This window comes from Thamnophis sirtalis, unplaced genomic scaffold (assembly GCF_051295495.1).
Source record: "Thamnophis sirtalis isolate CommonGarterSnake01/CBP01778 unplaced genomic scaffold, rThaSir2_p1.2 scaffold_5, whole genome shotgun sequence".
NCBI classification, from domain to species: domain Eukaryota; kingdom Metazoa; phylum Chordata; class Lepidosauria; order Squamata; family Natricidae; genus Thamnophis; species Thamnophis sirtalis.
This window is the reverse complement of record NW_028261385.1, coordinates 114,018,251-114,594,966: the sequence shown is the minus strand read 5'-3', so window position 1 is coordinate 114,594,966 and position 576,716 is coordinate 114,018,251. Positions and strand designations below refer to the sequence as shown.

At 40.2% G+C, this 576,716-nt stretch overlaps 18 protein-coding genes, 2 long non-coding RNA genes and 1 pseudogene across 31 annotated transcripts in view; 13 read left to right on the top strand and 8 right to left on the bottom strand.

The window, feature by feature from the left end:
- The window catches only part of LOC106543705 (RCC1 and BTB domain-containing protein 2), a 62,593-nt gene extending 5,776 nt beyond the window's left edge, over positions 1 to 56,817 (top strand). Inside the window, exons 4-13 of one of the 4 annotated variants that reach the window (XM_087716643.1) lie at positions 9,324 to 9,490; positions 11,743 to 11,901; positions 15,276 to 15,383; positions 19,414 to 19,653; positions 24,159 to 24,301; positions 28,720 to 28,910; positions 32,138 to 32,264; positions 33,138 to 33,277; positions 43,601 to 43,731; positions 56,035 to 56,817. In XM_087716643.1, the coding sequence (XP_087572769.1) occupies positions 9,324 to 9,490; positions 11,743 to 11,901; positions 15,276 to 15,383; positions 19,414 to 19,653; positions 24,159 to 24,301; positions 28,720 to 28,910; positions 32,138 to 32,264; positions 33,138 to 33,277; positions 43,601 to 43,731; positions 56,035 to 56,091 (1,463 nt within the window). In that variant the 3' untranslated portion in view covers positions 56,092 to 56,817. Of the gene's footprint in view, positions 1 to 9,323; positions 9,491 to 11,742; positions 11,902 to 15,275; positions 15,384 to 19,413; positions 19,654 to 24,158; positions 24,302 to 28,719; positions 28,911 to 32,137; positions 32,265 to 33,137; positions 33,278 to 37,844; positions 38,109 to 43,600; positions 43,732 to 45,050; positions 45,290 to 56,034 lie in introns of those variants that run through there. The other 3 variants (XM_087716641.1, XM_087716644.1, XM_014059768.2) reach the window with 3 other exon arrangements.
- On the bottom strand, positions 47,236 to 110,191 carry LOC148045581 (retinoblastoma-associated protein-like). Of its 3 annotated transcripts, XM_087716647.1 has the most exons (27): positions 109,951 to 110,191; positions 104,631 to 104,733; positions 102,791 to 102,900; positions 97,382 to 97,516; positions 94,112 to 94,150; positions 90,243 to 90,310; positions 88,864 to 88,974; positions 84,562 to 84,692; positions 82,993 to 83,070; positions 82,414 to 82,523; positions 81,686 to 81,760; positions 81,106 to 81,193; positions 77,698 to 77,814; positions 74,721 to 74,777; positions 74,591 to 74,622; positions 74,412 to 74,488; positions 74,014 to 74,216; positions 63,812 to 63,930; positions 62,832 to 62,971; positions 61,607 to 61,752; positions 60,613 to 60,717; positions 59,867 to 59,980; positions 59,610 to 59,776; positions 57,008 to 57,038; positions 54,952 to 55,094; positions 48,980 to 49,029; positions 47,244 to 48,244 (listed from the first exon to the last, which is right to left on the bottom strand). In XM_087716647.1, the coding sequence occupies exons 1-27, from the start codon at positions 110,088 to 110,090 to the stop codon at positions 48,171 to 48,173; spliced, it is 2,763 nt and encodes a 920-aa protein (XP_087572773.1). In that variant the 5' UTR covers positions 110,091 to 110,191; the 3' UTR covers positions 47,244 to 48,170. The 3 variants fall into 3 exon arrangements, with proteins under 3 accessions (XP_087572771.1, XP_087572772.1, XP_087572773.1); XM_087716645.1 differs by lacking the exons at positions 94,112 to 94,150; positions 97,382 to 97,516; positions 102,791 to 102,900; positions 104,631 to 104,733; positions 109,951 to 110,191 and having other exon boundaries at positions 47,236 to 48,244; positions 59,610 to 59,740; positions 90,243 to 90,328; XM_087716646.1 differs by lacking the exons at positions 74,412 to 74,488; positions 74,591 to 74,622; positions 74,721 to 74,777; ... (11 more) ...; positions 104,631 to 104,733; positions 109,951 to 110,191 and adding an exon at positions 66,609 to 66,736 and having other exon boundaries at positions 47,236 to 48,244; positions 74,014 to 74,152.
- On the top strand, positions 67,183 to 68,539 carry LOC106543704 (lysophosphatidic acid receptor 6). Its single transcript, XM_087716648.1, has one exon. The coding sequence runs from the start codon at positions 67,233 to 67,235 to the stop codon at positions 68,256 to 68,258; it is 1,026 nt and encodes a 341-aa protein (XP_087572774.1). The 5' UTR covers positions 67,183 to 67,232; the 3' UTR covers positions 68,259 to 68,539.
- A 6,968-nt stretch (positions 110,192 to 117,159) lies between the features above and the next one.
- LOC148045580 (integral membrane protein 2B-like) lies at positions 117,160 to 135,430 on the bottom strand. Its single transcript, XM_087716640.1, has 6 exons — positions 135,084 to 135,430; positions 129,141 to 129,269; positions 126,522 to 126,725; positions 121,780 to 121,890; positions 119,982 to 120,132; positions 117,160 to 117,798 (listed from the first exon to the last, which is right to left on the bottom strand). The coding sequence occupies exons 1-6, from the start codon at positions 135,213 to 135,215 to the stop codon at positions 117,710 to 117,712; spliced, it is 816 nt and encodes a 271-aa protein (XP_087572766.1). The 5' UTR covers positions 135,216 to 135,430; the 3' UTR covers positions 117,160 to 117,709.
- Positions 135,431 to 136,677: 1,247 nt separating this feature from the next.
- LOC106543709 (nucleotide triphosphate diphosphatase NUDT15) lies at positions 136,678 to 141,554 on the top strand. Its single transcript, XM_014059774.2, has 3 exons — positions 136,678 to 136,958; positions 139,667 to 139,863; positions 140,879 to 141,554. Exons 1-3 carry the CDS (start codon positions 136,816 to 136,818, stop codon positions 141,013 to 141,015), a joined length of 477 nt encoding a protein of 158 aa, XP_013915249.1. The 5' UTR covers positions 136,678 to 136,815; the 3' UTR covers positions 141,016 to 141,554.
- A 1,336-nt stretch (positions 141,555 to 142,890) lies between these two features.
- LOC106543707 (mediator of RNA polymerase II transcription subunit 4) lies at positions 142,891 to 151,117 on the bottom strand. 2 transcript variants are annotated; one of them, XM_014059771.2, is made up of 8 exons: positions 151,002 to 151,117; positions 150,214 to 150,411; positions 148,997 to 149,063; positions 148,553 to 148,723; positions 147,785 to 147,842; positions 146,754 to 146,840; positions 146,006 to 146,137; positions 142,891 to 143,331 (listed from the first exon to the last, which is right to left on the bottom strand). In XM_014059771.2, the coding sequence occupies exons 2-8, from the start codon at positions 150,294 to 150,296 to the stop codon at positions 143,159 to 143,161; spliced, it is 771 nt and encodes a 256-aa protein (XP_013915246.1). In that variant the 5' UTR covers positions 150,297 to 150,411; positions 151,002 to 151,117; the 3' UTR covers positions 142,891 to 143,158. The 2 variants fall into 2 exon arrangements, with proteins under 2 accessions (XP_013915246.1, XP_013915247.1); XM_014059772.2 differs by lacking the exon at positions 151,002 to 151,117 and having other exon boundaries at positions 150,214 to 150,452.
- Positions 151,118 to 151,131: 14 nt separating this feature from the next.
- LOC148045579 (succinate--CoA ligase [ADP-forming] subunit beta, mitochondrial) lies at positions 151,132 to 178,961 on the top strand. 2 transcript variants are annotated; one of them, XM_087716638.1, is made up of 11 exons: positions 151,132 to 151,291; positions 160,443 to 160,620; positions 161,784 to 161,883; positions 162,818 to 162,980; positions 169,574 to 169,702; positions 170,575 to 170,713; positions 172,491 to 172,652; positions 172,768 to 172,910; positions 174,527 to 174,647; positions 177,248 to 177,336; positions 178,166 to 178,961. In XM_087716638.1, exons 1-11 carry the CDS (start codon positions 151,187 to 151,189, stop codon positions 178,238 to 178,240), a joined length of 1,404 nt encoding a protein of 467 aa, XP_087572764.1. In that variant the 5' UTR covers positions 151,132 to 151,186; the 3' UTR covers positions 178,241 to 178,961. The 2 variants fall into 2 exon arrangements, with proteins under 2 accessions (XP_087572764.1, XP_087572765.1); XM_087716639.1 differs by having other exon boundaries at positions 151,199 to 151,307.
- Positions 178,962 to 188,134: 9,173 nt separating this feature from the next.
- On the top strand, positions 188,135 to 193,737 carry LOC148045578 (5-hydroxytryptamine receptor 2A-like). The gene is made up of 4 exons (XM_087715147.1): positions 188,135 to 188,537; positions 191,230 to 191,430; positions 192,269 to 193,029; positions 193,611 to 193,737. Exons 1-4 carry the CDS (start codon positions 188,135 to 188,137, stop codon positions 193,686 to 193,688), a joined length of 1,443 nt encoding a protein of 480 aa, XP_087571273.1. The 3' UTR covers positions 193,689 to 193,737.
- A 6,888-nt stretch (positions 193,738 to 200,625) lies between these two features.
- LOC148045577 (DNA ligase 4-like) lies at positions 200,626 to 207,087 on the bottom strand. The gene is made up of 2 exons (XM_087716635.1): positions 206,892 to 207,087; positions 200,626 to 203,629 (listed from the first exon to the last, which is right to left on the bottom strand). The coding sequence occupies exon 2, from the start codon at positions 203,610 to 203,612 to the stop codon at positions 200,889 to 200,891; it is 2,724 nt and encodes a 907-aa protein (XP_087572761.1). The 5' UTR covers positions 203,613 to 203,629; positions 206,892 to 207,087; the 3' UTR covers positions 200,626 to 200,888.
- Positions 207,088 to 207,175: 88 nt separating this feature from the next.
- Positions 207,176 to 214,305, top strand: LOC106543711 (protein ABHD13). Of its 3 annotated transcripts, XM_087716636.1 has the most exons (4): positions 207,176 to 207,268; positions 208,089 to 208,198; positions 210,311 to 210,400; positions 213,049 to 214,305. In XM_087716636.1, exon 4 carries the CDS (start codon positions 213,054 to 213,056, stop codon positions 214,095 to 214,097), a length of 1,044 nt encoding a protein of 347 aa, XP_087572762.1. In that variant the 5' UTR covers positions 207,176 to 207,268; positions 208,089 to 208,198; positions 210,311 to 210,400; positions 213,049 to 213,053; the 3' UTR covers positions 214,098 to 214,305. The 3 variants fall into 3 exon arrangements, with proteins under 3 accessions (XP_087572762.1, XP_013915251.1, XP_013915253.1); XM_014059776.2 differs by lacking the exon at positions 210,311 to 210,400; XM_014059778.2 differs by lacking the exons at positions 208,089 to 208,198; positions 210,311 to 210,400 and having other exon boundaries at positions 207,184 to 207,268.
- A 13,978-nt stretch (positions 214,306 to 228,283) lies between these two features.
- LOC148045576 (tumor necrosis factor ligand superfamily member 13B-like) lies at positions 228,284 to 234,673 on the top strand. Its single transcript, XM_087716634.1, has 6 exons — positions 228,284 to 228,942; positions 229,014 to 229,110; positions 229,743 to 229,799; positions 230,670 to 230,782; positions 230,861 to 231,011; positions 234,425 to 234,673. Exons 1-6 carry the CDS (start codon positions 228,610 to 228,612, stop codon positions 234,535 to 234,537), a joined length of 864 nt encoding a protein of 287 aa, XP_087572760.1. The 5' UTR covers positions 228,284 to 228,609; the 3' UTR covers positions 234,538 to 234,673.
- Positions 234,674 to 256,386: 21,713 nt separating this feature from the next.
- LOC148045575 (insulin receptor substrate 2-like) lies at positions 256,387 to 267,689 on the bottom strand. Its single transcript, XM_087716633.1, has 2 exons — positions 262,780 to 267,689; positions 256,387 to 258,407 (listed from the first exon to the last, which is right to left on the bottom strand). Exons 1-2 carry the CDS (start codon positions 266,090 to 266,092, stop codon positions 258,403 to 258,405), a joined length of 3,318 nt encoding a protein of 1,105 aa, XP_087572759.1. The 5' UTR covers positions 266,093 to 267,689; the 3' UTR covers positions 256,387 to 258,402.
- A 10,096-nt stretch (positions 267,690 to 277,785) lies between these two features.
- Positions 277,786 to 294,934, bottom strand: LOC106552208 (GDP-fucose protein O-fucosyltransferase 2). Its single transcript, XM_014070427.2, has 9 exons — positions 294,783 to 294,934; positions 292,251 to 292,501; positions 291,572 to 291,716; positions 289,962 to 290,069; positions 289,497 to 289,563; positions 288,175 to 288,300; positions 284,668 to 284,848; positions 280,964 to 281,087; positions 277,786 to 278,633 (listed from the first exon to the last, which is right to left on the bottom strand). The coding sequence occupies exons 1-9, from the start codon at positions 294,932 to 294,934 to the stop codon at positions 278,480 to 278,482; spliced, it is 1,308 nt and encodes a 435-aa protein (XP_013925902.2). The 3' UTR covers positions 277,786 to 278,479.
- A 1,439-nt stretch (positions 294,935 to 296,373) lies between these two features.
- Positions 296,374 to 300,565, bottom strand: LOC106552210 (ybeY metalloendoribonuclease). 2 transcript variants are annotated; one of them, XM_087716632.1, is made up of 5 exons: positions 300,485 to 300,565; positions 299,237 to 299,476; positions 298,091 to 298,219; positions 296,699 to 296,767; positions 296,374 to 296,513 (listed from the first exon to the last, which is right to left on the bottom strand). In XM_087716632.1, exons 2-5 carry the CDS (start codon positions 299,444 to 299,446, stop codon positions 296,427 to 296,429), a joined length of 495 nt encoding a protein of 164 aa, XP_087572758.1. In that variant the 5' UTR covers positions 299,447 to 299,476; positions 300,485 to 300,565; the 3' UTR covers positions 296,374 to 296,426. The 2 variants fall into 2 exon arrangements, with proteins under 2 accessions (XP_087572758.1, XP_013925904.2); XM_014070429.2 differs by having other exon boundaries at positions 300,292 to 300,549.
- Positions 300,566 to 300,601: 36 nt separating this feature from the next.
- Positions 300,602 to 386,893, top strand: LOC106552207 (germinal-center associated nuclear protein). Its single transcript, XM_087716631.1, has 29 exons — positions 300,602 to 300,737; positions 304,950 to 306,187; positions 306,355 to 306,575; positions 314,509 to 314,587; positions 315,638 to 315,785; positions 319,746 to 319,942; positions 327,173 to 327,312; positions 329,041 to 329,238; positions 329,881 to 330,149; positions 340,265 to 340,427; positions 341,404 to 341,564; positions 342,357 to 342,598; positions 345,161 to 345,333; positions 346,360 to 346,460; positions 353,769 to 353,900; positions 354,558 to 354,671; positions 355,548 to 355,700; positions 361,068 to 361,265; positions 362,895 to 362,963; positions 363,637 to 363,771; positions 370,542 to 370,695; positions 371,498 to 371,756; positions 373,047 to 373,144; positions 374,649 to 375,039; positions 375,276 to 375,533; positions 376,740 to 376,869; positions 382,489 to 382,683; positions 384,246 to 384,396; positions 386,163 to 386,893. The coding sequence occupies exons 2-29, from the start codon at positions 305,014 to 305,016 to the stop codon at positions 386,301 to 386,303; spliced, it is 5,844 nt and encodes a 1,947-aa protein (XP_087572757.1). The 5' UTR covers positions 300,602 to 300,737; positions 304,950 to 305,013; the 3' UTR covers positions 386,304 to 386,893.
- Positions 386,894 to 393,081: 6,188 nt separating this feature from the next.
- Positions 393,082 to 442,421, top strand: LOC148045574 (lanosterol synthase-like). The gene is made up of 22 exons (XM_087716630.1): positions 393,082 to 393,206; positions 395,146 to 395,314; positions 396,611 to 396,749; positions 398,480 to 398,588; positions 400,820 to 400,941; positions 403,820 to 403,916; positions 404,836 to 404,971; positions 409,903 to 410,011; positions 410,964 to 411,082; positions 411,974 to 412,071; positions 413,721 to 413,748; positions 415,569 to 415,625; positions 416,052 to 416,123; positions 416,724 to 416,774; positions 418,011 to 418,160; positions 427,869 to 427,965; positions 428,927 to 429,032; positions 429,284 to 429,349; positions 432,751 to 432,831; positions 433,000 to 433,170; positions 434,297 to 434,375; positions 441,605 to 442,421. The coding sequence occupies exons 1-22, from the start codon at positions 393,196 to 393,198 to the stop codon at positions 441,818 to 441,820; spliced, it is 2,283 nt and encodes a 760-aa protein (XP_087572756.1). The 5' UTR covers positions 393,082 to 393,195; the 3' UTR covers positions 441,821 to 442,421.
- A 3,814-nt stretch (positions 442,422 to 446,235) lies between these two features.
- Positions 446,236 to 448,485, bottom strand: LOC148045573 (cyclin-dependent kinase 11B pseudogene; annotated as a pseudogene).
- A 4,435-nt stretch (positions 448,486 to 452,920) lies between these two features.
- LOC148045572 (uncharacterized) lies at positions 452,921 to 458,471 on the top strand. Its single transcript, XR_015696604.1, has 3 exons — positions 452,921 to 453,026; positions 455,269 to 455,390; positions 458,448 to 458,471. It is a non-coding gene; the product is annotated as an uncharacterized LOC148045572 (long non-coding RNA).
- Positions 458,472 to 465,000: 6,529 nt separating this feature from the next.
- Positions 465,001 to 508,474, top strand: LOC148045571 (lanosterol synthase-like). Its single transcript, XM_087716629.1, has 22 exons — positions 465,001 to 465,122; positions 468,363 to 468,531; positions 469,834 to 469,972; positions 471,681 to 471,789; positions 474,022 to 474,143; positions 476,922 to 477,018; positions 477,935 to 478,070; positions 481,952 to 482,060; positions 483,010 to 483,128; positions 484,020 to 484,117; positions 485,773 to 485,800; positions 487,622 to 487,678; positions 488,105 to 488,176; positions 488,782 to 488,832; positions 490,074 to 490,223; positions 500,538 to 500,634; positions 501,649 to 501,754; positions 502,001 to 502,066; positions 502,437 to 502,517; positions 502,687 to 502,857; positions 506,533 to 506,611; positions 507,803 to 508,474. Exons 1-22 carry the CDS (start codon positions 465,112 to 465,114, stop codon positions 508,016 to 508,018), a joined length of 2,283 nt encoding a protein of 760 aa, XP_087572755.1. The 5' UTR covers positions 465,001 to 465,111; the 3' UTR covers positions 508,019 to 508,474.
- Positions 508,475 to 513,727: 5,253 nt separating this feature from the next.
- On the top strand, positions 513,728 to 520,547 carry LOC148045570 (uncharacterized). Its single transcript, XR_015696603.1, has 4 exons — positions 513,728 to 513,833; positions 516,075 to 516,196; positions 519,270 to 519,366; positions 520,286 to 520,547. It is a non-coding gene; the product is annotated as an uncharacterized LOC148045570 (long non-coding RNA).
- Positions 520,548 to 525,787: 5,240 nt separating this feature from the next.
- LOC148045569 (lanosterol synthase-like) lies at positions 525,788 to 568,610 on the top strand. 2 transcript variants are annotated; one of them, XM_087716626.1, is made up of 22 exons: positions 525,788 to 525,861; positions 527,821 to 527,989; positions 529,278 to 529,416; positions 530,857 to 530,965; positions 533,198 to 533,319; positions 536,180 to 536,276; positions 537,193 to 537,328; positions 540,158 to 540,266; positions 541,221 to 541,339; positions 542,723 to 542,820; positions 544,430 to 544,457; positions 550,625 to 550,681; positions 551,109 to 551,180; positions 551,782 to 551,832; positions 553,057 to 553,206; positions 563,579 to 563,675; positions 564,709 to 564,814; positions 565,061 to 565,126; positions 565,495 to 565,575; positions 565,745 to 565,915; positions 566,961 to 567,039; positions 568,226 to 568,610. In XM_087716626.1, exons 1-22 carry the CDS (start codon positions 525,851 to 525,853, stop codon positions 568,439 to 568,441), a joined length of 2,283 nt encoding a protein of 760 aa, XP_087572752.1. In that variant the 5' UTR covers positions 525,788 to 525,850; the 3' UTR covers positions 568,442 to 568,610. The 2 variants fall into 2 exon arrangements, with proteins under 2 accessions (XP_087572752.1, XP_087572753.1); XM_087716627.1 differs by lacking the exons at positions 525,788 to 525,861; positions 527,821 to 527,989; positions 529,278 to 529,416 and having other exon boundaries at positions 530,857 to 530,918.
- The last annotated feature ends 8,106 nt before the right edge of the window (positions 568,611 to 576,716 follow it).

Genomic DNA, 576,716 nt, shown 5'->3' with positions numbered 1-576,716 from the left:
ATGACCTATATTTGGTGGGCTCTGAAAGGTTCCCTCTCAAGATTTACAAGGAACAATGAACAGACTCTGTTTATAAGATCATTGCAGTTGCTGAGCTGTGCTTCATTGTTTTGATACTGTTCAATTTTAGGTTATAATAATAGCACTGTACTGTATTTTTCGGAGTATAAGATGCACTTTTTTCCCTCCTAAAATAGGCTGAGAATTTTGGGTGCGTCTTATACTCTGAATGTAGCCCCTCCCACCTGCCGGTCCCTACACTTTGGCCTCCGCGTGTACTCTTCCTGGCTGCAGAAATTGCCACCAACAATGGGTTGTGATTTTGGGCTCCACGCGTTGCACTTTCAGCCTCCAAATGCTCAATGCATGGTGTCCAAAATGGCTACCCGGAAAAGTTGCCTTCTCTTACCCCTTCCCCGCTTTGCTTGCTTTAGTCACTGGAGTTCCCTCCAACAATCAGCTGTGCTTTAGAAGCACAGCCCCCACCATCCCCAACCTCAAAACCAGTGAATAAACTAATGTGCTGAAGTTGGCCAGGCTAAGGACTAGCCAGATGAATACCTGGTAGGGAGAATTCCCCCCCCCCTATTTTCCTCCCCCAAAACTAAGGTGCGTTTTATACTCCGAAAAATACGGTATATACTTCATAGTGCTTTACAGCCCTCTCTGAGCAGTTTACAGACAGAATATTTCCCTCAACAATCTGGGTCCTCATTTTACCCACATTGGAAGGATGACAGGCTGAGTCAAGCTTAAGCTGGTCAGAATCGAATTCCTAGCTGTGGGCAGAGTTAGCCTGCAGTTCTGCATTCAGGCCACTGTGTTATACTTAAAAAAAAATGTTAAAATGAAATTTCTGTTGGGTTATTTAAATTTATTTAGAGACATCTCTGAATAAAGAAGAGATCATGAAATAGCCACTTGTTCTCCAGCCTAGATGATTAATGTAGTTAATAACAAGCTAGCCTTCTAAGCTGAATAGTAAATTGCATCTGTTCTAGTTTCATACTGTTGTTATGAGTGCATGTAGGATTCATAACATGCTGCCATTTCCGTTTGCATTCTTTCTCTCATTGCAAAATCTACAGAGATTGGTTTACATTGATTTACATTGATTTGATGAATGCTGCTTTCCATGAGAGCAGATGACAGAAATTTCTTCATTTTGCAATAAAGGGATTGCACGTGGGGTAAAGCGCGGCACGAGGGGCTGCAGCATGCTGCCCTGATCAACTGGCTTATAGTTGGCGGCAGGCAGTCCTTGCTAGGGTTTCCCCCTTCCTCCGCCTGGCTCTCAGCCTCCTCCTTTGCTTACACTCCCTTCCCGCTTGGCACAGAAAAGGGGCCCAACTTTACAATAGGCCACCTTGGCCCTGGGCCACCGCGGGCACTGCTAGCTGCATCTCGCTTTGGGTAAAGGAGGAGCAGAGGAGGTCATAAGGCAGAAGAAAAACTTCTTCCCCTTGCCCTCCGGATTGCCAGCATGAGCATGGCTGTTCAGGAGCTCAGCAACAGCATGAGTAGCAACAACAGCTGTCCACACACCCGCTTTAGGTTGAGGGCAGACTTGTTTTGCAAAAGCACAGCGCAGCCGAGGGTTAAAGAAACCACCCGATGCAAAGGCGGGGATGCTTTTTGCAGGGAGGGCAGATGCCATATCCACAACTTTTATCCCTTGCCCACCAACCTACCCTCCCCCCCCCGCATGTCCAGGCACTATGTTGGGGGAACTTGGGTGTGACTGGTCTTGAACGCACGTCCCCCACTGCCCACCTCCACGCTTTTGCAGATTGGCTGGCTGTGGAGCATGGGCCCTTTTTGAAGCCAGGTTGAGTCCTTCCTTGGGATGGATGCCCATACACGCGGGGCACAGGCTAGGACCAGGTGCCCTCATCTGTTTCTCCCAAAGGTGCTTTTTTTCTCCAATAGGCAACTGGACTTTCTGCTTTTTCTTTGAAGACCTTTCACTTCTCCAGGAAGCTTCTTCAGCTCTGAGGAAGCTTCTGGAGGAGCTGAAGAAGCTTCTTGGAGGAGAAGTGAAAAGTCTTCAAAGAAAAAGCAGAAAAAGTCTAGCTGCCTCTAGGGGACAAAAAGCATTTTTGGGTCATCCTGGATGATCAAGAATCCCCATAGACATTCCTCATCCTAGCTTTCTGATGCCTCCTAGCCTTGCTTGCCTTCCATCCTTTGTGGTGGCCACTCTCCCAAAGCCCATGATAGTTGAGCATCAATAAGTCTTGTAGTATCAAGGATGGCTGAGGGTTCAGAGGTGGCACACACCCACGGTTTCCTAATTGCCAGGGCTATTTGGGAAAGCTAAGCTGGAGAGACCTGGTCTGTCCTGAACTTTTGAAGCTGGTGGGCTCTGGATAAAAATCAAAACCTGAGCTTGATGCTGACCTAGAGGATTTTGTTGAAATCTTGGTTCAAGTTTTGGAGAAAGACTTATTTCAACCTGAACTTGAGACTGCTTTCATCAAACCTTAGAGTGATTTAGAAAGAGAGAAAGAAAGAGAAAGAGGGAAAGAAAGAAAGAAAGAAAGAAAGAGAAAGAAAGAAAGAAAGAAAGAAAGAAAGAAGGAGGGAGGGAGGGAAACAGAAAGAGACAAAGAAAGAAGGAGGGAGGGAAGAGAGAAAGAAAGTGGGAGAGATACACGGAAGGAAGGAATGGGGGAGAGTGAGAAAAAAAGAGAAAGAAAGAGAAGGAAAGGAAGAAAAAAAGAGAAAGAAAGAGAACTTATGACCACAATTGAGCCCAAAATTTTGGTTGCTAAGCAAGAGCGTCATTTAGCAAGTTTCACCACATTTTCCAAGTTGGCCATGCCCACATGGTCACATGACCGCCAAGCAACTCCCACAAAATAAACCACACCTACAGAAGAGGTTCTAAAAAAATTTGAAACCCACCACTGGGTCTGATCCTGGAATTTCTCTCCAACCCTCCAATGCATTTTGTTCCTTGTCCAGTGTCTCGCAACATACAAAAGAGGCAGCTGGTGGAACAGGCCATTTGACATCTTCTACAGATCAGGGTCATTCAAGCTGTGCCCAAGGGCCAAGAACACCAGGGGTTCTACTCCTGGCTGTTCGTGGTGCCAAAAGCCTCGGGGGGATGGAGACCCATTCTGGATCTCAAAGTCTTGAACCGATTCGTCATTTATCGACGGTTCAAGGTACACTCCTTGCAGTCCATCTTGGAGAGCATCTGCAAGGGAGACCTCTCCTTGGTGGACCTCATGGAGGCGTATCTGCATATTCCCATCCTTCGTGAACACAGACAGTTCCTTCGGTTCAAGTATGGGGGACATCATTTCCAGTACCGAGCCCTCCCCTTCGGGCTGTCATCAGCAGGTCCTGGCGGTGATAGTGGCCCACCTCCGCTTCAGATCGGTCCGGATCCAAGTCTGTCTGGATGACATTCTCTTGCTTTCCCCCTCCATCGGGCAAGCTCACAGAGACATTCACACCACCATTCAAGTCCTACAGGAGCTAGGCTTCTCAATAAATCTTGCAAAGAGCTGTCTGAACCCAGACACTTGTATCCTACATCTGGGCGCCTTAATAGATACTGTGCAGGGGAAAGTGTTCCTCTCAGCAGATCGACGGAACAGTCTGCAGGATCTGGCCAGAACAATCCACACCCGTCGCAGAGCCCAACTTCTCCAATTGTCTCATCTGTTGGGGAAGATGGTGTCCTGCTTCTACATTGTGCCATGGGCACGCCTCCACAGCCGTTGCCTGCAATGGTACCTGCTACCGTACCAGAAGAGCAACCTCAGCTGCTCCCTGCAACAGGTTTGCATTCCCACACATGTGACAAAGTCCTTGGGGTGGTGGCTATCGCCAGCATTGACTCACGAAACTCTTTTGAGAGCCAGTTCATCTCACACTCACCACAGATGCCAGTCTGATGGAGTGCGAGACCCACTTCCAAACAGGGATGGCACAGGGACTATGGTCACAAGCCGATTGTGCCAACACCATCAATTGGCTGGAACTGCGGACAATCCAGCTAGCCCTTTGGCGATTTCAGAACACTGTGTGCAACACCCATGTTCTCGTCCTCATGGACAACACCACCGCAAAGGCTCACGTAAATCGGCAAGGGGGGGGGATGAGGTCCGAACCACTGATGAGGGAGGTGTGGTTGTTGGGGCTTTGGGTGGAAGCCCATCTTCTCCCTCAGGGCAGAACACATCTCAGGTATCAACAACACTCAAGCCGATTGGCTCAGATAGACCACAGCGAGTGGAGCATCTCACACAACCTCTTCCAGGACCTGTCCCACTGATACGGGAGACCAGTACTCAACCTCGGGCCTTCTATACGTGTTTCCTCCTCTGCCTCTAATACAGAGAATGATGCGGAAAATGCCAGACGAGGCAGAAATTCTCCTTTTGGCACCACATTGGCCCCGATGTCCCTTGTTCGGGGACCTATCAGTAACACCTCCATGGCGTATTCTGTTGCACAAGCTCTTCCTCTCACAAGGCTCGATCCATCATCCAGACCCGCATTGGTTGCAACTAACAGTGTGGAGGTTGAGCAGGAGGCGCTGAGAGCAGATGGGCTGTCGGACATTGTCATTCAAACCATACAAGCTTCACAACACCCATCTATAACTCGAATATGCAATGCTACCTGGAGAGCTTTTAGCAAGTGGTGTTCCTCTTCTAACATTGTTCCTCTGGCTAATGTTTTAGACTTTCTCCAACAGGGCCTCATCAAAGGTCTTTCGCCAAACATGTTGAGATGTCAAGTGGCGGCCCTCTCTACAGTCCTAACTCTACCGACAAGTGAGCCCATCTCTCACCTGACACACATTCGACAGTTCCTCCAAGGAGCGACCAATATTCGTCCTCCCAGCATGCATAGGTACCCAACTTGGGATCTAACCGAGGTTTTAGACTTTCTCACTAAGGCTCCATTCGAACCATTACGGACTGTCTCTCTACAGTATCTCACTCTCAAGGTCACCTTCTTAATCGCAGTGACTTCAGCTAGACAAATTTCTGAAATTGCGGCTCTGTCAATTAGAAGCAACCTCTGCATCTTTCATGCAGATAGGGTCATTCTCCGTCTCGATCCAAAGGGAACTAATCCTTTCATAAAAATCGAAGAACTTGTACTACCAAATTTTTGTCCACATCCTACTCATAGGTTAAAACAGAAGTGGCATAACCTAGACGTTCGCAGGGCTTTATGTATTTACATCAAACATACTGCTTCATTTAGGCATTCTGAGGCCTTACTAATTTCTTTTCAACCAGCTTCCCTTGGCTCCAAGATCTCTTCTTCCACTGTAGGGCACTGGCTTAGAGCCTGTATTTCTAAGGCATACAGGGCGAACGATCTGCATCCTCCTCAAGGCATAATGGCTCACTCCACCCGGAATGTGACCACGATTGCAGCCTGGGCTACTCAGGCTTCAGTGGAGGAAATTTGTAGGGTGGTCACGTGGACATCCCCAGCCCCCTTTATTCGCCATTATAAGATAGACCTCTTTGTTTCTGCTGAAGCTGCCTTTAGAAGGAGGGTTTTATAACAAGTCCATTCCTTGGAGTCTTTTTCCATGGGGACCGGATTCCTCCCTTAACCCAAGCTTGGGTATGTCCCTATCTGACTGCTGTCTCCACCAATCGTAGAGAATGGGTGTTGGTACTTACTTGATATTCTCACTGCAGGTGAAGACAGCAGTCAACCCCACCCTGTTCCAGTCAGGGCCCAGCCTTTGATAGGACTAGGGTAGGCCTCTCTCTTCCCTTTCTTTTTCCTTTCTTCTCTATCATCATATCAACTCCCCCTCAGTCCACCTTCATCAAAAGCTGGGGAGGAGCTTCACGGAGGATGGTTTTATAAACTGTAGACTCAGCCCTATTGGTTACTGGACGGAGTTAACCCTATTTGACTGCTGTCTCCACCTGCAGTGAGAATGAGTGTATCAAGTCATAACCAATACCCATTCTTCATGTAAGGTCCATTTGGATTCTTAATTCCTGTATCTGGACAAGCCTTGGACCAGACCATTTAGGGAATGAGTTCCCATAATGTTTTACTTTTTGGACAAATGCTACAGGCCATCTGCCCAGTTCCACAGTAATAAAATGGTTGTGAAAATTTGTCACTATTGATTAATTATCATAGTTTTTATTTTGAATAGAGTGAGTTATTTAAGATGGTCATATTTGCATGTCACAAACGTATGTGCATACAGTAGATGTTCTGTCCCCCCTTCACGGCTCGTTAACAAACGGCAAGCAGACAAACTTAAAAGGACTTTTCTTTATCAGTTCTCGGCTTTGACTGGCTTCGAGCCCAGAAATAACATAAATACAGTCTTTGACCAGATAACGGAATGAAAACAAATCTTTCTTACGGCAACACAATTTGAACAAAACGAAAGCAAAACACTTCTTCCAAAGTCTCTATGAATCAGGGTTACAGAAATACAGAGCACTTCTTCCAAAGTCTCTATAAATCAGGGTTACAAAAATACAAAGCACTTATCCAAGTGAATCTTACATAAACCATGACTGATGATCAAACAATGTTGAACGAACCAAGGAATGTTGACTCCTGCGACTAGGGCGTGGCACCATTTGTCCTTTTATCCCCAGAATATGCCCCTAACGAGCCACAGCTGCATAATTAATCTTGTATCCCGAAAAGACTCACAGGAGACATCTGCTGAGTCACAACCAGTAGATATAGTAATCATTCACTTAGCTAAATATTTTCCACCATTATCTGTGGACCTGAACAATATCAATGTCACTTGCAAGTTCATAAAATATTCAGTTTTCTGACATGTCAGAACTATTAAATCAGATGTCAGACTTCATGTGACACTATTGCCTAGATAGGGTGTAGTTAAGGCCTAGTTGTCAGATAACTGCAGCTTACTAGGTATCTATATAAGTGATGTATAGAGAAGTGAAGAACAAGCAGTATATGTGAAATTCTAGTTCTTCAAAGTATAAACTTTCTACATTTCCAACTCAAGCAATATGTCTAAATTAGAGTTATGATGGTAGCCTTAAGAAACTGAGGTAACTCAGAGTAAATCTCTGAGATATATGCCCCAAAGAAGGAATCTTAGGTCTGTCAAATGTAGTTTAGCTCCAGAACATTCTGATTATATCTGCAGCTGTAAACAAGCCCTTTGAAGTCAATGTGGGGAAAAGCTTTGATATTTTGATCTTTTTCATAAGAATGGGATAATAAAAGAGAAAACAGATGGTCATATTATTTTGTATATCATGTAAAAGAAGTTCCACTTCAAGAATAACAATATTTGATTTTTTTAAAAATATTTTTAATTTAAAACAAACACAATCCTTCTTTACATGCTGTAGAAAGTGTATCAGTTGGTTACAAAAAGACTTTCGTGCATCTCTTCCACAGTCAACAAACATAATTCATATTAACTTAAGTATTTTAACTCAGATATTTATACATATTATCATCATCATAACTCCATTTTCATTTGACTATAATTATTTAAACATCATCATAAAATATACCAAAGTTTAATTCATAACCACATACTGGCCTTTCAATTACTATTTCTAAAATCATCCACTAACACTAAACCCTTATGTCCTATTCTAGCTAAACATCCATAATATTTAATAACAAAGTTTTCTAATCGTCCTTTGCAAATCACTGTTTAAAATTTACATCCAGTTTCTATATTATACCCATTTCTATATATACATTGTTATTCTTATCCCTCCTTTATTTGACTATATCCTGTATCATAACATTTCCCCCCTAATAATCAAAACTTTAACTGTAACTAAGTTACCTCTTTTATTAATCTTTATGTATAATCCAAAGGGATTTCTAATCTTCCTTACATGGGTACATTCCATATTCATATCCAATTATACTCATCATAACACTACACATTGTATACATTAGTAACATTATCAATTATTTATTTAAACTATATTGTCAATAAATTTAACTAAGTTTAACTAGTTTTAAATTATATTCTTCCATCTATCAACCTGTGTCTTTCCAATAGCAAAACAGTCTCATATCTTCTGCCATTTGTGGTGCCAGTCCTCTAATCATCTCCTTGATCAACTTTGTATGGACTCCTCTTAGCAACTCCTTGCTTATAAGATCTCTCATGTAATGTAGATGCCCTTCTTCTGTTTCCTTAATCAGCTTATCTTTGATTGTCAGTAGTGTTATCCCTGCTATTGCTAATGAGATTTCTCTCTTTAAATCCATAGATTGTTTTTTCCTTCTTCTGTATCTTGCCCTCTGGGATAAATTTCCCCTCCCTTTAATTCCTCTCTCAGTATTCCACTCTTTCCATTTTCAGAGACCAGCCAATCACCATAAATATCAGCAAATTTAATCTCTTTATATTCATTTTCCATATTTATATTTCATTTTTGATTTTTTGAATTTTAAATTCAAAATGCTGTTATGTGTTATGTGCTCTAAGTCTTCCAACTTCTTGTTTATCCTCCCATATGTATTTGGTAATTTCTGTATTTCTGAAAATATATTTTGCAGGCTCAAGATTTCTGTTTGCTTTTGAAATTATGCCATTCTTTCCAGCTAACAAACACAGATGCTCTAGTTTGGAAGGTTAAAAAAAATAAACATAGAATCACAAAAACATTTGTTTTCACTTTTCTCTGGTTAGAGATATAGTTCAAAGGGACATCTCTGTGCTTCCCTTCTTATCACTCTCTATAACCAAGCAGTAAGACCTTGCAGTGCCAAGCCAAAACAATCAGCAAAGAAAACAAAGGTGTTCCATTTCCAGTACACAAACTCCAATAAACAAACCCTCCAGCCTCCGAGCAGCAGTTTTACTATTGGAAATCTTATTTCTTTTATATATTTTTTGTATTTCAAGTTAGAAAAAAGAGTCCAATCTTTAAATGAGTTAGAAAAACAGTCCCTGAAGTCAGCAAGATGTATTCTTCCTGTTCACCATCACTGCGGGACAGTTTAGGTGTAAATTGGACCACCAAGCAGCAAAAGTATTGGCTGCGGTCTCTGAGCATCGAGACCGCATGTCCATATCATAGCGACGTTGGCGCCTTCTTCACAATATTTGAATATTGATTGGTTGACAGACACCATTCCCTTCTCAGCCTGCCATCTACTCTGTTTATTTGTTTCAACCTTTATTATATTGATTAATGTTAGGAAAAGTTTCTTTTTTCATTTATTTGTGATTTATGTAATTATTTCACAATGAAGGAAAATCATCTTGTTATTCATTGTAAAAAAGATAGCTTGTAATGTAGCCAGTTTTTATATCAGCCTTTCAAAACTATTTTCTTTTCTTATAGAAGGAGAAGTATATGCTTGGGGTCATAATGCTTACAGTCAACTGGGAAATGGAACAACCAGTCATAGCTACATTCCTTGCCAAATCTCCACCAACTTGATAAACAAAAAAGTAATTGAAGTTGCCTGTGGCTCACATCATTCAATGGTATTGACTGCTGATGGTGCGGTGAGAAGAATTATTGTAATTCTGTGCAAGTTGCTTTTGAATTTTGTATCAATTTTATTTTTTTATATAATTTTTATTAAAGAACAAAGAAAATATGTGAAAAATGAAGAAAAATCAAATAAAAAGAAGAAAAATGTGTTGAAAACAATAGAAAGTGAAGATGCTTAAAGAAGCTACTTTCAATCTACACCAATTAGATTTGCTTGATATCATTTCCCCTATCAAAATAACATAGTGTAATTTCCTTCTCACATATATAGTCCTTTTTAAATGGGCAAATCCAGAAATCACCAGTTCATGTTTTTCAGATTTTCAGGAAAAAAACCAAAGGGGGGAGTTTTATATAAAATTTTTAAAGCAGCCAGAATTTGGTGTTAAATCATGTACTACTCAAGGGGAAAATACTCATCTCTGTTTCTTAGCTGAGAGAGCCAGCATTTTCAAAAGATGCTTCTGTGGTCATGTGGTCAGCATAACTATATGCCAAAGCGCATGGAACACCTTTACCTTCCCATTGAAGTGGTGCCTATTTATCTATTTGCATTTGTATGCTTTCGAACTGCTAGGTGGGCAGGATCTCAAGCAAATAATAAGAGCTTGGTGCTTGGGTATCAAATCCAGACTGTCAGCTTTCTTAGCTCCCCCTCTGCATGCTCGATCGCCGGCCTGAGGGGGAGCAAGCAATGGCGGCACGGAGCGGCAGCAATTACTACTTCTGGGTTTGCTGTGGGTCACGCTGCTCAGTGGGCAGCACCCTGACTCCACTGCCACCTCAGCAGCAGCACCTCCCGCCCGCAGAACCTACAATGAGAACTTTTCCTCTGTTTTATTTCCTAGTAGAACCAGTGTCCCTCTTGTCAGTTAGAGCTTCTTCTGTTATTTTCCGTTGTGGGAGCCAGGCAGGGCAGCAAGCACTTGCACAACCTTGCCCAGTGCCTTTGGTGCCTGAAGCCCACGGGGGCAAGACCAAAGGTTCAGCACCCAGAGTTCGGGCGTGGGGGGAGCCAGGTCCTGCCGATCTTGGCTGGCCCGAGCATCAGCCGCTCCTTCACCCGCAGCTCCAGGGCAAACGATGGCCACCTCCCCGGCGCAGCCCCCGCCCACCCGTCAGAAAGGCAAAGTCCCAGGAAAGGCGGGGTGGTGGGTTGTGCCGGATGCGCAGAACCTAGGCGGGGAAGAAGATCGAGAGAGGTGGAGCCACAGACTCCCTCCTTTCCTCCACCCCACAGCTCGCCTCCTTGGGTGGGACCAGGGCACGCGCAGGGTGAGTGGAGTTTGTGACCAAAGTGAATGGGGCTGTTTGTGACTAAATGGGACAGAGAACATAAAGGGATGCAAGGGAACATGGAGGTAATCTAGTCCAACCCCTTCCCAAGGCACAAGTCTTTACACTTCCTTCTCTTTGAGAGCTGTCAGTGGCAGACAGGAGGAAAATGGTGGTTGTGTGTGTGTGTTTGTGTGTCTGTGTGAGAGAGAGAGAAATAGAGAGAGAGAAAGTAAGTAGGAGAGAGAGACACAAGAAAGAAGGAAGGAGGGAAGAAAGAAGAAAGAAAGAGAACTTATGGTAACAATTGAGCCCAAAATTTTGGTTGCTAAGCATGAGCGTTGTTAAGTGAGTTTCACCACATTTTCCAACTTGGCCATACCCACCCAGTCACACGACTGCCAAGCCACTCCCACCCAGTCACATGACTTCCGAGCCACTCCCACAAAACAGGCCATACCTACAGAAAGGTTCTAAAATTTGAAACCCACCACTGGTTAAGTATGTGAACTGGAATATAAATGCATCTGTATGCAGTTTGGGGAAGAGACATCTTTGATTTAAAGAGTTGCAAGACTGCTGCAGACTCTGAAGCATCTTGTTGATTTCAAATGTGAAACATGAATAATTAAGCAGCATTAATTTTGTGTAATTGATTTTTATAGTAGGTAAAATATTTGAATTGGTGTGACTGAAGCATTGGTTGCAAATACTTTTGTATTATTTTTATTTCAATATTATTTTTGTACTTTAAGACATGATAATTCAATAACATAGTTTGCTAGGGAAAAGGTGCTAGAAGTATTGACAGAAATCTGTCCACAAAAAAAGATGTTTTATTCCATGCACAAAACACAATAGATCTGCATGCAGTTGAATCCATATCAGTTAGCTAATTTTGCTTTCCATTCTTTCTATGTGCTATTTTTATGAAAACAAATATATTTCTAGAATGGCGTATCAGTCTGTTACTAGTTTATTTTTGCAGGTGTATTCATGGGGTAATAATAATTCAGGACAAATTGGATCTGGTTCAACAGCCAATCAGCCTATTCCTCAAAGAGTTACTGGCTGCTTACAAAATAAGATAGCAATTAACATTGCTTGTGGACAGATGTGCTCAATGGCTGTGATAGAAAATGGCGAGGTAAGTTATTGTTCTGTATTACAGACCTTATTCTTTTAACATACAAAGCCTTATGTGCTAAATTGTTCATGGTGTCTGTCTCTTCAATTATTAGCCAATTAAGAATTATATGTCAAACCTATATGCTGAATTTTAAGATAGTAGAATTTAAATATTAGTTAACTTTCTAAAAATTTTCATAAACAGAAATAGTAATGCTTTTTTTATATGAGATATAAATGGACACCCAGTACTATTGCATAAGAAGTGTCACCATCAGTAAATATGGTTTCTCGTTCTCTTGTTGAGACTTGTGAATTAAATCAAAAGAAATGTGGTTAGTTTTGTTCTCAGGAAAAATTCTAATGTAGGATAAGAGTGGTTATACTTGCATTTCCTTCTGGATGCTTTTGGTTGTATTTTCTCGATCTCTGTTTTTGCTGTCTTTTTTACAGTTCAGATGATGGAGCCCAAGCTGGCTTCTGAACTGAAACATCCAGCAGCCCTTCTGCCTTTCAAGGGCTGTTTGCTAATATTCCTCCTTTTTTCTATCTCTCAATAAATAACTACTCAAATGTTTGCCTCCCTTCTGTCACAGCCTCAGAATAGTTTTCCCTTTTTATATGAATATAGTCTGTTTCTGCTTAGATTTGACTCTTCCTCTTTTTAACCATTCCATTTCTTTTCTAATTCCCCTCTTCTTTGCTATACTTGGAATTCATTAGACAGAGGTTTTGATAAAAAGTGTTTTAGATACAGTTATAACATCATTTAATCTACATTTGTTCAGCAACTATTCAAAGTTATGAAGGCTGAACAAAGAGACTCAAAAGTCCTGGCCATTTTAGCAGCTACATGGTTATGTAAACAAAATTTAGGCAATTGGCAATTAACTCTCAGGACTGATTACAGCACCCCATGATCATGTGGTTGTCATTTGCATGCTGCTTTCCCACAATCAAAGTCAATGGGGAAGGTATTGGGGAAGGTCACAAGTCATTGGAGCAAGACTGTTCTTCTCCTCCTGGCGTTTCTGCACTCTCACACATGCACTGTGCCCTCCTTCACCTCATTACTTTCCACACATGCATTCAATGCACCCACTTTCCCTCACTGCAACCTCCTTCCTGTGCTGATGCCAGACCTTAGCATTCTCTTCACTAACTCACACACAAACTGTGCCATGCATCCCAGAGCCTTCTCCATCCTGCCTATGGTACCCCCATATTCCCTCTGCTTTCCCTTTAATCACTTAATACAATAGCAGAGTTGGAAGGCATCTTAGAGGTCTTCTAGTCCAACCCGCTGCCTAGGCAGGAAACCCTATACCATTCCAGACATATGGCTATCCAACATCTTCTTAAAGACTTCTAGTGTTGGGACATTCACAATTTTTAGAGGCAAGCTGTTCCACTGATTAATTGCTCTGTCAGGAAATTTCTCCTCAGTTCTAAGTTGCTTCTCTCCTTGATTAGTTTCCACTCATTGCTTCTTGTTCTACCCACAGGTGCCTTGGAGAATAGTTTGACTCCCTCTTCTTTGTGGCAACCTGTGAGATATTGGAACACTGCTATCATGTCTCCCCTAGTCTTTCTTTTCATTAAACTATACATCTCCAGTTCCTGCAATCGTTCCTCATATGTTTTAGTCTCCAGTCCCCTAATTATCTTTGATGCTCTTCTCTGCACTCTTTCTAGAGTCTCCACATCTTTTCTACATCGTGGTGACCAAAACTGAATGCAGTATTTCAAGTGTGGCCTTACCATTTATTGGGTTTGTATGCCGCCCACTCTCAAGAGACTCAGGCCAAGGCATTCAAAAGTGGTATTAACACTTCACGTGATCTTGATTCTATCCCTCTGTTTATGTAGCCTAGAACTTGTCTTGGGTTGCAGTAGCAACAGGGATTGCTTGGTTTGCTGTCACGCTTAAAACCATATCGCAACAGCAATCCTAATTGCCATTGTTATTCAAGGACTCCCAGAATGCAGAATAAATCAGATGCCTTTATCTAACTCATTTGGACAATACCTCTCCTCCCCCCTCCCTTATTTTTCTCCTTGTTGTGTAATGTAGGCTAGTGACCTTTAGGTTGCGACACATACCTGAACTTTCATGAGTCTCTTTGGATTTCAGCTAGGAAGTTTTAACCTTATCATTGCAGTTTCCAAGAATTAGTATAAAGAGAATGTACTTTGTGCTGCTAAATCTGTATATTAAATTGGAAAGATGGTTTTAATTGAGATAGTGTTAGCATTTATTTTGTTATAATTCAATAGAAATAATGAAGGTTACGTTCTGAATAATTAGCTAAAAGTTGTTGTGGACTGGAAATTAAATAGATATATTACAGGTTTTATTTACCATATTGAGTATATGGGACAAATAGTTTTGAATAGTCTTGGTTCATCCTTCCACTGTGCTTCTTGAAAACTAATGCTTGCTTACATGTCTGTCTGACTTCCTGTCTCAGTTGTTGAATGTATGGCAGGGAGCCTTTGCTTGATGACAACCAGTGTAAAATACAGTAAATTGTTTATTAAATGCACTTATACAGATGTTAGAGATGTTGAATTAGTTTCAAGTTAGATCCCACTAATTCATCATTCAGTTTAATACTTTCTTAAACTTAAAAGAGGTCTTGCAGTCATGCAGCAATTTTATTCTTCTGACTCAAACTTCTCATTGAGATTTTCATGAGCTCCTGTCCTCTGAACATCATGAAGACCAAAGTAGTTTGTAGACATGGGCTGCCTCCTTTAAAGATAGACTGTTCTTAGGGAAGCTAGCAAAGATAATTTGCTATCTGGAGCTTTTAAACAGCTATTGACTTATATATTTATGTATTTTATTATGCTATGATTGCCTTTATGTTCTTCCTTGTGGGTTTGTTTGTTTTTTAAAAGAGTAATTGACAAATGACACCGCTTTTCCTAAGATTCTCATGGCCCATCACTCTTATCTGAAGGACACAAGAGATAATGGGAAGGGAAATCAAGAAAAACTATCAAGCTGCCATTTTCACTGATGCAGTGTTGGAGTTGAAAGGGAGTATTTAAAGATAAAATTATTCAAGCTGTTTGCCACCTTGGAATCAGTTGAGATTTCCCTGAGCATGAGACAATTTATCATCCCCTGGTTAAGAAAGGACAGGTGTTTTAATGCTAACTTGATCTCAGGTATTTTAACATCTCCATAGAAGACAATATTGTTACTGTTTTACATAAATGAAGAGTAAAATATGTAGGGTAAAATCGTACATAAAATTACTCTAATTTACAGATCAATTCTATTGAATTATCTGTGTGTGTGTTTGTGTGTGTGTGTGTATGCACATATATATTGCTTATGTGGCATATATGCCCACATACTAACTAGATTTATCTCCCTTTTAGGTTTATGTTTGGGGTTATAATGGTAATGGTCAGCTTGGATTAGGCCATGATGACAATCTGTCGATACCATGCAGAATAGCAGCTTTACAAGGCATCCACGTGCAAAGGGTATGTTTTCTGCATCTTCAGATCCTAACTGCTAATTACTGGGATTTCTGGTACATCCAAAACACTAGTTACAAACTAATAGCAAATTGTAAATAATTTAAATATTATTTTCATCACTACTATTTTTATATTTTGCATCTTTATTTCATATTTTAACTGATACTAGCCATTTTAAATATTGAGATAAATAGAAAGTATAAGTAAAATTCAGTTAGACTTCTTATGAACTGAAAACAGCTGCCATGAACAAAGTGATATTGTCAATAATGAGTTGTCTAGTGCTTGCGAAAATAAGAATCTTAAAGAGTTGGAAGGCAAGATTAGCTCAAGGTCACTCTTTCATATTTGTTTGTTTGTTTTGTCTCACTTTTATTATTTTTATAAATACCGTATTTTTTAGAGTATAAGACGCTCCAAAGTATAAGACGCACCTAGTTTTTGGGTAGGAAAACAGGGGGAGAAATCTGCCTCTGCCTCACAGTAATTTGCCTTCTTGCAGCAAATAGCAAACAGTACAGAAGATATACACTGTTTGTGGTGTTACATTTCAGACTATACTTTTACAGATACTGTTAAAATTGATGTGGCTTTTTGGAAATACACATTATTCTCTGCTATTTAAAAGAAGATACAATAGCATTGGGCCTCTTCAGATCAAGTATTTATTTTAAAAAGCATATTCATTTTGTTAAGTTGTCTAGAACAATAATAAAGCAGTCTTTAAAAAATGAGTCTAACAATTTGAACAGTCTATTGGCATTTATAGTTATTGACTTACCTCCTTGCAGCAAACAGCAAACAGCCTGTTACAGTTTAGCCTGATTAGAAGATAAAAAATCTGCCTCTGCCTCCCAGCAATTTGCCTTGCAGCAAACAGCAAGTTTCACTTTCAATTTCAGTTTAAGCACGGGCCTCCCGATAATCAGCTGTTTCAGGCTGCAGGAATTGCCATAGCCCTGTGATGTTGAACCTATGGCACGCGTGCCACAGGTGTCATTTGTTAAGGCATGAAGGCATTTTGTGGCCGTTTTTCGGCCTCCAGAGCATGAAAAACCAGCCCTACAGGCAAACCAGAAGTTCAGGAACAGACTTCTGGTTTGCTTGTAGGGCTTTTTTTCACGGTCTGGAGGGCAAAAAATGGTCCTACGAGCAAACCAGAAGTGCTACCTCTCCTGGGCTATGCAGCTCCCCTCACGCCACAGCCACTCCAGCTGCTGCCAAAAGCCGCCAACAACTGCCAGCAGCCCAGAGAAGCCGCCAGGAAGCGCCGCTGCATGCCACCGCCACTCCTCAGCGCTCCCACCCCATCAGAACGCCGCCACTGGTCCTCTCAGCCTCCGCAGACTCCTCGCAGGGCCTTCGTCGCCCTCACCTTGCGGTCTTGGCTACCTCATGGCGCCTGGCCCATAGGCTCTGTAGCCTCGGTGGCCATTTTATTTTGGCATGAAAATCTCCAGCGGCCAATTTGAAGTTCAACGAGTCGTGAGTATGGGCTATGGCCTCTTCTCCTGCCCCGAGCCACAAATGCCTTTATCCACCAACGAGACGCCTTCTGCTGGGACCTGCAAGCCCAAGCCGGCCCCAGAAGCATCCACCACGGAGCCCTCTCCCAAGGCCCCCAGTGAGTCACAGAGGGGTAATACCAAGCCACAGGCCAAGGATAGTAGCACCCAATGTTCCCTCTAATTTTTTTTCAGTGTGAGCGGAAAAGTATAGTGTTTGAGCGGTACATTTTCATGCCTGAGCACCTGAATTTTTTTAACAGATGTCACCTAAGACAATAACGAAATCAGTATTATTTGAAACTCAAAGTTATGTTTATTCAAGGTACCCGCTTAATTAAAAGTGTTATATAATATCAGTATCACTTAACAACGGTCCTGCTTAGCAACCAAAATGTTGGCTCAGAAAGTCTAGCTTTTGAAGCACGCAAATCTTAAAGCTATTGTTACAACACCCTCGCACCCCTAACCCTTTAGAAAAAAAACCTCTGGGGTCTTCAAACCTGACAGCTTTAAGACTTGTGGATTTCAACTCCCAGAATTCCTCCTCCAATCATGTTGGCTCAGAAACTCTGGCAGTGAAGCATGCAAGTCTTAAAGCTGTCAAGTTACAAGATCCTTGCACCCATAAGTTACCCTTTAGGGAAAAAAAACACAGGGATCTTCAAACCTGACAGCTTAAGACTGTGGACTTCAACTCCCAGAATTCCTCCTCCAGTCATGTTGCGGCGACGTCATCTGCGTGGATCTGCTCCATCTTCGGGTTTTTTCACAGGGGGCAGGGCTGCCGCTGAAGATGCCGACGAGCCTCCCCCCCACCAGAATAACTCCTGCCGCCTCCCCCTCCTCTTCCAAGAGGACCACCACATTTGCTGCCCAGCGCTGCAGCCGAGGTGAAGCCGCCAAAGCTCCTGCAGGCGCCCCCGCCCATGGCAGCGGCGGCAGTGCCTCCCCCTCCGCTCGGAACACCTCACCTAAGCAGGGGTGCTGGCGGGAGCTTTGGCGGCTTCACCTCAGCCGCAGCGTTGGGCAGCAAATCCGGCAGTGCTGTTGGGGGAGGAGGAGGCAGCAGCAGATATTCCGTTCGAGCAGAAAGCAGGGCAAGGGATGGGAGGAAAGAAAAGAGCCTGAAGCGCCCAAAGCGATGGGCTTCCGGAAGGCGGAAAGCGGGGGGGGGGAGATACCGGCAGGTCGGGCGTCCAGGAGAGCCATCTTGGTGCCGCCGAGGCGGGGGGGGACGCCAGGTGCTGGGCTGCCTCTGACTCGCCCTCTCCATGGCTCCCCAGGGCTGCAGCAAACCAAGCAACAAAGCGAGCTAGAAGGACCGCCGTTTTTTTTAATATCTCTCCCAGTCTGGGGAAGTCCTTTGCGGGCGGCCAGTTCTAGCCGCCTGCAAAGGACTTCCCCACGTTTGCTTTGATAGAAATCTCTGCGCGGCAGTTAGAAACTGCTGCGCGGGGGTTTCTTGCCACGTGCGCGGCCACGCAGCCGCGCACCTTAGAGGGAACAGTGGTAGCACCCACGCTCCTCTCTGCAAGACCAAGGCCAAGGCTAACCACACTGAATCCCATCTATTTCAGGCCCAAAATGTTAGCGTTCCAAGTATCATGCAGAATTAAATCAGGGTCCAAGGCAAAACTATCCTTAAAGTTCCAATTTAATAAGTCAGACATCTTGGTACATCTGTGGAATCCCAAATCTAAAAAACTTCCTGGAATTCCACCCAGTTAAAAGTTCATGATCTTATCCCCACACCCATAAATCCATCACATGGTCCAATCTTCTTCGGCCACGCTGGCATCTCCACCCAGCTGGTTCCAGTCAGGTGCAGAGGTGCGGAGACAAAAGATGACCTTGGCTTCTAGAAAGAATGACAACAACACATTCCATAATTCTACTCCTTTCTATTCCCCCCTCCCAACTACTACACTAATGAAACAGCATAATGAAATAAGAGAGATTGTGGCAGGCCAAAGATTCTAAAAGGGATATAACTGCAGGCCTGACACAAAGGTCTTCTCAGACCAGTCCTCTGCCTGACTTGTCCTCTGAGTCGGAGGATGATCTCACTCCTGCAGCGTCCATCATTCAGCCGGAGGAGGCCAGGGGCCCAGATGACTTCGCCTGCAGTGGGGATGAATCTGAGGGTGGCAGGAGCATCACTCCGGATGAGGAACCCCTCTATCGGGGAGGTTTCATCTCCCCCCCCCTGCTGCCGCTCTTACTCGCCAGGTATGGCAGACATAATTTCTGTGGCCATTGAATGCGGTGTAGCAGCAGCTCTTAAACATAACCACTCTACCCCACGCAAGTCTGCTTCTTCCTCTGGTTCCAGACGCAGGGATGGGGATCTCTCGGCTTCGTCATCACATGAGCTCCCTGGCACTTCCAACCAGCCTTCGGTTTTTGGCGAAGAAGAACACCCGTCAAGAAAGTCAGATCTCTCAAAAGAAAAGGGGCTTCCACCTGACCCACCTGCATTTGTCTGTTTGTTCAAACCTACTGTATTTCGTTCTCTCCTTTTTAAGGTCAAAAGAATCGCTGGCATCCCTTCTCCTAAAGCACCTCAAGGAACAGAAGCAGACAAGACAGACACTACTGATCCCCTCTTCATCCAGCCTAAGGTCGAAAAGGAAGTGATTCTGTCCCCCAGACTCTTCATAGACGTGATCCAGAACCAGTGGGCATCACCACGTACAGGTCCTCTCCCCAATAGCTTGGATAAGCGCCTGTACAATGTGGGACCAGAACTCACCAAGGCCTTGGCGGTACCTTCTGTCAACTTACCTATAATTGGCCTTTCTTCCCCCAACGTAGCCTCAGCAGGTCCTGAGGAGGCTCTTCGCCCCGAGGACAAGAGAATAGAGCAAACGCTAGTCAAGAGTCACCAGGCCTCGGCTTGGGCCATTAGGGCGGGTACCTCTGCCTCCTTTAGTCGCTCTGCCCTCTTATGGCTGAGGCAACTCCAGGCTAGGCTTCAGGCTAGGGATTCCAGGGCTTTCAGGGACATTAATAAAATAAAAGTGGCCCTAGAATACATAGCAGATGCTTCCTTGGACGCAGCCAGGTTTGCATCCAAGGCCACAGCATCCTCCATTTCTACCCGTCGTCTGCTTTGGCTAAAGCAGTGGCAGGCGGAAGCCCGGGCCAAGTGGAGGCTTGCCTCATCTCCCTATTCTTAATCCATTCTCTTTGGAGCCCCATTGGACCCCCTATTGGTGGAGTCCAATGATAAGTGGAAAGTCTTGCAGCCAGCCACTAAGAAACAGGAGGGCCGCAGTCAATCCTTCTATTGCAGACAGCCCTTTCGGGGTCAGGACAGGGGTTCCTCCAACTCCCGTCCACAGCGTCAGGCTCCTCCCTGACAGGGCCCCTCCTTTACCAACAGATCAGGCAGAAACAGCCAGAGATTCCAGCCCAGAAAGTCATTCATGGACAATACCAACCGATCCTACAAGAGGCAGAAGTGACTGCCTGGAGGATCTCCCCATAGGGGGTCGGCTGTCGACCTTCGCAGATCGTTAGGATTACATCACCAATGACGCGTGGGTCAAGTCCACGATCAGATTCGGCCTTCTCTTGGATTTGCGCTCCAGCCCTCCGAACCACATTGCCCGGGGCCCATTTCCAGGGATCCTCAAAAGAGATTCCTAGTGGAGCAGGCCATCCATCACTTGCTCCTCATACAGGCCATTCAACCTGTGCCTCCAGGCCAGGTGGGACAGGGGTTCTACTTTCGTCTCTTTATCATGCCGAAGTCTTCGGGGGCCTGGAGAGTGATCCTCGATCTCAAATTCTTGAATCGGTTCATCAGGTACAGGAAGTTCAAAATGCACTCTCTCTTGTCAATTCTAGAGAGTGTGCGCAGACACAATCTCCTAACTTCAGTGGACCTCATGGAGGCTTACCTCCATGTACCCATTTATAAGCAACAAAGACGGTTTCTCCGATTCGTCTATGTGGGCTGTCACTTCCAGTATCGAGCCCTTCCCTTCAGGCTTTATCAGCCCCAAGGGTCTTCACCAAGATCCTGTTAGTTGTAGCAGCTCTCCTCTGTGCCAGACCCATTCGGATCTTTTGTTATCTGGACGACATCCTCCTATTGTCCAGGTCACGCACCCAGGCCCTGCGGGATCTGTAAGACACCTTGCAGGTACTTCAGGAGGTGGGGTTCTCCATCAATCAGGAGAAAAGCCACCTGAACCCCACCTCTTGTCTAGTTCACTTGGGGGCTCTCATCGACTCCGCCCAGGGGACAGTCTTTCTGTCTCAGGAGGTACAAAGGAAGTGGCAGGCAGCTCTTCTCCAGCTGTCTCAACTGCTGGGGAAGATGGTCTCTTGCTTCTCCATCGTTCCTTGGGCGCAGCTTCACAGCCGTTACCTTCAATGGTTTCTTCTGCCATTCCAAAAGACCAACAGCAGCTGTTCCCCCGCAACAGTCAAGTTGACTCCAGAGATCCTTCTCTCTCTGGATTGGTGGATCTCCCCGGCCACCTCTCAGGGGTCCCTTTTCAGGGAACCTCCTCGCCTTGTAGTCACGACGGATGCGAGCTTGACAGGTTGGGGCGCTCATCTGGAGGATCAGATAACTCAGAGTCTCTGGTCCCACTGTGACCTTTCCCACAGTATGAATTGGCTAGTTGCCATCCATCTAGCTCTCCTTCAGTTCCATTCTTTGGTTCGTAAAACACATGTGCTCATTCGGACAGACAACACAACAGCCAAGGCTCATGTCAACCGCCAGTGGGGGACGAGAGCTGTTTCCCTCATGGAGTCCGTCTTTCACTTAGGGATCTGGGTTGAAGTCAACCTTCTCTCTCTCCATGCCGAACACATCTCAGGCTCCAACAACTCCAGGGCGGACTAGTTGAGCCCTACAACAATCGACCCTCCAGAGTTGACCCTCAACCGTCGTATCTTCCGACAGCTGTCGACCAGGTACGGGACCCCGGTCCTACATCTCTTCGCAACGGCATCCAACAAGCAGCTGCCCAGGTACCTGTCTCGCTACACGATACCAGGCGCAGAAGGATGCCTTGAGGTGCAGGGGGACCTGCGGTCTCCTGTAGGCCTTCCCTCCCTTCCCCCTGATACAGAGGTTCATTCAGAAAATGATAGAGGAGGAGGCTGAGCTCATTCTGCTCGCCCCCCATTGGCCACCCCGTCCATGGTTCGCAGACCGCATCAACCTCTCAGTGGGGCCAGAGTGGCGTCTTCCCCTGATACCGTCCCTTCTTCATCAGGGTTCCATCCACCACCCCGACCTATCTTGGCTCCACCTAACCGCTTGGAGGCTGAGCGGGAGGTCTTGAGGGCAGCTAACCTTTCTGAGACTGTAATCCAAACCATTCAGGCTTCCCGACGCTCAGCCACTAATAGAAACTACGAATCAACATGGTAAACTTTCAGCACGTGCTGCCTCTCTAAAGTTGTCTCTCCCTTGGAGGCTTCGGTCCCCCAGGTTTTGGAGTTCCTACAACAGGGACTCAACAAAGGACTTATGCCTAACACCTTGCGGAGGCAGGTTTCGGCTCTGTCCTCGGTTCTCTCTCTTCACCGAAATGAGCCTCTCTCCTTGCACCCTCATGCATGGTGCTTCATTAAGGGTGCGTGTAACTTCTGCCATCCTGTCATCCACCGCTTCCCCTCATGGGATCTCACCAGGGTCTCTCACTGGACCACCCTTCGAGCCTCTCAGGTCAGCCTCCCTGCATCACCTCACATTGAAGACAACCTTCCTCGTGGCTATCACGTTGGCACGATGCATCTCAGAATTGGCAGCTCTTTCCATTCGTTCCAACCTGTGTACCTTTCACTCAGACAGTGTGGTCCTTTGGCTTGATCCCACCTTTGTCCCAAAGGTCAATTTGGCTTTTCATCGGTCCCTCACCTACCGAACTTTTGCCCTAATCCCTCTCACAGTCTCGAGCGCAAATGGCACAAGTTAGACGTCAGAAGGGCTCTTAAGATCTATATTGCCAAGACGGCCGTCTTCTGACGCACTGAGGCGCTCTTCGTCTCTTTCCATCCCACAAATAAGAGTCTGAAGGCTTCGCCATCTATGGTTGGGCGTTGGATCCAGTCTACTATAACTAGGGCTTACGTGGCAGACCACCTCTCTCCTCCATCCAACATCACGATGCATTCCACACGCAGCGCGGCAACATCAGCAGCGTGGACAAGGCAGGCCTCCGTGGAAGAGATCTGCAAGGCAGCCACCTGGGCGACCCCCAATTCCTTTATCCACCATTATAAGATGGACAGATACGCATCAGCGGATGCGGCATTCGGACGGCGAGTCCTCCAACAAGTTCTCCCTTCTTCAAGCTCCTAGCCCAGTCTCATTCCCATCCAGGGACACACCCAGCTCTGGTACATCCCATGCATCACCGCTGTCTTCACCAATGTTGGAGAATGGGACGTTGGTTCTTACCTGATATGCCCCTTCTCGAGGCAAGTAGAGACAGCAGTCATCCCCACCCTTGGTTCCTGGCCTAGTGACGGTGGGCATTATGGAGCTAGGTTGATTTTTGGGAGGATTGAAAGCAGTCAACTAATGCACAACAGCCTACTTATCTCCTTTGTCACAAAAGCGGGAAGACACTCCCCTGAGGCGATGATATCACTTTGGTACACTCAGTTCTATTAGTTACTGACTGAGTTAACCCATGCATGACTGCTGGCTCCACCTGCCTCGAGAAGGGGCATATCAGGTAAGAACCAACACCCCATTTTGCTTAACAATGGAAGTCCCGAGTCCCAATTGTGGTTGTAAGTCAAGGACTGATGTCTATAGGTCGTCTAGAAAGAACAAAGCTGACACAAATATTTGGTAGATTAATTGCCTCCTAATTCCCGCTCTTCCTCATAATTCTTGATTTCATTCTTTGCCTAGATATTGACCGTTTGGCACCTCTTTATTGCATCTTCCCCAGCATTATGGGAACATCACACTCTGAAATTCATCAAGAAGATGTCCAAAGTTTGAGAGTTAGGGAGGATGGTTAATCTCGCTTAAGTAAGGTTAATGAATCAGCCTACATGTTTTATTATCTGCCCATCTGCTTTTGAGACATGGAGTTCAGTGTACCTCACACTTAGGCACAGCTCTTTTGAGCAACTTTTTTGAAAACGATTCAACTATATTTTTAATTTTGTTTTTCAAAAAATGCTTACGTTAAAAGAAATGCGGAGGTTTTCCCCCATCTTTTCAGGGAATCAGGAAAACAACATAATTTCTGAATAAAAATACGTAATTCTTCTTCTTTTCTAGATTGCCTGTGGCTATGCACATACACTAGTGTTAACAGATGAAGGCCATATCTATGCCTGGGGAGCCAATTCTTATGGCCAGTTGGGAACTGGTAATAGGAGTAACCAGTCGTACCCTGTGCTAGTGACAGTACATCAAGACAGGTACAGTTCTGTTCATCTTGACTCTATCGGGCGAGTTTTAGGCTGTAACAATGTTTTTAGCTTTAAACATTATTAGATAAGGATCTAAGAAAAAACTCTTGTTACTGAATTCTTTGTCTTTCTGATTCTAAGACAGCTACAATCACATAAAAGAACTTCTAGAAGACAAAAATGGCCATTAGGTGTTAAGTTATATTTTCTGATAATTTTCTATGCTTCCCAACTGCTTTGCAGAACCAATTACTAATTCTTGTGAATTAGTAATTATTTATATACAAGGTTATATTCTCTGCTTTTATCCCACAGATATGATTCCAAAACAAAGCTATCTCAATTTGTTAATAAAAAAGATTAAGATAAAAATAGGCAATACAAATTGTAGTAAATAAAATACAAATAGTCCTTGATTTACAACCACAATTGAGAATATAATTTATGTTGCTAAGTGAGAAATTTGTTAAGTGAGTTTTGTCCCATTTTATGACTCTTCTTGCCACATTTGTTAAGTGAATCACTGCAGTTGTTAAATTACTAAGATGGTTGTTAAGTGAATCTGATTTCCCCATTGTTTTTACTTGGCATGTTTATTTTGTCATGTTTATTTACTGTATATTGGAAATGACCCTTTGAGAGCTACATGCAACAAAATGTCATTTTAATATATGCCAATTCGTGTACATTTAAAGTGACAATGAAGTTGTTCTAAGTTCTCTATAAGTTCTAAAATAAGAGTTAGTTGGTTAGGCATAAAGCAAAGGCATTTTCTGAAGTTGAAAAAAAAATCTCTAAGCATATTGACCAAAAACATTTTTTCTTTGTTTTAATATCTTATAATATTGACAGTTAACAAATTTTATTTCAGCTTGGTATTTTGCCTTGAATGAGATCATATAGGTAGTCCCTGACCTATGACCACAATTGGGATTGAAACTTCTATTGCTAAGTAATATGGTCATTATGTGAGTTGTACCCCAATTTTACAACCTTTCTTGCTATGGTCATCAAGTAAATCCAGCTTGCTCATTTATTTTACTTGTCAAAAGCACCCTAGGAAGGTCAGTTGGTGATCACAGGATACTGAGATGTTGCAACCATTATAACTACATGCCAGTTGCCATGTACACAACTGGCCTACGAGGGACACTATCATGGTCATAAGTACAACAACTGGTTGTTGGTCATGTTTTTCAGCTCTGTCTTTACTTTGAACAATCATGAACTGTTGTAAGTCCTGGACTGCCTGTAATGTCTTCCAATAAAAGTCATTCTTGCTTATCAGTGGTAATTGGAAGTGGAATTTCTGTCACTAAAGCAAGGCAGTTGTAAAGAATGACCTCACATGGCTATTCTGCTTAGTGATGATTACCATTATAAAGGAAATCATTATGGATTTCCGTAAGCAAGGACCTCACATGACCATTACTTCTGACTTCCTGCAGGTTTCACCATTGGCTTTGCTTGTGGGAAGCCAGTAGGGAAGGTTGTTAATTGGAGGGAGCTGTGATGGCCAGAACTTTGAGGACCGCTCATAACAGATAGTACTCAAATTATGTTCATAATAAGGTCTTGAATTTTGGTTGCTAAGTGATAACAATTGCCAAATGAGTCACAAGGTCATTAAATGAATTTAGTTTCCCCAATTAACTTACTCTGTCAGAAGATGGCTAGCAAGGTTGCAGATTGCAACCATGTGAAAAACACTGGAGCCATCATAAATGTAAGCTGTTTGCAAGTGCCTGAATTGCAACCATTTGACCATGGGGATGGTACTACTTTGGTCGTAACTTTGAGGATGGGTGAGAAGTCCCCTTTTTCAAGGCTGTAATAACTTTAAACTTCCATTAAATGAATAAATCAAGGACTACCTGTTCTACTAATTCAGCACCATTGTAAGTTCAAATGTTTGCTGACCAAGTGATCATTAATCTACAAAAAATTGTACATGTAGAATGCTTATTGCATTGGAGAGATACGTTTAAACATATGCAGTATCTTATATTTATTTATTTATTTATTTATTTATTTATTTATTTATTTATTTATTTTTTCGATTTCTAAACTGAGAATTTCTAGATGATGTTCTCTCTCTTTATCTATCTATCTATCTATCTATCTATCTATCTATCTATCTCTATCTATATCTATCATCTATCTATCTATCTATCTATCTATCTATCTATCTATCTATCTATTTTCACAGATGTAGGTATGCTGGTTTTGTATTTGGGTCTTTTCCCGTGTAAGATTGAGATTGTCTTGGCAACGTTTCGGCGAGGTCCCACTCGCCATCTTCAGGCTGCCATTTTCGGCTTCGTGCTTGTGCGAGTAAGGCGTGGTTGGAACTGTCATCTTTCTATAAAGTCTTGGTGGGGGGGTGTAGAGTGTTGGCTTTGTTGCTGTAAGTGGGTTGATTGGCTGTGTAGTTGCATCCTGATTGGTAGATGGAGTTGATGTTTGTAGATTGGTCGGCTGTTTCATATCAGGGCAGATTTTGCATGGCCGTGCCACATACATTGGACAAACTAATAAGAGAATAAATGCACACATCGCGGAACACAAGAACGCAGTCAGAAAAAAAGAAAAAACTTCCTCCCTTTTCCAGCACCTTAAAGCAACAGGACATGAAATTGATTTTGAAGGAACCAAATTAATCTCCAAAACAGAACACTTCAACAAGAAAATAATTATGGAAGCCATTGAAATAGAGAAACACCCCCACAACATGAATAAACGTGACGATACATTCCGCCTACCAGATATCTGGAAACCAGCCCTAGTCAACCAACAAACCCCACCCACCACCCAGGTCGTTACAACACAAAAGAACAATGGACACACAGCCAGCACCTCAGCCACACAGGATTATACGAAACAGCCGACCAATCTACAAACATCAACTCCATCTACCAATCAGGATGCAACTACACAGCCAATCAACCCACTTACAGCGACAAAGCCAGCACTCCACACACCCCCACCAAGATTTATAGAAAGACGACAGCTCCGACCATGCCTTACTCGCACAAACACAAAGCCGAAAACCCTAGCCTAAAAATGGCCAGTGGGACCTCACCGAAACATTGCCAAGACAATCTCAATCTTACATGGGGAAAGACCCAAATACAACAAGACCATCATACACGCGCACACACACACACACACATACACACATATCAGTGGTGGGTTCCGAACTCTGTTGCAGCCGTTACACTGCGCATGAGGCCGGGCATCCTATTCGGGCATGCACGCTATGCATGCATGCGCATGCCACCGCCCTGTGACACCCAGCTTCTCAGCTGTACGTGCGCAATTGGCCGGTCACATTATAAACAGCAATGGGATGGGATGGAACAGCAATGGAACGTGGGTGGGCCAAATGTGCCACCGTACCGGTACAGTGGTCGTTGCTGCCGCCTAGTACCGGTACGGCCCTACCAGGTCTTACTTCCCGGAGCCCACCACTGACACATATAATATATACATACGGTACACAACATTAAGATTTTAAAAGTTTTTCAATTAATGTTAAAATTGTTTAGAATAAGTAGGCACATATTGTTTTTATTTCCAAAGTTATCTATATTGATCTATTGCAACAAACATCACCAACTGGCGTCTAAAAATAATAAATTTATTATGGCAAAAAAGTTTTTGGATTACAACCCTTGTCCACAGATAAATATAGAATCTTTACTGTTATAATTTCAAAAATTAAAAACAAAACATGAAAGAAATAACTTTCCTTAAGAATTTCAGAGCTACTCAACCAGCATTGCAAATTGATTACCATCAGAGAGACATTGAACTGAATTTTAGATCATTCTTGAGAATGTTATGCAGTGTTTTTGCCAAATTCAGATGCCCTATCAGAATCTGCCATGAGAATTATTTGAAATAGTCAGAAGCCGCATTATAGCAGAAAAAGACTATTTTGGTGAATTGTTAGGTATCCCTCTGTATTTGAATCAGGGAAGGAAGCTCTCATGATACCTACATAATACAGGTGATAGGTTTTAAATAAACTTCAGCTAGGCTTAAGTGCCTAATAGGTAAATTTATATGTTTCTCACTGATGATTAATAACAGATATAAAGATTGAGGTCTTTTCTAATGCAGGTGTGCCAGAAAGCGGAATGATGTGATATAGTGATTTTGAGAGAAGATACAATTAGAAACCAGTTTGCAGTTTGCATTAACAGTTTGGATTTTATATTAAGGATGAATTTACACGTATCATAGTTGGCACCTTAAAAAGTTGCTTTCTCTTGCCAAGCTGTATCTCTGGCAGATAGAGAACAAAACTGAATTGCTCAGAATCATGTTGAACTTTGTGAAGTACAATAGGTAGCCTATAGTGCAAGTTCTTATTAAGAAGTATAACACTTCTGAAAAATTATTTTTTTGCTTTTCAAATTTAGAATTGTAGAGATTGCAGCATGTCACTCTTCTCACACCTCTGCTGCTAAAACCCAGGGTGGCGATGTATATATGTGGGGTCAGTGCCGGGGACAGTTCGTCCTTCTTCCATTCCTCACCCACTTCTGCTGCACTGATGACGTGTTTGCTTGTTTTGCTACTCCTGCAGTGACTTGGCGTCTCCTTTCAGTAGGTGAGCTTCAAATTAACTTTTTTAAAGGCTTTCATTCCTGAATCTGAATTAGATCTTGAAGATGTATAAGTTACCGTATTTTAAGTGCAGTCCTTAAAAGAGTTTGAATCATGATTTGGAGGAAAAAGTCACATTCTTTTTGGCTATCAGTAGTGCATCCGAGACTAAAGATAGAACTCTTTTGTGTGTTTCCCATTTTTCTTTTTCGTTGCATGTGTGCTATAATGACAGTAAGGAACAACCACCTATTCTGGACTTTTGACATTTCTTTCAGTCTGGTATTTTGTAGCAGTGGTCCCCAACCTTTCTGGCTCCATGGATAGGCAACAGCAGTAGTAGTGGGGGAGGGGGGTGGTTTGGCACACACTTGTGCAAATGAAACTTTGCACATTCGCCTGCTGCTTGTGTGGCCCAGTTACCAGGGTCCACAGACGAGTACTGGTCCACTGCCCTGCAGTAGGGGACCCCTGCTGCAGAAGACATAACAGTAAACATCAAATGCATTGGGAGTCAAAAAGTTGGTTATCAAGAGTCAAATGGGGTGACCCCAGAAGAATGAATTTATAAAACACCACTCATTTTGTTGTTTCACTAGAATCTTTAAATGGAATTTAAAAGAAAGATTATCTGAAATTTCCAATTGAAAAGTATTATGGCTTTACGTGGATTAGGGTTAGAATTTGAAGTTTTTGGTTCGTATTACTTTAGGAAATTTCATGCCAGCATGCAGAGAATAGGAATTGCCATGAAAAACCCTCAAGGACGCTTTTACCTGTATTGCTTAGATCCACATTGGTTTAATTTTGTAGTAGAAACTTCTGAACCAAGTTGATGTGAAGAAGCCGGCAAAACATTGTTAGAAAGCACATTTTTAAAGTTCACCAAATGGGTGGGTGAGTGAGTACATGAGAGAGAGTGAGAGAAATAGATACATTTACCTGAGAGGCAAAGCCTTTGACATTTAAAGTCCATAGAGGAGGAGTCTTTTAACAAATAATTTTAAGAAAATAGACTTTTATCAGTTACATGCAACAATGTGTATTACTAGAAGATTATGCAGATATTTTACCACTTTTTAAATATCTTCTTTGTCCTTCCATATATAACTAATGATTTGGGCTGAATTGACATGGACTCAAACACAGAGTACTCATCTAACAGCTTTTTGCTCTGGAATATAAGCAATTGTACTGTTTGGTCTGCTAAAGTATCCTTGTCCTTTGACATGGGGCTGGATCCAGGCGGTTGTTGCGGTTGTCGGGAGGGGGTCTTTCCCCCCGCATTAAAGGCGGCGGTGGTGAGACCCCTCCTGAAGAAACCATCTTTGGATCCAGCCGTCCTAAACAACTATCATCCAGTCTCCAACCTCCCCTTTGTGGGGAAGGTTGTTGAGAAGGTGGTGGCCTTTCAGCTCCAGCGGTCCTTGGAGGAAACCAGTTATCTAGATCCCTTCCAGTCTGGCTTCAGGCCTGGCTACAGGAAACCGCTTTGGTCGTGTTGATCGATGATCTCTGGAGAGCCAGGGATGGAGGTCATGCCTCCATCCTAGTACTCCTTGACCTCTCTGCGGCTTTCGATACCATCGACCATGGTATCCTTCTGCGACGACTGCGGGAGGTGGGGGTGGGAGGCACTGTCTTACGGTGGTTCTCCTCTTACCTCTCGGACAGGTCGCAGTTGGTGTTAGTCGGAGGAAAGAGATCGACCCCTAGGCCCCTAACATATGGGGTGCCGCAGGGTTCGGTCCTGTGCCCCCTCCTCTTTAATATCTACATGAAACCGCTGGGTGAGATCATTCGACGGCACGGGATAAAATACCACCAGTATGCGGACGATACACAGCTGTATCTGTCCGCCCCGTGCCAACTCAATGAAGCGATGGACGTGATGAGCCAGGGCCTGGAGGCTGTTAGGGTCTGGATGGGGGTTAACAAGCTTGTTCTCAATCCAGATAAGACCGAGTGGCTGCTGTGCTTCCCTCCTACTAATTGGCCAAGTGTTCCATCTCTCAGGCTGGGGGGTCAAATCGTACGCCCCTCAGATAGGGTCCGCAACTTGGGAGTCCTCCTGGATCCACAGCTGACTTTTGAACACCATTTATCAGCTGTGACCAGGGGGGCATTTGCCCAGGTTCGCCTGGTGCACCACTTGCGTCCCTACCTGAACCGGGAGGCTCTCACAACAGTCACTCGTGCCCTTGTGACCTCTAGGCTGGAGTACTGCAACGTGCTCTACATGGGGCTGCCCTTGCAGAGTATTTCGGCGACTTCAGCTTGTCCAGAATGCAGCCGCGCAAGCGATCGTGGGTGCGCCTCGTTTCACCCACGTAACACCTATCCTCCGCGAGCTGCACTGGCTGCCTGTTGGTCTCTGGATTTGCTTCAAGGTGCTAGTTGTCACCTACAAAGCCCTTCATGGTATTGGATCTGGTTACTTGAGAGACCGCCTGCTGCCAATTACCTCCACTAGACCAATAAGATCCCACAGACTAGGCCTCCTCCGAATTCCATCAGCCGCCCAGTGTCGACTGGCGACTACCCGGAGGAGGGCCTTCTCTGTGGCTGCTCCGACCCTGTGGAACGAACTCCTCGTGGAGATTCGTACCCTCACCACCCTCCAGGCCTTCTGCATAGCCCTTAAAACCTGGCTGTTCCGACAGGCCTGGGGCTAAAGACTTACAGCCCCACTCCGAATGGTATGATTGTTGTGTTTTTAGCTGTGTATGGTCTCTATGTCCTGTAACTCGTTTGTTTCCCCCCCCCCTTTGAATTGTGAGCCGCCCTGAGTCCCCTCAGGGAAAAGGGCGGCATACAAATAAAGTAAATTCAAATTCAAATTTCATTTTGTTACGGCTCAGTGTTCAAGTCTGTCGAGATCCATCTGGATCGAGTCTATCTTCTTTGGTGTTAGCTATTTCTGCCAGTTTAGTGTCTTTAAATCTGATGAATTTTGCTGGTCCACTAATTTAGTCACTTTGTCAAAAAATGAATCACTCGCTCATTATTCCTGAATGATTCTGATACCATACATTCAAATATATTCTGTAGAGAAAAATATATAAAAAATATGCTCTTCTCTTGTTGCTTTGTTTATATCCAGGTTTTGTAGTGATTTTATTTGTGTAATGAAAAATGTTTGATTTCCATTATTTTCTTGTTTTTAGGTACTATGAAAGAGATTTAAATAGAAAGTATTACTGAAAAATATTTGTAATATTTTCGTTTCAGAACCTGATGATCACTTAACAATAGCTCAATCAATAAAGAAGGAATTTGACAACCCAGATAATGCTGATTTGAGGTTTCAAGTAGATGGAAAATACATTTATGTTCATAAAGTACTCCTCAAAATTAGGTATGAAATTATCAGTCCTCTCCAATATTTTCATTATCTTCCCTGGGTTTTTTGCCCATATACATAAACATTTTCCAGTACTATTAAAATGTGTATCTGATACTAAACTTCATTACTAATATGAGCTTTCATAGCTTTCTATAACAGTTGGCATCTTTGCACAGACTTATGAAAGCCATTGAAATGATGTATAATTGCAGTAAACATATCACTTTTTAAAAGAATGGCGCAGTTACAATTTGGAAAGACTTGTAAGTTCAGTATATTATAAAGGGCCATGAGGCAGCCACATATGTGGAGATGTGGCTGCATTAATAATGCACTGCTGAGAAAATGCAAAGTATAGATGTGCAGACAACAACTCTTCTACAAGCAGCTTAAAATAAATAACTTAGTAAGATTCCATGGAGAAGAGGCAATTTAAAAAAATTAAAAATTGCCTTCATGCTTATTGTCTTTATCTTCAACTTATATACAGCATGTGTATCTTCAAGTGAAAGATCTTCTCTTTCTAGCTCCCCACTATGTATCTTATTCCTATTCAGCCAGAGTTTGATATGTTTTTCATTAAATGATCATGATCAGCAAAATACAGTGCTGACTACTACATTGTCAAAAATGGAAATAAGTCTCTACAAGGTATATAATTCATTTCAAAACCAGATTAGCATAGCAGTAAGGCACAAAAGACTGTCAATTCTAAAAATACAAGTAATATGAAAAGAAATTGCTCAGTCCCTCTTAATACATGTTACATTTGCATGGGTTCATCTTTCCCACATCATTTTCATGTTAACCTTTCAGGTTTTCTGTTACATGGCAGGAATCAAGTTGTTAGTGCTGATGTTATAATTGTTTCCCTTTTGTGCCCAGGTGTGAACATTTTCATTCAGTTCTGAACAATGGTACTGAGGAAATCATAGAAATAAATGAATTCTCATATCCTGTTTATCGAGCATTTTTGGAGTATCTTTATACAGATAGCATCAGTCTCCCTCCTGAACATGCCATAGGTAATTAGAACAAAAGAGCTTAAATTAATGTTACCAGCTAAGTGTGTCTGCATATATTTTCACATCTTGTAGTATTAGAGAAAGTATTTTGTTAATGATGAAGGAAAATAAACAGACTGGTATAACAAGTTGTGCAATAAATTATAAGAAAAAGCATTATATTGCTGAATTCTAATACTATATATCATAAATATGTAGAATATATATACCGTATTTTTCGGAGTATAAGACACACCGGAGTATAAGACGCACCAAGATTTTGAAGAGATTTTTTTTAAAAAAGTTTTTGCCCTCCCCGGCTCCCAGGAGCACTCTGCAGGCCTCCCAAACTCTCTGCATGCCTCAGTTTTCAGAGGGCCTGCAAAGTGCTTCTGGGGGCTGGGGAGGGCAAAAGCACAATATGTAGGGGCTCAATCATCCTAAAGGGTAAGGCTTTTATCGATCTCAAATCTGCTTTTCTCTACCCCTCCCCGTGGCAAGGCAGGACTAAACATATCTCTCTGCACTTTATTTTTTTTTCTCCTTCCCTCTGACCAGCGACCACACAGAGCTGCTTGGCCCAAGGAGTGGCAGTCAGCTCACTTTTTCTCTTCAGTGAGGAAAGAAAGACACATGGGGGCTACTGAACGGCCGCTACTACACTCGACCGAGAACAGCCCATTGGGCGAGGAGGGGTGGGGATCTCTTCCACTTGGATTAACAGTTCCTTGTGGTGGTGCCTGAGCGGCAAAAGGGAAGTCCAAAGAATATGACCTGGCAAGGCCAGGCTTGAATAACCGGGCTTGTTCACAGCCCTCTTCGCAACCCTGCTTCCTTAGTCTCAGTGCAAAAGCAGGTGCCAGGCTCCTAGCTACCATATCTCTTTGTTGAATGATAGATCCAGGCAGATTGGAGATGGGAGTGGAGGAAGAGTAAAGGAACAGTCTCCTTTTCACAAAGGCTTTTCTAAGGGCGCTAGATTGGGAAGTTAAAAACCTGGAATTGGATACAATCAAGCTCCTGAGATTGGTTCGTTGCCACCCCAAAACGCTGTTACTGCGATCTCTGCCACCTGGAACTGGCCATGCAGGTGTCAGAGAGACGGCAAGCACTTGGGGGCTCCTGAGGGGGCCTTCAAAAGGCTTTCAATGCAATTCCCTGGGCCACTTTGGGAATCAGACTCCATGTGGAAGTGAGGATCCCTGCTGTGTGGAACCACCCAAAAATCCGACACGTGGACCAGGTGGGCGTGGCTACATTCAGAGTATAAGGCGCAGCCAGATTTTCACCCTCTTTTGGGGGGGTAAAAAGGTGTCTCTTATGCTCTGAAAAATACAGTATATAGATTTAAATAGCTTAGTTGTCCTTTGTTGCAACTTTTGTTTTAATTAATAGTAACAGCATAGTTAGGAATTCAGTAATCTCTGTTGGCTGTCAAGCTATTTGACTGTGTATTGTTTGGGGAGTACGTGTGAGAATTGAAAGTATTCATTACAGCCTTTTCTCTCTTCTGTCTCACCTTGAAAAAAGCAATTGCTTTAACAGCAAAAAATTCAGGCATGGGCACTAAATTAAAATTAAGCCTTGCTACTGTTAACCTTCATTGAAGGTAAGCTGTTATTGTCCAAGATAATATCATCTTACCTTTGTATACGGAAAATTCCTTATTTCCCACCGGAACGACAAAAAAAATCACCTGACAATTGTCCGCAAAAGAAACAGTAGAAGAGCAAATTAAATGCAGACTACTTAGCAATTCTATATGTATGTAATTTAGTGAAATCTTATTTTACCAGACGTTGATATAGTAGATTTTAATTGGAGTAGAACCAATTACGGCAGAAATGATACAAATGAATTCAGAAATGAATTTATATCATTATGCAAATGATGTAAATCCTCACTCTTGGACTCATCAAATTTTTCTCAATAACAGACGTTCCTCAATTAGTCTGTTAAATTGAGATTTTACCATAATATAATTGGTAGGCAGACAAGGTACTGAATAAGAAAAGTTAAAACAGAAGCAGCTCATTCACATGAAGCTGTCATAGGTGTCAAAAAGGGCAGTTTAACTAATATATTAGTTTTCCTTAAAACCATTTTAACATTTTTGCTGAGTTGAAACTATTTCTGTTGAAATCTGTCTTGGGAGTTTTTTGTTGCTGTAAGAATTGTAGCTTAGAAAATTTTATTTTTTAAAAATAAATAAATTCCAGAGCACAGAACTCCACAAGAACAGCTCCAATGTTGAACTGTCTTTCCATTTAATTAGGAAATCACTGTTAAGTTGGCAGTCAGAAAAGGGAGAATGAGGAAGAATTTTCTTTCCAATTTCTATTATTTGCAAAAGAGGGAAAAGAGACCAGATACGCCATTTGCTAAAAACGTGAAGCAAATTTCAACTTTTCCCAATATTTAATACAAAAAAAGACAGAATCTCTCTGATTGTGATGGTCTCTTTAACTCAAAAGCAAAGAAGCCACTCTATGGTGGAAAAGACAGACTGGGGGGGGGGGGGGGGCTAAAACTATACGGTCTTGTCAGGTTTGAGCCAAACCTGAAGCTGATTCCTCCCTCTCCACATGTATAATGACCTCCAGGCATCAGTAAAGTGTTTTGGATGGCCCAAGGCAGAAATGTACTGATGAAAAGTGGTTCCAAGCTTAACCCTGAGCTGACAAATCACTCAGTAGTTCCTATAGATGTTAAATAGGAGTGGAAAGAGTCAGGTCCTGTGGCATACCACATCACAAAGGATGGGGGTTTCTCACCTACTAGCACTTGTAACCAACCATGAAAGAAGCAAAAGATCCACTGAAGATCGATGCCTTCTGTTCCCAGCCCCTTCAGACAACCCAAAGGGATACCATGATTGCTGGTATCAAAAACCTCTGAGAAATCAAGAATCAGGACTCATGCTCAGAATCTTGTGGATAGTCATTTGGATCTTTTTGGAGTTGAGCTCCAGCAGTGCTGATTTTGAAATGAGTGATGCACAGACTTCTCCAGATTTCTAGGCGCGTGCTCATCTGGCCTGCAATCCAGAAGAGGAGCTGCCCAGGGGGCACGCGCACAAATAAAATGAAGTTCCAGTTTTTGGAATGCACATCTGTGCTGGCCAGCTAGTCTTCCGGATACTGGTGCACATGCGTATGCAACAATCAGCTGGCCAGCATGCATGCTCCTGCGAGAAAGCAAGACCAGCTCTTCCAATTTCTGGCACTGATGCATGCACAAAGGCCAGCTGGTCGTTGCATGTGCATGCATGCCAGAAACCTGGAAGAGGAACGGGTGAAACCATGAGTGTCACACAACATGGCTCTGTCTGCCACTTCGGACACATGTGCCATAGGTTCGCCATCACAACCCTAGTCAGTTGCTCATAGCGTTGTTGTTGACTTTTGTTAAAAATAAAATCAGGTACAAAATGTGTCTCCCCCCCCCCCCAGTCCTATTAATTACTGCACTTGTAATTACTGCACATGTATTAAATTTCAAAAATTTGTCTGAAGAAAACCATTTTGCATTTTAGAGCTGTTCCTGAGAACTCCTTGAACAAAGTTACCTAGCTAATATTCTATCAAGGCTCCAACTGAAATCTTCTCTACTCCTTCCACAACCCCCTTTTGTTTGCTCACACACTTCAGTCTTCTTTGCTTCTGCTCTCTCTCTCTGCCTTTCTTTGCATAGATAATGGATTTGTTTTAGCTTTGTTATAAACCCAGAAGTAAATTGTAATATGAAGGATTAAGGATTCATATTTTGTGTTATATTTAACAGAGAAGCCATTAATTATAAGCTTTTCCAACTCTTGACTCATTCTGTCCCTTTTTGAGCTGATACTTAGAGATCCCTGCGACAGAAACTTAATTGGTGCCCCATCTACTCTGTTGTACACAATCTGTCTGAGCTTGTAAATGTACAATGATCAATTTAGGCAATAAGATGATTGAATACATAATAATGTAATGTTCTCTTGTTTTGCTGCTTCGCTAATTTTTTTCCACATTTGTGGATTGTCGTCATTCTCCGGAGTAGTTTGTGGGAGGAGTCACTGATGGTTATTCTCACATCCAATCTGCCCAGAGACTGAGGTTAAAGTTGAAGCCATTCCCCTCTACTTCCTCTGCCTGGTTCCAGTTTAACCTCAGTCTTGGCCCATTAGAGTACTGTTTTTGCTTGCTCTTCTGATTGGACTTGTGTGAACTTTTTCCCATCCTTGATTTCTCAATGCTGCTTCTTCAGCGAATAGTAGGCCTAAGGGCCTTTCCACAAGCCGCAGATGGAGAAGGAAATTCCAACTCCATTGATGTTTCTTGAGGTGCTCAAGAATTAATGGGTCAAACCTAGGGTTTTCCCACTGGGGGGGGGGGGGGGATTAATGTCATTTTTATAACCTTGAGGCCAGTTTTTCCCAAGCTTTGCAGATGCCTATGGTGGATGCTCCTGTGGCCACACTGGCATCTTCTTCACCCTCGTGGCGGGTGACATTGCCAACAACCTCAAGGTGCAATTGACCCTACGCAACCTTCCAGGCTGCAACCTGGGCAATCAATGCAGCGGCCGCTGCTTCCTTCTTTAACAGGACTACTCTTCTTTGGCTGACTCATGAAAGAGAGGGCGTCGTCGGAGTTGCGGCTCCTGCAAGATATCAAGCTCACGATGGCTACCCAGTTTTTGGCGGATGCCACGCTCAACGCGGTCAAATATGCCTCAAGGGCTCTCTCCTCGTCAGTGGCCTCTAGGCGACTTCTATGGCTGTGTGGATGGCAGGCGGATGTCCGATCCAAGTGGAACCTGGCGGGGACTGAATATTCCGGCAAGAAGCTGTTTGCCGCTTTACTGGATCCTATTTTAGTAGAGGATAAAAATAATCACAAGGTCCTCCCTACGCATTCTGAGCAACGATCGGTTCCCTACCAGAGGAGGCCTTCCTATCAACCTCCCGATCAGGACTTCCAAAAGCAGAGGTATTCCTCTTCCAGATACCCTAGTTAGGGGGACAGGCAGTGCTATAGGACAGGACTAGGTACCAGCAGCCTAATAAGTGGCCCTTTTGTGGGGAGGCAGCCGTCCCTACCGCAGAAGTAAGTGACTCCAGCTTGGATCACCCCATAGGTAGCAGCCTTGCCATATTTGCAGATCGCTGGGACTTCATCATTACTGATGAGTGGGTCCTTCAGACTATCAAGTTTGGGTTACGTTTAGAGTTCCTCTCTCATCCCCTGACTTGTTTTCGGCTCTTCTCCTCTTCTAGGAACCAGGTCAAATGGAAGCTCATGAGTAAGGCAATTCAGCGCTTGCTGGATATCTAGGCTGTTGAGCTGGTTTCAGAAGATCAAAAAGGTTCTGGATAATAACAAAAGGAACCTGGACACAAATTGTAAACAGTGACTTGGAAAAAAAGGGGGGTTTAGAAACTTTGTCAACTAATCTTTGTTTAGAATATGTTATAAAGGTTTAAGGCTATTGGATGATTTTGTAATAATTAATGAAATGCCATCAGGTGGTTGTGTTTTTATGGATTATTTTAGGCAAAAGGGGCACTAAAACAATTTCAGTCAAATGAGAACTATGCTATGTTGATAGTAAGACTCATTAAGAATCTTTGACATTTGATATGAATATAAGAAATGACTGGGAGATGCACGAAAGCTAATTGTAACTAATTGACACACTTTCTACAAGATGTAATGTAAGATTATGATTTTTTTGTTTGTGTATCTTGTTTGTTTAATAAAAATAAAAATTTATTGCAAAAAAAAAAAAGGTTCTGAATTCTACTCTATTTTGTTTGTAGTCCCGAAAAGCTCAGGGGGGTGGAGAGCGATCCTTGATTTGAAGTTGTTAAATTCTAGGTTGGTTTACCGGAAGTTTAAGATGGCTTCCTTAAGGTCTATCCTCTAGGGTATTAGACAAGGTGATTTCCTAGCCTCCATAGACCTTACAGAGCTTACCTACATATCATGATTTCACCTGACCAACAGAAATTCCTTAAATTTTCACATGGGGGAGTCTATTATCAATACAGGGCTCTCCCCTTTTGACTGTTATCGGCACCTTGGACCTTTACCAAGGTGCTGTCTGCAGTTGTAGATCATCTCCGGTCTGGTCCGGTCCACCTCCAGTGCTACCTGGATGATATACAGTATTGTACAAAAGTTTTAGGCAGGTGTGAAAAAATGCTGTAAACAAAGATTGCTTTCAAAAATGGAAGTGCTAAACTTTTATGCTCATAAATGAACAAAATGCAAAGTGAGCGAACAAAAGAGAAATTTAAATCAAATCAATATTTGGTGTGACCACCCTTTGCCTTCACAACAGCAGCAATTCTTCTAAGTACACTTGCGCACAGTTTTTGAAGGAACTCGGCTGGTAGGTTGTTCCAAACATCTTGGAGAACTAACCACAGATCTTCTGTGGATGTAGGCTTTTTCACATCCTCCTGTTTCTTCATGTAATCCCAGACACACTCAATGATGTTGAGATCAGGGCTCTGTGGGGGCCATGCCATCACTTCCAGTACTTCTTGTTCTTCTTTACGCTGAAGATAGTTCTTAATGACTTTGGCTGTATGTTTGGGGTCGTTGTCCTACTGCAGAATAAATTTGGGGCCAATCCTACGCCTCCTTGATGGTATTGCATGATGGATAAGTATCTGCCTGTATTTCTCGGCATTGAGACCATTAATCCTGACCAAATCTCCAACTCCATTTGCAGAAATGCAGCCCCAAACATTCAAGGAACCTCCACCATGCTTCACTGTTGCCTGCAGACACTCATTATTGTACTGGTCTCCAGCCTTTTGAGGAACACACTGCCTTCTGCCTCAGCCAAATATTTCAAATTTTGACTCATCAGTCCAGAGCACCTGCTGCCATTTTTCTGCACCCCAGTTCCTATGTTTTTGTGCATACTTTAGTTGCTTGGCCTTGTTCCCACGTCGGAGGTATGGCTTTTTGGCTGCAACTCATCCATGAAGACCACTTCTGGCCAGACCTCTCCGGACAGTAGATGGGTGTACCTGGGTCCCACTGGTTTCTGCCAGTTCTGAGCTGATGGTACTGCTGGACATCTTCCAATTTCGAAGGGTAATAAGCTTGATGGGTCTTTCATCTGCTGCGCTAAGTTTCCTTGGCTGACCACTGCATCTACGATCCTCAGTGTTGCCCGTTTCTTTGTGCGTCTTCAAAAGAAGAAGCACATCTTCAAACCCCAGTCTCTTTGAAATCTTTGTCTGCGAGAGACCTTGTTGATGCAGTATAACTACCTTGTGTCTTGTTGCTGTGCTCAATCTTGCCATGATATGAAACTGTCTTTTCTGAACTGCTACAAACCTCACCTTGGTAGCAGAATTTGGCTGTTCCTCACCCAGTTTTAAGCCTCTTACACAGTTGTTTCTGTTTCAGTTCATGACTGGGTTTCAACCTACATGTGACATTGAGGATCATTAGCACCTTTTTGGTATATTTGGTTGATCATACACCTGACTATAATCCTACAAAATCCCTGACTTTGTGCAAGTGTACCTATGAGAATGGATGCTGGTTTGAAGGCAAAAGGTAGTAACACCAAAGATTGATTTGATTTAGATTTTTCTTTTGTTTGCTCACTGCATTTTGAAAATTGACAAAAATAAACAATCATTATTTATATTTCTGAAAGCATTCTTCATTTACAGCATTTTTTCACACTGCCTACAACTTTTTCACAGTACTGTACTTGTTCAGTTAGTGACACCGAACATGGCCAAGAGAGATCTTGGGCTCACAATTAGGATGTTATAGACTCTTGAATTCTCGATCAACTTCGAGAAGAGTCATCTGGAACCCACTACTAGGCTTCAGCATTTAGGGGCAGTTATTGACACCGTGGAGAACGAGGTGTTCCTCTCACAGGATTGTAGGGACAGCATAATAAAGCAGATTCTCGGGACATGTTCTGTTCCTGTAGTTCTCCTCTCTAAACTCCTAGGCAAGTGTATTTCGTGCATCGCGATCGTTCCATGGGCCCGCCTCCATGCCAGGGAGCCGCAGTGGCTGCTACTGCCTCATCAGAGGGACAGAACCAGCAAAGCGACCTTTAAAATCTATGTGCCACCCCAGGTCCTCCTGTCCTTTCGTTGGTGGATGTCTGCAGCCCTGGCCAAGGGCTCCCTGTCCAGGGAACCGGACAGGTTGGTGCTAACGACCGATACGAGTCTCTTCGGATGGGGGAGCACACCTCGATTCTCAGCGGGCCCATGGGTGATGCATGTCATCAGACTTAACACAAAACATTAATTGGCTGGAACTCAGGGCGATCCACCTGGCTCTTCGCCACTTCAAGGAGCGGATCTCCAGACAGCACGTTCTCGTCCTAATGGACAATGTCACCACCAAGGCCCAGGTCAACAAGCAGGGGGGCACTCTCTCTGGCCCTTCAGAATGAGGCAGAGAAGTTGGGGAACTGGGAGTAACGGCATCTCCTGTTGCTGAGGGAAGAACATATATTGGGAGTGGAAAACCAGCAAGCTGACTTGCTCATCAGGGTGACCATGGACCACAGGGAGCGGCAGCTGCATCTCAGAGTCTTCACCGAGATTTGCCAGAAGTTCGGCATGCTGGTCGTGGACCTGTTCACCATACCATTGAACGCACAGATCCAGAGTTTCCTCTCCCAGTTCCAAGCTCAGGGAGCAGAGGACATTGACATCCTGCGATGCAGATGACCAGAGGGACTCCTCTATGCCTTCCCCCCCCTTCCCCTCATTCCCGGGGTCCTGAGGAAGTTGTGTATGGAGGTGATCACAGTGGCTCCCTCCTGGCCCCGACGACCTTGGTTCGCGGATCTGATAGACCTGTCCATATCCCCCCATTGGAAGATTCCACGGAGGGAGGTGTCAGGGGGCCCTGAGTCATCCGATGCCCCAGTGGCTTCAATTGATTGCCTGGTACTTGAGCGAGAACAGTTGAGGGCAGTCAATTTTTTCAGCCAGAGTAATCAGGACCATTGTGGTCTTGGAGAAATCCACCACCTACATTTACAATGCTACAGGGTCCTCCTTTGTGTCCTGGTGCCGGTCCACGCATGTAGCACCTGCGTCGGCTTCGGCACCACAGATGCTGGAGTTCCTTCAGGATGAACTTGAGAAGGGTCTTTCCTACAGCACCCTTCGGAGGCAAGTTGCAACCTTGGCAACTGTCCTCAAGGGGGTGGGCTCTCGTTCCCTAGCACAACACCCAGTTAATATGAGGTTTCTTCAGGGAGCAGCAAATCTTAACACCACCACCCCCCCATGATTCACCGGTTTCCCACATTCTTCAGGCGCTTACCGAGGCTCCCTTCGAGCCTTTGAGAATGGTGAGCCTTCAATTCCTAACACTTAAGGTTGTTTTCCTGGTGGTGATTACTTCAGCCAGACGCATCTCTGAGCTCAGCACAGTCATCTAGGACTGACCTGTGCACATTTCATGACAACAAGGTCGTTCTCAGACTGGATCCTGCGTTCTTGCCTAAGATTAACTTCCCCTTTCATAGGGCTCAGGAGGTGATTCTCCCGGACTTCTATCCGGCGCCTTCTGGGGAGAGGGAATGTTTCTGGCATCAACTGGATGTCAGGAGGGTGCTGCGTATCTATCTGAAATGCACCTCCTTCTGGAGGTCTGAGGCGATCTTCGGTTTCTTCCAGCCCTCTACCCTAGGGGCGAGGGTGTCACCTTCTACCACTGGCAGGTGGATCAGGTTAGCGATCACCGGGGCATATGAGGCATGCAGGCTTCTGGTGCCGGCAGGCATCATGGCACACTCCACTAGGAGTGCGGCCACGTCTGCGACCTGGTCGACTCAGGCACCTGTAGAAGATATTTGTAGGGCGGCCACCTGGGCTTTGCCATCGCCCTTCATTAGGCACTACCGGCTGGATGCTTATGCTTCAGCTGAGGCCTCTTTTGGTAAGAGGATACTGCAGGAACTTCCCCTTCCTTCCCAGGTTCTTCCTTGGAGCATTGACCTTTTGATTAAACAGGAACCAGGCAGAAGAAGAGAGTGGCTTCAACTTTAACCTCAGTCTCTGGACATATTGGACATGAGAATAACCATCAGTGACACATCCCACAAGACTCCAAGAAATGCAGTTCAGATAAGACTAACTGTCATTTTCTGAGCCGAGAACTGCTATCAACAGTCATCATTTAGAATGCATATTAAATTTGCAGATAACTATTTTTAAAACACCATCTTTTCATGTGACATTACTAGCAACATTTTTACTCCAGAGGTATTTTATAGTTGTGTGTTACTAAAGGTTCCTTCTAGCCTGTGTATAGATTTTATTTCCCCCCTCCCTCCCTCTTTTCGCAGGCCTGTTAGATTTGGCAAGCTTCTATAGAGACAACCGACTAAAGAAGCTTTGCCAACAAACAATTAAGCAGGGCATTTCTGAAGAGAATGCAATTGCTCTTCTATCAACTGCAGTCAAGTATGAAGCAAAGGTATGGGAAATGTTCTTTACTGAGTTGCTACTGACGGGGGGGTTCTTATTCTACATTGAACTATGAGCTTGAATTTGCTTGTGCAATTAACATATTGAGTAGTGTTAGTCAAGGAATCCACACTGTTGGAATACTACACTTGGCCTATTGTCTGGGATCTGGTGAAAATTAGAAGCAGTTCTTGTATGTAAAGTACTTTGAAGACGTGAAATCATTGGGCAAATGCTAAAAATTTGCTGTTAAAAATAACAATTTTTGTAGTTTTCAAGATAATCAGACCAATTTCATAACTTCTTGGGAAGGATATATTTGGCTGCATGAAACATCTAGAGTACTCCATAAAAGAGGTGAATAAAGGAAGTATTCTGAACTCTGTGAAATTAGTTTCTTAAACTCTCAATCACCTAGGTCATAGTTGTCTCAAAGGTGTTAAACCAAAAGGCAACTGGACTTTCTTGGTTTTTTCCCTTGAAAATGTTTTGCTTCCCATCCAAGAATTTTTTTCAGTCCTGACAGTCAATTGCTATATTTGTTTTAGATCTCCGGATTTAGTTAGGGTTGATCCAACTATATTTAAGCAATATGGAAAACTGTAGAGTGGGGGAGGACCCAAGACAGAGGTGTAAATTAGAGTTTAGTAAAGCAGTATAATTAAAAGCCTATTTGGTCATTTCATTGTGATGGAGAAATAGCAATAGCAGTTAGACTTATATATCGCTTCATAGGGCTTTTAGTCCTCTCTAAGTGGTTTACAGAGTCAGCATATTGCCCCCAACAACAATCCGGGTCCTCAATTTACCCACCTCGGAAGGATGGAAGGCTGAGTCAACCCTGAGCCGGTAAGATTTGAACAGCCGAACTGCAGAACTGCAGTCAGCTGAAGTAGCGTGCAGTGCTGCATTTAACCACTGCACCACGGGACTCTGCTCTTCACTTATTGGGAAGGCAGGGACACAGGAGGAGAGTATAATTTGATACTTTATCATGGTTTTTTTACTTATTTCATATTTTATGGGATTGTTGAAATAGTTTTCTGAGGATTTTTTTATATGAACATTACTCTCATTCCATTTAATTTTCTTCCCCCTCAGAGGAAAATTTTCATGAGTGGGAAATTGGTACTTCAGTTAGCTATGAGATGCAACAAGATGACTTTTAATGAGTATAATGGATTGATATGGCTGTTTTTCTGTTCCCAGATTTCATTTCCCATTTTAGGGTTATCTTTTTTTCAGCACTGACCTGCCACCTATAGTGATTATGTGGAACAATATCCCATATTAGTAGTGTGTATTAATATGTAAACACTCCATTTCTAGGAGTTAGAGGAATTTTGCTTCCGGTTTTGCATCAACCACCTGACTGTCGTTACTCAGTCTCCAGGTTTTGCAGAAATGGACCATGGCCTCATGAAGATCTTTATAAGCAAAGCCAGTCGAGCTGGAGCATTTAAAAACTGAAGTAAAACCCTTGCCTAATAATGAAGATAGTTTCATTATCGTTAGTTGTATTTCTGATCTGATGATAATTTTCTCATAAACCTAATTTTAAAAAAGCATTATGCATTCTGGCTCCCTACTGTGACAACTAATCTTAGAAATTAAGGAAACACCAAAACAAGAGTTTTCACTAAAAGCTAAGTAATCAAATTTTGATACAGCTAAACTATTTAAATATTTTGGAATAATCTTCCACGCTTCAGGAAAAGCCTGCCCACAGATATCATATCTGTAGACAGTTGCTACAGTATCTTGCAGGTTTCCCAATATGAAAGCAACATTTTTTTCTTACCAATAGCTGAAGTTGCTAACCTATGAATATGAATATGAGCTTTGAAAAATTAGAAGGGAAGGGGAAGCCCACAAAAGATTAAACCTCTGGAACCCCACAGCAATTATGAAAGTATTAAGAGATTTTAATAAAATTTAAACTATGCTAGGTAACGTTGTGTCATGCCTTCCCTAAAGCCAACTTCTACAGCTAGAAATTTCTCTCGGGCCAGCCAAACCAATCTTGCAAAAGATAAAGTGTCTACGTAGCTTACTGGTATGCTACTGGGTGATAAGTAGGCTAGTTCATACAGTTGGCTTTCTTGAAAAGTAGGATGGTGAAAGAACAGTTTCACCTTCAGGTATTTGGGATGCATTATTGATATGTGAATAAAGAAAGATGGAGAACTCACCAATCAATATTTTTTTTATAACAATTTGGCCGGCACTGTTGGAGGCTTTCCTAGTTTTTCATTGATTGATTAATTTAACAATTTCCAAACTGGGACTGCTGGCCAGGAGGAAGACTTATTTTTAGAATACAGGTTGGGGCAACAGGCTGATAGAGGAAAAGTCATATATCTTGCTGGAAAATTGTTCACCCTCTCTTAGGCAGAATCTTTTTTCCAGCCAGACTATCTCCCACAGTGCTAATGTTAGTTATCTTTTAAAAGACAATGACATTGCTATCCTTTGCAAAGTAAAGATATGATGATTGATACAAATATTTACTTCATTCCATTGAGGTGTTTACAGTTTAAGAGCAAGTAACTAATTCTAATAGTGGAACAATTGCTGGATATGTAACATTGGAAACTAGAGCTAAATCTGCCTTGACTTATACATAGTACTGGTCAAACCTTCAGGGTTCTGCTTGAGGTGGGAAGTTTTGCTCATGAGATACTGAAGAGTCGATGGTGAAGACTGTATACAGAGTGGCTAGAGCTTCTAAGAATGTAAGTTCTCAAACAGGAGCTCGGGAAGCTCAAGGGGCATGCCTGAGGCAAGAAATAAATGTCTTGCTCTTGTATTTCCAAACAATCTAATCCTGGAACAGCTAAACCTACATCATTGTCCCTAGTCAATTAAAGTTGTGTATGAAATAAAGTAATAGTGGATCACTATTTGGCTTTTTGGCCACAGCCCAAACTTTCAATGAAATAACCTGATTTAAAAAATCATATTAAGACTATAAGAATGAGAATGATTCCACACATTAATGTTCTTTTATGATCTTTCTGAAATTTTAAATGAAAATGTATATATACAGTATATATACTGTATATATACAGTATATGTGGGTGTTTCTTCATGACATTTATTGCAAATAAATTCAGATAAGGAGAGAAATAATTGTTTGTGCAAGAATTTGTTTACACTAATAAATAGATTCACAAAACAACGAACAACCTAGATGCTAAACTAAAATCTGAAATATCAAATGTTTTGAATTTGAGTTTAAATAGTATATTTCGTAAGGTACCACATTTAAACATGAAGGTGCTTATTTTCTTATAATTTCTTATACTTACTGGGAAAACACAGATTCATAGAATATAGAGAATGTGGATTGCGTTCCATCAGCCAGTTTTCCAGGTTTTAGCTCAACTGTATGAAATATTTCTGAAAGTTTAATTGCTTTCTATTTCATGTTTACTAAATTATAGCTAGCAAGCCAATAAACTAAATTGTTTTGGCGACTCAACGTCAGGATAAAAATATTAAATATTTTCACTGTATATTATTAATGATTCTCATTCTTATTTTTAAAATTATTTTATTAATCTTTTAATTTTTATTAGAATACAGAATATTCCTATGCTTAATTTGTCAAAATACATCGTTATGATAGTTTAGGTTAGCCAACTCTTAATAGGTACTGTTAATAAAATTTCAGAACTTTATTTTCATAGTCTATATTGAGTTTGCAATCTGACTACTGATCATTACAAAACTAACAGAAAAGTGACAGCTACAGAATTACACTTCTCTGCTGAGAAGACAGATAAGCATGCACGGTGTAGGTGTTTTGTTGCAGTCATTGTGGTTTGCTGAAATAAAATAACAAAATTCAACCAGGCTGCCAAATTTTCTAATTTGTATCTGAGTTTTAAGATGGAAAAAAAGATAAAAATGTTAGCAAGGTATATGATTTAACAGAGATGTCTAATGTATTGGATCTAGACACCATACTTAAACGCACTGTCCAGGAGAGTTGGGAAGGGGGGGGGAGGCATCCAGAACTAATGACTATAAATCCAATTGTATAAATTATTGTAGAACTCTGTCCTGAAGGCGGTTCTTTGATACAGTGTTGGGTGTTCCTTCGAGGGGGACCTCAAACATATAAATAGTGCATCAAGTCTAACATTAAAATGACAATTCTTAATAAAATACTAGTGCATTTTGTATATTGAACCCGAATATTGAACAGTAGTTGAATAAAAACTGAAAAGGTAATATAATTCAACAACAATGCACTGGGAAATCAATTTTACTTAAAACTAATATGTATAAATTAACACTTAAATGGATAATACATATGCTATGTTATAGCATGAAACGCTAAAAAACATGAAATTCAACTAAATTAAATTAGCTAAGCAATATATGCAAAACAACGTAGCAGAAATCAAAGCTACAGTGCAGATCCTGGGTCTCGACAGCAGTTCACTTTTGTACAGTATCTGAAACTTCAGCACCATCATTCAGTTTCTGGTTTTGTATTCTAGTCCTAGTAGATGCTAGAGAAACAAAAACAGTACTGCCTTTTAAAATGTGTTAGTATAAACTGTGTTAAATAAGACGTTTGCAAAGTAAAACAGAAGACATGCAAGCAGCTAATCTCGGATCTGTAAATTAAAAACAATCCTCATGAAATGCAAGTAACCTAGATTTTCATTACATCTTGGGGATTTTGATATTCTTTCAACAGATTACAATAATGTAAAATTAAAGACAAGGCACAATAACATTTGAAACTATTTCAAACATATGGAATCTCATAAGTATTACTGGTTGACCTTTGATTTAAATGTAACAGTTATGGATTCATAAAATTGTTTATGCATGAACTGAAAAGTGGCCAAAATATGTAGTGAAATGGGGTTCTTCTCTTTTAGACACAGACCAAAATGGAGATGACTTTGGGTGGGAAAATCCAAGGTTGAGGGATTTCCTGGGGAAGAGGAAAAGTAAAGGTGCTGGAAAGCTAAAGAACAGGCTGATGATATTGAAGGTAGATTAGAATCCAAACGGTACTTTAGATGCATGGAGATTCCTTTTACATAAGCTATTTAAATAGTGATTAGCTGAGCTTGTTGTATTATAGTATGTCGCTTTATGTGCTTGGGAACCACTAGCCCCAAAGCCCAGTAAATACATGGTACTAGTGAGGAACTTGCCCATTGTTGTATAAGACCATCTCAATTGTCCCCAGTAGTAATTTATAATTATTCTCATGCAGTATAAAAACTTACTCATTTCTGCAAGCTTTTGTTGGAATTTTGACTCTCCAGAAAGATGTTCCCTGTAGATAAGGGAAGATAAATTCCACATTTTATACAGTTCTGATTTCAAAGTGTATTGAACATAAATTGTGACCAGACCAGGGGCAGGCAATTAATTTTATCAAGGGGCTACATGAGAAAGTAGAATTGTTGTGAAGAGCTGCTGCCCCACCTCCTGCCACCCTGTCCTTACAGCATCACCACTGTCCCATCACCACCATGGACCAGACTGGGACCATCTGCAAACCGGATGTCTCTGGGCCATAAAATGCCCAGGTCTGCTCTGGTCAGCAAATGGCAATTCACACCGGAATACTTATAATGACCAAACGGAGTAATTCTTCTTCAGATGCATATTTGCTACATGTAGAATCTTTGAATAAATCAAGGTTATCTTGTTCTGCTTGGGGAACGTGCCTTCCCTATGCAGATGCCCTTTGAAAAGTAAGACTATATTCTCAATAGAGGTGGAAATAGCATCAATGCATGGGTTGACACTGTCCGCTCTCTGATTGGACTGAGTCTGATTAATAATTAATATCCTTTATAACCTGCCCTTGTAAGTAGCTCAACCCAGCTTTCGAGTCAGTCTATTCTGAGGACAGACGTGTTATCCTATTGCTCTACTATAGATTGGTTTTTCTACTTTAAATTAGGCTTTGCATCTAAATTACTCTGTGAGTACTGTTGTTATAGTAGATAAACGGACTGATACCTGTTGCTGGGATTATGGCAGCATTGGGCCACATGGCCTAGACCTGACAGACCCACGCCTCGCTGAGGCACTAACTTCGGGTCTCTCGGTGGAGGAAAGCAGAGCATCCAGCAGGCTGTGGCATTCACTCTCACTGAACTGTCAGCAAATTTGCCTAATTGACCCTCCACCACTGAGGTGTTTGGCAGCCACTTCAGTAGCCATAGCTACAAGGTTTCTACCCCACGCTGTCTCCTGTCAGGATCTTCAGAGCCGCAGGAGCAAGTGAGAGTGCAAGTGGGGGCGTGATTGGCCCAATTTCATTGCTGACAGCTGATAGCCCGCTGCGGCAGCAGGACTTGGCAGATTGCTTCGGAGCCGCAGGCACCAACAAGGGTGCAAGTGGGATCGCGATTGGCTCAATTTCATTGCCACCAGAGCGCTGACAGCCGTGCCACGGTGGCAGAACTTGACGGCTCACCTTTGCCGCCGGGAGAGCACCGCAGCCCGCGGACAGAGCGCCTCTGCCCTAGCAGTTGTTCCTGCCGCTTTTGAGGCATTTGGGCATGGCAGGAGAGAGTGAAAAGGGCACGAAGTGTCATCTTTGACAGCAGGACAGCAGCGTGCCTGGGCCCTTCCCCAACACAGAGACTGTCAGGCACTGGGGCCAGGCTTGTTGGCAGTAGCACAGGCTCCCCTCTCTCCAGCTGGGCCTTCTACCTCTCAAGGGGGAGAGGGAGCCAGGTGCCAAAATAAGGCCTCCAAAGCCAGTAAGAGCTCCAAGCCTAAGAAGAGTTCAAAGTCGGCTGCAATGGTCAAGCATCTCAACACTGACCAGCAGCGCCACCCCTCTTCCCAGCTGGACTGTGCCCAATCAGTAAGCTCCCACCCAGGTCACCAGTCACCGCTGCGGCTAAATTCGAATTTGGGACCATTCCGCCCGACGTTGCTAATTAACACAGCTAGCCTTTGGGGCAGTTGCCCAGGAGCTCCCAGTCCAGCTACATCTAGAGCACAGGGCAGATGTTCAGAGGCCTCTACTCCCACCGCGGCCTCCATCTTGACTGGCAAGTGCCTGCCATGACTTCCATTCCTTCCATGCTTTCTGGGGGGCCCCAATTTACAGGGCATCATTGCGGAGGCATCAAGCAGGGCATTGCGGCTGGACTGCAGGAACGCTCTCAGACATCTTTGGGGCTCCCTCGGGTTCTTCTACAAACAGAGGCAATTTCAGCAGGGGTCGAGGACCGGTCATCAGTTTGGTATCCCCACAGTCCATTCCCCCTTTCTGAAGAAGGGGAAATCAGGGAGGCAGACCTATCTGAGGAGGAAGGTATGGCCCCCAACAAGCCTACCTGTATGGGACTTTTTCCACCTGCCCTGTTCAAATCATTGTTGGGCAAGGCTAAGGCCGCATCGGATCTGGGGGGCCAACTGGATGCTCCTGAAACCCCTGCACCAACCACTTCTGCCAGCGCTTGGTTCACAGAGCATAAGTTGGAGGCCAACACCATACCAGCTCCGCAGCTGTTCGTGGGCATGGCCCAGAGGCAATGGTCTTTACCTACATCTGGCCCAGTGTCTTCCACTACCGACATGTGCTTCTATAATGTAGCGGAGGGGCTTGATAAGTTTCTCCAATGGCCCACCGTGGACGCCCCAATAGCAGCTCTCTATTCCAACACCACGCTACCTGGTTCGCAAGAGGAGGTCCTCAAGCCTGAGGACAAAAGAGCTGACCAGACCCTCCACCGGGGACACCAGGCGGCGGCCTGAGCTGCCCGTGCCTCAACAGCCGCATCTTTTTTCTTTAGGTCCAGCCACTTCTGGCTATAGCAGCTCCAGGAGAGGATTCTGGCCGGTGATTCCAGACCTCACCAAGATCTCAATAAGATCATAGCTGCTGTTCAATTCTCTTCAGACGCCACTCTTAGTGCCATGAGGTTCGCCTTCCGGGCCATGACCTCCTCAGTGGCCTCCCGCAGACTTCTATGGTTGCGACAATAGCAGACTGACATGAGGCATAAGCGGCGAATGACAGCTTAGCCCTAGAAAGGGGGGGCTTTATTCGGGGATGTCCTCACGCCATTATTAATTGAGAGAAAGGACAAACGTAAGATTTTGCCCTCAAACAGTAAGAAAGGGTTATCCTGCCTGGGCCCCTACCCCAGAAGGCAGCAGTTTAGGCAACACGAGTATCGGGGTTCATTTCAAAGCTTGGATTACAATCCCACAGGGTTTCGATCACAGGGCGGCTTTGGCCAACGCCAACACCAACGCCAGCAGGCTTATAGACAGCAGAGGGCCAATCAGGCCAAACAGCCCTTTCGGAGCAGGGGAAACCGATACTACTGTAAACTATAAGCTGTCCCAGGATCGGTTCCCCATTGGTTGGCGTTTGCTACATTTTGCAGATCAGTGGGATTCCACCACTTCTGACAGTTGGGTTAGATCCACAGTTAGGGCAGGTTTATCCCTTGAGTTCATCCCCCCCCCTCCCCGGCCAGGTTTTTTATTTGTTCCCCCGTTTCCTGCAATCCGCAAAGACAACTCCTGATGCGCTTGGTTATCCAGCACCTTTTGGACATTGATGCCATCCAGATGGTGCTAGTGGCCCAGCAACATCGGTTTTACTCCGTTCTGTTCGTTATCCTCAAGTCCTCTGGAGGATGGGGGACTATTTTGGATTTAAAGCGGCTTAATAGGTACCTACAATATGAGGTTTAAAATGCATTCTTTGCAAACAATATTAGAAGGGTTAAGGCAGAGGGATTTTCTTACCTCTATTGACATAACGGAGGCGTACTTGCATGTACCCATCCTCCAGGGGCACTAACGTCACCATCAATTTTTGCGCTTCTGTTATGGAAATTGTCAATACCAATACAGAGCCTTGCCCTTTGGACTTTCTTCGGCTCCTTGAGCCTTCACTAAGATTTTGGCCACACTGGCTGCACATCTGAGGACCGTACCCATTCGGCTACAATGCTATCTAGATGACATTTTGTGCAATCAGGCTCACTAGACCAGGCCAGGTTCAATCTATCTATCACGATACAGGTTCTCCAGTCCCATGGGTTCTCCATTAATGGAGATGAGTCATTTTACTCCCACCACCATGATTCTACACCTGGCGACTTGGACTGACACGTTGCTGGAGCAGATATTCCTCTCTAAGGAGAGACTGGACAACCTCCGGCAACTGGTAACCCAGGTCGAGAGGGAGAATAGGGTCTCTTTGGCCTCTCTCTCAAAACTGCTGGGGAAGATGGTATCTACCATTACAATTGTACCCTGGGCTAGGCTACACACCAGGGATCTGCAATGGTTCCTTTTGCCCTTTCAAAAGAAATGAACCAGCACATCTCTGACTAAAGTCACCATACTGAGGGAGGCCTGTCGGCCCCTACGATGGTGGAGGTCCCCGGTCATTAATAAGGGGTGCCACTTTAAGGTGGAGAATAGAGTCACGATTACTACAGACGCGAGTCTCCATGGCTGGGGGGCACACGTTGAGCAACATATAGCGCAAGCCCAGTGGAGCACGGAGGAGGCAGCCCAGAGCATTAATCTGCTGGAGCTCAGAGCCATTCGCCTGTCCCTACAGAGCTTCACCCACTTCATCCGAGGTCAGCATGTCTTAATCCTGACTGATAACATGACTACTAAAGCACATCTGAACAGCCAGGGGAGCACTAGATCGAAGCAGCTAATGAGGGACGTCAGTGAACTAGATTGCTGGGTAACCTCCTTTCCATTACAGCTGAGCACATTTCTGGGGTAGACAATGTTCGAGCCGATTGGCTCAGTAGGTCCTCAATTGACCAGGCCGAATGCAGACTGCACTCTTATCTCTTCCAGAAGATCATGCATCGCTTTGGGGTTCCGGACATGGACCAGTTTGCCTCCCCGACCAATTCACAACTGCCTAGGTACCTTACGAGGTTCCATATGCCGAGTGCAGAGGGGATGGACGCCCTTCGTTATCCCTGGCCCCGGGGACTCCTGTATGCCTTTCCACCGATTCCAATGATGGCCAGGGTCATCTGCAAACTCATCTCCATCAGGGCAGACATCATCCTACTTGCCCCTCATTGGCCGTGGTGGCCTTGTTTCTACGACCTACAAGCCTTGTCCGTGGAGCGACTGTGGAGGATCCCGCTGGACAGAGCATCCCTCAGTCAGAGATCGCTGGAGCATCTGGACTCTCAGTGGCTCCAGCTGACCACCTGGCGATTGAGCGGGGAGCTCTAAGACAAGACAGTTTCTTCTCCAGGGTCATTGACACTATCCAGGCCTCTAGGAGGCCCTCGATGGACCATATTTATAATGCAACATGGAGGATCACACCTTCCATTGCATCTGTTCCTCAGGTCCTGGAGTTTCTCCAAGACGGACTGGTAAAGGGGTTATCTCCTAATACTATTAGGCTGCTGGGAAGAACTCGATAGGTAAATAAAATGCCAAATCCAGTATCAACATTTGGCCAACTATACAATGAACCATTTTATATTTTATAGGCCCAGGACAATTCCCCTTCACTCAATACAGCCCAGGCAAGCCAAATGTTGGGCATACCTGGTCTATAGCAATATTATGCTAATAGTATTTGTACCATCTGATATCAATATGTAAATAGAATAAATGATGCAAATAATAGAGAAATTTGTCCACTGCATCCAACTGGACTGAGATTTTTTCTTACAAATATATAACAAATATCCTATCCAATTCCATTTTCTACAATATGTCAACCGAAAGGTATAAACCCAGTTAAAATCAATCCTGGGGATGTCCCATTGCTTAGTACAAAGATGCATGGGAATATCTGACTGTTTGGGTATGGCAAAAGACAGACTTCAGGCAAGCCAGGACTAATAGCATTAACTAATAAAATAATCCATTTTATAAAAATCAACTGACACCCCCCCCCAATCTACATATCCCAAACATTCTCTTATGCACAAATCATTGCAATACAATGAAATGCAGAGACATGAATCAAAAGCTAAAGTTTATTATATTGAGTTCACATATAAATTTAATGAAAATTAAACTATTCTGATGACTTTGTTATCATGTCTCTTTTTTCACCATAATCTCATAAAAATTACAACATTTCTGCCATAGACTAGATGGCAGAGATGGGTTTCCACATAGTAAGCCAAAACTTTATATGAATGAACCTAGATACTGAGATTTGGCCACTAATACAGACCTGTATTATTTTATTCAGAAATCAGCTCACCTTCCATCAGCTTCATCTTGACCTTCTATATCAAAACGCAATCTCTTCAAAGGCTTAGGAGTGGTGCTTAGTTCAGCGTTCCGTTTGAGATGACGATCACTGTTACATACCATCTTGTTTATCTTTTCAAACTTTTCAGAACTCTAGAATACCAAGAAGATAATTTAAAATTTAAATTAAAAAATAATTTATTTTTACATATGGGTGGATAAGTATTAATTGGAATTCCTTTAAGAGAAAATATAAATGGGGCCCTTAAAACAAATTGGTTGCATATTCCAAGCCTCTACGCATGCTCTTGTTCAGAATGCCGAGCAACCAAGAGTAACAGCTTTATAATTTTTTGAGTGTCCCTGGCAGAAAGAAGGAATTAATTTTGATTAATCAGTGGAATGACTTGCCTCCAACACTCAAGGTTTTTAAGAAGAGATTGGACAACTGTTTGAAATGGTATAGGGTTTCCTGCTTGAGCAAGGGGTTGGACTAGAAGATCTCCAAGGTCCCTTCCACTTCTGTTATTCTGACCTTCTGTTAAGGTAGGAGAAGCCATCTTTCTTCCGACCCAAACAGATCTTGCTCTGCTCTATTGCGTAGCACTAAAAAGCTGAAGCTTAGCACTGTTTCCTCCCAACGACGGCTATTTCTGGCTGCATCTTAAAAGCGGGTTGGGAGCCACTAGGCTTAAAGAAATGGCAATATTTTTTTATTTCGTTCCAGAATATCCCTGAAGACCACATAAAGTATATATATAGTTCTGGAGCCTGGGGAAGGCTCTGATGGATGCTCAGTGTCGGGCACAGAGATAGAGCCAGGGCCGTCCAGCATTTTCCAGGCACAGAGGCAGCTGCCTTTGGAGTCAGAGATGAGTAAGAAGGAGAGACAGCTGGGGCCTGTTCCAGATGCGCATATGCGCAGAGCAGATAGGAGAGGTGAACAACGGAGGACAATGAGCCGGCTCAGGAAGCAAAACAAATGTGGATGCTGAATGGCCCCTCCCTGACTCTACAATCTTTTGCACAACCATTACCTATGGCCCTATTTGAACCCTTTTCCTACTAATGAATGTCTGTTCTTTACTAATAGGTGGAAATAAAACATCTGGTAATTTTGGACCAGAAAAACAGGCAAGAGGAAACCTAGTGTCATGGCCGCTTTGGAGCCTGGTTCAAAGGAGTTGTAATTGTGACCATGCAATGGGGATAGCACGTTTAGAAAGGCCAGGAGCTGAGGACAATGCTGTCCCAGGTCCCGAAGGCATTGAGGGGGAGGGGGTGTCAACCAGATGAAGAGCTACCTGCACTCATAGACACACGGGAGGATCGGCTACTGACAAGCAGCAGTACTGATAAGCAGCAGATCCCCTCTGATGAGGAACAGCTGCCTCCCCCCCCCTCGATCCAAGGGCACGAGGGCCTATGCAGAGCATAGGCAAGCTCGGAGAAGGGCTGTGAGGCTACTCAGGAGAAGGCTGCCCCAACCCTCCATCACAAGGAACACCTGGAATGGATTGACTTAAGGAGAAGCTATAGGGATTTAGTCTTTGCCAGGAACAATTGTTTGTTTTGGCTTACACTCCCCCGGCCTTGACTCATGCCTTTTGCCTTGCCCTGACGACTGTCTTTTGTCTCGTGCCTTGACTTTGCCTTGTGGAGTACAGTGTGTCTTGTGAACTCGCTTAGCTGGATGGACTCTTGGGACCCTGGAACTCAGATTGTGAGCGTGCTCCTACTCTGTGGACTTTTTTTGTTATATATGGGTTGTTTGGGGGAAGAGAGGTGGCTGTCTTCAGGGTAGCATGGGGTGGAGCCTTACCGGTCGTTAGAGGGTTGTTTGTTGGAACTTATAGCAATAAAGGTGTCTCTAGAGGCCTGCTTTGCCTTGATCATCTACGTCATAAAGCCTTGTGCCTTGTTTTTTCTTCCAGTGTCAACTATGACTTTAGATTATGTTTCATCAAAAAATATAAGGAGAAACAAAACCTCAGCTAAATTTATATATTTAATTTAAATAATTAAATATATTTAATTTAAATAATTACTCAAAACAGGAAACTTACCCCAAAGGATTCACCAATTGAAACCAATATTCTGTGGGACAAGATAAAAAATATATTTAATATTTTTTCTAGAAATGACGTTTGAGACTAAACACTATATAGATATAAAAGCTATATTAATATAAAGCAATTTATATAACATTGTCCAGTTGTAGTATTACCCATGCTTTCCTGAAAGCAAGATCAGGTCTTATTTTCTTTGAGGCCCTAAAATAAGCACCAGGGCTTATTTTCGGGGGTCTTTCTCCCCACTTCTGCTTGCTCGTGGTGGGGCCGGAGGCCTTGCAGTATGCCAGTGCCTTGGTCGCGATGGGGGGGGGGCTGGAGCTGCTCCACGCATCCCACATCGGTTTATCTCAGGTCCTCCGGAACCAGCCCATCTACACCCCGATACCTGCCTCAACTCTCAGCTGAGGCATTGGCACACCCCTCAGTCTCCTCCATTGCAGCCATGAGCAAGCAGAAGAAGTGGGTGGACTCCTGTACATTGATGTTGGTGCTGCCGCCACAAGGCAAGTATCGGGGCAAGCAGCGCCAGCCCCCCCCACATCACGGCCAAGGCACTACAAACAACCAGACAGAATGGGCAGCCGGGAAGCTGCGCAGGCTCTTAAGTAGGGGTTATTTTGGGGATAGGGCTTATATATAGGCGCAAGCATAAAAAACCATACTAGGGCGTATTTGGGGGGCAGGGCTTATTTTTAGGAAAAACATTGTATATAGATAATATTAATATCTATCTTACTAATTCCCAATGCTTCAACAGGACCCACTTTCTGAAGTCAGAAAAGCCAAAAAGAAATATTCTAAAAAGGAGATGCACTCATTAAATTTTGATTATGCCAAAGTCAAAAGCGCATCCAGAAATTATTCAAACATGTAGATAAATTAATCTGGATTTGATTTTTGCTTCAATTTTTGGAGATTCATAAAGATAAATTTTGAGTTTTATTAATCCAAATTTTTTTAAGAGTTAATCATGATTTTCAGCTTGAGATGGAATAGATACCTTCTCTGACAATAAATCTAAAATGGTCATTCTAAAGGTTGTACCACAAAACTGCGGAGGACAAAATCGCGGTCGACGAAAGCGCGTATGTGACGTCATCACAGCGCGACAAAAAAGATCGAAAAAGATCGAAAAATGTAAAAATAAAGCTAAAACCTTCCCCTAACCCCCCCAAACCTAACCCTAAACCTAACCCTAAACCTAACCCTAAACCTAACCCTTAACGTAACGAAAAACCTAACGCTAACCCTTAACCTAACGCTAAACGTAACGCTAACGCTCTAACCCTAACCCTTAACCTAACCCTAACCCTTAACCTAACCCTTACCTTTATGTGAATCGGCTTGCTGTAATTTAATTTTTATTTCAATTTTTCGATCTTTTTCGTCGCGTTGTGATGACGTCACATACGCAATTTCGTCGACCGCGCTTTTGTGGAACGCGCTTTTGACGGGTCACGCATTCTAAATACTCAAATCATATTCATGAGGCTTAACCTTTAAACATAATTGTACCTGAAATGTTTTTTCTTCCCAATAATAATCAGAAAAATACATGAAAGTTCTGTGAAACAGTCTTCTCATTCATGTTTTGTCACATATGTAGTTACTAGGAAAATATTCAAGCCTCAACAGGTTTTACTTTAAAATAAGCTTCCCTGGTCAGTCAGTGAGTTTATCTGCCAGAATGCCCTAAAACCTGCCCAGAAGCAGTCAGCTTAAACTGGGTGGGAAGCGCTTGCTTATTTACACAACTTTTGCGGAGAAGGGAAGGGCAGATTCCCTTTCAAAGAACAGCTCCATCTTCTTTGCTCCATCTGGTGCCCTACAGTTTCTCTAGCCCTTGTGTTGAGTAATGTCATATTAGCATTAGGACAAAGTAGCTCTGTTTTTATTTCTTTGGGGCAAGCTCTCTTTCAGCCCAGTGTTAATGTGTTCTGTGAGCACTATTTTTCACTACTCTCGGGTTTTGATATTTTTTTTTTAGCATCTTTTCAGAAAAACTGTATTTTACAATAAAATATGAGTAAAAACTGCAGCAAAATAAGGGGTTATTAGTTGATGGAAACTGGATCCGTCTCTAATCAAGAATGGGCGCTGCTGTTCACATCAGCAATTGAAGCCAGCTACGTGAGTGTCAGAGCGGCAAAATAGCAATTACTAGTAAGCAGCAGGGATGGCAGTAAGCAAGCCAAGAGAAAGGGAGATAGAACTGATCACTCTTTCCTATTAGCTATTTGAATCTATGGTTCCCTTGGCCTCATTAGAAGTCCCCCGTAGACAGCTCAAGATTAAAGTCCACATGAGGCTCTATTAGCCCACTAACAAATACATTAAAGTCTAGGAAACTATGAATGACATTCACATTACATCCAGAATATCTATATAGAATATATATATAATCTTTGGGATCAAGATTTCTTTTGAGGGTGAGGGTGTGCAGATTGTACAAACAACTTTTTATGTCTAATCAAATAGATATTTCCTACAATGGAAGACAAACAGAATGTGATCACTTCTATTAAAACTGAAAAATATCTATCTAGCTTAGGTTGGTGTTTGATTTAGTTGCTTAAAGGAATAATTTACTAACCTTGTTCTGGGTGTCATTTTTGTGGGTGACAATAGCCCTTCAGAAAATTTGCTGGGATTCTTCAAAGGTGAGACATAGATGTTATTTCCAGCAGAAACACGTAAAGGAGAATTAGAAAACTTATAAGGGCTCTGTAGAATGTGAGGAATGGGTGTTAATGTTGGAGGCTGGAAGATGAAATTTTAAATTAGCGCTATGGGGATTTGTCAATTTTTATTGAGAAATATTCATTAGAGGATAGATGCATAATTACTTACCCTATTGGAAGCATATTGCAAAATATTAGTTTTCAGTCTTTGCATAAATACCATGTTGTAGAAGACTATAATGGAATCGTATTGTCCTTCCCTGATCAACACACACTTGAATGTCTAGGTGAAATTGATTAGAAATTTAAGCATCAGCCCTCTATAACAACTTCTTCCAGTAGTTGTATGTTTGTGATATCTCTGTTATACTTAATTTGTACAGGATTTTCCTTCTTTGAAAAATTCTCATGCTCACACTCCCTCCCCCAACAATGTTAGCTTCCTTAACCTGATGATTTATTCAGAAAATGTTTGGTCCTGAATGAATTAAAAATATAATGAATAAATTACTGTTCAGTGAATTTCACTTTTTTTAATCATCCTTTTCAAATGCTTTAGACAGGTGGTATGCTGAATAAAATGTGAGGGACGTATTTTTAACTGGCATCTCATGCTTGGATATAGTGATATACTGATTAATGTTGACATTATACTTAGTTTTTGACCACATATTCATTTGGAATTTTGAGAACATGTGGCATTCTTGCAAAATGAATAATCTGGCGAATATTTCTAACTGCTAGCAGAAAGGCAAGTTAATAAAATTGTTTCCTGCCACAACTGATAGAAGATGTCAGAGATAACATCCATAAATCAGTGATGTCTAAAAGCTTCTGGTTGTTTACTATTGTTGCAAAGGTACTCAAGACAAAATAAGAGTTTTAATACAAATAATCCTAAAAAGTGTCCCATACCTCTTGATTTGCATTGTTGAGTTCCTTGTATGCTGTCACAATAGTTTTAAACCTGAGATCAATATTCTTCACCTTACATATGCCATACATGGAGCACATCATAATCTGTTTAAATACAGAGAGGAGCCATCAAAATTCGTCATTAAAAAAAGTTCAGTCCCGGCTTTTCAGGAATGGAAAAAGCTTTGAGACCTTAGCTATTGGAGCTACTTTAATTTAATTTTAGTTTAATTTTAAAAATATGTAAAGTTTATTTAAACAGTTGAAATAACAAACATAACAAGGTAATAAAATTATAAGAATAATAAAACTATGTAATATTGAATACCATTTTAACAAAAAAAAAAAACCAAAATCTTTTAAACATTGTACTCCAAAATAATTGGGGCAGCAACCTGAGAAAGGTTCGTGTAGATATTTAACAAGAGAAATAGATATGGCGCACCAATTATATGCCAAACTTGGGAATGATATTGAATCCCTTAGTTCCTAAATTTACCACTCTAAATAGGGATACTAGCTTTCAACGATAAATAATCCTGAAGGAACATAATGGATTCATACTCCCTCTAATCTTGTCTCACCATTTGTGTGTTACTGCTTGTTTCTCACATACTTTGGCCATGTCATGCGGGGAAATTCACTGAAGAAAGCAACTATGTTTGGAAGAGTTAGCAAAAAAGGAAACCTGGCTATCAAAAGGAAACGGTTGCTGGACACCATCAAAGCTGTCAGCAGCCAGAGCACAGAAAAGCTCAAAGCAGTCCAAGATTGAAAGATGTGGAGAGATCTGGCTCACAGAACTGCCAAGAGACGAACATGACTGAAGGGATAACAACATCATTTCTTTTTGCTTGCCTATCATCAAGTTTCTGATAGGCCTAAGGCAATGTAATGTAACAATGTTATGTAAAATTGCCATTGTTTAAGCATGGAAAAATCTAAATGAAAAAAAGTAAAATAGTAAAAGAGCCCATCCAGTCAAATATATTACCTGGTCTAAGTGTCTGTCTTTCATCAGTTCATATTCATTTTGCAGTGTGTGATGAAAAAGGGTCCATATCAAATGTTCAAGTTCAGGATGGTCAGGCAGAAGACGCAAACACAAGTTATTTAATCGTCTATAAGCCAAGCAATACACTGGAAGAGAGAATTGTTTATAAATTATAAACAAGGTCAAATCAATATTTATATTTATACAGACACAGGGAGATAATGTAATATAATGTACAGAATAATTTAAGAGTTTACTCCAGGAATGTAACAAGGTGTATGTATTATTTTAATCACACCAAAAATTATATTAGCTTGTACAAAGATAGTATATTTATTGAGAAACAATCACTTTTGAGAATGGTATAGAAGCTCTTCTTTTCTAATAACTCTGCTGTGATTTCAGCAGAAGTGTTTTTAGTAATCTGAGATCATTGCTTGAATTTGCAGGAACATATTAGGAATTAGTCATATATAATAATGAAATAATGTTTTAATTCGGTAAAACTATATGTAACCTGTTTCCCTGAAAATAAGACCTTCCCAGATAATAAGCCCAATCAGGTCTTTGAGTGCATGCGCTAAAATAAGCCCTCCCCTGAAAATAAGGCCTCTTCGAAAATATTGTAATACAGCAGCAGCCATGAGGTGACTACGCTCTCCGCCTCCTGCACCTCAAAAATAACAAGACCCCCCTGAAAATAAGGCCAAGTGCTTATTTCAGGGGTCAAAAAAAATAAGACTCTGTCTTGTTTTCAGGAAAACACGGTAAGAAAATTTTGTGACTCATATGTCATGGGCAGGTAATTACAGAAGATATCAAGAAATGCATTAAAATGTTTAAGAAATATTGATAACTTACATAATGATATACTTCAGGACTATTTTTAAATTGCAAAAAAGTTAGTGGTAAAGGGAGGCAATGCATTAACTTAGAACCAAAACATGCCTTAAATATCTGTTCCGTCTCCAGTCCTTCCCTCCAGCCAGAAGTAGCTTTTGTCAGGCAAAAAAGACTGGCACGGGAGACTTCCTTGTGCAGTTGGCTCACCTGCTACCTTCATGATTTACTCTAGATCAGGGATGTCCAACCTGGCAACTTTGGATCTCAACTCCTAGAAGTCTGAGAGTTAAGGTCCACTAGTCTTAAAGTTGCCAGGCTTGGACATCCCAATCTAGATTCAACAAGAGATAATGTTGAAAAATAGTTTTTAAAATCCACCTACCTTTTTTATAGAAATATGACAAAGAAATAGATTTATGAGGTTTCTGAGATTGATTTAGCCCCACAGCCTGCGACTCCGGAGAAGAATATACAAAAGTGGAAGAAACTTTTTTCTTAGGGGACTTCATGGGAGAGAGATACCTTTAAAAAAAGGATACAGAGATACAGAATAAAAAGGGTAATATGGGTAATAATATTCTAGATCACAAGCCTAATTTTCAAAATGACTGGGTATAAGGTGAGCTACCGCCTCCTCCATTAATTTCTTTCCAATCCATCTCTCAATGACTGTTACTAATAAGACACAGCTCATACAACTAGAAAAATTGCAGACAAAACATCATATAGTATCTCTTTCCTGCTGCACTTCTTTGTTTACTGTCTTACCCTACTTACATTTTAATTCAAGTTAAACTTGCATTTGCTGTAAACCTCCTTAGATGCCATAATGTCTCAAAGATAGTAATATACAGAATAAAAATATCAGAAAGTAGCACTGTTCAAACAGATAAAAGGATGGTAAAGGATGCTGCAAAGTGCAAGATATGGAATCATGGATTTAAACTGCAGACTATCTGCATCTATAGGGGGAAGCAGATCAACAAAAACAACCTTGCATTAAGAAAAAACCTGCACACTCTTTTCTGCATTATAACGATATCTGCCTGCCCCCCAAAAAGCAAAGCTTGCAACACAACAGCAGAACACTACTTTCATGATTTTGACAAAATCAGCAAGTACTGAAGCTTATGATTACAGGAAAGCAAATTCTGAGTGAATATTAGAGAAATTCTTAAGAGAAAGTACCACTTGACAATGGTAACAGTTACCCAAATAGGTGGCAAGCTTCCGTTTCCTGCTGCATTATGTTCAAGCAGATGCTACACAACCATCTATCAGCAATATTTTAATCTGGATTCCCATAGAGGGTATCTCTGTATGAAAGTGGAAAATATTTCCTTTGAGGACCATCTTACTTACAAATCTGCAGCACTGTGGTTATGTTGATGAGGCTGAGTAAAATAGTTGGCAGGTTCGGGCTCATCAGCCTGCCCCTCTCGGTCTTTGGACTGCTTTATCAGTTCAAATAATGGTGAATTCTATAAAAGACACCAAACAATAATTACGTTTCTTATTTAAATTCTTCTTACTCATAACACAATAGTCTATCTTAGAAATGCTATTTATCAGTACTCAGAATGGAAGCTAACTTTCATATATGTTTCAAACATTTGTCAATACAGCTTTTAACCGCAAGGAATTTAGCAACTATAATACTTATATATGAAGTATATATGCATACAGAAAGCTGCATGTTAAGTTATTTAAATAATTATATTAGTAAATCACAAATTATGAAATATATAAAGAAATCAATGAGATATAAGCATACACAAATTTGTAAGACTTTGTAAGACTATCCTGATTTATTTTAATTTGTGTCACAAATAAGCTTGATTTCCACATTAATAATACCATGTCAAAATGTGCTATACTGAGTCCCAATAAGGTTCAATTCTATAAGCTTATAATATTAGATGGACAGGCCTTCTAAATCTTGCACTGCCAATTCTGGTTGCCAATGAAAAAAGGGCAGTGCTGCAGAGTACCATAATAGCATCCAAGTCCTGAAACTTCCTACATGTCTCTTATTCAAGTACTATGTAGGTATGACTCAAAGGAATACTTCTTATTTAACCCTGGAACGAAGATAAGGCCATATAAAGGAAAATGGCCAAGAAATGAATAGTAAAACAATTCCCAAATATTATACATCAGAATAACAATATTGCACAATGTTATCAAAAAGGCAATCTGTGATATAAACTTTTTCAAAATATTGGTAAGAACGAAGCATGCTCGGGGGTGATGAAATATTCTCTAAAAGTTGGGAAGGAACCAAAATCATAGCTGAAATTGAATGAAATAACCTCGAGGCTCATAGAATGCTGCACTTGTACACCTCAATTATCAACATCTGATTTAAAAACAATCAAAATAGCTTTTATTACTTCTAGCTTAAGTCATTGTACTATGGAGGCTCCCAAAATTAAACTATTTATTCTGTTGATAATTTTGCAAATAATGTATTCTATTGTTAAGAATCAAATATGAGAAATTATGTAGAGTGAAATGAGTATATTAAAGTACTTAAAAAGTGCAACCAATTTACACTATTCTTTCCAACTCTGTACACAGAAATTCATTTATATTAAGTAATAGTTCAAGTTTCTTTATTCTCTATAGGTCAACTTTTGTGATAAGCGACAACTAGTTAAATAATCAAAACTACCAAAATAGTGACAGAGCATGACACATACAGAACCTCTTCAGAAATGCTGTAGTACTAGTTCTCAAAGTAGGCAAACTGCTTTGTCTTTTGTCTAGAATTTTATGAATATAATAAAGAAATAATAAAAAGCGGCACCCAAGTAAAACAGTATCTATACAAAGATGTTACTTTTCTGGTGGAAAACCCCCATCTACTAATTACCTAAAGATAAGTGTGCATTATTTTTTTTAGGAATTCATTTACACATTTCCTCAGAAGTTTTTTAAAAATAGCATGTTTACAGAAAATGCCATATCAATTCTTCTAAGTGAGATATAGCACAATGCCACCACTAAGTGGTGCTTGGCTGTACGTTTCATAAATGGATTTTAAAGTAGTACATACATACATATCTATAGTACTTATGATCAAAGACAAATTTATAAAACACTTAAAATCTAACAAGAGTCTTTTCCATCCAATATATGATCAATAAACTGTTGTCATATTTTCTGAATGGTCCCACAAGAAATAAGATGCATTAAAATTCATATGAATTCACTTCATCTGCCCAGACTATAGAGCATTATAGAGCTGAATTTTAAAGGAACATTACTGAGCAGAGCCACACCCTACATCGCGAACTTTGTACCTTCTTTCACTTTTATCTAGGGAAAATATTTAGATAATCACATTTGTACATAAAGTTACAATATATTAAATTCTGTCCCACAGCATTAAGCATCCTATGTTTAGTTACATATAGGTGTATAGGAAATCAAGGTGAAACATTAATTAAGGCTTTCATAAAATAAAGACTGGTTTCAAAGTAGCTCAACTCTAAAGCTCATTTGAATCAACAAGGAAATGCTAGCTCAGAAAATGCAGCCGTTTAATGCAAAAAAATTAAAATGTTTTGAAAAATCTATAAGAACATTATCACAGCAAAAATATTCTTATTTATAGAGTTTGCCTGCGCACTGCTCCTGGGGGTGCAGCAGGCAAACACTGTCTGCGTGGAGCTCCTGGCAGTGTGGGGTATCAAAAGGTGGTGCACAGTGGGGGTGGGGGGCAGCCAAACTCCCCATTCGGCATCATGCAAGCAGAGGCAGGGGAGAGGCAGCAGCCAAACTGCCAGTTAGGTGTCAGACCAAAGTCCAGGTGCGGAGACAATGGTGGGGGTGAAAATGGGAACGGGGTGAAAGTAGAAAGCCAGAGGCCCATTGGCCAGGAAGAATCGCTGGGGGAGGGCCAGCAGAGGAGGAAAGCTGGCTGTAAATGGGCTGAGGCAGGTGGCTGGAGGTGAAGGAGGCACGGCCAAGGAAACACTTATGTTTAAGACTAATAAAGTTTAAGTCTCTAAAATAAATTCAGTCTAGCAAAGATTTCAAGAGAGTTTAAAAAAAGTGATTATCATACTGAGTTATATGCACACTTTCCAATACAAATATTTGTGACTAAAATCTTTTCAACTAAACACCTTAAAGCAGAATTGAAAACTGAAACCTTTTGTAGCTCAGCCCCTTCTTCCTGTGATGTTATCATGTAAGTTGAGTAAGCATGGGTAGGACTTTTTGTTTAATCTTCTCTGAAGACGGAAACGCATAATAGCAGAGTAGCATCTGAGGAAGGAGCTGAAATTCAGCAAGAAAGGACATGCTTCGGAATTTTATTCCATCGTACAGTTCAACGACAAGAAGATTGAAAACTGCAACACAGTGATGAAACCTGGACGTCTATTTTCCTAGGAGTTTCAAAGTTACTTGATTTAAGTTTACAAAGGATTTATTTGTAATATTTTTTTATTTCCAATATTTTTTCCAGTGAATGAGAAGGAGCAATCTCAACATTTGAAGAAATTACATTTTGGATTTTAATTAATTTGAAGGATAATGTTCCTTATTTCTGAAATTTACTACTGTCTAGATTTGTGAACAGGAACAACTAACATTTTTGGAAGAAAGGAATGACATATTGATCAATAGAACTGGCTTATTGAACATGAAAATTTCAAATAATGTGGACCCAAGTGAAGGGAAAGACTAGATTTACAAACCATCTGAGGATTTACTACAGCTGTAACAAAGGTACAGACTTACTGAGGAATTTTGTAAATAAATAATTGTCATTATGGTGGCAAATTCCAACTGTACTGTTCAAGACTCCTTTAAATATACTTTATATGGCTATGTGTTTAGTATGGTATTTGTCCTTGGTTTAATATCAAACTGTGTTGCTATTTACATCTTTACGTGCACACTAAAAATCAGAAATGAAACTACAACGTACATGCTTAATTTAGCAATATCAGATCTCCTTTTTGTGTTTACATTACCATTCAGAATTTACTCTTTTGCATCGAAAGACTGGCCATTTGGAGATGTACTATGCAAGATTTCTGTCACACTGTTTTATACAAACATGTATGGGAGCATTTTGTTTTTAACCAGTATCAGTATTGACCGTTTTTTAGCAATTGTATATCCATTTTGGTCAAAGACAATCAGAACAAAAAGAAATGCAAAGATCATCTGCATTATAATTTGGATAATTGTGACAACAGGAAGCATACCAGCAAGTTTCTTTCAATCCACCAATGCTCGTGTTAGTACTGAAGGATGGAAACACAATACATGTTTTGAACACTTCTCTGAAAAAACTTGGAAAACCTACCTTTCAAGAATTATTATTTTCATTGAAACAGTAGGCTTTTTTATTCCTCTCATACTGAATGTGACATGCTCTGCAATAGTTATAAGGACATTAAATAAGCCAATTACACTGACCAGGAATAAATTAAGTAGAAAAAAAGTTCTACGAATGATACTTGTTCACTTACTGATCTTCTGTTTCTGTTTTGTTCCTTATAACATCACCCTAATATTTTATGCCCTGATGAGAACTCAAGCATGGGTTAATTGTTCAATTGTTACTGCTGTTAGAGTTATGTATCCAATCACTCTGTGTATTGCTATTTCAAACTGTTGTTTTGACCCTATAGTATATTATTTTATTTCAGCCAGTATTCAAAATTCAATAAAAATAAAAACTTCATCAACTAGAAGACAGAGATTTTCTGAAACTCAAGTTTCTGATACTCAAGTTCGATCCCAAGCATTAAAAGCAAGAGTACTGGACATTGAATCTACTATATAAATGGTGTTGACAGAGTTAGAAAATAGAATGTTCAAGAATGTTCTTATTTTTTCTTCAAATATAGTTAAATTGAATTTAAAAGTTGTGAATTTTAAACACTATTTTTAATCTGTAAGCTGTTGTTTCATGAAATTTATATTATCAAATTAGAAAAATATTTCGTCTATGTGGATTTAAAAGAAAATATTTTTATTATTCAATATCTTAGGAAAAGGAGGTGTTATAATAAAGTGCTAATAGCTTTCCTTATTATCCAATAAATTGTTTTCTTTCTTATGTTACCAGTTTCAATATTAACATCATTGACAATTTAACATTTTATTCAAAGGTAATTTACTACTGAAAAGACTGTGGAACTGTATAATAAATTCTATCATGTAAAAGTGAAGAGAAATAGTTTATGGTGATTGTTTATGAACCTTGGTAAAATCTTGTTTATTTGAATTATGAAGTATTAAACATAACCTTCAACTATCACATGGAATTAACAAGTTCTAAGTGATATATTATTGTCTGAAAAGTTTTGGTGACAGTTGAAAAAATTCCTACTGTGAATGAGAAAATATTTGCATAGCCTTTGGACAGAATATTATGAGATTTTCAGATACATTTTTGGGATGTTAGTTAATTGCAGCAAAAAACTGGAATTATATTGTACCTTAGGAGTGGGATCCTCAACCTCTGGGCCATGGCTCACTACTGTGCCGTGGCTTATTCATAATTTGGCCGTGTGAGTGGCTGGCCAGAGCATGCAAGCACGCAAATCAATTTGTGTGAGCAATGGGCTGGCCAGAAATGCCTGCTGCCCTGCCACTCACACAACCGGAGCTGCGCATGCATATGCTACCCTGCCACTCATGCTATCCAGTTCCCCTCTCCCCCCCCCCAACCAGGCCGCCAAACCACAAAGGTTGGGGACTACCGCATAAGAAAGACACATAAGCATCTTTCACATAAGCATCTTTCTAAGTAGATAAGTTATTATATTTTTTAATTGTTTTAGCTAGTAATAATAGAGAACAATTAATGCACTAAGTTCACAATATAAGATACTGTTCATTTACTTTTAGCTTAAAATATGAACCTAGCTATACAGGTAGTTCTCAATTTATGACCACAATTGACTCCAAAAATTTTATTGCTAAGTTAAATGAGTTTTGTTAAGTGAGTTTTGCCCCATTTTATGACCTTTCTTGCCACAGTTATTAAGTGAATCACTGCAATTGTTAAGTCAGTAACACAGTTGAAAAATGAATCTGGCTTCCCTATCAACTTTGCTTGCCAGAGTGTTGCAAAACACTGCAACCATCAAATACATTCCAGTTGCCACGTGTCTGAATTTTGATTATGTGATGAATGAGAATGCCGCAAAGGTCTTAAGTGTAAAAAAACAGTCATAAGTAACTTTTTCCAGTGCTGTTGCAACTTCAAATTGTCACTAAATGAATGGTTATAAGTTGAGGACTACCTGTAGTGATATAGCTATACAATTTATTTTGATTTATAAACTTCACAACTTAGGGTTTTTTGAGTACCTGGCTAATTGTGGCTTATTGAGCAATCCATAGTTTTAAAAAATGAAATAAGTGAGTAAACTATCATGAGATTCCAATATTTTTTTCTTCTGGTCTATACTTTACACATTTATTCCCTTTAATTTTACTGTTTAGTTTGATTAGTTATTAAAAGATAGCTGAGAGCTCAGATAGATTTTTATATATTGTGCTGGAGGTAACACATCCTGTAAATTGCACAATTTCATTTGGAAACTACTATCGAGCAGCCATTAATTGCTCGGCAACTTTTACCAGAAAAATAAACTACTTCACCTTAAATTACTGTAAAGACCAATAATCAGTTGGTTTTATATTCTAAGCGATTTTAAAGGCTCAGTGTCTTAAAGAAAATTTTACAATAATCAAATCATAATCAAATTAATATTTGTATAGTAATGGTATGAAAAAAAACTGCATCAGTAATACTGGCAAGTAAAATTGGCCAATAATTCTCAACTGGAGAAAGGCACTTCTGGTTACAATCAATATCAAAACATAGTAAATTACAAATATATTAATAATCTTTATTCAAAAGCAAAATGTGCAAGAAATCATCTTCACTATAAAGCTATGACTAAGGCTGAGTAAAGCATTCAAAAGAGATGTTTCCAACATGTAGAAACACATGACTCTTTAATTAAATAAAGCAACAATTTTATTTACAAGGTCCACACAATTCTTCTGGAAGCTACACCCAGTTGTCTCTGCATGTATGTGCATGCAAAGTCACTTCTCATTTAGGAGCAACCAGAGCATTCAACCTTAAGAGCTGGCCTCCAGCAATCTGCCATTTTAATTCCACATAACCCTCTGGGGCTCACAGGAACCAACATATTTCTTAGAAAATAAATATAACATGTGGCAATGAGCCAGACTTTTCTCTGAAATATTTGTAATTGCGTGGTTATGGAACGGGTTAGAGTAATTATAACAAACTACCAAAGGAAAACTTTGGGTTGGACAATGCTACAACTATGTTGTAGAAGTCACAATGTGTGTTTGTTTATATAAACATTAAGGTAGCTTCTGTAAGCAACTTTAATCATTCCTTGTTCTTTGTATTTTACTAATTATTTCTTTGGAGACTTTAGGATTCTGAATATGATTTCTTTCCTGCGCATGTCATTTTTTTCCCTATGATTCAATTCACCAGAAACTCGGAACTTCTCCAGTTCATCATGCTGGTTGGGAAATTCTGGGAATTGGAAGTCCACATATTTTAAAATTGCCAACTTTGAGAAACACTGACTTAAAGCAAGTATTAATTTGTCTCTGCTAATAAGTATTATTGCAAATTCTGAAGAGTATCTTGTAAATAATGTTCCAAAATATGCAATTTAAATTCATTCATTCATGGGGTTTTTAATCTGTTATTCTAAAAAACTATTTTTTTCCTCTGTATGCAATAGCAGACATTGAAATATTTAACATACCTAAAGATAATTTCTATCTAACTTTCTGTATGTCCATGTCCATTTAATATAGAAAATTATTTCATGCATATACACACACAAGCACACAGATTTATCAGAAACTAATTTCCTACGTTCTATTTTTTTAAGTCAGTTTTCTAGTAACTTCGCATCCTATTATCTGTATTCAGAGGTTTTTTAAAAATATTTTTTTTTATTTTTAATTTAAAACAAACATAACATCCTTCTTTACATGCTGTTGAAAGTGTATCAGTTGGTTATAAAAAGAATTTCGTGCATCTCTTCCACAGTCAACAAACATAATTCATATTAACTCAAGCATTTTAACTCAAATATTTATACATGTCACCATCATATCTCCATTTTCATTTGACTATAATTGTTTAAGCGTCCTTCATCATAAAATATACCAAAATATAATACATAACCACATACTTGGCCTTTCAATTACTATTTCTAAAATCCACTAACACTAAATCCTTATATCCTATTCTAGCTAAACATCCATAATATTTAATAACAAAATTTTCTAATCCTCCTTTCCAAATCACTGTTTAAAATTTACATCCAGTTTCCTTATGTTATACCCATATATATATACGTTGTTATTCTTATCCCTCCTTTATTTGAGGAGCGATAAGAATATTTTTTTTATTTTTTTATTAACCTTTATATATAATCCAAAGGGATTTCTAATCTTCCTTACATGGGTACCATTCAATATTCATATCCAATTATACCATAACACTACACATTGTATACATTAGTAACATTATCAATTATTTATTTAAACTATATCTATTGTCAATAAATTTCACTAAGTTTAACTAGTTTTAAATTATATTCTTCCATCTATCAACTTGTATCTTTCCAATAGCAAAACAGTCTCATAGCTTCTGCCATTTGTGGTGCCAGTCCGCTAATCATCTCCTTGATCAACTTTGTATGGATTCCTCTTAGCAACTCCTTGCTTATAAGATCTTAGAGTCCATTTTTTGTTATGGCAGCTTTGATTAGAGTTAAAATAATGTTTGATCATCAGGACTATCTGAATGCATTTGGATCAAACACTTTCAGAAGTAATTCAACACAGTATAAAACTTGTAAACTGAAAAATTATAATACTGTTTTTAGCATAAAATAAGTCTTTGAAACAGTAGACCAACAGTCTCCAACATTTCTGGTTTTGTGTACCAGTGTAGGTGGAGGAAAGAGGATGGTTCTGTGCAAGTGGCGGGCGAACACAGGCAGCTCCATTTGTGCAAGCAGCAGGCATGTATGCCCACAGCTCACACAAATGGAGCTGCATGTGCATGCTCATCCACCATGGTCACACACCACTTTCACAGCCTGGCTCTGAACAGGATGCGGCCCAGGGGTTGGGGACCCCTGCAGTAGACCACTATGGAAAGAGTAAGGTTTTATTTAATATTTGTTTGTTTGTTGATTTAATCTTATTTACTTCTTAGGATCCAAGACTTCCAAAGCTAATGCAAAATGCTGAATTTACCTTCTTAATCATTTTGGTCCCCTTCCAGATAAAACAGTTAACTTTTGACTGCTTTAGTGCTTAACTAGAAAGTGAAAAACTCATGTTTTGTCCTTCATTTAATGATGATGGTCTATGACAAAAATGAAGATTTATTGATTTATTTCTTCCTTTAGTTTACAGGTAGTCCTCACCTTACAACAGTTCATTTAATGACAGTTCGGTTACAATGGTGCTGAAAAAAGTGACATGATCATTTATCACAGTTATAATCCTTGAGCATCCCTCTGATCATGTGATCAAAATTCAGATGCCTGGCAACTGGTTCATACTTATAACTATTGCAGTGTGGCAGGGTCATGTGATCACCTTTTCCAACCTTCTGACAAGCAAAGTCAATGCGGAAGCCAGATTCACTTAACAACCGAGTTACTAACTAAACAACTGCAACGATTCACTTAATAACTGTGGCAGGAAAGGTCATAAAATGGGGCAAAATTCACTTAACAAATGTTTCACTTAACAAACATTTTGGGTTCAATCATGGTTGCAAGTTGAGGACTACCTGTACTACTGAAAAAATAGAAAAACCAATGTTCGTTGCCCTTTTATTATTAGATAAGCAGAGATATTCTATGTATAAAGGTAGCTGGAGTTGACCACAATTTTCATTTTTCAATATTATTTAAATGACCGAATACCGATTTCTACAATTTTCAAAACAATATATTAAAATTAAAGAACAAAGCTTACATTTGATTTCTTTAGTCATGGTCTTTGAAATCTAATGAAGGTATTTTCCCCCCCTTTACATTCTTTTTTAATTCAAATTATGTGTAACTGTCTGATAGAGAGTGGAGGAAGTATGTTGCCATAGGTAAGATGTCCCAAAGAAGACCAATACTGAACTGACAAGAAACCCCTGAGACAAATACTTTTGTCCTGCTTAAGTTGCTATCTTTTTTTAGTAATTCATTCCCAATTCACTCTTAACCCAAGAACTAATCTGTTTCCAAACACTGTAGAGAAGCAAAACTATTATAAAGAAATAGAAAATGCCTTGGAATGTAGGTCTTCAAACTAGTCTTCACAATTTAAAAAAGTATGTGTGTTCTACTGAGGAAATAGATATCACTTTAACTCCTACTTCACTTGGATTATATGTTTATAAAATTGTCCTAATGTAAATTCAGAGTTTACCCAATAAACTATACAATCAAAATAATTTTATGGAACATAGACATACATTGTTATTATATGTTTAGGAAACAACTTACTGATTGCCATGCAAGCGATTCCATAATTTTGTGTTCACAGCATTCTAGGTGTTTTATCATCTCTCTGGTCAAGCTTGGTTCTGCTTTAATGAAGCTTTCAACAATCATGTATAATTCAAAGGCTTTCAAATCCAGGATGTTGATGATCCATGGAAAAGACAAGTCTGTTTCTATGTTCATGCTCTGTGAAGCATTTCTTGAAGCTTAGGAGAACACAACTGATTAATGTAGAGCAACAAAGTCATGTACAAAATTAGTTACGCTGAATTATTACAAGACTTTATATTTAAAATAACATTTTAAAGATGGTAGATCCCCTATCACCGAAAATGCTTTGGGAAAAGAAGTTTGTCCCAGAAATGACTGATTGATAATGCTTCTAGTTAATTTGAACTTACTGCCATATGTAGCCATGACTAGCTCAAGAGCACAAGCCAACAGAGAGATATGGAAGACGTCATTATTCAAAAGTTTGCTGTAAAAGAAAATAACATACCTCATTAACTTTTTATCATATAAACATTCTAAAACAGTTTTACAAAGTAGAGGTAGCTAAATAATATTTTAGCAAACATACCTGAAATTATGAACTGACAGACGTTTTTCTTCCTGTAACAGATAGAGATATATATATAACTAAAAAATTAGCATAGCATTTTATAAAGCTAACACATAGAGTATTATAAAAAAATATACTGAAAACATACCGACTTTAATAAGGATTCCATCACACGATAGTATAACCTTACTCCAATTTTGTACCTCTGAAATAGCAAATAAAGTATTATTTTACAAGTGAAACATAATAGCAATAGCACTCAGACTTATATACCGCTTTACAGTGCTTTATTACAGCTCTCTCTAAGCAGTTTGTAAGCATATTGCCCCCAACAATCTAGGTCCGTGATGGCGAACCTATGGCACAGGTGGCACGTGGAGCCATTTCTGAGGGCATGCGAGGCGTTGCTCTATCAGCTCCAGCACGCATGCACATGCTGTCCAGCTGATTTTTGGCTTTGATTTTTGGCTTTGATTTTTGGCTGTTTTTCACCCTCCAGAGGCTTCCCTGTAGCCTCCGGAGGGAAAAAACGGCCCAACATGCAACCCTGAAGTTTGGGAATAGACTTCCAGTTTGCGCATTGGGCTGTTTTTTGCCCTACAGAGACTTCAGGGAAGCCTCCGGACGCAGAAAAATGGCCCAACGGGCAACCTAGAAGTCCGTTCCCAAACTTCTAGTTTGTATGTTGGACCATTTTTTGCTCTCCCAGGCTCCTAGAAAGCCTCTGGAGCTTGGGGAGGGCAAAATGTACCCGGCCCACCGGGAGTCGGAAAACAGGTTGTTTTCACCCTCCCCAGGCTTCTAGAAAGCTGTGCACACATGCAAGGGGCAGCGGGGAATGTCACGTGCACATGCACAGGGGGCACGGTGCGGTGGGCATTAAATTATGGGGACATGCGAGCATGAGCAATAGCACGCGCACATGTGCTTTTGGCACCTGACGCAAAAAAGGTTCGCCATCACTGATATAGGTCCTCATTTTACTCACCTTGGAAAGATGGAAGGCTGAGTCAACCTTGAGCCTGGTGAGATTTGAACTGCCAAATTGCAGGCAGCCTGCAGGCAGCAGAAGTAGCCTGCAGTACTGCACTCTAACCACTGCACCACCGTAGTTCATAGTTATGAATACAAATTATTTAATCTTTTGCCAATTTTTGTGGGCCATTTAATTATACAGTACTACTTAAGAATCTACTACAAAAATTTAAAAAACAGAATTCAATGCCTATACAAAAAAAGCATACACAATATCATGACATTTATAACATATTTTATCTTATGAGCCAAAAAATATTTCGGTGTATAACATACTTTTGGAAATACATCACATGGAATTTTAACCTTTTGTTTAAGTAAAGTGCTAAATTTACTCTTATCCCTTTCTTTTTTATACTGCGCCAAATAATAAAAAATACATGCCTCATAGTTGCATGATATCCCTTCATGGGAATGTACCCAAAGCCATTGAAGAAATTATGTATTTAAAACATTAATCTTAGTGATATTTTGCAAAGTCTATGTTAATTAATTTGAGAATTAGTTAGAGACTCTTAAATAAATAAAATTTGACAACCAGCACCTTAAATTCCACCTGAAAACATACCAATGCAGCCCACATAGTAATGTTTCATGTGCTGTATATCTAGCACAATTTACTACTTGCTCAGCTGCATTCTGCACCAATTGTAGTTTCTGATTGCTCGTTAGGGGCAGCTCCACATACAGCACATTGCAGTTATCTAAATAAGAGGTTACAAGGGCATGGGGAACAGTAAGCAGGGCCTCCCAGTTCAGGAATTGAATTGAATTTTATTGAATTTATTATATTTCTATGCCATCCTTTTCCCCGAGGGGACTCAGGGCACTGCTAGTACACCACCCAAAGATATACAAAAGCTCTTCTAGGCATGGTCACCACCAGCAGGAGGTGTGAGTCTAGGATGACCTTACGCATATTATGCACTGGGTCTATCTGGAGCTACCCATCCAGAATTAAAAATGGAATAATCTTGTCTACAGAGGACACAAATCCCACAGCTACCTAATCTTGCTAGAAGTGAGTTGGAGCCCATCTAATCCCCATCTGCCTCCAGACACTGGAATGGGACATCCATAGCATCGGTCAAGGGGCCTTGGTAGATATATAAAACTGGGTGTCAATTCATATTGTTATCTCGCAAATACTACTTTGTCTGTTATGATCTTCAGTTTATGTCAGAAACATTCAACATCCATGGGTTTCTCAGGTTTTTTTCATGCTAGAAATATTTTAGTACTTAAAATCATAGGCCTGACTATCTATCTGAGCAATTTCTGTGATTTGATAAGTCTTTAGACAGTTTATTAATTATTTCAGACATACTAAACATTATTTTACAGAACAATTTCTCTTGTTTAAAATCTTTAATTAAATGCTTGATGTTACATTACTCTTAATAGTGCTAAAACAGCCAAAGCTGTAGGCCTCATCTCGGACTCATTTTCTTTTCCACTTGAATAATGGCAATAGTTGGGTTTTTTTGTCTCTTTCAAGTTTGTTTCAATCTCCTTGTTCTGAAACACCTCTTCTAGACATTTTGCATTTTTTAATTGCTTTAGAAGAGAATTTAGTGAAGATGATCAACCAATAATAACTGATAGCCACCCAGTCACTTTATTGGTGAGATGGATGGCATATAAATGTAATAAATAAAAATAAATAAATATCAGGCTGAGGGCAAGTAAGGCATTCAGCAGGCCCTCTTCAGCAGTGCTCCAATTCTAATTATTGTAGCACCTCAAATGCCATTCATTCCAATACATTTATAGGCAACATTGGTTTTTATTTCATTTTTATATTGTATTAACAAATATGTTTTCTTTGAGTTCTAGATTACACAATGTTTTGATAATAGAACTGATATTAAACACTAAGCTGTTAAAATCAGCTTGCTTTACAGCATCTTACTTGCAGCATCATATTTTTGTTCCACAAATATATAAAGGGTATGAATTAATAAGAATTATGATAACACTTATATGATTAGGAATAGTTTAAACTCAATGATTTCCCCAACTCAATGCATTCCCCAGTTCAGAATTTATTTAATACTTAAGAAAAAAATAGATTTTGTTTTGAACTCTACCTGAGATCCAATTTCAGCACAGCCTTGTCCAACTGCTTCAGCAAATTTGTTCTTGAAGATAATACCCATATTTTCTATTCTTTTCACTATTGATTCATGAGGATTAACTGTGCAGTTCTGTAATATTTGGAAGGAAATCTTTAGATACCACCATCAAAGCTGACGCCAGCCAGAGCACAGTACAACTCAAAATAGTAGTGCAAGATTGGAAAACATGGTGAGACCTGGCCCATAGAATCGTGAAGAGTCAGACACAACTGAATAGGTAACATCATCAACATCTTTAGATACACAATATTATAGAATAATATAGAAAAACAAAATATCTTCAACTATAGGACGAGCTTTAGAAATAGTACATTATTTAATCACTGCTTCATTTTTTTAGCAACAGGATAGGATTGTTTTAATCAGAACAAACATGTAATTACAATACAATAGCAGAGTTGGAAGGGACCTTAGAGGTCTTCTAGTCCAACCCCCTGCCTGGGCAAGAAACCCTATACTGTTCCAGACAAATGGCTATCCAACATCTTCTTAAAGACTTCCAGTGTTGGGGCATTCACAACTTCTGGAGGCAAGCTGTTCCACCGATTAATTGTTCTAACTGTCAGGAAATTTCTCCTCAGTTCTAAGTTGCTTCTCTCCTTGATTAGTTTCCACCCATTGCTTCTTGTTCTATCCTCAGGTGCCTTGGAAAATAGTTGGACTCCCTCTTCTTTGTGGCAACCCCTGAGATATTGGAACACTGCTATCATGTCTCCCCAAGTCCTTCTTTTCATTAAAGTATACATACCCAGTTCCTGCAACCGTTCTTCATATGTTTTAGTCTCTAGTCCCCTAATCATCTTTGTTGCTCTTCCCTGCACTCTTTCTAGAGTCTCCACATCTTTTCTACATAATGGCAACCAAAACTGAATGCAGTATTCCAAGTGTGGCCTTACCAAGGCATTATAAAGTGGTATTAACACTTCACGTGATCTTGATTCTATCCCTCTGATTATGTAGCCTAGAACTGTGTTGGCTTTTTTGGCAGCTGCTGCACACTGCTGGGTCATATTTAAATGGTTGTCCACTAGGACTCCAAGATCCCTCTCACAGTTACTACTATTGAGCAAGGTACTACCTATACTGTACCTGTGCATTTCGTTTTTCTTGCCTAAATGTAGAACCTTAGTCTTTTTACCATTGAATTTCATTTTATTAGATAGTGCCCAATGTTCAAGTTTGTCAAGATCCTTCTGTATCTTGAGCCTATCTTCTGGAGTGTTGGCTATTCCTGCCAGCTTGGTGTCATCTGCAAATTTGATGAGTTCCCCATTTATTAAATAAATAATTAAATTATTATGTTTAAGAAATCAGTTCAGGAGACTAACATAAGAAAGAGCCTTTGAATTAATTTAAAATTTAAACTCACAGATGTATTATTGCAATACAAGAACCAACTTTGCAACGTGAGTACTTTTTACCAAAGTAGTATGATTACTATGAACATTATAGTCAGTAGATAGCAATGATTCCCACTCTTATAACCTCTTATTTATATATTATATTAACCTGCCTTTGAACATAGTTCAAAATATGGAAGTAATCTTACTATTTAGGATCTGCTATTATGAACATGTTACAAGAAACTTTCAGAGTTGTTTTTGTTACAGGGATGAATATTATAGACCTATTTAGGATACAATATGACAAGGATGCTTGCTATATAAAACAATGCATCTCATATTAATACCTGCTTTTCCACTGGTTGGCAAAATATTTATTAATTTTGTTAATAAAGGTGTGCAGGCTCACCTGCCCCTTGTGAGGAACCATCCCCTCTTCCCCTCCCCATGCTGGTCTGCAAAGCTGGAAAGGTTGAGATTTTAGGATTTTGTGCAATGATTGAAAAAGAGGGGAAAAAACAAAGTTTAGCCCATAAGCCAAAAAGTCTGCTTATATTTACTTTTAAGTTCAAGAAAGGTCTTTGAATGTGCTCCAATTTGAAGGACAGGCAATGACCATTTTCTGTGGTCATTGCAAAAGGCATTTTCTGTGTCAGCACATTCCCATGTATGAGATGTTGCCCAGACTAGGACCAAACTGTTGTCATATCCACACTACTTTCAAAATCCTGGGTTAGTACGATGTATAAAACTCAGCCATTGCCCCATGGCTAATAACAGAGCAGGGAGATTGAGGTTGCTTGAGATAGTAATTATTCTCTGCTTAGAAAATTTATTCAGAGCAACAAGTAAAATAAATAAATTCATGCTGTAGAGGAGTAATCATAATTACATAAATATCAATTTACAGAAACTGACTTGTCCTTTCCTCCTGTGTCACTGAGCTCTAAAAAGGTCCTTTGGAACATCCATATGTTTTAGAGAAGTTGTTGGTGAGAGTTGTATATGAGGAAATCCTTTCTGCCAATGTTAACCATAGTGAATAGATACCGTTGAATTTCACCCAATGATTCAAAAAATAATATCAATTTTCTTCTTAATTAGCACTTTTGTTATAACATTGTGTTTTATTCCTGACAGAAGTAATGCCCATCCTGCAAAAATCTTCCTTTTACCAAAATTTATGGCTTATCAGAGAATAAAGAATTAAATCCTGACAAAATAATATACTCTAAAACACCGCTACCCACCCTTTCCAGCTTGGCAGCATGGGGTAGGTGAGTGGCAGGCGCACACGCAGCTCCACATGTGAGAGCGGATGGAGCTCATGCACACACTTGCAGATAGATAGATAGATAGATAGATAGATAGATAGATAGATAGATAGATAGATAGATAGATAGATAGATAGATAGATAGATAGATCGATCCTAACAACTTAAGATATAGCCTGGTTTTCCTGTAATGTTAAGCCATAATTTGGAATGTACTTATAATTAGAATGCTTGTTTTAATAGTTGTCTTACTATGTCTTAACCTGAATCCAGCTATTTATGATGTGTTTTATATTTCATAAAAGCAATTACAAGACAAAACAATTCCCATTATATTCCACTCCATTTAGTTAAACAACAGTATTTTTGCATGCCCAAACCATACCTGAGCAAAAGCAAACATGGGGATTTATTAAATGTTGTTACTATCCTAACAAAAAATAATTGCAGAAATTAAACAACCAACTTTAGAATTGAAGAAAAAGAACTTACATATTCTTCATAAAAACACACAATGGCGTAAAAAAATTTCTAACTTATTGCACAAATTGGTAAGCCAACAAACCTGACCAACAGCAGTATACACTGCCAACCTCTTCACGTGTCTACTTTTAACCAAACTGAATCTTATTGAAACTAACCATATCATACCTGAAGCAATTATTATTTCCAGCCAGAAACAAAACAAAATCTGATACAAACTATGAAGAAGTCATAAGTATAGTGAAATTGTTGCTACTTACATTAAAATAGAAGAGAAGGTTGTCTGAAGGGGTATCACTTGCAGAGTTCAATATTATCATTAACTGCTGAATAGTATTCATTGCAGCTCTAAAGTGAATGAAGAACACTTAGTATTTTCTGAAACACAACAGCATTTAAATAAAGATATTCCTCAGAAATATATATTTTTAATATAACATTATAATTGTTTTTTATAATTGTAGTATTAACATCCTCTGAAGCATTTTAAATTACCCATATTATGAAGAAATTATTTGTAGAGGCAGTGAAGTTGTACGACAATTTCAATCATAGATTTGCTAAATTGATGTAAGTCATACAATGTTTGAAAGCATTCTGCTATATACTGAGAAAACTGCTAATATTAAAATATTGGACCTCTAAAACAGGCTATGCTTACTGTCGCATTTTTCTTTTGAAACTACAAATGTAAATGTATGCAATATTTTAATAAGACCAAAATATATATGAAACTTGACACTTATTTTTTTCAGCTTAAATATGTGACTTACAATTCAGAAATAATTAAATTGAATCATTAAAATAATTCAATATTAATACAATTTAAATGATTCTTACCGAACAGGGGTTTGTGGAAGTACAATAGGAGAATCTTCAATTTGGTTTTTTGTAGGAGTTCTCTCTAACTGCAAACTTAATATAAGAAAAACGTCTCTACACATACGTGTCATGTAGACATATAAAAGCTTCTTATGTTAAACCAAGCTAAAATCTCTGGTCACATTTGTTCCCCCCATCACTTGTGACAGAGTTCTTGTTAATGATAACATTCAAAGAAAGATAGTTACATACTCCTAGCTGAGTTCTGATAATAGTAGTCCCCAAGTGTCCTTGTTCTGTGAGGTTTCTTATTTCATTCTTTTCACTCAATTTTTTTCAAGATGTATTCGATATTCATCTAGTATTTATTCATTCTCATTTCCTTTAGCAAATGTCCCAGACTTTGGCTTGACTGACTCTTGTAATTCAAAATCATATCTACTTATTGATATTATAACTTGGAAGGATCAAATATCCATTTTAGCCCAAGCTTCTACAAAAGCAGCAGCAGCATTGCCAAAGCTGAATATGAATTAATAAAAGAGAGCATACTATCTATAACCAAATTGGACTCTATTCTATTGTCAATAAGATTATACATCTGGATATTCATTCTAATCTTTCATTCTTACATTATGTGCCTGTGAGACACTGCCTGTGAGGCAGCTGAAGCTAATCCTCAGATTATCTAATGAATGAATAGATATTACTGGAACATGGACTATGCAAAAAAGAAAATATATTACCATTCTTCATTTTCATATTTCAAAGTCTCATCTTTCTCTAGAAATAATCTAGCATCAATATCCTTGTTTTTCAAATACATTTCTTCATATTTGGTTGACAAATCTTCAACCTTAAGTTGAAAGAAAAATAGATTCATACTGAAAATGTACTATTCATCTATGATACATTTATATGTAATTTATACATTTTTTAGAAAATGTTGTTTATACTCTATTTATTTACTCCATTTTTTAATAAAAGTTATCATCTAATGCAGTGGTTTTTACACTGTGGGAAATTATTACTAAAGGAATAATATGGGTATATTCTGGGGGTAATTGAGTGATTTATATTTTTTTGTTTTTGAGTCCAGGATCCTATTTTGGAAACCTATCAGAAAAGGGGTAATTGGGTAAAACAGTTTAAGAACCACATGACATGTGACATTCAAATACCTCTACATTAAGAAAAAAGTATTAATAAACTGGTAAGTAGCATTTCACTATTAGAAAAGTCTATCAAGGGACAAATTTCTAATGATCAAAATCAAATCAAGAATTCATAATGGCAAACTGATTTTCAAATTCATTTAGGTTTACCTCCTGAAGTCTTCTGAAAGTTGTAATGCCCATTGAATTCAGAAATGGAATAAAGCTAGTAAAGTAAACATTTTTCACCTAAAATTATAAAAGAGCATCAGTGTCATTTTTCATGCTTAAAATGGTATTAAAATATATGTGGTTTATTACTATAATTTAGTAGCATGAAGACATTGCTACATCTGAGACTTATTATCTAGAATTACATTTAGTTTAGCATGAATTCCTATAAAAACATATGGTTTAGGACATACCATTTGCATGAACTGTTCTAAGCAGATTGATCAGCATCCTAAGTTTTGACCATAAAAAGAGACTAATCATCATCTTTTTCTGCAATACCTTCTGTTATTTTACCACCTGAAAACTAAATTCACTGCATGTCTCAGGATTAGCTTTACTGATTCTATTACAAAGAAATGACAGCAAAGAACAAAGAGGAGAAGGAAGATGTGTTTGACATGTTTGCTGACTTGAGTTATTTGTAAAAAAAAAAAAAATAGAAGTGGGATGTAAATAAATATATAACTAAACTTAAAAATCATGGAATTTGAAAAAAAATGTATAATTAAGATATAGGCTGCAGAAATTTCCCCAAAAAGTTGAATATTCACGACCTTCATGAAGTTAACTATTCATTAAAATATAAACAACAGGGCGGAAACATGTCAGCTTAAAAATCCAGAAATGAACACACTTTTTATTATGTGGACCCTAGCAATTTCCAGGATCTTAATGGGATATGAGAAGAAACTTTCCAAGACAGCCTTCAGCATACTCTGCTTAATTTCCATTCATATTCCATAGCTGATAAAATATAAAGTCAATTATAATTATCGTAAAATAATTTCAATTTAGCTAGTGAAATCCTAAGAGATTTATTTTTATTTAGGATTAGCATTTGGGTGCTTGTTAATACATAAATTAATCATGGAACACTATTACTTTAGATGACATTACATAAAAGACAAAACATTCTACAAGTACTCTTTGACTTATAACAAATGAGACCAGAATTTTGAATGCGAAACAATGTAATTGTAAAACTATTCATCAAGTCATTGGATCCAACTTTAAGACCATTTTTACCATAATAAAAAATATGAGGGAGGATTGGAGAGGGTGCACAAGGATGTGGGAAGATATGTGAGAAGCATAGGTTAGGAAAAGTACACAAGAGGTGGGCCAGGGTGTATGCAGAAGACACCATGTAAACTGGGAAGTGTACATGGATGTGTGGTGTAGGTGAAGGAGGGTGCACAAGTGGCTGATTAGCATGAGCCCAGAAAAACTAGGGAAAGCTGTGTGGGCGGGTGAGTGGGAGGGAAAGAACCACCAATTGAAGAACAACCAGATTGTGAGTGTTCTGGGACAGCTGGACCAGGCATAGCACCCATTCATTCAGTGCTGCTCTCACTTGGAATGGTCACCAACCAAATGGTTGTAGGACTATTTGTTTGTTTCTTTTTTCATTTTTTTGTATTTCTTTCAATAAAACTTGGTAAGATAAATTAAAAATTAAAAATATTTTGCATTAAAAATACAAAATTATAAAAATTCTACTCTCACCTCATCCAAATTACAATCATACTCTTTACAGAGCTCTTCAATAACCTTGATGTCTGTATCAATTTTTGATGTTCTTGCACTTTTATTCTGACCTTGTCTACTTGTTCCAGACGATACTGCAATTATAGATTCTATGGGGGAAAAAGCCAATCATTTGCTTATTGTAAAGGATTACTTCAAAGCAATAAACAAAATTTAAAAAGTGTTTTTAAGTATACAAAAAGGATTTGTTTACTAGATCAGAAATTGTCAGGCACGAACAGATAGATCCACACATGTTTAAGCCCTCCTCCTTGCCAGGCCCAGTGCTTCCCAAAAGAACTATTACATGTGAGACAGTGGGGTATATAGATTATATTATATAGAGTTTTGGCCACACACCAAGAAAATCTAGTACATTTTCAACCACAGGAGCCTAATGAATGGGCTGGTTGCTCTTAGCTTAGCCTTCTTTATAGGATTGTTGCTGTGGGAAAAATGCGAAAAGGGAGTATACCATCTTAAGCTCTTGAAGGAAAGTATAAAACCAGTAGTGGTAGCTGGCCTAAGTTGTAGAACCAATAGTGACCGCTGGCTGGCCACGCCCCCGAACAGGTCCACCTGCCTGGATGCTCGCCCTGCCTCGCCTTTGCCATGTGCATCCATTGCCTCCTCCTGCCTACACACAGGTAAGCACTACAACAGGGATGGTGGCAGGGTGGCGGCAGAAGAAGAGGGCGGCAGCAGGAGAGGGCAGTGGTGGTGGTGGCAGCGGCAGGCAGTGCCCCTGTCCTCATCCCAGCCACGGCGGCAACAGCGGTGGCAGGGCGCCCCGAAATTCCCAGGGAGTTTTCCCACGCAACTTTGGCCAGAATACGGTGAGCCCCAACCCCAAAAGCCGGCAAGGTCCCCAGCGTCGCAGGGCAATCGGCACCGCCTCTACCAAAGGTTGCCTGCCCTTCAGGTGTAGTGCTCACACCGGCTGCCTGTAATCTGCAGTTTACTCATGAGCACCATGCTCACGAATAAATGTGCTCATGAGTAAACTGAAGATTAGAGGCAGCCGGCAGATCCTGGCTTGCTCGCTCGGCTCTCGCCTCCCAGAGCTTGCAGGCAGCGAATGAAACCACCACCACCTGGCTCCGTGCATCAAGCAGGCCAAGCAGCAACAGGAAGAGCACGGACTTCAGAAGGAAGTGGCTGCCAGCGATGCCCTCAGGTAAAGATGTGATCAGGGAGGCTCGATCCCATTTAGGAGACTCAGTTTATTCGTGAGCACCATTAGCCTTTCTCCCTGCCTCTCTTGGCAATGTTGCTCACGAATAAACTGCAACTAGATCTCCCATGTGTTGCACCCCTCCCTCCCAGCCTCTGCCCACGCCTCTGTACCCCAGCTGGGACAGGGTCAGCCTGGAAATCTGAGCACCTGAAATGGCATAGAGGCGCAGGCGAAGGCTGGGAGGGGGGTGCAACATGTGGGACAAGATCCGGCCATCCCTGCGGCCCCGCTCAGCACACCAGCAGGAGCAGGGTGCTGTGGCTGCAACTGCGGGAAAGGCCTGTCAGGGGTGACAAGGGGTGCTCCTCCTGCGGCTGTCAAAGCAGCTGTCCGAGCGAGCTGCTCCCTGCCTCCCCAGGCCAGGCACGCAGCTCACGCCAGACCAAAGCTGAAGCCGCCATCTACTCCATTTGTCCGCCCGGCGTCAGTCACGGCTGAAAGCTTTTTTGCCAGCTGGACGCCGAAAAGTTCTCCTTTTAAAAGCCTCCAGTGATGGAGCATTAGGATTCAACCTGCACTTTAACCAACCAACCCAGCAGGCTCTGAGGTTCCAAGGCTGCAGACGCCTGGGGAATGGGGGAAAATGCTGACCAACTGCCTCCTCCCAAAGCAACCTCAGAAATGTTTAAGCTTGTCTGGAGAGGCTTTTTTAAAAAAAAAAAAAAACCCTGAAAAAGGCCGCAAGATCCAGACATGCCAGTCCCTGGTAAGATTCACATCTTGTGGCCCGCCCCGCCCCATCTTCTGCCCCACCTGCCACCCCCAAATTACACCCCACTGCGAGTGTCTCTCCGCCGTTGTGAGCAGGGAAAAACCTTGCACAGTAAAGAACAACTTCTCGTGAGTGTGAGGCAAACTTCACACAACTGCTGAGAGATGCTTGCAGTGGGGGGCAAATTTGCGGTAGCAGGTGGGGCAGGGGATGGGGCGGGGGACGCCGCAAAATGCATGACTGGAAACTCCGGATCGTGCGGTTTTGGGTTTTCCCCAAAAATCCCACCTCTCCAGACCTTGCACAGTAAAGAAAAACTTCTCAGAGTGCCTTGCACTCACGAGAAGTTGTTCTTTACTGTGCAACAGCCGGGAGTTGTTCCTAGGCTGCAGGTGCCTGAGGAGGGGGAGAACCCTGCCTGACTCCCCTCCCAAAGCAAATTTTCAAGCTTGTCTGGAGAGGCGATTTTTTTTTAACAAAACCCAAAAAAGCCACAAGGTCAAGGCTGCCAGTCTCTGGTAGGATGTGCATTTCGCGGCCTGCCCCGCCCCAACTGCTACCCCCAAGTTGCACTCCACTGCGAGCATCTCTCAGCCATTGTGTGCAGGGAAAAACCTTGCACAGTAAAGAAAAACTTCCAAGAGTGCGAGAAGTTAATTGCCTCACACTCACAAGTTTTTATTTACTGTGCAAGGTTTTTTTCTTCCACACAATGGCTGAGAGACGCGACAGAGTTGCCAGACTCTGGTAAGATGTGCATCTCGCAGTGGGGTGCAATTTGGGGGTAGCAGGTGGGGCTGGGCGGGGCCACTAAAGAAGGGGAAACAGGGGCAGGAGTAAATAGGTAAAAATTTCAAAAAAATTCCTACCTTTTCCTGTGGCCATAACTTGGTGGGGGGAGGTTGTGTGACTGAGTGGGCATGGACGTGAGTGATGTCAAGTTGGTCATATCCACTCAGTCATATGCACGCCCAACTAGCCATGCCCACTGAACCGGTAGTGAAAATTTTTGAAACCCACCACTGAGTTAAATGTATTGTTAAATATAAAGATTTAAAAGCTGTCCAGAGTAGCTTCAAAACAAGATGGGCGGCAAATAAATTTAATAAATAATCAAATAATTTAATGTTAATCAGGTACTACTTGATTAACAACCACAACTGAGCCCAAAATTTCTGTTGCTAAGTGAGACAGTTGTTAAGTTTTGCGCCATTTTACAACCTTTCTTTGTTGTAAATACGAATAAATATGAACCGTTGCCAAGCATCCCAATTTTGTTCACATGACAATGGGGATGCTGCAATGGTCTTAAGTGTGAAAAGCGTTCACAAGTCACTTTTTTCAGTGCCGTTGTAACTTCAAACGGTCACTAAGCGAATGATTGTTAATCGAGGATTATCTGTAAATAAAAATAAATGTTTTCAGAGATATATTAACAAGTGAGGTATTTGTGGCCTTCTGAATATTGACTTTTGAATTACCATCAGCTGTATCTCCAATACTTTAATATTATGATGCAGTAGCAACTTCAGACCAATCTTTGATTGGCCGTCCCTATATAAATCAAAACATGATATTCCAGCATTTTTAAGACTAGTTTACAAAATACAAGTATATCTTCCATTCTGTAATGTGAATATAAAACATTTGTTTCAGTTTTAGTTCTGGAAAAATAAATATAGGAATGTGTATTCGCTTTACATTTGGTAATGTCTTTCCAGTTGTTTTTCCAGTTTTTATAATCACCATTAGAATTATAAAGAGCTGTAAAAGAAATGAACAAATAACTTTTTGTCCAGCATGAGAAAAATATTATTCTAAGCCAGTTGCATAGACTAAAATAAAATAATTCACATACAATAATTCATTAATTTTCAGAATTTTCCCAAGCATGATTCAAATTTAAACATTTCTATTTGTGCCTGCTCATTTAGATCATTATATGAAAAAGTGTTATATTGCAATTAGATAGGCAAAGAATGTCAGAACCTGGGAATAGAATTAAAAGACTCAGCCTAAAATTTTTATGTAGCCACAAGCAGACTAAGTCAGCACCCTTAAATTCAGATGATCTTATCTTACTCCCAGAAGATGCTGTTAGATGAGAATATTCCTGTGCATCAACATGAGTAGCAACAAATCAGTTTAATTAGACTATGTATGGATCTGATCTTTTGTACCTGTCACAAATGAGTTAGAAGTAGAAGAAAGTGATTGTTGAAATGAAAACACAGCTATGAAATGTATAAGGCAAGATACCATCTTTTGAATTGTTATAATTATTTTAATATAGACATTATTATATTGTTAATGAAACATATTAAATCCTTACTATAAGGTTCTTTAAGTAGTGCAGGGGGTAATTGTCTGGTACAATAATCAAAAACACACAGCAGAAGCTGGAAAGAGATAACCAAATCATCTTCCATCTGCAGTATTTTTCCTGAAATATTAAATAAAAATATTTGTGCTGAGTATAAATCTTTAGAAATCAAGACTTTTTCTTTTAAAATGTTCATCAAAGCCATTATAAAATAATTATTTGCTCCTTTTCTCCTGTACCCCTAGTTCAGAGGAAGCTGTAAAATTCATAAAATGTTAGTAATAGTTTGGTCTAATGCAGTGGTTCCCAAACTTGGCAACTTTAAGACTTTAAGCTCTGCTGGCTGGAGAATTCTGGGAATTGAAGTCCATAAGTCTTAAAGTTGCCAAGTTTGGGAACCACTGGTCTAATGCAAGGGTCTGCAAAATTAAACATTCAGAGAGCCATTTGGACCCATTTCCCACAGAAAACACCAGGAGCCATAAAACCTGGGTAGGCATGGCCAATTTGACATCACTCACTCCCACCTATGTAAAATGAAGGTCGGTCTCAGTCTCTTTCTCTTCCTCTCTTTTCCTCTCTCTTTCCCACCCTCTCTCACTGTCTCTCTCTCTCTCTCTCTCTTCCTTTTTCTTTCTCTCTCTCTCTTTCTTTCTCTTTCCCTCTCTCCCCTCCCACACGTGGCTCCAGAGCCAAAGGCTGCTGACACCCAGCCTAGGGGTTAATGCTAGAAAATGGTAGACCCTAAGTTCTAATTCCATCTTAGCTATGAAAGCCAACTGGGTGACCTTGGGCCAGTCACTCTTTCTCAGCCCAACTCACTTCACAGGGTTATTGTGGGGAAAACAGGAGGATGGTGTGCTGGATATGTTTGCGGCTTTATTTGTAAAAATAATATATGGGATAGAAATAAATAAAAAATAAGTAGAGGAATATGGAATTTCAGCTGGTACAGATATTAAATATATTCCTCTTTCTTTTGCTCAGATAAATTGATAAGATAAACTTTACTCAGTCATACCAGAATAACTATGCCATTATAATGCATTTTTAAAATGTTGGATTGGAATAGAGAAACTGAAGTTCAAGTTCCACTATGAATGACACATGGTAAGTCATTTTCTTGTTGCCACACATTTTTATTATAGAAATTATATGAGGAGAGACTATCACAATCCTTTGAGATATCAGAATAAAAATAAGTTTTAAATATTCTATAATATACCACTCAATAATATTAACGTTTACTTGTTTTTATTGCCTTGAAACAATATAAAACCAAAAAGTCCCCCAAATACTTCATAAATCAAACCATTATTTCAATTATAAACACAATTTGAAATGAAGTAAATTGCATGTAATAATAAATATGATTTAAACATACTTACCTTTTGCCAAAAGAAACATGATCCAGCAGTTTTTTATAAATAAGCAAGAACTTATTTCAGCACAAGTTCTACAAATAAAACAGTAAGTTTACACATTTGACCTTTTAAAACTGTTAGGAATATAATCTAATGGTTGGGTTGGCAATATATAAATCATGTAACAATCCTATACCTGTTTCTTTAAATCGTACTGTAAATGTGATTGATTGCTCTTTTCCTCAATCAGCCATAAGAGGGAGCCAGAATAACTGTTTGTTAGATGCTGGCTGATCTGATCTGAGTGTTTTGGAAGCTGGCTGTTAGAAAGTGCTGTGAGCTATTGTAAGTTTTGCAACTGCTAGCAAACTTTGAGTACCGGACTGTTTGTAGGACTATGTTATTTGGATTATCCCTTAACTGAAAGACATTGATGACTGACTGTCTTATCCGTGTATGACTTGGACTGTTTGATGTACTCTGATACCTCTATTTCCACGAAAGTAAAAGCTTATTTAAACTGCAGTGTCTCTGTATGCTGGTTTGTGTGTTCTCCAACACAACTCTCACAACGCTTCTCTGAACATACTCGTTTTCCCAACAGGGAGCTTACATAACAAAAACAATTGCAAATATAGTTGCATAGACCTTTTCAGTCAAATAAAATAGTTAAATAGGAACATTTTGTTTACATTTTTAGGAAAAATGTTAACATAACACTACATCAATGAAAGTAAAACAACATGATTGCATAAGGAAAGATGGAATGTTTATTTTTGCAATTGAAAAATAATAACTTTATATATATATTTAATTTGCATTATTATCATTACTATCAGTATATGTGTTATTCTTCTGTGTGTTGCTTGGGGAATCCAAGCATGGGTTAACTTTGTCCATTAGCCTTGAGACTGAGTTATGCAAATTGCTGGCCACGCCTCCTCTGACTGGACTGGTTCAGTTTTTTAACTCTGTCCAGCCTAAAGAGACGCAAAATTATTCTCTCTGGGTTACTAGACAAATTCATCATTATTATTATTATTCAGTTTGGATTCCCTTCACCAGCTTGAGCTCGGCAGCCCTTTCGTGGCGCCAACAACCGGTCTTTTCCTAGGTACCGGTGACTCACTAGAGGGTGGCCCTATTGGCGGACGCTTAACCACCTTCGTCCGCCAATGGGAAACCATAACCTCAGACACCTGGGCTCTTCAGACCGTGAGGCTGGGCCTCACTCTGGAGTTCCTGGCCATTCCCCCGAGACATTTCATCAAATGCCCAGTGCCCAGGTGCCAGGTAAAGTGGTGCCTGATGGACACAGAAATCCAGCATCTCATTTCCATCAGAGCAATAGAACAAGTGCCAAGGGGGCAGGAGGGTCTAGGTTTCTATTACATACCCTTCCTAGTCCCCAAAACATCGGGAGGATGGCGGGCCATCCTAAATTTGAAACAGCTGAATTTCTACCTAAAGTACCAAAAATTCAAAATGCAATCACTCAAGAGTATTCTGGCGAGCATTCGCCAAGGTGATCTTCTCACCTCCATCGACATCAAGGAGGCATACTTACACATGCCAATACATCCAGCCCATCGAAGGTTTCTGCGCTTCCACTTCGCGGGGCGTCATTTCCAGTACTGCGCCTTACCATTTGGCCTATCATCGGCCCCACAGACCTTCACCAAACTGCTAGCAGTGATCGCAGCCTCACTGAGGTCAGTTCCCGTAAGAGTCAATTATCTAGACGACATCTTAGTCTTATCATCTTCCCAGGCCCAGGCTTGTCACAACCTACAGCTGACGATCGACACCCTGCAGGATCATGGATTTGTACTGAACTTTCCAAAGAGCCACCTGCACCCGTCCATGTCTCTTCTGCATCTCAGAACAGTCATCAATTCAGAGACTTGAGACAGTAGAGTCTGCGGTCCCTTGTGAGTCAAGTGTTCAATCAGAGGTTACCTTCCCTCGCAGTATTGTCCCAACTTCTAGGGAAGATGATATCTTGCGTAGATGTTGTTCCTTGGGCAAGGTTCCACGCACAACCACTGCAGTGGTATCTCCTCCCATTCCAAAGGGCTCACACCAGTCACTCTCAGGCCAGGGTTCGCTTACCGACCAAAGTGTCACTGTCGCGCTGTTGGTGGATGTCATCCCGCATCTTCAAGGGATGCCTCTTCAAGGAACCGGAGCGGATTGTAGTTACAACGGATGCGAGCCAATTCGGGTGGTGGGCCCATGCCCTGGACCGAATGGCACAGGGTCATTGGGCTGTCCAGGAGCTAAGCAACAGCATCAATCGGCTGGAGCTACGGGCTATCCGCTTAGCCCTCCAAGAGTTTCGAGACCTGGTTACATCCAACAATGTGTTGATCACTGTTCCTTCTAAGGTGCATGGCAGTTTCTAACTGCCGCGCAGTGATTTCTGTCACAGGCTCCGGAAGCTGAGGGGCCTCAGAAAATCTAGGGTTAGCATAGGCGCGGGGACGGTGACAGGAGCCTACACAGCACAGCCGGTTTCCTAGGACCTCCTAGGCGCCGGCTGCGCTGCTCATTACCGTCAGTCGCCCCGTGTTCAGCAAAGCAAACGCAGGGAAGTCCTTTGCAGGCGGCTAGAACTGGCTACTCACAAAGGATCTCCCCAGACTTGTTTTGATGAGCATGGAGCGACTGATGGTAGTTTGCGTCGGCTGCGGCCGCTCAAACTAGCATTAGTCGTCCCGTGTTCAGCAAAGCAAGCCCGGGGAGGTCCTTTGTGGGCGGCCAATCCTAGCCGCTTGCGCCTGGCTCTGCGGCTGAAATGAACCCCCAAAGCCCCTGCCGCCACTCCTCCAACAGCACTGCCGGATTTGCCGCCCGACACTGCGGCTGAGGTGAAGCCGCCAAAGCTCCCACCAGCACCCCTGCCCATGGCAGTGGTGCCTCCACCTCCACGCGGAGCACCTGAGCTGAGCCCCGCGTTATCCCTCCCCCTTCCTCCTCCGTCATGCTTTTGAGGAGCCATGAGGCCGCGGGAGCCAGGCTGAGGCATTCTTTGGACGTGCTGCAAAGGGTAGCTTCTTCGGCTACAGCACCAGACCAGCCTCGCTCCCGCCCCTGAAGTCTAATGCTTTGGCGTGTCCTGTGCTTGGATTCCCCAAACAGCGCACAGAATGACCGTTGACTTACCTGAACGGTCCTTCTATGTGCGCTGTGAGGGGAATCCAACCCCACCTTCGGCTTCGGCTGTTCTGGGCCTGGACTTCCATTTTTCCTATGACATTCTGACTTACCTTGACTTCTAGACTTATTTTGTTTCTCTCAAGCCGGCTGATTCTTCGTGCAAAACTGAACCAGTCCAGTCAGAGGAGGCGTGGCCAGTAATTTGCATAATTCAGTCTCAAGGCTAATGGACAAAGTTAACCCATGCTTGGATTCCCCTCGCGGCGCACATAGAAGGACCGTTAAGGTAAGTCAACGGTCGTTTTTTCTTTCTTGTCTTTCGTAAAATGTGCCCAGACAATACACTGTATTTAAAATATTGATATATAAATAAATAAAAACTTGACACATACTGTACAAAAAAAAAAAGAACTCATAAAAATTCAAGATAGGAGCAATAGTTTTCATTTTCTTGTACCATCAACTTGGATGAATAGCTATACTTCTTAGTTTATCTTCTGAATTTATTTCAAGATATCTAATTATGGTAATAGTATTTCTTAAAGTTATTCTTACTTCTCCATCACTAATTGCAAAGGTAACATTTAAAATCAGATTCTTTGTCATTTAAAGAAAACATCAGCTAACAACCCTATACTTATCTGCTCATTCATTTGTCCTTACCCTGAATATTTGAAATAATAAGTTTTATAATAATAACATTAACCATTTTTATTCTATGAAAACAAACTTACTGATCACTGGGCTTGTCAATGCAAATAATTTCGCAAGTCCTAAAAACAACAGAAATGAACACATCTGGTTATAAAATTTGAAATTACACCTTAATATACCATAATTTTCAGAGTATAAGGCGCACCTTAATTTGGGGAGAGTAAAACAAGAAAAAAAGTTTCTGCCTCTGCCTACCAGCATCCATCAATATAAATCTGGCTAGCATCCTTGCAGCAAACAGCGGGTGGAATACTGCCAATCAGCTGTTCCAGGCTGCAGGGATTGCGACACACCACCACCGCCTCTGTGCTTCGCATTTTCAAGTGGTTCCAGGCAGTGGAGATCCTCACTTCCACTTGTTTTGATAACGATCTTTTTATCCATTTAAAACAAACCCTATCAAACTATTCTATTTAACTGGAGAGGGTGGGGTGGAGTATGATTTTCATGGGGGCAGAAGGACTTGGCACCAAAGGCTCCACTCCCGAGATGTCCCATTTTCCTACTTATAACCGTAGGCATTGAAAGCCTGGCTTTCTTGCAGCAAGCCCGATAGAGATGCAGCACTTTAGTCCTTCTGGATGCTGCCATCTCATAAACACGTTGCCAAGCTTCCCAGCAAGCCCGCTACACCCGAAGGGACTCTGAGGAGCATGGGAGTCAGGATTCGGTTGACGAAGCAGGCACTGCGCAGGAGGCAGTTGCCGTGATCTTCATTTCAGAACTGCTGCCTTCTGCACGTCCGGTTGAAGATCCACCACCCTTTTCCTTACATTCATACAATAGAACGAGTTTATTATCATGACAGCCATTCGAGTGGAAGGTGAACTGCCTCCGCTTCTGATTGTGCTCCATCTGGATGGGGAAGCTGCCACTGCTGGGTTCCCCCCCTCCCCTGCCGCTGGCTGCTTTGCCTTTGTCCACGCATGGTGGGGAAGAGCTCAGAGGGGAGCTCGGGGGGAGGGGTGGAAAGAGAGTGGAATGGGGGATCCATCCCCCCAATCCTGTTCAAGCGGTCCTTGCAGGCCAGTTGTCAGGGGAGTGATCCATGTGGTTCTCCTATCAGAAAACATTGTAATGGGAAAAGTAGGGAGGGGAATCCTCCAGCTGTGAAACCTGTACTTGGTGATAGGAGCCAAAGCACACCAGGTTTTTGGTATCAAGAAGAAAGCTTTTTCGGATGGCAGCTCCACTATTCCCTTCCCGATTACAAAAGCTTTTCTTCTGTCTAATACTCTGAAAAATACGGTATTTATAATAGCTTAGAAGAGATGGTTTTCCTGTGGGGGATAATCAGAACTGATTATAGTAGCAAAAGTAATTTTAGTGAAATTGGGCTGATGCACCTCAGGATTCATAATTCAACAGGAAGGACCCTTGCTGACTATGTTCTTGAGGTGATCTGGCAGTCCTCAGAGCATAAGAAAAAAAGTTATAAACATTTAGCTGTTATCAAACTAAAAAAAAGCAAAACTCTAACTTATTACATCTCATATTACATCCATCAATGTATGTTCATGTTAAAATATTTTTAAACCACTTATTTAAAAATTAAGTGATGAACAATATAAAATAATAAAACTCATAGTAAAAATATTATATTATAAAAAGAATATAATAAAACCAACATTCACTATCAGAGAACCTAGTATGTATTTAGGATGGTTAGTGTCCCAGGGTAATGCAATCACTTTTTGTGATCTTCTGAGAAGTCAATGGGAAAGCCACATTCACTTAAGAACCATGCTGCTAGCTTAACACTGCAGTGATTCACTTAACAATGTGACAAGAAAGGTAGTAAAATGGGACAAAACTCACAACTAGATTTTAGAAAAAGCTGGTATGGTTATACTCCACTCAGTATTAAGGATGCAGCTGTCGAGGTAGTCAACACTATTAAATATCTGGGGGTGCAGATAACTAGCAATCTGAACTGGTCTTTCTACATGTCATCCTTAGTGAAGTGTGCAAACCAGCATCTGCATTTCCTGCATCAGATGAGGAGAGCACATCTTTCTCCCCCTCTCCTGGCCACTTTTTACAGAGGCACGATTGAAAGTGTTTTAATAAACTGCATCACTGTTTGGCTTGGTGGCAGCAGTGCCTCAGATAGAAAATCCATACAGAGTGGTAAGGACAGCCAAGATTATTATAGGAAGCTCACTTCCTGTTACTCAGGATACTGCTTATAAACACTATGTGTTTAGAGCGCAAAGCATTGTTAGAGACCCCACACACCCACTTCACAGTCAGTTTCTGTTGCTCTCCTCTGGGCGGATGTTTCCAAGTATTTCTAACAAGACTACCAGATTCTGTAACTGCTTTGTTCCCTATGCCATCCATCTGATAAACTAGCAAGATTTGTTTTTCTCACCATGCACATATATACATCCGAACTAGACTGTGTTGTTTCTCTGTGTCATATAAAATATTTGGGTATATGCATAATTTTGCATTTATTTATTTTGTCATGTTTATATAGTGTATATTGGAGGTGGTGAGTGATCCTTTGAGAGCTGTATGCAATGAAATTTCATTTTAATGTATGCCAATTAGTATACATTCAAAATGACAATAAAGTTATTGTATCTAACTGTCCTGCTTACCAACAGAAATTTTGGGCTCAACTGGGATCATAGGTTGAGGACTACTTGTATTTGGGTAGCCTATAGACTATCAGTATGTGAAAACTTTAATTACTGATTGACTATGTATGGAATGGATATCTGTTTCTGCTCTGACCACAGGAGCTGGTATGTGTTGTCAGTTTCTTAAGAAATAGGTCTCTACTTGTTCAAGTAAGGTGGCCAAAATTCCACACCATAAGTCAACATTTGGGTTATTTTTGCCCTGAATGCTTTCTCTATGGGGGTCAAGGTATCTGGGTATAGTTAAACAGTTTATATAGTCTTTTAGTAGTTAGTACTTATTTTATTTTTAACCCCAAAGGGCAAAAAAACTTGGAAATCAGAAATACCCCTTATAATGTTTTCTTCTTCAAATATACATTAGATGGTGAACAAGTCAGAAAGTTCAGGATTAAGCTACAAGTTTCCTTTTTTAACAATTGTTAATAGTACAAAAGTGAAATAATAATGTGATTCCTGGTTCTGATTCAAACAACAACCTTTAAATTTCACAGCAATAATATTAAAAACATTTGTCCTAATTTTCTTACCAGCAATTATAAATAAAGCTATTTCATAACATATATTTAAGTATTGCTTAAGCATAAACTCCTTTTTAAAGAAATCTAAATTTCAAAATGCAATAGATAATGAATATTTTACCTTGTAAACTTTTGGTAGAGTACTAAGAGTACATCATATTTCCTTTGCAGACGTGATATAGTACAGTCCATTTTAGCACTAATTGTATCCATGTTGACATCTATTTCTTTAATCAAGTGCAGAAATTTGCATACACTGCAAGAAAAATAGAAAGAGAGCAACCAAATCATTCATTTCTAACGTTTACTAAATTAAATTTTCCCATTCCTATATTATATTCCATATTATAACAGTGACTTTGTTTTCATGTCTGATATTTTCTGTTAGTATACTATCTGTCTCATGTCTGATGTTTTCACACCCTAACAAATATAATTACAGTAAAATCTCCATAGTTGACCATCTCCCTAAATTAACCTAATTTTCGTAGACTGGGCATACACTATATATGCACAATAGAAAACCAACCTCTCTATATAATCCAATTCTGTAAATTGTATCTTGACCACCTGGAGCATGACACACAATAATATTAATTTACTCAACTTGACCTGTTGAGTCCAGTCTGCACCAAGGCAAGTAAAGTTAAATGCAGAATTGGTAGCAATGAATTTCTTTCAAGACTATCAAAGAATACAATATTTTGGACTTTGATTCATCAGTTTAACAATGATAATTATGGATTCATTTCATAATACAAATTGCACAGTCTTTTTTTTTTTGCACTTCATTTTTTTTCCTTTTTCCGGATCAATAAAAAATATCCAATGATAAAATAAAACAAATACACACATAACACAGACATATCTGAGCCATTAAACTACATCAGAAATTCAACCTCTTGAGCAAGGCATAATCAAAACATTCAAAATGCACTACTGAGCCCAGCTTCTGCAGTGGGTCATTTCTAAAATTCAAAACTATGGTTCGTGTGCAGAAGCAAAATTATCTGTTTCATCAGTTACTGCTCTAGATGCAATTCTCTGGATTTTTTCTGCTTGGAATAAAGTTCAGCCTGAAACAATACAGAAGTGCTTCAAGAAAGCTGGATTTGTTACAACCCAAGGGCAAGATGTTGCAGCCCTGCTAGACAGTCTACCTCCCATGGTGGAATTCGAGGGAGTAGATTTTGAAGATTCTGTTGCAATGGATGACGATGTGGTAATCCGCAATGAATCTGACCCAGAAGCAATTTTCCAATCAGTATTGACCAAGGTACAACCCAGTGGAAAAGTGCTGGAAGCAGCTGATGAAGCAGAAGAATTAAGTGAGGAATTAAATATTCTGAAAGAAGAGGATGTCAGTCATTTGATAATGCAGTTAAAGTCATTTCCGTGGAAAAATGCCCAGGTATGGTGAATGGTATAACTAGCACTGAGAGTGCTTTCTCCTCTTACCTTCATAAAGAGTAAGAAACAGACTAAAATTGACTTTTTTTCAGAAAGAATGAACAAATCATGACAATACATACTTAAATGTATTGATTTTGTATGATACAGTGTTGTATGAATTAATTTCCTGTGTTTTCACTATGTGTGTTTCTGTATGACATTCTCTAATAAAAGCTGTATAATAAAATGAGGCGTGTCTACATATCAGTACAGTCGTTCCATATGTTGACCACTTTCCTTCAATCCCTTGGGTGGTCAACTTTCAGAAGGTTTATTGTATATTATACAGTTCTTCAACCAAGATAAATAACAATTAAGAGTAATTTTTGTTAAATCCAACTTTCCCTAAGTTCAACATTCTTCCACCAAGGCAAGTGTAGTAAAATCTTTATAAATGATCCTACTTGCTCATGGGGTGAGGAGGAAGTTGAAACCATCTCAGACATATTACATTATAAATTCTATAGGGACATTAGATTTATTTTCATTTTGCTCCTAATAGAATTCCCTGGGAGACTATATATATTTTAATATATATACCAATTAAGGTTTGTAATTAGTGTCACAACCCCTGGTATGCCCAAATATGGGAAGAAGCAGACTGCTTCCATTCTCTGTCTATCGGCTCGTCACAAGAGACCATCCAGACAGAAACCCAATATTTTTACTGTTGCTCTTTTTACATTTGTGTTGTATTTGTGCTGATAAATAAACAACACAATTAAGGTTTAGATCTACATTATCTGGATTATAAGTATAAGTAAGTATAAGTATTATCTTTATTGCCATTGTACTTAAATACAACGAAATTGGTTTTAACTTCACTGGTGCAAAATTATAAGAAACAAAAAAAGAAAAAGAAAAAAAACTAGTGTGTGCATGGAGTGATTGTGGTTGTATTTAAAAGTCTCACAACCCACGGATAGAAACTATCTTTAAACCTGTTTGTTCGGATGGCTATACTTTCATGCCTTCTGCCTGATGGTAGAAGTGCAAAGAGACACTGACCAGGGTGTGAATCATCTCTGAGTATCTTCCTTACTCTGCTAAAGCAGCAAGATCTGGCGATGTCATCCAGTGGTGTCAGAAGGCAACCAATGGTTTCTTGTGCCAAATTGATCACTCTCTGTAGTGCCTTCCTGTCCGCAGCTGTTAAACCAGCATACCATACTGTAATACGATATGTGGGGGCTCTTTCTATGGTGGACCGATAGAAAGAGGTCATCAGCCGTTGTTCCACCTGATTTATATAGATGTATTAATATAGTAATAGAATAATAAATATTATTTTGTGGATTATTTTGTTAGTTGCCATATTATCTATTTTCTTTGCTTTGCTTTTGTACTTTTAAATGTTGCTATTGATTGAATATTACCAATCAACAGAATAATTTTATTATATCAGTCAGTAATGTCTAGCCATAGGGACGTGGTGGCTCAGAGGCTAAGATGCTGAGCTTGAGCAGTTTGAAAGCATGTAAAAATGCAAGTAGAAAAATAGGGACCACCTTTGGCGGGAAGGTAACAGCGTTCCGTGCACCTTCAGCATTTAGTCATGACCATGGTGACATCTTTGGACAGCGCTGGCTCTTTGGCTTTGAAATGGAGATGAGCAGCACCCGCTAGAGTCGGGAACAACTAGCACATATGTGCAAGGGAAACCTTTACCTTTAATGTCTAGCCAAAAAAAGTTAAGTACTTTGCTAGTAGTTGAATTGTGATGATCAAAAAATCCCAGAGCAATAGGTTGAACTTTGAAGTTGAAAAAAATCATCCCATTAGATCAAAAGAAGCAATGGCAGTCAGCTGCTGCACTGATGTAACAGATATGAAGAGGAACTGATTTTGTAGAGTACAGTTGATGAATACAAAGAACTGGAAGTACAGAATTATAAATAAAATTGCTAAAACATGTATCAGAAAGTATGAAACAGTTATTGAAGTTGTGGATATACATGATGCTACAAATCTATAGTGGTGACATCCACAATTTATGATTCAGAGTATAAAGAAAATAAAAGCAGTTTCCTCAAATATCAAATAATCTGTCTTAATATTTTTTCATCCAGAATCATATTTTTCTCTTTTTTCTTTCACTTCTTTTCTTTGCTTCTGTGCTCATGTTTTTACACATCCATTCTTGGTGGTCCTCCAGAATGGCTTGTCCCATGTTTAGAACTTCAAGCCACCTTTGTATCCAGCTCTGATTCTGTCAGAATTTCATCTGTTATATTTTTACATTTATATTCTGTAGAGATTTATCCAAATGAATAAACATCCTGAAATGCTGGCATTCAAAACAAATCTACCAAAATCTAATTCTTCTCCCCACTTACTGTACATCTATCCTATCAGATCCACAGGAGAGTATGCTGCGTGTCCTGTCAACCAGGGAGTTCCACTGGGCAGTACCTAGAAGAAAAGCCTTTTTCTGTGATCCCATCCTATGGAACATCTCCCTGCCCCCAACGCAGAAGAGACTGGCCCCAACCCTGTTGGCCTTTGAGGCCTTTAAAACATTTTTTTTCAATCACATGGCTTTATGACAGGGGTCCCCAATCGCCAGTTCATGGCCCAGTGTTGGGCCACAGTCTATTGGAAATTTGGTTGTGTAAGCAGCAGGCAAGCATGCAAAGTTGGATTTGCACAAGCAGTGTGTGCGTGCGCAAAACCATCCCCTCTCCCCTCCTCCCAGGTCCTCAAAGCCAGAATGGTTGGGACCGCTGCTTTATGACAGTTAGGGTATATTTATGTATATTTGCTACATTTTTACTCATTTTTACTTGTTTTTGTTTTAATTTTAATTGGGTGTTTTACTGTTTTTTATGTACATATTTTGATTGCTTTATGAGGTACGCTACCCACGTTCACTATAAGATGAGTGGCTATATAAATATGATTAACTAAATAAAATAATTACCCAACAGAATGAATAAAAAATGAAAGTAAGGAAAGATGATGTGGAAGATGCTTGGAATAAAATGAAAAGAACTACAGTATGTAAGTGTGCCTTACATAATTCTGTATTACTGAGCAGAATTACTGAAATGGGTGAATGAATAGATTGAAAAGAAGGGAACAACTAAGAAAGTTCTGGTTGGATGGTATTGATAAGATGCTTAAAAGTGATGACTATATTATGGTGATTTATGAGGTCATGTATGAATGAGCAAGCCAATGAGCAGTAGCAAGTATCAAAAGACAGAAAGATATTAAGATGTGTAGTAGTATTAGTTTTTCCTTTTCCTTTATCTCACGCTTTTAATTTCTTTGGCTAACTAGATTTTACCCATTTTTTGGACTCTGCATGCCTTTGTTTATCCTAGAGGGAAACAATGTGAGGGATATGTATAAATGAACAGTTTCTTCAAGAGGCTCAAATAGCAGTGGGAGAGAGGCTAAACAAGATGGTAGAACACTTGAATGTCTTAATCCGGTTTCCCTCAAAATTAGCAATCCTACTACTTTAACATGTAATTTATTAATTACTGATTATGAACACTCATATAGATCATTTAAGGCAATATAAAAGATGCTTCTCTTCATGACTCTAAATAAAATTTATGTATTCTTTAATGTCAAACAGACATAACTATAATTGCATAACTTTACAGATCTATGTGGACACAAACATACCTAGTAAGGGTGTGGCTAGCTGATGAGAGCTAAATAGCTTGAAATAGATCTATACTAGTCTCCCTTTATTTATTTATCAGCACAAATAAAAAAACACAAATATAACAAAGGCAACAGTAAAAATATTGGGTTTCTGTCGTGATGGACTCTTGTGACGAGCCGATTGACAGATGATGGAAGCAGTTAGCTTCCTCCCATAATTGGGGCTTACCAGGTGTTGTAAAAATCTAATAGATACCTTTCACCCTGGCTTCGCTGATAACAGGATAAGAGCCTGTGGCCTAATGGCTAAGATCTCTGCCTGGTGTGCCTAGTATGCCATATAGCCCAGGTTCAAATCCCAGTAAGGGTGTGGCTAGCTGATGAGAGCTAAATAGCTTGAAATAGATCTATACTAGTCTCCCTTTATTTATTTATCAGCACAAATAAAAAAAAAACATACCTAATTTTTAAACATTTCAGAAGTTCTGTAAAAGTGAATGTCATCTCATCCAGGTCAACTGCAGCCATAAAAATGCAGATGCCCCACAATTCTTTTTTTAGCTGGCTCTCCTAGGAAAAAAGGTTAGCTCAGTTGTATTATTTAGAGCTGTAATAAAATGAACAATATCAGATCAAAATTTATGTTCAATATAATTGTTTTACATAGAACTTTTGCAGTTATATTTATATAGTTCATCATCATATATTCTATTATCAAAGTAAGTGGACCAACATCTATCAGTTTATAAAAGGTAATTGCTGTTGCTGTATGTATGGGGAACTCAAAAGAATTTTTAAGCTATTTTTATTTCAAACATAATAATAACTCAGCAATACTTAAGAATGTGCTTTTTAGGATCAATCAAATATTGCATTATTGCAATCAAATTATTGCACCAAAAGAAAAGGGAGATAATAGGAAAAAATGGATGACACTCAGCTATATGTCTCAGCCCATGGTGAGTTAAGTGATGCCATATCCTCCCTCTCGCAGTGCTTGGAGGCTATTAGGGACTGGATGGGGAGCAATGGATTGAAACTAAACGCTGGCAAGACTGAATAGCTCTGGGTTTGGGTTTCTTTGGCCCAAGGAAACTCGCCACCTTTGGCCTTGGATGGCCCTGTGCATAATCTAGGGGTTCTCCTGGACTCTCGACTCCTGCTCAAAGAGCAGGTGACAGTTGTGGGCAGGATGGACTTTGCTCAACTGCGGGTTGTGCACCAGTTACACCCTTTCCTAGACCAACAATACCTACTTGCTGTCACTCATGCCCCAGTCACTTCCCGTCTTGACTATTGCAAAATGCTCTACCTGGGGCTGCCCTTGAAGAGCATCCAGAAGCTCCTGTTGGTGCAAAATGCAGCACCACACATGGTTTTGTGCAGACCTTGGTGTGCACATGTATCACCTCTCCTGCAGGAGCTGCACTGATTGCTGATTTGCTTCCAGGTACAATTCAAGGTTCTGGTTGTCATCTTTAAAGCCCTTCAGGGCTTGGGACCAGGTTATCTGAGGGACCGTCTCTTGCCGGTCACATCTACCTGATGCACCAGAGCGAGAAATCAAACAATGTTGCGGGTCCCATCCCCGAGGGAGATACACCTGGTGGGACCCAGAAGAATGGCTTTCTCTGTGGTGGCTCTGTCTCTCTGGAGCATCATTCCCCCAGAGATTAGAATGGCCCCCACTCTAACACTCTTCTGGAAAGCACTTAAGACCTGGTTCTGCCAGCAGGTCTGGGGAACGCAGAGTGAGATGGAGCCCATTAAATGGCTCGTATGTGTTGTCGCCAGGGCAGGGGGTTATTTTATTATATATGATTCTCTCTTTGATTGGTTTTATATGATGTTTTTATATTTTTGTAAGCTACCTCGAGTCTCCACATGTGAATAGGCGGCAATATAAATCTCCTAAATAAATAAATACAGGTCTACCTATAGATGGGCCTTCTGTTTACATAAGGAAGGATTCAAAGTTATCGAAGTTGCTGGCCATAAATAGCAACAAGCAATTCTGAAATATTAGCACTTTGCAATCATTTTAGCATGGAGAGCAAGAAACTAAACACTACTTGAACTACAAAACAAAACTGTCTAGATTTTATCAGATGTGAATTAATATTATTTTAAAATCAACTTCAGTTCATGAGAAAAGTGAAATAGTACTAAAAATATAAACAAAAACTAAATAGGGGGGATGAATGTACATGTATTTGTATTATTGTCCAAAATGTATTATGGTTATTACACTGTGATTTTAGTTAATAAAATTACATACTTAATAAGCAAGATATACTCACTACATCCATTTTTTCATAGGTCTTCCAAGCAGTTATTCTCACATTGTCTGTTATGCGTAAAGCATCACATAAGGAAACAAAGTCTGTTTCAGCAAACAAAAGCCTAGCAAAGAGAAATATGTTACTTACAAAATTGAATATTTTAGATACTTGACAGATTGTATAATTTTGTGGAATGTGTACTACACTATTTATTTCAGCATATAAGGTACTGACTTTTCACTTCCAATACTTTTTTATTTATCAAAAAACCTCGTTTTGATAAAGGCAGTGTGCCTTTACCATTGGGGTGGACGGTGTTTTTTTGCACGAGAAGGAACAGGCGGGAGGGGTGATTGCATTGCTGGCCTGCCGCTGTTTTTGCGGCAGGCTCTTTTTGCATGGGAGGGAAGGGCGGGAGGTGGAAGCACTTTGCTTCACCTGCCGCTGTTTTTGCGGTGAGCCCTCTTTTTGCCCCACAAGCTGTACCAGTAGGTGGTACAGTGGTAATGGCGGGGACTGGTTGCGCATGCGCTTAAATAGTTGGGGGCGGGATTATTTTGGGGGGAGGGCTTATTACGGTGCATGCTCTGAAAAACCCGATTGGGCTTATTAGCAGGGCATGTCTTATTTTCGGGGAAATACAGTACATACATACATACATACATACATACATACATAATCTTATTTAATCAAGTCCTTAGATTCTCAGGCTATGGGTTATAGTGGATAAAGGGACTCTTTTAGAATGTTTGGTCTATTAGTCTGCCATTCTTTCCCCCCATTTTTGTTTTTAAACTATACAATTACTGTTAGTCATGGACAGTCTATAATATATACATACATATATGCATAAAAATGAGAGTGGAAAAAAATGAACTTCCAGGAGCTACCTTATCAGTTAAGGGGGTGGGAGGGAAGGGAAAAAAGAGTTGGGGTTTTCAAGACTACTTACTCCCATAAAATAGTGTTTGGGCTATTTTTTTAACTTGTGCTCTATTTTTCTAACTTCAGCTACATATGTTCATATACAGGTAGTCCTCAATGTATGATCACAATTGAGCCCAGAATTTATGTTGCTAAGTGAGAAATTTGTTAAGTGAGTTTTGTCCCATTTTATGACTTTTCTTGTCACATTTAAGTGAATCACTATAGTTGTTAAATTAATAACATGGTTGTTAAGTGAATCTGATGTTCATTGTCAGGTCACAAAAGATGGTCACATGACCCCCGGACACAGCAACTGTCATAAATATGAATCAGTTGTCAAGCATCCAATGTAAATCATGTGGCCATCAGCACGCCCCAACAATCTTAAGCAGTGGTGGGTTTCAAATTTTTTTAGAACCTATTCTGTAGGTGGGTCCTGTTTTGTGGGAGTGGTTCGGCTGGGCATGGCCAACTTGGAAAATGTGGTGAAACTCACTTAACAACGCTCTTGTTAAACAACCAAATTTTTGAGCTCAATTGTGGTCATAAGTTCTTTCTTCCTTTTTTTTCTTTCTTTCTTTCATCTCTCTTTCCTGCTTTCTTTTTCTTTCTTTTCTTTTTTGTGTTTCTTTCTTCCTTTCTTTCTCTTTCTCTCTCTTTCTGTCTCTCTCCGTCTCTCTCTCTCTCTCTCTGTGTGTGTCTGTCAGTCTCTCTCTCCGTCTGTCTCCCTCTGTCATTGTCTATGTCTGTCTCTCTCTCTCTGTCTGTATCTGTCTCTCTCTTCCCTCCCCCCATCTGTCACTCTGTGTATCTCACTCACTCTGTGTGTGTGTGTCTGTCTGTCTGTCTGTCTCTCTCCCCTCCCTTCCTCTCTCTGTTACTCTGTATGTGTGTGTCTGTCTGTCTCTCAATCACTCACTCACCCATTGTGTGTGTCTCTCTGTGTGTGTCTCTCCCTCCCTCCCCGTCTGTCTCGCTCTGTGTCTATCTCTCTCTGATTTCCTCCCTCCTCTCTCTCTCTCTCTTTCTCTCTGTGTGCCTCTGTCTGTCTGTCTGTCTCTCTCTCTCACACACACACACACACAGACACACACATACTGTGGTCACCTCGTTGAGTGTTCCAATCACATTTGAAACACTCAACAACTGGCCTGCATTTATGGTTTTTTGCAGCATTCTGAAGTCATAGGACCAAAATATATGGTTAAAAGTACCTGGCAGCTCTGCAGAACATCCCAAGACCAAAGCCACCACATCTGCCCTCTTCAGGGACAGGTCCTCTTCAGAAGCACAAGGCCCTGCTGGTCCCCTCACGTTCCTGGTCTTCCGGCCACGGCCCCACACCATGGAAAACATAGGGGCACGCACGCCCCGCACAATTACAGCCCGGAACAGTACCAAAGCCCCTCTTTCAAGTGGCCCTTCCTCCCTTGGAGGGCTTTAGAGGGAAGCTTCTGCAGAAGCCCAGGCGAGTGAGAACAAGTTCCTGCCGTTGCAAAGTCTCCGAGGCTGTAATTGTACAGGGTGTGCACATATGCCTATGTTTTCCACGGCGTGGAGTTGCAGCAAGGCTCTGCGCAGCCGGCGATGACTCCAGAGCCTATCCGGGAGGCAAGGAACCCCACTCCACGCGGATGGGCTCCAGAGTCATCACCGGCCGCAATGTGGTGGCATCCGTCTTGGGATGTTCTGCGGAAACACCCCCCTCCCAATAAAAATGCCGTGGGGAGTGGCTTTTTAACCAGGCGGCTGTCAGAGAGAAGAGGGCAGCATGCGCCCGTGGGCTTGTGCAACAGTCGAATCCTCGCCTCCTATTTCTTCTTTGGCTGCTGCACAAGCCTAAATGGCGTGCGCTGCCCTCTTCTCTCTGACAGCTGCCTTGTTTCCAATGAAGGGGGTGGAGAATGTGTTTTCCTCCCTCTGCATGGATTTTCCACCCCCTATTGGTAACGAGGCAGCTGTTGGCGGGGCAAGCAAGCAGCGACTGGGTGTGTGTGGGGAGCAAGCAAGGGGGCAGGCAATGGGAAGGAGCATTCCAGTACGTGGCCTCTGGAAGAACGGGTACTGGAAGACACGCTAAATTTGACGAACGAATGCGTCCGTACCGGGGCGTACCCCCTGAAGCCCACCCCTGGTCATAAGTGTGAAAAATAGTCATGTCACTTTTTTCAGTGCCATTGTAACTTTGAACAGTCATTAAGTGAACTGTTGTAAGTTGAGGTGTAATGGCAACTTTGTGACACATTTTGACAAAAAGGTGGGTTACAAGTATTGGTGATTAAATCATATAATTCTTAAAGATATTTCAGGCAAAATGAAACACAATTACACTTTAGTTTCTATTAGCAGCATATGCTACTAAAGTTAACTGGTATGTTGCATCAAAAACATTCTTTTTGGCCACTAACAATCAAAATAGGGAAATATTTGGCAGTTTCTTAATGTATTACTCCAGAATGTAGTCTTCCAAATAGCTATAATTTTGTTTGTATTCCACCTTTATTATTTTTACAAATAATTAAAGGCAGGGAACATATCTACCTCACCTTTCTTCCCCATTTCCCCATCTGAGGCAAGTTAAGCTGAGAGAAAATGACTGGCCCATGGTCACCCAGCTGGCTTTCATGACTAAGGTGAAAGTTAATCTCACAGTCTCTAGCCTAGTGCCTTAACCACTAGATCAAACTGCCTCTCTTCCAAGGCTTTTGGGAGAATATTTTGATGCCGTAGACAGTTCTTACAACGTCAGAAAAAAATCAGGCTGAAACCAGACTAGTTATTTAACCAAAAAGAACAGGTGGAAAATATTCCTCCCAACCTTCACAATGATTATAGTAAGTCTGTTACATCCTGCAGGATGGGAGAAAAAAGGCACAATTTAAAATTTAACTTCACTGTAAATGGCACTTGATACATAGCACTGACATTTTCATGTTTCTTTAGCATTTCTACAACAAATCTCTTTTCTATAAAGAAGAGTTGTGCGCCCTCCTGTTGTGCCTGCTCCCAATCTAGTCCAGTCTTGTTGAACAAAGCCCAACATCAAGTCACGACAAAAAAGGAGCCAATATTTAGCCAAACTTAGGTTCAAACTTTCACAACAAATTATACTATTCTAAAAATGCAGCTATGGCTCATCTGAATTTTACTAATCCAATACCAAATACTATCTCCTGGAAAGAGAGGGCTCATCTCCCACCAGCCTTGCCCTCAGTTTTCTTTTAATATGACTGCAAACACTGTTGCTGAAAAGCTGGATAGATTTGAAAATCACATAAAGTGTTCTTAAAAGATCACCTAAAGTGATCTTTTAATATTTTCCATAATATCTAAACAAGTACTTTCTTCTTTCCAGTTGTTACTTCTATATTATTCTCCTCCGGTTTTCTATTCCTTCTTCTGTTTAACCCCTTCCTAGGATATCTCCATCCTGGCTTTTCTTTTACTATTACTGTTTTAGGGAAGGAGTAGTCATATATCTGTGAAGAATGTATGGTTTTTACAGTATAGCAGTTAGAGAAAAGGATTTTACAGGAAACTAATTTTAATCAGTAATTATTATTTTGAGTTTGTCTTTCCTTTGCAATATAATTTCTTGCATATATATATATATATATATATATATATATATATATATATATATATATATATATTAATTACACACACACACACACAATTGTCGTTTGCAGGTATTTATTGTGGAGAGAGAAATCTCAAGAACTTGGCAATGTTTAGAAATTTTTTTCTGTTTCTTTTGCAAGGTCATCTATCTCCCAGGTAAAATTCAGATTATAATGAGCCTAACGGCCACAAAGGAAAGCTGCACAGGCAACAAGAGAGAGAAACATGATGTTCTCAATTCTATGCTTAGCAGCCATTACATCTGATCAATAAGGCAAAAGCTGAGAATGACACCTGTAATTCCTCTATTCTGTTAAATATCATTGATCTCAAAACTCAGCACTATCAGGGTGGGCGTTTATTTACATGTATGTTTGGTCTCCTGAGCATCTTTTCCAAGCCATCAAGCTGTTTCACTCCTCTTGGGACCTCGTTTGCCACCCATTCGATTTCCAAGATGAAATAAGGGCGACAGCTTTTAAAACGGGGAAAGGCTCGATTGCTAATTTTATTTTATTTAGATTATTTTATTTTCGATGTCACAAACAAGCTCGGGGGAGGCAAATGCAGCCATGAGTCCCAGAAATATAATTCCCTTAATTCAAGGAGTAATCGAGAGGTAGATGCCGCGAACTTCCTTCCTTGCACCGAAAAAAAGATGGCAACCTACGGGCCACTTAAAAGGAGCTGGACTGACGGATCTCTCTCCTCTCCCCTGACCCAGCTCTTGCTGCCCTACGCCTCACTCCAACCCCACCCTCCGCCCGCAGGCGACAGTTACCGAACTGACCTGTCAGGAGCCGGAGGGGCGGCGGCGGGCGTTTCAGATTCCCCCGCGGACTCGGAGCTGTCGTCCGTCTGGCTTGTGGGGACAGTTCCCATTTTCCGGGGGGGGCTGGTCGGCGCCATGTTCGACGTCTCCAGCCACATAGAGGTTGCCCCGGGAGCCTAGACGCTGCTGCAGAAAAGCCCGGCCGCTACCGTAGCCGCCTTCCTCAAAGCATCCCCGCCCGTCTCCGAAACCGCGGGAAAATGCTTCACGCCCCTCCCCTAGACGTCACTTCTGGTGAAGCATTCCGGCGGAGCCTGCCATAGAGATACATCGATGGACGCGCTGGCACTCAGCCGAGGCTTCCTGGGCGGGGAGCTGGTTTTCGCGATCTTGACGGTGTGATCCTATATGATCCTCATTTATCGTGTATAGCTTTTATGTACACTGAGAGGATATGCACCGAAGACAAATTCCTTGTGTGTCCAGTCACACTTGGCCAATAAAGAATATTTTACTCTATTTCAGCCTTGCACCCACCAACCTTGTTCCAAACTGGTCACATTTTCTCGGAGTGACGAGTGAATCCAAGCTTTAATTCTCAGAGTTTCTATCTCTGCAACATTTTCGGAACAGGGAAGGAGGGAAGCAGTGAATCAAACCCGTTCTTGCGTAGTCTCTCTTAAGAGGCCCGGCACAAAGAAAGGAGGAAGGCGACCACCCGGGAAGAATAAGTGGATGTCAAAAGTTGCTTTAACGGCAGGAGTGTTTGCTGCTACCCTTTTCTAGCCCTTCTGCTGAAGTCCCGGAGGCTCCCTAATGGGAGCCAATAACCACTGACATGGTTTAGTGCAGGGGTAGTCAACCTTTTTATACCTACCGCCCACTTTTGTATCTCTGTTAGTAGTAACATTTTCTAACTGCCCACCGGTTCCACAGTCATGGTGCTTTATAAAGTAGGGAAGTAATTTTACTTTATAAAATTCATAAAGCAGAGTTACAGCAAACCCCTACCGCCCACCATAAAAGCTGGAACACCCACTAGTGGGCGGTAGGGACCAGGTTGACTACCACTGGTTTAGTGACTGCTTTTATGCTGAACAGTAGATGTGCCAACAATTATTGCTGTCGACCCTTTTTGCTGGGCGGAAGCTGATGTCCTTGTGCGTTCCATGCAAGACTTGTTGTGACTTGTCGCTTTGCCTCACCAAGTCAACAAGGTTGGTTCTATGGAAGTCATAATCCACCGATCATCAGCTAACTACTTTTATGAAAATTTCACATGATCACAATTCAAAGTGAATAAATGTTCACACAGAAGTAATCCGAATTTAAAACTTAGTTCAAATCGAAAATTACAATAATTTAAAGGGTTACACAATGTGTTACCACAGAATTTTTATATTTGTAACCCACTTTTATTACTTTTACAAATAATTCAAGAAGGCAAACCTATCCAACGCACCTTTTTCTTCCTGTTTTCCCAAAAATAACCATGCGAGGTGTGTTGGGCTGAGTAACTGGCCCAGTCACTTATAGCCAAAGCAAAACTTAAAATCCACGAGTTTGGATGGAGGGTTATTTAAATCTGACATAGTTTCTCAAGCCTATTTTTCAAACCAAGATATTTTCATTATATAATCTACAAATTCCAAAGATCACTAGGTCTCTGCAGATGAGGCTATTGAAACTACAGCTCATATCTTACACTATATTTCTATGAGGCTCATAAAACTTGTCTAATAAATTACCTGACAAACTTGATCTTTTTATGTGCAATCAGATTAGATCAGTGATTTAGTTATCAGATTAGTGGTTTAGTTTCCTTGAACATAACCAAAATCCATTATACAGCCTGTAAAATACCTTGAGTAACACCACCAATTCCAACCTTCTTATCCTGTTTTGTGTTTTTATTATTAACTATTTCTATCTGGACCATAATAAACTACATTTGGATTTTATTCCCCTTTTTTCAGTTCTTCTAAAGTAGGATATAAAGTGAGATTTGGACATTAAGAGTGAACATACGGGGTCAGGCTGGATAGCCTCTCGGGGGACCTTTCATCTTGTTATTATAAAGGAAAAGACGGAGTTTGAAGCTTGCAAAAGAACAGGAAGTGTGAATGCCTAGCTGCAGAGTTCAGTTAAAGTTCTTACAAAGCCCTGTAGCCATTATTTCATTTTCATTTCATTTCATTTCATTTATTGAATTTCTAGGCCGCCCAATCTCGAAGGACTCTGGGCGGCTTACAGAAATGAAAAATTATTTAAAAGAATTAAAACAATGAGACACAACAAAGTTAAGAAAAAGCACAACATACACCCAATCCAAGAGGGGCCAGATCTCAATCAAGAGGTCAACGGCCCCAGGCCTGCTGGCAAAGCCATGTTTTAATAGCTTTGCAGAAGGCCATGAGAGTAGGGAGGGCCCGGATCTCTGGGGGCAGCTCATTCCATAGGGCCGGAGCGGCAACAGAGAAGGCCCTACTCCTAGGTGTCGCCAGCTGGCATTGTCCCGCTGAAGGCACCCGGAGAAGTCCCATCCTGTGCGATCTTATTGGTCTAAGGGAGGTATGTGGCAGAAGACGGTCTCGCAGGTATCCATCCTAGGCCATGTAGGGCTTTAAAGGTGATAACCAGATAACCATTATGAGACTAGAGTGCCATACCTGTGGCCCAGACAAAAGGGGAAGCAAGACAGTATCTGCTTATAAGGCTTCTTTCCTCAAGGTAACCAATCAGAAATGGGTTAAGTATTTCCGTGTTGTGCTGCTTTTGACAAAGTATAAGAATGTGTGCTCCCGTTAGAAGAGTTGTTCAGAAGTTACATGCTTGCTTTGACTAGCTTTTCTGAACCTGGCTGCCAAATAAACTTCTTGATCCTGAAACGTCTAAGTCGTTATTTTCTGCAACATTTATGGCAACCGCGGCAGGACCTTTCAATGGCTGATTTATATAATTGGGGAAAAAAATCAAATTCCTGCTTAGAGAGAAAATCCAGATGAAATGTATGTTCTTTTTGCATCCATTTTTTACCACCATGGCGGTAAAGATAAGGCCCCAGATGCCACCACAGAAGAGTCATCTGGACCAACAACCTCTGGAAGAGGATCTTCAACCTAATGTGACGAAGTTTCCTACCAATGGGGAGGCTTTGGAGGAGGAAAATGCTGAAGATGACTCAATGGTGAATGCACCCATCCGCCCCTTCACCTTCCAAGTCAACTTCCAAGTACCTGAGACAGGGATGGAAGGGGAAGTTAAAGCAGTTGTGGACACAGGTTGCACTCGATGCTTAATCAGCATGTCAATTGTCAAGCAACTAGGCATACGCACAAGACCTCTAGCCTGTCCCATTTGGGTTGAACAGTTAGATGAAACGCTAATTGGAGGGGCACCAGCCACGCTAATAACTGAACTGGTGAAGTTACAAGTGGGCCGCCACTAAGAGTTTCTCAGATTCATTGTGGCTCCAGAGATACCGGAATCAATTATCTTGGGGCTTGCATGGCTTGACAAGTGGAAGCCTACAATAAAGTGGGAAGACGGTAGTAGGAAATTGCGTTTGGGCCGCTATCATCGGTGGAGGAAAAGGGCCAGCCAGGGATGATTGAACCCAAGAGCCCAGAACCTACAGCACCTGCAGCAGAGACAAAACCCAGGGGTCCAAGACGTACCAAAAAACTTGTTGGGGGATGTTTTCTCAAGAATACCGCAGGACGACAGTAAGGGAGAAGTTGTTCACCCCATCATTTCTTCCTCCCACCAAAAGACAGCCCAAGTCACTAACCGAAGCCAGGATAATCTGAGAACAGCTATGAAATTGGTGCTCCCAACAGACCAGTGGCTCAACAATAACCAGGAAATCCTAACGATGGAAAATGGATTAGCCTGGAAGGGGTCCAAACTGTACATCCCCGCAGGGTTGAGGCTGGATGTTCTACAGCAAAGCCATGAGGCAGAACTAGGAGGCCACTTTGGATTCCTAAAAATGCTCCACCTCGCCAGGCATCAATTTTGGTGGCCAAGGATGAAATTGGAGGTAGAAGATTACATTAAAAAGCTGTGCTACTTGCACAATGATGAAACCACTGCCGGAGAAGTCCCCTGGACTGCTACAATGAGTGGCCAGTCCTAACCGACCATGGGAAGAGGTAGCAATGGACTTTGTCGGCGAACTCCCAGACAGCAGTGGGAATAGAGTAATCTGGACAGTTATTGATTTGGTTTCCAAGCAGGCACACTTCATCACTTGCTCAGGGTTGCCGTCTGCAAAGAAATTAGCGAAAATGTTCGTGAAACACATTTATCGCCTGCACGGAGTGCCCAAGAGGATCATTTCAGACCACCGATTCCAGTTCACAGCCAAGTTCTGAAGAGAGGTTCTGAGGTCCATTGGGTCCACACAAGAACTGAGCTCAGAGATTCATCCCAGCATGAACTGTGCAGCAGATAGGGCCAATGCGGTGGTGGAACAATACATCCGGTGTTATCCGGACTATCAGCAAGAAAACTGGTCGGACTTGCTACCCTTCGCCGAAGTGGCGTACAACAATGCGGTCCACAGAAGCACTGGATTTACTCCTTTCCAGATTACCAGTGGCATGGAATTTGTTCCCATGCCTGAGGTGCTTAGAGAACCTTCCTCCTCCATGTCTCTGAATGAATGGATGGACACGCTAAAGAAAGGATGGGAAAATACGAAGAAGGCTTTAGCAGATGCGACTGAAGCCTACAAGAAGCAAGCTGACAAACACCGCTTGCTCCAAAACCCCTTCCGTGTGGGAGGGCAAAGTTTTTGTATCTACCAAATACATAAGATTAAGAATGCCTAGCAAGGAATTTGGTCCAAAATTTATAGGTCCATTCCCAATAGTGAAGATAGTTAACCCAGTTACAGTTTGACTCAGTCTACCCAGAAGTCTAGGAAAAATTGGCCCAGAATTTCATTGTAGCTTGTTGAAACCAGTAATTGGGTCTAGCATAAGAGCATCCACCCAAGCTTTCTTTCCTCCTGTAGTGATAGAAGGGGAAACACAATCTGAAGTGGAAAAAATTGTAGACTCCAGACTGAATAGCAGTTAGATAGCAGTTAGACTTATATACTGCTTCATAGGGCTTTCATAAGCGGTTTACAGAGTCAGCAAATTGCCCCCAACAACAATCCGGGTCCTCACAGGGAATAGGGGTCGCTTACAGTACTTAGTGCATTGGAAGGGTTACCTTTGTCTGAAGCTACTTAGGTGAAAAGCTGTAACCTAAAAGTGGAGGTTAGTAAAACAATTCCATGAGAAGTTTCCCGAAAAGCCAAAGGTCCCCCTGGGGGGGGGGGGGGTGTGTGGAGAGATGGTTAATTTTGTTATGTTAACTTTTATGTTATTCTCTTTTCAGGAAACGTTTTTCTTCTGAGGCCACCTGTCAGGCCTGCAATTATATCCCGTTTAGGATCTTTGGCCTGCCACACACACTATTATTTCATTATGCTGTTTCATTATTGTAGTAGTTGGGAGGGGGGAATAGAAAGGAGTAGAATTGTAGAATGTGTTGTTGTTATTCTTTTCTAGAAGCCAAGGTCATCTTTTGTCTCCACACCTCTGCATCTGACGGGAACTAGATGGGTGGAAATGCCAGCATGGCTGAAGAAGATTGGACCCTGTGATGGATTTATGGGTGTGGGGATAAGATCATGAACTTTCAACTGGGTGGAATCCCTGGAAGATTTTAAATTGGGATTTCCACAGATGTGCCAACATGTCTGTCTTATTAAATTGGAATTTTAAGGATAGCTGTGTCTTGAACTCTGATTTAATTCTGCATATTTGGAACACTGACACACATCTTATTTGTCAAAACAACAATGAAGTAGCAAAAGGATGGCCACATTGCCTTAAAATCCTGGCCGCAACTGCTCTTCTGATCAAGGAAGCTAATAAATTGACTTGTGGGCAGCCAATTACTATATATTTACTAGTCATACAATTCGTGGAGTATTAGAAACAAAGAGCAACTAATGTGCTTGTCCGGGGGAATTAAAGATCCCATATGGGGGATCTGCACAATCTCCAAGCTGGATGCTCAGATCCGGCAGAAAAGGGAAGAGCAGCTAACAGAAAAGCAAAGCTGTCAGCAACCAGAGATGATCAGAGCCACCCTGACATGACAGCTTATGCAGCACTGGAAATGTGAAGGGGACTGAGCCCCAGATTTGATATTCTAAAGCAGAGGAACTCCAGGCAACTGTAGATTTGAAGGGACATAAGCAGGGAGAATGGTATATACTCCCAGATGGAAGAAATTTAGCCTGGCCAGTAGTAAAAGACTCTCACTCAGCAACTCACATGGGCCTTCACCTTCACTCGCTATGTGCCCATGCAACTGAGAGATGTAGCACATGTGTTCAAGTTAATCCAAGACAAGGACCTAGGCTTAAGCTTCTGCCAGGAAGTCAGCCCAAGGGACATTACCTTATGGATTCATTAGTTATTGATTTCACACACATGCCCAAGTGTGGGCTGTATAAGGCAACACTTCAGAATACTTTTCCCATGAAATCTATGCCAATACAGATAGTCTTCACTTATTGAGTGCCTTGTCTGGGATCTCCAAAATTATGGTGTTGAAAAAATAATTTTATAACCAATCCCCATATTTACCTTTACCCCATTCCTTTGTCACATGATCACCATTACAATCAATACATATTTTTCTGTTCCTACTTTTTTTTCCAGTTGCAGAGTGAAGAAATTAGAGATTGCAAGAGAATAAGCATGCACACTGAGGAATATACAACGAAAGCAATGCACTGTCATTGGCAGCTGCAAGGACGCTATTCAAATGTATTCCCTGTATGCACTTGCTTCCTCTCTTGTAATCTCTTCCTCTCCAATCTCTTCTCTCTTTGGAGTGGGTGGAAGGAAAGCTACCTCTACACCGCTCCTGTGCCTGACTTGTTTCCTCCACCTTGCAGAGATTGCCAACGAAGGGATTTCAAGAAAAATCAATTCTTTGCTTCTTAAATACACAAGTGGATGATAAATCCCTAGTAAAAAAAAACCCAATACTTTAACATTTACTTTTTTAAAAAGTGTTTCAGTTCTACTCTAAACCATTACAAATAAAACTAAATAATTCCAAGATTTAGTAACCTAGTAATTATAAAAATGTAACCAGTAATTTCTAAAATACAATTCTTAGACACAGTTCATATAAAAGAACTTAGCAAAAATATTTACACAAAGAGATTTGTATTTATTTTCTTTTGCATACATATAGCTTATATACAGGTCAGTAACATGAAATTACTGCTAAAGTTTGTACAATAGACACCTATATTAGCACAGCCAATTCGAAGTGAATTTAAATGTCACTGGAAACACAGCAAATTCCAGCTTTATTATAAAATGTTTCTTAATGAGCGTTAATCAATAATAGTACTAATACACCTCAAAAGTTGCAACTGATCTATACATTTTTTAACTTTTAACTAGAATTATTTTATATAAATTTTTGGTAATATTGGATGCACAGTTTACCTCCTGATAGTTCAGGATTTATTATGTGAAATACATTAACAATATACAGCTTCTTCTATTCCAACATCAAAAATAACATTATACTTCAAAATATGACAAAGATGTTTCATGAGATTAAGTAATTAGATTCAGCTGTACAACCTTGTCTATTCTTTAATAAATGATTATAAAAAGAAATCACTGCACATAATAGAAATGATAAATGGAAATATCTTTTTAATTTTCTGTTACAGTAGCATTCCTTATTATTCTTCGCAAATAAGCGTTTCCATCACAAATCTGTTCTCAAAATGTCGAATTATCCGGCAATTACCTGCTTCACGCTTGTGAATGCCTATTATGGGAGAATGAACAAAATATTGAGTTATTTTTTAAAAAAATGTATACATTGTCTTGTATGGAAAAATATGCATTTAAAAACCACAATGTATATTTTGTAAAGTATGCAGAGCTGCTCTCCCATTCAAGGTCTAAATTATACCAGAAAGAAAACTGTGCAAAGAAACTGTGACATTATTCTGTACTGAAATGACAGGCCATATGGGAGTTCAGGTAATCCTCATTTGATGATCACTCATTCAGTGACCATTTGAAGTTGTAATGGAGTTGAATAATTGGTATTTACAACCAGTCCTTAAACATTTGGTCATCATGATACTCCATAGTCATATGGTTGCAATTTGAGTATTTGGCAATCAGTTGACAGGACAGTTGAGGTGTCCTGCAATGACATGACCATCATTTGCAACCTTTCCTGCCATCATGCAAAGTCCATGGAGAAGTCAGCAGAGAAGGTTGTAAGTCACTTCTCTCAAGGAGCTCCACTATGAGATCCCAGGGATCTTTCGCTCTGTAGTATGTGCTCACACTATAGCACTCCCTCCCACAAACATAGCTGTACTCAGCCGGCACCGCAGTACCTTGACCACAGTCCACATGTACACAGTCCACATGTACACAGCATCTCCTATTATTAACAATGGGAAGACAGGTGAGCGTAGACAAGAGTATTATGGGTTTTCTTTTTTTAAAAAAAGCACTGTTCTCAACAGGAAGTATATCCAAAGTTTTCCATCTGTTATCTTCACTGGTTTCTTATTTTAAGTGTGTATTGAAATTTGTAGAAAGTTATTAAGTTTAAGTTTGTATTATGAAGAGGTTCTATCAGTTTCCATTCACTGAATAGATTCACTGGATTCTATGAGTGGACAAAAGATATATGAACTTATATCTGTCTAATTGAGAATAAGCCTCATGGAGCACTGTGGACTCTGCTTTGAAGTTGCATAGCACATCCTTTAAACTCTCTTTGTCTCAGAAAGAGAGGAACGGAGGGACAGAGAGAAAGAGATCAAACAAATAAATAATTTGATTTAAATAATTTAAATAAGCAGTCAAATCTTCAGTTTTAATTTCAAGTTTCTTCACTGTACTGTCCTAAGAAATACTGTAAAATAAGGTATTATATCTAAATATATTGGACATGTTCAAACTTCCAATGAAATACTTTTAAATATCATTAATATTGGTAAGTTAACCACATGCTTAATTTATCAAAGTGAATGGTAGTAGTACATAACTTTAGGTTTGCCAAACATTTGTGGGGGAAATGTACAATAATGTTTTAATATACATATGAAAGTAATATTAGTAAAATTAACAAACCATTACACCAAATAATTTAGCCACAGGTATATCATCATTTCTTCTTATAAGAGAATATATTCATAATTTATGAGGAACCATTTTTTTCCAACCAGAACATTGTGCTAAGCTATGCTTTACTGACATTGCAGTCTGATGTGAAATATTAAAAGGCAAAAAATCTGTTTTAAAGCTTTGCATATATTAAATATGCACATCTGAAACATTAAAAATTAGGTGCTACAAGAGTCATGGATATTTTTATGGACATTTTTATAATATAGGTAAATCCTCATTTAAAATCCACATTAGCCACCCTTTCATGTTATAATGACCAAGTCGTAGCCTCCCCAGAATCACATGATCACATTTGGTGACCTACTCATATTATGATGCTGCAACATCCCATGTGATCACCACCTGTGACCGTCTCTGCTGGCTTTCAACATGATGTCAATCGGAAAACCAGCAAGAGATTACAAATGATAAATGCAGGATGCTGCAAACACACAGGATTCGCCGAATTCTGGCAACTGTTGTCATAAATCAGCATGGTCACACAATGTCATGCCTTATGACCATATCACTTAGTGATGGTATTCCTGATTCCAATTAGCATTGGTAAGAGAGGACTGCATGTACCAGATTTTATTCAGATTGAAATGTTAGTTTTGCAGTTTCATCATGGTCACACAATGTCATGCCTTATGACCATACCACTTAGTGATGGTATTCCTGATTCCAATTAGCATTGGTAAGAGAGGACTGCATGTACCAGATTTTATTCAGATTGAAATGTTAGTTTTGCAGTTTCATGTGGAAACAAAGCATTAATTATGGCTATCTTTATTATCTAATCTGTTTATACCATACCTTTCAGTGCTTCCTTGCGCTGCAATTTGTAAGTCTCTTTATCACGACAAAGGCGATAAATGAAAAAACCTAGTTGATCCACATTTTCAATACGATCAGTGACTATCATCTGCTCATGAATCAAGTATGACTGTGGCAAATATGTTCCAGCCTACATGAATTAATAGAATTATGGAAGAGTTAAAAAAATATTAAATCTGTTGCATTCATTTTCATTTAACTTCTTCATTATTAATTTATGTGAATTTGTATTTATTAACTTATATCCATAATTATGCTTCTGAAGAATATGGATTTTAAGAAACAGAAAGCAAGAAGCCTACTTCCTTCTTTTTCAAGGAATCATAGCGTAAATCATGGACTGAGAACCAATAGTCTCCTACACAAGTCATTAAATTTTTCTTTGCCAGAGAAGTTTGTCTTTTAAAAAATACTTCCAGGATGCCGACTGATTTTTAAAATCCAGATGGTATACCATTAAGCTATTCAAGGTCAACATTTTGGGTATGCTGCTGCTATATGGTACTCAAGTGTGTAAAAAGATGTCCAACTTGTAGTCTTTCTAAGCTGTTTCTTAAAATAGCACACACAGGGCTGAGCTCAGGCCCCATGCAAAACTACAATGCTTAGGGGCTCAAGCAAGATAAATTATTGGAGTGATTCCTGTGGTTCATCTTACCCCTGAAGAATAGATTTGTACCACCATGCAAAGACACATTGTGGTCTGTCAATATTAGCTTCACATTATTTACTAGGCCTCACAAAAACTGAGCAGAACTCAGAAGGAAGCTCTGTAACTTATATCATCTAGTCAGTCAACACCCAAATCACCCATGTCTATAATAAAATTCTCCCATCTTCCTTGACTCTCCCTGGGTATTTTTTTTTTTATGATCATGCATGCTTTGCATAAAAGGCTTTTTTTCCTCTGGTCCAAATATGTGCCAAACAGGGTGACAATTTAAAGTTATTTCAATTATTCAAATGAAAATTTATTATTTCAAATACAAATATTGAATCTACATTTCATATTTTATTAAAACGTCCACTCTTCACACAATGACAATTAAAACATATAATGCCAGTAATTACAAACTCTAGGGCAATGGCCCCAGTTAAAAACTGTTTGCAAATACATTTATGGTAGTAAACAATAGTGAAAAAACAGTTTTCTGACAAATGTCACACTTTTATTCACATTTTTGCCCCTGATAACAATGCATAATTGAGAGTGCGGGGGCTGGCGTTGCTGCATGAGAAGCCTTTATCTGAGCAGCAACCAGAAACCTTTGCAATCTCTCTCTCTCTCTCTCTCTCTCACACACACACACACACACACACACACACACACACATACTCATGTAGTTTGCTTAGTGACTATTTTGCTGGACTGAATTGCAGCCATTAAAGGAGAGTACTGATTTCCTTTAAAGTGACCAATTTCTCAATGGCACTGGCAAAATTATTACCTGTAGCTTTAACCCATGGGAAACAGCTGGTGCCTTTTTTATAGTTTTGGTCACCTTTTATGTAATTTATATATTTTAATTTTTTAAGCTTGTCAGTTTGATGTTTGTTCAACCATAAGTAAAGAACAAATTGCAAAGGTCTGGTTTTGTTCGGAGGAGTTATTATAAATAGGTTTAGTGTAAGGTAGTAAAAATGTTAATATAAATACTAATACCGGTAATGGGATAAAATTCGGTTCAGTTCTAATCAACTGGGACGTAAATTAGCTTAATGAAGATAAGGATTACTAAATACTAAATACATTTTTAAAAAAATAAATGCATCTTACTTTGATGTTGATCAGCAGTTCTAAGAAGTTTTTAGGTGGCATAACAACTGACGTATTCAGAGGAATGACATAGCACTTATTCAGGCTGAGGTCAAGATAAGCTGTAAGTCTCTAATAAAAAAAATGCATGAATCTCTTAATAGTAACACTGTATATGACTTAGTGTACTATACTGTTCTTTCAAAACAAACATTTAAATACTTTTAGGTATCATTTATTCTATTTCAATCTCTAGTTATTAAAAGATTATTTTCTGATAACAAGAGGGGAAAAAAAGAATTAGCTTAAGGAAAGTATTCCAGAATAGTATTCTACCTCACATGTTCCAGATACATTTAAAACAGTAAATCAAACTATACATGATCGGTATATAACAGAATGACAATTGGAAGGGACCTTGAAGATCTTCTAGTCCAACACCCTGTTCAAGCAAGACCCTAGAGGAGACAACAAAGGTCTGTCTGGTCTCTTCTTAAAAACGTATAGTCATGGACATGGAACACCCACACCTTCTGGAGACAAACTATTACACTGATAAATTATTCTATCAGGACTTTTTTCCTTACTTCTAGGTTGCTTCTCTCCTTGATTAATTTCCATCCGTTATTTCTTTTTCTTTTTTTTTATTATAGAATTTTTTTTTAATTTTTGTTACATAGACAACATAATCACATAACAATAGAAAAAGAAAGGCAGAGAAAAAAAAGGAAAAAAAACACACACACACAAAAAAGAAAAACAAAGCCCATCATCCCATGCAGTATGTCATTTGATTACAGGTGTTTTAACCTTTATCATTCTTATACATTCATTGTTTCATTTAATAGATTATAATTTCGTATCATTTCTTATTCCCCTGCCTGTAGCAATCCATCCCTACTACATTTCCCCCCATACATACACCCCGTATCTCTCTGTTATATATTTAATAGACACCACAATAACCTAGGATTAAAAAAAGAAAAAGAAAAAAGAAAAAAGCACCAAAAAAAAAAGGAAAAAAAAACATCATCACATGCAGCATGTCGTTTGGTTACAAGTGTTTTAACATCTACATCTTCAAATAATATTTACTGTCTCAAATGTTTCATCTAGTATAACTAAAAGCCTCATTTTCATTCTACAATATATATTCAGTTAACATTAGCATTATTTTTTCCATCCATTATTTCTTGTCCTGCCTTCTGGTGCTTTGGAAAAATAGCTTGAGTCTCTCTTCTTTGTGGCAGCCCCTCAAATATTGGAACACTGCTATCATGACACCCCTAGTCATTTGTTTCACCAGACATACCTTATTCCTGCAACCATTCTTCATATGTTTTAGTCTCCAGCTCTCTAATTATCTTTGTTGTTCTTCTTTGCCCTCTTTCCAGAGCCTCAACATCTTTTTTATACTGTGGCAACCAAAACTGGATGCATCATTTCAAGTATGGTCTTACTTTGTAAAGCAGTACTAACACTTCATGTGATTTTGATTCCATCTCTCTGTAATGCAGCCTAGGATTGACTTTTTGGTGGCTGCAGCACTGGCTCATATTTGAGTAGTTGTCTACTAGGATTTCAAGATCCCTCTCACAGTTGCTGCTACTAAGCTAGGTTTCACCAATTCTACACCTGTACAATTGGTCTTTCTTGCCTAAGTGTAAAACCTTACTTTTCTCACCACTAAATTTTATTTTGCTAGATAGGGCCCAGTGTTCCAATCTATTGAGATCCTTCTGGATCTTGAGCCTATTTTCTGGGGTGCTGGCTAGTCCTGCCAGGTTGGTGTCATCTGCAAATTTGATAAATTCCCTTTCTATTCCCTCATGTAAATCAACTATAAAAATATTGAAGAGCATGGGCCTGACAGAACCTTGGGGGGGGTACCCTACTTACTTTCCTCCATGTACATGTACAGTACTGTGCAAACGTTTTAGGCAGACGTGAAAAAATGCTGTAAACAAAGAATGCTGTCAGAAATATAAATAATGATTGTTTATTTTTGTCAATTTTCAAAATGCAAAGTAAGTGAACAAAAGAAAAATCTAAATCAAATCAATCTTTGGTGTTACTACCTTTTGTCTTCAAACCAGCATCATTTCTCAAAGGTAAATCTGTACAAAGTCAGGGATTGTGCAGTATTATAGTCAGGTGTATGATCAACCAATTATAACAAACAGGTGCTAATGATCAATGTCACACAAAGATTGAAACCCAGTCATGAACTGAAACGGAAACAGCTGTGTTTCCGACTGGTTGGGGAACAGCCAAACTCTGCTACCAGGTGAGGTTCTGAAAGACGTTTCATGTCATGGCAAGATTGAGCACAGCAACAAAGCACAACGTAGTTATATTGCATCAACAAGGTCTCTCCAAGACAAAGATTTCAAAGCAGACTGGGGTTTCAAGATGTGCTGTTCAAGCTCTTTTGAAGAAGTACAAAGAAACGGGCAACATTGAGGATCGTAGATGCAGTGGTCAGCCAAGGAAACTCAGCGCAGCAGATGAAAGACACATCAAGCTTATTACCCTTCGAAATCAGAAGATGTCTAGCAGTGCCATCAGCTCAGAACTGGCAGAAACCAGTGGGACCCAGGTACACCCATCTACTGTCCAGAGAAGTCTGGCCAGAAGTGGTCTTCATGGAAAAGTTGCAGCCAAAAAGCCATACCTCCGACATGGGAACAAGGCCAAGCAACTAAAGTATGCACAAAAACATAGGAATTGGGGTGCAGAAAAATAGCAGCAGATGCTCTGGACTGATGAGTCAAAATTTGAAATATCTGGCTGTAGCAGAAGGCAGTTTTTTCGTCAAAGGGCTGGAGAGTGTTACAATAATGAGTGTCTGCAGGTAAAGGACCTGTGAAGCATGGTGGAGGTTCCTTGAATATTTGGAGCTGCATTTCTGCAAATGGAGTTGGAGATTTGGTCAGGATTAATGGTGTTCTCAATGCTGAGAAATACAGGCAGATACTTATCCATCATGCAATACCATCAGGGAAGCATATGATTGGTCCCAAATTTATTCTGCAGCAGGACAACGACCCCAAGCATACAGCTAGTCATTAAGACCTATCTTCAGCGTAAAGAAGAACAAGAAGTACTGGAAGTGATGGCATGACCCCCACAGAGCCCTGATCTCAACATCATTGAGTGTGTCTGGGATTAAATGAAGAGACAGAAGGATGTGAGAAAGCTCTCCAAGACAGAAGGATGTGGTTAGTTCTCCAAGATGTTTGGAACAATATACCAGCCGAGTTCCTTCAAAAACTGTGTGCAAGTATACCTAAAAGAATTGCTGCTGTTTTGAAGGCCAAGGGTGGTCACACCAAATATTGATTTGATTTAAATTTTTCTTTTGTTCGCTCACTTTGCATTTTGGAAATTGACAAAAATAAACAATCATCATTTATATTTCTGAAAGCATTCGTTTACAGCATTTTTTCACACCTGCCTACAACTTAGGCCCAGTACTGTAGTTCCATTAAGGATTACACAGAGTGTGGTTTGTCAGCCAGTTACAAATCCATCTTGTGGTGATTCTGTCTATCCTACATTTTTCAAACTTACTAAAAAGTAGATTGTAGTCTATTCTGTCAAATATCTTAATGAAATTCAAAAATACTGTGTCCACAGCATTCTGCTGGTCCACTAATTTAGTCACTTTGTCAAATAATGAAATAAGATTTGTTCGGCACGATAGGTTTATTACAAACCCATGTTGATTTTTGGCTATAACTTTGCTTGCTTCTAGGTGTTGTCAGATCTTTTGCTTGATTGTCTTTTCCAGGTTCTTCCCAGGTATTGATGTCAGGCTGATTCGTCTGTAGTTTCCTGGATCAATTTTTTCTCTTTTTTTGAAGATGAGAACCATGTCAGCTCTTTTTCAGTCTTCTGGTATTTTCCCAGTGCTCCAGGATCTTTGAAAGATATGGTTCAGTGGTTCTGAGATCACATCTGCCAGCTCCTTCTGAACTCTGGGATTTAATCCATTTGAATTTGAACTCATCTAGAGTGGACAGGTGTTCTCTGATCATTTTCTTGCCTATTTTAATTTGTATTCCTAGTCTGTCTTTACAGTTTTGTTTTTAGTAGATTGGGCTATTTTTAATTTTTTAATATTATATTAAAATTTTAGTGTAATATATCTCAAGTAAAAGGTGGAAAAGTGTGTCCTTTGTAAACTCTAAGTAGTATTAAATGTTTCAACCTAACACTAACCCAGAAACGGAACATTGTTTTTAGAAGCTTGGATACAAGCAGTCTTTTGCTTGTTCTTGCACCATTAAATTATTTCCTCACTTGTAACAACAGAGAATTCAGAACTTTGCAGGCTTTAATAGCAATAGCACTTGGACTTATATACTGCTTCATAGTGCTTTACAGCCCTCTCTAAGCCATTTAAAGAGTCAGCATATTGCCCCAAACAATCTGGGTCCTCATTTTACCAGCCTCAGAAGGATGGAAAGATGAGTCAACCTTGAGCCAGTGAGACTCAAACTATCAAACTGCTGGCAATCAGCAGTCAGCAGAATTAGTCTGCAATACTGCATTCTAACCACTGCACCACCACAACCTTTTAACCAATCTATGCAGCCCTTTTACCTTCTCCACTCTGGGGCCTACCTTGGCTTTCTTTGTCCACTTACCAGTATATATACAAATATAACCAAGACACCAGAAATGATCAGTAACTTCAATCCGTAACTTCAAATTCCTTTCCCTCCAATTACAATGTTATTCAGAGCATTATTCCTTACCCTCTGAAAATCATGGACAATATCAGCTGGATCATTGTCAGCAAATTCTGGAACTGGCACACTAATGAACTCAACATCCTCCTCCTGAAGGATCTGGATGCTCTCTTCAATTATTTGATAACGAGGAGCTGAAGCAATTGTATCGGAGTCAGTTAGGGTTAAGCCATCCTCAAGATACTTAATTCCACAGAAGTAAACATTTTCCTACAAAACAAAGGTAATACACATAATGCAAAATAAAGTACAGTTCATGAATCTTGTTGCAACATATATCCACCCCCACCTCATCACTGCTAAATTTCAAATCCAGAATACTAGCCACTCTCTTTTTAAGCTTATTAGATAATATTATAGTTTATTCAGAGCAGAATTTATTATCAGAGGAAGATTACTATCTATCATCTGAAAAGAGATGTTGTAGTTTCAACTTACAACTTTTTGTACTAGCTAACCATTAAGCAATAACTACTACAAAACCTCAGGTTAGGTTCATACAAATTTCATACATATTTGTTTAATTATTAAATGAACCACAGTTGATTACATTGGTGTTATTCAGATAAGCATAACCATTTTGGTTTTGGTTCAGACAACATAAAGAATAAAAATTAAAAATGAGAATTCATATTGTGGCTTAGCATAAATGTGAGCATTCTGTAGCCCACAAAAGTTAACTAGGATTTTAAAATTGCATCAGCAAAATTTGCCAACAAAAAAGGCCTAACGTTCGCTATATTTTTTCAACTTTTAAGAATGAGAAAGGACGTCCATTGAAAGACAAGTTATTTCCTACCATTAAGCCATCTTCAAACAGCCAAAATTGCTGTTTTCAGTTCAGTTCTTGCCCATTTTTGCCATTTGTGGGATTTTTAAAGGAAAAAGGTAGTTAGGAATGATAATATCAACTATCCAGAACATCTGCTGGTAAACAAGGTAAAAACTACCAAGCCCCTTCAGAAATCACCCAGGTCTCTGAGTCAGACTATTTTGTATCTGACAATCTAAAATTGACCAGAGAATGACCAGTTGTTATTTGAAATTCTAGATAGCAGCAGCTGGAAATTCTGGTTGCCTTGGTAGACATAGAAATTATATTCTGAAGTTCAGGTCAACCACTAGCAATGATTCATGGCCAATAGAATGAGATTAAGATAGCATGGATAGCTTAATTTAACCAACCAACATTCTCAAGTCATACATACAGTATGCATATTGCCTTTCTATTACTAATGCACAAGCAAATTATGAGCAAAATGAATCACAACTTATTTTAGCTTTAGTCTAGACTGTGTATAAAAACACGAAGAAACAAACACTGTATTAGCCCAATGTGTTATACAAACAAGCCCACAGTATTAGTTTGACTATATGCTGTGTACCTAGAAAATTAGATTAATTCCATAAGGATATTAGATGATGCCACCAGGCTGTTTGGACTGAATACTCAAGACGAGTGTCAAATTCACCACATCGTGGTCATGAGACATACCGTGACATTTTCCCCCTTCACGGAGCTGGGGTGCATGTGGCCAGTGTGACTAGCAACGGCGCAACAACTGTTCTGCTGTGAGGCTGAGGCTTGAGGAGCAACGGCAACTGCACCATCGGCCATTCGCTTCAGATGGCCATAAAGTGACGCAGTGGCCATTTTCAGCTGGTAGGGCAAACCTCGTGAAAAGACAGCCATACGCAACCAGCAGCCACAGGTATTGCTCTATGCGTTTCCTTGCCTTCCTCTAATCCCAGGGGTGTTGAAGAAGATAGTGTTGGAGGGGGCAAAGGTCATTCTGGTAGCTCAACACTGGCCTCGAAGGCCTTGGTTCACAGATTTAGTGATTCTGTCTATAACCAACCCTGAAGAATTCCCCAGGAGAGGATCTCTCTGCACCAGGGGGTTCTGGTCCATCCGGAGCCACAATGGCTCCAGTTGACAGGCTGATGCTTGAGAGGGACCTCCTGAGGAAAGCTAATTTCTCCTCCATAGTGATAGGGACTATTGAGCCATCTAGGAGCCCGTCCAGTACAAAAATATACAACGCCACGTGGAACACATTCAGTAAGTGGTGCCAGACAGCAAACGTAGAATCCATGGGACCCTCGATTCCACAAATTCTGGAATTCCTCCAGGAATTCATTTTCGCCCTCTCAGAGCCTTGAGAAAAGCCTCCAGTGCGTGGGAAAGGCGACACCACCACCCCGCCATGGTGCAGAAGGCCGAGTAGGCCGTGCTGGGGGTCACACACGCATGCGGTTGGGGGTGTTGCGCATGCATGCACAGGGGCACAGATGCATAGCATTGTGAGTGGCCATGTGTGCAATAGCACACACATGCACAATTTCGGCACGTGAGGAGAAAAATGTTAGCTCTCACTGATCTAGAGGTATCCCAAAAAACTTTATTTTCACAATAGGAACACTGGCAAATATTTCCCAATATTAAGCTTATATCCAAATGTATTTATAGAGTTTATGTTGTATTGGAGTTAATTTTCTCAAGTTTAAAAATATTAAAAATGAATTTTATATTAATACTTAAGCTGATAAGCCAAGTTGAACAATTCCTAGTAAGTTAACAACAAAAACATTCAAAGCTCGATCCTATATGTATTTTCATCTTACCTGAATTTGAAAATACTTGTACAGATAGGCACCGCCAAGGATTACAACAGCAAGCATAAAAGCTAATCCAAAACACATACACCAGCACCAAGCTCTTCTTTGACCAAGAGGCACCACTTCTGCTGGATCCTAGAAAGTCACACACAAAAAAGTAATCAATAGTGAGGTATATCCAGCTACATCATGTAGGTATAATGTAATCACCACTTGTGTCCATGCTATGTGAACATGCTTCCTTTCTTATCTTCTTTTCCACCTTGAACTACCACCAAATCTTCCACAGAATCCCTGAACTCCCTTCTGGAGTGGAGGTGGAATTCTAATACAGAAGCTATTCCATCAGCAAAAAGAGGTTTCACTTATTTCTACCAAGGCCACAAATCTAATTATTTTTTCCAGACAGTTTTTAATTATTAAACAGAAATTTATTCAATTTATTCAATAAATAAAAAATAAAAAATAAATTATTAAACAGAAAGCACTCATGTGCAAATCCTGTTTGTTGATTTCAGTTCGGCATTTAATGTAATCATCCCTCAGCATCTAGTAGACAAACTGGGAATTTTAGGCTTTAATACTCCTTCGTACAATTGGATTCTTGATATTCTTACTGATAAATATGTGCGAGTTGGGACTAATATTTCTAACATTTTCTTGAGCACAAGTTTTCCTCTGGGCTGTGTCCCAAGTCTGCAGTTGTTCATCCTGTTTGACCCATGACTATTGTGCTTGGTTTACCACCAACCATATTGTGAAGTACGCGGACGATAGAACAGTAGTGGGCCTTATTCAAGATGACAACAAGGTTGCTTACTGCAAGGAGGTAGAAGGTTTAGTGAACTGGTATAACAAAAACAGCCTCATTTTAAACATAAAAGAAACTAGAGAGATCATTATCGATTTTAGAAAAGACAGGCACAGCCACACACCTCTACATATTAATGATTCACTTGTGGAGGTGGTTAGCAGCATCAAGTTTCTGGGTGTGCAGTTACTGAGTAGGCTAGCTTGGTCGCTCAACAGTGAGACACTGGTGAAGAGGGAACAGCAGAGCATTTTCTACATTGCATGAGAAAAGTTTATTTTCCTTCCTCTGTCCTTTCCACTTTCTATAGAGGGATGATCAAGAACATCCTGTCATATTGCATTACTTTCTGGTTTGAAAGTATTACTGCTTCAGACAGGAAGGTGGTGCAGAGTGGTGAGGATGACAGAAAAATTCATTGGTAGTTCACTTTGTTCTATCCCGAAGATAGCACATAAGCAATGCTTGAACAGAGTCCACGGGATTGTCTGATTGTCTATACATCCTCTTGACAACCAGTTTTCCTTGTTAGCTTCTGGGAGGAAGCTTCGTGGTATCCAAAGCAGAATATCTAGATTCAGTCACAGTTTTGTTCCATATAGCATCAACCTTGTGAACTCTCAAGTTTCCTTTTTCTGCTACATATTCAAAATGGACAGTGATTAATATATATATATGTATACTTTATTGTCATTGTACATATATACACAGTTTACACATACAACAAAATTCACATAACACCCCTCTGGGCCCAACACACATAACAATCCCCAAACACACCCTCACCTACCAAAAAAATTCCCTGCCTCTAAACCACCCAAAAATCCACACAACAGACCAAGTAGTGCTGTCCAATAGGTCACTGATGGTGGCCCTTTAGTTCACTGTTGAGTGCAATTATAGCTCTGGGATAAAAGCCATTCAGAAGACGTGTGGTCCGAGTTTTAATTGTTCTGTATCTTCTGCCAGAAGGCAACAGTCTAAAAATATTGTAAGCAGGATGGGAAGAGTCTCTGAGAAGTTATGCAACTTCCTCAAACAGCAAGATGTAAAAATGTGGACTAGTGTACTCATAGTAAAAAAAAAATGACAGTAAAAAGTTATCTCTTATCTCTTAAATTGACCATAAAGTTTTCAGCACTTATGAAATCAAAATATTATAAGCATAAATGTGGAACAGAAGCACATACCGTAAGTCCTCACAATTATCTTTGAATAGCAACTTAATGTTACTTAAATAATCCATGTCTTGGTAACTGCTTACTTAGATTAATATAATGCAGTATATAGAAGGCTGCTCTGAAAGACAACCTGGAAGCTTCAGTCAACATAAGAAGGTAAGCAAAAGAAATTACCAGAAGTGCTCAGTATGATTACATTACACCAAGCATGTGTTTATTTTCAATTTCAACTTAATGTAACATTACTAACCAATAAAGTCCTTCATCTTTGAGGACAACAATATCAGAAGGAATCCAGTCCTCCCACTCACACTTGTCAATTTTATGAAGAGACTAGAGAATTCCAAAGTCACTTTTAGAATCAATTAACAATAAGTCTGGGTTTCCAACTTACATGAAAACCCACATGTACTTATATGTCTATATGAAGGCTTACCTGTTACAGACATACACCCTCAAAGTTCAGGTATCTACAGTGGCTGAGATACTCAAATTATGTGGGCAGGAAATTGGGATCACTCTAAATAATGGATTATACTATACAGATCAATCTCAGATAGAACGAAAGAATTTTAAAATGTATCAGATGATATAAATAACATCTTCAAGATTAGCTCCTGATATTGTAGATGCATCCATGCAAATGTCTTGGCATACCATTGCTTTCCTCCCATTGTTCAATTTCTTAGTTAAACTAACAGCTCTGGAATGTCCTGGACTAACTACATATAGTCCTCAATTTACAACCACAATTGAGACCAAAATTTCTGTTGCTAAGCAAGACAATTAAGTTTTGCCCCATTTTATGACCTTTCTTGTCACATCTGTTAAGTGAATCACCGCAGTTGTTAAGTTAGTAACACACTTACTTTGCTTTTCAGAAGGTCATAAAAGGTGAGAGAATGAGAGAAAGAAAGAAAGCACGAAAGAATGAAAGAACGAAAGAAAGAAAGAAAGAAAGAACTTCTGTGCCATTGAGAATTACATTGATCAAGTGCTGTGCCAGCAGAAACCAGTCTTAGGTGCTGCAGGTTGTCAGCGATTTCCTTCTCCAGCACATGGATAAATACACCTGGAAATACCTACCTACCTACTCTCCCCCTACCTACTTACTGTATTTCTCTATCTACCTACCAACCTACCCTCTCTCCCTACCTACTGTATTTCTCTCTCTCTCCCTCTACCTATCTACCTACTTTTTTAAAAAAAATGCCTCTTCAAAACCTTGGTGCGTCTTATACTCCGAAAAACACGGTACATGACTCTTTCTGTACTTCCTTACTAGGATAGATGTCTGTGAGCAAAAAAAAAGTTTTCAAAATTAATGTCACTACTGATTTAGGTAGAAGTCTATTAGTTAATAGACTTTTCAAAATCCCACAACACATTTATACTTACCTTAAAAGTCAGCGGATGTTACGTTATTCTTTATTAAAAGATACTGTAAACCAGTATACAATTGGAAATGTGCTTTCAAAAAAACTCTTTGCATATGAAAATCATACCATTAAAAGGGATGCCATATAACAATGTAAGAACAAAAAAACCTCCCAAAAACATCAGTGGAAACCAGTGTCTCAAATGAACCTGAATCATGTAAGAAGTTTGCTGCATCTCTCAGGCAAGGAGCTCCAATGAGAAAAACCTGCAATCAAGTGAGCAACCTCTGACAAAGAACTGGGACAGCTCTAGGACTGTCATAGTTATGACAAGCACAAAGCTGGATGCCCAAGGCAGCTTCTGCAGGGACCTGAAGCCTTGTAGTATCACCACCTCAGAACAGTCCACTGCAGCTGCCAGCGCTAACTGGGAATGTTTGCACTGCATGGATGTACATGGTACAGCAACCAAATTCCTGTTCTTTTTCCAACGAGAAAATCTTGAAAATTGGCTCCTGGATCTTGGTCACAAACAGATAGACCTTCAACTGCATTTCTCCCCTGACCATTCAAATCTGTGTTGATATTATACAAAATACCTACACAGAACACCGAAATTAAGCCACAGTCTTATTCATGCAAAGCAGATTAGTCTCTTCATTCACAAGAATTCTTGGATTGCTGCTCTTTCAGCAACACCATCACCAGAAAGGAAGCAATAATAGACCAATGTGTGCCGATGGACAGGCAAAATCCAAAGAAAAGAGATCGCTATTGCCCGAAGTCTCTTCTCGCTATCTGGCCTGTTGTCCCCTGAACAACAAATCTCTTTCAAAAGTATAGAAGAAATCCTTCCTAGGTTCCAGGAGTAAGTATCATGCTATTTTTAGCCTCTTACCCATCAAGACTGACCCATAGTTTTTGGACTAATTTGGACTCCAAATGGTCATTATTGCGACTTTCTTTAGATCAGATGGTATAGTGTAGGTTGATGTAAGTTATAGCATCTGGACAAAGGACAACCAAGTGTTTCAATGAATACTTTCTTCACAAACCGACACTTAATCAGTTCACTTAAAGAACTAAAAACTGCATACATATAGCATGCTAAGCGTTGATAACTTAAACAAATTTTATTTCCCCTTTTGGTTGATAGCCTTTCAAGGTAGTCCAGACAAGAAGCAAGACAATGAATACTACCTCTGAATTTATTGTAAAGTTTAGTTAACATAATCATGTAAGTCTGAAAGTACTTCTCCTGTCCCCTACTTTTACTCTTTCAAAAACTAGGGAGAATCCTTTCTGAGACCCTTTCTTCGCCCCTCTTTTGAACTCAGATTTCTCTTATCAGACCACTATCTAAGCTCAGATCTTTCTCCTGTCCTCCATGGTCAGTCCCAAGGAACATTACAGGTTAGAATGTTGTATAGTATAAACCCAGCACCTCTGGTTAATTTATGGTTCAATATACTGCATACATACAGATAATGGGTTATATAACAGGTGTTGTATGATCAGTTATATTGGATCTAATGGTGAACTGAAAAGAAATGAAATCCAAAACCACAATCTTCAGACAAGCCATGGCTGAGTCAGTTTGGATGCCTGGCAGCTAGACAAGTGCACACAATTTTCATTATTGGTTTACTTTTGCCTTCTTCCTTGGTTGGACTCAGGGAGCATGACTGGAAAAGGTTACCCAGAGAGCTTCCTGCTTTAAGGCAGAACAGGAACTCTGTTTCCCTCAGCACAGTTACATAGGATCCAAAGGATCCAAAATTTAAAAAATATTTTCCAAAAATTATGGTTGGAATCACAGTAGATTTCATGAATAATAGCAGCAATTTTGAAATCAATTGCCATTGCCCTTTTAATGGCATCTGCATCCTGTGTCAAAATATGATATACTTTTTCCCCTGTAAATCCCGGGTCAATCTAGTCTTGGAGTTCCCGGTGAGCTCCTAAGTACTAACATTAGTACTAAGTATTAATCAGGCCCAACTATTCAGGTTACCCAAGCAAACCCCAGATGTTGTTATGCAAAAGTAAACGAAACGACTTAAAAAAATCAAAGCCGACCCGGTCCTGTGCAACTGAGATAAAATATGTAAATATAAAGCGAGCCCCGCGATTTTTAAAGGCTTCTCACGCGTCAGCCATTTTAGATTCATAAACTGATATCCCAAAATTGAGGTAACATTTCACTTTCCCACTGTCGCGCTCCCAGGCAACTCTTCGAGCTAAAGCACATTAAAAACCCATGAGAAATACACTCGCCTCCAAAGCCCCAGCCGGCTTAAAGCTACTTCCGGAGCCTCACTAGGCACTATATATGAGCGAACACCCCCCCCTCCGCCCCAGTCCCTCCTTGTTTCGATTCCATCTCCCCCCCACCCCCCGGACAACCACATCGTTCCCCTTCCCAAACTCGGCGCCGCCCTTCTCGACTGCTCTTTTAGGCCGCAGCTTGCAAGATAAGCTGCTGCTCCGTGCCCGGGAGACCCGTTCTTATTTCTGCTGCTGACCCTCGGCAGGAGCACTTGCTGACTCCGGGGCGCCGGACTCCTCCTCTCCTCACCTTTGTGTCTGGGGACAAGATGAGCACTTGGTTGCTGCAGCTGTTTTTTTCATTCTGCCCCCCTTCTTCTTCCTCCTCCTTCTTGGATGCGTCTTTCTGCGCCAAGGCCGAGTTAAACGACACTTTCACCATGGCTGCAGAAAGCTCTCGGCTGAGGCTTCAGCAGGGATACAAAGCGTCAGGCAGCTGCAGCGAAGGTGGCCGGTCGCTTACTTCTCGCCGAGTCCCAGGGGCAGAACCGGGGTAGTTGAAGGTTCTGCGCGGCTCCCTCCTCCTTCTCTGTCGCCCTCAGGTGCCGAGCCTACCCGAGCGACCCAGCGAAGCCGAGAGGCAGGGGGAGGATTCGAAAGGGCGGGAGCCAGCCAGCCAACTCAGCGTCGAAGGCCGGATCGAGCAGACAGCCCTGCGCCGCAGGGCAAGTGGGAACCAGACTCGACGGGCCAGAAATCGGAGCTGCTGCGCAGGAAACCAAAAGCTCCAGCAGAGCGCGAGCCTTCTGCGGAAGTTTTCCCGAAGCACAAACATGACCACGACTGCTCAGGTTCGCCTTCATTCCGGTTGTATCTGAGATGCTAACTTAGAGCCCGGCGCTAGATTGTGGCTATCTGAAATTGGATGAATTCAACTGGTGCGAACTCGCTGGCTTAGGTCGGAAATTGCTCATAAAGCTCACTTGGTTCCGACCATACTCTATGACATGTAATCTTGAGCTACTACAGGAAATAAGGCAACCATGCATTACCTCACAAAATGTCTCCTAAATGCATTCACCTGAAATCTTTCATTTTACTCCCAGAGTCATACACAGGCGCATACCCCCCCCCCTTATACAGATATTTGCTTCTACTAAAGTGAGCCATGGTTCAAGGCAGTTTCTGCTATTACAGATGTGCTCATCTTTGGCTAAATAATTAACTGCCTGAATTGTAAATTAAAGACCAGCCAGTTAGCTTAACTCTTAGCAAAAAAACAACAGACGTATAATCTTTGTTTCCCTCTGCATATGTGTGTGTGGAGGTTCCTACCTGGACAAGTTCCCAGAGTTTTCTTGGCAAAGTTTTTCAAAAGCTGTTTGCTACTTCCTGCTTCCTAGGGTTGAGAGAAAGTGACTGCCCCAACCTAATCCAGCTCAAGGATTTCTGGTTTCTAGACTTGATGCTTTAATGGCTACCATAAACTAGCTCTGAGTCTAGTTTACCCTTCTATAATTCCTTGTGGCCTCCATCTACCTACTAATCAGGTTTGACCCTGCTTAATTTTTGCAAGAACAGCCAAGAGTGCTTCATTCAGATTATCAGTTTGTGGCTAGTGCACTGTGCAAATCCAGTAAATCATGATTAGGGTAACAAGGGGTGCATTGCAAAGCTAGAGCCAGTCTCTTCATTTTAAAGTGAAGTTTAGCGTTTTTACTCCTATTGGTATTATTTTGTGCTTGTTTATCCCGAACTGCATCCACCACCATTGTTTGATCAGTACATTTTTATAGTCTGCTTTCCTTTCATTTCCAGTTGAGATTTTAAGACGGCTTCTGGCCTTTTAAAAAGTTCATTTTTTAATCGAGATAATAATTATCCTTCCTGAACATCTGTGCTACCAAATTGGCAATTACCACCGGCAATTGAGCCCTGAGAAGACTGCCAAAAAAAAAAAGCCTCTCCCACGCAGATTGGCTGCGCGACCATCTGGCCGAGGAAGGCGGAGTCAAACCGAGCGTAACTCTGCCGGACCGGGAATGGAGAAGCCGCTGCGCCCAGGGGTCGGAGTTGGAGTGGTGATCACCAGCCACAGGCACCCTGGTTGCATCCTAGTAGGCAAGCGGAGAAGTGTCGTCGGGAGCGGTTTCTTCCAGCTTCCCGGAGGACACTTAGAGTTTGGGTGAGCTGGAGGCTTTCCTCGTGACGCTGTCACGCGGCCCGTTCCTCTTGTGCACGTGGAGCTAGCAGAGGGGCTTTGGGGGGGGGGGCACTCGACTACTTTTAAGGTATTTGGACTCCAATTTCTGGAGTCCCACAGCCAACATTCCGGGAATGGAAGTCCACACATTTTAAAGTTGCAGTCTTTGAAAAGCACCGGGATAAATAGTTGGGTGTCTTCTGAATGAATGCTCGGTTTTAATTTTTAAAAGTTGTAGGCTTCATACAGCCGGGGAAAGGAAGGAAGGAAGGAAAGGGGAATTAGTAAGTAAGGAGTCAATCATCATCCGTAACAGAATAACAGTTGGAAGGGACTTTGGAGGTCGTCTAGTCCAATCCCTGTTCAAGATGGAAACAGTTTTAATTATATGGAATGTTATTGTTTTAAACTTTTATTGGTGGTAAAGCTTCTAGATTTTGGTTGTAAAACATCAAATGACAGTGGTAACAAATAGATATAGTAGAGCAACATTCGCTCTTTTTTGTAGCCCAAATCTGGAATTGCTGGTTAATAATTTTATTAAAATGGGGGGTTATTGCAGCACAGAATTGAGGGGAAGAGAAGGCTTTGATCCGAATAATAGGATGTCAGAGCTTTTCTTGACTTTCTAGTGGCAGTAATAGTAACAGAATAACAGTTGAAAGGGACTTTGGAGGTCTTCTAGTTCAACCTCCTGCTCAAACAGATCTTACCATTCTGGACAAATGGCTGTCCAATTCCTTCTTAACCTCCAGGGATGGAGCATCCAAAACTTCAGAAGGCAAGCAATAATTGATCAATTATTCTCATTGAAAATTTCTCCATAGTGTTCTAGATTGGATTTCTGATAAATTTCCATCCCTTACTTCTTGGTTGACCTTCTCCTCTCTGTGACAGCCCCTCAAATATTGGAAGACTACTATCAAGTCACCTCAGTCCTTCTCTGCATTAGGCTAGACATACCCAGCTCCTGCAATCATTCATTGGCTTTCACCCTACATCCCCTTATCATCTTTGTTGCTTTGTTGCTCTCTTTCATCTTTTTTGTATTGTGGTAATCAAAACTGGATGGAGTATTCCATGTGTGATTTTGCTAATGTAGTATAAAGTGGTATCATCACTTCATGTGAACTTGATACTATCCCTTGGTTGATGCAGCTTAGGACTGTATTGGTTTTATTGCAGCACCCTGCTGACTCATACTTGAGTGCAGGGGTGGGTTCCTACTGGCATTGGTACCGCTTCGCATGCACATCTGCTTTCAGTTCTGCTTTCTTCACTACTGTCACCTTACCATCTTCTAATGGACTGATTGATTCCTTGACTTTTTTCTTGTTTTTTTACATATTGAAATAAATTTTATTATTTTTGACATTTGTTGCAAGTCTTGTTTCTTACTTCTGCCTTAGCTTTCCTGATGTCATCTGCAGATTCACACTATAATGGGCATACAGAAGCACACCATTGTGCTACCATCCCTGTCCTACAGTTCCCATTTATTCGTCCCTGTTTCATTCATACTCATGTTTATTCTTACACCTATTATCTTGTAAACGATTGTCAAATTAAATAAATAAAAATAAATATGCTGGTATTTTGTTTTAGTGGTGTATCAGTCCTTCCACTTTTTATTGTTGTTTTTGTCTTTCAGTTTATCAGAGTTTTTTTTTAATGCAACCATGCTGGTTTTGTCTGGGGTTGAGATATGTTTTAATGCCTTTTCAGAAAGCCAGGAAAGTGGGAGCCTTCCTCACCTCTGGGGTGGGGGGAATACTCCACATGAATATTTCAACAGAAGAGGAGGTTCTCTTCCCTGACCTTACCAGTAGGAGTTTCTTTAACTGACAGAGTCTGCAACATACCTTCCCTTACCTGACCATGTGAGACGGGCTGATGTAATAGGAAAAAGTGTTTCCATAAGAAGCCTGGCCCCATGCCATGTAGGGCTTTATGGGTCACAATCAACACCTTGAATTGGACCTGGAAGCAAATTGGCACCCAATGCAGCTTCTGAAGCAGAGGTGTTACATGCACCCTTTGGACACCTAAAATTTGCCCATGCAACTGCATTTTGTACCACCTGTATCCTCCAGATACTTTTCAAGGATATCTCTATGTTGTGCATGTTGCAATAGTCCATATTTGAGTTAAACGGCATAAATGAGAATGCAGAGAACTTCTATATACAGGAAAGGACATAACTGCCACACAGATTGAAGCTGAGCAAAGAGATCCCTAGGCACCTGCTCTGACCACCTGACCCCCAGGTTATGTGGGCAAGGCAAAGTTGAAAAAGTCCAGAATATAAAGGGGTATACCACAGCCACTCCATATTATAAGGTTATAAAAGTACAATAAATAAGAAAAACTATCTGAAGCTACTGAAACACCAAATATTTTCCATTAGCTCAACATGCAAAAAAGCTTTACGCCAGTAAACAAATATTAAAATTATGCTACATCACAGAAAATGAATTAATGAAAATAAAGCGCTATCACTTCTTTATAAGCAAATCAATTTCTTTGGAAATAAGGGCAAACAAAAGCTGACAAAAATATTCAGGAATCTTGTTCAGAGTAGATGCCTGCTAGTTGTCATATAAACTGGATTCTTGTGATGTTTCAAACCAATAGAACCATTCTTGCTTTCTGACTAACTCATATTTCCTTCATTTTTCCTCTCTGTGCAGTGAAAGTTTGGTAGAATGTGCAGAGAGAGAAACTTTAGAAGAAACTGCTTTGCATCTAACAAATGTGCAGTTTGCTTCAGTTGTAAATGCTGCCAGTTTAAAGGACAATTACCATTATGTCACCATCCTAATGAAAGGAGGCGTTGATATGAATCGTGAATCTGAACCAAAGAATCTGGAACCTGATAAAAATGAAAGTAAGTTTTTAAAAAACTCTGTATCCATGTTGTCTGCATATATGTATAATGTAAGAATGGTTTTCTGCTTTTTTTGTTTGAACATTTGTGTCTGTATAAAAGTGCAAATCATATCCCTTTGTTGATTTTGTGTCTAGGCAAGCGTTGGGCTGCAAGCTTCTCTAATTTATCTTTTTAAATTAAATAAATTGAATTGAATTGAATTAATTTCTAGGGTACTGAAAATGAGTTCCAGCATTATCTTTTGAGTTGTCTACTCAATATTTGTCTCTAAACTTCCTGTAACAAAATATGTCAAGTTGTAAGACTGCAAAATAATTAAGCAGGTTGCAACTCTGATTTTATACTAAAATGTAATAATAAAACAGGAATGCTTGAACCTAGTTTTATGCAAAACAGTTTGCTTCCCTCTGCTTTTGAAGGTATCTTGGTAACAATGGTATGGGAAACAAAATGCTGGATTAAGATGACCCGTGACCTAATCCTTCAGCACTACTATATTATACAGGGTTGGGCTTGTGTTTATGTGTGTTATTGAAGGAAGAATTAACCATTCAAAGAGTTTGAGATCAGGGCACACATTACATCATTTTTGCTGGGACAGATTTGATGATTGTTAGAGATTGGCACTTACATTTGATGTCACCTGCATGCAATAGGTCTTCTCTAACTCTTGAGAGGTACCTACATTTTAGATGTATGAAAGTTTTTTTCTTTGTAATGTTTTTAATTTTTATGCTTTTAATTCTTTTTTTAAAATTGAACATTATATGCACCACTTGCAGCTGTCACAGCCATATGTAGCATTGTAAAATGATGTGTTTTGTGTTTCTGGGTTAAAAAATCTATGTCTGTATCACAACAGTCTGGGAATTTTAGGCATTTACTATTTTCCAATGAATTTCTTTCTCTATATAAACTCTCATTTCCCAATCTGATGCTACATCATCCTAGCAATCATTGACAGATTAATGTACTTCTTATGCTGAAACACTTGTTCTTTTTCTTTTTGTAGATTGGAAATGGGTAAAATGGGATGAGTTTCCACCAGCGGATAAACTCTTCTGGCCTCTACGCTGCTTAAGAGAACAAAATTATAATCCTTTCAAAGAAGAATTAAATCACCTGATTGGGTACACTGGAAATCTATAAAAGTTATATTTTGACACACAACTTCACATATTTTTTCTTTACAACGTATTTTAATACAGTGATGTATCCTAGTATACAGGGCTTAATGCATGCTTGTGATACTTATGGTTTTGTTATTGGTCAAAGCAGCTGCAATAATGCATCCTATATTTTATGTTACTTTGCTCTGTAAAAAAAGATAAAAACGTTTATAGTTGCTCCCATAATTGATATGATCCAATTAATCACAAATGGTGATAAACTCTCCCCATTCTAATCCATTTGCTCTCTGACTTAGGAGAACCACCAATGGAAAGAAGAAAAATTACTACCAGTAGTGTGCAAGCTTTTTTTATCAAGAAAACCTGTGAAACTTTTCCAATGGGAAAAAACTTTAACATGTTTTTATGCAACTATATAACCCACATTGTTTTTAGTTTTTCACTAGTTATTTTTGCATGATACGCTGAACCAAAATTTGTTCAGCCACATTAGTTCAATGTATTGTATAAACTTTGCCTCTATGGTTAACTGAGTAAACCAGGAACTATGAAAATCCATTTCAAGTCCTTTAATTTTTTAGAAAAATTCTTTTTAAACAAAAAGCCTTCAATTTGAAAGAAAAAAGAGAAGTTAGCATAGGCCAGATCCAAGAGGAAAGTGTTGGGTGACTGCTGTGCTGTTTTAAAATTGACAGTATTTTAGCAAGGAATCCCAGCAGATAAGATAAAACAGCAGAGTGAAAAAAACCATCCTGACTATCTGGAACAGTCAGGAATATGTGCCCAAGTATAACAAGTGAAATCTTAATTCAAACAGGCAGGCTGAGTTCACAGAGTATATCAAGGTAATTTTGGCTTAATATAGAGAACCAGCCAATTCTGATTTAATCAATAAATGAGATTTTAAGAAAAACATTTCCAAGATGTTTAAATCCATTCATATTACTTAGGTTTTCTTAAAATTTACCTCTTCCTCTAGTTCATTGGGAAGGCCAAGTCCCCACTGCTCCTACTGAAAAGCCAGCCCTTTCTTCATCATACTCTTTCTCTCCATGGCTGTCCTTAGCTTCTATCACTGATGTTTTCCTTTGCCCTCCCTGGCTTCTGATGATCTGACACCATTTCTCTCTCCCCTTAACCCCCCCTTGCCTTCCCCTTCACCATCATCTTGAATTCATTGTCTCTATCCTCCAAATTTGAGAACCAAAGCTATCTCCTGTACACACACTGTTTGCCAAACTTAGGGCATGTTTAATGGGCCTAGATTACTGTTAAAAATTCAGGTTGTCTGCACTTTAACAGGCACCATTGGGACCAGCAAATCCATGATTCAGAAAGCCATTACATGACCTTATGGCCTCACCTTCACATTCATTAAACAAGATATGGTGCAACCACAATACATTCAGTATTTTTAAGTGAAAACTTACTATTTTATATGTAAAAGCTTTTATTCACTTCTTATACAACCTGATTGTTAATGAATCCTATTAGCAAAATTCATACAAAACTATTTTATACCTTCATCCTCTGTGTGTATTGGGCTACAATTCCCTTGACAAAAAGCCTAGGAAGTGGAAGTGCTGGTAAAGTATTACAAACTAATGCACATGCAAAGTAGCAGGCTGGGAAAGTCTCATTAAATAATATTTTCCGATTTTATGCAATCAGAAAGATTATTTGATCTAAAGATCTGTTAGCAGAATTTTACTCATAGAATACTTCTTTAATAGAGTTGAAGAATGGAATTTTCTCCCACATCTCTGCTGCTTGAAGGTCTATTTTGAAAGACTAGAAGACTTACTATAAAAACATTAAGAAATTGGTGACAATTGTTCCTTAAAATTCTTTGCTGTTCATAGAAGTGTTATTCTACTCACAAGAAACAGCTAACTTGCAATTTCATAGATATTTATTTAGTGCAAAAACATTTTTATGAGTAAACACATACCAAAATAAATTATGTCAGAGTATAACGTATTTCCAGTGGCTACCATCACCCTATTTCAACAATTATCTGAAATTCTGGGACAAAGTCATATTCATCAAATACAAGAGAATGATTCTCATGAATTTTTAAGTTTCCTCCTTGGTACCTCATCCTCCATCTGGAATGCAGAATGTGTATTCGCTGGTATGATCAAGTGATTCAGATGCAGGCCCTAATCGGAGTCACTACTGCTACTTGATGAATCTGTTGACATAACCTCTACATCATCCTCATTCTCCTTATTATGTCCAGGAGGTTCTAACATAAAGTCATTGCTGTGATTAGGAGGAAGCATGTTCATTGATATGTCACTTGATTGCCAGGGATATTGTGGTGCAAGTACATCTGAAGAAAAAAGAAATATACAATTACTCCATGCTCTTATTTTTTTAATAATATATTAAAATGACATGGAAGAACTTTCTGACAACCAGAAATTTACAGTATAAAATTGCACATCAATTTTACAAACATCAAAGTAAACTAGCCATATATTTGTAATTCCCACTGATTTCAGAAGAACATTCTCTTTTTCCCATTAAACCCTCTGATGCTAAGAATACCTTGACAGGTAGCCCTCAACTTATAACCACTCATTTGATGACCATTCAAAGTTATAACAGCACAAAACTGATTTATGACAGGTTTTCACATGACCATTGCAGCATCCCCATGGTCATGTGATCAAAGCCAGCATGGTCATACTCCACTGAGTATCAAGAATGCAGCTGTAGAGGTTGTCAACAGTATTAAGTATCTGCGGGTGCAGATAACTACCAGTCTGAACTGGTCTTTCCACATGTCATTCTGAGGTTTTGAAGTATTTTTGGCAGGACTACCAGATTCTGTAACAGCTTTGTTCCCTATGCCATCCATCTGATAAAACTCGCAATATTTATTTTTCTCGCTATGTACATGTATATATCCGAACTAGACTGTTGTTTCTCCATGTCATTTATAGGTATAATTCTGTATTTATTTTGTATTCTATTATGTAGTGTATATTGGAGATTTTGACTTTGAGAGCTGTATACAGCAAAATTTCATTTTTATGTCTGCTGATTAGTGTACATTCAAAGTGAGAATAAGGTTAGTCTAAGTCTAAAATTCAGACTCTTGGCAATTGACTCATATTTTTGATTATTACAGTGTCCTGGAGTTGTGTGATCACCTTATGCGACCTGATAAAGTCAATGGGAAAGCTAGATTCACTTAACAACTGCAGTGATTCACTTAATGGTGGCAAGAAAGGTGGTAACATGGAGCAAAACACACAACTCTCATTTAGCAATAGAAATTTTGGACTCAACTGGGCTTGTAAATTGAAGATTACCCATAATTTGTTAATCTAAAAAAAGATATCAGATTCCTGATTTCAAACCGCACTACACATGCTTAATAGATAAAAATAATTGAACCAATATTCCTGTTAAATTTTTTGTCAATTTTTCATTGGGACGCAACTGTTTACTGTATAATTTCTCCCTTTGCAAACTGAATGGATGCTTACTGTGGACAGCAAATGGATAATATTAAATAACTGGGCAAACACCGTCCTCCGTATAAATCAAATGACCTTCTCCAGGCACCAAAACTCGATTTCCAAGAGTAAAACAAATTTGTCCCATAATAAATGCAACTGATATGTATTCCCCATGTGCAAGGAAGTATAAACCATTGACCATAATTTTATTTTCTGCCAGGCAGCTCATAAAGCTTCCCAACAAGCATATCAACAGCCACAATGGGTTCTCCTGCAGCATATGTGTTATCCTCTACTACCTTGAGCCAAGATAGCATACCGAATGTCAAGGTGCAGGTAATGGTGAAATGATTTGCTGATGTTAAAGGATGTAGATACTTTGAGGGAATATTAATGATTCTGCAAGAACTCATTGGCATTTGCAAGCAATGTGCTGCCAACCTGAGTTTTAGAAGAACTTAAAGCTCTCACAATGAACAAGACAGCAAATAAAAGCAGGTATTTTTATGCTATCTCCCATTTATTGTATTTGGTCAATAAGCTAATTTGCTTTTCTCTCTCACTTCTATCAACCCGAGAAATTTCTAGGTTAGCATGTACCTCTTTTTTCTACTATTTTTCAAGACACCTATCCACCCTTTTATTTTTGTCTAATTTATTTCTTAGGCTATTACTACCAGAATCTTGTCTTCTTTAGAAATTCAACTCTTCTCACCATTAGTAAAATTGTATTTTTTCCATTTAAAAAAATTACAGGATTAAATTCTTCACTCAGAAGTCTTCTTTCCTCTAAAATTAGCAATTTATACAATTTCACCAGAAAATCATCTTACAGAAAAAGAAGGCAATCTTATTCCCTCCCTAGATTTCAACTTCAGTGGTAAGGTGATGCTGATATCCCCCCCCCAAAAAAAAACAGAGCCCTGGTGGTACAATGTTAGAACACAGCATTGCAGACAAATTCTGCCCACAGCCTGTAGTTTGGTCCTGATCAACCTGGAGGTTGACTCGATCTTCCATCCTTCTGAGGTTGGTAAAATGAGGACCCAGATAGTTGGGGGCAATATGCTGACATTGTAAACCATCCAGAGAATGCTGTAAAGAACTATGGGGCAGTATATAATGCTGCTAAGTGCTAAAATAGCTGAAGTCACTTGTTTTTCCATTACAGACCAGCTTTGATTTAAAAATTAGAAATAATCTCATGATAAAATTCTAAATCTTTTTAAAACAATTCTTTTACTCAAGCTTGTGCGAATACTGTACACACATTTCACTACAGTGATAAGTAAATGCTTTTAATATTTTCATTTTTAATCTCTGAATATATTTCAATCTTTATTTTAAATAAATTCTTAGTTTATTTCAAGGGACTTTTCTTTATTTTCCTAATTTCATTAACTTCTGAGATTTACAACATTTGTCATGCCTAAGGTTCCACGCTGCATATTCATATGTATATATACATTTTATATACATAAAGTGTGCATATGAACACACTTGACAACAGACTCATTTCTCTTAAATTTCTATTACCTGGCAATCTGCCGGCTGCAAGTGCATCTCCTGGTAAGTGTCCATTAACTCCATTTGCTGAAGGATTGTTCATCTGACCCAAAAGACCACTCCTCATCTCCAAATCAGTTGGATATGGTCTTCGAGGATCCCCTTAAAAATAATGATTTTGTTTGCAATTCTGAATAAGCAAATATAAGTGAAATATATAATAGTGGTTTTCTTTAATGATCAGTTTTACTATTGCTTTCATTTACCTATTACTTTGTTTTAACCTTCTGTAAACCTCCTGAAATCATTCATGAATGGCCAGCTTTTAAAATAGCATGAATTAACAAATAATTTATTTTCCCTGTCATACTCTTCATAAAAAAAATCTTAGATAAGTTAACAGTTGCTCACTTGGTAGCACAAAGCATGCATGCATTCAGTAGTCAAAAATTCAGAGTCAAAGGAAAAAGATTCAGCACTCAAAGGTAACTCCTTAAAGCAGCTGCACATTTTCTAAGGCTGCCTCTAAAGCTATAGCTTAATTCTAGAAGACAGTTTCAAGGAATTGCATGTTACATTCATACACATGTGCTCCAAAGCTTATTTCACTTTAATAATACAAAGCACTGCATAAATCTCCCGTGTTAGAAAATATGTATTTTGCATTACCTGTCAACAAATTTATCAAGTAGTAGTATATATAAACATATTTGTTTATATATGTGAATACCTATTGTCAGTAAAAATAAAATGATATATAGACATATTTATCATTTACCTGGCACCCAAGTTAGAGGAGCACAAACAGCATTGCTGGCACTAATTCTATGAGCATATTTAATTATTTCTTCAGACGAAATAGCACCTGTAAGAAATGTAGATACAATGAATGCATGCAGCTATCCATTCTGTAACATAAAATTCACTATTAATCCTTTCAAGTAAAAAAATGTTGAAGCATTAAGATTATAAAATGATCATTTCCTTTTGTTTTCCCGAGCCCTTTCTTTCTTTTTGGGCAGCTCTATGTGCATTTCAACCTCTCTTCTATAATGGAAATTTATCTTGTAAGGTGCTACATTTTCGTATGGTATGATGGTTCTCATGAGAAACACTTTAAAATACCCAAATGAAAATGATTCCTGTGTCTTCAAATTAAATTCTTGTGCAAAAATGATGCAATAAAAGCCAAACATTCAGAACATTCCTCCCTGCTGATTCATGAATATACTACAGACAACAGAGACATTCCAGTAGTTTTACTTTCTGTTCTGCTCTATAATTCTACATAAATTACAATTCCCTGTTGCTCTAATGTAAACAATGCTGGGAGTTGCAATTTCCGAATCTCCAGAAAGCCATTGTTTCCCCTTCTCATAATTTTATCTAGCATCCTGTGAAGCACCAAAAACTGTCCTTACAAAGCTAGAGAAATTAAACCAGGAATATGTGTGTTGTTCAATTGCTCTGTTTAGTTTCACCTCAATCCTCTTCTAAATAATTGATCCAGCAGGAAGCTATTGATGAACTCAAAGATCTCATAGAAGATTGCAAGATTTTATTTAATTTGTTTTGGTCACAGCTTTATCAAGGTGCAAATGACCGAAAATGCCTTTAGGTGAACAAGAATAAATGATACACTGAATTGTCTTGTTTTTTAAATGTACCATGAATTTTTAAAAATATATAGGGTAATTATTGATGAAAATAAATTATGATTGAAACAAATGTTTATAAATTTCATGTGACATGCAATGTTCAACATGGTTGCAGTAACAGACTTAAAAAGAAATAATTAAAAACACTTACCTTTTCTTGCCTTTTCTATTGATTTCAGTTTTTCTTTTGCTTGATAAACAGCTGTAGCCTATATGTAAAATACTATGTATTGTTATAGCAATAGCAATAGCACTTAGACTGATATACTGCTTCATAGTGGTTTTACAGCCCTCTCTAAGTGATTTACAGAGTCAGCCTATTGCTACCAGCAATCTGGGTCCTCAGTTTGCCGACCTCGGAAGGATGGAAGGCTAAGTCAAAACTTGAGATTTGAACTGCCGAACTGCAATCAGCTGCAATGGGCTATTAATTAAATGAGAACTGGCTGGCTTCATATAAAATGCTAAAGAAAAAACTAAATTGATTGATTTTCTACAGCATGCTAGCCAAAATATGGTTTTGGTCTAAAGAATTGTACACTTCAACCTCTTCCTTTATTACAGTTCCACATACTGTATACATTTAGACAATTTGATAATCAGGGGTTTCAGGCTTGAGGAGCTATCTTTTTTTAGTAACATGCTGTAGGATTCATCTAAAATATTCACATGGTTACCAGCTAGCACATCCAAATTTCAAGAAAAAAACCTGCAGACTAGCACAGAGAAAGAAAACAGATTTCAAGAAAGTATAGACAACTTTGGCTTGCAGTAACATAGCAACCAAAGGAAAGTATTAAAGATATTAAAAATAAACTAGCCTATTACTAGAACATTTAATACTAATAAACTATACCAACTTTCTGTATGCATGATTTAATAGGCACAAACATCAAAAGATATCGAGCACTTCACTCACCAGAATATGCTCTGCTTCTTTCAGTTGTTTTTGAAGCTGCTGAATATCATTGTCTCTTTTCTCTACAACTTTTTCCAATACCTGCATTTCATGGTGGATTTTCCCTTGATCAAGAGCTAGTTTCATCAATTCTTGGAACTCTTTATCCCGATGAATTAACAATTCCAGGATCTGTGCAATAAATAATTATATAACAGGAAAATGTAACTCTTGTCAATTTCAGGATTTCCAATAAAATCAAATATTGTAGTAGCTATCTAGATTTTCTAATAGCTGTAGTTATAGATCTCAGAGCCTGGATGAAAAAAAGCATAAATTTATTTATGTAATAGCATAAATAAAAGTAGAAAACAGACATACTACTTTACTTTTCAGGCTGGTCAACCTGGAGTTAATTAACACAATATTTTTTCTATAGTTTTATAAGATTTTTAAACTCTTTACCTGGCTCTCTTCCCCAGGTTGTGCTAGCTTCTGATTTCTTGAAATTGCCAAAACTTCAATCAGTTCTCTAAAGCAAAACAGTATAAGTTGTGGGCAAAAAGGAGAGTTTTAGTGTATTACCCATTCCTCCAAAGCAAATAAATTAAGTCTTCCTTTCATATTAAATGCCATTCCCCTGTTGTTTCAGCTAATCAGGGTAAATCCAGTTAGATTTGATATTTGACAGAATTAATTGTTATAAAAATGATAAATAAATGCAGTTAGTAAACAAATTAAAAGAATTTAGGTGGTCTTATAGTAAAAATATAACAATGGATAGGGATTTTAGTTTATTTATATATATAGTGAAATTGAGCTAGAAAGGGCATGGTGTTTAAAGTGGACATCCTGTCTGTGATGGCACTAGTTGGGCCATTGTAGGTAATTTTTTTTCTAATCATCAATTGCTAGTGACTATGGATCGTCAGGTGAAGTCGCATTTGCAATGTAAAGGAATTTTTTAAAATTCTGCTCAAAGGTGCATCAAAATAAATCTACATTCAATTCAGAAAAGTAAGTTTTGCACCCCACAGACCTGAGCATGTAAAATGTTTGAAGAACAATTTTCACACAAAAGCCAGATTCAAAAAAAGAACAAGAGTTATATCCTGTCTCACATATCTTGAGCACACTTGCTTCTCAAGTTTGTTCCTGCAAGTCTGCCAGCCCTCCACAACCGTTTTGCAGGGAAATAGAAAAGTCCACTTTATGGTTAACCACTAGCCAGTTTGGGCTATTGGCAAATGCACCAGGTTAGAAAGCAAGTGAGTTGAAGTCATGCCTTAGCCATGAAAGTCAACTGGGAGACTTTAGGCGAGTCATTCTCCCTTGTCAGCCCAATCCACCTCATAGGGTTGTCGTCGGGAGAAAAAATAGGAGGAGGAAGGTGTGTTCGCCACCTTGAGTTATTTGTAAAAGTAATAAAGGCGAGATATAAATAAATAGTTCCTTCTCAATGAACCTAGAAATCAATATTTTGAAATTGGGTACTTATTAGCCGTCCAATAACGTTGTATTCACGTCAAGACGCCCCAAGTCCCGCTTTTTAAACCATCCCTTTGGCCGAGGATAGGAGCCCTGAACACAAGAGGAATTCCCGTTTATGCTCTTCCACAGCCAGCGCCAAGTTCCGCGGCGGAGCCGGAGAGATCCACGACGCGACGTCCAGCAGCGCCTACCTGGCCAGCAACTCCAGATCGTCCAAGGCAGCCAGCAGCTTCTCCCTGGTGCTGCTCTGCTCCCCGCTCGCTCCGGCCGCCATCCCGCAGCCTCTGCTGGCCGGAAGGGGAAGCCGCGGCAAAGATCGGAGGAAAGTACTGCAGCCGGGCAGCAGCCAGCAGGCTGAGAGCGGCCCCTGGTGACCTCGGCGTCAAGGCCTGCGCAGGGAAAAGGGAGAAGGAAATTCACGCGGCTTTAACCCCCCGTTCTGTTCCGGAGCCTGGCATTATATTCAATAAGACCGCTTTCTTCCCTTCCCAGGGCTCCTGCTGGGAAACACAACCCCGTTTTAAAGGGGGTGGCCGGCCCATGGCACCTGCATTTAACCTCTTGCACCTCTTCATACGTTTTGGCGAAGGGGATACCATTAGTTGGAGGGCATAAATAAAATTAAAACTCTTTGGATAAAAGGCAGGGAAAAGGAAGTTTTCTTTGCAGCTATTGTTACGTTGGGAAAGGTGAAACGAAAAACGACATCAGCGGGAAATGATTATAGGATTCGGTTATAAAATCGGTTATAGAGCCGATGGCTGTCACCGCGACTCCAAAGGCCAGGGTAGGGATAGATCGTTATGGAGAAAACCTGTCTGCGGTCACTAGGAATTAGAAATAACTCGGTACTACGTAATCAAATCCCTAAAATACTTCGAAGGAGGGGCGGAGCAATCGGGGCATCAAAGCACCAACTTGAGCGCTTTCAGGGTAACGCGGCCCCGAAATAAAGCCCAAAGGGTTCAAAACGTCTTACGCGGCGCCAAGCAGGACCACTGTGTCTCCGCCAGTGGCTTCCGCTTCCTCCCTAGAGCAGGAAGAAGAATAAACGCACCAAGAGGACTCGGCTGCCTTCGGATCGGTTCCTGTATTTCTGCGCAGGCGCCGGGCGGGCGGTACTGTTTTCGGGAGCGGCGGGGGCCCGCATGAAGGAGGTCGATCATGGCCGCCTCCATGATCTGTACGCGGGTAGTTACCGCGGCCGCCCGGCAGCTGAGCGGGTGTCAAGGTGGCGGCGGCCACGCGACTTTGAACGCGGCTGCCAAGGTGAACGAGCGCGCAGGTGATCCCTGGCAGGGAAGGGGCATGGGGACGTCCTTCCCGCCCGCCGCAGCTTCTTGGGAGTTCAGCTGCAAAAGGCAAACACTGACCCGAGGTGCCCCGAAGGGGATCGGCTGCCTCCTTCCGCCCCGCCTTGCCTCCTTGCTTTACAGGGAAAGGGCACAGATGGAGGGCAACTGCCCGGCCATTCTTCTTACCCTCACCCGCTCCTCTTCAGGTGTCTCTGGCAGCTTCCTGGCTTATTTCAGCACCTTTCAGGGGTTGGGAAGAAGAGTGGATGCAGATGAAAGCAGAGAGGGCTGGCCGGAATAGTGTTGGGGAACCTGCCAAGGAAAGTCCAAACTGAATCTCAGTTTGGAGGATAGGGAGGAGAGTTGTGATCAGTTGGCTAAAGCAAGGTCATTCAGAAAGATCATGACCTGTATACTCTTTCAGTCTGCTTCTGGCATCATAAAGGGAAAACCAAGGTATATTATTAAGGGTTGCCTTTACGTATTTTGGGTGCAGGTTTTGCTCAATTACAAGTGGAACAGCTACAGTAAAGGACTGTGAGCATTGAAATTCCATATGTTTTTTTAGAAAGAAGAAATAAGACATTGATAACTGCAGCCTCTTCTGCACTTGTGGGAGAATATTATTGGGTGCTGTTGATTGCCATTGTGTATTGATAGTTGGGGGCAATGTATGTGTGGAATTTTCACTTAGGTATTTTTTTAGGTATACAGTCTTGAGATGAAGTTGGTACCTTTTCATATCCCTGCAATATTGTGACTCACAGTGTGTTTAGAGCTTCATCCTGTTAGTAGAGATTCTTGCAACAGTATACTGTGTCTTTATTGAACATGCTAAGCCAGCATTCACTGTTTTTGTTGGAAAAGATATGTGAAACCTTAGGATAATCATCTATCTTAGAGATACATTGAATCAAGTTTCAGTGAGTGAGGCAATAGGAATTTAAGGGATCCTTCCCTATAAAACAAACATTGTCATCACTGGATCTGCTCTTCATATGTTTGTAGAACTGAATCTTGCCTCAGTCAAAAGAGATGCAGGCAGTCTTCATGTTGATGTTCATGAGGCTGGAAAGAGCTGCCAAATTCTTGCTAAAGATTTTGGCCTCCATTAATCAACAATAAGGCAGATACTGTACAAATGGAGAAAATACAACACTTATTGTTCCTAGGGATGGATCCAGTTCTCAGATCCAGCTTAATGTCAGGGCTGCTTCACTTAATAACCAAGAAAGAAACCACTCAACTCCATTTTGCAGAATTAAGAGTACTTTTACTGGTTATAAGTAAATAGAAGCTAAGCAAAGCTGGATCTGAGATAAAAGCGCGCGCAAGCATAGATATCAATGTATGACCCATTCCCCTCCCCTTGGTAACCCCAGCCCATAGTCCAACCCAATTACTCCACAGGTGTCATGTGGGAGACATCTTCAAAAACCATCATCAGGTTGTTATGCTGGACAGTTGGCCTTGGCGGGAAACTCCTCTCCCCGCCACATGTGCAGTAGATGGTGAGAACAACTCCCTTCTTACAGTCTCTCCTGTACAGAATATTTCCCACACCCAAATACCATGCCCCCCCCTTTCAATGGCAGCTGAAAAGCAAGCAGCAAAACAGAGGCTGACATCCAGTATTCATGAGATCACAAACAAGTACCTAAGTATCAGTATCTAATGTCAGCAACAACAAATCTTTCATAAGGAAAATACTGAACAAGAGTAGGAGCAGGGGCAGCTGTGGCTAAGGGGGGATTTGCTTACAATCTTTCACACTGCTCCTAGCCATAGTTATTTATTGTCACCACTCTGTAGATTACTGTGACATGCTCTAAATGTGGCTGCTATTGAAGACCATATTTCATTATATGCTCATGTCACACCACAGTTGCATGAACTGCATTAGCTTCCAGTTCATTTCCAGATGCAATTCAAGCTGCAGGTTAAAGCTCTGAATGACATGAGGCCATGTTCTACAGAATAGCGTCTCTCTGAGGAAATTTGCTCACCCCACCAAATCAGTTCCAGTGTTTTTTTATTAAATGGTGTCATCATCTGGTAAACACAACTTTTCTGAGGCTGCCCCAATCCTTTGCCCCCTAAGATTCAAAGAACCCCTCTATTAGCCTCTCAAGAGTTGTGAAGACTTAGTTGTTCACTTGATTAGACTGAGATGGAAGTGAACCCAGCAAACGGAGAGTTGGTGGAAATTTGTGATGCTGTCATGAGAAGTATAGTTCTTTGGGGATTTTGTGAGCTTAGATTACTATTTTGAATTGCCTAGGATTATCATTTATAAAATAGCCATGTAATTTTTTAAGTAAGTAATTTGAGTATGCAAAAATATTTTAAAATTTCAGTAAACAGTACATACTATTCTACTATGCAAAATTAGAAGTTATTGTAATTACCAAGTTAAGGAATTGAATGCCTACAGAACCAAAGCAGCAACAGTCATACAAAACAAAGGCCAGAAAAATTAGAGTTTTTTGCAGTCTCTGACAGACCATAAATGTAGATGTACAAATTGAATAAAGTATTATAGCTTCCCCAACAAAATATTTCTTGCATAGAACCAAGTATCTTCAATTTTCTGCTTGTCCTTTCCATATGCTAAGAGTTTTCTTCATATGCATGGCTTGTGCATTTTCATTAGCTTCATTGCCAAGGAAATGTTTCTATCTTGTTTTTTGCCTGATCTTTATTAACTAGTTTAATGGTTTACCTCCATTTGGCAAAAATGTCTCCTTTTTTTCTTATTTCCGAGTTGCAGATGTATTATATCTGACAATGCTGAAAATAGGACAATTTATTCTATGTGGAGCAGTTTATGATTGCTTGCAGGGGAAAAATATTTACAAAGTATTTGCTAACCTGTTGGACAAGAATGGGAAGAACCAGATTCACATCCAGCCATTGAAGCACAGTGAAAGCTTTGGGGCAAGTCATTGTCTCTCAGCCCGTTCCACAAGACTGTTGTTGTGGGGACAGTGCAGATGAGAATACTGCAATTTTTTGCATCCTATTTGACCTCCAGGAGGAGAGGAAGGATGCAAATTTAATACATGCATTATAATACATACCCATGAAAAATACTTGAATGGTATTTGCTATCCAAACCTTTAATTTAGAGAATGAATGTACATTTAATTTACTTAAGACTGATTTAACTATTCTCAGAGAAATAATGCAAAACAAGTTACTAGAGATGAACACTACCCTTTAAAACTAGCCTAATAAAAGTTTGAGATCACTTTAGGAAGGTTCTATGTTTCTTATATATGAGCACTTAGGATAGATGGTTATGTAGAGGAAAGACAATGCACCTTTTGAAAGAGAAGGGGTTTTCTAGGAGGAAGACAGGGAAACTCAATGTGTTGCAACTCATTGCTGTCAGCTTGAACAAGAATGTGACCTGGAATATTCTTAGGATCTGTCCTTAAGCTCCATTGCCAGGCCAAGAGAAGAAGATCAATTTATGATTTCAGCTGTCGTATTGAAAACTGTTCCATTCGTACATCTTTACTTGCTCCTGCTAAGCTCTAATTGCTCAGCTCTATTTGCTTGCATGTTTTCTACTAGGAAAAAAATGAAAAAAGAAATAATTGAAGTCTTTGAAAAGCCAAAGATAATTCTCTCTCCCTCTCAATGATTCAGCTCAGAGCAACACATGTGGGACAGAGTTTTTGGCAAGACGAACAGCAGTGAGTCAATTCAGTTTCTAATGGGAAACCAACCTTTTACTGTCAGCCAACTGATTATACATTATTGAATGGCTGTTCTGCACTTTAAAAAGGGTTGGCATCATTGATGCAGGTTGATTTATAATGTAAAGGTTTGTTTATCAGACATACAGTGGGGCAAAAAAGTATTTAGTCAGCCACCAATTGTGCAAGTTCTCCCACTTAAAAAGATGAGAGAGGCCTGTAATTGACATCATAGGTAGACCTCAACTATGAGTGACAAAATGAGAAAACAAATCTGGACAATCACATTGTCTGACTTGGAAAGAATTTTTTTGCTAATTATGGTGGAAAATAAGTATTTGGTCACCTACAAACAAGATTTCTGGCTCTCACAGACATGTAATTTCTTCTTTAAGAGGCTCCTCTGTCCTCCACTCATTACCTGTATTAATGGCACCTGTTTGAACTTGTTAGCAGTATAAATCACCAGGTAAGTTAGTCAGACAACTTTCATGTTCTGTTCTGCCAATTCTTCAATTGGGCTAGAACATATTTTTATGTACATCTAAGATTTGGACTTCTCTGTTACGTTCTTTTGACCTGAGAATATGGACAAGAAACTTGTGTTAGACTGTATCTCAACTCAACTTCTACACATCACAGCTGAGTTAATCAAGTTTCAGAAGATTAGCTGAACAGGTTGAACGGTAACTTCATCCTTAAAGAATGAAAAGTTGCTGAATATAAGGAGTGTATAAATAAAAAAAATAGTTCTCCTTTCAGGTGAAGGGAATTTAGAAGGTGGTAGCTACATAACTGCAGATGCTCTTGGAAGAAGCAGATTATAGTTTTGTTTTGATCTAGTTTCAAGTCTTGTTTGTGAAACCTATTGGATGAGCTATATAGGGAGAGAAGTATTAGGAATGCAACCTAGTTGGGTTTTCTTGACCTCTCAGTGTTTTTTGATACTGTTAACCATAATATTATTCCAGACCAGATTTTTGTATTGGAAATTGGGGTTGTTGTTTTTTTACAATGGTCTCATTACATTTATACAGTGGTCATGTGAAAGTCAAGTTTTTATGGATTTTATACTGTTACAAATGTTGTTTGAAATCTTTATGCAACTTTCAGGGGCAATCATCAGATGAAATTAAAACTATTCTAAATATCTCATTCTCTTTTTAAATATTATGATAAACTGTGTCATGGATTAATATCTTGAGAAAATGGTAGGCTAGTTAAAACCCAGTATGTTGAGGTTATATCCCAATAAGCAACATAGTTATCTAGTTTGGGAATTTACCTGTTTTGGACAAGAGAGAGTAGTTACATAACCTGGAGATATGCTTATACCATAACCATCATTGGCTTCCAGGACAAAGAGTGTCCTTTTTCCGGTTACAGTTATTCCTGGATATGGGTTGCTCTGAACTACTTTTAGATTTGATTATTGCAATGTGCTATCCTTGCTATTACAATTTAAAAATATTACATTTGTTCTGAAGGAGCTGTCATTTTGCTACTTAGACAGATTAAGCATACTTATTCTGACAAACAAAACTCCCTATAGAGTCTGGCTATTGGATATAATACTTGTACCATGATTTGATACTCCTTTATCAACTAATCTTAGTCTTATGCCATCTTGAGGGTACAGCATACATTAGGAATTCATTTACAGAATTTATATCAAGAATGTCCTCCATTATGGCATTTGCTCTGCTTAGTTAAGTTGAGCAATAGGCATTTGAGATTTAGGGTGTATGTGTGTCTTTATCCTGACCTTTGTTTATATGCAGATGCTGAGTGTTTTTGTTTGGATAGTATTGGGAGGTGAGTTCCTTCAGATCAGTCTTGTCTCCAGCAACTACCCTGACAATCTGTAGTTTTCTTGGCAAGATTTCAGAAGTAACTTGTCCTTGTCTTCTTCCTAGAGCTGAGATAGAAGGGCTGGCCCAAGGTCACCCAGCTGTCTTCATCCTAAAGTGGGACTAGAACATTCAGTCTCCTTGTTTCTAGTCCTGATGCCTTTATCACTACACCAAACTGACCCTTTTTTAACAATATTATTATAAAATAGACACCGAAAATTAAGAAATGGTGGTTTGCTCTCAGAGATTTTTTTTAAGTAGCCATTTTTTTTGTGGTTGTATTAAACTGCTTATATTTTAATTCAAATGAATCCCTGCTTTTGAATTGTTTAAAAAACAGAATAAATGAAGATTGCTACACAAATTGAGACATAACATAAGAGTTTATACTTGAATGAGATGGTGGTAATAATGTGGGGAATAACGTGTTCTCCATTATGTGGAGAATACTGTGGAGAAACAACACGTTTCTAATCTGCTAAACAATTTGTTTCCTGACTGGCTTCCAGCTTCCCATTATCTGCTGGATGTGTTTCCCTTTCCCCTTTCTTTTGTCATCTAGAGAGCATCATTAAGAGCTGTTAGATGTACTGAAGGGGTGGCGTTAGGTGCTTCTATTTCTGCAAGGCTATGGGGGAAGTCTCCTCCACTTGTAACCTTCCCTGCTGGCTTCCCAAATTGTGGACATGTCACCATGCAGGGGGGTAATTACATAGTAATCTTTCATAGAGGCCAGATGTGCATGAAGGCAAGGGGAAATTCTTCGGCAGGCTGCCAGAACAGAATTCAAATCTCAAAAGATTTCAGCTCCACTCCTGCAGCTTCATGAAGGATTTCCCCTCTATGCATGGAAGGGAGCTGGGCTGCAGGACTATTGGAGACAAAATAGGCTGCTGCCAGGAGGATTTCAGCTTTTCTTGGGTTTTGTTCCATCTATTTAATGGCCTGGGAGATTGGCTAAACTTACAGCCATACAAGGCTGTATGCAAGGATACAAGAATTGCAATTGCTGAGCAAAGTAGTCACATGAATGTCTCATTTAATGACCACTCAAGGACCACAATTCCTATCCCAATTGTGGTCATAAATCAAGAATTCCCTATAATGATATTCCAAATTAGTTATACAATTTATCAGAAGCCGCACGAGCGATCGTGGGTGCACCTCGGTTCACCCACGTAACACCTATCCTCCGTGAGCTGCACTGGCTGCCTATTGGTCTTCGGATACGCTTCAAGGTGCTAGTTGTCACTTATAAAGCCCTTCATGGTATTGGACCTGGGTACTTGAGAGACCGCCTACTGCCAATTACCTCCAATAGACCGATCAGATCCCACAGATTAGGCCTCCTCCGAATTCCATCCGCCGGCCAATGCCGACTGGCGACTACCCGGAGGAGAGCCTTCTCTGTGGCTGCTCCGACCCTCTGGAACGAGCTCCCCGTGGAGATTCGAACCCTCACCACCCTCCAGGCCTTCCGCAAAGCCCTTAAAACCTGGCTGTTCCGACAGGCCTGGGGCTAAAGAGTTTTTGCCCCCCTTCTCGAATGGTATGGTTGTTGTGTGTTTTTTAAATTTTGTATTGTTATGTCTCGTCTTTTTTATTCCCTTGTCTGTACCCCCTTCCCTGATTGAATTGTGAGCCGCCCTGAGTCCCCTTCGGGGAAAAGGGCGGCATACAAATGTAATCAATCAATCAGTGGATGTTGCAATGAAGCAGATGGTTAATGTAATCTCTCTACTACATTCAGCTGTGTTTTGCCTAAAGTCTTACAGTGATGGAACATAGTAACACAGTAGTTTCCCAGGAAGGAAAAAGCAGGCTAAAACAAGACATGGCACAATCCCTACCTGGATCATGAGAAGAGGAAGAGATTTATAGGTTAGCCACTTCCTAGAAACTCCTGTTGGTTAAGTTTTGTCTGACAAGGTTCTGTCTACAAGTTGTAAAAAAATAAAGAACTGAACTGTGGCTGGATTGTGTTATATCTTTCTTGGGCTAGGACTGATAATTACCTATTAAATACTTTAACTTTTGATACTTCTAGAAAGGGTCTACTGTGGATGTTCAATGGGAGTTAAGTTTCTTTTAGTCTTAACTCTCCAGGTTTGGGAATCTCTGCCATTAGGAAAGCCATCTCAATCTTGGTTCCTAGATGTTCGGGTAGTTTCTATATTTTGTCACTTTGCTATCTTAGCTAGGCATCCTAGGAAATTAACTCAACTTATAGTAGATATTTCAAATGGTTCTGTAAGCTTTTTAAAATTTTGTCAGCAAACTGCCAGAGATCCGTACCATCTGAATTAAACTGAATTAAATCTGACTTCTCTGGGGATAGTTAGAATGGTCTTTGTAAAAAGGCGTACAGTTGGATTTTAGGAGATCTTAAAAATGTTTATAATTGCCTAATCAGTAATTATGCCAGTGCTCTGGTTGATAAGAAAAATAGGGAGCAATGTTATTGCAGTTAATGGTTGGTGCATGTCAATCTACTTCAAAATAGCAATAGCAATAGCAGTAGACTTATATACCGCTTCATAGGCCTTTCAGGCCTCTCTAAGCGGTTTACAGAGAGTCAGCATATTGCCCCCAACAATCTGGGTCCTCATTTTACCCACCTCGGAAGGATGGAAGGCTGAGTCAACCCTGAGCCGGTGAGATTTGAACCGCTGACCTGCTGATCTAGCAGTAGCCTGCAGTGCTGCATTTAACCACTGCGCCACCTTGGCTCTTGGTCCTGTGGTATAGAAACAGAACGGTATAAGCTAAACCAGTGTTTTTCAACCACTGTGCCGCGGCACACTAGTGTGCCGTGACATAGTGTAAGGTGTGCCGTGGGAAAAACACTTTCTATATAGTCAATATAGGCACAGAGTTAATTTTTTTTAACATTTTCTAATGGTGGTGTGCCTCGTGATTTTTTTCATGAAAAAAGTGTGCCTTTGCACAAAAAAGGTTGAAAAACACTGAGCTAAACCACTCTGGTAAGCAGCTCAGTTAAACCTGATTCAAATCCAGTGAGATACAATGTAAAGCCAATTTAAAATGCTGTGGCAATATCTATTGCAAAAGCATATTTCTTTTGTGAGGGCTAGTTGAACTTACTGTCTTTTAACTGCACATTGAGAGTTCAAGCAAGCTCTTTTTCCTTGACCCCCAACTATTCTACTCAAAAGAAGACCACAAGACTTATATCCAACAGTCTGCTCTATAGGAACAACAGGAAGTGATAAAAAGCATTATGAAAACTGGAACAGAACAAAAGATCTCCAAATTTTAAAGACCAAAAGATCAAAGTCCAACACATGACCTGGCCCTTTCTTAAAAGTATTTAATCACATGATAGTTTGTAATCATAGGTTGTTTATATGGACCCTTCAGTATTGGAAATGTTATATTTGGGGAAACAGAGCTTCCATCTCAGCCTGTGAATTTCTATGAGCCAGAGGTTTTTGGTCCATATATACTTCTGCAAAGGCTTCTGCAAAGGCTGCTTATTTGAAGGAATAAGGCTAACGGATTAATTAAAAATTTTGTTCAATTGAAAGCTGTGTTCTAATTTCTACAGGTTATAGGCGGAAATCCAGTTTTATTTAATAGACGGGTATTTCAAGTTCAGCAACGAAGAAATTTATCACTGCACGAGTACTTGAGTATGGAATTACTGAAAGATGCTGGCATTTCTGTTCCATATGGATTGGTTGCACAGACACCAGACGAAGCTTACAACATTGCAAAAAAAATAGGTAAATGACTAAATTATAATTTTATATACAATAAAATGTATAGGTTCATGCAGCACCACGTTTTCATTCTTCAAAGGAAAATACCAAAATCATGAAATTTGGGCCATTTTAAACGTGTGTTTATTTTAACCCTCATTCCAGAGTCTATCCTTAGCTATTCTAGTAGATGTTGGGAAGAAGCTACTGTAAATTTTAATAATACAGGTCTTCAGGTTGGAATTAATTTGTATTAACAGATAAATGCTACTAAAATGTTATATTAACCTAATTAAAATTATTAAATCACCTAAAATTAAAAATATTAATATTAAAAATCACCTAATTAAAAAAATTCCAGTAGTGCAGCTTTATGATAGAAGCTGTCTCTGCACAACAATCTTTATGATTGAGGTCCTTTACCGTTTACACAAGTGTTGATAGTGGCTGTTTATTATTAAATGTTTATCCTACCTTTGTATATATAACTCAAGGCATACCCAATATTCCTTCCTGCTGTTTTCCCCACAGCATCAATCCTGTGAAGTGAGTTGCGTTGAAAGAGATTGACTAAAAGTTGTTTGATTCATTCAGGCAGTAGGGATTTTATTTTGCTACATATCACGATTAAGCATACTAAAACAAATGTGAACCCTAATTATTTTTTTAATTGGGAATGATGTCAAAAGAAAAGGCAGCAAACTTTTTGTTAACACTTTTTTTAGTTCCACAAGTGCTAAACTATTGAGCATTTTTAATGCTCAAACATCCTACAACCCCATGCTGCTGCTTTAAGCTTATCTAGAAGTGAAATATTTGGTCTCAGCTGACTGTTTACAAAAGCATTTGTGATAGTAATCTCCTTTCACTAGCAGCTAGTGCACTTCTGACCTGTTTTAGTTAATAAGCAAACAGCAAAGTTACATCTTGAGGAACAAGTTCATAATCTTATTGGAATCTTTTTTGAGCTTTATATTTTTCTAGCTTGACACCAAGGATATTTTACAATAATAAAAAATTGGTTTCATTTTTTTCTTCATTATGCAGAGAATAGTTTCTATCTTTGCATACATTATTTTGTCATTGATTTTCAAAACTAGATGTACAATTGCTATAGATTAAAAGATGTCATGCGATTTTTAATATTTAAATTAAGACAGTTCTTGTCTTGTCCCTTTTTATTCTAGGTACAAAGGATCTTGTTGTAAAGGCACAGGTTTTAGCAGGTGGTAGGGGAAAAGGAACATTTGAAGGTGGCCTTAAAGGAGGAGTGAAAATAGTTTTTTCGTAAGTTAAATCAATAACTGAATACTATTTTAGATTTTAAAAATCTACTACATTTAGATGTTTTCTTGAATTATTTTAATGTCAGAATTCTAATCATGTTTGTTATTTGAAAAATTGACTGTGAGAAGAGCAATGCTGATATGATCTATGTAGTTCTACATTTGGAATCCAAGTGGCCAGATAATGCCTATGGGGAACCTGAACAAATCTTTCCACTTGCGATTATAAGTACCCTATTTTTCGAACTATAAGACACACTGGAGTATAAGACGCACCATGATTTTGAAGAGGTAATTTTTAAAAAAATGTTTTTGCACTCTGCGGGCCTCCCAAACCTCTGCATAACTCCTTTTTTGCAAAAAAAAAAAAAAAAAAAAAAAGGCATGCAGAGCTTTGGGAGGCTTGTAGAGTGCTCCTGGGGGCTGGGGGGGGGGGAGGCAAAAATGAGCAAAAAATGGCCCTATTTTTCTCAAACATGGGCCGTTTTTTGCAAACATAAAGGGCATGCTGAGCTTTGGGATGCTTGTAGTGCGCTCCTGGGGGCTGGGGGGGGGGCTAAAAATGAGCAAAACCAGCCCATTTTTTGCTCATTTTTACACTCCCCAGCCTCCAGGAGCACTTTGCAAAAATCCCAAACCCTCTGAACGTCCATTTTTGCAAAGGGGGCAGGGTTTCAGTAGGCCAAAAATTCAGTAGGCTGTATTCAGTGTATAAGATGCATCCAGATTTTCATCCTCTGTTTCGGGGGGAAAGGTGCGTCTTATATTCAGAAAAATACGGTAACTGGTTTTAAGAGATTCTCTGAACCTAGTACTTAAAGTGTACGTGTAGTCCCAGCAGCCTCATTCTCCATCTGTCAATAACAGAATGCAATATTTAAAAAATACAGTATTTCTACTTTCCTCTATCTTTAATGCTTGGTGTTTTCTTTTAGTCCAGAAGAAGCAAAAGATATATCCTCAAAAATGATTGGGAAAAAGTTGTATACCAAACAAACAGGCGAAAAGGGCAGGATATGCAATCAAGTATTTATTTGTGAACGCAGATATCCCAGAAGAGAGTACTATTTTGCCATAACCATGGAACGGTCATTTCAGGCAAGTGCCGAGTGTACTCAAAAATCTACCCAGTACAGACAGTTACCCTGTGAAAATATTTTGCTACATAAAATTTTTGTCGATAATCAATCATATAATTTCCAGTTTTATTTAATATACTTTTATATTAAGTAGCCCCGCTCTACATGGGGCTGCCCTTAAAGAGCATCCAGAAGCTCCAGTTGGTGCAAAATGCAGCGGCCAACATGTTTTATGCAAACTTGGGTGTGCACAAATATCACCCCTCCTGCGGGAGCTGCATTGGTTGGTGATTTGCTTCCGAGTGCAATTCAAGGTGCTGATCATCTTTAAAGCTCTTCATGGCTTGGGACCAGGTTATCTGAGGGACCATCTCTTGCCAGTCATATTTACCTGATCCACCAAAGCGGAGAGGAAAGGAATGTTGCGGGCCCCATCCCCTAGGGCAGGGGTATCAAATTCAGGGCCCAGGGGCCAGATCCGGCCTGTGGGATGCTGCCTTGGGAGCCGCAAAGGACTGGCCCGTGGTGACCCTCACAAGCTCCGTTTTTGCTGGCAGAGGGTTGCAGGAGGGCATTACAACTGAAAACAGAGCTCAGGAGCCCATTTTCCCTTGCAGAGCACTTGGGCCACCTCAGGCACCTCCAATATGAGTGATGTTGAGCTGGCCATGCCCACCCTGGCCACACCACCCCAGCCCCCTAAGGTCAAACACAACCCTGATGCGGCCCTCAGTGAAATTGTGTTTGACACCCCTGCCCTAGGAAGGTACACCTGGTGGGACCTAGAAGAAGGGCCTTCTCCATGGTGGCTTCCTCTCTCTGGAACATAATTCCTCCAAAGAGTAGAATGGCCCCACTCTAACACTCTTCCAGAAGGGTCTAAAGACCTGGTTTTGCCAGAAGACCTGGGAAATGCAGAGCAGAATGGAGCCCTTAAAAAGGCTCATGTAATGTGTTGTTGCCAGCGAGGGTGGGAGGTTATTATATTATTTTATATATAACATAATGAAAATATTTAAATGATACCTTGCTTGCAACTTTTCGGGTCATGTCTTGTAAAGAATTTGAGGGCTACCTTGTTTCCCCGAAAATACAACATGTCCTGATAATAAGGCAATGCCACATTTTTCTGGTGGGCAAAAATATAAGCCCTGCTTATAAGCCCATCGCGTTGCTTGGTGCCTTCAGGATACCGCTAGGTTGGTGAGCAGCGCTGTGCCCACTGAAGGGGGTTGCCAGGCAGCTGCTCTCTTGCGAGCGGGTTCCCAAAGAGCCAGGCACAGCCTCATGGGTGAATGGCTGTGTTGCCTTACTGAGGTAAATCTTGAAGCCACACCTCTACCGCTCCTCTGACTCTTCAGATTAACCTCAGTCTTCGGCCCAGAAGGAGCTAAATACCTGGTTCTCCTTGGCTTGAAATATTTTCATGTAAGAGAGGGAGGAGCCAATGTCTCCACGGTACGGACGTGCAGTCTCGATGCTCTGAGATTGCAGCCGGTACTTTTTCCACTGGGGTGGGTGGTTCAATTGGACCTAAATCCTCCCGAAAAGACTGTGAACAGGAAGAATACATCTTGCTGATCTCGGGGATATCGCAAAATCCCTGAAAAAAGCAAGAAAAAGTCTTCAAGCTGATGACAAAAGACAGCTTATGCTGATGAAGTGGAGACGGATGGCTATGGAATGGAAGGGAAGAGAAAGTGAAGTGTGATTCAACTGGGGAATTCTTTCTATTTTGGAAAAACAACTGCCCCCCAAAATCTCTTTTTTATTCTAAACTAAACCAACAACCAGAAGAAGCCAGCGGCGAAATTGATCTTCATTTTTTTTTTTTATTTTTTATTTTTTTTTGTGGTCAGTATACATTTTTCTTCTTGTAACTATTGAAATGCTCTTCGCAACTTTTTCTTTCTTTCCCCCCCTCTGCTTAAAGTGAACGGACTGGTTTCTCTTCTTTGGTTTCTGCAATATTCTTCAACTAAAGGATTAAAATCTCCCTCTTTAACAAAAATTGTCTACTATTTGCTATTAAACTCCACTTTGTTCCTCCTAAATCTGAGTCAACACAAGAAAGTGAAAAAAAAAGTACTAATTTTGCTGCTCAGAAGCTTAATGTTTTCATGCTTCAAAGCTCTGTAACTAAAAGTGATAAGAGTCAAGGCTAAAACTGTTTATCACAGCTGTTTCTTGAGAGCCTTATCGGTACTGGGAGAAGGGAAAAAAATGGAACCTCTCTCTTGTGAAGATTAAAACTACAACAGCAGTAATTTACAATTTGGAACATGAAACAATCTACAGAAGAGGAAGTTTTAAATTTGCACAAGATTTGGGATGCAATTCAAGAGTTATTCGTAATTTTGAAAATTGACAAGAACATAGAATTTATACCAGAAAAAAATGAGGGAGGTGGAGTTTCAAAAATTAAAAAGAAAAAGGAACACAAAGATAAGAAATCTAATGATTTGATCTCTGAACTGAAAGTGGTTGAAAGCGACAAAATGGGAGTTTGGAAGGAGGATTTCGATGGCCTGGAGCTTTACCCCAAATTTCAAGGCACAAAAGAAGAAGAAAGAGAAAAAATGATGGTTTCAAAGGAAAAAACCCTAACAGAAATAGGATTGGCAACTAAAGATAAACCAATTAAAGTAGCAAAAGGGCGTCTAGACTATCTGAGAGAGCCAATGGACAATAAGGTGTGGAGAGATGTCCATAAAAACTTTACCAAGGAAATAAATAGAAAACTAACTCCACAAATGGCAAAAGAAATAAGACTACAGGCCTTCTGGAAGGACACAGGTTGATATATGAAAATTGATAATAATAAAAAAAAAATAATAGTTAAGTTTGATGATTAGTTAGTAGGAATTTAGTAACTCCTTAGATTGCTTGCTTAAATAAATATTTGATAATGGTAACAAGATATATTTCTATGTTGGCTGGAGGTGAGGAAGCTGGATATAAGTAATAAATGATTCTGTTACAAACATTAATGATAATAATGATGAAATGATAAAACTTATAGTTTTTGACATATATGTACTGGCTTAATATAAGGAATTTGGATAGAAATTGCAAATAATGATTTGGAGAAAAAAAGTTTACAAATTTAAATAATGTTTATTTTGAATTATGTTATAAAGGTATAATGTTATTGGATAGTCGAAAATAGATAACAAAAAAATTAACTAAGCTTTATAATTAGTAAGTAGTAATTTAGTAATTTATAGATGATTATGTTAAAAAATAATTGACAAGGGCAATACATATATGTTGGTTTGATGAGAAGAAAATAGATATAATAGTAAAGGATTTTTTGTTAACCATTATTAATTATAACAACTAACAATGGAATGATAACGATAAGGGATACAGTTAATGATACATACATGTACTATCATAATAAAAGGAACGTGGACACAAATTGTAAACAGTGACTTGAGGGGAGAAAAGGGCTCAGATATTTTGTCAACTAATTTTTGTTTAGAATGTGTTACAAAGGTTTAAGGCTATTGGATGACTTTGTAATAATTAATGAAATGCCGTTAAGGCTGTGTGTTTTTTTTAACTATGGATTATTCTAGGCAAAAGGACATTAAAACAATTTCAGCTAAATGAGAACTATGACATGTTTTATTCTCTTTTATTAGTTTCATTGTTTTATATATGAGGTTTTTATATTCCTATAAGCCGCCTTGAGTCACCATGTGCGAATAGGCAGCAATATAATTTTTCTACAATTAAATTAAAATAAATAAACAAATATTATATAATTAAATATAACATAATAAAAATATTTAAATGATAGCTTGCTTGCAACTTTTCGGGTCATGTCTTGTAAATAATTTGAGGGCTACCGTGTTTCCCCGAAAATACGACATGTCCTGATAATAAGGCAATGCCACATTTTTCTGGTGGGCAAAAATATAAGCCCTCCCCCACAAATAAGCCCCCTGGACAACCCCCCACCTCCGTCCAGGTAGAGTGCCGCTCACCAACCTAGCAGTATTCCAAAGGTGCCAAGCCGTGGGAACCGGGGGGGGAGGCAAAGGTGATCGCGTTGCTTGGTGCCTTCAGGATACCGCTAGGTTGGTGAGCAGTGCTGTGCCCACTGAAGGGGGTTGCCGGGCAGCTGTTCTCTTGCGAGCGGGCTCCCAAAGAGCCAGGCACAGCCTCATGGGCAAATGGCTGTGTTGCCTTACTGAGGTAAATCTTGACGCCACACCTCTACCTGTCCTCTGACTCTCCATATTAACCTCAGTCTTCGGCCCAGAAGAAGCTAAATATCTGGCTCTCCTTGGCGTGAAATATTTCCCCTTTTTCTTTTCGCCTTTTTTGTTCTTTCCATTTTGCCTTTTTGCCTTTGGAGTTTTACCTTAAGAAGTCTTGTGGCGTTGGATGAACCTCCTCTCGTGCACTCTGCAATTGGCCTGGCACAGGAACAGTAGCGCTTCTGAAAGGCACGAGCAGCAGCCTGGTGAAGGAGCTAGGGAACCCAGGCCCTGCACACACAATATGGAGTCTGGTTTGCAGATCTGATAGAGCTGTCTATTGCCCCCCATTGAAGGATCCTTCAGGGGGAGGTAACCCTTACTCAGGGGAGTCTGCTTCACCCAGACCCAGACTGGCTCCAATTGCCCGTCTGGAGATTGACCGGACACAGTTAAGAGAGGTCCAAATTTCCACCAAGGTCATAGCAATCATAGAGGCGGCCGGGAGGAGATCCACCAGTCTCATCTATGATGCGACCTGGGTATCCTTCGCAGCCTGGTGCCGCTTGGATCAGATAGAACCGACAGCGGCCACGGTTCCACAGGTCCTGGACTTCCTCCACGATGGCCTGGAGAAGGGCCTGGCCCCCAGCACCATCAGAAGGCATGTCTCAGCCCTGGCCGCCATCCTGGGGGGAGTGGGCACACATTCATTGTCCCAACTTCCCATCATTAAACGGTTCCTCAGGGGTGCAACCAACTTCAGACCCCCAGTGATTCACCGTTTCTCCTCATGGGACCTGCCTACAGTGCTCCAGGCTCTCCTGGAAGCACCCTTCGAGCCTCTAAGGGAGGTGAGTCTTCAGCTGCTCACACTCAAGGTAGTGTTCCTCGTGGCTATTACCTCAGCCAGGAGGGTGTCAGAGATTAACGCACTGTCAGCCAAGGCGGATCTCTGCATATTCCACAGTAACAAGGTGGTCCTAAGACTCGACCCAGCCTTCATGCAAAAAATTAATTCTCCATTTCATAGGGCTCAGGAGATTATCCTCCCAAATTTTTGTCCAGCTCCCGCCAGCGGAAGGGAGAGGTCCTGGCATCGCCTGGATGTCAGGAGGGCTCTGCACATCTACCTGAAGTGCACGTCGTCCATCAGGCAGCCGGAGGCCCTCTTCGTCTCCTACTACCCGGGAACCAGGGGAGCGAAAGTCTCCCCAGCCACCATCAGTAGATGGATCATCTCCAAGGCCTACGAGGCACGGGGATTGCAGGTGCCTGAGGGCATCACTGCGCACTCCACCAGGAGTGCAGCTACTTCGGCGGCCTGGGCCACTCAGGCCCCCATTGAGCACATTTGCAGGGCGGCAGCATGGGCTTCGCCCTCTTCGTTCATCAGACACTATAGACTGGACGCCTTTGACTCCACGGAGGCATCCTTTGGGAGGAGGGTCCTCCAGAGAGTGCTGTATACTCGGGGGGACTCACGCCCTATGGACCCTCCCAGGGACACTTAGCTTTGATAGGTCCCAGCTGTGACTCCTCCCACGCCCCACTTCAGAGACTATCAGTTGGTCTTACCTGAACTGCATGTCTCGAAGGATGGCGTGGAAGCAGTCACTTCCCGCCCGTAGTGCGTCCCGCGCAGGGTGGACCTGAGTAGAGTGTTACCGATTAGTCAGGGCCCAGGAGGGGAGTGGGGGGGGGGTTACCCTGTTTCCTTCCTTCTAGAGACTGCTTGACTGAATCATCGGTTAATCTGGAGAGTCAGAGGAGGGGTAGAGGTGTGGCCTCGAGATTTACCTCAGTCTCCGGGCAGATGGGCCGTGACAATACCCAGCTGTGACTGCTCCCACACCATCTTTCCAGACATGCAGTTCAGGTAAGACCAACTGACATTTTCAGGGAAACACGGTAGTTGGGTATTTGGAAGATATATGTGGGTAGACATTATTTGTCCTCTGGATTAAAACAGTTTTGCATAAAATGAAAACTGTTAAAGCTACTTGGAATCCTTACCTATATGTACTGTACTACAAGTTGATACCAGACTTATTGTCTGTGACAGTCATCTTATATTAAAAAATCCATAAATGATACATTTTTTCCTACAGGATTACTACTACATGGTTTTTGATATAACAACAAAGAAGGCAGGAATAGTTATCAGAATTTAAAATTATATGGCTATCACATTTATATTAGTAAACTTCTTTTACTGATTTGTCTTCCATTCAGTCACAAGCATTCACCCTAATTAGTTACCATTAATATATAGCTCTATTTTTTGGAAGCCTATTAAAAAGCCTTTGTTCTAACCAGAGGCTAAGCAGAGTATGAATGTGGTTTTCTGGTTTTAAGCAGTACTAACATAGCACTAAGTTGCTAACACATTTCCTCTTTTCAGGGGCCTGTTCTCATTGGCAGTTCTCAGGGTGGTGTCAATATTGAAGATGTGGCTGCCGAGAATCCTGATGCAATCGCAAAGGAACCAATTGACATTGTAGAAGGCATTAAAAAAGAACAAGCCATCAGGGTAATGAACTGACCCTTTTTGCTCAGTGACGGCACGTGTATAACATAAGTGGTGCAACCTGTTGAACTGATAAAAATATATTGGATGGATGCCCAGGGAAATGTTCTATGGGAAGGAAGCTGCAATATAGATTATTGTAATTTGTCCTTAAATAGAATATGTCGATACAATGTATGGCATATTTTGTTTTGCATGTTGGCTTTGTTGCATAACATCCTGTTCTTTGACAGAGATGCAGTATGGGAATTTCAAGAATATATTAAATGTTTTAGTGCCAACATCATTTTTGTAAGTTCAATAAGAACTAGGTCTTCGGTTCATCAATGTTGTGTACATTAATTAGCAGTTTCATCAGTGTCATAATTCACTGGCTCTCAATATATTTTTAATGGAAGATGTGCATGCATTCTGAAACTTTTTAAAAATTCATAAAAATTTAAATTTAAAAATAAAGAAGAAATTGAATTAGGAACAAAAACAAAAATGTTAGTTTGGTTTGTTAGTTACACAATGCTTAGTCAAAACTATACTACAAGTGGATTTATATTTTTTCCACAAGAGGAATAACTGAATGTTCACTGAGGATCGCAGCACAAATTACGGAAGGAAAGTTTTTGGAAAAACCCTGATGAAAGCAGTACATGTAAATCATGAATTTACATGTATTGCTTTCATCAGGATTTTTCCAAAATTTTTGAAATGTAACAGGAATGTTGGCAATATGGTTCATCTGTCCTCACAGAACAGAGGGTCCCTCACTACAGATAACACTTATTGTTGAGTGTCCCAGATGTATGCTATGCATATTTATTTGTAATATATTTACAGAGTATTTGGTTTCTTACTATCTTCCTCTTTTATTTTATTTTTAGCTAGCCCAGAAAATGGGATTTCCTGCTAATTTGGTAGATGAAGCAGCTGAAAATATGATTAAGATATACAACCTTTTCATTAAATTTGATGCCACTATGGTAGAAATAAATCCAATGGTTGAAGATTCAACAGGGATTGGTAAAGTACTTTCTCATGGAGTTCTTTAGTATGATGACATATAAAAATCTTGTTTCAGTATCCAATTCTAGTTTCACTAAAAAGGAAATTATGAACAATAAAACGTACTCGAGATCATGGAATGATGGAAGGGCAATCTTTATGTCCATATTACTACTCTATCTCCACAATGGTACTCTTGTAAAATGCTATATATCATTAGTATTCTAGAATGTGTTGGGACCAGTTTACTGCAGCTGCAGTTAAATGTAAGGATGGCTTAGCATTGTATATGCCTCAATCTATGGTTTCTTCAGCAAACTATGCCACATTTTTTAAAAACATTCATCATAAGCATGCAATCTTTAAAAGCAATTTATGTCAAAATTAATGCTGCCTCCTTTTTTGTACATAATAGAAGTCTTATGATGTAATATATTTTGATTTTGGCAAGGTTGTTATACTCTTTTTAACAAATTAGTAAAATATAGAGAAGGTTGTACTATTTTATAGAGATATTTATCTGTCATAATTGTTTGATTGTATTTGTACTGAATGCTCTTCAGTGAGTCTGATCTATTTGGAAGAAATGACAAATGAGATGCAATGTAGTGTTTACTAACTTTATATCAGTTTTGGATAAAGAAACAGAGAAGTTGCAGCACAATAAGGATGGGTGCATACATAAAGATTCTAGCGTTGTAAACCAAATCTAAATACATATCAGTTCGTATTAGCATTATGCAGCAGCTAAACTGGCAAGATGCATAGTGCCCAATTCATAAGGAATAATGGTCACTTTATCACTTTATTCTACTTTGGTCAGAGCTCACCTGGAATTCTGTGTTTAGTTTTAAGCACTGCAGTTTAAAAAGGATGTTGGCAAATTCTCTGGAATGTATCCAGAGAAGGGTGATGAAATTGATGATGTGCTTGGAGACCAAATACTATAAAGAAAGTTGGTACGTTTAGTCTGGAGAAAGGTCAGTGAAGAGGTGACATGACAGCCATCTTCAAATACTGAAAGCTGCCACAGATGAAGGAACCAATTTCTTGGCTCCAAATAGTGGAAGTAGAGCCAGTGGGTTTAGTCAATGCCCCCCCGCAAAGGGAAGAATTTAGATAAAACTCCTCTTATAATTGGTAAGCATCTCAATGCCAAAGGTTGCTGATTCACAATAATCCCTCACCTTATTCCATGTTTATTAAAATGATAATGTCCTCTAGAGGTGCCCTGGTTCCCCACTCTCATCACTGGACTAAACCTTAGAAGAATAATCTGATGATACAGACAGTTTATTGATGAAACAGACTGTCTCCAAAAGGGATGGATTCTAGATCTATGTATTTGAATTCAAGCATTGATGGCTTTCTTTAGTGTTCTTCTACTGCAGTAGAAGAATTTACTGCAATAATGCCCTTCTAATTCCATGATTCTGTGAATTCAGTCATTCAGTCAGACGTTAGCCTACTTGGGTCTCAGAGTATTATGGGATAAAGAAAGAGGAGGGTGGCTGGAATCTTGACACAACCTTGACCAGTATTTTTTTAAATAAAAGGTTAAAAACAAAACAAAAATTCAGAACAAGTACCTGCAATGTAGAAGGCAGACATGTTACACTGACTCATATTAGATCACAAAGAATGCAGTTATCTGTCATTTTGCAGAACTGCATTTAGTGAGGGGGGGAAAGGTAGTAGTGTAACATCACACCTAACTTCCAGAACATAATTTTCTAGGAGAGAAGTTTAGGTTTTAGTGCTAAGGGGTCTAAACACAATTTGTTTGTCTTCCAAGTGATGTGTATGGACGCAAAGATAAATTTTGATAGCAATTCGGCTTATCGTCAGCAGAAAATCTTCGACCTGCAGGACTGGACCCAGGAGGATAAGAGAGACAGAGATGCAGCAAAGGCAGATCTCAATTACATAGGATTAGATGGAAACATTGGATGCCTGGGTATGTTTTGCTCATCCACTGTAGGAAGCTTAAAACATGGATGCTCTGGATCCTAGTGATTCTTTTTTATCCTCACCCTTTGTCTTTCTCTCTGCCCACCCCACATTCACTCTAGTGAATGGAGCTGGTCTGGCAATGGCTACAATGGATATAATTAAACTTCATGGGGGCACTCCAGCAAATTTTCTTGATGTCGGAGGTGGTGCTACAGTGCAACAAGTAACTGAAGCCTTTAAGCTTATAACTTCAGATAAAAAGGTATGAACAGAATCTTTGATTTATTTCATTGTTTTTTCTTTCAAACTTTTTCTGAGCTGGAGGACCCAAAGGCTAGTGTATCATAAACAAGGACTTTTTTCTGTCAAAACACCTGTTGAGTATTTATAGATAGTATAATCTCACATACTATATTCTCATATTCAGAAACAAGTCTCAAAAAGCTTTCAGTATGCTGTCTACTAAAAAGTGTGCACAGACTTATAATCTTGTGTAGAAAAATCTTGTGACTGTTTGTTAATTGTTAAAATCTGAATCTGAATATTTGTAAGACATTCACTATTTTCACTTGTGCATTAAATCCTCTCTATGAAAAAGCCAGTTTTGAAGTTGTTTATGTCCTTGTTTTGCCAAGGCCTTTAGCTAAAAGCAAGTAAATTTCTTTTATCTATAAATTTCTATAGTGTAATAGTAAAATGTATACATCTGGCTCCCTGGCAACTTCCTATTCAATGACTGACTAAATCTAGCTCTGCTTAAGCTTTCATTAATTTGTTGTAGCCTCTGCTACCTACTAATTCTTTCTAAATCTAAATAGATGGCCATACTTCCATATCATCTATATACTACTAACACTCTCGATTCCATAACCTCTAACCAGGCAAAGTTTAATGGTGAGAACAATCAACAGTGGAACCGCTTGCCTTTAGAAGTTGTGAGTGCTCCATCCCTGGAGTCTTTTAAAAGAGACTGGACAGCCATTAATCTGAAATGTTATAGTTTCTCCTGTTTGACCAGGGGCTTGGACTAGAGACCTCCAAAGTCACTTCCAACTCTGATATTCTTTTCCATTCTATAAAACGGTGATCGTAGGACAAATATTTTCAAATCAAGCTATTCCAATGGGCTAACTTGCAGAATTTCTCCAAAATCTGGGACCCATAACACTCATGGTATTGAAATTTGGCAAACTTTAAACTTATAAAATATTTTTTTTAAATTACATTCATAAAATATTGCCTGTTCTAATGTTTAACTGTGCTATACAGTTCAACATGGACTGTTTTACAGGCAGATACATCTCTGAATGTATCACAGCTTTTCCAGTGAAGACAGAACAGGTAGTCCTCAACGTACGACCACAATTGACGCCAAAATGTCTATTGCTTAGTGAGTTTTGCCCCATTTTACAAAGTCTGGGTTCTACTTGAGCTTTCCTGGATTGATAATTGTATGCTAGGTCTTTGATTTTTTTAAATTTGTTTAAGCATGCCTGTCTAAATGTGAATATGGAATTAGCATTTCCTGTGTAATTGTAACATTTACTCTTATCAGAATAAAAGACTTGCAAAAGATCTCCTCCCCAATTTCCTTGAGTCTGGATTGAGTTTAAACCATGCTTTAAGGAGGAGGAATCCAAATAAATAATAACTTAAAAAGGAGCAACTTGAATCTTTTAAGGCTATTCCATTATGTAGAAATCAACCCATTCCTACCAGGGTGAATGACAGATGTATGAATAGTCTACAGACTATTAGATGCTTATGTTCCATAAATTGATTAAAACAATTGTTTTCATATAAATTGGAAAATATTAAAGAATATTTACTTTCAATAGTTCTTCAGCATATGATGACATGTATTACTTATTTACATAGGTTCAAGCTATTCTAGTAAATATTTTTGGTGGCATTATGCGGTGTGATGTGATTGCCCAAGGCATAATTATGGCAGTAAAAGATTTGGATCTAAAAATACCTATTGTTGTACGGTTACAAGGTAAGCATTCCAAACTTAGGTGAATCCAAACTGTGTTAGTGACTGACTTCTTTGCTTTTTTCATCCATCCATTGACAGTAAAAAAAAAACATATACCTATTTAAATAATAACATTCATATGTTAAAAAGCTACATGGATCTAGAGCAATTGCTTAGCTCTCTAACACATATAGTATTGCACTCCGTTACACACCCTCTCCCAATATCCTTGCTTTGTAAAGAGCAGTTACCAAGTGAGATCTGGTTATGCTTACAGTTTTTCTCAGATAACTTAAATTTAATTTATGTCCATGGGGAGGGGAGGTGCACACTTACCATATTTTTCGGAGTATAAGACGCACCAAGGTTTTGAAGAGGCAAATTAAGTTTTTGCACTCTGCAAACCCCCCCAAAACGGCCCATTTTTCATGAAAACAGGCCTGGTTTTTTGTGAAAAAAGCGCCTTTGGAAGCTTATAGAGTGCTCCTGGGGGCTGGGAGGTGCAAAATTGAGCAAAAAAACGGCCCATTCTTTTGCTCATTTCTGCCGAGCCCCCAGGAGCTCTCTGAAAGCCTACTACAAGCTATGCACAGCCATATTGGTGAAGGGGGCGGGGTTTTAGGAGGCAAAAAATGCTGTATTCAGTGTATAAGATGCACCCAGATTTTCAGCCTCTTTTTTTGAGGGGAAAAGTTGTGTCTTATGCTCCGAAAAATATGGTAGTATTGAACTGAGAACAATGGAAAATTCTGTTCTTTTGGGAATTTTCCACGCTTCATGTTTGTGTCTGTTTCTCCTTGTAGAGAGGCAATTGTGCTCAATCAAGCTGTTGGTTATTGGCCTGTACCTAAAAACTAGGCTGGAATGATAATAAAGCAGTTTAATTCAGAAATGCATTCTTGACAGAGATTTGACATTAAAGTCAACTCCTAAAGCTTTAGAGACCTATATATACAGGTGAAACTCAAAAAATTAGAATATCATGCAAAAGTTCATTTATTTCAGTAATGCAACTTAAAAGGTGAAACTAATATATGAGATAGACTCATTACTTGCAAAGCAAGATAATTCAAGTCATGATTTCTCATAATTGTGATGATTATGGCTTACAGCTCGTGAAAACCCCAATCCACAATCTCAGAAAATTAGAATATTTTGAAAAGATGCAATATTCTAGGCTCAAGGTGTCCCACTCTAATCAGCTAATTAAGCCATAACACCTGCAAAGGGTTCCTGAGCCTTTAAATGGTCTCTCAGTCTGGTTCAGTAGGAATCACAATCATGGGAAAGACTGCTGACCTGACAGTTGTGCAGAAAACCATCATTGACACTCTCCATAAGGAGGGAAAGCCTCAAAAGGTAATTGCAAAAGAAGTTGGATGTTCCCAAAGTGCTGTATCAAAGCACATTAATAGAAAGTTATGTGGAAGGGAAAAGTGTGGAAGAAAAAGGTGTACAAGCAGCAGGGATGACCGCAGCCTGGAGAGGATTGTCAGGAAAGGCCATTCAAAAGTGTTGGGGACTTTCACAAGGAGTGGGCTGAGGCTGGAGTCAGTGCATCAAGAGCCACCACACACAGACGGATCCTGGACATGGGCTTCAAATGTCGTATTCCTCTTGTCAAGCCGCTCCTGAACAAACAACGTCAGAAGCATCTTACCTGGGCTAAAGAAAAACAGACCTGGTCTGTTGCTCAGTGGTCCAAAGTCCTCTTTTCTGATGAGAGCAATTTTTGCATCACATTTGGAAACCAAGGACCCAGAGTATGGAGGAAGAATGGAAAGGCACACACTGCAAGATGTTTGAAGTCCAGTGTGAAGTTTCCACAGTCTATGTTGATTTGGGGAGCCATGTCATCTGCTGGTGTTGGTCCACTGTGCTTCATTAAGTCCAGGGTCAACGCAGTCGTCTACCATCATGCTTCCTTCCGCAGACGAGCTTTATGGGGATGTTTCCAGCAGGACTTGGCACATGCCCACATTGCCAAAAGCACCAAAACCTGGTTCAATGACCGTGTGATTACTGTGTTTGATTGGCCAGCAAACTCGCCTGACCTGAACCCCATAGAGAATCTATGGGGCATTGCCAAGAGAAAGATGAGAGACATGAGACCGAACAATGCTAAAGAGCTGAATGTGGCTATTGAAGCATCCTGGTCTTCCATAACACCTCAGCAATGCCACGCCACATTGAGGCAGTAATTGCTGCAAAAGGGGCCCAAACCAAGTACTGAGTAAATATGCATGCTTATACTTTTCAGAGGTACGATATTGTTCTATGTACAATCCTTGTTTTATTGATTGCAGATAATATTCTAATTTTCTGAGATTGAGGATTTGGGGTTTTCATGATCTGTAAGCCATAATCATCACAATTATGACAAATCACAGCTTGAACAATCTTGCTTTGCATGCAATGAGTCTTATCTCATATTAGTTTCACCTTTTAAGTTGTATTGCTGAATTAAATGAACCTTTGTACGATATTCTAATTTTTCGAGTTTCACCTGTAAATCATGGGAAAAGTCAGTGGGAAGGAATGGTGTGGCAGCTGAATGTTGTACATTATTGAAATTGAGAAAAATAATATTGTAATCCTGAAACAACCATATAATTGTGCAGGTACACGAGTTGATGATGCCAAAGCTTTAATAACAGACAGTGGTCTGAAAATACTTGCTTGTGATGACTTGGATGAAGCAGCTAAAATGGTGAGTGAAAAAGTTTCCATATACCACACAGATACTCTCAACAGTTGTTACATAGATTGTCAATAGGGGCATGTATAGGGACAAAATCTCATATACCGGTACTTAAGCTATTCAGACTGTTGTAGAATTTGTATAAATGAATTCAAGCTTAGTTTGTATATATTTACTACTTAATCTTCTCAATTGTATAAAGTTCACTATATTAATTCTCTGTGCTGAAGCATCACTCTTGTGTTTCAGCGCTCTCATGACCTGTCACCAGTTACAGATTAGAACATCAACATCGTGTGTGTGTGTGTGTGTGTGTGTGTGTGTGTGTGTAGCTCAGAAAGCCAACCACAGAATCAACTTTCAAGATGATTTGTGTGAAACTGAAAGTATCTAAAGAGTAAAATCAGTTTAGATAAAACTGACATGATAAGATGAAGAAATGATATGGACAGAGTGGAAGAACAGTGATGTTGAAACTAGCATCTCTGATTACAAGAAATATAACTTAAACTTAAGATACAGATCTCATGACTATATACACATTTCAGAAAACCACAGAGAAGCCACTGATCAAAGATTGCCATCATATTGGCCTAACCTGTTCAAATTTGCCAATCTCTTTGATGTAGTTACTTTACTGAATCTGTTTAGATACCTCCCTAAAAGGGGTGGGGGATTAAGGCTATTTTTCAGCTTGGCAATAACTTGAATTTGATTGAAAATCAAGTGGGCTTACAATTAATAAAGACTCACTAATATTGCATGTAGGATAAAGTATGTATTGCCTCAACTTTTTCTAAAAAGATTATCTAATAGTAATTTCTGTTTTGTCTTCCAGGTGGTGAAACTTTCTGAAATAGTGACCCTAGCAAAACAAGCCCAAGTAGATGTTAAATTTCAGTTGCCAATTTAGTCCAATATGTACTTAATATCCTAATCCTTCATCATGTTTTTTTCTCTGAAATTCTTTTCTTCTTCCTTTTCCAACTTTTATGTATGTCTGCATTTGATGTGTAGTAGTGTTAATGACCATATACAGGTTTCACTTTTCTATGAATAGAATGTTTATTGTAAAAGAATGGTTTGATGCGGATTACTTAAGTTAAAGATCTTAGTTCCTTAAATTTCCAAATGCAAACTGAGCAGTTCTTAATATATCTGTTGTAAACAAAAATATGGATTTGTTTTTTCCAAATGTAAGTTTGATCTGAATAGGATTTTCCCTTTGCCTCTTTGCTAATTAACCAAGTGATAAGACTGTTGAGAGTAGATATGAGCAGTTACAATTGCAGCATTCAACAGCCATTGAGAAATAATTCAGGAAGCACAAAAACATTAGAATATTATGATTGGCATATACTGGTAATGCATTACATATTGAAGATATTTATATTCTGAAGTACACTGAAGAAACGGAGCATCCCACTTAACTAGTTATGGACAGTGTATGTCTCCAGTTAGTGTTTTGTAGTAACTACTCATTGAACACAGTAACCTAACCACTACAGGAAATACTGTAACACTTAATTTTTAATTTCTGGTACCATGGAGTTTTCTGTTTGTAAACAAATAACATTTATTTATCTTAGTGCTAAGCAGACGTGATATAAAGTAATAAAGTTTTAAAAAGCTCAGCATTGTTCTTAGTCTTATTTTTCAGCATCCCTTCATTTAAACATTGAAATGAAATTTGCAAGCAGATAATTTATCCAACTATAATGGCATTAGAGACTCAGTTCTCTGGACCTCCTTTAAGTTGACTTTGAATTTAACAGACAGTTTTACTTGGACTTCACTCCAAATAATAAAGTCCTTTGTTTGCAAAAGCAACACAGACAATTGATATAATTAATGACACTTGTATAAGTCTATAATTTTTACCTTACTTGTATCAATATGTATTATATTTTATGAAAAAGATATAAACATGTAATAATATCAATCGCCACCCTTTCAAGAATAGCCGTTTTTTCTACAGGCACTCAATATATTAACAGATTAACGGAGTTGGAAGGGACATCATAGGTCATCTAGTAGTCCAACACTCCCCTACCCAAACAGGAGACCCTACACCACTTCTGACAAATGGCAGGCCAGTCTCTTCTTGAAAGCTTTCAGTGATGAAGCTCCTACAACTTCTGAAGGCAAGCTTTCATTGATTGATTGTTCTCAATTATTATTATAAAATTTAAAACAATTAGTTCCTTTTAATAATTTAAACAATACAGTTAAAAGATGAAGAGAGGTAGACGCAAGCATTTCATATTGACTCATCAGTACCTACATTACATTAACAGTTAAAATTAGCCTCAAATATAAGATCTAGCAAGAACATTAATTAAGCTTATAACGTGTGCAGGAAAGCAACCAACAGCAAATCTTTTAACTGTATTGTTTAAATTATTTTCTTTGACTTATTACAAATATGTCCATATGAGAAACAAAATAATGAGAAGAAAACATTTCTAAAAATTTGTTCAAAATAAGATCTTTTAACACCTTATACATTTTTGTAAGAAAATAGTGGGATATTATCAATCATCTTTTGGGATGCCTATACCTGTTGATGTATAGGCACAGAAAAATATATTCATTTGCATTACTTCTCACCATTGTACACTGGTTTGGAGTAAACTGCAGGCTCTCTCTTATGAGCAAAGCTAATACTTCGGGGGAGATCTTGCTCTTTTTTCACATTCCAATACTTAAAAAAAAACAGGGATATTCCCTCAAAACGTTTGTCCAACCCATTGGTCCCTAAGGCCACATTTATACAAAAGATAGGGAAATCTGAGGGATAAACATTTAAAATCTATTGCTTGTCTTAGACCAAACACTTTAATAGGATTTTAAAAGCTATATTATATCATTTAGAAATCTCTTCAACTTTTACTGGAAAGATTATGGGGAGCCTCGTGATTACAATATATGTAGAAAAGGAGGAAACTCACTCTTTCCAAATATAAAAATATTCTCCAAACCAGTTTAAAGATAACTTTGTTCAGTTGTTGAAAAAGTTAGAAGATTTATGACAACATAACACCAAACCATTCTGTTTCAAGGAAGGGGACTGAATGCTGGTTTTGAAAGCTGTGAAACCTGCTAAGCTGAAAACAGCTTGAGGGAGCCATTTTCCTCATCTGGAGTAGGAGGAAGCAGAACTGGCACAATCCACACATCCAGGGCCATAGGTATAACATAGGAAATGGAGGGATTGTCATCATTTCACTTTCTTAATAAAACAGAAGACTCTTTTTTTAATTAAAAGTTTTTTTAAAAGTTTTACAAATATAGATGAAACTAATATCATGGAAACATTGCAGAAAAAAAATGCTAAGGTTTGTTTATACCATGATTTGTTTCTAGATTACAAATGATTCTTCATCCCCTTGTATTCTACTTGGATTTTCTATTTTTCTTTTCTTTTTTCTGCAAATATTTATAAAATCTACACACTGTTTATGACATATTTTTCTATTCTTGTTATTGCTGAGGTCCATATTTTTTCTGCCTAGAAATAGGAGGAGAAATAGGGGGGTGGGATGCTTTTTCATCAAATTCAATGTATTCATTTTCAACTTGTGCTATATTTTTATTGATATAAAATATTTAATGCCCACAAATAACTACTTAAAATAATAAAACCAATAACTATAAAACCATAAAATCAAAAAATCAGTGCCCCCATCATTGTGGATTGCCCCACAATCAGCTCCAGATATCCTGGTTCTATCCCAGCCCCTGGTAAAAAACCATGTCTTGATAGCTTTCCAAAAGGCCTGCTGAATCATCGGAGGCAGAACATTCCATAAGGTAGGTGCAGCCATGGAAAGGCATGCTTCCGAAGTCCCACTAGGTACAAGATTTCAAAGAAGGAGTTTAGAACATACCTACTCTATCTGATACGGTAAGATGGGTGATTACTCTCAGAAAGAGGTGATTCCCTAAATAAGTTGGTCCCGTGCCATGATGTAAGATTTTAAAGCTGATAATCAGAACCTTGAATTCCACCTGAATGGAAACTGGGTGCCAATGCAGTGCACATAGCAGAGGTAGAACATGGGTAAACCTAGGATCACCCAATACTGTGTGCAGTGCTTCATTCTGGATCCATTGAAGCTTCTGAATTGTCTGCCACCTGTTCCTTGAATATCTAACGTGAGTCTAGACTCCAGATGGATGTCCAAATTGGGCACCAGCTCAGTCCAAGGAATTATCCAAGGCGTCAAGGATGGCAAATCACACTCTAGGGGTCAAAAACTCAAAGGCACTTTGTCTTGCTAGGATTGAGCAAAGCCAGTTTCTCACCATCGAGGCCCTCAGTCCTCTAAGCACTTGGCCAGCATAGCAATAGTATCAGTTGCCTGGACAGGGCCGGGGATCTATAGCTGGGTATCATCAACATTCTGATGATAGTATATCCTATGCTATGGACCGCACCCAATGGTTTCATGTAGATGTTAAAAGAGGAGAGGAAGCAGACATTAACCTCAAGGCACCTCACACTGTGGGGACCTAGTGTTTGACCTCTCCCCACAACACTAGCTGAAACTGGCCATGGAGGAAAAGAAGAGCTACCACAAAACAGTGCCTCCTATTCCCAAACCCCACAAAGAGTCCAGACATATACCATAATATACATGTTTAAAAAGTGCACAGGGTATAAACATGTTTATATGAGCATGTGTGCCTTAAAATAAGCCCTTTAGAATTATTGGAGATATAGGAAACATGTTTTGTTTGCCCAAGTGATATCTAAATTATTTTGTATACTAGTTAGACACCAACTAAAATACTATTCAATGCCCTTTGGCATTTGTATAGTGACTCCATTAGTCAACTGAGCATCAACACTCTTCATTTTTCTTCTCCCCTACTTTCTTTGATAGTATATAGTATACTTCTTAAATATACTGTACTCATCAGCCTCTCAAATTGGGAGCCCTGTTTTCTCTCCTTTATGTTCATTGAATATAAAATGTTTATTTTTAGTAGGTTTAGGTTTAGGTTTATTAGATTTATATGCTGCCCTTCTCCCAAGGACTCAGGGCGGCATACAACATTAAAAGAAACACATAATACAAAAGTTTTAAAAAATTAAATAGAATATCCCAAACAAACCCAATTAGAATTAACAATAACATTTAAAAAATGCAAATTAAAATTAACAATGATCAATAATTTATTTTGTTTTGTTCAGGCCAGGCTGGCTTGCTGGAAAAGCCAACTTTTTAGGGCGTGTCGGAAGGACCGGAGGTCGGGGATCATACGAAGCTCCAGAGGGAAGGTGCTCCCACAGAGAAGGCTATCCCCCTGGGGGTCACTAGCCGACATTGTCTGGCCGACGGCAACCTGAGGAGGCCAACTCTGTGGGATTGCACTGGATGATTGGATGGTGGGAGGCTACCGGTGGCAGTAGGTGGTCTCACAGGTATCCTGGACCTAAGCCATGGAGCGCTTTAAAGGTCATAATTAGTACCTTGAATCGCACCCGGAAGACAACCGGCAACCAGTGCAGGCCGCCTAAAAGGGTTGTAACATGGGAGCACCTAGGTGCCCCCACAATAACCCGCACAGCCGCATTCTGGACGAGCTGAAACCTCTGGGTGCTCTTCAAGGGCAGCCCCATGTAGAGAGCGTTACAGTAGTCCAGGCGAGAAAGGACGAGGGCATGAGTAACTGTGTACAGAGCATCCCGATCCAGGAAGGGGCGCAACTGATGTACCAGGCGAACCTGGTAAAAGTCACGGCCGTCAGGTGTTCTTCTAAACTAAGCCATGTATCCAGGAGGACACCCAGATTGTGGGCCCTCTCTGAAGAGGCTAAAATTTCTTCCCCTATGATCAACGATGGAACAAGATGCACAAATCGGGATGATGGAAACCACAGCCACTCAGTCTTGGAGGGATTGAACTTGAGTCTGTTCCTCCCCATCTAGATCCGCACACCTCCAGGCATCGGGACACCACATCGAGGGCATCGTTTGGGTGGTTTGGGGTAGAGATGAAAAGTTGGGTATCATCAGCATATTGATGATACCGTACCCCAAAACCATGGATGATCTCATTCCTTAAGAATCCCTCTCTCAACGAAGAGTTGGTAATCGCCTGGAGCCAGCCTCGTGTCACCTCCCGGGAAGTCGAGACTAACCAAGAGGGACACGGGTCCAGCACACAAGTGGCAGCACTGAGTCTCCCCATAATCCTGTCCATGCCCTTGGGGGTCACAGGGTCAAACTCATCCCAGATGGTCTTCACAAGATTCATCCCTGTTGACTCGCCCGAATCTACCCAGTCAGAGTCCAAGCCTGTCCGGATCTGAGTGATTTTATCCTGCAGATACTGAACAAATTCTTCAGCCCTACCCTGCAAGGGGTCTTTTCCAGTTCCTTGGTTAAGTAAGGAGCGGGTCACCCTAAACAGGGCGGCTGGACAGTTATCTGTGGACATGATAAGAGCGGAAAAATGTTGCCATTTTGCCGCTTTTATCGCCACTAAGTAGGATTTAATATGAATTCTTACTAGTTTCGATCAGATTCGGACTGACTGGCCCTCCAACCACTCTCTAGGCATCTTTTCCGGCGTTTCATCTCCCGGAGCTCCTCGGTAAACCAGGGAGCTACCCGGGATCAACGCTGGGTCAGAGGCCGCAAAGGCACAACACGATCCAAAGCCCCAGTGGCCGCCCTATTCCAGGCTTCCACTAAGGCTTCGGTTGAGTTGTGAGCAAGGGATTCTGGAAAAGTCCCAAGCTCCATCAGGAACCTTTCAGGGTCCATCAGGCACCTGGGGCAGAACCATCTAGTCGGTTCCGTCTCCCTGCGGTGAGGGGTAGTAGTATGGAAGTCAAGCCTGATGAGGAAATGATCCGACCATGACAAGGGTTGGATAGAAATATCCCCTAAATCTAGATCATTCATCCATTGCCCAGAGACAAAAATCAGGTCAAGCGTGTGTCCCCCATTATGGGTGGGGTCTTGAATTAACTGAGTTAGGTCCATAGCCGTCATGGAAGCCATGAACTCCCAAGCTGACTCAGATGTCTTGCCAATGGAAAGCAGATTGAAATCCCCCAGGATCATAAGCCTGGGGAAATCAACTGCCAATCCAGCTAACACATTTAGCAGCTCCGGCAGGGCCGATGAAACGTAGCAGGGAGACAGGTATGTAACAAAAAGGCCCACCTGAACTCCAAGGCCCCATTTCACAAAAAGGGACTCACACCGGCCTATCTGAGGAACAGTGACCTCCTGAGGTCCGAGACTTTCCCTAATAACCACCGCCACCCCCCCACCTCTGCCCTGGGTTCTCGACTGGTGAAATGCCCAGAAGCCTGGTGGGCATAATTCACTAAGGGGAACACCCCCCTCATGGCCCAACCAGGTCTCCGTAATACATGCCAGGTCCACTCTACCCTGTACCACAGACCTGGCGTTAAGCAACACCAGCCGGAGACCAGGGTCTTGTAATCCCGAGCACCCAGGGGTGTGAGAAGGGTGATGAGGGTTGGAACGTGTGATCGCTCTTAAACAGCGAAGCCACATCCCCCAAACATAATTTGGCCCTCGGCCCCCACCATATCTGCCTCTCCCACAAACAGCAGAGATGGTGACCCCCCCCAATGGAATGGCTTAATGTCTCCCCCAGAATCCCAACCCTTCCCAGCACTCCCGACCCGCGCCCATTAGTTAGCTCTGGCCTGTGCCCTGGCAGGCTCCCCCCCAAGCCTGTCTGAGCCATCCGTATCAACCCCCCCCGCCCCCCCTTAAAATTTGATTTAGAAACCCCTGTAAAAAAAACCTAAGAAGTCTCTTCTTCGCATGCCACCTCTCAGGATCCCAAGATCCATCATTAAGGAAGCGTCTTGATCAGAGGTGGGTTCCTACCAGTTCGCACCTATTCGGTAGAACCAGTTCGTCAAATCTACCGAACCGGTTAGAAGAGGTTCCACCAGTGGACCCGGAAAGCAGGCCACACCTACAGAAGAGGTTCCAAACTTTTTTGAAACCCACCACTGGTCCTTGGATATGATTATTCTACACTATCATGCTCATATTTATAAAACTCAGTGCCTCTGTGAAAGGTAAGGATGACTACTGCGTTTGTGGTGCAATCAGAACATTGCGTGTGTTGAAGTTGTTTTAACGCAAACCAAAGATGCCTTTTAAAAAACAAGTTTACATCCTATTCTTATGCATGCCAGTGCTGTGTGTGAGGTAATTTAAGGTGGTTCTGACAAGTGTCATCGGCATCTTCATATCCGGTCACATGAGCAGCAAGCCACTCCCATCCGGTCACATGGGCGGCCAGCCACTCCCACAAAGGAGGCCACACCCACAGAGTAGGTTCGAACAATTTTTGAAACCCACCACTGGTCTTGATAGACAAGAAGGCCATCCCCGGGAAAGGGGGAGTTCCGAAGGGAATAAAGTTCTGTTGCAATATAGCATAGAGGAGAGTGTGGCATCAACCAAATGGGATGACATCATGGGGAGTAAACATATCATAGATGCTATTTTAATTTTACTGATATATAGACTAGACCTAGACAATCTAATTAATGTGCTCCAGTATGCCAGTACTATATAAATTTGCTTTACTCTTGTAGTTGATCTCAACTTTGCTTCATTAACAAGTCTGATGAGTGATGCTGAAGAGCAACTTAAAATACGGTGATTGGTGGATTACATTGTCAGTAGGAAAATGTCTACCAATTTTTGTCCTTGATGGGGGAAGAGGCGAGTTCATATATCTAGAGTGGTGGATTTAGCAATTCAACAAAACTTGATTGCAGAGGGGCCAATAAAATAATAGAGTCTCCTCTGTTTTACTCATAAGACTTTACCTCATTGGTTTACTCTTAACACCTGACCAAAGGTGTGGGATGATGGAGTTTGCACTCAAGGAACAGAAGTTCCTGTTTGACATACAGTTTTCCCAATACACATAGCTGATCAGCATCTGATTCACCAAGCATGGGCATGACTAGTGATGGTGATCACTCTAATCTATGTATTAAATAATGTACTGCATAATGTGTTTGTCCAATCATAACATATGGGTAGCTGAGCACCCTTCTAATCAGCCTCACATACACATAAAAATGGCTAGTAGACAAGGGACTCAGTGTTATCAACAGCAGTAAACTACTGGTTATAATTCTTACCCACATAGCTAGATGCTAATGGATAGAGTTCTGAGTCCTATGGGCAGCTGCTGACAGTTGGGTCTTCTTTTCCTACATGTGGTGACACAAGTAGAAAAATATACAATGCCAAGCCAGTCATTTGGGAATCTGAAGTCTGCATGCACCAGCCACACAATGACACTTTTTGAAAGCAGCTGAGAGATGCTGGGGAAGATCCCCCAACTTCACCACCACGTCATTAACTTCAGACACACCACAGATCCTACATGTTCTGCCAACAACAAGGCTTCTGTTGATTTGGAGACAGTGGGAAACAGCACTTCATAGAAAATAAATGTTATGGTAGCTGCCCTTAGATACAGCCCGGTTAGGAGAGGAAGGCTGTGTCATGCACAGGTGTCCTTCAAGGCAATTTCGAGCTGAAGTTTTATGGTTGTTTAGAGGTGTTCAGACAATTGCTTTCTATATGCTTTTTTTCAAGCAGGCCGAGTTAGTTGTTTGTAATCCAAAAAGCATTCAAAGACAATTTCTTCCATCAAAATTACACTGCCGCTCCCAATTAACATTATTAACAGTGTAATATTCAACTTTAAATTTAGAGCCAGGATGTGATCAATTTATTGAAAGGAATAATCTGATGTTTGCCCATTATATGCAATTCCTAGCTTCTTCTTTTTCATAGAAGAACCTACTTTATTACAGGCTGCTGTTATCAACAGCTGTTCTGCAGGATATCCTGTGGGTAATTTTTTTTTTAAAAGTATGAATGCCTCACATTGATACATATAAAACTGCAACATGTAAAAAAAAAATCCAGCTCTGTTCAGTTTATTCTCCTTCTGCCTTTGCCGTTTCTGTAACGTCAAAAGTAATGAGACGTCTTATAAAGAAACAGGACAAAAAAGAATTCACTTCCATTTTTGCTAGAAAATATTTTGAACCTCCTTCAGAAATTTCTTTCTCCGGGCATTATAATTTTTTGGAATGATTATCCAGAGATCATTCTTTCAACATAATTCTCCTTAAGAACAAAAAGAACAGAGGGAAGTACAATATAAGTGGAGCAGCTGTAAAGGACAAAGAAGGAAACAGTGTTATTGTAAGAGGGCAGCTGAGGAGTCTGCAAAATGCATTTGATTCATGCAAACTGGAACTAAAGAATATTATGCCAGCACAAACAATGAAGGATAAAATATATCAAGGCACAGCATTAATTTAATAGAGGGGATTTTTCAAATACATTGTAAGTGTTTTTCTTATAGCGTTTTTCAGAATGATAACATTAAATAAATATGGTATTTAATAACTTCCATGATAGGACAAAATAATAATTATAACTAATTATTTCAATATTTTTAAATTGTCAGTTACATGATTAAAATGTTTTGGGGGAAGATCACTAGGACTAAAAACATTGGAGAAGGATGAATTGCTTTTTCTTTTCCTTAACCTTTTGAAATTGACTAATTGTTCAGCAAGACTCATTGTATATAATAATATCAAATTATATATGAATTATCATCTGAATGACTGTCAGTTTTCTTTCTAAAATTTTATTTCATTTTTGGCACTAATAACCAATATAGAGCTTGATGGTAATAAAACAGCTGCAATTTTCATTTTTAATGGTATGTACTCACCAGTTTCAGAATTTTTAGAAATGGATATTTTTTCTGAAGAATGGCCTGTGAATCTAATAGCACATTCCTTACTAGAATTAAGCCAAGCTAGAAAATTCAACAGAAGTGTACTTACATCTGAAGAAATTAACAAGTCTTGTTTATGCAATGTGACTGCAGACTTTGATCATACAACAAACTGTCCTTGTGAAGGGAACCTGACTACATCATTATTTCCTATTCTTCATGAGAAAAACTGGCCTGCTCTTTTAACTATTATTGTGATTATTATAACCATTTTTGGAAATACTCTAGTCATCTTGGCTGTCTCACTAGAAAAGAAGTTGCACAATGCCACAAATTATTTCCTGATGTCACTTGCAATAACTGATATGCTCTTGGGTTTTCTTGTCATGCCGATATCAATGCTAACTATATTATATGGTGAGTATCATTAACAGCCTTTAAAACTCAATATACCTTAATTGATTAATATGCATATTACAAGTTACTTTAATGTAAACTATAGATTCAATGAAAAGAGGCTTTCTAAAAAATTAGAATTTTGAACTAGATGATGTGGATGTCTGAAATCTTAATGCTGCATGATGCTTTCAATGTTTCTCAAATAATAGAGCATTGTTGACTACAAAACTCCCCCTTCAGTCCTCATTCTGTCCTCATGGTTGTCTGAGAATTCTAGGAGTTGTAGCTCCAATGTATCCAAAAAGTACTAGATTGCCGAATATTTGCACAATTTGATAGCTGGTACTTAAAAAAAATATTTGTATTGAACTTAACGATCACTAAGTACAGCACTGTATATTTTAAACATGTGCAACATCTGTTGCGTTTACTATTCAGATTTCATAGTTCAAAAAATCAGACTGCAAAATCATTAAATTTTAGATTAGACTAATAATGGGGCTAAGAACCACATCTCATCATTATATGGGGAATTTAGGAGAAAAAATTTGAAGATAAGAATATCCACATAGTTGGGAATTAAAATAAATGACTGTTTTATATTTATACAGCTAACTCTAACAAACTAATGAAATTAGGTGTATCATTATAAAACTGTTTGCATACAGGTGCGTGTGACACCATTTTCAATGTTATCACTACTTTGGATAGCCTGATAAAAAGTTATGCCAGGTTTTAAAAGATCATTGCCTAACTATGATTCATTTGCCGGAGTTCCTCAGTAATTAAAGGATAAGAAAGTAACCTTGATACACAAGCATTATAAATCCAGATGCTTGAGGCAGAATGTAGTGGAGAGGGTGATATCTGTAAGGCTGCATATGGCTTAGGAACTAATATTAGTTTGTTTGATTGAATGTTTATTAATTGCCCATCTCAGTGAATGACTCTGGGTGGCTTACATATTTAATGTTTGAGGGAATGCATTGTGCAGGATCGGATGTCTGAGGCTTAAATTCCAAAGAAGAGCAACCCTCAATGCCTATGGCTGGGAGAGATATCCTATGTGAGGTCGTTCAGGGTTTTTGAATAGGAAGAATGGCATATAAATAAAGTAGAAACTAAAGTAGAAATTATTAATAATAGTTAAAGGAATAACAGAAAACCGATCTTGCATTTGTAGATTAATTTGGAATATTTCACACTGTCCAAATGAATTTTTATTTTCTGAAACAACACAGGGTTTGAGATCATTATGCTGTCATTATGCATAGAGATCATTATGCTCTTGAAGTTAAAGTTCTCTAGACAAAATTACAGGTTTCTATAATATGCTTCAGGGATAAGTGAGAGAGAAGTTTTTAAGAGTGCTATGGACATTCATTTGTGTGAAAGATGGCCGTAGTGCTGCAACATTCATAATTTTGGGACTGGGTCATAAGTACTTGGGGGGGAGGTTAGGTCGTAACTTCAAATGGTTGCTAAGTGAGCTGTCATAATTTGGGGATTACCTGTAAAGTGATGCTGAATAACACCACTACATAGACAATAGTACTGAGAAGGAGTTTTTGAAACTGGATATCCGGAATAAGGAATCAATGCTTTGGACCCTCTAGTCAGCTGTTTGCACAGCAAACCACACCTGTGTTACATGACAATATCTCTAATAATAGATAGCCAAAACACTTATCTGGATACCTTTGTACATCACTTTAAAATTTAAAGTAAGTTTTGGTGCTTGCATTTACTAAACACTGCATTTACAAATCATATACAGTATAGGGAATGTATAAAGATTTAAGTGCGCATTAATGTCTTTCATGTGAGTTCTCAGCCAACAAGGTGGTTACAACTACATACAAAAGGAAATGTAGATTCACATCTACTAAATAGATTGCTAACATCAGGACAAGTTTTCCTCATACATTTATCTGTAAATACATTAAACAGTCAAGGGAACACATTTTCAACACATTGCAATAAAAGCTGCAACCTACTGGATGTGAAGATATTCTAGATATTTTTAATCTCAAGTTTGAACAGTTTTTAAAATGGGATGTTTGTAATTTGTCTACTTTTTCTGGTCTCTTTTTCTGGTTTACAACAGTACAGTATATTTTAATAAATTAAAATTTAATTTGAATGGAATATATCATGGTAGGGGAATGGTTGCAATAATGGCACAATAGAAAAAGAAGCCCTAGGTATTTATCATCAGAAATATTCATTGGACTGGTACTGCTGTTGTCGCTTCCAATTTTATCTTTCTTTAATGACAGTTTCACTAGACTACCTTGAAAGCTGAAAACAGAGAAATTAGAAATTATATAAATACAATTACAATTAGTTTAAATGTGACATTAACACTGGATAGGGTTTGATGTGCCCTCCCTCCCAGATTTAAGGAGGTTTTGGTACAAACTGTATAATTTCAAAGAAGTCCAAAGATGGGAGGCACAAAGGCAATTGTATCATTAAACCTTAACAGATCTGCTACCATATCAGCCACAGTAAAATCTAGAAAACTCTGCTGGCTTCAGAATTGGATATGGGAGCCTCCAAGAGCCTGAAAGATATGGACTGACCACTTTTAAAAATCTGTAGATGGATGAGGTAAAATATAACAATAGAAAATACATTTCATATCAGTGAAATATAGATATAGATTTCCAACTGCTGTACAATTAATAAGCACTCTCCTTGGTTACAGAATATAGATGGCCACTGCCCAGGAACCTCTGTGCTGTGTGGATTTATTTTGATGTGCTTTTCTCCACTGCCTCCATCATGCATCTCTGTGCCATATCTCTGGATCGCTATATTGCCATTCAAAATCCCATTCATCACAGCCGGTTTAACTCCAGAACAAAGGCCTTGGCAAAAATTGCTCTTGTTTGGACAGTATCAATAGGTGAGTTATTCAATCTTTGGGTTATATTATTATCAGAGATTTTTACTTTCAGTAAAATTATATGTGCATCCTTTCTCAATCTCTCTCTAAAGCTATGCATTTTCAGTTGCTGTTAAGGCAAATCCTACAGTCAGTGTCCCAGAATTATGGGATCACTGTTTCTCCCCACCAGCTTCCCCATTTATTTTACTTGTAGGAAAGCAACTGAGAAGTTTACAAACGGTGACCATGGGATGTCATGGCCATCGTAATTGTGAACTGGTTACCAAGCAGCCAACTCATGATCATACAAATTTGGAGATTTGTACAAGGAACGGTTATAGTTTCACCCCATTCAGCAGCATACAACTTTAAATGGTTGCTGAATGAAAGGTCATTGATTGAGTGCTGCCTGTATTATTACTAAACCTGCCAAACAGGAAAATCTTGATTGTGGTTTTTCCCCCCAATAAAAGCTAACGAACTACTGTAATAAACATTCACATTTTTGAATTGAAATTCTAACATATAAAATTGGTGTTGCTGGCGATGTTTGAATTCAGCAATTTGTTCAAGTGGTTTTCCAATCTGTCCTTGTAGAGTTTACACAGTGCTTGTAGCTACTATCAAAGCCAAAACCTTTAACTTGTATTTGTAAGACGGTACTTTGTTTTTAGTTTCTACTGAATAGCTGTGCAAACTTCAAGGAAGCAAATTCACGCTCTGCAGTGATGGTCTGATCTTTATGTGCAAGAATGTTATTGGGAATGAGTGGGCACCCATTGTGGTACATCACAGAATGACATATTTTTAAAAGTGAAAATAATTATACTTATCTTTTTTTTAACTAAACATATAGGTATTTCAATGCCAGTTCTTATATTTGGATTCCATGATAATTCTAAAGTTTTCAAGAATGGAAGCTGTTTTCTTGTGGAAGAGAAGTTTGTTTTAATTGGTTCTTTTGTAGCATTTTTTATTCCACTTGTTATCATGGTGATCACCTATTTTTTAACTATAAAATCTCTTCAGAAAGAAGCCACATCATGCATGAATGATCTTGATTCAAAACCTGGCTCATTCAAGTTTTTTCCTCAAAGTTCTCTTTCTTTGGATAAGCATTTCACGCACTCTCTGAACAAAGAATCGGGAACTTTTAAAAGGAGAAAGATGCAATCAATAAGTAATGAACAGAAAGCATCCAAGGTACTTGGCATTGTCTTTTTCCTGTTTGTGGTAATGTGGTGTCCTTTTTTCATCACAAATGTGATGATAGCTTTTTGCAAGGAGGCGTGTTACAAAGATGTAATTGAGGATCTGCTTAACATTTTTGTTTGGATTGGCTACCTTTCTTCAGCAGTCAACCCACTTATATATACATTATTCAGTAAAACCTACCGATCTGCTTTTGTACGTTACCTCCAATGTCATTACAAAGAGAAAAAGAAACCTCTGCAGTCGTTCTTAGTGAACACTATTCCTACTGTTGTGTACAACTCACATCAGTTAACACAAATGAAATGTTTAAGAAAGGAATCTAAGTTGATGGCTACAGGGACATCTGAAATACATGATCTGGATGAAACCTTAAAGAGCAAAGTCAGCAACATGAATGAAAAAGTTAGCTGCTTGTGATTCTGGCACAAGACTATTTTCCTTAACTGTGTATATTCTGCAAGCTGGAGAAAGCTGACCTGGAAAAATAGTATGCAACTTTGCTGGGAATTTGCAAGACAATGCTTCACTATCAAAGATTTGTCTCTCACTTTTTTCAATGCTGGAAATAGGAGTGTGAATGCAGCTACTCCTATGTATGACTCATTAAAGTCACTCATTGCAATTTCCAGGACTATGTAGCACTCACTTAATGACAGTAACTGAGATGGAATTTCTGTTGCTACGCAACATGGTTGTAAAGTATAATGTCATGTAACATTAGATTTGGAAAATGAGAGCAGTACAATGTAATTTTTTGATTTAACTATACCAAATACATTTTATATCAAACTAATTAAAAGAAAACATAGGAAATATAATGGTGGGCATAATATGAAATAAGTTATAAACAGAAGTCAAATAAATTAATTGCTAAAATATGTTTTCCTTGCTTTTGCTGAAAAGAAAAATCAATTCAAAAGCTGATAAAAATGACACATTCAGATCCATTACTGCAAATTAAATAGCAATTTCTTCTTCTACAGACGTTGAATTACTATGACTCATTACACAGGTCCTCCTCAAATTACAACCACAATTGGAACCAGAATTTCCATTGCTGAGCAAGGCAGTTGTTAAGTGAATTGTGCCTGATTTAATGACATGTACCAATCCAGCCAGGCAGTTACAGTAATTTTTAATTCATTTTGTTGTGCACCCACAGAAAATAGGGCTAATGGTTTCTTTAATTACATTTAATTTTATCAGATAAAACTTGCACTTTAGAAAATTGAGTCTTTATTCTCCAATTATATCAATAATGAAACTGAATTTGATTGATTACTGTATGTAATGTGATTACAGCCATATTGTCAGAAGACATCCCATATACATCTAGGTCTCTATGATTCTACATTCCACAGATATCTCCATAAGAATTTAACACTTTTCTTCAGGGCTATCTACTGGTAGATCTTCTAAATATAACTGTGCATAGCATAATATTAGTTTTTCAATTTGGTTTAATTTATATAGATCTGAGAATCCCAGAAGAGAAAGACATTATCTAGAATGCATATGAATATAAGAGTTCCTCTCTTTTTCCTTGTACATGTTACTGTATTAGTTCTAACTTCAAGAGGAGATGTTTCAATAGCTATGAGAAAAAAACTGCCTTTTAAATACAATGTGCTACAATAATCTTATTATGGTTTGATTAAAGCTGAAAGAGACTGGCTTTTGCAGTAACATGAACTTCATCTTGCATAACACCGTAATTCTCTATTACAAATACTTCCAAAGATTACAAACTTATCTTTTAGTATGCATAATTTTTTCTAAGACATCAAACTCACATTTATTAGCAATTGCAGCAGACTGTGGCAAAATAGGGGACATGGTTAACCCAACAATTGCCTTTGTACAGTGTCAAGTGATATGAAACTTCAGGCACTCACAGTCTGCTCTTGGAAATTTGGCACCTTTAGCTCTTTTCTCAGCCAGGTGCCAAATAAAAGTACCCTGGGTGTCCAACTGTGTCAGACCTTCCACAGCTAAGTCTCTAGGAAAGACAGACCCTCAACTCCATTTGGTTGAAATGATAGTTTCTTTTACTAAGGATTAGTGGTTGCAATATTGGTTGCAGCCTAGAACTAAAGTTCCCACTCAAAGTGTTACAGTATTCTACTTTGTCCCCGGCCCTCCACCATTTGTCTGGTTTGTCTTCATCCAATGATGTGCCGCATACATGTTTTGGGAACCGCTCAGATGTTTGGAGCTGCTGTTCACATTTCTTTCTCAGGCTTTGCAGCCTTGAACTGGAATCGGGGTTGGTCCTTACCTGATATGCCCGTTAACCGGACAGTGGAGACAGCAGCCAGAATGGGTTGTCTTTGTCCAGTGACCAATTGAACTGAAGTTCGCTGCAGCTAGGTCTGTCTGCTCAATCTCCAAGCGGTCAATTGTAACCCGAGTGGGTCGGTATGGATGAAGGAGCTTTTTGTCAGGGTGGCTTTGTGCAAGGGGATCCATCATGGAGGGGCCACCGAGAGGCCACTGAGAGGTTGACCAAGTCCGCGAACCACAGCCTGTGCGGCCAGTGTGGAGCCAGAAGGATGAGCTTAGCCTGCTCTTTGATTGTTTTCCAGATCACCCTCTGGAACAGGGGGAGCGAAGGGAATGCCACCTGCAACGAAAGGCATCCACCCCTGCCAACCCCAGACTAGCACACCTGGTGAAAGTGGGCAGCTTGCTGTTGAGATGAGTCGAAAACAGGTCCACCACTGGAGCTCCAAATCTGTTGCTCAGTTTGCGGAACAGCTATGGTGTTATGCTCCATTACACATGATCGACCTGGGATCGACTCAGCCAGTCCGCCTGCATGTTGTCCACTCCGCTGATGTGTTCTGCGCGGAGGGACAACAGATGATGTTCTGCCCAGGCGCCTTGCCTCATCCATCAGTGTGCAGGATCATGCACCGCCTTGCCAGTTTGTGCGCTTCCACTGTTATATTGTCCATGAGGACCAGCACGTGTGAGTTTGCCACAAAGTCTTGGAACTGCTTGAGAGCTAGGTAAACAACTCACAGCTTGAGCCAGTTGATGTTGTGTTTTGTCTCTCGAGGAGACCAGGTGCCCTGTGCTATCTGAGAGTGGAGGTGCCCCCCCAACCCATGAGGCTGGCATCCGTGGTGATCGTGATGTGGGCCAGGTACCGGAAGAAAGACCCCTGAGCCACCTTTGGAGAGAACCACCACCCCAGGGGCCTGGTTACCTCTAATGGCAATGTGACCTGTCTTGGCGAGCAGCTCCTGTTGGCTCTTTGATGCGGCAGCAGGAACCACTGCAGCTTCCTGCTGTGTAGTCTGGACCAGGGGACAATGCCGAAGCAGAAGACCATCCTGCCCAGTAGTTGGGAGAGATGGAGGAGAGATGTTCTGTGGTTCCTTTTCAGCTGTTGGGCCATCTGCTGCAGACTAGAGAGACGGTCTCAGGAAAGATTGTGCCCTGCACCGTGTCGATTACTGCACCTAGTCTTGTTGTGGAGACAAGGTGGCTTTTCTCCATGTTTATGGAGAATCCATGTTCCCTAGGTGTCAAAAGAGCAGTCTGGGGATCTCTGTGCATCTGGTTTGCTGACCTGGATTGTATTAAGACATTGTCGAGGTTGCACTGTAGTCTGTGAACACCCTCGGTCCTGATGACAGGCTGAAAGGGAGTGCCTTGTACTGGTAGCGCTTTGATGCATAGCAAAACCTTAGGAACTGCCTGTGGGCAGGTAGGATGTGGATGTGGATGTATGCCTCCGTTAAGTCCACCGATGTTAGATGGTCGCCCTCCCTGATCCCCTCCAGACTGGTTTGAAGGTAATGCATTTTGAGCCTGTGATATTTGATATACAGGTTCAGAGTCTTTAGGTCGAGGATTGCTCTCCATCCGTCTGAAGCTTTTGACACGACAAACAGTCGTGAGTAAAAACTTTGACCTACCTGATCCAGAGGGACGGTTGAATTGCCTGGATCTCCATTAGGTGTTAGATGGCTTGTTCCATAAGGAGCCTGCGAGATGGTTCCCAAGAAGCAGGAGAAGGAAGAAAAAGCATTTTTTTTGGGGGGGGGGCAGAGAAATTCCAATGACAGGCTGAATTTTATGGTGTTCAGGACCTACTAATCCATGGTCGTGGCTGCCCATCGATTGGCAAAGGCCAAGAGATGACCCCCGATCTGCAGACCATCCAGACAGGCACTTCTGACGTCTGAACGGTTGGTTGGATGGACCTTGAATGGTTTCCTGGGGAGGAAATGTTGGTTTCCCTTCCCAAACCTGTTCTGAGGTTGGTAGGACTGCCTGAAATTAGATTGGCGTTGGGGATGAGAGGCATAGAACCCCCCCGTCCCCTCCCTGAATGGAAGACTTGCAGTAGAAGGGAGCAAGCTTATTTTCTGGCTTTTTAAAAAGAGAAGGCAGAATCTTGCGCTTGTCGCAAGATTCTACCAGCAGCGGTTCCAACGAAGCCTCAAAAAGCTTTTCTCCCCCAAATGGAGCTGAAGCCAGCTTCCATTTGGCCCTTCCGTCAGCTTGCCACTGTTTCAACCAGAGCAAGCGTCTGGTAGAAATAGAAGAAGCCATGGCTTTAGATGAAAATTTGACCGAATTGAGGGAGATGTCTGCCGCAAATTCCATGGCAGCTTTAATTTTGTTGAGGTCCCTATGGGTCCTAGAATCAGGAAGGGGACCTGATCCCGGGGAGCCCCATTGTCTTTGGACTAAATCCAAAAATAATTGGGTAGAAGGAATGACTTCCTTCTCCACTGTGCGTTCCAGAAAGAGGGGATCCATTGGTTCCCCCATTCCTGAGTCTGACACCTGAGGGGGAGTTAATCCTACCTTGGCAATTTTCTTGGCCCTAAGGAGAAGGGATTTAAAGACAGCTGGTTTGAATAAGCCTATGAAGGTAGGCTGGTCAGGGGTTAAATCCTCATCTTCAGACAAGTCAGAATCCCTAACTGCCTTTTCCTCCTCCCCTCCCACTGAGACCTGATCAGAATGAGATGGGATTGATTGAGTAGATGGACTTTTATTGGTATGAGATGGTCTAGGTGATGGCACACTGGAAGCCTGTGGAGTAGAACCTTGTTGTTGAAAGCCAGTTGCAATCCCCTGCTTGATGGCCTCAGATATAATGGAGGCCATATCCAGCCCAACTGATGGCAAGGGACTCTGGGGCAAGAAAAATGAAAGCTGTACCTCAGGAGAAGGCTGTGGAGCCAAAGGAGCAGGAGATGGTTCAACAGGCCCAAAACTGGGCTGGTATGGCGACTCCTGTGATTCTTCCTCACTATCTGAGGACAGAACAGTGGATCATGGGGTGTCCATCGGCAATGGGCCTGGCAGAAAAGGATGAGGGCTGGGAGAGCACTCTGTGGAGGCTTGAGCCTAGAGCTTGGCAACCAAACATTGTGCTTTGGCAAACTCCTTGTCCAGCTGGCGCTGGCAAAGATCCTCTGCCTTTTGGGCCACCTTGGAGACTTCAGGTGGTTTGCCCTTTAGGCGAGGCTCTGTGCTGGCCTTTTCCTGGTGGATGTACTCCAGAAGGGCCTGCCACCAGACTATCAGGGGAAGAAATGTCTGAGCTCGCCTGGCTTTGATCACTCCTGGGGGATGCCATAGTAACTGGTGGTTCAGGGACTCACCCCACAGGAATCTGTCACTCTGTGCTGCAAAGCCTGTAGATCGATCTGAGGCTAGAGACCGAACGGAGGTTTGGCGCCAAAATAAACGGTCCCGAGGCTTCAAAATGTCCTCTGGAGCTTGCAGCTGAAGAGAACGCAGAGGGCAGCAGCGGCAAAATCAATCCAGCAGGAGGCCTCGTGATGGACAGAGACCGTTGGTTTGTCCTATGATTAGAAGTCATGGGGTGCTCCGGAGTTACCTTGTGGCACCCGCGATGCAGTAGGAGCTGAGGAAAGGCATTCGTAGATCACAGTTAAAGAAGAGCAGCAGCAAAACCTTAGACAAGCCAATTAAAGCCATTTTGAGGGATAAATTTGAAAAAAAAAAGATCTAATTAAGTAGCTAATTTGGAGAATTAATTTATGCATCCAGTCCTGATCGGGCCAAGTCTAAAGCTGGGAGGAGTCACCAGTGGTATCAGTGATGTCACAGCTGTAGACTCAGTCCGATTGGCCACTGGACAGAGACAACCCATTCTGGCTGGCTGTATCCACCAACTGGGGAGAACAGGCTGATTCTCACACTTCTGGCTTCTGTCAACCTGCCATTCCCTCTTTAGCTCATCTCTACCCCTTACATGCAAATTGCCTATTTCCTCTTCCCCCCAGCCACCTAACAATTTATGGCAGGATGCCAGCAAAGCTCTAAGCTGAAGATGGCAGAGGTGGTTCTGGTTTTTTTTTCTCCTAAGCAGGTAGGGTAGATTAACTATTTATTAACCACCATCCGGAAACTCTTGGCAGCTTTAGTACAATCACCTGTAATAATGTCCAATGGACACATGCATCACACTATTTAAATTATATAGAACTAGATATAATTTGTGAGTAATAAGTTTTTATTTTTGTTCCCATTTTTAGGCATTTGGGTTTTTTGTTGTCCCCCCCCCCCTTTCTAGATAGTATAATACAGGCTTTTCACTGTCTTTTTTTAAGTGTCAGGTTTTTTTATACTTAGCATTGAAGTTTGTTCCTTTACTCCCTTCAATAATTCCTATTAACTCATTTTCCACAATCATCAAAACTACCATATTCTACTGGCTCTTGCACTTACACATACATTGCCCAAATTCACTACCTCTTGAGAAACACAACTACCGGTAGTCCCCAAGTTATGACTGTAATAGCATCTGCCCGTTATGGTTATAACATTAACTAAATCATGTTGAATGGAGCCCCATCGCTCCTCCTCCAATGCATTCTTTAATTGAATGCAGAGGTTGTTAAGTGTGAATGAGGTACCTCAGGGATGGGCAAGACCATGGGGGCTTAGTGCAGAAACAAACGACGTGCTTCCAGCCATCCAAGGCCTCCCTGCACCCTCTGAGGTATCTCATACTCCCCCACTATTCAGGTTGCCTTACCTTTTGAAGATCAACAGAGCTCAAGGCCAGGTGGCAAAAAAGTAGCCTTCTTCTCAGATGCTGGTGAAACTGTTTTCTTTAGATCTTGTGTCCTTATGCATGCTTCCATGCTCTTTGGAAAAGCCTTTTTGCAGAGAATGGAGGTCTCCAGGGATGCCAGATCAACCCCACCCTTGAAGGCTTCTGTCTTCTTTGGAAAAGCCTTTTCTTTTTAATTAATTAAAATAAATTAGTTAATTAAAACTTTAATTATTTTTTCATTTTTTTTGTCAGATGATGGACATGTTTATCCCAAGCATGTTTTAATCCTAGTAATATCTTTTAATAAAACACATTATCAGTACTAGAAATTGTACTGCAGTCATCAACATAATCTTGAATATATACATAAAATTAAATATTCTTAACTAATTCCTTATTCCAAAACAGAATCAAGTTTTAAAATACATATATTATTTAATTATATTAAATATTTATTACAGAATGATGGAAAAAGAAAATATGTGCAAAACAAACTATTCTCGCTAAACTATTGAAAAGCAGCCCTTTCAAGTTTCAGAAAATAGATCCCTGGATTCTCTTTTGATAAAACTTTAATTAAGTTTATAAAACTAAAAGCCTCTTTGCTGGAGAAAGCACTCCTATGATGCATTTAAGATTGTAGATGTTTAAATTCTGAGGATACATATCCATTTATTTAAAAATTCATCATTACAATAATACATTAAACATGAATGAAACACGGATTTAGATAGATGATACTTTTTAAAACAATTAAACCACATCTCAAACCACATTCAGTATTGGAAATTTCAACATATAGCCCTATTGGCTGCAAATAATAAAATTTATTTAGGATCTGTACATTTTAATAAATATAATTGAGTAATATAGGTTTCCCTAGAAATACATTAAAAGCTAGGTAAAACAGATAAAAACCTAAGACTGAGAAATAATCATCCCCATTTTCCTGAGCATTTTTTTCTTTTATTCACATACCTTCAAGAGAGTTGGAATATTAAAAGAATTGCATTGTGCAACACATTCAAAAACTACATTCTGCCAGGTTAAGAGTGTGCTCTGAAAACAACTTTGGAAGCAGCCACCTCATCTTGCAGAAAGCATGGTTATTTTGAAAGAGATGTACTTCACTCCTGCTCCTGTTACTGCAAATCACTTTCAAACGTTTTGCACAATCCTAACAAGACTTTTCTTACAAATTTAAATCTTACATTATGTACAAGTTTTCATTTTGTAATTCTCCAGCTTTTACAGAATCCTTTATCCATTGCTCAGAAACAATTTTAAACTTTTTCTTAAAAGTCCTTCTGATGGCTTTTATTTTCTTCAAATCAGAATGTTCTCCACCAATTACATGGGATACATCTTCCTCAAGCTGTGACACTACTTTTGCTCCATGAAAACGAAGTAGCAACTCTACAGTTAAACATCTGGTTTGATTTATTCTGTCCCTTGAATTGCCCATTTCATCAAAAAGACTCAGGTAAATGGTTTGTTGCCTGAACATACTTAGGGAACTTTCCCAAGAATAACGGGCTTCTATGCCAGCAATCACATCCTGAGAAATCTCTTCAGAGGTATTAATTCTTGAGAACACTGCCTTCAACTCTTGTGGATCAGTATCAGCTGTGAAACTATCACCATAAGTATCATATTCATAAGCAAAATGTTGCTTTGTTTCAGGAGACATGTGAATCATAAAAGCAGGCTGCCACGGCACAAACTTGCCAGCTTGGAAACACTGTAAAAGCCATTCTGCTCTCACAACATCATATTTGTTGGAATAAATAATATTTTTCACTCTAACATTCTTAGTTCCTGCCACAACACAGTAGGTATCCGGCCCAGGATTTTGAACTATGCTGCCACCGTATTCTGCTATTTTGCTTTCCAAGGTATACTTTGAATAATTTGGTGTCCCAGTCATAATACAAAACTCAACATCTTCAAAAATATTAGAAACTTTGTTTATTTTAGAAAGATCTGGTGCTTTAAAATGATCCATTAAACCAATTGCTTTTTTATTTTTTGCCAGAGTTTTACGCTTCTTTTCTTGTGGTTCATCCTCAACTACATCAAGGTGTTTTGTAGCAAGCTTCCCAGCAGCTTTACTTCTGAGTTGTTCTAGAAGGTCAAGAGTCATACATTCATACCATTCTTTATCTTCCCTTATTCTTTCAATGCGTGGAAAACGTAATGTACATTCTGTTTTATACATATCACTACTCACAATTTCAGCAGCTTTAATCTGAACAATCACTGAATTACAAGGATCAATATAGACTTGAGGCTTCTCAACACCACATAAGATATTACAAGGTGGAACCTTCCTATCGTATTTTTTCCAATATGTGGCTAATTTCAAGCCAAGATCATACAGTTCTTTCATAGTGCAACCGGAACCAACACGACAAATGGAATGGAATTTAGATGGTTTTTCACCAGGCAAAGGAGTCTCAGCAACCGCACATAAAAAATGAGATATCATGCCACCACGAAGACCTTTACCCCAGTAGCCTCCAATAATTAAAAGGTCCAGTTCATCCATCAACCCACTGACATATTCTGGCTTGATCTTCAGCCATCCTTCCCCACGCTTATCTGGCTTGTAAATTGATATGGGGTCTTTTATTACAATTCCTTCTTCTCTGTTATCAATGGCTTCGTTTAGGGCATCTACTACTTCTTTCTGTGTGTTGGCTTGAATTCTAGAAACAATCTGCACTCGACCAGCTATTGGTGTAAAAATTGTATTTAATATATTGTATCTTTTGCTCAGCATCTCATGACCCAACTTTTGGTCATCGACCATAAGAACATCAAATACACAGAAACATGTTTGTAATTCAGAATCCTCCACCATCTTTTTGATGTCAAACTTGTTTCCTTTCTGCATAAATGTCTGGGTGGTAGGATTATAGGCCATCATTTCACCATCCAGAATGCAGTTTTGAATATTTTTAAAGGCCTGATGAATGAAAGGAGTCAATGAACCTTCGAGAGGAGAAGCACCAAACTGCTGAGTATAATCATATCCATTTCTGGAAAAGTATTTGTAAACATCTCCATCTTTGTGCATCTGCATTCGTTCACCATCTAATTTGGTTTCTATGTAAAAAGTCTGATTATTCATTTGTTTCTCAATTTGGCGCACACTGGCAATAGAAGCAAGCATTGGTTTAAAGGCAGAAAATAATGTAATAGAAGCATCACTAAGTGATACCGAAGGATTATGCAGCTGCCTACAAACCTTTTCCAAATCTGTGACACTGTGCAATTCTACAGCATCAGGATGGAAAATAGAAAGTAAGGTTTGCTGACTGACACCAAGTTTCAAATCCTTTATGATCATCCTGATCAACCACTTCTGTTCTAGTGCTGAGCTCTGAGTTATTAACTGAAGAAGGCTCTTCTTAACTAGATCCTTCCTTTTGGCAGCATTATTATTAGAAACAGAATCTAGAAGATCATTTACTTGTTGTATGGTCAGTTGACCTTTGTTGAAGCATCTTTCTTTTAAAACAAAGTAGGCAATCATAGCAAAGTCTCCAACATTTCCTTGTGAGACAGTGGGTGTTCGAAAATTTACAAGTTTGTAAGCATCATTTCCATCTTTGGGTAAATCTAGCAATTCAATATAGAGCTTAGCAAGCACTGTTTCTTTAATTCCATAGGCCATCCTCTCTCTTTCCAACTGTGGAAGAATAAGCCTCATTGCAGGATAAAAAGAATCTATCACATCCTTCTCATTTTTATGAAGAGCATCATGAAATTTCCTCCAGGAATCTAGAAAATCCTTGAAATACTTTGTTTTGTTTTGTCGAGATTTGCACTTCTGAATTTGTTCTAATGTTGAACAGAGATCTGAAAATGGGACTTGTGATGCTACAGTTAGCTTGGAAGATGAATGTGAAGTAGGGACTGAAGCCATCTTAGATGTTTTTTTCTCTACAAAAAGAAACAACCAAAGGAATTACAAATGTATAGATCTTTTTAGTTATCGTTTTACCATGATTTAATTGTATACCTCGACATTGCACAATGAACATTAAACTCAAAGTAATAAACTTAGTTTTACTGTCTGGTTCCAGCTATGCCATAGTAATCTATATGTGGTTAGAAACACATTCTACTGGTTGTCAGAATATCATCAGATGAAATACACGGGCAAAGCCAAATGCCACCTGAAACACTAAATAAAAGAGTTTTAGGCTGCAATGTTATATACTCTGTAAGCAAAGAAGCTTCCCATTTTATTTTTATTATATTGTTTCTTTTCATATCCAGTTATTCTAATTTTATAGTCTTAATTTACCTTTGAATGTGTTTTTGCTATATGATGATATGGTAGTACTGTATGGCAACAGTGAGGAAAACTGAGCAAACACTGATTTATAAAGGAAAAGTGTACTAATTGAGACATAAAGCTACATTTGACCTCACCAGACTTTTCAGTGATGCTCCCATAGACCTTTGTAAGTCATCAAATTTTAATATTTAATGTGGTACAATGGCAGCAGATAATGAAGGTACCTCTATGAGCAGCATGCTATGCTTGTATTCTTTTGTTTGCTTTCTGCATCCAGCATCCTTAGTCCCAGAGGATTAGAGAGAGAGTTTGGTGTAGTGGTTAAGGTGATGGCTTAGAAACCAGGAAATTGAATTCTAGTCCCACTAGGTGACTTTGGACCACTCTCTCTCTACACAACCCAATTCACAGGTTTGTTGTTGTAGGGAAAATCAGAGGAGGGAGTAGCATATTGTTCACCATCTTGAGTGGTGATGGCACAGTGGTTAAATGCAGTACTGCAGGCTATTTCTGCTGACTGTCAGCTGCCGTTCGGCAGTTCACTTTTCACCAGCTCAAGATTGACTCAGCCTTCCATCTTTCCGAGGTCAGTAAAATGAGGACCCAGATTGTTGGGGGTAATATGCTGACTCCGTAAAGTGGTATGTAAGTCCAAGTGTTATTGCTATTGAGTTACCTAAAAAGTAATAACGGCAGGATAAACATCTAATAAAGAAACAAAAAATATAGCCAATTCTCCTGCTGCCTTTAAGGTGCTGACCCAACAGAATTCTGCTGCTCAGAAAGAGTACAGATGGAGATAGCGAGAAGTTTAATCTAGAGCAACTGAGTCCACTCTGTGCTAGGCCACCTGCAAAGGAGAATACAATACTTGATCAGTCTTTCCCATTCTCCTACCATGATTGCCACATCTGGTGGAAACATAGAATGCTGCCCAGATTCAGCACTGCCCAGACTGGAAGAATAAACCAACACAATCTGCGACACCAGATTTGTCTTCTAAGGACTTATTATACTTTTGTCTTTTCTTTTTATCTATAACTTAAGACAGCAAGCGTATCTAATACATCTGTTTCCCTACAACAACTTTGTGAGGTGGACTTAACTGATAGTGACTGCTTCAAAGTCACCTAATCATCTTTTATGCCCAAGGGAGACCTAGAACTCAGTGTCTCCTGGTTTATAAACCAGAGCCATCAAACTACATCAAACCTGTCATTCCCACAGCCTGTTAACTGCACATCAGAGAAACTTCAGCAACCGTACTTGGAGGATGAGAAGTGATTAAGTAATCATCAACACATTCTGACCCACAGAGAAGGCACCCTGAACACATATTTTCCAGTTTTACATTATATTTTAAATCTATGGTATATACAATATAGTTAGTTTTTCAGCTTCTTTTGTCAGACGCAGTGCCCTATCATCTACCTGTTTTATCTTGTATCAAGATAACGTTGGTGTGACAGCCAGAGGCTGCTGTGCATTATGTCCCTGCCCCAATCTTGCCTATTGATCTTCAAGGCCATTTGCCTTATAGCAGTAGGAAAATATGGACTCACTGAATGAGTTAATCATCCATGTCTCCAACAGTTTGTGCGAACTCTGCCAGATCTGGCAACAGATTTCAGGCAGCTAGGAGGAAAGGCAAGAAAAGTATGTTTGGGTAGCTGCTCTTTAACCACCAATTCTCCTATCCCAATTCTGTGGGATCAAGAACTGTTAGGCGAAGAGGGGACACTCTTAACTTCCAGCACTTTCAGGATAATATTGCCCACTTAACTATGGTAGATTTATTTATTTGTTCAATTTCTATACCTGCCCAACTCAACCAAGTGATTCTTAAATTGTTTTATAACTCTGAAAATTATAAAACAATTTAAATGTATTAAAACAATAAAATCACCCAGAAAATAAATAAGTATAAACAGCAGCTGTGATGATTAGTCAACTAATAGTAAACCCAAGTAATAGGGCCCTTAACACATTCCAATGCCCCAGGAATATAGCTGGGCGTTTTTTTTTTAAGCTTTGGAAAAAGCCTACAGGGTTGGGGCAAGCAAGATCAAGCACAGTACTACCTAATTATCAGGGTTGGGTACAGCTTTTGACCCATTTCCAGCAGTCCTCTACAACATACAGGTATTATACAGATAGCCCTCAAATTATGCCCATAATTGAACTTGAAATTATGGCCATAAGTCACGATGAGCATTAAATGTATCCCCCAATTTTATGATGGCTTGTGCAGCAGGTATTAGGCAAACATGGTCGTTTATTGAATGCTTCAGCCATTAAGCAAATCCATTGTTTGTTGAGTATTCTTTGTCAGAAACCAGAAATAAAACCAGTTTTGCAAAAAAAAACATCCTCAGCCATGGTCATGTGACTGCAGGCCACTGCAAACATACATACATGCAAGCTGGTTGTCATGTGGTCAATGGGGGTAGCCTTCAAAACTATGAATCTGAAAGATTCTCTTGTAACTTCAAACAATCACTAAGCAACCCAGTTGTAAATTCCTGTATATACCTATTCCTCACGCATAAGCCTAGAATTTTAAATGCCAAAGTACATCCAGGAAAAATAGGTTCATCTTATTCGTAGATGAATGTATCCATAAGTATATGAGGTCACATTTTAAAGTATCGGTGTATATGTTTACGAGTAAGTCCATCTGCAGATACTGTAAACCAAACCTTGAACTTTTAACACCCCCCCACCCAAAAAAAAACCACCCGCAGAGAAGCCAAATGTGAAAATTAAGCGAAACTTCAAGAATTGCTTTATTGGTAGATGGCCTACCACCTACCAACGTTTTTTATTGCTACTTTGGTTCAAAATTATAGTGTTGGCTTATTCACGAGTATATGTGATGTATGTACCCAAATGTATTCTCACCAGCAGATTACAAGCTACGGTCATCAGAGAGAACGGCACCTCCTCATTCCACGGCGAACCGCGGCCTATTAAAGCGCTACTTCCGGAACCTCACAGGGACGGTTCGGAAGTCGCCATAGAAACAGGAACGCTGGCCTGCCCTCGAACCCCAGAAAGACTCCCCCAGCCCCTTTCTGGCCAATTTCTGCTGCGTTCACCAACTTGGTGCGCAGCGCTCTTTCAGTCGGTCCAAGACGATCCGTCCTCGTCACTCGTTGGCCGGAAGCACTTGTGACGTTGTCGATTCGGTGTCCCGGAAGTGACGTCTGAGCGAGTCAAGCCTGGTCCAAGAAGAAGCAGGATGGGATGCAGAGTATCCCGTCCCGGGCAGCGATGAGGTTGGTGTGTTGGGATTCCGCTGATTCGAGCAGAGGCCTGCGCTCTTAGCTAAGGAAGCGGAGGGGTGCCGCCGTCCCTTCGTGATGGGGTGGGAGAATAGTCGTCTCAAAGCGTCCACGGCCTTGGGCGCCGCCAGGTCTATCGAGCGCCTTCGCCTTCTGCCTCTCCTTTCGTGCCGCTGTGCGTTTCTCTCGAAAATCCCCGGGGTGGGCGCGAAAGGGCTGCCCTTATGTACTGGTAGTTCTGGTGTCGAGGCCGGGAGATCTCTGAACTCTTTCGGAAAGGACATTTCACCGCGGCGTTCCGACACAGGGCTCGGACTTAAATAGTTTTGGGCTTAAATGACCCTTGATGGCTCGGACTTAAATAGTTTTGACTTTCTGAACTGCCCCGGATTGGGAAAGGTTGGCCCTAGTGAACTAATCTAATGCTGGGATTAGCCTGTTTTACCCGAGCCTCTGTCTATCCGAATTGCTCCCACGATTGTTTCTAAAAATTAGAGGGGGCTGTAAAGCACTATGAAGCGGTATATAAATCTAAGCGCTATTGCTAAGCCAAACATACGTTGGAAAATCGGACTGTCGATCTTTTGTAATATGTCAGGTTTGGCCAGAAGGAAACACTGCACTGGTTCGACTTCTAAAAGTGGATGACTGTAGTTCTTTCCACATTTCACATTTTCTTATGGCTTACTAAACAGTAACATAAAGCTTACTGAAATATTTAACGCCTTTAGTAGGATTTGTTAATTAATTAACAGATATGGTAGTACAGTAATTGAAATCGTTACTGTTTGAACTTCTTTATTTTCTGTCCTAGCTCCATTTCTAAATCCTGTGGGAATTCTTTGTTATAAAACAGTTCCTGATCTAAAGTTGAAAAGAGATGGCTTATGTAAGAGACATTTTCTTCAAGAAGTTGCTCCTTAGGTATGAATGCATCAGTTGCCTTTTGTGTTTCTATTAGCATATATTACCATGTAGTTTCTCGGGTCAGTGCCAAAATCTGTAGTTTATATACATTACATAAACATTAGATTGCTAATATCTTAGCTCATACCCAGAAATTATTTAGGTCTGCAAAAATACTGGCTTATTTCAGAAATACATACTTCCTTTAGAGCAGTGGTTCTCAACCTTCCCAATGCCGCGACCCTTTAATACAGTTCCTCATGTTGTGGTGACCCCCAACCATAAAATTGGTGTCTCGGTTCCTAAGACCATCAAAAATATGTGTTTTCCAATGGTCTTAGGCGACCCCTGTGAAAGGGTCATTCGACCCCCAAAAGGGTCCCGACCCACAGGTTGAGAACCACTGCTTTAGAGTGTACAAACAAGCACACCAAAGCCTTTGTGATAATCATTTATATCACAAATGCATTATTAGTGAATTAAAGCAATTTGCGCTATTGAAATACCACCAGTGTATACGGTATAGTTGGGTTTCTTCCATGTTTTTGTGTGAAACATTGATTGCATGGGGCCAATTTAAACTATTTTCTCCTTGCTATTATTGTAAAACATAGTGTATTATTCTTCTATATTATATAGAGCAAATCAAGATATTTCTTCCAAGAATTTGCACTAATGTAAACTTCAGAATACTACCATGGTATTAAAAATAATGCTAAAATTAGTATAGTTGATTTATTTGATTACTTTAAGAACATATTTTTAAAGATTTTGTGGCAAAGCAGATTGAAAGACACACAAACAGTATTTCCTATCAATAGCTTAACATTATGTGGAGAGTCTGCAACAAATTTGATTTGAAACCTTGGACTTATGTACTGTAACCTTACCCTATGGTAGGAGTGATTTTGTAACATTGTTTTATATAATACATTTAAAGTTAGTGTGATCTAGAAACCAATTTTTGTCTTAGAAAACAAGGTGGTCAGTTTGAAATAAATCAATTTCCAATATGGTTTGTGAATCTGATTTGTTTATTTAGTACAAAGATGAACATCAACTTAAAATTAAATATTCTAGAAATTGAGAACATGTGAGAAAGTAGGAAGAGTATCTTATTCCCATCTATGTTTTTGAGTCTCTATTTTTTTAGTTTAATTTTCAGAGAACAGTTAAATTATTCTCATGATGCTGCAAGTTAAACACATCAGGTTTAACAGCTGAAAAAATAATGAAATCTGGAGAATAGTTTGTTTAAAAATCTAGATTCTTGTCACTCATTACTGGTAATCTTTCATCTCTTCATCACATGAGAACAAATATAGGATAAGCAACACTTAATCATATATTTTGCAGGGCTGGAATAAAGACAAGAATCAACAGCTATGATTATTTTTTTAAAAGAGTGAAGAAAAACCAGAACTAAAATATTACTGTAAAATTAATATTACTGTTGCAGTTGTTCAGTTCCAAGATTAAGGCATAGATGGATAATAAATAGATAAAGTAGTCTCAATGAAATCAGACATTTAAAATTCTATGACTGCAACCATGGTAGTAGTTTATAAGAGTTTGAAATAAGACTGAAATACTACTACTTTTAATGTACAAAGTTATCACGTACAAGTTTTTTTCCCTTGGCAATCCTGATTACCATATTTTTTAGAAATCTGATTAAAAAAAATAAATCTAAGAATACCAAATGAGAAGGTAGTACTTCTGAGAGGTAGTTTAATTATTCTTTGCACAAAACCATCATTATGTTTTTAAGTACCAACCCTGTAGGATATTTCAAATTCATGGGTGCTGATATAATGTTTCTAGATTCCTGAATGATGAGATGTTTGTGATATTTTCCTCAAGTCATTTTTGGTATGTCATTAGACTAAAACATTTGTGCATCTAAACTATTTTTTCTGTATATGACATTGGCTAAAGTTTGTGTGATTCAAAATGAAAGCACATCAGTGCAGTTCCTGGGCCTCTGATCCAGCTGCAATCTATTCCAATGCTATTCTTGATGGTCCCTCAACTGTAAGCACCTGATTTGAGGGATATAAGGATACTGCAGCTAGAATGGCCATCTGATTCTGAAATAGATCATTCATCACATTTCTATATTACCCTAAGTCAGGAGTGTCAACCTGGTGGCCCGCGGGCTGGATGCATCATGTGCAGGTCACACCCATCCTGCGAATGGGAAAAATGTCATGTGATGTGGTGAGTTTGACATCCATGAGCTAAGTGATTCTAGGTAGTTTACAAAGAAACCTGAAGCTGCAAGTGGGCTGGATGACACAGAAAACTGCTGTATTCTACTTATCCTATTTTGGATCAAGCCATTATCTGATTGTAGACTTTATTGGTAGCCTTGGAAGTTTTTTTTCCCAGCAGCTTTTATCAAAATTAGAGTATATAGATTTGGCCATAATACTTTATACATAATTATTATGCTAGTATTGATATTACTGGATGATAATGGTTATTTTAAAAAAAATTGAATCCTACAGGTTCAGCACTTATTAAGCTTCTACTGAAGAACCTTACTAATCTATTTTAAAATGTTAATGTGTTGCTGTTCAACCTAGAAGGCTTGCTAAAACAGCTTATGTGTTAATTGAAGTCAGTAAATACCCTCCAGCCTATAGTTTAAAATGATGCAACACAAATGGAATGTTAAAGGATGAAAATATGAATACCTAAGCTTAATATGAAAGCTTGTGTCATCAAAATTTGTCATTTTATCATCTGCATATTGATATGACTCAAAGTTAGAAATTTTACCTCAGAAATATAGCAAGTAAGATTGTAACATAATCATTTACCAAGCATCAGTAAAGATGTTTTCATTCTTCAAGGAACCATCATTTTTGGAAGAACACATGGCTTAGTGAAAGTTTTAAAAATAGAAAAGAGTCTTAATTATCTTACATATTTTAGAAAGATAATACAACTTCTGTCACCCCAAGTTTGAAAAACGGGTTTTCCGTATAGATTTTTTTAAAAAACCATGCAAATATTTGCTGGCATAGAAATCTGCCCTGCAAAGCTAGCAGGGTTGATTTTCCATGACATCCATTTCTACATTTATATGTTTAATAATCTAGAGTATGGTGTTGCATAAAAGAGAGGAGTCAGCTGCTACCTAAACACATGTCAAGTAGGATTTTGAGTTCCCACAGCTGCTTTCTTGATAAATGAAATAGCTAGGTATATGTAGATATTTTATTATTTGTGTTGCCCATAATTTATTAAAGGAGCCACAATTTCTAGATTAGCACAGCATACTGAAGAAATTATAGATTCTAAATTATACTTAATGCAGCATTCAGCACTCAGTCATAATGTAAAATATTTTATTTTGTTTAAAATATTATATTGACCCAACCAATGTGGGGTTTTGGTAGAAGACAATAACCAACCTATTACAAAAATATGTCCTTCGTCTGCAATTGAATACTTCATACATGAGCTGTGATGTTATCCTGATTCTTCACTTGCATTCCTTTGTCCTACAATACTTTGTGATCTCAGCCATTGTGCATCTTGTATCTCACATCTAAGGCCAAAGTTGATCCTTTCTTTTACCTTCAAGTAATACATTAGAAAAGTCTGTGATACCTATTCTACTTCTTTCCATGTATTTGCTTGCACCATCCTACATTCACATTTAAATAATAATTTGTGGAATAGAGATGGTACTTTGCATCAGTGGTGGGTTGCAGGCGGTACACCCCGGTACAGACGTACTGGAACCAGACCCGAGCACCGGATACTGTTGCAGTACGGTGCTCCAGAGGGCCCATCCGCCCGAGCTCCTTAACTGTGTTTTAAAGCTTCTGCGCTGCCACCCACATGCATGGTGCGTACAGCGTGACGCTCCATGGAGCAGCTGGAGCATCACGGAGTGTTGCGGAGGTGCTAAGATGCATGCGCATGCTGTGCACGTCCATGAGGACGCCACCAGCCCCGTTCCAACCGTACCTGTTGGAACGGGATTTGAAACCCACCACTGCTTTGCATGTAGAAGTACAAACATTGCACCTGTCTGTATCTCATTAAAGGAGTCAAGGCTACTTATGTCTTTTGGGAAGCACTTGAAATCCAAAGCATTAAACTCCACTTAATACATTTTATGTTCCAGCTCGCAATTCCTTTGAAAATTTGTAGACGCCATATTTTTGTAATAAGATTGTCTCTTTGGTAATCCATCCATTCAATCTTTAGAATAGAGTGTGGTGCTGAAGGAACAGTAGGAGGGAAATTAGTAAAAATCAGCTGTCTCAATTGTAGAATTATTTTCAATTAAGGCATAGCCAAAGAAAGGCCATCACCTGTTGAGATTGCATGACAGGCAATGAAATTTCCTTTCTTGCTTCATATTAGGGCAAAACCAATATTGAACACAACATTGCCCTTATACATTAAGTAATGGCTCTGAGTTGCCATGAGTTTTAATTGATGATGCCAGCTGGTATGACTGTACATGGATTTGAATGATGGAATTTTGATTAAATCTAATTAAATTGGGTTTCTCTTTTGGGGTGAACAGGGGAAGAAAACAAATTTAATTTGCTGTAATTTAGAAGACACCTAAGAAGTCAAACCTAAGGAGAGACCTTCCTTACCTCTATTTTCTCTGTCTTTTATTTATGAATTTTTAAATTAGTTTAATTTTCTTATTAATTTGTTAATTAATACACATTTCAAGTGACTTAGATGAGACACTTATTTTGTTTTATTTTTCAAAAACATTGCTCAGTTACCAGAGCAATCTTAATTTTTCTGACCTATTATGCTTAGCATTTGTTTTGCTTTACTTTTTTTGTTCATGTTGTTTTAAGCTTAAGTGTATTTTCTTCTTTCAGGATTCATGTGGACTAGAGATTCATTGGCTACTATAATGGAAAAATCATGGATGCTTTGGACTTCCATTGAAAAATGGCTGCTTGCTTTGGTGTCATGGTCCTGGGGTGTCTGCCGTATTTCTCTCTTACCTTTGATAGTGACTTTTCATTTGTACGGTGGCCTGATTTTACCTCTGTTAATATTTGTATCTATCACAGGTATATTATATAAATTCCAGGATGTGTTGCTTTATTTCCCTGAGCAACCCTCTTCATCAAGACTCTATGTTCCCATGCCTACTGGCATCCCACATGAGAATATATTTATCAAAACCAAAGATGGTGTGTTGCTCAACCTAATTCTTCTCAGATTCACAGGTGATAATTCCTCATATTCTCCTACTATCATTTATTTTCATGGGAATGCAGGCAACATTGGGCATCGACTACCAAATGCTTTATTGATGCTGGTAAACCTAAAAGTAAATTTATTATTGGTTGACTATAGAGGCTATGGGAAGAGTGAAGGAGAAGCAAGTGAGAATGGCATCTATTTAGATTCTGAGGCTGTTCTAGACTATGTGATGACTAGATCAGATCTTGACAAGACAAAAATTTTTCTTTTTGGTCGTTCATTGGGGGGAGCAGTTGCTATTCACCTAGCCTCTGAAAATTCTCATAGGATTTCTGCAATCTTGGTGGAGAATACATTCCTAAGTATCCCACACATGGCCAGCACTCTGTTTTCTTTTTTCCCTATGAGGTACCTTCCTTTATGGTGCTATAAGAACAAGTTCCTGTCTTATAGAAAAATATGTCAGTGCAGGATGCCTTCACTGTTCATTTCTGGACTTGCTGACCAATTGATTCCTCCAGTTATGATGAAGCAACTTTACGAACTTTCCCCTGCTCGGACTAAAAGATTGGCAATATTTCCAGATGGAACTCATAATGACACTTGGCAATGTCAAGGCTACTTTACTGCACTCGAACAGTTTATCAAAGAAGTTCTAAAAAGCCACTCCCCTGAAGAAATGGCAAAAATGACATCTAATGTAACAATAATATAATTGTAATTCCAGTCTGTCTTTCTGATACAACTGCATTGTACCTGGATTTGTGGGAAGTGATCATTAATTACCATTTTTAAATGTGTATTCTGTATGTATTTATCTTTGAAAAGTGAAATTAAACATGGAGATATCTACTGATTTATCATCCAACATAGTTTTTACACTGCATTGTAAACAAATAAAACTTCTATTTGTTTTAATAAAATGTTTTTTTTTATTTAGGAAAAGACATTTTAACACATTTGTTGCTCAGTGTTGTGTTCTGAATTGAGGGAAGAATAAAGCAGTTCAGTATAGTGTGTATGTTAGCTCCATGGATAAACATGGTTTGCCAAATATATCTGGCTGTCTGTTTTCAGAGAATCATAGATAGGTAGATATCTGTTACTAAAATTAATCTGTATTTTCAACCTCTGCTCCTACTTGGTTAAGGCCTCATCCTTGCAATGGTGAATGCTTCTTTGAGAGAGGATAGTCCTTCCAACTCTGGAAGAGATAAGAGCACCTCAAAAAAACCACTGCTGGATCTCTGAATGGACAATTTTCATCCTGTCTCCAGGCTTTTCTTAGAAAAAATGGAGAATACAATGAGACTACAGTTCCGAAGGTGGCGATCAGCTTTCAAAACCTGGTACAGTACTGAAACAACTTGGTCATCCTTGATTTGTGGCAGATCTAGGATGGGGGTAGTGTATCCATCCTGGCCTTTGGTGACTTTACATCTTTTCATACTATTCATGGTGTCTTGGTCAAGTTTAAAATTTGGGTATAGAGAGCACTATGTTTCTGTGGTTCTTCCTCAAAGTCTGAAGGTTCCAGTCAGTTTGAGGGCAGAGTCATGTCCTAGATCCCTGCTTTGAAAAGTGCCACAGGGCTCTTCCCCCTTCTTTTTTAATATCTACATCAAGGCCCTATCACTTGTTGATATGGAAGGACAAACTCAGCTCAACCTACCAGGACAGTGACTGCCCTATAGGACCTGGGCTAGAGATATTTAAAGTTTGAAGGGGGTTCTATTACCCTGCTTGGATTCAGCATGTAATTTTGTAGTCCACCTAGATTCGTAGCTCCTGTCCAAAGAGTGGGTGATATCTGTGAGCCCAGGGATTTTTACATAACTGTCTTGTACACCATTTGTACCTTTTCCTGGACTGCTTCCAGTCATTCATCTTTAGTCATTCCTGAATGAATTACTGAAACTTATTCTACTTGGGGCTGCCCTCTGAAGACTATTTGGAATGTAGCTATGCAGGTATGCATTCCTCATTATACTTATGTGACACCACAAGATGCATTGGCTTTATATAGATTTCTAGTTGCAATTCAAAGTGCTAGTTGTCACCTGTAAACCATTTCATGGCATTGGAGTGAATTGCTTACGGGACTGCATTTTTCCAATGGTACCTGCCTATCCCACATGTTCCAACAGAAAGGGCCCAAGATGAAACATCTTGTGGGACCTCAGAAGCATGCCTTCTCAGCAGTGGCCCCTAGCCTTTGGGCTTGTCTTTCTGCTGGTACATTGCTGGTCCCAGCACTCCAGACTTTAGAAAGGTTAAGATCTGGCTTTCTCCCCAACTCTTGGGATAAGAGGAGCAGATTTCCCATTGGGTGGGATACAACAAGCTTTTTGTTTTGATCACCATGTAATTGTTCGGCAGTATTTTATTTTAATGGTATGTGTTTCTTTTGTTTTGAGTTGTGTAGCTGTACAACTGTCATAAATAAAGGAAACTATTTTAGACTAGGAGCAGAGAACAGAAAAGCTGCAAGAATTTGGTTTCACTGTAAATAAGCCTTGCAATTTCTGGAATTTTTCTTTTTTTTTTCTTTCTCTTTTTTAATTTTATTAACAAACACGTAAAACACACACACACAAAACTTAGACATACACCACATTTACACAATACAATACAAACAGGAGCTTCCTGTCCTGCAATTATCAATCGATACCGCTCACCTTATATTATTTCCCCTTCTATTGTATTTCATTCGGATTTCACCATTCTTAACCCTCTTATTTTACTCATAACTATTATTTTTGAGTTTTGTTATATTCCTTCATTGATTCTTGTTTCTTTCCTCCATATACCATTTATCCCATATCTGGTAGAATTCTGATTCTTCTTTTCCCTGGATTTCTTTAGCTAGTTTGTCCATTTCAGAACAATCCATAACCTTTCTTATTATTTCATCTTCGCTTGGAGTTAATTTGTTTTTCCATTTCTGGACAAAGGCAATCTTTGCCGCCGTAATTATATGTAGTATTAAATACTGGATTTATTTTTTGTATTTCACAGACATTATTCCTAATAAAAAAACTTCAGGTTTCCATTCTATTTTAACCCCTGTTATTGCCTCCAGCCAATTTTTGATCCTTTTCCAAAAAAAATTAGCCACCTCACAGGTCCACCATAAATGGTAATATGGAATTATTCTTAAGTAATAGTTGATGGTGGCTTTTCTATGATATTTCATTTATCTTTTTCTTTTTCCTTGACTGCATTTGACCCCATTTGTCATTTTCTAGTCCATCTTGGCAGGAGAAATCTGGCAACTTTAAAACTAATTACTTTAATACATATGATTAAATCTCCAAATTTAATTTAATTTTGTGATTCATGATTAACCTTTTTTAATATTGTTAATATTATAAATAGCACTAAGGGAAAAGCAATTCATTGGAATGGCTACTTAAATACTGCTTACTGCTCATTCTGCATTTTAATATAGGTATATCTAAAGATTATAATCATTTTGATATTACCATACACTGTCAAAGGCAGGTAAACCTGGTCATGCCCAAGACTTTAGTTTGCAGTCCTGGTATTGCAAAATATTGAACTCTATATTTTCCTATGGATTTTTATTTACTTTCATCATGAGGAGGTCCTGGTTCAAATCTGGGTGTTCCTCCCTCTGGGAGATTGAGATTGCCTGATATAAAACTACTTTGTGGTTAATTGTTTACTTTGGATAAAAGAGTGGGTGCTGCTGAGAAATAAAAGAACATTTGAATTAATGTGATCTGAGGTTTGGAAGGCGTTCTATTGAACTATAAAGTTAATGTAAATTTTAGAAATTACTTTATCAGAAGCGCCATATTGAGACTATGGAATTGATATATTCCAAACTAAACTTGAAAATGCTTTTATGGGTCACAGCACAGGAAGTATTTTATAGGAAATAAACAGCAGGTGAAGAGAAACAAATATATAATACGATTGCTGCTGCAGAGCAACAATATGCCCCAAAATGGAAAGATTCTGAAACACTCCCAATGGAGCAATGGTTGTTGAAGATGATGGAATTAGCAGAAATGGCACAACTAACTTTTTCGCTTTGTGAAAGATCAATTACTCCATTTATTAGTGACTTCAAACTCCTTATGGACTTTTTACTGAAAAGAGAAAAAAACGAACTGATGATTTCATTTAGGGATTTGAATAGTACGAAGAGTAGATTATGGAAATAAAGAAACTGAAAGCCATTTATTATTTTCTTATTAACATAATATGTAATGCATTTAAATCCCAGTATTTGCACTTTAATATTTTTATTTTATTTTTTTGCTTTTCTTATGACATTATTTACTTTGGAAACATCTCTCTGCATGTGCTATTGTGAACATAATGATCATAATACAAAAATACTCTACACCAAATATTTTTAGAAATATTCTAGTATTATGCTAAATACTATAAGATTTCTTACAATATGTGGTGTCAAAAATTGATTATTATATTCAGAATAACACAGGCAATGTGATGTTTATACTGTGCTAAATGAAAGCCATCAAGGCATCTGGCTAGAAAATGTGTGGTTGTGAGTTCTAATTTTGCCTTGGGCATGAAGCCAGCTGAGTGACCTGGAGAGTCATTCCCTCAATGCTAGAAATAGGCAAGAGCAATTCATTTCTAGATTATTATTATTATTAGATTTTTGTATCCCTCCTTTTTAATAATAACTTTTAATATACTGTAAAATGTCAAAGATAACTAATACTCCCTCCTCCTATTATCCCCACAACAACCAACCTTATGAGGGGATTAGGCTAAGTCAGAGAGGGACTGGCCCAAAGTCTCCTAGCTACCTTTTATGTTTGAGTTGGGACTAGAGCTCACTTACTCCTGCTTTCCAGGCTATCTGTCTTCACCATTACACCAAACTGAAATCCTGTCAAGAAAGTTGCAGAGATTAGTTAAGGTGAAAGATGAAGGAATGACCAGTGATCTGAAGGCACACAAACATATGCAAAAGTACCATGTTTCCCCAAAAATACGACATGTCCTGATAATAAGGCCATGCCACATTTTTCTGGTGGGCAAAAATATAAGCCCCTCCCGCAAATAAGCCTCCTGGACAACCCCCCCCTCTGACCAGGCAGAACACCGCTCACCAACCTAGTGGTATCCTGAAGGTGCCAAGCCGCAGGAACCGGGGTGGGGGAAGGTGATCGCATTGCTTGGTGCCTTCGGGATACTCCTAGGTTGGTGAGCGGCACTGTGCCCAGCTGAAGAGGGGGTTGCCAGGTGGCTACTCTCTTGCGAGCGGGCTCCCAAAGAGCTGGGCACAGCAGTCACCCAGCAAACCCCCTTTTCAGCCATGCAGAGCACCATTCACTGACCTAGGGGTATTGCCAAGCCGTGTGAGCGTCTGTTCGCTGCCGCCCGGCTCCCGCAGCTTGGCGCTTTCGAAATGCCAGTGAATGGCGCTCTGCATGGCTGGAGAAGGTTGCATGAGTGGCTGTTCCGCTCCCGCTCATGCGCCTCCCAGTCTCACAATGCCCTGGCCCAGTTCTCCCTGCAGAGCCAGGGCACCTCCACTGCCGCCATCCCAGCATGGCTTTTTCAGCAGCTTCCAAACTGAGTATTCTGGCAGTGGCCGCTCTGGGCATATGCTCTATGGTTGTGGGCTAGCTGTCGGCAGAGCGTACAACCATAGAGAGTACGCCCAGAGCGGCCACTGCCGGAAGACTCAGTTTGGAAGCCGCTGAAAAAGTCTTGCTGGGATGGTAGTGACGGCGGCAGCAGAGGTGCCCCGGCTCTCCAGGGAGAACTGGGCCAGGGCATCGTGAGGCTGGGAGGCACATGAGCAAGAGCGGAACAGCCATGCAGAGCGCCATCACTGGCATTTTGAAGGCGCCAAGCCACAAGAGCCAGGCAGCAGCGAACAGGCACTCACGCGGCTTGGCAATACCCCTAGGTCAGTGAATGGCGCTGTGCCCGGCTGGAAAGAGGGGTTGTCGGGTGGCTTCTCATGAGCGTGGTCGCTTCATGGCTGTTCAGTATGTGAATCCAATTGTGCCAACCATGAGGATAATGCAGCTAGACTATTACAGTGGTTGTCCAGAAATAGGCATTTTTTCATAATCACTTAGAATTGATATTGTATCATTATGTTTATGTTGTTTATTATACTTTAGTTTTTCAAGATACTTGCTTTGACTTATAGACATTTTTAATAACCTTGAAGCTTATCATATTTTAGAAATACATAATTTTCCTATTTTGATAGCAGAGCAACTTTTATGGGTCAGTAATTTCTTGAGCCTGTAATGAAAACTTTGATTAATCTTTTACCAATATTTTTGAGCAAAACTTTTTTAAATACACCATCTTCATCTAACGCCAGACTAGAAGCTGGTAGACAGTAGGTTCCAGTCCAGCCTTAGGCATAAAAGCCAGTTAGGTGACTTTGGGCCAATCATTCTCAGCCCAACCCACCTCACAAAGTTGTTATAAGGAAAATAGGAGGAGGAAGGTATATTAGGCATGTTCATTGCCTCAAGTTAATAAAATAATAAAGGCTTCATAGAAATCTAATAAATACATAATCTTTTTCTATAGGCAAAATTTGTTTTACATTTACATTATCATACAGTATTAGAGGAAAGGACAAGAGAAAGGATGTTTCTAAGTAAATATACTATGTATTTGAAAAGAAGAAATACAGTATAATAATAGAGGCAGATAATTGTTTTTTGTAATTGCTCAAAGAAGACGGGTTATAAATATGAATTGCAGTAATTTTAGTTTATGCGAATTAATATCTAATATATGCAATGAATTTTCTACTTAATATATTTATAATTGATTTATACATTGATTCACTAATTAAATTACTTAATATTCTAATTACTTTCTAATGTATGCAATTAATTTTCATTATGGCATCGAGAAATGTAGAATAATTGTGCTGAAAGAACTGTGATTCAAGTAGGTTCATAGCAAATATATAAAGCCCTTTTCATTTTTATTTCTTCCTGAAATAGTCACTTGAAATGTTTATGCAGTACTCAGCTCAAATGATTGCACAAGTTTATAAGGCTCAGTTTTAATGACTGATTTGTGCCCCAAATTTGTTTTGATACACATTACTATTTGAAACTGCATCACGGTTCATGGTACTCTTTGACAGTCAGTCCTGAGGTATTTGTCTATTGGAACGCTACATTGACCTTTTTGCTGTTTGGAAGAAAGTTTCAATGGGGCTTCTGGATGTGGGCAACAAAAATACAAACCATTTAAAAAAAAAAACATTAGATGCCAACAAAGTATTAAAGTACGTTTCATTCTGCACTCTAGTGGTCATTGAGAGTTTTGCAGATGAAATCCAAGTAAATATAGAGATTATGTTGAGGATTATATGATGTCCTATTATATCAATAGTCACATCAAATTTATAATGTGACCTGATCAAGTAGATATTTAAAATGTGCATTTGGATGGGAAAGGGAGAGAGAAATATAACATCTTTTTCAATTGTTTTAGTTAATGTTTTGTAAAACTTTTACAAGGCTATCATTAAAATTTGAAATTGTAAATGATAGTCTGCTGGTGTTTCATTTGCTGAGAAATTCTCTTTGGTATGATATTCCCTCACCAATTTCTTCTATGATTATTCTGATCACATATAATACATTTTAAGTAGTCCTTTCATTTTTGTAAATTGATAGTGTAATACTGTTAATTTTTTGGAGCAAAGTGTAGGTACAGATTGTGCAAGATTTTTTCTTTTTACAAATCTGTATTTTGTCCAGTCTTGCATTATTATCTTTAGCAACTATATTTTACAAACATTTCCCCAACTGCTTCCTAAATTTCCAGTATGGTAGCCTGAAAGAGAGCGTTCTTTTTCAGCAACTTTGAGTGTTTTAAAGCTCTTAAAACGTTTTTTTTGTTTTATTGGGGAGAAGGAGTCCAATAGGACAGGCTCAAAATACATTTTCCCTTCAAGTCACTGATTTAAGTTTGACTTTCCCCTTCAAAGACACTGTTGACCTACTTTCACAAAGTGATATCTGTCCACCTCATTTGCCCTTGCAGAGCTTGCAATAAATCATGTAACACATTCCATGGCAGTTGTGGGAGGGGTGATAAGTATAAGCATTAAAAAAAGGATTGAAGTCAGTGGAAGTTGAATAAATATGTTTAAGAGGAAATTTTTCTGAAATGTTACATGGTGTGCCTGTGTGTGAGAGAAGACTTAAAAGTGAAGTTGAACAGTCCTGCCATTTCCTGTATGCTCAGACTGTGAGTAATATATAATAAAAGAATTCCTAAAAAAATTCTCATTTTTCTTTGCATTAAATTTTTACTCAAAGTCTACATTTGTGTACTGAAATATGCAATAAAATGATGCATTTACAATTAGTACCTAACTTCCTCTTCTGGTATGTGGTCTGCTTTAAATATAAATATACTTTGCTGCTTGCTGCTAATTTCCAAATTTCAGATTAACGCATTGTGCTTGTCTTTTTTTTATAGTGTTCTTTTAAAAGTTGCATGGTTTGTCTATTTGAAATTGCTGTTTGGGACAGACTGAAGTTGGTGCCTTCAATGGTCCTGGTTGGAAGATGCTTTGAAGAACTTATTTCATTGTAGCTGTCTCCATACAACAGTGTTTTATGTGGCACCTATTTGTTGCATGAGTTGATGCTTTCCTCTGTATAATTTCTGAAATGACTCTTTATAGCCCTATCAAGAGAGTGGGAAATCCTTCTATATAGAAATCAGCACAGGACTGGCTGATTATGGGGAGGCCTGTTGGTAAATAATGAAAGGATACTTCTCTGTGATTGATATTGCATTTGCCTGTCCTTAATTGTGACCAGATGCATATTCACCTGTGTGAAGTAATTTTCTTTTCGGTTTCCATGAAGGGAAGATTCTTCTTTGACTAGCTCCATGGTGTTTGAATTGCAAACTCTGAGAATCTTTGGTTGCAAAGCACCTTCTCAAAGCACAGTACAATGGCTTTCTGAGTCTCTGTTTCAGAAAATCTGGAGAACAGATGAAGTAACAGAGGAGAAGGTGGCAATGGTCTATATTTTCACAAAGATTGAGAGAACTGAGTGTGAGAATGTGGTAAGTACACCCCAAAAGGGAAGTGCCAGGAACCACTAAAGCAGTGCCAAAAGACTTAAAACAACCCCTCCCCCTTTAAGAAATTCAACCCAAAGCAAAAGCACCAGCGGAAAGGAAAACTCAGAGCAGCCAAAAGCCATTAATGGCTGTTACAAAAGTAACAAAGCTGACCACAGAAACACTTAAGTAGAAGAATAAAGATAAGTGGGACCAAGCTAAAAATAACTCACCAAGGCAAAACTAGAACTCCCTTTTCCTGGCTCCTGATAGGATTGGAAAGACAAAGGTCTGGGACCAGGATTAACTCATTAAGGTAGGAAGAAAAAAACTCAGAGCAATCACTTCAACTAGAGGTACATCAAAACCCATCAAACTACAGAAGTTTCAAAGGGAAAATGGGTATAAAAAACCAACAGAGAGACAATCCCAAACTGCTTGCTAGCCAGGAATGCTTGAGCTGTGTCACTACTTTCTCTTGCCTTCCTGAATTAAAGAGTTCCGCTTTCTGGCAGTTTGCTTCCGTGTCAATTTCTTCTCAGTGCTGGTGACTGCTTTCCAGCTGGGGAATGAACCAGGAGATTTTTTTCCAACAACAGGTTGTGACTAGCTGAAATGGTTACAGATTGTAAAACTGAAGAAGGAAAGAAACATCAGACTAAAAGCAAGAAACAAGTTTTATTGAATACTCATTCCCTACCCCCATTGCTTAAATTGCTTTTGGGGAAATAATTAAAAAATAGCCGTATAGTTTCAGCATCAGCAAGGGATGAACACATATTAACAAGGAGTAGCAACATTGTTGAGTATCTAGCAGTATGGATCTCTAATTAAGGCAAAACCAGAAAATATTTAGATACTGTATTTGAGCAGTGAGTTTGTTATTTTGCAGCTCACAAAAAACAAAGTAGTTGCTAGCCTGCAACCCAACAAATATTTATTTGATGTTCTGTGAGTTTTGGAGAAATTTGGAAGTCCCTGGGATTAGTATATGACTTTTATCACATGGCATGAATTGTTATGATGGGTCAACCATAGGGCAGAGCCTCACCACTGTCATCATGAAAAGAAAAAAAAATGTAAAAGGAAAAAGGCTGAGCTAGTTGCTGCCAGAATCACCATGAATGACTCTGCTTAGTGCTTAACTTGTAATTATCTACATATATATGGAGGAGCTGGATGGCAGATTGGTTAGAGCAGTGGTTCCCAAAGTGGGCGGTACCACCCCCTGGGGGGCGGTGGGATGACTTAAGAGGCAAGGGGCGGCGGCAGGGGGGTGCTAAGAGGCAAGGGATGTGGCAGAGGAGTGCTGGAGGTGGCCCCCTCGCAGGGCGCAATTTTGCCTGGGGCTTTGTTGGCCCCCAGTCAGTTGAGCACTTCCGGCAGGGGTGAAATTCAGCCGGTTCTGATCGGTTCTCCTGAACAGTAGGACAAATTATGGTCAGTTTGGAGAACTGGTAAAATGCACCACTGACTGGCTCCGTCCTCACCTCCCGCCCCTCCCACTCACTCCTTTTCGTACCTCGCCTAGAGGCACAAGTGGTGCTGCTGCTGCTCCCTGGTTCCCACACAGCCCAGCAGATCTCTGTCCGGTGAGTCTTCCTTTGCTTCTATTCTAGCTACCTCCCCCACGCCCCAGCCAAGGTATCTATTCTTTTCCCAAGCAATTTCTCTCCATCTTGGCTTCTTTGCAGAGCTGAGCCTAGCATTCAGTTTAAAATCCAGGGCGTGGGAGGGGGACAACAGAACAGCCAGGACTGGGGAAAGTTTTTCTTTTTTTCTAAACTATTTTCCTCCGTCTGGGAAAGTGTGAAAAATGTAATGTACATGTAGATGACCCTTTGCATGAGTTGCATTGGGGGGAAATAATAATTAAAAAAAAGAAAATGACTCCCCAAAGAAGTAAAAGGCTACATTTTGCTAGAGTTATTCTTTGCTTCTAATCTGTTGAGGAAGGGGATTGGACTCCATTGTCTATATTTCCCTTTCCATCCCCATGGTTCTTTAGTGAAAATTAGAACCCAAGAACATATAGATCTGTTAAAATGTTCCCATTCTCACTTTAAATATTGGGAATCCCTAGGTACCATGCAATAATCTCATCAAATAATTCCAGCAAATGTTGGTGCTTTCTTAATTACACCAATGCAAACAATGTGCCCACAATGACTTTGTAAAATGAAACTTTATTTAATTGATCATCTCATCATGCTACAGAATCGCAATCCAGAATCCTTGCTTTGCTGCAGAGTAAAGAGCAACATCCTGGTTTATTTGCACAGAGAAGGCAGGCAGAGAGTTGGTAGGGTTTATTTATTCACTTAGCAAAGCCTTAAACCAGATGTGAACACACACATACTGTAAATATTCTGATTTTCAGAGCAGAAATGGCAGAAGCAGAAAACTCAAGGAAGAAATGTAGACAATATAGTGTGGAATATCTGAAGTATGGATTTATACCTGCACCATCAAACCAGCAGCTGCCACAGTGCCTACTATGTGAAAAAGTATTTTCTAATGAGGCAATGAAGCCTTCCAGACTGAATGAACATTTGAAGAAGGCACATCCTGATAAGGCAGACAAGAACCTAACTTTTTTTCAATCACTTCGTGATAACTTGCAAAAGCGCCCAACACTATCACACATGTTTTGCAATGCTTCCCAACAAAACACTGATGGTTTGTGTGCATCATAAAACATTTCATTGCTGATTGCTAAGTCTGGAAAACCACATACTATTGGTGAAGAACTCATCCTACCAGCCATTAGTGAGGTTCTGAGTACTGTTTTGCATAAGGAGCCGAGGTGGCGCAGTGGTTAGGGTGCAGTACTGTAGGCCACTTCAGCTGACTGTTATCTGCAGTTCAGAGGTTCAAATCTCACTGGCTCAAGGTTGACTCAGCCTTCCATCCTTCCGAGGTGGGTGAAATGAGGACCCAGACTGTGGGGGCAATTTTCTGACTCAATTTGCTAAAAATCTGTAAACCGCTTAGAGAGGGCTGCAAGCCCTATGAAGTGGTATATAAGTCTAATAAATAAATAAATAAGTCACTACATGATATAATTAGACAATTCCTCTCAGCAACAATTCAGTGCAAAGACACATTGATGAAATGGCTGAGAATGTGGAAGATGTATTGTACAGCATACTACAGACAACAGACTTTGCATTACAGCTGGATGAATCAACTCTAACCGTTAGATATTGACCCTTGACACAGGTTCAAATCCTGATTGGTGCCCACCTTACCAGTAAGGCTCTTTGGTCAAAGCACTTCAGCTGCCTGCCTCAGATATGAGACTGACATGAAGTAAGAGAATCAGGGTGGCTTGGATATCACCAGTAGTAACAAGGTCCACCACCAGGACAATCTAATGATAAGTGGGCTGATGGAAGTAATCATACATGAACCAGACAAGAACATCTGGAACTGAGAGGGGTGTGGCCTGAATCTCAGTAACAGGACGTGTTCTCCAGAGGGCTCTCTGAAGAACCATCAGATTCCTACTGTATCGGGGGAGGGATTAACTTTAACCCTACCATAGCTGTCCTAGGAGACAGTGAAGAGTGGGGGAACAAGTGGGTGTGATTGGGGAACTTGCAATTCCCCTAAAATGCCTGCATTTGCCTCTGGACCCAAAGCAGGAAAGGCAGCCAATGCGAGCTACCGCAGCTGGAAGGCCAGACAAAGCACGGGAATCAGCGTGGTGACCATCTGGATGAGATAATAAGAGTGCTCGAAAGTGCAACATTCCTGTAAATTAACTTTTTAACCTCTGGTTGAAGCTGTAAGGGCTCCTCTCCTAACTTAAGAAAGTGAAGACTCTTGAAACAGAGTATTTTAAAAGGAACCTTTTATTAAGTAGAATGGCAGCCATTGAATTCAAAGCAACATCTGAATCCCCTTAGGCAATGCAAGTAGAATTAAAGCAGTAGAGAACCCTCCCATTAGTTAGAATGCAGATTTTAGCCAATACACAAGTGTGAAGATGTTTCCTCTTTCAACTGCCCTGAGAGCCAAATAAACATACATTCCCATGGCTATCTTCCATTAGACATTAAAGTGAAACGTCCCACATGGCCATCATAAACATTCCCCCAAAAGGTGAGGGGATCTCAAGGCACTTTGGCACCAGGATACCAGTTGTAAAATCTCAGTTGTCACAGGCACTGCTAATAAATTGACTCCAAGGCCCCCCCTCCTCCCAATTGAATGACAGTATCACTTTCAGGGATCTGACAAAAGCTTTTTAAAGAGAGAGTGGCAGAAGAAAAGTGGGGAGTGGACGTTACAAAGCTCTCCCACCCTCGGACCTGCATCGAACGGACGGAGCCATTAGATAGAAGAAAGGAAGTGATAGATCTTGAGAACTGCTTAAGGATGTTAGAAAGCAAATTGAAATCTCTTGGGGTTTAACTTTCACTCTATGCCTTTGATTTTCTTGGTAACTTTTGAAAATCTCTGAGATTTGCTTTCGAAGCGAGGAACTTAAAATAACATTTGTTGAATGAATTGTCTGCATTGCTATCTAGTAGTAAATGATGCCTGGTATAAGCTGCCTAGGAAGGGTTGAACTTGAACCTTTGTTGTCAAAAAGGAATTGATAAAAGTCCTCTAGAAGATACTAAAAGAATAGAAGAGTCAGATACACAACAAGTTAAGAACTATAGACCTATTTCACTATTAAATATGGATTATAAAATTTTTGCATCAGTAACAGCAGAAAGAATGAAGAGACTTTTAAATGAATTTATACACATAGACCAAAATGGATTTTTCCCCAAGAGACAGATCAGAGACAATATGTGAATTGTATTGAATACGCTAGAGTACTATGAAGCCCACCCTGAAAAGCAAATGCTGTTGCAGTTTCTGGTTGCTCAAAAGGCCTTTGATAATGTGAACTGGCATTTTATGATAATGCAACTTCAAATGATGGGATTTGGTGAGAGATTTATAAATATGATTAAAACAATATATAATAACCAATCAGCAAAGGTAATAGTAAATGATGACATGAGAGGAAAGATAGCAATTACGAAGGGAACTAGATAAAGATGTCCACTATCGCCATTATTATTTATACTGACACTAGAGATTTTGAATAGAAAAATACAACAAAATAAAGAGGTAAAAGGTATGAGGGTTAAGAAAGAAAAGTATAAATTACAAGCGTTTGCCGATGATTTGGTGTTTATTATGGAGCATCCAATAGAAACAGGGCCAAAACTAGTTAAAATAATAGAAGAATATGGAGAAGTAGCGGATACTAAATGATACTAAATTATATTTGGGTTCCATCCCAAGGAAACACAAACTGAGTTTTGAAATATACACCAACAATAATAGAAAAAGAAAGGGAGAGAGGAGGAGAGAATGAAAGGAAAATGGGGGAAAGAAGAAAGTGGTAAGGAGAGAAGGATGGAAAGGAGAGAAAGAGAAGGTGAGAGAGGAGGAAGGGGAAGAGGAAGAGCAAGAGTGGGAGAAAAGTAAGGGAAGAAAGGTGGTGTTACAAAAGGAGGAAGACATGGTAAATAAAGCAACCCAAACTGTATATTATAACCTATTAAATGAAATAATAAATGTATAAGAATGATAAATGTAAAGAAGAATAATCATGTGAATGTATACTTAAAATGGTATGTAAGAGAATAAAAAATTCTTTGGGGAAAAAAAGAATATCTGGAACTGATGCAATGCTTCTGCAACAGCAGACCTAATGAGAGGGGATATATGTAGCCTACGAGGGAACTATAAATGGACAGAAGTCCCACTTTTTAAAAAAATTCTCCCACCCAGCACTCATTTGCCAAGGAGGAAATTAATGCCCAGCTGCAAAATGCAAGTTCATTGGTAGAGATTGTGCAGTCAGGCAAGGACATGGGGTTGCATAATGAGGATAATGGGTAATAAATGAAGCAGGAACCAAAATGAGGAAGATTCATTGCTAAAATACAGAAACAGAGCTTCACATTGTGCAGATGCAGAGCAGAAACAACATATGTGGCATCAGCAGGTTCTCATGACCGGAAACACGCAGTATTGGATTTTGACCACGTAGCTTGGATGCAACTGGCCAAATGTTTGCATTGCACAGAATGAGAAGTAGCTGAAGTTTCTACTTGGCTTTAATAACAGTCATGAAATCTATGAATTTCCCGCGAGAAAAAGGCAATACCTTCACCACTTGTGGGTCTTCCTCCTCTTCCTCTCCTTCTGTTAATGGCTTTGATTGCAAAGGGCTCCTATTCATCTTTCTTGGACTTGCAGTGTTTGTCTCCTCTTGCCTGGCGGCCGCATCTCTTTACTATGTTGTTGCACTAAAAACAGAACTAGCAGTCCTCACTAGCAAGCTGAATGGCAAGAATCAGGCAAGGAATTCACTTCCCCAGCTTGTGGAGCCCTTGGGAGAAACCAAGGCAGCCAGCCCTTTCATTCCATACTGGAAGGTGGCCAATGCAGTTTCCAGCCAGGTGAGTTGAAATCCTTTGGGCACTGGAGGCATTACACCCTTCATGATGCTTATTTGCCCGTGTTTTGTCAGGGAATTGTTTGGGGATCACATCGAGGAAACCGAAACATAATGTGGACTGGAGACAGCCATAGAGGGAAAAGATCCCCCTCTCAGAGAGGAGAAACAGGTAAGATAAGATCTGGTTGGATGAAATAAGATCTGATTGGAGATCATAGTTGTCTCTGGAAAAATACCTCAGGGTTCAGGACATTAAGAATTGTGGCTGAGCATGGGGGGTGGATGGGCTTATATGGTCACAATATCAGATGCTGGCAGGGTAGACCAGAGGTATCTGTAATAGCAAACTTTTCTGCTGAAGAGATGGGTGTCTTTCAAGCTTCCACTCTTTAGATGAATTGTTGCTTGATGAACTTTAATCCTTCTCTCTCTTTCCCTGATCAGTCAGTGGAATTCAACTCATATGCATCTAATCAAAGGTGAACTAACCCTATCTTGTGTATTACATCATACTTGCTCTTATTAACATGGTTCATTTTCCCCCAAAGTATAATATTAGCAATACTATAATTCTAAACTGTCTTTTTTTTTTGAATGGGCCCCTAGCAACATGTATTCGTTACAGAATATGAATGCAAATTCCCTTGAACCAGTTTGAATTAAAAACTCATTAGTAGTGTAGGAAGAGTTACAATCAAAACTTTCTTGAAACGAATTATTTTTTTATTTATTTTACTTGAATCCCATGTTAATTTCCTTGTTTTCTCCCCCTTCTCTCTAATATGAAATATATCTTTCTAGTACTACAGTCATGTCTGCAATTGATGGCTGACAGCAAAAGTGCCATTCGGCAACATGGTAATGTATTAATTTCTTAACTTGATTTAGCACAACCCACAAATTTTCTGTGAGTAAACATGTTCTGCCATTGCATTATAATTGCTCAAACATGTTTTTAAATAATGCAGGAAGGGAAAATCCAGTTATATTTATTAGCATTTTACCACTCTACCTTTCCCACTTTTAGGGGAAACTCTGAAACAACATTAGAGGTTCAGGTTTTCGACTCTGATGATCCATTGTTTCAATGGATGACACAACCAATTATGGTTTCTTTGTCCCAAAAGGTTTGTTTGTTTCTATAGCTTATATGCTAAAAATCTACACAGGACACCTGACTACAAACGTTCTCCTACATTCCACTGCATTCTTCTAGTTCACCAACCTTCTGAAGTGAATTTAGATAGAATCTGAACCCTGGTAGATCCATAAAAATATGGCTTCTGTCAGGAGGCTGTTCCTGAAGATCTTTGGACTTTACCTTGGTAAAGCTACTTATCTCTTTTTTAAAATCCATATGTATTGTTAAAAATTGAAATAGATTAAAAAGAATATTGAAAAAAAGCAAATATTGTATTACAAAAGAAAGTTGAAAAAAGCAAGATGATACAAAAGCACTGCTACATTTGAATTTAAAAAGTCATAGTGAAAAGATAAAAGGTAAATTACCTTTTAGTGATTCATCCTTCCCTTCCCTTTGTATCCTCAACCATTAATCATGGCTTACCATATTTATCTGAATTACTCATCAAACATTAATACTTGTTCTTAGTTTCTGTTTGAGCTACTCATCTGAAAGCTATAATATTTTTTTCTTTTAAAAAAACATAGGAAATATACAAGGAAAATAGTCAATCCATGTTTAATGAGATACTAATAATTTTTCAGATGACTCAAGTATAGTTCCCTGGCTTCTTAGCTTTAAAAGAGGAACAGCTCTAGAAGAACATGGAAATAAAATACTGGTCAGAGAAGCTGGCTACTTCTTCATATATGGTCAGGTAAAATAGAGAAAAAAGTTCTTTTACTAATCTGTCTGAAGTATTAATTTAAAGTCATAATGAAATTTATTTGTTCAGGTTTTATATACAGATGAAATGTTTGTAATGGGACATTTGATTCAGAGGAAAAAAGCCCACGTCGTTGGAGATGATCTCAGTCTGGTTACATTATTTCGTTGCCTGCAAAACATGCCTGAAACCTCTCCTAACAATTCTTGTTATACTGCTGGTAATTATGAAAACCATCCTAAATTTATAGATAGATAATGCCTAGATAAGCATTTTACTGGTAGGAAACAGAATTATCCATATAAAAGAATTCATTAGTGGATGGTGTGGTGGGCTATGCTGAACTCCTTACACCATAGCAATAGCAATAGCAGTTAGACTTATATACCGCTTCATAGGGCTTTCAGCCCTCTCTAAGCAGTTTTACAGAGTCAGCATATTGCCCCCAACAACAATCCGGGTCCTCATTTTACCTACCTCGGAAGGATAGAAGGCTGAGTCAACCCTGAGCCGGTGAGATTTGAACAGCCGAACTGCAGAACTGCAGTCAGCTGAAGTAGCCTGCAGTGCTGCATTTAACCACTGCGCCACTTCGGCGCACTTCCATATAGGTGAGTTGCAGTTAATTCTTTTTCAATTTCAGTGGCAGGCAGCAACCTCTGTTAGAGAAACAGGTGCAAAGATACACTGCTTTTTGCTTTTGGGCACATCTTTCTGTGTTAGGAAAGTGGCATAAAACTGGGGACTGCCTGATGGACATAGGCATAAAATCTGCTAGGAATGGGGAAGAATGTTCTAGGCCAGGCAGGACTTAGAAAATGCAATGCTGCTGAGTGAACCCAAGCCCCTGGAGAAATTGAAATGCATAATTTATTATTATTGTTGATGGCATAGTCAGCCAGGTGTTTAGACTGGATTTGCCTACTTTTGTCCATCTCTTGAGTCCTTCCTAAGGACTGAGATAGAAAGATATTGTTTTTTGATGATGTCACAGGATACAAGCTGTTCCAACTAAGACTGCTTTTTGCAATTGACTGGTGGAGATTTGTTTCTATTTTCACCATTGTCCAAAGAGTTTAGATTAGTGTCCATGATCCCCCATCCTTGGAGCCTCATGAGAATGCTTCAGGAGAGGCTGGAATCTGAAAGAGGGACTGATCCAAAGCCCCAAGGCAGCTTCCATAATCTTAAATTATACTGCCTATCTATTACACCACACTACTGTAGTCTGCCTTTCAATACCTGTTGGAAGTCAAGATCTCTCTAGAAGAGGAGTTACAGATAGTCTTTGATTTACAAGAGTTATGGAACCTATCCATTACTGTCAAAAGTTGGGGTCCATATTAAATGAACACATCGTCAACAACCTCCCTATCCCTGCTCCCCCCAATGCATTCATTAAACGGATGCATGGGTCATTAAGCAGAGCAAGGGGTGACGAATGTGGGAAATCATGTGAGGTCTAGTGCAGAGACAGGCCCACCCACATTGGACCTCCCAAGGCTTCCTCCTACATTCTGAGATACTCCATGCTCGCTTCCTGCCGCTTGGGTTCCCCACATCCCTAAGATCCCCTCCCTATCTAACCTGCCATAATCACTCACTTATCTTTCACAGATGTCCAGAGCTCAGGAAGTTGGAGTAGAGAAGGCCGCTCCATTGCTGGGCCACATGGCAGACTTGAGGGGAAGAAATCCTTTCGGTTCTGCTATCCTTGCTATGTTTTGCTCCCCCAAGACCAGCAGCACTAGCTTTACGTTAGCGCTGGTAATGCTGGAGAAGGAATCCTGCTGGTTTTACTTTCTTCACAATCTTTGCCTCTCCGAGTGCCAGCAATGCTATCTTTACACTACTGTTGCTGGCACTGGGGGAACAAAGTATAGGGACGAAAGCAAAACCAATAGTATTTCTTCTCCTCGATTGTGCCATATGGCCCAGTGCCTTTCCTACTCCATCTTTCTGAGTTCTGGATATATTTGAAAGATAAGTGGGAGCATGGTGACTGGGGTGGGTGGGGAGGAGTGTGTAGAAGCCGGTGAGGTGGAAAAGCAGGCCAGGTATCTGAGGGAACACAGTAAACAGGATGTGGGGAATAGGTCAGTGGGTGTGCTGCAGTGTCTCTGTGGTCGATTATATGGGCCAATGACAATGGGGGGGGGCTGCAGACATTGAAACTTTGAAACAAGTTGTGAGGTTTATGGCTGGTGAGGCAGTCTTCTCCCCCAACATCCCACTGTCTAAAGCGCTTTCTTTTTTTCGCCCGCCTGAATTCTGACAGGTGGGCGAAAGAAAGCGCCAGCCCGCCGCTGGCTTTCTTTTACCCGCCGCTATGTCTGACATAGAGGCGGGCAAAAGAAAGCCAGCGGCGGGCGGGTGCTTACTTTCTTTTGCCCAGAGGCTGCAGCCCACCTGAGCTGCCCGCCTCTGGGCAAAAGAAAGAAAGCAGCTTTTGCCTGCCCTGCTGCTATGTCCGACATAGAGGTGGCCCACCTCTATGTCGGACATAGCGGCAGGGCAGGCAAAAGAAAGCCAGCGGCAGATGGGCGCTTTCTTTCTTTTGCCCAGAGGTGGGCAGCTCAGGCGGGCTGCAGCCTCTGGGCAAAAGAAAGAAAGTGGCAGTCCACCAGCAGAGACGGGTAAAAGACCTGCCTCTGCTGGCAGGCTGCCCCGGATGCAGAGAAAGAAAGCTGGCGGGCTTTCCTCCCTGCCTCTCCGACTCCTACCCCTTTCCCTCTCTTCACTCTCAAACAAACTCTCTCTCAAATTGAGTTTGTTTGAGTGAAGAAACAAACACACGCACACACACACACAAATTACTTACAATTACTTACAAATTACATTAATTTTGAATTCTTCCCCCTCCCTCCAACCCGCATATCTTTTCCAGCTGTTTCACAATCACAGAGGATTTCAACTCTGCTCTTTCCTGCCATCATGAAAATGTAAAAATGTAAAAGGAAAAAGGCAAGAGCTGCTGAGGTCAGGCTGGGCTAGCTGCTGCCGAAGTTCCCCAATGGATGACTCTGCTTAACTGTTTAAAAAAGCCTCTAAAAAAAACACCCTCTACAGGAGGAGGCAAGAGAACCACGTGCCTCATCTACATAAGATGAATTTTTCAGCTTTTAACCCTTGCTTAACTCTGCTCGAGTGATCATAAAGTCAGACTAAATGAGGCACGTGGTTCTCCAGCCGCCTCTTGTAGAGGGCACTTTTTTAGAGGCTTTTTTAAACAGTTAAGCACTAAGCAGAGTCATCCACTGTGACTCTAGCAGCAACTACCTCAGCCTTTTTCCTTTTACATTTTTTTTTCTTTTCATGATGACAGTGGTGAGGCTCTGCCTCCCCTGCCTGCACTTGACTGGTTTGTATATAGCTTTTGGTGGGAAGAGTGTTATAACTTTGAATGTTCATTAAATGGCCTGTGGTACCTTGAGGACTACCTACAGTATATTTATTTAAATACACCTTGTTTATAGGTGTTTAAAATGTGCATAATATGCATCTTTTAACCTCAAAATGAAAGAAGGTAGCAGCTTTGTCAATTAAGGACTAGCCAAATCATAGCCAATACGATTTGTTTTGGTCTGGCTATATTAGACTGTTGTACTAAAAATGATTGCAATGTTTTGGCAGGTGTTGCAAAATTAGAAGAAGGAGATGAACTTCAGCTTACCATACCACGGACAAGTGCCAAAATAGTCTTGAATGGAGATGTCACATTCTTTGGTGCAGTCAGACTTTTGTGAAAGTCTTTTTGATGTTATTAATTATATAGCTTTTTCCAGCGCACCGATATTTCAGGAATTATGAAATAATTTGAAATCATTATGTGGTTTTCTTGTATATTACCTCTTTAGTAAGTTGAATGATGGATTTAAAAAAAAGATATTAATGGATTTAAAAAAAAGATATTAACTTATTCAGAAAGAGGAAATCCTACTCATGCTTGTCATGCACTACCCTCCCATGTGTGGATTACCAGAAATGAAACTTTTATTGTGAAAATATAAATAGTCTCATTACATAGGAAGAGTTGAACTTTTGCTGCATCAATTCTGGAGTTCAAAGTCTGTTCCCAAGAGGTCATCCTTCTGAGCCCAACAAAGTCACGGACAAGACAAAGTGTAAATATCTCAACTTTCCCTACATTTTCCCCAAGCAGCTGCAACTGGAGAATCAAGACTCGCTTCATGCAGTCTGCAGAAGAGGAAGCAAGAAATCATGCTGCACTTGAACAGCATCAAGTGTCCTACAGAGAGCAACAAAAATATGAACTACATCATGCAGGAAGAACATGATTCCTCTTTAGGACACACCTAAACATGGTTTCAAATATGATCATGAATCAAAATAATGTTTATATGATTCTTATGCAAGTAACTATATCAGGATGTTACATTTAAAGGGCTAAGCAAGCAATGCAGTGTATATTTTATTTATCCACCCACCTATCTTATTTACTAATAATCTGCAGATAATTCTTGAAAAGAATAGAATAGAATAGAATAGAATAGTTGGAAGGTACATTGGAGGTCTTCTAGTCCATCCACTTGCTTAGGCAGGAAACCTATACCATTTCAGACAAATGGTTATCCAATCTCTTCTTTAAAACTTCCAGTGTTGGATTATTAACAACTTCTGTTGTTCCACTGATTAATTGTTCTAACTGTCAGGAAATTTATTCTTAGTTCTAGATTGCTTCTCTGTTTGATTCGTTTCCATCCATTATTTCTTGTCCTGTCCTCAGGTGCTTTGGAGAATAGCTTGATTCCCTTTTCTTTGTGGCAACCCTGAGATATTGGTACATTGCTGTCATGTCACCCCAGTCCTTCTTTTCATTAAACTAGACATACCCAATTCCAGCATCCATTCTTTATATGTTTTAGCCTTCAGCCCCCTAATCATCTTTGTTGCTCTTCTCTGCACTCTTTCTAGAGTCTCCACATCTTTTTTACACCATGGCAACCAAAACTGGATGGTCTGGAATGGTTAAGAAACAAATATTGATTCACTTCTGATGCATACTGAATATGAGTATCTGCACTAACTGTAAATTTTAGTTCATTTGTATTGTCTTTGAAATATAAAAAAACACAGCAAAAATGAGAATGGAGTCTTAAAATGCCACACTTCCAGTTTCTGGGACAGTGGTGGGTTGCAATTTATTTTACTACCGGTTGGCTTGTGCACTCGTGGGATGCAGGGATCCTTGGTGCCTACAGCTTTGCAGCAAAGAAACAGCAGATGCTAAAGCCATTGCCATTTACTACAACATCTGAGATGAGGGTGGTGGTGAAAGATAACATTACTATAGGATTGGCAGTCCTGACTGCAGCATGACTTCTGTTCATTGGACAATGAACTATTGGATGGCATAGAAGTAGCTGCAACCTTTTGATATTGCACAATATCTTTCTCAGTTCTGGAGCAAGAATATTAACAATTATTTACAGAAATTGCCAAATATATTCTCATCAGTTACAGTTGCTGGCTCAGAGCAGGATAGGAATTGTAATGATGGGAAGAAGAATAGGAAACAGCAGTTGGGCAATCACCTCTCTATTCCTACATGAGCAACAAATCATTTTGAGAGAAGGAGGGAAAACCATGTTAGAACTCAGCCAGCACTTGTGTCTCTGTTCTGGTAGGATGGGAAAAAGGTCTCCCTGAGCAATTGACGGTGGCTCACATACAGTATAAAATTGGGTGTCATCTGAGAAACTGTCTGTGCCTGTGTTTGAGAAGAAAAACATCAGCATAGGACCATTAAAAATGATCTGAGCTTTCCCTGAGAAGTTAGACCAAAGCGTATCTCAGAATTGGCAAAAGAACTCAATTCAGCCAGAAAATGTTACTTTAGACCCAGAGCTCAGCTTCGAACAAGAAACACATATTGGTTGTGTCCGGAATCGGAAAAGCTAAAAAACTACTCCATTGTTGCTTTTAAAAATCAAACTTTTTGCACCCAGAGGAGGAAAACTCCTGAGCCCGCGGTCAGAAAAATGGGTGCTTTAGAGGCCAATTTTTTTCTGAGCCCAAATTGAAAAACCCTTGAGGGCACTTGATTCGTGGTGGAATTTTATGCTTAAAAATGGTATTTCTTGCTATTTGTAAAAATCAAGTTTTGCACCCACAGGAGCAAAACTCCTGAGCCCACTTTAAGCATGAAATTCCACCCCGAATCAAGTTCCCTCAAGAGTTTTTCAATTTGGGCTCAAAAAAAAAATTGGCCTCCAAAGCATCCTTTTTCCTGACCACAGGCTCAGGAGTTTTCCTCCTCTAGGTGCAAAAGTTTGATTTTTAAAAACAGCAAGAAATACCATTTTTAAGCATGAAATTCCACCCCAAATCAAGTTCCCTCAAGGGTTTTTCAATTTGGGCTCAAAAAAAAAAAAAATTGGCCTCCAAAGCACCCATAGCAGAGATTGAATAGGTTATAATTTCCTCGCTTAAAATCTTGAAATGCAGTTGCGAGAAAGTGTGCAGATGTTGCATGTTAGTATTGCTACTAAGGTGGGAAGTTTTGCGCTGCATTTTCTGATTTATTGCTTTTACTTTCTGTCTTACAATCTTTCTGAATCTAGTTTACAATATGTCCCAGATTGGCTTCCTAGACTATTTTCAAATTTATTCATACAACACATTACTACAAGCACATCATGTTTGCAGATCTCTAGAGGTGAGTGTGCTGCCAAGTCAATCCATACATGTGCTAGAACTGAATCATTACCTCTAAGATTTGCAGTAAGCCACCCTTGCTCCTCTTTACTTAAATTATAATAAATTACTACCAGTAGTTTTTCTTTATGTTGGCAAACCTCCACATTGCCTGCTGAATTGCTAACTCTCATATTTCAGTAACTCTGTTTTAGAGCTCCTTTATTTAGTTGTGACAGCTGACATAATGGGAGGGGTTTCAAGATGGAGTGAAGCCAAAGAAAGCATAGATTCTCCATTATGCACATTGTTGCCTGCATTTCTTGATCCCTGGTATAATATGAAAGCACAGGATATGTTGGTGTTTCAAAAACAAGCATCCAGGTAATGTAATCAACAGGGGATTTCTTTCAATTTCCTACTGGAACTCCTTTTAAAATTTTAAATGCCATCTTGATGCTAAGGAGACTCTTCAGTGCCATCTGCTGGCTGAAGATTTCACAACACTTTCCATTTGCTAATTGCTATTTTTCTTTGCTGGAATTTACAGCTAGTCCCCGATTTACAACAGTTTACTTAGTGACCATTCAATGGCATTGAAAAAAAGAGACTTATGACCCTTATTCACACTTTCTACCATTGCATTATCTCCATGGCCATGTGATTTACACCAGATGCTTGACAACACATTCACATTTATGACTTGCAGTGTTTTGGGGTCACGGGATCTTCTTTTGCGAACTTCTGACAAGCAAAGTCAATGGGGAAGCCAGATTCACTTAACAATCATGTAACTAGTTTAACAACTGCAGCGATTCACTTAACAAATGTAGCAAGAAAAGTCATAAAATGGGACAAAACTCATTTAACAAATTTCTTACTTAGCAACATAAATTCTAGGCTCAATTCTGGTTGTAAATTGATCTGCACTTGGTTGATAAACACATTTCTATGAATAATATCAAGTCAGTCATTCAGACTTCAACATAGATCTAAGTTTCAGAGCAGCTTGAAGTTTCAGACATAGGGCTTTTGTTTATGCCACTTTCTTCTTTTTGTTTCATCTATTTTAATTTTATTTTTTTTAAGGTAAAATAAAACCCCAAAAATGTTGAAGTGACAAACAAGAGATTAAAATGTGGATAAAAAACTAACACAAATATACATATTTCCCTCCAGCTGAATAGTGATTACAGCAATATTAGTTTCCCATTCCTTGCAAAAGAGGTCCAAAAGATTTTAAACTACCAAACTATTAATTCTATTTGCAAATTATTCACCTGTCATCTATATACTATATTAATGACAAAATAGTTAACAAGAACAATAATAATAATACCATATTAAAATTTCAAATCATTGTGTTAACAAATTATTATAATCAACTCTTAGAAAATTTACTATGGCTTCTTAGCTATCCTAAATCATCTCAAGAATTAACAATGATTCATCCTTGATGAAATATCCATGTTCAGTTGTTCTAGCAACATATTTGCCAATACAATGATACCTAATTCACATTCTAGCCTTCTTTTCTAACCAGGAAATCTTCATGCTATAGTTCCTTTGTAACTGTCTAGCATTTCATATTTCTCTGAATATGTCAGTTTAATTTTTGGAAATTTAAATGAATCAAACATGCATTTTGAAAAAGGACATGTTTATAGAAGCAATGCTTCGAATTGCAGAATTAAGCAAGAATAAGAATTATTCAGACATAATAAAAACTGAGAAGAAATTAACAGATGTATTCCTTTTTACCAGATATAGTAATGTAAAAGCTATCAATTAGAGGAAATATTTTTCAAACATTATGGCATGCATCATGGAAAAATTATATACTATTCTCATAATATTGACTCAAATGAAGATGTTGGAATGTATCGTATTTTCACCCATATAACCCGCCCACACAGATAACCCGCCCACGTGAATAACCCGCAGGTTTTCAAGATCGTGTAAAATATTTTCCATATACCCCGCCCACTTATATAACCCGCGATGAGTAAGGGAGAAGGGAAACTGCTGAGATCGGGGGAAGGAACGGAGGAGAAAGCCTGGGCGAGCTGGGAAAGGGGGAAGGAACGGAGGAGAAGGAAACTGCTGAGATCGGGGGAAGGAACGGAGGAGGAAGCCTGGGCAAGCTGGGGAAGGAGGAAGGAACGGAGGAGAAGGAAACTGCTGAGATCGGGGGAAGGAACGGAGGAGGAAGCCTGGGCGAGCTGGGGAAGGGGGAAGGAACGGAGGAGAAGGAAACTGCTGAGATCGGGGGAAGGAACGGAGGAGGAAGCCTGGGCGAGCTGGGGAAGGGTTGGAGGAAGGGGAATATCTTCCCGATTCCCCCATCTCCTCGCCCATAGAACTGAAACGAGAGCTGCCCAAATATCTCCCGGCCCTTCAGGGCTGCCGTAGCGTGGAAAAATATACTCCTTCACTTCAGAGCAGGGCTATGAGAGCTTTTCCTCCCACGGAGTTCAATAAAGTAGATGGAAGGGAGGGAGGAAGGGTCCCTCCCTCTTACGATCCTTGCAGGCAAAGCGTTGAATTCCCTGGCAAAGAACAAACGGCAGGAATGGAGAATCCGGCTTCTTCATCGTAGGAAACGTTTCTGAGGTTTATGGAGCTTAAAGGTTCGTTTCAAATCAAGGCAGAGATCTGGAAAGGCGGGGAAAGCTGCATTTATTTGGAAACGGCGTTTCTCTTCGAAAGGCGATTTCCCTTCCTGCCGTTTGTTCTTTGCCAGGGAATTCAACGCTTTGCCTGCAAGGATTGTGGGAGAAAAGGGGGATTTTACGGGGAGAGAAAACCGCCCTGGGACTCCCAAGTCCTAAGAATCCAAACTCCGAGATCAGCTCCGTTCTTCTGGAGGGGAGTGGAAGGAAATATTTTTCCCCAAAGAAGAAAAAATCCATATCCCCAGATATTTGTAAGAGGATTTGAGCTGATTTTCTTGTAAAAGGTTTCGGTGTTATTTAGGAAGGGTGGATGGATGGACGGATAGATGGACAGTATATCAAAGCAAGTGGCTCTGGTTCAAGAAGGGCTCTGGTTCATCTCAATGGGCGGAAAGTAAGAGGGAGGGACCCTTCCTCCCTCCCTTCCATCTACTTTATTGAACTCCGTGGGAGGAAAAGCTCTCCTAGCCCCGCTCTGAAGTGAAGGAGTATATTCTTCCACGCTACGGCAGCCCTGAAGGGCCGGGAGATATTTGGGCAGCTCTCGTTTCAGTTCTACGGGCGAGGAGATGGGGGAATCGGGAAGATATTCCCCTTCCTCCAACCCTTCCCCAGCTTGCCCAGGCTTCCTCCTCTGTTCCTTCCCCCGATCTCAGCAGTTTCCTTCTCCTCCGTTCCTCCAACCCTTCCCCAGCCCGAGCCGCCGAGCCAAGTCTCCCCAGCCCTTTCCAGTCTGGTTGCACGTGCCCCCGATGGAGAATGGGGAGCCGAGGTAAAGCTGCCTCCCAATTCCTCGAACTCCCAAGCTCTCCCTTTAGTTAATCTGTGTAAAATATTTTCTGTATACCCCGCCCACTTATATACCCCGCGGGGGGCGTGATGCGTATGTAAAAAACGCATATAACCCACAGGTTATATGGGTGGAAATACGGTATATAGAGGAAGACAGCTGTCACAATGAAAGTACTGTAGAAATTTTAGAGAACAGAACATTGGATCAGATAGGTTTCAAAAAGTTAAGAATTTTTTTAAGGAATGTGAAGATGCCTTATTGCTCTAATCCTGAACAAACATATTTACTTCCCTCTAAGCCCCTAAACACTGATTAATTTTTGTTGAGTAAAATAGTTTATATAGTATATAAACACTGTAATGTGTGGTGTGCACATTTCATCTTGCATTGGGAATTGCTGGGTAACTTGAGCCAAAGAATTTTAAGCTTATCTATTTCTTTCCAAAATAGTAAGGAGAATCATACAAACTCTAAAGAGATTATGCCCCTTGAAGTAGTAATCCTGAGAGAGAGTACATGAGAAATAAATAAACTTCAAGCACTTCTAAGTAAAAATCCACAGATAGTCCCATAGAATGACGACTTTCCCCAGTCTGATGCCTTCTGGTGAAGCAGGATCAGCAGCCATAAGTGCTCAACCAGCAAAACTTTTGGCTATGCTGGGTGACAATGAATGCTCCAGTGTATCTGGAGGGATGATTGGAGAATGCAGCAAGCAACACTGAATTCAGTGTGACACATGGCCAAGTGGAGATGTGTCAGGTTGCATTGCAAAAAATTGTAAACAACCCTAGTAGTCTCTTTAACAGTAACTTGAAAATGCTATTTATATTTTAGCTCATTTCAAAAATAGCTCACTGTAAACAAATGTCACAGGAGTAATTGAATTCTTATGCACTTTCTTCAAGAACAGTAATAATTATTAATTTAAAAGTCACAGTTTCAATGCACTGATTGAACATATTAAATTGAAGGCCTAATTTAAAATGGCAACAATTTGTACACACACAGCCTTTTCCCCCTTCTTTGTGCTTGACGCTCTATTTGAGCATAATTACATTGTCAGATCAATAGCCATATCAAGCATCCATTTGTTTTTCTTGTTGTGCTCAGCACTGATTCACAGGAACTGCTGGGGGAGGCCTGTCTGCTATGCATTTGTTTGGATCCTTTTAGGAACTGAATACAGGAAGGTAGTCATTGTACATTATTAGTTTCCTGAATGTTGGATGTAGCAGAAGCAACAAACACAGAGTGCATTTATTAGCACACAAGGTCATCTAAGAAAAACAAATGATATCACTCAGTTTCCATATGAAATGGAAATAGTCTTTGTAAAAAGTCTTGACAATTTTTATTATTATCCTGAAGCTGCAGCTAAAGACAAATTGCTAACAAGCCAATCTTTAGCAGTTGCTGTTCCAAGATGAATTGTTAGATTCAGGCAAGATTATTACTGTCACAATCAAGGGACACCATCTAGCTACTCATCCATGGGTTAGCAATACAACAAGCACTGACCTTATTTACCATTGGCCCTGTTTTAATGAAAATGTGAAGTATATAATGCCAAAATTGCTTGAGATTCATTACTAATTAAGTGGAACACTTTGTTTTCACTGGGAAAAATGTTTTATTTGTTTACAGTCCTGAGATCATATGATACAAAAGTGATGCGCATAATAAGTGCCAGTCGCTAGCAGTATAATCTGTCAGTGGTAATTACATCTCATAATAAATTGTGGGAGTCAACTTTGAACCAAAGCAAGCCAGCAGTCTTTGGAAAGCAGAGAGTCAATTAAGCTGGTGATACTGACTGGGGTGGAGGTATTGAATGACCATAGTTAATTATAATACCACAAATCTTCAGCAAGCTAGCTCTAAATTAGAAACAAATGAATAATTCTGGTTCAGTAAAGTAAACCTTTTAAACATCTTGGACAATTTGTCTTATATGCTTCCCTAGCTCCACCAAGCTGATTTTCATGGAACATTTATGACATCTTTGGAGCTCTTGTTTTCTTTATCTTGTAATTTATCTTACCCAGAACTGTGCAGCTGTCCTAGAAGGGAAAGATACAAAGTGCAAGTAAATGTTGATCAACATTTAGAGCTTCTGGTAACAAGGCAGGTCAGGAGCTGTTCTAAAACTGTTCTGCCTAAGAATTCTCCATCTCTGGAAAGTCACAATCTGCAAGGATGCTTTTAACTTGCATCTTAGGCAGCTGATAAACATACCCACATTGTGATGTAATGTAATGAAGAATATTTATTTTATACGAATGACAAATATAAACATAGACAAAACATGAACACAGAAACAGACAACACTTAAATCACAAAAGCAGGATATAAATAGAACAAAAAAACATAAACTCAGAAATTACAAAGAATTCAAAGACAACTACAAAAGGTCCAAAACAAAGAGCAAATTTTTCCATAGTTGATGAGAAACAACCTTAGACAGATATCATGGAATAAGCATAAAAAGAGGATTTCCTCCTGCATTAGGAAGCCTCACTTATCAATCTGGTTGGTTCGGTCTACCTGGATGGGCAGCTTTGAGCTCACCTAGGCAACACTTGAAAAGAATGTCACAGGTCATTCAGGTCTGATTAGCCTGCCAGCTCCAAAGGTTGTGTGCTTAGGTTTCATTTCCTGTTGACGGGTTTAAGAGGAGTTGATAGAGATTGTGGTTGTCAAGTGTTTGTCTTGTTTACCTATATGGTCTTATATGGGAGGAGTACATAATATGTACATTTGGATAGGCTTACTATGTGGGCCAGTTTAGGGAAGTGGTTAAAGGCACTAAGCTAGAAACTGGGAATTGGTGAGTTCTATTCCTGCCTCAGGCATGAAGCCAGCTGGGCGACCTTGGCCCCAGTCACTCTCTCTCTCTCTCTCAGCCCAAGGAGGAAGGACAAACTACTACTGAAAACCTTGCCAAGAAAACTACAGGGCCTAGTCCAAGAAGTTGCCACGAGTCAAAACTGACTTGGACATACAGACACTATATGGGATGCAGACACATCATGTTCCAAAGTAAACTCTGTCACAGGACTTCATTCCTGGATTCTGTATACCAGTGGTGGGTTTCAAAAAATTTTCAAACCTACTCTGTGGGTGTGGCCTCCTTTGTGGGAGTGGCTTGCCGCCCATGTGACTGGATGGGAGTGGCTTGCCACCCATGTGACCGGATATGAAGATGCCGACGACACTTGTCAGAACCACCTTAAATTACCTCACACACAGCACTGGCATGCATAAGAATATGAGGTAAACTTGTTTTTTAAAAGGCATCTTTGGTTTGCGTTAAAACAACTTCAACACACGCAATGTTCTGATTGCACCACAAACACAGTAGTCATCCTTACCTTTCACAGAGACACTGAGTTTTATAAATATGAGCATGATAGTGTAGAATAATCATATCCAAGGACCAGTGGTGGGTTTCAAAAAAATTTGGAACCTCTTCTGTAGGTGTGGCCTGCTTTCCGGGTCCACTGGTGGAACCTCTTCTAACCGGTTCGGTAGATTTGACGAACCGGTTCTACCGAATAGGTGCGAACTGGTAGGAACCCACCTCTGCTGTATACCAATTCCAGAAAAACCCAACAGGTACCTTAAGCATCAAATGGGAAGAACACCTACAAGAATTTTCAGCCGTTGAGAAGGTCTTCTTAAATTCAAGATGTTTACAAATGACATATGGATTATAGCACAAGCAGCAGAATTCTATTATTTATTTTTAGTTATCACCCTATAACAAGGATATTGAACTGCGCGGTCGACAGGAAATTCTTCAGCTGAACAGACGTGGGGGGTGTGGGCTCTTAAGAGCCTAACATGAACACTGACAAACCATCTCCAAGATCCTTTTTGGATCAGAACCCCGCTGGAGGGTGGGGTGAAGAAGGGCAGCGTCTCATCACACCCAGAGGGAGGCAACAGGTCCCTCGCAGGTCGGAGATTTGCCCTGTGAATCGGAGTTGAGGCGGCAGTCTGCAATATGGCTGACAAGATGCTGGCTTCTAGTCAAAGCAATGAACAGGAGGGTGTGGAAGAGATAAAAGACCAGTAAGAAAATTTATCTAACCCACAGCCATAAATCAAACCTGGAAAAGGCAAAAAAAATCTTGAGAACATAAATAATATTGATGGTCAGATCAGGATTCTTTCAAAAAGAAAGAAAGAAAGAAAAGGGAAATGGTGGGTTGAAACACCAGCCACCCCCCAAAAAGCTCTTTATTTGAAAAAATTTCGGACAGAAAAGCAGAGAAGTGACAAACCCACTCAAATATAAACTCTAAACTTGGTTTTGGATTTGAAATAGAAACCAAACATTCTGAAGGATTTATTCTGTTTGAATTTCTTCCACCAAATATATCTTAACTCCCCCCCAAAAAAGCAATTCTTCTTACTGATAACTGATAACCTAACATTGACTGTGTGGGCAGTTTTAATTAACCAATTGCCATAAATCATAATTTGGAAAAGTAGGAGGCAAAGAGAAATACCCAAATCTGGCTGTTTGCAAGTTTGTTCCAAGTGATATATTGTGAGCAGCTACAATCCACCGGACCTGGAAGGTGGCAAGGGAAAGAATAACAACAGAATAATAACAGAATCAAGAACTGGGAAATACGAAGGTTTTTTTTTTCTTTCTTCTTTTTTTCTCTGGGCAAGAGATTAAGATGGCCCCAGTTTCTCTTCCGGTTTGAATTAAATTTAAGGTGGACCAGAATCTCGAAATAAGACTTGTATAACTAACTGTAATTTTGGAACTGGACATTAAGGAAGAACGAAAGACCAAGATGGCTCCCATCATTCTTCCCCACAGCAACTGAAGTAGATAAATTTAAGGTGGAACAGAACTCTGAAATAAGAACTGTATAACTAACTGTAACTTTGGAACTGGACATCATGGAAAACTGGGAATTTGAAGAACTATGTGAAATTATATATGTATGTATGTATGTATGTATGTATGTATGTATGTATGTATGTATGTATGTATAAATCATTAATATCAGGCCTAAATAGAATTCTGAATCCAGAAAAGCAGATATCTAAAGAGGAATCCAAAGAAGAAGGGGGGCAAGACAATGAAGGGGTAGAAATGGAGGGAAATAAAAAGCAGACAAAAAACTCCATTAGTCATAGGGAAAATTGTAAAAAGGGGAGATGTCCCAACAAGAGGGAATAAAAGCAGACAAAAGAGGTTTTGGAGGTTGTTAGTGGCGTAAGGAAATTGAAGCAGGAGATTATGCCCCAACAAAGAGAAATATAAAATATCCTTTTGATGGTGACCTGGGGAAAATTGAAGAGAGTGGATGTGTCAAAATAAAGAAAATGGAGAAGACAGGGAACAGAGAAGTGGGACAAAAGACTTACTAGGAAAATCAGATAACTGGAAACGATTATATGGGAAAATATAAAGTTAAGATAAGGGCTTTATTCCTAAATATGACAATAAAATGGAGTTGCTAACTGGTTGAATATGATAATGGAAAGATAGCTAAATAAAGGTTAAAATATATGGAATGTAGATAAATATGAAACTGATATAGGGAAGTTATAAAGCAGAGGTTTGTGATCCACTTCTATACATGATAATTAAATTGAGTTGCAAATTGATTGAATATGACAATAGAAGGACAACTAAGCATGGGTCAAAATATATGAAACGGACATATATAGAACTTTTAAGATGATGAATAAAGTGAGATGTTTACTGCTTGTTATTTTATATAATAGATTAAGGGAAGTGTAATGAACCTTGAACAGCGAGGATTGCCATCTAGAGACAATTAAGGGTAATCTAACCCAAGATATGGAAAAATGGAGAGGGAACATGAAATATACCTACCTTTCCCACTACAATGGGAAACTATTGAGATAAAAAGACAGATTCACAAATTGGGGGCATGTAAGGATGTATGATTATATAAAATAATGATGAGAATAGCAGGGAATTGTAACCAGGTCTACATCCCGACCAAAATTAGGCTGGGGGTGGGTGGGTTAAAAGCACAATGACTATATATGTATACTTTTCTATTTTTTTTATTAAAAAGGAGGAGAATACAGGTTAAAATTAAATATGTATATTGAAAAGGAATTATAAACACATCAACATAAAATAGAGCTTGCTCAGAAGCTGAAATACACCAAGTAAATGAGATGAAGAGTGGGAAGTAGAGGAGAAAGTGAGGGAAGAAGAGAGGGATAAGAGAGAGCGCAAGGGGGGGAAGAGGAGGAGAGAAATGAGGAGTGGTAAGGGGAGGGAGGAGAAGGAGAGGAAGGGGAGGTTGAGAAGGGAAGGATGACAGAGGGAAGAAAAGAGGTAGGGAAGGGGAAGAAAGAGGGAGAGGAAAGTGATGGATAAGGTACAAATATGGTGTATGGAGAGCAGAAGAGCCAATAATTGGGAGTTGTTGGTAAGATGAATTGATGTAAACATTTAATAATACAATATGATGTTGGTTACGTAATAGCATACATGTGATTTATATATTATGAAAATGAAAAAATAAAAAAAAATTAAAAAAAACAAGGATATTGAACTGCTTCAGTTTAGCTAACAATCTTAAACTTGACTGAGTAACTAACAGGCAGCCAGTATATAATTGCTTTTGTAATGCATGGTTACCAGTTTGTGAATAACAGAGGCTAGGATGTTCCTGTTTAGGAAAAGAACAAAGATCACTTAAGAAAAATAGGGAAGAGAAATTTCTAGTAATATCCTGTTCTTCCTGATAGAGTTGAATCTATGGAGTCTTTGGTGCTCTCTGAGCTTGATTGTTTGCTTGCAGACATTTCATTACCTGTCTGGGCAATATCTTCTGTGCTCTCTGTTTATATGCAATATTTTGCCCTGTCAGTGTTGGTAGGGATATGGTTTTCTCCTTGGTAGTTTCTTAATTACGTTGTTTTGTATTGTTTGTGTGTCTAGGGCAGTGTTTCTCAACCTTGGCAACTTGAAGATGTCCAGACTTCAACTCCCAGAAATCCCCAGCCAGCGAATGCTGGCTGGGGAATTCTGGGAGTTGAAGTCCGGACATCTTCAAGTTGCCAAGGTTGAGAAACACTGGTCTAGGGTTAATCCTGGTGTTAATCATTGTATATCTGGGTGCTGCTTGCTGGTGAGGAGGTGTTCTGATGTTTTTGTTTATTTGTTTCCTTTTCAGCTTTTTTTGTTGTCTTTTTAAAATGTCCTTTATCTCTGTGAGCCTATTGATGGCTAATGTATTTGAGTGCCAAGCTTCCAGGAATTCCCTAGTATTTTTGGATTTAGCTTGATCTACGATGCTCAGTTTCCCAGTTGGAATTTTGATTCAGTTTGTTTGTGACAAATTAAGAAATTTTCACTGTGTCATCCCACTGGTAAAATTAGAAAGATTTTACAGTTGGCTGAAATTGGTATAAAACATTCTACATGTGGTATAGAATTGCATCAATAATATCCAGCATAGACAAAACAAAGTAGTAAATTTGAAATGAAACCAGTGGTGGGATTCAGCTGGTCCACATCGGTTCAAGATAACCATTTGTTAACTCTGTGGAGTTCTGCAAATTGGCTGAATAGTCCAGGCAGCCTGCCTGCCTAATGATTCCAGTAGCTAACACACCTCAGACATTCCTGCTAGTTTCTAATTAACCAAAAGGCGGCAAAAGAAAAAGAAGAAAAACCACATAGCCATTCCTCAGCAGAAAAATTCTAGCCCTTTTAAAACTCAGGGAGGGAAATAAAGTGAAAGAGAGGGTTTTTTCCCCTTCTCTTTCCCTTCAGTTAATAGCTCCGGGCAGACCGCCAAGAACCATTTAACAGGCAAATACTGCAGAAATGCAGCCAGCACAGAGACAATAGAAACTTATAGATCATACAGATTAACAGAGTTGGAAGGACCTTGTGGGTCACTGCCTCCCTCCCCCCACCCAAGCAGGAGACCTTACACCATTTCTGACAAATGGCAGTCCAATCTCTTCGTGATAGCCACCAGTGAGGAAGTTCCCACAACTTCCCAAGGCAAGCTGTTCCATTGGCTGATTATTGTCACTGTCAGAAAATTCCTCCCTATTTCTAGGTTGAATCTCTCCTTGTCCTTGACAGGATTTGGCCAGGGAAAGAATTTTTTTTTAAAAATGTTAATACAGAGCAGGAGTTTCTTGTCAGAGTTCTAATGTCTTTTTAAATACACATTCTAATTAGCAGAAATGATTTTATTAATTTGCAATGGGGTTGCCATGCTATTTCTGTTTCTGTATTTTGATCCTGCATTTTCAGCTTTCAGGATTAGTCTGTAAAGATTTCAAATTATCGTGTCACTTTGTTGCTTGTGTGTGACGGAGTAGCCACGACTTTTGAAGGTAATCTATTCCATTGGTTGATTGGTCTCACACTTAGGAAATTTCTCCTTAGTCCTAGGTTGCTTCTTTCTTTGGTATTTTCCATCCATTATTTCTTGTCGTGCCTTTTGGTGCTTTGGAAAATAGATTGATCCCCCTCATTTTTGACCCCCTTCAAATTTCCTGTCAGAACAATTAATCAGTGGAACAATGTGTCTCCAGAAGTTTAAATGCTCCAACACTGGAAGTTTTTAAGAAGAGATTGGATAACCATTTGTCTGAAGTTGTGTAAGGTTTCCTGCCTAAGCAGTGGGTTGGACTAGAAGACCTCCTGGGTCCCTTCTACCTCTGTTGCTCTATTCCCATTCCATTCCTATGCCCTGCAGTGCCCAGCAGAGCTGGTGGCAGACTCAGACAGTGAGGAGATTGGGGAGGAACATGGGCCATTCTTGGAGTCTGGAGAAGGCTCTGATGAGTGCTCTGCATCGGAGGCAGAGGTGGGGCAAAGACCCTCTGACAATTATCAGCTGCCTTCAGAGTCAGACATCAGTGGGGCAGAAGAACAGCTGAAGCCTGTTCCCAGTGTGTGCATGCGCAGAGCTGCCAGGTGAAGGGACTAAGGAACAAGGGTCGACTCAGGAGTAAAACCACAAGTGGATGGCCCCTCCCATAGGGAATAAAGAGGAGTGAAAGGGGAGTGGAGTTTGCAGGAGACAATTATTTCGATTCATTAGGGTGAAGATCTGTTCCTGACTTCTTGCCAAGTATTGTCTGCTACAGAATAGCATTTGGAAGATTTCGGCCTGGCAGCTCTCCAAGCCTGATAAAGGTCTGTAGTTGTGAAATCTCTTGAAAGACTGTAGGCCGGTACTTTGCTGGAGAGGAATTCACTTTACACTAAATAAAAGGGGTTTTATTGGGACGAGGAGTCGGCTTCATGCTTTTGGGAAGCCTAGGTCAGAATTTCTATTCTATTCTATTCTATTCTATTCTATTCTATTCTATTCTATTCTATTCTATTCTATTCTATTCTATTCTATTCTATATATTGGAACAATGCTATTTTATTGTGCTTTGGACTAAGGAGAAATTTCCTAAGGGTGAGACCAATCAAGTTGGCCATGACCACCCAGCCAGTCATTAGGGCAGAGAACTAGTTGTCAAATTATTTGAATCCCACCACTGAATGAAACCATAACTTTTTATTAGGTAAAAACTCAGGGGTAAAGCAACAAGAAATTGGTAATTTAATGAAATCTAGGCTTACAGCAGCATGAATAAATTTTGCTCAACATTAGAAAAGATATTATTTTTACAGTGTCTGCTGGGAGAATATGCAGCAATAGCAAAACTCACAGTATACATACACAATAGAAGTTTAAACAAAAATGGTTCCCATACATACAATACACCATCAACATGACAAATGTAATCTGGCTTCTAAGCAGTGGTGGGTTTCTACCAGTTTTACTTTACCGGTTCACTCGTGTGCGCTCTTGTCCACGCGTGACACTTCTGCGCATGTGCAGAAGTGTCTGGGCAAGTGGGTGGAGCCTCCCGCTGCCGCCACTACTGGTTTGGCAAAACCGGGCCGAACTGGGAGCAACCCACATCTGCTTCTAAGGGCTTGTAAATGTCTACAATTTTGTAAATTAGCTCATGTACAAAAAGGAGGAAGTTAGAAAGACAGTAGTTCATTTTTCATTAACTTTTCTCTTTTTCAAAAAAAAATATCGGTGTTTTAATATTTCTTAAATATTTTGCTTTTCCTTTTACTAATATGTCAACATATTAAACTACACAGTGGAGATTTCAACATTAAGTAATCAATTCAACCTTTCTTATACATCTGATACTTTGGTATCATCTGCAACATTTCTTTTTAATGTTGTTATATTCCGCTTTGGCTGGAAAAATTCAATGATTTTATGTTTATAATAAAAACATACTAAATTGTAATTGACATTGATAGACTATTTCTTTCTCTCTTATTTCCAGCACTCTAAATTATCTAAGGCAGTGATGGAGAACCTATGGCACCAGTGGTGGGTTTCTTCACTTTTTGCTACCGGTTCGGTGGGCATGGCTAGGTGGGGGTCATGTGACTGAGTGGGCGTGGCCAACTTAACATTACTCATGCCCACATCCACCCAGTCCATGACACCGCCCATTAAGCTACAGGAAAATATAGGAATTTAGGATTTCTCCTTATCTACCCCCGCCCTCCCTTTGCTAGTTGCCCCCATTTCCCTTCCTAAACCCCAGTCCTAGCCCCACTTCCTCCCCCACCACACCTCTTTTGTTGCTTACCTTCCACAATGGCTGATCCAGAGTTCAGAAGGCAAGCTGACTGTAGTTTTCGGCGGCCCCTAGCCAGCTGCTAATGCAAAGACACCTCCCAGTTGCTGCCTCTTTGAGAGCCGCTTTGCAAAGCTGTCACGGCCACCATTTTCTTCACATATGTGCATCCCATTGCTTTGCAAGTCCGCTTGGATCTCTTTGTTCCCCCAGTAATCCATCCATGGGAAGAGAAGTGCTACTTTGAAGCAATGGAAGAAGGTGCATATACCTTGTATCCAATCAAAATTACTATCGCTTAACAGAATAACAGAGTTGAAAGGGACCTTGTAGATCATCTAGTCCAACTCCCTGCCCAAGCAGGAGACCCTACACCAGCGATGGCGAACCTTTTTTGGCTTACGTGCCATAAGGGGGGAGTGCAGGGAGGTCATGCATGGGTGTGCCGCACCCATAATGCAACACGCGACACCCCCCCAGTGCACATGCGCGCATGAGGTGCTCACCCCCATTTTTGCATGCTTTTTTTGCCTTCCCCAGGCTCCAGAGGCTTTATAGGAGTCTGGAGAGGGCGAAAACAACCTCCATCGCCCTCCGGAGATTTTAGGGACCTTCAGGAGGCTTCCATGAACCCTCCAGAGGACTAAAAAGTATCCTACGAGCAAACCGGAAGTGACTTCTGGTTTGCTCGTAGGGTGGTTTTAGTCCTCCTGAAGGTCCCTGAAGCCTCCGGAGGGCTTAAACCAACCCTACGAGCAAACCGGAAGTCCGTTTGGGAACGGTTTTCCAGTTTGCCCATAGGGCCGGTTTTTTGCTCTCCGGAGTTTTCTGGGAAGCCTCCAGAGGGCTTCAGTGGAGGGCAGGGGGAGGCTCTTTTCGCCCTCCCCAGGCTCCTATAAAGCCTCTGGAGCCTGGGCAGGGCGAAAAATGGCTTTAAAAAAGGCTGAACTCAGCTAGCCAGTGCGTGCATGTGCGCTGGCCAGCTGACAGGGCAACGCCTTGCGTGCCCTGACAAATGGCTCCATGTGCCACCTGTGGCACGCATGCCATAGGTTCGCCATCCTGGCCCTACACCATTTCTGACAGATGGCAGTCCAGTCTTTTCTTAAAAGCTTCCAGGGATGAAGCTCCCACAACGTCCAAAAGTAACTTCTGTTCCATCTTTTTCTCTGCACCTTTTTCAATGTCTTTCTGGAAGTGTGTGTGTCATTGCTGCACCGCTGATGTCACTTGCAGTCCATCCCACCTGTTTTTCCACTTGGGAGTTCATGGTGCGCCTAGCTAGCGGACCATGTAAGGCGCCGCCGTACCTTACTTAGTGAAGGTATATTTCACAGGGAAGATTCCTCTGTAGAGCAACCAGCAGCTTGGGGAAAAAATGTAAACAGGAAAAATGGTTGTTAAAAAAGGAATTAAACATCTTTGTAATGGTTCCAATGCTCTGGCATTTTGATAAACTTGAGTCTGAATGGTACAATCTAGACCATGGAAGTTGGGGCTTTTTCATAAAGTGAGTAGTGGGTCCAATATGAGTGTGTGTGTGTGTGTGTGTGTGTGTCTGTGTCTGTGTCTGTGTGTGATTGGTGTTTGTTGGCCACTGCTGAATGGGTTGGCTGCTTTCTCTCAACATGGGTATTGTTCAGTTTTTCAAGTTTAGGAACATAACCATGTTTACTACCATAGACACATTAACTGTGGGAGTATCCTTTGCATATGATTTAAGGGCCAAGCTGTACTGTATGCAGTGAACAGTCATTACATTGTCTTTATACAATCTCTTTTGTTTGTGTGTAAAATGGAGATGGATATTAAAATCTCACATTAAAAGAAGTGAGGGACACAGGATGGAGTACCACTTCCTCCAAAATAAAAATGAACATTGCAACATACCTCCTTGAACATCTGCTTGCTCAGAGTTTAGGAGGAATTGTTTGGCCTCTCAACAGAAAGGCAGGGAGTTGTGACTGAGGAACTCCCATGGGTCTTCAGCTTCCTTTGCACTCCAACTACATGCCGGAGATGCCCAAGTTGTGCATCTGTCCTCAGAGTAACTCTGAGGCCATCCTGTGGCTGAAAAGAAGTTCCTCACCTGAAAAAAATAAATTCTAGTAATAAATAATAAAATAAATACTGAAGTGCTACAGCAACATGTCTGACACAACCTATGGCAGAAACCTGCTGCTTACTAGCTAAGCACTGTGGATCTGGATGTGGGCTTCCCCAAAAAAATAAAATCTTCATGCAAAAGGGCTGGAGAACATGGTTGAAATTTAAATGAAAAATATCTTCTAGGAATTATTCATTACCTCAGGTATCTAAGTGATACGTAGAAGTATGGGGAATGAAGAATTAAGAGTTTGATCATTTTAAAGATAGTAGTGCCAAATTCTCTTAGGCTATCACATTCTCTCTCTCTCTCCCCCCCCCCTCTCTCTCTCTCGTTAGGCACTTGAATTAGTAAAAATACTAATTAATTAGATAAGATACAACAAAATATTGTTTAGACGATGGAAATGTATTAATAGATTTTTTATCAAAAAGGGATAATTAAGGTATAATTTGGGAGTAAGTCCTGCTGAACTCAATGTAGTCATGTGCAGAACTATCTGGCATACAATTTAATTAATGGAAGAAATCTTAATTAAACTTAATTTTATTGGCAAGTACAACAGCCTTCAATTTTTTTTCAGGCCATGGAATCTGTTAACTAGAAAAAAAATCCTGCTGAAGGAGCAACACGCTCATGATAGAAAACTGGCAATAAATGAAAAGTAATTGTTTATTGTAAATGCAAAACTAAAATTTCCAGTGTACGCAAAGTAGTACTTGAATTTCAGTTTTTTGAGAGGTTCATGCATTAGCCAAACAAATCAATGACTATGATGAGATTGTTTTTCCTTGCATAAAAGTTCAGTATTTAGAACTACTGATATTATTTGTAAGCAGAGGTCATTTTGTATATTTGACATATCTCTGTACTGGTTTTGTCGCTGCACCTAACAAGAAGGTTCTTACAATGGCACATGATTGCAAATGGCATCAGATATTTCTATGCTTAACTGACAATTTCAGGATATTCCTTTAGAAATTCTACCCAGACATTCATTACATTCTTCATGTGGAAATGTTTACAGTTTTAATATCTCAAACTTGGGCCAGCAGCACTGGCATTTGTTTCCCTGTTTCTGTCTTCATCTTTTTCTGTACGGTTTGCATTTATATCAATTTATAGCTAATGATCCATATCTAGAAAAAAATTCACAATGTATCAATATTTATCAGGTCTTGAGGGGAAAAAACCAGAATAAGAATAGTATGAGTGACAAACATGGGTTGGTGGCCTGGATTTTTTCCAAGGTGAATGCTTTGCTGAAGCTATTAAGCTCTTACCTTCCCCTTGCCTGCCTGGATTTGCAAATATGACTCTTATGTTGTGTTTACTCTAGAAGTGTCACACCAAAGACATCTGAGAAACAGTTCAGTGCTTTACAGCTGGGCAATACAATCTTAATTTCTTTATTAATTCCCACACACTTATAAAGGCACTTGGTCCTGTGTAGCTCGGGACATGTGCATGCATACAAAGAAATATAATCTGCAGTTTGGACAATTAAGAGGGAAGGAGAATTCACTATTATTTTTCTTGTGCTGATAAGCAAGTTACATAGGTTGAGCTGACTTTGAGGTAGGCAGGGAGTTTAATTTTATGTGTTTATGGTGAGAGAAAGACAGCCACCTGCCATCTGTCCAGAGCCCTTGCCAATGCTGCTGATGACAAATTGTGATGATGTTATAGCCAATGAGAAGACAAAAACACATCAAGGAAAAAAATGGATGGCTGAGTGAATGTCAGAGACCATAAACTCTTTTCACAGAAATATTCGCAATTTATGCTTGAAAATACATTATTATACAAGGTCTTGTTCTTAGAGATAATTGTTTTGCAGCATTTCTTTTTCTAAAGTGATCAGAATTTTCTATGGTTGGTAGAATGGTGGCAGAAATGATGAGCCCCTTTGCACACTGTAAAAAGTAAATGTTTCAGACTTAATTAAAGTTTAATAAAACAAGATTTTACCAATGAATATTTTATTAGATCAAGGATTTCTAGTGTCAAACCCTGATATCTGGATGGAATTGCTCGTGGAATTGTCTTGGAGATGATTAATGGATTAGTCAGACCACCACCTCCTCTCCACAGGCACTTTGTTCCCTTCCTTTCCATTATGGTTAATTGAATTTTATCCAAATTTTTAAATGCATGGTAATTTTTTTTTAGCATTTTAATGTTTAAATGGTATGATAATTGTTTGACTGTAAGCTGCCTAAGGTCGCCTTGGCAAAATGTGTGGCAAAGAATCCTAATAATAAATAAACAAGCAACAAACAAGCAAACCGATAGCTACTAAACACAACTTCTCAAAATACAACAAAAATAATAAAAACTCATTAAGATGAAAAAAAAAATTCTGGAGATATTACTTACCCCAAGTGGTAACACTGGCAGAGATGTTCATTTGCCAAAAAGGTTGTTGACAATAATTTTCCTGAATTAATGTCATCACTACACGGATTGATGGGACAAAGTATCTGTTTAAAAGTACTGTTCTAATAAAAAAAAAACTGTTTCCAAATCTGAAAGTATTTTCCCAGGACTACAGTGCACATTTTCAAGCGAAAGACAGGATTGATCATTTTTACTAATGGAGCTTTGGACTAGAGAAGCAGACTGAGCCAAGAGGCTCCAAAAGATAGCAGAAAGCTATATTATACAGAACAATTTTGATTTTTTAAAAAGAAGAGTTATTTAAGGACTTTAATGCTTCAATAAATAATATTTTATTGCATATGGCTATTAAGGATAGCAGCCAAGATCAGTAAAGACTAAAGACTAAATTTTAGTTCCATGTTTTCTCTTCCCCAGCAGCATCACTGATTATTTCTATGTACATAGTGTGCATTGGAAGACACAGCAAGATAAATTAAGTGTTTTGCCTTAGCTCAATGCCAAGAAATATATTTACTATATCAATGTCCAGAAACAATTATATTTCTAAAAAGAAAACAATGCTTTTAACTGTTAATGTTACATAGCAAAAAATATTTAAAATTTAAGGTAAAATCAGGCAGAATGTACAAAGACCCAATATACATAGCAAAGTGTTAGCAAATTTAACATTTATACATTTTGGTTTCATATTGTAAACTAGATTAAGAATGTAACTATTTGCATATGCCTTTGTGAAATGTAAAGTATTGACAATGTCAGTATATATTCAAGCTCGTTTATTTTAGAAACTAACTAAATTGACTATTATGGTATTAGGAACTGACTTTTCCCCCAAAGTCATTCAGATGCAGTGCTCCATTACTTGAGGACATTATACCCAGCTATCTTCATTAATTTAATTTATGACATTCCCCCCCAATGTAATGCTTTCAAGATTTTTGGATCACAATCTCAAAACCTAAGCCAGCACAGGCATTAATCAGGAATATTAGAAATTGCAGACAAAAATTTCTGCAGTAATGTGGGCTACTTATTATTTTTACATGATAATATTTCATTCAGATGCATCATTTTACAGAGCCCTCTGTCCCAATGCTCAGCATGAAAGCAGGAGAATTTTGAATTATCCTGAGCAACAGTTCAGTAAAGATAGAAAGTACTGCTTCTGGTGACATTGTGTTCATTGCTTAAACACAGACAATGTTCAAAGAAAAACTTATGGTTGCTCTTAGTAATGATAACAATACATTTTAAAAAAGTCTCTTCAATCAAAAATGGATCAGAAGCAACACGCGGAGGACCCTCAAAGCTCTGAAGATATGTAAAAATAGCAGCCATGACACTGTTATTTTCAAAATACTGAATATGTATGTTCTTATGAATTATCATTAGGAGACTGACTGAAAATTTTGCCCTCTCCCCAAATATTATGTGTTTTTAAAATGAAAATTGTTATTTCTTGTTGAAGAAAAATATTCAGGTTTACTGAATAATATGTAGAATTTTGTACAAAAGTTTGCCATCTTTTTGACATGTATTAATCTTCATTTCTAAATTTTAGTTGCAAGAAAATAAGCTAATACCAAGAATAGCTGATAAACATAAGCATACAAATAGGATAAAAGATCTCTGGTCTGCAGAACTTTTAAAAGAAACTATCAAACAAATGTGTCAGAGGTATAGAGTGACATCCCAATACAGTTTAATGGTACCATGTTTTGCTACTTCCGTAGCAGATCTCATATTTACCAGAAATATAGTGATAAAAATCTAATCTCTCAAGTTTCATCTTGGCTTTAAGTTTTTCAGGTCCTATTTGGGGTTTGCATGTAAGTAAACAAAGCAGCCAGACAGTAGCAGGGTCCTTGATAGATTCGGTAAGGCTGACAACTGTACTATGCCACTGAGAGAAAGGAAATGTCAGCCATCCTAAACCACAATACAAATCCAGTTTGACTTTTAACTGAGGTAGTGCTGTAGAGGTTTGAAAATATGCTAGTAAACACCAAATTTTACGTTTGTAGCATGTGCAAGCAGAACCTCTCAACATGCTGAAGTTAAGTACAGTTCATTGGTACTGAAAAGGCAATGATCACAATCCACCAGCCGAGGTCCAATTTCCTAAAAGATATCACGCTGAGCACAATTTATGCAAACAGCGGCATAGTGTTGCAAAAGATCCTGATAAATGAGACAGGTTGCTTCTTCTCCAGTAATAATGAAGAAATGTTCTGAAAGCTACATGAAGTAGGGAGAAAAATGGATCTTATAGCAGCTTAAATCTAAAATGATGACAGTTTTACCAAGTATAAGGGTGAAACTGGTTTCTTCATTCTAGAAAGGGGAAAAAAACAAATCAGTAAGTTCTAATCAAAAGTAACCACATGAACAGAGTATCCTTATGTACTAATTTACAGTTTTTCCCCAATTACTGATTAATGTAGGCATGTCTATCCTCCTAATTGCTGACTTCTAAGTTCTAAGTAACCTTAGGAATTCAGAGCTGCTCCAGAAATATTAGCTGCTACAGAATATGCTGCACATCTAACATTATCTTAACATTACACTACGTTTCCCTTCAATAGTATCACTGCCACAATTTTCCTCCTAGAACCAGGAAGAGGAGATCAGAAGAAAAACTATCCACATCTTCTACTAAAGCTAGAATAAACATAAATGAGCAATAATTTCAGGGAACACAAAAGACTCTTCTCTGAATTATCTGGTTTCTTTACTACATGCTATTTGGAAAAAAGAAAGTATAGATTTATGGTGCCCTTTTCCTCTCCTTCACAGCTTTCTTCTTGTTTTACTTAGTATAGTCTTTTATTATAGGTTCAAAGGCCAATTTAATAAATGTCCAAGAGAGGTAATAAAACAATAACCCAAGCAAAACTGGAGACTCAAGCTCATATATACACTATTATGATATTCAGGGACTAGATCTCACTCATTCCATTTCTACAGTTTGTAACAAAATTATGAGTATTAAGACACTCAATGATGCATATTGGTGCTCTACAATACATTAGGAATAATTTAGAAAATATACTTGGAATGTGTAGGAAGAAAGTTGCATCTTTCAGCAACTCTTTAAAACAGCCATATAATTTCTCAGCTGTCACCAAAGCATCAGTCAGCTCTAATGATCAACCTATCAACAGGCTGACTCAGAGCACCACTTATCCCATGGATATCAAGAGCATTCAGGAAGAGCAAGCAGCAAACAGATTGATAACACAACCATGAGCAAAAGGCTAGACTGAATGAGGTTATTTTCACAATATTTTATATGTTTTTTTCTGTATTAAAACTACATGCTGTGAAGACTCTAGTGGTTGACTAGACATCCTGCTAACCAGTTTAATTTACTAACCTCCATTCCTTAAGATAGTATAAAATACGCCAGCACAAATCTACTTTGTCAAAATAACCAGATTGTGATGCAGCGTTAACAAAAATGGAGAATGGTGCTGTTTTAGTAATTGTAGGGCAAGCTAAGGTGCAGTGATTGGTGGATTTTTTTGCTAATGGCAAAATATCCTCCTCCTAATATCCTCCTCCTAATTTAGGCTGAGGCTGGGACTTGGGAAGGAGGCTCATCTGGAGGAGGAATTCCAGGAAAACAGGAGAGGCTCTCTTTCTTCCTAGATATCCTGTCTTGTGTATGGGGTTCTAGGGAAAAGCAGTATCTATTCTCTCCTCTAAGATTCTCCAAATGATTTTCCCATACCATATGAGTAGAAAGAGGCTGAGCAAAGAGTCCTGGTTCAGCAAGTGCCATCACCATATGACCTGTTGTAGGAAGTCAAGGAAATGACTTTGGATAAAGAATTGAGATACTGTTAGAGAAACACCAGGTGCAGAGGATATGTGCAGTCCAAAAAGGCAGAAGAGAATTACAAAGAAACTCAGATTAGCCCTCCTCTCACTCCTCTGGCTGGAAGAGGGAGAGAAGGGAAGACATGGGCAGACTGGCAAAAATCTGTCATGGGCAGACTTGCAAGATTCTAACATTGCAGCCTTTCTTATAAAATATAATTCTGGTTTCCAGTGGAGATTGCTTCCCAATCTGATCTATCTGGAAAAGCTGACACCTGCCTGCACATTGTGAGGAGAATCCAGCAGATGCCCCATATGGTGTGATGGCTGATTGTGTGTGTGGTGGGGGTGGTCATATCTATTAATCCCTGGTTTTGCTGATAATTATGCTGGCCACTTTTGCATGATGATGGCTCAGATGATTATTTGCAAAGTTATGGGAAGTTTCTGCTGGTTCAACCATTATTGGATCTGCTGACATGTAGGCAGTAGAAGGGGGGCGGAAGTGTGCCCACCTGCCAAAGGGCCAGCAGGAGAGGGAGATCTCCCCCCCTTCCCCCATATAACTAGCCCAGTTACTGCCATGGCTTTGGCCAAGAGAAGATGAAAAAAACTCAAATTCTGATTCAGCTATGGTTTTGGCTCTGGTTTGGAGATGAAACTGTTCTGTAGCATTCTCTTTGATGTCTCCAACATGACATAAAGTCATTTATGAGTATTTAAAGGCTTTGGTCATTTAGGAATCTATTTTATCATAGCATTTTTTAAAACTTCTGGCACTTTTCAATGTTACTAATCCAGTTACCTATGTGCTGTATATATTGTCAAAATCCATAGACAAACAAGGCATAAGTGACCACTATATAGTTCTTCCATTTTCAATGCAACATTTTACTTATATTCACAGATTTAACCATAGATTCTTTAAAAGGGTACACATTTTCTTGCCAGTTATGAAACAAGAAGCAATTTTTCTTTTTATTGGTTTTTTTTAAGTATCATTAAATAAATGGTCATAGGTTGAGAACTATCTGTGCACACCTATTTGCTATGCTCTTAGTTGACAAAGATTTTTAGATATTAAGATATTTGTTTTATTTTTCATTCCTCCATAGATCTTTGACTCTTTTAAATGACAAATACACAGCTGTTAGTCACTTAGAAGTGACTAAAAACAGCACAGCATTGTACAGATTAGGACTGATGAATACTAGGTGAATGCATTGCCTCAGTGTCTTGCTTATCTTGTAAAATATACTTGACCTTATTTGGTTCAGCAAGTTCAAAGAATAAACTTGAACAGTAGCAAGTTTATAAACTTGAATAAACTTGAACAGGAGCAGCAAGCACTGTTGAATCTAGGAGGGCATTTGGAGGAGCAAAGAAACATGCAGCTGGGGAAAAGGCAAACACACCCAAACTTGATGTTACTTTATATACTTTCACGATCATGGTTACTTGTTTTTTATTTGTTAAACATTTTGTGATAGACAAAAGTTAATTTCTGTGATACACACCAAACTTGCAATTCCTTCTATTGATTGTTACAGTTATTCTGTTAAATGATAGTATTTTCCTTACGTTTAGCTTATTATTATTTGGGATGGGTATAATTTTAAAGGTAACATCAATAGATCACACTGAAAGTGTATTTTGTATTCACTATTCCAGGTTTCCATAACAAACAATTCAAATTTATAGACTTGTTATTGTATGGCTTTGTTTGAAACTTGCAACAAAAATGCATACCACTGCACATAAAAATAATGTAACTATTCCATAATAATTAATCACACTGAATTTATCAAAGTATCAGGAATTACATGAACTTCACATTTGGGAGGGAACCAAAATAATTATCATATATCCCTTGGCTAATAAATGTACATTCAATGCATAACAGTGGATACTTGAGGCCCATTTTTCTCAACATCTGAATCTATTGGGTTTGTCTTTTTTTTAAGAGCCAAAGAAGAGGACTTTTGAGCAATCCTTATTATGTTTTTTTGATATATATTTTTGGGGTTTGTTTCACATCTCTTGTATTATATATGGTGTACATATTGTCCATTCATAGTACCTGATATGCTCCTTTTTCTCTTATGCTTTTTTAGTAAAATAAATAAAAATAGTGCTACCATTCCATAACAGAGTAGAGCAATAAGAATTCCCCAATGGGAGAAAACATGCAAGAGAAAGAATAAAAGCATGAAGATCTCTATAGCAAAATAAAAAGATACATGGGCAAAAATGTCAATAGCACAATTTTATTTATCTTTACTCTGAACCTAGTCAGCCAAGCTAACTAGGCTCATCTCAAAAATCAAAGCAGAATAAAACCTGGTCCATTAAAGACTAGGGTATCTAAACTGCAAAAATCTAGACTTCTAATTCAGCAGCAAAGTGTATGGTATGATATGATAGTCCTAGATTAGTATTCGGGTAAGAGTTTTCTCCTGAAGATACCGCAGATGCAGCGGATTAGATTGAAAAAGTTGAAAAAACATCCTGGGAGAAGGAAGTGCCAAATGAGTTCTGTTCTGCTGCCAAGAAAACTTCATGGTCATGTTTATGAAATCACCAGGAATCCAGCCCCACTGTCAGGAGACTTTGCCTACCTACTCTGAACGACATCCTTTTTCAGTAGGAATTAGTCAATTGGAGCATCAACATGTTACTGGACTAAGAAAAGCACTAACTGAGACTCACATATTTAAATCTGGAATACTTTCATATAACCTTAAGCTAGCATCTTCACAGCAATTTAGCAAAACATTTTAAGTAAATAGGCAAAGCATTGTGATTTTGTACTTTCTTTGGCTCTAATGGCTCTTTCAAAAACTCAGTTATTGATAGGGAAGCAGGAGTAAGTTTGCAAACTCACCTTTCACTAAAGATGCTTTTTTCAGATGCTGGGCCAGAACACTTATATTGGCATAAGTACTGTTGATATTTCCATGGAGAGGATACCTGTCTTTATGCTCGACTTGGTCTCCAACTGCAAGATCACTTCCATCCAATGCATCAACAGCTATGTAGTTGAGACCATTCTGGAAGCCAGCTGATGTTTCCCGGCACATGGGGCTGCTGTTCTGTTCCTCTCCCCCCAAACCTTCATTTTTCCTGAGGGACACATTTTCTACAGAGGCTGAATTCTGCCGCTTAGGGTTGTGTGCAAAGGAAGGAGAAACAGGAGTCACCATGGTAGTAGATAAGAAAGTTTCTGAGCTGTGCCTTCGACGCCCCTGAGGATCAGCACGAATGACTTTGGCTCCACGATTGGGATCAAAAGGAGGACCAGCAAAGACAAAAGCCTCCACCTCAGGAAGGGTAAGTTGCTTCAGTCCAGGGCCAGTCACACAAACACTTTCTGGCTTGTGTGAGATGGGTTGTGGTGGTGCTGTGGCAGTGTTAAAAATCATCTCTGCGTAGTCACCAGCTTCAGAAGTCGGGCTGGAAAGACAAGCCATCTGCATTCCAACCTTTAAATAATGCTTGTCTAGCTTCCCAGGGTTAGGACAAGATCCTGGCATAAGTATATCTTCCAAGCGCCCTAGAGAGATGGCATTTGTCTGTGGACCATCAAAGTTGAGGTTCATATAACTGGAAATCCTTGAGCCATTATGCCCACCTAAGCCAGGGTTAAGCAGAGAAGATAAACCATTACTGGTTGGCGTCAGTGAGTAGCCAATATCAACGTAATCTCCACTGGAATTCTGAGGTTCCTTTAGAAGAGTCTGTTCATTCATGATGGGTAGAAAAAGCCCCAGAGAAGGATGACTGGGCTGGGTATTACCTGTCTTTTGGCTGAAAGAGGTCTCAGTTTGATTGTGTTGCATGGATAAATGCACCGCAGTATTGTTGCATGGTGCAAGAAAGAATTTCCCTTTGGGAGTGTAATTCTGTCTGCCTGTTGGAGAGTTCATAAGCACGTACTGGTCACTGTCCTTTCTCTCACCATGGGAATCTGACTGCTGTTGGCATGCATGCAATAGGCTACCCAAGTAACCAGCCTGTTTTCCAAGCCTCAGGGCACTGAAATGGTCAGTGCAGAGCATAGGTGAGTCTGAAGCAGAAGGTCCATGCAAAGGGGGCAAAAGCAAAGGGGACATACTGATGTAGTCATCGCTGGCCAATCTTTCTTCTGGACTCTGTCCAGGTAGTCTAGTTCTGGTACCCCACATATGCATGTAACCACAATCATCTGGAGAACTTTCCCTGTTGATTTTGTAGGAGTAAGACTGTGCAATCTGCTGTGGGGCTGATACACTGGTGGGGTGCATAGACATATAGCCATCAGAATCAGTCTCCAATGACACAACAGATGATATGCTGGGACTCATGGGCATATAGCCATCCTCCTTAGGCACAGTGCAACCTAAGTGTGACCTATCACTGCTGATGCCATTACACCCAATGTCTACCTGACAATAATCCTTGGGATAAGGAGTATAGGTTGTCTTTGGTGAATATCCCGCTCTTGAAAAGGTGGCTTGCATGAGTGTATACTCATCAAGGGAGGCAGAGGAAACTGGAGGAGGCAAGGAGCCTTGGTGTGCTGGTGTTGTCAAAGAGTAAGTGCGCTTCCTGGGAACCTTGTCCTCTCCACAAAGATATTGCTGGTGGCGAAGGGGTTCCCGCTCCATAGCAATGTAACCATCCAAATGCCACCCAGGAGGCGTCTCAGGTGTGTTGCTATGATGGCTTGTTGCTGAAGATGAGAACGGCAGTAGGTCTCCAGCTGGACTGGAACCTAATTCCTCGAAAGTCATGAAGCCAGCTAGGTCACTGGGGGAACCAGAGGCAGAAGCACTGCAACTAGATAAGCGTTGTGAGGCCAAGTTTGGCTCAGTGGTCAGCTTTGGTCCCAGGGGGGAAGAATGCCCTAAAGCTAGGGAACCACCAGAGTGGATCGGTGCTTGCCCTCCTAGTGGGCTAGGGCCCCCTCTTATTCCAAGGCTATGTGGGATTTGCCCCGTTTCGGGGCTCAGGGGGCTGCCAGACAGCGAGTCAGCCCTAATTCCATCACTCTCGCTGGCCGTCCGCACCCGGCTGCCGTGGCTGCTGCTACTGCTACTGCTGCTGCTGCTGCTCCCTGCTACAGTCAAGATGTCAGTGCGCGATCGGCGGAGGAGGCCAGTCTGGCTCGGGGGCAGAGGCGCCAGCGGGTGATGGGCGTGATGGCGGCGGCCGGGAACTGAGATGGGCCGGCTGCACATAGACGATAATCCCCCGCCGCCCACATTCACGGCGACTGTGGTGGCGCCTCCGGACGAGGAGGACGAGGACTGGCTCTTGCTCCGCGGACGGAACTCCACGAGCTCCCGCAGCGCCTTCATGGCCTCCAGGATGGTCTCGTGGATGTTCTGCGCCACCACCGAGTCGTCGGCTTGCATCCAGAGCTCGCCGGGCCCTGTCGAGGCCGAGCGCCCGAGCTCCATGAAGAAAAAGCTGTCCGAGTGCCCGCATCGGCGGATGTTCATAAGCTGCAGCGTCACGCAAGGCCGATCGCAGTTGAGCCGCACCAGTCCGACTGTGCGCGCCGCCAGGCACAGGCGGTGCACGCCCGTGAGGTTGCGGCTCTGCCCGAGTCCCTTCGGCTTCAGCGTCACCTGCCACACCTCGCGGTAGGCGGCGGACGCAGGGGGCCTGCAGCTTGGTTGCCCGTAGCTGAAGTCCTCGCAAGAGGCCAAGTGGGACGGATGCCGAGGAGAGCCCTGTGCCGCGGCCTGGCTCTCGTGGAGCAGCTCCGTGATCGCTTGGTACCAGGCCTCCTGCTCTGGCTCGCTTTCAGCCGCCAAGGCGAAGTACTCGTCGCGCGTGTAGAGGGCGATGAGGTGCTTGTGCTTGGCGTCGGCTCGCTTGTGGATATTGAGGCAGGCGTCGAGGGCAATGGTCCGCTTGGGAGCCGTGGACTTACTCCGCCACTTCTTCTCACTCTCGTAGTACTCCAGTCGGGCGGGCTGCTGCGGCGCCGCCTCCTCCCCCGCTGCCGCCCCGCCACCGGGGGCGCGAAGCACGAAGAAGCGCTTGTGGCCATGCTTCTGCTTGCGAAGGTAGCCGCACTTGCGCACGCCCGGCGGTGGCGGCTGCTGCTCCTGTTGTTGTTGCTGGTTGTGGTTGTTGTTGTTGTTGTTGTTGAGATTGGGGCCAGCCGAGGAACTGCTGGGCGATTCTGGTGCGGGGGAGGTCGCCATCCCCCAGGATGGGACGGTGTTTCAAGGAGGGCGAGCCCCGAGTTTCCGCGGCGCACGGCACCTGTCCCTGGTATCTTCTGGGTCTGCTCTTACCCTCAGCTCGCGCTCCTTCGCCTCTGTCCGCCCGAGGCTACTGCGCAAGCTCCGTCAGTTTCAGCACCACGGACGCAGCGAGTTACTTCTCGCACTTTGCTCGTCCCCGCGAAGAGCAAAACAACACGTGAACTGCCGGTTACCCAGCAGTTACCTAGACGCTCACGCACACGGAGGGATGGGGTTGCGGGGAGATGCCGCCTCTGGCCTTTCATCCCACCGCGCTCCACATTGGGTGCCACACCACGTAAAAGGCAGCTTGCTTCACCAATAGCGTGGAAGACAGAAGCTTCCCCCTCGAGGGCTCTAGGGTATTATTGGATTGGAGGCTGGCGTCTTTTTCCTGCCACGCCTATCAGTCCCTCCTATTTTTTTCCATACCTGTCTCTGCAACAGTATTTCCGTGCAAAGCACCTCCTGCGCAGTGAGCTGCGATTTCTGTCCTCGGGAAACTGCTTTGATGGTCCTAGCTCCAAGGGCGCTCCGAAGTCCTAAAATCTAGATTATTTATTTTACAGTTTTAGACAGAGCTGCATGTGCACGCGCATACATACTAGAATGTGAATTACAGCATCATGTGAAAGCTCTTCAGAGGACTGGAGTATTACGGCCGAGCGGTACTATGGGGGAAAGAGAAGAGCAATTTGACATTTTCTGCCCTTGTGATGAGGAGGTGGATGCAGTAGGTTTGAAAGGATTAAGGTAGGAGAAAACGGAAGCTGAAAAAGGAAACAGGCATTTTATACACATCTTCTCTTGCACTGAAACTTGTCACTTACTTCAACTGTTCCTCCTGGGACTTGTTCCATCTGGATGCTGTCTTCTGTCTTCAGTGTCATTCTGAACACATGGCATTAACAACTGGTTGCAAAATTTCAGAATCCCCCCCTTTTCTTTAATTTGGTGGTTGAATTGCATTGCTGGTTCATGGCAATTAAACTTATTATTACTACCAAGCAAGAATTATTTCATCTTGGGGGAAATCATTAACAACAAGAAAAAGTGCACACAAAGATGTGTGTGTGTGTGTGTGTGTGTGTGGTATGTATATCTATATACTTTCAATAGATACATATATATTTGTGCCTGCTGGTCAGCATTGACTCCTGTTGAGTCCCGTAGTTTTCTTGTCAGGGTTTTTAAAAATGGTTTGCCATTGTCTCCTTGCTAGGGCTGAGAGACAGAATGATTGGCTAATAGTAAACAAGCTGGCTTCATGCTTAAGGCAGGATTCCTGGATTCTAGCCTGATGCCTTAACCAGTATACCAAAATGGCTCTATTAAAATATAACAACAAAAAATTGCCAAGACTATTGGGCTGCTAAATGACAGAACATAAAAAATATGCTAGGTAGTGCCTACACAGTTAATATTTGCTTTCATCTTTGTTGGGGAGGATATATGATCTAGGCTTATGCCTGAAATAGTTTTTTTCAGGAAGAGAATCAAAGTAACTGAAAAACATTAGTCATATAATATGAAGTTATATGCCTACTTCCAAATTAAAAATAAGGAAATCCTGAGATTGGGATTTCGGGAAGGACTAAAGGACATTTTGTGTCACCTAAAGTTCATGACAATATGTCAGCATTGAATCCTTGAGATACTTGATGGCAAATATGCCAGTTTTGAATACTGGGAGTGGTTCTTTTTAATTTGCTTATAAGAGATTCAAAGTTAGGATCCAAAATAAGATGCCAAGTTCAGTAATGTTATCATAAAGGGACTGTTGAAGAGCTCCAAAAAGTTCCATTCACATTGGTTGAAAGGACCAAAAAAGGGAAAAAACAAATGTAGCTCATTGTAAGCAAGTATTTAGTTGACAGAGATTTATCCCCCCAAATCCAAACTTCACTGATATATTAATAGAATGAGAGATGAAAAAAAAGGATCAGGAAAGGGATCTTGGGATCATCACAAATCAATGAAAAGTTGAACCTCCTAGTATGTGGTTGCTGTAAAGTAAGGCAGATTCTATATTTGGACCATTGGAAGGGGAACTGTAGATAAAACAGGACTGCCTTATATAAATCAAGAGTGAGACCACGCATGGCATACTATCTATAGTTCTGGTACCAAATTGAAAAAAGAAAAGACAGAATTATTTAAACAGTGTAAAAAAAGCACAACCACCCCTCAAGATTAAGTGGTAAAAGCAGTTGTCCCCTCAGAAAATCATGATTTGAGGTATATATTATAAAGTATGGTATGAGCAGTGTGGTGACCTAGAAGTTAAGATGCTCACTTCCCATTTGGAAGGTTGAGAGTCCAATCCTAGGTAGCAGCAGATGTTTTTCTCTTAGGGCATAAAGAAAGAATATCTGCTGCAAACTTCACATAGGCATCAGAAAGGGCATCCAGCTAGTAAATGCTCAGCTGCATCCAGTTGCTCTGTCTCTAACCTGAATTAAGGGACTACAGGGTTGTAAATACAAATATTATATACCATATTTTTGGAGTATAAGATGTACCTTCCCCCCCCCCTAAAAGAGGGTGAAAATTTGGGTGGTCTTATACACCGAATGTAACCCCACCCACCCACCAGCCTCTACCATTTGGCCTCTGCCTCCCAGGAATTTACCTCTTTGCAGCAAACCGGGGCTTGAGGAGGCTTCAATAAGCTATAGCAATCCCTGCAGCCTCTAAACAGCTGATGATCTGGAGCAATTGGAAGTGTGTTTGCTCCACATGGCAAATTGCTGGGAGGCAGATTTTTTTTCTTGTGCTAATTAGGCTGTTTGCTGCAAGGAGGTAAGTCAACAACTATAAATGCCTATAGAATGTTCAAATTGTTACACTTTTTTAAAAAAAGACTGCTTTATTATTGTTCTAGACAACTTGACAAAGTGAAGAGGCTTTTTAAAATAAATGCTTGATCTGAGGAGGCCCAGTGCTATTGTTTTCAAAAGTGCTATTCTTTTAAATAGCAGAGAATAACTATACTTCCAGAAAGCACATTTTAACAGCATCTGTACAAGTATAGTCTGAAATATAACACTACAAACAGTGTATATTGTCTGTACTGTTTGTTGCAAGGAGGCAAATTGCTGGGAGGCAGAGATAGAGGCAGATATTTTTCCCTTGTTTTCCTCACCAAAAGCTAGGTGTGTCTTATACTTCGGAGTGTCTTATACCCCAGAAATATGGTATACATAGTGTAAAAAGTAGGTAAGTTTTCTCTTGTCCTAGTTTTTGATATAATCCATTGATATTACGGTAATATGCGGCAGTGCAGGACTGCAAAAGCAAAAGCCTTTTTTACATATGCTTGAGAAGTTTAGCATATACCACGAGCTTTCCGAGCATCAAATGTGAAGGCTCCTAATTTAGGTGATTTAAAAAAAGAATTTATAATGTCACTCTTCATAGATTGTCTTCTTCACATAATTTAAAACCAAAGATCTTCCACTGAAAGAGGAAAGAAATGTGTAGTATTTCTAATTTGAAAGATCCAGTGCTGATGCAATGAATAAAATGCTAGGCTAGGCCAGGGTGGGGTGTGTGTCAGAGGTTGTATGCCCCCGGTTTGCACCAGTTCATGCAAACTGGCAGTGGCGCCGCCATGAGGCTCCACCCACCCAACCTGATATCATCATGGACCTTCTGGCATGCACAGGTTATGCACATGCCCAGACATGCGCACTCTCACTACTGAACCGGTAGTGAAGAGAATAGGATATCATTTCTGGTGTGTATGTGAATTCCAGGGAGATCCAGACTGTGCCACAAAATGTCACTAATGGATAAAAATGAGGCAGTTACTCCCTTGTCAGCCCAATCTATCTCACAGGATTGTTATCAGAATATGATGAAGATAGATCCTATGGTTTTTTTTTAGATTTAAAAATTCGTAATTTTTATTTTAATAGTAAAATGAAGTAATATTTCAATCCCACCCACCAGTATGATCCAAATTCAGGAATCATGAGGTAAGGTTAAAACTTTGTAGGTCAATATGGCAGATCATGTAACTCTAAAGCTGTGGAATAAAAGTCTAGCTGAGAATTGATGAGGACTTTACATTTTCCAGTGGAAGAGAGGGAGTGGTCACGTGTGGGTATTCTCAAAGCCTGTTTGGTCCAAAGACTGAGAGCAAACTTCTTAAATACTGCTGCCTTTCATTCCTGCCCAGTTTCTTCTCAGTCTTTTGGTTCAAGCACTGTTTGAGAATTGCTGTCTAGGTAGGAAAGTTTATTTATTCAATCTGCTCTAGTATTTGACTGAATTGGACACTTTAAAAGCTCTTAAATTCTAAATTGCTGCTGCGGCCCAAAGGGACAGTCCTTCTCCCTCAGGCGGGCGGGCAGGGCCCTGTGGGGCGTCCATCCTCCCCTCTGCGGGCCCGGAGCCCTATCCCTATCCCCGGGGCTGCAGGGGTGCCATGCTCCTGTTGCAGTTGCAGGTGAGGTCATTTCCCCATTGTAGCGCCTAGCTCTGCAACACTTCCGGACCTCAGTGGAGGGCCGTCACGTGCTTCTCCTGATGGACAATGTGGCTATCAAGGCCCACATAAATCGTCAGGGGGGGACTCACTCTCGGGCTCTCTGGCTGGAGGCCCTGAAGCTCGGCGCCTGGGCGGAGAGGCACCTGTCATCTTTGGTGTCGGAATACATCTCTGGTCTATCCAACCATCAGGCGGACTGGCTGAGTCAGGTGACCCTATACAATGGCAAGTGGCAACTCCACCCATCCTTGTTTCGGGGGATGTGTCAGAGGTTTGGCATCCCTCTGGTGGACAAATGCACAGCTGCCTTGATATTTCACCCGGTTTCTGTCCCGGGCTGCGGAGAGCACAGATGCTCTCCGGAGCAGGTGGCCTCCTGGCCTACTCTATGCCTTCCCTCCCATTCCCCTCATTCCAGTGGACCCTCAGAAAGGTGGTAGTGGAGAGGGCCCTAGTCATCGTTGTGGCTCCTTATTGGCCCAGGAGGCCCTGGTTCACAGATCTAGTCCAGCTGTCAGTGGCTTCTCTGTGGAGGATTCCACAGGAGGAGGTGGTCTTGTGCCAGGGGGTCCTGATTCACCCGGAGCCCCAGTGGCTCCATCTGACCATCTGGCTCTTGAACGGCGGCTCCTGAGGAAGGCTAACTTGTCCTCCGGAGTCATATGTACCATCGAGGCTTCTAGGTGCCCATCGATGACTCGGATTTACAACTCCACCTGGCTGCTTTTGTTAGGTGGTGCTCCCCTCTTGGCATTTCTCCAGCCAGGGCCACTATTCCCAACGTCTTGGACTTTCTGCAGAAAGGTCTGGACAATGGGCTGTCACACAACACCCTATGGCATCAGGTGGCAGCTCTGTCTTCGGTCTTGGGAGGTGTAGGGTCTTCCTCCCTCTCTCATGTTCCCCTGATCAAGCAATTTCTTAAGGGAGTGGCTAATCTCAGGCCTCCTCCTATCCATAGGTTCCCTAAGTCAGATCTGCCCCTGGTTCTCAGGGCATTGATGGGGCCCCATTCGAGCCTCTCCGGTACGTTCATCTGAGATTCTTATCCCTTAAGGTGGTCTTTCTGGTGGCAATTACCTCGGCCCGGCGTATTTCCCCTTGGAGTATCCTCTTATTGTTTTTCCCTCCCTGGGACTAAGCTTGGGTATGTCCCACACGTGACCACACCCTCTCTTCCACTGGAAAAAGAACGTTGGTCTTACCTGAACATGTCTTTTCAGGGGAAGAGAGGGAGTGGTCACAACCCGCCCTGATTAAGTTGTTGGGGCCAAGGGGAGGTTCCCGGGGTTTTGTTGTTGTTGTTGTTGTTTTGTTTCAGTTCGGTGTTTCGCCTTCAAGGAAACTGGGCAGGAATGGAAGGCAGCAGTATTTAAGAAGTTTGCTCTCAGTCTTTGGACCAATCAGGCTTTGAGAATACTCACACGTGACGACTCCCTCTCTTCCCTTGAAAAGACACGTTCAGGTAAGACCAATGTTCTTTTTTGTTTAAAAGTTGTCCTGCTCCTTATAAGGCTTGGCCCTTTCAATTTAAGTAAATCCTCTCCATACTTTTGGGGAGAGGAAAATGCTGCAGAGAAAGATATCCCAAAATATTGATATCAACAGAGCAAAAGAGCTGTTGAATCACTTACAGATAGAAACACAAAGGAGAAAAGTGCTCAAGTTGGGATCTGGTTACATAATCCTAGGCAGCATGGTATCACGACATACTGTTCTAAGTTAAGGTACCACAAAGTGTTCACTCTTGTGCCTTTTAATGCCTTCCTTTCAGGAACATTGTTAATATGAGACATTGCCCATGTGGTGTGCATAAACAGCCTTTAAAAAATGCTCCTTTTGGGACATCCATAGTGCTATGATAGTGTCCTACTTTAAATATTTCCAGGTGCTCTGGATGATTTCGATGTATGCCATCTACCATACTTGCAGATGCACTCTGAAGTTTGGTGGCGAGTGTATTTGACTTGGTTTTGGCAACTTGCTTTGCACATATATTGTATTTTAGCACATTTACTGTATTTTTTCCTGGGTTTTTATGCCTTACAAGTTTACATATGAAATAGTATAAAAATCATGTCAGAATGTTAATTGAATTTGAAAAATATAATTAAGAGGTGGTTTGGAATCAAAGTAATTTAATTCCGGACGTACCGGAGGAAAAATTATAGTCTGGAGAATATCCAAGCGTATGTCTCTATTATGAGTGGAATAAAAGTAACATTTTAACATTTAAGTCTGAGCATGAATAAAACATAATGGATGAGTGTCTGCTATCAGAACAATCCGCTTGAGTCTGCTAGATATCACTTTTTACTAAAACATGCAGATGCTGAAAGAATTTATGACACTAATTAAGTAATGTGCCTCGTGAACTATGCTACACCTCAAATCATGGAGACAAACATTATTACAATGAATGGTGGAAGTATATTAAGTTAAAGCCAACTGTGATAGCAATAATCACTGAGTGAGTTAAAAAGTAACAATAAGTAGGGCAACAAAAATGTCCTGCAATAAGCAGCATTACCCCAATGCTTTGACCGATTATGTGCCATTAGGTCAGTATTGACTCTTGGCAAGTATATAGGCAGATGTTGTCGAAGACAAAGTGTCCCCAATCCAGTCTTTCAGATGTTTCAGTTGTATATCCATCACCATTAAAACTGAGTCCATCTACCTTGCTGCTGGTCATCTTTTTTTTTTCTTCCATCTTTTCCAGCATTGTAGACTTTTGTCAGGAAAATCACTTATAAAGCCCTTCATGGTATTGGACCTGGGTACTTGAGAGACTGCCTGCTGCCAATCACCTCCGCTAGACCGATTAGATCCCACAGATTAGGCCTCCTCCGAATTCCATCCGCCGGCCAGTGTCGACTGGCGACTACCCGGAGGAGAGCCTTCTCTGTGGCTGCTCCGACCCTTTGGAACGAACTCCCCGTGGAGATTCGAACCCTCACCACCCTCCAGGCCTTCCGCAAAGCTGTAAAACCTGGCTGTTCCCACAGGCCTGGGGCTAAAGAGCTGTTGCCCCCGTCTGGAATGGTATGATTGTTGTGTTTTTAAATTATGTATTGTTATGTATCGTTTATTTTTTTGTCTGTACCCCCCCCCCCTTCCCTGATTTGATTTGTTAGCCGCCCTGAGTCCCCTTTGGGGGAAAAGGGCAGCATATAAATATAATAAATGAAATGAAATGAAAATATTTTGGAAATTAGATGGATGCTCAGAGAATAAAATTGAAATTTAGGATGTGTGCAGTCTGAATGGAGACTGGAAGTGATGCTTGCTGTTGGAATTAAAAAAAAATGTTTGGAATAAAACAAGTATCACATTTCACATTTGATAATTTAGTTTAATGTCAGCATTAGAAAATGACATCTGCTGCAATAATAGCCAGGAAATAGACTTTATAACTTTGAAGATTTCAGTAACTTCTCCCATTTCTAAGAACACAATTAAAGGATTGTGCTGGATCTGACCAAAGGCTTAAGTAGTTTGCTATGATGTTCAAGGTTCTGGACTAAAAAAAAAAAAAAGGAAGGCTGTGAGTTTAGTCCTTCCTTAGACATGAAAAATGATTAGATGATCGTGATCCATTCATTCACTCTCAATTCAACCCACCCGCTGGATTGTTCTTCTGTAGGCAAGAGGATGCAGTAGTTCTTTGTTTGTTGTCCCAAATTGTACAGATAAAGCAGAATACAAATCTAATAAATTTCCCTTCCTTCAGTGGCCAATTTGAAGAAAACTTTCCTAATTGTATCAGTAATTGATACTGAGAAATAACAGTATTTGCCAAGCACAGCAACTTGTTAATCCTGAACCAAAGTTTCCTGCATTTGTCTAGAATTAATATATTAAGCTAGGATGTAATATGGATTAATAATGTATGGTTTGGTATATGAAGGGATTCAGCCATTGTCTTAGCATTTTGTGTGAAGTAAGTTGTAATTGTCAGACTGCAGGAACTGACAATGACATTCCCAGCAATGGAGTTGCTTATGAATATTTTCCTTTATTGTTCTTCACTATAGACAGAATCTTGCCAGACTAAAGCAACTATTTGTGTAACTAATACTTTCGGAATAGCAAGGTGTGGCTGTTTTAATCCTCTTCCTGCCAACCAAATTTTCCAAGTCTGCTACCTTTTTGCCCTCTGGAAAGCAGCCTCTCCCTCCTGGGAATCCAAACTACTTATCATCCAAATCAGTAGACATAAGATCTGCTTGGATATAAATTAATATAATTAGCTCTTAATATGCTGCGTGGACACATCAGATATACAATCTAATCAACCTTTAATATACAATACTGTAAATCTATCCTGTTTCTGATAGTGAAATACTCTCTGTAGTTTAAGTATTAGCATACCTCCTTCAAGGACCCTCAATTTAAATCAAGAGAAAATGGTATGAGGCGAGAAATAACTGGTCAGGAAAAAATAAAAGGAGAAACATGGTCAATAAGTTTAGAAGATAGCCAACCTTTCCTAAGCAAAGGCTTATACATTTTTCAGGAGGGATATCTGGAACCCTTAATATCACCTTCCCCTATTCAGAGACACTTACCAACTGCAAGACATGAGTGAAGGATATGGAATATCCATGTTTTCTTATTTCAATTTCTCACTATTCAGATTAATTGGATGATTTCTGGGAGTTTTCTGATCAATTTGGAGCCCTGGTTTGGAGCTAGTAGCAGAGCACTGAGCAAACCAGTATTATCAGGCACTTAGCAAAGGCGAGGACAAAACGTACGTAGATTGTAGAAATAGTTATCTGCTCAGCAAACTGCTGGAAGGTGCTAATTTTTTATTACTGAGAAAGAGTGCTACTGAAAACATATAGACACCCAACATGCTAGCAACAGATATAATATCACCATGTAACAATGTGGAAAGCCTGGGAAATGTGCCATGTGCTGTAAATCAGCAGATGAAGACTATCTAGCAAAATGTCTTGCATAGAATCCGAAAGAGGTGGAGAATCTGTATACAGAGAAACTACAAATACTTGTTTCTTGTAGAGCATCTCATTTTGAGGAGCAAATACAGTGAATATTGCATGCATTGGAATTGCGGAAAGCAAATGTGCCGACTTCAGTCTGATGGCATTAACTGTTCTCTTAACTATGATTGGGAAGCTGCAATTATTTAAAAGCAATTTCTTCAGCTGTATTTCATGGAAGAGGGCAAAAAGATAGCAAAAATGCTTTTATATAATAATGCCATTTTCCAACTTTCCTTTACCTTGTATTTCTACATTTTTTCACATATTAGCTATTCACAAAATACCTTTATTAAAGAGCTGAAGCTTTGTTTCAAATCGTAAGCTGGTCCCACTTCCAAATGTTGCTATTAACTATAAACATTTAATATTGATGCCAGAAAATTAAAATAGCTGTATGTATGGAGAGGCAAATAGAACCTATAAACGAAGATTTTAGTTGTATGAAACTATGATTTTATAGAGACTGTATCTGTAGTATTCAGAAAGACAGCAAACTTATGAAGAAATTTTTTATTGTAGACCATGTTACATTGGAAAGAAGTACAAATAGAAACAAGTGAACACACCAGCTTATCATTAAATGTTCTATGTTCTATATGACCGCCTGCTATTCACCTCCCAACGACCAATAAGATCGCACAGGTTGGGCCTCCTCTGGGTGCCGTCGACCGGACAATGCTGGCTGGCGGCCCCCCAGGGGAGGGCTTCTCTGTTGCTGCACCAGCCCTGTGGAACGATCTACCTGCAGAGATCCGGACCCTTACCACTCTCCCGGCCTTCCGTAAAGCGACCAAGACCTGGCTGTTCCGGCAGGCCTGGGGCTGTTGATTAATATCCAGCCACACTTGATTGAATGGATGAAGTATTAATTTTAATAATTGTATCTTTTTTAAATCTTTTAAATGTTTTTATTTTTGCTGTGAGCCGCCCAGAGTCCCAATGGGAGTGGGCGGCATACAAATTTTATTAAACTAAACTAAACTAAACTATGTAATGCATATGACTCTTAATCTTCCCCTTTCTGCCCTATTTCTAATTGTGCTAATTTGAAAGCAAAGACCAGATTGATTGTTTAAAGTCGTCTCTGACTGATTAAAACAATTTGACATTATAGAGCCAAAGAAGGCTGGAGGGGGGAAAGGGGGTGGGGAGTACTGGTTCCATGAATTTCAGAGTTGCTCCCAACCATTGCAGGGCTGAATACAGCTCCTATGGTTTTTCTGCAATTCTGAATTTTTATGAACATTCAGTGTAGTATTTCAAGAATAAAACTGAAAGAAAAAATAGAGCAAGTGCAGATTTTCATAACTAGGAAACCTCTATTTTATTATTGGCAAATGTTCATTTATGGCACATTTTAAATTTGGAAAAGAGGAGAAAAAATAGTTTACAGATAGACCCAGCATTATTTAGACACTGTTTGCTTATTGCTTTTAAAGAAGATTCCAAAACATGTTAAATACTGGCAACTACCTGATAAAGACAATTATCTGCTACTGTAGTTAGTAGCAAGTTAACAAAAGAGAAACAGTGAGCAAAAGATAAGTAAAGTCATGAAAAGTATGAGGGCGAAATATTGCTATTTTACTCCAACAGTAGAGAATATGTGTCACTTAGGATTGAACTGTTGGGTTCTTGATATACTCTGAGCTTATTTCCCTGCAGATATTTCCTGCACTCATATTACCTTACCTGATAGTAAAATGTCTGCAGAAATAAAATATTTTAGAAAGATAAAACTGTTCTTAGCCTACAATACAGATTATAAATTCCCCAAATCCAGATAAGGAATGTCCATAAACTTATTTTGCTTTCATTCTAGTGCTCCAGTTGACCGATTTATGCCTTGCCAATATATTTTTTCTGTTTGTGCTAAATTACAAAGAATGCCAAGATTACTAGAAAATGGATGCAGATAACTGCAATTTGCATGAAAAGACATAACCTTATTTTTTATAATACCAGCTAAGATGCCTAGTTTATCCAAGAATGTATCTTTTTTATATAAAGGTGAAGCAATTCTGTTACTCATAATAAACTGATAAGTTTTCATTTGATTTTCTGAAACAAATATGAATAGCAAGGCATAGTGTAGTAAATTAACTTGAGGCAGATGAGATAAATAAGAGACCAATTTAGACCAATTTAATATTTAAATTTAATACTTGACTAGGACATCCAACCTCTGTTTAGCCACATATACCTTGTACTTTCTTCCCAGTTCACAAATAAAGTGGAATTGCAAGTTCTTACACACTTCATTTAGTTATATCTAACATATTTTGTTTTTGTAAACAAAATTAGGTCCAGCAAAAATCTTTAAGAAACAATTTAATTGCATTAGAATATATTATCTGATCAGATTTAAATGGGAGAAATCCATGTGACTTCGAGTTAAAAGAGTTAAAACTAGAAATGTATGAGTCCTTGAAATATTTTTTGCTTTGATCAAAGCCATGACTGACTCTGGCTGTTTTGCAAAGTGTTTAAAGATCTTTATTTCCAAAAGTTCAGCCCAGGCAAGCTGCCATGCCATTTGAGGGCTTTTAAGAGTCACTTCTGCTGGATCTTCTGGTGAAGCAAAGTAACAGATTCAAGTGAACTGGTCCAACTTGAAGGTTTGATTAGAGGCAAATTGAACATCTTGGGTGTTTTTGAATTACAACCATAATACTGACCACTGTAAATAGTTTAAGAAGTAAGCTACAGCAGCACCATTCACATTTATCACCAAAAACAGTGAAAAAAGGGAAACATTTAAAACCAATTTCTTTCCACAAAAATAATTATTTAATTTCTTTGGTAAAGTGGCAGCTGTAGTACCACTGACTGAATATATTAATATTCAATTTTCCAGTGAGTTGGCTGTTCACAGGTTTTCTCATCATCTCCACAAAATCTGTTGTAAGTTGTTTTGGGGTCAAATCCCAGAATTTCTCTTTCTTCATGAATGCGGAAAGAAAATGTTGAGACTGAGGTTCCTATAAAATATCTGTGAAGAGAAAATATCAGTGGAAAAAGAAACATATTCCTAAAAATTGCTATCAGTTTTCTATAATCCATTATTAGTTTATTTGTAAAATTTATTGGCCACTCATTTTATCTCAGGGTAACCCCATTAATGCTATGCAAATAATAAAATAATTCAGTTTTGCCAAATATATAGTACGTTTTAGATTTATCCACACATCTATCAATACAAAATAATAAAGTGGCCATGTTAAAAAAAAAATAAAGCAAATAGACCAATCACAATGAATCAAAGGACTACAACCAAAAGTATCAATTCCTACTTCAAATGCTTTCCGAAGTCTCATTTTGAATAGCCTATGGAAAGCTGATAGTGTAGAAATAAGCAAATATAAGTACAGTGATTATTATGTATCACCTACCGCCAAGATCACCACATTCACCACATTCTGGACTGTTTCTGGGTAGTCTTCAAATATATATCTATAGTCTTATAGAGGTGAAACTCTAAAAATTAGAATATCATGCAAAAGTTCATTTATTTCAGTAATGCAACTTAAAAGGTGAAACTAATATATGAGATAAGACTCATTACACGCGAAGCAAGATAGTTCAAGTTGTGATTTGTCATAATTGTGAGGATTATGGCGTACAACTCATGAAAACCCCAAATCCACCATTTCAGAAAATTAGAATATTACATGCAATCAATAAAACAAGGATTGTACATAGAACAATATTGGACCTCTGAAAAGTATAAGCATGCATATGTACTCAGTACTTGGTTTGGGCCCCTTTTGCAGCAATTACTGCCTCAATGCGGCGTGGCATGGAAACTATCAGCCTGTGACACTGTTGAGGTGTTATGGAAGACCAGGATGCTTCAATAGCGGCCTTCAGCTCTTCTGCATTGTTCGGTCTCATGTCTCTCATCTTTCTCTTGGCAATGCCCCATAGATTCTCTATAGGGTTCAGGTCAGGCGAGTTTTCTGGTCAATCAACCACAGTAATCCCAGGGTCATTGAACAAGGTTTTGGTGCTTTTGGCAATGTGGACAGCTGGAAAATGGAAGTCAGCATCCCCATAAAGCTCGTCTGCAGAAGGAAGCATGAAGTGCTCCAAAATCTCCTGGTAGACGGCTGCGTTGAACCTGGTCTTAATGGAGCACAGTGGTCCAAAGACCTGTTGCTCAGTGGTCCAAAGTCCTCTTTTCTGATGAGAGCAACTGTTACATCTCATTTGGAAACCAAGGAGCCAGAGTATGGAGGAAGAATGAAGAGGCCATTCAAGCACAGTAATCCCACGGTCATTGAATCAGGTTTTGGTGCTTTTGGCAAAAGTTGCTCTCATCAGAAGAGGACTTTGGACCACTGAACAACAGGACTTTGGACCACTGTGCTTCATTAAGACCAGGGTCAACGCAGCCGTCTACCAGGAGATTTTGGAGTACTTCATGCTTCCTTCCGCAGACGAGCTTTATGGGGCTGCTGACTTCCATTTTCCAGCTACTCACACTGCCAAAAGCACCAAAACCTTGTTCAATAACCCTGGGATTACTGTGCTTGATTGGCCAACAAACTCGCCTGACCTGAACCCTATAGAGAATCTATGGGGCATTGCCAAGAGAAAGATGAGAGACATGAGACCGAACAATGCAGAAGAGCTGAAGGCCGCTATTGAAGCATCCTGGTCTTCCATAACATCTCAGCAGTGCCACAGGCTGATAGCTCCCGTGCCACGCCGCATTGAGGCAGTAATTGCTGCAAAAGGGGCCCAAACCAAGTACTGAGTACATATGCATGCTTATACTTTTCAGAGGTCCGATATTGTTCTATGTACAATCCTTGTTTTATTGATTGCATGTAATATTCTAATTTTCTGAGATAGTGGATTTGGGGTTTTCATGAGCTGTACGCCATAATCATCACAATTATGACAAATCATGGCATGAACTATCTTCTTTGCATGTAATGAGTCTTATCTCATATATTAGTTTCACCTTTTAAGTTGCATTACTGAAATAAACGAACTTTTGCACAATATTGTAATTTTTTGAGTTTCACCTGTATACAAAACACTATAAAAGTCCAGGAATAAGGTAAGGAAGTCTCTTGTGGATTTTACCCAGCTAATTGTTGCCAACTCTAGGGAGGAGGGTACAATACATGGAGCCAGCACTCTCCAAAAACTTTTCTATGGTCATGTTGCCAGCATGATATCATGGAGTGCTGTTACCTTCCCACTGAAGTGGTACCTGTTTATCTACTCAAACTTGCATGGGTTTTTAACTGCAAGGATGGCAGGTGCTGGGGCAAGTGTATGAGAGCGAGAGGTGTGGGAGGAGGAAGATACCTGGCATGTGCACATATCCATTGGTCAATAATTGCTATTCCTCCATCTTTGTAGAGCTCCATTTCCTCCCAAGTAGGTTCAAATCTCACCATCTCCGGAAGAAGTGCTTTTAATTCTTCAACCTCTGGAAAAATACACTCAATCAACATTCTTCAAGTGGCAAATTTCATCTTATCTCTACTTATATTAAAACTGAACCTGGAAGTGGCACCTGGATGTGACCTGATTCCATTAGATATAATAAAGAGAAATGTGGACTGATAGCTTTTATATTAGCAACCAACTGTACAGTTATTGATCAGATTGGGCAAATTCCCATAGATTGGAATGTTGCAATTACTGTACTTATCTATAAGAAAAGCAATAGAAAAGGTCCTTCAAATTATAAGCCAATGTTTGCTCAGAACCATCAGTAAGTTTTATGCCTCATACTGGCAATGGATGATTCACAACAGTTGGAGCTTTTGGTCGAAAAGTACTCTGATTTCAAAAAGAACTGATTGGCGACTGACCAATGTATAGTCTTGCAACACTTGGTGGAAAAGTATTTCGCTTTGTCTGTAACCTCTTCTTATGCAGCTTTTATTGATTTAAAATTTGCTTTTCACTCCATTGCATGTTATCTTCAGGAGAAATGGAATGCTTCCTCTACAGAATAAAAAGTTTTTATATCAAATTCATTTATTGTAGGAAAACACATCTGAGTGAGTCAGACACAGGGGTAGGACCCTACCGGTTTAACAACAGGTTCGCTGAGGGCTACGTTTATATGTAACATGAGACCATGTTACATATGAAATCATCTTCATCCCATTACATCAGCCTGTCTCACCTGATCAAACAGGGAAGGTATGTTACGGATCCAGGAAGAGGTAAGGCAGGCCCTCACTGTCCTGGCCTTTGAGAAAGAATTGGAAAACAAATGGCTCTGCTGTCTTGCTTGGGGCTCACAGAGAAACACAGCAATGAGCCTGGTTAGCTCCCTAAAACACTCTCCACATTTTTAAAGTAACTTTTAACATTGAAGTTGAATCATCCCTGCCAGTTTTTAAATTTGATATACTGTTTTTATATTTTGTTATTTTATTTGTACATCGCCCAGATGCCCTCTGTGAGGGAGATGGGCGGTTTTAAAATTTGGTAATATAAATGAACAAGTAAGTACATTTTTCTTATTGGCTTTCTACTAATGTGCTTTATATAACCTACCTGTTTTATACACTGTTTAGAATATTTTACCCAGGTAAATTTTGTTGTGGTATTAGTTTTAGCTGTTTCTTCTCTTTCTACTTAGTCTATAATATATTTTTATAGTGTTGATTTTTCAAATTATTGGTTTACAACCACTCATTTATTAAGACAGCACTAAACGAGGGTGACTTATGACTGGTCTACCAAGTTGCAGCTGTTATAGTGCCCTGCAGTCATATGATCGTAGTTTGGGCACTTGGTAACTGGCTTACAATTACGACAGTTGCAGTATTCTGCGGGCATGTGATTGCCATCTGAAACCTTCCCTTCCAACTTTCCAGAAACCAGCAGGATGTTGCATGTTGCTCCCATTACTTTTTCACCTGCCCATGCCCATAGAGGACATCCATCCATCAGTACTCTGTGCTCCTGTCTGCAGCACCCGTCTGCATTCCACAGCATCTATCCATAACTGATGTGCTTGCAGCTCTCACTCGCAGCTCTTATTCACTGATCAGCTTGCCTGGGATTCCTGCCTCTTCTCACTTTCAACTCATGCAGCCCTAAAGTTAACAAAGGAAACTGGGAATGCTGGGAATGCCATCACTAAGTAATCCATTCCCAATCCATACCCAAGGACTACCTGTAATTCAAGTTCAACAGGTACTGGAAAGGAATTGACCAAACCAGGGGGAGGAATCAAGTAGGGGATAAGTCTGTGATCGTTACATAGGCACAAGAGAACAAGTTCTGCTCCCTCACCCGCAATGCCGTTGAATCTTATCTAGTCTGGCCTAAGTGCAAATTGCCAGTCTGGGAAGAGTCATGTGAAGTAGGCATGAACAATAAAGTAGCTGATTGAACTCTTCACATTCGTATCTAGTTGTTTGGACCTGGCAATAGTGAACAGATAAAACAGCACTGTCCTACTTTCCAGCAAGTGGTATTCAGAGGCACTGTGCTTCTCATATTGGAAGTTGAAATAACTGGCATGGGACTGAGTTATTTGAAGAACTGCCTGATGTCAGTTATATCTACCTGACCCATGAGTACTGGGAGAAGCAGCATGTTGCATGTTCTGTCTTGAAAAGAGTGTCATCCGATGGAAGCCAGCCTTTTCTGCCATGGCAATGTCCCTTTGGAACATTGTTCCCCTGGAACTAAGACTGGTCCTAACCCTGCTGGCCTTTAGAAGGCCCTGAAGACATGGCTCTGCCAACAAGCTTGGGCGTCCAATTTTTAAATTGTTTTGTTGAGCTTTGTGCAAGGATGTACAGTGGCCACTGACTAAGTATACTTTTGTTTTCTAAATAGTTTCTGATGTTTTATATGTTTCCATATTGTTTTTTTAACTTTTTATTGGTTTGTCGTTTTAATTGGTCATTGACTAGATAGATAGATAGACACAGACAGACAGACAACTTTTTTGAGTTTCCCAGAATCACTTAGGTGAGATGAGCAGCCATACAAATCAAATCAAATCAATAAAGAGCACTAGAGCATTAGCATAATTTTTTCCATTTCCCTATTAAAATTGATCCAGGTTGGTAACAATGCATTTCACAGTATTTACTTTTACCTTTCTTAACTCTTCTGAAGTTCAGCTTTCCTGGATAATTCTGGATGCTAATATTATCTGAGGAGTTACATCTTTCTCTTTACATTTATACATGGCACGTATAATTTTATATAGAATTACTCATATTATGCAATGGAAATCTACCTACTGACCCCCTTTCTACAATAAAAAGTTGTGATTTGAATCTTTCATTAGAATAAAATTGCTAAACTATGCTAAATTTTATTGTCCATTTCAATGCTTTTTCCTGTTCTACAGCATTAAGTTTTACAGTGTACAATATAAAACAAAGTTATGTGGATTGAATGTTACAGACTAGATCTCTCTAAAGAATATTGTGGATCATTGTCTCATTAAAACATTAATTTTTCTATAGTTTTGTTCTCAAAAGAAATAAAACTATTCTCAATGGTTCGTTGAATTGCAACAGGGGCAACAAAAACAAAACACAACAGAAACTGCATGATTAATGTCCTGAAGAAGTTGGCACACTAGTGATAATTTATGAAAAATCAAATATGGATCTTTTTAGGATTTCCTAGTTCAGTATATAACAAGACCAATATGAATTGCATGGTCTAGATTGCCATACAGTACTGTGTTTGAGGCCACAGCAGACCCATACCACACACAAAATGCAATTTACACAATTATTTCTTGTATTATCTTGTTTAACTTAAGTAAGGAAGTGACAATAGAGGCAGCTGTTGCCCACTGAGAGGCAACTTAAAATATCCCAGTAGATATGGTAGTCTCTTATGCTCCTGTACTTGGATTAAACCTAAAACTTTTCAAATATATCTTGCAAATTATTTTGTCTAGCAATGATTTTAACTTTGGTGCAGATTCATGTGCACAATATAATGCTAAATGAACAGATTTTGTTTGTTACATAATCAAAAATATTTTGCTAATTAGGGAGAAAAATACATACCCTGCACGATGGCATCAGTAGCTACAAAAACCTTCTCCAGCTTGTACAACTTTTTGAGGTTGTGGATTTTCTTAACTGCTCCCTGAATGCTGGGCACATCACTTCTGTGACCCCAGATGAAGTCTTTTCGTCTGAGATGAACACCAAGATATGGACCACCAATGGCTGTGCCCAGTTTTACCTAGCACATAAGAACCAGTACATGCTGAAACTGAAATAAAATGGCATTGATTCAGTAAGAATATATCTCTACTCTTGAACATATTTTCTGTAACACTCCTAAAGGATAAATTTGATGTATTTGATAAAGCTTTCAATATTCATAAATTGTCAGTGTACATACTGGGTTTGTATACAAGTTTTTAACAATAGCTTCAACTAGGAAACTCTGCATATTGCTTCCAAATGTATATATATATATAAATATACATATTAGAGAAATCCTTCATCTATGTGGAGAAAAATTTCATACTTGAAGATTTTATGTGCTTACAGCACATGCATCTACTTAATCCTATGTATACATAATATATTATATTATTTATTATGTAAACCACTTTCAATTGTGAGAAGTAAGGGTAATGTAAAAATGTCACTATCAGTTGCTAGTAAGAAACCACAAGTGATATTGCTGTCCACTCTTTAGCAATGCAGGCACTTCTACCCAGCTATACTCTTATCAGTTAAGTGTGATTAGGACGTGTTCAGATATATGCTGTTTTTCATATACAGTCTTCAGTGGTAACAGGCCTAAATATATTGCCTTTGAAAGAAAAATGAATCCTTCAGCAGATGTATGTATTTCCAGAGCTGAAAGCCATACAGATTTTGCAAGAATTCTGCATTTGTAAATCCAGTAGTATCTGCCACATTACTCAAAGTTAAGAAATTCTTACCAACAGAGTGATATCTTTTGAATAAAGGCTGTCTATCTGACTTCTTGTAAGCATTATAGGAACCCTTCTTGCAAGTACCTATCAGGCATAGGGATGTTTTTTTGCTTCTAGAGAAATTTGGCCATTGAAAAATATAGTAGAGAGTGTTTTAAAAAAGGACTCTGCTTATATAATCACAAAATTCTATTACTTTCTTGAGGAAAATAGAAAAATGGTACTTAAGTCTTCACAGACATGAGAAAGTTATGGCATTTTTGCATTCTACTTTTAAATGCTGCTTTTATTTAATCTTGCTTGTGCCAAGCTAATCTTTCCTCAGACAGAAGAAGCATTCAGTCTTTCTCTCTTTTACCATAATTTTTTAAAAACAATATAATTTTTAAGCATCTATTATTGGATAAGCCTCATTTCAGAAGTTTAAAATATTATTAAATAGATAAAACACTCTACTTTCCTTGTTGTAATTATAACTGCACAGAACTGATAGCAGTCTGTTTTTCCTATTTCATGATAACATGTCCTTAAGACAGATCCTTTTTTTAAATAAACCAAGTAAATAAACTATCTTTCTCAAACAGTGGAATTCTTTCTTGAGCTATTTTTCTGAGCATAAACATCCAAAGGAAAAGGAATCATGTATAATGAACTTCTAGGATTAATTAAAGATTTAAATGAAATGCAAAGCAGCCTAGCAATTTATATCCTGTTTCAAAAGAAGAAAAGTTTATTTGGTTATTGTAGGCAGACAAATTAAAGCCTACATTAATGTAGCCAAGGACAAGAGTGGGAGGCATGGGCAGCATTTGATGACTGGGATTAACGTTTTTTAAGTAGTAATTGCAGGCCATTTGTATGCAGTGGTGCCCCCCCACCCAAAAAAAAAATTGGGATAGGAAGGAATAGATTTTAAAACTCTATTTTTTCATCCCTTTTCATCTCAAAATGATAGGGAAGCATGCCACTAATGTTTGGTCATTACAGTTGGAAAACTCAGAGCACCCGAGATTGCCCTGACTGTTCATCGCATTTTGTTTATTGTACCATTCACTTTAAGGGATAATGCATGTCTTTGACAAGAGGAATGATGTTTTGGTAAGTAATACATTCGTGTTGAGTCATTGCTATTTTTTAATCAGATATTACTTATAAAAATCCCAGCTCCATACATCAATAGAAAATCGAGGTATGCGATCACTGAGGGTATAAATAAAACTACTGGACTTATTTCCTTTTCATTATTGAAGAAATAAGTAAAGAATATTTGACCCATGTACATGGTCAGTCTTGTTGCTCTTGAATTGGGACAGTCTTCAAGTTGTAGGCGATTCAGGATGAAAACGTGCCATGCGATTAATTTATGAGCCTCTCTTTTTAACTATAATTCCTGTCAGAATTTTATTATGATTTTTAAATTAAGTTTGACTTAATTATCTCTTTTTAAATATCTACTGTATTGTATCACTGAAATATAGAAATATAAGTAGTGAGAAAATTTGGAGCAAGTAGAAGAAATATTTCGTATATTCTTCACCCATAACACATTAATCCAGTGCTCACTTTCTATATCTTACAGTTTAAGCCATCTACCTGAATTTTAGTAACCAGTGATGGGATATGACCGGTATGCCCCGGTACGGACGTACCGGTGCCTGCTGGGAGCACCAGGTACCGTTCCGGTACAGTGCTCCGGAGGGCCCACCTTTTTTACCTGAGCCGATTGGGGCTCATGCGCACAGAGCGTACAGCGCATGTGCGACGCTCCACTGAGCAGCTGGAGCGTCGCGGAGCAGGCAGTAAGTACGTATGTCCACGCTGCGCGCCTGCATGTGTTGGACGCCTGGCCCCGTTGCCCCGTACTGGTTGCCCCGGGATCCGGAACCCACCACTGCAATGAACATAAAAAAATGAAGGTCTGCAATAGTTAAATTAAAAATAAATCTATACATTACTACTGTAACACTCTCTACATGGGGCTGCCCTTGAAGAGTACCCGGAGGCTTCAACTGGTCCAGAATGCGGCTGCGCGGGTTATCATGGGGGCACCTAGGTGCTCCCATGTTACACCCCTTTTAGGCGGCCTGCACTGGTTGCCAGTTGTCTTTCGGGTGCGATTCAAGGTACTAATTATGACCTTTAAAGCGCTCCATGGCTTAGGCCCAGGATACCTGCGAGACCACCAACTGCCACCGGTAGCCTCCCACCGTCCAGTGCGATCCCACAGAGTTGGCCTCCTCAGGGTGCTGTTGGCCAGACAGTGTCAGCTAGCGATCCCCAGGGGGGGAGCCTTCCCTGTGGAATGAGCTACCCCCGGGGCTTTGTATAATCCCCGACCTTTGGTCCTTCCGATGCGCCCTAAAGAGTTGGCTTTTCCAGCAAGCCAGCCTGGCCTGAACAAAATAAAATTTTGATTATTATTAATTTTAATCGATTTTTTTTAAAAAAATGTTATTGTTAATCTTAATTGGGTTTGTTTTGGATATTCTATTTAATTTTTTTAACTTTTGTAATATGTGTTTTTTTTTAATGTTGTACACTGCCCTGAGTCCTTGGGAGAAGGGTGGCATATAAATCCAATAAACCAACCAACCAACCAATTACTTAATTACATTACCTTCATATTTCTCCAATCTTCAGAGTACCATGTTCTGTCCTTTTCATCAGAAGAATTTAAATATTTAGCTCTAAACATGTCTCCCACCACACGGAGGTGTTTGGCGAACACCATACTTCGACGAGTCTGTTTGACATAAAAATGTTATTGAAAACTAGTTTATTTATTTCAGCATAATTACAAAAGTCTCCTAGAATACACAAAATTACAGGAAAATGAAACTGAAAGAAATAATTGTTTTATCAGTAAGGCTGATAAGAGTGTTAGTTTCAGAGTTGGTTAAAAAAAACAATAGTGGTTTTATGTCAAAAATCATAGATGATCAAAATTTTGGCTTGCCTGGGCCACACCAAATGAACAGGAATTGTCCTGAGCTACATATAAAATATGCTACATATAAAATATGCTACATATAAAATATGTAACATAAATCACATAATAATGTCAAAAGTTTACAATCTTCTGGGCTGTATTACTATCTGTCCAGGGCACCATTTGGTCCTTAGATCATGGGTTGGACATGCCTGTGTTAAATTGCAGTTCATTACATTAGCAATTACAAATAAATATATTAATCTAAGAACAATTTAAACAAGAAGCTTGCAGTAGAACATTTGGACAAATGGGAAGTTCTAACAATTGATGAAGGAAAAAATATCTCTTTTCAGTGGAAACACTTCAATTTTTATGGGAATGCTTAAAGGAATTCAATTTTTAAAAAACAGAAAAATTCAGGTGTAGTACATATCTTCTGTTTATACAATACAAGGTTCTAATTAGCAATAGCAATACTACCTAGAGTTATATATGACCACATCGTGCTTTATAGCATTGTGAGTGGTTTACAGTGTCCGTTTATTGCTATCAACAATCTGGATCTTCATTTTACCTACCCTGGATGGATGGAAGGCTAAGTAAACCTTGAACTTGTCAGGATCGAACTCCAGGCTGTAGGCAGAGTTAGCCTGCACCACCAGTTAGCCTGCGCCACCAGGGTTCTTATGATACAAATGAAAGATGCACTGAATGCAAAATGCTACAGACATTTTCTTAAATGGACTTTAATTACATTTTAGCAGATATTTCCTGAATCCCTTAAAATGATGGGCACATTTTGTATTTTTATGTGCTATAGAATAAAATTAAATTATTACTACTGAGATATGGTTAATTACAAGCAGCTGCTAAGGCTAATGCATAGCTAATCATAGAATGGAAGGATTTGGTTTTCATAAATAAAAATAATATTTAACAGATTGTGTATTAAAAGTGACTACTCCATTATTATGCACACAATATAAATAAAATTATGTTATTCTCACATTCCAGTAGTCTTTGCCACCATAATGATCATGAAGAAGATGTTCAGCTCTGTCTAACATCACTGACCTATTAAAATGAAAAAAAAAACTAAGTAAGGTAAAGATACATTAAGACAATTTTCCTCTTTGAGCTCCACAAGTATTGATGCATCCATGGCATTTTCTTAATAAGTATGAAAGTGGAGTATGAGCAGGAGGTTGGACTAGAAGACCTCCAAGGTCCCTTCCAACTCTGCTATTCTGTTATAACCATAAGATTGATTCACAAATCCAAAAGATGCTTCCCAGCCTCAATTTACGATTTATATTCTTTTCCCTTTACAGTAGTTGTAAATTGGGATAATAAATACTGCCAACATTAGTAAGTTTGATGCATGAGAAAACATAAAATTCCCTACTTTCTTCTTCTAAGCTAAATAATATGGCAACTGTGTGGAATAAAAAAATTAATTCAGGAAGTCTCACCTGCTGGATAAATTCAAAAGCAAAGGGGCTACAATAGAAGCAGAACCTTGGACAGATAAACAAACCACTTTAAGGCCTCGAGTTTCTTCATAACCCCAGAACCATCCCCTATAAGAACAAGAAGAGTTAATAGTTTCATGAATACAAAGTAGTAATAAATCTGAAATAAATCTTGATAATAACTCAATATAAGTTGATAACTCAATAGTAACTTGTTAGAATGTTATGGCATGAAGTAAAAACATTCAGTGAAAATTGTAATATAAAATACTATTTTAATATTTTCTTAAAATAAAAAGTTTAAGAATTCTTTAATAATGGATTACAATAAGTCAGTTGAAGATAATAGTGAGTATGGGTAAAAACAAACAAAACTGCATTACAAGTTAGTTAAAAGGAAAAATATTGTATGAGTTTTAAACAAAGATTAAAACAACGAAGAACAGGAAAGTCTACTTTTACTTTAAAACAAATTACTACCCATTCTCTGAAAACAGTACAAATTTGAATCCTCTGAGAAGTTGGTTCCTATTTTTAGGAAGCATACCACACAAACCACATTTCTTCTATATTCTTCTTTGGTTTTGCATATCTTCCCCTGTCCTTCATTTCCCCGACTTTTTGTAGATAAAACTGCTGTTACCCATTTCATATGGATTTATTTTTTTCCTTTTTCTAATTCATTAAGGCAATTAAATGGAAGATGACCACACTGAGGAAAGATGTTATATGAAGAAATTTGTTTATTAAAAACAGTCAAATTTAAATAATTAACTAGTATCACTTTCATTTTACTTTCTGATATGATCATGAGAACTGTTTTGGCTTCCAAATGAACAAGGTAGAAAAGTAAAAAGCCAAGTGATAGGGGAAAAAGAAGGCTGCAATTTGTGGAACTTAGATGCTCAGTAGGAGTCTGTTAAGTTGGGGTGAAATGTTATCTTTTCAGTTTTTGGAATGAATTTTTAAAAGCTGTATTAAGTCTGCTTTAAGGCCAATAGTTTCAAGTTTCATATCACAAAATAACAGGGAATTGTATTTTGCAATTAAATTACCATGATAAAATTAAGAGTGCTGTGGGGGGCTCTCAGATACATTTTTGGGACAATACATAGACCTGGAATTTCATATTACTGAACTTTGATTTGGATTGTGAATTGCTTAGGAAAAGACTTGACAAATTATAAAAATCTGTAAACTGCTGCAACCATTGGCTATCAGCAGGGAGTTATTATCTAGATAATATATCTCCTATACAATACTGTTTCCATTTATCTATCAATATAACATGAGGACTTTTAACACCTCAATAGCCTATACCCATCTCTTCCTGTGGCTCTGCTTGTTCTGTGGCTTTGGGCCCTGCTGGCTGAGATTTTGGAACAAGAAGTCTTCTCAGTTTTGATGCTTTCACCGTGATACATTCTTCTAAGGAGAAAGATTCTACGTATCGTTTGAATTTTGACTTGCCTATCCCAAGAGCTTGATTTTGAATTTTAAAATGTTTTTCTCTCTTTTTCTAAAATACTTCCCTCCTTCCCAGAAAACAAGGTTGGAAATAATTTTTAGCTAGAAATTATGTTAATATAACAATATAAAGTTTAGTATACCTGTAGTATTTATCTTTGTCTGTTGAATACATATGTTGGTCAATGCATGGTCTCTCATCAATCTTCTCCTCCCATGTCCCCTCTTTCCATCCTTCAGCATAGTTTTGTAGGACATATATCTCATCAATAAAAGGACCACCTGACTCTGAGTAACAATTCAACATAAATCAGTACACAAATGTAAGCATATATCTCGCTACAGATAATAGATGTACAATCATAATGCATTGTAGCCAGTAGATACAAAGTAGCACCACTGATTGTAAAGTAGTTATCTTACACTTTTTGGAATGGAGGTTTGAATAGAAGAATTTGAAATGGACCTGTGTATGTTTAAGGGGAGAGCCAAATAGCTTGCATCAGGAAGAAAATTCCAAAGCATTTGAAAAGTTAATAAAATTGTATTCTCTCTCTCCCCACAAGCCCACAATAACAAGCCTGTAACTACTAAATTCATGAACTTTGCCTGCAATCATTGTGCTTTTCAACAGTGCAAATATATACCAAAATGTTTCAAATGGGAATACATACATTTGTACTGAAAAAGTTAAAAAATATGCATAGAGTTTGAATACTGAAATAGTATCTTAATACAGCTCATCTATCTTAATGCATAGAAAAAGCCAGATGAAACTACACTAAGATTTCATATCATTGGTGCTTCTAAAGCATATGTTACCTGCAACAAATTGTTCATACTCAATAACATGTATGTTTTCATTGAGGCTTGGCACATCAAAAAATTTGGACCAAGGAATTTGGACTTGATGAATTTTATGAGTTTGCCAATGATAAAGACGTCCCCATGGAGGAAGAACCAACACCCATGCTTCAGTCTTCAATAAGGTCTTCAGAAGAGATGCAATTCGTATGTATACATCTCTACGTAGGTTGAAACCTTCAGGTGGATTAACATCATACAAAAGATACCTAGAGAAAAGAAATAATATTACAAATAAACTACTGTTAAACCATGATTTATAATCATTTCAATTTTAAAGCAGAGGAAAAAAAGCTAAGCAACTATATTTTGGAAGGATTCTGAATTCAGACATTTTGAAAAGAATGATGGAATATTATGACATGCTGCTTTGACATTCTATGATGGCTTCTCTTTATCATCTACTGTATGATATAAAAATAAATCCCCATTGTTATATAAAAACCACTGCATTTATTTTTATGCTTTCATGCTTTTTTCTTCTTAGTGCTAAGAAAGCTTCTAATATACAATTTTTGTGTATACTCAAGAAGGATTGTCACTGTCTGGGTGTGCTGTGGTATAGAGATATTCTGCATTAAAACAAGCTAATTAAATCTATGTCTCCTATCCTTGTCCATAATCTTTACAAAAACTATTTTCTTTTCAGTCATTTAAAATCTCACGCTTTGTGACTATTCAGTAATCCTAACTAAGGTTTAAACAACATTATTGGTGTGGTATTGATATAGTCCTATATATAGTATAATCAGTAAATATCTTGTACTGAAAATAGTGAAATGCCATTTTCACTACTGAATGAAACATTGTTCCTGTGTTTACCTATGCTCATCAAAGATTTAAGAGCCCCTTCTTAAATATAACGTGCTAAAAGTCATTTGTCATTTACTGTTTTACCCAGTTACTCTAAATTATCTTGTCCTTGGGATTATACTAGAGGTAAATCAAAGACATAGCTTGTACTTTCTCTTCCCACCCCACCCCCTCAAATCCTGCTATCTCCTCTGATTACAACTTTACAGCAAAGTGCTAGTTCAAAACCACTAGGTATTCTATTCCTCTCAATAAGCCTGGATTTCATAAGTATTTAAGCTCTCTGTGGTGCTTTTGGTGCTCCCAGAACTTGACTATTTGCTTCCAGACATTTTGATACCCAAACAGATAAACAGCATTATGAACTGAGTGTGGAATTTGTCGTCTTTATGTGCTTGCAGTACTTGCCCTGTAAGTTTCAGTAGAGATATACAGTACAAGCTACAGCATATAAACCACCTCCTTTAAATATGCACTGTATGTCTATATTACATAAGGTAAGAATTACTATGTTAATACAGGTAGTCCTTGAGTTACAACAGGTCATTTAGTGACCATTCAAAGTTATAATGGCACTGATAAAAGTAAGTTAGTACTTCCCTCAGCCTTTTTCACACTTACAACCATTGCAGCATCCCCATGAGCCGAGGTGGCGTAGTGGTTAGGGTGCAGTACTGCAGGCCACTTCAGCTGACTGTTATCTGCAGTTCAGCGGTTCAAATCTCACTGGCTCAGGGTTGACTCAGCCTTCCATCCTTCCGAGGTGGGTGAAATGAGGACCCGGATTGTTGTTGGGGGCAACATGCTGACTCTGTAAACCGCTTAGAGAGGGCTGAAAGCCCTATGAAGCGGTATATAAGTCTAACTGCTATTGCTATAGTCACATGATCATAATGCAGATGCTTGACAATTGATTCATATTTATGATGGTTGCGGTGTCCTAAGATATTGAGATCACCTTTTGTGTACTTCTGGTAAGCAAAGTCAATGGGGAAGCCTGATTCACTTAACAACTATGTAACTAACTTAACAACTGCAGTGATTCACTTAACAACTGTGGTAAGAAAAGTGGCAAAATGGGGCAAAACTTACTTAACAAATGTCTTACTTAGCAACAGAAAATTTGGGCTCAATTGTGGTCGTAAATCGAGGACTCCCTGTATTTCATGGGAATACTTTTAAGTTAACTGTTATGCACAAACGCCTCCAACCCAGGTATTATTGGCAGAGGCAATTCTGGGGATGAGATGTGGAGATGGAAAGCAGGTGAATCTCATCCCATTTCTTTAAAACTTCCCCAATAGACTAACAACATTAAACAAAACAGAAAGAACGGTGACTTTTGAAGAAGCTGTTAAAGTTTCTATTGGGGAAATGGTCAGGAACCAGCGAAGAAAGAGGCTGAAAGGGGAACCGGATCAGACCCTGAAGAATTAAAGCCACCAAGCAGGGCAAGAAGCCACAAGCCGGAGCAAGCTCGGCCGCGCTCTAGCATCCTCACAAACCGACGCTGGGAGCCCTCCTTCCGGCTTCTTCACTGCAAAAAATGAAGCGGCCGAAGAACGAGGCTTGGGTTCCCTCCGTCTCAAGGGATGTCCCAGGCCCCTCGCACTCAAGGAAGTGCGGGCGGACTGCAAACGCGCCCCTCGGGCCCGGCGCTTGCTCTGCTTCTCTCACCGTCTGAAAGGCGCCGCCACAGCAACGGCGGGCTGGGAGGAGTAGCTGTGGCCCGCCTGGAAGGCTTCGAAGGGCTCCTGGGCGGCGGCGAGACCCCAAAAAACGAGGATGGGACACAAGCGAAGGAACCCCCAGCTCCAGCGCAGCGCCATCTGTGGCTTCTGCTACCGAGAGAAAGGGCGGGATCAGTTGGGCTGGAGGCGGGCAGAGAAGGTCCGATGCAAAACCTGGCTTGAATTTTGGAAGAGGGGGCTGTTGTGCTTGACGAAGACCGTGAACCGACGTTTTCGAGTGCAGGACTTTCAACCCTAACCCACAATACGGAATCCACTTTACAGCTTCTCCTCCTCCTCTTCTGGGACAGTTATAAAGGGAGAATTGCAGGGTTCCTTTAGTAGCTAGTGCAGAACGCGCTTAAAGAACTGTGATGATTTTTACTACTGTTTTTGTTCCCTTCTGGGGAAAAATAACCAACAGCAATATTTGGAACGGTGTGATTCATCGTTGTTGCAGAAAATAACAGGGCTTAGACGTCTCAGTAAAGGGTTAACAACATATAGGTAAGGTTAAGCCGGACAAGAATGCCCCGAGCCTTATCCATTCCACAGAGGATTGAATACCTTATCTACCTGACTAGGTCTAGGCAGGAAATTGGTAAGATTCTATTCTCATAAGGTAATCAAGATATCCTGTCACTAGGGTTAATGTGTACAAGGCATACATGACACGGGAAGAATATGTATTTAGGAGAATGATCAATATCCTGCCTGATAAAGTATAAAAACCTGTAACAAACTGCCCTTCGGGGTTCAGATTCTGCTTGAGCTATAGTTGCTGAATCTTGCGCAATAAACCTTTCCCTTCAACAAAGAACTGGTCTGATCTCATTTCTGCAACATGAACAATCCTAATAGAAGCACACATTCTTATACTTTGTCAAAAAGCAGCACAACATGGAAATACGTAACCCATTTCTGATTGGTTACCTTGAGGAAAGAAGCCTTATAAGCAGATACTGTTTTGCTTCCCCCTTTGTCTGGGCTGCAGGTATGGAGCTCTAGTCTCATAATGGTTACATGGCTTTGTAAGAACTTTAGCTGAACTCTGGGGTTTTGTGAGAACTTTAACTGAACTCTGCAGCTAGGCTTCATACTTCCTTTTCTTTTGCGAGCTTCAAACTCCATCTTTTACTTTATAATAACAAGTTGAAAGGGGCCCCGAGTGGCTATCCAGCTTGACCCCGTATGTTCACTCTTAATGTCCAAATTTCACTTTACATCCTATTTTATCATAGAGTTATAATTGTGACCTTCAGTGGAAGAAGATATTGCTGGGTTCTCTTTTGGATGTGCAATAGTTGGGTAGGGGAGGAAGAGACAAACAGCACTTTGATCCTAAAGCAGTTCAAGTACCTGGCCAATACAGTTTTCAAGAGGGAGAAGCCGCAGTAATGGTGAAGGAAGAATAGGAAGCAGGAGGGCAAATTAGGAACTTTCAAAGCATTTTGCTAGCCTGATTGTAGATTTTCTAGCAAAATTGGTTCAAGAGGTAATTGTATTCTGCTGACCGAGGAAGGAGGAGAAATTTAAGATTTCTTTTTATAAAATAGATTTATTTTAATGAAACAACATATAAATACAACATTTAGAAATGGTGTTTTGACAGAGGTTCAAAGTTTGTGCCTGTCAATTTGCTTAATTCATGCAGAATTTGTGTTTCCTTTTCATACATCTGAAAAAGAGCAAGGGCATAATGAATGCATACATTTCCTTTCAAATAATACAACAATGTGTGATCTTACAAAGTTGATTTGAATTTTGAATTTAAACTTGTAGTGAACATCTTACATTTGAAAGCTTTTGAACAATAAAAAACCTGAAAAATTAGAATTGTATCAAATCAGTTACAATACTTACTTGTTGCCAGTCTGTTTCTGTATTGTGTTTATAACCAAGTAAGTGGCACATGCCATGAGCAACTGTCACCTGTTTAAGGGAAAAAGCTTTTAAATGATTTATATATTTGTAATTGATTGGCTAAGTAGAATGTTAGAGAAATTCCACATCACAATAATTTAAAATCATAATAGAAATAGTCATCATTTATAGACTACAGTGAAAACTTCAGTATGATTTCTCCCTTGTTAGTGGAAAGGAGTTAGAATTATAGAGGGAACAAATGTATTCAATGTATGCCAGTCAATTTAAACAGCATTTTGTATTGCTAGCATTTCTACTAAAGAGGTTGGGAAACTTTTTTTTATAAAGGGTGAGACCCCATCCCTCCTCTGACTCAGTGGGACAGCTGGCAGACTAAGGAACATGGTAAACATTGGACATGCCCTCTACCAACAGGTAGGCTGCTGAGAACTCAACTTGTCATCTTATTCCCATATTTTATTTTTAATTTTTTATTCTCCCTTTATTATTAATCTTTTTTACATAAATAACTCAAGATGGCCAACATATCTAATACTCCTCCCTTCGCTTATTTTTCCCACAACAACTCTGTGAAGTAGGTTGGGGTGAGAGAGAAGGGTCACCCAGACTCTTTTTATGCCTCAGGTGGGACTGGAACATAATGTCTCTCTGTTTCTAGCCTGCTGCCTTAACCAGTAGACCCTCACTGCACGTCATTTTTAAACAATGTTAGATTTCATCAAGATTAAACAGGTAGGGAAAGCATGACTTTTGGAACACTACTGGGTCATGTAACCAGCTGTGAGGGGATCTTAGAACTGAGGAGCTGGCAACATTCCTGGAGCTAGCAAGATCAACTGACAAGCACAAAGAGCGGTAACCATAAGCTTTCACCAATGAGTTATTCATATTTTGAGTTGGCATAATGATTTAAATAGCTTAACTATGAAAGGGAAAAAAAACTAGTGACTTGTTTAAGAAAAAAAAATCTTGCAATAAAACACATGCTAGTAAAGATGAGAAAGCTAAAAATAAACTGAGAGTAAGCATGTTATGGGCTAACTTGAAGAATACTGTAAAAAAGGGCTACCAGAATTGTGCTGTCAAAATATGGACAACTACTTGATGGCCACAAAAGGACATAAATAACTTGTTTCTGCCATCTAGTGATCATTTGGATTTATGTAGTACATGTATGTTATTCTAGATGTGAAGCAGTAAAATTTCTGTCAGTGGGATTGAAACATTAATATCATATTTTCTGATACCAAAAAGTTTTTAATAAATAACTGGAGAAATAACAATAAAAATATTTTCATTTTTATAAATCATTTCATTAAACATTTCAGAACCTTATTCAAATAAATACTTGTATAAATGTACACTTACTGTAAGAATGCTGTTATAATCATCGTGGTTCTGTCTACATTGTTGATAGATATATTCTACACCTAGAAAAATGTCTCCCAAATTGTCATTTTGAAAACAGGGCTGGGGTAATTCTCCACCTTTTAGATTCTGTGATATGCCCAAAGAAAATTCAGTTATATACATGTTCTCAATTTGGTAAAACAAGTGCCATGCTGAAAATAAAATAGGGGTATTAAGAACAGACTATACAATATTTTTAAACACTTTATGGTAATAAAAGATATAGCATTACTATATTTGAATCCGGGAGATATGAATTTAATTTGTTCTCCTTCTCCCACATTCTCTCCATGTTCTAACTTCTACTTGTTTGCTTCTTATTCACTAAGTATAAACTTATGCATTATGATTTATAGGCTATGGCTTCCTTATTGGAACAAATTTCCATATCACACTAAGCCAAAGCAAACTATATTATGACAATATTAGGTATATATCAAAATTGCTTAGGAGTAATAATATATGTAAGCTCAATGGTATACTCTCAAAGGGATAATTCACAATTTTCAATGGGATTTATTTCCATCTACACTTGCTTAGAACAAGAATTCTAGGAGTAAATAGCAGAGAATATGAAGATCATTTGTACTTCTATCCCCCTACAGAAACTTACAAACAAAACATTTATTCATTTATTAAATTTATATTTAGCCCATCTTGCCTAGTGCGGACTCTCAACAGTAAAACAGGATAAAACATCAAAATATTAAGATAATACATGTTATCACTAAAATTTACATTTACTTTCTTCTCATACATATTAATTACAATAGTTATAAAATAGATCTTGAAAAACAAGTAATAATCTTTTAGGTATCCGTTTATTCACATATTCTGCAATATCCACTATCATGGATATTGATACATTTTTGGGGTACACATATAATAAGCTGTGCTGTTTTTTAGGGGCTTCATCTTTGATGTGCCACTGTAATTGTCCTTTCCTTTATTATGAAGATTTCTGGGTAGGGCCTGAATCATTCCTAATTTGCCAGACTTTTCTGTTGTCGTCATATATTAACATGATACTGTTCTATGTATTAATACCTGATTTCTGCTAAAATTACTGCCAAGCTCTAAAGGAATAAATGAGCACACACATACCTCATGAAAAGGAAAAGATAGCACATCAGTAGGGATATTCTTCTGTCTGTAAGTTCTGTTGATTTGCTGTATGTACATATTACTAACACAAATTACACCAAGGTCAAACTTTTGCACACCCAAAATATAACGGAGTTGTTCTATATTCTTGCGAAGTGGGACTCTCCTGATTGGAATAGCTCTCTGCAAATTACGTATGATCAGGCTCATCTCATAAAAATGGAAGAACGTTACACAGTCCTGCAAAGTAGACTATGATTAGACACCAATTACTAGCAGGTGGAACCTAAAATGAGAAGTACTGCAGTATTTTGGATAACAAAAGAATTGTAGCATATTTATCTCCAGTTGCCAGGTTTCCCAAGATAAAAAGGCACTCCCTAAAGACTTTTTGCAAAGTAAGAGAATGGAAGATGAAACCTGGATGATTAAAAAAAAAAGACCCAACTGACTCTAAGGTGAAGCCTGATATATTAATAACAAAAGCACTAATCAAACTAAACAATTCAATTGTGAGGTTACTGCTTCTTCACTAGTTGTGCCCAGCGAGTCCTTTTCAGATCTGTTTTCAATTGAAGATAGCATATGAAATGACAAAGTTAAGATCAAGGCATAAAAAAGTATTACAGTGGAATGGTGATGCTTCTATTTGCCCCAGCTTTTGTGAGTCTATAGGCAAGAAAAGAATTAACACCCAAGAGCTATGACTGCTGTGTCTGAGCCCTGCTTTTCCACCAAAAAAGCAGAGATGAAAACAATACAGGAGTTCCCACCCACCCCTTTTTGAAATGTTACTTAATCTTGAGAAACATTTCCCTCTACTAACTTCTATGAACACACTATTGTAAGTTTTGAGGGGACGATATAATTGAGAAAGTATTGGGGAATGCTCTAACCCAGGCTTTCTCAATCTTGGCAGCTTTAAGATGGGTGGTCGCTGTGTGTAATTCTGGGCGCTGAAGTCCACCTATCTTAAAATTGTCAAGGGTGTGAAACCTGCTTTAATCCAGAGCAAAACATTCAAACTAGAAGTGAGGCTTTCTCGTGAAATATACCTTTGCCCCAAAACTCGTCCGTGTTAATCACTTCCCTAATCACTCTGTATTAAAAACTATCTCCAGGCCCTTCCTCACGCACACATTTTATAAATATATATAAAAAAGAGAGACGAAGCTCCGTTAAAAGAAACCGTTAAAATTTTAAACTGTTTTGTTCGTTTTCGATGAGAGGCGTAAAACGGAGTCCTACGCTATCGGCAGAAGCTCGGTAATCCTATTCTTGAGGGAAGTCCTTCAAGAGCATGCGACGCTCTGTCCGCTGCGTTGCGTCACTTCCGTACTGCGCGGGAGACGCCGGGGAGATGCGCGGAGTCCCTTCTTCCGTAGGTGGAGCTGAGCCTCTTCGGGGTCAATGGCGGTTTGTTTATGCGACAGTGAGAGAAAGGAATTCGGGACTCACGGCTTCGTTTTGTAGGAAAAGCATCCTCTGTACATCTTCAGAGGTATCTTCTCCCTCCCTCCCTCCCTCCCTCCCTCCCTCCCTTCCTTCCTTTTTCCTCATAGTTGGGTCCGGGTAGCGCAGATAGAAACTAGGGGGCCAAAGTTAAAACGTACGTACCTCGGAGTTTTACGGGCTGATCAGGGGAAGTAATGGTGTTCCACTTGCTTTGTGCTCACGGTGGGTGTTGCTGGGACGGCAGAAGGCAGGCAGAAAGATCAAGAGAGGGGAGCACTTTCACGGTTGGGATAATTGTAGAAATTCTCCCTTCTACTTATTTATGAGTGCTAACATCCAAGGTTATCCAGTGGAGCTGGTGGAAGATTCAGAACAGATTAAAAGAAGTTCAGCTTTATGCAGTATCAAGTGTATAGAGTTTAAATTGCAGTTTCAGGTGTTGGGTTCTCATCCATAAAATCTTACTCCAGTGGCTCAGGGCTGCAGTAACAATGGGATCACCATTCTCCTCTGCCCATCCTACAGATCTGGCAGGTTGAGCAAACTCCAGTCCCATCACTTAAGCCAGTGGCTCACAACTTCGACTGGGTGGGGAATTTGCGGAGCTAGGGTTAGGTTGTTGTATGTAATGGTTTGTGATGGTAAGTATGGAGAAGAACCAGAGCCAGGGGAATTGTTAGATTCCCCTGTATTCTTCTGGGTGTGATTCTTGTCTGGACTACCTCGCAAGGCTGATAGCTGTAAAACATTGGCATAAACAATGGAGTTTTGTGAGCTCTTGGGTGCCTCTCTTCTCTATCATCATTTTCGGGTTACCATTCTGCCAGAGGTCTGTCCAGCACTATCCCTGCTCTGCTTTAGAAAGGAATAGAACATGTGGCTCTTCAGAAAGCCCATGGCCCAAGATAGTGTTGTGAATTTAATTAGGGATGATTGATTAGGGATGGCAGAAATGACTTTTTATGTACGGTATCTCCCCATGGTTTAGTGAGTTTTTAAATGTAAGTTGCCTTGAGTCTTTCTGATATGATGGTGATATATAAGTCAAATACCGTGTTTCCATCTTTTCCATTTCCTTTCTCCTTTTCTTTCTCTTTTCCTTTTTTCCATTTCCTTTCCTTTCTCTTTTCCTTTCCTTTCTCCTTTCCTTTCTCCTTTCCTTTCTCTTTTCCTTTCCTTATTTCCTTTTCCCTTTTTTTCTTTTCCCTTCCCCTTTCCCTCCCTTCTTCATCCTTTCCTTTCTTTTTTCCCATTTCCTTTCCTTTTTCCTTTCCTTCTTTTCCATTTCATTTCCTTTTTCCTTCCTTTTCTCTTTTCCTTTCCTTTCTTCTTTCCCATTTCCTTTCCTTTTTCCTTTCCTTCTTTTCCATGTCCTTTCCTTTTTCCTTTCCTTTGCTTCTTTCCCATTTCCTTTCCTTTCCCTCCCCCTCCCTTCCTTCCTGGGGGTCTGAGGGAGAGGGAGGGGACCCTTTTCCTCCTTGCCCCCCTCCCCAACATCTGCTCTGATGGCAATTATGGCTAAAAAAAAATTCAGTTGCTCAGGCATGAAAATGTGCCACTCAAACACTATACTTTTCCGCACACACTGAAAAAAAATTAGAGGGAACATTGCTCCCAAAGAGCCGGGCACAGCCTCATGGGCGAATGGCTGTGTTGCACTGCCACAGCAGCACAACATAACAACCATGAAGCGACCACGCTCACAAGCAGCCACCCGGCAAACCCCCTTTCCAGCCGGGCACCTAGGGGTACTGCCAAACCGCATGAGCACCTGTTCGCCACTGCCCAGCTCCCGTGGCTTGGTGCCTTCAAAATGCCAATGAATGACGCTCTGCATGGCTGGAGTGGAGGGTTGCGCGAGCGGCTGTTCCGCTGTCGCTCACGCGCCTCCCAGCCTCATGATGCCCTGGCCCAGTTCTCCCTGCAGAGAGAGTCTTCCGGCAATGGGCATACGCTCTATGGTTGTACGCTCTGCCGACAGTCAGCCCACAACCATAGATCATACGCCCAGAGTGGCCACTGCTGGAAGACTCAATTTGGAAGCTGCCGAAAAAGCCATGCTGGGATGGTGGCGGCGGCAGTGGAAGTGCCCTGGCTCTGCAGGGAGAGTTGGGCCATGGCATCGTGAGATTGGGAGACGTGCAAGCGGGAGCGGAGCAGCTGCTCGCACAACCCCCTTCTCCAGCCCTGCAGAGGGCCATTCACTGGCATTTCGAAGGTTCCAAGCCACGGGAGCTGGGCGATGGCGAACCGGCGCTCACACGGCTTGGCTATACCCCTAGGTCAGTGAATGGCGCTCTGCATGGCTGGAAAGGGGGTTTGCGGGGTGGCTGCTGTGCCCGACTCTTTGGGAGCCTGCTCGTAAGAGAGCAGCCGCCCGGCAACCCCCTCTTCAGCTGGGCGCAGCGCCGCTCACCAAGCTAGCGGTATCCTGAAGGCATCAAGCAACGTGATCACTTTGCCCCCCTGGTTCTCGCCGCTTGGCACCTACGGGATACCACTAGGTTGGTGAGCGGTGCTCTGCCTGGTCGGAGGTGGAGGGTTGTCCAGGGGGCTTATTTGTGGGGGAGTGCTTATATTTTTGCCCACCAGAAAAATGTGGCATGGCCTTATTATCAGAACGTCATATTTTCGGGGAAATACGGTAAATAAACTGCTTATTTTTCCCATAAGTGATAACTATCTGAATTTGAATGATTTTTAAACTCCATTGAAAATTAATGTTGATAATGGTTATTATCATCAGTATCACAGGCAACCTGTCTTTTAATGTCAGATGATGGAAAACACAAACAGAAGGGTACTTTTGCCTTTGTGATCTGCCTGTTAGCTACCATAGACATATGACTATTGTGGAAACAGTACTGGAACAGATAGATCTTCCATCAATTCCAACACTATACTTCTACCATGCTTTCATTCTTAAACTATTTTTTAAAATCCTAACTATTTCCTGAAAAATATGGTGTTCGCTTTTATGGGAGAGAGGGGTTAATTTAAGGAGATGTTATAGAATAGTTACATTTGTCTCAGCTGTATTATTCAAGGTGGCAGTATGATTAAACAGATGTTCCCATGATTGTATGTTCAGCAATTAAATAGTTTATTGTAAATTTTGAGTTAATGGACCATATTTTAACAATAGACAAAACCTATATACGCCATATGCTTCTGAGCATGTATAAAATCTCATTCTCATTTTATGTTTGTAAAATGCATAAAAATGCATGCTTATTTCCATCCCAATCTACACATGGATAAAACACAAAATATGCATGGGTAAAATTTCATTTGAATTTGATAATTTATTTAATGGATGCCTCTTTCTCCCATACCCATTAAATTGTGGATTGACATATATAAACTCTGTGTTACTTATATAGTATAGAAAATAAGCATGTGTACAAGGAACTGAAATACATGTCAATTATGTGAGATTTCATTTTAATTTGAAGCAGCTTAGTTCATATGCACATTTACTATCTTTTTAAAATAGAAGTCTAACATATATCCTTTTTGGGTCAATGTCCCATTTAGTCCATCTGATTCAATTTTCATGTTAGGTAACAATAACAAATAGTATACAAATAGTATTTTTGTCATTGCTCAAGACGTTATTTCAGAAGAGGATGGAAGCCAAAGGACTAACTTAAATAGATTTAATTATCATTGTGGGAGTTAACTAACCCAGTCCTAGTATTTGCATATGTACTGAAGATGTATTTTCTATGAGAATAAAACCATATATATTTGTGTAGATTTGATTAGCACTTTTCTTTCTTTATAATTAGATTTTTAAACCATTATTTTAACGGACTATTATTTGGGCCTGTATCCAGAATAATAAGAGTTGTCATTCCACAAATAATTTATGGCAAGATACTTGTATTTAAAATCACAGTTTAGTTTCAAATTAAGTTTAACGGTGAGAGAACTGATAGGGATGTCTTCAGTGTTTTCTAGTGAGTTGTATAGTTTGTGAAAGGCTTTATAAGTCAAGATTCATTTCAATGAATCTATGCAACGGCTATGTTGCATTTGTATCTTAGATGCATTTGATATACATTCTAGATAGCATAATTCAGTTCTTGTTGGCAAATAACATTGCAAACCAAGGCAAGAGTTGCTTTGGATTACAGTAAGAGAGAAATGGAATAAATAAATTAAAATACAGTACTGTGTTTCTTTTTTTTAAAAGACTCAGCTTGAAAGGATTGTTTTTGTTTATTAATTTTATGACTTAAATTATATATTGCAGGACTAAAAGATGAAAACCAAAGGAACCTAGACAAAAGCTATTTTATATATTAACATCACCAAAAATGAATCCAAACACTCCTTTTAGTGTACAGCCTTCAGGAGTTTTTCAAGCATCCCCTGGTATGTCAACTGGAATGTTCCCAAGTCAGCCACCGTTCCAGTTCAATCAGAGCTCTCTCTTTGGATTGAATAGTGGAGGAGTAAAGAATCCAGGATTTACTGACTTTGCTATTAATTCAGGACTGCATAATTCTTCAGGGCAGGGCTTGGGATTTGGGCAACTTCCAGGGTTTACACAGTCTTATTCTCTTGGACAAACAACAACATTTGTGACTTCTGCACCAATGACTTCTCCTGTTCCTAGCAAATCTGGATTTAGTTTCAGACCACCCACAAATCTTGGCAATTCTCAGAGTACTTCTGCTTTTGGAACTGTGCTTGGAGAAGCTTCTTCAGGTGGTGGTTTTGTGAGATCAGATTTCAGTTTCAAAAGTCCTGAAAATGCAGTGTTCAAACCTATCTTTGGGACTAATTCAGAACAAGAGAAAATACCAACTTCTGCTGTTTCTTCTTCTTTTACATTTTCTTTTCCCAGTGGCACAGGACCTGGAAAATTAAACCCTTTTGTCATTTCTCAAGAAAGCAGCAATTCAAGTAATACTGGCTTCAATTTCTCCAAACCAGTCAGTAGTAGCAGTACTTCAGCAGTTTCTTTTACTACTTCTTTACCAAGTAAGACTCTAGCAGATGATAAAAAGAGACCTATGGCTCTATTTACAAGTCCTGGTAGTAGTTTTTCTTCTTTTTCAAACTCATCTTTGCCTTTGAGAGATACTTTCCAAATTAACAAAACTAACAAGATGGAACATGAAGATTTGTTCATCCCAAGTGAACCACTTCCCACTCTTGGGAAAGGAATGAAAAGGAAAGAAGAACAAGAGCATTCCCCAAGGCATCATGATTATGACACTGATGAACTAGAACCTTCATCGAGGAATGATCATACTTCTAATAAGCGTCCTGTTAAATTGAATCGTCCACTTGCACAAGGTTTATTTGGTAGAGTATTACAAGATGTTCTGAAAAGCAAGAAAAAGGAATCCAAAATTGAGCGTGTTCCCATTGAATCTGGAGAAACAGTAGCAACAAGTATGGCAGGGGGAAGTCAGTCTGGCTTTACAATGGCTAAACCAATATCGACACTAAGAAAAGAAGAAAGGGGAAAATTGAAACATGGTAGGTAGCAGAGCTTAACAAGAATTTATCAAATGAAAATGGAAATGGTTGCAATTAATTACATTGTAAGTAGTGGTATGCTTACAAGTAGAACATTTTGTATTTTACTTGATATATGATTTTGAAATATACATGCTTATTTTTAATCACTATTCAATTACTTCCAGATTCTTCTGCCTCAAACCCTTTGCGTCGAAATCGGAGCACTGGGAGCATAGAAAGCCTTGGATGCTCACCAAGTGAACTGACAGCCATCCAGTGTAAAAATATTCCTGATCATCTAAATGACAGAAATGTTCTTCACAAACACTTCGAGAAGTTTATTAAAATCCAACAAATCCGTACCAACCGTAACAAAAAGTCAGCCATTGTACGCTGTCTTGATCATGTGAGTTTTAAAATATCAGAAGATTAATAGCTGTAGAAGATATATATTAGATTAACTACTGGGAAATTTACTCCATATGCTTCTAAAGTTGGCTACTATGATATTTTGCAATTTAATGTTGGCTACACTATTTAAGTTTCAATTAAGCACAAATTTCATTAAAACTATTGGGATATCAGTGGCCATTCTGAGCTGCAGTTTATAATGCATGTATTATGGAAATGTTGACTACAAAATAATTATTTTGCTTAGCCTTCTAAAAACATGTTTTTGAAATAGTTAATTCCGTGACATAAAACTTTTTAATCAATGATACCAGGTCTACATGTTGACATTTTCTTAATAGTAGATTCTCCTGTGTGCTGCTCCGGGAATCCAATCATGGGTTAACTTAGCCTTCTAGCCTTGAGACTGAGTATGCAAATATCAAAGTTACGCCTCCTCTGACTGGACTTCCGTTTCCTCCCCAGTCCTTATTACTCAGTCAAGCCTACGAGACTTATTTTCAACGCTCTCTTGATTAATTGCTAATATTTCAGGGTTAAGGATGAAATTACTTGGTTTTTCACTGTGGATTTCTTACTGGATTGGAGGTAAAGCGGCAGATTGCTGTCAGCAGATTCCTCCCTCGCTATTTCCCTTAAAGCGATATCGGATCGCTGCAGCTGGAGTGGGGCGTTCTCCGCCTGCCCTCCCTTATCATCAGCGCGCAAGGAAGCTGAGTCTCCCAGCGCTGCCACCCCTGCCGGATAGCACCCGCCCGCGGGCGCGGTCAGATCCGAGGCTTTGGCTTGTCGGAGCGGGTCTCCCCCCCCCTCCCCGCCTCCCTCCTTTGTGCCCTCGCTGGAGCGGCTGCCGGAGGATTACACGGATCGGCTGTTTGGGAATTTCCCCTGCGGTTCCTTTGAATTTCGCGCCTTTGAAGCCGGTGACCTTATTTGGAAGCGCTTTTCACGCATGCGCTCTAACGCCTGGGATGAGAAGGCAGATTTTGTTCGCGCGCTTGAGTCTGCGCACTGCTTCCGCCCCTCCCTTTTCCCTCACTCGAGTTTGCTGACTCAGGGAGGAGGTCGCTTCTCTTGGTCTCTGCTTCCACGTGGCGTTCTTGGCGAAGTGCTTTCAATTGCATTCCTTTGTCTCGCTGATTGAGCTCTTTCAAATTCATATCATGGCTGATCAATTGCAAGGTACTGTCCGGCCAGTTTCTGAGCCCCGCTCCCCTGGCGAGGGAGGGGCCAGCCCTGGGCCCAACAGGGCCGCGACCAGGGCCTCTACTAGTAGGCCTCGAGCCTCATCTACTGTTCGGGATAAGTCGCACAAGCGCAAGGACAAGGCCAAAGTTCCCCCCAAGGCATCTGGGGCTCCCATTTCTTCCCCTCCGGTTTTGGTTCAGCAGCCTGTGTCTCCGGTGAGGGTTGTTGAGCAGGGTTGGTCTCCTGATATTCAGCTTCCCCAGGGCCCTATTCCTGAGGTAGGGGCTTTCGGGCCTCGTTCTCCCCCAATTATTTCGGAGGCTAGTGGGGCTTCTCTTCGTTCACCTCCACGCGCTGGGCCCTCTGCCACGTTCACCCCCACAGCTGCAGGCCTCAGGCCTCTGGAGGGCCAGGATTTGGGCCTTTCTGCTGAATTCTACAGCATGATCTCAGAGGCTATTTCCAGAGGGGTGGATGCGGAATTAGCACGTAGATCCCAGGTCTCCAGGCCTACTCTGGCCTACTCAGGCCTGGCTCCCCAAGCAGTACAAGGGGATTCTTCCATTCTGCAAACTGATCCTCCTTCCCCTTTACACTCTGTGTTTAGCGCACAGTCTCCTTTAGTGGAGGAAGGTGAAATCCAGGATAGGGAACTCTCTGGTGACGAGGGCCTTCCTGTGGACCAGCCTCCGCCCCCTGGGCTTTTCAGGCACACTCTTTTCAAATCCCTGCTATATAAGGCCAAGACTACCACCCACATGGGGGAGGCAATTTCTGCAGAAAGTGCTGCTGTGGGCCTGGATGCCACCGAGCGGCTCTTTGCTGAGCAGGTGGCTCTGCAGGATTTTATCCCATCTCCCAAGCTTTTTCTTGATTTGATCCAAAAGCAGTGGGATGAGCCGACCGCGGTTAAGCCCCCTGGGTCTGGTGATAGGAAGCTTTTCACATCTTCCCCAGAGTTGGAGGCCCTCCTGCAGTTTCCCACAGTGGATGCTCCCATAGCTGCTCTTGCTTCACCGGCGTTAATTCCTTCTGAAATTTCGGAAGGATTGAAGGCCGAGGACCGCAAGGCCGAATCGGTCCTTCGCAAGACTCATCAGGCAGCAGCGTGGGCCTTGCGATCAGCCACTGCAGCTTCCTTCTTTAATAGGACTTCTTTAGTTTGGCTGAGACAGCTACAGGAAAGGCTGGATCCGGAGGAACTGCGCCTCCATCAGGATGTCACCAAACTGATAGCGGCCCTAGAGTTTTCTGCTGATGCCACCCTTAGCGCGGCAAAGTTTGCTTCCCGAGCCGTGGCTTCCAATGTGGCTTCTCGCCGTTTGCTCTGGCTCCGCCACTGGCAAGCTGATATCAAATCCAAGTGGCGTCTAGCATCCACGCCCTTTAAGGGCGGGGCCTTGTTTGGTTCAGTGCTGGATCCAATTCTCATTGAGACTCGGGACAGACGTAGGGTGCTTCCCTCCACAAGTGCCCGTGTGGCCAGAAGGCCACAGCCTTATGGTAGACGGCAGCCCTTTCGGTCTGGGGACTCGGGGTTTACCTCTGCCCCCTATGTCCCCAACTATACCAGGGGGTTCTCCCAGGCACAGGACCGTGGCCAGGACCGAGCCGGGGCCAGAGACAGGGGGCGCCAGCAGAGTCAGGCGCAGAGTAGACGGTCATTCCGAGGAGCGGGCAACCGATCCTTTCGCAGATACCGCTGACTCGCAGGAGGTAGGGCCCATAGGAGGACGTCTCTTGGCCTTCGCCCACCGGTGGGCGGAGCTCACGTCAGACGCCTGGGCCCTTCAAGTAGTGAGTTTGGGTCTCACGCTAGAATTTCTATCCATCCCCCCGAGGAGGTTCATCAGGTGTCCTGTGCCCAGGTGCCCGTCAAAGCGGCGCCTTATGGACACCGAGATATCTCATCTTCTCACCATCAGGGCCATAGAACAAGTTCCCAAAGGGCAGGGAGGCCTAGGGTTTTATTCCATCTTGTTCCTAGTACCAAAGAACTCCGGGGGATGGAGGGCAATCCTAGATTTGAAACAGCTCAATCAGTATATCAAATACCAAAAATTCAAAATGCACTCTCTGAAGAGCATATTGGCTTCCATCCGCCAAGGCGACATGATGACTTCCATAGACATCAAAGAAGCGTACCTCCATGTGCCCATTCATCCGGCACATTGGAAGTTCCTGCGGTTTCACTTCAACGGCCGTCATTATCAATACCGGGCCTTGCCATTCGGCCTTTCCTCGGCCCCGCGCACGTTCACCAAGCTTCTGGCAGTATTGGCAGCCTCCCTTCGCTCAATTCCAATACGCATCAATTGTTATTTGGACGACGTGTTGGTGCTGTCGTCCTCTCGAGATCAGGCCCTCCGAGACCTACAGGTCACGATGGACGCATTGCGGGACCATGGCTTTGTCCTCAATCTGCCCAAGAGCCACCTGCGCCCAACCACGTCCCTCCTTCATCTGGGAACCACCATCAACTCGATGTCGTGCGAGGTTTTCCTGTCCCCGGAAAGGAGGCAGAGCATATACCGCCTAGCGCATCAGGCACTATCCCATCGGCGAGTACCGCTGCTGTCGCTTTCCAAACTGCTAGGGAAGATGATCTCCTGCATCAGCGTGGTGCCCTGGGCCAGGTTCCATGCGCGTCCTCTCCAGTGGTTCCTGCTGCCCTTCCAAAGAGCGCATACCAGTCATTCCCACATCAAGGTGCAGCTCCCGGGCAAGGCCAGGCGGTCCCTGCATTGGTGGATGTCGTCCAGGCTCCTCAGGGGATGTCCATTCAAGGAGCCGGACCGAGTTCAAGTTACAACGGACGCCAGCTTATTCGGATGGGGGGCCCATGCCCTGGACAAGGTGGCCCAAGGTCGATGGTCGGATCAGGAGCTGGCGAACAGCATAAACTGGCTGGAGTTGCGGGCCATCCGTCTGGCTCTCCTGGAATTTCGGGACATTGTATCTCATCACCATGTGTTAATCCTGACCGACAATGTGGCCTCCAAGGCTCACATCAACCGCCAAGGGGGAACGCAGTCCAGAGCTCTGATGCTGGAAGCGGAAAGGTTGTTCCATTGGGCGGAGCCCAGGCTCTCATCGATTCGGGCGGAGCACATCTCGGGCGAAGCCAACACTCAGGCGGACTGGCTGAGCAGAGCGACTGTGGATCAGGGGGAGTGGCAGCTCCACCCCATTCTCTTCCAGGAGCTCTCTCGCCGCTTCGGCCTGCCCGAGGTGGATCTGTTCGCTCACCCGCACAACGCACAACTTCCCCGGTTTTACTCCCGATACCAGGCTCCGGGGGCGGAGGGGGTAGACGCTCTACGCAGCCGTTGGCCGGCCGGCCTTCTCTATGCCTTTCCTCCTCTCCCGATCCTTCCGTCGGTCATTCAGAAGATCTTGACAGAACAGGCGGAAGTGCTGCTGGTCGCTCCAATGTGGCCCAGACGTCCCTGGTACGCAGACCTCGTCCATCTGTCCGTTTCGCGTCCTTGGAGGATCCCGGACGACAAGATTCAGCTCCACCAAGGGGCTCTCCGGCACCCGGACCCTCAGCTGTTGCAGTTAGCCGTGTGGCACGTGAGCGGGAGATGCTAGCGGCCCTCCACTATTCAGACGAAGTCATCTCTACAATTCAAGCGGCCCGTCGCCCGTCGACTACCCGTATTTACGAAGCTACCTGGCAGGCCTTCTGCCGCTGGTGCCGACGCACCGGGGTCGATCCCATCAAGGCCTCGGTGCCCCAGGTTCTGGATTTCTTGCAGTCCGGCCTCAACAAGGGGTTGGCACCAAACACACTTCGCCGGCAGGTCACAGCCTTGTCAACGGTGGTCGGGGGTGGCCAAGGCCGCTCCTTATCCCAGCACTTGCGAGTTCGAACCTTCCTTAAGGGTGCTTCCAACTTACGACCGCCGACGGTACATCGTTATCCCACGTGGGATTTGACCTTGGTTCTCAGGGCCCTTACAGCTGCCCCCTTTGAGCCTCTACATTCCATCAGCCTCCGCTTGCTGACACTCAAGACGGCTTTCCTGGTGGCCATAACATCGGCCAGGAGGGTGTCGGAGCTAGCAGCCCTTTCGGTTCGTGCAGATCTTTGCATCTTCCACCCGAACAAGGTAGTGCTTCGTTTGGATCCGACCTTTCTTCCAAAGATAAACTCGTTGTTTCACAGAACTCAAGAACTTGTCCTGCCGGACTTTTGTCCTCACCCGTCTCATCCGCGGGAACGTCAGTGGCACCATCTGGATGTGCGCAGGGCTCTTCGTCGCTATGTGAAGCGCACGGCGTCGTTCCGAAGATCGGAGGCCCTGTTCGTCTCCTTTCAGCCATCTTCAATGGGACAGAAGGTGTCCTCCCACACCATCGGCCGATGGTTGAAAGCTTGCATTGCGTTGGCGTATGACACCCACTCCAGACCGGTTCCAAGGCGAATCACTCCTCATTCCACCAGGAGTGCGGCCACCACAGCGGCCTGGGCGACGCAAGCGTCTGTGGAAGAGATTTGCAGGGCGGCCACTTGGGCATCCCCCTCGCCTTTTATTCGCCACTACAAGATTGATGTCTTCGCCTCGGCCGAGGCGTCCTTTGGGCGGAGAGTGTTGCAAAGGGTCCTTCCGTCTGCGGAGGAGCCTGACCAGCCTAGCTCCCGCCCTGGGAGTTCATTGCTTTGATATATCCCATGATTGGATTCCCGGAGCAGCACACAGGAGAATGACCGTTGTCTTACCTGAACGGTCCTTCTATGGGTGCTGCGAAGGGAATCCAAACCCGCCCGCAGCTTCGGCTGGTCAGGGCTCCATTTGACTGTGACTCTCTGACTTGTTACTGACTGGACTTGACTCCGTAGTGCCGGATGACTTGCGGCTTGTTTGAGGATTGACATAATGCTTCTTCGGTGGACTTCGTAATAAGAACTGGGGAGGAAACGGAAGTCCAGTCAGAGGAGGCGTAACTTTGATATTTGCATACTCAGTCTCAAGGCTAGAAGGCTAAGTTAACCCATGATTGGATTCCCTTCGCAGCACCCATAGAAGGACCGTTCAGGTAAGACAACGGTCAATTTGTATTCTTTTAAATGGAAAATGCCTGGAAAAAGTAAATTATTGTAGAAAATTGAGACAGAAAAACCATATATCAAATAGACATTTGCATATCAAACATTTGCCCTCTTGAGGGACCAATTTTCTTATCTAGTGAATGAGAGAGGGTGGATTTGATCCAAGATTTAGGCTGTACATGTGCTACCATATTTTTCACAGTATAAGATGCACCTTTTTCCCTCAAAAAAGAGGCCGAAAATCTGGGTGCGTCTTATACACTGAATACAGCATTTTTTGCCTCCTGAAACCCCACCCTCTTCACCAAAATGCCCGTGCATAGTCTTTAGGAGCCTTGCAGAGTGCTCCTGGGGGCTGGGGAGGGCAGAAACGAGTGAAAAATGGGTCATTTTTTTGCTCAATTTTGCCCCACCCAGACCCCAGGAGCACTCTAGAAGCCTGCTAAAGACGATCTATGCCCTTTTTTTGACAAAGAATGTACCCATTTTTGCGAAAAAGGGGGTGTTTTTTGCTCGTCCCCCCTGGAGCACTCTACAAGCCTCCTAAGGGCTGTTCCTAACTTTTTTTTGGGGGGGGGGAAACCGGGCCCGTTTTCATGAAAAACGGGCCATTTTTGGGAAGTCTACTGAGTACAAAAACTTTTTTTTAAAAAAAATGCCTCTTCAAAACCTTGGTGCGTCTTATACTCCGATGCGTCTTATACTGAAAAAAACAGTAATTAGATGCTATAATAATTGTTACTACAGATACAACTTTTTTCATTGTACTCCAGACATTCATTAACTTAATAAATATGGGACTGATAGGCAGATGTAATTTTCAACACTATGTGAATTCTGCGGGAGAATGAAGAGACATTTCTAAATAAGACTTTTCCCAATGGCTTCTGATGGCAGAAGATATACTAAATTTTCTAGTAAAGGGTTTCCCCTCTCAATTCTTACACTTTGACAAACAAATCTCAGTGGGTCTTTTCTAAAATATTGTAATTATTTGCCATTATTGCACTTGTTTGTATCTAGTGTGCAGTTTGTCTGTGTGTGTTTGTATAGGGGAGAAGAGTGCAAGAGCATCTTATAATAAAGCAAAATGTTCCAGGATCTTATCAAGCCTGGTTATCTTTCACATTTCACTGAATGAGAAACTTGATGCACAATTTGTTTATTTTTTTGCTTTGTCATTTTTCTCAGATCAGATTTCACTTAAAATTCAAGAAAATCATCTTAGATTCTTGTAAGAGATTGCCAGGACTAGAAAATGTTCTACTGCAAGAAAGGGACTCCTGTATTGGGTTTATTCCACATTATATATTCAGCCTCCAAATTAGGGGAAGGAAAGTTCATACCGTATAACGTCAGTTGAGAGTTATTCTTGGTTGCAATTTTTCACTACTTTACTTTTTGATATCCCTATTCTAATAATTTGAATTATTTTGTGCCTGAATATGTATATGCAACATCTCAAGTTGTAACTGTATCTTATTAGAGAAGATGGATATTTCATGTAAATCCTGTCTCTAGTGTTATATTGGGAGTGTTTGCTTTCACAAGAAATATGTTGTTTCACATAAAGTGAATAATTGTTAAAAATCTTCCTTATCTTATAAACAGATGATGTTATTAAATAATGTTATATAACATTTTGTATTCTACACTGTTTCTAACTAACCTTTTCCTACTCTAGGCATCTGCTGTTTTGGCTAGAAAGAAAGCAAAAGACTTACACAAAGATATAGTGACAAATTGGCATAAAAAGAAACCAAGTAAGCTACTTTGTTTTAAAGATCAGATATTAAAATATTGTAAATATTTTTGTTTTATAGTGTTTCATAATGTTGCATTTCATGGTTTTGTATGCTATAAGAAGTTTGTTGACCAGCTGAATGTAGTTCAGTGCTTTGTAGTTTACTAAAAATATAAAATTCAAGGACATCCTTAAATACTTTACAGGCAATTTTCTTTGACAACCCCCACCCCACTAACAAATCTTCAAACCACTTTGTTACAGTTAATATATTTAATCTGTGGACCAATAGAATGCCTTTCTTAATTTTGGCATCAGTTATTCTTGAAACATGTCTCAAATAACAAAAACCTTCACTGTTCTTGTTTATTGCTTTCACAAAATTTTCCATCAGTCAGTGTTTAACGTGAAGTGGAGGCAAAAATATATTTGTTGGGTCAACAAGGGGTTCATATGTGACATTTTTCTATCCTGGGACCAAATTCTTTTTGAGTGGCCATTTCTTTTTAATGTAATGTGATTCTCTTGCAACACTGTACCATTTGCATATGTAACAATAGTATTTGGTATATCCGAACTGCTTTCCAAACAGTAGAGCCACTACTTTTGGATCTCCACAGATATTCCAGTTGTACTTGGTATGCTGAATGCGCTTCAACAATTCCATGTTTTTGTATGTTTCTTTCATATATGAGCATAACTAACAGGTAATGAAGGGTATACATTACTATTGTATAAAAACAGAAGATTTCTATGGTATGTGATAGGTTAAATTACAGGTTATTTTCATGACTAGCAGACAAAAATCTATACAATACACCCAAAAGTGTGCAGGAAGCAACATTTTCATTGTCCAATGAATCCACTGAAATGTGTCTGTACAAAAGAGAAAAAAAGGGAACATACCATCTTTTTTCATCTTCATATGTCTGCTTTTATATATTTATTTCTGTCATTGTGGGGTAGATTCTGTGAGATGTTTAAACATTATATTGAATTGTTGTACATTTATTTATGGTAATGTTAAGTAGTAACATATGTTAATTTTTTGTGTTCTCAATGTGGAAAGGTCCTAATAAGAAAGACTATTCACCTAAAGAGGAGAAGCTAGATGAAGGTGATGGGAGGCAAAGCAATGAACAACTGAGTCATGAGTCTTCTATAGTTTCTAAATCCTTAATCCGCCCCACTGGAAGTGGGAATCTGTCAAACAAGAGGTATGCATTTCACAATAGTCTTTGTGAAATAAAATTACTAGACACTTTATAGATTTTGTAAATTATGTTGTAACTTAACATTTAGAAGGGTAGTTCTGTATGTCTTATATCATATTGTCATATTCATTTTGATCTTGCTGTAGGCTTGGTAGGGTTGAATAGAACTGCTACTGAGAAGGATTGTTTTATGATAAGATATTTGTGGTCAATTGAAAAAACTAGGAAGGCTAATGCCAAGCTAATTGTGAAAAAAACCAATTTTTGTTTCAGTTACATTACAATATATTCTCAAAAACTTGGAGAATTATATTTAAGGAAATGTTTACAATTACAACTTCTAAGGCAGTTGCCATTACAATTATTCAGTCAAATATACAGAGAAGATATTTCTTACTCTTTAATGATTTGCTGTTCTAGTGATGAAGAAAATATAAATTGGTTAATCACTTCTAAAAAAAAGATATATAATTAATTTGAAAACAAAAACTTGTGGTATGCTAGGTAAGTGTCAGGCATGCCTCCTTCAATATCCAAGAAAGAAAAACCTCAACTCCATGTTAATAGAGATAAAATACATTTACTAGATATGAAGTGAAAGCAGCTAAAAGGAAAGCAAGATCTGAGCCAGAAAGGCGGGAACATATACATATCAAACGTTTACCCAGCACCCTCCCCCCAATTCCCCAACCCAGTGTCTAATCTGCAACTCCCTAAGGTGTCATGTGGGGTGCATCTTCAAATAGCCTCATCAAGTTGGTATGTGAGACGGTTGGCCTTGACCAAGTCCAAACATCAGCCACCAGTATGTGCAGAAGTGAGAACAAGACTTCTCCAGTACAATATAATTCCCATCCCCAATACCATGCCCCCCCCCCATTCCTATGGCAGTCGATAGTAAACAAGCGTAGTAGAGCAGCCGTAAGCAAGTAACCAAAACAGGCTGATAGTAAGATTGTCATCCTATTTCACTAAGCATATTTTCCAGTTTGAGAATCTCCATATTATTTGGATAGTATATTTTTGTGAACTGTCCCTCATAAATGAATTGGGGATTCCTACCACACTAGCTTCTATCATTATGTATTAAGAGGTTATAGCAGTAATTTCCTGTTAGTTGGTACCCAGTACACTCTCAGTTAAACTCTACATCTAGATCAAAGCAAGCACATACCATATTTTTCAGAGTATAAGACGCACCGGAGTATAAGACGCACCAAGGTTTGTTTGTTTGTTTATTTAATTTGTATGCCGCCCCACTCCCGAGGGACTCGGGGCGGCTAACAACCAAAAGGGGAGGAAGGGGATACAAATAGGAGAAAAGACAGACAGAGTAAAAACAACAACAGTCATAACATTTCAAGTGTGGCTGGAAATTTCAGGTTTTGAAGAGGCAAATTAAAAACAAAAGTAGGTAGTTAGATAGAGGGATAGAGAGGGAAAGAAAGAGAGAGAAATACAGTAGGTAGGTAGGGAGAGAGAGAGAGTAGTTAGGTAGGTAGATGAGAGAGAGAGAAATAGAGATAGAGAGAGAGGGTGGGTAGGTAGGTAGGTAGGTAGAGGGATAGAGAGAGAAATAGAAAGAGATAAAGAGAGAAATACAGTAGATAGGTAGGGAGAAAGAGAGAGAGTAGGCAGGTTGGTAAGTAGAGGGCTAGATAGAGAGAAATAGAGAGAGAGAAATACAGTGGATAGGTAGGGAGAGAGAGGGTAGGTAGGTAGAGGGATAGAGAGAGAAATAGAGATAGAAATACAGTGGATAGGTAGGTGTTTCTGCTGACACAGCATTTGATCCACGTAATTCTCATCAATCAAAGAGCTTTCCAAAAGGAAAAAAAAAAGTTTTTGCCCTCTACAAACCTCCCAAAAACGGTCTGTTTTTCATAAAAACGCCCCCCTTTTTCCCCCAAAAAAAGGCATGAATAGCCTTGGGGGGGGGGGGGGGCTTGCAGAGTGCTCCTAGCGGGGTGAGAAGCTCAAAAACGAGCAAAAAAATTGCATGCATAGCCTTATGGAGGCTTATAGAGTGCTGTAGGGTTGGGGGGCAAAAAACGCCCCTTTTTTTGCTCATTTCTGCCCTCCCCAGCCCCCAGGAGCTCTCTGAAAGTCTCCATAAGGGTATGCACGGCCATTTTGGTGAAGGGGCGGGGCTTTGGGAGGCAAAAAAATGCTGTATTCGGTGTATAAGATGCACCCAGATTTTCAGCCTCTTTTTTGAGGCAAAAAGGTTCGTCTTATACGCCGAAAAATATGGTATATTTTTCAGTGAAATATAGTTGATGTTTGCTTATTCATATATTAAATACCAGCTAACTAATAATTAACTGGCAAAATGGGATAAAAGGCAAACAGAAGCAATGAAAGAAAGAAGCATAAACTATAGGCAAGAATGTACATTATATATTTCCAATAGAAGAGAATATATGTACCTCTCTGAGCTTGGTTAATTGCTTGGAGAAATTTCATTACCCAACCAAATATCTATATAATTCAAAATACACAATATAAAAGCTAAGAAGAGAACAAAAGAATGTATTTTCTCCAGCAACAACATCCATTAGCAACATCCAACATTTGCATGGCAAAATTACTGTATATAAATGAGTAAATCCCCCACTTAACTTGCATTGATGATATTACCTAATTGCGTAATGAAACATCTGGAAGCAAACAATATCAAGGATTTCACAATTCAGTTCTGTGCTATGGTACATATATTCTCTTTTATAGAAAATATATAGATAATGAATGTAAATTCTGGCCCATGTTTCTTTCTATAACTGTCAAAAGAACACAGGGCTTTCCAAAGTCACTGGAAATTTTGCTATGGCTAATATTGCTGTAATTGTTTATTTGCTGATTATTATCTATTTGCTGGCTAAGCACTGTAATAAATAATTAGATTTGCTATGAGTAATTAGCATGGGCTGTTCCAAATGAAGTGGCCTTAATAGCACTAGAAGTGAGATGGACACTAGGTGAATCCCTTCACTATTCTGTATTATTAAAGAAGCATATGGTGGATGGGGATGATGTATTGAATCTGAAACCTGCTAGGTATTCTACATTAACTCTCATGATCTCACAAGCAGCATGCTAAATGCCAACTGGAAATTATGAAAGCTGAACTCCTATAGGTATTTTGGGGAAAATGGAAGATGGAAATTGACCAGTCATAGGCAACCTAATATTCTTCAATCATTTTGAATGGTAACTTCTACACTATTTTACAGATGAATTTGACATTATAGGTAGTCCTTGACTTACAACAGTTCACTTAGTGACCATTGAAAGTTACAAAGGCAGTGAAAAAAGTGACTTATGACCATTTTTCACATTTACAACTGTTGCGGTATCCTCATGGTCACATGATCAAAATGCAGATCCTTGGCACCTGACTCATGACGGTTGCAGTGTCCTGAGGTCACGTGATCACCTTTTGCAACCTTCTGATAAGAAAAGTCAATGGAGAAGCCAGATTCAGTTAACAATGTTACTATCTTAACAACTGTGATTCACAACTGTGACAAGTTCTTGTCACAACTGTGACAAGAAAAGTTATAAAATGGGGCAAAACTCACTTAACAAATGTCTCACTAAACAATAGAAAGTTGGGGGTCAATTCTGGTTATAAGTTGAGGACTTATCTGTACATTCATTTTTAGACTTTTTAGTCCTGAGGAATGGTGATATCTTTTCATGAACAATATGTTTTTGTGAAGTAACTAGCATGATTTAGTTATATTATTCCAGACCGTGGTTAATTCACATCATTACAAGCAGACAGCCATATCCAAGGAATACAAAAGAAACAAAGCTATTCCTTCACCAGGTAATCCATATACTCTACATACATACACGCATACACACAATCAGAGACTGTATTGTTGGCATAAAAAAGGTCATGTGTTCTTGGGCACTAGGTAAAGAAATATTACTTTCTTTATGTCTTGTTTCTTATAGTTCTCCGGCTAAGAAATCTGGCCTTAAAAAGTCTTTGCAATTTGAGCAATATGCCTTTGATTGTGGATCTGAAGGCCAGGGCTCAGAGAATGCAGAAGTGTCAGCCTCTTCCTTCAACAGTCTTATAGGAATGGTAGCAGAAACCTCTGAGGATAAGTACCGACTTTTAGACCAGAGAGATAAAATTATGCGTCAAGGTAAGAGTTGTTAAAGTGCTGTGATGATGATACTTGAAATATAAATTGGGTGAGAGGATTTGTGAAGTCATGAAGCCATATAATTATTGTAACACAACAATGAGAATATTATTATTGATATACAATACTATAGTATTCAGGAATGCAGAATTGTAATACTTCCTGTATTTTCCCCATAGTATTTTATTTTATATTTATTTCTGTCAATTTCTAGTTAGACTTGTGGTAGTGTACAATAAACAAAAATCAGATCTGGTTAGCTTTATTTCAGTCTTTTTGTTGTTGTTGTTCAGTCATATGCAATTTCCAGGTATTACTTGGATACAAGTTCTGCAGTTTTTTTGGCGGGTTTTTCAAAAATGGTTTGCCTGCTTCTAGGGCTGGAAGAAGGTGACTGCTCAAGATCACCCTGCTGATTATATGCTTAAGGGGGACTACAACTAATGGTTCTGTACTGCATGTTGCGAAATGCAAAAATTGACTCAGATAACAATAAACCAAAATAAATATAACAGTAATAGATAAATAATACAGAAATAATAACCTTTAAAGCTTCAAATCATATCTTAAGTTACTGTAGCAAAAAAAATCAATTGTGTTGATGGCAGAGTTAAATAAATGATCTTTCAAACAGCTCTGTTTTTAAATCTGTTCTCCAACGTTGGTAGAGACAACAGTCATCCATGGGTTAACTCAATTAGTAACCAATAGTACTGAGTCTACCAAAGTGATGTCATCGCCTCAGAGGATTGTCCTCCCGCTCAGTTGGATCTGAACTGACTGTGCTAACTGTTTTCTCCTCAACTTTAATAGATATTTTAATTAATTTAATTGGATATTTTTCTAAATTTCATTCAAATTACATCCAAATTGGAAGGAATCAGGGGATAGCTCCTCAGAGCTGTCTCTCAATTAGCCCTGGGCTTTTTGGAGAGACTAATCAGGGCTCCTTTGAGGCTTCTGCCTCTTGAGCTTGCAGGCAATTCAGAGGCTTGCCTGCAAGCAGCACCTCTTAACAACGGCCGTTGGAGGCCCCTCTCTGCGCTGCTGCCTCTGCTAGTCTCCGGACCTCTCCCTTGCGCTGCAGCCACTCCAAGCACTGCCAAGGCCGCCAAATATCCGCTAAGACTGCCAGCAGCTGAAAAAAGCTGCCGGCAGCCGCCGCCGGGAACCGCTATCGCTACACGCCACCGCCTCTCCTCAGCGCTCCCGCCTCATTGGACCACCGCTGCTGCTCCTCTCGGCTTCCACAGCCTCGCCGTAGGGCCTTCAACACCCTCACTCGCTATGTAGCCTCACTGGCTATTTTGTTTTGGCGCAAAGATCTCCAGTGGCCATTTTGGGAGTGTTCAACGAATTGTGAGTACAAACCATGGCCTCTTCTCCTGCCCCTGAGCCACAAATGCCTCTACCCACCACCGAGACCCCTTCTGCTGGGACCCGCAAACGCAAACCGTCCCCAGAAGCATCCCCCACAGAGCCCTCTCCCAAGACCCCCAGGTAGTCACAGAGAGGTATACCCAAGTCACCAGCAAAGGACAGTGCCACCCAGGCTCCTCCCAGCAAGGCCAAGGCCAAGACTAACCACACTGAATCCCATCTATTTTAGGCCCAAAGGCCTTCTGAGCCAAGGTGGCGCAGTGGTTAAAATGCAGCACTGCAGGCTACTGCTAGATCAGCAGGTCAGCGGTTCAAATCTCACCGGCTCAGGGTTGACTCAGCCTTCCATCCTTCCGAGGTGGGTAAAATGAGGACCCAGATTGTTGGGGGCAATATGCTGACTCTCTGTAAACCGCTTAGAGAGGCCTGAAGGCCTATGAAGCGGTATATAAGTCTACTGCTATTGCTATTGCTATTGCTTCTCAGCCCAGTCCTCCTCCTGAGTTATCCTCTGATTCGGAGGATGACCTCTCTCCTGCTGCATCCATCATTCAGCCTGAGGAGGCCAGGGGCCCAGGCGACTTTGCCTGCAGTGGGGATGAATCTGAGGGTAACAGGAGCATTCCTCTGGATGAGGAGCCACTCTACCAGGAGGAAATTTCCCCTTCCCCCTGCCGCCGCTCTTACTCACCTGGTATGGCAGACATGATTTCTGAGGTCATTGAACATGGCGTAGCAGCAGCCCTTAAACATAGGTCTTCTAACCACTCTACCCCACGCAGGTCTGCTTCTTCCTCTGGTTCCCGATGCAGGGATGGTAATCTCTCGGCTTCATCATCACATGAGCTCCCTGGCACTTCCAGCCATCTTTTGGTTTTTGGTGAAGAGGAACGTCCGGCAAGAGATTCAGATCTCTCAAAAGATGAGGGTCTTCCCCCTGACCCACCTGCAGGTTCAAACCTGCTGTCTTTCGTTCTCTCCTCTTTAAGGCCAAGAGAATCGCTGGCATCCGTTCTCCTAAAGCACCTCAAAGGACGGAAGCGGCAAGGTGGACGCTACTGATCCCCTCTTCATCCAACCTAAGGTCGAAAAGGAGGTGATTCCGTTTTCCAGACTCTTCATAGACATGGTCCAGAACCAATGGGCATCACCAGGTACAGGTCCTCTCCCCAATACCTTGGACAAGTGCCTGTATAACGTGGGACCAGAACTCACCAAGGCCTTAGAGGTACCTTCTACCGACTTACCTATAATTGGCCTTTCTTCTCCCAACGCAGCCTCATCAGCTCCTGAGGGGGCTCTTTGCCTCAAAGACAAGAGAATAGAACAATCTCTAGTCAAGAGTCACCAGGCCTCGGCTTGGGCCTCTGCTTCTTTCTTTAGTCGCTTTGCTCTCTTATGATTGAAGCAACTCCAGGCTAGGCTTCCAGCCACGGATTCCAGGGCTCGCAGAAATATTAATAAAAGAAAGGCGGTCTTCCTGTGGTGACGTCATCGTACTTGGAGCTGAGGAACGGGAGCTCTCCTAACTTCAAACTCTAACTTCTTCGTTTAGGCTCATTTCTGAGCGCTGTGGATCCTGAAGGGACCAGCAGATTAAGGGGGAAACTCTGAAGATGCTGGGGTGATAAGACAAATCCCCCAGCGGGTAAGAGAAACCCACTAAACGGACGAGGATCTATCCTGCCACTTGGTCAGGACCCGAGCGATGTCGACCGCCAGAGATTCCAGCCCAGAAAGTCATTCAGGGATAATACCAACTGATCCTACAAAAGGCAGAAGTGACTTCCTGGAAGATCTCCCCATAGGGGGATGTCCGTCGACCTTCGCAGATCATTGGGATGACATCACCAACAACGCGTGGATCAGGTCCACGATCAGATTCAGCCTTCTCTTGGATTTGCACTCCAGCCCTCCAAACCACTTTGTCCTCTGTCCCATTTCCAGGGATCCTCAAAAGAGACTCCTAGTGGAGCAGGCCATCCATCATCTGCTCCTCATATGGGCCATTCAACCTGTGCCTCCGGGCCAGGTGGGACGGGGGTTCTATTCTCGTCTCTTTATCGTGGCAAAGTCTTCGGGGGGCTGGAGAGCGATCTTTAATCTCAAATTCTTAAATCGATTCATCAGGTACAGGAGGTTCAAAATGCACTCTCTCCTGTCAATTCTAGAGAGTGTGCGCAAAAATGATCTCCTAACATCAGTGGACCTCACGGAGGCTTACCTCCATGTACCCATTCACAAACAACACAGACGGTTTCTCAGTCTTTCACCTAGGGATCTGGGCCGAAGCCAACCTTCTCTCTCTCCACGCCAAACACATCTCGGGCTCCAACAACGGCAGAGCGGACTGGTTGAGCTGCACAACAATCGACCCTGCAGAGTGGACCCTCAACCGTCGCATCTTCAAACACCTGTCGACCAGGTACGGGATCCCGGTCCTAGATCTCTTCGCAACAGCATCCAACAAGCAGCTGCCCAGATACCTGTCTTGCTACACGACACCAGGTGCGGAAGGAACGGACGCCTTGAGGTGCAGGTGGCCCCACAATCTCCTGAACACCTTCCCTCGCTTCCCCCTGATACAGAGGGTCATTCAGAAAATGATAGAGGAAGAGGCCAAGCTCATCCTACTCACCCCCCATTGGCCGCGCTGCCCATGGTTCGCGGACCTAGTCAACCTCTCAGTGAGCCCAGAGTGGCATCTTCCCCTGATACCATCCCTTCATCAGGGATCCATCCACCATCCCGACCTGTCTTGGCTCCGCCTAACCACATGGAGGCTAAGCGGGAGGTCTTGCGGGCGGCAAACCTTTCTGAGATCCAAACTATTCAGGCTTCCTGACACCTGGCCACTAATAGAATCTACGAATCAACGTGGGAGACTTTCAGCACATGGTGCCTCTCTAAAGAGGTCTCGCCCCTGGAGACTTCGGTTTGCCAGGTTTTGGAGTTCCTGAAACAGGAACTAGGTAAAGGACATACGCCTAACATCTTACGGAGGCAGGTTTCAGCTCTTTCTTCGGTTCTTTCTCTTCACCAAAATGAGCCTCTCTCCTTGAACCCTCATGTGCATCGCTTCATTAAGGGCACGTGTAGTCTCTGCCCTCCTGTCATCCACTACTTCCCCACGTGGGATCTCACCAAAGTCCATGACTCTCTCACTGGACCACCTTTCAAGCCTCTCAGGTCGGCCTCCCTGCATCACCTCACATTGAAGACAACCTTTCTGGTGGCTATCATGTCTGCATGACGCGTCTCAGAATTGGCTGCCCTTTTCATCCGTTCCAACTTGTGTACCTTTCACTCAGACCGTGTGGTCCTTCAGCTTGACCCCACCTTTGTCCCAAAGGTCAATTCGGTTTTTCATCGGTCTTTGGACCTCACCCTACCGAACTTTTGCCCTAATCCCTCTCACAGTCTCAAGCGCAAATGGCACAAGTTAGACGTCAGAAGGGCTCTTAAGATCTATATTGCCAAGACGGCTGTCTTCAGATGCACTGAGGCACTCTTTGTTTCTTTACATCCCACAAACAAGGGTCTGAAGGCTTTTCCATCTTTGGTTGGACGCTGGATCCGGTCAACCATAACTAAAGCTTACGTGGTGAACCACCTCTCACCTCCATCCAACATCACAGCACATTCCACACGCAGCGTGGCTACTTCAGCAGCGTGGACAAGGAAGGCCTCAGTGGAAGAGATCTGCAAGGTGGCCACCTGGGCGAACCCCAATTCCTTTATCTGCCATTATAAGATGTACAGATATGCGTCGGTGGATGCGGCATTCGGACGGCGAGTCCTCCAACAAGTTCTTCCTTCTTCAAGCTCCTAGCCCAGTCTCATTCCCATCTGGGGACACGCCCAGTTGTGGTACGTCCCATGCATGACCTCTGTCTCTACCAACGTTGGAGAATGGGGCAGTGGTTCTTACCTGATATGCCCTTCTTGAGGCAGGTGGAGACAGTGGTCATCCCTACCCTTGGTTCCTGGCCTAGTTGCAGTGGGAATTATGGAGCTAGGTTTGAGTTTCAGAGGATTGAAAGCAGTCGACTAATGCACAGCAGTCTACTTATCTCCTTCGTAACAAAAGCGGGAGGACACTCCTCTGAGGCGATGACATCACTTTGGTAGACTCAGTTCTATTGGTTACTGACTGAGTTAACCCATGCATGACCGCTGTCTCCACCTGCCTCGAGAAGGGACCTACCAGATAAGAACCAACGCCCCATTCTAAAAGTCAGTGATGAAGTCATCTTGATTTCCAATAGATATCCATAATATAGGTCCCAATGATGAAAAGCAGGAGTTTCTTGCTGTCTTGTGTATCTCATAGTGAGAAGAACCTTAAGCATCTATTTCTACAACATACTCACTGAATGGGCAGAATCTACTTTAAAAAGGTGGTTTGCTAGATACCTGAGTGTCAAACCAGCACTTTGAAGTGGACCTGGAAACCTACTGGTAACCAGTATAAATCCTTCTGCACCAGTATTTTGTGTGAATAGTAGTCTTCATCCATCAGTAAATAGGCTGCTGCATTGTAGAGATGCAGCTTTTGGATAACTTTCAGTGGTCCAGTCAATAGTCAGGATGGTGGAATAAACTGCAAGATACCCATATCCACTAAGTCTTCGTAGGTTTGAGCATGACTGTTCTTCTACATCCTGATTACCACTTGAACAAGATAGTGTCCCCTGGACAGCCAAAGGTCAATATATACATTTATAATTCCTAGGGGGAAAATCAATAATGCACATATAATGTAGTTTTTTAAGAAAATAGGGTTGCAAGGGTTCATTAGTGACAGATACATAGAACTGCTGGTAGCTTCCTTAGCTTTATAAATATCTATTGTGGGACATCACTGATAATTGCAATACGATTTTCTTTTAGATGAACAGAATAAATCTAGAATAATTTTAAAAAATTGCTGAAATTTAAAAATTTCCATTTTATTAATTGTAAATCTTACGGATATGTTATCAATTCATTTTATGAAGCGTTTTTAAACATGGACATTTTTCCATGAAAATGTAGCAAGTTTATTTTTGGAAAACATTTATATTTATATTACTTTGTATATAAGGCAGAGGAGGTGGCACCATGCACCACAGATAGTCCTTGACTTAACAAGAGCTTGAGGGTGGAGGTTTGTTCTCAGAGCTTGTGGGTTGGTTTCCAAACATTTCATTACCAGGTTAAGTAACAACTTCAGCGGAGTTTAGGGGATATCAGTGTCAGTAGTCTTCCTCCTATAAGGGTTTCAGGTGTGGGTGTGTCAAGTGAGGGTCTTGCTTTACAACAGCTTGTTTTTATAACCATTCAAAATTATGACAGCTTTGAAATTGGGTGCTTTATGCCTTTTAAAGCACTTTTGGTCATTGTAAAATATTGCAACCCCCCTCCCCATGGGCATGCACACTTTGGGTACTTGGCAACAAGCTCACATTTATGACCGGTTGCAGTGTCTCATGATCACATGACCATGATTTATGATGTTTTTGGTTTTATGCCAAAACCACCCATTTGGAAGAATGGTTTTGCTCAACAACCTTATGATTCACTTAACAACTGCATGATTTGCTTAACAACTGCATGATTTGCTTAACAACCATTATGCTTTGCTTAATGACCACCATGAAAAATGTTTGAAAAATGGGTCTGGTCATGTGGTTGCCTCAATATACAACACAATGATTTATGACTGGATTTCTGGTCCCGATTTTAGTTGTAAGTCAAGAACTACTTGTATCTGGGCATACTCCTATTGTTTTCATCATTGTAAATATTGATACTCTCTTTGCATGTGTACTTCTAGTGAAATGAATTCTCTATACCTTATCTATTTAGCTCGAGTAAAACAAATGCATCTTGGCAAAGCTAAAACCTTTGTTGGCACATGTCCAGATATGTGTCCAGAAAAAGAGCGTTACATGAGAGAAACAAGGAACCAACTTAGTTTTTTTGAAGTGATATCAGGAACTGACAAGGTAAAAATAATGGAATTCTTTCCATACAGAAATTCTCCTACTTCGGATTTATTATTTGTGTTTGCACATAGCGATGTCTTATATCCAAAATCTTAAGTATGTCTTTGATTTAGAGTTCTTTTTTATGTGCTGAGGGTTATTGACATATTTTAAAGATGCTTCATTCATTCCCAATTCTTTTGCCTATTATTTAATTTTGCACATAGTAAAGAGCTCTCTCTTTTCTTACACAAATATAAAAAAATAGATTATGTGACACCAACAAAACTATAATGTGATTTTCTTTTCTTTGAATTTTATTTTGCTGCTTTTTATTTAAGACTGTTTAGATCTATGATGGTGAACCTCTGGCACACGTGCCAGAGGTGGCATGCCGAGCACTCTCTGTGGGCATGTGTGCTGTCGCCCCAGCTCAGCTCCACCATGTTGCTCCATGGCATTTCCCGCTGTCATTTGCAAGGAAACAGAAGTTTCCCTGCAAATGATGAAACCAAAGCTCACGGAAGAAAAAGATTGTGGGTCTTTGCAGAGCTGCCGGTGTTGGGATGCCCTACCTCCCGCTGGGCAGCTGGTGTTCTGGTTTTTGGTACGCACACATGCAGGCGCCTGCAGACATGCGTGCCTTCTAGTTTGGACACTCAGTGCCTAAAAGGTTTGCCATTCACTGGTTTAGATGAAATCTATTAGGAAATCAAATAACATTTTTTGGATTCAAATTAAATGTAGGAGTATGCTTTCATTCTGTGAGTTCCATTCGTTTCTACTTTTAAAAGGTATTTCTTGTTACAGATCTGTATTTATAAAATATGTGAGAAATTTGAAAAAAGTGAATAAATTTTAGTTCTTGATTCTTTTTTTCTTCTTCAGTTCTTGTTATTATATATCATTATTGGAACCATTTACAGTAGCTGAAGAATGGTGTATATCCTCATCCAAAATCAAAACCATCAAAATAGAATATTTAAAATTAAATATAAGATCCTCTCTTGAAAATATTTTGAAAATATGGGAAATGATTCTGGTTTAGGTTTATTGGACTTATATGTTTAGGTTTATTGGATTTATATCTGAACATTGTGTGCCTCTCTGGAGTTCTTTCTGACATAAAATTCTTCATTTCACTATTTATAAAATAATTTATAGTCTACACTATTTTAAAATTGTATCATATCAATCAAAATCTAGATTTTCTTGTAGAAGATGTAATCCACATTCTTACATATTAGATTAAATTCTTATAAATCATTTGATTTAGACCCTTAATCAGGATAGGAATCTATTTCAGTATCCCTGACAGATAGCTGACCTTGTTTGAAAATCTACAGCAATCTACTGCTATTCCAGTAAATTATTCTACTGTTTAACCATTCTTTACTATAATGAATTAATTTCCATAAGGAAGATTGAACTGTAAACAGTACTGTAAAATTGGCAAATCTTTTCCTGTTCCTCTCTTACATTAAAACTGAAACGTGAATATCAGTCTGTTGTTATATAGGGTGCTGTTTAGCATTGAGAAGATCCAGCTTTGAGTCCATTCTGAACAATATAAACTCACTATATGACTTTGAACAAATTACTGTCTTTCAGCCCAACCTCTCTTATAGGTAGTCATTGTGAAGGAAAAATGAAAGATGTCCATTTAAGCTATCTTGGATTGCTGAAGAAAAGGTGGGATATAAACTTCAATCCAGAATTTTACTGAGGAAATGATTTTCTTTCTTTGAGGTTGACCATGCAGCAGCAATAAAAGAGTATAGTAGGTCTTCGGCAGACCAGGAAGAACCTTTACCACATGAACTGAGGCCTTCGGAAGTATTAAGTATGACCATGGACTATTTAGTAACTCATATCATGGACAAAGGAGAAGGGAACTACAGGGAGTGGTATGATTTTGTCTGGAACAGAACCCGAGGGATAAGAAAGGTAACCATTTAAAAAACTCATTGTATTTCACAGAATAAATACAAATAGAAGGGTAAGGCTGAAGGAAATAAAAAGTGAGGGCAAGGAGGAGGGACACATTGTGGAGATAGCAAGATAATGCTTACCTGTTCCCTCAAACACCACACATTCTTGGCCTTAGTTCTCAAACTTACTTACTTACTAATCTACCTACCTGCCTACTTACTTGTTTATAAAATTTATAGGCCACTTCAAGGTAATTCTGGGTGGCTTCAGTCATAAACATGTGGAAGGTATTGAGATTTGGTTTTTCTCTGTCTCTTGCTGCGTTTGAACATTAATTCTATTTATGCTGCTTGATTTCTTGCCTGTTTTTTTTACACTTCTCCTTTCTCTTGTACCTGGAAGTATTGGTTAATCTGCATCACCTTTTCATCTTCTGCTGTTCCACCAATGAAAAAAGTGATCTCTATTAACTTCATACTATTTGGATTGGGTTCTGAAGGTTTTTGAAAGACTTCCAGTTGCAATATATAAAGCATTAACTGAGATTTATAGAAACATAATAAAGAATAGTTACATAAAGTTTGTAAGTAGATTTTGATTAGTTTTATTTTGTTGAATTTTATAGTTCTAACATTTTGCCATTTTATGTTCGGCTAGGATATAACCCAGCAACATCTGTGTTCTCCTCTGACTGTTTCCTTGATTGAAAAATGTACCCGATTTCATATTCACTGCTCCCATCATTTGTGCGAAGAACCCATGTCATCATTTGATGCAAAGATTAACAACGAAAACATGACTAAATGTCTCCAGAGCCTGAAGGAGATGTATCAGGACCTTGCCAACAAGGGTATTTACTGCAAGGGTGAAGCAGAATTTAGGGGATACAATGTCCTCCTGAATCTCAACAAGGGGGATATTCTCAGGTGACTTTTTAAATGCTTACAACATTGATTTGACTTTTTTCACTACAAACATTTCATGCATTGTTCATAAATTCAGAACGACAAGAATGAATCACTTTTAATGTAGAGAACTTTAACTATATGATGGAGTGTTCAGTGTTGTTTGACTAGGATCTGCATTCCAAAAGATAGACAAGCCAGCATTAAAAAGTAGAACGCTAATAGGTAAGAGCAAAAATGCAGTTTAAAATATTTATTATTTTAAATTGGTCAAAATATCATTGGATAAGATAATATTAATTATTACAATTTCCTGGGAACATTTGTAAGAGTTCTGTGGGTCATATTCAAAGGATCTCTGGACATTTTTTGAACTTGTTGCAGATTTTCATAATGCAAGATTAGAAGAAACCAAAGCTTTATCACCATCTAACACTGCCAAAGACAAAACCATCCATTTATCATTAGTGCTTTTAAATGATCATCTAACCCAGAACAGTGTTTCTTGCTAGTTGCTAATGATAAATTATATCCTGTTTTTGAAATCAACAAGCTAACTGCTTTTGTTCAGTATTAAATTGTCCAGGTAGTAGGGCTCTTCTCAGTAGATAGACATTGATAATTATTTATCCCCAAGAATGTATTTCTCTTTTGTAATAAAGAGAATTACTTAAAAGTAAGGTTGAATAATTCATACATTTCATAAATTTACTGACAGAACCTTTTGTAAAAGTATGCTCTTCATACCAGAATAAAACAGTTGTAAGTTAGCTAATTCAAAAGCAAATAGTTGAGTCATCTTAAAGGTTAACAAATTTATTATGACGTGTACTTCATCAGCAACAACTTCTTTCATCAGACCCATGAAAAAGTTGATTACTGTCATAATATTGATTTAAAAGATGGTAAGTTGACAAAGTTGAGAGGTGCAGGAGATTCTTCTCCTGTGCGCTGCTTGGGGAATCCAAGCATGGGTTAACTTTGTCCATTAGCCTAGAGACTGAGTTATGCAAATTGATGGCCATGCCTCCTCTGACTGGACTGGTTCAGTTTTTTAACTCAGTCCAGCCTAAAAAGGCGCCAAAACATTTCTCTCTAGGTTATTAGACAGATTAATCATCATCATTATTATTATTCAGCTTGGATTCCCTTAGAACTCCGTTTGTAGAGTTCCTTCCACGCAGCATCAGATATCTCCACATATAGGTTCGTTCCTTTTCATTTAAGGTGGCAATTGGATTGGTGGCGTTCCTGGAGCTTTTGGGGCCAGGGAACTTTTTCCTTGGAAGCGCTGCCGCTTCGGTAATATTTGTTAGAAGGTCGATTTGCCGCCTTCGTTTGTCTTGCCGTGGTTGGGAATCGGTTTGCCTCCCCATGCCGGCCACTCTACCCACTGTCCGCCGTTTTCCTTTGGGATTTGCCTTTGCGCCGTGCGATGTCTGGACGCCCCGTCGCCATATAGCTGGGATCGCTGCCTTTACCTTGGCCATCGAGCACCTCCGAGAGCCACGGCTGCGGTTGCTGGCTAATTACAAGGCTGGCTTTCTCCATTCTGTGGGCAGCCATTTTTTCCTGGCCAATTTGAATTTCTTGCCACTGCTGCTAGTCGCGGTGGCCATTTTGGAGTCAATTTTGCGCCAAAAAACAGTCAGGTTGGGTGCGGTTTCGGTTGCCTGCCCAGTGATGTAAAATCATCAGCTTTCTTGCTCCATGGAGGTCGGTTCGCCACCATTCTACCGGAGCACGTGCTTGATCTCTTGCGGCCTTCTGCTTCGATTGCGATCGGCATTTGGCCTATCATTGAACGTGAGCTTGAGCCTTTTCAACCTAGTATAGCCATGGTGGATCGTTCTACTACCCAGGACAGCACTGGGGCTTCCACCTCCCCTCAGTTGTCCTCCGATGCCACTGGGGCCTCATCCAGAATGGGTAGGACACCACCAGGACCACCAGCCACAGATCCCGCGCCACTTTAGCGGCTCCTGCCAGGGCTGCTAAGCGCACCAGTAAGACTAAGAATGGGTCTAAGAATCCCTCAACCCCCAGGCCACCTCCCATCTTATTGCCTGAGGGGCCTTCTACCTCCAGCTTAACTGGGATTCAGGACTGGTCCCCAGACCTCCCTATCCCTCAGAACGTAACCCCTGAAGGGTCTGACTCAGGCCTTCAGGGCTCATCTGATCCTTCTGAGTTCAGCCCAGGCCCAGTTCCTTCCCGATCAGGGGCCTCAGCTATCTTTACCCCCACTGTCTCTGGCAACAGACCAGAGGACAATTCTGAATTTGACCTCTCCCTTGGGCTCAGGGACATGATTGCCACTGCCATATCTAGGGAGTAGACGCAGAATTACAGCACAGGAGTCAGCGCTCTAGGAACTTGATTTCTACCAAAGATTTAGCCACTTACATGCAGACCTGGCATGTATTACTGAGACATGGCTGGGCACGGAGGGAGGAGTCCCCCTCGTAGAGATGTGCCCAGACGGATTTCAGGTGCTTCATCAGCCAAGAGCCCAGGGAAGGGGTGGCGGTGTGGCTATTGTTGTCCGGGAGTCTTTAGCACCTCGTAGGATCCCTGCTCCGGAGCTTGTCGGGTGTGAGTCCCTACTGGTGAAGTTGGACCTCAAGGGTCAAGTGGGTCTGCTGCTAACGTACCTGCCTCCCAACTGCGTTGCAGCAGCCCTCCCCTCGCTCCTCGAGTCGGTAGCCGAGCTAGCAATTGAGTTCCCTAGGCTCATGGTTCTGGGGGACTTCAATTTGCCTTCGCTCGGTGAACACTCTGCTGGAGCGCAGGAGCTCATGGCCTCCATGACAGCCATGGGCTTGACCCAGGTAATTCGAGGCCCAACCCACTCAGCGGGTCACATACTCGACCTCGTATTCCTCTCGGAGCAGTGGACTTGTGATCTTGGTCTGAGGGGTAATGAGATCATACCCCTGTCGTGGTCAGACCACTGCCTACTGAGGCTAGCCTTCCGGAGGCCAAACCCCCACCGTAGGGAGGAGGAACCGACCAAGTGGTTCCGCCCCAAGCGACTTATGGACCCCTTGAGGTTCCAGACGGAGCTTGGGGTTATTCCTGATACTCTCGCCCACAGTTCGGCGGAGACTCTGGTTGCTGCCTGGCACTCGGCAGCATCAGAGTCTCTTGACCGGATTGCGCCACTACGGCCCCTCCGGGTCGGCGGATCCCGGAGGCCTCCTTGGTTCACCGAGGAGCTCCAGGAGATGAAGCGCCGGAGGAGACGCCTAGAGCACTTGTGGAGGTTCGATAGGTCCGAATCGAACCGAGCACTTTTGACAGCATGCACCAAGGAATATATCAGGGCATTAAGAACAACTAAAAGAACACATATTGCCACCTTGGTTGCGTCCGCCGAGTCCCGCCCAGCCGCCCTGTTTAGGATAACCCGCTCCCTCCTAAATAGGAGGGAGGCAGGGGACCCCTTACAGGGTAAGGCTGAGGAGTATGTCCAGTTCTTGGCGGACAAAGTTGCTCGGTTTCGGTCGGACTTGGACTCCACCCCTGCAGATCCAGCCGAGACACAGGGGGATAACTTGGCAGACCATCTCTGGGTTGAGTTTCAGGATGTTGCCTCTGGGGATGTGGACAAGGCTATGCGAGCTGTGAGCGCCTCCACCTGTATACTGGACCCGTGTCCCTCCTGGCTGGTTGCCAACAGCAGTGAGGTGACACGAGGCTGGATCCATGCGGTCGTCACCGCCTCCCTTCGGGAGGGGCACTTCCCCGCCGCACTTAAAGCGGCGGTGGTGAGACCCCTCCTGAAGAAACCATCCTTGGATCCAGCCGTTCTTAATAACTACCGTCCAGTCTCCAACCTTCCCTTCGTTGGGAAGGTTGTTGAGAAGGTGGTGGCCTTCCAGCTTCAGCGTACCTTGGAGGAAGCTAGTTACCTTGACCCCTTCCAGTCTGGCTTCAGGCCCGGTTACAGCACAGAAACCGCTTTGGTTGCATTGACCAATGATCTCTGGAGAGCCAGAGATGGAGGCCATGCGTCCATCCTGGTTCTCCTTGACCTCTCAGCGGTGACCTCTCGACCATGGTATCCTTCTGCGACGACTGCGGGAGGTGGGAGTGGGAGGCACTGTTTTACAGTGGTTCTCCTCCTACCTCTCGGACAGGTCGCAGTCGGTGTTGGTGGGGGGGCAGAGATTGTCCCCGAGGCCCCTTACTTATGGGGTGCCGCAGGGTTCGGTCTTATCCCCCCTACTATTTAACATATACATGAAACCGCTGGGCGAGATCATTCGGAGGCATGGGATAAAATACCATCAATACGCGGACGACACACAGTTGTATCTGTCCGCCCCGTGCCAACTCAATGAAGCGGTGGACGTGATGAACCGGGGTCTTGAGGCCGTTAAGAACTGGATGAGGGCTAACAAACTGGTACTCAACCCAGACAAGACCGAGTGGCCGTTGTGTTTCCCTCCCAATAATTTGGCCAGCGTTCCATCACTCAGGCTGGGGGGTCAAAATTTACACCCCTCAGATAGGGTCCGCAACTTGGGAGTCCTCCTGGACCCACAGCTGACTTTTGACCATCATTTGTCAGCTGTGACCAGGGGGGCATTTGCCCAGGTTCGCCTGGTACGCCAGTTGCGGCCCTATCTGAATCGGGAGGCCCTCACAACAGTCACTCGAGCCCTTGTGATCTCTAGGCTGGAATACTGCAATGTGCTCTACATGGGGCTGCCCTTGAAGAGCATCCGGCGACTTCAGCTAGTCCAGAATGCGGCTGCGCGAGTGATCGTGGGCGCACCACGGTTCGCCCACATAACACCGATCCTCCGTGAGCTGCGCTGGCTACCTGTTGATCTCCGGGTGCGCTTCAAGGTGCTACTTACCATTCATAAAGCCCTCCATGGTAGTGGATCTGACTAGTTGAGAGACCGCCTTCTGCCAATTACCTGCCTCCGTCCCATCAGATCGCATAGAGTAGGCCTCCTTCGAATTCCATCCGCCAGTCAGTGCCAACTGGCGACTACGCGGAGGAGAGCCTTCTCAGTAGCAGCTCCGACGCTTTGGAACGATCTCCCCGTGGAGATTCGTACCCTCACCACCGTCCAGACCTTCCGCACAGCCCTTAAGATCTGGCTATCCCGTCAGGCCTGGGGATAAGACCCTAATCTCGCCCCACCCGAATGCTGAATGAATGTTGTGTTTTATTGTTTTATTTTATTATATTTCACATTTTCTTTTCGTGTTTTGTCTTGCACTCCCTTCCTACAAATTGTAAGCCGCCCTGAGTCCCCTCAGGGAAAAGGGCGGCCTATAAATATCAAATAAATGAAAATGAAAATGAAATGAAACTTCTCAGGCTGATCCCCCTTCTCCCTTGCCTTCCATCTACAGTGAGAGATCTGTTTTGGGGGAGGAAGGTGAAATTTTGGATCTAGAGTTATTGGATGATGAAAGTCTGATCCAGGATAAAGTTGCCTTCTCGGGCCTCTTCAGGCGGCCTTATTTAAATCCCTACTTTATAAGGTCAAGGCCACATCCAATTTGGGGGGAGCAACCACCCAGGCTAGCACTGAAGTGGGCCTCAACCTCGCGGAACGCTTGTTCGCCGAACAAGTGCAAGATCAGGAGGCTATTCCATCGTCTAAATTGTTTTTGGATGTGATCTCGCCCCCTAGCAATGGTGACAGGAAGCTTTATGCTTCCACACTGGAATTAGACACCATCTTGCAGTTTCCCACAATCGATCCTCCGATAGCGGCCTTGGCTTCCCCAGCTTTCATTCCATCTGAGATCTCGGAGGGCTTGAAGGCTGAGGGCCGCAAAGCAGAGCTAGTTATTCGCAAAACGCACCAGATGTTTGCCTGAGCATTGCATGCTGCTACGGCGGCCTCTTTCTTCAATAGAACTTCTTTAATCTGGTTAAGATAGCTACAGGAGAGGTTAGCTCCAGAGGATTTGGGCCTTCATCAGGATGTCATCAAACTGGTTGCAGCCTTAGAATTTTCCTCTGATGTCACACTCAATATGGCCAAGTTTTCATCCCAAGCTGTGGCATCCAATATAGCATCTCATCACCCCTTATGGCTACGCCATTGGCAGCCGGATGTACGCTCTAAATGGCACCTTGCTTCCACCACCTTCAAGGGCAGTTCCCTCTTTGGAGCAGTACTAGACCCTATATTGATTGAGATGAGGGATAAGCAAAAGGTGCTTCCTTCGACCGCTAGGCGCATGGATCGGAGGCAACAGGTGTATCCTCAAAGGCAGCCCTTTTGTGTTGGGGATTCGGGGTACTCCCCCTTCCCTATACCCCTCTATCTAATAGATCCTTTTCTCAGTCTCAGGACAGGTTTCAGGACAGAGCCAATACTAGGGACAGAGGTAGAAACCAGCACCAACAGCAGGCCCAGGCCCGGTGGACTTTTTGTGGTGCCAACAACCGGTCCTTTCGTAGGTACCGGTGACTTGCTCGAGGTTGGCCCTATTGGCAGGCGCTTGACTACCTTCGCCCACCAAAGGGAAGCCACAACCTCCAATTCCTGGGCTCTTCAGACAGTGAGGCTGGGCCTCACTCTGGAATTCCTGGCCATTCCCCCGAGACATTTCATCAGATGCCCGGTGCCCAGGTGCCAGGTAAAACGGCACCTGATGGAAATAGAACTTCATTTCCATCAAAACCATAGAACAGGTGCCAAGAGGGCAGGAGGGTCTAGGATTTTACTCCATACGCTTCCTAGTCCCCAAGAACTTGGGAGGATGGCAGGCCATCCTAGACTTGAAACGGCTCAACTTCTATCTAAAGTACCAAAAATTCAAAAGATCGCCAAGGTGATCTCCTCACCTCCATCAACATCAAGGAGGCATACCTACATGTGCCGATACATCAACCCATCGAGAGTTTCTGCGCTTCCATTTTGCAGGGCATCATTTCCAGTACCGTGCCCTTTCATTCGCCCCACGAACCTTTACCAAATTGCTAGCAGTAATCGCAGCCTCACTGAGGTCAGTTCCCACAAGGGTCAATTGTTATCTAACGACATCTTGGTCTTCTCAGCTTCCCGGGACCAGGCTTGTCGCGACCTACAGCTGACGATCGACACCTTGCAAGATCACGGCTTTGTACTGAACTTCCCAAAGAGCCACCTGCACCTGACCACGTCTCTTGTGCATTTCGGGACACTCATCAATTTGGAAACATGTGTTGTGTCCCTCTCTCTTGAGAAAGACAACAGAGTTTGTGGTCCCTGGTGAGTCAAGTGCTCAATCAGAGGTCACCTTCCCTCGTAGTATTGTCCCAACTTCTAGGGAAGATGATATCTTGCATAGACATTGTCCCTTGGGCGAGGTTCCACGTGTGACCACTCCAGTGATTTCTCCTCCCCTTTCAAAGAGCTTATACCAGTCAGTCTCAGACCAGGACTCGCTTACCGACCAAGGTGTCCCTGTCGCTCCATTGATGGATGTTGGCCTGCATCCTCAAGGGATGTCTTTTTAAGGAACTGGAGCGGGATCATAGTTACAACAGATGTGAGCCAATTTGGGTGGTGAGCCCACACCCTGGATCGAGTGGCACAAGGTCGCTGGACCTTCCGGGAGCTGAGGAACAGCATCAATTGGCTGGAGCTACGAGCTATCCGCCTAGCCCTCTGCGAGTTTCGAGACCTGGTGATGTCCAACCATGTGTTGATACTCACCGACAATGTGGCCTCCAAGGTGCATGTCAAGCGCAGGGGGGCATGAGATCCAAATCTGTGATGATGAAAGCAGAATGTCTGCACCACTGGGCAGAAAACCATTTGTTGTCAGTCCGAGCAGAACATATATCGGGCACTGTAAATGTCCAAGCAGATTGGTTGAGAAAGGCCATGGTGGATAAGGCGGAGTGGCGCTTGCACACAGCCCTATTTCAAGAGCTTTCCCGATGCTTCGGTCAACCGCAGGTGGATCTGTTTGCTCAGCCCGACAACACACACATGCGATTCTACACCAGGTTTCAGGTACCAGGGGTGGAAGTCACCGTCGCCTTTCTCAGCCGTTGGCCAGAGGGCTTCCTTTATGCCTTCCCGCCCCTACCAATTGTACCACTGGTTATCCAGAAGGTTCTAGCAGAACGCGGGGAGCTACTACTGGTCGCCCTGATGTGGCCATGACGTCCCTGGTATGCCGACCTTGTCCATCTGTCAATCTTGTGCCCATGGAGAATTCCAGACAACTGGATATCCCTCTTGCAAGGAGCCCTCATTCATCTGAATCCACAGCCATTACAGCTAGCCGTGTGGCACTTGAGCGGGCAATTCTGAGTCAGCAACATTTCTCTGACAAAGTCATCTCCAGGATCCAAAAGGCTCGGCACCCGTCAACAATCCGCGTCTATGAGGCTACCTGGTGTGCCTTCTGCAGATGGTGTCGAGTTACAGGTGTAGATTCATCCGAGGCAACCATACTGCAGGTATTAGTCTTCACACAGATGGGCATGGACAAGGGGCTAACACCTAACACCCTCCGCCACCAAATTGCGTCTCTGTCTACCGTGATTGGTGGTGGGCAGGGCCACCCCCTATCACAACACCCAGGGGTGTGGGCTTTCCTGAAGGGTGCATCGAACCTTAGTCTGCCCATCGTCCATCACTACCCCACCTGGGACCTTTCCCTGGTGCTCAAGGCCCTCATGGCTGCTCCATTCGAGCCTATTCGGATCATCCGAGCGAGGTCGTATTACATTTGGACCCAACGTTGCTTCCAAAAGTCAACTCGTGGTTCCACAGGTCACAAGAGATCACTCTCCCGGATTTCTGCCCACATCCGTCTCACCCCCGGGAACGGCGTTGGCATCACCTCGATGTCCGTCATTCACTTCGCTGCTATATGCGACACACTGCATTGTTCAGAAGGACGGAGGCCTTATTCGTGTCTTTTCAACCAGCCACCATGGGCCAGAAGGCATTGTCTCATACTATTGGCCGCTGGTTGAAGGTGTGTATTGCCCTTGCCTACGACTGTCAGTCCTGATCGGTTCCCAGTCACATCACTCCCCATTCTACCAGAAGTGCTGCCACAACGGCGGCCTCAGTGCAGGACATATGCAGGGCGGCGACCTGGTCATCGCCGTCGCCCTTTATCCATCATTACAAAGTGGACATTTATGCCTTGGCTGAGGAGTCTTTTGGACGGCGCATGCTGCAAAGGGTGGTTTCTTTGGCTACGACACCAGACCAGCCTCGCTCCCGTCCCTGAAGTTTATTGCTTTGGCATGTCCCATGCTTGGATTCCCCAAGCAGCGCACAGGAGAACGACCATTGACTTACCTGAATGGTCCTTCTATATGCGCTGCAAGGGGAATCCAAATCTGCCCTCAGCTTCAGCTGTTCTGGGCCTGAACTTACCTTTCTCCGATTACATCCTGACTTACCTTGACTTCTAGACTTCTTTTTGCATCTCTCAAACCAGCTGAACCTTTGTGCAAAACTGAACCAGTCCAGTCAGAGGAGGCGTAGCTATCAATTTGCATAACTCAGTCTCTAGGCTAATGGATAAAGTTAATCCATGCTTGGATTCCCCTCGCAGCGCACATAGAAGGACTGTTCAGGTAAGTCAATGGTCGTTTTCATTATTTTATATTGACTTCATTATTGTGTCTTCTGATTGTTCAATCAAATCCTTATATCTATCCATATCTGTTTTTATTTGCAGGTCAGGGAAAACATGGCCTGCAAATATCAATTTCATCAATCATGAAATTGATTCTGGTCTAAAGACTACTTTAAAATAATCATTGTAAATTTGTTCACACGTTTTATTTAGATGGATGTGATGTCTTTTGGCTTACTGTGGTGTGAGTTGGTGTTATGTGAGGATCAGATCACTGATTCCCAGCACCTTGAATTAAAAATAATTAGTCCAGCTATTGCTTTTACTTAGCATATTAACATAGCTATCCAGCTGTCATTAATAATGTATATATTTTAAAATAAATATTTAGATAGTGAAATAAACATTTCAATATTTTGTGGCAGTTTTAAATTTAAATGCATAATTCTGTATGAATTTCAAGGTCAAGTATCCCAATGTTTTTGTAACTTCTTTTAATGTACCTGTGCTTCCATTATGAATAAAAAAGAAAGTGAGTTTTTTCCCCATCTTTATCTCAACAGAGAAGTGCAACAGTTTCGTCCTTCTGTTCGAAACTCCCCTGAAGTTAGATTTGCAGTTCAAGCTTTTGCTGCATTAAATAGCAATAATTTTGTCAAGTTTTTCAAACTTGTTCAAACAGCATCTTATCTGAATGCATGCTTACTTCATTGTTATTTCAATCAGGTAAGAAATAACAGCCATATTAATATTTATAATATTATTCAGTACAAAGGTTTTTTAATATTATATTACATTACATAGCAGTCAACTTCTGTATTCTTATAACAGACTATTTAAATTTCCCTTGCATCTTGATGGATCAATGTGCCTTTTGCAAAATAGATAAAATCCTGATAATCCTGATAATAGTAATGATTTCCCACAGTTTTTTAAGCTGATGGGTTTTATTACAGACCTAAGCAAGGCAGTAGACCAAGTATTTCCATTGGTGGACAATGATTGACTTTGTTTTTAAAAGTAGTCTTTTCCGCTGATACCATTCCATGGTTGGTGTTTTCCAAGGACATGGTTAGTGCAACTGTAGACATGGTTTTATGAATTAAGACTGAACTATTCTTTAAAATATCAAATCAAGAAACCTACAAGCATATAACAAGCAGTGAAGACATGAATACTTTTCAATGTATTGTTGAGCTTCCAGGATTCATAGCATTGTAGATATACTTTAGAACCAGTAATATAGATTTTTTTATCTGTTGCATAAACTAAAGGAAACCTTTATTGTTAAAGATGATGATCTTAATATTTGTACAGTTTTAATTTTCCCCCAAAAGATCCAGGCTGTGACCTATGGCCAATACAACTCCCAAACCCATTGTAGCTGTGCATGAAGCACTCAACTCCCCCCCCCAAATACTCATATTTGACAGAGACCATAACATATGTTTACTGTGTTTTCCCGAAAATAAGACAAGGTCTTATTTCCTTTTGACCCCCGGAATAAGGACTTGGTCTTATTTTCGGGGAGGTCTTATTATTTTGAGGTTCAGGAGGCAGCGAGCATGGTCACCTAATGGCTGCTGCTGTGTTGCATTATTTTCGGGGAGGGCTTATTTTTAGGGAAACGGTAATATCAGGATTATATAATAGAATGTTATAAATTAATGAAGATATTAATATCTCTTAAAATATTTTTCAGATTCGTAAAGATGCTCTAAAGTGTCTCAATTTTGCTTATACTGTAAACTATCAGAGATCCACTATCTTTCCACTGGAGAATATAGTTCGCATGCTACTGTTTAGAAACCTTGAAGAAGCAACTGACTTTATAAATTATTATGGCTTGGTGGTGTCTGATGGGTAAGCGGTTGTTTTGAGTAACAGGATGGGGAGTTTAAATGGGGTTATCATGTGGGTTAATATCTGTCACAATTCCATTAGTAATGGCCAGGCTCCATTATGGTTATGAATCAAGGATTTCCAAAGACTGATTAAAATTATTGATTTAGTTTTATGCATTATGTGGTATCTGATACAAAAACTTGTTCTAGTTTAATTTTAATATTGGATTGGCCAAATGTTCCCCTTGCATAATAAAATATTAGTGTCCTCCTTTCATTTTAACATCTGCCTGAATAGACCATGATTGAAGATCCCAGATGTTGAAACTGTTTGAACTGGTCTTTGACAGATGATTGGACAATACAATAGTAAAAATGTTGTGATAAACCTGACATATGACAGAATCTGCAGGTTTATTTATTTATTTGATGTATATAACTACAATCAAGTGCCAAGTCACTAGGCCCTACATTTTTATTGGAAAGCTTTTGCCACAGATGTATTTTTAACTAATTAAAATAGCTCTACAAAGCCAAAAAGCTGTTTTTTAAATTGTTCATATACATAATTTCTACAAATACAATGTACTTAATATATTATATTTGGAGAGTGCAAGTGTTTATGTCGGTATTTTTGTGTTTTTAAATGGGATTCATATTAATTCATTGCTCCAAATGTCATATCAAAGGAGAAATAAATTAAAACATTATTATGATTTTTTGTAGATGTGTTTTGAAAAAACCCCTTGTGAAATAGTTCATTATAATCTTGAAATCACCTAATAATATGTTCTGTACTTCCCCATCACAGTTTTGTGGAGTTGAATCGGTCTGCCTTTTTGGAACCAGAAAGCTTGCCCAAGCCAAAAAAATCACTGTTTGTTGGGCAGAAGCTCACTCTGTCTATTGGAGAAATTGTCAGTGGGGGACCTCTACAGCACATGACTCCTCATGTACCTTTGTGCAGTTTTAATGCTCAGAACAAGTACACAGGAGAGAATTCAGTAGTGGATTCAACCAGCAATCTTCAGAAAGTCAATGTTGATATAATAGGTAAGAAGCTACAGTCACAAAATAACAATAGGAAATATGATTGTTTTCTAGAATCTAATGTAAAAAATATACTGACTGTCATAGTTTGCATTTACTATAGATATTTCATCACTCTGAAACTTTAATATTAAATACAACAAAGTCTTATTAGAGTGATTATTTTTTATGTTTTTGCAGTTTATCTGATTGAAATGATGTATTCTTTATTTGTAGAAAGCAAGCTGAGCTAATATAGAAAGAGGTCCCAAGCTCTTGCATGGTGTTTTTTTCATCAAGGTTATAATAATTTGTATGGAATTGCTGCTAACTCATCTTAAGGAAGGTCCAATGTTTTTCTTAGTTCAATGCTTTGACTCTATCCTATCCTTTGATAGAATGCAGGTTTAGAAGTATAATATATAATTATCACATTTTTAATGTTAAAGTGTTTCACATACTAATAATCTCTCAGTGATAAATTATTATCATTATGTACTATAGAACCAATAGACAGGTAGAATGTTTAAGGTCATCTAAAAGTATTCTTAGCAAAAGAAAATTTCAGATAGAAATCTTTGATCAATGATTTAAGTTATGAATTATTAACAAGATGAGAAAAAGATGAGAACAAGATGGACAGTGATACACTTTCTAATCTGTTGTTGCATTAGATCAAATATTTGCCTTTTTGAAATAATTGTTTTTGGAGAAGAAGATGCTACTACTAAAATTACTCGCAGATGAATTTAAAAGAGAATGCAGTCTTTTAAATAACAAACAGAACAGTCTTATGTATTCTGGAAGAAAGATTGTTTTCTACTGCATTAAATGTGGTTTGTTTTTTCTTCCAATACTCCATAATGACTTTAATAAATTAGCATAAATTGTATGCACTAAATCTGATGAAAGTAACTAAAACTGCCAATAAATATTAAAATATATTATCTCTGAATAGCATGACAAAAAATAAGTACACCCCATATCAAGTTTTTTTAAACATGTAGACATATCAATAATTTCATTCAAACAATGCATAAAGGTAATGTAATTGAACAAAATTATAAAAATGACTTTTCAGTCATTTATGCAACAGAAAAATCAACAGATATGCTTGCATGAAAAAAGTAAGTACACCCCTGGATTGAATATCTGGAATTATCTCAGAAACAATCTTGAGTAGCCATATCTTGTAACTTTATATTAGTCATTTACACTAATTGGGAAGAATTTTTACATATTCCTACATGCAAAATTTTTGTGGTTTCACAGACAATTGCAAATCACCCTTTACAACATTTCAGCGGGATTTAGATTTGGCCATTGAATTAGCCATTCCAGAGAATTCCATATTTTTTTTCAACTATTCCTTGTGGATATGTTGGAATGTTGGGGAATCGTTGTCATGTTGCGAGGTCCATTTTCTATTGAGTTTTATTCCGATAGATTGGTCTCACATTATCCTCAAGCACTCTCTGGTACAACAAAGAATTCATAGTGTGTTTCCCAAGCCCTGTTGCAGCACAGTATACCCAAATAATAATATTTCTGCCACCATGGCATCAGGTAAAATTCTGTCTTTGGTTTTCACCATTCTATAGGCAAATACTGTGTCTTTGCCTCATCTGTCCAAAACATGTTGTTCTGGATGTCTTGACCTTTGCTTAGGTATTCATGAACTTGCTGGGATGTCCTGGCCTTAATAGCTTTCTTCTCTTATAGATGATTGTGTGGACGGTGGGATGATTGATATCCGATTGCTGGGCGATCAGTCCAGAGTCATAGTTATCTGTAAATGTTTTTGTGACTACCTCAAAGAGCTAAGGATGATTATATCACTCATGTCAAAAACAATGAGCAAATCAAACTTAACATCCTCCCAGATACTGTTTAACGATATTCTAAGTATTTTCAGTTGTTCTGGTGCACTGGATTCTAATTTATAGGTATTTGAGGTAGTAATAAATGTAGGAGGGGTACTTACTTTTCCACATGCAAATTTGCATTTATGTTTCTGGCAATTATATAATGGCTGACAATGGACTACTAGAGATTAACAATTGCTTCACTCAATGGCTGAGCGTCTGATCCTAATTGTGGTTGTAGGTCAAGGACTGTCTATAAAAGGACATATTTGTTATATCCCCTTTATCAATATTGCTAAAATGATCAAATATCTGTATTTTGAAATAATTTGAAGCTGTCAAAAATTCAGTGGGATATAGTCACTTTAACATATGAATGTTCTTTGATTTAGATAATTAAACATAAAAGCTTAATGTGAAAATAATTCATTCCAAATCTTGAGTATTAATTCATCTGGCTGGGTATTCTCTGTTATAATAGACAGTGTCTCTTTGACAAGCAGAAATATTTTACAGTTCAGGTTTCTGAGGTAATTCCCCTGAAATCTCTGAAAATAAACATTGAATTTGAACCTTTGCATTTAACCATACCTTTACTCTTGTTTTCAGAAACCAACCCCGAAACGTCCGCCCTGGCTTGAAAAAATATTTTTAAAAATTATGAAAATATTGTTTCTTGTGCTTAATAGCTTGATATTTTACTGCCTGTTTTTGCCTACAGAACCAAGAATGGGAGAGGAAAATGTAAAAATGGAAGCACTTCAATCTCAATCTTCATTTTTACTTGGACCATTCCCATCCTCATTGGTGCCTTCCTCTGCAGAGTCCGTCTTCCAGCCCATCTCACAACCGTTGTCTCCCACACCAAAGCATCAGCCTGAATATAGTGATATGGTAAGAAGCATCTGACATTTCTTAAATTATCACACCTTTTGAAAAATAATAATTTTATTTCTCTATTTTTGTTTTAATGTAACAATTCTTGATATAAGAGACATAGTTAGAAAAACTTGAAGGTAGACTGTGATGTAAAAATAATACTAATGATTGAGAAAACGGTCTTTTTGGCCTCAAAATGGAGCATACAGTACCATCCCTCAGAATATGCAGCATCTCCTGGCACTTGTACTTTCTTCCTCCTACAGAACTTTGCCATTAGCCCTTTCTATTCTTCCCAGTGAATAGATGTGAGGAAAGCTTCTGCATTCAGCTGAAAGATTTTATATTACTTGATTCTGATCCCTGCCTTAGGGGTCTGGGTTTGATAGGGATAACAAATGGAAGGGTAATTCCAGCTGTTTGTTTACTTGCATCCTATCTTCATATATTTTTTTTGCAAATAAGGCAGCAAACATCCAATACATCTTCCTCCTGTTTTCACCAGAACAACAAGCCTGTGAAGTGGGTTGGGCTGAGAAACAGTGACCGGCCCAAAGTCACTCAGCTGATTTTCATGGTTAAGGTGGCACTTGAATTCATCGCTTCTCAGTTTCTAGCTTGGTGCTTTAACCACTAGATCAAGCTGGCTCTGAAACCAGGATAAGTTTTCTCTGCAGAATACTTGGAAGGCAAAACAGTCTCCCTGCTCTTAAAAAATGTGTTTCCATAAGCAGAGCCCTGCATTCTGTTTTAACCTTCTTTTCATTTTTTTCCACTTTCCCTTTCTTTAATTCAGAAAGTTTCATTACAGTTTTTCCTATAGAAATTGGCAAACTTTCTGGGCTTTTACACCACCCTGAGAAGAGACTGGGTACTGGTATTGTGTTGTAATATTGCCTTACATTCTCTATTTCATCAAATATTTGAGTTTTAATATTTTGCTACCATGTTCTGTACTATTTTATTTGTCTTGGTTTTACAAATATGTGCTAAAATAGTGTTGAATGAAGGCTAATTGTTACTCTTGGTTCTTAATGTCAGGACGTTTTAGAAATAGCTAAAGACCTTATGTGTGAGGTACTAGAAGAAGAATGCAAAGAAATCAGCAGTGCAGGAGCAGACTATGTACAAACAGCAATATGGTATGTATAGATATTATTGTTTTTAATGATATTTTGGTAACAGGTATTGGTGTTTGCTCATTTGTCATTGTAGACATATCCTGAATACTATAATAAGTTAGTGCAACTTTCTCTAATGTGGACATGCTCCAAACGTGTGCATTATAACTTCCCAAATTATGTCACTAGGCTTTTACTAAAAATTCTAGCAGATGAACATGCTCAGGTTGGAGAAGATTCGGATAAGACATTGATCAAGGGTTGATACTGGATAACTAGCTCTATATTTAGAGAAAATGTGAGACATGCCACTCTTTTGGTCTGATGCTTTATCATTATTTTTATTTAAAATTTAAACTATTATTTGAAGTATACTAATTTGAACATCCAGGAAAATTTAAGTTTCAACTTTTATAAATAATTCATACCAGTACTGGATCAGTATCTCTTTGATTAAAGAAAAGCCTAGAGGTATCAGAAGGTAGTATCTTTCAATTGAAATCTTTTCTGTTACTCTTGAGCCTTTTGGCATTAAAACTAACATCTGTTCTCTTTCTTCATAGGAGTTTTTGTTCTCACTTCTTCATCTTCCAAATCTTCTTGGCTAGATGTGAATGAGAGAAGTTTTTTTAAAACTTTTAGCTAGATAGGAAGGGCTTATTGCTTTAAAATTTTAAGAAGGCCTTTTTGTGTCACTCATCTCTCAGATAACCAGTCTTCTTTAAACAGGGTTTCTATATTATCCGTAGGGCTTTTGCAACTTCAGCACAACTCTTCCCATACTTGTCTGTTCAAGAAAAGGAAGCTAAAGGAAGCTATAATTTTATGGGTTTTATAGTATTATGGTTTTATTGTCCGTAAGAGCCTTCCAAAGTTGTGGTTTAATTTGGAAGCCATACATATCTGTTAAATATTTTCTATAATAGATTTACTTAGATGAACACAAATCACCTATAGGACTGTGTAAAATATTTCTCTGCATAGAAAAGCATTTTTGACACCATCTGTAACCTCTTTATGTCAAGAAAAATAAATTAAATTAATACTGATTTCCCTTTATAACCAGCCAGATGACAAGATGATGCAGCATTTTGTTTGGCTGGAAAAAAAATTGTAGCTTAAATGCAATAGTATATTTATTTATTTTTCTTATATAGCCATATACATAACTCTGGGAGGCTTACAATAAAATAGATAAAAAACAAATTATATAAGAACATGCATGGTATGTCCTGTTTCTATTTTCATAGCAAAAGAAGTCTGTTATCCTCATTTTAGCCTCGTAAGGATAACTGACCATATTTTCATTCATATTTTTCATTAGCCATTTTTCTTTACAAATTTCATACTATATTCTTAGTTCTTGGGGTGTATGTGTTGAAGATCATATTTTATATATAGGAACATTATTTCTCAGATTGGACCTCAAACTTTTAGACTTTGATTTTTCCTGTGTGGCAGAATGAGGGTTCATGAGACATTCATCTTTCCATCTTCCCAGGCTGAGCTGAATGTTTTTGTATGCTGCAGTTATATTTACTTGTGCTGTGATTAGTTGGCCTGTATCAGATACTGTCCTGTTTTTTCTTATACAGCAGATATAAAATCTGATTAAAATAATGTTTTTACTCCTGTTTTCCTTCCCTAGCATTTTGAAGTTAAATTCCTCTTTTAAAATGTTCCTGAGGTCATATCAAATTTTCTTTTGAATTTGAAAAATGTTGCTTGTCATGTTGACTGTTATGTTCAGATCTTGTCTTTGTTTTTTATTTTTAATTCAAATGAATCAAAAGGGGAAAAACATCACAATACATCATGTGATTGCAACATAATACTTTGAGTTTGACACCCCTGGTTTTGTAGATAGATAGAAGAAAAGTGTATGCAGTTTTGTGTCTTTAACAAGAGAACTCACTTCAAGGACACTAGTCTTAAATTTTCCCAATAAGGCATAAACACCAATATATGAATACATAGCAGTGGTGGGTTCAAATTTTTTTAATTACCAGTTCTGTGGGCGTGGCATGACAGTCATGTGACCGGATGGGAGTGCCTGGATGGGCGTGGTCATGTGACTGTGGGCATGGCCAGATTGATGTCACTCGCATGGAGGGGCACCTCGCCTGGCTTCGTGGTTTGGCGGTTATATGACTGGGTAGGAGTGGCTTGGTGGTCATGTGACCGGGTGGGAGTGGCTTGGCCTCATTTTGCATGTTATGGTGAGAGAAGAAGCTTTTTCAAAGTCATCTTCCCCTTGATACTAGCCAATAAGATGAGATTTTGCTGTCAGAAGACTGCCTGATATACATTTCCAAATATTGTTTATCATCATTCTCTTGGTAAGACCGAGTGGAGAGATTTATAAAGAATAACAGAGTTGGAAGGGACCTTGGAGGTTTTCTAGTCCAATCCCTGCTGAAGCATGAGATGAGACCCTGTACTATTATGGACAATTTCTTCTTAAAAACCTCCAGTAACGGTATAACCATAATTTCTGAAGGCATCTCATTTTGCTAATTGTTCTGCCTTATTTCTAGGATGGATCTGTTTGATAGGTTTCCATCTCACAGATCTGCCTCACAGTTACTTTCAGTTGAGCCAAGCACCTCTTATTCTATACATTTTTTCTTGCCTGTGTAAAATCTTACTTCACTCTCCATTAAATTGCATTTTTGGTGCCTTATTGCAATATTCCAAAATTCTCATAGATCCTTCACAAAGAACCAGTTCTAATTTAACTGGAATACAAAACAATCTTTCTGATCTGGAATTCCCTGACTCACCGCCCGTCCCCGCTCCTCAACACTTCTCAATGTTTTCTTATTCTTTCCTTTCTGCTATGTACAGAAATGTGCTTCTCTTTTACTGCTCATTTTCAAATTAACCCTCCCCTGATGCCTACTCCTGAATTTCATTCAGGTAAACCCCAAAAAAACACACTTCTTTCCTAAGTTGTCAAAATGAAAAGTGCTCCAAAGGGAATTACTCAGGACGGTGACATTAGCAATTCATAAATATAATTATGAATTATGGGGACTTAACAAACTAATTAAGCAATGAATTGCCCACTTGGGCAAGGGGTAGGGAAGCAGCAAAGGTCAGGGGTGACCAAAACTGGCAGTCGAGCAAATCAACTTACAAATACTGATCCTGATGGCAAGCTCCAGCCAGCAGCAGTGGCAGGAGGAGAGGGCTGTGGTGACAGGAATGGCAAAGCCGCTGGCCTGAAGCCACCAGCCTGGTAAGCTTGCCACCTCCCGCCCCTGCTGCAACAGCGGCAGTTTTGGGAGATGCTGGCCAGCAGGGGGAGGGGTGCTGCCTGACCCGGCAAGCTTTGTAGTCACACGGCTGCGAAGCTTGCCGGGATGCCCCCTACATCCCCACCATAGCTGCAATGGCAGCCACTTCGGGAGATGCTGGCTAGCGGGGAGGGAGGGGTAGGCTACCACAAATGTTTACCTGTGTGTAGGCAGGAGGAGGCAGTTCTGTGGATGCATGTGGCGAAGGCGAGGCAGGGCGAGGTTCTGAGCCAGTTCAGGGGTGTGGCCAGCCAGTGCCACTATGGTTCGGCAATGCAGGCCAAATTACCACTACTGGTTCACCTAACCCAGTGCAAACCTGTAGGAACCCACCTCTGATACATAGCTATAATAAAAGTAGCATATGTTTAAAACTACAGATAGTTTTTGATTTATGATCATTTGTTCAGCAATTGTTCAAAGTTGCAACTGTGCTGAATGAAAGGGGTTTCCAACATTTGAGTTATCGCAGCATCCTGGCGATCACATGATTGCAATGTGGGTGCTTAGTGCCCACTCATAATTACTATGTGGCAGCATTCCATAGTCAAATGATCACAATTTCTTATTCCATGCTGTCTTTCCATGAGCAACGTAAGTGGGGAAATTAGCAGAAAGTTGGAAGTTGCAGTCACACAAGGTCCTTGCTGAACAACTCAGTCCCACTTGCCATCGTAATCCAAGGATGGTTCACCGACAAATGCGCGATAGACATATGCGTGCTGACAAAATTGCGCCGTCAAAATCGCTAATTGATTTTCGACAAAATCATGCCGACAAATGCGCAATGACAAAATTGCATCATCAACAAACTATAGACAGCCCAGTGAGTGTGCTGGGCCTTTAACATAGTGGGCCGTGTATACGTACGTTATAACCCTAACCCTAACCCTAAAAAAATTTCGATTTTATTGTGCTTGTTATCGTGCTTTTGTCGGCGTGATTTTGACGTCACGAATTTGTGGGTGCAATTTTGACGTCACGTTTTAATCGGCACTAGTTTGTCGACGTGCATATGTCTATCGCGCAATTGTCGGGTCACGCCCAAGGACTACTGTATCTTTATTATAGCTTAGAGTTTCATGTACCTACTGTATTTTTTGGAATATAAGATGCACCGGAGTATGAGATGCACCAAGATTTTGAAGAGGCAAATTAAAAAAAAAAGTTTTTGTACTCTGCAGATCTCCCCAAACGGCCCGTTTTTCATGAAAACGGCCCTATTATTTATCAAAATTAGCCTTTAGGGGGCTTATAGAGTGCTGCTGAGGGTGGGAGGGGGGGAATGGCCTGTTTTTCACTCATTTCTTCCCTCCCGCAGCCCCCAGGAGCACTCTAGAAGTCTTCTAAAGGCTATGCACGGCCATTTTGGTGAAGGGGGCGGGTTTTGGGGAGGCAAAAAATGCTGTATTGTGTATAAGACACACCCAGATTTTCACCCTATTTTTTGAGGGGAAAAAGTGTGTCTTGTACTCCGAAAAATACGGTATGTTGGTATAAAACCAAAATGAATAGGTTGCTCTACTCACAATCTCAATTTTCAGAATTGCACTTGCAGCAAAAACCAGGCAAAGACTTACAAACACATGTGCACAGGGTAAAGGCCTCTATTTGCTAGAGTCAGTCACCATACATCATTCACAATCCCCTCTCCTCTGAATCAAGGCCATTGATTTAGGGTTTTGGGCTGGTTTCTTAGGCAAAAACCAGGAGACTATTCGTTCTAGTCCTGCCTTGGGTATCTCTTAGCCCAAATCACCTCACACGGTCAATGTGGGGCAAATAAGAGAAGTATCGTTCTAGTCCTGCCTTGGGTATCTCTTAGCCCAAGTCACCTCACAGGGTCAATGTGGGGCAAATAGGAAAAGTATTTTTGTTTTCCCAAAAATACAACCTGTCCTGAAACTAAAGCCTTGCCGCATTTTTCACGTGGGCAAAAATATGAGCCCACCCCCGAAAATAAACCCCTGTAGAACACCCCTGCCTCCAGCCAGACAGAGCACCGCTCACTGACATAGCGGTATCCTGAAGGTGCCAAGCCGCAGGAACCGGGGGGGGGGGAGAAAGGCGCTCACATTGCTTGCCACCTTCGGGATACCGCTAGGTTGGGGGAGTGGCGTTCTGCCTGACCAGAGGGGGCAGTTGCCCAGCTCTCCCTGCAGCAGCCGCCCTGCCGCACTCCAAGCATAACGTCTTCTCTCTGTAAGAGAGTCTTCCGGACAGAAAGTCTTCCAGCAGCCAGCCCACAACCATAGAGCGCACTCCTAGAGCGGCCGCTGCTGGAAGACTCAACCGAATTTGGGAGTTTGGAACCAGAGAAGACGTTATGCTCGGAGCATGGCAGCGACGGCGGTTGCTGCAGGGAGAGCTGAGCCCGGACATGTTGAGGCTAGGAGGCATGCCTGCTGGGGGTGGAACAGGCGCTCGCGCAACCCCCGTCTCCAGCCCGGCAGAGCTGCATGCACTGACCTAGGGGGTATCCCTAATGTGCCAAGCCGTGGGAGCTGGGGAGCGGGCAGAATGCCACGTGGCTTGGCACCTTAGGGATACCCCCTGGGTCTGTGAATGGCGCACTGCCTGGCTGGAGAGGGGGTTTGCCGGGTGGTTGCTCATGAGCTTGGTCACCTCATGGCTGCTTCGCCCCTGAGGCTGTGCCCGGCTCTTTGGGAGCCAGTTTGCAAGGGAGCAGCCACCCAGCAACCCCAAAACAATAAGCCCTCCCCTATAATAAGCCCAAGGCCATATTTTGTAAGTAAAAAGAAAATAAGACCCTGTCGTATTTTCGGGGAAACAAGGTAGGTATGTTCATCATCTTGAATTATTTGTTTTAAAAAATAATAAAGCTGGGATAAAAAATTAATAATCAAATTCCATCTAAATCAGAAGACAATCTTATATAGTTTAGGGGAATGTATTTTGCATGCCTCTCTTAGGAATTACCTATCTCAAATTTCTTACTAAGTAAGTATATTGCTGGGAGCATGTATAACAAAAATTCTCGAGTCTACTTTTCATCATAAAGAAATCTGAAGCCTCATAAGCAGTCCAGCAAGCAAATTAGTCAAACAGATAATGGACCTACAATAGGTATATCAAGCTCTGTTGAAGCCATTAAGGGTTGGGGGGGTATTCATTATAATTCAGTCTCTACAATCACAGTAGTTCCAGCTTTACTGGAAAAGATAACATAAGGCAGGGTGTCAAACTCGTGACCTGCAGGCTGATGCGTCACATGCTGGCCACGACCCACGGTTTAGCAAACTAGGGAAAAGTCGCTATACATCATGTGATGACAACTTGATGCGAGTTTGACACCATTGTCATAAGGGAATTGGCATACTCAAGATTTCTCAGGCCAATGAACTTAGGCCCACCAAACCAATAGTTTCTCATTCACTCTGCTAGGGAAATAAGATTTACAGTATGTATTATTTAGAAGCAAATATCTCATAAAACGTACAGCTTTTTAAAAGTTGTACTTGTTTTTTGCAAGATGAAAAGAAGTAAGTGAACAAGAAAAGATGGAAGCAAAATGAATTTATGGATATTTGAATGGGATGAGGAGAGACCAGAGAAGCGTAGGAAGGCAGAGAAAACAGGGAAGGTTGGGAAGGTTGAAGGAATAGCAAGTGGAGCAGTGTAATATTGGGGCAGAGCAGGAGGAGAAATCAGCATTGGGTAAAGCTGAGATTTTTGGGATGGAGTGGCAGGTAAGGATGAGAGGGCATTGCCATGAAACATAGATGTTTCAGTGCTGGGTATTTCTACTTATGTGAGCAATAGTACTAGGGGATTCTTCTGGTAAACCAATACTACCTAAAATATTTGGGTTCTTTAAGCTCATATTTTAAGTAACTTTTATTTTGGTGATGAAACTTTTATTTTAATATTGATGTGTTAATACATGTAAACTGGTTGTGCAAGTGAATAAGAAACACCTGTCTTGAGCTCGTGAATTTCTAGAAAATTTAGAAATGCGCAGCTAGTTCTTTCAATTAAGGCTTCACAATGAATTTTATTTCTTTTATAGGGTCTCTGACGCTACTATAAATGAACTAGTTACAGAAGCAATGTCTGGAATTTTGAGGCAGATTGCATCTGTTGTAATAAATGAAGAAAGGGAAAGATTTGAAGAAGAAAAACGTCAGGCTGAAAAAGAGAAGTAACTTTTATTTAACATTTGTTCTGACACAGTTTAAAGTTTCAGTGTGTACAAATTGCAGTACTACAGTATATTGCAGTATTGTGTTCTCTGAGCCAATCAGATGTGATGATAAAGGGAGAGATTCATTTAATTAGACATGCAAAGATACATAACAATGACTGTTGGGGGACTACCTATATAGTTAGGTTTGCCTGAATCTGTCACAGTAACCATTCACCATGCACTTTGTTAATTATTCATTTGGCTATTGTATACATATGTAGATCAGTTAATATGTAGAACCCCTTCATACTCTGAGGAATCTGGCTGCTAATGGTAAGAGTAGATTGCATGCTCTCATGTTCCGTCTTATATATTTCTCAATTGTGTGAGAATTATTTAAACATCACTAGTGTAGAGCAATAGATTGCACACAGATGGTTTCTTGATCCAACTCAAGACAGACAGACAGACAGACAGACAGACAGACAATACAACATAACCAAAGTTTGTAACTTAAATAGAACAAACTTAGTATTGTATCTTAGTAATGTTTCTATAAGTTATACTTAATACTTTATTTATAAGGCAGCTATTTTTTATTGGGAAACTTTGTTATTAAGGTGAAATTTTATTAACATATAATGATTGGAATTCATTCCATCATCATCTTAGACAAAAAAGGGAAAAAGAAGAGAGAATACAAATGGTAAGCAAATCACTGGGTGCAGAACTGATGGAAGAAGTAATAAAGCAAGAAATACAAGAAATTTCAGTTAAGGAACTAAAGTACGTGAGTTGTAGAACCATGTTCTTTGCTGACTGTTATGCCTTTATCATTAGTTTTATTATACTTGTTCTTAGGATAAATAACACTTATTTTTGCTGTCTTTCTGCCATTTTATAATTTGTCATTCTTCTTACTGTGGATGTTTCTAATACTCTGGCTCCAGTAATGAAATGTATATCTGTTTTCAAGCAGCTAGTTGCACTTTTATTTCTTTTCTCAGAACTGTGTATTGTGTTCTATGCATCTTAGGCTATTTATCTCCAACTGAGCATCTAAGTAAATACATTTCTTTTTTCTTTTTAGGACTTTCCCTGTTTTTAATAACATAATGATTTAGGCTTTTAAATAAAAGATAGCTATTACTATAACCACTTATAAGAAACTGAGAATTTTCTCAACCTTGATTTCAACAGTTTCCCCTTGCAAAGTTGTTCAGAAGCAGGGATGCATTGGGAACTGTGGAGGAGAAAGAGATATTTTCTGAGTTGTTTTCTTCTCACACAGTCATTGTTTATAAACCGGAATATTTTTCATAATGCAGCAATAATAAATAATTTCTTTTTATTTTACAAATGATAATTTAGTTCAACTTATCTAAGTCCATTTCTTAATTCAGTTTGTTCAGGCTTGTTTCTTCAATTTTGCAGAACTAGAAACATGATACTTTATATGCAGTGATCAATAATTTCCATTTAAACTATACAGCAGTTCTTATCAACAGTGTTATTTAATTTATTTGACATAACTTTTGCTTTTAAACAGTTATTGAATTGCTCTTTGAAATGAAATATTCTAATCATCTGTCGTATGACAGAACACCAGAAGTGCTATAATCTATCTTGAAATATCTGTTAAATTAATTTATTATATCTTAGGTGTGCTGTGGAGATAGATCAAAAGGCACGCATCATCCGGTGTTCACAGGAAATCTGTGCTGAAATGATGGATGCATTTTTGGAGAATGAAATTTTCCAAAATTCTAAGGAGACCCTGCAAGAACTTCAGTGCTTTTGCAAATACTTACAAAGGTATGTCAAGTGTATTAAAGTTGGCTGTTAAGAAGTTTAATTTTTCTCTTACTTATATCACATTTCTTCCACTAGAAAGCTTAGGATAAGATGTGTAAAATCTTTTCATTATTCTTGCAATTTTATTTTACAAGACATAACTACATGACAAAACTTGTCTCTTAAGTTTTAAATCATGGAAGTACTTCCCTTGCAAATTCTCCTGTGATCTCTAATTGTCATTTATAGTTTATATATCGTAATGTGTTTGCCTGGTCTGCTCTGAATTTATAGTTGCAATGCTGGTAAAGTTAGCTACTCTTACTTTTGCCTAACAAGTCCATCCAAGATAAACTTTTAAATGGGATTTGGGACTAAATCCAAAGATGAAACTTTATATGCAGTCTGGTTGGAGAGAAAAAAGCTTGGCCATTCATTCATTCATTCATTCTCTCTCTATAGCTGTCCATCTCATGCAGGTGGCTCTTTAAGGTGACTAACCTAGGAAGGCAACAAGAAAGACACATAACGGGGGCTAGCTGCCAGCACAAATGGCTGCTTGAATGGAGAGTTCTGTGAAGAGCAACTGGGTCTGGTATCTGGAGAGGTTTCTTGAAAGACTTTTGTAAACCGATGATTTCCTGTAGGGAAATCTGAAGAGAAGGTTGGTTTGGCAGGGCCATAGGACGGCAGTTCATGGTCTGCGCTTGAAATTTCCTTCATAACCTCGGGCGTGGAAGAGAGCGATCTGTAAAGACCGTCCCAGTGTGCTGATAGCAATTCAAAGTAAGCGAGGATTTATTACAGAGCAGGAGTCACGAGTGGCTTATCAGATTCCTGATCTTGGTGGAAGATATTTTTACTCCAAAAACAGCTCAAGAGACTAAGGGGCTCAAAGAAGGAGTGGGGTGGTTTTTCCCCCCTCTTCTATCCCCCCCTTTATAACAGCAATAGTACGCTGAGCGAAGACTGGAGACTTTTTTCTTTTCTTCTCTGAACTGTCTGAGGAGCCGAATCTAAACAATTAGTTAACACAACAAAGGAATCTAAACAATTAGTTAACACAACAAAGTCCGTCTGTAAATAACTCCGATAACATGGATACCTTCAGAGGGAAATGAGTTAACTATTGAAGGCCTGAAGAAGAAAAAAGCTTACTCGTGGCATTTGTATCTTGTTAGTCTGTATCTGGTTAACTTGTGGAAGAGTGATATCTACTGGCGAAATCTGGAATCCCTCCTCCCCCCATGGTATACCTTAAGAGAAAACAGAACTTTTGGTGACTATACCCCTTGGATAACAAGAGACCTGACTATTCGAGAACATTGATGTTAATCTTTGAACATTATTAAAAGAAACGATTGGAGAGAGAGAAAGAAGATTTACCGGACCAAGGGGACTCAGAATATTTATATAATCACTTAATTCAGCAGGGTCATATGTAAGGTTGAACTTAAAGGTTAGGAATTAATGTTATAAGACTACTATCAAAGGAACATATTGTTATTGTCATTGGTTTATTATTAAGATTATTAATTCCACCATTTTTGACATTATTGGCATTAGTATTGATTAATTAAGGAGATGGTTTGATTACAATATAATCAGTAATTATAAGGAATTCACTCTTAGAATTTACTCTTAGGTTAATAGAATAGATTGATAGAAATATAGAAATATAGGAATACTATAAGTATGATACATGAGAGGAAGTCTCTCTCATTCTCTTTCTATCCTATGATAACTGTTTTCATATAATATACGAATCCATTGATCATACTACCCCTTAATACCCCTTAAAATTGATTATTGAGTAGAGGAAGAGAGAAAAGGAGAGGGAAAGGAAGGAGAGGGAAGGAAGGAAGAAATAAAGAAGAAAGAAAGAAAGACTGGAGGAAGTTACGAGTGAGAGAAGAAAGTGGGAGTTCTGGAAAATATCTAAATTAGGGATCCAATTCTTCAAACAATGACAAGCATTGCAAATCTAACGAAAACTGGCACGGGGAGGAAGCCACCATCCCAGCCGTCTTTAGTGGCTGCCAGTCCTTCAAACCAAAGATCCTCTGAGGATATGCTCCAGAGAGAAAGATCTAATTCAACCAAGGAGCTTCAGATGATATTACAAACTATGCAAGAGACAATGGCTAAAACCATCAAGAACTGAAAAAGGATATCAGAGAAATAAGAAATGATACTGGAGAACTAAAGGAGAGGATCCAGAAGATGGATGATAAATTTGAGAAGTTCCAGAAACAGATCAATAAAAATGAACAAAGAATAAACATAATAGAAGGAAGGTTGGAGAAGTAGGAGAAAAAAATGGAGGAGCTGAGTTCTAGGCTGATCCAGGTAAACAAAGAACTTGAGTTAACGGACCTTACGTTAGAATAGGAGAAAGCGGCCCAATTTCTACGGTTTCAGAATGTAAAGGAAGAAAAAGGCGAAGATTTACCAGATATGATGGCAGACCTTATGGCAAAAGCTTTGGGAATAGGAAAGGATGAGATGGCAAGTGAGATCGATGAGACATATAGAATCCAGACAAACTATGCAAAAAAGAATAATCTCCCGAGAGAAGTCCATGTAAAGTTCATTAAAAAATCAATACGTGACGAGGTGCTGAATAGAACAAGAGAGGATCCCATAGCACATAATCAATGACAATTAACAGTCCTAAAACATGTACCGAGGAGAATCAGAACCAAGAAGGCCCTATCAATTTTTAACATCTGTGATGAATGAATATGAAATTACTTCAGATAGTTGATGCCGGAGGTATACTGGTAACTTGGAGAGATAGAAGATTCAGAATAGACACAGTGGAACAAACGGAAGATTTCTACAATAATCTGGTTGGGCAGGAGGATGAGGAAGACGAAGGAGAACTGTTGGAAACAAGGATGCAAGGACTTAGGGCACAGATAAGAAGAGAAAAGGAACTAGCGGAGACAAGAAAGGAGAAAGAAGTTGTTTTAGAGAAAAAAGGGGAAAGAACCAAGAGAAGTGAGAGAGATAAGGGCAACAAGAAGCACACTTACATTTATATAACAATTATATAGAGAAAACAGAGACTGTGCAAAGGAAGGAATACCACAATATCTGGAAAAGTCAGATCTGCCAAAGATTCCAGAGGAAATAAAAGATATGCTTAATGAAGAAAGATCAAAATGGATTCTTCCCCAGAAGACAACTTAAAAACAATATGAGAATTATGCTGGACATTCTCGAATATTATGAAGTACATAATGAAAAACAGATTGCACTATTTTTTCTCGATGCCCAAAAGACATTCAACAATGTGAACTGGGAATTCTTGCATCAACAATTGGAACACATGGAATTAGAACAATATATACAAATCAAAAAGCCAAAGTAATAATTAATGGTGAATTAACGCAAAGTATAACAATCCAGAAAGTTACAAGACAAGGTTGTCCCCTATCCCTGCTGCTGTTTATATTAACCTTAGAAGTTTTAGCTAGGAATGTACGTAAAGAGAAACAGATAAAGGGACTAAAAATTAAAAAGGAACAATTTAAGTTACAGGCTTTTGCGGACGATCTAGTGTTTGTGTTAGAAGATCTTATAACGTCTGGTATGAAACTTATCTAGGAATTGACAGAATATGGGAAAGTAGCGGGTGTAATGATAAATATGACAAAGACTAAAATGCTGGTTAAAAATATCACATCCAAATTGAAAGAGGAGTTAATGAAGAAATTGGGTATCCAAATTGTTAAAAAAGTGAAATATCTATGTATACACTTATCTGCGAAGTGTGTGTCCATCAAAGAAGACAACTATACTAATCTGATCAACAAAACTAAGAAAGACCTAGGAAGGTGGAAAAATCTACAATTGTCCCTGATGGATAGGATTGCAGTTATAAAAATGAATGTACTGCCAAAATTTCTTTTCCTATTTCAGAATATTCCAATTAAATTAGAAAAAGGTTTTGTTAAGGATTTGAATCAATTGGTTTCAAAATTTATTTGGCAGGGAAGAAAACCAAGAATAAAACTCAAAGCCATGCAAGATACTAAGGAAAAAGGAGGATTTGGCGTACCATATTGGGAACTTTATTATATTGCGGCCACCCTAACATGGTTAAAAGAATGGATCATGTTGAGAAATAAAAGATTACTCAAATTGGAAGGTCATGACCTCCAAGCAGGATAGCATGCCTTTCTGTGGTATGAAAAAGGATCTGCACATAAATATTTCAATAGATACTATATCAGACAGCCCCTATTATTAATATGGAACAAAATTAAACACAACCACTATACCGAAACACCCATTTGGCTATCTACGCTGGAAGCATATATACACCCAAATTTAATTAATATGGAAAATATTGTTACATATAAAGAGTTATTGAACAGACAGGGGGAGATTAAAACTAGATTAGAATTGGCATCACAAGGGGTACAAGTAGAATGGTGGTCTTATTTACAGATACAATTAAGGTTTGCACAGGACAGGAAAAAGGAAGGTATTGCTAAAGATTACACAGTATTAGATAAACTTTTGATTAGAGACAGAAAACAAGTTGATCAAAGTGCTGTATAGATTTTTATTGGAATATAAACTCGAGGAAGAACATGTCAAAGAAACTATGGTCGCCGGGGGAAAAAATTTTGGTTATAATGTAGAATTGGCTAAGTGGGAAAAACTTTGGATACTTAATCGGAAACTAACTTTGGCTACAGCGTATAAAGAAAATCTTTATAAGATGTTCTACAAATGGCATCTTCCCCCAGCACGGCTCTCCAAAATGTTTAAAAATCTGGCCCCAAATTGTTGGCAGTGTAAAAAAACACCAGGCACTTTTTATCATATGTGGTGGACATGTAATGAGGCCAAAAGATATTGGAAAATGATTCAATCATGGTTGGAACAAATGGTGGGAGACCATATTTTGTTTAAACCAGAAATTTTTCTCCTAGGAATAATACTGGAGAGGTTTAAGAAAAATGTACTCTATCTAATTATACATGTATAATATGCGCAGTATTGGAAAAAAGAAAATACACCATCAGAGCTAGATATAATCAGAAAAGTGTTGGTCTGTGCAGAATCAGATAGGCTCACTCTTGAACTTAAAAATAAAGGGGAATCAGAATATTTTGAAGTCTGGAACAGATTTTATGATTGGTATAAGACAAGGTGACAAGACTGGAACAAACTGTATATATTGTGATTGGACAGAACGATAGATAATGCACTAAGTAGGCTAATAGTTAATGGTTGAGACTAATTGTGTATAAAGTGAATGTATGGTCACTTCAACTCTGCGGTACTGCATTGTTTTAAAAGTAAAAATAATAGTTCTACAAGTTGTGTATTTTGGCAGTCAATGAACCTTACTTGTACATTCTCTTGAAGATGGAAAGAAGCTGTTTTGGCCCGAAAGAAATTGAAACGACAGATGAGAGCGTTCCCAGCAGCACCATGTTACGTAGACCCAAAAGATAAATTGAAAGCCCTTTCACCCTCTGCAGAGTGTCCAATTGCCAGGGAGCATCTAATTAAAAGAATTGTGAACTTGGGACATGCCGGGACTCTTGGTACCGCCTGCCTGAGGTAAGTACTGTCCCCACATACATGAAAGAACAGCATGTAGCAGTTACCTCTTTCCTCCCCATGTTATGATGGTATCAGGATGATGATATGTCCAACATGGTGTTATCATGAGCCATGGTGGCGCAGTGGTTAAGGGTGCAGTACTGCAGGCTACTTCTGCTGACTGCCGGCTGCCTGCAATTTGGCAGTTCAAATCTCACCAGGCTCAACATTGACTCAGCCTTCCATCCTTTTCTGAATTGAATAAAATAAGGACCCAGATTGTTGTGGGCAATAGACTCTGTAAACTGTTTAGAGAGTTGTAAAGTACTGTAAAGTAGTATATAATAAGTGCAACTGCTATTGCTATCATGCAAATGATACAATATCATTCCTACTCCCACTTCTCACGATGCTTTGTATGTTATCCTGAGGAATTGGCACATTTTTTCTCTCTGATCACTTCCCTTGTCTTTCTATATTGGAGGATATATGCTGCAGAGAATTAGGGCCAGTCATTTCTGATGCATCTACATCAAGCATTTTGCTTGCTGCTTGTGTAAACGCTTTGAGATCCAAACCAACAATGTGTCATTTATAGGGCAGCCTGTCTGGGGAGACCTGCGGTTTGAAATGGGAGGAGCAGGATATTTCCTCTGCTATTCTTCCAATATCCTTTCCCTGAGAGCTATACATTTCTCCTCATTCTTCAGTTGCACTTTCTGTAACTTTTAAGGAGTTCTCAGAGTGATGCCATATTTTTTGGAGTATAAGACTCCAAATAAGGGGCTGAGGGGGAAATGAGCTACCCCTTAACTTAGAGACAAAAGCCAAGCAAAGAGTGGAGAATCAGCACAATAAGACAAGGAGCCCAGAGTGCCTCAGCCCAAAGTCCTGGGAGGTCCACAATACCTGAGATACCCATTGCTCTTACCTGGGACCCTGCTTAACAACCTGCATGGTCACTTGCAACCAAGAGTGCAAGAGATTGAAGTAGTCACTTGGGCAATCACATGATGTCTCACTTAACAACTGGTTTGCTCTACGATCGAGGTTGCAGTCCCAATTGTGATAGTAAGTTGAGGATTACCTCTATATAATTGTGGTGAATCAATCATGAGAGAGGTGTCCTTGAAATGAATTGATTTGCTTTTACTATTACTTGTCCCCCAATATGAGATTTTAATAATGTTTACATTTGTATTCAGTCCTACCATTTTTTTAATGTCTTAAAAGGCCTGGGTATGGTCAGAGTTGGTACTCAGCATAAAATAAAAATAAAATACAGTACAGCTATGTTATTCTATCAAAGAAAATATTACAGGGGGACTTTTTAAACTGATAGATGTTCTTTGCATGGCAAATAATGTTTACTTCTAATTTATATCTACATCTGTAATGTTTTGACAATTAGCAGATATTTTTCTAAGATATACTGGATTTGTTCACAGCATAAATAACAGCATTATAACAATTTGTAGTTGCATCATATCAGGAAATAAGAAACTATTCTTGAGTTTAGTTGAATGTTAGATGCAGGTTCTTATAAATTTGACAAATCAAAGAACACCAGCTGTTGGCTAGGTATGAATGAGAAATGTTTGCTGATTGATATAAAGAAGTGATTCATACATTGGTATTTATTTTCAGGTTTCAATGGATGCGGAACAAGACCATCCACCAAATGAAAGTACAGCATTTTTATCAGCAATTATTACAGTATGTTGGATTTTAATTACATTATTTTAGAACAAAGACTGAAAGCTTTGAGATTACCATCAATCATTCTAATATAACTAAAGTCATGAGACATTTAAGAATAATATATTTTGAACCAAAAAGAAATAAGCTTTATGACACTTGAACAGAGAAGAGATCCTTCTGTTTCATATGTCACCAGAAGTGGAGCACTGGACAAGATGCAGGGGAAAAGTAAAAAAATGACTGCCCTGACCCCTAAACTCCTCAGTTTTCTCTCTGTACAATGAGTTTTAAAATGCATTTAGACAACTGCTAATTATATACATGTTTCATCTAGTACATGACCTGCAAAAGTCCTTTTTAACAAGATTTTATAAGAATGAATTTTTACATGCCCTAATGCTTTGGAGTATATTTTTAGGGAGGAAAATCAAGTTATAAACTAGTATGTTTTAACCATTGTTTAATAAACCATTAAGATGATTCTTGTAGCAACTATTAAATTAATTACAGAGGCTTGTTCTGGAAACAAATTTTCAAGAGATTTATTTTTATTGTTCTTATTTATTGAAGTAAATAATTTTAAATGGCCTTGTTTTAAAGTAATCTATTTTTCTTGAAACACTCTTTAAGAAAATACAATCTACATTGAATATGATTACATATTTTAATATTATGTTGTGTGTCTCAGAGATACAGCATGGAGTCCACTAGATCTACCATCATTAATTGCTGAAAATATTCCTATGCAACAAGAAAAGATCTTTTGGAAAGCACTGCTGGTGTTGCCAAGTTATGATGACTATCCTGCTGAAGATCGTAGCAGGTACTGCTTGAATTGAGACAGTGCAAGAGAGTCAGAGTTAGTGTGTTGCTTGTGCAGTTCTCAGGTTGAATAGGATATTGTTGATCCTATTCCCACTCATATCTTGTTAGTAATAATATGCTGCTGTCTAACGAAGTGTTTCAGCTCCTAAGTACATTGTTCATAATTTCAGTCTTCTAGAACAATGTTTGTTCTGCTTTTAAAACCTCTTTTGCTATTTCTTTCAACTGCATACTAACTTCTCACTTATTTGGCCCATTTGCCACATTTTCAATTCCTCAAGAGTTCTCTATCACCAAGGAGAGCTTTTTTATTTGCTGCAGGAAGCAAGCACATGTGCTTTTTTGCCTTGCCTTGCCCATTGTTTTCCTATCAGGAGAAAAATCTTTAATATTTAGAGGCTAATTCTCATTATTGCCTCCTGTCTTCCAAACTCATGGTTAAAGAACAGGAAGAAGTATTATACTGGCTGGCCTCCATAGGAATGGCTTGCCCAGCAGTAAACCTTCAATTTTTCATGTCCTCATTTCACCTTTGAATCTAAGGGGTGGTTTTCCTGTGTGTGATGTGGGACTGGGCCAGGATCACCAGAAAAGGATGCGGGGGCAGAGGAGAGCGACCCCAGGCCCTGGACCAGGGCAGCAACCTCCAAACTGGCTGCCCAATGCCCTTCTAGGGCAACCACTCGAGGGATTTCCGGCAGACAGCAGGAACAGCATGCCAGGGGCCCCAGCCCATTGCACAGACCGAGATCACCAGTCAGGGGCTTCAGCCCTTTTCCCTCTTCTACTGGGTCTCCTGCTAGGGCTTTCAGCACCATAGACAGGAGGTCTCACCTTCCCCCTCCATCTCCTAGGGAAGTCCCTCTTGGGGGCACTTCCCGGGATTATCTCCCTTCCCCTACTTTGGCCCCTGTTGAGGCTGTGCCACATGGGCTATTGGAAAATCTGGAGCTTCTTCCTGAAAGCATCAGGAGGCTTATTGCCTCAGCCATTTCTAAGGGCATAGCCTCTGGGTTAAAGCTTCAAAGGGCCCATTCCCTAGGCCACAGGGAACCCCGTGAAAGATCACAGGTCAGGGGGCCTCTTCCAGGGAGGCTTCTAGGGCCTGCTCCCCCTCCATGGTCAGCGAAGGGTCTGTGGTGGGAGAGGACGCCCAGCGTGAGGTGGATTTCTCTGATGATGAGGAGGTTCTTCCTCCTGACCCTTCCCGGGCCTGTTTGCTCCTTCGCATTTCAAAACACTCCTGCACAAGGCTAGGGCCACCACTAAATTGGGGTGGGACATCCCTGGGGCTCCTAAGCCACGGGACCCAGATCAGGCCATGTTTTCAGCTACATCGTCTGATGAGGAGGAGGTCCAGTACCTCCTCTTTTTCTGGAGGTTGTGAAGAAGCAGTGGCCTTCAGCATTTCCCAATCTAGGGAGCAACGACCGTCGTTTCTATAATATTGATCAGACTTTTGCACAGGCTCTCCAGGTCCCTTCTGTGGATACGCCGGTGGCAGCATTGGCTACCTCCTCGACCATACATAGTGTTGGGTGACGCTGCTAATAACCTTAAACCTGAGGATAGACGGGCAGAACTTACCTTACATAAGAATTTCCAGGCCGCTGCATGGGCCTTTAAGTCAGCGGCTGTGGCGTCCTATTTTAACCGCGCCACGGTCTTACGGCTGCGCCAGTTGCGGGATCGTATTCCAGTGACTGATGAATGCCTCCTTCTGGATATTACCAAAATCATGTCCGCAATCCAGTTCTCTGCTGATGCTATGCTTGACTCAGTCAAGTATGCATCTTGAGCCCTGTCCACTTCTGTCAGTGCCCGGTGCCTCCTCTGGCTACGGAATTGGCAGGTGGACAATAAGAACAAATTGATTTTGGCGACTGTGCCTTACTTGGGCTCCTCCTTCTTTGGGAAGGCCCTAGATCTGATCCTAATAGAGAATAAGGATAAGAAGAAGGTGCTGCCCTCCACTGCTAAACGGGTGGAGTCTCGTTTGGCGCCGTATTACCGACAGCCCGCATAGGGCGCCCGAGCCAGACTATCAGAACCAGAGGTACTTCATGCCCAGGTCAGATAGGCAGAACTCTTGCCCTTATTACCCGGACAGGATCCGGTTTCAGAGTCATAGGTGGCCGCCTGGCTCTTTTTGCGGATCAGTGGGCCGAGATCACCCCGGATGCCTGGGTCCTATCCATGGTGAGGGACAGTCTGAGGGTAGAATTTCTCTCCTCTCCCCTGAACTTCTTCAGGACATTTCCCCCATCAAGGAATTCGGATCGGAGTCACTGGATGGATATCGCCATTCGCCATCTCCTGGAGATCCAGGTGATAGAGCTGGTTCCGCTGGCAGAGCAGGGGTTGGGGTTTTACTCCAATCTTTTTATTGTTCTGAAGAATTGGGGGGGGTGGAGGGCGATCCTCAACCTCAAGAGACTGAACGCTTAACTGGTTTACAGGCGCTTCAAGATGGCCTCCCTGAAGTCAATTTTGCAGGGGATCAGGAAGGGGGATCACTTAACGTCAGTGGACCTCACAGAGATTTATTTGCACATATAGATTCTTCCCCATCACCGCAAATATTTCAGGTTCTCTCAGTGAGGAAGCCACTTTCAGTACAGGGCTCTTGTGTTCAGGCTGCTTCAGCCCCACGCATCTTCACAAAGGACTTGGCGGCATTGGCGGCTCACCTACGGTCTATTCCAGTGAGACTCCAATGCTACCTCAACGATGTCCTAGTTCAGGCCCAGTCTCCCTTGCGGGCACGGCGCGATCTACAGCTCACTAGCCAGACATTGCAAGCATTGGGGTTTTCCGTGAACTTTGCAAAAAGTAATTGTTCCCATCGACAAGAATTCTTCATCTCGGAGCGATCATAGAATCTGTGACAGGATGGGTCCTCCTCTCTCCGGAGCATCGATCGAGCCTCTGGACCCTGGTTCAGCAGGTGCGCGCAAGAAGGTCCGTTCCCATCTTGGACCTGTCCCGGCTCCTGGGCATGATGGTTTCTTGTATTGGCATAATACCATGGGCGCGTCTGCATGCCAGGGCTCTTCAGTGGGCGCTCATCCTGTACCAATGGTGGGTGCGCTGTTAAGGATGTGCAGGTCGTAGGCTCCCGAGCACAGATAATTGGCAGCCATGCAGTTGTCCCAGACTGCAGATCTGGTCCAGGTGGCAGCATGGTCAACCAGGGCTCCATTCAAGGACATTTGCAGGGCGGCCATGTGTTCCACCCCGTCGCCCTTTATTCACCATTATTGACTGGATGCCTTGGCATCCGCTGAGGCTTCCTTTGGTCACAGAGTTCTCCAACATGTGATAGCCTGTGAAACATCCAGCTCCACGGAAATTGTGAATGTTGCGGTTTTGTTTTAAAGTGTTGTCTTTGTCTAGTTTTCCCCCTTCTCTTGTCTATTGTGAGCCGCCCGGAGTCCTTCGGGAGTGGGCGGCATATAAGACAAATAAATACAATACAAATACAAATACAATAGCCACCCCAGCTTCTACGTCCTAGACTCCCTCCCTAGGGATGATAGCTTGGGTACGTCCCATGTGTAGCTCCTCCCACATCACACACAGGAAGTAGGAATGTTGGTCCTTACCTGAACGTTAGTTTTCTGTGTGGATGTGGGAGGGGCTACATCTCTCCATAGCAAGATGTCGTGATTAGGTGAAGGGCTGGGGATGGCCTGGTTGTCTTGTTATGCCTTTCAAGTGGACTGCTTGCTGCGGCCTTATGGAAAACTGGGAACCAAAGGAAAGGAGGAGGTGTGGCTAAGAAATTCCCTCAGTGTCTAGACCAATTAGGCTGTGTTGATACCCATGCGTAGCCCCTCCTACATCCACACAGAAAACTAATGTTCAGGTAACGACCAACATTCCTATAATATTTAAAAAGTAAAATATTTAATTTATATTTGCATTCAATGAAAATTAAGTTCAATTAATGATAATATTATTTTCCTCCCATATATTATTATCCTAATGCTGTCACGTTGAACATTACCTTTGGGAGGGATTCTGAGGGCTGCACTCCCAATAACCTTGATTAAACTCTTCAGGTTATATGCTCCTAAATTAGAGAGGCAGGAACAGATAATTTTGGAGCAAGGGTCTGGAAAGTATTTTCTGCATATTTTTAGGTTAAATCTAGATAAATTTTCTAAGACAAAATCATTATGCCCTGGAAAAGTGGATAGCCTTTTGCATGTTTATAGTTTGCAGGCTAGCTTTTGAACACAGTTCGTGATTTATAAATGCAGAACAGGGAAGAGAGGATTATAACTTAGAGGCAGTATCAATGTCACTAGCCAATGCAGACGGCTATCTTTGGATAGTCTGTAGGCTAAGAGTGCTATCAATTTTATATAAATAAAGTTCAATAGCTTCATTAAAGGTAGCTTAGTATTGCTGTAGGTGAAGATATCCCAGTGAGCTTATCTTTGATTCTGGTGGAGATAGCATCCATGCATGGGTTAACTTTGTCAGTATCCAATAGGACTGAGTCTACAAAGTGTAACGTCATAGCTTCTGAGGAAGCTCCTCCCAGATTTTTAGACTCAGTTCTCTTGGACTGGCTGTGCTCTCAACTCTCTCCTCCAATTTTGGACTAAAAAAAAATCAAATTCTATAATTCGGTTTAAATTTCTCAAAAAATTCCCCAGCCTTCAGTTGGATTCAGAAAGGCAGGGGAGAAGAGTTTCGTGGCTTTGTGCCCTTGTCCTTGGGCAGGGAGGGTGCCAACGGTCGGGAGTGGCCTTACAAGGCTTAGCAGGTGGCAATTTCTACCAAGAGACAGCCCAGGCGGAGAACTTGGAGGCCGCTGTCTTTTGCCACTCGCCGTTTTCTCTCTGACAACTAGAGCTCCACGGTAGCCTCAAAGGCTCAGCCACTGCGGCAAACAGATCTCTGCTGCTGGCCCTCGCCACTGCAACTTCTTTTAATGCCGCCGCTGACGCCACCGCAACCAGCACAGGCACTGCCACAACAGCTCCTTGTTGCCTACGCAGTTAGAGGCCTCAACGATCCTGTCTGGCCCACGAGGCTCGGATTGTCTCAGATTGCCCCTGTTACCCACAGGTTCCTGACTTGAGAACTTGCCAAAGTCCTGGACTTTCTTACTGAAGTTCCATTCGAGCCATTGAGGTCTGTCTCCTTACAACATCTAACCCTGAAGGTGGCTTTTCTAGTCATTGTCACCTCGTTGAGATAGATTTCAGAATTGGCCCTGTCCATCAGGGACGATCTGTGCGTCTTCCACTCAGATAAGGTCGTCCTCCGCCTCGACCTGACATTCGTACAAAAAGTGAATTCGGTCTTCCATACGACACAAGAGTTGATTTTACCAAATTTTTGCCCCAATCCAACTCAAAGGCTCGAGTGCAAGTGGCACATCCTAGACGTATGCCAAGCTCTTCAGATTTACATCAAAAGAACTGCAGACTTCCATCAGTCCGAGGTGTTATTTGTTAAGATCCTCCATCGCCAAGGCATACTCAGCACATGCCCTGACTCCGCCTTTGAATGTCACAGCACACTCAACAGTCAGTGCAGCCACTTCAGCGGTGTGGACCACCCAGGCCTTGGTGGAGGAGATCTGCAGGGCAGTCACGTGGACCACTCCATCTCCATTTGTCCGTCACTACAAGCTCGATAAATATGCATCAGCAGAGGCTGAATTTGGTCAATGGGTATTGCAGCAGGTTCTTTCCATGCATGGACCCTAGGTCACTGCACGATCCCTCCCGTTGGACAAGCCAGGCTTTGGTATGTCCCATACATGGATGCTATCTCTACCAACTTTGGAGAATGGGTGTTGGTGCTTACCTGATACACCCTTTCTCAGGATGGTGGAGATAGCATCCATCCCCACCCTTTTTTTCTTCGTGCAGACCTAAAACCAATGAGTAGTCAAGAGGAGAGATGGGCATCATAAATCAGTCAAATACAGTACAGCAGTCTACTATTCAACTTTGTCAAAAGCTGGAAGGAGCTTCCTCAGGAGCTATGATGTTACACTTCTTAGACTCAGTACTATTGGATACTGACAGAGTTAACCCATGCATAGATGCTATCTCCACCGTCCTGAGAAAGGGTGTATCAGGTAAGCACCAACACCCATTCTCAATCTATGCTGTACTTTTTTTCTTCTCTATAATACAGCACAATGCTTCCTTTCTTGTCTTCTCAGCACAAATTCTTAGACTGGAAAAGTAAAGGCTATGGTATATTTATACCATATATACAATCAATAAAGTCAAGTAATACTAATTGGTTGGCTAACTTAGGATTCATTGAATCCCATTAAACCTAGTAAGGATTTTTTTCTCAGAGTAAGCATGAATGGGACTAGACTCTGTTTTTTTAACCAAATAGTCAAATTGAGAAAATACAAAAAATACACAAGAATACAAAAATACAGCAGAGAAAATACACATTGCAACTGCAAATCATGTGGAATAGAACTATAAATAGTCCAGGTAAGGTTGAGCCTCTTCAGTGATTGTTGGGGTGTTTGAAATTAACGAATTAATGTTGTTCACATTGCACGCTACTATTGCAGGTTCTATAGATTTATTTCCATAAGCTGATTTTAATCAGTGCTTCAAAGTCTAATATTAATTAAATATATCTTCATCGTTATACCATTTGATAAATTAATGGTTTTTGTATGATAACAAATATTTAACATTTTACTTGGACATAATGCTAGGAATCAAATCTGTGATACAGTTCTGAAAGTACTTATTTCTTTTCTGATTATAGAATTCTAATGGAATGGTTGAAAGCTAAATTTCAAATCAACAGAAATGAAGAGGAATCTGCATCTCAGGCAAATAGCAGAATTCAGACACTTGCACTGCATACATCTCTCCAGTCACAAGAAGATCAAGAAACCTGTCTTAATGTGTGCATAAAGGTCTGCTCAAGTAATAATTTTCTGATGCCCCTATCTTGACAGATAGTCTAAAACATATTCTGTTTTGGGCAAAGACAGTGCCGTTCTGTACTCAAAGTAGCTGTAGTAATTCAAAGATTGTGGGAAGGCAGGACATAGGTAAAGAAATGAAATCCATAATCAGAGAATAGGGTCTTGAACAGACCCTGTGGATTGATTGCTACTTTTAGTTCAGCTATGCCAGAGCGAAAGAGGTTCAGAAACAGAAGCATGAAAACTTTAGTCTGGGTTAGTAATTAAGGGCTAAGAAGACTCAGGTTTAAGTCCACCTACAGCCATAGAAACTCTCAGAATTTTGATTCATTTCAAGACTGATGGGTTTAAATCAATGTCTCCCAACCATGGCCATTTCCAAGACTTCACCTGCCAGAATTCTTATTAATGGCCATGCTGGCAGTGGAATTCTGGAAGTTGAACATATGCCGAGAAATGATTAAGGCTGGGAAACATTGGTTTAAATCTTACTAAGAAATATGAGATTAAAAGACAGTAAGCTTGCAACAGGCTTTATTGCAGCAACTAGCGCCCCTCTTTGAGGGAGACAGGTGGTTTGGAAATATAAAGTAAAAATAAACTGTCATCTAAATGTTTAAAAAAATTATATTTGAAAGTATTAAAAAATCTGAATCCTTGGACTTGTAATGTTTTGAGAACTCTTTTATTCACAAAATGTTACTGCAGACTTTGAAGAATGCTTCTGAATTTTAAAGTGGGCACTTCTTTGCTCTTTCTATAAATAAATTGTTTTCCATGTCCTGTTTAGGTGGCATATGGAACACTTGTCACTTCTGAACTTGACGATCCAGAAACTTTGAAAGAACTACTTGGAACAAGTGGACTCCTTCTCCTTCTATCGCCTCAAGTAAGAAGTGATGATCCTGCAGAGGAAGATGTATATTGGCTTTCAGCCTTACTTCAGCTGAAACGGCTCTTGCAAGTAATACCTTTCCAACCAAAACTACCTCTTGTGGTTCTTGTCCCCAGTCTTGGAAATGAGACTGTGAAAAAGGAAGTAGAGGAAGGTATGTAAAGAACTTTGAACCAATATAAGTCATTTATGGTAATATTCAAGGTAGAAACAAATTTAATTAGCTTATAAATAATGTAGAGTTTAGAACTCCAAATAGAAAATCTAGGCTTTTGTCAAGGAAAGCTAGATCTGAGTCTTCTCAGAATAAGTTTTTTAGATGGATGATAATATTGGTTGGTATTTTCCCTTAAAAAAGGAGTTGGCTAGTACTGAGCCTCTGTAAGTACCTGCTGAGGCTCTCATTTTTCACCCTTTACCTAGTAGAGCGCTTGTGTTAAGTGCTAAAGTTTGCAAGGGACTAGGAAAGGGAAAGGAAGTTCTGTGGTTTTCATTCAGGTGAAGCTAGGGTTAGGGTTAGGGAGTGGAGGAAAGGTTTGTACATGAGTGCAGATCATGTAGTGAGAAGCTGCGTATGAGACCATATGAAAAGTTTTCTATGTGCATCTATATGTGAGGGAGAGCAAATTACATAAACATGTACACAAACATGCTAATTAATCTGTCTCCTAGCATTTGATATAATTAAACCTTTAAAGATTACTGACCTCTAGCTGACCTCTAGCTTAGACCGTTCGTATAGTTGTCCCTGTTTCTTCCTGTGCATGTCTGGGGAGGATAAGAAGTTGTGGATCAGCCCTAGATGCTACATACACCTAAAGTATTTTTATTAAGATTGCTATGGCCACAGATTCTTGCAAATCTAAATGTGCTTCTCTTCCTCCCTCTTTTACAGGTACTCCTTGACTTACAACAGTTTGTTTGAAGTTACAACAGCAATGAAGAAAGTGGTTTATGATTGGTTTTCACACTTACAACCAATGCAGCATTCCCATGGTTATATGATCAAAATTTGGGTTCTTGGCAACTGGCATGTATTTATGATAGTTGCAGAATCCCAGGATCATGTGATCGCAATTTGTGATTTTCCTAGCTGATGTCTGACAAGCAAAGGCAACAGGGAAAAACCAAATTCACTTAATGACCGCATGATTCACTTAACAACTGCAGTGATTCACTCAATAACCATGGCAAGGAAGGTCATAAAATAGAGTGCTACTCACTTAACAACTGCATTGCTGTGGTCATAAGTCAAGGAGTACCTGTATATATCATACGAATTAGGGAAGTGCCTGTTTGAGATGTTTTCATAACCGTCTCTCCTCATCTGAGTTTAAAGAGTGTTTACTGGTTGCCTTGGCAGTAAAACTCCTCTCCTTTCATCAAGATCATCCTCTTTATTCTCTGCATTATATGAATAAAGTGCAACTTCTTGTTTTCAAAGGTTTGATGCTGCCTGACTTGATTTCAGCTAAACTTATATCAAACTACAGTGTTGTTGAAATCCCAGATTCTGTCAATGATTTGCAGGGTTCCCGCACGGTAAGAACTTTTTATGGATGAAGTTTGTAAATCATGGCCAGAACAAACATGTCTTTTCCCAGGAACCCATTGCAGCAACAAAGGGCAGCTGTATGATTCCTGGAAAGATCACAGTTGTTTTAAGAAATTATTGACAGATGCACCATAGGCACCCATACATGAAACTGAACGTTGTAATCCCTAATTCTATCAGCTGTTATAATAGAACATTATTCTTTTTTTTAAAACAATTTTTATTTATTTTTGAACAAAGACAAACAAACATTAAAAAAAAACCATCTTCCATTACAAATTGTATAAAGTGTGTCAGTTGGTTACAGTATTTCCATGCATCTCTTCCATTGTCACCACCTGCTTTTCATATCAAATTTCATATTTTAAATTCACCTATATTCATGTATATCCCGATTATTATATCTCAACCTTAATTTGACTAATTGTTTTTACATCCTTTTATATATAATATTCAAAATCTAGAATAGGATTATATGATACCATTCTATTAAATCATCCTAAAATCATCCAATCGCAATACATCTTTATAACATATTCTAAATAAAGCTTTTAAACCTCCTCTCATATTCTCCATGTGTTGTTTATATAAAATTTCATATTATCAAACTAATATATATATATATATATATATATATATATATATATATATATATATATATATATATATATATATATATATATATATATATATATATATATATGTATTATCATTATCAATCATTATTTAATTATAGCTATTGTCACTTCATTTTATACATATGACTAGTGAACTAAATTTAGCTTAGTATTTATTATACATTTTCATTGCATCAATCTGTATCTTTCCAGTAATAGTGTAGTCTTTTATCCCTTGCCATTTGTAACATTAATATTCTAGTTACATCCTTTTATATATAATGTTCAAAATCTAAAATAGGATTATATGATAACATTCTATTAAATTTATTAAATCTATTAAAGAGCCGAGGTGGCGCAGTGGTTAAATGCAGCACTGCAGGCTACTTCAGCTGACTGCAGTTCTGCAGTTCAGCTGTTCAAATCTCACCGGCTCAGGGTTGACTCCTTCCGAGGTGGGTAAAATGAGGACCCGAATTGTTGTTGGGGGCAATATGCTGACTCTGTAAACCGCTTAGAGAGGGCTGAAAGCCCTATGAAGCGCTATATAAGTCTAACTGTTATTGCTATTGCTATTGCTAAATCATCCTAAAATCATCCAATCGCAATACATCTTTACAACATATTCTAGATAAAGCTTTTAAACCTCCTCTCATAATCACCATGTGTTGTTTATATAAAATTTCATATTATCAAACTAATATATCTATATGTATTGTTATCATTATTAATCACGGTAGTATAAAAGAAGAGCTGGACTATAATGTTTCAATCTAAGCAGGAGTCTTAATCTGGGAAGGATTTGACACAGGATTTGCACTTTATCTTTTCTCTTGGCAGATTGTGAATTTATTGTCTCTGCTTTTATCCACAGCTCTCTAAGGCAATACAGTGGTTGGTCACTCAGTGTCCACAGTCTATCAGACTTTGCTGCCAGACCATCATGCAGTACCTTGAAGATGGCCTTCACTGTCATTTCACCCAGACTTTCTACCAAGATAAGTGGGAGAGACATATGGCTGGGTTACCCTCTCAAGACCCTAGCATCATAATAGAGCTGTACAACAGTGTGATACAGTTTCTGGCTGAAGTTGCCACTTCAGAAGATCTCAGGGATTTGTCCTGGCCTGTAACCGAATTTGCAGAGGCTGGAGGCAACAAGTGGCTTCCCCACCTCCAGTGGAACAAACCCAGCCATCTTGCATGGCTAAAGAAGGCTCTGCTGTCCTTTCAGATTCCACAAATGGATGTTCCTCCTTTCGGCGGTAAGAACCTTCTATCTAAGGGCAGATCGCAATTTTAATGTGCATAGAGATTTAAAATTGAATAAGCAGGCATGGGTTAATGTGTGTCTCGAAGGAATTGCAATGATTCGGTTGGCCATTCCCAGATTTCTTGTAGACATTTTATCTGAGTAAAGTTGGGATATAAAATAAAAACTGTGATTTCCCCATAATTTGGCATAGTAAAATAAATGTGTTTCTGTTCCCCCTTCTCCCAGCTCCCTGGCTTCCTGTTTGTGCCATGATTTTCCAGTATGTGTCCCAAACAGCTAGCTCTCATCAGACCCAGGAAATACTCCAATCTCAGGTAGAGAATTTGTTGAGCAACATTTACTTGAAGTGGAAGGATCAGAAGCATGCCAGCGCAGAAAAAGATGGCCCTTCTGTTTGGGAAATTCCTTGGGATCAAATCTTGGCATTGTGCATTAATCATAAATTGAGAGACTGGAACCCTCCTCGCCTTTCAGTAGCACCGGGTAATAAAAATTATTTGAGCAATAATTTTTCAGTTTTGTTACAGATTTCTTTTTAAATTATATTTGATATATTAGTTTTGGAACCCTGTACTTTAGAAAAAGTGTTGTTTTTTCATTAAACATTATTTGGGGAGACATGATCAAGATATATAAAATTATGCATGGCATGGAGAAAGTGGATTTTTCCTCTCAAATGTTTCTTCCACTGAAACCAAGGTTTCAAAGGCTACTACTCTTGAACTTTCAGTGTTACCACCAGTTTCAAGGTAACATTTTTGGTAGTAATTTTTAGTAGCTCTGATTTGGGAAATGCTTGTCCAACCCTTTTCAGCTGAATATTCATAAAAATGCATGGGCTTGAAACACAATCTTATTTAAATTTAATATTAAACTTTATTATTATTTACTAGTCCCACCCCAACTAAAAAATCATCTCAATAGCAACTCTAGAAGCCTCACAGAGCGGATATTGTTTTTATGCTCTAAAAGTCTCATTATTCTTGATAAAGAAAATGTTTTATGTTTTCAGTCTTTTGGTTTAACTTGTTTTAGAAGATGATATTTTTTTAAAAAAATTAGTTAAAATTGCATTGAGAAAAACAAGTATTTATGCCATTAAGAGAAAAAGTCAAATCAATTTCTTTGTAGCATGTTAATAAAAATTTCTGAAATAATAACTTCAGTAAAAATACCAAGCTTATTCATTTCCATTTTAAATTAATTTTTCTACTTTATTTTGTGCAAGAAAAAAATCTTAAAAAATGAAAAACATGAAAAAAAATCTGCTGTATTCTTTCTATAAAAAATTGTTAAGTGTAGTCAGATTTCTTTATAAATTTCATTGTAAATAAGAGGTAAAAGTTTGTATTGCTGTTATATTATCATATTAAATACTTTTGTCAATTCCTGTACTCTAAACTTACTTTGAAATTTGATCGATAGGATAGAAAAGTTAAACAAATAAGCTCTCCGGTTCATATCCTATATCTGCATAGACTAAAATAAAAGGATAGATAGATAGATTGATTGCTTGTCTCCCTGCTTAGTTAAGCTAGCATTCTATATAAATTGATACAATTATTATTTTAAGAATAAAGTCATTGGGAGTTGGGCAGTGTAAATAAATAAGCATAAATAAATTGTGATGAACTTGGAAAAATCTGCTTGATGTTAATTTCCTGATGGTTGTATTTTTTGCATGTTTAGAAGCAGTTAATAAAGATGGGCAGATACACGTATATTTTTTAAAGGAGCAATTGCAAAAATTTATTTGCCCTTTCTCTTGGGAGGAAGCCAGATTAAAAACTCAGAAGGAGATCCAACAAAATCAAGAAAGGTAGGATTGTCTTTTTGTGTAAATGTTGTATTTATGAACAACAGATTTCTGTTTCATTGCTTTTTCTCCTAAAAACTAAGTGTAGCTGGCCTTGGACATAAACCATTTTTTATTATTACTATTGCCCTGAGTCCCTTTCCTTTCTTCTTGATTCAATATCCTTATTCAGAAGTAAGTAAGTATTAACAGAAGAAAATGTAATATGATGTACTTTGTGGCAAAATATGTAAATATCAATGAAGGGGATTGAAATGACGATTATTAAGCTACAATAATTGACCAGTGACCCTCTTTAAGGTGAGAAATCTCCGGGGAAGAAGGAGACTGAGGTCTACCTGAAGGGGCACCCTGAGGAATTTGCAGATTTTCTCAAAGACAAAATTGCTCGACTTTGTTCGCCTGTGCGCTGCTTGGAGAGTCCAAGCATGGGTTAAATTAAGTCTATTTGCCCTAGGACTGAGTAGAATTTTCTTTAACCACACCTCCTTTGCCTCATTGAGGTCAGTTTAAAAACTCAGTCCACCCGTTTGGACTAAAATTGGTGAGCTCCTCAGTTCTGAGCAAATAGACTGGGACTCTTCAATTGCAGTTAGAATATTTTTTTGTTTTTGTCTAGTAGTTTCTTGGATTTAGTTTAGTCAGTTTAGGTTCCTTTCTTTCCATTCATTGTAGCTGAAAGGTTTGTAGGTTCTCCTGGCTGCTGCTGCTGGTCGCAAGCAGCAGCAGGGAGTGGAGGTGCTCGTCCGGTGGCTGTTGGTGAGCACGGGGGTTTCAGGGGTCTCCCTGACTCTCCCCAGCTGTCTGTAGACTTTGCCTGGCTCCAGAGCTTCCATTTGGCGCTCCGGTCGTGTTTGACAGCTCTCCCTTCATTCCGACGAGTGCGGTGGCGATTTTGAAGGCGCAATTTCGCACACTTTCTTGTAACAGCTATCGGAGGCTGCAACTGTCAGTGGAGGCTTGCCATCGCAGCAAAACAGCATGGAGGACATTTTAAAACCATTTTCACTCCGTTTTCACAGAGAAAGCCTCGGAAGCCTCTGAAGATCCACGTTTAGTCCTCTCAGCTGCAGATCGCAGCTGGGGAGTGGCTGATCTTGTCCAGGGCGTCGGCAAGGTCTCCTCCCACCTTCGAATGTTAGCTGAGTGACATTGAAGTGGTTGGCCACCTGGTCATACTCCAGCTCCTGAAGCAGATCTGCGAGCACTTTGGAGCTGGCTGGTTCGCGCCTGGTGCCTTCCTACTGCTGCTGATCAACCTTGATCCTCAGCCACTGTCAGCTTGTGAAGAGCTTTCAGGCAGGAACAGAATGGCAGAAGGAGGTTTGATGACACAGGAGGACCTGGCTGGGCCTTCTTCGAAGTGCAGTAGGCCGGATCCTCTGCCACGAAGGGAGAAGGGAAGGAAGGGCACTGAAGGGAAAGCTTCCCAGGGTTCCTCAGAGAGTAAAAGCTCTCATAAGGAGGAGTCTAGGAAACACAGATCACCAGCGAAAGCCTCTGACAAGACCCAGAGACAGGCTAAATCCCTGAGCATAGGGTCTCATTGCCTTGTCCTTCACCTGCTAGGTCTGGGGGAGGGATTTCACCTCCACCTGTAGGGGAACAATCGCCCTCTCCATTAGGTGAGGGGTCTCAGGAAGGATCCCCTGCTGCTTCTCTGGGATACCCTGACTCATCCAGTTCTTCCATAAGGGAAGAAATAGAGCCCATCCAGTGCTTCATCCCTGAGGAGGAGGAATCAAGGCCTAATAGAGAGAGGGCTCTCCAGGGCCCATCCAAAACTAGACCCATGGAGGACCAGGGGCCGGCTCTGTCAGCCGAAATGAGAGAGGTCATTGCCCAAGCCATTTCCCAGCACATTGCTGAGGGGATCCGTCAAAAGGAATCTCAATCCAGCCAGGCATCCAGGGCTTGTCCTCCACCTGCTCAAGCGACCACTTCCCACCCAGCATCTCCTGGTACCTCGGTAGTGACAGAGGAGTTCGTCTGGGAGGAGGAGACCATGGATGATTATGGGATGTCGGAGGGCATAGTTCTCCCCCCAGATAAGCCCGCCTTCACTGGCTTGTTCAAGCCTTCTGTGTTTACATTTATTTTACACAAGGCTAAGGTCTCCACTGAATTGGGTCCACCCTCGGAGGAGAAAGTGGTTCCCTCCACTTCTCAGGATCCCAAGGCAGGTCTCTTTAAGGAGAATGCCCCGGCTCAGGATCTTATCCCAGTCCCTGATTTGTTCATGGACATGGTCCAGCGTCAATGGGCGCATCCAGGTGCGCTGGCTAACCCCAGTGGCAGAGATAAGAATTTATACTCCTTGGAGCCCAAGATGGATGATATTCTGAAGTTGCCTGAGGTTAATGCCCTGGTGGTTTCTTTGACCTCCAATCTCCTAGATGGTCTCAAGCTGGAGGACAAGAAGGCGGAGAAAGCCTGTCATAAAACACACCAGGCAGCTCCCTGGGCCCTCAGGGCATCCACATCAGCATCTTTTTTCACGAGGGCATTCTTATTTTGGCTATATCAGTTGAGATCAAAAACCCCTTCCAAAGGTTCCAAGTGGCGCCATGATCTAAATAAGATCATTGCTGCAGTGGAATATTCTGCTGATGCGTCGCTAAATGCAGCAAAGTTCACCTCCCGTGCTCTGGCCTCCAATGTCACCTCATGCCGCCTGCTATGACTCCAAATGAAAGCCAAATGGAAGCTGGCTTCAGCTCCATTCAAGGGGAGGGGTCAACTCTTCGGGGATTCCCTGGACAAACTGTTAATTGAGACCAAGGACAAAAGAAAGGTCCTCCAGTCCACGCTCAAAAAGAATGAGCGTAAGGGGTCCAATGCCTTCAGAAGGCAGCCATTTCATGCACAAGATGCCACACAACCTTCTACTTCCTATTCGTACCAAAGACCATACTCCCAGTCAGATGACAGGTCCCAAGATAGATCCTCATTTGGGTCCAGATGTAGGCAGCAGCAGCAGCACCCCTTTCGGAAGCCCTTTCATGGCGGTTCCAACAACCGCCAATTCCAACGCAACAAGTGACCCTCCCATAGGCAGCGGGTTACTGCTGAATGCCGACCGATGGACCACGTAGGTCCTCAATACCATCAGGAGGGGCCTGGTCCTGGAATTCCTATCCTTTCCTCCACAGACATTCAGACAATGTCCGCTCCCCAAGAACCCTCTCAAGCGGTCACTCATGCAGGCAGAAATTCTGCAAATAAAGGCCATAGAACCCGTACCGAAGGAGCAGGAAAAGAAGGGATTTTATTCCATTCCTGATCCCTAAGAGTTCAGGGAGGCTTCCTTGAAGGCTCCGGAACATGAAAAAGGAGCTTGGGGAGGGTGAAAAAAACATGCCAAAAGCGGGTGGGGAGGAGTACTAGTCTCACGTGCATGTGCAAGGGGGGAAGCATGCATAGCATTATTGGTGTGGCACACCATTGCATGACCCCCCCCCCTGCGCTCCTTCCCACTTTTAGCCCGCAAGCCAAAAAAAGGTTCGCCATCACTGCTGTAGCCTATTGCAGCCTCCTGTTTGCTGCAAGGAGGTAAATTGCTGGGAGGCAGGGGCCAAAGGGTTGGGGCCAGTGGGTGAGTTGGGCTACATTCAGTGTATAAGATGCATCCAAATTTTCACCCTCTTTTAGGGGGAAAATGGTGCGTCTTACACTCCGAAAAATACGTGGTGTCCCTCCAAATCAATAGTGTTTTTTTCCTCAAGCCACTCCATTATTTCATCCAAGTAAGTATTGAAGCCTGATAATACAATTCCCAATCTGGTAGCCCAAACCATCTCTATTTTGGGAATCTTGCAACATTTTCAAACTTAGCCTTGCTTTTTTCCCTTGCCAAATATATTTTAATATTGTTTTTTTTAATTCTTCAAAATATTTTTTCCAGTTTTATTGGTATTGTTTGAAATAAATATAGTAATCTTGGCAAGATATTCATTTTTGTAGTGGCTACTCTTTCCATCAATGATAGTTGTAGATTTTTCCACTTCTCTAAATCTGGTTTAATTTATTTTGCCAATTTATAATAATTATCTTCTTTAATCGTTACACAACTTGTAAATTGCCAATTGACGTTATCAAATGCTTTCTGTGCATATAAAAAGATCAACTCCATTTGTTTTCCAGGGTGTGCTTCATAATATTCCAATGTATTTAAAATCATTCTCATATTGTTTTTAATCTGTAGGTAAGAAGCCATTTTGGTCTGAATGTAAAAATTCATTTAGAAACCTTTTTAGTCTCTCTGCCATTATTGAAGCGTATATTTTATAGTCAGCATTCAGTAAAGATATGTGCCTGTAGTTTTTTATCTGCATTAAATCTGAGTCTTCTTTCGGAATTAAAGTAATATTTGCTTCCATTCAGAAATATGGCATCTTCGCATCAATCAATACTTCATTACAGACTTCCAACATTGTTGGACCTAGAGTATCTTGTAAACATTTGTAAAATTCTGCTGGCAGCCCATCTGGTCCTGATGTTTTATTTTTCTTTTTTCTCTTAATCGCTTCTAACAGTTCCATCATTGATATTTGTTCATTTAACATATCTTTTACTTTTTCTGGTACTTTTGGTAGTTCTGCTTTTTCAAAATATTCTTTAATTTTCTCTTCTGAAACTTTCTCTTGCTCATAATAATCTTAAATTATTATTTTTTTATCCTCATTTTGGTAGTGTAAAGTTCCTTTCCCATCTCATGGCCTCAAAGAAAATGCACTGCCATATTTTTATGTTGCCTTTCTATTTCTGGCTTCACGTTGGGTATTTATGATTTATTATTGGTTGGTTGCTTTAATACTACAACTCAGTTTCGAGAGAAAGCAGTTGGATTAAATGAAGAACCAACATAAGGAAGTATTGTAATGTTTAACTTAACGGTAATAATTTAATAGAATTTCTCTCTTGAAAGCCAGGATGCTTGCAAATATACTGGTGATAATTAAGGAAGATTCTTACTTTCCTGTTCTCTCACTTAGGGATTTGGGGAAGAATTGGTATGTTTATCATTTTAAATAGGCTGCTGCTTTTTATGTTGCAAGACAATAAAAACCTATCTGTACTGAATATATTGCTGTGTTTGTGATGTACAAACATACTAAAATGTTTCAATATGCTCATGTAATACTTGTTACCTATTTGTTTTTAGGTGCAATTCAAAGGGCCAATTGTTATCTATAAAGCCGTACATGGCAGTTCGCCTGGTTACTTGTGGGACTGCCTGTCTCCCATGGTATCTGCCCAGCCAATTCAATTAAACAACCCCAGAAGTATGCCTTTTTTGTAGCAGCACTTGCCCTCTGGAATGAGGTTTCCCTTGGCTGCCCCCCTCCCCCTCCTACCAGTGTTTCCAAGGGCCTTAAAAACCTGGCTCTTCATCCAGTCGTTTGGTAGAGTGTGTGAAGCCTTCTTGGATTGCATGGGTGGATTGGTTTCTTTTTCCTTCATAATCCTTGCCATCATTTATTATTTTACTTTCATCTCTCTCTCCTTTTAAATATTTTTACTTGTGAGCTACCCAGAGTCTTTGGGAATTGGATGGCATACACAGTTTAATAGTAATAATAATAATAGCAGCAACAACAGCCATGTTTTCCTGTCTTCTAGGTCTAAATTAAAGACTACTGGAAAACTGTATTCCCCTTTATTATCTCCAACTGAACACTGTGTCAGCAAAGAAATTAAAAAGAACGAGGAACTCAATTTTTCTGGTAGAGATCTCACACAGGCAGTTTCAGAAGTAGATCTTCTGCCAGAATGCCTGTCTGCTAAGCTACAGTTGGAGAAAGTAGAGAGCAAGAGGTAAGATTTCTCTCTTTCTTTATAAATGTTGAGAAGTGCTAAGAATGGGAATATGAATGGGTAGAAAGAACAGAAAAAACATAAAATGATGGGATTCAATATTCATTCATTTAGTTCTAGTTCTGATATTCTAGTCACTTAGAGTTGGGAGGCAGCAAATATTATCAATAAATAAATAACATTAGGAATGTTATCTATTGATTGGAATAAGAGAAGAATAATATGGAAGGAAGATGGAAAATTGAGAAAGATGATAAAGGAGAAAATGTATATTATAAAATTGTGAAAAGGTTCCCACAAATAGCCTATGCTGGCTGTGTGGGATATGTTGGATTAAATGGAGTGGTTATAATATGCAAAATAGAAAGTGAAATAAAATAGGGATTTTATTTTAAATTCTGTGCAAGAGCATTATCTCAATCCATTAGGTATTGGAACTAGTATCCCAACCTAGGGGATATGGCCAGAGGAGAAACAAATCACAGGCTCAATTACTTAGAATTGAGGACTGTAATACATATGTTGAACTTCTCTTTGATCAGCAGTCATATATTTATCATGATAAGGTATTGCCAGACAAAAGACTGCATATTTTTCAGTTTTTTAAAATAGTAGGTTCAGCCCATGATGAAATGATGAAAGGTATTTTACTGAATAAATGTTGAGAGTTACAGAGAAAGAGAAAGAAAGTTATACCAATCGGCATTTTTCAGATTATCAGATACCCAACAAATGGTAATATATGTACACCTGGAACTGACATCTAGTTGCATAGCACCTTCTAGAACAGGGGCCTGCAACCTTAAACGCTCAAGAGCTATTTGGACTTGTTTCCCACAGAAAAAAAAACAACAGGGAGCCACAAAACCTGGGTAGGCATGGCCAACAATGTCACACCCACCCCATCACATGGACACCGCCCACAGCCACACCTACCCAGGTTTTGTGCCCCCGGAGTTGTCTGTGGGAAATGGGTCTCTTTCTCTCCCTCTAATTTCTATTTTTCTCTTTTTCCTCTCTCTCTTTCTTTCTTTCTTTTGTTCCTTTTCTTTACTTTCTCTCCCTTCTCTCTCTCATGTTTCTTTTTCCTTTCTCTCATTTTCTCTCTCCCCTCTCTCCCTCTCCTCCTCCCCTCCCTCCCTCTGCCTCCCTCCCTCCCTCTCTGTCTCTCTCTCTCTCTCTCTGGGCTGGCTGAGCGATCACGAGCTGCGGTGACAGTGGCGGCTTCCCCAAAGATGACTCTCCTCCTCCTCTTCATGCGACCCCCTGGCCGGCTGTTGTGGAGCTAGGAGGGTGCGCACAAGTGGGGATTCTGGGAGCTCCCTGCGCAGCTCGTGCTTGCTTCTCAGCTTTGCGCCTGTCCCCCTTTCCTTCATACCCTCCTCCCGGATGCCATTCCACCTTGCCAGCCCTCTTATTAGCAAGGTTGGTGTTGGCCACAGCCAGGTTGGGCCAGTGGGATGATGATGATGGTTTATATTCATTATTAATGTTTTTGAACCTCTGTTGAACTGTCATGGGAAATAAATGTTTGTTTATGTGTTTCATTTTCTTTTGTCTAGATTTGATGATCAACTGCAGCAGTTATTAGTTGAAGATTCTGAGACACTTCAGGACACCTTGCCTCTGCCTCTTTATCTTCCTGAATCTCTAGTATCTATGCCCCAGATTATTCAGCCATTCACCAGAATTCCAAAATCAAGAAGTCCAGAGGTAACGTATAAATTAAAATATAATGGTGGTGGGCTGTAATATTAGACTTTCTGTTCACTTCCCTTGACCACTCTCTTCCTATTTTGAGAATTGGTGCAAGTCAGTTACAGAAAGGAGCCAGAAACAATAACACTAATTTATGTCCAGTTTGTTAGGTATCTCAAGCAAACTGTAAACCTGGCACTTTTATTGCAGTGGAACTGCTGATTAGGCCTTGTATTGTGGCTGCATCAAAGCCACCAGATTTGAGTTGTATATTACCTGTAATAGCAATCTCAAACCTCAGTGAAGCTGAGTATTCAATCCATAGTGCTGTCCTTGTCCATTAATGCTCAATGGTTGACTTAGTTGGGAAAGATGTGGGACTATAACTCAGGCAGAATCAGCATAATATAAAACCATATAAAATTGTGGCACGATTCAAGCATAATTCTATATTCTAGAAATAGAATTGCTATTTTTTATGATAGCTTATATTATATAGTAGTCAGCACATCCACAGGCAGTAAAATGTCAAGATAGCAATAGCATCATAACAATTTATGTCCCACCCCTTTTGTATAACACATAAAATGGATAGGGCTTTAATAATGCTGCCACAATAACATTTAATCTTTTTGACCTCACCAATCATAGTCATTTTTAACATATTTCTCTAATCCAAATATGATTTATTTTGGGCATTCAATTGAGCTCAGTATCCAGTTAAAATCTTACTTGGGCATTACATTAATACAAGGTATGGCAATGTGTAAAAAAGGTATTGTTGACTCAAATGCTGGCATTCTCTACTTCTTAGGGTCCATCTCCCCCCCCCCCCTCATTTTTTGGTTAATGAATATATATTTCCTTTTAATGTAATGCTTAGGTCTTGATGCATTGTATTCTTTCATGCAGATTTCATTGAACTAATATTTATGTAATATTAATGAACATTCTATTATTTAATCAATATCACTATAACATAAATCAATATTAATAGCATTTTCAAATAGAATGATTCTGGCAAAAGAAATAAAATACCAGTAGTAATAGGCACCTTGAGTGCATTCTCAAAACAATTGGAACATTATTTGAACACTATTGACATCAACAAAATCATAATCAGTCAATTGAAAAAGGCAGCTTTACTTCCTGTGGCAATACCTTTAACACCATCAAGCATTCCCTTCTGCCTATCCCAGGCCCTTGGAAAGGACTCTATAAGTGGATGAAAATGCCAAATCCACTCTTAATAACTGGTTAATCATGCAACCAATTATAATAACATCCTGCAAGAATAGATTTAATATTATTAAATGATAATCTGTCTATTCCAAATTCTTGGGAAGGACTTGCCAAATATGATTATGTAACCCAGTGGTTCCCAAACTTGGCAACTTTAAGACTTGTGGACTTCAACTCCCAGAATTCTCCAGCCAGCAGAGCAGAATTCTGGGAGTTGAAGTCCACAAGTCTTAAAGTTGCCACGTTTGGGAACCACTGATGTAACCAACCATAATTAGAGAACAAACTGTTGATTTAGGATTCCTGTTTCCTCAGTTCTATGTTTTCTGTGCTGAAAATAGCTTTTTCTTACATATGTTTGAATGTAAAAAGTACTCAGCATGTTTGGGAATATTAGAATTAACTGGTTTGATCCAACATATATAACTCAGGTTTCTTACAACCATTATATCCTATTCAAGTCTCTAGGTATTTGTCACTTTTCATTACTGCTTATCTACTTTGATTTTGAAAATGGTTTATGCTTCTCTCCTCTTCAGGTTGGGACGGAAAGGAGAGACATAGATTCCTCTTTATTTGGCAGACTGACATTGCTGAAACAACTGATTAAAGTTAATAAAGAAGAAGAAACAGCTTGTGAATTCCACATGTCTGCTTTGCTAGACATGGTAGATGCTTGATCAGCATTTCCTTAAACTAGAACAAGAGAGCTGACGATGTATGACATCAGACATGAATACCGAGAGTTTGCTTGAAAAAAGCCACGATAGATGGATGACTGTCTGATAATTCTGGCACAGGCAATACTTCCTTGATGAAGTTGAATGCATCTCTTGCTCTTTGACCTGGTTATTTTACTATATATGTATACCTGGGAATGTTCCATTAATCTGAATAGTATTTATTCCTATGAAAGCCAATTGTTATTTTTTATGAATTGTGCTCGTCTTTTTCTGCTTTACAATTCAGAATGAAGTTCTTATTTCCAGTCTACATTACAAATCATATTTTCAAGTTCTGGATTTTATCTGGAACTCTACTGTAAAAAGTGGAACATTCTTTGCATGATGCATTTTATGGGAATTTTATTTTATAGAGCTTATATTAAACAACTTCTAATGATTACTTTTTACGTAGTCATAGTTTCTATGTAAGAATTTACTGTATCCTGTAAATTGTATGTTGCTACCTTATGGACATGTAATATGTGCTATGTAGGCAAAGGCTTGAATTCTAAGAAAAGTTAATATAAAGAAGTTCATGGACAGAGCATTTCCTGTTTCTTTCCCTAGGATTTGGGAAAGGGTTTTCTGGATAATGTGGAATGCAGCAGAAGAGGAGGATAAAAACGTTCTTTGAATTTCCTTAAGTTCCCTCATATATATATGAGGGAAGGCTGAGTCAACCTTGAGCCCGTGAGATTTGAACCGCTGAACTGCAGATAACAGTCAGCTGAAGTGGCCTGCAGTACTGCACCCTAACCACTGCGCCACCTCGGCTCCTAATCCTATTAGGATTGGTCAATATGAATTTTATGAATATTGGAATGAATTTGTGGCCTTAATGTATCTTTTTCATTTGTATTGGTTTCCATGGTTGAAAAGAGATTTGAATTTCAGATGAAGTTACTTTCAGTCATGAAAGAGACTTGAAGTCTAGTGGAGAATCCAAGAACATTTGGCATCTAGGTTTTTTTTCTGTTCTGGGATATTAGAAACCTCTGTTCCATGAGACCCTAGAATTTTTTTTTATCATAAATGTTCTATCCTTTGTCTTCTGAGATCTATAAAAACCCTAATCTGAATTGACTGACTCAGCTCATTCTTTTGGAATAGTTTTATGAAGTGACTTCAGACTTTGTAGTCCTTGACTTATGACCACAATTGAGCCCAAAGTTTTTGTTGCTAAGTGAGACAGTTGCTAAGAGAATTTTGACCCATCTTATGACCTTTCTTGCCACAATTGTTAAGTGAATCACTGCAGTTGTTTAATAATACAGTTGTAAACTAAATCTAGCTTCCCCCTTGAATTTTGCTTGTCAGATCGCCAAAGGTGATCAAATGATTCTGGGACACTGCAACAGTTGCTAAGTATCCAAATTTTGATCACATGATCATGGAAATGCAGCAATGGTTGTGTGAAAAATGGTTATAAGTACTTTTTTCAGTGACATTGTAACTTTGAACAGTCACTAAATGAACTGTTGTAAATTGAGGACTACCTGTATTAAAACATTAGAACATATTTTTAATGAGTCTTTATCCAGAAAATATTATCAATTTGATGTAAATATTCTTAAATATACAAATTATAAAGTGGGCAGTAGCTTATTAAGACTAAGACACTCGGTAACTATATTTATCTTTTAAAACAATTAGCTAAGTATAATGTTTTGAAAGAGGTATTTATATTGTGACCAGATATTATTCCCCAGCTTTTGCATTTTTTCTGGTATATTGGATAGGGTGTATATTTTTTATAATTTGCATCTGATTATTATTCCATTGTTTTACTGAAATATGATTAATACACAGTATCAGCTAATTATACTAAAAAGAAAGTTATAAAGAAAATATATAGAAAATTCAAAAGACAACTACCATGTAAATAAAACAGATATTGCATATATACACATTTACCATATATGTAAGATACACTATTATAAACTATTGCTAGAAAGATAAATAATATAATCCATCCAAATTGTGAAATTGCAGTTCTTACTGTTGATGTTTCATTATTTTAACTTTATAATGAAATTTAAATGTTTCAATCATGTTTAATGTATATCAGCTACAAACCTTAAGACAAAAAAAAATTACACATAAGGTTTGCAGCTGATGATGTACATTAAAAATGATTGAATTTTTAAATTTAATCACAAGTTTCATTGATCCATTCTCTAAGGGAGCTTACAATTATAAAGTGGAAATGTTTTAGGCAAAGTGGAAGACTTCATTACATATATGTTTGGTTGGTTGATATTGAACAGGTAGACAAGTGCCTTACTGAACACTTCCAATTGGGGAATTGGAGTATGAGCTACAATTTGCCTGAGATTGCAGGATGATGTTTGAGGGATGGACATTCTTTGTTACTTGTTATATGCCTTCTTTACAGCTTATATCATTTCCCCCTTTCCCCCCCCCCCCAGACAGCAAAAAACTAGTTCAAGAGCTCCTAAATGAGGCTCATGAAACACAACCGCCTATAGGGCTGCAGATGGTCTGTTTTGCAGTAAAGTATTAAGATCAAGTGGCTGGTTTCTGAGGGATTCCATTTAAAACTGAGCATCTATGTCTTGGATTTAGACCGAGTGTAATACTATGGTTCAGTCAATAAAGAAAGATGAACTCTGTGATTTGATGGCAACTCCTGGTGAATCCAATTTTAAAAAGTTTATTACCGAATATTCATAGTCCTTGACTTAAAACCATTTGTTTAGCAATCATTTGGAGTTACAATGGCACTGAAAAAATGTACTTAGGACCATTTTTTACACTTATGCTCATTGAAGCATCCCCACAGTCATGTGATAAAAATTCAGATACTTGGCAGCAGCCTGTATTTATGATGATTGCAGTGTCTGGGGGTCTTGTGATCCTCTCTTGTTATCTTCTGACAAGCTAAGTCAACGGGGAAATCAATTACTAATGTTACTAATAACAGGATTCACTTAACTGTGGCCAAAAAGATTGTAAAAAAGGACAAATCTCACTTGACTGACTTGCTTAGCAACATAAATTTTGGGCTCAATTGTGGTTGTAACTTAAGGACTACCTATATTCTCTAAAATAAAGTAGGAATAGAGCAGATAAAATAAAGCATGTGTGATGTCTCAAACTGATTTGCCCATATGTATATGCCATCTACAAGTAATTCTCAATTTACAGCTGAGCCCAACATTTGTTAAGTGAATTTTGACCCATTTTATGACTTTTCTTGCCTCAATTATTAAGTGAATCACTGCAGTTGATAAGTTAGTAATCCGGTTGTGAAGTGAATCTGGTTTCCCCATTGACTTTGCTTATCAGAAGGTCGTAAAAGGTGATCACATGATCTTGGGACATAGCAATGATGATAAATATGATTCATTAGCCAAGCATCTGAATTTTGATCAAAATTTTGAATTTTGATCATAGGGATGCTGGAGAGCTCGTAATTGTGAAAAACGGTCATGAGTTGCTTTTTTCAGTGCTGTTGTAACTGAATGGTCACTAAATGAACTGTTGTAAGTCGAGGACTACCTGTACTTGTTTTATTCTAACGGCTTACAACACATGAGAAAAACTATAACTCTATACCTGCTATCAAACAAGTCAGTATGCTGTCTTAAAGGACTATTTGTTATATTCTAAAACATTGGGATAAGAATACACCTATGCTTAGTAAGAAAGCTTTTCCAGAGGCAGTGGGAGACTACTGAGAATGTCAATCTTCTGGTCTCAGTCAACTCATACCACCAATTACTTTCAAGTTGGGTGATTGGTGCATCCTTTTGCTTTTGCTTTTTTTGTTTTTTGTTTAGTGTATGGCACGTTTTAGCCAGGGATCACTGAAGCAGCTGGCTGCCTCTGTGAAAGGATTGTTTTCAGGCGGTGTTATCTTATCTGCAGGATGCCAGGATGCCAGTAGACAATCAAGGGAGGCTCCTTTCCTGTCCCTACATGGTTTATTTGCTCATGGGAATCGAGCTGCCAAGCTGCCGACCTCAGCACAACGCAGGCTCAGCGTCTTACCATGAGAACAATGTCACTTAATATTATACTATTACTAACCCCTTAACAATCAAACTCATGAAGAACTAGACAAACGAATCCATCATGTAGAACTAGAAAGTTTTGAAATGTATAGTTAAAACAATTAGAACAACATGAATGGGGCATCCAGCAATTTGATATATGTCAAAATGCTCTATTTGAGGGAATGCACTAAAACAAGTTTCCAACTTATATTTATCCTGTGTAATAAATAACTATATTCACACCAAATCTGAAGACTTTATTTCCTCAAACTATGATCCACAGGCTAAATCTGACCTGCCATTTGTTTTTATACAGCCCATGAGCCATTAATGAACAGGCAAGTGGGTGGCAGATTATCAGTGCCATATTTCAGCCAAGGGCCGTGGATGCGTGAATATCCTAGGTGGCCATAAAAGCCTATCAGTCAGCCTGCTTTCTGACAGGCTGGCACTGTCCAATGGCTACTGTGCTGTTTGGCCTGCAGTCTTGCCATCTTATACCTGCAAAGACAGAGGTAGGATCATCAGGCCCTTGATCAAAAGAATTTCCCGAATCCTAGTTTAGACCAGTTATGTTGCATAGTATGTTCTATTCAACATGCAAAGTGAAGCAGGACAATTTTCTGTCACAGAATGATTCTCCCACAGAACGATGCTCTGCTCTGAGGAAACATATTTCAGCAAAACAACCTGAAACATATCCCAGTAAAACAAGCTTGTCAACTCATGAGTAGAAATCATAACTGCAGCAAGGGAATTTTCCACTGAAATCTTTCTTTTTGGCCAAACATCATTTCAGGGAAAAAAATACCAAAAAAAAATGTTTCTGAGATGTTGAGACCAGCCAAATTGATCAGTCACATGGTTTTTTTTAAATATTAGACCCAAAATTTTGGATGGAATCACAACTAGCAGATAGGAATTTGTTAGCAGCTATCTTTCAAAAGGCAGTTTTGAAGGAAGAAAAGATTCAAAATGTTCAGACTCTGCTTTAAACTCGCTTATAAATGAGAGCTAGAAGTTCCTATTGCAGTTAGTGTAATTCTTACTTTTTGGACTTCATCCTGTTGTGAAAGTATAGGCAGTCCTCATCTTACATCCATTTGTTTACTGACCATTTGAAATTACAACACTACTGAAAAGTGACTTACAATCAGTACTCAACTATTGCAGCATCCACAGAGTCACATGATCATTTAGGAGCTTGGCAATTGGCATATATTGATGAGGGTTGGAGCATTGGGGGGTGTTTGTGTCACATGATTATCATGTGCTACTTTCCCAGCCAGCTTCCAAGAAGCAAAGTTAACAGAGTAAATTGCATATGCTTAATGACCATGAGTCACTTAACTGCTTAACAACCATGGCAGAAAAGGTAATAAACTTGCACAACTCACTTAACAACCACTTTGATTAACAATGGAAATTCTGGTCCCAATTGTGGTCATAAGTCAAGGACCACATATGTACTGATATGTCTTTTCAGTTCAACTTTATGGAAAGAGATGGGTACTCTTATTCAACAAATGTTCTTGGCATATAATTTGACATCTATGTGATATGGTGAACAATCTGCCTCATCACCATCAACATACAGAATTATTGGATGTCTACAATGGCTTCTTTTAAATAGAAATGGCTGTCAGTTTCATCAATAGGAAACAACATTCAGAATGCAGAATTTAAGATCTGACATTACAGTTCAGGATTCATTTAAGGGTTTCGTGTTTGCAAACACTGCAGCAGCTAGTCCTCCGCCTACTGGCGCTAATTGAACATCTCAGCAATAATGACCAACTTTGTTAGAGATGAACCAGCCAAGCCTCTTTATTTAGCAAAAGCAAATAGTAAGTTCGTTAGATGACACTACGGGCTAATTTCAGTAACTCAAACTGTTTCAATCGTTAACTGCCTCCCTCCAGCCACAATCTGTCACAGTTAGGCATAATCCAAGAACACGTTTAGTTTGCTGTGAAGCTGTAAATCACTTTAAATTCTACAGAGATCCCCAGCATGATGCGATTTTTCACCGGAAGATTTCCACCTGGTGTCAATGCCCTACAACTATATGTATCTATATCTGGAGAGTTACATTGGTTTGTCTGGCTTGAAAGAAGTTTTGCCTCACACCCTGCAAAGGGCTGTAGCCCCAACACATTATTTTTGCACTTAATTTGGAAGCGTCCCTTCTGTGCTCTTTGCGGCTTTCTTCCCATCCCCATTTTCTTGTCACTGATCTGAGCCAGACTCGCTTCCTTCGCATGGAAGCTCTGCAGCAGGCCACATTTAAGCTCTAAGGAGGAAAACCAGATCAAAGCGTGGAAGGGCTGGCGCTCCTCCGTGGCCTCGGCTTTAAATTTTCAATGGTGAAAGCGCCGGAATTTGACTTGCTGAGTCCCTGCATTTCTTTGGATCCTCTCGCTTGCTCCGTTAAAGCCACCAGCGCCTGTTATTGTTCCACATCCAATAACTCGTTTTTCTGTGATTACTCCCTGCAAAGGTTTCTCCTTTCCCATAGGAGACCAACAGCAAGCTTTACTTGGAAACTGACTCCGCCTTCAATTGTACCTCAACTCTCGTGATTGGCTCGTACTTTCATGGGCTTATATCAGTTCAGATCGGATGTTTCCAATAGCTTCTTGGGAATTGTAGTTCCCAAGAAGGAACTGCTTTGGGCCACGATTCACACAAAAGACTTCATATCCCAGCGTGCCGCCGAAACAGTCGAGCTGTGAGGTGTGTAATAAGTCCAGCCTTGGCTGTACTTTATTTTATGCCGGTGCTTATGCTACTGCCTGCAGGCTTCAACCTTAGCTCAGAGTGACAGGATGGATGGAACGTGAGTATTTTGGCATCTCTCCTATTTTAGGATTCTTCCAGAGCTTCCTGGTCGTTTTAGTTTTAGCTTTATTTGAAAAAATCACTAGGATGCTTTACTTGTGGCGATGCAAAGAAAAAAAAAAAGAAAAAAAGAAAAAAAAAAGAATGAAAAGTCCAGGACGTAATTGGTGATTTAAAAAATGACACATTTTCCCATGGTCTGAGAAGGGATTTGAATCTTCTGTGATCATCTACCCGTTAATTTTTTTTGACAAAATGGGAATAATTAAAAACATATTTGTACTGTGTATATATGATGTGATACATACATCATTGCTCTATGCTCTTTCTCTGTTAAACAATTTAAATCACACAGAGGCTGTTTGTGGTTTGGTTGTCCTTTTGTTTCCCAAAAAAAGGTTAATTTTGATAATATTTCATATTTATCAAATTCATTCTTGTATTTTATACATCTTTTTCTTCTTCTTCTGTATTATATTTCTCTACTATATCATAGAAAAACTTGAATTGGTTTGCAATAGCCATAAACCTTCTCTAGATTAAAAATAGTAAAATTGGCAAATCCCATATAAATGGCAGAATAAAAAGATACATGGTAAAAATAATCCCTTAAAATAGAGGTGCCGAGGGAGTTAGTGACCAGCCTTTTTATATCAGATGTAAAAAGGCTGGTTTAGTAAGAATGCCTGCAGCACATCAGCTTGGAGCCTGGATTCTTGGTACTCTGAGCTCAGAAAACATCAAGACCCAACAATTTAACCCTATTCTCATATATTCTCAGCTATTGCAAAGCAAATCATTCTCAAACATGTAAAAAGGTCACCAATGCAGCTCTTTAAATAGCAGTCCCAGAGAAAAGCCGTTTGAGGGGAATTTGATGTCAACAGAGATGTTTCTTTGGTTCATCTATTTGAAGGATTTAGAACTTTGTCCAAAAATAGAAGCCCTTTTAAATTAAATTAAAACATTGTAACTTTTCCCACATCATCTGTTGAAATTGACACAATCCCCAGTATCACGCCATCAGAAGGTGTGCAAGTAATTACTGGTGCATTTTTACTCTTAACAGTTTGAGTATATTAGCTGAGTACAATAGTCCTCAACTTACAATCACAATTGACCTCAATATTTCTTGTTAAGTGAGACATTTGTTAAGTGAATTTTGTCCCATTTTATGACCAGTTGTTAAGTGAATCACTGAAGATGATAAGTCAATAACCTGGTTGTTAATTGGATGTGGCTTCCCTATTGATTTTGCTTGTCAGAAGATTGCAAAAGATGATCATATGACCTTGGGACAATAAATAAACTGTTGTAAGTCGAGGACTACCTATATAAATATTGAACTAAGCCAAAGCACATTGAATTACCATTAGATGAATAGCCCATAATTGGCTGTTTGCATATCATGGTATGATTAATAGAAGGGATGCAAATGCTGAGATGCAGGAATGGGGCTGAATCCTCCACAAACCAAGCAGCTTCGCATTGGAAGCATACAGGGAGAAACAGTAGAGGTTTTATTTCCTGATTTAATTTTTTATTGGATTTTGAGATTAAACAGATATAGACTAACAGAAAATTGGAAGGGACCTTGGAGGTATTCTAGTGCTCAGGCAGAAAACCCTATATCATTTTAGACAAATGGTTGTCCAGTTTTTTCTTAAAAACTACCACTGTTGGAGCATTCATAACTTCTGGAAGAAAGCTGTTCTACTGATTAATTGTTCTGTTTTACTTATCCAATGGGTTTATTTCCTTACATTTTCTATTACATGTGGCTGTAGCGAGTTTTATTTTATCCACAGATAATCCATAGTTTAGTTTTAAGCTGGAATCCTAAAAAACAAGTTTCAGACACTGCTTGGACATTTTTCATTTGCAATGCTAGGATGAAGGCTTTACCTAGGGTCTCTCTTTTGCTTTTCACCCGTTAGATATTTACGGAGAAGAGGAGGCCCATATAAGACAGAACCAGCCACAGACTTAACCCGCTGGCGTTTGAGTAATGAAGAAGGTCGGCAGCGGTGGCGATATCTAGCAGATGGCGAGGGTGTGGAGCGGGAGCAGACTGCACTGGAGGCTCATTCTCTAGGGCTGGACACAGTAAGTGACTGATGCTGTTGTGAATATGAAATAGGAGGGGGATGGACAGCTTGCAAAACTCAGCAATTTCCTTCAAGTTCAGTCTTTAGGGAGCAGGACAGCTTGTCTGTTGCAAAATATTTCTGTACTCTAGCAGACATGGAAGAGAGCAAATTCATAGTGCATCTTTGGGTCATGTGAGGCACTGTGAAGATCTGTGGAGCTCTACTGTTAACATGAGTATCCACGAATTGTCCCATGACGCACATTGTCTTTGCAAAAGGGAAAATGGTAATGGTGGGAGAGCGCATCATATTTTTGGGAAGCTTGTCTGTTATTAATTTCTTTTGGAAAAGGGCAAATATGGTGAAACCGATTTGCTTGACAAAAACCTCTGAAAGGACAAAACTATAAGAAGATGTGATGGAGTCAGATGGTTTATGTATACATGTCAGTGCTGGCCCTCTGTAAATTGGAGAAAGGATGCAAAAGCAATCTACGCCTCTCTTTTTAGAAAGATACCATCTGAAATACATGACTTATACTGCAGATTCCAACTTTTATTTCTAGTCGTCTGTAATTAGAAATATTACTTTCCAGTATATACAAGAAAGTGCTTGAAGAAGGCTCATATTCCATATATTTCTCTTACCAATATCTTTCAGTGTTTCAGGCATCAGTGTGTTGGATCTGGGTCCAGAAGCAATATTCAGCAGATTCTCACAAGGTGAAAGAGGATACTGCCCTTTAGGAAGCATACAGATACTGGCTGGTTCCATAAAACAATAGATTAGATGAAAGCAGGGCTAGATAACCTGTGATTTATCATACAGTAGGATTGGTCTAGTGCTTAAGGCATCAGGCTAGAAAGTGTGAAACTGAGTTCTAGTCCTGCATTAGCCATTAAAGGCTACTGGATTACCTCAAGCCAAGCATCCTCTCTCCACCCAGCTCACCTCACAGGGTTGTTGTAGGGAAAATAGGAGGAGCAAGGTGTTCTGAATATGTTCAATTGTTTGTAAAAACTAGTAAACAAAGAACAAGTAAACAAATTCACTATGAATCTTTTCTGGCTGGTATCAGAACTGTTTTTGGTTTGCCTAGAGAGCAAATCCAAGGTCAGCTGCTATCCTTTCCGTTGTACCAGAATCAGGGAGAGAGAGCAGTTAAGTACCCCTCCATACGTTGTACTGCTTGAATAAAGCAGTAGACTTCAGTGAACATCTTTATACATATGCCAGTTCCCTTTAGACTTTTATGGACCTACAGTCTGGTCATTTATATTACTTTTTGGTTCCAATTCTTTCTCTTTTGCAGACTAAAGTCTTCCCAATCTTGCCTACAGCCTGTACTGCAGAAGAGGCAGCGCTAAATGGGATGAAATTTTTTGCAGGCCTCCAAGCAGAGGATGGTCATTGGGCTGAGGATTATGGAGGGCCTCTCTTTCTGTTGCCAGGTATTATTACAAGAAAGGTCCCAGTAGCTCCTTCTCACAGATGGTCATGCATTGGTCAGATGATCAGTGTTTTGTATCAAAGGCAAAAAATCTACTAAGCTACATTGGTTGTAGCTACTTCAGAATTAATTACCATATTTTTCAGAGTATAAAACGCACCAAAGTATAAGACGCACCAAGGTTTTGAAGAGGCAAATTTTTAAAAAAGTAGGTAGGTAGATAGAGAGAGAGGAAGAGAGAGAAATACAGTAAGTAGGTAGGGAGAGAGAGAGAGAGAATAGGTAGGTAGGTAGGTAGGTGGATAGAGGGGGAGGGGGAGGGAGAGAGAAATACAGTAGGTAGGTAGGAAGAGTGTGTGTGTAGGTAGGTAGGTAGAGGGATAGAGAGAGAAATAGAGAGAAATACAGTAGGTAGGGGAAGAGAGTAGATAGAGAGAGAGGGAGGGAGAAATACAGTAGGTAGGTAGGGAGAGAGAAAGAAAGTGTAGGTAGAGGGATAGAGAGAGAGAAATAGAAAGAGAGAGAGAAATACAGTAGGTAGGTAGGGAGAGAGTAGGTAGGTAGATAGATAGAGGGATAGAGAGAGATAGGGAGGGAGAAATATAGTAGGTAGGGATAGAGTAGGTAGGTAGATAAAGGGAGAGAGAGAGAGAAATAGAGAGATAGAGAGAGAGCGAGAAATACAGTAGGCAGGTAGGGGCTAGTGGGTGAGTGTAGGTAGGTAGGTAGAGGGATACAGAAAGAGAAATAGAAAGAGATAGATAGAGAGAAATACAGTAGATAGGTAGGGAGAGAGAGTAGGTAGGAAGGTAGGTAGATAGAGGGAGAGAGAGGGAGAAATACAGTAGGTAGATAGGGAGAGAGAGTAGGTAGGTAGGTAGATGTTTCCAGGTGCATTTATCCATGTGCTGAAGAAGGAAATCACTGACAATCTGTAGCACCTAAGACTTGTTTCTGCTGGCACAGCACTTGATCAATGTAATTCTCATCAATCAGTTAAAGAGCTTTCCAAAAGGGAAAAAAAAAGTTTTTTCACTATGGAAACCTCCCAAAAAAAGCCCGTTTTTCATGAAAATGGGCCCTTTTTTTCAAATAAAAGGCATGAATAGCCTTTGGGGGGGGGCTTGCAGAGTGCTCCTGGGGGGAGGCTGGGGGGGCAAAAATCAGCAAAAATGACCCGTTTTTTCACAAAAACAGGCCCGTTTTTTGTCAAAAAACTGCTTATGGAGGCTTATAGAGTGCTGCTGGGGGGGGGGGGAGAAAACCACCCATTTTTTGCTTATTTCTGCCCTCCCTAGCCCCCAAGAGCTCTCTGAAAGCCTCCATAAGGGTATGCACGGCCATTTTGGTGAAGGGTTGGGACTTCAGGAGGCAAAAAATGCTGTATTCGATGTATAAGATGCACCCAGATTTTCAGTCTGTTTTTTTGAGGAAAAAAGGTGCGTCTTATACTCTGAAAAATACGGTAAATGTTTCTCTACATGCTACCAATTACTGACTAATAGTTTAAAAGGAATAGATAACTAGAACAAATTGGCTCATGACAGTGGTGAGTTTAAAAGACAGGTCTGTCTCCAGGCCTCTTGGAATCTTTTAAGTCTAAGCATTCCAATCATTGGATTTCAGCAGAAGCTCAGAGACCATTCATTAGTTCAACAGTTTGTTGTTGCTGCCTGAAAAGGCTTTCCATCCTTAACTGCATTTTTCTACCTTCTGGTCTTCTTCCAACAGGACTTCTGATTGTGTGCCATGTTGCTAAGATTCCACTCCCAGAAGAAAGTAGGAAGGAGATTGTGCGTTACTTGCGTTCAGTGCAACTCCCAGATGGAGGATGGGGCCTGTGAGTAAAGCTCAAAAGCCATTGCTTCAGAAGGACTTTCGCTATTTCTTTATCAGTGGTGGTGGCAGTAGCACTAGCAACATTTCAGTTCTCCTCAGCCTAAATAGAGATGTCCCTGATTGTTTTTTTCAATTGTAAATATCTTACAGCCACTCCTTTTTCCAGCTGGCAAATGCCATCCTGGTTCAGAAGGGACTGATATGCCGCTCTTGGTGTGGGCAGTGTGAATTCATAAGCATATTACACAGTGGCATATTATACATGTTTGAACCAAAGGCGTAAAAAGGCAAACGCTCTTATTGCTGATGGGCATCAATGCCTAGCCAATTACTTCAGGAGCAAATGGTTGGGATTCCTAAGGAGAAGATGATACCTGTTTCAGGAATTGGCCAAGAGTGTTTAGTGCCTTAAGAAATCAGTAAGAAATCTACATTACTTTGCATTTTGAAAGGGTAGTAGAAATTTGTTATCTTGCAAAAATCTACTATTTCAGTGAAATATTTTATGAAACCTTGGAGAATCTTTCTCAGTCTTGGCATACTGCAACTATCATAAATATAAGTCAGTTGCCAAACATCTGAATTTTGACCATGTGACCACAGGGAAACTGCAATAGTCATAAGTGTGAAAAATGGTTATAAGTCACTTTTTTCAGTTCTTCTGTAACTTTGAACGCTTACTAAACAAATGGTTAGTTGAGAATTATCTGTATAGTTATTTCTAACATTTTTCTATCTCTAGGAAATATACAAGACATCAACTTGAACCAAAAAAGCTTGAGCATAATCTGTGCTTTTTATCCCTTACCTCCTTCCCTGCCAGTACTTTGTTTTATCCAATTTATCTGCTATTGCAATGGCCTGTAGCTTACTCTGTTTTGTATCTTATATATGTCTTTTATCATGTTGACTAATTTTTATTAATTTGGGGGCTCCGACATAGTTCACACCTGTGTTTATTAATAACATTTGTCCTGTCATAATCCACACTAATTTAAATATAAGCATAGATTTCCCTTTACATAAAACACTACTTTCTTAATAACTGTTCAGTAATTCTAGCGTCAAGATTGACAGATTTTTTATGAAGCCAAGAGGGGATAGACTGGACAATCATTTGACTGGGATAGCATAAGGCTTCTGCCTTGAGCAGAGGGTTGGACTAGAAGACTTCTGAGGTTCCTTCCATCACTATGATTTTATTACCAAAATGGTATAAAATAAAGGCAGAGGGAATGACTTTGGTAGAAAAAAAAGTATGAGAATGAGGGGAGGGCTTAGAACAGACAGTGGCTTTGTTTGGAATAGGTGGAAATTCTGTTGCTTAGTCCTATTTATGCTTCTTAAACCCCTTAAACTCAGCAAATGAAAATGATATGAATTTCAGGAAGACTTCTTAATGCTAGTTTAATGTGTAGTCTTGAAAACTATAAAAATAACTTCCAGACAAATTTATAGCAGATCAATTAAGGTGGAGTTACTTTAAAATGTTTCCTACCCACCTATGGGCTGGGAACTCCTGGCTGGTTCCTGCAGTTGTTTCCAATGCTTCTTCTAACAGATACATTAATTGTAGCTATAGATAGTGAAATGTCCAGACTTCTTTGTTTTCTTTTTAAAGCTATCCTTCCTATAGTTATATTTCTTGGAAAGAAATTTTAGATTTATTACATTGTTAAAATGCGTTAATAGCTTCCTTTCACAAATGAGGTTGAGGAATGACTTTCTGTCTAAAAGACATTGTCTTCTGTCTTCCACATTGTCTAGAAGGTGGAATGTTTAATTAATAGAAGAGAGAAAGAAACTCAAAACAGCCCAGATAACACCATATTCCTAATATTTATATGGCATTTATATGGCTTGGATGAATAGGAAACAAATCCATAGAGTTGTTATCACTAGTGCTCATTAAACTTTACTTCTCTGATTTATCATTTGAATGCTTAGGGATTATAGTATTAATTTTTCCTATTTCTGGTGAATTGATTCTGCAAGCAAACTGTAATTCTACCTAATCTCAATCTGCAGCATTATATTTCTCTCTTATGCATTTAAAATAAAACTCTAAAATATAGCCATTGTTCATCAAGTTGTAATAAAATTACTCCATGCTCTTTTATTTTGCCTTCGTTGGTTTAATCAGTTCTTAAAAATTCACAGAACTTGAAGTACAGTTGGGTTTTCTTGTGTGAACACATCTACCTAACACTTTTCTTGTTTGTTGTCTATTAGACACATTGAGGACTTGTCTAAGGTATTTTCTACTGCTCTGAACTACACGGCCATGCGTATTCTTGGAGTCAGCGCTGATGATCCAGATTTAGTGAAGGCTCGAAATAACCTCCATAGCAAAGGTGAATGACCAGCTGGAGCCTGGAAGTAAATGTGGCTTTTATTTTTCATTTTACCCTCATTTGATGCCTTTGGAAAAAAGGACTCTCTGCTTACAGAATAATCGCAAATTATGGTTTATGTGTTTATGGATTAAGTTGATTTCACCTCTTAATGACCATATTGGTACACTGTCTTTAGAAATATTTATCCCTATTCTGGCCCTTCAGGCCTTCCTGTCTTCAGTGTCTTTATTAGTGTCAATACCACTTCTTGTCATTTGTAACAGCTTTCTGAAACTCTTTATTAGGTTGCTTCCTGAGATCTTTGCCTATATTTACTTTAGTTTCTGTTTTCTTTTTGGCAATTTCCACTTCTTATTCTGACATCTAGTGTTCTTTATTCTATTTTTGGCAGTCTTTTTTCACATTTATTCTTAACAATTTCTCTGATATTATTCCTCATTTCCTCTGATCCTCTGTCAAATTAGGTTCAGGGCTTCCAAGCAATTCCTGACAAGCTCCTTGAAAATGGTGGATATATGCTCAAGATTGTATCATAGAAACAAGTTGGCTTTGTTCTTATGCTTTAGATTAGTTTGGAACTTATTCATTTTATTTGTCTTGTATGCCGCCCACTCCCGGAGGACTTGCACATGAACAGTTCATGATCTGTTCCATAGTGAGTGTCTGGCCACATTTTTGCTCTTGTAGCTGAGTCTTCCACATCCTTCTGTCAATAGCATAGTTATTTTCATTTTTGTATTCATCTTCTATGATGTCCAACACTTTAAATGTTTGAAGATTTTGATAGCAGTGAAGTAATTAGATTGCCAGAAACTGGTACATTGTTCTGTTCTTGAAGGAGAAGGAGTGGCAGAACCTGGAGGCAAGTCAAAAGAGGAATCAGCCTAGAGTGTTTACATAATCACAAACAGACTAAATCCACCTTGTCTTGAATTCCGTTGACTTTATCTAGTGGCAAAATAGTGCTAAAGTTTAGTTGAGTAAATTCCTGTGCATAAGCATGAATTGTAATAAATCAGTTTAATTGGAACTTCATGTGTGCTCCTGTCATTCATACCTGACCATTCCAGTTCAGTTTCCTAAGTCGTATAGTCCAACTATATTTTCTTCATCATGATTTCCACCATTGACCACCATTTCCACCATTCCAATCTCCAAATAGCACATTTTGTTTGCATATTCTACTGATTTCACATTAAACTGGATCATAAAACTTGTCCATAAAATTGGACAAGGTGGTCCAAACACTGGACCATAAAATTTCCTCTTTTTCTGCATCAGTGGTTGGAGAATATACTTGGATAACCTTCATATTAAAAGGTTGTACAGGAAGTGTAATGGCTAATATTTGATCATTGCTACATTATGCCCAAATACTACTTTCACTAGATCCTTCCTGATTATGAAAAAATGCAATTTCTTTGTTTTTGTGTCCTGGGTAGTAAACAGTATGGTCAACTGGCTGAAAATATCCAGTTGGCATTCATTTTAATTTGCTGATGCCAAAGACTTAAACATATAGCAAATACATTTCCTATTTCATTGTTTTGAGCTTTCCCATGTTCAGGAGGACTTGAGGGGGAATATTACATTTTTACTTTAGATTTTTCAATGCATTCTTGATTCTCTGTGATCATGTTTGTTATTATGAAAATCTAGGAGAAGAAAAAAAGATCAGCTTGATGCCAACCTGCCTCCTTTTCTAAATATCTAACTAAGAGGTTCCTCTGGTTTTCAGATGATATTTTCAGATGATTGAAGCTGCTCAGTAATTAACATGCCTAATGCTGTTCATTGATTAATAGTTTGCTATTTGCAGGAAATGGGAATGATTATGTGACCACTTGTGAATTAAATGTTACTTACATTATTCAATTTTCCTAGTGTAACGGCTCCTCTCCTAACTTGAGAAAGTAAAGACTCTTGAAACTGATTATTTCAAAAGGAACCTTTAATCAAGCAGGATGGAAACCATTAGAAGCAAAGCAGCACCTAAAAACCTTTAGGCCATGCAAATGGGATTAAGCTGATAATGACCCCTCTCCTTTGTCAGAATGCAGATTCTGACCAATATACAAGTGTGAAGATGCTTCCTTAACTCTTCTGCCCTGGGAGTCAATAAAGCACACGTTCCCATGGCTATCTCTAGTTAGACATCAAAGTTATATATCCTACATGGCTACCATAAACATCCCTCGAGAGATGTTGGGACCTTCAGTCTCCCGGTGACAGGAAACCAGTTGTAAAGTTGTAAAACTCAGTTGTTTCAGATGTAGCTAATGATTTAACTACGAGGCTCCCCTCCTCCCAATTGAATGGCAGTATCACTTTTAGGGATCTGACACCTAGGAAGCCTTTAAGTAGGAAGCACCATCTCTTCTTTCCTAAGAGTTCCCTGTTTTACTTAGCCTTGTGAGTAGATTTGTTCTTCTGGTCTACTCCAATGAATAGTAGGTATTTGTATTAGTTCTATGGGAGGTAAAAAGTTACTCACTAGCTCTTTCTTGCTTTCTCTCTGACTGAATAAATTGAAGCCACTCTTTTACTTTTTGTTTTCTACTGTATGTTGTACATTTTCCTGGGCAGAAACTTCAGGAGATATGAAAAGTCTATCTGTAAAGAATGACTCATAAAAACTGTTGTTATGAACAGGGCTAATGGAAAAAGAGGAAGGATGAGGCCAGACTATTTGGTAGCAGTGTCTTTTCGGGACTGAGAAGGCAAGACATACCACATAGGCGGAGGGAAAAAGGAGAACCGTAGCTCTTAAATGGATCATTTCTCCCCTTTCTTTTCCTCTGTAATAACTATGAACTGTTTATGTTTTATAAAGTTGTCAGCTGTTTTGATATTATTCTGTTTTGGAATTCTTCAGGTGGTGCTGTAGGAATCGCTTCCTGGGGTAAATTTTGGCTGGCTGTCTTGAATGTCTACAGTTGGGAAGGAATGAATACGTTGCTTCCTGAGATGTGGTGTGTAAATCATCATCAAGAAAATTATACCCAGCTTCTGTCTGTGTTCGTTATATGGATGGATGCACTTGACCCAAAAAATTCCCAACCCTGTTTACCATCCCCCCTTCCAAGACACAAAGGTTTCTTAGAATTTGCACATGCTCTTTGCAAGTCAGTTAATTTCCTATTCATTCAGATCAGTTTATTATATTTCAACCCATGTTCCAGATTATCCCCCCTATCTCCTTCCAAAACAGACCACTTGTAAGTTTAAACTGCTGAAAATTTATTTATGAGGTAAGAGGTATAGGGAAAGCTTCACAATGAATTCTTAGTTGTATTTTCATGGTGAGACTGAAGAAGTCACATTATTAATGGAATCTGTTTCAGTATTTAATATGAGGACTTTTTCCCTGGGCTCTTGAATGTCCTCCTTTACTTTCTCTTCTGTTTTCTTTTCTACAAGCTGAGGAGGAATTTCCTATATTTACTTTTAAAAATTCACCACAATGTTTAAGATTAGAATCTAATACCCCCTCCCCACAAGGAGTGTATGGAGCTTTAAGCACTACCAAATGGCTTTCTAAACTTGTCTACCAATTAGAGTAGCAAGAGTAAAAAGGGCCACTATATCACAGTTTTCATCTAAGACCAAAAGAGTACAACCTGATTCCAGTATTTTTGATACTGTCCCCAAAGGTGAAATTATTTATACACTGGACAACTTCATGGAGGCTCTTTGAGGTCTGATAATTGCTAGAGATGGGCATGCCAGTGGCCAATTTTTCAAAGCCTGCTGGATGAAGTGTGTTTAGGCAGCCACTCCATGTTTTGTTGTCATGATCTTTTTGCATTTCCTACAGTCAAGTTGTTACATTGTCTTTGCAGGCAATCGTCCACTGTTACGAGCTTTTCCCTTCTTTCCACTTCACAATAGGTTGTTTCCTTCATGGATGCCAGCTAACCCTTCCACACTTTGGTGTCATTGCCGCCAGGTTTACCTGCCAATGGCCTACTGCTATGCTGTCCGCCTCACTGCAGAAGAAGATGAACTTATCTTGAGCCTTCGACAGGTATTTCCCAAAGCATAACTTTCCTATTAGTCCAATGACTTTCAATTTCAATGGAATCTCTGATCTTGTTTAAGATGCAAGGTTGGGCCAATTTTCAGTTTCCCAGTCCCCAAAGGATTCCAAAATTGAAATGTAGGAAAATGCCTTTTGATCCCCCCCCTCTTTTTGCGCTCTCTCTCTCTCTCTCTCTCTCTCTCTCTCTCTCTCTCTCTCTCTCTCTCTCTCTCTCTCTCTCTCTCTCTCTATCTCTCTATCTCTCTATCTCTCTATCTCTCTATCTATCTATCTATCTATCTATCTATCTATATGGTGTACATGCTTCAAAAATTATTTCAAAGCGGTATTATGAAATGCATGGGATTAAGGCATCATTTTAAAGCAGCTACATTTTTCAGGCTTCCACACATTCAGCTCATTAAAGCACCCCTGTATTTAGTGCTGCTTTAAAGAGATGCTGTGCTTGTGCTCTTTCATATTCCAAAACATATTTCCAAATAGTTTTCAAAGAATGCACAGCCTTACTATTTAAGCTTGTAATTCTCTGTTCATAAAATAGAATAAAACCTCTGAAAATTTACCCAAGGGACTGAATGAAAGTGGCATACTGAACAACTGTACTGAAATGTACACATGCCTCATTTTACTTTACAGAAACACACATAATGAAAACATAGTAAAATCATTCATACAATACTGTATCATACAAAATCAATACATTTATGTATGTATTATTTTCTCATGAAAAAAAGAGTCAATTTTAGTTTGTTTCTTATTCATGTTATGAAGGTAAGTGGAGAAAGCTGGCCATACCACTCACTATATCTAGGCAATTTTCCATGGCAAATGACTTTAATTGCATTATCAAATGACTGACATCATCTTCTTTTGGAATATCTGCAGTTTTATGGTCCTCATTTAATTCTTTTGCTTCATCAGTTGTTTCCAGCACTTTTCCACTGGGTTGTACCTCAGTCAGTACTGATTGGAAAATTGCTTCTGAATCAGGGTCAGGGATTTGCTTCTGCAGACGAACCATAGATTTGGATCTTAGCATTGACCCACTGCAGAAGCTGGGCTCAGTAGTGCATTTACAGTAGAATGTTTTGATTATGCCTTGTCAAGAGGTTGAAGTTTTGATGTAGTGTTTGGTGGAAAAAATTCAGTTTCACATTTGTAGGATGATTCACTTGGGGATGGCTAGGACAATTGTCCACTGCAAGAAGAATGGGCCATTTCTTCTTCTTCATTTCTCAGTCAATATCACTTATCCCCTTCTCAAATAAGGCATCAGTCATCCATGTAGGTTTGTTAAGATTTCCAGGTGACGGGAAGGTCTTTGGGCTGCAGGTTCTTGAATGAGGATGGCTTTGCCAATTTACCGATCACCAAAGGTTTTAGCTTCTCTCCGGTTAAGTCAGTGCACAGCAGAACTGTGACTCATTCCTTAGAAAGTTTTCCTTTGTGGATGCCAGGTAAGCCTTCCACACTTTGGAATCATGTGGTTGTTAAATGAACCTCACTTCCCCCATTGACTATTTCTTTGAAGCCAGCTGGGAAAGTAACAAATGGTGATCACATGACCCTTGGACAGTGCAACTGTCATAAATACATGCCAGTTGTTAAAAAGTTGAATTTTGATCACGTGACCATGGGGATGCTGACTCAGTCGTAAGTGTGAAAGTTATAAGTCACTTTTTTCAGTGCCATTGTAATTTTGAATGGTCACTAAACAAATGGTTTAAGACTCCCTGTAGTCCAGATATCTCCACCAAGAGGCAGCACAGCAGGACCTGGCCCATAGCTTCTGTTTCTCCCTGACTTATATTTTAGAGGTGTTGCTAAATTGGCTGTTGAAAAGAGCAGGTGGAAGGGCATTACAGTGGGATAATCTAATTTATTTATTAAATGTACTTATGAAATGTATGTGACACTCATCTCACTGTAAAAGTAAGTCTTACAGCATAATAAAAAGATAATACAAAACAATTTTAAAAGTAAGAAAGATTAAATACAGATAAAAAACCAAGAGGACATATGACATGGTGGGGATATTCTCTCTGCATAGTCAGCCCCAGCATTAAGCACCCTTATTGGAGCCCTAGGCCAGCCAACAGAGCCAGGTTTTAAGGCTCTTCTGGGAGGCCAGGAATATGGGGCCAACCTTACCTTCAATGGAAGAATCTGCCAAATGTCGGGAGCCATAACAGAGAAGGCTCTTTTCCTAGATCCTGCCAAAGAAATTATTGCACATGGGAACTCGGTTTGCTGTGGCCTAGAGGTGGAGCTCTCGTCTCACAATCAGGAGGTTGGGAGTTCGATCCTAGGTAGAAGCAGATGTAGGGGCTCCTGCTTGGTCAGGAGGTTGGACTAGATGACCTGTAAGGTCCCTTCCAACTTTGTTAGATTTTTTTTTTTTTTTAGATTTTATTTAGCATTTATAGGCCGCCCTTTTCCCTGAGGGGACTCAGGGCGGCTTACAATAGTAAGGGAAGGGGAGTGAAAGACAAAATACAAAAGAAAATGTGAAATAACTAAAAAGTACTAAAACACAACATTCACTCAGTATTCGGGAGGGGCAAGAAAATTTATCCCCAGGCCTGACGGGCTAGCCAGATCTTGAGGGCTGTACGGAAGGCCTCGACTGTGGTCAGGGTACGAATCTCCACGGGGAGATTGTTCCATAGCGTCGGAGCAGCAACTGAGAAGGCTCTCCTCCGGGTGGTCGCCAGTCGGCACTGACTGGCGGATGGAATACGGAGGAGGCCCGCTCTATGCGATCTGATGGGACGCAGGGAGGTTATTGGCAGAAGGCAGTCTCTCAGATAGTCAGATCCACTACCATGGAGCGCTTTATGGGTGGTAAGTAAGACCTTGAATTGCACCCGGAGATCTACAGGCAGCCAGCGCAGCTCGCGGAGGATAGGTGTTATGTGGGCGAACCGAGGTGCGCCCACAATCACTCGCGCGGCCGCGTTCTGTACTAGCTGAAGTCTCCAGGTGCTCTTCAAGGGCAGCCCCATGTAGAGCACATTACAGTATTCCAGCTTAGAGATCACAAGGGCTCGAGTGACTGTCGTGAGAGCCTCCCGATTCAGGTAGGGTTGCAACTGGCGCACCAGGCGAACCTGGGCAAATGCCCCCCTGGTCACAGCTGATAGATGGTGATCAAAACTCAGCTGTGGGTCCAGGAGGACTCCCAAGTTGCGGACCCTGTCTGAGGGGTATAAGTTTTGTCCCCCCAGCCTGATTGATGGTACGGTGGTCAAATTATTGGGAGGAAAACACAACAGCCACTCGGTCTTGTCTGGGTTGAGCACCAGTTTGTTCGCTCTCATCCAGCCTTTAACAGCTTCCAGACCCTGGTTCATCACGTCCACCGCTTCATTGAGTTGGCACGGGGCGGACAGATACAATTGTGTATCGTCCGCATATTGGTGATACTTTATCCCGTGCCTCCGAATGATCTCGCCCAGCGGTTTCATGTATATGTTAAATAGGAGGGGGGACAAGACCGACCCCTGTGGCACCCCATATGTTAGGGGCCTCGGGGACGATCTCTGCCCACCCACCAACACCGACTGCGACCTGTCCGAGTGGTAGGAGGAGAACCACTGCAAAACAGTGCCGCCCACTCCCACCTCCCGCAGTCGTCGCAGAAGGATACCATGGTCGATGGTATCGAAAGCCGCTGAGAGGTCGAGGAGAACTAGGATGGACGCAAAGCCTCCATCCCTAGCTCTCCAGAGATCATCGGTCAATGCGACCAAAGCGGTTTCTGTGCTGTAACCTGGTCTGAAGCCGGACTGGAAGGGGTCAAGATAGTTTGCTTCCTCCAAGGTACGCTGAAGCTGGAGGGCCACCACTTTCTCAACAACCTTCCCCACATAGGGAAGGTTGGAGACTGGACGGTAGTTGTTAAGAACAGCTGGATCCAAAGACGGTTTCTTTAGAAGGGGTCTCACCACCGCTGCCTTAAGCTCGGTGGGGAAGTGCCCCTCCCGAAGAGATGCCACAACAACCGCTTGGATCCAGCCTCGTGTCACCTCACTGCTGTTGGCAACCAGCCAGGAGGGACACGGGTCCAGTACACAAGTGGAGGTACTCACAGCTCGCATAGCCTTGTCCACATCCCCAGAGGCAACTTCCTGAAACTCAACCCAGAGATGGTTTGCCAAGTCTTTCCCCTGTGTCTCAGCTGGCTCTGCAAGGGTGGAGTCTAGGTCCGCTCGAAACCGGGCAACTTTGTCCGCCAAGAACTGGACATACTCCTCAGCCTTACCCTGTAAGGGGTCCCCCGTCTCCCTCCTATTTAGGAGGGAGCGGGTTATCCTAAACAGGGCGGCTGGGCGGGACTCGGCGGACGCTACCAAGGAGGCAATGTGTGTTCTTTTTGCTGATCTTAAAGCACGGGTATACTCCTTGGTGCATGCTGTTACAAGTGCCCGGTTCAATTCGGACCTGTCTGATCTCCACAGGTGCTCTAGGCGTCTCCTCCGGCGCTTTATCTCCCGGAGCTCCTCGGTAAACCAAGGAGGCCTCCGGGGGCCGCTGACCCGGAGGGGCCGTAGTGGCGCAATCCGGTTTAGAGACCCCGAAGCTGCCGAGTGCCAGGCAGCTGCCGAGTGCCAGGCAGCGACATTGTTAATCTGTTAAAGGCTCTTCTCTTGGAGTGAGTGGGACTAGTCCAGCCCCCTACTCAAACAGGAAACTATAACATTTCAGACAAATGGTTGTCCAATTTCTTTTAGGATACGATATTAAATAAATATTGGGCAGGCACAATTGTTGTTTTTTTGGTCCCATGGTGGACTTTTGGAAGTCAGCGCTTCTGGCATGTTCCTTAAGTAACAGTTTTTTCTGTTCAAAACCCACTGAGTTTTCTTGTGGATCTTCAAATGCTAATTCTTTATTCTTCTGGGTTTCTTTTGTAGGAACTCTACGTACAAGACTACGACAGTATTGACTGGCCAGCACAAAAAAATAATATTGCTTCTGGGGATTTATACACACCACATAGTTGGCTACTGACTGTGATCTATGGTATGTACACCTGCTTCTTGCCAAAGGGCCTCCCTCATTTGTTCTTGCTAGATTCCATTTTACTGCAGAATAAAAAACGCTGCCAAGGAAACATCTTTGTAATTCCAAAAGGATCCTCAGGATATAAGGAAGATAAGCCTAACAGGTGTTTTTCCTAACGTTTCATTGTATCTAATGGTTCACCAAAATGACAGTGATAGTAACAGATATATTATTCTCCTATCTGACAACACCCTCCTTAGTCACTCGCATACCCTTGCACATCCTCTCCCATGGCAGCAGCCATCCCAAGCCACACTGCATTTGTGCCACTCCTTCCTGACCACCTGTTCACTCCCTTACTCACCCACACACTCCCTCCCTCTCTCTCCCACCTGGCAGCAGCCACTTATCTACCTGCCTTGTGAGCACCTGGGACTTGCAACTTTCTGCTGGTTTCCCCACTGATCTTGATTAATGGAAGTTGGCAGGAAGTTGCAAGGAAGTACTCACTTAAAAATCCATGATCCTTGTTTAACAACCGCAATAGGGACCACAGGGATTGCTATTGCTAAGTGATGTAGTCATGTGACTTAGGCTTTATGATCATATCGCTTCGCAATATAAATTTCAGTCCCAATTGCCATCATTTCCTGAAGATTACCTATACATTTAACAGGAAATGGCAAAACTATAAACGAAAGCCTTTGTTGGGGGGAGGGGGAATGAAGATTAAGAAAGGTGTAAAAACTAGACATGGTTTGCCTGGAGCAATATGTTAAATGGAAATTAGATGTGTTTCCCAGTTGCAGCTTGAATTACGATGGAAACATATGCTGGGTTGATTGTGCAAATTATATTGATTGTGCAAATCATATGCAAATTGATTGAATACAGTTTCTGTTGTATTTGCTTCTGATTTTTCAGAAGGTAAACTGAGTCTTCCATAGGTCTCTTTCTGCTTCTATTCCAGCAATAGCCAATATCTATGAGCAATTTCACATCAAAAAATTGAGACAGCGAGCCGTGGAGGAATTATATGATCATATCAAGGCTGATGACCAATTTACCAAGTTCATCAGCATTGGCCCTGTAAGTAATTTTTAAGTATCAATTAACTCAATAACACTGTATTGTATCATAAATTGCTCTGCACAAAATCAGTGGCACCATTGTTTGTGGTATCCTTGGTGCTCTCTGAGCTTGGGCTGTGTTTTTTGTTTTTGTTCACAACCAAGTTTCATTACTCAACAAGTACCATCATGAGTGCTGGGGAGTGTAGGGTTTGCTCCCTGTTTATATTCAGCAGCTTGCCCTGCCAGTATTGGTGGGGGTGGAGTTTTCTCCTTGGTTGCAGAACTGAACCAGGCAGTTATAGAGGTGCAGATGACAGACTCAATAATTCCTCTGTAGAACAGTATCAGCAGCTCCTTGGGCAGTTTGAGCTTGTTGAGTTGGTGCAAGAAGAAGATTCTTTGCTGTGCTTTTTTGATGACGTTTTTGATGTTACGTGTCCATTTTAGGTCTTGAGATATGATAGAACCTAGAAATTTGAAGGTCTCTACTGTTGATACTGTGTTGTCTTGTACTGTAAGAGGTGGTAGTACGGTAGGGTTTCTCCTAAAGTCTATTTCTTTGGTTTTGAGTGTGTTCAGTTCCAGGTTGTTCTGGTCGAACTACAAGGCTAGTTGTTCAACCTCTCATCTGTATGTGGTTTCATCATTGTCTTGAATGAGACCAATCACTGTTGTATCATCTGCAAACTTCAGTAGTTTGCTCAGTAGTTAATATTCCTTTGATTTTTATGAAAAAGGTTATACTTTTAAATATTTCTCATCTGTGTCTACAGTTAAACAGAAGATACTGGTTTTCTCAGGAGTTTCTGAAATGATGAAGAGCTACATTTGTGAAGAGCACAGCTATTAGTCTCAGATGACTTTAGACTTTAGGAGGAAAATAATAGTTTTTTCTTTGCCTTTGTAGATATCTAAAACAATTAACATGCTCGTACGCTGGCATGTCGAAGGAGAGAAGTCTCCCGCATTCCAGGGACACATTTCTAGAATCTCGGACTATCTCTGGTAAGGCTTTGTTGAAATCCAAACTTGTCCAGCAAACTTTGTTAACCTGGAATCTTCCTGATATGTTGAACTATAGAATTAGCAATTCTGGTTAGGTATTTTGGGAGTTGACTTTGCAAAGTGTAAATTCTAGTCTGGTGCAACACAGCTAAATGATACCATGTTATGAAAGCTGTTATGTAGTTTGAAAGTGCAACATGGCTCTTAAATACTGCCTACTATCCTTTTGAAGATACCATATGTACTCCAAAATATATTTAAAAAGTAATTCCAGAATATAGATGGATTATTTTAGGTTATACAGGTAGTCCTCGACTTACAACCACTTGTTTAGTGACCCTATGAAGTTACAACGGCACTGAAAAGTGATCTACAACCAGTCCTCATGCTTACACTTCATCCCCACATGATTAAAATATGGGCACTTGGCAACTGGCATGTATTTATGACAGTTACATCATCCCAGGGTCACGTGGTCACTATTTGTGACCTTCCCAGCCAGCTTCCAACAAGCAAAGTCAATGGAAGAAGCTGATTCATGTAAGGATCTCTTGATTCACTTCACAATTGCAGTGATTTACCTAACATCCATGGCAAAAAGATCATAAAATCTGGCATGACTCACCTAGCAACCATCTTGCTTAGCAATGGAAATTGTGGCTCCAGTTGGATTTGCTTGTGGCTGAACAGTCAGATTTTCCATATCCAGTGGACAAGCCAGATCCCACACCACATTTACCCACTGACAATAAGAAATGCACAGTGATGATGCCTCAGACCAATGTTGATGAGAGTTCTGCGTGACCAGTATACCCAACGTCAAACACTGGTTGCCCCAGTAAGTGGCGAGAAGAGCCCAGCGGCCTCCGTGAGGTCAGAGAAGCTCTTGGTACAAAGAGAGCCAGTCTGCACAAGAGGGCCAGTCTTCAACCATAATAGCAGATGCTCGCAACCACCTGATAGACTAAATCTGTAGAAAGTACTGGTTCTCATCTGAACTTTTACAATGTTGTGCGTTGTTAATATGAAAAGAGGAAGATGTTACAGATGTTATGTCTGCCTTGTGTGCAGCTTTATTCCTCTCTAGCATTCATCTCTATTGTTTTGTGATGCATTTCCTGCCATTCTAGGATTTACCTCTATCTGCTCTTGTGAGACCCTTCCTGTTCCTGGTGTGTGTGTAAATATAATTTCTTAATGAGGGCTTGTATAGTGTTTTTAACTGCATTTTATTAAACTACTTGAAACAGTTGTAAGTCAAAGACTATCTATTGTAGGGGAGAGATATCCTGAGATGAGAAGTACACATTAAAGTTCCAGGTAGAAAATCTTACAAAGTCATTTTTTCCCCTTCCATTTGTGTTGTGACTCACCCCTCTAGGAAATCACTGCAGAGTTTTAGCGATAGGCCAATAAGTATAAGGGTGGGTCATCTAGCCTGCCTGCCTCCTTCCTCACATCCAGTCCTAATTTAGCCATTGTCTCTTATTCAAAAGGCCTTTCCAGGAATGACCAGAAGACCAATGTTCATGCTACTCATGGCTCACTGTTTATGATATATAAATATGTTTATGATAGTGAAACTTACAGGTCCCTTACCTGTTTCTTCTTTGCCATGCCTCTCATGCTTGCTTTTGCTTTTCTTGCAGGCTGGGTCTGGATGGCATGAAGATGCAGGTAATCATTCCTGGCATGTTTTTATTTTGCTGAGGTCTGAACCCGTCTCACCGGGTAATGACTACTGCAGACTCTGCCAAGAGCTCTGCTTAAAATTAACAGTAACAATAGTAATTTATTAATTTTTTTGTCATCTTGCTACTATCAACTTTGAGTGACTCATAACAATAAAAATGTACAATAAAATCAATTTTAAAAAGATGGCAAGCATGATGAAGTGAAGGGTCCTTCAAGTCAAAGACCTGAGTGAAAAGCCAAGTCTTCCTAGCTCTTTCAAACAATAGCAGAGTGGGGGCCGTTTGGATCTTGGTGGAATCTGTTCCCAGAGGGCAGGTGCTGCCCCTGGGAAGATCTAACTCTAGAGTCCCAATAGATGTCATTGTTTAATCCAAGGAACCTACACCATGCCAACCCTGCAGGAACAAATCTGCCAGACAAAAGCGAGGAGAGACAGGCAATCCCTGGAGCAAGCAAGCCCTATGCCAAGTAGTGCTTTTGTCCATCACCGTCAAGGCCATTAGAAGAGCAGTAGCACAACCTAGATGTCTGGCGAGCTCTCCAAATCTACATAAACCAGACATCAGAATTTAGAAAGACGGAACATCTTTTTGTCTCTTTCCAATCTTCCTCCCTGGTGCAAAAGGGTATCAGTCACTACAATGGGCAGATGGGTTAGAAAGTGCATCGCTGCGGCCTATTCATCTAATCAGGAGCCGATCCCTCAAGGAATTACGGCACATTCAACCAGGAGTTCGGCCACCAGGAGTTCGGCCACCACTATGGTGTGGAGTACGCAGGCTTCCCTGGGAGAGATCTGCAGGGCAGTTGCGTGGGCACTCTCTTCGCCCTTTATTCGTAATTATAAATTAGACAAGTTAGCTTCGGTGGACGCTGCCTTTGGCCGTAGAGTTCTACAAGCAGTGCATGCTGACAGGTAGACCTACAGTCTCCTCCCTCTCAACGGGGACTAGCTTGGGTATGTCCCATACATGGTTGCTATCTCCACCTCTATTGAAAAAGGGCATTGGTACTTACCTGATACGCCTCTTCCAATAGAGTGGAGATAGCATCCAGCCCCGCCCTGTACGGAGACTGTTTTCCCATCAAGAACTGGGGAGGTGATTGATCAGTTGGTCTATGTTGGTTTTTTTATTGGTGTTTTTGGTCAGGATCTGAGTTGAATTGTTCACTAAAGTTGATCTTTGGATAACACGAGGAGTCTTTTTCTTCATCGTAAGCTGGGTGGAGTCACTCACAGGGACGGGTTATATAGGTGATTAATTAATTAGTAATCAGACTCAGTCCAATCAGAGAACGGACAGTGTTAATCCATACATGGATGCTATCTCCACTCTATTAGAAGAGGTGTATCAGGTAAGTACCAACACCTTTTTTTGTTGCCCCATGTGTGGCAAGGGATACATTTAGAAAGTAATTCCTAAATAGCAAAGGACTATCGACGTTTTTATTGCAGGAGAGAGAAATTGTCTTGAAGAGTACAGTAAGGTTCCAGGTAGAAGGTATTGGTGCTAGAACAGGTGTCTAACGCAGCCCACAGGCCACATCTATCACGTGTTAGCCCCATTTTCACCCGGTTTAGTGAAGGGGGAAAATGTCCTGATATGTCACATGAAAACGCCGTGATGAAGCGAGTTTGACACCCCTGTGCTACAGGAAAGGTTCCTGGAAGAGTATCCCTTAGCATACTGTCCTCTTGGAAGGGAGACCAGCTGCAATTGATTTTATGTAGTCTGCTGGCTGAAACAGTATGCATGATGTATATTTCAAAAAGTGTCATTTCAAACTATCTTCTCTTTTAGGGCACCAATGGATCACAGGTTTGGGATACAGCATTTGCTGTCCAAGCTTTTCTGGAGGTAACAGCTTTTCACAAGTTTTTCTTGTTAATTTTAATGAACTTTGTGGAATAGTTAACTAGCTGCACTTTCCTATATCATAATTTAAATAAGAAATCTGCCCCAAAGCAGCTCTTTCAGCTTCAAATTGCAATTGTGAGAGAAAAACAAAACAAATGAAATTACATCACTTTCTACTCTATCTATTCAGTATGCTAATAGCCTTATTCTGGCTTCTTTTCCTTCCTTATTTTATTTACATTTTTAAACTGGATATAATTAATATAACTATATTGGCTATGGTTTGCAGTGAGTGTAAATAGTATTCTAGCAATAAACCCTAAATGGAAATTAATGGTAATAAAGTATTAAATAAAAAATTACAGAGATTGATTGGAATCTAAAATGATGTCTTTGCTTTACTTGATTAAACTCTTTTATTTAAAGGCTGGTGCCCATGAGAAGCCCGAATTTGACAACTGTCTGATACTTGCACATCAGCACTTCAGAATAGCACAGGTGAAAATGTCACATTCTAGTCCCTGATTATATTTGAAGGATTTTTTTTCCCAGCGGCCACTGAGCTATGTACTATAGACATGGTATCTATTGAACATTTGAGTATAAAAAGAACTAATCACATCAGAGAACAAACTAATCATTTCTGATAGTCCCAACAACAACATCTGCCTATCCCAGATCCTTACAAAGTACTTGATAGGTGGATAAAAAATTCTAAGTCCATCGCTCTTCTTAAAAATGAAAACCCTGAATCTGGAAAATAGAACTATGGAGAAAGGAAATGATAACTCCTATCCATTCTCATTCTATTATTCGTTTTTTATATCTTGCCTTTGTTTTTGTTTTTTTGTAAATAGCTCAAGTTTTTCCCCACAACAACTATCCTGTAAGGTGGGTTGGACTGAGAGAGAGTGATGGGCCCAAAATAACCCAGGCGTCTTTCACACTTATGGTGGGACTTGAACTCTCAATCTTCAGATTCCTATTCTACCACCTTAACCACTGGTTCTCTCTCCTCAAGCCCATAGCTAGAACTAAGTAACTGTTGTGGTTTACTCCTGCAAGATGCATATCATTATAATATTTTATCTCCTCCAGGTTCCAGATAATCCACCTAATTATGAAAAATACTACCGTCAGATGAACAAGGTATGATTGTACAAGGTAACAGAAAGTGGAAACAAGATCTTAAATTAGCTGTGAAAACTTCTCTGTGCCCTAGAACAGAACAGCTAGGGTGAATAAGAAGGGTGAAAGAAGCAAAGCAGGTTTGTAATTGTTGAGTGGATTTGGGGGTTTGTTGGAAGGAGCCTTCTGCATTCCTGCTTGTACACTGAATGATCTAACAGTGTAAGACCTCAGAGGCAGTCACACTGTAGGATTAAGGATAAGAGTGTTCAGTGAAAGGTTGTAGTCATTGGGCCATCTTTTAGCATTTCCCTTTCTTCTAGATGTGGCAGAATTGTTCTCTTTTCTCCAGAGGGCAAAATAGGGTGAGAGTGGCATTGGAGTTGATTGTAATGATACATTATGGACTCTCATTCACTCAAGGCATTTAAAATAAATCTACCAGAGCCATGCTGCAAAAATCTGCATCATCATTAGAGAAGCAGAGTTTCATTGCTCCCATCTTCTAGATTCAGGTCAACAAATATCTAGACTTGCAGCTCACATATGCTAAACAGAGGCAGATAGAATATCTTGCCTGGTAATTTTTACCCCAAGAAGGAGTTGGAGGTTTCTAATATTTTCCTGAGTGCTACAGCAATGTGTTTAAGAGAGAAAGAAATAGTAAGGCAGAGAAATTAGAGCATAAGAATGAGAAAAAAAGGAAAAATTGTTGAGCCTAATACCACCATTCACTTTTCCAACTTTCCATCCTTGATTCCCTGTTCTGACACTACTTCATAGATGCAGTGTAATTTACTATTCCTTTTTACAATTTTGTCAACTCAATACAAGCATACAAGCATACATTTTTAGTTGTCCCCTTTCTCTCAACTCTTTGACTTTTCCTTTATAATCTCAATGTACATCTTTTGTATTGGTTATTTTGAATTCAATTAATACTCATGTAAGCATACATTCTTGTTTTTTTCTCTTTTTGTTTTATGACACATATTTCTCAAGGTTACCTTTCCCACCTCATTCAACATATTAATTCCTCCTAATAGTTTACATACTAATCACTAGCTTTTTACAAGTATTTACCTGTCTTTGATTTTCACCATATTTCATAAACTTTAGTTAGTTAGGATATGTAATTCGTTACTTCTTCTCGGTGAATGTTGCCATTTTAGTTTGCAAATTTGTTTTCTTTTGTGTTCTTTTTCGGTGTTCTGTGCTCCAAACCAAATTAAACCACTATTGTCTAATATCCACTAGGGTGGATTTCCCTTCAGCACTCGTGACTGTGGCTGGATCGTTGCTGACTGTACTGCAGAAGGTCTGAAATCTGTGATACTGTTACAGGAAAAGTGCCCATTCATCAAGGAACACATCCCCCCCAGTCGTCTCTTTGATGCTGTAAATGTGGTGAGCACAGAAAAGTAAATTTCTTCCTGAGAATCCATCTTCCCCACTTATTTTCATCTTGCCCATGCTGTGCAGAGTGACCAAAAGGGCAGAGATACTGAGGGGATAGCTGGGGGAGGGGGTTAAAGCAGAGGCAATTCATGCAGGGCAAAGAAATGGGAAATCCTTGTCCAATGACCATTGCTAAATGGCATGGTCCTGCAATGTTTTGTTTAATGACTGTTTTGCTTAATGACAGAAATTCCATTTCCAATTAGGGTAATAACCCGAGGACTACATGTAGAGATTTCCAGACAAGAAGTAGTGCTATGTTTTCTCTTAATTGTATTTTTAGGCTGCCCTGATCAATTATGACTTTAGGTGGTAAATAACAAAGTAAAACAGAAACAATAATAGCCAAATAAAAGCAGCAGTACAGATTTCCTGCAGAGACATCACTTCCATGTGGGTAAAGGAATGGGATCTCCGCTAGCTTTTCTGTGGTGAAGATCTGGGAAAAGGATGAGTTGAACCTGGAGGAATCAACAGGAGCGAGGGGGAGCCTGGGCGCCGAAGGAGGAAGCAAGCAACTTCCCTATCGGACAAGGGAAAACCCCTTGAAATCATCGGAGAAGAAATTGGCATTCATGGCCGAGCTTGAGTGGTGACAGCAGCACATGAGGGAGAGAAGATAGCAACACAGCAACATCGGTGAGAATAAGTAAAACAACTAAACTAAAACGATGTAAATTCTACTAAAGATTCTTTGAGGTAGAATTTCAAAGCTTTGAAGCGAGCTGGATACAGTTCAATATTGGCAGCTATAAGGAGAGCTGAAAGCATGTGATTTCCTGTAGCAATAGAAGACTTGGAGTGATTTAAGAACGGAACGGAATAAGCAGAGGAGGAGAGGGCTGTTGGAGTGATTTGGACAATAAACAGAAATTGGAGCCAGATAAATCAGTGATAACAGCGAAGAAGGAGAGAGAAATACTTTGGAATACTTGAGAGAAAATATCGGATGATTGAAGAGCGCAAAAAAAAAAGCCTATACGAAAGAAGAGTAACACCGCCATCTAGTGGATGGTGAACTGAATAACAATATATAGGACAAATCTGCTGATGCAACATGAAAATATTTTTTTTTTGTTGTGATCTCTGAAATTGGACTAAAAAATATCTTTTATTTTGAAGGATAACATTGAAAGAAGAAATATAAAGCTAAACTGAACTGTGGTGAGATAAAATATTGTTGAATTGTATTGAACCATATTATAATTGGAAGAGAGAGCATAGAGGATATATGAACTATCTGTGATACTCTGAAATTATCAACGTTATAAATAGATGACATAATATATAATAGTATATAAGAATTAAATTAAGGATCTATTAGCCTAAACATACTGTATACCTTGAGAATATAAAAAAATAATAATAGTAATATAGTGTTGAAGTAGGGAGTAATAGTTTGTAGTTATTAAACAGACAATATAAGGTTATATACTGAATCAAATCAAGAACGTGTTAGGTTAAATATATTGAATATTGCATGAATATTGGGTGTATTGACTTACATACAAACCCGAATATATAGAAATTAAATTGTTAGATTGTAAGATTGAATGATATTGAATTGAAATGTACATGGAAGAGGGAAAGTTCAAAGATTGAAGAGGCTGGTAAGAGAGTGGAAACAGGCAGTGGGCAAAGAGAAGTATATGCTATTGTGGGAAAACATTGTAAGGAAATTAAAATCAAAAATGACAAGTACAACAACAACAATTAGTAAAATGAATAGGAAGGCAGCATCCAATCCAGCATCACCAACGTCTTCACTCTCAAACCAGCATACAATTGCTTCCTTGACCTTTGTATCGCCTGGATTCAATGTTAACTGCAGTTTTTTCCTCTTAATTTCCTCTTCCAATTCTGTTCGTTTTACCCCTTGTTTATGTCTATGTGCTTTATTTATATTTATCAGTACTCCTCTCATATACGCTTTGCTTGCATCCCATACGAATTTCATAGGTGTACCTTTATTCATATTAAAAACAAAGTATTCGGTTAGCAATTTTTTACAATCATTGATATACTTTTCATATCGAAATAAGTTTTCATTCAATCTCCAAGACCTTCTTGCGTGTACCATCCCTCCCAATTCCATCCAAACTGGGTTATGATGCGAAAGGACCCTAGCCGCAATCTTTGTCTTCTTCACCCTAGAAAGCAAATCATTAGTGATTAGTATGAAATCAATCCTAGAAAAGGATTGATGTCTATCAGAAAATAAGGTAAAATCGTATTCCTCTGCATTTCTTTCTTGCCAGATATCTCTCAGTTCAAAATCATCCTTCATGTCAAAAAAGGATTTAGGTAGCTTTGCTCGCATCTTAGTATTTGGGCGAGAAATCTTCTTATCTCTCTTGGTATCTATAACGCCATTCCAGTCACCCAATAGTATACAAGTCCTATAATCCCACTGTACTAATTTAGCATGAAGATTTCTATAGAATCCGACTTGCTGTTGATTAGGAGCATAAATTCTCAAAAGCAATGTCTTTTTCCCTTCTAGGATTAGATCTAACGCGATGTATCTTCCATAGGGATCTGCTTCAATTAATTCAGCTTTCATATCTTTTCTTAAGTATACAACTATACCATTTTTCTTTTCCATAGCAGAAGCTACAAAATGTTGATCAAGTCTTGGGTTAATCAGATATTTTTGATCGGTTGATTTAATATGAGTTTCTTGCAAACAAATTATGTCATTCTTAAACTGTTTAAGATAGTGAAATATTTTCTTTCTCTTCTGTGGAGAATTCAATCCATTGACATTCCATGTTAAAATCTTAGTTGTCATCTTTGGTTACCTGAAGCTTTTTTAGAGCCTCCTGCATGGCCTGTTTAACCTTTGGCTTAGCTCCTCCCACTGCTTCTGGACTTGTTGCTGTAGCTCCTTGATCGATGGCAGGTGATTGTTGAGGTTGTTGCCTTTTAGCTTGTTGCTCCATTCGTCTAGTATAATCATACGGCTAGGTCTTTGTTCCATAACACCTTGCGCTTCTAGGAGAGAGAGATGATCCATCTTATCTGGTAGTTGTGTGGTTTGCTGTCTGTCTTGTCCTTCTTGTGATCTTTCTCCGGGTCCAGATGGTGCAGGATGTCCAGCCTTCAAAATATTATAGTAAAAATCTCGGGCTTTCCATACGGAGTTTAGACGATATCTTTGCCTATCAAATGTAAATATAATGCCAAATAGTGCGTCCCATCTGTACTGTATCTGACAGTTTCTAAGTTCTTCAACTAAAAAAGCATAATCTCTCCTGGCTCTTAGCATTTGAGGTGGTATCTCTTTCAAAACAGTCAGGTCTTGACCCCCAATTTGGAGCTTAGTGTTATAAGACTCTTGTAATATCGTGTTTCTGAGCTCTCTTGTAGTGAAATATATAACAATGTCTCGAGGGAGCTGCTTCTGCTTTGCGACCCAAGAGTTAACACGATAAACTTTATCGATTTGCCAGTCAAACTTAGCCCCCGGTCTTCCCACCAGACTATCAAAAGCTTCTGAAAGAATCTGTTTCAGGTTTTCCTGTTTTTCTTCATGCAACCCCCTTACTCTTAATGCCAGTTCCATTTGCCTGTACTGTATCATAATTTCTTTTTCAGCATTTTCAACTTTTTGTTGCACCACCTCTGTTTTTGATGTCAAGTTTATATTAGTTTCATTAAGATCCTCTAGACTATCTTCAATTCCGGAAACATGTTCTGTCAGTACAGTTACAAGCCCCAGCATATCATCTCTAATTTTAGCAACGCTGGCATCAATTTTATCATACAACTCCTCTTTAAGTTCTTTTATCTCCTCTTTTATCTCCTCTTTTATCTCCTCTTTAAAATCTTTAAATTTGTCTTCCACTTTAATTGTCTGAGTGTTGAGAGCCTCATTTAATTCCCTCAAGAAAAATTCTTTCGTTAGCAAATCTCCAGTAGGGGGCATGGAGAGCAGAGGCTGCGACTTTGTGCTAGGTATTGGCGATGTGCTTCTGGGGGCTGATGGAGGGGGTTTCAAATTAGGATTTGGTTTTGAGGCCATTCCAAGTTTTATCTTCAAGCAATTAGTAAAACTCTACTGGCCCACTGTACAGCTATGGAAAGAGGTACTAAATCTCCCCTTTATTTTGAAATTTATGAGGCTCTCTAGGACTTTGCAAAAGGTTTCAGAAGATAAACATTGTAGCGAAACAGTTCAGCATACTCATCGCCATTTTAAGTGTCTCTATATTAGCAGAGTTAACGGAAGAAAGAAAGTCTTGTAAAAGTGAAACTAATTAGTAAAACTCTGCTGGCCGGCTGTGAGGCAAAGTAATAAATCACTCCCTTCCTTTGAAGTTTTAAAGCTCCGTAGAACTTAACAAGGAGATTAAGAAAATAATCATTGTTACGCAAGAATTCAGCAGGCTCATCGCCATTTTAAATGCCTCTTTAAATAGCTAGATTAATGGAAGAAGATCTTGTAAAAATGAAGCTAGGATTTGAATAAACAATTAAAGTTCTCGCATACGAGTTCAGCTCGTATTAAAATCAAATAATTCAAGCCTTGTTTTGAGTGGGAGAATGCTTACTTCGTGCTGCAAGGCAGCCGGAGATTCCCAGCATGGATACAGTTCTGCCTTCGGCTGGGCCCCCTCTCTCCGCAGACACAGAAGCTGCAAAGATCAAAAGGCACTTGCACAGCAGAACTAATCTTCTTCCCTTCTTGCCCAAAGAGTAAGATACCTTCAGACATCTGATAGACGATCGTCTAAACAGATAACGTGACCAGGAACTCGAGAGCAGCTATGTTAAGCTGCTTTCATCAATAAGCCCCGCCCAGGAAGTCAAACCAGCATACAATTGAGAGCACACTGGGTCTAGAGAAAGCGAGCTCAACAATGAACCTTCAGTGTACGCAAGATGCATTAGCAATGATACAAGAAACAATGCTGAAAACACAAGAAACAATTACAAAAACAAAAGAAACAATTACAAAAACACAACAATCAATTACAAACAATCACGAAGTAACTAGGAGAAATCATGAAGAAATTAAACTAGAAATGGGAGAAATGAAGAGAGATTAGAATAGATGATACAATAGGGAAAATACAAAGCGAAATAACAAAAAATGAACAAAAAATTCAAAAAGTAGAAACAAAGGTAGAAAAAACAGAGAAGAGAATAGAGATTGTAGATTAGAAGCTGACTACACTAAATAGACAATTAGGGAAAAAATAGTGTTTTTGGAACTTGAAAAAGCTGGCTTCTTTCTCCGCTTTCAAAATATAGTAGAAGAAAAGGAGGAGGATTTAGAGGAAACAATCACAGAGATTGTTGAGAACATATTACAAAAAAGCAAACAAGAAACAAGAAGGAAGGGACATAGACGAGGTGTATCAAATCCACACAAATTATGCCAGGAGACACAGGCTCCCACTTTACTAGAAAATCGGTAAGAGATGAAGTATATAAGAAAGTGAGAGAAGAACAAATAACATATAAAGGAAGCGAGAAATAGAAACAGAACAAAGAAAAATTCTTCTCACAGCAATATACGCGCCAAATAAAAACCAAAAAGAATTTTATAAGAAGATCCACCAAAAAATAATAGAAATAGAATATGATATATGTCTAATTGGTGACTTCAAAGCTATAACAGATATCAACGATGGCTCACGAAAAAACTAAAAGAGAAAGACGAATCTGAATATTACTCCGTATGGGATTTATTGGCTAGAGGAAAGGAGGGGAAAAGCAGGAAAGCAAAAAAGAACGGAAGAAAGATGAACAAAACAATAGACAACTACAAAACCGGAAAAGGATTAAAAGATTGAAATATGAGATAGACTATAGCAAATAAATATTACACAAAATGATGTAAATGTAGTAAAAACTGTTATACATAGAATATATAGAATATTACATATAGAATGAAAAAAATGTGTGAAATAAAGTAAATGCACAAATATATAAAATCAGTTATAAAAGATTTAATATATTATATACTAGCTGTACCCGGCCATGCGTTGCTGTGACCCAGTTTGGGCGTAGTGGGGTGGCGGGTGGGTGCTGCCATTGGTCAGGACTTGGGGCTGCTGGGCCGGGCGAGGCTGGTTGGGGGAGATAGTGCCGGGGCTGTCGACCTTGTGGAAGTTGTTGAGCATCTCCTCGGAGGAGCTGCGCTCAGGCTTCCCCAAGTCGGTGGCTCAGGAGAGTGAGATGTCTAGGATCTCGGAGGAGGAGAAGTCCTTGGTGTGCCTCCTCACGGGGCACCCAGGGGCTGCCCCAGCCCCACTTCACCTTAGGCTGCCACCGCCCCGTCAAAACTGCCTTGGCGAGGCCGTAGCTGGCTCGCTGTGAGGTGGGGTGGAAAGTGCGTGCAGCTAGCTCCGCCTCCGCCTCCTCTGGAGCTCCACTGGGCTGGCCTGGGGTAGGCTGGCTTAAGGACGGGGGGAGGCGGCCGAGGGATGGTGTAGGTGGCACCCCGCTGCAGACAGCAAAGGCCCGGCGGGAGGGGAGGGAGAGAGGGGAGGCAGAGGCCGAAGGGCTTTGGCTCCCCTTGGTGGAAATGGCCAAAGCTCGTCAGATGAGGGGTGGAAAGGGGAAAGGGTGTGGCCGCAGCCCAGCAACACTTATAAAGGGACCGTCGAGGTGAAGCTGGAGAGAGGTTGAATTGTTCCGAATATAGTATACTCACTAAATGAACGCTATGATAAATGACACAGCTCAATTCCAATGCAATGTCACACAAAATAATTAAATCAAAATGAAAATAAATCGAAATCTATGAAAATTCAATATAACAATGCAATTGGAAACATTGAAATGGAATCATGAAATATTTAGTATAGTGTGTGTTGCCTTTACGTCCACCAGATGGCGCTGGAAACATTGAAATGGAATCATGAAATATTTAGTATAGCATGTGTTGCTGTCACGTCCACCAGATGGCACTGGAAACATTGAAATGGAATTATGAAATATTTGGTATAGCGTGTGTTGCTTTTACATCCATCAGATGGCGCTGGAAACATTGAAATGGAATAATGAAATATTTAGTATAGCGTGTGTTCTTTTACGTCCACCAGATGGCATTGGTTTTCAAAAAAGCATTTTTTACAAAAAGTAATGTTTTTACCTGTCACAGGTGTGACATCTATGTGATATACATATATAATATACGCCATTCGAATGCAACGTTGTGTCAAAATTTCAAAGCAATCGGTGAAGCACTTTCAGAGATTAGCAATTTTGAACAAACAATCATTACATTTTTATTTATATAGATTATACAAAACAACATAAATGTAGTAAAAACTACTATACATAGAACATATAGAATATTATATATAGTCATAGTTATAAAATATTTATTTGTATAGATAAAACAGACATCATAGATAGGTAAAAAATGTAATGTGTTGCAAAGATGTAAAGTTTGTAGAAACAAAATATTTTTTTTTAAAAAAAGCAGCAGTACAAGGTGTGCCCACAAACAATAAGTTAGACTGAATTCACAGAGGAATTGTGATTTTCAGGGAAGTATGGGGCTGAATATACATCTAGATCAGCGATTCTCAACCTGTGGGTCGCGACCCCTTTGGGGGTCGAACAACCTTTTCACAGGGGTCACCGAGGAGCCTCCCACAAAGAGGCTAGTGAGAAGCTGTCCCAAAGGAAAGGAGCGGCTTGGGTTCCCCACACGGCGGAAGGAGAGGTGCCAGAAGACTGACAGGCTTCCCAGCAGGCATTTTTCAGCAAGTGTTCCTGCCAGGGAGCTCCTACAGGGCGCACTCCTTCGCCAGGGTTGAGCTGCATCAAAGGGGAAGGCTTGGGCAGTGAGAAGGGTAACGGCTGAGGAGAGGCTGCGGCGGTGGCCGAGTTTCCACCTGACATCGCTTCCCTGCCCCCGGCACAGACCTGGCTCTGCTGAGCTGGCTCTGCTTAGTTCCGCCAGGATCCGAGGGGGAAATTGTTAGCTGCTCATCTCTAGCGCGTGCACAATCCTGGGCCAGGATCAAGGCGGAGGGGACAACACTGCGCAATGAGTGAGTAACTGGGTACACAGCACAGGGGAGCCACGCTGCGCAGGAGACTCCTCAGCACCAGACTAGGTCGGTGTGAGCTGCTGTCCCCTTCGTGTTGGCTCAGGAAAGAGGGGAATGGGGAGCAGCAGCAGCTGGTTGGGTGCAGGGAGGGAAGAGCTCCAGTTCTCCTGTGCTGCACATGGCTCTCCTTGCGCAGAGCCCTGGAACTCTTCCCTCTCTGCATCCAGAGGTGGCTGCTCTGGCTCTTTCCTGAGCCAACACGAAGGGGACCTGGCACTGAGGAGTCTGGCGCTGAGGAGTCTCCTGCGCAGCATGGCTCTCCTGCGCAGCACAACTAGCTACTCACTTCTCAGTGGCGGCAGCGGAAGGAGTCGCTGTCCCCGCCACCGTGATCCCGGCCCAGGAAGGTATTTTGCTTGCACATGCAAGAAAGAGATGAAAGAGAAAAAGGGAGAAAGAGAGAGAGATAGAGAGAGAGAGAAATGAAAGAGCTGGAAGGAGGGAATGGGAAAGAGGGAAAATAGAGGGAGAAGGGGGAGAGGGAAAAGAGAGGGAAACAAATCAGGGGGAAAGAAAGGAAGAGAAAAGAAAGAAAAAGAAAGAGAAAAGAAAGAAAAAGAAAGAAAGAAAGAAAGAAAGAAAGAAAGAAAGAAAGAAAGACTAACTTTCTCAGACCTATGACGAAAGCAATGGCAAGCTAGATCTCTTGCCAAGAAAACTGCAGTTTGCCAGAAGGCACAAATTGGAAGCAAGTCTGATATTTTTTAAAGAAAGCAAAAGAGAAGGCGAAAAAATGCATCTGAAAATAAGATTATTTATAATTTAGATAACATATTATATTGTCAAACTCAAAAGAAATCAAAATATATATCCTATTGCTATTAGTACAATCTTGCCAGTTTTTATCAACGTAGAGTTCACTATGAATAGAATGCCGAGAAGCAATTTCCTACAATTAATAACTTTATTTTGGATTTGCTATCATGTTCAATGAGAAAGAAAGAAAAAGAAAGAAGGAAAGGAAAGGAAGAAAGAAGAGAAAGGAAGAGGAAAAATAGAGAAAAACAGAAATGAGAGGGAGGGGGAGAGAAGAGAGAGAGACCCTATTCCCACAGAAAACACTGAGCCATGAAACCTGGGTAGGCCTTTCGGCGGGGGGGGGATGTCATGTGACTGGGTGGGAGTGATGTTGAGTTGGCTCTTTGAGTGTTTTAAGATTGCCTACCCCTGTGCTACACCATGCTTCAAGACAAAATTTCATTTATTTGTAATTAGAAATAAATATTTCACAATATATAATTACATATTGTTTTTGTGATTAATCACTATGCTTTAATTATGTTCAACTTATAGCAATAAAAATACATCCTGCATATCAGATATTTACATTACAGTTCATAACAGTAGCAAAATTATAGTTACGTAGTAGCAATGAAAATAATTTTATGGTTGGGGATCACCACAACATGAGTAACTGTATTAAAGGGTTGCGGCATTAGGAAGGTGAGAACCACTGATCTAGATGGAGTGATGGCTCCATTAGAGACGATTTTCAAGGCAGATAAAGTCTGAACCTTTTTGCAGCTTCCTGGACTCCTCTTTGACCAAGTCAGATTGTTCTTTGTCCTCTCTCTCTCTTTAGCTGCTAAACATGCAGAATGCGGATGGTGGCTTTTCAACCTATGAAACTATGCGCGGAGGCTGGTTGTTGGAGTTGTTGAATCCTTCAGAGGTATTTGGTAAGAGTGAAAACTTATATGGCTTCTTTACTTTCTCTAGAAGGCCTTCGGTTCCCTTTCTACACAATTCATGTCAGTCTCTGCTACGGTTTATTCTGTCCAAGGGATGGTTGCCTTTATAGAATAAAGATGGGTTGAATCTACCGCCCTCCCCTCACTTTCCCACTGCTCAGCAGTTTTCTTGCCTTTTGATGGCTTCACCATGTAAAACGTGCCAGAATTTCACTGGAAGAAAGAAAAGTACCGTATTTTTCTAAGTATAAGATGCTCTGAAGTATAAGATGCACCTAGCTTTTGGGGAGAGAAACAAGGGGAAAAAATCTTCCTCTGCCTTCCAGCAATTTGCCTCCTTGCAACAAACAGCAAACAGTACAGACGATATACACTGTTTGTGGTGTTATATTTCAGACTATACTTCTACAGACGCTGTTAAAATTGATGTGGCTTTCTGGAAGTATACATTATTCTCTGCTATTTAAAAAAAGATACAATAGCATTGGGCCTCTTCAGGTCAAGCATTTATTTTAAAAAGGTTCTTCTTTTTGTTAAGTCGTCTAGAACAATAATAAAGTAGTCTTTAAAAAATAAGTCTAATAATTTGAACATTCTATAGGCATTTATAGTTGTTGATTTACCTCCTTGCAGCAAACAGCCTGATTAGCACAAGAAAAAAAAATCTGCCTTTGCCTCCCAGCAATTTGCCTCCTGCAGCAAACAGCAAGTTTCACTTTCAATTTCAGTTTAAGCATGACCCCTCCCGATCATCAGCTGTTTCAGGCTGCAGGGATTGCCACGCCTATTGCAGCCTCTGCAAACCCCATTTCCCCCATTTGCTGCAAGGAGGTAAATTGCTTGGAGGCAGAGGCCAAAGGGTGGTGGGTGGGGCACCACATGGTATATAGTATATTCCGCATTCAACATCCAGATCATTCTGACCTACTTGTTGCTGTGTGGTGTTTAGGTGATATCATGGTTGACTATACATATGTGGAATGTACCTCAGCTGTGATGCAGGCGCTGAAGCATTTCCACAAGTGCTTCCCGGAACACAGAACCCTGGAAATCAGGTAAACAAAGGCGAGTGAAGGTAGAAGGAAAGACTCTTTCAGAGTTTACTTTTATTTTACTTTATTTTATTTCATTTTACTGGACCTTCTTTTTGAGAAAGTCTGCTAGAGGACAAAGTGCAGAATCAGGGCAGGGGAGGAAATAGATCATGATTCCTTAAGGGGAGAGAAAATCTTGATAGCTTAAGAAGGAGAGAACAGAGAATGGAAATGTTGAAATGGTTTCCCATTGTGTTCTCCTTTTTACTTAGAGAGATACTGCAAAAGGGCTTGAGGTATTGTCAGAAAAAGCAGAGAGCTGATGGGTCATGGGAAGGGTGAGTATCTTCTAAATAAATACAGCTTGACAGTTTTAGGGCTGTCTATTCCAGACATTTCTTTGGATTGGAAAATGTGTCATTGCAAATAGTGAGATCTCTGGTTTGTTTCACAGATCCTGTTTTCTCTCTTTTTAAAAAATAGTTTTTATTAAACATTATTACCTTTAAAACAGAAAGAAAAATACAACAACATAAGAAAAGACAAAACATACATAACAATATAAAGTAAATATACAGCCTTTTGTATCGGCATTCATTAGTTATACATTTTTTTAAGCGTAAAACATACAGATACAAATACAATTTTAAACATACAAACCCCCCTCCCCTGCGGTGACAGTCATTCACAGCCCAACTTTTTTCTTTCCTACCTCATTGTTAGGTCTCTAAGCCACATCTTCGCATTACAAAGTTCAGGGATCTATTACAATACCCATGTTCACTTTTAACTTTCCCCATTTTAAGTCCCTGCTGTTCTCCTTGTCGCCCACATATACCATAAGTTCCAGCTAAGATAATGTTCCGTTTCTCCTTTGTCCCTCAGCCAACCCGTCATTCTATCCATTTCTGCACATTCATAGATCTTTTTAATTATAGCATCTTCCGACGGTATGGTAGTAGATTTCCAAAATTGTGCATAAGTTATTCTTACGGCCACAATTATATGTAGGCTCAAATGCCATATTGAACTGCTTATGTTTTCTGGTTTAATGCTTAGTAGAAGGTTCTCGGGTCTCCATTCCATGTTTGCCCCGGTAACCTCTTTTAGCCATTTTTTAATCCTTTTCCAATATTTCGTGGCCTCAGTACAGGACCACCAAATATGGTAGAATGTGCCATTCTTTCTTCCACATTTCCAACACAATGGAGATAACCCAGGGAACATCTTGGCTAACCTCATTGGGGGGAAGTGCCACCTATAAACCATCTTGTATATGTTTTCTTTGAATGCTGTAGATATTGTAAGTTTAATGGTCTTACTCCATAGATCCCACCATTTGCCCATTTCAATTTCATAGCCAAGATTTCTCTCCCATGCTATTAGAAGGCTTTTGTCCATCTCTTCATTAGCATCTTGGCAGGTCAAAAATTGGTAAATCTTCGATAACATTTTCTTGTCTCCACCAAACAAAATCTTATCTAGCCCCTGCGGGTTTGGGTAGATCCCAAAACGTACCTTATCACTTTTAAACCTGTTTCTAACCTGTAAATATTCCCACCATTCCAAATTCCTGCCCTGCTGCTCTAATTCCATCTTTGTTTTCATGTTGCCATCTTCTGTCATGATGTCTTTATATGTTATGTTTCTTGTCTAATTAAATACACTGGGATGCGTTAAGGCCTCTAATGGTGCCAACCAGCATGGAACCCTAAGATAGTATTTTTTCCTCATCTTTTCCCAGACCCCCATCAAAATCTTCCGAATATAATGTCCCATGAAGTACCTATGGGGGGTGTCTCTTTCTTGCCAGAGGGAGGCATGCCATCCCTGAGGGAGGTCATGTCCCTCTATAGCCAATAGGCGCCTTCTACTCAACATCACCCAATCTTTCACCCATGTCATAATTGCTGCATTATAGTATGCTTCCCAGTTGGGTACTCCGAAGCCTCCCAGTTCTCTATGTTTTTGCAATATTTGGGCTTTAATTCGTGCTTTCTTGCCTTGCCATATAAATCAAGTCACTATTGTCTCCAAAGATTTTAAAAATTTTTTGTCCAATTTAGTTGGTGCCGTTTGAAACAGAAACAAAAATTTTGGTAATACATATGTCTTGACTGTCGCAATTCTGCCCATCAGAGACAGTTGTTTGCCACTCCAATTAGTCATATCTTTAGATACCTGCTGTAGCAATTTCATATAGTTATCTACCTTGATAGAGGAACATCTCTCCGTGAGCCAAATTCCCAAGTATTGTACTTTGTGGGCCATGTTAATCCCTAACAGGCTTTGTACTTTCCTTTTCTGGTTCAGAGTCATATTCTTAATTAACAGTTTTGTCTTCTCTTTGTTTATACGTAGCCCCGCTATCCTACCGTACTCCTCTATTTTACGTAAAAGTTGTATCCCAGAAGCCATAGGATCCTCCAGGATAAAAACAAGGTCATCAGTGAAAGCCTGGACCTTAAATTCCTGAGCTTTAGCTCGTAACCCTTTAATTTGTGTGTTACTTCTCACTATTCTAAGAAGGGGTTCTAGTGAGGATAAACAGTAGGGGGGATACCGGGCATCCTTGTCTTGTGCCTTTACCAATCTCAATATCACCCGCCTCTTCTCCGTTTACCAATAATGTCGCGGTTTGTCGTACATAAATTGTAATTGCCCGAATTGCATTTAAGAAGTTTTCTCCAAACTTCATATTTTCTAGTTGTGACAACATAAAGTTCCAATTTACCCGATCAAAAGCCTTTTGTGCATCAAGAAACATAAAGGCCACTTGTTTATCCGGCAGAGCTTCATAATATTCTAAGGCATCCAAAATAATTCTAACATTATCTTTCAAATGCCTTGACGGCAGGAAGCCGTTCTGATCAGGGTGTATAAATTTGTTAAGGAAGAATTTAAGTCTATCTGCCAGTATAGCTGCAAAGATTTTATAATCCACATTCAAAAGTGAAATGGGCCTATAGTTTTTAATTTGGGTGCGGTCAGCTCCAGCTTTAGGCAAAAGGGTTATATAAGCCTCAGCCAATGATTTCGGTGCGATAGAATCCGTCAAGACAGCATTAAATATTACTATCATCTCTTGTCCTAAAATTTCCAAAAAAGATTTATAGATTTCAACTGGCAAACCATCCATGCCAGGAGTTTTGTGTTTTCCATTTTTTTGACTGCCTTTTCTAATTCATCTATTGTTATCTTTTGGTTCAGTACCGCTTTTGCTTCATTTGAGATCGTGGGTAGATTTGCATTGTCAAAAAATTCCTTAATTTGGTCCTCAGAAACTTCTTCTTTACTATATAGTTGCTGAAAAAAACCTTGGATAATTTCCTGTTTCTCCCCCTTGGTTTCTACTAATTCCCCTTTACTATTCTGCAGTTGAGCTATACGTCTGCTCTCTCTTTCTTTTCGAAGTCTATAAGAGAGCCAACGACCCGGTTTGTTAGCATGCTCAAAAAAGTTTTGCTCCCTTGTTGGTTTGCACTCAGTGGCCCTTTGTCATTGTAGCAGAAGGTTACCCACTGTGGACCTGTTTCTGACAGGCACATCTCCATCTCTTTCTCTCTCCGTCTCTCTCTCTCTCTCCGTCTCTCTCTCTCTCTCCGTCTCCCTCCCTCCCTCCCCCCCTCTCTCTCTCATTGCTGCAGAGAATGAACAACAGACAGCCCAGTATTTTACCCTCCCTTCCCTTCTGCCCTGAGCAGTCTGCATTGGCTGACTGATTTCTTCTCCTTTTTAGAAGCTGGGGTGTGTGCTTCACTTATGGCACATGGTTTGGATTGGAAGCACATGCTTGTATGCAGCAGACTTACTGTGGCAGGTGAGTCACCTCCTTTCTCCTTTCATTTCTGGTTAGGAGGAAAGATTGGCAGTGGAAGAAACTTCTCATGAGCACTTTAGGATAAAATCTTTTTCCTTGCTCTTCCAATCACTCTTTTGGTTGGCAAGGGTGGCTCTGAATTTCCATCCTTTTGCCTTCTCCTCCTAGAGCGGCCTGTCAGGCAGTGTCCCGGGCTTGTGAGTTCTTAGTCTCCAAGCAGATGGAGGATGGTGGTTGGGGAGAGGACTTTGAGTCTTGTGAACAACGCAGATATGTCCAGAGCATTGCATCGCAGATCCACAACACCTGTTGGGCTCTCTTGGGACTCATGGCTGCTAGGTAAGAGCTTGCAGGATCCACTGCCTTTGGGGGTTGGTGGCTTCCCACAGAGGGAAGGGAGAAAGAAAGAAGTAAGGGAGGGAGGGAGGGAAAACAGCACAGCAATTTAGGGCTAGAAGGTAATCTAGTCCAACCCTCTGCTGCAACAGGAAACCTTACATTGTTTGGATTATTTTGGTGCCAGAAAAATTGCCTGAAAGGAGAAGGAGTTTACTAGGACAAGGCTGCCATGCAGAGGAAAGCAGAGATAGTCCTTGACTTATGACTACAATTGAGCCCAAAATTTTGGTTGCTAAGTAAGAGTGTTGTTAAGTGAGCTTCACCACATTTTACCCAAGCCATGACATCTCCTGGTGAGTGACATCAAGTTGGCCACACCCACACAGTCACATGACCGCTAAGCCAAACCCACAAAATAGGCCACACCCACAAAATAGGTAGCAATTTTTTTTGAAACACACCACTGGTCCACACAACCACTTCCAATATAGGTGCTGTAACTGATTGTGCAAAACAGTATCCTTAGGATGTTTCCCGAAACAGCATTTTCTCCATAGTCTCACACCCACATTCAATTTTCTATCATTTGAAATAAAGTGTGCTGAGCTGTGAATAGAGTCTATCTGAAGACCTATTATACACCACAAGACCCTTCAGCAATGCCCTCAGCCACCTTAAATGTTTGCCATGAATTGGGTAATTAATCACAGGTCTCTGATGGAAATTCTAACAAGAGATTGGACTGGATTTTTGTGCTTGGGGTACTGTAGCACATGGAAAAAGAGCTTTTCTGAACATAGATGTTTTCTCTGCTATCTTTTCTTTCTCTAAATTTAACTGCAAGTTAAGTTCCCTGAATCTGCTTGTAGCAGTTTTATAGGAAGCAAGTGGAGGAGAAGGGGAAGATGGTGATTTCTATCCTGCCTTTATAATGTGCATTCAAGGCAATACACATTATGCTCTGACCTCCTCCTCTTGTCTTCTGTGGGATGAATTAGATTGGGAGTGACTGGCCCAGAGTCATCTAGCCAGCTTTCATGATTAATGGAGCACTAGAACTTACTAGCTTCTAGTTTCTGTCCAGCCTCTTAATTACTACATCTGATTGGTTCATTTTGCTTTGCAGGTATCCAGATGTTGGAGTTCTGGAAAAGGGAATTAAACTATTGATTGAGAAACAGCTGCCTAATGGGGACTGGCCCCAGGTAAAATGTCTCTTTTTTCAGTTTACCTGTCTTTTGCTTAAAAGCATTGTGCCTCAATTACTTAGCCCTTATAATCCTTCTCCCTGGATTTTTCAGCATCAAAAAAGTTCCTTTTCTGTTGCTCTGTAGGATTTACTGATATGTTTTTACTTATCTTCTGCACGGCCTACCAGCTAAGTGGTATATTCTTTCCCACTCTTAGGCTACTCTTGAGGAACTGCCATGCCAACAGTTTTTAATGCTTAAAAGGCTTAGTTCTCAAAGTCCTCTTCTCAGCTTAGGTCCTTTTATCCGGCGTGCAGAGCCAATAAGCCACACCAGATAGATGGAAAGCAATAAGACTTAAAAAAAAAAAAAGATTGCCAAGAAGCAAGTTCCAAAATGGCCACATCCCATTTATGCAGGTTTGAAAATCATACATTGCCATGAACCAGTCAAAGAAACATCACTGTAAACCAATCGTTAAAAGTAACATCATGCATACATTTCAGAAGTAACATAATTCAACAAAACCTACAAGGTTTGTTAAGACTTTTATCTTATCAATAATATTCCTACACTAAAAGAATTCCTGAGAAGGCTTCCTGGGTGGAGCCTGCTGGTGGTGGCAGCAAAAAACAAGCTGCCTCCGAATTCCTGGCTACGTATCTGTTTAGAGGATCTTCCATCTGACGTCTTATCAGGTTTTCTTATCCTTCAGCAAGAAGGAAAGAAGAATTTGTTTTGCTGGCAAATGCGCTTCGATTTTTGCAGCTTTTGTGCTTGCAGGGAGAGGGGGGCTAGCCCAAAGCAGAACGGCTGTCCATGCTGGGAACTTCAAACTGCTTTGTGCGGGACAAAGTAGGTCTCCCTCACTCAGTTCAAAGTTTTGATTGATTTAATCTTATCACGAGCTGGATCCGTATTACGTAGGCAATAATTGTTTATCAAGAGTTTAGCTTCTTTTCTTTTTCTCCTCCGAAAAACTATTTACTTAGAGGCTTTTAAAATGGCGCCGAGCAGGTTGGTTTCTCCGGTAATAACGAACACTTTTTGTTAACTATTACAAGAATTCAAAACAAAGGAGAATGCTTATCATTTGTTTCACAATCGGCCAGCAGAAGCTTTTTAATTAGTTTCATTTCTACAAGATTTTCACTCCCTCATTAATCTTGCTTATCTGGAAAAATGATGATGAATCTGCTGAACTGTCTTGTTACAATGTTTACTCACTGAAAGTTTTGCCAAGCCTTAAACTTCAAAGTAAAAGGGGAACTCAGCTTCTTTACTTAAAGCTGCATATTCAGGCAACAGAGTTTTATTAATTGCAGGCAGATAAATTTTGAAATGGCTTCAAAACTAAATATTAATTTGAAGTCGTCACCCTCTACTTCCAGGGGCACATCCCCAGTGCCTGGCACAAAGCTGCAGCCTCCGCTTCCTACGCCCCCTGCTGGGGATGTGTTAACGAAAGAATTTTTCCTGAGCAAACTAAGCGAGGCTCTTAATGCACTGACAATTAAAATGGAAAATAAGTTTAGAGATAATAGAGAGGTGATAAAGCAGGAGAGAAAAGAGGAAATAAAAGAAATGAAAGAAGAAATCAAAAGTGAAATAAAAGGACTTAAACAGGAGCTGTATGAGAAAATCGACGCTAAGGTTGTTAAAATTAGAGATGAAATGCTGAGACTTGTAACTGTATTGACAGAACATACTTCTGGAATGGAAGATACTCTAGAGGTTCTTAATGATGCCAATACTAACTTGACATTGAAAACAGAGGTGGTGGAACAAAAAGTGGAAAATGCTGAAAAAGAAATTATTATGATACAGTACCGACAAATGGAGTTTGCATTAAGAGTAAGGGGGCTGCGTGAGGAGAAACAGGAGAACTTGAAACAGATCCTATCGGAAGCTTTTGACCGCCTGATGGGAAGACCAGGGACCAACTTTGACTGGCAAATCGACAAAGCTTACCGCGTTAATTCTTGGCTGGCAAAGCAGAAGCAGCTTCCCCGAGACATCGTTATATATTTTACTATAAGAGAGCTTAGAAATATGGTACTGCAAGCATCTTATAACACTAAGCTTCAAATTGGCGGTCAAGACCTGATTGTTTTGAAAGAGATACCACCTCAAATGTTAAGAGCCAGGAGAGACTACGCTTTTTTGGTCGAAGAACTCAGAAATCGTGAGATACAGTATAGATGGGATGCACCATTTGGCATTATATTTACATTTGATAAGCAAAGATATCGCCTCATCTCTGTATGGAAAGCCCGAGATTTTATTATAATATATTGAAGGCCGGATACCCTGCACCATCTGGACCTGGAGAAAGACCACAAGAAGGACAGGATAGACAGCAAACTACACAACCACCAGATAATATGGAGCATCTCTCTCTTCTAAAAGTGCAAGGTGTTATGGAACAAAGACCTAGCCGCATGACTACTAGACGAATGGAGAAACAAGCTAAAAAGCAACAGCATCAACAATCACCGGCCATCGAACAAGGAACTACAATAACAAGTCTGGAAGCAGTGGAAGGAGCTAGACCTAAGGTTAAACAGGCCATGCAGGAAGCTCTAAAAATGCTTCAGCCAATCAAAGATGACAACTAAGATTTTAACATGGAATGTCAACGGACTGAATTCTCCACAGAAGACGAAGAAAATATTTCATTATCTCAAACAGTTTAAGAATGATGTGATTTGTTTGCAAGAAACTCATATCAAGTCAACTGATCAAAAATATTTGATTAACTCAAAACTTGGTCAACATTTTGCAGCTTCTGCTATGGAAAAGAAGAATGGTATAGTTGTATACTTAAGAAAAGATATGAAAGCTGAATTAATAGAAGCAGATCCCTTCGGAAGATATATTGCTTTAGACTTAATTCTAGAAGGGAAAAAGACATTACTTTGGGGAATTTATGCTCCCAATCAACAGCAAGATAGATTCTATAGAAATCTTCATGCTAAATTAGTATAGTGGGACTATAGTTCCTGTATACTATTGGGTGACTGGAATGGACTGATAGACACAAAGAGAGATAAGAAGATTTCCCACCTAAATACTAAGATGCGAGCAAAGTTACCCAAACCTTTCTTTGACATCATGGATGACTTTGAATTGAGAGATATTTGGCGAGAAAGAAATGCAGAGGAATATGACTTCACTTTCTTCTTGGACAGGCATCAATCCCTTTCAAGGATTGATTTTATACTAACCACTAATGATTTGCTTTCTAGGGTCAAGAAGACAAAGATTGCGGCTAGGGTCCTTTCGGACCATAACCCAGTTTGGATGGAGTTGGGAAGGATAGTGCAGGCAAGAAGGTCTTGGAGATTGAATGAAAACTTATTTAGATATGAAAAGTATATTAATGATTGTAAAAAATTACTATCTGAATATTTTGTTTTGAATATGAATAAGGGTACATCTATGGAATTCGTATGGGATGCAAGCAAAGCGTATATGAGAGGAGTGCTGATGAATATAAATAAAACACATAGAAATAAACAAGGGTTAAAACGAACAGAACTGGAAGAGGAAATTAAGAGAAAAGAGTTGGAGTTAACAATGAACCCAGATGATACAAAGGTTAAGGAAGCTATTAACATATTAAAATCTCAATTTGACATGTTGATCTCTGACCAGGTAGCCACTAATTTATTATATGCAAAACACAATACTTTTTGTAATGCAAACAAACCTGGCAGATGGTTAGCTTATCAGATTAGGAAAAAAAGGAAAACTCGAAATATATCTAAACTGATTTACAGAGGGAAGGAGGTGTTTCAACAGGAAGAGATTCAAAAGGCCTTTCGGGAATTTTTTACAGAACTGTATAAAGGGGATAAAATTAATGGTTTAGATATAGACAAATATTTAGATAAAGAGAAAATACCTTCAGTTACAGAAGAGCACAGGCAAAAATTGAATCAACCAATAACCTCGGGGGAAATCTTGCAGGTAATTAAGCAATTAAAGTCAGGGAAAGCATCAGGTACAGATGGCTTGACAGCGGTTTACTATAAAAACTTACAGTTAGAAATGGTAGAACCTCTGAGAGAATTATTTAATATGATTCAAACGGAAGGTAAAGTGCCTCCATCTTGGAAGACAGCGTTTATATCTTTGATACCCAAAGAAGATCAAGATACTACTCAACCTAAAAATTATAGACCTATTTCATTACTGAATGTAGATTATAAAATTTTTACTAAAATATTAGCAAATAAGTTAATGTTGGTTATTCAACAATTGATACACACGGACCAAACAGGTTTTATACAAGGGAGACAGATGAAAAGTAATGTCAGATTAATTATTAATGCATTAGAATATTTGGGAAAGAACAACCAGATCCCTGCTGCGTTTATATTTTTGGATGCTGAGAAGGCCTTTGATCGAGTTAACTGGCAATTTCTGCTGAAGATATTGCAAAAAATGCAGATAGGAGATAATTTTTTACAGTCAATTAAAGCAATATACCAACAGCAAACAGCACAAATTATAGTCAATGGAAGTTTAACAGACTCTTTTCAAATTGGAAAAGGTACAAGACAGGGCTGTCCTTTGTCCCCATTATTGTTTATTATAACTTTGGAAGTACTGTTGAATAAAATACGGGGCTTGGATGATTTAAAAGGGATCAAGATTAGGCAGCAAGAATATAGAGTCTGTGCTTTTGCGGATGATTTGGTCATAATATTGGAACAATCGCAGGAATCCAGTATGGTCTTAATGAATACGATTAATCAATATGGTCAAGTGTTTGGCTTTAAAATAAATTTAGGAAAAACAAAAATATTAGCTATAAATATGAATACTAAACAAAAGGAAGAATTAGGAGTGATGCTAGGATGTGAGGTAGTTAAAAAAGTCAAATATCTTGGAGTTAACATTTTAACTTCAAATGGGAAATTATATAAGCATAATTATGAACCACTTTGGCATAGTATACAGACGGAGATGAAAAAAGGGGAGAAATTGCACTTATCTTTGCTGGGTATGATAGCGGCAGTGAAATTGAACATTTTACCAAAATTTTTATTTCTTTTCCAAATGTTACCTATACTTAAAAAAGATGCAAATCTTTTAGAATGGCAGAAGGGTACCAACAAATTTGTATGGGCAGGAAAGAAGCCGAGGGTAAAGATGAAAATAATGCAAGATGTACGTGAGAGAGGAGGATTGAAACTACCTAATTTAAAACTATATTATGATGCAGTGGCATTATCTGTAATTAGTGATTGGACTCATTTAACCAATGATAGAATATTGAATATTGAGGGACACGATCTGGTATATGGTTGGCATGCTTATCTGTTATTCAACAAAAAATTGGATAAGAATTTTAAAAGTCATATCTTAAGAAATGCTTTACTGCAGGTCTGGAAAAAATACCAATATAAATTAAATGACAAGATACCCATGTGGGCAATTCCTAGACACGCAATTGAAAATATGAATATAGCACAAAAACAGGATAGAATTATTTACAGACAGCTTCTTACCTCGGAAAGGGGGGTATTACAATTAAAATCCTTAGAGGTATTAAAAGAGGAGAAGGTAGTTCAAACATGGTTCCAGTATGGGCAATTACAGACTAGGTGGAAAATAGATTAAAAAATTGGTTTTATCCAAGTTGAGGATAATTTGTTTAAACAAATAAGAGATCAAAGCTTAATGCATATAAAGAGGATATATAATGTATTAATACAGATGGATTCGGAAACAGAATTAGTTAAAGATTGTATGATAAAATGGGCTCAAAATATTGAAGAACCAATAATGTTGGAGACATGGGAAAGAATCTGGGTAAGAAATGTGAAATTTACACAAGCTCAAAATCTGAGAGAAAATTTTTACAAGATGTTCTATAGATGGCATTTAGATCCTAAAAAGTTGGCTTCTATGTATCCGAATGTACAGCCTAAATGTTGGAGGTGTGGTTCTCTCGATGCTACATATTATCATATATGGTGGACCTGCCAAAAGGTTAAGGCATTCTGGATAAAAATATGGTGGGTTATGCAAAATATCTTTAAAAGAAGGATAAAGTTTACTCCTCAGTTACTTTTACTAGGTATATGTACTGATTTTACAGTGGTAGAGACTAACCTGATTCTGCACCTAATAACGGCAGCAAGACTGTTGGTGGCGCAATACTGGAAGAAGGAAGACTTGCCTACAATCCAAGAATGGACATTGAAAGTCACCAACTTAGCCGAGATGGCTAAAATATCGGCATATCTTAAAGATCACTCAAATGAGAGATATAAACGAGACTGGAAAAAATGGATTGACTATATACAAAATAAATACGGGACCAAGAAATTCCAGTTAGCCTATGCTTAAGATCAGAAATGATTTAAATTGTTTAAAGTTAGTTCAGCAAGAAGAAGCTAAGGTCAATGTAGAATGTCATTGATTTCTTTATTTATTTTTTCTCAATAGATTTTAGACTGTGTTAGTTAAAAATCCATACCGTGTACGGGTTCTGGGAAGTGGGGTGGGGAGGAGGAGGGGGTTGGGGGGGTGGAGGGAGGGGCATACAAAAAAAATTGTACTTCAATGTTTTAATGATTGACGAATGATGAAATATTTGTGTTTTTTAAAAGAAATAAAATCTTTGGAACAAGAAGAATTCCTGAGAACTTGGTACTTTGACCTTGTCCATCATCTTAATGGACAGCCATTCTTGAGCAGGAAGGCAGATGGTCTGGCTTCCATCTATTGCTATTTTCCCTGCCTAACAAAGCAGCTCAGTCAGTGGATAACCACACCATCCCCAAAGCTATTACTATATGCTAAATAATGATTAATATATGAATTAAAATACATTAAAGTGGGTTGTCCCCAAACTCTCATGAAGTTGATGAAATGCTTAAATATGGATGGAAAACAAAAAGCATCTGCCACTACTGCCTTGTACTTTGCAATAATATCATGAGTTCAGTTTTGATTTATTCTGATACCCTTCTTGGTTAAGTCCATTTCAACAGCAGCAAGTCCCTCCTTTTTGAATTCCTAAATTATCCTCAAAATATGCAGACTTTTTATTCTTTTGATATACAAGGCAAGTCAACTTGTTAGAAGCTTCCCGTATGTGGTCATGTATGTTGGGTGCAGGTGACTCACATGTTTTATTTTCCGTTCCTGCAGGATCTTTTGGGCTATGAAATGCACAGGAAAGATGAGAGGGAAGCTTTACATTTTGTTTCTTGTTTTGCTTACAGGAGAATAATGCAGGTGTATTTAACAAGACTTGTGCTATCAGCTACAGCTCCTATCGAAATGTCTTCCCCGTCTGGACCCTGGGGCGCTTTTCTTCCCTATATCCTGACAGTCCCCTTTCAGGCAAATGCTCAACAAAGGCAATAAGAAACGGGAGGAAAGAACTGGCTGCAGAAATGACCAACAGACATAGTTTAGGATTTGCTGCTTCATTGTAACAATCTTGAAGTCTGTCTGAGGTTCTTTTTGAGGCAGTCAAAGGGACTCTTTTCCAAGGAACCAGTGAAGAGAGAAGTCAGTGAAAACCTGCTGCTGCCCTGTTGGTTGTTGCTCCTTATAAAGTGTCTCTAAATTCTGCTACATTTGGAAGAAAAAAGCCCTTATCTGGCAAAGACAAACACATCTGAGGAAAAATGTAAATATGGAGTCTTGAAGACTTGTGGAACTTTGTTCTTCTGACTGTTGAAGCTCCCCTCTCTTAAGTAGAAATAAGAGGAAAAACATTAACCACCTTTATTCTGTCCAGTCATTTATATGCCCTACTTGTGCATAACCCTAACCCTAAGATTTTTTTTCTCCTTCTTGCTTTTTCTAATATTTCTTAAGATATCCCTACTTCCTTTTGCTACTTTCTTTCATCAATTTATCTATATTTCATCGCTGTGCACTATTTCTCTCCCCCTTGAAGAATTGGTTTTATTAAGACCCTTATTAAAAAAATGAATTCTTTTTATATGCTTGTCTTTTGTATATATGATCCAAGTTTTCTGACTTTTCATTCATCATAGATTTGCTTTAATAAACAATAATTTTAAAAATGTTTGTAATCTTTGATGTCCTTAATTTTGGTTTTCAAGCTTTCCTTAGTTCTCTGAGTTCATTATCAAAAAGATCATATTTGCATACAGCATTCAAAATATAATAAACACTTTGTTTGCATAAACAGGAATTATCCAAATAACATTGGCTTTCAGACTAATCCCCAGCCTGACTTAGTGCAAATAGTTGTGTAATTTACCTAGGCTAAAAACCAATAATTTCTATACTTGTATAGGCTATTTTATATTAGGGAATATAAATAGCATTAGGGAAATATGATCTGGTTCATGCATAGTTTTTATATGTAGTAATAAAAAGTATAGGTTTTAGAAAAATTAAAAGATGACGGGTGATATGATTTTTTTCTTCTTTCCTTAAATATGGATTTCTTTCATTTTTTAAAGGGAATGCTTATTTTTCCTGAGTCATGTGGGGTTCTCCAATAGATCAACATACATGCATGCATACATACCAGGGGTGGGTTTCAGCCGTATGGGCCAGCACGGAGGTTCTATGAGTTGAGTTGCGTTTATTTATAGGCCGCCCTTTTCCCTGAGGGGACTCAGGGCGGCTAACAACTTATGGGAGGGGAAGACATACAATAACATAAAAATACAGTATGTAATTAAGATCAAACAACATTCATTCAACATTCGGGCGGGGGCAAACTATGGTCTTTACCCCCAGGCCTGGCGGGATAGCCAGATCTTGAGGGCTGTGCGGAAGGTCTGAAGGGTGGTGAGGGTACGAATCTCCACGGGGAGATCGTTCCAGAGGGTCGGAGCTGCTACAGAAAAGGCTCTCCTCCGCGTAGTTGCCAGCCGGCACTGGCTGGCAGATGGCACTCGGAGGAGGCCTAATCTGTGAGATCTTATGGGTCGAGAGGAGGTAATTGGCAGGAGGCGGTCTCCCAAGTACGCAGATCCACTACCATGGAGGGCTTTATAGGTAGTAAGAAGCACCTTGAAGCGCACACGGAGGTCAACAGGTAGCCAGTGCAGCTCGCGGAGGATAGGTGTTATGTGGGCGAACCGCGGTGCACCCACGATCACTCGCGCGGCCGCATTCTGGACTAGCTGAAGCCGCCGGATGCTCTTCAAGGGCAGCCCCATGTAGAGCACGTTGCAGTATTCCAGCCTAGAGGTCACGAGGGCGCGAGTGACTGTTGTGAGAGCCTCCCGATTCAGGTAGGGTCGCAACTGGCGCACCAGGCGAACCTGGGCAAATGCCCCCCTGGTCACAGCCGACAGGTGGTGATCAAAGGTCAGCTGTGGATCCAGGAGGACTCCCAAGTTGCGAACCCTGTCTGAGGGGTGTAAATTTTGACCCCCCAGCCTGAGTGTTGGAACACTAACCAAATTTTTGGGAGGGAAACACAACAGCCACTCGGTCTTTTCTGGGTTGAGTACAAGCTTGTTAGCCCGCATCCAGTCCCTAACGGCTTCAAGACCCCGGCTCATCACGTCCACCGCTTCATTAAGTTGGCACGGGGCGGACAGATACAGCTGCGTATCGTCCGCATATTGATGGTATCTTATCCCGTGCCTCCGAATGATCTCACCCAGCGGTTTCATGTAGATGTTAAATAGTACGGGGGACAGGCACCCCATATGATAGGGGCCTCGTGGTCGATCTCTGACCCCCGACCAACACCGACTGCGACCTGTCCGAGAGGTAGGAGGAGAACCACTGCAAAACAGTGCCTCCCACCCCCACCTCCCGCAGTCGTCGCAGAAGGATACCATGGTCGATGGTATCGAAAGCCGCCGAGAGGTCGAGGAGAACCAAGATGGAGGCATGGCCTCCATCCCTGGCTCTCCAGAGATCATCGGTCAATGCGACCAAAGCGGTTTCTGTGCTGTAACCAGGTCTGAAGCCGGACTGGAAGGGGTCCAGGTAATCGGCTTCCTCCAAGGACCGCTGGAGCTGGTAGGCCACCACCTCAACAACCTTCCCAATAAAGGGGAGGTTGGAGACTGGACGGTAGTTGTTAAGTACGGCTGGATCCAAAGATGGTTTCTTCAGGAGGGGTCTCACCACCACCGTTTTAAGTGCGGCGGGGAAGTGCCCCTCCCGAAGCGAGGCGGTAATAACCGCCAAGGTGGCGCAGTGGTTAAATGCAGCACTGCAGGCTACTGCTAGATCAGCAAGTCAGCGGTTCAAATCTCACCGGCTCAGGGTTGACTCAGCCTTCCATCCTTCCGAGGTGGGTAAAATGAGGACCCAGATTGTTGGGGGCAATATGCTGACTCTCTGTAAACCGCTTAGAGAGGCCTGAAAGGCCTATGAAGCGGTATATAAGTCTACTGCTACTGCTATTGCTTGGATCCAGCCCCATATCACCTCCCTGCTGTTAGCAACCAGCCAGGAGGGACACGGGTCCAGTACACAGGTGGAGGCACTCACAGCCCTCATGGCCTTGTCCACGTCCCCGGAAGTAACATCCTGAAACTCAACCCAGCGATGGTCAACCAAATCGTCCTCTCGTGCCTCGGCTGGTTCTCGGCTGGTTCTGCAAAGGTGGAGTCCAAATCCGACCGAAACCGAGCAACTTTGTCCGCCAAGAACTGGGCATAATCTCCAGCCCTACCCTGCAAGGGGTCCCCCGTATCCCTCTTATTTAAGAGGGAGCGGGTTATCCTAAACAGGGCGGCTGGACGAGACTCGGCGGACGCAACCAAGGTGGCAATATAAGATCTCTTTGCTGCCCTAAGTGCCCTGATGTAATCCTTGGTGCAGGTTGTTAAAAGTGCTTGGTTCGGTTCGGATTTATCGGACCTCCACAGGTGCTCTAGGCGTCTCCTCCTTCTCCTTCTATGATTTGTGATTCTCTTCCATTTGCAGAGCTTAAGCCGAAGCAGAGATCCTATAGAATACTGAGAGAAATGAGTGTATGAAAGGTTTCAAGTTAGAGACTTAGCACTATTGAAGTTTTATGTGCACTGAAAAATAATAAACTTTCTTCCCAAGAAAAAGAAAGAAAGAAAGAAAGAGAGAGAGAGATGAAAGAAAGAAAAAGGGAGAGAGAGACAAAAGGAAGGAAGGGAAGAAAGAAAGAAAAAGAAAGAAAAAAGAAAGAAAAAGAAAGAAAAAAGAAAAACAACTTATGACCACAATGGAGGCCAAAATTTTGGTTGCTAAGCAAGAGCATTGTTGAATTGAATTCAATTGAATTGAATTTATTGCATTTATATGCCGCCCTTTTCCCCAAAGGGGACTCAGGGCAGCTCACAATCCAAGTCAGGGAAGGGGGTACAGATAAGGGATAAAAAAGACGAAAAGAACAATATATAATTTAAAAGCACACAACAACCATACCATTTGAGGGGGGGGCAAAAGCTCTTTGGCCCCAGGCCTGTTGGAACAGCCAGGTTTTAAGGGCTTTGCGGAAGGCCTGGAGGGTGGTGAGGGTTCGAATCTCCACGGGGAGCTCGTTCCAGAGGGTCGGAGCAGCCACAGAGAAGGCTCTCCTCCGGGTAGTCGTCAGTCGGCATTGGCCGGCGGGTGGAATTCGGAGGAGGCCTAATCTGTGGGATCTAATCGGTCTATTGGAGGTAATTGGCAGCAGGCGGTCTTTCAAGTACCCAGGTCCAATATCATGAAGGGCTTTATAAGTGACGACTAGCGCCTTGAAGCGTATCCGAAGACCAATAGGCAGCCAGTGCAGCTTGCGGAGGATAGGTGTTACGTGGGTAAACCGAGGTGCACCCAAGATTGCTCGCATGGCTGCATTCTGGACAAGCTGAAGTCTCCGAATGCTCTTCAAGGGCTGCCCCATGTACAGCACGTTGCAGTAGTGAGACTAGGTTACCACCTAATCGGTTGACTTCACCCCAAGATGCTATAAAATCAGATAAGCATGTAAAAATGTAATTGTCTTACCCTTATAATGGGCTTACAAATACAACTTCAGGTAGTCCTTGACTTACGACTAGAATGGACCCGGTCAAGTGACTGCTGCAGTCATTAATCAAATATTGCAGTCATTAAGTAAATCCATTGTCTGCTTATGTCCATGGGATTGGGTAAAGACACAGGGTGAAAATGATGCAATTTATATGCATGATGATCCAACTTTTCATAATAACATCCTGAGGCACCTATTGTCATGTTGACAGCAGTATCTGTCTTCAAACCTGGCAACCTCAAAACCTGTGAACTTCAACTTCCAGTATTCCCCAGCGAGCATGTCCCGCTAAGGAATTCTGGGAGTTGAAGTCCCCAAGTCCCCAAGTTGCAAAGTTTGGAGACCCCTGTGATAGATTCTACTGCAAACCCCATTTTGGCCTACAGCAGTTACTGAGTTGTATAATCCCAGCCCAAGTAAATTTTTTCCACTCCCCAAAAAATCAGCATAAAAAATTACTGTAGCTCCGAGTAAGAGCTTGGGCGCTCGGTACCATAACGTCACGACAACCGGGGTGTACGGCTTTAAGGGAGAACTGTATTCTCTGGCTAGTCCAAAATCTCCAACTTTTAAAATCCCAGCGTGACTCAAGAGCAGGTTAGACGTTTTCAAATCCCGGTGCAGAATCCAGTTGTCGTGGAGGTGTTTTACGCCTCGGAGCAATTGAATCATCAAAGTTTTCACTTCCCCTGGCAGAAAAGGCTGCTTCATGGTTTCCATCAAGCTTTTGAGGTCATGTTCAACGTAGTTCATCACGATGTAGATCTTGTCCATGTTGCTACCGACGACAATCTCCCTAACAGTGACAATATTTGGGTGCTGAGCTTTGAGGATGGTGTTGATCTCTCTTAAGGAAGTAATAGGAAAACCTTCTTTTTCCTTCTCCATTTTTAATCGCTTCAAGGCCACAATTTCATCTGTTTTTTTGTCTTTGGCTCTGTACACCACACCGTAAGTCCCTTCCTCGATCCGGTTCAGGCACTGGAATTCTTCCACGCTACGGCAGCCCTGAAGGGCTGGGAGATATTTGGGCAGCTCTCGTTTCAGTTCTACGGGCAAGGAGATGGGGGAATCGGGAAGATATTCCCCTTCCTCCAACCCCTCCCCAGCTGGCACAGGCTTTCTCCTCCGTTGCCGCCTCCCGTCCCTCTCCGGACGTTCCCTTCTCCTCCGTTCCTCCAACCCTTCCCCAGCTGGCACAGGCTTTCTCCTCCGTTGCCGCCTCCCGTCCCTCTCAGGACGTTCCCTTCTCCTCCGTTCCTCCAACCCCTCCCCAGCTGGCACAGGCTTTCTCCTCCGTTGCCGCCTCCCGTCCCTCTCAGGACGTTCCCTCGCCTTCTCTGGCTTGGAAGTCCGGCAGGAAGGGAAGGCGGCGGCGGCGGCGGCACGGCTGTGGCTCCGTTTTCAGGCCAGCCGCCGCCTCCCCTTCCCTTCCTCCCGGACTTCCAAGCCAGAGAAGGCGAGGAGCTGCTGAACTGGCGGCGAAGCAGAATCCGGGCTACCGAGCACCGCCTGCGCTTCCTCTCGCCTCCTGCTTCTTCCTGGTCGCTTTGCCCATAGCCAGGGGCGGGGTTTTCATGAAGGCGTCCCGAAACCCAAGCAGGAAAAGGGAGAAAAGGAGCCCGAGCCGCCGAGCCAGCCCACTGCCGCGAGGAAAGTGGTGGTCCCAAGCTCTCCCTTTACCGGTAGTTAATCTGTGTAAAATATTTTTCGTATACCCCGCCCACTTTTATACCCCGCGGGGACGTGCTGTGTATGTAAAAAAACGCATATAACCCGCGGGTTATATGGGTGAAAATACGATAGTCTACCTTTGTCCCCTGGTGTTGTAATGTTTAACTTAACGGTAATAATTTAATAGAATTTCTCTCTTGAAAGCCAGGATGCTTGCAAATATACTGGTGATAATTAAGGAAGATTCTTACTTTCCTATTCTCTCACTTAGGGATTTGGGGAAGAATTGGTATGTTTATCATTTTAAATAGGCTGCTGCTTTTTATGTTGCAAGACAATAAAAACCTATCTGTACTGAATATATTGCTGTGTTTGTGATGTACAAACATACTAAAATATTTCAATATGCTCATGTAATACTTGTTACCTATTTGTGTTTAGGTGCAATTCAAAGGGCCAATTGTTACCTATAAAGCCGTACATGGCAGTTCGCCTGGTTACTTGTGGGACTGCCTGTCTCCCATGGTATCTGCCCAGCCAATTCAATTAAACAATCCCAGAAGTATGCCTTTTTTGTAGCAGCACTTGCCCTCTGGAATAAGTTTTCCCTTGGCTGCCCCCCTCCCCCTCCTACCAGTGTTTCCAAGGGCCTTAAAAACCTGGCTCTTCATCCAGTCGTTTGGTAGAGTGTGTGAAGCCTTCTTGGATTGCATGGGTGGATTGGTTTCTTTTTCCTTCCCTCTGGTATTCATAATCCTTGCCATCATTTATTATTTTACTTTCATCTCTCTCTCCTTTTAAATATTTTTACTTGTGAGCTACCCAGAGTCTTTGGGAATTGGTTGGCATACACAGTTTAATAGTAATAATAATAATAGCAGCAACAACAGCCATGTTTTCCTGTCTTCTAGGTCTAAATTAAAGACTACTGGAAAACTGTATTCCCCTTTATTATCTCCAACTGAACATTGTGTCAGCAAAGAAATTAAAAAGAACGAGGAACTCAATATTTCTGGTAGAGATCTCACACAGGCAGTTTCAGAAGTAGATCCTCTGCCAGAATGCCTGTCTGCTAAGCTACAGTTGGAGAAAGTAGAGAGCAAGAGGTAAGATTTCTCTCTTTCTTTACAAATGTTGAGAAGTGCTAAGAATGGGAATATGAATGGGTAGAAAGAACAGAAAAAACATAAAATGATGGGATTCAATATTCATTCATTTAGTTCTAGTTCTGATATTCTAGTCACTTAGAGTTGGGAGGCAGCAAATGTTATCAATAAATAAATAACATTAGGAATGTTATCTATTGATTGGAATAAGAGAAGAATAATATGGAAGGAAGATGGAAAGTTGAGAAAGATGAATAATATGGAAGGAAGATGGAAAGTTGAGAAGAGCCAAGGTGGCGCAGTGGTTAAATGCAGCACTGCAGGCTACTGCTAGATCAGCAGGTCAGCGGTTCAAATCTCACCGGCTCAGGGTTGACTCAGCCTTCCATCCTTCCGAGGTGGGTAAAATGAGGACCCAGATTGTTGGGGGCAATATGCTGACTCTCTGTAAACCGCTTAGAGAGGCCTGAAAGGCCTATGAAGCGGTATATAAGTCTACTGCTATTGCTATTGCTAAGATGATAAAGGAGAAAATGTATATTAGAAAATTGTGAAAAGGGTTCCCACAAATAGCTTATGCTGACTGTGTGGGATATGTTGGATTAAATGGAGAGGTTATAATATGCAAAATAAAAAGTGAAATAAAATAGGGATTTTATTTTAAATTCTGTGCCAGAACATTATCTCAATCCATTAGGTATTGGAACTAGTACCCCAACCTAGGGGATATGGCCAGAGGAGAAACAAATCACAGGCCCAATTACTTAGAATTGAGGACTGTAATACATATGTTGAACTTCTCTTTGCTCAGCAGTCATATATTTGTCATGATAGGGTATTGCCAGCCAAAAGACTGCATATTTTTCAGTTTTTTAAAATAGTAGGTTCAGCCCATGGTGAAATGATGAAAGGTATTTTACTGAATAAATGTTGAGAGTTACAGAGAAAGAGAAAGAAAGTTATACCAATCTGCATTTTTCAGATTATCAGATACCCAACAAATGGTTATATATGTACACCTGGAAACTGACATCTAGTTGCACAGCACCTTCTAGAACAGGGGCCTGCAACTTTAAACACTCAAGTTGTTTAGGTAATTCTGAGGTGGTTGATGGTTCTGTGAGTGCCTGTCCTTTATAATTTTCCACATTGCCTTGATGGTTTTTATTCCAGTGACTTTGTCTTTCCTGTTCTTAGGCTTACGAAAAAAAACTGGTTTCATTGGCAGTCTTTTTTTGGGGGGGGGATTTTTATTTTTTTGGTGTTTTCCTAGCACTGTCATAAGACTTGTTTCTGCTGGCACAGCACTTGATCAATGTAATTCTCATCAATCAGTTAAAGAGCTTTCCAAAAGGGAAAAAAAAGTTTTTTCACTATGGAAACCTCCCAAAAAGTTTTTCATGAAAATGGGCCCCTTTTTTCCAAATAAAAGGCATGAATAGCCTTGGGGGGGGGGCTTGCAGAGTGCTCCTGGGGAGAGGCGGGTGGGGGATCAGCAAAAAATGACCTGTTTTTCACAAAAACAGGCCCATTTTTGTTTAAAAAAACTGCTTATGGAGGCTTATAGAGTGCTGCTGGGAGCTGGGGGGGCAGAAAATGGCCCATTTTTTGCTTATTTCTGCCCTCCCCAGCCCCCAAGAGCTCTCTGAAAGCCTCCATAAGGGTATGCACAGCCATTTTGGTGAAGGGATGGGACTTCAGGAGGCAAAAAATGCTGTATTCGATGTATAAGATGCACCCAGATTTTCAGCCTGTTTTTTGAGGAAAAAAGGTTCGTCTTATACTCCGAAAAATACGGTAAATGTTTCTCTACATGCTACCAATTACTGTAAGGTGACCAGATTTTCAGATTGGTAAAGAGGGACACCTTTGACCTGGGGGGTGGGGGGCTTGATTAAAAATTTTATACGGAGCAACAAAATTTTTCATACAACAGAAAAATAGTATTGCAATATTTTTTTTATTTCAACATAACTACAATTTACAAATATAAATGGTAACTGTTGCCAAACATCAAAATTTTGATCACGTGACTATGAGGATGCTGCAACGGTCGCTACGTGTGAAAATGGTTGCTAAGTGTGAAAATGGTCATCAGTCACTTTTTTCAATGCCATTGTAACTTTGGTCACTATGCCCATTATACCACCTTTCTTGCCACAGTTCTTAAGTGAATAACTGCAGCTGATAAGTTAGTAGCATAAGTGAATCTGGTTTGCCCATTTGACTTTGTCAAAAGGTGATTATATGACCCCAGGACACTGAAACCATCATAAATACGAATCTGTTGCCAAACATCAAAATTTTGATCAGGTGACCATGAGGATGCTGCAACGGTCACTAAGTGTGAAAATGGTCACTAAGTGTGAAAAATGGTAATCAGTCTCTTTTTTCAATGCCATTGTAACTTTGGTCACTATACCACCTTTCTTGCCACAGTTCTTAAGTGAATAACTGCAGCTGATAAGTTAGTAACATAAGTGAATCTGGTTTCCCTATTTGACTTTGTCAAAAGGTCACAAAAGAAATTACATGACCCCAGAACACTGAAACCATCATAAATACGAATCTGTTGCCAAACATCAAAAGTTTGATGGCGTGACCATGAGGATGCTGCTACGGTCGCTAAATGTGAAAATGGTTGCTAAGTGTGAAAATGGTCATCAGTCACTTTTTTCAATGCCATTGTAACTTTGGTCACTAAGCCCATTATACCACCTTTCTTGGCACAGTTCTTAAGTGAATAACTGCAGCTGGTATTTTGTATTTTGGATAGAATCTTTTTTTAAATAGTCTAAGACAGTTTAAAAAAAGAATCCACACAGAATAAATTGAAGTAAAACATTTCAAACTATTCTTTCTATGCACAATATATTTCAAAGTGTTGTGCATAGAATTTTTAAACATGGTTTCACTTCAATTTATTTTGGATAGAATCTTTTTTTAAATAGTCTAAGACAATTTAAAAAAATAATCCACACAGAATTTTAAAAAATCCTATGCACAATAAATAAAATATTATTTTAAAATACATTAAAAAAATAAAAGAAAAAAAACCCAGCTCACTTACCAGCAGGCTTGCACTCCAAGTAAACCCAGAATGATGTAGATGTTAATACAAAGAACTGAGCAAATTGAGATGGTAAAATTAGTCAGGGAAATATTTTTCAAAGAAACTTTGCCACCATTTTTCGGAGCAGCCCTCCAACCTCCGTGCCCCTCCCCTCCAGAAAATCCAGGAATTAACACTTGCGACCTCTCTAGCTATTTCCTGGAGCTCTATGATACTTGGTCATTTTTTCTTATAAAAGTGAGTAAAAGGGGCGGGGGGGGGGTCCGTTTTGTTGCTTTTAACGTTTTAATATCTTCAATGAAAGTACTGAGACAGAGAGAGAGGTTAGACAGGGTGTCTTTTGTCTTGCCCCAGTTAGGATTTCTTAAGCAAATCCACTGGGCTTTCAACATGAAGCCAGAAAATCGGAACTGTTTAAAAATGGCCCAGGACACGGGACAATTTGTTATAAAGCGTGACCATCCCGCTGAAATCGGGACGTCTGGTCACCTTAAATTACTGACTAATAGTTTAAAAGGAATAGATAGCTAGAACAAATTGGCTCATGACGGTGGTGAGTTTAAAAGACAGATCTGTCTCCAGGCCTCTTGGAATCTTTTAAGGCTAAGCATTCCAGTTCATTGGATTTCAGCAGAAGCTCAGAGACCATTTATTAGTTCAACAGTTTGTTGTTGCTGCCTGAAAAGGCTTTCCATCCTTAACTGCATTTTTCTACCTTCTGGTCTTCTTCCAACAGGACTTCTGATTGTGTGCCATGTTGCTAAGATTCCACTCCCAGAAGAAAGTAGGAAGGAGATGGTGCGTTACTTGCGTTCAGTGCAACTCCCAGATGGAGGATGGGGCCTGTGAGTAAAGCTCAAAAGCCGTTGCTTCAGAAGGACTTTCCCCACTTTCTGTTATTTCATTATCAGTGGTGGTGGCAGCAGCACTAGCAACATTTCAGTTCTCCTCAGCCTAAATAGAGATGTCTCTGAATTTTTTTTTCAATTGTAAATATCTGACAGTCACTCCTTTTTCCAGCTGGCAAATGACATCCTGGTTCAGAAGGGACTGATATGCCGCTCTTGGTGTGGGCAGTGTGAATTCATAAGCATATTACAGAGTGGCATATCATACATGTTTGAACCAAAGGCATAAAAAGGCAAAAGCTCTTATTGCTGATGGGCATCAATGCCTAGCCAATTACTTCAGGAGCAAATGGTTGGGATTCCTAAGGAGAAGATGATACCTGTTTCAGGAATTGGCCAAGAGTGTTTAGTGCCTTAAGAAATCAGTAAGAAATCTACATTACTTTGCATTTTGAAAGGGTAGTAGAAATTTGTTATCTTGCAAAAATCTACTATTTCAGTGAAATATTTTATGAAACCTTGGAGAATCTTTCTCAGTCTTGGCATACTGCAACTATCATAAATATAAGTCAGTTGCCAAACATCTGAATTTTGATCATGTGACCACAGGGAAACTGCAATAGTCATAAGTGTGAAAAATGGTTATAAGTCACTTTTTTCAGTTCTTCTGTAACTTTGAACGCTTACTAAACAAATGGTTAGTTGAGAATTATCTGTATAGTTATTTCTAACATTTTTCTATCTCTAGGAAATATACAAGACATCAACTTGAACCAAAAAAGCTTGAGCATAATCTGTGCTTTTTATCCCTTACCTCCTTCCCTGCCAGTACTTTGTTTTATCCAATTTATCTGCTATTGCAATGGCCTCCAGCTTACTCTGTTTTGTATCTTATATATGTCTTTTGTCATGTTGACTAATTTTTATTAATTTGGGGGCTCCGACATAGTTCACACCTGTGTTTATTAATAACATTTGTCCTGTCATAATCCACACTAATTTAAATATAAGCATAGATTTCCCTTTACATAAAACACTACTTTCTTAATAACTGTTCAGTAATTCTAGCATCAAGATTGACAGATTTTTTTATGAAGCCAAGAGGGGATAGACTGGACAATCATTTGACTGGGATAGCATAAGGCTTCTGCCTCGAGCAGAGGGTTGGACTAGAAGACTTCTGAGGTTCCTTCCATCACTATGATTTTATTACCAAAATAGTATAAAATAAAGGCAGAGGGAATGATTTTGGTAGGAAAAAAAGTGTGAGAATGTGGGGAGGGCTTAGAACAGACAGTGGCTTTGTTTGGAATAGGTGGAAATTCTGTTGCTTAGTCCTATTTATGCTTCTTAAATCCCTTAAACTCAGCAAATGAAAATGATATGAATTTCAGGAAAACTTCTTAATGCTAGTTTAATGTGTAGTCTTGAAAACTATAAAAATAACTTCCAGACAAATTTATAGCAGATCAATTAAGGTGGAGTTACTTTAAAATGTTTCCTACCCACCTATGGGCTGGGAACTCCTGGCTGGTTCCTGCAGTTGTTTCCAATGCTTCTTCTAACAGATACATTAATTGTAGCTATAGATAGTGAAATGTCCAGACTTCTTTGTTTTCTTTTTAAAGCTATCCTTCCTATAGTTATATTTCTTGGAAAGAAATTTTAGATTTATTACATTGTTAAAATGTGTTAATAGCTTCATTTCACAAATGAGGTTGAGGAATGACTTTCTGTCTAAAAGACATTGTCTTCTGTCTTCCACATTGTCTAGAAGGTGGAATGTTTAATTAATAGAAGAGAGAAAGAAACTCAAAACAGCCCAGATAACACCATATTCCTAATATTTATATGGCATTTATATGGCCTGGATGAATAGTAAACAAATCCATAGAATTGTTATCACTAGTGCTCATTAAGCTTTGCTGCTCTGATTTATCATTTGAAAGCTAAGGGATTACAGTATTAATTTTTCCTATTTCTGGTGAATTGATTCTGCAAGCAAACTGTAATTCTACCTAATCTCAATCTGCAGCATTATATTTCTCTCTTATGCATTTAAAATAAAACTCTAAAATATAGCCATTGTTAGTCAAGTTGTAATAAAATTACTCCATGCTCTTTTATTTTGCCTTCGTTGGTTTAATCAGTTCTTAAAAATTCACAGAACTTGAAGTACAGTTGGGTTTTCTTGTGTGAACACATCTACCTAACACTTTTCTTGTTTGTTGTCTGTTAGACACATTGAGGACTTGTCTAAGGTATTTTCTACTGCTCTGAACTACACGGCCATGCGTATTCTTGGAGTCAGCGCTGATGATCCAGATTTAGTGAAGGCTCGAAATAACCTCCATAGCAAAGGTGAATGACCAGCTGGAGCCTGGAAATAAATGTGGCTTTCATTTTTCATTTTACCATCATTTGATGCCTTTGGAAAAAAGAACTCTCTGCTTACAGAATAATCGCAAATTATGGTTTATATGTTTATGGATTAAGTTGATTTCATCTCTTAGTGACCATATTGGTACACTGTTTTCAGAAATATTTATCCCTATTCTGGCCCTTCAGGTATTCCTGTCTTCAGTGTCTTTATTAGTGTCAATACCACTTCTTGTCGTTTGTAACAGCTTTCTGAAACTCTTTATTTGGTTGCTTTCTGAGATCTTTGCTTATATTTACTTTAGTTTCTGTTTTCTTTTTGGCAATTTCCACTTCTTATTCTGACATCTAGTGTTCTTTAGTCTATTTTTGGCAGTCTTTTTTCACATTTATTCTTAACAATTTCTCTGATATTATTCCTCATTTCCTCTGATCCTCTGTCAAATTAGGTTCAGGGCTTCCAAGCAATTCCTGACAAGCTCCTTGAAAATGTTGGATATATGCCCAAGATTGTATCATGGAAACAAGTTGGCTTTGTTCTTATGCTTTAGGTTAGTTTGGAACTTGTACATGAACAGTTCATGATCTGTTCCATAGTGAGTGTCTGGCCACATTTTTGCTCTTGTAGCTGAGTCTTCCACATGCTTCTGCCAATAGCATAGTTATTTTCATTTTTGTATTCATCTTCTATGATGTCCAACACTTTAGATGTTTGAAGATTTTGATAGCAGTGAAGTAATTAGATTGCCAGAAACTGATACATTGTTCTGTTCTTGAAGGAGAAGGACTGGCAGAACTTGGAGGCAAGTCAAAAGAGGAATCAGCCTAGAGTGTTTACATAATCACAAACAGACTAAATCCACCTTGTCTTGAATTCCGTTGACTTTATCTAGTGCCAAAATAGTGCTAAAGTTTAGTTCAGTAAATTCCTGTGCATAAGCATGAATTGTAATATATCAGTTTAATTGGAACTTCATGTGTGCTCCTGTCTTTCATGCCTGACCATTCCAGTTCAGTTTCCTAAGTCGTATAGTCCAACTATATTTTCTTCATCATGATTTCCACCATTGACATTCCAATCTCCAAATACACATTTGGAGCACATTCTGTTTGCATATTCTACTGCTTTCACATTAAACTGGATCATAAAACTTGTCCATAAAATTGGACAAGTTGATCCAAACACTGGACCATAACATTTCCTCTTTTTCTGCATCAGTGGTTGGAGAATATACTTAGATAACCTTCATATTAAAAGGTTGTACAGGAAGTGTAATGGCTAATATTTGATCATTGCTACATTATGCCCTAATACTACTTTCACTAGATCCTTCCTGATTATGAAAAAATGCAATTTCTTTGTTTTTGTGTCCTGAGTAGTAAACAGTATGGTCAACTGGTTGAAAATATCCAGTTGGCATTCATTTTAATTTGCTGATGCCAAAGACTTAAACATGTAGCAAATACATTTCCTATTTCATTGTTTTGAGCTTTCCCATGTTCAGGAGGACTTGAGGGGGAATATTACATTTTTACTTTAGATTTTTCAATGCATTCTTGATTCTCCGTGATCATGTTTGTTGTTATGAAAATCTAGGAGAAGAAAAAAAGATCAGCTTGATGCCAACCTGCTTCCTTTTCTAAATATCTAGCTAAGAGGTTCCTCTGGTTTTCAGATGATATTTTCAGATGATTGAAGCTGCTCAGTAATTAACATGCCTAATGCTGTTCATTGATTAATAGTTTGCTATTTGCAGGAAATGGGAATGATTATGTGACCACTTGTGAATTAAATGTTACTTACATCATTCAATTTTCCTAGTGTAAAGGCTCCTCTCCTAACTTGAGAAAGTAAAGACTATTGAAACTGATTATTTCAAAAGGAACCTTTAATCAAGCAGGATGGAAACCATTAGAAGCAAAGCAGCACCTAAAAACCTTTAGGCTATGCAAATGGGATTAAGCTGATAATGACCCCTCCCCTTTGTCAGAATGCAGATTCTGACCAATATACAAGTGTGAAGATGCTTCCTTAACTCTTCTGTCCTGGGAGTCAATAAAGCACATGTTCTAGTTAGACATCAAAGTTATATATCCTACATGGCTACCATAAACATCCCTGGAGAGATGTTGGGACCTTCAGTCTCCCGGTGACAGGAAACCAGTTGTAAAGTTGTAAAACTCAGTTGTTTCAGATGTAGCTAATGATTTAACTACGAGGCTCCCCTCCTCCCAATTGAATGGCAGTATCACTTTTAGGGATCTGACACCTAGGAAGCCTTTAAGTAGGAAGCACCATCTCTTCTTTCCTAAGAGTTCCCTGTTTTACTTAGCCTTGTGAGTAGATTTGTTCTTCTGGTCTACTCCAAGTCCAATGAATAGTAGGTATTTGTATTAGTTCTATGGGAGGTAAAAAGTTACTCACTAGCTCTTTCTTGCTTTCTCTCTGACTGAATAAATTGAAGCAACTCTTTTACTTTTTGTTTTCTACTGTATGTTGTACATTTTCCTGGCCAGAAACTTCAGGAGATATGAAAAGTCTATCTGTAAAGAATGACTCATAAAAACTGTTGTTATGAACAGGGCTAAGGGAAAAAAGAGCTGAGGTGGCGCAGTGGTTAAAATGCAGCACTGCAGTTCAGCAGTTTGGCTGTTCAAATCCCACCAGGCTCCAGGTTGACTCAGCCTTCCATCCTTCCGAGGTGGGTAAAATGAGGACCCAGATTGTTGTTGGGGGCAATATGCTGACTCTGTAAACCACTTAGAGAGGGGCTGAAAGCCCTATGAAGCGGTATATAAGCCTAACTATTGCTACTATTGCTATTAAAAAGAGGAAGGATGAGGCCAGACTATTTGGTAGCAGTGTCTTTTCGGGACTGAGAAGGCAAGACACACCACATAGGCGGAGGGAAAAAGGAGAACCGTAGCTCTAAAATAGATCATTTCTCCCCTTTCTTTTCCTCTGTAATAACTATGAACTGTTTATGTTTTATAAAGTTGTCAGCTGTTTTGATATTATTCTGTTTTGGAATTCTTCAGGTGGTGCTGTAGGAGTCCCTTCCTGAGGTAAATTTTGGCTGGCTGTCTTGAATGTCTACAGTTGGGAAGGAATGAATACGTTGCTTCCTGAGATGTGGTGTGTAAATCATCATCAAGAAAATTATACCCAGCTTCTGTCTGTGTTCGTTATATGGATGGATGCACTTGACCCCAAAAATTCCCAACCCTGTTTACCATCCCCCCTTCCAAGATACAAAGGTTTCTTAGAATTTGCACATGCTGTTTGCAAGTCAGTTAATTTCCTATTCATTCAGATCAGTTTATTATCTTTCAACCCATGTTCCAGATTATCCCCCCTATCTCCTTCCAAAACAGACCACTTATGTGTTTAAACTGCTGAAAATTTATTTATGAGGTAAGAGGTATAGGGAAAGCTTCACAATGAATTCTTAGTTGTATTTTCATGGTGAGACTGAAGAAGTCACATTATTAATGGAATCTGTTTCAGTATTTAGTATGAGGATTTTTTCCCTGGGCTCTTGAATGTCCTCCTTTACTTTCTCTTCTGTTTTCTTTTCTACAAGCTGAGGAGGAGTTTCCTATATTTACTTTTAAAAATTCACCTCAATGTTTAAGATTAGAATCTAATACCCCCTCCCCACAGAAAGAGTGTATGGTGCTTTAAGCACTACCAAATGGCTCTCTAAACTTGTCTACTTAAAAGTAAAAAGGGTCACTATATCACAGTTTTCATCTAAGACTAAAAGAGTACAACCTGATTCCAGTATTTTTGATACTGTCCCCAAATGTAAAATTATTTATACACTGGATAACTTCATGGAGACTCTTTGAGGTCTGATAGTTGCTAGAGATGGGCATACCAATGGCTAATTTTTCAAAGCTTACTGTATGAAGTGTGTTTAAGCAGCCACTCCATGTTTTGTTGTCATGATCTTTTTGCATTTCCTTCAGTCAAGTTGTTACATTGTCTTTGCAGGCAACCGTCCACTGTTACGAGCTTTTCCCTTCTTTCCACTTCACAATAGGTTGTTTCCTTCATGGATGCCAGCTAACCCTTCCACACTTTGGTGTCACTGCCGCCAGGTTTACCTGCCAATGGCCTACTGCTATGCTGTCCGCCTCACTGCAGAAGAAGATGAACTTATCTTGAGCCTTCGACAGGTAGTTGCCAAAGCATAACTTTCCTATTAGTCCAATGACTTTCAATTAATGGAATCTCTGATCTTGTTTAAGATGCAGGGTTGGGCCAATTTTCAGTTTCCCAGTCCCCAAAGGATTCCAAAATTGAAATGTAGGAAAATGCCTTTTGATCCCCCCCACTCTTTTGCGCTCTATCTATCTATCTATCAATCTATCTATCTATCTATCTATCTATCTATCTATCTATCTATCTATCTATCTATCTATCTATCATCTATCTATCTATCTATCTATCTATCTATCTATCTATCTATCTATCTATCTATCTATCTATCTATCTAAGGTGTACATGCTTCAAAAATTATTTCGAAGCGGTATTATGAAATGCATCGGATTAAGGCATCATTTTAAAGCAGCTACATTTTTCAGGCTTCCACACATTCAGCTCATTAAAGCACCCCTGTATTTAGTGCTGCTTTAAGGAGATGCTGTGCCTGTGCTCTTTCATATTCCAAAACATCTTTCCAAATAGTTTTCAAAGAATGTACAGCCTTACTATTTAAGCTTGTAATTCTCTGTTCATAAAATAGAATAAAACCTCTGAAAATTGACCCAAGGGACTGAATGAAAGTGGCATACTGAAAAACTGTACTGATATGTACACATGCCTCATTTTACTTTACAGAAACACACATAATGAAAACATAGTAAAATCATTCATACAATACTGCATTATACAAAATCAATACATTTATGTATGTATTATTTTCTCATGAAAAAAAGAGTCAATTTTAGTTTGTTTCTTATTCATGTTATGAAGGTAAGTGGAGAAAGCACTCTGAATGCTGGCCATACCACTCACTATATCTAGGCAATTTTCCATGGCAAATGACTTTAATTGCATTATCAAATGACTGACATCATCATCTTTTGGAATATCTGCAGTTTTATGGTCCTCATTTAATTCTTTTGCTTCATCAGCTGCTTCCAGCACTTTTCCACTGGGTTGTACCTCAGTCAGTACTGATTGGAAAATTGCTTCTGAATCAGGGTCAGGGATTTGCTTCTGCAGACGAACCATAGGTTTGGATCTTAGCATTGACCCACTGCAGAAGCTGGGCTCAGTAGTGCATTTACAGTAGAATGTTTTGATTATGCCTTGTCAAGAGGTTGAATTTTTGATGTAGTGTTTGGAGACAAATTTTTCAGTTTGTAGGATGATTCACTTGGGGATGGCTAGGACAATTTTCCACTACAAGAAGAATGGGCCATTTCTTCTTCTTCATTTCTCAGTCAATACCACTTATCCCCTCCTCAAATAGGGCATCAGTCATCCATGTAGATTTGTTAAGATTTCCAGGTGACGGGAAGGTCTTTCGGCTGCAGGTTCTTGAATGAGGATGGCTTTGCCAATTTACCGATCACCAAAGGTTTTTGCTTCTTTCCGGTTAAGTCAGTGCACAGCAGAACTGTGACTCATTCCTTAGAAAGTTTTCCTTTGTGGATGCCAGCTAAGCCTTCCACACTTTGGAATCATGTGGTTGTTAAATGAACCTCACTTCCCCCATTGATTATTTATTTGAAGCCAGTTGGGAAAGTAACAAATGGTGATCACATGACCCTTGGACAGTGCAACTGTCATAAATGCATGCCAGTTGTTAAGAAGTTGAATTTTGATCACGTGTCCATGGGGATGCTGATTCAGTCGTAAGTGTGAAAGTTATAAGTCACTTTTTTCAGTGCCATTGTAATTTTGAATGGTCACTAAACAAATGGTTTAAGACTCCCTGTAGTCCAGATATCTCCACCAAGAGGCAGCACAGCAGAACCTGGCCCATAGCTTCTGTTTCTCCCTGACTTATATTTTAGAGGTGTTGCTAAATTGGCTGTTGAAAAGAGCAGGTGGAAGGGCATTACAGTGGGATAATCTAATTTATTTATTAAATGTACTTATGAAATGTATGTGACACTCATCTCACTGTAAAAGTAAGTCTTACAGCATAATAAAAAGATAATACAAAACAATTTTAAAAGTAAGAAAGATTAAATACAGATAAAAAACCAAGAGGACATATTATATGGTGGGGATATTCTCTCTGCATAGTCAGCCCCAGCATTAAGCACCCTTATTGGAGCCCTAGGCCAGCCAACAGAGCCAGGTTTTAAGGCTCTTCTGGGAGGCCAGGAATATGGGGCTAACCTTACCTTCAATGGAGGAATCTGCCAAATGTCGGGAGCCACAACAGAGAAGGCTCTTCTCCTAGATTCTGCCAAAGAAATTATTGCACATGGGAACTCGGTTTGCTGTGGCCTAGAGGTGGAGTTGTAAGCTGTCTTAAAGGACTATTTGTTATATTCTAAAACATTGGGATAAAAATACACCTATGCTTAGTAAGAAAGCTTTTCCAGAGGCAGTGGGATACTACTGAGAATGTCAATCTTCTGGTCTCAGTCAACTCATACCACCAATTACTTTCAAGTTGGGTGATTGGTGCATCCTTTTGCTTTTGCTTTTTTTGTTTAGTGTATGGCACGTGTTAGCCAGGGATCACTGAAGCGGCTGCCTGCCTCTGTGAAAGGATTGTTTTCGGGCGGTGTTATCTTACCCGCAGGATGCCAGGATGCCAGTAGACAATCGGGGGAGGCTCCTTTCCTGTCCCTACATGGTTTTTTGCTCATGGGAATCGAGCTGCCAAGCTGCCGACTTCAGCAGAGTGCAGGCTCAGCGTCTTACCATGAAAACAATGTCACTTAATATTATACTATTATTAACCCCTTAACAATCAAGCTCATGAAGAACTAGGCAAACGAATCCATCATGTAGAACTAGAAAGTTTTGAAATATATAGTTAAAACAAGTAGGACAACATGAATGGGGCATCCAGCAATTTGATATATGTCAAAATGCTCTATTTGAGGGAATGCACTAAAACAAGTTTCCAACTTATATTTTTACTGTGTAATAAATAACTATATTCACACCAAATCTGAAGACTTTATTTCCTCAAACTATGATCCACAGGCTAAATCTGACCTGCCATTTGTTTTTATACAGCCCATGAGCCATGAATGAACAGGCAAGTGGGTGGCAGATTATCAGTGCCATATTTCAGCCAAGGGCCGTGGATGCGTGAATATCCTAGGTGGCCATAAAGGCCTATCAGCCATAAAGGCCTGACAGGCTGGCACTGTCCAATGGCTACTGTGCTGTTTGGCCTGCAGTCTTGCCATCTTATACCTGCAAAGACAGAGGTAGGATCATCAGGCCCTTGATCAAAAGAATTTCCCGAATCCTAGTTTAGACCAGTTATGTTGCATAGTATGTTCTATTCAACATGCAAAGTGAAGCAGGACAATTTTCTGTCACAGAATGATTCTCCCACAGAACGATGCTCTGATCTGACGAAATATATTTCAGCAAAACAACCTGAAACATATCCCAGTAAAATAAGCTTGTCAACTCATGAGTAGAAATCATAACTGCAGCAAGGGAATGTTCCACTTAAATCTTTCTTTTTGGCCAAACATCATTTCAGGGGAAAAAATACCAAAAAAAAATCTGTTTCTGAGATATTGAGACCAGCCAAATTGATCAGTCAATATTTTTAATATTATACCCAAAATTTTGGATGGAATCACAACTAGCAGATAGGAGTTTGTTAGCAGCTATCTTTCAAAAGGCAGTTTTGAAGGAAGAAAAGATTCAAAATGTTCAAACTCTGCCTTAAACTCACTTATAAATGAGGCTAGAAGTTCCTATTGCAGTTAGTGTAATTCTTACTTTTGGGACTTCCTCCTGTTGTGAAAGTATAGGCAGTCCTCATCTTACATCCATTTGTTTACTGACCATTTGAAATTACAACACTACTGAAAAGTGACAATCAGTACTCAACTATTGCAGCATCCCAGAGTGACATGATCAACATTTAGGAGCTTGGCAATTAGCATATTTTTATGAGGGTTGGAGCGTTGGGGTGTTTGTGTCACATGATTATATTTGCTACTTTCCCAGCCAGCTTCCAAGAAGCAAAATCAACGGAGTAAATTGCATATGCTTAATGACCATGAGTCACTTAACTGCTTAACAACCATGGCAGAAAAGGTCATAAACTTGCACAACTCACTTAACAACCACTTTGATTAACAGTGGAAATTCTGGTCCCAATTGTGGTCATAAGTCAAGGACCACATATGTACTGATATGTCTTTTCAGTTCAACTTTATGGAAAGAAATGGGTACTCTTATTCAACAAATGTTCTTGGCATATAATTTGACATCTATGTGATATGGTGAACAATCTGCCTCATTACCATCAACATACAGAATTATTGGATGTCTACAATGGCTTCCTTTAAATAGAAAAGGCTGTCAGTTTCATCAATAGGAAACAACATTCAGAATGCAGAATTTAAGATCTAACATTACAGTTCAGGATTCATTTAAGGGTTTCGTGTTTGCACAAACACTGCAGCAGCTAGTCCTCGGCCTACTGGTGCTAATTGAACATCTCAGCAATAATGACCAACTTTGTTAGAGATGAATCAGCCAAGCCTCTTTATTTAGCAAAAGCAAATAGTAAGTTCGTTAGATGACATTACGGGCTAATTTCAGTAACTCAAACTGTTTCAATCGTTAACTGCCTCCCTCCAACCACAATCTGTCACAGTTAGGCATAATCCAAGAACATGTTTGGTTTGCTGTGAAGCTGTAAATCACTTTAAATTCTACAGAGATCCCCAGCATGATGCAATTTTTCACCGGAAGATTTCCACCTGGTGTTAATGCCCTACAACTATATATATATATATATATCTGAGAGTTACATTGGTTTGGCTGGCTTGAAAGAAGTTTTGCCTCACACCCTGCAAAGGGCTGTAGCCCCAACACATTATTTTTGCACTTAATTTGGAAGCGTCCCTTCTGTGCTCTTTGCGGCTTTCTTCCCATCCCCATTTTCTTGTCACTGATCTGAGCCAGACTCGCTTCCTTCGCATGGAAGCTCTGCAGCAGTCCACATTTAAGCTCTAAGGAGGAAAACCAGATCAAAGCGCGGAAGGGCTGGCGCCCCTCGGCTTTAAATTTTCAATGGTGAAAGCGCCGGAATTTGACTTGCTGAGTCCCTGCATTTCTTTGGATCCTCTCGCTTGCTCCGTTAAAGCTACCAGCGCCTGTTATTGTTCCACATCCAATAACTCGTTTTTCTGTGACTACTCCCTGCAAAAGTTTCTCCTTTCCCATAGGAGACCAACAGCAAGCTTTACTTGGAAACTGACTCCGCCTTCAATTGTACCTAAACTCTCGTGATTGGCTCGTACTTTCATCAGTTCAAATCGGGATGTTTCCAATAGCTTCTTGGGAATTGTAGTCCTCAAGAAGGAACTGCTTTGGGCCACGATTCACCCAAAATACTTCATATCCCAGCGTGCCGCTGAAACAGTCGAGCTGTGAGGTGTGTGATAAGTCCAGCCTTGGCTGTACTTTATTTTATGCCGGTCCTTATGCTACTGCCTGCAGGCTTCAACCTTAGCTCAGAGTGACAGGATGGATGGAACGTGAGTATTTTGGCATCTCTCCTATTTTAGGATTCTTCCAGAGCTTTCTGGTCGTTTTAGTTTTAGCTTTGTTTGGAAAAATCACTAGGATGCTTTACTTGTGGCGATGCAAAAAGAAAAAGAGAAAAGAATGAAAAGTCCAGGACGTAATTGGTGATTAAAAAATGCCACATTTTCCCATGGTCTGAGAAGGGATTTGAATCTTCTGTGATCATCTACCCGTTAATTTTTTTGACAAAATGGGAATAATTAAAAACATATTTGTACTATGTATATATGATGTGATACATACATTATTGCTCTATGCTCTTTCTCTGTTAAACAATTTAAATCACACAGAGGCTGTTTGTGGTTTGGTTGTCCTTTTGTTTCACAAAAAAGGTTAATTTTGATAATATTTCATATTATCTAGTCATCAAATTCATTTTTGTATTTTATACATCTTTTTCTTCTTCTTCTGTATTATATTTGTTTTTTGTTTGTTTTGTTTTATTAAACATTTATATGCCGCCCTTTTCCCTGAGGGGACTCAGGGCGGCTTACAATAATAGGGGAGGGGAGTGCAGGACAAAACACAAAAAGAAAATGTGAGTAAAAATAATAAGCGGTAAAACACAACATTCACTCAACATTCGGGGGGGGGGGGGCGAGAGTAAAGTCTTATCCCCAGGCCTGACGGGATAGCCAGATCTTGAGGGATGTGCGGAAGGCCTGGAAGGTGGTGAGGGTGCGGATCTCCACGGGGAGATTGTTCCATAGCGTCGGAGCTGCAACTGAGAAGGCTCTCCTCCGCGTAGTCGCCAGTCGGCACTGACTGGCGGATGGAATTCGGAGGAGGCCTACTCTATGCGATCTGATGGGACGAAGGGTGGTAATCGGCAGAAGGCGGTCTCTCAAATAGCCAGATCCACTACCATGGAGCGCTTTATGAATGGTAAGTAGGACCTTGAAGTGCACCCGGAGATCAACAGGTAGCCAGCGCAGCTCACAGAGGATCGGTGTTATGTGGGCGAACCGTGGTGCGCCCCCAATCACTCGCGCGGCCGCATTCTGGACTAGCTGAAGTCGCCGGATGCTCTTCAAGGGCAGCCCCATGTAGAGCACATTGCAGTATTCCAGCCTAGAGATCACAAGGGCTCGAGTGACTGTTGTGAGGGCCTCCCGGTTCAGGTAGGGCCGCAACTGGCGCACCAGGCGAACCTGGGCAAATGCCCCCCTGGTCACAGCTGACAAGTGATGGTCGAAATTCAGCTGTGGGTCCAGGAGGACTCCCAAGTTGCGGACCCTGTCTGAGGGGTATAAATTTTGACCCCCCAGCCTGAGTGATGGAACGTTGGCCAAATTGTTGGGAGGAAATCACAACAGCCACTCGGTTTTGTCCGGGTTGAGTACCAGTTTGTTAGCTCTCATCCAGTCTTTAACAGCCTCAAGACCCCGGTTCATCACGTCCACCGCTTCATTGAGTTGGCACGGGGCGGACAGATACAACTGTGTATCGTCCGCGTACTGATGGTATTTTATCCCGTGCCTCCGAATGATCTCGCCCAACGGTTTCATGTATATGTTAAATAGTAGGGAGGATAAGACCGAACCCTGCGGCACCCCATAAGTTAGGGGCCTCGGGGACGATCTCTGCCCCCCCACCAACACTGACTGCGACCTGTCCGAGAGGTAGGAGGAGAACCACTGCAGAACAGTGCCGCCCACCCCCACCTCCCGCAGTCGTCGCAGAAGGATACCATGGTCGATGGTATCGAAAGCCGCTTCTACTATATCATAGAAAAACTTGAATTGGTTTGCAATAGCCATAAACCTTTTATAGATTAAACATAGTAAAATTGACAAATCCCATATAAATAGTAGAATAAAAAGATACATGGTAAAAATAATCCCTTAAAATAGAGGTGCCGAGGGAGTTAGTGACCAAAGAAGGCTGATGTAAAAAGGCTAGTTTGGTAAGAATGCCTGCAGCACATCAGCTTGGAGCCTGGATTCTTGCCACTCTGAGCTCAGAAAACATCAAGACCCAACAATTTAACCTTATTCTCATATATTCTCAGCTATTGGAAAGCAAATCATTCTCAAATATGTAAAAAGGTCACCAATGCAGCTCTTTAAATAGCAGTCCCAGAGAAAAGCCGTTTGAGGGGAATTTGATGTCAACAGATATGTTTCTTTGGTTTATCTATTTGAAGGATTTAGAACTTTGTCCAAAAATAGAAGCCCTTTTAAATTAAATTAAAACATTGTAACTTTTCCCACATCATCTGTTGAAATTGACACAATCCCCTGTATCACACCATCAGAAGGTGTGCAAGTAATTACTGGTGCATTTTTACTCTTAAGAGTTTGAGTATATTAGCTGAGTACAATAGTCCTCAACTTACAATCACAATTGACCTCAATATTTCTTGTTAAGTGAGAAATTTGTTAAGTGAATTTTGTCCCATTTTATGACCAGTTGTTAAGTGAATCACAGAAGATGATAAGTCAATAACCTGGTTGTTAATTGGATGTGGCTTCCCTATTGATTTTGCTTGTCAGAAGGTTGCAAAAGATGATCATATGACCTTGGGACAATAAATGAACTGTTGTAAGTCAAGGACTACCTATATAAATATTGAACTAAGCCAAAGCACATTGAATTACCATTAGATGAATAGCCCATAATTGGCTGTTTGCATATCATGGTATGATTAATAGAAGAGATGCAAATGCTGAGAAGCAGGAATGGGGCTGAACCCTCCACAAACCAAGCAGCTTCACATTGGAAGCATACAGGGAGAAACAGTAGATGTTTTATTTCCTGATTTAATTTTTTATTGGATTTTGAGATTACACATTTAAACAGATATAGACTAACAGAAAATTGGAAGGGACCTTGGAGGTATTCTAAAGCTCAGGCAGAAAACCCTATATCATTTTAGACAAATGGTTGTCCAGTTTTTTCTTAAAAACTACCACTGTTGGAGCATTCATAACTTCTGGAAAAAAGCTGTTCTACTGATTAATTGTTCTGTTTTACTTATCCAATGGGTTTATTTCCTTACATTTTCTATTACATGTGGCTGTAGCGAGTTTTATTTTATCCACAGTTAATCCATAGTTTAGTTTTAAGCTGGAATCCTAAAAAACAAGTTTCAGACACTGCTTGGATCCTAATGCTTGGACATTTTTCATTTGCAATGCTAGGATGAAGGCTTTACCTAGGGTCTCTCTTTTGCTTTTCACCCCTGTTAGATATTTACGGAGAAGAGGAGGCCCATATAAGACAGAACCAGCCACAGACTTAACCCGCTGGCGTTTGAGTTATGAAGAAGGTCGGCAGCGGTGGCGATATCTAGCAGATGGCGAGGGTGTGGAGCGGGAGCAGACTGCACTGGAGGCTCATTCTCTAGGGCTGGACACAGTAAGTGACTGATGCTGTTGTGAATATGAGATAGGAGGGGGATGGACAGCTTGCAAAACTCTCAGCAATTTCTTTCAAGTTCAGTCTTTAGAGAGCAGGACAGCTTGTCTGTTGCAAAATATTTCTGTACTCTAGCAGACATGGAAGAGAGCAAATTCATAGTGCATCTTTGGGTCATGTGAGGCACTGTGAATATCTGTGGAGCTCTACTGTTAACATGAGTATCCAGGAATTGTCCCACGACGCACATTGTCTTTGCAAAAGGGAAAATGGTAATGGTGGGAGAGCGCATCATATTTCTGGGGAACTTGTCTGTTATTACTTAATTTCTTTTGGAAAAGGCCAAATATGGTGAAACCGATTTGCTTGACAAAAACCTCTGAAAGGACAAAACTATAAGAAGATGTGATGGATTCAGATGGTTTATGTACACATCTCAGTGCTGGCCCTCTGTAAATTGGAGAAAGGATGCAAAAGCGATCTACAGCTCTCTTTTTAGAAAGATACCATCTGAAATACATGACTTATACTGCAGATTTCAACTTTTATTTCTAGTCTTCTGTAATTAGGAATATTACTTTCCAGTATATACAAGAGAGTGCTTGAAGAAGGCTCATATTCCATATATTTCTCTTACCAATATATTTCAGTGTTTCAGGCATCAGTGTGTTGGATCTGGGTCCAGAAGAAATATTCAACAGATTCTCACAAGGTGAAAGAGGATACTGCCCTTTAGGAAGCATACAGATACTGGCTGGTTCCATAAAACAATAGATGAAATGAAATCAGGGCTAGATAACCTGTGGTTTATCATACAGTAGGATTGGTCTAGTGCTTAAGGCATCAGGCTAGAAAGTGTGAAACTGAGTTCTAGTCCTGCATTAGCCATTAAAGCCTAGTGGATTACCTCGAGCCAAGCATCCTCTCTCCACCCAGCTCACCTCACGGGGTTGTTGTAGGGAAAATAGGAGGAGGAAGGTGTTCTGAATATGTTCAATCATTTGTAAAAACTAATAAACAAAGAACAAGTAAGCAAATTCACTATAAATCTTTTCTGGCTGGTATCAGAACTGTTTTTGGTTTGCCTAGGGAGCAAATCCAAGGTCAGCTGCTATCCTTTCTGTTGTACCAGAATCTGGGAGAGAGAGCAGTTAAGTACCCCTCCATACGTTGTACTGCTTGAATAAAGCAGAAGACTTCAGTGAACATCTTTATACATATGCCAGTTCCCTTTAGACTTTTATGGACCTACAGTCTGGTCATTTATATTACTTTCTGGTTCCAATTCTTTCTCTTTTGCAGACTAAAATCTTCCCAATCTTGCCTACAGCCTGTACTGCAGAAGAGGCAGCGCTAAATGGGATGAAATTTTTTGCAGGCCTCCAAGCAGAGGATGGTCATTGGGCTGAGGATTATGGAGGACCTCTCTTTCTGTTGCCAGGTATTATTACAAGAAAGGTCCCAGTAGCTCCTTCTCACAGATGGTCATGCATTGGCAAAAAATCTACTAAGCTACATTGGTTGTAGCTACTTCAGAATTAATTACCATATTTCTCAGAGTATAAAACGCACCAAAGTATAAGACGCACCAAGGTTTTGAAGAGGCAAATTTAAAAAAAAGTAGGTAGGTAGATAGAGAGAGAGGAAGAGAGAGAAATACAGTAAGTAGGTAGGGAGAGAGAGAGAATAGGTAGGTAGGTAGGTAGGTGGATAAAGGAGGAGGGGGAGGGAGAGAGAAATACAGTAGGTAGGTAGGAAGAGTGTGTGTGTGTGTAGGTAGGTAGGTAGAAGGATAGAGAGAGAAATAGAGAAATACAGTAGGTAGGGGGAGAGAGTAGGTAGGTAAGTAGATAGATAGATAGATAGAGAGGGAGGGAGAAATACAGTAGGTAGGGAGAGAGAGAAAGTGTAGGTAGGTAGGTAGAGGGATAGAGAGAGAGAAATAGAAAGAGAGAGAGAAATACAGTAGGTAGGTAGGGAGAGAGTAGGTAGGTAGATAGATAGAGGGATAGAGAGAGATAGGGAGGGAGAAATATAGTAGGTAGGGATAGAGTAGGTAGGTAGATAAAGGGATAGAGAAATATAGAGAGAGATAGAAATACAGTAGGCAGGTAGGGGGAGAGTGAGTGAGTGTAGGTAGGTAGGTAGAGGGATAGAGAAATAGAAAGAGAAAGAGATAAATAGAGTGAAATACAGTAGATAGGTAGGGAGAGAGAGTAGGTAGGAAGGTAGGTAGATAGAGGGAGAGAGAGGGAGAAATACAGTAGGTAGGTAGGAAGAGAGAGAGTAGGTAGGTAGGTAGATGTTTCCAGGTGTATTTATCCATGTGCTGGAGAAAGAAATCAGTGACAATCTGCAGTACCTAAGACTTGTTTCTGCTGGCACAGCACTTGATCAATGTAATTTTCATCAATCAGTTAAAGAGCTTTCCAAAAGGGAAAAAAAAAAGTTTTTCACTATGGAAACCTCCCAAAAACAGTCGGTTTTTCATGAAAATGGGCCCTTTTTAAAAAATAAAAGGCATGAATAGCCTTGCGGGGGGGCTTGCAGAGTGCTCCTGGGGGGAGGCTGGGAGGGCAAAAATCAGCAAAAATGACCCGTTTTTTCACAAAAACAGGCCCGTTTTTTGTCAAAAAACTGCTTATGGAGGCTTATAGAGTGCTGCTGGGAGGGGGGGGGAGAAAACCACCCATTTTTTGCTTATTTCTGCCCTCCCCAGCCCCCAAGAGCTCTCTGAAAGCCTCCATAAGGGTATGCACAGCCATTTTGGTGAAGGGATGGGACTTCAGGAGGCAAAAAATGCTGTATTCGATGTATAAGATGCACCCAGATTTTCAGCCTGTTTTTTTGAGGAAAAAAAGTGCGTCTTATACTCTGAAAAATACGGTAAATGTTTCTCTACATGCTACCAATTACTGACTAATAGTTTAAAAGGAATAGATAACTAGAACAAATTGGCTCATGACAGTGGTGAGTTTAAAAGACAGGTCTGTCTCCAGGCCTCTTGGAATCTTTTAAGTCTAAGCATTCCAATCATTGGATTTCAGCAGAAGCTCAGAGACCATTCATTATTTCAACAGCTTGTTGCTGCCTGAAAAGGCTTTCCATCCTTAACTGCATTTTTCTACCTTCTGGTCTTTTTCCAACAGGACTTCTGATTGTGTGCCATGTTGCTAAGATTCCACTAACAGAAGAAAGTAGGAAGGAGATGGTGCGTTACTTGCGTTCAGTGCAACTCCCAGATGGAGGATGGGGCCTGTGAGTAAAGCTCAAAAGCCATTGCTTCAGAAGGACTTTCGCTATTTCATTACCAGTGGTGGTGGCAGTAGCACTAGCAACATTTCAGTTCTCCTCAGCCTAAATAGAGATGTCCCTGATTGTTTTTTTCAATTGTAAATATGTGACAGCCACTCCTTTTTCCAGCTGGCAGATGCCATCCTGGTTCAGAAGGGACTGATATGCCGCTCTTGGTGTGGGCAGTGTGAATTCATAAGCATATTACACAGTGGCATATCATACATGTTTGAACCAAAGGAATAAAAAGGCAAAAGCTCTTATTGCTGATGGGCATCAATACCTAGCCAATTACTTCAGGAGCAAATGGTTGGGATTCCTAAGGAGAAGATGATACCTGTTTCAGGAATTGACCAAGAGTGTTTAGTGCCTTAAGAAATCAGTAAGAAATCTACATTACTTTGCATTTTGAAAGGGTAGTAGAAATTTGTTATCTTGCAAAAATCTACTATTTCAGTGAAATATTTTATGAAACCTTGGAGAATCTTTCTCAGTCTTGGCATACTGCAACCATCATAAATATAAGTCAGTTGCCAAACATCTGAATTTTGATCATGTGACCACAGGGAAACTGCAATAGTCATAAGTGTGAAAAATGGTTATAAGTCACTTTTTGCAGTTCTTCTGTAACTTTGAACGATTACTAAACAAATGGTTGTTAGCTGAGAATTATCTGTATAGTTATTTCTAACATTTTTCTATCTCTAGGAAATATACAAGACATCAACTTGAACCAAAAAAGCTTGTGCATAATCTGTGCTTTTTATCCCTTACCTCCTTCCCTGCCAGTACTTTGTTTTATCCAATTTATCTGCTATTGCAATGGCCTGTAGCTTACTCTGTTTTGTATCTTATATATGTCTTTTGTCATGTTGACTAATTTTTATTAATTTGGGGGCTCCGACATAGTTCACACCTGTGTTTATTAATAACATTTGTCCTGTCATAATCCACACTAATTTAAATATAAGCATAGATTTCTCTTTACATAAAACACTACTTTCTTAATAACTGTTCAGTAATTCTAGCGTCACGATTGACAGATTTTTTATGAAGCCAAGAGGGGATAGACTGGACAATTATTTGACTGGGATAGCATAAGGCTTCTGCCTTGAGCAGAGGGTTGGACTAGAAGACTTCTGAGGTTCCTTCCATCATTATGATTTTATTACCAAAATAGTATAAAATAAAAGCAGAGGGAATAACTTTGGTAGGAAAAAAAGTGGGAGAATGGGGGAAGGGCTTAGAACAGACAGTGGCTTTGTTTGGAATAGGTGGAAATTCTGTTGCTTAGTCCTATTTATGCTTCTTAAACCCCACAACGTTTGAAAACTCAGCAAATGAAAATGATATGAATTTCAGGAAGACTTCTTAATGCTAGTTTAATGTGTAGTGTTGAAAACTATAAAAATAACTTCCAGACAAATTCACAGCAGATCAATTAAGGTGGAGTTACTTTAAAATGTTTCCTACCCACCTATGGGCTGGGAACTCCTGGCTGGTTCCTGCAGTTGTTTCCAATGCTTCTTCTAACAGATACATTAATTGTAGCTATAGATAGTGAAATGTCCAGACTTCTTTGTTTTCTTTTTAAAGCTATCCTTCCTATAGTTATATTTCTTGGAAAGAAATGTTAGATTTATTGCATTGTTAAAATGCGCTAATAGCTTCCTTTCACAAATGAGGTTGAGGAATGACTTTCTGTCTAAAAGACATTGTCTTCTGTCTTCCACATTGTCTAGAAGGTGGAATGTTTAATTAATAGAAGAGAGAAAGAAACTCAAAACAGCCCAGATAACACCATATTCCTAATGTTTATATGGCTTGGATGAATAGGAAACAAATCCATAGAATTGTTATCACTAGTGCTCATTAAGCTTTGCTGCTCTGATTTATCATTTGAAAGCTAAGGGATTACAGTATTAATTTTTCCTATTTCTGGTGAATTGATTCTGCAAGCAAACTGTAATTCTACCTAATCTCAATCTGCAGCATTATATTTCTCTCTTATGCATTTAAAATAAAACTCTAAAATATAGCCATTGTTAGTCAAGTTGTAATAAAATTACTCCATGCTCTTTTATTTTGCCTTCGTTGGTTTAATCAGTTCTTAAAAATTCACAGAACTTGAAGTACAGTTGGGTTTTCTTGTGTGAACCCATCTACCTAACACTTTTCTTGTTTGTTGTCTGTTAGACACATTGAGGACTTGTCTAAGGTATTTTCTACTGCTCTGAACTACACGGCCATGCGTATTCTTGGAGTCAGCGCTGATGATCCAGATTTAGTGAAGGCTCGAAATAACCTCCATAGCAAAGGTGAATGACCAGCTGGAGCCTGGAAATAAATGTGGCTTTTATTTTTCATTTTACCATCATTTGATGCCTTTGGAAAAAAGGACTCTCTGCTTACAGAATAATTATGGTTTATGTGTTTATGGATTAAGTTGATTTCATCTCTTAGTGACCATATTGGTACACTGTCTTTAGAAATATTTATCCCTATTCTGGCCCTTCAGGTCTTCCTGTCTTCAGTGTCTTTATTAGTGTCAATACCACTTCTTGTCATTTGTAACATCTTTCTGAAACTCTTTATTAGGTTGCTTTCTGAGATCTTTTCTTATATTTACTTTAATTTCTGTTTTCTTTTTGGCAATTTCCACTTCTTATTCTGACATCTAGTGTTCTTTATTCTATTTTTGGCAGTCTTTTTTCACATTTATTCTTAACAATTTCTCTGATATTATTCCTCATTTCCTCTGATCCTCTGTCAAATTAGGTTCAGGGCTTCCAAGCAATTCCTGACAAGCTCCTTGAAAATGGTGGATATATGCTCAAGATTGGATCATGGAAACAAGTTGGCTTTGTTCTTATGCTTTAGGTTAGTTTGGAACTTGTACAGGAACAGTTCATGATCTGTTCCATAGTGAGTGTCTGGCCACATTTTTGCTCTTGTAGCTGAGTCTTCCACATGCTTCTGCCAATAGCATAGTTATTTTCATTTTTGTATTCATCAGTGAAGTAATTAGCTTGCCAGAAACTGATACATTGTTCTGTTCTTGAAGGAGAAGGACTGGCAGAACTTGGAGGCAAGTCAAAAGAGGAATCAGCCTAGAGTGTTTAAATAATCACAAACAGACTAAATCCAGTTTGTCTTGAATTCCGTTGACTTTATCTAGTGCCAAAATAGTGCTAAAGTTTAGTTCAGTAAATTCCTGTGCATAAGCATGAATTGTAATATATCAGTTTAATTGGAACTTCATGTGTGCTCCTGTCTTTCATGCCTGACCATTCCAGTTCAGTTTCCTAAGCCGTATAGTCCAACTATATTTTCTTCATCATGATTTCCACCATTGACATTCCAATCTCCAAATAGCACATTTTGTTTGCATATTCTACTGATTTCACGTTAAACTGGATCATAAAACTTGTCCATAAAATTGGACAACTTGATCCAAACCCCGGACCATAAAATTTCCTCTTTTTCTGCATCAGTGGTTGGAGAATATACTTGGATAACCTTCATATTAAAAGGTTGTACAGGAAGTGTAATGGCTAATATTTGATCATTGCTACATTATGCCCAAATACTACTTTCACTAGATCCTTCCTGATTATGAAAAAAAATGCAATTTCTTTGTTTTTGTGTCCTGAGTAGTAAACAGCATGGTCAACTGGCTGAAAATATCCAGTTGGCATTCATTTTAATTTGCTGATGCCAAAGACTTAAACATGTAGCAAATACATTTCCTATTTCATTGTTTTGAGCTTTCCCATGTTCAGGAGGACTTGAGGGGGAATATTACATTTTTACTTTAGATTTTTCAGTGCATTCTTGATTCTCGGTGATCATGTTTGTTGTTATGAAAATCTAGGAGAAGAAAAAAAGATCAGCTTGATGCCAACCTGCCTCCTTTTCTAAACATCTAGCTAAGAGGTTCCTCTGGTTTTCAGATGATATTCTCAGCTTGATTGAAGCTGCTCAGTAATTAACATGCCTAATGCTGTTCATTGATTAATAGTTTGCTATTTGCAGGAAATGGGAATGATTATGTGACCACTTGTGAATTAAATATTACTTACATTGTTCAATTTTCCTAGTGTAATGGCTCCACTCCTAACTTGAGAAAGTAAAGACTCTTGAAACTGATTATTTCAAACGGAACCTTTAATCAAGCAGTATGGAAACCATTAGAAGCAAAGCAGCACCTAAAAACCTTTAGGCCATGCAAATGGGATTAAGCTGATAATGACCCCTCCCCTTTGTCAGAATGCAGATTCTGACCAATATACAAGTGTGAAGATGCTTCCTTAACTCTTCTGCCCTGGGAGTCAATAAAGCACACATTCCCATGGCTATCTGTAGTTAGACATCAAAGTTATATATCCTACATGGCTACCATAAACATCCCTCGAGAGATGTTGGGACCTTCAGTCTCCCGGTGACAGGAAACCAGTTGTAAAGTTGTAAAACTCAGTTGTTTCAGATGTAGCTAATGATTTAACTCGGAGGCTCCCCTCCTCCCAATTGAATGGCAGTATCACTTTTAGGGATCTGATACCTAGGAAGTCTTTAAGTAGGAAGCACCATCTCTTTTTTCCTAAGAGTTCCCTATTTTACTTAGCCTTGTGAGTAGATTTGTTCTTCTGGTCTGCTCCAAGTCCAGTGAATAGTAGGTATTTGTATTAGTTCTATGGGAGGTAAAAAGTTACTCATTAGCTCTTCTTGCTTTCTCTCTGACTGAATAAATTGAAGCCACTCTTTTACTTTTTGTTTTCTACTGTATGTTGTACATTTTCCTGGCCAGAAACTTCAGGAGATATGAAAATCCTATCTGTAAAGAGTGACTCATAAAAACTGTTGTTATGAACAGGGCTAATGGAAAAAGAGGAAGGATGAGGCCAGACTATTTGGTAGCAGTGTCTTTTTGGGACTGAGAAGGCAAGACACACCACATAAGCAGAGGGAAAAAGGAGAACCATAGCTCTTAAATAGATCATTTCTCCCCTTTCTTTTCCTCTGTAATAACTATGAACTGTTTATGTTTTATAAAGTTGTCAGCTGTTTTGATATTATTCTGTTTTGGAATTCTTCAGGTGGTGCTGTAGGAGTCGTTTCCTGGGGTAAACTTTGGCTGGCTGTCTTGAATGTCTACAGTTGGGAAGGAATGAATACGTTGCTTCCTGAGATGTGGTGTGTAAATCATCATCAAGAAAATTATACCCAGCTTCTGTCTGTGTTCGTTATATGGATGGATGCACTTGACCCAAAAAATTCCCAACCCTGTTTACCATCCCCCCTTCCAAGATACAAAGGTTTCTTAGAATTTGCACCTGCTGTTTGCAAGTCAGTTAATTTCCTATTCATTCAGATCAGTTTATTATCTTTCAACCCATGTTCCAGATTATCCCCCCTATCTCCTTCCAAAACAGACCACTTGTAAAATGGTGAAAATTTATTTATGAGGTAAGCTTCATAATGAATTCTTAGTTGTATTTTCATGGTGAGACTGAAGAAGTCACATTATTAATGGAATCTGTTTCAGTATTTAGTATAAGAGCATTTTGGGATTTTTCCCCTCATATTGGCTCTTGAATGTCCTCTAAATGCTTGTTTTACTTTCTCTTCTGTTTTCTTTTCTACAAGCTGAGGAGGAATTTCCTATATTTACTTTTAAAAATTCACCTCAATGTTTAAGATTAGAATCTAATATCCCCTCCCCACAGGAAGGAGTGTATGGTGCTTTAAGCACTACCAAATGGCTCTCTAAACTTGTCTACTTAAAAGTAAAAAGGGTCACTATATCACAGTTTTCATCTAAGACCAAAAGAGTACAACCTGATTCCAGTATTTTTGATACTGTCCCCAAAGGTGAAATTATTTACATACTGGACAACTTCATGAAGACTCTTTGAGGTCTGATAGTTGCTAGAGATGGGCATGCCAGTGGCTAATTTTTCAAAGCCTACTGGATGAAGTGTGTTTAAGCAGCCACTCCATGTTTTGTTGTCATGATCTTTTTGCATTTCCTTCAGTCAAGTTGTTACATTGTCTTTGCAGGCAACCGTCCACTGTTACGAGCTTTTCCCTTCTTTCCACTTCACAATAGGTTGTTTCCTTCATGGATGCCAGCTAACCCTTCCACACTTTGGTGTCACTGCCGCCAGGTTTACCTGCCAATGGCCTACTGCTATGCTGTCCGCCTCACTGCAGAAGAAGATGAACTTATCTTGAGCCTTCGACAGGTAGTTGCCAAAGCATAACTTTCCTATTAGTCCAATGACTTTCAATTTCAATGGAATCTCTGATCTTGTTTAAGATGCAGGGTTGGGCCAATTTTCAGTTTCCCAGTCCCCAAAGGATTCCAAAATTGAAATGTAGGAAAATGCCTTTTGATCCCCCCCACTCTTTTGCGCTCTATCTATCTATCTATCTATCTATCTATCTATCTATCTATCTATCTATCTATCTATCTATCTATCAATCAATCTATCTATCTATCTATCTATCTATCTATCTATCTATCTATCTATCTATCTATCTATCTATCTATCTAAGGTGTACATGCTTCAAAAATTATTTCGAAGCGGTATTATGAAATGCATCGGATTAAGGCATCATTTTAAAGCAGCTACATTTTTCAGGCTTCCACACATTCAGCTCATTAAAGCACCCCTGTATTTAATGCTGCTTTAAGGAGATGGGCCAATTTTCAGTTTCCCAGTCCCCAAAGGATTCCAAAATTGAAATATAGGAAAATGCCTTTTGACGCCCCTCCCCTTTTTTTGCTCGCTCTCTCTCTCTCTCTCTCTCTCTCTCTCTCTCTCTCTCTCTCTCTCTCTCTCTCTCTCTCTCTCTCTCTCTCTCTCTCTCTCTCTCTCTCTCTCTATCTATCTATCTATCTATCTATCTATATATATATATATATATATATATATATATATATATATATATATATATATATATATATATATATATATATATGTTATATTTATGCTGATAAATAAATAAAGGGAGACTAGATCTATTTCAAGCTATTTAGCTCTCATCAGCTAGCCACACCCTTGTTGGGAATCGAACCTGTGCTCTATTGCCTCTTAGGCAGATGTGATAACCATTGAGCTACACAGCTCGACTCCTTATCAGCCAGCCAGGGTGAGAGATATATATTTAAAGTCACATTAAAGTCACATTAACCATTGTAGCTCAATAGTTAACACATCTGCCTAAGAGGCAATAGAGCACAGTTTCGATTCCCAACAAGGGTGTGGCTAGCTGATGAGAGCTAAATAGCTTGAAATAGATCTATACTAGTCTCCCTTTATTTATTTATCAGCATAAATATAACAAATGTAACAAAAAGGCAACAGTAAAAAAAATATTGGGTTTCTGTCTGGGTGGTCTCTTGTGACGAGCCGAAGACAGAGAGTGGAAGTGTGACCTTCCTCCCATATTTGGGCATACCAGGGGTTGTGACTTTAAATATATACCTCTCACCCTGGCTGGCTGATAAGGAGTCGAGCTGTGTAGCTCAAAACTGAAATATAGGAAAATGCCTTTTGACCCCCACCCCCTCCCCAACTTCTCTCTCTCTCTCTCTCTCTCTCTCTCTCTCTCTCTCTCTCTCTCTCTCTCCCTCCCTCCCTCCCTCCCTCCCTCCCTCCCTCCCTCTCTCTCTCTCTCTGTGTATATGTATATATATAAAACCAATTTAGAAGAGGTGTACATGGTTCAAAAATTATTTCAAAGCGGTATTATGAAATGCATGGGATTAAGGCATCATTTTAAAGCAGCTACTTTTTCAGGCTTCCACACATTCAGCTTATTAAAGCACCCCTGTATTTAGTGATGCTTTAAAGAGAAGCTGTGCTTGTGCTCTTTCATATTCCAAAACATCTTTCCAAATAGTTTTCAAAGAATGCACAGCCTTACTATTTAAGCTTGTAATTCTCTGTTCATAAAATAGAATAAAACCTCTGAAAATTGACCCAAGGGACTGAATGAAAGTGGCATACTGAACAACTGTACTGATATGTACACATGCCTCATTTTACTTTACAGAAACACACATAATGAAAACATAATAAAATCATTCATGCAATACTGCATCATACAAAATCAATACATTTATGTATGTATTATTTTCTCATGAAAAAAAGAGTCAATTTTAGTCTGTTTCTTATTCATGTTATGAAGGTAAGTGGAGAAAGCACGCTGAATGCTGGCCATACCACTCACTATATCTAGGCAATTTTCCATGGCAAATAACTGTAATTGCATTATCAAATGACTGACCTCATCTTCTTTTGGAATATCTGCAGTTTTATGGTCCTTATTTAATTCTTTTGCTTCATCAGTTGCTTCCAGCAGTTTCCCAATGGGTTGTACCTCAGTCAGTACTGATTGGAAAATTGCTTCTGAATCAGGGTCAGGGATTTGCTTCTGCAGACGAACCATAGGTTTGGATCTTAGCATTGACCCACTGCAGAAGCTGGGCTCAGTAGTGCATTTACAGTAGAATGTTTTGATTATGCCTTGTCAAGAGGTTGAAGTTTTGATGTAGTGTTTGGAGGCAAATTTTTCAGTTTGTAGGATGATTCACTTGGGGATGGCTAGGACAATTGTCCACTACAAGAAGAATGGGCCATTTCTTCTTCTTCATTTCTCAGTCAATACCACTTATTCCCTCCTCAAATAGGGCATCAGTCATCCATGTAGGTTTGTTAAGATTTCCAGGTGACAGGAAGGTCTTTGGGCTGCAGGTTCTTGAATGTGGATGGCTTTGCCAATTTACTGATCACCAAAGGTTTTTGCTTCTCTCCGGTTAAGTCAGTGCACAGCAGAACTGTGACTCATTCCTTAGAAAGTTTTCCTTTGTGGATGCCAGCTAACCCTTCCACACTTTGGAATCATGTGGTTGTTAAATGAACCTCACTTCCCCCATTGACTATTTCTTTGAAGCCAGCTGGGAAAGTAACAAATGGTGATCACATGACCCTTGGACAGTGCAACTGTCATAAATACATGCCAGTTGTTAAGAAGTTGAATTTTGATCACGTGACCATGGGGATGCTGATTCAGTCGTAAGTGTGAAAGTTATAAGTCACTTTTTTCAGTGCCATTGTAATTTTGAATGGTCACTAAACAAATGGTTTAAGACTCCCTGTAGTCCAGATATCTCCACCAAAAGGCAGCACAGCAGGACCTGGCCCATAGCTTCTGTTTCTCCCTGACTTATATTTTAGAGGTGTTGCTAAATTGGCTGTTGAAAAGAGCAGGTGGAAGGGCATTACAGTGGGATAATCTAATTTATTTATTAAATGTACTTATGAAACATATGTGACACTCATCTCACTGTAAAAGTAAGTCTGGATGACTTACAGCATAATAAAAAGATAATACAAAACAATTTTAAAAGTAAGAAAGATTAAATACAGATAAAAAAACCAAGAGGACATATGACATGGTGGGGATATTCTCTCTGCATAGTCAGCCCCAGCATTAAGCACCCTTATTGGAGCCCTAGGCCAGCCAACAGAGCCAGGTTTTAAGACTCTTCTGGGAGGCCAGGAATATGGGGCCAACCTTACCTTCAATGGAAGAATCTGCCAAATGTTGGGAGCCACAACAGAGAAGGCTCTTCTCCTAGATTCTGCCAAAGAAATTATTGCACATGGGAACTCGGTTTGCTGTGGCCTAGAGGTGGAGCTCTCGTCTCACAATCAGGAGGTTGTGAGTTCGATCCTAGGTAGAAGCAGATGTAGGGTCTCCTGCTTGGTCAGGAGGTTGGACTAGATGGCCTGCAAGGTCCCTTCCAACTTTGTTAATCTGTTAAAGGCTCTTCTCTTGGAGTGAGTGGGACTAGTCCAGCCCCCTACTCAAACAGGAAACTATAACATTTCAGACAAATGGTTGTCCAATCTCTTTTAGGATACAATATTAAATAAATATTGGGCAGGCACAATTGTTTTTTTCTGGTCTCATGGTGGAATCTCTCTAAAGGCCTTTTGGAAGTCAGCGCTTCTGGCATGTTCCTTAAGTAACAGTTTTGTCTGTTCAAAACCCACTGAGATTTCTTGTGGATCTTCAAATGCTAATTCTTTATTCTTCTGGGTTTCTTTTGTAGGAACTCTACGTACAAGACTACGACAGTATTGACTGGCCAGCACAAAAAAATAATATTGCTTCTGGGGATTTATACACACCACATAGTTGGCTACTGACCGTGATCTATGGTATGTAAACCTGCTTCTTGCCGAAGGGCCTCCCTCATTTGTTCTTGCTAGATTCCATTTTACTGCAGAATAAAAAACGCTGCCAAGGAAACATCTTTGTAATTCCAAAAGGATCCTCAGAATATAAGGAAGATAAGCCTAAGAGGTGTTTTTCCTAACATTTCATTGTATCTAATGGTTCCCCAAAATGACAGTGATAGTAACAGATATATTATTCTCCTATCTGACAGCACCCTCCTTAGTCACTCGCATACCCTTGCACATCCTCTCCCATGGCAGCAGCCATCCCAAATCCCACTGGATTTGTGCCACTCCTTCCTGACCACCTGTTCACTCCCTTACTCATCCACACACTCCCTCTCTCTCTCTCTACCACCTGGCAGCAGCCACTTATCTACCTGCCTTGGGAGCACCTGGGACTTGCAACTTTCTGCTGGTTTCCCCACTGATCTTGATTAATGGAAGTTGGCAGGAAGTTGCAAGGAAGTACTCACTTAAAAATCCATGATCCTTGTTTAACAACCGCAATAGGGACCACAGGGATTGCTATTGCTAAGTGATGTAGTCATGTGATTTAGACTTTATGATCACATCGCTTTGCAATATAAATTTCAGTCCCAATTGCCATCATTTCCTGAAGATTACCTATACATTTAACAGGAAATGGCAAAACTATAAACGAAAGCCTTCGTTGGGGGGCTGGTGAATGAAGATTAAGAAAGGTGTAAAAACTAGACATGGTTTGCCTGGAGCAATATGTTAAATGGAAATAAGATGTGTTTCCCAGTTGCAGCTTGAATTACGATGGAAACATATGCTGGGTTGATTGTGCAAATTGTTTGTGCAAATCATATGCAAATTGATTGAATACAGTTTCTGTTGTATTTGCTTCTGATTTTTCAGAAGGTAAACTGAGTCTTCCATAGGTCTCTTTCTGCTTCTATTCCAGCAATAGCCAATATCTATGAGCAATTTCACATCAAAAAATTGAGACAGCGAGCCGTGGAGGAATTATATGATCATATCAAGGCTGATGACCAATTTACCAAGTTCATCAGCATTGGCTCTGTAAGTAATTTTTAAGTATCAATTAACTCAATAACACTGTATTGTATCATAAATTGCTCTGCAGAAAATCAGTGGCACCCTTGTTTGTGGTATCCTTGGGGCTCTCTGAGCTTGGGCTGTGTTTTTTGTTTTTGTTCGCAACCAAGTTTCATTACTCAACAAGTACCATCATGAGTGCTGGGGAGTGCAGGGTTTGTTCCCTGTTTATATTCAGCAGCTTGCCCTGCCAGTATTGGTGGGGGTGGGGTTTTCTCCTTGGTTGCAGAACTGAACCAGGCAGTTATAGAGGTGCAGATGACAGACTCAATAATTCCTCTGTAGAACTGTATCAGCAGCTCCTTGGGCAGTTTGAGCTTGTTGAGTTGGCGCAAGAAGAAGATTCTTTGCTGTGCTTTTTTGATGACGTTTTTGATGTTAGGTGTCCATTTTAGGTCTTGAGATATGATAGAACCTAGAAATTTGAAGGGCTCTACGGTTGATACTGTGTTGTCTAGTACTGTAAGAGGTGGTAGTATGGTAGGGTTTCTCCTAAAGTCTGTTTCTATGGTTTTGAGTGTGTTCAGTTCCAGGTTGTTCTGGTCGCACTACAAGGCTAGTTGTTCAACCTCTCATCTGTATGTGGTTTCATCATTGTCTTGAATGAGACCAATCACTGTTGTATCATCTGCAAACTTCAGTAGTTTGCTCAGTAGTTAATATTCCTTTGATTTTTATGAAAAAGGTTGTACTTTTAAATATTTCTCATCTGTGTCTACAGTTAAACAGAAGATACTGGTTTTCTCAGGAGTTTCTGAAATGATGAAGAGCTACATTTGTGAAGAGCACAGCTATTAGTCTCAGATGACTTTAGACTTTAGGAGGAAAATAATAGTTTTTTCTTTGCCTTTGTAGATATCTAAAACAATTAACATGCTCGTACGCTGGCATGTCGAAGGAGAGAAGTCTCCCGCATTCCAGGGACATGTTTCTAGAATCTCGGACTATCTCTGGTAAGGGTTTGTTGAAATCCAAACTTGTCCAGCAAACTTTGTTAACCTGGAATCTTCCTGATATGTTGAACTATAGAATTAGCTATTCTGGTTAGGTATTTTGGGAGTTGACTTTGCAAAGTGTAAATTCTAGTCTGGTGCAACACAGCTAAAAGATACCATGTTATGAAAGCTGTTATGTAGTTTGAAAGTGCAAAGTAGGCTCTTAAATACTGCCTACTATCCTTTAGAAGATACCATATGTACTCCAAAATACATTTAGAAAGTAATTCCAGAATATAGATGGATTATCTAAGGTTATACAGGTAGTCCTCGACTTACAACCACTTGTTTAGTGACCCTATGTGTCACTAAAAGTGATCTACAACCAGTCCTCATGCTTATACTTCATAACATCCCCACATGATTAAAATTTGGACACTTGGCAACTGGCATGTATTTATGACAGTTACATCATCCCAGGGTCACGTGGTCGCTATTTGTGACCTTCCCAGCCAGCTTCCAACAAGCAAAGTCAATGGAAGAAGCTGATTCATGTAAGGATCTCTTGATTCACTTCACAATTGCAGTGATTTACTTAACATCCATGGCAAAAAGATCATAAAATCTGGCATGACTTACCTAGCAACCATCTTGCTTAGCAATGGAAATTGTGGCTCCAGTTGGATTTGCTTGTGGCTGAACAGTCAGAGTTTCCATCTCCAGTGGACAGGCCAGATCCCACACCACATTTACCCACTGACAATAAGAAATGCACAGTGATGATGCCTCAGACCAATGTTGATGAGAGTTCTGAGTGACCAGTATACCCAACAGCAGTCAAACACTGGTTGCCCCAGTAAGTGGCGAGAAGAGCCCAGCGGCCTCCGTGAGGTCAGAGAAGCTCTTGGTACAAAGAGAGCCAGTCTGCACAAGAGGGCCAGTCTTCAACCATAATAGCAGATGCTCGCAACCACCTGATAGACTAAATCTGTAGAAAGTGTTGGTACTGGTTCTCATCTGAACTTTTACAATGTTGTGCGTTGTTAATATGAAAAGAGGAAGATGTTACAGATGTTATGTCTGCCTTGTGTGCAGCTTTATTCCTCTCTAGCATTCATCTCTATTGTTTTGTGATGCATTTCCTGCCATTCTAGGATTTACCTCTATCTGCTCTTGTGAGACCCTTCCTGTTCCTGGTGTGTGTGTAAATATAATTTCTTAATGAGGGCTTGTATAGTGTTTTTAACTGCATTTTATTAAACTACTTGAAACAGTTGTAAGTCAAAGACTATGTATTGTAGGGGAGAGATATCCTGAGATGAGAAGTACACATTAAAGTTCCAGGTAGAAAATCTTACAAAGTCATTTTTTCCCCTTCCATTTGTGTTGTGACTCACCCCTCTAGGAAATCCCTGCAGAGTTTTAGCGATAGGCCAATAAGTATAAGGGTGGGTCATCTAGCCTGCCTGCCTCCTTCCTCACATCCAGTCCTAATTTAGCCATTGTCTCTTATTCAAAAGGCCTTTCCAGGAATGACTAGAAGACCAATGTTCATGCTACTCATGGCTCACTGTTTATGATATATAAATATGTTTATGATAGTGAAACTTACAGGTCCCTTACCTGTTTCTTCTTTGCCATGCCTCTCATGCTTGCTTTTGCTTTTCTTGCAGGCTGGGTCTGGATGGCATGAAGATGCAGGTAATCATTCCTGGCATGTTTTTATTTTGCTGAGGTCTGAACCCGTCTCACCGGGTAATGACTACTGCAGACTCTGCCAAGAGCTCTGCTTAAAATTAACAGTAACAATAGTAATTTATTAATTTTTTTGTCATCTTGCTACTATCAACTTTGAGTGACTCATAACAATAAAAATGTACAATAAAATCAATTTTAAAAAGATGGCAAGCATGATGAAGTGAAGGGTCCTTCAAGTCAAAGACCTGAGTGAAAAGCCAAGTCTTCCTAGCTCTTTCAAACAATAGCAGAGTGGGGGCCGTTTGGATCTTGGTGGAATCTGTTCCCAGAGGGCAGGTGCTGCCCCTGGGAAGATCTAATTCTAGAATCCCAATAGATGTCATTGTTTAATCCAAGGAACCTACACCATGCCAACCCTGCAGGAACAAATCTGCCAGACAAAAGCGAGGAGGGACAGGCAATCCCTGGAGCAAGCAAGCCCTATGCCAAGTAGTGCTTTTGTCCATCACCGTCAAGGCCATTAGAAGAGCAGTAGCACCACCTAGATGTCCGGCGAGCTCTCCAAATCTACATAAACCAGACATCAGAATTTAGAAAGACGGAACATCTTTTTGTCTCTTTCCAATCTTCCTCCCTGGTGCAAAAGGTATCAGTCACTACAATGGGCAGATGGGTTAGAAAGTGCATCACTGCGGCCTATTCATCTAATCAGGAGCCGATCCCTCAAGGAATCACGGCACATTCAACCAGGAGTTCGGCCACCAGGAGTTCGGCCACCACTATGGTGTGGAGTACGCAGGCTTCCCTGGGAGAGATCTGCAGGGCAGTTGCATGGGCACTCTCTTCGCCCTTTATTCGTAATTATAAATTAGACAAGTTCGCTTCGGTGGACGCTGCCTTTGGCTGTAGAGTTCTACAAGCAGTGCATGCTGACAGGTAGACCTACAGTCTCCTCCCTCTCAACGGGGACTAGCTTGGGTATGTCCCATACATGGTTGCTATCTCCACCTCTATTGAGAAAGGGCATTGGTACTTACCTGATACGCCTCTTCTAATAGAGTGGAGATAGCATCCAGCCCCGCCCTGCACGGAGACTGTTTACCCATCAAGAACTGGGGAGGTGATTGATCAGTTGGTCTATGTTGGTTTTTTTATTGGTGTTTTTGGTCAGGATCTGAGTTGAATCGTTCACTAAAGTTCATCTTTGGATAACACGAGGAGTCTTTTTCTTCATCGTAAGCTGGGTGGAGTCACTCACAGGGACGGGTTATATAGGTGATTAATTAATTAGTAATCAGACTCAGTCCAATCAGAGAACGGACAGTGTTAATCCATACATGGATGCTATCTCCACTCTATTAGAAGCGGTGTATCAGGTAAGTACCAACACCTTTTTTTGTTGCCCCATGTCTGGCAAGGGATACATTTAAAAAGTAATTCCTAAATAGCAAAGGACTATCGACGTTTTTATTGCAGGAGAGAGAAATTGTCTTGAAGAGTACAGTAAGGTTCCAGATAGAAGGTATTGGTGCTAGAACAGGGTGTCTAACGCAGCCCACAGGCCACATCTATCACGTGTTAGCCCCATTTTCACCCGGTTTAGTGAAGGGGGGAAAAAGTCCTGATATATCACATGAAAACGCCGTGATGAAGCGAGTTTGACACCCCTGTGCTACAGGAAAGGTTCCTGGAAGAGTATCCCTTAGCATACTGTCCTCTTGGAAGGGAGACCAGCTGCAATTGATTTTATGTAGTCTGCTGGCTGAAAGAGTATGCATGATGTATATTTCAAAAAGCGTCATTTCAAACTATCTTCTCTTTTAGGTCACCAATGGATCACAGGTTTGGGATACAGCATTTGCTGTCCAAGCTTTTCTGGAGGTAACAGCTTTTCACAAGTTTTTCTTGTTAATTTTAATGAACTTTGTGGAATAGTTAACTAGCTGCACTTTCCTATATCATAATTTAAATAAGAAATCTGCCCCAAAGCAGCTCTTTCAGCTTCAAATTGCAATTGTGAGAGAAAAACAAAACAAATGAAATTACATCACTTTCTACTCTATCTATTCAGTATGCTAATAGCCTTATTCTGGCTTCTTTTCCTTCCTTATTTTATTTACATTTTTAAACTGGATATAATTAATATAACTATATTGGCTATGGTTTGCAGTGAGTGTAAATAGTATTCTAGCAATAAACCCTAAATGGAAATTAATGGTAATAAAATATTAAATAAAAAATTACAGAGATTGATTGGAATCTAAAATGATGTCTTTGCTTTATTTGATTAAACTCTTTTATTTAAAGGCTGGTGCCCATGAGAAGCTTGAATTTGACAACTGTCTGATACTTGCACATCAGCACTTCAGAATAGCACAGGTGAAAATGTCGCATTCTAGTCCCTGATCACATTTGAAGGATTTTTTTCCCAGCGGCCACTGAGCTATGTACTATAGACATTGTATCTATTGAACATTTGAGAATAAAAAGAACTACGGTAATCACATCATAGAACAAACTAACCATTTCTGATAGTCCCAACAACAACATCTGCTATCCCAGATCCTTACAAAGTACTTGATAGGTGGATAAAAAATTCTAAGTCCATCGCTCTTCTTAAAAATGAAAACCCTGAATCTGGAAAATAGAACTATGGAGAAAGGAAATGATAACTCCTATCCATTCTCATTTTATTATTCGTTTTTTATATCTTGCCTTTGTTTTTGTTTTTTTGTAAATAGCTCAAGTTTTTCCCCACAACAACTATCCTGTAAGGTGGGTTGGACTGAGAGAGAGTGATGGGCCCAAAATAACCCAGGCGGCTTTCACACTTATGGTGGGACTTGAACTCTCAATCTTCAGATTCCTATTCTACCACCTTAACCACTGGTTCTCTCTCCTCAAGCCCATAGCTAGAACTAAGTAACTTTGTTGTGGTTTACTCCTGCAAGATGCATATCATTATAATATTTTATCTCCTCCAGGTTCCAGATAATCCACCTAATTATGAAAAGTACTACCGTCAGATGAACAAGGTATGATTGTTCAAGGTGACAGAAAGTGGAAACAAGTTCTTAAATTAGCTGTGAAAACTTCTCTGTGCTCTAGAACAGAAGAGCTAGGGCAAATAAGAAGGGTGAAAGAAGCAAAGCAGGTTTGTAATTGTTGAGTGGATTTGGGGGTTTGTTTGAAGGAGCCTTCTGCTTTCCTGCTTGTACACTGAATGATCTAACAGTGTAAGACCTCAGAGGAAGTCACACTGTAGGATTATGGATGAGAGTGTTCAGTGAACACTCTGAACATTGGGCCATCTTTTAGCATTTCCCTTTCTTCTAGATGTGGCAGAATTGTTCTCTTTTCTCCAGAGGGCAAAATAGAGTGAGAGTGGCATTGGAATTGATTGTAATGATACATTATGGACTCTCATTCACTCAAGGCATTTAAAATAAATCTACCAGAGCCATGCTGCAAAAATCTGCATCATCATTAGAGAAGCAGAGTTTCATTGCTCCCATGTTCTAGATTCAGGTCAACAAATATCTAGACTTGCAGCTCACATATGCTAAACAGAGGCAGATAGAATATCTTGCCTGGTAATTTTTACCCCAAGAAGGAGTTGGAGGTTTCTAATATTTTCCTGAGTGCTAGAGCAATGTGTTTAAGAGAGAAAGAAATAGTAAGGCAGAGAAATTAGAGCATAAGAATGAGAAAAAAAGGAAAAAATTTGTTGAGCCTAATACCACCATTCACTTTGCCAACTTTCCATCCTTGATTCCCTGTTCTGACACTACTTCATAGATGCAGTGTAATTTACTATTTTTCCTTTTTACAATCTTGTCAACTCAATCCAAGCATACAAGCATACGTTTTTAGTTGTCCCCCTTTCTCTCAACTCTTTGACTTTTCCTTTATAATCTCAATGTACATCTTTTTTATTGGTTATTTTGAATTCAATTAATACTCATGTAAGCATACATTCTTGTTTTTTTCTCTTTTTGTTTTATGACACATATTTCTCAAGATTACCTTTCCCACCTCATTCAACATATTAATTCCTCCTAATAGTTTACATACTAATCACTAGCTTTTTACAAGTATTTACCTGTCTTTGATTTTCACCATATTTCATAAACTTTAGTTAGTTAGGATATGTAATTCGTTACTTCTTCTCGGTGAATGTTGCCATTTTAGTTTGCAAATTTGTTTTCTTTTGTGTTCTTTTTCGGTGTTCTGTGCTCCAAACCAAATTAAACCACTATTGTCTAATATCCACTAGGGTGGATTTCCCTTCAGTACTCGTGACTGTGGCTGGATCGTTGCTGACTGTACTGCAGAAGGTCTGAAATCTGTGATACTGTTACAGGAAAAGTGCCCATTCATCAAGGAACACATCCCCCCCAGTCGTCTCTTTGATGCTGTAAATGTGGTGAGCACAGAAAAGTAAATTTCTTCCTGAGAATCCATCTCCCCCACTTATTCTCATCTTGCCCATGCTGTGCAGAGTGACCAAAAGGGCAGAGATACTGAGGGGATAGCTGGGGGAGGGGGTTAGAGCAGAGGCAATTCATGCAGGGCAGAGAAGTGGGAAATCCTTGTCCAATGACCATTGCTAAATGGCATGGTCCTGCAATGTTTTGTTTAATGACTGTTTTGCTTAATGACATAAATTCCATTTCCAATTAGGGTAATAACCCGAGGACTACATGTAGAGATTTCCAGACAAGAAGTGGTGCTATGTTTTCTCTTAATTGTATTTTTAGGCTGCCCTGATCAATTATGACTTTAGGTGGTAAATAATAAAGCAAAACAGAAACAATAATAGCCAAATAAAAGCAGCAGTACAGATTTCCTGCAGAGACATCACTTCCATGTGGGTGAAGGAATGGGATCTCCGCTAGCTTTTCTGTGGTGAAGATCTGGGAAAAGGATGAGTTGAACCTGGAGGAATCAACAGGTGAGAGGGGGAGCCTGGGCGCCAAAGGAGGAAGCAAGCAACTTCCCTATCGGACAAGGGAAAACCCCTTGAAATCATCGGAGAAGAAATTGGCATTCATGGCCGAGCTTGAGTGGTGACAGCAGCACATGATGGAGAGAAGATAGCAACACAGCAACATCGGTGAGAATAAGTAAAACAACTAAACTAAAATGATGTAAATTCTACTAAAGATTCTTTGAGGTAGAATTTCAAAGCTTTGAAGCGAGCTGGATACAGCTCAATATTGGCAGCTATAAGGAGAGCTGAAAGCATGTGATTTGCTGTAGCAATAGAAGACTTGGAGTGATTTAAGAATGGAACGGACAAGCAGAGGAGGAGAGGGCTGTTGGAGCGATTTGGACAATAAACAGAAATTGGAGCCAGATAAATCAGTGATAACAGCAAAGAAGGAGAGAGAAATACTTTGGAATACTTGAGAGAAAATATCGGATGATTGAAGAGCGCAAAAAAAAAAAGCCTATACGAAAGAAGAGTAACACCGCCATCTAGTGGATGGTGAACTGAATAACAATATATAGGACAAATCTGCTGATGCAACATGAAAATATTTTTTTGTTGTTGTGATCTCTGAAATTGGACTAAAAAAAATCTTTTATTTTGAAAGATAACATTGAAAGAAGAAATATAAAGCTAAACTGAACTGTGGTGAGATAAAATATTGTTGAATTGTATTGAAGCATATTATAATTGGAAGAGAGAGCGTAGAGGATATATGAACTATCTGTGATACTCTGAAATTATCAACGTTATAAATAGATGACATAATATATAATAGTATATAAGAATTAAATTAAGGATCTATTAGCCTAAACATACTGTATACCTTGAGAATATAAAAAAATAATAATAGTAATATAGTGTTGAAGTAGGGGGTAGCAGTTTGTAGTTATTAAACAGACGATATAAGGTTATATACTGAATCAAATCAAGAACGTGTTAGGTTAAATATATTGAATATTGCATGAATATTGTGTGGATTGACTTACATACAAACCTGAATATATAGAAATTAAATTGTTAGATTGTAAGATTGAATGATATTGAATTGAAATGTACATGGAAGAGGGAAAGTTCAAAGATTGAGTGGAAACAGGCAGTGGGCAAAGAGAAGTATATGCTATTGTGGGAAAACATTATAAGGAAATTAAAATAAAAAATGACAAGTACAACAACAACAATTAGTAAAATGAATAGGAAGGCAGCATCCAATCCAGCATCACCAACGTCTTCACTCTCAAACCAGCATACAATTGCTTCCTTGACCTTTGTATCGCCTGGATTCAATGTTAACTGCAGTTTTTTCCTCTTAATTTCCTCTTCCAATTCTGTTCGTTTTACCCCTTGTTTATGTCTATGTGCTTTATTTATATTTATCAGTACTCCTCTCATATACGCTTTGCTTGCATCCCATACGAATTTCATAGGTGTACCTTTATTCATATTAAAAACAAAGTATTCGGTTAGCAATTTTTTACAATCATTGATATACTTTTCATATCGAAATAAGTTTTCATTCAATCTCCAAGACCTTCTTGCGTGTACCATCCCTCCCAATTCCATCCAAACTGGGTTATGATCCGAAAGGACCCTAGCCTCAATCTTTGTCTTCTTCACCCTAGAAAGCAAATCATTAGTGATTATTATGAAATCAATCCTAGAAAAGGATTGATGTCTATCAGAAAAGAAGGTAAAATCGTATTCCTTTGCATTTCTTTCTTGCCAGATATCTCTCAGTTCAAAATCATCCATCATGTCAAAAAAGGATTTAGGTAGCTTTGCTCGCATCTTAGTATTTGGGCGAGAAATCTTCTTATCTCTCTTGGTATCTATAACACCATTCCAGTCATCCAATAGTATACAAGTCCTATAATCCCACTGTACTAATTTAGCATGAAGATTTCTATAGAATCCGACTTGCTGTTGATTAGGAGCATAAATTCTTAAAAGCAATGTCTTTTTTCCCTTCTAGGATTAGATCTAACGCGATGTATCTTCCATAGGGATCTGCTTCAATTAATTCAGCTTTCATATCTTTTCTTAAGTATACAACTATACCATTTTTCTTTTCCATAGCAGAAGCTACAAAATGTTGACCAAGTCTTGGGTTAATCAGATATTTTTGATCGGTTGATTTAATATGAGTTTCTTGCAAACAAATTATGTCATTCTTAAACTGTTTAAGATAGTGAAATATTTTCTTTCTCTTCTGTGGAGAATTCAATCCATTGACATTCCATGTTAAAATCTTAGTTGTCATCTTTGGTTACCTGAAGCTATTTTAGAGCCTCCTGCATGGCCTGTTTAACCTTTGGCTTAGCTCCTCCCACTGCTTCTGGACTTGTTGCTGTAGCTCCTTGATCGATGGCAGGTGATTGTTGAGGTTGTTGCCTTTTAGCTTGTTGCTCCATTCGTCTAGTAATCATACGGCTAGGTCTTTGTTCCATAACACCTTGTGCTTCTAGGAGAGAGAGATGATCCATCTTATCTGGTAGTTGTGTGGTTTGCTGTCTGTCTTGTCCTTCTTGTGATCTTTCTCCGGGTCCAGATGGTGCAGGATGTTCAGCCTTCAAAATATTATAGTAAAAATCTCGGGCTTTCCATACGGAGTTGAGACAATATCTTTGCCTATCAAATGTAAGTATAATGCCAAATGGTGCGTCCCATCTGTACTGTATCTGACGGTTTCTAAGTTCTTCAACTAAAAAAGCATAATCTCTCCAGGCTCTTAGCATTTGAGGTGGTATCTCTTTCAAAACAGTCAGGTCTTGACCCCCAATTTGGAGCTTAGTGTTATAAGACTCTTGTAATATCGTGTTTCTGAGCTCTCTTGTAGTGAAGTATATAACAATGTCTCGAGGGAGCTGCTTCTGCTTTGCGACCCAGGAGTTAACACGATAAACTTTATCGATTTGCCAGTCAAACTTAACCCCGGGTCTTCCCACCAGACTATCAAAAGCTTCTGAAAGAATCTGTTTCAGGTTTTCCTGCTTTTCTTCACGTAACCCCCTTACTCTTAATGCCAGTTCCATTTGCCTGTACTGTATCATAATAATTTCTTTTTCAGCATTTTCAACTTTTTGTTGCACCACCTCTGTTTTCAATGTCAAGTTTATATTAGCTTCATTAAGATCCTCTAGACTATCTTCAATTCCGGAAACATGTTCTGTCAGTACAGTTACAAGCCCCAGCATATCATCTCTAATTTTAGCAACCCTGACATCAATTTTATCATACAACTCCTCTTTAAGTTCTTTATCTCCTCTTTTATCTCCTCTTTTATTTCCTCTTTAAAATCTTTAAGTTTGTCTTCCACTTTAATTGTCTGAGTGTTGAGAGCCTCATTTAATTCCCTCAAGAAAAATTCTTTTGTTAGCAAATCTCCAGTAGGGGGCATGGAGAGCGGAGGCTGCAACTTTGTGCTAAGTATTGGCGATGTGCTTCTGGGGGCTGAGGGAGGGGGTTTCAAATTAGGATTTGGTTTTGAGGCCATTCCAAGTTTTATCTTCAAACAATTAGTAAACTCTACTCGCCCACTGTACAGCTATGGAAAAAGGTACTAAATCTCCCCTTTATTTTGAAATTTATGAGGCTCCATAGGACTTTGCAAAAGGTTTCAGAAGATAAACATTGTAGCGAAACAGTTCAGCATACTCATTGCCATTTTAAGTGTCTTTATATAAGCAGAGTTAACGGAAGAAAGAAAGTCTTGTAAAAGTGAAACTAATTAGTAAAACTCTGCTGGCTGCTGTGAGGCAAAGTAATAAATCACTCCCTTCCTTTGAAGTTTTAAAGCTCTGTAGAACTTAACAAAGAGATTAAGAAAATAATCATTGTTACGGAAGAAGTCAGCAGGCTCATCGCCATTTTAAATGCCTCTTTAAATAGCTAGATTAACAGAAGAAGATCTTGTAAGAATGAAGCTAGGATTTGAGTAAACAATTTAAGTTCTCGCAAACGAGTCCAGCTCGTATTAAAATCAAATAGTTCAAGCCTTGTTCTGAGTGGGAGAATGCTTACTTCATGCTGCAAGGCAGCTGGAGATTCCCAGCATGGATACAGTTCTGCCTTCGGCTGGGCCCCCTCTCTCCGCAGACACAGAATCTGCAAAGATCAAAAGGCACTTGCACAGCAGAACTAATCCTCTTCCCTTCTTGCCCAAAGAGTAAGATACCTGTCAGACGTCTGATAGACGATCGTCTAAACAGATAGCGCGACCAGGAACTCGTGAGCAGCTATGTTAAGCTGCTTCCATCAGTAAGCCCGCCCAGGAAGTCAAACCAGCATACAATTGAGAGCACACTGGGTCTAGAGAAAGCGAGCTCAACAATGAACCTTCAGTGTACGCAAGATGCATTAGCAATGATACAAGAAACAATGCTGAAAACACAAGAAACAATTACAAAAACAAAAGAAACAATTACAAAAACACAAGAAACAATTACAAAAAACCACGAAGAAACTAGGAGAAATCATGAAGAAATTAAACTAGAAATGGGAGAAATGAAGAGAGATTAGAATAGATGATACAATAGGGAAAATACAAAGCGAAATAACAAAAAATGGACAAAAAATTCAAAAAGTAGAAACAAAGGTAGAAAAAACAGAGAAGAGAATAGAGATTGTAGATTAGAAGCTGACTACACTAAACAGACAATTAGGGAAAAAATAGTGTTTTTGGAACTTGAAAAAGCTGGCTTCTTTCTCCGCTTTCAAAATATAGTAGAAGAAAAGGAGGAGGATTTAGAGGAAACAATCACAGAGATTGTTGCGAACATATTACAAAATAACAAACAAGAAACAAGAAGGGACATAGACGAGGTGTATGAAATCCACACAAATTATGCTAGGAGACACAGACTCCCACTTTACTAGAAAATCGGTAAGAGATGAAGTATATAAGAAAGTGAGAGAAGAACAAATAACATATAAAGGAAGAGAGATACAAATCCTGAGACAAATCCCGAAAATAGTGAGAGACCAGAGAAGGCAATATGTTCCTTACACAACAACTAATAAAGTACAATGTAATGTTCAGATGACTCACACCAGAGGGAGTGATGATTACCTGGCAGGATAAAAGATATAAAATAGACACAGTTGAGAAAGCATATGAGTTCTTTGAACATCATTTCACCGCTGAGGAAGAACAAGAAAGTAAAGAGGAACCAGAGAGTAGAAGTCAAGAACAACAGTCAGTTGAAAACAGAGGAAGAAAGAGAACAAGAACAAAGAAGAAGACAGGAAAGAGAACAAATAGAACAAGAAGGTAGTAAAATAGGAATAGAGACAAGAAACGCAAGGAAACTAAGGGCGGCATACAAATAACACAATGGAACAAGAAATTAAGTTACTCTCACTAAAAATAAATGGATTAAACTCACTGGAAAAAAGAAGGCAAACTTGACTAGATTACAAAAAATGAATATGGACATAGTATGCCTTCAAGAGGTCCATATTAAAAAGCAATATAACAAACTACTAGAATATCCAAAGTTAGGAAAATTATTTGCAACATTAGCACAAAAAAGGAGGAATTGCAATATATATAAAAGAATGGATAAATGCAAAAAAAAAATGCAGATGAAGAGGGGAGGATTTTAATGATAGAAATAAAAACAGAACAAAGAAAAATTCTTCTCACAGCAATATACGCCCCAAATAAAAACCCAAAAGAATTTTATAAGAAGATCCACCAAAAAATAATAGAAATAGTATATGATATATGTCTAATTGGCGACTTCAAAGCTATAACATATATCAACGATGGCTCACGAAAAAACTAAAAGAGAAAGACGAATCTGAATATTACTCCGTATGGGATTTATTGGCTAGAGGAAAGGAGGGGAAAAGCAGGAAAGCAAAAAAGAAAGGAAGAAAGATGAACAAAACAATAGACAACTACAAAACCGGAAAAGGATTAAAAGATTGAAATATGAGATAGACTATAGCAAATAAATATTACACAAAATGATGTAAATGTACTAAAAACTGTTATACATAGAATATATAGAATATTACATATAGAATGAAAAAAATGTATGAAATAAAGTAAATGCACAAATATATAAAATCAGTTATAAAAGATTTAATATATTATATACTAGCTGTACCCGGCCATGCGTTGCTGTGACCCAGTTTGGGCGTAGTGGGGCAGCGGGTGGGTGCTGCCGTTGGTCAGGACTCGGGGCTGCTGGGCCGGGCGAGGCTGGTTGGGGGAGATGGTGCCGGGGCCTCGTGGACGTTGTTGAGCATCTTCTCGGAGGAGCTGCGCTCGGGCTTCCCCAAGTCGGTGGCTCAGGAGATTGAGATGTCTAGGATCTCGGAGGAGGAGAAGTCCTTGGTGTGCCGCCTCACGGGGCACCCAGAGGCTGCCCCAGCCCCACTGCACCTCAGGCTGCCACCGCTGCCACCACCCCTTCAAAACCGCCTTGGCGAGGCCGTAGCTGGCTCGCTGTGAGGTGGGGTGGAAAGTGCGTGCAGCTAGGTCCGCCTCGCCTCCTCTGGAGCTCCACTGGGCTGGCCTGGGGTAGGCCGGCTTAAGGACGGGGAGAGGCGGCCGAGGGATGGCGTAGGTGGCACCCCGCCACAGACAGCAAAGGCCCGGCGGGAGGGGAGGGAGAGGCCAAAGGGTTTCGGCTCCCCTTGGCGGAAATGGCCAAAGCTCGTCAGAGGAGGGGCGGAAAGGGGAAAGGGTGTGGCCGCAGCCCAGCAACACATATAAAGGGACCGTCGGGGTGAAGCTGGAGAGAGGCCGAATTGTTCCGAATATACTATACTCACTAAATGAACGCTATGATAAACGACACTGCTCAATTCCAATGCAATGTCACACAAAATAATTAAATCAAAATGAAAATAAATCGAAATCTATGAAAATTCAATATAACAATGCAATCGGAAACATTGAAATGGAATCATGAAATATTTAGTATAGCATGTGTTGCTGTCACGTCCACTAGATGGCGCTGGAAACATTGAAATGGAATCATGAAATATTTAGTATAGCGTGTGTTGCTTTTACATCCATCAGATGGCGCTGGAAACATTGAAATGGAATAATGAAATATTTAGTATAGCGTGTGTTCTTTTACGTCCACCAGATGGCATTGATTTTCAAAATTTTTTTTTTTACAAAAAATAATGTTTTTACTTGTCACAGGTGTGACATCTATGTAATATACGTATATAATATACGCCATTCGAATGCAACATTGTGTCAAAATTTCAAAGCAATCGGTGAAGCACTTTCGGAGATTAGCAATTTTGAACAAACAATCATTATATTTTTATTTATATAGATTATACAAAACAACATAAATGTAGTAAAAACTGCTATACATAGAACATATAGAATATTATATATAGTCATAGTTATAAAAGATTTATTTGTATAGATAAAACAGACATAGATAGGTAAAAAATGTAATGTGTTGCAAAGATGTAAAGTTTGTAGAAACAATTTTTTTTTTTTAAAAAAAGCAGCAGTACAAGGTGTGCCCACAAACAATAAGTTAGACTGAATTCACACCTTGTGATTTTCAGGGAAGTATGGGGCTGAATATACATCTAGATCAGCGGTTCTCAACCTGTAGGTCGCGACCCCTTTGGTGGTCGAACAACCTTTTCACAGGGGTCACCAAGGAGCCTCATGCAGAGAGGCTGGTAAGAAGCTGGCCCGAAGGACAGGAGCGGCTCGGGTTCCCCGCGTGGCGGAAGGAGAGGTGCCAGAAGACTGACAGGCTTCCCAGCAGGCATTTTTCAGCAATTGTTCCTGCCCGGGAGCTCCTACAGAGCGCAAACCTTCACTGGGGTTGAGCTGCATCAAAGTGGGAGGCTTGGACAGTGAGAAGGGCAACGGCTGAGGAGAGGCTGCGACGGTGGCCAAGTTTCTACCTGACATCGCTCCCCCCCCCCCCCCCCCCGGCACAGGCCTGGCTCTGCTGAGCTGGCTCTGCTTAGTTCTGCCAGGATCTGAGGGGGAAATTGTTAGCTGCTCATCTCTAGCACGAGCGCAAGCAAAATACCCTCCTGGGCCAGGATCAAGGTGGCGGGGACAACAATTCTTCTCCCGCTGTAGCCACTGTGCAATGAGGTGAGTAACTGGGTACGAAGCACAGGGGAGCCACGCTGCGCAGGAGACTCCTCAGCGCCAGACTCAGGTCGGTGTGAGCCACTGTCCCCTTTGTGTTGGCTCAGGAAGGAGGGGAATGGGGAGCAGCAGCAGCTGGTTGGGTGCAGGGAGGGAAGAGCTCCAGTTCTCCTGTGCTGCACAGGGTTCTCCTTGCGCAGGGTTCTGGAACTCTTCCCTCTCTGCATCCAGAAGTGGCTGCTCCGGTTCTTTCCTGAGCCAACACGAAGGGGACCTGGCACTGAGGAGTCTGGCGCTGAGGAGTCTCCTGCACAGCGTGACTCTCCTGCGCAGCACAACTAGCTACTCACTTCTCAGTGGCGGCAGCGGAAGGAGTCACTGTCCCCGCCGCCATGATCCCGGCCCAGGAGGGTATTTTGCTTGCACATGCAAGAAAGAGATGAAAGAGAAAAGGGGAGATAGAGAGAGAGAGAAATGAAAGAGCTGGAAGGAGAGAATGGAAAGAGGGAAAATAGAGGGGAACAAATTAAAGAGAGAAGGGGGAGAGGGAGAAAGAAATAAAAGAGCTGAAGGGAGAGAATGAGAGAGAGGGAAAAGAGAGGAAAACAAATCAAGGGGAAAGGAAGAGAAAAGAAAGAAAGAAAGAAAGAAAGAAAGAAAGAAAGAAAGAAAGAAAGAAAGACTAACTTTCTCAGACCTAAGACGAAAGCAATAGCAAGCTAGATCTCTTGCCAAGAAAACTGCAGTTTGCCAGAAGGCACAAATTGGAAGCAGGTCTGATATTTTTAAAAGAAAATAAAAGAGGTGGTGAAAAAATGCATCTGAAAATAAGATTATTTATAATTTAGATAACGTATTATATTGTCAAATAAAATCAAAATATATATCCTATTGCTGTTAGTACAATCTTGCCAGTTTCTATCAACGTAGAGTTCACTATGAAAAGATTACAGAGAAGCAATTTCCTACAATTAATAACTTTATTTTGGATTTGCTATCATGTTCAATGAGAAAGAAAGAAAAAGAAAGAGGGAAAGGAAAGGAAGGAAGAAGAGAAAGGAAGAGGAAAAATAGAGTAAAACAGAAATGAGAGGGAGGGGGAGAGAAGAGAGAGAGACCCTATTCCCACAGAAAATACTGAGCCATGAAACCTGGGTAGGCCTTTCGGGGGGGATGTCATGTGACTGGGTGCGAGTGATGTTGAGTTGGCTCTTTGAGTGTTTAAGATTGCCGACCCCTGTGCTACACCATGCTTCAAGACAAAATTTCATTTATTTGTAATTAGAAATAAATATTTCACAATATATAATTACATATTGATTTTGTGATTAATCACTATGCTTTAATTATGTTCAATTTATAGCAATAAAAATACATCCTGCATATCAGATATTTACATTACGGTTCATAACAGTAGCAAAATTATAGTTACATAGTAGCAACGAAAATAATTTTATGGTTGGGGGTCACCACAACATGAGGAACTGTATTAAAGAGTTGCAGCATTAGGAAGTTTGGGAACCACTGATTTAGATGGAGTGATGGCTCCATTAGAGACGATTTTCAAGGCAGATAAAGTCTGAACATTTTTGCAGCTTCCTGAAGACTCCTCTTTGACCAAGTCAGATTGTTCTTTGTCCTCTCTCTCTCTTTAGCTGCTAAACATGCAGAATGCGGATGGTGGCTTTTCAACCTATGAAACTATGCGTGGGGGCTGGTTGCTGGAGCTGTTGAATCCTTCAGAGGTATTTGGTAAGAGTGAAAACTTATATGGCTTCTTTACTTTCTCTAGAAGGCCTTCAGTTCCTTTTCTGGACAATTCATGTCAGTCTCTGCTACGGTTTATTCTGTCCAAGGGATGGTTGCCTTTATAGAATAAAGATGGGTTGAATCTACCGACCCCCCTCACTTTCCCAGTGCTCAGCAGTTTTCTTGCCTTCACCATGTAAAACGTGCCAGAATTTCACTGGAAGAAAGAAAAGTACCGTATTCTTCTAACTATAACATGCTCTGAAGTATAAGACGCACCTAGCTTTTGGGGAGAAAAAAAAAGGGGAAAAATCTGCCTCTGCCTCCCAGCAATTTGCCTCCTAGCAACAAACAGGAAACAGTACAGACGATATACACTGTTTGTGGTGTTATATTTCAGACTATACTTCTATAGATGCTGTTAAAATTGATGTGGCTTTCTGGAAGTATACATTATTCTCTGCTATTTAAAAAAAGATACAATAGCATTGGGCCTCTTCAGATCAAGCATTTATTTTAAAAAGCTTCTTCATTTTGTTAAGTCGTCTAGAACAATAATAAAGTAGTCTTTAAAAAATAAGTCTAATAATTTGAACATTCTATAGGCATTTATAGTGTTGATTTGCCTCCTTGCAGCAAACAGCCTGATTAGCAAAAGAAAAAAAAAACTGCCTTTGCCTCCCAGCAATTTGCCTCCTGCAGCAAACAGCAAGTTTCACTTTCAATTTCAGTTTAAGCATGGCCCTCCCGATCATCAGCTGTTTCAGGCTGCAGGGATTGCCACAGCCTATTGCAGCCTCCGCAAACCCCATTTCCCCCATTTGCTGCAAGGAGGTAAATTGCTGGGAGGCAGAGGCCAAAGGGTGGTGGGTGGGGCTACATTCAGTGTATAAGACGCACCACATTTTCACCCTTTTTAGGGGGGGGAAAGGTGCATCTTATACTCTGAAAAACATGGTATATTCCGCATCCAACATCCAGATAATTCTGACCTACTTGTTGCTGTGTGGTGTTTAGGTGATATCATGGTTGACTATACATATGTGGAATGTACCTCAGCTGTAATGCAGGCGCTGAAGCATTTCCACAAGTGCTTCCCGGAACACAGAACCCTGGAAATCAGGTAAACAAAGGCGAGTGAGGGTAGAAGGAAAGACTCTTTCAGAGTTTACTTTTATTTTACTTTATTTTATTTTACTGGACCTTCTTTTTGAGAAAGTCTGCTAAAGGACAAACTGCAGAATCAGGGCAGGGGAGGAAATAGATCATGATTCCTTAAGGGGAGAGAAAATCTTGATAGCTTAGGAAGGAGAGAACAGAGAGTGGAAATGTTGAAATGGTTTCCCATTGTGTTCTCCTTTTTATTTAGAGAGATACTGCAAAAGGGCTTGAGGTATTGTCAGAAAAAGCAGAGAGCTGATGGGTCATGGGAAGGGTGAGTATCTTCTAAATAAATACAGCTTGACAGTTTTAGGGCTTTCTATTCCAGACATTTCTTTGGATTGGAAAATGTGTCATTGCAAATAGGGAGATCCCTGGTTTGTTTCACAGATCCTGTTTTCTCACTTGTTGGTTTGCAGTCAGTGGCCCTTTGTAATTGTAGCAGAAGGTTACCCACTGTGAACCTGGAAGATCCCTCCTGTTTCTGGCAGGCACATCTCCATCTCTTTCTCTCTCCGTCTCTCTCTCTCTCTCTCTCTCACATTGCTGCAGAGAATGAACAACAGACAGCCCAGTATTTTACCCTCCCTTCCCTTCTGCCCTGAGCAGTCTGCATTGGCTGACTGATTTCTTTTCCTTTTTAGAAGCTGGGGTGTGTGCTTCACTTATGGCACATGGTTTGGATTGGAAGCACATGCTTGTATGCAGCGGACCTACTGTGGCAGGTGAGTCACCTCCTTTCTCCTTTCATTTCTGGTTAGGAGGAAAGATTGGCAGTGGAAGAAACTTCTCATGAGCACTTTAGGATAAAATCTTTTTCCTTGCTCTTCCAATCACTCTTTTGGTTGGCAAGGGTGGCTCTGAATTTCCATCCTTTTGCCTTTCTTCTCCTAGAGTGGCCTGTCAGGCAGTGTCCCGGGCTTGTGAGTTCTTAGTCTCCAAGCAAATGGAGGATGGTGGTTGGGGAGAGGACTTTGAGTCTTGTGAACAACGCAGATATGTCCAGAGCATTGCATCGCAGATCCACAACACCTGTTGGGCTCTCTTGGGACTCATGGCTGCTAGGTAAGAGCTTGCAGGATCCACTGCCTTTGGGGGTTGGTGGCTTCCCACAGAGGGAAGGGAGAAAGAAAGAAGTAAGGGAGGGAGGGAGGGAAAACAGCACAGCAATTTAGGGCTAGAAGGTCATCTAGTCCAACTCCCTGCTGCAACAGGAAACCTTACATTGTCTGGATTATTTTGGTGCCAGAAAAATTGCCAGAAAGGAGAAGGAACTAGGACAAGGCTGCCATGCAGAGGAAAGCAGAGATAGTCCTTGACTTATGACTACAATTGAGCCCATAATTTTGGTTGCTAAGTAAGAGTGTTGTTAAGTGAGCTTCACCACATTTTACCCAAGCCATGACATCTCCTGGTGAGTGACATCAAGTTGGCCACACCCACACAGTCACAGGACCGCTAAGCCAAACCCACAAAATAGGCCACACCCACAAAATAGGTAGGAATTTTGTTTCAAACCCACCACTGGTCCACACAACCAATGTTCCCTCTAATTTTTTTTCCGTGTGAGCGGAAAAGTATAGTGCTTGAGCAGCACATTTTCATACCTGAGCACCTGGATTTTTTCCATAGATGTCACCCAAGACAACGAACTTAGTGTTATTTGAAACTCAATTCTACCATGTAAATATCCATTAAGTAACGAAATCTCCCTATACAGGTAGTCCTCAATCTACGACCATCATTGAGCCCAAAGTTTCTATTGCTAAGGGAGACATTTGTTAAGTGAGTTTTGCCCCATTTTACAACCTTTCTTGCTACAGTTAAGTGAATCACTGCGGTTAAATCAGTAACCTGGTTGTTAAGTCAGTCTGACTTTCCTACTGACTTTCCTTGGCAGATGGTTGCAAAAGGTGACCCCAGGACACTGCAACCGTCATAAATATGAGGCAGTTGCCAAAGATCCAAATTTTGATCATTTGACCATGGGGATGCTGCAATGATCATGTGTGAAGAACAGCTGTAATTCACTTTTTTCAGTGCTGATGTAGCTTTAGTCATTAAGTGAACTGTTGTAAGTTAAGGACTATACTTTCCCCCTTACTATCCAATAGTCTGCAGTGATATTAGCAAGTTATGAATAAATTACCAACTGATATAGATTAGCAATTGGAGCACTTAAAGAAGCAAACAAAGAGGGGAGAGGAAGGGAGGGAGGAAGGAAAGAAGGGAGAGGGAGAGAGAGACAGAGACAGAGGGAGAGACAAAAAAGAAAAGAGGAGAAAGAGAAAGAGAAAGGGGAGTGGAGGGTGGGAGGATAAGAAAAAGAGGCAGAAAAAAGAAAGAGAGAGAAAGAGGAAAGGAAGAAAGAAGGAAGGAAGAAAAGAAAAAAGGAAGAAAGAAAAGAGGAGAGGAGAGAAGAGAAGGAATAGAGGCCAAAAAAGCAAACAAGGAAAAGTAGGGAAAAAACTTTCACTGGAAAACACTATTTTTCCATCAGTGCAAAACTTTCCTAAACAAGGTTAATTTTCTGGATTTTGACTTTCCGGTCCATATGGACCAAGAAGCCTTTATTTTCTTTTTCTAAAATCAAAATCTGCAGAGCACCAGCTCAACTCCCCCTTCCTGCGAAAAAAGTGGCTGTGTCTTGAGGGTAGTTTTGAACCAGGTCTCTTAAATCCTAGTCCAGCGCCTTAACTATTAAGCCCCTCAAGGAATGTGTAAAATAGCCCTTCCTAGGGCTTCCGCCTGTTTTTTGTCAGAAGTAAACTCTGGTAACAAATGGGGAATTATAATAACCCCAATCAATTTTGCTTTCTGTAAACTGTGTCTCAAATTATTAAAATGTCACTGCCTGTTTTATAATTTCAATAAAATTGTTAGAGACACATGATTCTTTCTAGCATGATTTCATACAAAAGCATTTTAAAGGTTTTAATGTGTTATTGAGAATAAATAAAGATTAACATTAGGCATAGAATTATAAAGTGTGAGTGGATTAAAATAGAATTCAACTATTATCACAGTCCCTTCCTACCACTGTATGGCTCCAAGGTGCTAAGGCACCCTCATGTATTGTAGATCCAAAATGAAAGTCTCTAAGAATATGGCTTATTGTGAGGGGTATTTTTTTCTCTTAAGTTTTTTAAAATTAAAATGTCCTAATTGGTGCGTAAAATATGTTGCAAAGCAAGTCTCCAGCTTCTTCATTTCTGCATTCTGAAATATTGTATCCTGTGTGAATGCTATTCATAACGTTGGTTTTATTCCTGAATATCTAGTAAATAAGCTTATATTTCTCCTATATTCTGAAGTTATACCAATCTTCTTGTGTTTTAATTTCAGACATAACATTTTTGTCTCTGATTGCATTGAAAAACAGAAGAAACAGATAATGTTAGAAAACTTGGGAGTCCCTATTCGGGCGGGGGGGGGGAGACGATGCCGCTGCGTCTCCCTCGGGGCGGCGCTGATGTCTCTCTTGTGGGGCGGGGGGTTGCGGTGAGTTCCTGGAAGCGAGGAGGTGGGGGGGGAGATAGCCAGAGTCCGCGTTTGGCTCTTTATCCCTGCCTCCAGGCTCCAGCTCTTTCCCCAGAAGGAAACGCCTTCCTTCCTTACGCTGAGCCTTGTTTAAAGGCTGCGGTTTTGAGCTCAGGCGAGATGGGAACAAAGGGGGGGGGTTTGCACAGAGCTTCTTCAGCTCTGACAGGATTGTGGGGAATGGGAGGATTTCTATGCCTTGCGGACAGCTGGGCATTTGCATCCCCCACTTCCTAACTCCTCACTGTTGCAGCCACTGCTGGTCCAACACGATTTTCCTCCCCTGGGATGGCAGCGGAGCCCCGGGGCTGCTTCTTCTGCGTCCGCTGGACTGTGGGGCTGGGAAGGGGGCGGGAAGAGCGGCGGGGCTGGCTGTGGCCGGTGGTGGCAGGCTGGTTCGCTTCCTCCTCCTCCAACAGGCAACAGCACTGCCGGATCCAGTTGTAGCTGGCCGCCTGCAAAACGTTTCCTTTACAGAGTTTCTCTGCGCGGCAGATAGAAATTCTGCGCGGGGCTTTCTTGCAAGGTGCGCGGCCGCGCAAGCGCGCACCTTAGAGGGAACAGTGCACACAACCACTTCCAATATAGGTGTTGTAACTGATTGTGCAAAACAGTATCCTTAGGATGTCTCACATCCACATTCAATTTTCTATCGTTTCAAATAAAGCATGCTGAGCTGTGAATAGAGTCTATCTGAAGACCTATTATACACCACAAGACCCTTCAGCAATGCCCTCAGTCACCTTAAATGTTTGCCGTGAATTGGGTAATTAATCACAGGTCTCTAATGGAAATTCTAACAAGAGATTGGACTGGATTTTTGTGCTTGGGGTACTGTAGCACATGGAAAAAGAGCTTTTCTGAACATAGATGTTTTCTCTGCTACCTTTTGTTTCTCTAAATTTAACTGCAAGTTAAGTTCCCTGAATCTGCTTGTAGCAGTTTTATAGGGAGCAAGTGGAGGAGAAGGGGAAGATGGTGATTTCTATCCTGCCTTTATAATGTGCATTCAAGGCAATACACATTATGCTCTGACCTCCTCCTCTTGTCCTCTGTGGGATGAATTAGATTGGGAAAGAGTGACTGGCCCAGAGTCATCTAGCCAGCTTTCATGATTAATGGAGCACTAGAACCTACTAGCTTCTAGTTTCTGTCCAGCCTCTTAAATACTACATCTGATTGGTTCATTTTGCTTTGCAGGTATCCAGATGTTGGAGTTCTGGAAAAGGGAATTAAACTATTGATTGAGAAACAGCTGCCTAATGGGGACTGGCCCCAGGTAAAATGTCTCTTTTTTCAGTTTACCTGTCTTTTGCTTAAAAGCATTGTGCCTCAATTACTTAGCCCTTATAATCCTTCTCCCTGGATTTTTCAGCATCAAAAATGTTCCTTTTCTGTTGCTCTGTAGGATTTACTGATATGTTTTTACTTATCTTCTGCATGCCCTACCAGCTAAGTGGTATATTCTTTCCCACTCTTAGGCTACTCTTGAGGAACTGCCATGCCAACAGTTTTTAATGCTTAAAAGGCTTAGTTCTCAAAGTCCTCTTCTCAGCTTAGGTCCTTTTATCCGGCGTGCAGAGCCAATAAGCCACACCAGATAGATGGAAAGCAATAAGACTTTTATTTGCAAAAAAAAAAAAAAAAAAAGATTGCCAAGAAGCAAGTTCCAAAATGGCCACATCCCTGCTTACAGTGGATTCCCATTTATGCAGGTTTGAAAATCATACATTGCCATGAACCAGTCACAGAAACATTACTGTAAACCAATCATTAAAAGTAACATCATGCACACATTTCAGAAGTAACATAATTCAATCAAAACCTACAAGGTTTGCTAAGACTTTTATCTTATCAATAATATTCCTACACTAAAAGAATTCCTGAGAACTTGGTACTTTGACCTTGTCCATCATCTTAATGGACAGCCATTCTTGAGCAGGAAGGCAGATGGTCTGGCTTCCATCTATTGCTATTTTCCCTGCCTAACAAAGCAGCTCAGTCAGTGGATAACCACACCATCCCCAAAGCTATTACTATATGCTAAATAATGATTAATATATGAATTAAAATACATTAAAGTGGGTTGTCCCCGAACTCTCATGAAGTTGCTGACATGCTTAAATATGGATGGAAAACAAAAAGCATCTGCCACTACTGCCTTGTACTTTGCAATAATATCATGAGTTCAGTTTTGATTTATTCTGATACCCTTCTTGGTTAAGTCCATTTCAACAGCAGCAAGTCCCTCCTTTTTGAATTCCTAAATTATCCTCAAAATATGCAGACTTTTTATTCTTTTGATATACAAGGCAAGTCAACTTGTTAGAAGCTTCCCGTATGTGGTCATGTATGTTAGGGGCAGGTGACTCACGTTTTATTTTCCTTTCCTGCAGGATCTTTTGGGCTATGAAATGCACAGGAAAGATGAGAGGGAAGCTTTACATTTTGTTTCTTGTTTTGCTTACAGGAGAATAATGCAGGTGTATTTAACAAGACTTGTGCTATCAGCTACAGCTCCTATCGAAATGTCTTCCCCGTCTGGACCCTGGGGCGCTTTTCTTCCCTATATCCTGACAGTCCCCTTTCAGGCAAATGCTCAACAAAGGCAATAAGAAACGGGAGGAAAGAACTGGCTGCAGAAATGACCAACAGGCATAGTTTAGGATTTGCTGCTTCGTTGTAACAATCTTGAAGTCTGTCTGAGGTTCTTTTTGAGGCAGTAACTTGAGGCCAGTCAAAGGGACTCTTTTCCAAGGAACCGGTGAAGAGAGAAGTCAGTGAAAACCTGCTGCTGCCCTGTTGGTTGTTGCTCCTTATAAAGTGTCTCTAAATTCTGCTACATTTGGAAGAAAAAAGCCCTTATCTGGCAAAGACAAACACATCTGAGGAAAAATGTAAATATGGAGTCTTGAAGACTTGTGGAACTTTGTTCTTCTGACTGTTGAAGCTCCCCTCTCTTAAGTAGAAATAAGGGTTCCACCACAAAACCGCGGTAGACTAAAGCGCGTGTGACTAAAGCGCGGTGACAAAACCACACCTTCAAAACCGCGCGACAACAGCGCGCCGACAGAAGCGTGCTGTAACATAGCCCTAAAAATAACCCTAAACCTAACGCTAAACCTACCCTAAACCTAGCCCTAAACCTTACCTTAAGTTAAATCGCGCTTCTGTTGGCACGCTTTTGTCGGCGCGCTGTTGTGGGCGCGCTTTTGACATCGAGGTTTTAGCCCCGTGGTGTTGTCGGCGCACTTTTGACGTTCGCGGTTATGTCGTGCCACGGAAATAAGAGGAAAAACATTAACCACCTTTATTCTGTCCAGTCATTGATATGCCCTACTTGTGCATAACCCTAACCCTAAGATTTTTTTCCTCCTTCTTTCTTTTTTTAATATTTCTTAAGATATCCCTACTTCCTTTTGCTACTTTCTTTCATCAATTTATCTATATTTCATCGCTGTGCACTATTTCTCTCCCCCTTGAAGAATTGGTTTTATTAAGACCCTTATTTAAAAAAATGAATTCTTTTTATATGCTTGTCTTTTGTATATATGATCCAAGTTTTCTGACTTTTCATTCATCATAGATTTGCTTTAATAAACAATAATTTTAAAAATGTTTGTAATCTTTGATGTCCTTAATTTTGGTTTTCAAGCTTTCCTCAGTTCTCTGAGGTCATTATCAAAAGGATCATATTTGCATACAGCATTCAAAATATAATAAACACTTTGTTTGCATAAACAGGAATTATCCAAATAACATTGGCTTTCAGACTAATCCCCAGCCTGACTTAGTGCAAATAGTTGTGTAATTTACCTAGGCTAAAAACCAAGAATTTCTATACTTGTATAGGCTATTTTATATTAGGGAATATAAATAGCATTAGGGAAATATGATCTGGTTCATCCATAGTTTTTATATGTAGTAATAAAAAGTATAGGTTTTAGAAAAATTAAAAGATGACGGGTGATATGATTTTTTTCTTCTTTCCTTAAATATGGATTTCTTTCATTTTTTAAAGGGAATGCTTATTTTTCCTGAGTCATGTGGGGTTCTCCAATAGATCAAACATACATGCATGCATACATACCAGGGGTGGGTTTCAGCTGTATGGGCCAGCACGGAGGTTCTATGATTTGTGATTCTCTTCCATTTGCAGAGCTTAAGCCGAAGCAGAGATCCTATAGAATACTGAGAGAAATGAGTGTATGAAAGGTTTCAAGTTAGAGACTTAGCACTATTGAAGTTTTATGTGCACTGAAAAATAATAAACTTTCTTCCCAAGAAAAAGAAAGAAAGAAAGAGAGAGAGACAGAGATGAAAGAAAGAAAAAGGGAGAGAGAGACAAAAGGAAGGAAGAAAAGAAAGAAAGAAAAAGAAAGAAAAAAGAAAGTAAAAGAAAGAAAAAAGAAAAACAACTTATGACCACAATTGAGGCCAAAATTTTGGTTGCTAAGCAAGAGCATTGTTGAATTGAATTCAATTGAATTGAATTTATTGCATTTATATGCTGCCCTTTTCCCCGAAGGGGACTCAGGGCGGCTCACAATCCAAGTCAGGGAAGGGGGTACAGATAAGGGATAAAAAAGACGAAAAGAACAATACATAATTTAAAAGCACACAATAACCATACCATTCGAGAAGGGGGGCAAAAACTCATGTCGGAACAGCCAGGTTTTAAGGGCTTTGCGGAAGGCCTGGAGGGTGGTGAGGGTTCGAATCTCCATGGGGAGCTCGTTCCAGAGGGTCGGAGCAGCCACAGAGAAGGCTCTCCTCCAGGTAGTCGTCAGTCGGCATTGGCCGGCGGGTGGAATTCGGAGGAGGCCTAATCTGTGGGATCTAATCGGTCTATTGGAGGTAATTGGCAGCAGGCGGTCTTTCAAGTACCCAGGTCCAATATCATGAAGGGCTTTATAAGTGACGACTAGCGCCTTGAAGCGTATCCGAAGACCAATGGGCAGCCAGTGCAGCTTGCGGAGGATAGGTGTTACGTGGGTAAACCGAGGTGCACCCAAGATTGCTCGCACGGCTGCATTCTGGACAAGCTGAAGTCTCCGAATGCTCTTCAAGGGCTGCCCCATGTACAGCACGTTGCAGTAGTGAGACTAGGTTACCACCTAATCGGTTGACTTCACCCCAAGATGCTATAAAATCAGATAAGCATGTAAAAATGTAATTGTCTTACCCTTATAATGGGCTTACAAATACAACTTCAGGTAGCCCTTGACTTACGACTAGAATGGACCCGGTCAAGTGACTGCTGCAGTCATTAATCAAATATTGCAGTCATTAAGTAAATCCATTGTCTGCTTATGTCTATGGGATTGGGTAAAGACACAGGGTGAAAATGATGCAATTTATATGCACGATGATCCAACTTTTCATAGTAACATCCTGAGGCACCTATTGTCATGTTGACAGCAGTATCTGTCTCCAAACCTGGCAACCTCAAAACCTGTGAACTTCAACTTCCAGTATTCCCCAGCGAGCATGTCCCGCTAAGGAATTCTGGGAGTTGAAGTCCCCAAGTCCCAAAGTTGCAAAGTTTGGAGACCCCTGTGATAGATTCTACTGCAAACCCCATTTTGGCCTACAGCAGTTACTGAGTTGTATAATCCCAGCCCAAGTAAATTTTTTCCACTCCCCAAAAAATCAACATAAAAAATTACTGTAGACTATAATGATAAAGCATTTGATGGCACTTTTTTTTTTACCTACTTAAGTGAGTACTCACTCCAAAAAAAAACCCAAGGACCCTTTCGTGGGGAGGAAAAAAACACCACTACCATCATGAGTCAAGGTGGCGCAGTGGTTAAATGCAGCACTGCAGGCTACTGCTAGATCAGCAGTTCAGCGGTTCAAATCTCACCGGCTCAGGGTTGACTCAGCCTTCCATCCTTCCGAGGTGGGTAAAATGAGGACCCAGATTGTTGGGGGCAATATGCTGACTCTCTGTAAACCGCTTAGAGAGGGCTGAAGCCCTATGAAGCCGTATATAAGTCTACTGCTATTGCTATATGAGAACAAAATCCCAGTTAACTTCAAGAACTACTTTTTTTTAAAAAAAGAAAGCACCTCTCATTTCTATTTATGTTTTTCCCATTCAGATTACCGGTAGTTTTTTTTTCTTGTTTGTACATATGTAGAATAAAAAAGAAAATGATTTTTTAAAAAAAGCGAGCTGTCATGGCGTTGGACTGCGGGCTTCCTTCCACAATGTCATCTTCCTCTGCTTCATGATGGTAGTGGTGTTTTTTTCCTCCCCCCGAAAGGGTCCTTGGGGGTTTTTTTGGGATTAATTCCAATCCTTAAAAGGATTCCAACTTTCTCTACTTTGATCCAGAAGCTGGTCCCAACTGCAGAGAATATTCTGCAAGAAAAAACAGTAATCGGCGTAGCCTGATGCTTTTTCGTTCCCCCAGAGAACACAAACTCCCTTCCTTCTGGGGTCCTCTTGAAAGATCGCGCCTTCGACCCCTCTGTCTTAAAACTTCAGGCTGAATCTGGGCCCTGCAGCTGACGCGCCTTGGTTCGTGGTCGTCAAATGGAAACCAGTATCTTTAATGTCATCGTCTGAGGGGGGATCCCTGGAGACGCTGCCCCACTCCGGGGTCTGCCTGTGGGATCCCGAGTGAGATCCCAAGGGCAGGAGTGGGACTCCGGTCGATCTCCTCCTCTCCAGGAAGGGCCGCAAGTGGAGTCTCCCCCACCCCCCACCCAGAGCCCAGCCCAGAGCCCCGTCCCCCTTTTCTGCCGCCCAAGCCCAGAATTCATGGAGGTCCCTCTGTCTGAGCAGCGGCTCTTCCTCGGTCCCCCTCCCCGATTCTCAGCCCAAGGACCCTTGACGCAGTTTTTCCTCATCTGTCAATTTCCTCCCTCCGACTTTGGTGTGTTGGTACAAATCGTCTTTCGAAGAGAAACGCCGTTTCCAAATAAATGCAGCTTTCCCCGCCTTTCCAGATCTCTGCCTTGATTTGAAACGAACCTTTAAGCTCCATAAACCTCAGAAACGTTTCCTACGATGAAGGAGCCGGATTCTCCCTTCCTGCCGTTTGTTCTTTGCCAGGGAATTCAACGCTTTGCCTGTAAGGATCGTGGAAGAAAAGGGGGATTTTACGGAGAGAGAAAACCCCCCTGGGACTCCTAAGTCCTAAGAATCCAAACTCCGAGATCAGCTCCGTTCTTCTGGAGGGGAGTGGAAGGAAATATTTTTCCCCAAAGAAGAAAAAATCCATATCCCCAGATATTTGTAAGAGGATTTGAGCGGATTTTCTTGTAAAAGGTTTCGGTGTTATTTAGGAAGGGTGGATGGATGGACGGATAGATGGACAGTATATCAAAGCAAGCGGCTCTGGTTCAAGAAGGGCTCTGGTTCATCTCAATGGGCGGAAAGTAAGAGGGAGGGACCCTTCCTCTCTCCCTTCCATCTACTTTATTGAACTCCGTGGGAGGAAAAGCTCTCCTAGCCCCGCTCTGAAGTGAAGGAGTATAAACTATGCCATAAGGAAGTATCTTTAATGTCATCGTCACCCAGACAATTAAGGCAATTTAAAAAAATAATCCACACAGAATTTTAAAAAATCCTATGCACAATAAATAAAATATTATTTTAAAATACATTAAAAAAATAAAAGAAAAAAACCCAGCTCACTTACCAGCAGGCTTGCACTCCAAGTAAATCCAGAATGATGTAGATGTTAATACAAAGAACTGAGCAAATTGAGATGGTAAAATTAGTCAGGGAAATATTGTTCAAAGAAACTTTGCCACCATTTTTCGGAGCAGCCCTCCAACCTCCGTGCCCCTCCCCTCCGGAAAATCCAGGAAGTAACACTTGCGACCTCTCTAGCAATTTCCTGGAGCTCTATGGTACTTGGTCATTTTTTCTTATAAAAGTGAGTAAAAGGGGCCGGGGGGGGTCCGTTTTGTTGCTTTTAACGTTTTAATATCTTCAATGAAAGTACTGAGACAGAGAGAGAGGTTAGACAGGGTGCCTTTTGTCTTGCCCCAATTAGGATTTCTTAAGCAAATCCACTGGGCTTTCAACATTAAGCCAGAAAATCGGAACTTTTTTAAAATGGCCCAGGACACGGGACAATTTGTTGTAAAGCGTGACCATCCCGCTGAAATCGGGACATCTGGTCACCTTAAATTACTGACTAATAGTTTAAAAGGAATAGATAGCTAGAACAAATTGGCTCATGACGGTGGTGAGTTTAAAAGACAGGTCTGTCTCCAGGCCCCTTGGAATCTTTTAAGTCTAAGCATTCCAATCATTGGATTTCAGCAGAAGCTCAGAGACCATTCATTAGTTCAACAGTTTGTTGTTGCTGCCTGAAAAGGCTTTCCATCCTTAACTGCATTTTTCTACCTTCTGGTCTTCTTCCAACAGGACTTCTGATTGTGTGCCATGTTGCTAAGATTCCACTCCCAGAAGAAAGTAGGAAGGAGATGGTGCGTTACTTGCGTTCAGTGCAACTCCCAGATGGAGGATGGGGCCTGTGAGTAAAGCTCAAAAGCCGTTGCTTCAGAAGGACTTTCCCCACTTTCTGTTATTTCATTATCAGTGGTGGTGGCAGCAGCACTAGCAACATTTCAGTTCTCCTCAGCCTAAATAGAGATGTCCCTGAATTTTTTTTTCAATTGTAAATATCTGACAGTCACTCCTTTTTCCAGCTGGCAAATGCCATCCTGGTTCAGAAGGGACTGATATGCCGCTCTTGGTGTGGGCAGTGTGAATTCATAAGCATATTACAGAGTGGCATATCATACATGTTTGAAACAAAGGAATAAAAAGGCAAAAGCTCTTATTGCTGATGGGCATCAATGCCGAGCTAATTACTTCAGGAGCAAATGGTTGGGATTCCTAAGGAGAAGATGATACCTGTTTCAGGAATTGGCCAAGAGTGTTTAGTGCCTTAAGAAATCAGTAAGAAATCTACAATTACTTTGCATTTTGAAAGGGTAGTAGAAATGTGTTATCTTGCAAAAATTTACTATTGCAGTGAAATATTTTATGAAACCTTGGAGAATCTTTCTCAGTCTTGGCATACTGCAAATATCATAAATATAAGTCAGTTGCCAAACATCTGAATTTTGATCATGTGACCACAGGGAAACTGCAATAGTCATAAGTGTGAAAAATGGTTATGTCACTTTTTTCAGTTCTTCTGTAACTTTGAACGATTACTAAACAAATGGTTGTTAGTTGAGAATTATCTGTATAGTTATTTCTAATATTTTTCTATCTCTAGGAAATATACAAGACATCAACTTGAACCAAAACAGCTTGTGCATAATCTGTGCTTTTTATCCCTTATTTCCTTCCCTGCCAATACTTTGTTTTATCCAATTTATCTGCTATTGCAATGGCCTCTAGCTTACTCTGTTTTGTATCTTATATATGTCTTTTGTCATGTTGACTAATTTTTATTAATTTGGGGGCTCCGACATAGTTCACACCTGTGTTTATTAATAACATTTGTCCTGTCATAATCTACAATAATTTAAATATAAATATAGATTTCCATTTACATAAAACACTATTTTCTTAATAACTGTTCAGTAATTCTAGCGTCACAATTGACAGGTTTTTTATGAAGCCAAGAGGGGATAGATTGGACAATCATTTGACTGGGATAGCATAAGGCTTCTGCCTTGAGCAGAGGGTTGGACTAGAAGACTTCTGAGGTTCCTTCCATCACTATAATTTTATTACCAAAATAGTATAAAATCAAGGCAGAGGGGATGACTTTGGTAGGAAAAAAAGTGGGAGAATGGGGGAAGGGCTTAGAACAGACAGTGGCTTTGTTTGGAATAGGTGGAAATTCTGTTGCTCAGTCCTATTTATGCTTCTTAAACCCCACAAAGTTTGAAAACTCAGCAAATGAAAATGATATGAATTTCAGGAAGACTTCTTAATGCTAGTTTAATGTGTAGTCTTGAAAACTATAAAAATAACTTCCAGACAAATTCACAGCAGATCAATTAAGGTGGAGTTACTTTAAAATGTTTCCTACCCACCTATGGGCTGGGAACTCCTGGCTGGTTCCTGCAGTTGTTTCCAATGCTTCTTCTAACAGATACATTAATTGTAGCTATAGATAGTGAAATGTCCAGACTTCTTTGTTTTCTTTTTAAAGCTATCCTTCCTATAGTTATATTTCTTGGAAAGAAATTTTAGATTTATTGCATTGTTAAAATGCGCTAATAGCTTCCTTTCACAAATGAGGTTGAGGAATGACTTTCTGTCTAAAAGACATTGTCTTCTGTCTTCCACATTGCCTAGAAGGTGGAATGTTTAATTAATAGAAGAGAGAAAGAAACTCAAAACAGCCCAGATAACACCATATTCCTAATGTTTATATGGCTTGGATGAATAGGAAACAAATCCATAGAGTTGTTATCACTAGTGCTCATTAAACTTTGCTTCTCTGATTTACCATTTGAATGCTTAGGGATTACAGTATTAATTTTTCCTATTTCTGGTGAATTGATTCTGCAAGCAAACTCTAATTCTACCTAATCTCAATCTGCAGCATTATATTTCTCTCTTATGCATTTAAAATAAAACTCTAAAATATAGCCATTGTTAGTCAAGTTGTAATAAAATTACTCCATGCTCTTTTATTTTGCCTTCGTTGGTTTAATCAGTTCTTAAAAATTCACAGAACTTGAAGTACAGTTGGGTTTTCTTGTGTGAACCCATCTACCTAACACTTTTCTTGTTTGTTGTCTATTAGACACATTGAGGACTTGTCTAAGGTATTTTCTACTGCTCTGAACTACACGGCCATGCGTATTCTTGGAGTCAGCGCTGATGATCCAGATTTAGTGAAGGCTCGAAATAACCTCCATAGCAAAGGTGAATGACCAGCTGGAGCCTGGAAATAAATGTGGCTTTTATTTTTCATTTTACCATCATTTGATGCCTTTGGAAAAAAGGACTCTCTGCTTACAGAATAATTATGGTTTATGTGTTTATGGATTAAGTTGATTTCATCTCTTAGTGACCATATTGGTACACTGTCTTTAGAAATATTTATCCCTATTCTGGCCCTTCAGGCCTTCCTGTCTTCAGTGTCTTTATTAGTGTCAATACCACTTCTTGTCATTTGTAACAGCTTTCTGAAACTCTTTATTAGGTTGCTTCTTGAGATCTTTCCTTATATTTACTTTAGTTTCTGTTTTCTTTTTGGCAATTTCCACTTCTTATTCTGACATGTAGTGTTCTTTCGTCTATTTTTGGCAGTCTTTTTTCACATTTATTCTTAACAATTTCTCTGATATTATTCCTCATTTCCTCTGATCCTCTGTCAAATTAGGTTCAGGGCTTCCAAGCAATTCCTGACAAGCTCCTTGAAAATGGTGGATATATGCTCAAGATTGTATCATGGAAACAAGTTGGCTTTGTTCTTATGTTTTAGGTTAGTTTGGAACTTGTACATGAACAGTTCATGATCTGTTCCATAGTGAGTGTCTGGCCACATTTTTGCTCTTGTAGCTGAGTCTTCCACATGCTTCTGCCAATAGCATAGTTATTTTCATTTTTGTATTCATCTTCTATGATGTCCAACACTTTAGATGTTTGAAGATTTTGATAGCAGTGAAGTAATTAGATTGCCAGAAACTGATACATTGTTCTGTTCTTGAAGGAGAAGGACTGGCAGAACTTGGAGGCAAGTCAAAAGAGGAATCAGCCTAGAGTGTTTAAATAATCACAAACAGACTAAATCCAGTTTGTCTTGAATTCCGTTGACTTTATCTAGTGCCAAAATAGTGCTAAAGTTTAGTTCAGTAAATTCCTGTGCATAAGCATGAATTGTAATATATCAGTTTAATTGGAACTTCATGTGTGCTCCTGTCTTTCATGCCTGACCATTCCAGTTCAGTTTCCTAAGCCGTATAGTCCAACTATATTTTCTTCATCATGATTTCCACCATTGACATTCCAATCTCCAAATAGCACATTTTGTTTGTATATTCTACTGATTTCACGTTAAACTGGATCATAAAACTTGTCCATAAAATTGGACAACTTGATCCAAACACTGGACCATAAAATTTCCTCTTTTTCTGCATCAGTGGTTGGAGAATATACTTGGATAACCTTCATATTAAAAGGTTGTACATGAAGTGTAATGGCTAATATTTGATCATTGCTACATTATGCCCAAATACTACTTTCACTAGATCCTTCCTGATTATGAAAAAAATGCAATTTCTTTGTTTTTGTGTCCTGAGTAGTAAACAGCACGGTCAACTGGCTGAAAATATCCAGTTGGCATTCATTTTAATTTGCTGATGCTAAAGACTTAGAGTTTTGCTGATGCCAAAACATGTAGCAAATGCATGTCCTATTTCATTATTTTGAGCTTTCCCATGTTCAGGAGGACTTGAGGGGGAATATTACATTTTTACTTTAGATTTTTCAATGCATTCTTGATTCTCCTTGATCATGTTTGTTATTTTGAAAATCTAGGAGCAGAAAAAAAGATCAGCTTGATGCCAACCTGCCTCCTTTTCTAAATATCTAGCTAAGAGGTTCCTCTGGTTTTCAGATGATATTCTCAGCTTGATTGAAGCTGCTCAGTAATTAACATGCCTCATGCTGTTCATTGATTAATAGTTTGCTATTTGCAGGAAATGGGAATGATTATGTGACCACTTGTGAATTAAATATTACTTACATTGTTCAATTTTCCTAGTGTAATGGCTCCTCTCCTAACTTGAGAAAGTAAAGACTCTTGAAACTGATTATTTCAAAAGGAACCTTTAATCAAGCAGGATGGAAACCATTAGAAGCAAAGCAGCACCTAAAAACCTTTAGGCCATGCAAATGGGATTAAGCTGATAATGACCCCTCCCCTTTGTCAGAATGCAGATTCTGACCAATATACAAGTGTGAAGATGCTTCCTTAACTCTTCTGCCCTGGGAGTCAATAAAGCACACGTTCCCATGGCTATCTGTAGTTAGACATCAAAGTTATATATCCTACATGGCTACCATAAACATCCCTCGAGGAATGTTGGGACCTTCAGTCTCCCGGTGACAGGAAACCAGTTGTAAAGTTGTAAAACTCAGTTGTTTCAGATGTAGCTAATGATTTAACTATGAGGCTCCCCTCCTCCCAATTGAATGGCAGTATCACTTTTAGGGATCTGACACCTAGGAAGTCTTTAAGTAGGAAGCACCATCTCTTCTTTCCTAAGAGTTCCCTGTTTTACTTAGCCTTGTGAGTAGATTTGTTCTTCTGGTCTACTCCAAGTCCAATGAATAGTAGGTATTTGTATTAGTTCTATGGGAGGTAAAAAGTTACTCACTAGCTCGCTCTTGCTTTCTCTCTGACTGAATAAATTGAAGCCACTCTTTTACTTTTTGTTTTCTACTGTATGTTGTACATTTTCCTGGCCAGAAACTTCAGGAGATATGAAAAGTCTATCTGTAAAGAATGACTCATAAAAACTGTTGTTATGAACAGGGCTAAGGGAAAAAAGAGCTGAGGTGGCGCAGTGGTTAAAATGCAGCACTGCAGTTCAGCAGTTTGGCTGTTCAAATCCCACCAGGCTCAAGGTTGACTCAGCCTTCCATCCTTCCGAGGTGGGTAAAATGAGACCCAGATTGTTGTTGGGGGCAATATGCTGACTCTGTAAACCGCTTAGAGAGGGGCTGAAAGCCCTATGAAGCGGTATATAAGCCTAACTATTGCTACTATTGCTATTAAAAAGAGGAAGGATGAGGCCAGACTATTTGGTAGCAGTGTCTTTTCGGGACTGAGAAGGCAAGACACACCACATAGGCGGAGGGAAAAAGGAGAACCGTAGCTCTTAAATAGATCATTTCTCCTCTTTCTTTTCCTCTGTAATAACTATGAACTGTTTATGTTTTATAAAGTTGTCAGCTGTTTTGATTATTATTCTGTTTTGGAATTCTTCAGGTGGTGCTGTAGGAGTCCCTTCCTGAGGTAAATTTTGGCTGGCTCTCTTGAATGTCTACAGTTGGGAAGGAATGAATACGTTGCTTCCTGAGATGTGGTGTGTAAATCATCATCAAGAAAATTATACCCAGCTTCTGTCTGTGTTCGTTATATGGATGGATGCACTTGACCCAAAAAATTCCCAACCCTGTTTACCATCCCCCCCTCCAAGATACAAAGGTTTCTTAGAATTTGCACATGCTGTTTGCAAGTCAGTTAATTTCCTATTTATTCAGATCAGTTTATTATCTTTCAACCCATGTTCCAGATTATCCCCCATCTCCTTCCAAAACAGACCACTTGTAAGTTTAAACTGCTGAAAATTTATTTATGAGGTAAGAGGTATAGGGAAAGCTTCACAATGAATTCTTAGTTGTATTTTCATGGTGAGACTGAAGAAGTCACATTATTAATGGAATCTGTTTCAGTATTTAGTATGAGGATTTTTTCCCTGGGCTCTTGAATGTCCTCCTTTACTTTCTCTTCTGTTTTCTTTTCTACAAGCTGAGGAGGAGTTTCCTATATTTACTTTTAAAAATTCACCTCAATGTTTAAGATTAGAATCTAATACCCCCTCCCCACAGAAAGAGTGTATGGTGCTTTAAGCACTACCAAATGGCTCTCTAAACTTGTCTACCAGTTAGAGTAGTAAAAGTAAAAAGGGTCACTATATCACAGTTTTCATCTAAGACTAAAAGAGTACAACCTGATTCCAGTATTTTTGATACTGTCCCCAAATGTAAAATTATTTACATACTGGACAACTTCATGGAGACTCTTTGAGGTCTGATAGTTGCTAGAGATGGGCATACCAATGGCTAATTTTTCAAAGCTTACTGTATGAAGTGTGTTTAAGCAGCTACTCCATGTTTTGTTGTCATGATCTTTTTGCATTTCCTTCAGTCAAGTTGTTACATTGTCTTTGCTGGCAACTGTCCACTGTTACGAGCTTTTCCCTTCTTTCCACTTCACAATAGGTTGTTTCCTTCATGGATGCCAGCTAACCCTTCCACACTTTGGTGTCACTGCCGCCAGGTTTACCTGCCAATGGCCTACTGCTATGCTGTCCGCCTCACTGCAGAAGAAGATGAACTTATCTTGAGCCTTCGACAGGTAGTTGCCAAAGCATAACTTTCCTATTAGTCCAATGACTTTCAATTTCAATGGAATCTCTGATCTTGTTTAAGATGCAGGGTTGGGCCAATTTTCAGTTTCCCAGTCCCCAAAGGATTCCAAAATTGAAATGTAGGAAAATGCCTTTTGATCCCCCCCACTCTTTTGCGCTCTATCTATCTATCTATCTATCTATCTATCTATCTATCTATCTATCTATCTAAGGTGTACATGCTTCAAAAATTATTTCGAAGCAGTATTATGAAATGCATCGGATTAAGGCATCATTTTAAAGCAGCTACATTTTTCAGGCTTCCACACATTCAGCTCATTAAAGCACCCCTGTATTTAGTGCTGCTTTAAGGAGATGCTGTGCCTGTGCTCTTTCATATTCCAAAATATCTTTCCAAATAGTTTTCAAAGAATGTGCAGCCTTACTATTTAAGCTTGTAATTCTCTGTTAATAAAATAGAATAAAACCTCTGAAAATTGACCCAAGGGACTGAATGAAAGTGGCGTACTGAACAACTGTACTGATATGTACACATGCCTCATTTTACTTTACAGAAACACACATAATGAAAACATAGTAAAATCATTCATACAATACTGCATTATACAAAATCAATACATTTATGTATGTATTATTTTCTCATGAAAAAAAGAGTCAATTTTAGTTTGTTTCTTATTCATGTTATGAAGGTAAGTGGAGAAAGCATTCTGAATGCTGGCCATACCACTCACTATATCTAGGCAATTTTCCATGGCAAATGACTTTAATTGCATTATCAAATGACTGACATCATCTTCTTTTGGAATATCTGCAGTTTTATGGTCCTCATTTAATTCTTTTGCTTCATCAGTTGCTTCCAGCACTTTTCCACTGGGTTGTACCTCAGTCAGTACTGATTGGAAAATTGCTTCTGAATCAGGGTCAGGGATTTGCTTCTGCAGACGAACCATAGGTTTGGATCTTAGCATTGACTCACTGCAGAAGCTGGGCTCAGTAGTGCATTTACAGTAGAATGTTTTGATTATGCCTTGTCAAGAGGTTGAATTTTTGATGTAGTGTTTGGAGGCAAAAATTCACTTTCACATTTGTAGGATGATTCACTTGGGGATGGCTAGGACAATTGTCCACTGCAAGAAGAATGGGCCATTTCTTCTTCTTCATTTCTCAGTCAATACCACTTATCCCCTCCTCAAATAGGGCATCAGTCATCCATGTAGATTTGTTAAGATTTCCAGGTGACAGGAAGGTCTTTGGGCTGCAGGTTCTTGAATGTGGATGGCTTTGCCAATTTACCGATCACCAAAGGTTTTAGCTTCTCTCTGGTTAAGTCAGTGCACAGCAGAACTGTGACTCATTCCTTAGAAAGTTTTCCTTTGTGGATGCCAGCTAACCCTTCCACACTTTGGAATCATGCAGTTGTTAAATGAACCTCACTTCCCCCATTGATTATTTATTTGAAGCCAGTTGGGAAAGTAACAAATGGTGATCACATGACCCTTGGACAGTGCAACTGTCATAAATGCATGCCAGTTGTTAAGAAGATGAATTTTGATCACGTGACCATGGGGATGCTGATTCAGTCGTAAGTGTGAAAGTTATAAGTCACTTTTTTCAGTGCCATTGTAATTTTGAATGGTCACTAAACAAATGGTTTAAGACTCCCTGTAGTCCAGATATCTCCACCAAGAGGCAGCACAGCAGGACCTGGCCCATAGCTTCTGTTTCTCCCTGACTTATATTTTAGAGGTGTTGCTAAATTGGCTGTTGAAAAGAGCAGGTGGAAGGGCATTACAGTGGGATAATCTAATTTATTTATTAAATGTACTTATGAAATGTATGTGACACTCATCTCACTGTAAAAGTAAGTCTGGATGACTTACAGCATAATAAAAAGATAATACAAAACAATTTTAAAAGTAAGAAAGATTAAATACAGATAAAAAACCAAGAGGACATATTATATGGTGGGGATATTCTCTCTGCATAGTCAGCCCCAGCATTAAGCACCCTTATTGGAGCCCTAGGCCAGCCAACAGAGCCAGGTTTTAAGGCTCTTCTGGGAGGCCAGGAATATGGGGCCAATCTTACCTTCAATGGAAGAATCTGCCAAATGTCGGGAGCCACAACAGAGAAGGCTCTTCTCCTAGATTCTGCCAAAGAAATTATTGCACATGGGAACTCGGTTTGCTGTGGCCTAGAGGTGGAGCTGTATGCTGTCTTAAAGGACTATTTGTTATATTCTAAAACATTGGGATAAAAATACACCTATGCTTAGTAAGAAAAAAGAGGCAGTGGGATACTACTGAGAATGTCAATCTTCTGGTCTCAGTCAACTCATACCACCAATTACTTTCAAGTTGGGTGATTGGTGCATCCTTTTGCTTTTGCTTTTTTTGTTTAGTGTATGGCACGTGTTAGCCAGGGATCACTGAAGCGGCTGCCTGCCTCTGTGAAAGGATTGTTTTCGGGCGGTGTTATCTTACCCGCAGGATGCCAGGATGCCAGTAGACAATCGGGGGAGGCTCCTTTCCTGTCCCTACATGGTTTTTTGCTCATGGGAATCGAGCTGCCAAGCTGCCGACTTCAGCAGAGTGCAGGCTCAGCGTCTTACCGTGAAAACAATGTCACTTAATATTATACTATTACTAACCCCTTAACAATCAAGCTCATGAAGAACTAGGCAAACGAATCCATCATGTAGAACTAGAAAGTTTTGAAATATATAGTTAAAACAATTAAGATAACATGAATGGGGCATCCAGCAATTTGATATATGTCAAAATGCTCTATTTGAGGGAATGCACTAAAACAAGTTTCCAACTTATATTTATACTGTGTAATAAATAACTATATTCACACCAAATCTGAAGACTTTATTTCCTCAAACTATGATCCACAGGCTAAATCTGACCTGCCATTTGTTTTTATACAGCCCATGAGCCATGAATGAACAGGCAAGTGGGTGGCAGATTATCAGTGCCATATTTCAGCCAAGGGCCGTGGATGCGTGAATATCCTAGGTGGCCATAAAGGCCTATCAGCCATAAAGGCCTGACAGGCTGGCACTGTCCAATGGCTACTGTGCTGTTTGGCCTGCAGTCTTGCCATCTTATACCTGCAAAGTCAGAGGTAGGATCAGGCCCTTGATCAAAAGAATTTCCCGAATCCTAGTTTAGACCAGTTATGTTGCATAGTATGTTCTATTCAACATGCAAAGTGAAGCAGGACAATTTTCTGTCACAGAATGATTCTCCCACAGAACGATGCTCTGCTCTGACGAAATATATTTCAGCAAAACAACCTGAAACATATCCCAGTAAAATAAGCTTGTCAACTCATGAGTAGAAATCATAACTGCAGCAAGGGAATGTTCCACTTAAATCTTTCTTTTTGGCCAAACATCATTTCAGGGGAAAAAATACCAAAAAAAAAATCTGTTTCTGAGATATTGAGACCAGCCAAATTGATCAGTAAATATTTTTAATATTATACCCAAAATTTTGGATGGAATCACAACTAGCAGATAGGAGTTTGTTAGCAGCTATCTTTCAAAAGGCAGTTTTGAAGGAAGAAAAGATTCAAAATGTTCAAACTCTGCCTTAAACTCACTTATAAATGAGGCTAGAAGTTCCTATTGCAGTTAGTGTAATTCTTACTTTTGGGACTTCATCCTGTTGTGAAAGTATAGGCAGTCCTCATCTTACATCCATTTGTTTACTGACCATTTGAAATTACAACACTACTGAAAAGTGACAATCAGTACTCAACTATTGCAGCATCCCAGAGTGACATGATCAACATTTAGGAGCTTGGCAATTAGCATATTTTTATGAGGGTTGGAGCGTTGGGGTGTTTGTGTCACATGATTATATTTGCTACTTTCCCAGCCAGCTTCCAAGAAGCAAAATCAACGGAGTAAATTGCATATGCTTAATGACCATGAGTCACTTAACTGCTTAACAACCATGGCAGAAAAGGTCATAAACTTGCACAACTCACTTAACAACCACTTTGATTAACAATGGAAATTCTGGTCCCAATTGTGGTCATAAGTCAAGGACCACATATGTACTGATATGTCTTTTCAGTTCAATTTTATGGAAAGAAATGGGTACTCTTATTCAACAAATGTTCTTGGCATATAATTTGACATCTATGTGATATGGTGAACAATCTGCCTCATTACCATCAACGTACAGAATTATTGGATGTCTACAATGGCTTCCTTTAAATAGAAATGGCTGTCAGTTTCATCAATAGGAAACAACATTCAGAATGCAGAATTTAAGATCTGACATTACAGTTCAGGATTCATTTAAGGGTTTCGTGTTTGCACAAACACTGCAGCAGCTAGTCCTCGGCCTACTGGTGCTAATTGAACATCTCAGCAATAATGACCAACTTTGTTAGAGATGAACCAGCCAAGCCTCTTTATTTAGCAAAAGCAAATAGTAAGTTCGTTAGATGACATTACGGGCTAATTTCAGTAACTCAAACTGTTTCAATCGTTAACTGCCTCCCTCCAGCCACAATCTGTCACAGTTAGGCATAATCCAAGAACATGTTTGGTTTGCTGTGAAGCTGTAAATCACTTTAAATTCTACAGAGATCCCCAGCATGATGCGATTTTTCACCGGAAGATTTCCACCTGGTGTCAATGCCCTACAACTATATGTATCTATATCTGGAGAGTTACATTGGTTTGTCTGGCTTGAAAGAAGTTTTGCCTCACACCCTGCAAAGGGCTGTAGCCCCAACACATTATTTTTGCACTTAATTTGGAAGCGTCCCTTCTGTGCTCTTTGCGGCTTTCTTCCCATCCCCATTTTCTTGTCACTGATCTGAGCCAGACTCGCTTCCTTCGCATGGAAGCTCTGCAGCAGTCCACATTTAAGCTCTAAGGAGGAAAACCAGATCAAAGCGTGGAAGGGCTGGCGCTCCTCCGTGGCCTCGGCTTTAAATTTTCAATGGTGAAAGCGCCGGAATTTGACTTGCTGAGAGGATCTTTGGATCCTCTCGCTTGCTCCGTTAAAACTACCAGCGCCTGTTATTGTTCCACATCCAATAACTCGTTCTTCTGTGATTACTCCCTGCAAAGGTTTCTCCTTTCCCATAGGAGACCAACAGCAAGCTTTACTTGGAAACTGACTCCGACTTCAATTGTACCTAAACTCTCGTGATTGGCTCGTACTTTCATCAGTTCAAATCGGAGGTTTCCAATAGCTTCTTGGGAATTGTAGTCTTCGAGAAGGAACTGCTTTGGGCCACGATTCACCCAAAAGACTTCATATCCCAGCGTGCCGCTGAAACAGTCGATCTGTGAGGTGTGTGATAAGTTCAGCCTTGGCTGTACTTTATTATATGCCGGTCCTTATGCTACTGCCTGCAGGCTTCAACCTTAGCTCAGAGTGACAGGATGGATGGAACGTGAGTATTTTGGCATCTCTCCTATTTTAGGATTTTTCTAGAGCTTCCTGGTCGTTTTAGTTTTAGCTTTGTTTGGAAAAATCACTAGGATGCTTTACTTGTGGCGATGCAAAAAGAAAAAAAGAAAAAAAGAGAGAAAAGAATGAAAAGTCCAGGACGTAATTGGTGATTAAAAAATGACACATTTTCCCATGGTCTGAGAAGGGATTTGAATCTTCTGTGATCATCTACCCGTTAATTTTTTTTGACAAAATGGGAATAATTAAAAACATATTTGTACTATGTATATATGATGTGATACATACATTATTGCTCTATGCTCTTTCTCTGTTAAACAATTTAAATCACACAGAGGCTGTTTGTGGTTTGGTTATCCTTTTGTTTCACAAAAAAGGTTAATTTTGATAATATTTCATATTATCGAGTCATCAAATTCATTCTTGTATTTTATACATCTTTTTCTTCTTCTTCTGTATTATATTTCTCTACTATAACATAGAAAAACTTGAATTGGTTTGCCATAGCCTTAAACCTTTTATACATTAAATATAGTAAAATTGACAAATCCCATATAAATAGTAGAATAAAAAGATACATGGTAAAAATAATCCCTTAAAATAGAGGTGCCGAGGGAGTTAGTGACCAAAGAAGGCTGATGTAAAAAGGCTACTTTGGTAAGAATGCCTGCAGCACATCGGCTTGGAGCCTGGATTCTTGGCACTCTGAGTTCAGAAAACATCAAGAACCAACACTTTAACCTTATTCTCATATATTCTCAGCTATTGGAAAGCAAATCATTCTCAAACATGTAAAAAGGTCACCAATGCAGCTCTTTAAATAGCAGTCCCAGAGAAAAGCCGTTTGAGGGGAATTTGATGTCAACAGAGATGTTTCTTTGGTTCATCTATTTGAAGGATTTAGAACTTTGTCCAAAAATAGAAGCCCTTTTAAATTAAATTAAAACATTGTAACTTTTCCCACATCATCTGTTGAAATTGACACAATCCCCAGTATCACGCCATCAGAAGGTGTGCAAGTAATTACTGGTGCATTTTTACTCTTAAGAGTTTGAGTATATTAGCTGAGTACAATAGTCCTCAACTTACAATCACAATTGACCTCAATATTTCTTGTTAAGTGAGAAATTTGTTAAGTGAATTTTGTCCCATTTTATGACCAGTTGTTAAGTGAATCACTGAAGATGATAAGTCAATAACCTGGTTGTTAATTGGATGTGGCTTCCCTATTGATTTTGCTTGTCAGAAGGTTGCAAAAGATGATCATATGACCTTGGGACAATAAATGAACTGTTGTAAGTCAAGGACTACCTATATAAATATTGAACTAAGCCAAAGCACATTGAATTACCATTAAATGAATAGCCCATAATTGGCTGTTTGCATATCATGGTATGATTAATAGAAGAGATGCAAATGCTGAGAAGCAGGAATGGGGCTGAACCCTCCACAAACCAAGCAGCTTCACATTGGAAGCATACAGGGAGAAACAGTAGATATTTTATTTCCTGATTTAATTTTTTATTGGATTTTGAGATTACACATTTAAACAGATATAGACTAACAGAAAATTGGAAGGGACCTTGGAGGTATTCTAGAGCTCAGGCAGAAAACCCTATATTATTTTAGACAAATGGTTGTCCAGTTTTTTCTTAAAAACTACCACTGTTGGAGCATTCATAACTTCTGGAAAAAAGCTGTTCTACTGATTAATTGTTCTGTTTTACTTATCCAATGGGTTTATTTCCTTACATTTTCTATTACATGTGGCTGTAGCGAGTTTTATTTTATCCACAGTTAATCCATAGTTTAGTTTTAAGCTGGAATCCTAAAAAACAAGTTTCAGACACTGCTTGGATCCTAATGCTTGGACATTTTTCATTTGCAATGCTAGGATGAAGGCTTTACCTAGGGTCTCTCTTTTGCTTTTCACCCCTGTTAGATATTTACGGAGAAGAGGAGGCCCATATAAGACAGAACCAGCCACAGACTTAACCCGCTGGCGTTTGAGTAATGAAGAAGGTCGGCAGCGGTGGCGATATCTAGCAGATGGCGAGGGTGTGGAGCGGGAGCAGACTGCACTGGAGGCTCATTCTCTAGGGCTGGACACAGTAAGTGACTGATGCTGTTGTGAATATGAGATAGGAGGGGGATGGACAGCTTGCAAAACTCTCAGCAATTTCTTTCAAGTTCAGTCTTTAGAGAGCAGGACAGCTTGTCTGTTGCAAAATATTTCTGTACTCTAGCAGACATGGAAGGGAGCAAATTCATAGTGCATCTTTGGGTCATGTGAGGCACTGTGAAGATCTGTGGAGCTCTACTGTTAACATGAGTATCCAGGAATTGTCCCATGACGCACATTGTCTTTGCAAAAGGGAAAATGTTAATGGTGGGAGAGCGCTCCATATTTCTGGGGAGCTTGTCTGTTATTACTTAATTTCTTTTGGAAAAGGCCAAATATGGTGAAACCGATTTGCTTGACAAAAACCTCTGAAAGGACAAAACTATAAGAAGATGTGATGGAGTCAGATGGTTTATGTATACATGTCAGTGCTGGCCCTCTGTAAATTGGAGAAAGGATGCAAAAGCGATCTACAGCTCTCTTTTTAGAAAGATACCATCTGAAATACATGACTTATACTGCAGATTTCAACTTTTATTTCTAGTCTTCTGTAATTAGGAATATTACTTTCCAGTATATACAAGAAAGTGCTTGAAGAAGGCTCATATTCCATATATTTCTCTTACCAATATCTTTCAGTGTTTCAGGCATCAGTGTGTTGGATCTGGGTCCAGAATAAATATTCAACAGATTCTCACAAGGTGAAAGAGGATACTGCCCTTTAGGAAGCATACAGATACTGGCTGGTTCCATAAAACAATAGATTAGGTGAAATCAGGGGTTTATCATACAGTAGGATTGGTCTAGTGCTTAAGGCATCAGGCTAGAAAGTGTGAAACTGAGTTCTAGTCCTGCATTAGCCATTAAAGCCTAGTGGATTACCTCGAGCCAAGCATCCTCTCTCCACCCATCTCACCTCACAGGGTTGTTGTAGGGAAAATAGGAGGAGGAAGGTGTTCTGAATATGTTCAATCGTTTGTAAAAACTAATAAACAAAGAACAAGTAAACAAATTCACTATGAATCTTTTCTGGCTGGTATCAGAACTGTTTTTGGTTTGCCTAGGGAGCAAATCCAAGGTCAGCTGCTATCCTTTCTGTTGTACCAGAATCAGGGAGAGAGAGCAGTTAAGTACCCCTCCATACGTTGTACTGCTTGAATAAAACAGTAGACTTCAGTGAACATCTTTATACATATGCCAGTTGCCTTTAGACTTTTATGGACCTACAGTCTGGTCATTTATATTACTTTCTGGTTCCAATTCTTTCTCTTTTGCAGACTAAAGTCTTCCCAATCTTGCCTACAGCCTGTACTGCAGAAGAGGCAGCGCTAAATGGGATGAAATTTTTTGCAGGCCTACAAGCAGAGGATGGTCATTGGGCTGAGGATTATGGAGGACCTCTCTTTCTGTTGCCAGGTATTATTACAAGAAAGGTCCCAGTAGCTCCTTCTCACAGATGGTCATGCATTGGTCAGATGATCAGTGTTTTGTATCAAAGGCAAAAAAATCTACTAAGCTACATTGGTTGTAGCTACTTCAGAATTAATTACCACATTTTTCAGAGTATAAAACGCACCAAAGTATAAGACGCACCAAGGTTTTGAAGAGGCAAATTTAAAAAAAAAGTAGGTAGGTAGATAGAGAGAGAGGAAGAGAGAGAAATACAGTAAGTAGGTAGGGAGAGAGAGAGAATAGGTAGGTAGGTAGGTAGGTAGGTGGATAAAGAGGGAGGGGGAGGGAGAGAGAAATACAGTAGGTAGGTAGGAAGAGTGTGTGTGTAGGTAGGTAGGTAGAGGGATAGAGAGAGAAATAGAGAGAGAAATACAGTAGGTAGGGGGAGAGAGTAGGTAGGTAAGTAGATAGATAGATAGAGAGGGAGGGATAAATACAGTAGGTAGGGAGGGAGAGAGAGAGAAAGTGTAGGTAGGTAGAGGGATAGAGAGAGAGAAATAGAAAGAGAGAGAGAAATACAGTAGGTAGGTAGGGGGAGAGTGAGTAGGTAGGTAGGTAGATGTTTCCAGGTGTATTTATCCATGTGCTGGAGAAGGAAATCAGTGACAATCTGCAGTACCTAAGACTTGTTTCTGCTGGCACAGCACTTGATCAATGTAATTTTCATCAATCAGTTAAAGAGCTTTCCAAAAGGAGAAAAAAAAGTTTTTTCACTATGGAAACCTCCCCAAAACAGCCCGTTTTTCATGAAAATGGGCCCTTTTTTTCAAATAAAAGGCATGAATAGCCTTGGGGGGGGCTTGCAGAGTGCTCCTGGGGGGAGCCTGGGGGGGCAAAAATCAGTAAAAATGACCCGTTTTTTCACAAAAACAGGCCCGTTTTTTAAAATCAAAAACTGCTTATGGAGGCTTATAGAGTGCTGCTGGGAGGGGGGGGAAACCACCCATTTTTTGCTTATTTCTGCCCTCCCCAGCCCCCAAGAGCTCTCTGAAAGCCTCCATAAGGGTATGCACGGCCATTTTGGTGAAGGGATGGGATTTCAGGAGGCAAAAAATGCTGTATTCGATGTATAAGATGCACCCAGATTTTCAGCCTGTTTTTTTGAGGGAAAAAGGTGCGTCTTATACTCTGAAAAATATGGTAAATGTTTCTCTACATGCTACCAATTACTGACTAATAGTTTAAAAGGAATAGATAACTAGAACAAATTGGCTCATGACAGTGGTGAGTTTAAAAGACAGTTCTGTCTCCAGGCCTCTTGGAATCTTTTAAGGCTAAGCATTCCAGTTCATTGGATTTCAGCAGAAGCTCAGAGACCATTCATTATTTCAACAGCTTGTTGCTGCCTGAAAAGGCTTTCCATCCTTAACTGCATTTTTCTACCTTCTGGTCTTCTTCCAACAGGACTTCTGATTGTGTGCCATGTTGCTAAGATTCCACTCCCAGAAGAAAGTAGGAAGGAGATGGTGCGTTACTTGCGTTCAGTGCAACTCCCAGATGGAGGATGGGGCCTGTGAGTAAAGCTCAAAAGCCATTGCTTCAGAAGGACTCTCGCTATTTCATTATCAGTGGTGGTGGCAGCAGCACTAGCAACATTTCAGTTCTCCTCAGCCTAAATAGAGATGTCCCTGATTGTTTTTTTCAATTGTAAATATCTGACAGCCACTCCTTTTTCCAGCTGGCAAATGCCATCCTGGTTCAGAAGGGACTGATATGCCGCTCTTGGTGTGGACAGTGTGAATTCATAAGCATATTACACAGTGGCATATTATACATGTTTGAACCAAAGGCATAAAAAAGCAAAAGCTCTTATTGCTGATGGGCATCAATGCCTAGCCAATTACTTCAGGAGCAAATGGTTGGGATTCCTAAGGAGAAGATGATACCTGTTTCAGGAATTGGCCAAGAGTGTTTAGTGCCTTAAGAAATCAGTAAGAAATCTACAATTACTTTGCATTTTGAAAGGGTAGTAGAAATGTGTTATCTTGCAAAAATCTACTATTGCAGTGAAATATTTTATGAAACCTTGGATAATCTTTCACAGTCTTGGCATACTGCAACCATCATAAATATAAGTCAGTTGCCAAACATCTGAATTTTGATTATGTGACCACAGGGAAACTGCAATAGTCATAAGTGTGAAAAATGGTTATAAGTCACTTTTTTCAGTTCTTCTGTAACTTTGAACGCTTACTAAACAAATGGTTAGTTGAGAATTATCTGTATAGTTATTTCTAACATTTTTCTATCTCTAGGAAATATACAAGACATCAACTTGAACCAAAAAAGCTTGTGTATAATCTGTACTTTTTATCCCTTACTTCCTTCCCTGCCAGTACTTTGTTTTATCCAATTTATCTGCTATTGCAATGGCCTGTAGCTTACTCTGTTTTGTATCTTATATATGTCTTTTGTCATGTTGACTAATTTTTATTAATTTGGGGGCTCGGACATAGTTCATACCTGTGTTTATTAATAACATCTGTCCTGTGATAATCCACACTAATTTAAATATAAGCATAGATTTCCCTTTACATAAAACACTACTTTCTTAATAACTGTTCAGTAATTCTAGCATCACAATTGACAGGTTTTTTATGAAGCCAAGAGGGGATAGATTGGACAATCATTTGACTGGGATAGCATAAGGCTTCTGCCTTGAGCAGAGGGTTGGACTAGAAGACTTCTGAGGTTCCTTCCATCACTATGATTTTATTACCAAAATGGTATAAAATAAAGGCAGAGGGAATGACTTTGGTAGGAAAAAAAGTGGGAGAATGAGGGGAGGGCTTAGAACAGACAGTGGCTTTGTTTGGAATAGGTGGAAATTCTGTTGCTTAGTCCTATTTATGCTTCTTAAACCCCTTAAACTCAGCAAATGAAAATGATATGAATTTCAGGAAGACTTCTTAATGCTAGTTTAATGTGTAGTCTTGAAAACTATAAAAATAACTTCCAGACAAATTTATAGCAGATCAATTAAGGTGGAGTTACTTTAAAATGTTTCCTACCCACCTATGGGCTGGGAACTCCTGGCTGGTTCCTGCAGTTGTTTCCAATGCTTCTTCTAACAGATACATTAATTGTAGCTATAGATAGTGAAATGTCCAGACTTCTTTGTTTTCTTTTTAAAGCTATCCTTCCTATAGTTATATTTCTTGGAAAGAAATTTTAGATTTATTACATTGTTAAAATGCGTTAATAGCTTCCTTTCACAAATGAGGTTGAGGAATGACTTTCTGTCTAAAAGACATTGTCTTCTGTCTTCCACATTGTCTAGAAGGTGGAATGTTTAATTAATAGAAGAGAGAAAGAAACTCAAAACAGCCCAGATAACACCATATTCCTAATATTTATATGGCATTTATATGGCTTGGATGAATAGGAAACAAATCCATAGAGTTGTTATCACTAGTGCTCATTAAACTTTACTTCTCTGATTTATCATTTGAATGCTTAGGGATTATAGTATTAATTTTTCCTATTTCTGGTGAATTGATTCTGCAAGCAAACTGTAATTCTACCTAATCTCAATCTGCAGCATTATATTTCTCTCTTATGCATTTAAAATAAAACTCTAAAATATAGCCATTGTTCATCAAGTTGTAATAAAATTACTCCATGCTCTTTTATTTTGCCTTTGTTGGTTTAATCAGTTCTTAAAAATTCACAGAACTTGAAGTACAGTTGGGTTTTCTTGTGTGAACACATCTACCTAACACTTTTCTTGTTTGTTGTCTATTAGACACATTGAGGACTTGTCTAAGGTATTTTCTACTGCTCTGAACTACACGGCCATGCGTATTCTTGGAGTCAGCGCTGATGATCCAGATTTAGTGAAGGCTCGAAATAACCTCCATAGCAAAGGTGAATGACCAGCTGGAGCCTGGAAGTAAATGTGGCTTTTATTTTTCATTTTACCCTCATTTGATGCCTTTGGAAAAAAGGACTCTCTGCTTACAGAATAATCGCAAATTATGGTTTATGTGTTTATGGATTAAGTTGATTTCACCTCTTAATGACCATATTGGTACACTGTCTTTAGAAATATTTATCCCTATTCTGGCCCTTCAGGCCTTCCTGTCTTCAGTGTCTTTATTAGTGTCAATACGACTTCTTGTCGTTTGTAACAGCTTTCTGAAACTCTTTATTTGGTTGCTTTCTGAGATCTTTGCCTATATTTACTTTATTTTCTGTTTTCTTTTTGGCAATTTCCACTTCTTATTCTGACATCTAGTGTTCTTTATTCTATTTTTGGCAGTCTTTTTTCACATTTATTCTTAACAATTTCTCTGATATTATTCCTCATTTCCTCTGATCCTCTGTCAAATTAGGTTCAGGGCTTCCAAGCCGTTCCTGACAAGCTCCTTGAAAATGGTGGATATATGCTCAAGATTGGATCATAGAAACAAGTTGGCTTTGTTCTTATGCTTTAGGTTAGTTTGGAATTTGGAACTCACTATGGAACAGTTCATGATCTGTTCCATAGTGAGTGTCTGTCCACATTTTTGCTCTTGTAGCTGAGTCTTCCACATGCTTCTGCCAATAGCATAGTTATTTTCATTTTTGTATTCATCTTCTATGATGTCCAACACTTTAAATGTTTGAAGATTTTGATAGCAGTGAAGTAATTAGATTGCCAGAAACTGATATATTGTTCTGTTCTTGAAGGAGAAGGAGTGGCAGAACCTGGAGGCAAGTCAAAACAGGAATCAGCCTAGAGTGTTTACATAATCACAGACTAAATCCACCTTGTGTTGAATTCCGTTGACTTTATCTAGTGCCAAAATAGTGCTAAAGTTTAGTTGAGTAAATTCCTGTGCATAAGCATGAATTGTAATAAATCAGTTTAATTGGAACTTCATGTGTGCTCCTGTCTTTCATGCCTGACCATTCCAGTTCAGTTCAGTTTCCTAAGTCGTATAGTCCAACTATATTTTCTTCATCATGATTTCCACCATTGACATTCCAATCTCCAAATAGCACATTTTGTTTGCATATTCTACTGATTTCACGTTAAACTGGATCATAAAACTTGCCCATAAAATTGGACAAGTTGATCCAAACACTGGACCATAACATTTCCTCTTTTTCTGCATCAGTGGTTGGAGAATATACTTGGATAACCTTCATATTAAAAGGTTGTACAGGAAGTGTAATGGCTAATATTTGATCATTGCTACATTATGCTCAAATACTACTTTCACTAGATCCTCCTGATTATGAAAAAAATGCAATTTCTTTGTTTTTGTGTCCTGAGTAGTAAACAGTATGGTCAACTGGCTGAAAATATCCAGTTGGCATTCATTTTAATTTGCTGATGCCAAAGGCTTAGAGTTTTGCTGATGCCAAAACATGTAGCAAATATATTTCCTATTTCATTGTTTTGAGCTTTCCCATGTTCAGGAAGACTTGAGGGGGAATATTACATTTTTACTTTAGATTTTTCAATGCATTCTTGATTCTCTGTGATCATGTTTGTTATTATGAAAATCTAGGAGAAGAAAAAAAGATCAGCTTGATGCCAACCTGCCTCCTTTTCTAAACATCTAGCTAAGAGGTTCCTCTGGTTTTCAGATGATATTCTCAGCTTGATTGAAGCTGCTCAGTAATTAACATGCCTAATGCTGTTCATTGATTAATAGTTTGCTATTTGCAGGAAATGGGAATGATTATGTGACCACTTGTGAATTAAATGTTACTTACATTGTTCAATTTTCCTAGTGTAATGGCTCCTCTCCTAACTTGAGAAAGTAAAGACTCTTGAAACTGATTATTTCAAAAGGAACCTTTAATCAAGCAGGATGGAAACCATTAGAAGCAAAGCAGCACCTAAAAACCTTTAGGCTATGCAAATGGGATTAAGCTGATAATGATCCCTCTCCTTTGTCAGAATGCAGATTCTGACCAATATACAAGTGTGAAGATGCTTCCTTAACTCTTCTGCCCTGGGAGTCAATAAAGCACACGTTCCCATGGCTATCTCTAGTTAGACATCAAAGTTATATATATCCTACATGGCTGCCATAAACATCCCTCAAGAGATATTGGGACCTTCAGTCTCCCGGTGACAGGAAACTAGTTGTAAAGTTGTAAAACTCAGTTGTTTCAGATGTAGCTAATGCTTTAACTCCGAATTGAAAAGTGATACTCCCAATTGAATGGCAGTATCACTTTTAGGGATCTGATACCTAGGAAGTCTTTAAGTAGGAAGCACCATCTCTTTTTTCCTAAGAGTTCCCTGTTTTACTTAGCCTTGTGAGTAGATTTGTTCTTCTGGTCTGCTCCAAGTCCAATGAATAGTAGGTATTTGTATTAGTTCTATGGGAGGTAAAAAGTTACTCACTAGCTCTTTCTTGCTTTCTCTCTGACTGAATAAATTGAAGCCACTCTTTTACTTTTTGTTTTCTACTGTATGTTGTACATTTTCCTGGCCAGAAACTTCAGGAGATATGAAAAGTCTATCTGTAAAGAATGACTCATAAAAACTGTTGTTATGAACAGGGCTAATGGAAAAAGAGGAAGGATGAAGCCAGAGTATTTGGTAGCAGTGTCTTTTCGGGACTGAGAAGGCAAGACACACCACATAAGCAGAGGGAAAAAGGAGAACCATGGCTCTTAAATAGATCATTTCTCCCCTTTCTTTTCCTCTGTAATAACTATGAACTGTTTATGTTTTATAAAGTTGTCAGCTGTTTTGATGTTATTCTGTTTTGGAATTCTTCAGGTGGTGCTGTAGGAGTCCCTTCCTGGGGTAAATTTTGGCTGGCTGTCTTGAATGTCTACAGTTGGGAAGGAATGAATACGTTGCTTCCTGAGATGTGGTGTGTAAATCATCATCAAGAAAATTATACCCAGCTTCTGTCTGTGTTCGTTATATGGATGGATGCACTTGACCCAAAAAATTCCCAACCCTGTTTACCATCCCCCCTTCCAAGATACAAAGGTTTCTTAGAATTTGCACCTGCTGTTTGCAAGTCAGTTAATTTCCTATTCATTAAGATCAGTTTATTATCTTTCAACCCATGTTCCAGATTATCCCCCCTATCTCCTTCCAAAACAGACCACTTGTAAAATGGTGAAAATTTATTTATGAGGTAAGCTTCATAATGAATTCTTAGTTGTATTTTCATGGTGAGACTGAAGAAGTCACATTATTAATGGAATCTGTTTCAGTATTTAGTATGAGAGCATTTTGGGATTTTCTCCCTGATATTGGCTCTTGAATGTCCTCTAAATGCTTGTTTTACTTTCTCTTCTGTTTTCTTTTCTAAAAGCTGAGGAGGAATTTCCTATATTTACTTTTAAAAATTCACCTCAATGTTTAAGATTAGAATCTAATACCCCCTCCCCACAGGAAGGAGTGTATGGTGCTTTAAGCACTACCAAATGGCTCTCTAAACTTGTCTACTTAAAAGTAAAAAGGGTCACTATATCACAGTTTTCATCTAAAACCAAAAGAGTACAACCTGATTCCAGTATTTTTGATACTGTCCCCAAAGGTGAAATTATTTACATACTGGACAACTTCATGGAGACTCTTTGAGGTCTGACAGTTGCTAGAGATGGGCATGCCAGTGGCTAATTTTTCAAAGCCTACTAGATGAAGTGTGTTTAAGCAGCCACTCCATGTTTTGTTGTCATGATCTTTTTGCATTTCCTTCAGTCAAGTTGTTACATTGTCTTTGCAGGCAACCGTCCACTGTTACGAGCTTTTCCCTTCTTTCCACTTCACAATAGGTTGTTTCCTTCATGGATGCCAGCTAACCCTTCCACACTTTGGTGTCATTGCCGCCAGGTTTACCTGTCAATGGCCTACTGCTATGCTGTCCGCCTCACTGCAGAAGAAGATGAACTTATCTTGAGCCTTCGACAGGTAGTTGCCAAAGTATAACTTTCCTATTAGTCCAATGACTTTCAATTAATGGAATCTCTGATCTTGTTTAAGATGCAGGGTTGGGCCAATTTTCAGTTTCCCAGTCCCCAAAGGATTCCAAAATTGAAATGTAGGAAAATGCCTTTTGACCCCACCCCTTTTTTTTGATATATATATATATAACCAATTTTCAAAGCGGTATTATAAAATGCATGGGATTTTAAAGCAGCTACATTTTTCAGGCTTCCACACATTCAGCTCATTAAAGCACCCCTGTATTTAGTGCTGCTTTAAAGAGATGCTGTGCTTGTACTCTTTCATATTGCAAAACATCTTTCCAAATAGTTTTCAAAGAATGCACAGCCTTACTATTTAAGCTTGTAATTCTCTGTTCATAAAATAGAATAAAACCTCTGAAAATTGACCCAAGGGACTGAATGAAAGTGGCCAGCATACTGAACAACTGTACTGATATGTACACATGCCTCATTTTACTTTACAGAAACACACATAATGAAAACATAGTAAAATCATTCATGCAATACTGCATCATACAAAATCAATACATTTATGTATGTATTATTTTCTCATGAAAAAAAGAGTCAATTTTAGTCTGTTTCTTATTCATGTTATGAAGGTAAGTGGAGAAAGCACTCTGAATGCTGGCCGTACCACTCACTATATCTAGGCAATTTTCCATGGCAAATGACTTTAATTGCATTATCAAATGACTGACATCATCTTCTTTTGGAATATCTGCAGTTTTATTATCCTCATTTAATTCTTTTTCTTCATCAGTTGCTTCCAGCACTTTCCCACTGGGTTGTACCTCAGTCAGTACTGATTGGAAAATTGCTTCTGAATCAGGGTCAGGGATTTGCTTCTGCAGACGAACCATAGATTTGGATCTTAGCATTGACCCACTGCAGAAGCTGGGCTCAGAAGTGCATTTACAGTAGAATGTTTTGATTATGCCTTGTCAAGAGGTTGAATTTTTGATGTAGTGTTTGGAGGCAAATTTTTCAGTTTGTAGGATGATTCACTTGGGGATGGCTAGGAGAATTGTCCACTGCAAGAAGAATGTGCCATTTCTTCTTCTTCATTTCTCAGTCAATACCACTTATCCCCTCCTCAAATAGGGCATCAGTCATCCATGTAGATTTGTTAAGATTTCCAGGTGACGGGAAGGTCTTTGGGCTGCAGGTTCTTGAATGAGGATGGCTTTGCCAATTTACCGATCACCAAAGGTTTTAGCTTCTCTCCGGTTAAGTCAGTGCACAGCAGAACTGTGACTCATTCCTTAGAAAGTTTTCCTTTGTGGATGCCAGCTAACCCTAAGAGTCAAGAGGTTGAATTTTGAGCCAAAATTCAAGAGCCAAGGTGGAGCAGTGGTTAAAATGCAGCACTGCAGGCTACTGCTAGATCAGCAGGTCAGCGGTTTAAATCTCACCGGCTCAGGGTTGACTCAGCCTTCCATCCTTCCGAGGTGGGTAAAATGAGGACCCAGATTGTTGGGGGCAATATGCTGACTCTCTGTAAACCGCTTAGAGAGGCCTGAAAGGCCTATGAAGCGGTATATAAGTCTACTGCTATTGCTAACCCTTCCACACTTTGGAATCATGTGGTTGTTAAATGAACCTCACTTCCCCCATTGACTATTTCTTTGAAGCCAGCTGGGAAAGTAACAAATGGTGATCACATGACCCTTGGACAGTGCAACTGTCATAAATACATGCCAGTTGTTAAGAAGTTGAATTTTGATCACGTGACCATGGGGATGCTGATTCAGTCGTAAGTGTGAAAGTTATAAGTCACTTTTTTCAGTGCCATTGTAATTTTGAATGGTCACTAAACAAATGGTTTAAAACTACCTGTAGTCCAGATATCTCCACCAAGAGGCAGCACAGCAGGACCTGGCCCATAGCTTCTGTTTCTCCCTGACTTATATTTTAGAGGTGTTGCTAAATTGGCTGTTGAAAAGAGCAGGTGGAAGGGCATTACAGTGGGATAATCTAATGTATTTATTAAATGTACTTATGAAACGTATGTGACACTCATCTCACTGTAAAAGTAAGTCTGGATGACTTACAGCATAATAAAAAGATAATACAAAACAATTTTAAAAGTAAGAAAGATTAAATACAGATAAAAAACCAAGAGGACATATTATATGGTGGGGATATTCTCTCTGCATAGTCAGCCCCAGCATTAAGCACCCTTATTGGAGCCCTAGGCCAGCCAACAGAGCCAGGTTTTAAGACTCTTCTGGGAGGCCAGGAATATGGGGCCAACCTTACCTTCAATGGAAGAATCTGTCAAATGTTGGGAGCCACAACAGAGAAGGCTCTTCTCCTAGATCCTGCCAAAGAAATTATTGCACATGGGAACTCGGTTTGCTGTGGCCTAGAGGTGGAGCTCTCGTCTCACAATCAGGAGGTTGTGAGTTCGATCCTAGGTAGAAGCAGATGTAGGGTCTCCTGCTTGGTCAGGAGGTTGGACTAGATGGCCTGCAAGGTCCCTTCCAACTTTGTTAATCTGTTAAAGGCTCTTCTCTTGGAGTGAGTGGGACTAGTCCAGCCCCCTACTCAAACAGGAAACTATAACATTTCAGACAAATGGTTGTCCAATCTCTTTTAGGATACAATATTAAATAAATATTGGGCAGGCACAATTGTTTTTTTCTGGTCTCATGGTGGAATCTCTCTAAAGGCCTTTTGGAAGTCAGCACTTCTGGCATGTTCCTTAAGTAACAGTTTTGTCTGTTCAAAACTGAGATTTCTTGTGGATCTTCAAATGCTAATTCTTTATTCTTCTGGGTTTCTTTTGTAGGAACTCTACGTACAAGACTACGACAGTATTGACTGGCCAGCACAAAAAAATAATATTGCTTCTGGGGATTTATACACACCACATAGTTGGCTACTGACCGTGATCTATGGTATGTAAACCTGCTTCTTGCCAAAGGGCCTCCCTCATTTGTTCTTGCTAGATTCCATTTTACTGCAGAATAAAAAACGCTGCCAAGGAAACATCTTTGTAATTCCAAAAGGATCCACAGAATATAAGGAAGATAAGCCTAACAGGTGTTTTTCCTAACATTTCATTGTATCTAATGGTTCCCCAAAATGACAGTGATAGTAACAGATATATTATTCTCCTATCTGACAGCACCCTCCTTAGTCACTCGCATACCCTTGCACATCCTCTCCCATGGCAGCAGCCATCCCAAATCCCACTGGATTTGTGCCACTCCTTCCTGACCACCTGTTCCCTGTTCACTCCCTTACTCACCCACACACTCCCTCTCTCTCTCTCCCACCTGGCAGCAGCCACTTATCTACCTGCCTTGGGAGCACCTGGGACTTGCAACTTTCTGCTGGTTTCCCCACTGATCTTGATTAATGGAAGTTGGCAGGAAGTTGCAAGGAAGTACTCACTTAAAAATCCATGATCCTTGTTTAACAACCGCAATAGGGACCACAGAGATTGCTATTGCTAAGTGATGTAGTCATGTGATTTAGACTTTATGATCACATCGCTTTGCAATATAAATTTCAGTCCCAATTGCCATCATTTCCTGAAGATTACCTATACATTTAACAGGAAACGGCAAAACTATAAACGAAAGCCTTTGTTGGGGGGAGGGGGAATGAAGATTAAGAAAGGTGTAAAAACTAGACATGGTTTGCCTGGAGCAATATGTTAAATGGAAATTAGATGTGTTTCCCAGTTGCAGCTTGAATTACGATGGAAACATATGCTGGGTTGATTGTGCAAATTGATTGTGCAAATCATATGCAAATTGATTGAATACAGTTTCTGTTGTATTTGCTTCTGATTTTTCAGAAGGTAAACTGAGTCTTCCATAGGTCTCTTTCTGCTTCTATTCCAGCAATAGCCAATATCTATGAGCAATTTCACATCAAAAAATTGAGACAGCGAGCCGTGGAGGAATTATATGATCATATCAAGGCTGATGACCAATTTACCAAGTTCATCAGCATTGGCCCTGTAAGTAATTTTTAAGTATCAATTAACTCAATCACACTGTATTGTATCATAAATTGCTCTGCAGAAAATCAGTGGCACCCTTGTTTGTGGTATCCTTGGGGCTCTCTGAGCTTGGGTTGTGTTTTTTGTTTTTGTTCGCAACCAAGTTTCATTACTCAACAAGTACCATCATTAGTGCTGGGGAGTGTAGGGTTTGCTCCCTGTTTATATTCAGCAGCTTGCCCTGCCAGTATTGGTGGGGGTGGGGTTTTCTCCTTGGTTGCAGAACTGAACCAGGCAGTTATAGAGGTGCAGATGACCGACTCAATAATTCCTCTATAGAACTGTATCAGCAGCTCCTTGGCAGTTTGAGCTTGTTGAGTTGGCGCAAGAAGAAGATTCTTTGCTGTGCTTTTTTGATGACGTTTTTGATGTTAGGTGTCCATTTTAGGTCTTGAGATATGATAGAACCTAGAAATTTGAAGGGCTCTACTAAGAGCCAAGGTGGCGCAGTGGTTAAATGCAGCACTGCAGGCTACTGCTAGATCAGCAGTTCAGCGGTTCAAATCTCACCGGCTCAGGGTTGACTCAGCCTTCCATCCTTCCGAGGTGGGTAAAATGAGGACCCAGATTGTTGGGGGCAATATGCTGACTCTCTGTAAACCGCTTAGAGAGGCCTGAAAGGCCTATGAAGGGGTATATAAGTCTACTGCTATTGCTACTGCTATTGCTATTGCTATTGCTAAGAGCTGAGGTGGTGCAGTGGTTAGAGTGCAGTACTGCAGGCCACTTCAGCTGACTGTTATCTGCAGTTCAGCGGTTCAAATCTCACCGGCTCAAGGTTGACTCACCCTTCCATCCTTCCGAGGTGGGTAAAATGAGGACCCGGATTGTTGTTGGGGGCAATATGCTGACTCTGTAAACCGCTTAGAGAGGGCTGAAAGCCCTGTGAAGCGGTATATAAGTCTAACTGCTATTGCTATTGCTATTGATACTGTGTTGTCTAGTACTGTAAGAGGTGGTAGTATGGTAGGGTTTCTCCTAAAGTCTATTTCTATGGTTTTGAGTGTGTTCAGTTCCAGGTTGTTCTGGTCGCACTACAAGGCTAGTTGTTCAACCTCTCATTTGTATGTGGTTTCATCATTGTCTTGAATGAGACCAATCACTCTTGTACCATCTGCAAACTTCAGTAGTTTGCTCAGTAGTTAATATTCCTTTGAATTTTATGAAAAAGGTTGTACTTTTAAATATTTCTCATTTGTGTCTACAGTTAAACAAAAGATACTGGTTTTCTCAGGAGTTTCTGAAATGATGGAGAGCTACATTTGTGAAGAGCACAGCTATTACTCTCAGATGACTTTAGACTTTAGGAGGAAAATAATAGTTTTTTCTTTGCCTTTGTAGATATCTAAAACAATTAACATGCTAGTACGCTGGCATGTCGAAGGAGAGAAGTCTCCCGCATTTCAGGGACACGTTTCTAGAATCTCGGACTATCTCTGGTAAGGCTTTGTTGAAATCCAAACTTGTCCAGCAAACTTTGTTAACCTGGAATCTTCCTGATATGTTGAACTATCTGGTTAGGTATTTTGGGAGTTGACTTTGCAAAGTGTAAATTCTAGTCTGGTGCAACACAGCTAAAAGATACCATGTTATGAAAGCTGTTATGTAGTTTGAAAGTGCAACATGGCTCTTAAATACTGCCTACTATCCTTTAGAAGATACCATATGTACTCCAAAATACATTTAGAAAGTAATTCCAGAATATAGATGGATTATCTAAGGTTATACAGGTAGTCCTCGACTTACAACCACTTGTTTAGTGACCCTATGAAGTTACAACGGCACTGAAAAGTGATCTACAACCAGTCCTCATGCTTACACTTCATAACATCCCCACATGATTAAAATTTGGACACTTGGCAACTGGCATGTATTTATGACAGTTACATCATCCCAGGGACACGTGGTCGCTATTTGTGACCTTCCCAGCCAGCTTTCAACAAAAAAGGCAATGGAAGGAGCTGATTCATGTAAGGATCTCTTGATTCACTTCACAATTGCAGTGATTTACTTAATCTTGCTTAGCAATGGAAATTGTGGCTCCAATTGGATTTGCTTGTGGCTGAACAGTCAGATTTTCCATATCCAGTGGACAGGCCAGATGCACAGGCCAGATCCCACACCACATTTACCCACTGACGATAAGAAATGCACAGTGATGATGCCTTAGACCAATGTTGATGAGAGTTCTGAGTGACCAGTATACCCAACAGCAGTCAAACACTGGTTGCCCCAGTAAGTGGTGAGAAGATCCCAGCGGCCTCCCTGAGGTCAGAGAAGCTCTTGGTACAAAGAGAGCCAGTCTGCACAAGAGGGCCAGTCTTCAACCATAATAGCAGATGCTCGCAACCACCTGATAGACTAAATCTGTAGAAAGTACTGGTTCTCATCTGAACTTTTACAATGTTGTGCGTTGTTAATATGAAAAGAGGAAGATGTTACAGATGTTATGTCTGCCTTGTGTGCAGCTTTATTCCTCTCTAGCATTCATCTCTATTGTTTTGTGATGCATTTCCTGCCATTCTAGGATTTACCTCTATCTGCTCTTGTGAGACCCTTCCTGTTCCTGGTGTGTGTGTGTAAATATAATTTCTTAATGAGTGCTTGTATAGTGTTTTTAACTGCATTTTATTAAACTACTTGAAACAGTTGTAAGTCAAAGACTATGTATTGTAGGGGAGAGATATCCTGAGATGAGAAGTACACATTAAAGTTCCAGGTAGAAAATCTTACAAAGTCATTTTTTCCCCTTCCATTTGTGTTGTGACTCACCACTCTAGGAAATCACTGCAGAGTTTTAGCGATAGGCCAATAAGTATAAGGGTGGGTCATCTAGCCTGCCTGCCTCCTTCCTCACATCCAGTCCTAATTTAGCCATTGTCTCTTATTCAAAAGGCCTTTCCAGGAATGACCAGAAGACCAATGTTCATGCTACTCATGGCTCACTGTTTATGATATATAAATATGTTTATGATAGTGAAACTTACAGGTCCCTTACCTGTTTCTTCTTTGCCATGCCTCTCATGCTTGCTTTTGCTTTTCTTGCAGGCTGGGTCTGGATGGCATGAAGATGCAGGTAATCATTCCTGGCATGTTTTTATTTTGCTGAGGTCTGAACCCGTCTCACCGGGTAATGACTACTGCAGACTCTGCCAAGAGCTCTGCTTAAAATTAACAGTAACAATAGTAATTTATTAATTTTTTTGTCATCTTGCTACTATCAACTTTGAGTGACTCATAACAATAAAAATGTACAATAAAATCAATTTTAAAAAGATGGCAAGCATGATGAAGTGAAGGGTCCTTCAAGTCAAAGACCTGAGTGAAAAGCCAAGTCTTCCTAGCTCTTTCAAACAATAGCAGAGTGGGGGCCGTTTGGATCTTGGTGGAATCTGTTCCCAGAGGGCAGGTGTTGCCACTGGGAAGATCCAACTCTAGAATCCCAATAGATGTCATTGTTTAATCCAAGGAACCTACACCATGCCAACCCTGCAGGAACAAATCTGCCAGGCAAAAGCGAGGAGAGACAGGCAGTCCCTGGAGCAAGCAAGCCCTATGCCAAGTACTAGTGCTTTATATGTAACAACAGCTTAAATCACACCTGGAAACAAACGACAAGTGCAGCTTGTAAAGCAGAAGCTTTAGAGATGGGCATGCCCATCGCTGTCTGTATTGTTGTTACATTCTAGACTAATTAAAGCTTCCAGTTAGTTTTCAAATGGAGTGCATTGAGTAGTCGAGCCAGGATGTGACTGGGCATGAGCGACTATATAAAGTTCATTTCCAAAGAGGAAGTTGGTATTAGGGAGGTAGAGAACTGTTTCTCTTCTTCTAATAAATTCCTACCCCACCCACACTCCCAGCCATTAAGTATGAGAAGGTAAAAGTGATAAAGTAAGTTTTGACTCCTGACCATCAAATTCCCTTTTCCATACTCCCATTTTTTTGCTTTCAACCACTTTCGCTTCAGAAATCAAATCATTAGTTTTCTTATCTTTGTATTCATTTTTCTCTTCAGTTTTTGGGGCTCCATCTCCATCATTTTTTCTAATATAAACTCTATCTTCTTCTCCATTCTCCCAGTTACTACCTCCAATAAGTTTTGAATTGCACCCCAAATCTTTTGCAAGATTAAAGTTTCCTCTTCTGAAAATTGATCCATGTTTCCAAATTGTAAATTACTGCCACTCTAGCTTTCAAGACTTTATATATTCTGAGCCTCCTCGTTCCACACCAAAGCACACTCTGAGCCAGAGATAAATTACGGCATTTAATTAACAGACAAACAGGTCTTTGGCAGCAACCCAGCACAGACAAGCTTGGGCAGCAATAAACACAGATAAGGCTTGGCAGCAATCCAGCCTAACAAGCTCACACAAAGTTCTCCGACATTCGATTCTGTGTTGACTTCTGCAAAGAGGGGCGTGTGCACAAGTAGCTTTTTATAGTCTGGAGAGGAGCCTAATGACCACCAGCTGAGCGCAATTACCTCCTGTAATTGCGTAATTGTTCCTGACGCCTAGTAGCTCTTCGATGGTGTACATCCAGGAACAACTCACTACTGGCCTCTGGCTCACTCTTCCTTGTCTCCTCCCCACTGGTCCAAGGCTCAGGTGCCTCCTGGTGGCCAACCAGCCTCTCTGCGCCCTGCCCAGAGTCGGAACCCTGTCCTGGGTCCTCCATATCCTCCAGAGCCGACTCAGAGGGCCCTTCGCTGTCGGAGTCTGGTGGCAGCTCCAATGGCACCTGCTGGGCCATAGCACATGTGCGCACGCGCGCGCACACACACACACACACACACATATCTTAAACACAAAATCATTTGCAATCTTCACATGAAAGAGGTTCCATTTTCCCCCCTCTCCCAGTGCCAATAAGGCTCTCAAAGGACAGCTGTGCTAAACACTTTGTGCCCTTGGCTCTTATCACTTTTAGTTACGGAGCTTTGAGCACAAAGACGGTGAGATCAAAGGAGAAACAGGAATAAATGCGTAGTTTCAAAAAAACTCTAGCCTATAGCCTCTGAGCAGCAGAATTCAAGTATTTTCCTTTCACTTTCTTGTGTTGTCTCAGATTTAGGAGGGACAAAGTTCTTAAATGGATTTTAATAGCAAATAATAGACGATTTTTGTTAGAGTAGAGACTGAGATTTTAATCCTTAAATTGAAAAAAATAAAGCACGAAAAAGTCGAAGAAGAAAAACCGGTCCGTTCAGTTAAAGAAAAGGGAGAGAGAAAAAAAAGTTGTGAGCACTTCAATCCACAAAGTGTAATTACAAAAAGAAAAGCATACTAACCAAAACAATCCAATGGAGATCAATTCTGCCGCTTACTTCTTCTGCTTAAGGATTTAATTTAGCATAAAAAAGAAGTTCTTTTGGGCAATCTTTTTCAAAACAGAAAAGATTCACCAGATGATCACACTTTCTCTTTCCTTTTCCTTCCGTTTTGGAGCCGCCCTGACTTCATCAGCCTTGGCTGGATTTTTTACTGCCGTCTTGAAGAACTTCTCTTGCTTCTTTCAGGGATTTTGCGATATCCCCGAGATCAGCAAGATGTATTCTTCCTGTTCACCATCTCTTCGGGATAATTTAGGTCCATTTGGACCACCCAGCAGCAAAAGTATTGCCTGCGGTCTCAGCGCATCGAGGCCGCACGACCATATCGTTGTGACGTTGGTTCCTCCAGCAGCAACAACTCTTGATGATCTTGGCCATCCAGCATCTTTTGGACATCGAGGCCATCCAACCAGTGCCAGATGACCAATGTCATCAGGGTTTTTATTCTGTTTATTTGTTATCCCCAAGTCCTTGGGGGGTTGGAGGGCTATTTTGGATTTTAAACGTCTTAATAAATACTTGAAATACCGCGCTTTAAAATGCACTCCTGGCAGTCAATTTTAGAGGGGGTCCAGCAAGGGGACTATCTTACCTCTATAGATCTGACAGAGGCATATTTACATATACCTATCCTCCAGGACCACCGTCGCTCCCTACGTTTTTGTTATGACAGCTGTCATTACCAGTACAGGGCCTTGTCATTCAGCCTATCATCTGCCCCCGGGCTTTCACTAAGGTTTTAGCCGCCCTTTGAGAACAGTGCCCATTAGGATTATGTCTTATCTGGATGATATTTTGCTATTATCACCTTCTAGGGATGGGGCCACAAGGGATCTTGACACCACTGTTCGGATGCTCCAATCCCATGTTTTCCATCAATTGGACCAAGAGTCACTTTAAACCCACCCCTCGCATTTTGCACCTAGGGGCTTGGATTGACACGAAGGCGACCCAAGTTTTCATCTCTTAGGAGAGACAAGACAGTGTCCGCCAACTGGTGTCTCAGGTGGAAAGGGAACAGAAGGTGCCGCTAGCTATCTTACCAAAATTGCTAGGGAAAATGGTTTCAGCCATTTCAATTGTCCCTTGGACTAGACTTCACACCAGGGAGTTGCAATGGTTTCTCCTGCCCTTCCAAAAGGAACGGAGGAGCACTTCCCTGATAAGAGTCACCTTGCCTGGTGAGATGCTGCACTACTTGAGTTGTTGGAGGTCCCCTGCTATCGTCAGGGAGTGCCATTTTGGGGTAGAAGACAGAATCACGATCACCACTGATGCGAGTTTTAGAGGTTGGGGTGCCCACCTGGAGGCACATATTGCAGAAGGCAGGTGAACGGAGGAAGAGGGTACCTTGAGTATTAACCTCCTTGAGCTCAGGGCCATCTGTCTCGCCCTCCTGTGTTTCGTAGACTTGATCAAGGGGATCCATGTCCTTGTTCTAACCGATAACATTACAGCCAAGGCTCATGTAAACAGACGGGGTGGGTGGGTACCAGGTCAAGACAGCTGATGAAGGAGGCGAGCGAGCTGGGTCGCTGGGCGGAGGTTAACCTCCTGTCCATTACTGCTGAGCACATTTCAGGGATTGACAATATGAGGGTAGACTGGCTGAGTCGCTCTACCCTGTATCAGGCTGAGTGGAGATTGCACTCTGTTCGCCTCTCCAGCCAAATGTTCTTCACGAGATTCCCTGTGACAGGTGCAGAGGGGATGGACACCCTCCGCTGGCCCTGGCATCTGGGGTTACTGAACGCCTTCCCACCACTTCCGCTATTGTCATGCACAAGATCATTTTGTCCAGGGCGGAGATCATCCACATTGCCCCGCATTGGCCGCGCCGGTCATGGTTTGCAGATCTCCAGACATTGTCCGTGGAGAGGCCCTGGAGGATCCCGCCAGACAGGGTGTTCCTCAGCCAGGGGTCATTGGACCACCCGAATCCCAAATGGCTCCAATTGACTGCCTGGCGATTGAGCGAGAGGGTCTAATGCTGGACAGCTTTTCCACTAGAGTTATAGACACTATACAGGCATCTAGACGGTTGTCTCCGGACCGCATTTATAACACCACCTGGAGGATTTTTTGTGAATGATGTTCTGTGAGGGGGATCATGTCTACTTCAGCTTCAGTTCCCCAGGTCCTGGAGTTGTCGCCCAATACTCTTAGGAGGCAGGTGGCGGCCCTGGCAACCCTGTTGTCTTGTGGAGGGGGTCAGTCATTGTCCCATCACCCAGCAGTTAGGAGGTTTTTAAAGGGAGCGTCCAACCTGAGACCACCTGTGGTGTACAGATACCCCGGGTGGGATTTGTGAAAGATTCTCACTGCACTTACTCAGTCTCCATTTGAGCCACTCTGTACGATTCCGCTACAATTTCTTTCCCTGAAAGTCTCATTCTTAGTAGCCATCACCTCTGCTCGGAGGATATCAGAGGTCCAGGCATTATCAGTGAGGGACAAATTGTGTACCTTTTATGAGGGTAGGGTGGTACTTAGACTGGACCCTTCATTCCGACCCAAGGGCAGTACAGGGTTCCATCGGGCACAGGAAATTGTTTTACCAGACTTTTGTCCATCACCGTCAAGGCCATTAGAAGAGCAGTAGCACAACCTAGATGTCCGGCGAGCTCTCCAAATCTACATAAACCAGACATCGGAATTTAGAAAGACGGAACATCTTTTTGTCTCTTTCCAATCTTCCTCCCTGGTGCAAAAAGTATCAGTCACTACAATGGGCAGATGGGTTAGAAAGTGCATCGCTGCGGCCTATTCATCTAATCAGGAGCCGATCCCTCAAGGAATTATGGCACATTCAACCAGGAGTTCGGCCACCAGGAGTTCGGCCACCACTATGGTGTGGAGTACGCAGGCTTCCCTGGGAGAGATCTGCAGGGCAGTTGCGTGGGCACTCTCTTCGCCCTTTATTCGTAATTATAAATTAGACAAGTTAGCTTCGGTGGACGCTGCCTTTGGCCGTAGAGTTCTACAAGCAGTGCATGCTGACAGGTAGACCTACAGTCTCCTCCCTCTCAACGGGGACTAGCTTGGGTATGTCCCATACAGTCTCCGGGCAGGGCGGGGCTGGATGCTATCTCCACCTCTATTGAGAAAGGGCATTGGTACTTACCTGATACGCCTCTTCTAATAGAGTGGAGATAGCATCCAGCCCCGCCCTGCACGGAGACTGTTTTCCCATCAAGGACTGGGGAGGTGATTGATCAGTTGGTCTATGTTGGGTTTTTTTATTGGCGTTTTTGGTCAGGATCTGAGTTGAATCGTTCACTAAAGTTGATCTTTGGATAACACGAGGAGTCTTTTTCTTCGTCGTAAGCTGGGTGGAGTCACTCACAGGGACGGGTTATATAGGTGATTAATTAATTAGTAATCAGTCCAATCAGAGAACGGACAGTGTTAATCCATACATGGATGCTATCTCCACTCTATTAGAAGAGGTGTATCAGGTAAGTACCAACACCTTTTTTTGTTGCCCCATGTGTGGCAAGGGATACATTTAGAAAGTAATTCCTAAATAGCAAAGGACTATCGAAGTTTTTATTGCAGGAGAGAGAAATTGTCTTGAAGAGTACAGTAAGGTTCCAGGTAGAAGGTATTGGTGCTAGAACAGGGTGTCTAACGCAGCCCAAAGGCCACATCTATCACGTGTTAGCCCCATTTTCACTCGGTTTAGTGAAGGGGAAAAAAGTCCTGATATGTCACATGAAAACGCCGTGATGAAGCGAGTTTGACACCCCTGTGCTACAGGAAAGGTTCCTGGAAGAGTATCCCTTAGCATACTGTCCTCTTGGAAGGGAGACCAGCTGCAATTGATTTTATGTAGTCTGCTGGCTGAAACAGTATGCATGATGTATATTTCAAAAAGTGTCATTTCAAACTATCTTCTCTTTTAGGGCACCAATGGATCACAGGTTTGGGATACAGCATTTGCTGTCCAAGCTTTTCTGGAGGTAACAGCTTTTCACAAGTTTTTCTTGTTAATTTTAATAAACTTTATGGAATAGTTAACTAGCTGCACTTTCCTATATCATAATTTAAACAAGAACTCTGCCCCAAAGCAGCTCTTTCAGCTTCAAATTGCAATTGTGAGAGAAAAACAAAACAAATGAAATTACATCACTTTCTACTCTATCTATTCAATATGCTAATAGCCTTATTCTGGCTTCTTTTCCTTCCTTATTTTATTTACATTTTTAAACTGGATATAATTAATATAACTATATTGGCTATGGTTTGCAGTGAGTGTAAATAGTATTCTAGCAATAAACCCTAAATGGAAATTAATGGTAATAAAATATTAAATAAAAAATTACAGAGATTGATTGGAATCTAAAATGATGTCTTTGCTGTACTTGATTAAACTCTTTTTATTTAAAGGCTGGTGCCCATGAGAAGCCTGAATTTGACAACTGTCTGATACTTGCACATCAGCACTTCAGAATAGCACAGGTGAAAATCTCACATTCTAGTCCCTGATTATATTTGAAGGATTTTTTTTCCCAGCGGCCACTGAGCTATGTACTGTAGACATTGTATCTATTGAACATTTGAGTATAAAAAGAACTAATCACATCAGAGAACAAACTAATCATTTCTGATAGTCCCAACAACAACATCTGCTATCCCAGATCCTTACAAAGTACTTGATAGGTGGATAAAAAATTCTAAGTCCATAGCTCTTCTTAAAAATGAAAACCCTGAATCTGGAAAATAGAACTATGGAGAAAGGAAATGATAACTCCTATCAATTCTCATTCTATTATTTATTTTTTATATCTTGCCTTTGTTTTTGTTTTTTTGTAAATAGCTCAAGTTTTTCCCCACAACAACTATCCTGTAAGGTGGGTTGGACTGAGAGAGAGTGATGGGCCCAAAATAACCCAGGCGGCTTTCACACTTATGGTGGGACTTGAACTCTCAATCTTCAGATTCCTATTCTACCACCCTAACCATTGGTTCTCTCTCCTCAAGCCCATAGCTAGAACTAAGTAACTTTGTTGTGGTTTATTCCTGCAAGATGCATATCATTATAATATTTTATCTCCTCCAGGTTCCAGATAATCCACCTAATTATGAAAAGTACTACCGTCAGATGAACAAGGTATGATTGTTCAAGGTGACAGAAAGTGGAAACAAGTTCTTAAATTAGCTGTGAAAACTTCTCTGTGCCCTAGAACAGAAGAGCTAGGGCGAATAAGAAGGGTGAAAGAAGCAAAGCAGGTTTGTAATTGTTGAGTAGATTTGGGGGTTTGTTTGAAGGAGCCTTCTGCATTCCTGCTTGTACACTGAATGATCTAACAGTGTAAGACCTCAGAGGCAGTCACACTGTAGGATTATGGATGAGAGTGTTCAGTGAACACTCTGAACATTGGGCCATCTTTTAGCATTTCCCTTTCTTCTAGATGTGGCAGAATTGTTCTCTTTTCCCCAGAGGGCAAAATAGGGTGAGAGTGGCATTGGAATTGATTGTAATGATACATTATGGACTCTCATTCACTCAAGGCATTTAAAATAAATCTACCAGAGCCATGCTGCAAAAATCTGCATCATCATTAGAGAAGCAGAGTTTCATTGCTCCCATCTTCTAGATTCAGGTCAACAAATATCTAGACTTGCAGCTCACATATGCTAAACAGAAGCAGATACAATATCTTGCCTGGTAATTTTTACCCCAAGAAGGAGTTGGAGGTTTCTAATATTTTCCTGAGTGCTAGAGCAATGTGTTTAAGAGAGAAAGAAATAGTAAGGCAGAGAAATTAGAGCATAAGAATGAGAAAAAAAGGAAAAATTGTTGAGCCTAATACCACCATTCACTTTTCCAACTTTCCATCCTTGATTCCCTGTTCTGACACTACTTCATAGATGCAGTGTAATTTACTATTTTTCCTTTTTACAATCTTGTCAACTCAATCCAAGCATACAAGCATACGTTTTTAGTTGTCCCCTTTCTCTCAACTCCTGACTTTTCCTTTATAATCTTAATGTACATCTTTTGTATTGGTTATTTTGAATTCAATTAATACTCATGTAAGCATACATTCTTGTTTTTTTCTCTTTTTGTTTTATGACACATATTTCTCCCACCTCATTCAACATATTAATTCCTCCTAATATTTTACATACTAATCATTAGCTTTTTACAAGTATTTACCTGTCTTTGATTTTCACCATATTTCATAAACTTTAGTTAGTTAGGATATGTAATTCATTATTTCTTCTCAGTGAATGTTGCCATTTTAGTTTGCAAATTTGTTTTCTTTTGTGTTCTTTTTCGGTGTTCTGTGCTCCAAACCAAATTAAACCACTATTGTCTAATATCCACTAGGGTGGATTTCCCTTCAGTACTCGTGACTGTGGCAGCATCGTTACTGACTGTACTGCAGAAGGTCTGAAATCTGTGATACTGTTACAGGAAAAGTGCCCATTCATCAAGGAACACATCCCCCCCAGTCGTCTCTTTGATGCTGTAAATGTGGTGAGCACAGAAAAGTAAATTTCTTCCTGAGAATCCATCTCCCCCACTGATTCTCATCTTGCCCATGCTGTGCAGAGTGACCAAAAGGGCAGAGATACTGAGGGGATAGCTGGGGGAGGGGGTTAAAGCAGAGGCAATTCATGCAGGGCAGAGAAGTGGGAAATCCTTGTCCAATGACCATTGCTAAATGGCATGGTCCTGCAATGTTTTGTTTAATGACTGTTTTGCTTAATGACAGAAATTCCATTTCCAATTAGGGTCATAACCCGAGGACTACATGTAGAGATTTCTAGACAAGAAGTAGTGCTGTTTTCTCTTAATTGTATTTTTAGGCTGCCCTGATCAATTATGACTTTAGGTGGTAAATAACAAAGCAAAACAGAAACAATAATAGCCAAATAAAAGCAGCAGTACAGATTTCCTGCAGTGACATCACTTCCATGTGGGTGAAGGAATGGGATCTCCGCTAGCTTTTCTGTGGTGAAGATCTGGGAAAAGGATGAGTTGAACCTGGAGGAATCAACAGGAGAGAGGGGGAGCCTGGGCGCCGAAGGAGGAAGCAAGCAACTTCCCTATCGGACAAGGGAAAACCCCTTGAAATCATCGGAGAAGAAATTGGCATTCATGGCCGAGCTTGAGTGGTGACAGCAGCACATGATGGAGAGAAGATAGCAACACAGCAACATCGGTGAGAATAAGTAAAACAACTAAACTAAAACAATGTAAATTCTACTAAAGATTCTTTGAGGTAGAATTTCAAAGCTTTGAAGCGAGCTGGATACCATTCAATATTGGCAGCTATAAGGACAGCTGAAAGCATGTGATTTGCTGTAGCAATAGAAGATTTGGAGTGATTTAAGAACGGAACGGAATAAGCAGAGGAGGAGAGGGCTGTTGGAGTGATTTGGACAATAAACAGAAATTGGAGCCAGATAAATCAGTGATAACAGCGAAGAAGGAGAGAGAAATACTTTGGAATACTTGAGAGAAAACATCGGATGATTGAAGAGCGCAAAAAAAAAAAAGCCTATGCGAAAGAAGAGTAACAGCGCCATCTAGTGGATGGTGAACTGAATAACAATATATAGGACAAATCTGCTGATGCAACATGAAAATATTTTTTTTTTGTTGTGATCTCTGAAATTGGACTAAAAAAAATCTTTTATTTTGAAGGATAACATTGAAAGAAGAAATATAAAGCTAAACTGAACTGTGGTGAGATAAAATATTGTTGAATTGTATTGAACCATATTATAATTGGAAGAGAGAGCATAGAGGATATATGAACTATCTGTGATACTCTGAAATCATCAACGTTATAAATAGATGACATAATATTATATAATAGTATATAAGAATTAAATTAAGGATCTATTAGCCTAAACATACTGTATACCTTGAGAATATAAAAAAATAATAATAGTAATATAGTGTTGAAGTAGGGGGTAACAGTTTGTAGTTATTAAACAGACGATATAAGGTTATATACTGAATCAAATCAAGAACGTGTTAGGTTAAATATATTGAATATTGCATGAATATTGTGTGTATTGACTTACATACAAACCCGAATATATAGAAATTAAATTGTTAGATTGTAAGATTGAATGATATTGAATTGAAATGTACATGGAAGAGGGAAAGTTCAAAGATTGAAGGGGCTGGTAAGAGAGTGGAAACAGGCAGTGGGCAAAGAGAAGTATATGCTATTGTGGGAAAACATTGTAAGGAAATTAAAATCAAAAATGACAAGTACAACAACAACAATTAGTAAAATGAATAGGAAGGCAGCATCCAATCCAGCATCACCAACGTCTTCACTCTCAAACCAGCATACAATTGCTTCCTTGACCTTTGTATCGCCTGGATTCAATGTTAACTGCAGTTTTTTCCTCTTAATTCCTCTTCCAATTCTGTTTGTTTTACCCCTTGTTTATGTCTATGTGCTTTATTTATATTTATCAGTACTCCTCTCATATACGCTTTGCTTGCATCCCATACGAATTTCATAGGTGTACCTTTATTCATATTAAAAACAAAGTATTCGGTTAGCAATTTTTTACAATCATTGATATACTTTTCATATCGAAATAAGTTTTCATTCAATCTCCAAGACCTTCTTGCGTGTACCATCCCTCCCAATTCCATCCAAACTGGGTTATGATGCGAAAGGACCCTAGCCGCAATCTTTGTCTTCTTCACCCTAGAAAGCAAATCATTAGTGATTAGTATGAAATCAATCCTAGAAAAGGATTGATGTCTATCAGAAAATAAGGTAAAATCGTATTCCTCTGCATTTCTTTCTCGCCAGATATCTCTCAGTTCAAAGTCATCCATCATGTCAAAAAAGGATTTAGGTAGCTTTGCTCGCATCTTAGTATTTGGGCGAGAAATCTTCTTATCTCTCTTGGTATCTATAACGCCATTCCAGTCACCCAATAGTATACAAGTCCTATAATCCCACTGTACTAATTTAGCATGAAGATTTCTATAGAATCCGTCTTGCTGTTGATTAGGAGCATAAATTCCCAAAAGCAATGTCTTTTTCCCTTCTAGGATTAGATCTAACGCGATGTATCTTCCATAGGGATCTGCTTCAATTAATTCAGCTTTCATATCTTTTCTTAAGTATACAACTATACCATTTTTCTTTTCCATAGCAGAAGCTACAAAATGTTGACCAAGTCTTGGGTTAATCAGATATTTTTGATTGGTTGATTTAATATGAGTTTCTTGCAAACAAATTATGTCATTCTTAAACTGTTTAAGATAGTGAAATATTTTCTTTCTCTTCTGTGGAGAATTCAATCCATTGACATTCCATGTTAAAATCTTAGTTGTCATCTTTGGTTACCTGAAGCTTTTTTAGAGCCTCTTGCATGGCCTGTTTAACCTTTGGCTTAGCTCCTCCCACTGCTTCTGGACTTGTTGCTGTAGCTCCTTGATCGATGGCAGGTGATTGTTGAGGTTGTTGCCTTTTAGCTTGTTGCTCCATTCGTCTAGTATAATCATACGGCTAGGTCTTTGTTCCATAACACCTTGCGTTTCTAGGAGAGAAAGATGATCCATCTTATCTGGTAGTTGTGTGGTTTGCTGTCTGTCTTGTCCTTCTTGTGATCTTTCTCCGGGTCCAGATGGTGCAGGATGTCCAGCCTTCAAAATATTATAGTAAAAATCTCGGGCTTTCCATACGGAGTTGAGACGATATCTTTGCCTATCAAATGTAAGTATAATGCCAAATAGTGCGTCCCATCTGTACTGTATCTGACGGTTTCTGCAGCTTTTACACGCTTCTGATGGGCCGCTCATGTTTGTAGCCGAATGAGAAGAAAGACACCGGACAAATCTCTCTTGAGATGAGCTTCACTGGCTTGGCCCCGAGCAATGCCCGGGGGGCTCTTTTTATTAGTTCCAAACAAAGAAAAGGTGTGTACAAATTACATCAAAAGGCACATGACTAAATAATCTAATAATAATAATGCAGCATGGCAAAAGGCTTCGTCTCTGGGCAAAAGAGGAGAGGTGGATGAAAAAAAGGGGGGCTGCATCTCCTTGGACAGGAGAAGATTGATAGATGAGAAGGGAAGGAAGTGAATGGGGGAAGGCGAGCAGCTCGCATTCCTGCATTTCTTTGAGGTGTTAACTGCTAAATAAACTAGTACAGAGAGGCACACTAATTGATAGGAAAACTTTTTATTGCTAACAAGAATGTTTTTGTTAGCATCCATCTCTGGGCCTGTGTTTCCAGACAGCCTATAGCCGCCCTATACACAGAACTGGTAATGGATCTCAACAGGTTTCTAAGTTCTTCAACTAAAAAAGCATAATCTCTCCTGGCTCTTAGCATTTGAGGTGGTATCTCTTTCAAAACAGTCAGGTCTTGACCCCCAATTTGGAGCTTAGTGTTATAAGACTCTTGTAATATCGTGTTTCTGAGCTCTCTTGTAGTGAAATATATAACAATGTCTCGAGGGAGCTGCTTCTGCTTTGCGACCCAAGAGTTAACACGATAAACTTTATCGATTTGCCAGTCAAACCTAGCCCCCGGTCTTCCCACCAGACTATCAAAAGTTTCTGAAAGAATCTGTTTCAGGTTTTCCTGTTTTTCTTCATGCAACCCCCTTACTCTTAATGCCAGTTCCATTTGCCTGTACTGTATCATAATTTCTTTTTCAGCATTTTCAACTTTAGTTGCACCACCTCTGTTTTTGATGTCAAGTTTATATTAGTTTCATTAAGATCCTCTAGACCAGTGTTTCTCAACCTTGGCGACTTTAAGTCCTGGGGACTTCAACTCCCAGAATACCCCAGCCAGCACAGCTGGCTGGGGAATTCTGGGAGTTGAAGTCCCCAGGACTTAAAGTCGCCAAGGTTGAGAAACACTGCTCTAGACTATCTTCAATTCCGGAAACATGTTCTGTCAGTACAGTTACAAGCCCCAGCATGTCATCTCTAATTTTAGCAACGCTGGCATCAATTTTATCATACAACTCCTCTTTAAGTTCTTTTATCTCCTCTTTTATCTCCTCTTTTATTTCTTCTTTAAAATCTTTAAATTTGTCTTCCACTTTAATTGTCTGAGTGTTGAGAGCCTCATTTAATTCCCTCAAGAAAAATTCTTTCGTTAGCAAATCTCCAGTAGGGGGCATGGAGAGCGGAGGCTGCGACTTTGTGCTAGGTATTGGCGATGTGCTTCTGGGGGCTGAGGGAGGGGTTTTCAAATTAGGATTTGGTTTTGAGGCCATTCCAAGTTTTATCTTCAAGCAATTAGTAAAACTCTACTGGCCCACTGTACAGCTATGGAAAGAGGTACTAAATCTCCCCTTTATTTTGAAATTTATGAGGCTCTGTAGGACTTTGCAAAAGGTTTCAGAAGATAAACATTGTAGCGAAACAGTTCAGCATACTCATCGCCATTTTAAGTGTCTCTATATTAGCAGAGTTAACAGAAGAAAGAAAGTCTTGTAAAAGTGAAACTAATTAGTAAAACTCTGCTGGCCGGCTGTGAGGCAAAGTAATAAATCACTCCCTTCCTTTGAAGTTTTAAAGCTCCGTAGAACTTAACATGGAGATTAAGAAAATAATCATTGTTACGCAAGAATTCAGCAGGCTCATCGCCATTTTAAATGCCTCTTTAAATAGCTAGATTAACGGAAGAAGATCTTGTAAAAATGAAGCTAGGATTTGAATAAACAATTAAAGTTCTCGCATACGAGTTCAGCTCGTATTAAAATCAAATAGTTCAAGCCTTGTTCTGAGTGGGAGAATGCTTACTTCGTGCTGCAAGGCAGCTGGAGATTCCCAGCATGGATACAGTTCTGCCTTCGGCTGGGCCCCCTCTCTCCGCAGACACAAAAGCTGCAAAGATCAAAAGGCACTTGCACAGCAGAACTAATCTTCTTCCCTTCTTGCCCAAAGAGTAAGATACCTGTCAGACATCTGATAGACGATCGTCTAAACAGATAACGCGACCAGGAACTCGAGAGCAGCTATGTTAAGCTGCTTCCATCAGTAAGCCCCGCCCAGGAAGTCAAACCAGCATACAATTGAGAGCACACTGGGTCTAGAGAAAGCGAGCTCAACAATGAACCTTCAGTGTACGCAAGATGCATTAGCAATGATACAAGAAACAATGCTGAAAACACAAGAAACAATTACAAAAACAAAAGAAACAATTACAAAAACACAACAATTACAAAAAATCACGAAGAAACTAGGAGAAATCATGAAGAAATTAAACTAGAAATGGGAGAAATGAAGAGAGATTAGAATAGATGATACAATAGGGAAAATACAAAGCGAAATAACAAAAAATGGACAAAAAATTCAAAAAGTAGAAACAAAGGTAGAAAAAACAGAGAAGAGAATAGAGATTGTAGATTAGAAGCTGACTACACTAAACAGACAATTAGGGAAAAAATAGTGTTTTTGGAACTTGAAAAAGCTGGCTTCTTTCTCTGCTTTCAAAATATAGTAGAAGAAAAGGAGGAGGATTTAGAGGAAACAATCACAGAGATTGTTGCGAACATATTACAAAAAAGCAAACAAGAAACAAGAAGGAAGGGACATAGACGAGGTGTATCAAATCCACACAAATTATGCCAGGAGACACAGGCTCCCACTTTACTAGAAAATCGGTAAGAGATGAAGTATATAAGAAAGTGAGAGAAGAACAAATAACATATAAAGGAAGAGAGAAATAGAAACAGAACAAAGAAAAATTCTTCTCACAGCAATATACGCGCCAAATAAAAACCAAAAAGAATTTTATAAGAAGATCCACCAAAAAATAATAGAAATAGAATATGATATATGTCTAATTGGTGACTTCAAAGCTATAACAGATATCAACGATGGCTCACGAAAAAACTAAAAGAGAAAGACGAATCTGAATATTACTCCGTATGGGATTTATTGGCTAGAGGAAAGGAGGGGAAAAGCAGGAAAGCAAAAACGAACGGAAGAAAGATGAACAAAACAATAGACAACTACAAAACCGGAAAAGGATTAAAAGATTGAAATATGAGATAGAATATAGCAAATAAATATTACACAAAATGATGTAAATGTAGTAAAAACTGTTATACATAGAATATATAGAATATTACACATAGAATGAAAAAAATGTATGAAATAAAGTAAATGCACAAATATATAAAATCAGTTATAAAAGATTTAATATATTATATACTAGCTGTACCCGGCCATGCGTTGCTGTGACCCAGTTTGGGCGTAGTGGGGTGGCGGGTGGGTGCTGCCGTTGGTCAGGACTTGGGGCTGCTGGGCCGGGCGAGGCTGGTTGGGGGAGATGGTGCCGGGGCTGTCGACCTCATGGAAGTTGTTGAGCATCTCCTCGGAGGAGCTGCGCTCGGGCTTCCCCAAGTCGGTGGCTCAGGAGAGTGAGATATCTAGGATCTCGGAGGAGGAGAAGTCCTTGGTGTGCCTCCTCACGGGGCACCCAGGGGCTGCCCCAGCCCCACTGCACCTCAGGCTGCCACCGCCCCATCAAAACCGCCTTGGCAAGGCCGTAGCTGGCTCGCTGTGAGGTGGGGTGGAAAGTGTGTGCAGCTAGCTCCGCCTCCGCCTCCTCTGGAGCTCCACTGGGCTGGCCTGGGGTAGGCTGGCTTAAGGACGGGGGGAGGCAGCCGAGGGATGGTGTAGGTGGCACCCCGCTGCAGACAGCAAAGGCCTGGCGGGAGGGGAGGGAGAGAGGGGAGGCAGAGGCCGAAGGGCTTTGGCTCCCCTTGGCCAAAGCTCCTCAGATGAGGGGTGGAAAGGGGAAAGGGTGTGGCCGCAGCCCAGCAACACTTATAAAGGGACCGTCGCGGTGAAGCTGGAGAGAGGCCGAATTGTTCCGAATATAGTATACTCACTAAATGAACACTATGATAAATGACACAGCTCAATTCCAATGCAATGTCACACAAAATAATTAAATCAAAATGAAAATAAATCGAAATCTATGAAAATTCAATATAACAATGCAATTGGAAACATTGAAATGGAATCATGAAATATTTAGTACAGTGTGTGTTGCCTTTACGTCCACCAGATGGCGCTGGAAACATTGAAATGGAATCATGAAATATTTAGTATAGCATGTGTTGCTGTCACGTCCACCAGATGGCACTGGAAACATTGAAATGGAATTATGAAATATTTGGTATAGCGTGTGTTGCTTTTACATCCATCAGATAGCACTGGAAACATTGAAATGGAATAATGAAATATTTAGTATAGCGTGTGTTCTTTTACGTCCACCAGATGGCATTGGTTTTCAAAAAAGCATTTTTTACAAAAAGTAATGTTTTTACCTGTCACAGGTGTGACATCTATGTGATATACGTATATAATATACGCCATTCGAATGCAACGTTGTGTCAAAATTTCAAAGCAATCGGTGAAGCACTTTCAGAGATTAGCGATTTTGAACAAACAATCATTACATTTTTATTTATATAGATTATACAAAACAACATAAATGTAGTAAAAACTACTATACATAGAACATATAGAATATTATGTATAGTCATAGTTATAAAATATTTATTTGTATAGATAAAACAGACATCATAGATAGGTAAAAAATGTAATGTGTTGCAAAGATGTAAAGTTTGTAGAAACAAAATTTTTTTTTTTAAAGCAGCAGTACAAGGTGTGCCCACAAACAATAAGTTAGACTGAATTCACAGAGGAATTGTGATTTTCAGGGAAGTATGGGGCTGAATATACATCTAGATCAGCGATTCTCAACCTGTGGGTCGCGACCCCTTTGGGGGTCGAACAACCTTTTCACAGGGGTCACCGAGGAGCCTCCCACAAAGAGGCTAGTGAGAAGCTGTCCCAAAGGAAAGGAGCGGCTTGGGTTCCCCACACGGCGGAAGGAGAGGTGCCAGAAGACTGACAGGCTTCCCAGCAGGCATTTTTCAGCAAGTGTTCCTGCCAGGGAGCTCCTACAGGGCGCACTCCTTCGCCAGGGTTGAGCTGCATCAAAGGGGAAGGCTTGGGCAGTGAGAAGGGTAACGGCTGAGGAGAGGCTGCGGCGGTGGCCGAGTTTCCACCTGACATCGCTTCCCTGCCCCCGGCACAGACCTGGCTCTGCTGAGCTGGCTCTGCTTAGTTCCGCCAGGATCCGAGGGGGAAATTGTTAGCTGCTCATCTCTAGCGCGTGCACAAGCAAAATACCCTCCTGGGCCAGGATCAAGGCGGAGGGGACAACACTGCGCAATGAGGTGAGTAACTGGGTACACAGCACAGGGGAGCCACGCTGTGCAGGAGACTCCAGCATCAGACTAGGTCGGTGTGAGCTGCTGTCCCCTTCGTGTTGGCTCAGGAAAGAGGGGAATGGGGAGCAGCAGCAGCTGGTTGGGTGCAGGGAGGGAAGAGCTCCAGTTCTCCTGTGCTGCACATGGCTCTCCTTGCGCAGGGCCCTGGAACTCTTCCCTCTCTGCATCCAGAGGTGGCTGCTCTGGCTCTTTCCTGAGCCAACACGAAGGGGACCTGGCACTGAGGAGTCTGGCGCTGAGGAGTCTCCTGCGCAGCATGGTTCTCCTGCGCAACACAACTAGCTACTCACTTCTCAGTGGCGGCAGCGGAAGGAGTCGCTGTCCCTGCCACCGTGATCCCGGCCCAGGAAGGTATTTTGCTTGCACGTGCAAGAAAGAGATGAAAGAGAAAAGGGGAGAAAGAGAGAGAGAGAGAGAGAAATGAAAGAGCTGGAAGGAGGGAATGGGAAAGAGGGAAAATAGAGGCGGACAAATTAGAGAGAGAAGGGGGAGAGGGAGAAAGAAATGAAAGAGCTGAAGGGAGAGAATGAGAGAGAGGGAAAAGAGAGGGAAACAAATCAGGGGGAAAGAAAGGAAGAGAAAAGAAAGAAAAAGAAAGAAAGAAAGACTAACTTTCTCAGACCTATGACGAAAGCAATGGCAAGCTAGATCTCTTGCCAAGAAAACTGCAGTTTGCCAGAAGGCACAAATTGGAAGCAAGTCTGATATTTTTTAAAGAAAATAAAAGAGAAGGCGAAAAAATGCATCTGAAAATAAGATTATTTATAATTTAGATAACATATTATATTGTCAAACTCAAAAGAAATCAAAATATATATCCTATTGCTATTAGTACAATCTTGCCAGTTTCTATCAACATAGAGTTCACTATGAATAGATTGCAGAGAAGCAATTTCCTACAATTAATAACTTTATTTTGGATTTGCTATCATGTTCAATGAGAAAGAAAGAAAAAGAAAGAGGGAAAGGAAAGGAAGAAAGAAGAGAAAGGAAGAGGAAAAATAGAGAAAAACAGAAATGAGAGGGAGGGGGAGAGAAGAGAGAGAGACCCTATTCCCACAGAAAACACTGAGCCATGAAACCTGGGTAGGCCTTTTGGGGGGGGGATGTCATGTGACTGGGTGGGAGTGATGTTGAGTTGGCTCTTTGAGTGTTTTAAGATTGCCTACCCCTGTGCTACACCATGCTTCAAGACAAAATTTCATTTATTTGTAATTAGAAATAAATATTTCACAATATATAATTACATATTGTTTTTGTGATTAATCACTATGCTTTAATTATGTTAAACTTATAGCAATAAAAATATATCCTGCATATCAGATATTTACATTACAGTTCATAACAGTAGCAAAATTATAGTTACGTAGTAGCAATGAAAATAATTTTATGGTTGGGGATCACCACAACATGAGGAACTGTATTAAAGGGTTGCGGCATTAGGAAGGTGAGAACCACTGATCTAGATGGAGTGATGGCTCCATTAGAGACGATTTTCAATGCAGATAAAGTCTGAACTTTTTTGGAGCTTCCTGGACTCCTCTTTGACCAAGTCAGATTGTTCTTTGTCCTCTCTCTCTCTTTAGCTGCTAAACATGCAGAATGCAGATGGTGGCTTTTCAAGCTATGAAACTATGCGCGGAGGCTGGTTGTTGGAGTTGTTGAATCCTTCAGAGGTATTTGGTAAGAGTGAAAACTTACATGGCTTCTTTACTTTCTCTAGAAGGCCTTCGGTTCCCTTTCTAGACAATTCATGTCAGTCTCTGCTACGGTTTATTCTGTCCAAGGGATGGTTGCCTTTATAGAATAAAGATGGGTTGAATCTACCGCCCTCCCCTCACGTTGCCAGTGCTCAGCAGTTTTCTTGCCTTTTGATGGCTTCACCATGTAAAACATGCCAGAAGTTCACTGGAAGAAAGAAAAGTACCGTATTTTTCTAAGTATAAGTTGCTCTGAAGTATAAGACGCACCTAGCTTTTGGGGAGAAAAACAAGGGGAAAAAATCTGCCTCTGCCTCCCAGCAATTTGCCTCCTTGCAACAAACAGCAAACAGTACAGACGATATACACTGTTTGTGGTGTTATATTTCAGACTATACTTCTACAGATGCTGTTAAAATTGATGTGGCTTTCTGGAAGTATACATTATTCTCTGCTATTTAAAAAAGATACAATAGCATTGGGCCTCTTCAGGTCAAGCATTTATTTTAAAAAGCTTCTTCTTTTTGTTAAGTCATCTAGAACAATAATAAGGTAGTCTTTAAAAAATAAGTCTAATAATTTGAACATTCTATAGGTATTTATAGTTGTTGATTTACCTCCTTGCAGCAAACAGCCTGATTAGCACAAGAAAAAAAAATCTGCCTTTGCCTCCCAGCAATTTGCCTCCTGCAGCAAACAGCAAGTTTCACTTTCAATTTTAGTTTAAGCATGACCCTCCTGATCATCAGCTGTTTCAGGCTGCAGGGATTGCCACAGCCTATTGCAGCCTCTGCAAACCCCATTTCCCCCATTTGCTGCAAGGAGGTAAATTGCTGGGAGGCAGAGGCCAAAGGGTGGGGGCCGGTGGGTGGGGCTCTATTCAGTGTATAAGACGCACCAAATTTTCACCCTTTTTTAAGGGGGGGGGAGGTGCATTTTATACTCTGAAAAACATGGTATATTCCGCATCCAACATCCAGATTATTCTGACCTACTTGTTGCTGTGTGGTGTTTAGGTGATATCATGGTTGACTATACTTATGTGGAATGTACCTCAGCTGTGATGCAGGCGCTGAAGCATTTCCACAAGTGCTTCCCGGAACACAGAACCCTGGAAATCAGGTAAACAAAGGCGAGTGAGGGTAGAAGGAAAGACTCTTTCAGAGTTTACTTTTATTTTACTTTATTTTATTTTACTGGACCTTCTTTTTGAGAAAGTCTGCTAGAGGACAAACTGCAGAATCAGGGCAGGGGAGGAAATAGATCATGATTCCTTAAGGGGAGAGAAAATCTTGATAGCTTAGGAAGGAGAGAACAGAGAGTGGAAATGTTGAAATGGTTTCCCATTGTGTTCTCCTTTTTACTTAGAGAGATACTGCAAAAGGGCTTGAGATATTGTCAGAAAAAGCAGAGAGCTGATGGGTCATGGGAAGGGTGAGTATCTTCTAAATAAATACAGCTTGACAGTTTTAGGGCTGTCTATTCCAGACATTTCTTTGGATTGGAAAATGTGTCATTGCAAATAGGGAGATCCCTGGTTTGTTTCACAGATCCTGTTTTCTCACTTGTTGGTTTGCAGTCAGTGGCCCTTTGTCATTGTAGCAGAAGGTTACCCACTGTGAACCTGGAAGATCCCTCCTGTTTCTGGCAGGCACATCTCCATCTCTTTCTCTCTCCGTCTCTCTCTCTCTCTCTCTCACATTGCTGCAGAGAATGAACGACAGACAGCCCAGTATTTTACCCTCCCTTCCCTTCTGCCCTGAGCAGTCTGCATTGGCTGACTGATTTCTTTTCCTTTTTAGAAGCTGGGGTGTGTGCTTCACTTATGGCACATGGTTTGGATTGGAAGCACATGCTTGTATGCAGCGGACCTACTGTGGCAGGTGAGTCACCTCCTTTCTCCTTTCATTTCTGGTTAGGAGGAAAGATTGGCAGTGGAAGAAACTTCTCATGAGCACTTTAGGATAAAATCTTTTTCCTTGCTCTTCCAATCACTCTTTTGGTTGGCAAGGGTGGCTCTGAATTTCCATCCTTTTGCCTTTCTTCTCCTAGAGTGGCCTGTCAGGCAGTGTCCCGGGCTTGTGAGTTCTTAGTCTCCAAGCAGATGGAGGATGGTGGTTGGGGAGAGGACTTTGAGTCTTGTGAACAACGCAGATATGTCCAGAGCATTGCATCGCAGATCCACAACACCTGTTGGGCTCTCTTGGGACTCATGGCTGCTAGGTAAGAGCTTGCAGGATCCACTGCCTTTGGGGGTTGGTGGCTTCCCACAGAGGGAAGGGAGAAAGAAAGAAGGAATGGAGGGAGGGAGGGAAAACAGCACAGCAATTTAGGGCTAGAAGGTCATCTAGTCCAACCCCCTGCTGCAACAGGAAACCTTACATTGTTTGGATTATTTTGGTGCCAGAAAAATTGCCAGAAAGGAGAAGGAGTTTACTAGGACAAGGCTGCCATGCAGAGGAAAGCAGAGATAGTCCTTGACTTATGACTACAATTGAGCCCAAAATTTTGGTTGCTAAGTAAGAGTGTTGTTAAGTGAGCTTCACCACATTTTACCCAAGCCATGACATCTCCTGGTGAGTGACATCAAGTTGGCCACACCCACACAGTCACAGGACCTCTAAGCCAAACCCACAAAATAGGGAGCATTTTTTTTTGAAACCCACCACTGGTCCACACAACCACTTCCAATATAGGTGCTGTAACTGATTGTGCAAAACAGTATCCTTAGGATGTCTCCCGAAACAGCATTTTCTCCATAGTCTCACACCCACATTCAATTTTCTATCATTTCAAATAAAGTGTGCTGAGCTGTGAATAGAATCTATCTGAAGACCTATTATACACCACAAGACCCTTCAGCAATGCCCTCAGCCACCTTAAATGTTTGCCATGAATTGGGTAATTAATCACAGGTCTCTGATGGAAATTCTAACAAGAGATTGGACTGGATTTTTGTGCTTGGGGTACTGCAGCACATGGAAAAAGAGCTTTTCTGAACATAGATGTTTTCTCTGCTACCTTTTGGAGGAGAAGGGGAAGATGGTGATTTCTATCCTGCCTTTATAATGTGCATTCAAGGCAATACAACATTATGCTCTGACCTCCTCCTCTTGTCCTCTGTGGGATGAATTAGATTGGGAAAGAGTGACTGGCCCAGAGTCATCTAGCCAGCTTTCATGATTAATGGAGCACTAGAACTTACTAGCTTCTAGTTTCTGTCCAGCCTCTTAATTACTACATCAGATTGGTTCATTTTGCTTTGCAGGTATCCAGATGTTGGAGTTCTGGAAAAGGGAATTAAACTATTGATTGAGAAACAGCTGCCTAATGGGGACTGGCCCCAGGTAAAATGTCTCTTTTTTCAGTTTACCTGTCTTTTGCTTAAAAGCATTGTGCCTCAATTACTTAGCCCTTATAATCCTTCTCCCTGGATTTTTCAGCATCAAAAAAGTTCCTTTTCTGTTGCTCTGTAGGATTTACTGATATGTTTTTACTTATCTTCTGCACGGCCTACCAGCTAAGTGGTATATTCTTTCCCACTCTTAGGCTACTCTTGAGGAACTGCCATGCCAACAGTTTTTAATGCTTAAAAAGCTTAGTTCTCAAAGTCCTCTTCTCAGCTTAGGTCCTTTTATCTGGTGTGCAGAGCCAATAAGCCACACCAGATAGATGGAAAGCAATAAGACTTTTATTTGCAAAAAAAAAAAAGATTGCCAAGAAGCAAGTTCCAAAATGGCCACATCCCTGCTTACAATGGATTCCCATTTATGCAGGTTTGAAAATCATACATTGCCATGAACCAGTCAAAGAAACATCTCTGTAAACCAATCGTTAAAAGTAACATCATGCACACATTTCAGAAGTAACATAATTCAACCAAAACCTACAAGGTTTGCTAAGACTTTTATCTTATCAATAATATTCCTACACTAAAAGAATTCCTGAGAAGTTGGTACTTTGACCTTGTCCATCATCTTAATGGACAGCCATTCTTGAGCAGGAAGGCAGATGGTCTGGCTTCCATCTATTGCTATTTTCCCTGCCTAACAAAGCAGCTCAGTCAGTGGATAACCACACCATCCCCAAAGCTATTACTATATGCTAAATAATGATTAATATATGAATTAAAATACATTAAAGTGGGTTGTCCCCGAACTCTCATGAGGTTACTGACATGCTTAAATATGGATGGAAAACAAAAAGTATCTGCCACTACTGCCTTATACTTTGCAATAATATCATGAGTTCAGTTTTGATTTATTCTGATACCCTTCTTGGTTAAGTCCATTTCAACAGCAGCAAGTCCCTCCTTTTTGAATTCCTAAATTATCCTCAAAATATGCAGACTTTTTATTCTTTTGATATACAAGGCAAGTCAACTTGTTAGAAGCTTCCCGTATGTGGTCATGTATGTTAGGTGCAGGTGACTCACATGTTTTATTTTCCTTTCCTGCAGGATCTTTTGGGCTATGAAATGCACAGGAAAGATGAGAGGCAAGCTTTACATTTTGTTTCTTGTTTTGCTTACAGGAGAATAATGCAGGTGTATTTAACAAGACTTGTGCTATCAGCTACAGCTCCTATCGAAATGTCTTCCCCGTCTGGACCCTGGGGCGCTTTTCTTCCCTATATCCTGACAGTCCCCTTTCAGGCAAATGCTCAACAAAGGCAATAAGAAACGGGAGGAAAGAACTGGCTGCAGAAATGACCAACAGACATAGTTTAGGATTTGCTGCTTCATTGTAACAATCTTGAAGTCTGTCTGAGGTTCTTTTTAGGCAGTAACTTGAGGCCAGTCAAAGGGACTCTTTTCCAAGGAACCAGTGAAGAGAGAAGTCAGTGAAAACCTGCTGCTGCCCTGTTGGTTGTTGCTCCTTATAAAGTGTCTCTAAATTCTGCTACACTTGGAAGAAAAAAGCCCGGCAAAGACAAACACATCTGAGGAAAAATGTAAATATGGAGTCTTGAAGGCCTGTGCAACTTTGTTCTTCTGACTGTTGAAGCTCCCCTCTCTTAAGTAGAAATAAGAGGAAAAACATTAACCACCTTTATTCTGTCCAGTCATTTATATGCCCTACTTGTGCATAACCCTAAGATTTTTTTTCTCCTTCTTTCTTTTTTTAATATTTCTTAAGATATCCCTACTTCCTTTTGCTACTTTCTTTCATCAATTTATCTACCGTATTTATCGGCGTATAACACACAGTTTTAAAACTAAAATTGCAAGCTTAAACCCTGCCTGCGTGTTATACGCCGATACTGTGTGTTATACGCCGGGTCCCAAACTGCCTGCTCCAGCTGATTCACCGGCGCCCATGATACTCATAGAAGTGCAGCATCCATTTCATGGCAGCGTCGGCGGCTCTCCAGCTACCCTGCCTGATATAACCCCTACCTTGCAGCAGTGGCGGCAGCTCTCCAGCCACCTGCTGTTCGCTTTAACCCCATCATTGAACAAGCGGCGGCTGGAGAGCCGCCCGCTGCCTGATTTAACCCCATCCTAGCAGCAGCGGCTCGCAGCGGCCAGAGAGCCGCCCGCTGCCTGATTTAACCCCATCCTAGCAGCAGCGGCTCGCAGCGGCCAGAGAGCCGCCCGCTGCCTGTATTTTTTCTCCATCATTGCGGGTGCTTACCTTCCCGCCCGCCTGCTCTCTGGTCCCAAGTGTACGCGCCGGCATTCTCCCAATCAGCTGTGAGTCCGCAGCCGCCCGCGCTGCTGTTTTAAAGGCTGCTCCTCAGGACCCTCCGAAAACTTTTTGGTTTTCCAAAAAGCAGTGATTCTGATTAAGTTTTTTTGCTCAAAGAGGTGTTTTTTCATTTCATATTTGCCTTTTAAGAGGAGTTAATGTTATAATTCATGTTCTAATGTTATAAATTTTAATCCAACATTAAGTTCCGAGCTTCCAAGTCATTTATTTTTAATGAAAAAAAAATTTACTCAAATTTTTGTGTTCAAATGGGGAATGCGTGTTATACGCCGGTGCGTGTTATACGCCGATAAATACGGTATATTTCATCGCTGTGCACTATTTCTCTCCCCCTTGAAGAATTGGTTTTATTAAGACCCTTATTTAAAAAAATGAATTCTTTTTATATGCTTGTCTTTTGTATTTATGATCCAAGTTTTCTGATTTTTCATTCATCATAGATTTGCTTTAATAAACAATAATTTTAAAAATGTTTGTAATCTTTGATGTCCTTAATTTTGGTTTTCAAGCTTTCCTCAGTTCTCTGAGGTCATTATCAAAAGGATCATATTTGCATACAGCATTCAAAATATAATAAACACTTTGTTTGCATAAACAGGAATTATCCAAATAACATTGGCTTTCAAACTAATCCCCAGCCTGACTTAGTGCAAATAGTTGTGTAATTTACCTAGGCTAAAACCCAAAAATTTCTATACTTGTATAGGCTATTTTATATTAGGGAATATAAATAGGATTAGGAAAATATGATCTGGTTCATCCATAGTTTTTATATGTAGTAATAAAAAGTATAGGTTTTAGAAAAATTAAAAGATGACGGGTGATATGATTTTTTTCTTCTTTCCTTAAATATGGATTTCTTTCATTTTTTAAAGGGAATGCTTATTTTTCCTGAGTCATGTGGGGTTCTCCAATAGATCAACATAAATGCATGCATACATACCAGGGGTGGGTTTCAGCCGTATGGGCCAGCACGGAGGTTCTATGATTTGTGATTCTCTTCCATTTGCAGAGCTTAAGCCGAAGCAGAGATCCTATAGAATACTGAGAGAAATGAGTGTATGAAAGGTTTCAAGTTAGAGACTTAGCACTATTGAAGTTTTATGTGCACTGAAAAATAATAAACTTTCTTCCCAAGAAAAAGAAAGAAAGAAAGAGAGAGAGACAGAGATGAAAGAAAGAAAAAGGGAGAGAGAGACAAAAGGAAGGAAGGAAAGAAAGAAAGAAAAAAAAGAAAGGAAAGAAAGAAAGAAAAAAGAAAGAAAAAAAGAAAGACAACTTATGACCACAATTGAGGCCAAAATTTTGGTTGCTAAGCAAGAGCATTGTTAAGTGAGTTTCACAACATTTTCCAAGTTGGCCACGCCCACCTGGTCACATGACTGCCGAGCCACTCCCACAAAACAGGCTACACCTACAGAATAGGTTCTAAATTTTTTTGAAACCTACCACTGATGCATGCATGCATGCATGCATGCCTACATACATACATACATACATACATACAGACAGACAGACAGACAGACAGACAGACAGACAGACAGACATAGCACAGAATGGAATCTGAAGTCTCAGACAGAAAAGTAGTCTTTTAACTGGTTCCACCACAAAAGCGCGTAGGACAAAATCGCGCTCGACAAAAGCGCGCTGTGACGTCATCACAGCGCGACGAAAAAGATCGAAAAAATGTAAAAATAAAGCTAAAACCTTCCCCTAACCCCCCCAAACCTAACCCTAAATCTAACCCTAAACCTAACTCTTAACCTAACCCTAAACCTAACCCTAAACCTAACCGTTAAAGTAACGAAAAACCTAACGCTAACCCTTATCCTAACCCTAACACTAACGCTAACGCTCTAAAGCTAACCCTAACCCTTAACCTAACCCTAACCCTAACCCTAACCCTAACCCTAACCCTAACCCTAACCCTTACCTTTATGTGAATCGGCTTGCTTTAATTTAATTTTTATTAATTTTTATTTGAATTTTTTGATCTTTTTCGTCGCACTGTGATGACGTCAAAGGCGTGATTTTGTCGATCGCGCTTTTGCCGTCCGCGCTTTTGACGGGTCACGCTTTTAACTTACATTAGGCAATTCAGTTTCTAAATTGGGGAGGGGAACCTGATTGAAAATAGAAAATAAACAGCATTATGATTAAGCACAGCTGTAGCATTTCTTTGGCATAGTTGCTCACTAGCAGATAATTTACTTAACTTGAATAAATAATAACAATAAAATCCCTTCTTTTGTATTCTGAAAGAACATTCTATTCTATAGTCTTATACAAACACATATTTTTGGAGTTTGAATATTTCACAAAGTTAATCTAGACCAGGGGTGTCAAACTCAATTTCACTGAGGGCCACATCAGGGTTGTGTTTGACCTTGGGGAGGTGGAGGGATGGGGGCGTGGCCAGGGTGGGCAGGGTCAGCTTGACGTCACTCATGTTGGGGCCACCTGTGGCAGCTCAGGAGGGCCATACGCAGCCTTGCGAGCTCTGTTTTCACTGGCAGAGGCCAGGCCTTTGCTGTTTCCAGGGTGGCCCCATGGGCCAGATCTGGGCCCCAGGCCTTGAGTTAGTCTAACCCTCCGCAATGTACAGGAAAACCAAGTAAAATGTAGTCTTGTGTTTGTTCCCAGACTATATTATTCAGATTATTATTTTCTCATTCACCACTTTGCTCCAACAATCTGCACAAAGGAGAGACAAAGAAAGCAAGACTTTAATTGCTTGCACTTCACTATCTCAAGGATGAACCCAGCACAGAGCACATTCAGCAATAAAGACAGCTACTTACAGAAGAAGGATCATTGACTTGCTGGTCTTCTGCACCATCACCTCACCACTTTGCTCCAACAACCTGCACAAAGGAGAGACACAGAAAGCAAGACTTTAATTGCTTGCACTTCACTATCTCAAGGATGAACCCAGCACAGAGCACATTCAGCAATAAAGACAGCTACTTACAGAGGAAGGATCACTGGCTTGCTGGTCTTCTGCACCATCTCCTCACCACTTTGCTCCAACAACCTGCACAAAGGAGAGAGACAGAAAGCAAGACTTTAATTGCTTGCACTTACATCTTACATAAGAATAACACAATGAAAGAGATATACTCAAATATTTACTTGTGTTATTGCTTTCCTGGTTGTTGATATTTCCATACTGTTCTTAGGCTTCCAGATTCCTCTGTTGCAGCTTTCCTGGTCTTTACTTGTGGATCATCAGCCGTGTGGTGGTGCGCTCTGAGCCAATCTTTCACTGTAGGAATTGAGTCCCATCTCTCAACAAGCATGTCAACAATACTTATTACCATCCGATAACTTATATTTGGAACAATTAGGCGGGTTCTTTGTTCTGAACATATGAGGTTCATTTTTGAGAACCCCTTTTCTGTCTCTGCTGAACTAACAGCAATTGTCCTGACTCTCTAGCTTTTCTGATACCATCAGGGATTTTGTACTTGTCTGGATTTTTCAGCACATTTTCCAAAAAATCTCTGTAGGCGTTCAAATTAATTTCGTAATTAAAAATTCTGCCAAATGCAACCAATGCTGCCTCTGCCTCAGCCCATGGAACAACTACATCTTCATTTTTCCAGTAATCTGGCTCCAAATATGTGATAAAGTGTAACTTGTTTGTGGCTGGCAATAGGCTACCTGTTCTTAGATGGTCGCAATCCATCAGCCTTTTCTTCAAATTGGTGATGATGCTTGACAGAAGCTTGTTATGAGGAAGGGCAACAAATCATTGATTTGGAGCTAAATTGATGTTTTTCAAGGCTTGTGTTTTTAGCACTTCAACAAGTTCTGTTTCATATCTGCCCTTTCTCTGTCTAAGCACGTCAAAAGCATTGATTGTTTGCAATACTAACTTTTTGGCCATGATGGCATCTGTCTCTCTCCCCTACAGAGCATTTGATAGAAGAGAAATCTCATTTAGAATATCAATCATGAGGGCCAAATCCTTCAAAAAAATTAGATTTTCAAAACGGGAAGCCGTGCCTGGGAATCTTTCATTGTCCAGAAAAAACTGATGTAGCGCTGGATAAGCACACCACACAGCTATGGTTGCCCTTAAACTACAGGCAGCCTATCTTGGTCCCAAAACTCTGCCAATCTTCACAATTTCTATGCCCAATTGTTCAGAGATTTGGAAAAGGTCATTCTGGCTCTTGCAGGATTTCTGGAAAGTGGTGTGCATTTTATCAAGGAAGCTCTTGAAGTGGTTGATCTGCTACACTTCTCTTATTGCATCATCCAGCACAAGTTGCAGGCAGTGGTTTAAGCTGTGCCAGATTATGATGTTTGGGAAGTCTTGAGCTATTCTGGCGCTGACTCCAGATTTCCTTCCAAGCATAACATTGGCACCATTGGAGCAGAAAGTGATTAAATTCTTCTGTAGATATTCGGTGGTAAACCCAACTTTATGCAAGCTTCCTACAACTGCAGAATATATGATCTCCGTATCTTGCTTCTCTAATTCCAAAAGCTCAACGAAGACAGTTGCTGGGCATTTTGGATTCTCAACTCTAACAAAAACTATCAGCACTGCTTTCATTGAAAGTGTTGTGGCTTCATCGATTATTAGACACACCTTTTGATTATTTGCAATAATCCTGGAAAACAGAGTGGTCTTGATTTGGTTTGCAATGAATTCAACTATTTTCACTGCAGATCTCCGTGAATGCAAGCCAACTCCCACATCCACTCCAACTGTATTTAACAAATTTACCTGCGCTTCAATGTCTGAGAATGGATTACATCTTTGTGCCAGATTGTAAACAGTAGAAAATATTGTGCAAGTACTAGATAAATATTTGTCAGTTGACTTATCCACGGATTTCGTTAAAGCTTCCTGCTCCCGTTGCTTCCTGCTCTCCACGCAAATAAGGTGTGCTTTTGATTGAAAATGTTCCCTTATTTTTTTTCTGAGCGATGCTTGTTGTGTATCCTTAGTTTTCCCTGCTGGCACAACCTGGAAATGCTTCCACTCTCTAGAAACATGAATACCTTTCTCTAAAGAGAACATGGGTTTTGCACAGTACTCACAACCCATCTTCTTGCCGGATACTGCCAGTCCATCATACTTGTCCTTGAAGTGTCTGTATTGCTGCAAATTCCAACAGTCAGGAAGTTGGGAAATTCAGTGCAGTCGATGGACTTGCTGCTTTCTCCAACCTCAAGTGGTATAGTAGTATAGTATAGTATAGTATAAGTTTATTTATAGGCCGCCCTTTTCCCTGAGGGGACTCAGGGCGGCTTACAACTTATGTAGGAGGGGATACATACAATGACGTATAGAACAATACATAATTAAAAAATAGAGCAACATTCATCATTCGGGTGGGGACGGATTATAATCTTTAACCCCAGGCCTGACGGGATAGCCAGATCTTGAGGGCTGTGCGGAAGGTCTGGAGGGTGGTGAGGGTACGAATCTCCATGGGGAGATCGTTCCAAAGGGTCGGAGCTACTACTGAAAAGGCTCTCCTCCGCGTAGTTGCCAGTCGACACTGACTGGCAGATGGAACTCGGAGGAGGCCCAATCTATGAGATCTGATAGGTCGCGAGGAGGTAATTGGTAATTGGTAGAAGTGGTCGTGCTGGTGGTGCTGGTGCTTGTGGTGCTGGTGCTTGTGGTGCTGGTGCTGGTGGTTGTGGTGCTGGTGCTTGTGGTGCTGGTGGTGCTGGTGCTGGTGCTGGTGACTGTTGTGGATCAGTTGATTCCTCAACTCTTGGTTTTTTGGAGAAGAAAGCGGTCATACTCTGTTGCCTCTTCTTCATTATGCTAAATAATACTAACTGCCAAAGAAATAAAACAATATTGGACTTAATTGTGGTTGTAAGCTGAGGACTACAGGTAACAGAAGGGACCTCTGCTTTCAACCAACAATGTACAGTCTTTTCAGGAAGGATAAGAAACAGGAAAGATATAAACAAACAGGAAAGATATAGTCTTTCATCCAAGAAATTAGTTCAATAATGAATGTCATAGATTCCCAGAGCAATACAGATTTCCTTTTTCTGAAATTTAGTTCTCAGTTCCAAAAAACAGGAATATATGAATTAGGTTCAGTACTTAGATTGGTCCAAGTAGCTATTCAGAAGTTAGTGGTTAGAAGCAATGGTAAAGCAAGATATGAAATTAAAACCAGAAATATTTTGTTGGCTATTTGAAAGGGAGTACAATATACATTTAATTTTACATATGTTAGCAGCTGCTGGAATTGTGTTTGCACAACAGTGGAAAAACAGATATGAAAATGAATAAATATTACAATGTGCAAGAATAAATAAATTGACAATTAAAATCAAGAGGGCTTTGAATACTTTTTCACGTGGGATTTGTTTTAGCAATTGCTAACAGAAACAGAAAATAAGAAATCCAAAAGTATGAAAGAAAACACCATGGAAGGAAAGGTCACTAAAATGTATAAGGAAATATTATTAGTTCTTGATCATTATTAAGGTGTAGATAACTGCGGGACATTACAGACCCACACCCACAAAAACTATGACAGTGCCAGGAAAACATCAAAAAATAAGAATTCCCCCCCCCCCAAAGACTGCAAATGAAACCAGTTTTTCCCTTAGCCCTAAGGACAGGAAAGACAAAGCCACTGGAATAAAAACCATCAAGGCATTGTGGGAAATTATAAAGGACAGTGCCAGGAAGCTCACAGAACCAGCAACCACCTCAGAATTACCTAAACACACACTGAAACACACTAAATCTGGCAAAGCACCAATCTGGCCTGCCCATAGAAAAGCAGCCACTTTGAGACACATAAACCTGGTCTGAACACTTAAAAGCAACATATTGTATCACAAAGAAAACATTTGCAAAAAGGAATAACATTTCTTGTAGTAAATATATTCTAAAAACAATTAAAAATAAATTTTCCCTAAAATAATTAAAAAAGATATTCTATAAATAAAAAAATATCCTTAAAAACCATTGTAAAGTATTTCACGCACAATAATTTATACTGTAACCATTTCAAGGTACTGAAGTCCTGAAGGCCTTCCCTCATGAAAGCTAGCCTGCCACCACTGCCGCCGCCCACCCGCTTTCGGCTGCATGGTGCACGCCAGCTCGCAGCTTTCATGAGCCGTGAAAGCTAGCCTGCCGCTGCCGCCACTGCTACCCACCCGCTTTCAGCCATGTGGCGTACGCCAGCCTGAAGGCCTTCCCTCACGAAAGCTAGCCTGCCGCCACCACCGCCATCGCTGACCAGCGCCCTTTGGCCATGCGGCGTATGCCAGCTCACAGCTTTCATGAGGCAAGGCTGGAAGCTAGCCTCCCG

Excerpts from the sequence above, each read along its gene's own strand:
- LOC148045579 (XM_087716638.1), top strand. The coding sequence starts at position 151,187 with ATGGCCGCCTCCATGATCTGTACGCGGGTAGTTACCGCGGCCGCCCGG. Across the intron at positions 172,653-172,767 it reads TGGAAACATTGGATGCCTGG|TGAATGGAGCTGGTCTGGCA; the intron begins GTATGTTTTGCT and ends CATTCACTCTAG. Across the intron at positions 172,911-174,526 it reads TTATAACTTCAGATAAAAAG|GTTCAAGCTATTCTAGTAAA; the intron begins GTATGAACAGAA and ends TTATTTACATAG.
- LOC106552208 (XM_014070427.2), bottom strand. The coding sequence starts at position 294,934 with ATGGCGCTGCGCTGGAGCTGGGGGTTCCTTCGCTTGTGTCCCATCCTC. Across the intron at positions 290,070-291,571 it reads GACAAAGATAAATACTACAG|GGGATGGTTCTGGGGTTATG; the intron begins GTATACTAAACT and ends TTGTTCTTATAG. Across the intron at positions 289,564-289,961 it reads CTTTTGAATTTATCCAGCAG|GTCAGTGATGTTAGACAGAG; the intron begins GTGAGACTTCCT and ends TCATTTTAATAG.
- LOC148045581 (XM_087716647.1), bottom strand. The coding sequence starts at position 110,090 with ATGTGGCTGGAGACGTCGAACATGGCGCCGACCAGCCCCCCCCGGAAA. Across the intron at positions 63,931-74,013 it reads AATCGCTTGCATGGCAATCA|AATTCACCATTATTTGAACT; the intron begins GTAAGTTGTTTC and ends TGTCTTTTATAG. Across the intron at positions 49,030-54,951 it reads CAAGATGAAGCTGATGGAAG|GGAACATCTTTCTGGAGAGT; the intron begins GTGAGCTGATTT and ends CCTTATCTACAG.
- LOC148045569 (XM_087716626.1), top strand. Across the intron at positions 553,207-563,578 it reads TCTTTGATGCTGTAAATGTG|CTGCTAAACATGCAGAATGC; the intron begins GTGAGCACAGAA and ends CTCTCTCTTTAG. Across the intron at positions 565,127-565,494 it reads GCTGATGGGTCATGGGAAGG|AAGCTGGGGTGTGTGCTTCA; the intron begins GTGAGTATCTTC and ends TTTCCTTTTTAG.
- LOC106552210 (XM_087716632.1), bottom strand. The coding sequence starts at position 299,446 with ATGAGCCTGATCATACGTAATTTGCAGAGAGCTATTCCAATCAGGAGA. Across the intron at positions 296,768-298,090 it reads ATTATAACAGCATTCTTACA|GTGACAGTTGCTCATGGCAT; the intron begins GTAAGTGTACAT and ends TCCCTTAAACAG. Across the intron at positions 296,514-296,698 it reads CAGAAACAGACTGGCAACAA|ATGTATGAAAAGGAAACACA; the intron begins GTAAGTATTGTA and ends GCTCTTTTTCAG.
- LOC148045577 (XM_087716635.1), bottom strand. The coding sequence starts at position 203,612 with ATGGCTTCAGTCCCTACTTCACATTCATCTTCCAAGCTAACTGTAGCA.
- LOC148045571 (XM_087716629.1), top strand. Across the intron at positions 469,973-471,680 it reads ACCTCTCTTTCTGTTGCCAG|GACTTCTGATTGTGTGCCAT; the intron begins GTATTATTACAA and ends TTTTTCCAACAG. Across the intron at positions 500,635-501,648 it reads GAATCCTTCAGAGGTATTTG|GTGATATCATGGTTGACTAT; the intron begins GTAAGAGTGAAA and ends TGTGGTGTTTAG.
- LOC148045574 (XM_087716630.1), top strand. Across the intron at positions 395,315-396,610 it reads ATTCTCTAGGGCTGGACACA|ACTAAAGTCTTCCCAATCTT; the intron begins GTAAGTGACTGA and ends TCTCTTTTGCAG. Across the intron at positions 418,161-427,868 it reads TCTTTGATGCTGTAAATGTG|CTGCTAAACATGCAGAATGC; the intron begins GTGAGCACAGAA and ends CTCTCTCTTTAG.
- LOC148045576 (XM_087716634.1), top strand. The coding sequence starts at position 228,610 with ATGAAATCTATGAATTTCCCGCGAGAAAAAGGCAATACCTTCACCACT. Across the intron at positions 229,111-229,742 it reads CTCTCAGAGAGGAGAAACAG|TACTACAGTCATGTCTGCAA; the intron begins GTAAGATAAGAT and ends ATATCTTTCTAG. Across the intron at positions 229,800-230,669 it reads AAGTGCCATTCGGCAACATG|ATGACTCAAGTATAGTTCCC; the intron begins GTAATGTATTAA and ends ATAATTTTTCAG.
- LOC106552207 (XM_087716631.1), top strand. The coding sequence starts at position 305,014 with ATGAATCCAAACACTCCTTTTAGTGTACAGCCTTCAGGAGTTTTTCAA. Across the intron at positions 327,313-329,040 it reads TGATATCAGGAACTGACAAG|GTTGACCATGCAGCAGCAAT; the intron begins GTAAAAATAATG and ends TCTTTCTTTGAG. Across the intron at positions 340,428-341,403 it reads TTCATTGTTATTTCAATCAG|ATTCGTAAAGATGCTCTAAA; the intron begins GTAAGAAATAAC and ends AATATTTTTCAG.
- LOC106543709 (XM_014059774.2), top strand. The coding sequence starts at position 136,816 with ATGGAGAAGCCGCTGCGCCCAGGGGTCGGAGTTGGAGTGGTGATCACC. Across the intron at positions 136,959-139,666 it reads GGAGGACACTTAGAGTTTGG|TGAAAGTTTGGTAGAATGTG; the intron begins GTGAGCTGGAGG and ends CTCTCTGTGCAG. Across the intron at positions 139,864-140,878 it reads GGAACCTGATAAAAATGAAA|ATTGGAAATGGGTAAAATGG; the intron begins GTAAGTTTTTAA and ends TTCTTTTTGTAG.
- LOC148045580 (XM_087716640.1), bottom strand. The coding sequence starts at position 135,215 with ATGGTGAAAGTGTCGTTTAACTCGGCCTTGGCGCAGAAAGACGCATCC. Across the intron at positions 121,891-126,521 it reads TTGTCCATGATTTTCAGAGG|AGACTTACAGCTTATCTTGA; the intron begins GTAAGGAATAAT and ends TTTTTTTATTAG. Across the intron at positions 120,133-121,779 it reads AACTGCTGATCAACATCAAA|GCTGGAACATATTTGCCACA; the intron begins GTAAGATGCATT and ends TAATTCATGTAG.
- LOC106543707 (XM_014059771.2), bottom strand. The coding sequence starts at position 150,296 with ATGGCGGCCGGAGCGAGCGGGGAGCAGAGCAGCACCAGGGAGAAGCTG. Across the intron at positions 147,843-148,552 it reads AAGAAGCAGAGCATATTCTG|GCTACAGCTGTTTATCAAGC; the intron begins GTGAGTGAAGTG and ends TTTTACATATAG. Across the intron at positions 146,841-147,784 it reads AATAGAAAAGGCAAGAAAAG|GTGCTATTTCGTCTGAAGAA; the intron begins GTAAGTGTTTTT and ends CATTTCTTACAG.
- LOC106543711 (XM_014059776.2), top strand. The coding sequence starts at position 213,054 with ATGTGGACTAGAGATTCATTGGCTACTATAATGGAAAAATCATGGATG.
- LOC148045578 (XM_087715147.1), top strand. The coding sequence starts at position 188,135 with ATGGATATTTTTTCTGAAGAATGGCCTGTGAATCTAATAGCACATTCC. Across the intron at positions 191,431-192,268 it reads TGTTTGGACAGTATCAATAG|GTATTTCAATGCCAGTTCTT; the intron begins GTGAGTTATTCA and ends CTAAACATATAG. Across the intron at positions 193,030-193,610 it reads TCAGCAACATGAATGAAAAA|ACGTTGAATTACTATGACTC; the intron begins GTTAGCTGCTTG and ends CTTCTTCTACAG.
- LOC106543704 (XM_087716648.1), top strand. The coding sequence starts at position 67,233 with ATGGTGGCAAATTCCAACTGTACTGTTCAAGACTCCTTTAAATATACT.
- LOC148045575 (XM_087716633.1), bottom strand. The coding sequence starts at position 266,092 with ATGGCGACCTCCCCCGCACCAGAATCGCCCAGCAGTTCCTCGGCTGGC.